The sequence below is a fragment of the Mugil cephalus genome, chromosome 18 (genome assembly GCF_022458985.1).
Source record: "Mugil cephalus isolate CIBA_MC_2020 chromosome 18, CIBA_Mcephalus_1.1, whole genome shotgun sequence".
In the NCBI taxonomy this organism is placed as follows: Eukaryota; Metazoa; Chordata; class Actinopteri; order Mugiliformes; family Mugilidae; genus Mugil; species Mugil cephalus.
The window spans coordinates 20,972,303-21,549,018 of NC_061787.1; the positions used below are offsets into that span (position 1 = coordinate 20,972,303).

At 41.3% G+C, this 576,716-nt stretch overlaps 7 protein-coding genes across 24 annotated transcripts; 5 read left to right on the plus strand and 2 right to left on the minus strand.

The window, feature by feature from the left end:
* The first annotated feature begins 2,412 nt into the window (after positions 1-2,412).
* Positions 2,413-207,886, plus strand: kcnh2b (potassium voltage-gated channel, subfamily H (eag-related), member 2b). Of its 2 annotated transcripts, XM_047567727.1 has the most exons (23): positions 2,413-3,660; positions 26,752-26,982; positions 108,362-108,517; positions 109,053-109,260; positions 110,292-110,611; positions 110,697-110,908; positions 185,347-185,526; positions 186,145-186,245; positions 186,846-186,984; positions 189,320-189,474; positions 189,724-189,818; positions 190,625-190,765; positions 192,517-192,716; positions 192,852-192,914; positions 197,778-198,030; positions 198,747-198,940; positions 199,105-199,207; positions 199,341-199,492; positions 199,577-199,721; positions 199,806-199,995; positions 200,815-200,920; positions 201,250-201,387; positions 202,683-207,886. In XM_047567727.1, exons 1-23 carry the CDS (start codon positions 3,585-3,587, stop codon positions 203,070-203,072), a joined length of 3,948 nt encoding a protein of 1,315 aa, XP_047423683.1. In that variant the 5' UTR covers positions 2,413-3,584; the 3' UTR covers positions 203,073-207,886. The 2 variants fall into 2 exon arrangements, with proteins under 2 accessions (XP_047423683.1, XP_047423684.1); XM_047567728.1 differs by lacking the exon at positions 192,852-192,914 and having other exon boundaries at positions 2,415-3,660.
* Positions 207,887-212,315: 4,429 nt separating this feature from the next.
* Positions 212,316-304,334, plus strand: LOC124995407 (microtubule-associated protein 4). Of its 12 annotated transcripts, none has more exons than XM_047567715.1 (18): positions 212,316-212,432; positions 235,695-235,883; positions 239,304-239,360; positions 256,338-256,451; positions 257,694-257,780; positions 260,623-260,811; positions 265,307-266,755; positions 290,919-292,219; positions 293,058-293,312; positions 295,333-295,513; positions 295,625-295,687; positions 297,503-297,804; positions 298,618-298,674; positions 299,962-300,054; positions 300,645-300,726; positions 300,983-301,095; positions 303,565-303,757; positions 304,163-304,334. In XM_047567715.1, the coding sequence occupies exons 2-18, from the start codon at positions 235,697-235,699 to the stop codon at positions 304,165-304,167; spliced, it is 4,728 nt and encodes a 1,575-aa protein (XP_047423671.1). In that variant the 5' UTR covers positions 212,316-212,432; positions 235,695-235,696; the 3' UTR covers positions 304,168-304,334. The 12 variants fall into 12 exon arrangements, with proteins under 12 accessions (XP_047423671.1, XP_047423670.1, XP_047423675.1 ...); XM_047567714.1 differs by lacking the exon at positions 304,163-304,334 and adding an exon at positions 304,008-304,156; XM_047567719.1 differs by lacking the exons at positions 299,962-300,054; positions 304,163-304,334 and adding an exon at positions 304,008-304,156.
* Positions 304,335-308,967: 4,633 nt separating this feature from the next.
* ift74 (intraflagellar transport 74) lies at positions 308,968-323,689 on the plus strand. Its single transcript, XM_047567789.1, has 20 exons — positions 308,968-309,108; positions 310,374-310,525; positions 310,668-310,809; positions 310,900-310,948; positions 311,197-311,295; positions 313,177-313,237; positions 313,519-313,578; positions 313,685-313,746; positions 318,559-318,697; positions 318,785-318,847; positions 319,102-319,245; positions 319,802-319,842; positions 319,927-320,006; positions 320,241-320,294; positions 321,169-321,266; positions 321,351-321,477; positions 321,588-321,751; positions 322,133-322,258; positions 322,498-322,558; positions 322,664-323,689. Exons 2-20 carry the CDS (start codon positions 310,397-310,399, stop codon positions 322,777-322,779), a joined length of 1,815 nt encoding a protein of 604 aa, XP_047423745.1. The 5' UTR covers positions 308,968-309,108; positions 310,374-310,396; the 3' UTR covers positions 322,780-323,689.
* Positions 313,947-318,094, minus strand: LOC124995436 (leucine-rich repeat-containing protein 19-like). Its single transcript, XM_047567790.1, has 7 exons — positions 318,032-318,094; positions 316,927-317,029; positions 316,583-316,830; positions 316,385-316,496; positions 315,900-315,987; positions 315,219-315,404; positions 313,947-315,134 (listed from the first exon to the last, which is right to left on the minus strand). Exons 2-7 carry the CDS (start codon positions 317,023-317,025, stop codon positions 314,827-314,829), a joined length of 1,041 nt encoding a protein of 346 aa, XP_047423746.1. The 5' UTR covers positions 317,026-317,029; positions 318,032-318,094; the 3' UTR covers positions 313,947-314,826.
* A 1,281-nt stretch (positions 323,690-324,970) lies between the features above and the next one.
* zcchc2 (zinc finger, CCHC domain containing 2) lies at positions 324,971-347,444 on the minus strand. 6 transcript variants are annotated; one of them, XM_047567787.1, is made up of 15 exons: positions 346,455-347,444; positions 341,599-341,719; positions 340,944-341,014; positions 338,378-338,449; positions 337,608-337,708; positions 334,882-334,985; positions 334,386-334,448; positions 332,820-332,880; positions 332,589-332,712; positions 330,474-330,541; positions 329,580-329,662; positions 328,946-329,059; positions 327,226-328,842; positions 326,596-326,628; positions 324,971-325,866 (listed from the first exon to the last, which is right to left on the minus strand). In XM_047567787.1, the coding sequence occupies exons 1-15, from the start codon at positions 347,256-347,258 to the stop codon at positions 325,817-325,819; spliced, it is 3,486 nt and encodes a 1,161-aa protein (XP_047423743.1). In that variant the 5' UTR covers positions 347,259-347,444; the 3' UTR covers positions 324,971-325,816. The 6 variants fall into 6 exon arrangements, with proteins under 6 accessions (XP_047423743.1, XP_047423740.1, XP_047423742.1 ...); XM_047567784.1 differs by having other exon boundaries at positions 326,453-326,628; XM_047567786.1 differs by having other exon boundaries at positions 326,596-326,659.
* Positions 347,445-353,057: 5,613 nt separating this feature from the next.
* On the plus strand, positions 353,058-421,311 carry LOC124995940 (collagen alpha-1(XXI) chain-like). Its single transcript, XM_047568708.1, has 32 exons — positions 353,058-353,187; positions 362,639-362,750; positions 363,492-363,628; positions 363,802-363,921; positions 365,934-366,050; positions 366,142-366,328; positions 367,484-367,649; positions 367,748-367,970; positions 370,882-371,055; positions 372,287-372,364; positions 372,490-372,501; positions 372,587-372,676; positions 373,500-373,553; positions 374,069-374,122; positions 374,605-374,658; positions 374,741-374,794; positions 375,171-375,224; positions 375,436-375,489; positions 386,736-386,789; positions 395,754-395,798; positions 395,879-395,932; positions 398,719-398,772; positions 400,624-400,677; positions 402,151-402,222; positions 402,684-402,719; positions 405,944-405,988; positions 411,418-411,450; positions 412,609-412,755; positions 413,005-413,059; positions 414,485-414,679; positions 415,732-415,809; positions 417,451-421,311. Exons 2-32 carry the CDS (start codon positions 362,672-362,674, stop codon positions 417,636-417,638), a joined length of 2,817 nt encoding a protein of 938 aa, XP_047424664.1. The 5' UTR covers positions 353,058-353,187; positions 362,639-362,671; the 3' UTR covers positions 417,639-421,311.
* Positions 421,312-428,014: 6,703 nt separating this feature from the next.
* Positions 428,015-432,910, plus strand: LOC125024407 (C-C chemokine receptor type 1-like). Its single transcript, XM_047612143.1, has 3 exons — positions 428,015-428,204; positions 428,412-428,586; positions 431,180-432,910. The coding sequence occupies exons 2-3, from the start codon at positions 428,423-428,425 to the stop codon at positions 432,036-432,038; spliced, it is 1,023 nt and encodes a 340-aa protein (XP_047468099.1). The 5' UTR covers positions 428,015-428,204; positions 428,412-428,422; the 3' UTR covers positions 432,039-432,910.
* Positions 432,911-576,716: the final 143,806 nt, after the last annotated feature.

Below are 576,716 nucleotides of genomic sequence, written 5' to 3' on the forward strand. Positions count from 1 at the left end.
GGTGTACTCTCAATGCTAACAGCAACACCATTCAGCAATAAAAATCAGCCCACAGTGTATTCCATGGCAGCAGAATACTTCAGCTCCTTTAGCAAACTGAGAGAAATTTGAGCAACACCAGTCACTGTTTGCTCTCAGCAGCTTCTGGATCGTCCCTGAGGACCGTATCGCACTAGGCTAATGCAGCTGCAGCCACACACTGTCTCTCTGCAACAAAAAAATAAATAAAGGCCATGGTTGTCCGTCAGTCAATACACGGTAAATATCACCTTTATCATTGCCCTCAGATCATGGCACAAGGGATTGTAACATCTTGTCCTGTGTATTAAAGAATACACAGGACACCTTTGTTGAATCTTAAATGGCGATAGATTTACTCTTATTAAATCTCAATTCACCTCTCAGAGAGTGTTGTTATTTTATCCAGACTAACACAATGGTTACACACCACCAGTCTAGACATATTTGTAACTGTTTTCCTCCCAAATAACATTTTAATATGCACGACTAATAATGGGAATACGTTACATACGTTTGCATCATCCGGTCACACTGAAGCAGCCGCCACGGTGTTAACTGCTTTCGTCTCTTGGCCTTAAAACCAAGCTCCCCTCCTTTAGATCTGAGTGCCAACATTGAAGTTTAACTTGAGTCTACTTTAAAAACAGTTGCAAGCAGGTATGAGTTAGTGATGTGTGGATTTTTTTTTAAATTGTTTTTTTTTTTTTTTTGTAGCAAGGATGTCTTGGAATTATCTGCGACTGACTGTATTTTGTAAAGAACAAATAAAGATGTAGACAATAGTCTTTTCCTTAGCCATCGGGATCCTCTTTTATCAAATTGACTGGTTCTACACACACTGTTTGATCACCGTGCTCGAAAAAAGTGAATTCTGCCGACACACTGTGTGACAGGAAAGTGTCCAATTTACTTTGTAGCTGAAATGTTTAGTCGTTTTATGAAGCTGTAGTGTTTAATGAATGTGTCACAGTGAAGCCTTGAGCTGTTGCATGTATTTCAGACATGTAGTCATTTATTTTGCAAGGCATACTGAATTAGTGGGATTCCTCTGTATCCATCTATGTGTACTACTGCATGCAAGAGGAGTGTGACAGGCTTGGATCTGACTAAACCATGACAAGAAACTGCCTTTTTCTCTCTAATCTTCTCCTCCGCTCTCCTCCCCTCCTTCCTCTCTCTTTTCCTGACTAAATAAGGGAGTTAAGAGGGGAAGGCAGACCAGCATGCCTCCTCTGGCTCTCGGCTGCTCTAGTAAATACTGCTGGAAGCAATAAGAGCAGGAACTGATACATTTCTAATTCATACCAAAACGTCACATTTTGATGGATAGTTCCTCAGTCCTTGTCTAACAGTGGGGCTGCAATTTATCATGTCTCACTGATCATTAAAACACTCATAGCTGGAGAGAATGAATGCATTCATGGAGCTGCTCAGGTCACTTTGATGAATGCTTCCACTGAGCAGCAGTGTTGCTTTAGGCCTATATTTGACAGAAATGAAAACAGGGGTTTTATTTTTCTCCTCAGTCAAAGCTTAATCAAACCGTAAATGGTGCAAAATAATAACAATAATAATAACATTGACGAAAATCTTGTTGTAACGGATTTATAGGGACTCAAAAGGAAGCATGAGCATGAGGATGTTGCACATGCACCCAGAAGGCTTTGTCTGCTGATGCCTTCACGTGCAGTCAGAAAAAGCAAAACTTTGATAGCTTTTGAATTTAAATGATATCTAGTGCATGACCAATGCAAAATTTTACATCCATGAATAAGGTTTTAAAGTTTGCCTTATTTCACGAAATCTGCTTTGTGTTTTTAACCGGAGGTCATCACCATAACAATGGGCAAATTCAAACACAATGTGTGGTAAGCTAATTTGACATATTTTTTTCGTTTCACATACTTAGTTTTATATAACTAATGTTATTCGTTTTTAGTCGATTACTTTATTGTTTTATGTCAGCTTTAAATGTCAAATGAAATGAAGAAGATATGGTAATCAAAGTCATATTGATGTCATTTAAAGTTTGAATTTGTAATTAATTTAACAATATTTCAATTTAAGATAATTATGTTCATTTAATTGGTTCGGTGCAGTAAATTCATTGCAGAAACAATACACATTACATTCAGTCAATGTTTGGAACGCATCCACACAGTCAAACTGGCATTAAGACATTAGAATCGTAATTTCCGACATTCAATGAACGCATCATCCCCAGCATGACAGCAGGGGGGGAACCCCGGCGCTGTGACGTAGCTGAGCAGCGTGAGTGGTGAATCCCCATCAAACCCTGAAGCACAATAAAGAAGCGACAATCTCCAGTAAAGTCAGCGCCTCACGCTCAGTCCTCCTCCCCCAGAAAGACAGAGCAGCACGGTGGAAGCGGGCGGGAGGCAAGAGTGGGTGTGTTAATTGGAACCCTCCCATACAGGAAGGGACATGTCCTAGAACAAAGCTGGACACCTGCTAGCAGGTGTTCGGTGAATCCGCGGAATAACACAAAGCACGCTCCTCCTTTGCCCCATACCCGGCCTACTGAACCACCCGGGCTTAAATAGTAGGCTATATAGATTTAGTCTGAGGTGTAATTTTAATCCAGTTTACTGGTTGTGACAAATGATCGATAAATGCCAAACGAGGAGTGTGTCAAATGAGCGTGTGACTAGTTCTGCAGCGCTTTGAGAAGCTCAAGTGTTATCTGAATTGTTCTAATCGAGGGTAAGGAGTCCATCATCTCTGTCCATCATAAAAAAAAAAAAAAAGTGTGCTCGATTCCGCTCCTGATGAGCAAAGGGTTAAGGAGGCGCAGCTAGACGCCAGTGGAGCTGAAGTCATCCGACAGAGCGCACAGCGAGGAAGAGGAGGAGAGATATACAGAACACCTCCTAAAACACTGATCTAGGACGAGTCCAGCTGCGAATCTGCGCTCTGCTGTTTTATTTTAACTACTGTTGTGTTCCTTTTCCCTCTCGCTTTTTGTTTTTAAACGCGCAGAGAATCGGAGTCAGAACAAGCTTGTGGAATGAGAAATAAATAAAAACGCGCAGCCCAGCGCCCCAACTATGGCTCCAACGACGCACGTAGGAAAGCTCGAAGAGTCCGCTTCACGGGAGCGGGCAGTAGTGCAGGATGAGAGGTCTGCTGTGCTCCACGGAGTGTGAGACCAGAAGGAAATACCACCTGACAGGCGGCTCTCCCCTCGGGGGACAGAAACAGACACCCTCGCTCCTCACAACCTGGAGACTGCAGACTGGAAACGGCTCCGCTCTCCCGCGCGTACAGTGCGCCTCTTTTCCAGAACTATCCTCTCCTCACTTTCTCCCGAAGATCACCAACAAGACACGGCCTCTCCGAGCAACTTGGAAAACTTTGACTCCCTCCCCACCCCTCCTCCCTCTGGATTATTGCCATTACTGAACCTGGCAGTGTTGAGTGTCCATGAAGGGAGCGCAGTGAGCATCGTGCGCTCGGCTGCGGGGATTGGAAACGCAGCCTCGGTGCGATATTATTAAAAGTCCCTCGAAGTCTGTCGAAGTCCAGGGGCCACCTCAGCGAAGATGCCGGTCCGGAGGGGCCACGTGGCTCCGCAGAACACCTTCCTGGATACCATCATCAGGAAATTTGACAGTCAAAGTAAGATCATGTATTTTCTTCCTTGAGATGATTTATTTTCCCCCTTTCCCTGCAGCCCACTGTTAATAATAGATCTGTTGACTCCAAAAGCTGTTTAAAAACGTTAACCTAATTATTAAGACTTTCAGTTGACATTTGGTTTTCTAGAATAAGCCTCGGTAAGGATGTTTGGTGAAGGCATAATTAATAGCTCTGACATGTCACAAGTGGTGCAGCCGGGCTGTGAAATCCGTGATGAATGAATGACATTTAAAGAGAAAGATAAACGAGACTTTTCTTCTCTTGAGAGCATTTCTTGATAAAATAAGATTGTGCAGATATTCGTGATTCTGGAGACCTCTATCATTTAAGTTTGCGTTTATAGCCTGACTTCTTTCAAAGGTTAAAATGCAATAGAATAAATTCAAAAATGGGATTAGTTTGGTTTCTGCTCATCCTCTCATGCTTTGATGTTGAAATAGTAAAACTTGGACACATTTAGCTGCTTTCTGGTGAATGGGTCCATTATCTTTGGCTCAGCTGGAGTAGGGAACACAATTTCCATGCAGGACAAATGTGACACTTTAATAAACCACAAATATGCTTTTGTCATATACTTTTCTTTCTTTGTTTGAAAAAAAATAAACTTCCTTTCGGTTGCCATCCACGGAGTTTTTAAGCTGGAAAAGCAAACAATATATCTGAGCTACTAAATTTTGCATGAGAGCCTCTGGGCATGAAATACGAAGCTGTCTATATTCCAGAATGCACAGCCCGCTCTGTCTGTGATGCATATCATTCATGTTTGCATCTCAGAGCGTGTGACCAGACTTCAAACGTGCCTGAGCAGCCGCAAACAGCACGCCTCCTCCGGTAACTCACCTCGGGGCGAGTGAAGAAAGCGACGTCGGTTGAGAGGGAAAAAGTGGAGATTGTGTATCATTAACAGGAGGCCTTACATCCATTCCAGGACCTGACAGTCAACTGGATCCGGGGGGGTTTAAAATGCAGCTGTTAGAGAATCTTAATGTCAGTTCCTTCCCAGAGAGGATGAAAAGATAAAATTCTCAAGGAAGCTCTTTCTGCGTGCTGAGAGCAAGCCGCCTGCCTTCCACCATCCACCACATGCTCCAGGGTTCAGCTCACAAGGCTGCGTTGGAACAGCAAGCGGTGCCCCTCAGCACCCTCAGAGCTTCAGACAATGTGTTAAAGGAACAGATTTGGTGTAGAAAAAAACACCAAAACACCCGTTTGCTGACACACGAGGTGCTGAAAATCAGCTCCACATAAGTGCAGCGAATAACTGAAGTTGAAGTTGAGTAACTGACGTTAATCCTGCTGCACTTGTTGCCCCACTCTGATGGGCACAGGTAGCTATTTTAAGGCGTAAACATATTCTGCTCTGTGCAGCTGGAAGCTGCAGGAAGCAAAATTCATGAGAAATTTTACCTACAACTGAGAGGCTGATAAATGCACATCACCGCTTTCTAAATGTTTTCCCGGCGACTCGAGACTCACTGGAGTCATTCTCAGTAATTGACCACTGCAGGCTCTCGGTAAGGTTAGGCGCGCGGGCTGATCGTGGAGATGCGATGGCATCTAGTGGCTGTGAGTAATGAACTGACGAACACCGTGGGGGAGTGTCAGTGGACACTAAAAGCTGTTTAGACATCCTGTCACAGCGGTAAGTTCAAACCCATCTAATTGACTTCTGAGCTCACCACGGTGCTCTGCAGGTACTGTAGAGTATTTCTCAAGCTTCACCCTGACCTCGCCACCCCACACCACCGAAACCTGTCCTCTCAAGTTAACCACAGATGAGTAGAACTAGTGTTTATGGAGCAAGAGTGGGGTGAGGGTCTACACAGTGAGGGACTCTGCTGATCCTTTGCTCTTTCTTTATTGTAACAGCAGCTGGACCAACATCACCAGAGCAACAATGAGTTACAGGCCTATTATAAAGTACACCAATCAGGCATAACACAATGACCACCAACCTGATATTGTGTAGGTTTCCCTTGTGCCTCCCAAACAGTTGTGACTCATCAGATAATGGACATGGGTCTTTTAAGGCCTGTGGTGTCTGGTAACAGAATGTTGTTAGTGGGTCTTTGGGTCCTATGGGTTGAGGGGAGGGATCTATGTGGATCATCCCACAGATACTTGATCAGTTTGGGATCTAGTGAATCTGGAGGACAGGTCAACACCTTGTATTGTTTTTCACGTTTTGTGAGTTGTTTCTAAATCGTTTTTGTGTTTGTGTCTGTGCAGGACTGCATCCTGCTGGGGATGGCGAATGCCATCAAGTAGTGTCATTGCTATGGGGTGGGGGTGTCAGGTCTGGACTAGGTGGGTGGTACATGTCTAAGTAATATCGATAATGTCCAAATGTTCCTTAGGAGAACATTAAACATTGAACACAAGATGGTCAAAGTCATTTACTTCTCCTGTTAGTAGTCATAATGTTGTGGCTGATCTGTTTATAGGACGTAGGATGCAGTGTGTAGTGAAGGGGAAGCGGCCTTTACAGTAGAGTAAGCGTGCCACAGCCACTTCGTTTCCAAGATGGGACAAGTTTTAAACAAATGTATTAAGATAACAAACCATGGGTGCTTGATGCTTAGCTCTGGAGGAGATGATTAACTCAAGGCCTTTTGCTCATGTCAAATGTGAGTGCATGAACTTGAGTCAGTGGCAATTTAATGAACCGGCCCTGAGGTCTCATTTCCAAAGTAGTTTATAATAAAGTTAGTAAGAGGAAGGGAAATGGAAGTCTGTACACATTTCAGTGGTGCATGGAGATGTGTCAGATGTTTAGTCATTCTTAGCAATTCCTTCTCCCACATGGGTTTTGCCCAAATAAACACGTCTACATTTTTTCGACTCGAACATTCAAAGAAAGTGTCATTTAAATTATTTAATTTAACAAAAAAAAAAGGGGGGGGGGGCTTGTCTTAATGTCAAATTTTCAATCAGTGCACATTCAGATGGAACATCCAGCCACTGGAAAGGCAAAGAAGTATGATCCATTAAAAGGTCATTTTGAGCTAAGTCAGACATTAAAGAGTTGCAGACTGGATAAAACTACTCTGAGCCGGCACTGTCAAACTATGGAAAGTTATTAATGTGATGATTATCTGCTGAACGGTAGCTACATAGTGTTCTCTCTTTCTCTTTTGCTAACTTTTTACCGAACCATCTTAGTTGGAACCAGACTTTTAATGAAATATCTGCACTATTGTGACATATCTAGCATTATATTAGTCTCACAAAACTACTTCGTGACATTTTTCTGTGCTGGCATGTTCTGAAATTGCCACAACTGGCCACAGGGAGTGCTATTTGTTTGACGGCACACTCATTTACAAGTGTCCTTGACGGAGAATGCATAATTTACAGGGGAGGGCAACTCGTTTACTTTCTGGATTTCTATTTGAATTACTTCTGTTTGGATACATGTAATTAGATTGCAACACTAAAAAGCAAATAACATAAAATCAGATCAGTAAACAGCCCTCATACACAGGGACATTTAACCCTCCAGGTTTCCAGCTTAGATGTTTTCTGCACCCCTGACTGTCTATGCTTACTGTACACCGGTCCACACGCCAGTCCACACAGATCAGACGACTCCGACGGACTCCTTGACAACCCCCAGCAACGCGTTCGACCTCAGTGGGAGGTCGGGGCGACCTTCTGGGCTATGTGTTGTTGTCTGTTTGGCACTCCTTAGAGAAGACTTTGCCCAATTACAAGCCTCCAAGCCACTATCCCCGAGGGAGGATGTTGCCATTCTACAGCTGAAATACAAACACTTCATCGCCATGGCAACTGCCTCCACTGACTCTTCCACCCACCCACACACCCACCCACCCACTTGCAGTGCAGACACAAAGCAGGAAAAGGTAGAGCTACAATGTGTCTTAACGCGCTCTGGGTCATTTTTACCTTCGTCATCCTTGGGATGGTTTTCAGCGGCAGAGGTTGGACAGCACATTAAGGTGCAGCTAATTGCGATGAGAACATGCTGTCTAACATCTGGCTCCAGTTTTGGACTTGGAGTGAACCACGTGGAAGTAGCCATTTAACCTTTAAATGCAGAGACTTCAGACATTTATGAAAGTATTAGAGGTGTGGGCTCAGATGGAGTAATAAATGCGGAGGTGGAGAATATTCTGTGTGAATCTGATGCCTGATGTATGTTATTCCCTCTGTGCCAGAGCTCTGCTGAATGAACCACACTGCACTACTCATGCGTGTACTGTAATTTCAGACAGACAGATTTTTACATGCATGCACAAATGTATTTTTAGTCAAACAATCATGCACTAATGCACCATTAATATAATGACAATGTTTGGTCATAGGAAATCACTCGGACGATTGTTGACCCATTTAGAAAGATCTGTGTCTTCATTAGGACCAAATGGGCCTGGTCCTGAGGGCAGGGAAGTCAGAATTATGCAGACACATACTGTAAATTGCCGCTGGCTGTGTTCAGCGTTTGGTTTTCCATGGGATTTGTTAAGAAGAATAGCCCTAGCTTTTAATGCTCCATATACAAGGACAGACCACGCTCTACTATTGTTTCTTGAATTGATTGATTAATTGAGAGTGTGATGCATGGACAAAAGAAAGAAAGAAAAAAAAAACAGAACCAGTTTTGAGAGTGATATAAAATCTCGTTCTGGTGCTGACTGTCGTGATGATTCAGCACATCCGCCATATTGGGATGGGATTGGAATATTGGAAGCTGCCCACACGTTGGATTTCTGTCAGGACAGGAGGTAAAATGCTGAATTAGCTGTTAATGGAGCTGTTACATATGTCTTATGCTGGTGAATCACATATTTTTCTCATTTACTTTATACATTTAATTTACGAACAAACAAACATTACTTCAGCATATTGCCTGGCAGTGGGACCTGGACGTGCAGAACTTATTTAGTAGCCAATAGGAACACACCAACACTGCGTAAAATGGGCTGCGATTAGTGGAAAACTTCTGTCACGGGATGATTATTGTAAAGTCTTTAAACACAGCCAGGCACCAAAGGCACTGAAGTCAAGTGTTCTCTCATAACATTTGAATTACAATATGCTGACAGGTTTTATCGAATTTGGACAAAATTATGCCAAAAAACAAAAACAAAAAATAAAACGTAGACATACCCAGCCTTTAAAGGGAAAATGAAGTGACCACTGGTGTTTTCTGAACATCGACACACTTTTAATTAGTCTCATATAACGTGCTTCTTCTCTGTAAGTTTAATGTTTAATGAAAGTGGAAGGTTCAAACCAGGTTACCTAAATTGCAAAGAAAGTTTAAGTGTAGAAACCTGAACCTTCTGCTCCTTATTTCCATCAAACGGGCTCTTCAAGTCTCGTTTGCGACAGCAGGTTGTCTACCTGACCCTTTAGAGCTCTTACGTTTTTTTCCGCCTCTTTGATCGGAGCATCTCAGAGTTGCAGAAGGCATGGATCCTTGATGTTCCAAATGCAAGAAGAAAGAAAAGCCGTCTGTTCGTCTGTGCTTGCTGCTGAGTGATGCAACATATGGCCTGCATACATGGATTAGGCTGTGACGAGACATCTGAGGCCATCTGCTGGCCTCATTGTAGGAGTTGTCTGATTTCACTCCTGCTGTGGCAGCGAAACCGAATAAATGCAGGATGGTCCGACCAGCGTTTGGAACATCAAATGTACGTACAAGAACGCCCAAGTGGTAGCTGACATGCAGCACCTCAGCAGAATGCCTACAGTATTGATGTTCCTCTGTGGCGGTTAGCTTTATTTCTCTGCTCCATCTGTTTCATTCTGAGGGTGTAAACAAAGCAACACTGCACTTTGCTTTGCACACACTACACAGCTCCTGGAGTCAGGAGTGAGTCAGTGCCTTGAGATTGCACTTTGCTGGTGTGAAATCACTCGTCTCTCGCTCGCGCTCTGTCTCTTGTCTTCTCCCGTCCTCTCTCGCTGATGTGCGTCCGTCCGCGCGTTGCTGAGGAAGGCACGAAAGAACGCGAGCACGCTCATACACTTGTAAACCCTCTCAGCTTGTAAACACTCTTCGCTCCCGCTGCCCTTTGTCTCCCCGCCTCGCTCCTCCCTCCTTAACTGCTCTTTGTCTCATTTGACAACCTGTTTTCTCTTTCTCCCTCCCTCCTTCCATCCCCCTTTCCTCCTCTCTCCTCTCCATATCACTGGTGCCCAACAGACGCCCGCTGTGCTGCCATGCATAACAGCCTTGTGATCTCTAATGGGCATGCATCCAACCGAGCAACATGGCACCTGCTGGGGGTTGCTGAGACAGAAAAGTTTGTGTGCGGCGCGCAGCTCCTCCGCAGCATGTGTGTGTGTTCTCGTAGAAACTATTTATTTGTTGTTTACACGACACAGGTCGCAGTGGCAACAGGCTAAGCAGGTTACACCGTACGTGCGTCTCCTTAGTAATGTCATGAGGGATCCTGAGGTCATAATAGGTCCTATTAGATATATATAGTTCCTCCGGCAAATTCTTAGTCTTCCTTGGGGTCTCATTCCAGCTGGCATTGCTCAGTAAACCTCCAGGAGAAGGGGCCCAGGAGGTGTCTCACCAGATGTCCAAAACAACCTCCGCTGGCCCTGGTCCCTTGTGCCGAATCTTAAATCTTTAGCATGTGACAACAACTAGAAGAGAGAGTCATACAAACATGTGCTTCCTTTTTTAAATTTTACACCAAGTATTCTATTATTGTTTATTACATTATGTTTGTAGTGGAAGCTAGCAGTCACATGTTCCTCTCATCTCATCTGTTACTACCGCTTATCCTCACTAGGGTTGCTGGGGCCTGAACTGTCACCAGGCAAGAGGTGGAGTGCACCTTGGACAGGTTTCCAGCCTATCTCAGGGCGGAAGATTTGAAACAATGCTATCCTGTCAAAATATATATATATGAGCAGCTACCTCCCCGCTGTCACTATGTAGTTAATGTAGTGTTGACTAACCGTTAAATACTAGTGTCACATCACTAGTAGATGGCATGTTTTATTCCAAAGTTAAAGTAACATTCACACGTGATAAAATACGTCTTCGCTCATTTCAGTCAATCTCTAGTGTATGGCAACTAGTTACTTTTTGCACTCCTGCTGCTTTTGTCATTTAATCCCAACTGCTTATCATTGCAACAGGTCAAATGCTGCTCTTACCAGCTATTGTTTTCCCTAGACTCTAGTATATTATAAACTGAAAAATGTCCCTAAGATAACTTTTTTAATATATTCTTATACTACACCATCATGGGTTAAAGTAAACGTTTTCACTCTTTTTTTTTCACTGGAACTATTCAACTTCCATCTTGGGAACTGTTTGATATTTGCAGCTCACTAATATATTTCTAATATAAGTGATGTATATTCAATTAGTGTGACCATCCTGTGACCATCCTGCTCCAATACGCACTTGAGCTTCATCTTCTAGTCATGCACACCTCTTTGAATTGTTTACCAGAATGTCCTTTTCAACCTTTCAGAGACATGAAACACAGGGATTCTCCCAGTAGTCTGTGCTTTTTACAGTAGGAGGAGTACCCATCCGAGGCTACTAGAGTAACAATGGGTTTACACAGCTTTCCATTTGAAAATCTGTTGAGTTAGAGTCCAGCGAAATCATTTACAGTTAACTGTAACTTTACTACATATTTGGTTAGTTGATGCAAACCACATCCAAGGTGCGTAAAGCTGACGCTGACCTAACATACACAAACATGCATCTCAACTAACCAATCAAAGCAATCTCAACCAACCCATATAAGAGCCACTGCATAACGTTTTATATAAATGCTATTAATCTTAAATATTCACTACCTGTCAGTTGGGGATGGTATCCAATACAAACTTGGTGACAGAATTGGTGATGATCAAACTTGGTTTATTGGTCACTGTCGGTCACTTCTGTAGTGAAATGTGCTTTTGTATTTCTCTCTTTTAAGCTTTAGTTGGATTGCATCGTAATTTCATCACGATCGACTTTAACAGTCAATGTGTTTGGACGTTCTCTGCTTTCACCAAAGCCGATAACATGTTGGTCCCCTGTGTGTGTGTGTGTGTGTATTGTGTGTGTGTGTGTGTGTGTGTGTGTGTGTGTGTGTGTATGTGTGTGTGTGTGTGTGTGTGTGTGAGATAGAGAAATCATGAGAAGCTGCCGACGGCCTGAAACCAGCTTTTACAGAGCCACTCTTTTTCAAAGTCAGAGCAGGGTATTCGTGACTGCGAGAAAGATGAGCTCCCGATCTGTTTTCTCAGATCGTGACACACACGTTGGAAGCTTCTGTGGGAGAGTTGCACATCTCCCTCCACATCATCAGCTTTTAATTGGCTGCGCCTTTATAAAAAACATTCCCCCAAAGACTGAGGCATCAAACGCAGGATCTCCTCTTATTTTCCTTCCGAGATGAAAAGATGAGACGAGCTTGGATGCTTCAGCAGCACCTTGTCAGGTAAAGCTCAGAGACTCATAGGCAATCAGAAGGTTTATTGCTAACCTTGATGTCTAACTGAAAAATAGCAGCGTCTTTCCAGCAGCAAAGAACAAAATATAAACAGAATAAGAAAATAAAAATGCAGTTTTTTTTTTACAACAGATGACTTGAACCCGTTACTTTGTGAGCTGCCTGTCTGTTTTTAGCTTCCAGTAAATACCCACAGACAGTTTAGGCATGAGAACGTATCTGTATCCTAAATGCTGAAGGAATGAAACAGGTCATTGTGTCATGTTTCACTCACAGGCCTATCTGTTAAAAGCTGATGTGAAGAAACAAACCCTGCTTCAAATTTATAAGTATGTGGGGGATCTAAAGTAGCTCTTTACTTTAAATCCATGCATGCATAAGCAGAATATGAACAATTAATGAATGGCTCATATTGCTGCAATGCATTATTAACCATATAAGACGGCATATGTGGACCTATGAGGACATTTTAAGTGCTTATAAACTTATGTAATGTTTGCGGTTACGATGAGGGAAGTAATGCGTCAGCCATAATTCTTGAGAACACTCCTGCTTGGCACCTGTTGACGTCTAGAAGCCCCAGAGGGAAACGGTTTACCAAGCTCATGACCTGGTTAATGTAATGCAGGGAAAGTAAAGGCATAATGAGAGGGCGAAGCCATTAAAATATATCGACATTTTGCTCAGACATACTTGCAAAGGAACCACTATACAACTTAACCACCTCTTAACATCAAGAAATAATGACTTGATGTGCTAGTTTTTGTCAGCATACGTTCTCCTGTGAAGACACACAATCGACAAATCTTGCTGCAACACATCCAGTGGTTAAAAATAATTTCAGATATATCCAATTAGCTGCAGTCTTGAATCCTTAATGCCTAAATATATTTAGTTTTTTTGTTTGTTTGTTTGTTTTTCAATCCAGATAGTCGTACATACTGATTTTTTTGGCGGTGAGGATGATGGATGGACAGGTGGTGCAGTATTAACAATACCACGGGGGCCATGCACGGATAGTGTAGAGATAATTCATTCTTAAATCTCTTACAAAAATACAGAGCCATGCAGTTGTGATAATCTCTAGCACATGTGAGTCTTTGGATTAAAAGGTTTATGAAGTTAAATGTAATAGAAACTTTGAAAATGCGCCAAGATCAGTACTCATGCTAGTCCCTGGTTTATTGCCTGTTATCTTTTGAAATCGAAGCATATCACAGAAGTTAAAACACAGCCGTTGGGACCATATTTTCCCACCCTCCTCCTCTCAGCCCCTTTGCCTGTGCCTTTATTTGTCACTGTTTTATCTCCCGGCAGCTGCCCTTTCACTCTCGTCCTCCCATTCATCAAGTCGCCCTCCTCCGGTTCCTCTAAAGCTCTCTCATCACACCTCTCTCATCTACTCTCGCTCCATCTCTCTCTTGCTAGTTCGGATTCCCTCTCTCAGTCACTGTGACTCCTGAGCCACCTCCAGAGCATTGGCACAGCAATAAGGAAAAAAAAAAGGTCGACTCAGAGACCCCAGAGTCCCCTGTGTGCCAGGGATTAGACCTCATTTGCATAAATCTGCATAACCTCGTTAAGGCAGAGGGAGACGCTCTACACACTGTAGCCTGAGACACTTCAGAGCGAAACAGCCCATTAAGGATTGCAGTGATTATGGGATTATCACTCTTAACGACTGTTGGGGGACTGGACCAGTGTGTACTCTCTGAAAAGTGCCACGTTGCGTGACTGAATTCAGATTTGAGTCAGGTGACCTTCGGGTTGTGTTGGCCTTGGCTTTGTTCCTGGCTGAGGTTTCTGTTTTTCCATTAAAATTATTTCAAGCTCTCTAAAAAGCCATGTAACAATGCATTGGGGTTTGTAAATGAAAGCGGCTTCCAGACATTACTACTACTCTGTCTGGCATTAGAACACATACACCAGTCAGCCACAACATTATGACCACTGGCAGGACAAGTGAATAACACCGACCATCTTGTGACAATTCAGTGTTCTGCTGGGAAACTTTTGGACCTGGCATTCATGTGGATGTACCACCCACCTAGACCACACCAGACACCCCCAACCCATAGCAATGACACTCCTTGATCTCAGCAGCCATCCCCAGCAGGATGCAGCCTGACACAGACACACAAAAACACTTTAGGAACAACTCAAAAAACATGAAGAACAGCCCAAGGTGTTGACCTGGCCTCCAAATTCACTAGATCCCAAACTGATGATCCACAGAGGCCCCTCCCATCAACCCATTGGACCCAAAGGACACCCTCAGCAGGCCCATGTCCATTCTCTGATGAGTCTGTTTTGGAGACACAAGGCAGATCTTCACAATATTTTATACATTATTTTATGTTACAAAATACCACATTAGCAATGTTCCTTTTTTCTCGCTTTCATGCACTTATTTCCACCCATATGCCCCCACACAACACAGCACACCTTTACGAACTCACACACACCTTATATAACCTCCTGTGTTTTGAAAAAAAAAAAGAAAGAAAAAAATGGTTATGGTCACATGAATGTTCATTTTGAATGGACTAACAGCAAACTCAACCATTTACCAACTTGGTAAATGGAATTACATCAGGGATCTTAGTCTGTCTGGAGAAGTGAACACTAGATTCTGGAAACTCAACAGCTAAATGCGCAATGCCGTGCTGAACGGGACCATCATCAGGACGATCATTAAGAGGCCATAATATTCAAGATGCAAGTGTATTGCTTCTTTGCCAATGTTTTCTTAAGTTGGAGTGTCTTGACTTTAAGGGCTTCTGCAGGAAATGATTTCAAACACCATCAAGTGAGCTGCTACTTTACTGTGGCTTCATGGACCACAGCTCCCTCACTTTATGGCAAAAGCTTGTTTAGTACCAAAACACTGAAATATGACTTTATTACTTTAAAATATTAAACTTTATGCCTGCGTCTGAGCTTGCTTAAGAAAAGATTGGTCAAGCTTGTATCTTACATTGCTGCTATCTGAACTGGAACCTCCACCTTTCCAGGTCAGAGCTATGACCAAATGGGTGGTGTTTTAATAAAAAAAAAAATATATATATAAATAAACACACTGCCTCTGTGGATTTAGCTTTGCCGTCTTCTCCCATGATACGAAGCTGACACAGAAAACAATGTGCCAGCAGGTATTTTTGTCAACATTTATTTATTTATTTACTTTTGTTCAGTATAGAAATGTAAGTGTATTTCATTTTTTATACATACTAATTTAGAAACTGAGTCCAAACCTGAGTAGACAGAGATAAATGCTTGGACTGTCAAACCATGACGGGACCCACCACCGTCCCATCTGTCCCACACTCATGACATCAGCACTTCTCCAGCAATGTGTGCTCCTGTCTTGTCTAGCCAGAATCTCTAATGAGACAAAAATACAAGTAAGTCTCAGGAAAACACAATGTGCCGTGACAGCTTTTTTTTTTTTTTTATTTCGAAGAAGTGCTGTTATACTTTTGCAAAGCCAAGCAAAGAAGCGGGAGTAATTATTTTCCTGGCATTGTGAAAGCACTCAGAGTTTGACTGACGGATGAGCGAGCGGGACGCTGGCTCAGACAGGGACGGGTGTCACCTGTGAAGCGACAGCTGAGAGCTGGATCGGTTTACAGCTGCAGCTATGGTGCATACGTGGCTCAAATAGCAGCGTACTTTAGAATCTTGGAACAGAGGAAACACTTTCCAGCTTTGTCTTACATCTATTGACACTGGTACACTTTATACTAAAAAAAGCACTGGAAACTTACACTTCTGAAATGTGAGAATTCCCCAGTATGAAAGCCTTCTTTTTCTTGTTAATAACAAATATGCATCAGACATGCAATTATAGTTAGACTTTTTTATGAGACTTTATATTTTTAAAGCATGACTCACCATTTTCCCTCAGTAGAGTTCCATTTTTACCTCAAAACGACTGCTAAGAAAATACTAGTACTTAGGTGGAAACACCCCCTCACAATTCATATGACTCAATGGATATCATTTCTCTGAAGCTCTCTGTAATTCAGACGAATGAGGGCAGCAAAAATACAGCTGCTGTCGAAGGTAGTGGAGCGCATAATGAAACCATCCTCCTGTTCATGCTGGTAGACCTCTTCCTATAGCTCCAGTGTGAGTAACAGGTGACAGTATGCACAGATTTTATTCTGCGTGTTTGTGTTCCCATGCTCAACTGTGATGAAACTTTCTCTTGATACGTCTGGCTCAAGCTACTGAAGCTTAGCGGTGACTCCAGATAAACTTTGGAATCGACTTTTAAACAGAGTAAGGAGTGTGTATTTTATCCCCCATCGTTTACACAGGGTGCGCATTAGCGAGGGATATTTTAATAGCAGTATAAACCAGAGGAATGATGATGGCAAACGAAACCTTCGCCGGATCTCGGCTGGTGCCCTTTATAAGGACAAGGCCGAGAGTCAGTTGCGATACAAAAAACAGCCTTAAACCAAGAATTCACAGCAACTGGTGCCAAGTTTAAAGTGTTTATTTAAAGCTGAAGAGAAAAACACATTGAAAAAAAAGAGATATTTCTGATAAATAGTTTTCCTTGGTTAATTCAAGATGCTTATGTTATATATCAAAATATACAGCCCAGTACCTGTGGGCTGCTCTGGAATACAAAGTGTCATAGTCTGAACTGAGTCTGAACCAAGTGTCAGCTCTCTGAGATTTTAGCATGTGTCAGATATTCAGTTTCCATGGCAATAGCACAGTTTGAAATGGGTAGAAGCAACAACAACAAAATAAAAAAAAATAAAAAATGTACCCAGGCTGTTCATGAGCAGGCGTTGGCCCTGCCAACGAACCGACGAATCATCGGCTTCTTTCTTTACTTCTCCTCCCTCTGTCATGGCCTTTTTATTATTATTATTATTATTTTTTACTATCGTCCTTTTTTCTTCCTTTTTATTTTTTTATTCATGTCTATCTCCGTGTTTTTTCCGTGATCTCACTCCTTCTCTCTTTATCTCTCAGTCTCTGTAGCTAGCAGTCGCTGAGCTGGTGCATTCACTCGTGCACCTAACACATGGGTTTCCCTCCTTATCCGCCCACGCAGTGTACTCAGGGGGAGATTCCAAGTACAGACGAATGCTGGCATACAAACACACAGCATGCGCATACTCATGCTGGCAGACTACAGAGCCCCCGAGGTCTGCTCTTAGTGAATTATTCAGCCTGCGTTGGTGGGTCTATGTGTGCATTTAAGATCTTATATGTATGTAAGTGTGTGTAAGAATCTTAAATAGTGTTTTCCTCCTGGGCATCAGCAACTCGTCTTTTATCATCCTCTCCATTGACTCCCTCCTCTATAGCTTCAAAAGCTCATTACTGCAGGGACAAAGAAAGGAGTGGCCAGAGACAGCTGTGGAGTTTTCCATTACCTAAAACACCACCACTGGACACAGTGGTGTGGGGGTTTATATATTTATTCCATCATAGTCTATAGCTCTTAAAGCAGCAATGAAAATGTCAGTGGTTAATAAAGTAACATGATATTCTATCCATCCATTATGAATAGCCTATCCTTTACAGGATTGCAGGCGGCTGGAGCCTATCCCAATTGGCACGGGGCGAGACGCGGGGTGTACCCTGGACGGGTCGCCCGTCTGTCACGGGGCTAACAGAGAAAAACATCCATTCATCCATCCATTCCCTCTGATGCACAGCCAATTTAGAATCACCTGCTAACATGCATGTCTTTGGACACACTTCAACCAACGCGATTCAGAAAAAAACTTTGTAAATGTCAACTATTGTTATGTTAAAAAAAAGAAAACCATTGTAAAATCTGAATAAATATACAGAGGCTTAATATAAAACCCCCTCCAATTCCATTTGCATTACCTGTTATAAAGTGATTATTATAGAAGCAGAATAAAATGACATTTTATAGAAATTGAAACTATTACATCATGATTTTTGGTCCGTATTTAGTATTATGATTATATTGTGGGCCTGGGTTTGAATGATCCATTATCATCTAAAAGATTTTTAAAATGCAGGCCATTTCCTGTATCCTCTCATTAGAGATTAGTCCTCGAGGGAGGCAGATCCAAACCCATGACAGAACCGTGAGAGCACTGTGAGGCCACAAATCTCTGGAACCAATGACAAAATAAATTAACTCTAAACAAATTGATATTGAAGCAGGTTGAACCATGTGAAGTGGATAGCTTTATTATTTCGAGTCTTTCGTGTCTTTTTATTTATTATGTTGGATCTGGTTTTGTTCCTATACACTACGAGACTACTGCTTGTGACAGAATGGAGATCGGCAGGTTACTGATAGAGGTCAACGACAAAGGAAGCCAAATATCTCACATGCTTGCGAAGATATAAAGCAAATTTCAGAAAAGTGGGTATGGAAAGCAACAGCTGTCCACCATTAACCTTGTATATTTCGAACACATTGCATCCATATAGTGCCATCTCTTCAATTTTCCTTTCTCAGTATCTGGGGTATAATGATACAGTGTTGGACAGCCAGTTTCTAACCAGTGTCTGGCACTGATGCCTCAGACCAAGAAAGTTCTGATATCAACTGGAGCCTTTCTGTGTGGAGTTTGCATGTTCTCCCTGGGTCTGCTTGGGTACTCCAGCTTCCTCCCACCGTCCAAAGACATGGTCGTTAGGTTAACTAGTGATTAGGTGTGAGGTGTGAGTTTGAAAGGTTGTCTGTCCCTCGGTGTTAGCCCTGTGATGGACTGGAGACCTATCCAGGAAAACTACCTTTCGCCCAATGACACCTGGGATGGGCTCCAGTCCCTCCAACCCTCGCAACGCTCCAGATGACATGTGGTTACAGACAATTAATGAATAAATAATAATACAGTACGTGACCCCCTCCGTGCTAGAATAATACCAGCTTCCCTCATGCGTAGCCACATGGTCTGAACACTGAACACAGTGTTTTCCTTACATTACTGTATCTTTATGCGCTCTAGTCAAGTCTGTAGATTTCGAGATTTGTGGCATCACTTGAAAAGCTTGTTTACCTTCTCACAACCTTCTGTGGGTTCCCTTTGGTTGAGTTAAAATATCCTCATTCAGCACTCATTATACGTCTGCCTATAGACTGGGTGATAGCTCTTTATGTGAGTGGGTGTGTGTCTAAAGAATTAGTACATTTTTCCATTCCTGCTTTATCTTCTAAATAAATGCACTCTGAAGAACCCAGGCTTAAAAGGCTTAAACAGCTTGGAACAACAATAATAATAATAATAAAGCTTCTTTTGGCCATAATCACTGCTTGAAAAGCAGTGGAGGTTTTAGCTTGAATGGCGCCCTGGACAAGATTACCCTCTGGTGAACCTGGACACATTATAACAAAAAAAAAGTATGTTTTTCTTTCAGTTTTTTGAGTGGGGGTTGGTCACCTGACAGACAGGTCTCCACTCATCTGCTCATCCATCCATCTGCGGTGGTCCAAATGATGCTGGGGGTAGGCCCCGGGTAATAAATAAATACGTTTTTTTTTCTTGTACCGTTTGTGTCGCCCCCTAAAAAGTGCCACATTGCCCATGCCAAGAATGCCTCTGCTGAAAACCACACTCTCAGAATCTCCAATACGAAATGTACAATATAAACACACGTCTCTGCCTTTGTATTACCTAGTGCTCATCCTATCAAGTGTTATGAGCCTCTGAGTGCTGCTGCTGCTGCTAATTCACAGAGACAGCCTGTCAAGTGCATCCGTAGAATCGATCACCACTATTTCCATGAATATCTGAACAGGACCCTACGTCGCTTTATGTCTCCTTTGAGGACAGCCTGTTGAATGCTGGACGGACAGCTTTGATAGATTTTGTGTCTTTTTTTATGAAGGAACGGCAATGAGGCTGTGATAATGGTGCGCTTAACGCAGGGAGAAATGGGCACAGACATTTCATTCAGGAGGTCCGCACTGACTGATGTTCACTTTATGCTGGAATAATGAGCAGAGTCAATTTAGATTCTTGCACTGTGGCAGGTGATGGAGTACAAGAAATAAGAAAATTGCTGTTAATAATTTGGAAAGTGTAATGCTGCTGTAATGTATACTTTGGGTAATATTTTATTATATAATTATCATATTAATATTATTTGTACATGGAGATAACACCACTACCAAAATGAGAGAATGTGTGCTTCAAATGATTAGTTCCTGTTGGTACTAAAATGGAGAGATGTTATTAGTAGAGTGACAAAGTCATCCACCCTGTCACGGTGTGGGTGGATGAATGAGTCAGCAAGACTTTCTTTAGGTGATATATCTAGGTGATGTTTTTACTTTGCATTATTTATCATGTGTTTTTGTACTGCCCTATCTTTGTGTGTTTCACTTGTGTCTCATTAACCTGGGTCAGTTTGTTAATTCCCCTTTTCTGTAATATGTAGTAAAAGTCAAGTCAATGTCGACTACTCGATGATGTCACACATAAAAACACAGTAGAAAGTAATGCTAAGCAAGAATGAAATCTATATTCTTGACCTGAACACATATTGTGACACATATTTCACACAAAAGTAGCTGAGGAGGGTTTTCTGCAAAGTAATTGAAGCTTGAACACGGGCTGCTGTCGGTTGTTGCCAACACCATAATGGCCATAATGACAACACCATAAACACCATCAGTCTGACACCTCCATTACCTTAACTTCTGTAGCTCTCCAGTGGTGCATTTACTTGACATCAAGGACAAAAAAAACACACGCTATACTCGACAATGTAAACTAATAGAACACAACAGAACTGAACATAAACACATGAGCTTATCAATATTGTGCACTGCAAATATGTATAGCCTATATAAATCAGCGAAGTCAATACTATTTAGTAATACTTTACAGCATGTAGTAAGATAGGATAATATAACCTGGATAAAATAAAATAAAAAGTAGTATCTCTCTGAATCGTCTTCTGTGTATAGCACAACGAAATTCACCAAAAAATGATTGATTTTCCCGCCTCCTTCTCTCTGGTACCACAGGGCATTTAGACCACTACTCCTTAGTGTTGGCAGATGTCTTTTAAGGTACGTGTAGATTTGTTGTATTACAAGAGTGACTACATATTCTGGATGTCACAGTAGAATGAGCTTTATCTTAAAGGAAGTATTTCCACATGTTTGATGAACTGCTGCTAGTTTACTGGAATGACCCACTGGGCTCCTCACCTGTTTCACCTGCCTCACCTGAAGGCTCCTTGCCTTTTCGGATGCGGCCATGGTGTTATTGTCACGTGATTAGTGACTAGTCAACTTTCTGCTTAAAGAGTTATAGCACAGCAGTAATGTAGACTAGTTGTTACAACCCCTACTGTATACTGTATATGCTCTTTGGGTGTGATGATATTGAGTCCTTTTCAGCTGGTCCAGTTTGCATGTTCTCCCTGTGTCTGTGTGGGTTTTCTCTGGGTACTCTGGTTTCCTCCCACCTCCAAAGACATGCTCGTTAGGCTGATTGATGACCCTAAATTGACCCTAGGTGTGAGTGTGTGTGCGAATGGTTGTTTGTCTCTGTGTTAAGCCTGCGATAGGCTGGTGACCTGTCCAGTGTGTACCCCACCTCTCGCCCGATGACAGCTGTAATGGAGGGGGCTCCACAACCCCTGCGACCCTAGTGAGGAAGCGGTAAAGGATGATGTTGGATATTTTGAGATAAACAACTAAAGCGCCAAACTTAAGATTTCACTGTTGCATGTTACTTTTGCTTATATATGTTTCATATTCTGGATCTATACGCAAATGTGATCTTAGATACCTCTGATATTGGGTTACTTTAATGTGGGCCAGTCTGTAAGTAATGATCATCGGCAGCATGCTGGGTGAATGTGTTTTGTCTTTTCTGGTTGACTACCCTCTGATAAGAAGCCTTATATTTATCGTCCAGTGCTGGTGTATGTGGTGTCTCTGTATTTTTAACACAGGGTCATGTTTTTGTGTTTTGCCGTTCCCCGGCCAACCAAAGTTTGTCGATTTAATTCATCATCAACATCTGTTGTAGAAGTGTCTTATTTCTGGTGTTGTTGCAGAAGTAAACACAACACCCACAGACACACCCAAATGTGCACTGAATCAAGGCAGTAATATCCCACATTAGTTATAGCTCAACAACTGAAATGGGGACAACTTTTTCCAGTGCCCATAAATCATTTGGCTTCAGTCTACAAACTCATTCCAACATAATAGCTGCTGTGGCAGAACAATTTCTCTAAAACAATGTGGAGCACAAAGAGCTTGAATCCAGTACAGGAGATTTAAATATTACTGGCCAATAGTAGAGTTTGAAAAGAAATGAAGTGTGCAGAAATGTCTGGGCATGGCAGGCTGCCGTCTTGCCAGTGGAAGTAAAACACCTTATAAATCATTGTTTCGGGGGGAAGTTGCAACACGTCACCTCTGCGAGCTGCCTCTTAGACATAATGACCATCTCCCCCCTTCCTTGTTAAATGATAATTCCTGTTCAGGGTCCTTTTCATAATCAGGTTTCATCAAGAACACTTTGCAAGATTAATTGCCCCCAGTGTGCAGACTTTGTCTCATTAATTCATTGATCATCGTAACAACTTAAGACCCATAACCTTCCCTCCAAATCTTGGCAATGTGTACAGGGAGACCTAGTCTGTTAATATTCTTCAGATATACCCAAAAATATTGAACTATTAATCTGTTGCCTTACGGAGAGAAAACTGACCAGGGAGATTTCTCAGTTCTCATTTCTCAGTATGCAAACTTGGACCTTTGTACTTGGTTGTTTCAACTTAACAGACTCTTCGGGAGAAAGTAGACAGTCATTTAGCATCAAACTTGATTTGAAAAGCCTCTGAAAAGCATTCTCTTGATACCTAGCTATACCAAGTCTACATAAATTACCTTTCAATACATCCTCGGTAAAATGGGCTAGCCAAGTACACATGTGGGTATTTGGACTGTACTTGGTCAGATGAGTCAGATGAGTAGTTTGATGTAGATGTTAACCTACAGATTAAGTTTCACAAGACTAATGTGAGGATAATGAATACTTACTAGGCCTGGTTACAGAGGAGGTAGAAGCTATTTGGCCTAAGCTATTTGGGACATTGATTTTAACACTGCAAATTGTAGAGTTCTTTTATATTTCTTTTATCTCTTTGCAAACATATCTTGGCCGTAAATATACAGATTTCAGAACTTAATTCTAACGAGAAATGGAAAAAATGATTGTGCTCGCTTGTGATTTTATTAATTGACTGTGCAAAACCCTTCACTTTTCCTCACTTTGTGAATTGTGGCACTTTAATTAATTGTCGAAGGACCGCTGTGATGTGGGCTTGACATTTAAGGTTCTGTGAGCCCAACACAAATCTCCCCGAGAGGCAATTAAGTACATCTTTGATCTTGAATGAGTGGATAAGGGTGCGATTTCATAGACAGCCTCTCTGTAGTGAATTGGTGGCCAACTATGTGCCATGGAGAGCCAACAGTAAGGAGGATTTCATTCCAAAACTCATCGCCTCAGTCGTGGGATTGCACTGATGAACTCTTCCCTCTATTTTGAAGGTCATTCTTTGCCGTGGAATGAAAACCATGACACTACTTAAAGGCACGTGATTGGCTGCCACTCATGCCTTCTAAAATGCCTACTGTGTGAGTTCACTTTGGGGTTGTAGTCTTTAAGATTTCAATTATAAAACATTGTATTGTAAGACCATCAAGCCCTGTTAATTTCTTCTGGTTAGGGATTCATGGTGCCACAGCTTGATGCATTGTCGAATACTCATGGCTCTCAGTGGAGCACTAACAACATCCAATTTCCTTCTGATCTGAGTCTCTAGAGATCCATTTTACTTCTCGAGCTGTTGCACGTGTATTTCTTTTTAACTCACTTCAAAACAACTAACATCCAGTGAAGGTTTTCATTTTTTAATCATGTTTTGAATTGAACTGGCACTCATCAGCATTTCAGTCATTCCAGCCTTATCTCTTTCTCCCATTTCTCCCAGAGACAACAACGCCACAATCACAACATTCTTTACCTTTCACCAACATTTAACGCCCAGTTTCCAGGGGCTGGGCCTATGTTGTGGGAACATTTCGATCTGAAGTCGGACATACTGAGCAAAAAGTAATTACGGGAGCAACTTCTCTAAGAATTCACTGCAAGAATAAGGTGCTCTTTCCTTTTCATAGCCAGAGTCCTTGAGAATGATTCATCACAGATGGCGTTTGTGAGGATCTCCCAACATGGAAATTACCAAAAGTGTCAGACATTTTTTTCCCTTTGAGACCCAGGATGCAGACCTTGGTTTAATTAAAGTTATTTTTTATATCCGTTATTCAAAAACTCTAGTGAACACTATGTGCAATATTCCACTGAAAAATATTTTTCTGTGCCTGAAAGTTGAATTGTCATTATAATGGGAAAGTCTTACTTGATATGTTGCCTTGTTAGTGGCCTTCAAAGGTGTTTGGAGACTCTCTGAGTGCCTGTTATCTTAAAATCTTCAGAATACATTTTTCTAAGCAATAATCCTACAATGCTGCTCACACTTTCAATGTTATCATCCATTCCTTGGATCAGACATCCCAAGATATTTATACTGTAACCTTGTGCATATACAGTGTAAATCACCAACATTCAGAGTTGTCGTGTATTTTTTTTTATCCTGAAGCAAAACTGATGTCCTTTAAATGAAAAAGACACCAGTACTATATGATATCAATTTCTAAAACTACTTACATAAATCTTTATGATGTTGAAGTTCCAATAATTTATAGTAACTCGGCCGTGTCAGTAATTTCCTGTTGGATAAAATATGGAACAGTGGGAAAGGGTTGAGTAAAGCAATAACAATATAATTTATGTATCATAGATAGGGATCACTGTTACTGATTACACTGTAAAACCAGACACATTGCGCAGTAGGATACCAAGCAAGTCATCAGAGTCTTCCCTGGTTTCAAGCAGAAACCAGTAACAATCAATAACAATCAAGATTAACCTAAACTCTTTTAGGTTTTGCTGTAAAAAGTAATTCTGTTTTTCCCCTTGTAGATGGATTTACACACAAAAGCTCTGAGTGGGTTCCTTAGCGAGTTAATTAACCAAGCAAGATTTTTTTTTTAATAATTTCAAATGTATGATTTATGTGTAATGTATGAAATATGTAGAATTACAAACCCCATTTAACTTACCTGTAAAAGTCACTCACGGTCCTTTATCCCTTCCTTTATGCGTATTATCAGTTGTTCCTCAATAATTATTTATGCCCTTGTGCAGCTTTGTTACATTGATTTGTGGATTTACATTTACATTTCATGTGTCGTTTTTATAGTTATACTATTCAATAGTGTTTAGTCTTGTGCCACACAATGTATTTTCTCCTGTTTTCAGTCTATTTTCTCTATTGATCTGGCTGGTTTTAAATTAGCTTAGATTTAATTTCATCAGACATTTTTTTTCCAAGAAATTTATTGTCACATCTTTCCCCCAAATCCCTTGTTTTTGGCACTCACTCTCCCCCAGCCTTTTCTTATCAAACCATCTCATTTCCATTTATTCATCCCCATCCAGCCCTTCTGCTGCCTCCTGCTTCACCAACCATTTTCTATCACCAGCCGATCCCTTTTTCCCCTCTAACCATCCACATGACTATTTATGAGTGTTTTGTTCCTCTCAGTGGGCCCCACTGCTGAGTGGAAGAAACAAGGAAATACTGGGACTCTTTAGAAGTTAAATGCTCTTTAGTGGGAGCCATCTATCAGCATCACACTTCACCCTGACACAGCACAAACACACTCACGCGTCCACATGGGCCGTATCGTATGCACGTGCACACATTCATGTTGTTTGTATGAGGCACAAATGGGATCCACTTCTCACAAGCTACAGACCTGTTGTTTCTTCACAGTGTATCACAAGTACGTGTGTGTCTCAGTGTACTGAGTAAGCAAATATGTGCAAATGTGTCCTTGTGGATGTGTGTGGCACAACAACACCTATCAGAGTGCTTTAATATCATTCTTTGACACTGAGCAGAGCCAGTGGATGTCTCCTCCTGCTGTAAGTGGTTTAGAGAGAGACGTGTATGAAAGCATTGCAGGAGACAGTACTACTGAGGTTGTGGTTACAGAGTAGACTTTGGACCACAATTAGAAACACGCAGAAAGTTCTAGTCACAGTAAACATTTTTCTTAGCATTTCATTAAATATGATTGTTGTGTGTGTTGATATGTCGTCACATTATTTTGTATTGTGTTGCTTAACATGGCAGAAGTCTTTTTTAGTGTTTAATTTGAAATTATAATTGAGAATAATAAACAGAGAATAATTTATTTACAGGTAGCATGAGTTTCCTCTATGCTCATGCTAACTAAATGTGTCGTCAACTTCCATCATTTCTTGAATTAAGTGGGTTTTGTAAGTTGAATAATTTGATACAAGTTGTGATTTTTGCCACCTGGAAGGTGGCCCAACTTTCTCCGCCCACAAAATCTTTATAGCAGAAAGCTGGTCTCGGGTCGCTCCGTCATTGAGAACTGACTATTATTTAGGATTTCTGCACTTTTGTCAACATGCATGGATTTTTTTTTTTAAATCAAAAATGAAGTAAGTTAATTTAAATATCCTCTCCCATCCCACAGGTCGTAAGTTTCTCATCGCCAATGCAAGAGTGGAGAACTGCGCCATCATCTTCTGCAACGATGGCTTCTGCCACTTGTGCGGTTACTCGCGTGCCGAGATCATGCAGAAGCCGTGCACGTGTAACTTCCTGTACGGACCAGACACCAAGCGCCTGGCGATCGCCCAGATGGCGCAGGCCCTGCTGGGATCGGAGGAGAGGAAAGTGGAAATTGACCTTTACCGGAAAGACGGTAGGAAGAAACAGTGTGGTGGAGTGATTTCAGGGCTTGTTTGTGGTCAGAAGGAGAGCGTGTGGGCACCTGCTGTTTGACTTGATGACATGTACATGAGATGAATGTGAAGATGATCCTTTATGGTATCTATGAATGAATAGGAAGTGTGTATTCTACTTACTTAAGTAAGAGATGACAGTTAGTGTCTGTGTACTTTGAGTTTGGAAGTCAGGAGCATGCATCCCAATGCTAGTGGCCTATTTTGATGGCCAGTGCAACTGGGGACAAGAAAATCTTTAAAATGCAGATTTGGGTCAGTGGTTAATCTTAGGGCGTCCTTTTCCAGGATTTAGCTAAGGCTAGGGTTAGACAAGCAGTCGCTACAGTTATATGACTAACCCTAACCCTAACTGTGTGTTTGTGTGTGTGTGTGTGTGTGTGTGTGTGTGTGTGTGTGTGTGTGTGTGTGTGTGTGTGTATGTGTGCAAGTATTCGACTCTGCATTAGTGTGAAGTTTTGAGGCGTAAGATTTTGTCAGTACACTGCGGCGTGTACAGAACACCCTACAGCTCATGTCTTTGTTGTATGTGTGACTACGGTCCAGTCCATTTGGTCATATGTGTTAGTTTAGTGTCAGATTTGATTTTCTTCTGATGAGCGCAAAAGTTTCCAAACTGCATTTAAAGAAATGTAGTCTATTGCTGTGGCAGAAAGCTACAACTGAGTAAAACAAAGTTTGACTGAGCAGCTGTTCTTTCTTGTCTCCGAACAGCTTGTTCCATGAAACAGTGGCATGTTTAGTAGATGTGACCGTGTCCACCCTAACATCATATGTACTTTATATAAATGGGGGAAACCCTTGGAGAATTCTCTCCTTTGACAAGAGTGAATTTATGTTAACTGGACCAGGACCAGTTAATAGGATGCTGGTTGCTTCCATGGCGATAAAGAGCTGCCATGGTAATAAAGTCAGCAACTCCCTGGGCTATGGCCAGAGCATCTGTTGGACATTTTCCACCTGTAGACAGACACCAGAGCAGAAGGAGGAGGGAGGAGGACAGATGGAGGAAAAGGAGGGAAGAGGAAAACAAACTGGGTGGAAAAAACGAAGTCAAGATGACTATGAATCAGGAGAAAGCGTCAAAGTGAGGAACAACCACTGGGTGAGAAATGGAAGAAACAAACAAAAAGCATGAGAGAGGAAGAGGAACAGTGACTGTCTGAAGTGTGTTTCTCACGTAATCTGAAAGTGAAAAAGAAAGTAGAAGAGTGAAGCAGGAGACGGCGCCAGCTGTCTCCATTCGAGTGAGGTGTCCTGTGCCAGCTCAGCCCTCCCCACTGCATGTTTCACTTTCCACTGTTTATACTAGAGATGTGGACACACACTCATACGCAGCGCCAGCGCTAGCGCTACACAAAAGTAGCTCGTAAAAAACTACAACCCTGTATATAGAATTACAGAGGCGCTCTCATTTCTGTCGCTCTGGACGTCCACCAGGCTAACAACGCATAGTTAAAGGCTTTGGAATCAGGAACATTTAAGGCCTGCAATGTGTCTGGTAGCTGTATAGCCACAGTGCAGCAGCTTGAACATGTCCTCCTATTGTAGACAAAAGAGAAATTATCATATTAACTCAAATCTAATGGCACAGACTCAGGTAATGACCATTCTCAAAGCAATAAAACTGAAATACTGGATGTAAGAAGTGGTCCATAATGGGTAGAGAAACGGAGTGCACATTCCCAGGAAATGTCATGTGCATTTAACTTTTTTGTGCAAAGTGCACAAAGTAAATGCATGGATGAGTCTGATTACACCACCTGGCAGGGATGGACGGGGCCAAATCATAAAAGCCTCTCTTTTCAGTGTTAAGAGTAATTCAAATTTATAGGTAATAAATGATTCACCCATGTTTTCCTTTATAAAAACTATATAGCTTTTGGAATATTCAAAATCAAGAAACAGTGACAAAAAGCAGCACAGTGTGCACTGATTGTTACAAAACAAGCATACTTTTAAATAAATGTTTAATTGCATGATTTCTATGGTTTCATTTTTTTAATTATCTGATTTTAATATACCTTTAAGGGCTGAGAGTTCTCAGCTGTGAAAGTGGTAACTCAGTCCATATTCACAAAAACTACAGATAACTTTATTCTTGTGTAGAGGGCCACCTAGTAGGGTTTTACACAAGTTCTGCTGTGGGAGGTTTGTTTTTGCTTTCTTCTTCTGTTCTTTCTTTTATGATTTTTGGCAGCTTTGACACCACAGAGCTTATGACTTATTAGCGTGTTAATTTTAATGTATGTCATTTGTAATAAATATTATGTGTATTTGATTAATCACTGGTTCTATATATTAAGAGAATGCAACGCTAAAATGTTGCCAGTATAGGTTCCTATTCAGGCAATTATCCAAAACGCAAAAGTCATGTCCAAACCTTTTATTCCCTGAATTGCCAGAGAAGAAAATTTCCTAATTGATTTCCTTTCACCACAGTTCACAATGACAGCTACTGACAGGCCTTGAAGCAGAAGCAATGAGGTTTAGTGGTGGCAATAGGTTGCTATAAGCAAGCCCTGCAAATGACCGCAAGATGTAAGCAGTTATGACGAGCGTGAAAAGCATTTATATACAGTAGTTTGACAATGTGATGGAGTTAAGATGACTGCACGGAAGCCCACTGTATGTAAACTACTCACACACTGCACTTGAACTACAGGCATGTCCGTCTCTATGAGTGGGGGGCTGTGTTTGTCATGTAGAGCTGGAGTTTGAGAGGCCCTCAGCACGTTGACACACCAGCCGAGTGGGACTCTTATGACTCGATGGAAAAATGTGTAAATCGACATTGTGTACACTGTAGTCTAGTGCACGTAGCTTGTGAGTAAAAGCAATGTTGCCTTTATTTGAGATCGTCACTAGTAGGATCCTTATACATATGAATGCATTTTAAAAAAACAAACAAACAAACGTGTGTTTGTTGGCTATGCACATACCCACATGTGTGTATAGGTGTGACCCTGGTGACTCCTCTGGCTCAGTCCCTACCGCACACAAAGACACAAACACAGAGTCTTAGGTAACCCCAGCGGGCCACCTTCAAGCCAACAGAGAGCCGCTGATCAAATGCAGCGGACACGCCTCATCCATAATGCACACAGAGGGGAAACACTACCTGCCCCCTTTTCCTCCAGCCCAAAGTGCAGAGAGAAAGAATAGCTTCTCCCTGGATCTTGGAAAACAAACTAAGAAATGTTCGGGAGTGTTTGCGTTTTACTCTATGTAGCCGTGACCCCTGCATACACACACACATGTTTGTAAACACGCTCTACACACAGACACACACAAGCTTCATCTGAGCCCATTTATCTATAGTGCCAAGCTCAGGCATGAGCCTTCACAGTGATGGATCTCCCCTCTCGCTCTCACGCTCAATTGTTCTACTCCGATTGCTCACCAGTTTAATCAATCACGCTGTCCAGGTAAACTGCATTAGGGAGGGTGCCCACATGCACCGGCCATGTGGAGGTTTTGGTACAGATCGGCTACCTGGGTGCTACCTCACTGTTTTGTCTCCTCTTGGCTTTCATTACCTTTAAATACTTGTCATATCAGCGCCTCCATTGTTCTGTGACACTCTGTGACACGCGTTTCTATTACAACTTTTCACAAAATAAAAGCGATATTCCTGAAATTTTAATAACGTATAATTGTGCTTTGTACGTGTTTCCATTGAAAGGTGTTTTGCGAATGTGCTGTAACTCTTGTGAAGTCCTGTCTCGCAATATCCCATAGTTCTCTTAAATCCTCGTCACGCGAGGCTTCATACGAACTGGTCACATGACCCCCTGCATCACCTCCAGTGAGGCTGGTGATGGGCAAATGCGAAAAAGAAATAACTTAGATAATTTTGCCTGGTATTGCTACTGGTATTACTACTGTTAGGGTCCCATGTGGTATCATGGGATTCTTAAAATGATTTGATGTGACCAAGCATGAAGCCAAGCTAGCAAGAGTTTCAGTATTTGCTTTACAGCAGTCGCGAACACAAAGTGAAACGTAATTAATTTAATTAATTTACAGATTAGTCTGAGCTGTGATTTTGTATTTGTTCTGACTGTCTGAATGTTATATAAGATATTTAGGTTTGTCAGTTGGTTATCCATCAAGAGTTCTTTTTTTTGGTGTTTTTTTTTTTTATAAGAGCCAATGCAGTTTTAGTCCCTTCAGTGTAATTTATTTTGTACAATGACGGAGGGTCTACTGTGGTAAAATAAATGATGAGGTAAATATTTTTATCTTAACGCATTGCGGAGCTATTCAGCTGGCAAGCACATAGGTCTACGCTGAATTGATTTGCTCATTATACTTAATACTTGCACAGTGCACATGGAATCTAAGAGAATACAAGAAAGAGGAGACTGGACATTTGGACATTTATTTCTTAAAAAAATAAATAACTAATTAAAATCAGGACTTGCATAACAACTACAGGCCACTTGTATCCAAGCACCATTTAAACGGTCTGGTCATGTGCTAGATCAATTCAGGAAGGTCACTCTTGTAAGTGTTGAGCTGATGGAACGAGTGAATCCCATTTCAAGGTTGAATGTTTGACAGCTCTTTTCTTTAACAGATTAGTTAAGATGTTTGTTTTAGGCCAATGCCAACTTGGCACGCTTTTGTAAGTCTGGAGGAAATAAATATTATTCTAATACACGATACAACAGAGTGAATTGACAGGTCTGGTTCTGAGCACGCTGCAGACTTGGCTTGAGCCTTGCTGTGTGGAGACTATATCTGCTCCTCCCACAGCCCAGACATGTGCATGTGTTATGCTGATCTGTAATTTTAAATTGGCAGTAAGTGTAACTGTGGGCCTGAATGATTGTCTGTCACGCTGTGAAGGACCGGTGACCTTTATAGGCCGCACCACGCCTCTTCCTCAAAGCTGGAACAAGCTCCACTAGACCTCCATCCTCTAAACGGCACATCTAAAGGATGGGTGCATTGACTGTTGTGATTCATTTCATTTGGTTTAAAAAAAGGTTTTAAACTCTAAACAAAAACATACATGCATACAATTCAAGCATCATTTGAAGCATCACTGCATGCACAAGTGTCTTTTTTGTTTAATGATACGCCAAAAGACAAAGAACTGTGATTTTTTGCTTGTTTTCACATTAATCAAACATCATGCTAGTGTGAAAAGCACTTCATTTATTTACTTTATCCTGCAAGCAGGTGGATCAGTGTCAAGATAACAACGAGACAGCACCTATGTTCCTCAGACTGTAAATAGATTGGGCCAGAAAAGTGTAATGTTCTGCTTCATTTAAACTTTATTTAAAGGAAATAAAGGTAAGATCACGATGATGTACTGTACATTACATCATGGCAACCTGAAGCTTTTCTCCCTAATGATCTTCCTCATGTTACCAACTAAGTGTTATACTGCAGGTCACCCACCTTTATTATTGCTATAATAACTGAAACAGATTATCTGTATCTGTTCCAAGGTCAGACGCCAGCTGTGTCAACAACACATACTTTCTCTCAGCTGTGTAAAAACCAGCCGTCTGCCTCTTTTTGGGCAGTACTGAAGTTACAGTGTGCTTCAGTCTCATTCACCATAAGCTGGGGAATTGATTTTCACTACAGGTGGACTCAGCTCACATATGGTGTTACTTAAAAGTGTTTGCACTCGTCAGAATGTTTTATGTTTCTGCATAAAATTAGCTAAAATTCAAATGTACAATGTCATTTGTACGCATCTGTGAGGTGCCAAAGTCTGAGGTGAACCCTTGTTTCCAGTATCTGCTGTGACCTCCTTGTGCGGAAATAACAGCAGCTACACATTCCCGGTAACTGCTGATCAGTCGTCTACCCCTGCTTTTAGAGTGATCTTCGTTGGTTGACCACTCATGTTAAATCGCTTCCATTTGCTCTCAGTTTGACTGTGGATTTGAAAATTCCAAACTGCTTTTGGTTTTGTATCCTTTTCCAGCCTGATGAGGAAGAACAGCTCTTCATATTCAAGCTCCTTTTTCCATGTCATCATATAATTAAATAAGCATGTGTTGTGAAGATCAGGCTAATTGACACATTTTTCAACGTCTGAGTCCTATTACTGTTATTGTTTGGAAACATTTTGTAGGAGCCACGTGGTTAATTTTTTGTTTCTTGTGCCAGTAGGTGATGGTATCTTTAGACTGCTGGTTTTCAGTCTACATAGACAACTGTGTTAATCAGCGCAGGTGTCTACACTGGGGAAGCCATATGGCTTTTGACCGTGCCACGGAGTGTAATGTGTATACGAGTATTGTATCTTAAATAAATCAGCATAAGGAAATGTTTGAACAATTTTGCTGTTTGTTGTGATGGTGCACTTACACCTGATAGCCAGGCACGCGTACAGGCCCTTCATACCAGTGTGCCAGATAGTGACGAAGGAAGCATCTGTATATTTCTTGACAGATGGAAATTTACTTGCACTTACTTTTGGACACTGAGAAATGTAATGTAATGTACAGAATGTAATTTTCCTGACTAATCTGACACCAAAGCACAATATTTCTGTTTTTTTTTGTTTTGTTTTTTTTGTTTGTCTGATTGGGTTCTCTTTACGAAGGCTGCCAAAACTATTAAGCAGCACAGAAGCACAAAATTCGGAGTAAGGTGGTTTTGACAAACTGTTCTCAGCAGGTTTTCCAGTTTGAGTAACGGAAACTTAAAAATCCCAAATGTATTATCAGAACACAGCCTTGAGTGTGTTGTGATGTACTCGACAGGTGTCTAGTAGACAATGTGAGTGTCCTTTTATAATGTAGTGAACCCAGAGGCAGAGCTGTGCAGCAGGTGGGGGGGGGCTCTTGATTGCCTAGCAGCAGTAGCTAAGCAAAGCACTTAGAGACCTGCAGCCTCTCAGAAGAGGTTAGTACTGTACGCTGATGATGATGAGGCCGCGCTCAGCTGAAAGCACACACTGTGCGCACACGTACAAACAGGATGAAAATGGCGTCAACTGTCGCCCACACGACAACAAATTGCATTAGGTTTTAGAACTGGAAGAGAGAGGTGTCCGTTTTTTGTTTTTTTCCCGCTTTGCTTTAGCACAAATGAACACGAAAACAACATGAACTTGCACTTTGGTACTTGGTGTAATAGGATAGAGTGCAGTGTGGAAGAGAGAGATAGAGTAGCGAGAGGATCAAGGTGAAAGATAGGGAGCTAGATTTGGGGCAGCGGTACATGATATTTATGTTTCACATCCTGGGACTGCCACAGTACGCACACCGATCAGGCAAAACATTATGATCAGGTCATTGTTTTGCTGGGAAACCTCTGGACCAGGCATTCATGTGGATGTTACCCACCCCATAGCAGCAGGATGCAGCTGACACAGACACACACATGCAAACAGTTTAGGAACAACTCAAAAAAACATGAAGACCAGCACAAGGTGTTGACCTGGCCTCCGAATTCACCAAACTGATCAAATATTTGTGGGATGATCCACAGAGGCCCCTCCCCTCAACCCATAGGACCCAAAGACGCCCACTAACAACATTCGGGACACCCTCAGAAGGCCCATGTCCATTCTCTGATGACTCCCAACTGTTTTGTAGGCTCAAGGGAGACCTACGCAATATTATGAAGCTGGTCATAATGTTACGCCTGATTGGTGTATGTGTTAAGTCAAATAGATTCAGACCACGAAATACCAAATCATGATCACATTACACATTGCTGACATTCTACTTTCCCAGTGTGTACCATGTTCACAGTGTGGGGATCTCTGTTAGTGTGTTTGCCTCCCTTTTCTTTTTTTTTTAATGACACCCAAATAATGAATCATGACACGTCGAAGTGTGATAGCTCTGCGTTGTTTGTCCGCCTCATTAGTCACCCAATGTGCTGTATCGGGCTGCACTGCATTCTCACGCACACGGGAGCATGCTCATACTGACAGTGAAAGGCCAAAGTCCTGATAGAACCGTCACGCCATCCATATCAATGTGGTCTTTTACAACAACACATGCTTGAGGTGATGTGATGTAGTGCTGCGTGTGTGTTTTACTTGGAGGGAAATAATGGGTTTACAATGACGCCGAGCACACAGAGGTGTCCCTTCAGTCTACTCTGCCGAGGCTGAGGACAAGAATTTAATTCAGTTTGAGCATTCAATTTAATCTTGTCCTGGAAGTGTCTTATTTGAACATCCAGGTAATCTTGTTAAAATGTCTCGCTGGGTTCGGCGTCCAGAGCTTTTAAGTTCAGCATGATTCCTGGTTGCCAGTTTGGATATTTAGATATTCACTGTTACCGATTACCATTTGGATCCAGGCCTGTCCCGATACGTGTGAACACCATGGAGTCAATCTGATTCGGTTGCCATGGTCTGCTGACTCACTCGCTATGATCACAGCAGTGACTGTGTTTTCATATTTTTTTTTTTTTTTTTTTACTTAAATCAGAGCTGTGATGGTGATAAATCTGGCCGAGCTGATCTGATTTTGGTGCTAAATGTCAAGATGTAATATGCTGTCGAAGCCATGGCGTGTCTCGCTCTGCTTGTTGCCTCAGTGTGCTTAACACATCATGTTCTTTGAACATGGGACCCCACTTGGCGTCGATGTTGTCATGAATCCAGTCACTGTGATGTGACGTGAGAAGGGACACAACTATATCATTTATATGCTGATGTAATCTGCCCTTTCTCATTGTGTACGAACTGTAAATATATTTGTTTGCCACTCAACAATCACAGTGGCGTGGTAGCTAGCACTGATGCCTCACAGCAAGAATGTTCTGGATTTGAATCCATTAGTCGACTGGGAGCTTTCTGTGGAGGGAGTCTGCGTGTCACCGTCTAAAGATCCTGCTCATTAGGTTAACTGGTGATTCTAGATTGGCCGTAGGTGTGAGTGTGAATGATGGATATCTATCCAGTGTTGCCATCGTTAGGCTGTCATTACTGATTAGATCCAGGAAAGCTGCCCTACAAGAATGAATGACACGAGTTAACCCTTCAAAACTAAATGCATCTCCTGCGGTATGTGTTGCACTCTGTATTACCGCAATTACAACGGAAAAAAATCAAACGGTTCCTGAAAGCTGAGACATTGCACTTTACAGCCAGTATGGCATCGTTAGCAACGATAATTTGCAATCTTAGGTTTTAAAGGGTGTTAGTCAAGTGTCACGTGTGTGTTCGTGCGATAAGTTTTACCTCAAGGCTTTTTAGAAGAACAGAAAGTAGAGAATTCAGAATTGTAAAAATGCTTTAGCAATCCAGGCTCCATCGTCTTAAAGGTTAACTGTTTTTATGTCTCTGCTTCTCATACACATTTTGAGGTCCTGCTTTGTCTTTGTTCGTGTGTGTGTTTTTTTTCCCCCACATAGTGCTTGTGTGGCTCCTTCAGTTAGAAAGTGTTCATCTTGATGTCATATTGATCTGCTGAGGAGGGAGAGCTGAAAGACATGTTGCTGCTTGATGGGCAGCTGGAGCACAGAAGCTCGCAGACTAATGCAAGACACACACAACGGTGCGGTACCTCTGTTCATTGTGTGGTGCAGCTGTAACAAACAAACAACATAAGTTAGCGTTGGTTAAATATATGTTTTACAAATTACTTGGAATCCAACTGCTGTTTTTATTGTGCCCCTTAGACCTCCTCAACCTATGTTTGTTCCCCTTCTTTCCTCTCCTCCGCTAATATATTTCTGTCCATGTGTTACAGAGACATTTCCAAGGTACAGGGCGCATCTCTGACTGAGTGCCTGTTTCAAAGCAGCTCTTCTTACACTTTTTATTATTCTACAAGTCTGCACCACTCTAGGCTAATCTGAATATGCATGTGCACTGTATGTAAATCTCTGCCTCTCCCTCCTTGTATCCTGTGCGTGAGTGCATGCATGCACAAGAGAGAGGGCGATGGAGAGGGGACTGTTGTTAAGGTCTTGGTGAAAACTGTTGACATTACACATTGGAGCCAAGACATCTTGAGTTCTGAAATCATTTTTCTACATATTTGTACAATATTTTTTTCCATTCATGTTCTTGTCTCGCATATATTATCTGCATGGACTCAACCAGACTCAATACAACATTTTACAATTTTAAATCATAATTCCATGGTGACGTAGTAGTTACCACTGGTACTGGGACCTGGGTCCTGGGACTGTGGTGTTTCAGCTTGTTCTCCCTTTCCCGTCATTGCACACATGCTAGGTTAATTGGTCATTCAATTTTGGCTGTATGTAGCTGTCACAGCCTTTGGGTAGTCATAAATATACCAATATTACTACCATCCCCACTGAGAATAGCTCTTACTTTACAGCCTCCAGTTATGATGTTGGAGAATATTGACTTTTTATGCATTTATTCACAGCTACAAATTTGTTAACATAAATGCCATCTGGAATGCCAGAGTGAAAAAGTTTAATTCTTTCTGAACTCCACCCAATTTGAAATTGTGTTAAGCCTGAAATGCATGCATGTAAAATATAATCTTTGTGTGTAGTCGAGAGCGCAGTGCATGTGTGTCTGTGAGATTGAGTTTTAAATACCGTTTTAAACTATCGTCTTTTCTTGTGTTTCCTGTTTTTATTTTGTAATCTTCTTATTTGGTGTTTGGTGTCCTGCTTCACTTCCTGTCTGGGTTTTCTCCTCCCTTCTGTTAAGCTCCTCCTACTTGATTTCCCACTTTTTGTCTAGCAAAAGGGTTAGTTAAGCAGTCACCCTGCCTCCCACCACCTTCATGTCACCTCAAAGTCTTAACTAAAATAGATTTAGAAAAGTCAGTAGATTTTAGAAAATGGTAAAATAAGTTTGCCAATATATAACAAGGAATTATGGAGATTGCGTAATGAAAGTTGGGGTCACTAATGAAAATCAATGCTACATATATATATATATATCAGCACCATCAATACCAACTAATAGTACCCTGTTGTTAGATGGGATAGTTATTGTCACGTGATCAGTGACTAGTTGACTTGATGCTTGAGGCAGTGAGGTTGATAAAAATGACTAAACTAGTTGGTGTGTGCTCCCCTTTAAAGGAACAACCATTAAAGCAGCTTTCAACATGTACATGCTTTATTATGGCCACAGGGAATACTTATTTGTGAGATGCTTGAAGCCAGTTAGGACTTTAATTTCAGGGTGTAATGACTCAAATCTATCAGTAACGCTCTCATGAAACGCTACTTGTACGATATCAGTACATTTGTGGTAGTAATAGATTTCCATCACTCGTAAAAATTGGCATTGCTCATTTCGGAACAAAGAGGTTGTGTACGCAGAAGATTGCAACAGATCTCTAGGACAAAGTCAGACTTGACTTATGGGTCCTGCCGTGGTGCTAGGTTTCAGTTCGCACAGCCCTCATATTATCAAGAGCGATAGACACAGAGAGCCTTTTTAGAGACAGTAATATGGTGAATAGGTAGAGTGGGACCATTCGTATTGCTTTATTACTTCATTTGCGTGACTGGCACAGGTCCATCAGTGTCTGTCAGTCAAACTCTGCTACAGAGTGCAAGTCCCAATATCTATTAGATGTGCTCCATTCTCCTCCGGGTAGCAAACGCTCTAATGGCCCCGCTATCATGGTTGCTATTGCTTCTTCCCACTACTGAACGTGGAGAGGAAATGGCATTTGGGAAAAATAAGAACTGTAAATACAGTAATATGTCATTGAGCTCAAAGATGCAATCTGTGTGTGTGAAGCTCAAGGTGTGCATTACATGTGCTTTCAGGTGTGAATTATTTCATGCACCGCTTTCATCTGTGAAGATGTGTTTTTTCTTTTTGCACATATTTCTTCACTCTTGTGGATCTAATGTTAATGGAAAACATTAAAGAAATTAAAGTAGATCTGAGCCCTTCATCACTAAACTGCAGCGGAGATGTTTAATTGACAGTGAAAACACTTGGTGATCTCCTGACTGAGGAAATGACTTCTGTTAGGCCCCATTCCCTCTGGGCGTATACAGCATATGTTTGTGTGTTTATGTTTGTGTGTGGGGATAAACAAATGCTTATCCTGTAATTTTGACGGCACGCCTTCATCATTGTTGGAGACCCCCTCAGCGTGTGTGGTGTAATTCAAAGGAGCTGCTTTACAGGCCGAGGAATCTAATGTTCCTCCATCATCTTGTCCGACGGTTCATGTCTGCCACTGTCTAGCTGCCACATCAGATTCACAGTTACACAAACACACAGAAAAGTGTGTCTGCGGGCCTGCTTTAACCCTCCTGTATTGTAGTCCTCTTAAATCCAGTTGACATATCAAAGGAGCGCTAGTGTTGCTCGTATTTTGATGCGCATGATTTCACATTTTAGTCCCTCTCTGGCTGATCTTGTGTTTTCACAACAAAAAAATGTAGCAGCTCTTTACTGTGGTGGAGATCATTTTAGTGGCTGTTGTGTTATAAATGGCTTTCCTGATAAGTGTCGAATGTAGTTTGTGCAGAAAAACTTAATTAGTATAGCAAAGAGGTTCTTCTGGTGAACAAACATCCAAAGAGTGTGTAGGATTTCCAATAAACTGAACATAGATTCACAAAAAAAAAAAAAAAACACTGAATAAATATGTGGAAGTAATAATCCCCACTTATTCTACGTCTTCCTTTTCCTCGCAGCATGTGTGCATTGTTAGTATTTTCCATAGAATATATTTCTTCTTATTATTTTTTTGACATGTGTGCAGTAAAGCAGTATACAGCGGTCCCTAACCCCCATGGATTTTACTCTGAGTGTAAAATCCAAGGCACTCATCAAAGTCATCTGGTCCGCTCTCATACGTCGCCCGCCGTTATTCCTCATAGTGATTACTGCTTCGTGAAACATTTTTCCTCCTCTGCATGGTTTCACTGGTGCCGAGCACTAACGTTGTTTGCTGCTGGTTACAGTACGTGTCCATTAGTATTGTGGGTCTGTCTTGTTAGCTGATGGATTAGTTTCATTTGAATTAGAATCCGCCCAGAAGCTCGTTCCCCAGTGGCACTGTGCAAGGAAACACATTCTCAGTACTATTCCTCATTTCCTTTTTCTTATGGCCTAGCCCAATTGAGATGGAACCTCACCTGTCACATCTTTATTTCCTGTGGTCTTTATAATGTATATTGCTTAGGGGACCACTTTGCTTTGGAACTACTTTTATAGAAATTGCTACAGTAATACCACGGTAATGACAGTCTGTTCTAAGTGAAAATGTAAAAATGTGTTTCTTTGTATTTTGTCCTGTTTTCCTTCAGTTTTCTCCCTTTTCTGTCTCTTTATAGTCCCCTTTGTCCTCTTTTCTTCTCTTCAGTTCTTCTCCTTTTCTAGTTCTTTTGGTATCAACATCTAACTGTTTCATGACCAGCGTATCTACAGGGAAGGCAGGTAGAATCAATAGACACATGCAAAGAATATGATCTGCGCTTTTAATCCTTCAAGGTGAGCACACTTGAAATACATGGCAGCCTTGCAAGGCGCCCCGTGGCAGGAGCCCTACAATGTGCAGGGCATCAAAAACACTTTTGCTGTCCTCTCTCCACGGAAATGTTTAGAACAAGGCGAACGATTTCAGGAAAGCAGAGAGAGATCACCAGAGTTCTTTCACATCCGCGTGTTCATGGATTCCACATTTAACACCAGCGTGCCCACTCACTAAGGCGCCTCATGCTCTTTGCCCTGGCAGAATTCTTTTAAATGTGCCTGTTAAAAGTGATTTTATTGTACGAAACTTTTCGTACCTGTAGGTGTTACCTGCAGAATCCACACTTTTTACCGTAGGAGGTCATGAAAGCCATTATTGAAGTGTCACTTCTTTTACATATGCACCACATTACAACAAATTGTTGCCCATGACATTACAACTAGAGATGTTAAACTGCCAACAGGTACCACTGTTTCTGCAGGCGCCTTAAAGAAGAAGTCACCTGATTCTTTTTTGGACATAAATTTCAACTGGAGAAAAGATGAAATTTTAACGTTTGACTTTTGGGTGCCTGCAAAAGAAATCACAGTTTTTCTTAATTTTGTCAGAGGACTTCAATAGAAAAGCCAAGAGACATATTTTAGTAAAAATTTATCACGAGGAACTGGACTGTATTTTCTCAGTTGTCAATCTCCTAGCTGCTTTGGAGTTTGTGAATTTTGTAGTGCACTGACAATCAATTTTTGATCAACAGATCAAAAGTTCCTCTTCAAAGTGGCCTTTGAACATCCCAGTTTGGCAAGTTCAAAGTTTGTGCTGAGTGTGGAGCATTGACACAATGCTGTCTGAAGCTCTGTAGAGATACAGTTTGGATCAACTCTTATGACTTGATGTTTCATCTCCAACCGATTAAAAGAAGGGAGGGGCGAGGGAGGGGAGTCACAAAAAGGTTAAAATGCAGCTGATGATACAGTTATCACAGATACTTAAATTAGAAATATATTTCATATTCCTGTGGCCATTTTCCCTGGGTTGTTTCTCCATTCTGCAGCACGGAGCAAAAGTCTTAGACGTACAATTAAAGAGCGGATGATTTAAAAAATAGATTCATTAGTCATGAGTAAAAAAAACTGTAATCAAACGTTTATTGTGTTCACGTGAGAATCTGTTGGAACATTTAGCTTCAATGTTAATCAAAACTACTTTCTTTACTGGTAGTGGCATTAAAAGTATTTTTTATGTGCGAGATTGTTCACTCACAACTAAAGCTACGGTATGCAGGACGTGGGTGAAATGAATGTTAAGATAGGGTAAGAGGTCAGTATTAAATAGTCAAAGGGAAGGAATTAGAAGGCATAGAAGGAACGGTGTCCTCAGACGCAGAAGAAGGTTTGACTTCTTCTCCCTCTGGTTCCTGTAATGACAGATGGAACAGGAGGAAAAGAAAAGGGAAGGATGGGAAAGGTTGTGGTTGAGAACAGAGAGAAACAGGGTTAAGACACGTAATCGTATCTTCATTAATCATTGTCTCATTGGCACTGAGCACTTCAAAAATGTGTGTGACCTACAGTAAACTAGGCATGTTGACCGACTGATGAACTGACTGGGTTCCTGGTCTCCTTGTGGCTGGAGGTAGTTAATCCACTCTTAATAAATACTAATTGGTAACAGACTATATGTTTATGTTATCTGTCTGGGATTGTTGTCGTAATGCAAAATGGATCTAAAACTTTTCTGGAACTTGGGATGTTTTGACATTAACGTCATTGTTTTCTAGTACAGCTTTGGAGGCTGCCTGTGTTTGCTATGCTGAGCACCATCAAGACAAGACCTACTTCTTCTGTTTGAAAATGCTTTGTGATGCTGTTTCAACATTTCGCCCAACTTGTCCCCAGTTTGTTGTCCCCTGATCATTTGACTGAAATGTCTTCATACAAAAATACACAAGTCGTGCTGTATTTTCAATTTTTTTGAAGTTGCTCCTGAACTTGTTATTTTGTCTTCATAGTATCCTCCATGCCTCTGACAGAAAAACAAGTATTGTTTTTTTTTGGCATCAACTTGACCCTTTGACCAAATTACTTTTTATGACATAACTAATTTGCTATTTTTTTGGTCCATTGTAACATCTCAGTAAGTCTCAGTACAGTGCAGTAAATCAGCTGTTTTATTTCTCAGCCCCTCAGATCTTTAGTAGCAGAAACAACAGCTAATAACACACCGTTAGCCGACTGCTGCTGCTCTGAGCCCCACGGAGAGCAACAGTGCTGTGTTTACAGAGCTGATTGATGGTGTTGACTTATTTTTCTGAAAGTCTGTTAGGAGGATGTTTAATAACCCAGCACAAGTAATGATGTTGAACACATAGTGCTACTGTTATGCTGAATTTTGTTTGTGTTTTGGAGTGTTTGTGTGCATGCCAGTACGTCAGTGTGAAAGTCTATACGTGCTGTGGTGTTTGTTTATTTACTGTCTATATTATGTCTTTTGCTTGGTTTTTAACATATGTGTGCATGCAGGCATGAATTTATAAATTTCTACATTTCTGACTTTAATCTGACAAAATGTGCTTCATTGATAGTGAAGGTTTCCACAGAACACTGTACTAGGATGGAAAGGTGCTCTGAATACATACAACCACAAAAATAACCACACTGATGAGAAGTGGGGACTACTACTTCTACACTTGGTTAATCTTTAATTACAAATCCAATCACATTTAACATTGTTGCATCAATATTTATTCAAGCACTTCAGAGGCAAGGAAGGAAAAATTGCACTTCCCCAGGCCTGAGTTATTGGGGAGTGTGTCTTTTCCAATGCTATTAGGACTTAATGTAGCGCTATTCAGAAGAGGGAGAGAGGGAGGGAGTGAAAAGAGCGGTTGATGGACAGCGTAAGAGCTAATGGAAAGAAGGGGGATAGAAACGTGACTAGTGAGCGGTTGCATCAACAAAAAGAAGCTACAATATATTTTCATTTTACAGATGTTTGGAGATACACAAACACTGCAAACTAAAACTGGTGTTGGTAATCCATCTGGTTCCTCTTTAGATCACATGTCATTCATCGGCATTTGTGATTAAAAGATGAACTGAAGTGTTTTATAGACTTCAAATGTCCTCCTTAGCTGCCACTGAAGCAGATGCAGAATTTACATGCGACATGCATGGAAGTCGTACATAAGGAGACTTTGGAAAGCATACACATACAAATCATTTTACTTGAAAACCATCACACGTAGTAGAACAAAACATTTGAATGTCAGAACAAACACAATTTAATAATTTGTGTCTTTATGACCTCGATCATTTCCATTGCGATTGTCATTATCACAACCATTGTTGTTTTAACTGCTGTTGACAGTAACACACACTCACCATCAATATAAACATGAATCGCAATTTCTCCATTTCTCCAAGGGAAAACCCTTTAGCTGCACCACTGTGGACAGTTCGAGGAGGAAGTCAAAGACGAAACGGTGTTCCTCTCTCTTATCAAGCTTGCGCGTGCTCTGAAGTGCGTTCACCTTGGGCGTCCCTGCTGATTTCCTGTGGGGATTCTGTCTGCGTTCAAAACCACTTGAGCTAAATCCGGGGACACTCCACTGTCATGTTTGAATCTCACTCCGTGCCACTGAGATAACTCCCTTGGTGCCAAGTGAAACCGTAGTTCTGGTCAGTCCACCCGCTGACTTCAGATGGACAGATAACCCCTTGATGCCAGGTGAAACCTTAACTCGCTTCCTGCTAAACCTCTGGCCCCAATGCAGTGACCACATATGCGAACCGCGGCTTGCCTGGAGCCCTGTCCTTACGTATTATTCACAACAGACAGCTAGGTGTAGCTAAGCCATGGCCCCTGCAACTTAAGGCTCATATTACACAGAAGCTAGGGAGGGTCTCCCACTCTGCCTTTGCCCTCCGGTCTCAGTTTTTTAATGGAGAGCAGGTAGTGCTTTCTTCTTGATATTTCTTCTTTATTATGACCGCAGGGAGACAGAGAAAGCAGCAGAGACAGGAGGAAGGGATCCTGAGGGATTTGATCGAAGGTTAGCAAGGCGAAAAAATAAAGTAATAAAAATGAGACTGTTATTATCCATCTTTGCTATTTCAAGAGTTCTAGGAGTTCTTTACATAACTTATCAACTTTCAGCGTGCAATTTCCCAACATGTCAACAAATGATGTTCAGCCACTCGCGCTGGTTAATCTGAGCGAATAATGACAGCAAACGGAAGGAATGAAGTTCAGTGCTCTGTGGAAAAAGTGATCATCTGGCTCAAGATACAGTATATTTCTTGGCTGCAGCCCCATGATTTTTTTCTTTCGCACAGTGATCAGCCATAACATTAAAACCACTGACAGGAAGTGAATAACAGTACCCATGTTTTCACATCTCAGTGTTCTGCTGGGAAACCTTGGACCTGGTATTCACGTGGATGTTACTTAGACATGTACCATCCACCTAAACCAGACCAGACACCACCACCCCATAGCAATGACACTCCTTGATGGCAGCAGACATCCCCAACAGGATGTAGCCTGACACAGACACACACACAAAAACACTTATGGAACAACTCAAAAAAAAAATGAAGAACAGCACAATGTGTTCACCTGGCCTCTAAATTCACTAGATCCCAAACTGATCAAGTATCTCTGGGATGATCCACAGAGGCCCCTCCCCTTAAGCATCCTGTTTCCAGACACCACAGGACACCCTCAGAAGACCCATGTTCATTCTCTGATGAGTCACAACTATTTAGGAAGTACAAAAGAGCCCTACACAATATTAGGAAGGTGGTCCTAATGCTATGCATACTGCAGGACTTCACATGCCTCTGCTGTACACATATATACTGTATATACTAAAACAGGCATGAGTCTGAATAGCTTCAGACATGGAGGTAATTCCATCACCTGAATCTGTCCAGCGGGTCATGAACCTTGAGTGGCTGCAGGGCAATCACTATAATATTCCTAATCACTAATGAGCTCATTTCCCCGTGTGTCAGCGTGCATGTGAAGTGTTTGACCGTGGCTGTGTGCCATTACTCCTGTGTGCGTGTTTGCATAGCCTTTTGTGTGTATTTCATGAAGCGCAGACGTGTTGGAGAGTGAAACCATTCCTTGTTCTAATTGCGTGTGAAACGAGATCTACTAATATCCTGACTTTTCTGTGTATTCTGATGTCCAATCCACAGTGTGCTGGCTAGACTGTGTGTATGCCGTCTTTAAAAACGGGAAGAGGTGAACATTTGGTGTCTGATACTGTCTACATCTGATCATTAAAAAAACAAAAATAAATCATACATTTTATTGTGTTATGAATGTATTTTTTTTTAGCTACATAAAGTGGTATGAAAGCACTGATGTTTTTCAATTGTGTCAACCTTCTTTCTCTGTGTCAACGTTCTTTATTATTCCACCAGAATTTGGTGCTTTGGTCTCATTAGTAATAATGACTGGTTTCACATTAATATAAGTACAACTTGCATGTGAACATTCAAACAAAAGGATGTGAGGTAGTAGAAGATGAGATGAGACCTGTATGAGGACACCTCTGTGAACAACAGCTAAACTCATTACGTTTCTTGAGAAAGGGCCTAATGAAAAGTTAACAGTTTCAAATGCAGAATATCATTAATGTTGGATAAACAAATTAAACATTGACTCTTGTAAATATGTAAAATGTCAAATATTTTATAATGAGGAACAGAACAGAGGAGATTCCATTTCTCCTTTTGTGCTTGTTATGGTAAATGCTGCCGTCAGAGCCCACATGCTGTATAAGATGGCTATAGGTTACACTTCGGTGCCTCTTCCCCATGCATTATTCTGTCGGTGTAAGCCAGGCCACGCCTGTCTTTTGTGTCCGTACTGTATTAAGTGCGTCAGCTTGTCTCAAATGACACCATCTTCTTAATTGCTTTACTGTCCTTGTTTCACACTAAGTCGCCTCCACTTTGAAGTTTTCTTTTTTCTGGTGTTGTTTGACTCAAGAAACAAGGTTAATTTTGAGGGCTTAGCTACAGCTAACAAGCAGTCAAACATGAAAGAGAGAATATACTTCTTAATAGCATTTCCTTGTGCAGTCTTGACCATGTAGAAACAGTTGTGTGGTTTCTGCCCTTTGAGCAGCTTGAATGCCTCGGCAATAGAATATATAATACCATTATCCACAATTATCCATATGCAACATAGCAGAAAACCAAATATATTAAAACAAAACCTGATTTTCTTAGTAACTTTGTCTTTTCCTGTCAGTGGGTCCTTCTGAGTCATCCCCATTGGACCGCTGCGCTCTCATGAATTGGTCATGCAACACAGATCCTGTCAAAGAACTGTCTTCCAGTACAAGAGGGAAAAAAATAAAAAAATAAATCAAGTGGAGCTGGAAGAACTGTTCAAGCTTTGTCTTCCCCTTGTGGTTCCTGTAGATGCGAAGAAAGAGCAATAAGAAACAAATCCTCCTCTAATCTTTACATAGACGAGAAACATGAAAACAGAGGGGAGATGGTATTGAGCTGAGACTGACAGGTAGGAATGATGTGTTTTTAAAGCAAAGAATCTGATGGAGTGGTTAAAGTGTAGTGCATCACTTCAAAGATACCCGAAGAAGCAGGAGATTACAAGGGAGGACAGGAGTAAGCAACGGATCCAGTGAGGTTTATTTTGTGACAAAGGCGGGAAGTGGAAAATACATCCTGACCTATGACATTCAGAAACCACTTGATACTTTAAGCAGGAAAGAGACTATTCAGTGGAACGCCACTCCGGCTCATACGCCTCTCCTCTACCATTCCCGCTTCCCTCTCTTGTTTCTCTGCTTCATCCCTCCTGCCTCCCCCACCAACCTAGCCTAATGAGGGTGTTGGCTGTGGTTTCTCCTAATTGCCCCCAGCTAGCCCTTCTGCTCAACTGCACCATGTCTCACCATTTCACAGGGCTGACTTTTTTCCCCATCCATTTTTAATCCCCTCCCCTCCTTGTTTTCTCTCGACTCCTCTTATCAGCCTCCTCTCTTTTGCCTCTCCTGCTTGTCCCCTTTTGGTCCTGGTGCTTAGATTTCCTCCTTCGTCTCCAGGGTTAATCATATCCACACAGCCTGGCTGAAGGGATAATTATATTTTCTAGAGAAGACTAGAAAAAAACATCTAAGCTTTGTGCTTGACATTTGTTTTTTCCCCTTCAAAAGCACATTTATTCTGGGCACACCATGCTGGATAGAAATTAGGGCAATGCCATAATTTTTTCCCCTTTACAGCTAAATATAAAGAAACATGTATCACCAATATGTTACTGGTGAATACTGTACCAATTAGACTGTTTGGTAATTTATGTATATGTATTTCTGCTTGTGTGGAGTTACAGGGGATTGTGTACAAGATAAGACACTCCAAAGAAATAGAAACTCACACAAAATTGACAATCATTTTGAGTTTGTTAATATAATCTCTGAAAAATGAAATTATTTCCAACCATATCGTAATTTTCTAGGTATCTAATAGCATCAGAAGAAGGAATAAAGAGTGGGCGTGGATAGAGAAGTGTTTGGGGTGCTTGCATTTGGCTGTAATGGAAAGGCACTTCTGTCACTGTGACAGCCTCACCAGTCTGTGGGATGGAGATAATGGTCGCTTCAGAGACAGATCCTCTAAATCAGTGGTTCTCAACTGGTCTAGCCTGCAGGAACCTATTTCTTTTTTCCTGAGTCATTAAGTCCCAGCTCAAATGTAAGAAGTTTTTGAACCAGTCAAATTAGTTTCATAAAGAAATACAGTGTCTTCATGCACTGATATGAAATCAGCAACAACAACAACAAAAAAAAAAAAAAAAATGCAACAAAAAAATGAAATGAGAAGCCGAAGAAAATTCACTTTCTTTTGTGGTCTAAAACTGACTCCAAACCAGCACAAAGTTTGCTCATCAGTCCAACAACTGAAACCAAATGAGGTGGTTGTAAATTCTGATGACAGTGTATGTCAATATAAAAGTATAGCAGCACAAACTTTGACTTACGTCCTCTAAAACAAATATACATTTTACAACTATTTACACTGAAAATGTCCCTGTGACCTACTTTTGCACTACAACTCACCAGTAAAGAAGTACTGCTTTTCTTGTTTCTGTGCTCACTTGAAAGATTCAAATGCTAGTTCAGCCAAGCTTCGAATGTCCACTTCCTTGTTCTTGGCTGAAATATTTTAACACTTACAAGACGAATTAACTCAGAGAACTCCTAGCAGGTCCTGGGTGCTAAACTTTGTGCTAACAGTCACAGATTCTGATGTGCAGCCACTGTAACATTTATTCCTCTCCTTCTCTTTTTATTGCCTCTGCTAGCCATGTGACAAATGGCACGTAGCCCTTCTGTACACTACATGTGATAAATGGACTATTGACAGGCATCTCACATCAGCTTATGGACAACAAAGCTGAGGCACCTTTTCAACACAACATTGGCACTGACACTGACACGGGCTGTGTCACAACCCTGGGATGATGAATGGATCTGGGCAGACTATCGGATGCACCATCTAGAGAGCCAGTAAAAAAGATGAGATAAAATAAAATAATAATAATAATAATAATAATAATAACAATAATAATAATAATAATAATAATAAAAACACTCAGGGGAAGTGGGCCAGGAGCAGCTGGCACAGCTCTGTGTGCTGGGTAGAGGACGGAAGCAAATAGGTATCTACGGATGATGGAATAAGAAAACAAAGACCCAAATTGTATCTCATCAGTGACTGCTAATCAATGTTTCATTGTGCTTGATATATGACGGGAAGGTTCTTGTTACCTTTGTAAATGAAATCATGTACCGTGATGGATGCATAACTTCTCATCTGACGTCCAGTGTACACAGTTCTACATAAGCACAGAGTCCACTATGCAGATGTGCTGTAAATATTTAGCTAAATGTTTTTTTTAATCAATACTGATAGTCAACACAGCTCAGATGATAAAGGTAGGTGTTTTACCAAGAGCCTTAAAATGCATGTCTGTGAGTGTTGTCCATGAATAAATGGCTCCTCTCTTGTCTACCTTGTACTGCACAAGTACACAACATCGCGGATGGATTATCCACAGTGTTGTGCTTCTGCTTCCCTTCCAACGTGTTAGCATGTAGCATTTGGGTGCTGTCCATCTGTTCCCCATCACCATCCAACCTGCTAACTTTACACCAACAAAGACCACTCCTCAATTGATGCAAGGAGGTTTATAGGTGGAAATGACATGAGGGAAAATGAAGGTAGAGTGTAGGTGGGAGATGGTCTTCAGATGTGGAGGAACCCAGACACCTCACTTCACCCTCTCATCTCATCTTCTACTACTGCTTATGGGAGGAATCATGGAGAGAACACACGCAACATGCAATCTCCAGAAAGGCCCGAGTCGGTCTCGAACCCAGACCTTCTTGCTGGGAGGGATCAGTGCTAACCACCACATCAATGTGCCGCACTAGAAGCCAGACACTTCTCAGAAAATTCCCAGTCTGCTTGGTTTCCATAGTGAAAGCCAAAAAAGGATGAGAAGAAAAGAAAGGAGTGGAGAGGATGGGGTTTGAGAACTGAGACAAAAAGAAAGAGAGAGCTTTATGCCATCAGTTACAACTGATGCAACATGCCCACGCACACATCACTCTAGGAGGAAGCACTGTTTCCTCTGGTGCTTATTCTTTTATCCTTCTGATTTCTCAGGCTCTTCTCTTGCTCTTTCTCCCTCTACTTATTCATTCAGTTAAACAGGTCCAGGTTACTGATGTCAGACCTATGACCTTTTTGTTTTAATGATTCTTAAATACACTAGTGGTCAAAAGTTTTAGAACATCACACAGTCTCCTCTGGTATATTTGGTCAGAACTTCATCCTGCAGCAAGATAATGACCCAAAACTTCAGTCCAAGCTCTACCAGAACTACCTCAGGATAAAAACAAATTGGAAGCTTGAAAACATGGAGTGGACCATGGTCCAGTCTCTAGGCTTTAACCTCATGGAGCAGGTTGGTGATGAATTGGACAGAAGAGTCAAAGCAAAGCTCCCTACAAGAGCCGCCACACATTTCTGGGAAATTCTGCAACAAAATTGGGAAAAACACAAACAATTATTGGATTTCCATTTTAGAAAGAAAGAATGTCACAGTCACTCAAAGATAGAATATATTTTGGGTTATATATTGATTCAATTATTATTTTTTTTAAACTTCAGTTGTTTATTTGGTCAGAGTACAATGAGACATTAAACTGCATACATTTCAATTAAAAAAAGAAATATTCAAGGGACCTATGATTCGGGCATGTATTTTCATTCTAATTTACAGCTATACACGTTTTTCTTTTTTTCTTATCTGAAATTTCCACTGGAAATTGAATCACACAAAACCAATCTTTTGTAAATAATGTCTTTTGATGTGAGCTGATGTGTGATTGAATGCAGCTTCTGCTGAGAATCAGATCTGCTTGCTCAAATGTTCTGTGATTGTTTTCCTTTCTCTGAAAATCATCCATCTCCATATTCATAAATGAATGTTCTGCCTCCCTGCGTTTCAAGTAAATAAAACATTAGTTTGATTAAAATAAAATGTCTTCTTCACAGGGTATTAGCGCCATTGAGGGGGAGAAAAAAAATCTGTCGGTTTCTGTGGCGTGTAATAAAGTCTGTCTTCGCACACGTTCACTCTGCTGGCTGCGTGCTCCTCCTCCATCTGTCGGTCACACTCTGTCACCTGGTCACTCCTTCATCTATTTTAGACCGGCCTTTAGCCTTACACACATACACGCTCTCCAGCCAGAGAGAAATTATGCACTCCATGGCTACATGTCACTGAGCCCGTCTGGAGTGATGCTGTTTATTCTGTCCCTCACACACATCATCTCACACACCTCATTTGGAATGAACCCACTGTCATTTTGACAGATAATTCCGTCCCCTTCCACTGTGCCCCATGGCAGCTATTACCTCCTGGCTGCACAACAACATTGCATGAGCGCACTGTAACTGGTCGTTGTGTTCCACCTGTAGAGATGCTGCGTCAGATTGCTTTGAATGCCTCTGTGCAAAATCTGGTATTACAAAAGGACACTGAAGAAACAAGGAAACATACTCTAGATCTAATGACAACTGTTACATTGCAATTTGTCAGACGTGCAGAGAAACGGTGAACACTCCAAATTTATATCCAGTGTTGTCCTAAATAAAATATACTCTGTAGCAGCTCAGATCTCTATTGAAACTGAGCAACCACAAACATGTTGCTTCATGTTGCCAGATTTACACAGGGTTCTCTGAGCTGCTGTTGTAAATTGCAGTGGAATAAAAAATATGTGTAAAGCCGCTGGGTAACATGTCCAGAAAAGACAATCCTAGTCTACTTTCTGGTTTGTATTGAGTCAGGATATCCGATCCTTAGTAATAAGGAACAAGCAGTAAAATCTGGCAATCCTGGCAAGATGGTTTAGAGAACATTTGATCAGAAATCATAGGCTGTCATGAACACTTAACAAAATGAGACATTTTCAGCATGGGAGCACTTTTTACTTGTGTTTCGCTCTGAATGCGACACACAAATCTGAAGCAGATCTTGGCGGCCACTCAAAGGACTCTTTTAACTCACTGCTAAAGAGAGTTTCTGTGGCTAGCAGTACTGAGCTGGAGGAGGATGACTACTGGGATAACAGCATCTGTCAGACAACAGCAGCAAAGAGTTTATAATACTTATAATTTATGATACTGAAGAAATAGAGTTAGATGAATCAGTAATTGTGGAAATGATAACTTTTCTTCTTATATGCTATCTGCAGTGTTTTGAGTTTAAAAAGAATAGATTATGAGGGCAACCATCTATGCTCAGCTATTCTGTGTGAAGAAAAAGTCTGTTAAGATGCCTTCAAAGATAGTATGACTCTATACATTGATCAGGCGTAACATTATGATCACCTTCCTATTATTGTGTAGGTCTGCCTAGTGCCTCAAAAACAGTTGTGACCCATCAGAGAATGGACATGGGTCTGCTGAGGGTGTCCTGTAGTGTCTGGAAACAGAATGTTGTTAGTGGGGGTCTTTGTTTCCTATGGGTTGAGAGGAGAGGCCTGTGTGGATCATCCCACAGATACTTCTAAGGGGTCTTAATGTTGTGACTGACTTGTGTATTCATGAAGATGGCGCTCATGGACTTATTTTCAGAGTCATTCTCACATCCCATGAGTTCCTACATTTTCATGGAACTTGTCTGTGTTTCCAGCTGAGGAAGTCACGTCTTGTGGTGTGTTAATCCAGTTCTCATGCTCTTTGCATGGTTAGCAGTAGCCTTCAGAGAGCAGCAGGGATGCACTCGATCGATGACCCCCTTCCTGCTGGACCAAGGGAGAGGTCGGTCATGTCACGCCTCAAGGTGACTCGAGTTGACTTAATCAAACGCACACAGCGTGCTTGTCTATGCAAGCTTACGTAGAGAACATACACATTTCATTACAGCCTCATTCAGTGATGCAGTCTACCAAAAAAGTCGAGCCTTTAATTAAGACTTTCCACAGCCTTTGGTCCTGCACTTTAATCTTCTGCACCTCATTAAATTAGCACTGAACGTCCACTATGCGGTTATTAATTTTGAATTATTTGCAGACACAAGGTGCATTTGTTCATGTGTTTTATTTATTTTTTTTCGTTGTCTAGTGCTTACAGTAGCACTAAACACTTTCCAATCACTCTAATCCTTTTCTCAAAGCCTGACTCTCTGCCAAGCTTAAGACTTAAGTGTGAACAAGTGTGGAAGTAGCGAAGGTCAACGAGTGGGGCACCTTCAACTTTCGCGGAGGAAGACAGAGGCTAATGCGAACATTACAGCTCTGCTGTGTATCCTGGCGAAAGCTGGTTCGATTTTTTCGGTTTGAAGGTGTTAAGGTAAGAGAGGACAGAAAGGGATGGCAACACAGACCACTGACAGCGTAGATGACACATACAGGGAAGAGGGCGGCTGCACATTTGTGACTGTTGACCCTGACTTGGCCAAGACTGGTAAAGCAGTGTAATGATGATGCGCCATGCTGACATGGTGGTAATGACGTGAGGATCAGGACACCTGAGGCCCCAGGCACCCTGGGGGACCCGTGGTGAGATGTGATTACAGCTTGCGCACCCACAAAGACATGACATGTCATTTGTGTATGCAAGGACAGTAGGAGCGGAGGGAGAAGAAAAGCCTCCCTGTATAAACACTCTAATTCACAGACATGGCGACGCTGCATGAAAGTGAGTCTCTGCGTGTGTGATACAGTAGCCAGATGTTTGGAGTGTCTGTGTACATGTGCATGGGTGGGTAAAGCCCCTGTCAGCCCCTCCAGACCCCGTACAACCAGCATTTATCCAGCTGTGGCAGACTGTCAGCCAGCATCTGCTAATGGCAGGCCTGGTTATAATTAGGAAGGCCATTAACACTCCTTCATTATTCAATTGATTTGAATTTATGTCTCGTTCTGCTCTCTCTCTCTCCCTCTCTCTGTTGCGTCTAGCCCAGCCCTTTTGTTTTCTGTCCTCTTAATTTCTTTCTGTTCTGCAAATTTAACACACAGCTGCCCGCTCAGTGTGCAGCGGTAATACTGTGTTTGCACATGACAGCAAACAAATGTGCAGGTGTGATATTTTTCCGAATAGAAAGAAAGATGCTGATGGAAAAGTGGGAGTCTTGTTTATTCAACCCTGCCTGCTTGAGTACAGATAAAAAATTAAAGGATATTCTCCGTCTGCTCGTCGAGACTCAGCTCGATGGGAGGTTCCTCTCATAAAAGCCTCCCTCTTCTTTTGCGTGCTCTTCACTCTTTGTCTCGTTACCTTTCAGTGGCCTCTACAGTATTCTGGGTTGTTTCTGCATCTCTTCTCGACTCATTCCTCTTTCATCCGTTATTGTAGTTGTCTGTGGTTGTCTTGGTTCTGCCTCCTGTCCTTCGTACTAATCAGCTGGCCCCCTCCCTCCTTTCCATGCTCTCTCCATCTGTGTTCCGTTGCTTATATTTTATTTCACTCTACTTTCTCAATCTCTTCCTTACTTTTCCCTGTTGTTCTTCCTTTCCCCAGTTTTCACTTCTTTGTTCTTTGGTTCTTTGTTTTGTGTGGTACATTATTTAGTCTGGAATAATTCATTTATTGACTGGATTTACTGCCTGTGTGTGTGTGTGTGAGGGAGAGAGAGAGAGAGAGAGAGAGAGAGAAAGCCAAGTCTACTGGTTTAATTGATGATAATGGATGCTGTGATAAATTGTAAAAGTTGTAAATGAAGCTACAAGCAGCTGATAGGCCACATTTTCATTTTATCGCGCTCTGCTGCTGGTTGATGATAAGTTATTCGTCTGCCTTGTCACTGAGGCCCACTCTTCTTCGTCGTCATTTTTTCTCCATCTTCTTCTTCTTCTTCTTCTTCTGCTTCTTCTTCTTCTCACACAACTGATTAAAAATGTTACCAGAATTCCTTCTTCGTCGTCATCTTTTTCTCCATTTCCATTGTGAAAATGCGATGGTAACAAATGTCAGCACCGGAGTATTCAAGGTGTCTAACAACATAAGACACATGCAAACACTCAACACATTAACACAATAAAAAGAGCAGTCATCAAACCGAAATAATTGAGTAGAGTAACACATATTTTTGAGAAGGGATTTAAAAACAGGCAGTGTACCATAATGTCCATCATTACAGGTTCTGATTGTACAACTCAATTCTGGAACTGTGACTTTCTAAATGCGCAATTAGACTCCAACTGTCAGTTCTATTGTCTAGGAGCCGGTGAGGTGTGAAACCACTGGCAGGCCTTTCTCTGTGAGATTTCGTCTTTGAAGCCTAGCAGTCTTCAATCAAAGCCTGTGCTGGCAGAAAGGTCACCAGAAAAGGTTACGCCAACAAAATCCCTCGATGATGTGCCAATTCAGTGGGTAATTCACTTTGCCTGGTTGCTGCACTCCTGCATTGTCTAGTGGTAATCAGAACACTTCGTAATTCATGGCTACAGCCATGGTAATGATGTTATCTGATGTATGTTGGAAAAGAGGAAATGAGATTGCATTGTGGACGGTGAGATAAGGGGCCATTCAGAAAGGGTTTAATCTCGCCGTCTTAATCAGAGGCGTCTGGTTAAGGCTCGGATGGATCCTGAACAGACTAACAGATGTAGTTCTGAGTCAGCTCCGACGGATGTTAAGCTCGTATTTACACCGTGACCATGTTTTACGTGATCATATCTTGATACATTTTTCCAGATACTGGGCACTGGGTATCGGTTCCTTGGTGTGAACAAGGTCATTATTACAATGCACAGAGGACATTGTTACAAACTGCATTTGCATGTATTTAACAGAGAGTTCAATCAATGCAAGCAAGCAATCTCTGTCCATGTTGTGCTGCCTATGGCCCTAATTACTGCCATATTTTAAAGAGATACTGTGTAGTAGTATAATGAACCTTTTTCTTTTAGAACTTTTTTGAGAACCTTTGTGAGAAAAACAAACCCTTGGGAAAAAAAATCTTAGTTTGTAATTCCCCTGCTGAGTTCGGCTCACACTATTTTATAAAATACAGCATAGACGTCAATTATATGGTTATGTGTTGAACTGATAATGTCTGATATAAACCAGGTAACAAAGTTTTTCAGGCCTGGTTGCCATCGTTGGATTTGGGGCTGGTACATATGGGCTTAGGTATCGACAGAGAAATATATGAAATAAACCAAAGGGACCAAATTGGGGTTGTGTTGCAGACTGACTGACTAATTGATGTCATTATGTTTGCTTTTAATGTTTGCTACCAGAGCTCAACAGACACCTGCTGCTTAATTAATAGGCTACAGAGACACTCGATTCATTCTTAATGCCAGCTTTCCAATAGATCTCTGTGTAATGGCTTCACATTGAAGCCCAGATGGCAGAGGTTTGGGTGTTAAGGTCTATCCATCAACAAAGCTCACTCAGCAATGGGAATAATGTTATAAACGGTCTCAATGAGATAATGATTTTTTTTTTTATTTTTTTTTTTTAGTCAAAGTAAAGTATTTGATAGCAACTACAAATCAAGGTCAAGTTTTTTATTGTTATTTTAACCATGTATATATAGCAGGTGCAGTACATGGTGAGATGAGACAATGTTCCTCCAAGACCACGGAGCTACATGAGACAAAGTTCAATACAATGGACAAAACCCAAACAATACAAAATGACAATTCTCCAATTCTCTGACAAGACTCCATTTAGTCTTATGGATTATGTGAAAAGAGTTACTGGCTTGTCCAGCAAGCTATGAAAGCTTTTTTTTTTTTTTTTTTACCATCAGATACCTTATGCCCCAGGGAAATGTCAGGAAGGTACGAGTAGTCACATATGAAAAATAAGATTCTCAGGCCAGTCAACTACTCGGTTTGTTGACTTCAGTGCTGTTCCTTGACTCTTCAAGCATCATGTCAACTAGTCACCGGTGACGTGACAATAACGTCCCCTAGAAGAAAGTTTTGTGGAAATAGAAAGATGAAGCCCATACTACCGTGACATGTCAGCCCTGAAATACAACAAAAGTACTACACTCATCTGAAAAGGCATCTGCAAACACTAACAGAGGAACAGTTTGAATCCTCTGGACAGCAGTCAGTTAACAACTTCACCAAACACCCTGAGGTAACACAGAGAAGGAGGCTGCACATCAAGAATTTGATAAAGTTATTAGACCTGCAGTACATGGAAAAGGCTTCAGAGAAAACCCCAGCTACACTATTCTAACAACACGCTGTAGCAGAGTGCTATATTAAATACTACTCATGGTGCTGAGTTGCTGCCTGTTTTTATACAGGTTATACATATCTCAGTATGTATCACATGAACTGTCTATTGCCAGCATAATGTATTCACATCAAGAGTATAGACTTCAAAGCATTACTTTCTGCTGCGTACACACACAGATACACAAAGATCAGGTCTGAATGCCAGAGGCCTCAGCCGTCCGGCCTGTCATTCAGTCAAACAGTTTGTACGTCTGTCACTTATCAGGAGGCTGCCGTGGTATCCATACCTCTACAATAACTACACACTGTTGCCAACACCAGCTCTAAATCTGGCCCCTTTTAATCCCTAGATACGAAATCAATCGGCAGCAAGCAGCAGCATGATGTGTCAAGTGTTGTCTGCGTAGCTCTCAGTTGACATAGTAGCTATATGTGTGACATATCAGTTTGTCATGTAACAGCCACGTTGAGGGGCCGACCTTTTGCACGGTGGATGGGGAAGCTGAGTCCAGCGAAAGTTATGACAAGCCTTCTATTCCCCTGAAATGTTTATGACCATGGTTCGTCTTCCTCCAGGTGTCAGGTTATTATTATTATTTTTTGGCTTCATAGCCTTCACTCTTCTGGCAGTTTGCCTCTCCAGCTGTTGTGCTGTTTCTTGAAAAAAATGTAATAAGATCCAGAGGGAGCACCAGCAGAGACCAAAACAAGGGTGGAAAACTACTCCCAAGACAACTGAAAATATTTTGGGGTTATTTGTTCATTTGTGATCATTCGGGTAATCAAACCCCTTTTTCAGAGTTCAACCCCCATATTTAATTAACATCTACATGAATGTCAAAAGTTTTCCAGAAGAACACTGAATTGTCACAAGATGGTCAATATTATTTACTTCTCTTGCTGCATATAAATATAAAACAGCAGCACCTCACGTGCAGCTTTACATAAAAGACTAAATTGCTCCTCCAGATTTTGTTTAAACAGCAAATATTTAATGATTTAGGAACACAACATTTACCAAGCTCTACAATAGTCACTGACACGCAAATTATAATCTCTACATGTTTTATTGGCAGCATGTGTAACTATTACCAGCGCTGGGGTTTTGACCACATGCTGCTAAGATCTAAGACTAAACAGGCTGAGAAGAATGCAGACAGATCTTCACACACAAAAATACAAACAACATATCTTGAGGGACTAGAAAATGAAGAGTGGGGAAAAAGTGTGCGTCAGAATCAAACATTATGTGTCTCTGAAGTGCAGGTGTAACTAGATTTGGATCCTCCCTTGAGTTTCCCTTCATCCTCGACTCACTGCACGTTATCGAGTTGCGAAAGCGGTGGATTCAGGCTCCTGGAGAAGTTTTTATCCTTTCATTTGTTGATTTTCGCCCCTCAAAAAAGAAAAGGTTCCATTCCCTGGTGAAGTGGAACGTTAGCCATTTGACACAGGAATCAACTAAAGGTGCTGGCACCGTGGAGCCAGTGCTTGTTCTGGAAGGACTATTAAAGGCTTGACTCAGGGTGGAGCACTCCTTTTATATGATGCTGGATGGTATAAATTTCATTTTAGTAGATGTGCTACCTCCTGTAACACGGATGGTATACGTTCCTTCAGTGATGAATGGGCTGTTGGCGGTGTCTCTTCTCATAGAACTTATGTCTCACCCCATTAAGCGTTGAGCAGCTTTGTAACTCTGGTTGGGGTTGTGGGTTTTCCAGGATTGCCCCAAGCCTCTATTAGGTGTGACTGGCTATTGGCACACTGTCATTGTGTATAACTAACTCTTCTCTGGGTCCTTCTCCTCCTGTTAAATGTGTGCTGTAGCTCTGATTCCTGTAGACCAGGGGAGGTGTATGGGTAGTAGAGAGAGTGACAGGAATGGTGGATGGCTTCATTTCAAAGTTTTAACAAGGTCTTTAAAGCACAATTAGGACTAGTTCTCGAGTCTAATCAGCTCATTCTTTATTCCTGCCATATAATTGAGAGAACGAGTGCAAGACGGCTTTGACATTCTCACCAAACACATAAAGTGACCAGGACTGAACAAACAGTAAACTCAAAGTTGACCTGTCAAAGCCCTGACCCCACTTTTTTACTAATAATTAATGGGAAAGAGGAGAAATATTAAGAGCAGTAGCACCATCATTAATCTAGAACGACTTTAAATAAGTAAATGAATGTATTTCTTTCATTACGTATGGGAGTAAGAAGCATTTCCTTTTCTTTTTTTGTTCTCTCCTGCACCTCATTATCCTTCTCTTAAATGTCAGCCTCTTCTTCCTGCCTCTTCTACCACATATTTTCTCCCTTTGCTGTTCTCTCTCTTTCCCTCCTTCCTTCTCCCCACCTCTTTCCTCTCCTCTTTCTCCCCCTCTGATCCTAATTAGCCGAGGGAGCGTCGCGCTCAGTTTAAGTTACAGGTCTGCTCCTCCCTCTCCTCTGCTCTCCTCTCCACCCTGATTTACACCTCCTTAATATTTCACCACTGATTAATCATTTAGGTGCTTGTGACTCTCTTGTTTTTTTTTTGTTTTTTTTTGTTTTGTCATTATGATCTCGGCAAGGGATACAATTTTGAGTCAAGTTGAGGGCGGCTTGATTTGCATGATGGCAGCTCCCTCTTATGTTTCATTTCATGTGGGAATAACGTTTGCTTAAGCCTTTAAACAAGCTGCAATTGCAGTCATAAAAGCTGTTTTTATTACCCATGCTCCCACTCTCACCACAAGTGGACAAGATGTGCCCTAAAGATGGGTGGTTATTAATTGAAAGGATCTCTTCGTTAGTAAAAGTGTGTGCAATATGTACATAAACTAGGGATACTTTTTTATGTGGACAAGAGGAGTGTGGTCTCCACGTGAAGGATTCTAGATGTCTGTTCCCACCCCTCAACAGAGGCATTAAAACTTTACAGAGCATTCGATACAGACTTGAAAAGCCAGCTGTCCAATTTGCTGTACTCCGGTTGTGATCTCTCAAGTGCCACTGTTTTTTCCAATTGTCTCGCGGACGTTTAAATTGCATTGAAAGACGACACAGCCGTCTTATCGCCTGCCTGGCGCGACATCGGCCTGGGCCGCTGTGATTTTCCACATAATGAGACGTGTCTCGTCGCCAGCAGTTCCACGCAGGACTGCCATCAAAACCACCCGGGGGATCGTAGGAGCTCACTGAGTCACCAGCTAATTTAAACTTATTACGTGTTATCTCCCATCTTTCATGACACACAGAAAAAGGAAACATGGCTGAGTTAATGGAGGACTGTGGTTTAGTCAAGACTACAAGCAGGGTGCGTCATACTATCAGTGTCCATTGATCCGCCTTTCAGTCATGTGCAGTAACATCAGCTGTTCCACCTCTGAGCCAAGTTGTCATTTTAATCACTCCACTGAAACCCGGGTTTAATAAAGAAGACAGTGGATTTGCTCAGCGATCTTGAGCAAACAACAAATATTTACTTGGAGTGGTTTCCTGTGTTTGCCCGGCTCTTACACGCCCGTGGACCTCAGCAGAGTCGTCCACGTCACCGTCATTGCTTAAGCACCAGTTCTTGTGAGAGCTTGTAATTGAATTTGTCTCGATACAAATCATCTGCAAATAAATCATGGCTGACACAGAAAGGCTCTGGCAAGTGTATTTGAACAGGGAGTGGTAATTGAATGAACAGTGGACTCATGTCAGTTCCTCAGCCAATATGCTGAGAGACAGGGTGATCATTTAGTACAAAGTGCAGGGAGACACTGAGTTACACATCGTTCTAAGCTCTTTCAGCTTTAGACTCAACAACTCGCTGCAGTCAGTTCTGTGTCTCTGTCCATGGTGCTGAATCCACACATGAATATTATCCATATACAGACAGGAGGAGATGAGCTTATTTTGGTGTTTTTGTTTCCGCTGTACTACTTTAAATCACATTCAGTGTGACTTTTTTATGAACAAAAACTGAGTTTTGTGACTGTTTAATGCTGTTTATATGGGAATATTATGGCCTGGATGTCTTAGCTCCCATGCTATCACAGTATTTCTCTTTCCAACAAGATGGTGCCCTTTGTCATCTTACAACAAAAGTTGCACATTTCTGAAGTTGGCAGCCTGTATGGTGATGGACAAATGTTTTGCATTTTTGCACTTTCATGCAGACAAAATAAAAACTGTGTACATCAGTCAGCCACAACATTAAAACCACTGACCGGAGAAGTAAAACATTGATCATCTTATGATACTCCAGTGTTCTCCTGGGTAAATTTTGGATCCGGAATTCATGTGGTTGAAATGTACCACCCATCTAGACCAGACCAGACACCCCCACCGCATAGTAATGACACTCCTTGATGGCAGCAGACATCCCCAGCAGGAAGCAGCCTGAAACAGACACACAAAACACTTTAGGAACAACTAAAAAACAAAAAAAAAAAAAAACAAACAAACACAAAGAACAGCACAAGGTGTTGACCTGGCCTCCAAATTCACTAGATCCCAAACTGATCAAGTATCTGTGGGATAATCCACAGATGATCCCCCCACTACACATCATATAACTAAACTTGATAACTTCAGAGATAGTAAAACATGGGTGTTTGGCTTTCCAGCTTAAATGTTAACAGATGACAAATGAAACATTTTATTTCAAATCCAAATATTCGCTTTGAGTACACAAACAAACTGAAATAATTTCATCGCAGCTGCATTTAAACGGGAGAAACTGTGCTATCCTCTCACAGAAAGAGATAAAACTGTGTCTTTGAATGAGTTTCCCAACTAATTACATCTGACTGGGCAGGAAGTGAGGCTCAGAGAGTGCTCCTTGCCTGATGAGATCATTTGTAACCCTTGTGGGTCTGGGTTGCAGGCAGTAGCGATGCACAATTATGCAGAGCAAATATTTGGGATTAAAAGCTGCTGCATATTTCGGCTTCATTGAGGGGAAAAACAAAATACTTCATCTTTACACATTCCTCCCTCTCTTTTCTCTCTATCCCTGCGTAACTACCAGTCACACCCCCACTTCTTTGTCTCCTAGAACAGAAGTAACATCTATCTCTTTTTTTGTCATATGCACCACCTCTTTCCCTTTACTCCATTTCCACCACCGCCTCCCTTTGCATCTACCTCTCCGTCTTCATTCCTTATTCCATGTGTTGTCTTTTTCGGCCTTTAAAAAATAAACTCATCATCTTGATGGCCCATCAGCTGCGATCACTGTGCCGTCACATCAGAGTAACCGCTGCTTAGCGTTCACCGTCTCCCCATCCTTTCCTTTCGCTCCTTCCCTGAAGGCATGAAGCTGCATTAGTAGCTCTCATTATGCGCAGACATGACATAAAACCAATTCAAGGTCATACAAGCGGCGACACATATCTCGTGTCCTCGGGGTAGAACAGGGCTAGAAGACTGATATCATTCATATTGCACAATGGTCTACTATTTCAAAGTGCTATTGTTTTCAGTGCTCGTCATTAGCTTGCTTGTGTGCAGGGGACGGGAGAGTAGAGAGCAAATGAAAGACATACTGTACAGGGAGGGGAATGGAGTGTGAGGGAGCAGGAGATGGAGGGTGTTGTGCCCGTGTTGTACACTGAGAATGGTTTAATAAGAGAGCATCTGGCTTCATTGGCCTGACTGTCGACTTTATCTAGACCCTATGTGTGTGTGTGTGCTGGTGTTTCTATGCATCTGTTTGGATACCAGTCTGTAACTACATTTCTGTTAGTTATAATCAGAAAATCACACGTTCTCTGCAGAGTTTCCATCTGCTGGCTCTTTCCAGTCATCAGGCAGGTGCTAGGAACAGGTGAGCCAGTTGCTTTGCAGTGTGTTCATAAGAGCAGTGAACAAATGCACCTATCTCCGTTGATGGCAAACACATAATGCTAAATCTATCTAATGATTTCAAGATCTAATGAAATGTTACGAAATGAATTTAACATATTTTATTGGGTTTGTTTGTTTAATGGATAATTAATAAATACATAAATTTACTTTCAAAGTCATTTAACAACGGCGTTAACCAGCAGAATGAAACTTAATTGAGTGAAGGACTGTTTCCACAGCTCCTCCTCTAAGACTGTTGTTCCTCTGACCCTCAGACACTCTGACAACTAAAGTTGCTAGGCAACATGTGTTACATTGGCCAATCAAATGGCTTAATCTTGAAAAGACTGAAGTGGCTCCCTGAAAGTTTCCTTCCTCACTGTTGAAACTTTGTCAGATTATTTATCTCGGATCATTCATGAGAGATCAGCAGCTGTCAATCTCTGTCTGCCTTCTGGCATCAACTCCTCCTTCATCATCGTGTCATCTCATCATTAATTTCCCACCCCTGCCTCTACTTCACCCTCCGACTCAGTCCCAGAGGGGGTCTTGTCAGAATGAGACAGATGGGGAGGCAGATATTAATGTGTGTTCCGTCCTGCATCCCGTGTTACTAGTCAGTTTGTTGTTGCATCTTGAACTTGTTGGGTTTTCTTGCCGTGTGTTTCTGCTGCGTGTCAAGGATCAGGTCAACAAGGTGCTGATTACTAATGCTGATACTAATGGCCCCGATGCATCCCTGAGTCTGGACTAATGGACCACAGCTCCACTGAGCCTCCAAGCTGTTCTCATGAATTCACCCCAGTAACAGGACACCCGTCAGGGGCTTGTATCTGTGCATCAGTCCGTGACCCAAGGGCAGGTGGTGATGGTGGGCCTCTGGCGGAATGCTTGGCAGGTTGGCACGGGATCAAAGTGCCCTGGGATTGACTTTGGGGGGAGGAGGGGGCGATAGAGAGAGGAGAGTCCTGAAGGTCGAAGGTAAACAGCTGGCTCAGTATATCTGGCTGTGGTCAGTGTGAGGCTGTGGAGGCAGCTGGAGAAGAAAAAAAAAAAAACACTGTCTGCTGTTGCTTGATGACGTCAGTGCAGGTCTTGGCATTCTTTATGTGCAAAATTGCAGCAAATAGCAGAAGCAGGATGCTGTTGGAGACAGATGTCATCTTCTTTGAAACATCCAATTTTGCATTTGGCTTTGATCTAACTGCACACTGGGCCTTCTGAATTATTTTCTGAGGATTTCATTGCCCGTGACATACTTCTTGTGTAAAAGACTGGTGCCCTGCTGTCTTTCCGTCTGAACATTTCAGAGCATTAGTTTTGATATTTGCCAGTCACATACAGTAAGTGTCCTGCTTGAGAGGAGAACATATTCCCTTTAATAGCTAGCACCAATGTTCCTTTATTTCTTTTATCTTGAAATGCACAATTCAACTAAAGGACAAAAACAATAATAAACATACAAAAAAATATTTTTTTTCATGTTTGCTGAAGTCTTTCGGTGTTCATGTCTGTATTTGAAACCTTTTTGAAATACAAACACAAAAAAGAAAAACAAAATTCACCCTTAGACCAATTTCCTGTCTCCGAGTGTTAATAACTACCAAGATGGCTCTAGCAGGGTTTAATGGAACATAAATCAAATGCATGGCAAAGTCAGGGAGACGGTTGTGCAGACTGGGGGACACTTCACCTACTTGCAGACACAGCTGGACTGAGTTCTCACCTATTTCTGTGAAGCCCTCCAGGCTTTATGCATAATAAAGCAGAACAGTGCTGTCTGAGAGAAACTGGCTACACTTTGATCAATATAAACGGCAACTACTGCGCAAGTCGCGCTTGCAAAACGGGTGTTACAGTTTCCTCTTTGTAGCAGATGAACGTTTGCAGCAGCTGGCAAATCTTGGTGGCAAGTGTCTGTGGGTGTTGTCATGGAGACTGGTGAACAATGAACCCAAAGTATAAAAGCAACTCGGTAATCCCCTGGGGTCTGGAATACACACACACACACACCGTATTCATTGGCGCAAACACGCCAACACAAACACAGCCACATGCAAACATTCTGTCTGCTGGTGATGCACCACGCTGGGTGGCTTTTACCCACAGGCACCTGCTGCTTATTTCCAGGTTCTGATCCACCCACCAGTCATACCCCGGAGCAGCGTACATCGGCTGGATACTGCGGGCAAATCTTTTCCAAAAATTAGCCTCTCAGCTTTCTCTAGAGAAGCTGCTTCTGAGCAGCAATTTAAACCCGTTTAGATCAGGCTGGTGTCCTGAAGGTGGAGAAATACCACCACATGATTAACGGGGTTAAGATCCACTGCTGGTTTACATTATCTCAGGGTGGTGGAGAAGTATTTGCAATAACAGCCAGACTTTTGGTCATTTGCCCCTCACATCTTATCCAAAACTCATGAATGATTCAAGAAAATTTAGACTGTGAGTTCAAACTCTTCTATGAGGACCAAGGAAACTCATGAAAGCCCAATTTATGTGTCTGATTCCAAGAGCAAAGCAGTAACGTGTAAATCCTACCTGGGCATTTGGACACGATCAAACAGCCTCTAACTCTTTGATTTTCTTTAACTAAAGAGAATAACAGGCGAAGAACAATGGTGTGACAAGAACCAGTCACATGCGTTAATATTTGTTCAGCAGCATATGGAGCGCTCTATGTGGCATACGCTCATTGAGCATTAAGTAAAAGTCTGCCTTCCCATCCCAGTTGCCACTTTCTATGTGTTTATTCTGTGACATTTGCACATGTTTAAAAATAAATACGATCTCATGTTTGCACGTTTACTCCGTATTGAAACTCAAACGTATCTCGTTCTCCACACCCCGTCTCCCTCTCACTCTCCGTCTCCTCTCTTTCTCCATCATTGTCCCCTTTCCCTCCTGCAGGGTGATGATGGTGCTCTTGACTTCTGTGATTTCTTTCCCACCCCCTTACAAGATAAAGGGGGCAGAAAGTGCTGAGGGTTGTTGGCTCGAGGTGTTGAGTGCATCTGCTGAGGCTTGCAACTCTGTATTTCTATTTCTTACATCGAACAGTCACAAATGGTTTCTAAACGACTTTGTTCACACATCATTCTCGCCATCTCCCGTTCCATTTCGGTTGTCAGGCATGGAGCGCTGCAGCTCATTATAAGCTTCATAGCTATCAGTGAAGGCTTCAATGGCCAGCGATATAGGTTGTTAATGTCTTTGTTTTGTCAGAACCCGCTTTACCAACAGCTTTTTCTGACAGTGACGGAATGTGTTTGATGGTTTGTGCAGCTTCAATCTGATATTCACACCCGCTCTATGAGCCATAGGTCAAATGTGTGCAGGTGAGAAACAGGGATTTTCCATTTAGGCTCCTAAACAGACAGTTGTATTATTACTCTGAACTGCTAGACGTGGTTAATGGACGGGCTGCAACGACTTGGTGTACTTCCAGCATTTCAAACAACATCAATCAGCAAAAGTCAGAGTTTGTTATAAGGAGGATTCAGAACGAAGGAAGCCTGGAATGGAATGGAAAGTCAGGATTTGTGCAGGACAGTGGGATAAAAGGAGATTAGACTGGAGCAAACTAGCTGGAAAGATTTATGTACAAAAAAAAGAACTTTACAGGGATATATAAATATCTATCTATCTATCTATCTATCTATCTATCTATCTATCTATCTATCTATCTATCTATCTATCTATCTATCTATCTATCTATCTATCTATCTATCTATCTATCTGCCTGATCAGTGTATGCAGAGACAAACATCATGCAGTGTATGGTACGTTGCACAACTTTTACTGTTGTGCTTGGATAAGTGACACACACTCAACACACTCAACTTGATCATCAAAGCAAAGACCTCAAGCACTATTGAACCAGGGAGCAACTCAGCGCTGGCATGGCAACAGTCACCATGCTGATGCCCAGGGAGATGACTGTTTTGTTATTCTCTAATGATGATTGGTTTAAAGAGTCGCATGCACACAAGGCTGAGTTGGGACCAACAAAGAAAAGTACACTGCTCATTTGAAAGGTGTGCAGAGCACTTGATGATTTGATGACATTTTACGTGTTTCAATAATGCGTGGCTACAGCTCCATAGACAACATGTTTGTAATATGCTTTGCTGACTTGAAAATGGCAGAAAGCATTTGTGCATAGAAACTTCAAGAATATCCTTTGCAGTTATTTTTAATGGCCGCACTTTGGTCAACTATCCGTTTTCTGTTTGTTTTTATTGCTTTGTTTTTTTTTCTTTTCCCCGGAGGACTCGTGTACCTGAGAACAGCCTGGGACTCCTAAATAGCTGCAGCTGACAACAAGCTTCAAGGCCAGAGAACCGCTCTCGGAGGAGTCGTTTTTGCAAAGTCTGGACAATTTATAAAACAATGAATCTCTTAAATCTGAGTTTAATGTTCAAAAACAGATTAAGCGCAGATCAAGTGTCAATTTACTTCTGTTCACTCCACCTTGTTGCTGGTTTTTCCACTTGACAGTTTGGGCTGTGGGAGATTGATTTTCAGTTAGTTCAAAGACATTTAATCTCTTTTTTGACTGCTGCTGAGATCTCTCTTCATCTTCTCCCTCTCTCCATCCCTCTCTGTTTCCTCTGAGTCCTTATTAGGCAAATTGGATTTTTGCCCCCCCCCCCCGGCACAGGCCGACTGCATTCTGTGTTTGTGTGCATATGTGAGCTCATAGTATATTCAGCTGTCGTCTCTTGTGAATGTGTGTGTACACGAGAGGCAGCAAAGCAATAAAAGTGAGAAAGGGAGTGTTTCTCTACAGCGTGTGAGCATGTGTCCGTGTACATGCACCTGAAGTGATAACCTGAATCCAAAGATGTTGTTAGAGATTTCCCCTGAGGTGTATTTTTTATTGCGTTGTAGTAGGCGGGGTAAAACTTGAGGCAAAGTTAAGCTGATTTATCCTTGAGTGCTCTGACTTTGCCGTTGCTCTCCTGCTATCTTCGCGTCCAAATGTCCAGCTTTGAAACTTCTGGATAATGTAATATCTAGCTGTAAACAACTGGCAGAAAAGTACTTTTTATCTCCACTGTCTGACACTTACTGTTCTCCTCAGGGCTCACTTATTTCAGGCATCTTTACTTCCCCCTTGTGGTCGCTGCCCCTGATTGTTAGCCACGCCCTGATGTATCTCACCATACCTCTCTTCGTCTCTTCGTATTTAGCCCTTTTTTGGCACAGTGATGTGGTGGTTTGCACTGATGTCACACAGTGAAAAGGTTCTAGATTGGAATCCACCGTCTTTCTGTGTTGAGTTTGCATGTTCTCCCTGTGTCTGCTCACAGCTGCCCACCATTACCCCTGTGTAATTCAATCACATTGACCTTTGGTTCCAAATAGCAGTTTCCCGCAATCATCGCTTGGGATATAACAACACAGTGCGTTTACATGCACAGCTTAATCGAACTATGCTCGAAATTGGACTTTATGAAAAGGAGAAAATTGAATAACTGATGTCCTCCTCAACACTAGATGGCAATATGTGTCTTTTCAGTGGGTTAATATGGCCCCCTTTCTGGCTGACTTATTCCGCCATATAACAAACAATAGCTGTTCATGCTTCAGACCGGCATTTCAAACGACCAGATAGATAATAGCTCAGCTTTTTTGATCTTGTACGTAATGTGCACGCTAGTTAACAGAGAAGATGCGCACTATCCCTCAGGTGGTTCTTCCACCGACTCTGTTTACCTTCTTCTTCCTCTGCAACCGGCTTTCTTGGATGTTTCTGTTCTGGGGTCATACACCAGTACAGCGGTTGTGGAGCATGCGCACACCCGTTATCCAGTTAAAATCTGATTAAGTGTATACATGCTGGAGAAAATCAGTTTCCAATTGCATTATCTGGGAATTTTAATTAGATAAGAACAAATATTTTAGTCAGAGTACCATTTTTACATGCACTTAAGATGTCAAGTTAAAGTCGGATTAAGGCAATAATTTGTTTTGTTTTTTTCTTGTGCGTGTAAACGTACTGATGATTCTTCACTGCATCAAGGTTCTGGGTTTGAATCCACTGACCTTTTTACGTTTGGGAGTTTGCATGTTCTCCCCGTGCCTGTATGGGTTCTCTCCGGGCATTCAGGGTTCCTACCGCATCCAAAGGCAATCGTACAAACGGTTACAGAAAATGAATGAATGATGTTCCCTTCTCATTTTGCCATTTTGTCTTTTTGAACCTTTTTGAACCCTTTGAAACATTCTTTATCTGTTTATCAGTAAAATAAAACATGATATAGTGTTGAATTGGCACTTGGTAGCTGTTCCAATAGAAAACATTATATTAATGTCCTCAACACACTTTGTTTGACATATATCTACAACACTGAAAGCATGCAAGTTTGAGTTAGTTAGAAAATCCTTATGTTTTTATACCATAATAGGGCACACAAATGACATCAAACTCCTCCTTTCTTTCATTTAGATGAATAAAATAAAAGCTTAATTTTCTTCTTCTTTGTGTTGCTCTCTACATGTGTGGGTGGACTTGTTTGTGCATGCAGATACATGGTCTGGGAATTTGTCGTCGGAAGCTGCAGCAAACATAGGCTGGACATGTAATGTTTCTCAGTTGCCTTTCTGGATCACTTTTTCTCATTGTGTATCAGCTGACGCACGGAACATAGACTCAGCAAACTTTCAAATCACCTTTTATTTTAATACATTGTTTTATTCATTTTTTCATTCATGCATTGTAGTTTTGGTAAGATTTAGTGTGATGTAATAACCCAGTTTCCACTGAAACTGTAACGCCTAAATTGAATCTCACAGTACATGTAGTAGTAGTGAAATGCAGTATATGTAGTAGTATTATGACAGCTAAACTGAATGGAACCAATGTACCTAACTGTTGAAACTCTGACTCTTTCTCAGCTCTAAAATAGAACTTTCTGTTGCAGAGTCATTTTGGTTCACGTTTATATTAAACAGTCTTAAATTCTGGTGTTATCTGACAGGCTGGGTCAGTTCCTAGGCTGCAGGCCTCTTAGCTGACAACGGCTATTGTAACAGCTGTAAAAAATGAAACAAAATAGAAATTTAGATGCTGAAATGAATAAGGCAGCATCAGCTTCATGTATGAGTTGTCATGATGACGAGACCCTGGTTGTTTGTGTCGTGTCTGCCTGGACTGCACAACACACACACAAGCATACACACATGTAAAGATCGATCCAAGTTTACACCCTGTCTGTTCAAGGTTGCTGCTTCTCCTACACTTTTTGGTACACTGCTGTTTTTTAGTTTCAGGCTTGCAGGAACGGGCCTGTGAACTGGCTTGTTTGTTCATGTTTTGTTTGTCAGCCACTGCAGCAGAAATCCCGTACCTTGACATCCACATCTTCAGGTGTTGGGTGCATTGCACCTGCTCCCGAGAAATCTCATTCTCCCTGGTTTATTTTCGCTAATGGCGTGGATCAAGCGTGGTATCTGGAGGGAGCGTGAAGATTTTCCTGTTTCCAGTCATTATGTAAATACCCCGGCTTTCTCTTCCTAGTTCTTTAACCTTAATCACACGAGATTAGTTGCATGCGTGGACTCCATGTAATTAATGAATTACCCCTGACCCCTTTCATTGCACAAGGTAATGAGATTAACTCGGGGCAAATGTACAAGGTCAGATTTTTTTGCCACAAAACAACACCACCGTTTATTAAGGTAGCCTTAGACTTTACGAAAGCAAATACTAAATACAATATGTATCTTATGCACTTTGCTTTTAAGTCACGACATAAGTCCCAGCGATGGTGAAAAAAACACCAGTATCAAAACCACGTTGAAAGAATAATCTCCTTCTGAGCTGCTGATCCATATCTTCAGTGAATTCTTCTTCTTTTTTTATTTTTTTATTTAATCCACTGGATCTGTTGTAAATCCAAGCTGACAGCCACTGTCGTCAGTTCAAAATGTTTTTAGTTATATTGTAGTTCTGTGTTTCATCCTGAAAAGATATCATTAGCTGAGATCTCTTTAGTGTTTTTTTAAATATATATATATTGACTGTAGAATTTAATATTTTTTAGATGATGTTGCACTTCTGTCCTTCTAGTTAACTAAGAGACAGTGGTTCCTGCTTGCTCATGCAACTCTGTGAGAATGACTTAGCCACACTGTAAATAAAAGGTGAGGTTTGACACAACCTTGTCTCTCTTTGTATTATATCTGTAGTGGTAAGCAGTGAGCAACCACAGGGAATATATGATGGATAATTTTAGCAGACATGGCTGAGGTGGAAGTTTTTACTCTGTGGATTCAGCATTGCATCTCCTTTGGGAACAGAGCACACGGCGCATTCAAGGTGAACAGCCTCGACTGAGACGCCAGTCTAGCTTTTCCTACGGGTCTCTCTCAGTTAATGGACTGCCCGGCTGCACATTCCACCTTCACATTAGTACGACCTTTCCAGATACATAGAGAGGAGGCCACTCATCGTGCTCTGCCACCGTTGACAGAATATATGCCTGCTGTTAAGTGAGCGCTGATTGCTGGTACAAATTGACATGGCACCTCAAAAATGTTCAAGTGTGAGAAGAGGCAGACAGCCGCTGGTGGAGTCATTTTTTTACCTTTCATAGTTGTAGTCCGCGGAAAGTCAATGCATTTTTGTCAACTCTTAGACAAAACTGAACATTTATTTTTTTGGAATCTTCAAATTAAAGTTCAATAAACACAGATGTTCAAAAGCAGCACAAGGGCTGGATACATGTTTCTGAGATATCTTGTACTGCACTCATAACTTTGCTCATTGTGGTGGTAATTCAAATGCAAACATTATGAGGCAAAACCATTATGAGTGAATTAGCTAAATGCTAATCCATTGCCCACTCTACTGTCTACTGTTTATATGTCAGTAAAAGTCAGAAGGCAACAACGTCATATAGTTTAAAGCAGCAGCTAGGAAAGTATTCAGATGAGACTCCTTTAACTTCATAGTTGTCGTACTAACATTAATATCAGGAGGTTCTCCTTTAAATGTTGTATTCAGCTCAGTTAATTAGCAGCCACAGGGCTTTGGTTTTGGCAGGATTTGGTAGCTATCATCAACCTGAGATCAAATAGGCAAACACCCCTTATCCATTAATACTGACATCACAGGGATACACATTTTGAGATCATGTTATTTAAATATCTCATCTCCTACTACCGCTTATACTCACGAGGGTCGCAGGGTTTGTTGGAGCCTATCCCAGCCGTCATTGGGCGAGAGGCGGTGTACACCCTGGACAGGTTGCCAGTCAAAGAGACAAACAACCATTCACTCTCACACTTAGGTTCATCTTAGAAACACCAGTTCACCTAACAAGCAGTTAGGTCTTTGGAAGTGGGAGGAAACCGGAGAAAACCCACAGAACATGCAAACTCCACCCAGAAAGGCCTGACTCGAAACCGGACCTTCTCGCTGGGAGGCATCAGTGCTAACCACAGAGCCTGTGTCGCACATTTGGATAATACTTGTAAATATTTCACCTTATCTAGTTTTACTCATGTACTGGGCAACATTTTGTCCTCAAGTGAATACCTGTTCCAAGACAATTTGAAGACTAAGAATACAACAAACAGCAAATCATCCAGGGTATGAGAGCACACTATTCTGTTTCACAGGTCAGCAGAGAGTCACGCAGCTTTAACTGTGATGCCTTATAAAGCCCGGTGTAAGGTAGACAGCAGAAAACTCCCAAGGACTGGGAAAGATATCATCCATTTGACTGCAATCTTTGAAACTGCAGCTTGTGTATTTTTTGGTGACTGCTCTCCTCAGCTCTCTGTCAGAGCCATTACACCTCTCATCTGTATCAGTCAGCTCCATCTCCTCAGTCATCCATCAGTTAATCAGTGCGCAGCTAAGGTGTTGCCATGCGCGGGCATCCAACTCCTGCTGAGGTTAGCCGACTACAGTCACAGACACCTGCTGGAAAATGATTTTCAACAGGAGCTGGCAGGCTACCTTTGACTGGGCCAGTTTTTACAAACGTAGATGGACACGCAGAAATGATGGGGAAGACTTTGTACTATTTATACTTTGACTACACAATAAATGTCTGCATTTTAGTGCTTTTAAACCATATGATCATCAATTAAAGGTTAGACTATATATGAGTATGTGTGTGTGTTTGTTTATATATATATATAAAATACTAAAAATACTAAATTATGTCCCATCTGGAATTGAATCCTCAACCTTGCCAGAAGTCATACTCCTCCTGTGTTTACAGGGGAACTCAGACACGGAGACGAAATGTGCAGGACGAGGTGCGATATTTCCTCATCTAACTTTAAATTCAGCTTATGCTCCTATGCTATATATCTTAGCTGCCAGCCTCAGGGCACCTTCACTCCCCTCACATCCTACTCTGAGGTCTTCTGAAATTTACGTTACTCACCTCAGGGCTGACTACTCCCAGTAATGGTTCCCTATAATTGAATCAGCTGGGTATTTGGTGAATTGCTGTATATATTGACTCCTTTGGGTCCCTCACCAGCAGTGCTTATCGTGTCGCTCATCCTCCTCTCCCATAGCTATCACTTCCTTTTGAGCCTCTCTCTCCTTAATAACGTTCCTCTACGGGTTTCCATCATCATGACTAGGGAAGAAATAGTTTTCCTCTTGACACTCACTTAAAGAAACTTGCGGTGTTGTTTGATAAACTCTTCCAGTCCTCCGCCTAGTTTATCCTTCGTCATCCTTCTCCTAATCTCCCTCCCACGCACATGTTCAAAGGCTTAACGACGAGGCCTTCCTTTCTGTTAATGTCCATCTTCCTCTCCGCGCTGGCAATTACCACCGTCTATCTCCACAACTGCTCCCATCTGTAGGCATTGCCATCCACTTTTGCCCCCGAGCAGCCCACTGCCACTTAACTCCATGAGTCACCATAAGGGACTCACACAGACGCAGACATACACAGAACTCAAAAACACACACAGACATGCACGCACGCACGCACACACACACAAGCAAACAGCCTGAAGAGAGAGTCATGCTGTTAAATAGCGTGACTGTACCAGTCGGGTCTGAATTTCGACAATAGCCGTATTTGTTGTGGCGCATAATTTTGTTGTTTTTGTTGAAGTATTAACACAGGTTTGAGTTTGCGTATTTCCTTGTCTTCGTCTGCTTAAACGGTTTGTGAAGGCATCGTCCACCGTGGCACAATCGCCGCCTCTTTTTCCATTATGCGTGAATCAATATCGTAACGTGGTGGATATGATGAAATACTGATGATTTAGAAAAACAATCAACTCCTTGTGTTTTTTTGGAGTGTACTACAGTGTTTCTTCCTCTCACCGATGCCTGTACAGCATGTCCAATAACTCCAGCAACTTACCAAGGTTTTTATCTTTTTTATATACTACTACTGTAAACACAACAGCCATAGCATATTCTGTATTTGCCTGCACTATAAATAAATTTTAAATAATTCTTCATTCATCCCACAGTGGGGAATTTTTAAATTAAACAATCTAATTGTATGTAACTTAGGCAGTTCAGACTAGGTTTAGTTGATTCCAGCACTCTAGTAAACCAATTTTTCCAACAATTTCCAACCAATGCCATGTCTTGTCATTGTAAAGCGAGGTAGCTAAGTTTAGTTGTGTCTGATTTTAGAGTGTTAGAGACACTAGAATCTGAGCTTTTGTTGCCGATGCTGAAACAAGCTCGTGATTGCCATGCTCTGTTTTGCTCAGTAGACCATTAATATTTTCAGATTGTGGGAAAATCTGCTGAGAGTAAAAACAACCTCAGTTAAACTCCCTTGCAGATGTGGACAACTGATACTTCGTTGTTCTTATTCTGTCTAGTTGGCTTAGAGCAGGGTGCCCATGGGCCACAACTGGCCCATCAGAGGCTCCCATCAGGCACACAGTGTAAATTCCCAAAATTAGATATAAGAACGTAACTGCCTATTTTTTACACTAGGGGCTGCACTGTTTTAGTAAGAGTTGCAGATGTAACACAACATTGACAACTAGAAGTAAACAAAAAAAAAAATCAGTAAACAAGACAAAAAACTGTTTGTTTTTCTTTGTACTAAAACAAAAGAAAACAGTGAGAATTATCTTTATTTATAGACTGTTATGCTCTTATCATGGTTTGGCCCCCTTGAAATGAAATTGGGCTGTATGTGTCCCCTGCTAAAATGAGTTTCACAGCCCTAGACGCATGCACATTTCGCGGGCTTATAGCACTGCGGAATAGGCACGGACATCCGTACAAAGCCACGCGTACACCCCGCGACATAATTTACATCTGCTGGGCTCTAGTGAACCCTGGGGTACTTACAGATGCAAAAAGTATATCACTTACTTAAGTGCATCCTACACGAACTGACAAACACTCTGGACGGAGATTTAAATGTTTACATTGGCCAATACACTTGACCAACCACCATGAAGGCATCTTACAACCCTTACTGTGGATATTCCAGTGCACAAAAACGTCTGTCTCTGAATCTGAAACATAACTGAAGGGCATGGCAACGGAAGCAGCAATAAAAAAAGATAAACAGCAGCTCTGGGATTAGAGAAAGAGAAAGACCACACAGGACGCAAGAACAACATACATGCAGTATGAGCGTGCATACACACACACACACACACACACACTGACAGAACCAGACAAGGGGGAGGCCGAAAGTGGGGAGCATGTTTATGCTCTTTGTGACAACAGTGAGGCCTCTGTGGGGAGAGCCTGTAACCTATGTGCGTGCTTGGGAGCTCAGGAGGGTTCGCTCACAGCCTTATCTCTGCGGCAAGGCTTAATGGGGAAAAGGAAACGTCGTGGTGCATTATGAGAATGAGCAGAATGTAGAAGCGATGCCACTGAAATAGGGAAACGGCCCCTAATGGGGCCACGCACTCCTGGATCTGAGCTTATCATTTTTTATATTTATTCCATGTTATTGAGTATTTAGTCTTAAGAAAGACAGTCGCAAAAAATAAGTTGTAGTGTTGTGTATATTGTTTGTACATTTGTAATGTTCTGCCACTTTGATCATATATTTACATTTAAGCATCATAAACCAATTAGGCATTACGTTATGACCACCTTCCTATTATTGTGTAGGTCTCCTTTGTGCCTCCAAAACAGTTGTGACTCATTAGAGAATGACATGGGTCTTCTGAGGGGGTCCTGTCGTGTCTGGCAACACAACGTTGTTAGTGGGGGCCCTTTTTTGAGTTCCTAAACAATTTTTGTTTGTGTGTGTCTGTGTCTGTGTCAGACTGCATCCTGCGGGGGATGACTGCTGCCATCAGTGAGTGTCATTGCTATGGGGTGGGAGTGGCTGGTCTGGTGTAGGTGGGTGGGTCAATGTTATTTACTTCTCTTCTCAGTAGTTTTTATGCTGTGCCTGATTGGTGGAATAGTTTCACTGGTCAGGGCTTATAATGCACGCGTGAGGAGTTTTCATCTATAAAAAAATTAACATTTATTTAAAAACTTCACACTTACATAAAATGACTGTGGCCACCTACTGCATAATGGACAAACTTTAATGTCAAGGGTGATTATGCATATCTGGGTGGCCTTTTCTTCAGCTACTAGAATCTCCATTTATAAGCAGCCCTTTCCAAAGTGCTGGTTCCATATCGTTAAGCACCATCGAACACACTGCTCAGCACTGCGTTGATTTTTCTTTTTGCTTCGCCTCGTTCGACACAGCAAGCTCATTTCCAAACCAATTTCACAGCCATTTGAATTGGATGGAATTTACTTTGTCCACTGGGGTACCATAGTGGAGTTTTTCCCCTCAAGCTGGGGGCTCAGTGAGAGGTGAGGAAGAAGAAGAAGAAGGAGAACAAGGTGATGCTAGAGAAACAGTAAAACACAGATGAAAACACAGATGAGAAGAGGTTATTAAAGAGACATTTTCCAGGAGGATGTAGTTGAAGATGCTTGTTGTCAAACTTGTACTGTATGTTTTCTTTATGCTCCAGTGGAGTTTTCTAAATTGCACAGAATTGTGATAGCTGAAACCGACTTGTAATGTTGAAAATGTTTCGCAACCACACAGTCAAATTGGAACCCATGTCCTTTTTTTTTGTTTGTTGCCTGTGTGATAGATGATAGATATAAATAGATATATGACAACAAAGATTTTTTGTTCATCACTAAGGTCTTCAGTATGCTTTTCGTCACTAGGGTGTGTGGTTGTGTAGCAATGCATACCTCTATATGAACATACTCGTATTGTAAGGTGACACTACTGTCCAGAAGACAGCAACACCCAGCAGCTTGATTGTTCATTCTGTTCTTTGGGTGGATCAGTTGGCACTGACGCCTCACAACAAAAAGCTTCTTGATTTGAATCAGCTGGCCAGATGGCTGTTTTCTCCAGCTCCCACTGCCTAAAGACATGATTGTTAGGTTAATTGGTGATTCTAAATTGACTGTAGGTGTGCATGTGACTGTGAATTGTCATTTTGTGTTAGCCCTATGATAGACTGGAGACCTGTCCAAGTGGTACCCCGCCTCTCACCCAATGACAGCGAATGAAGGCTCCAACCCAGACAGCGGCCCTGTGGAAGATGAGGTCATGGGTAATGAATCTGTACATGAGCACCATGTTTTTCCCAGTATGAAGCACCAGAGCATTTATAATTCATTCCGACACTGGAAAATGAGGCAGCAAAAGTTTTCTGGTTGGTTGATATTGGAACTATGTGTTTGTACTGAAGTAAATAAAACGATCAAATGATCTGTCTGGAAGACATTAGAGTTCAACTCATCCAATACTATCACAGGGCTAACACAGAGGGTAGGACAACCTATGGCCAGTTTAGAATCACCAGTTAACCCAACATCTTTGGATAGTGGGAGGAAGCTGGAGTACCCAACCTATAAAGCGCTAACCACTTTTTTTTTATCTTACAAGGTACTAATTTTATTTATATAAAAAGAAGAAGCTTAGCGTTGTCTGACTGTTGTTTTGTGACGTGATTCCAATGGAAAATTGATTTGTCAAAGTATGTTGGCTGGTGATTTGAGTGTGTATGACATGAAGGAGCAGTGGGACTGTTAAAGGTGAGGTGAGGGTGGCCCTGTCAGACAGCAGGACTCTCTCTGGCTCTTTGCTTTAGTAAGACCTTCATAAACCCTGAAGTCTTTTTTCCCCCAGTAGAGCAGCCACCCTCCTTTATCTCCTGTCCTCCAGGGGAGCGGCCCATTCATGCTGCCACTCTCTGATTTAATTGTACAGTTCTGGATGACTGGCTTTCACCTTCAGCTTCCACCAGGCTCAGCACATCTTATCCCCCTTCAGTCCACTCTTTTACCCGGATGATAGTGAGAGACTACACAGCTAATCGTACTGCTGTCACAATATTGCTCTTTGGCTTTTCTAGCGATGCAATCCGTTGACTTCTGCTGAATTGAAAAGGGGATTGATTGGGAGAGTGTGGGAAATAGACCGGAAGATTCAGACAAAAATAACAAAATAAACATTGCAATGGAGAATTACAAAAAGAGGAGAATAAGTGGTAAACTGAGGCGGATGCAGAAGGTTTCTGAAAGAAATCAAATTGTAAATAGGACATCCCATTAACGCAGAGGAAAAGCCGATCAAAGAAATCCTCCTGATATGTCACCTGGACATACACACAGTGTCAACAAATGTTCAAGACTTTTAACCGAAGCTAATGGTAATTTGCCTTAAAGGACGACAGCGTAAAACAGAGATAGAAAGAATATTAGAATATATTTCTTTCTAAAGCCTCATTATTTACACAGTTTTTCCAAATGTCAGTGAGAACTGAAAAAGTGGTGGGGAAGCAAAGTCTTTTCTTGGAGTGTACCTCAGTAACACTTAATTGCTCACAGCATCGACCAAAATGTCCTGCTGGTGAACAGAAAGTCAGGGCCTGAGCCACTTGCAGGCCCGATCTAATTATTCCAAACATGACAGCCAGTGAATTCTCTTTCTTTCTCCATTTCACACACACCCGGAGCTTTTTCAAAAGGAAATTTGCCCGAGCTGCTCTGAACTTTTAGAAGCATCTACGGCGTTAAAATGAGCATAGTAACTTTGGACTGGTGAGGATGGTCGATGGAACATACTCATACACACAGTGGAAGCAACTTCGTAAACTTTCTTTCTAAACTTTGACTCTAAACAAAGGTTCAGGTATTTTCAGCCCATTCTCACTATTTACACAATGGTTTAAATAGTCGACCAGTGTTTATGGAGTAGTGATGACTGTCACAGGATCCCCATCTGGTATGCTAAAAGAAAAAAACAAAAAAACAGCAGCAGGTACAGTATATCTGGAAAGTCCTGCGTCCAGAGTCCAGAGACCGACTTCTGCCTGATGAAAATTCATGATTTAGACTGGAAGGCATCAGTGGTAACCACCGAGTCGCTTTGCCGCTCCACCCACAACTCATCTGCTACAAAAAGAATGTTTTTAAGAAAACAGCTCTCCATACCAGCAGGTGTCAGTGGTCTATATTTATCAATCAAAGCAACCATTAGTTGAGAGGCTAGGAAGCTAGAAAGAGCCACAAACCCGTACAGAGCTACCCATCTAAATCATGCTGATCAGTTGGACTGCAGTTTATTCATGCTAGGTGATCATGTTGTTGTGACAATATTGGTAGATGTGAATGAAATGAAGATAAAATGGGGAAGTAAAATAAGAAGAGCCTCCTGTGTGTGCTATCTGAACTGTATTGATGACATTCGTCTATTCTATTTCTTCTTTTCATGCATGGGTTCTCTAAGTATATCAGCCAGTTGGTGAGCGTGATCTCTCACCGATGTACAGATTCAAAATGCTCAGTCGGCGGAAAAGCCACTGATAGTGGTGCTGCAACAGTGCGAGGCAAAGCACAAAAACTTTCACCACAGACACTCATCGGCAACTGTGTCCTTTGTGTATACATCCTTCACAAGTAAATGAGGTGGACATATTTTTTCTGAGTTTAAAAGGGAGAATCAAATTATAATGCTAACGTAACAGTATTTTAGCTGATACACCACTGACAAGAAACACCAGTACATTTTGACAGCTTCGGATTGATTAAGAGGACCGTTTGGTAACAGAACTTAAACAGATATTTAATTGTATTTGTTGTGCTGAACGCCCAGAGATGGAACTTGTAATCTAGAAAGGGAAATTACGGATACGTGCATCAACAAAATATAATTATTATCGAATGTTGGGAAAGTTAAGATGGTAGATCGCATAAAATTAGTTCCAGCTCATCTGGAATTTGGCACTATATGTTGTACATTTTGGGAGGTTGATGAAGTATGAAGAACTTATTATAGCAGCAGTACAGTTCATAGTATTAGAACCTTTGACAAGTTGGCTGAATGAAGCATGTAGCAACACTTCTGATGTACCATATTGACGTTGGATATGACTTTTCTTTTACTTTACTGTATAACACCAACCCTTCTGAGACCCCACTTGTCATTATTATGTAAATGACAGTATTCCACAGTATCTTACTTTGTCGTAAATAAATTGCTCTGTAATTAGAAACATTATTTATTTGCATAAGTGCCTAAGAACAGTGAGCAGGAGGAAGACTAAAACTAAAGAAAGAGGTGCAGGAAAGATGTGGTGTGTGTGTGCGTGTACTTACCTGTCTAACAGTGGACTATGATGTTGTTGCAGTCACTGACAGGGGACAAACAACCAAATGGAATATTTTTGTCATGTTGGTCATGCCTTAAATAATAAAAAGAAAAATCCCTCAAAAGAACACTTTTATTCACATATCTCAATTATTTGAATAGCGTGCTGCTCCATTGAGGATTCTGGAGTCTGAAGGCCTACCTTACAGTCTAAGGAGTCAGTCTCAGAGAACATCCATTGATCTTTTTGTTTGTTGCTGTTGTAACAAAATATAAAGGCTAGGCTTTAGTGGATACCCTGAAGAGTTTCAAACTCATACTTACATTATGAGCTACCAAGAAGCCAAGACAGTGATACATTAAGGAAAGAAAATTATTTTATTTAGAAATTATTTTTTTAGCCAACGAAAACTGATAATCAACTATCCCTTTACAGTCGTGTTTACCCTTTAGTACATCTGTGTGGGAAGGGGGATAAATCTTGCATGATGAAAACCACTTATTGGGTTTGCTAACACCTGTTCCATATGTCTGACAGATTCAGATGATATTTAATCTAACATGCTCTATTTAACGTTTTCAGTTGGTGCTGAACAAACTATTCGAAGTTTCATAGCGAGGCACTTGTGCCCTTACTTGTTGTTGATTGTCTTAGTTAAACTGCCATATGAGAAAGGATAAGCTCTTTCTAATCACATCACTGTCTCCTTGAATTATAATTTGCGTGAACGGTCGGTTAATCTTGAGGGAAATTGGATTCGACCAATGCTGCCTCTCTCTCGGGAAATTTCCACCTTTGAAAGTCCAGGCCTTCTGCTTTGATTACAAGCACTATGCCCTGGTTTTCCTGGTTAATAGATACATTTTGGTCACGTAAGGATGTATTTACTGCTCCCTAGTCATGTCCTGCTGTTACACCTGAAGCCAGAATGAATACTTCTCCTCGTAGGAAATTAAAATGCGGAATTCTAAAAAATTTAAGGCTTTGTTTAAATTGAAATTACTTTGAACAACATATCGCAAACATGAGAAAGCACGTCTCTGAGAATTAATATTTCAGGGAAAGACTAAACACTTACAATACTTTAATTCTGCCAAGCTCAGCTGCGTTTTTCCATTTTATGCTTTAAACCCTGCAGAGATGGCTGTAACTACGAAACGTTCCCTCCAGCAGCCATGTTTGAGCAGCTCCTCATTTTTATGGCCAGAACGGCCACTCAGCCATCCATATTTTGACATTTACACTGTGCCGCTGGGTGTTGGTGGCCAGACCTCAGTGGGGCTGAATGACAATGGCCAGTGATAACCTTTCGAATAGACAGCTGGTAAATATAAGGAACCAAGGTGGTGGGCGGGAGGGGGGGCTTTTAATACTTATCTCCTTCCATTCTCTCTGTGTTTAATCATTTCACACATATATGTGACAGGTTAAATCTACAAATCTACGCCTAAATGCCTTTTCTTTCTGACACCTCTTTGTGGAAGCTGACTCACTCAAGCTTTTCACATATCTTTTTGTTGCTTCTTTTCATTCATTGTATCATGTTTTCTTTTTTCTCCCATACTGCGTTCTTATCTCTCTCCTTTCTGCTGTTAGTCACCAGCAAAAAGTGAATAAAGCATGGCACACATACTACCAAGACATGACGTTGCAAGATGGGATGAATGAGGTTTTCAGAGAGGCTTGAGATGTTGACAACTAGATATTTTGTATGAAGATAAAAAAAAAAGGTGTTTGTGGTGTAAACTGTCCGTATGCAAAAATCAAGTAATGCTATCAAAGCGTGCATATACAAAAATCACCTGACTCGTCTCAATGAGCTACTTCAGCCACAGTGTAGTCTGCAAATTTATTTGAATGCATTGTATACACAGTGACAATCAGTAGATGTGTGGGAGGTGTATGTGATCTTGTTTTCTTTGGTTACCTACCATCTGGCTCCAATAATCAGATGTTTAATCACTAGGTCGTGTTCACTGCGTTTATCGGCCTTGTAGAGAGTGTGTTTATATATTTCGCTGGGATGTGAAAAGATGCGGTCACTGTCCGTGTGTGTGTCTGTGTGTGTCAGGCCAGCTGGATGTATTGCATCCATAATTGTAGCAGACAGAGGAGGTTAGCCCTGGACCTGATGATCCAGTCAGCCGTGGAGTAAACACTCATTAACACATATTCCCATTGATCGGACAGGATAGGACAAGGTTCACACACACGCACATAGATGCACACTTCAGGAACTGGGGTTGACTGGAGGCGCCATTTTGACATTGTACATGCATAAATAGTTGCAGTCTCTTAAGAAAAAGCATTAGTTCCAGTTGTTTTTAAGTTCTTATCTTTTCATCGTTAGAGAGGAGAAAACGTGTGTGATTGCTTAGCTTGAAAAATGTCTTTGTAATGTCTTTGTGTAATATATTTCCTTTTGTTCATTTATTTCTTTTATTACACAGTACCTTGATTTAGATCTTTTCAGATTTCACAGTCCTGTGAATCAACCCTTGGGATTGACACTGTCCTGAAGTGTTAAGTGCACTTGCATGAACATGGCCATTTAAGTCATACAGTCAAACGGGGAGCTTCAGCATGTATTGCGAGCTCCCACATCGACTTGAGAGATGTTTACTAGACGATGAAAAGTATTGATTCACAGAGTGGTGATGGGAGTTGTGGCAGCACGACGGAGGTGTTTGGCCTCTGTGGAGTGGGCCTGTGAATTTTAAGAAGCCAGATATTGATCTGAAATTATCACTGTGGCCCTGAGCATCTAAGTGGATACAGGATAGATCGGGAAAACAGGAGCAGGATTAGTTGTTCTCTACAGGCTTTGCTTTTGAACTTATCAGGGCATCAACATTGTTGTCTTTTTGTCTTTACTCATTTACAAGCGATACAGTGGATCTAACCAATAAATTACTGTAGGAACAGGCAGAGATCTAAGTTGAAGAAGAACAGGGAGGTCACTGGCAAGCTTTGAGCATTCAGAGGGTCTCAGATAAATGCGTGCCCTCTTCCTCTACCTTGAAGCCTGGCCATGACAAATCAGTGAAATGACTTCCTACAAAAACATCAGGTAGTACATATATTAACCTTGGACCTAAGAGGGTAGAAAGAATGGAGGAAAAATAAGTCCTGGAAGGAAAAGCAGGAAAAAAGGACAGAAAGAGACTCAAGGAGAAGGATGGTGTGAGTAGAGAGCAGATGTTAGTGTTGGTCAAAGTTGTCATGGTGATGCGATCCTCTAGCCACAACTCCAGGTGACCACTATCTGGCAGAGTCCAAGGTGTGTGTGTGTGTGTGTGTTAGCATTCATGTGCTTGTGGTCTACAGAAAGGACTTGAACAAGTGTTGGCAGGGTGGCGTAAATCCGATGAAGCAAGGGAGTGAGTGATGCCCCAGGTCTACGGCTGTCAGCCAGGCTAATGGAGGGCGCCACACTTGGCCGCCCACTGACTGACAGGTGCCAACCGAGGCCCTCGTCAAGCTGGCACCAAATCGGTGTTGCCAGCTCGCTTACCCCGGTGAGGGATGATGACACAGAGATCGCTCACTCGGCTAATGCTGACACACATGGTGCATGCACGGCCTTCTGAACCTGTCACTCAGCGAGGAGCGTGGGCCGCGAGATGAGATACAGTAGTCTTAAAACTACCCTGACTCATCAGGCGTAGACAAGAGGGTCAAGTTTCTGCTTTGATATTGAAGCCACCATTATTAGTGTCATTTTCACACTGGCAGGCTGACCTATGATCTCTGCTGGCCCACATACAGAGAAGTGAAAAGTGGCTTCACCATCAAACTAAATTGATATGTATCATGAATGTCTTGTGCATTTTTCATTCTATCCTTTAAAAAGAGTTTTGTAAAATAGGATGAGGTGAGGGTGCATATTCCCAGTGACTGACATTACAAAATTGATTATTGCAAACCAAAGACAAGTGAGGCATTTGAAGCATTTTTTATGCATATTAAACTGATTCTATATAGATAAAAGCTTACATGTTATGCGGTACATATTAAATAGGACAGTACCTTCTGTTTTGACACCACACAACTCTTACTGACCTTAATCACACACTGAATGGGACTCTTAGCACTGGGTTTCAACAAGCCAACAAGCCTGAGTCAATACAGAGGTAGTTGAAAAGAAAAAGAAGGAGGGGATGGCAACGTGGCACTCCCTCAGTTGTCACCTTATCTACCGCCACGTATCAGGTTCCTGGTAAAGAGGCAGGTCGACTGACAGAATGGGTCCAGCTCAGTCAAGCAGGCTGATGAGTTCTTGACTTGTTTTAATTGAGTAACGGACGATTCCGAGGTCGTAGCTAAACCTGACTGGAACAAACCTGGCAAGGCCAAACATAAAGACTAAGGACAGACACTGAGAACTCACCAAGCTATGTTTTAGAGCCTGAGTGAGCCTTTTAGCACTGTTATCCCTGTCCCTTACTGCTGCTTTCAAACCCTACTAGTCAACAAAGACTACTAGCTAGCCTGAGCCTAGCCTGTCTTAGGTGTTTCAGAAAAGATATGTAGAACTGAAGGCTTAGCAAGTTTATTAGCAACATCCTGACCTTTTTCTGCAGCCATTGTATGTGAGTGATTGTGTGTTTTGGGCAGCAGTGCATTACCCGAAAAAAAAAACGTTTGCAGTGAGATATGACATTAACTCTCCTAGTCCTCATCACATCCTGGACAGACAGTGTCTCTACAGGATCTGTGATTTTGTTGTATTGAAAACCTGATAATATCTCATCTCATCTCATCTCATCTTCTACTACCGCTTATCCTCACTAGTGGATGGTACTGCGACACTGACATTAGAAGATTGTTACAGGCACAGAGGAATAATATTTTTAAACTGTCTCTAGTAAGTATAATTGATAAAGACTCAAACACAGAGACAATAAGACAAGAGTTGGGCGTGAGAGAGAGAGAAAATGCTAAATGGGAAGAGAAGTGAAACTGACTGGGCCTTGGAGAGAGGGAAGGCCTGAGCAGAATAGAAATGGGACAAGAGGAGCAGGAGAGTAGGTCCTCTCCAGCTTAGCGCTCCTATCAGCCTTTAATTGCTCAGATCAAATTGCTGCCTCTGCATACATCTAGGGACAGAGCAATTGTGATAGCATGTAGCACAATCAGTGACATTGTAATAACAGTTTAATTGCTATGGGCCTGAGCTTCATGAAGACATCAAGCAGTTCACCTCCTAATGGCCTCTTCTTTTCTCATGGAGTGAGCCCCATCCCAAAGCAGCATGAGATAGATGCCCTCCCAGAGGCATCTTCATCTTCTTCCCTCCAGTAGATTAAATATGACCCCATCAAGCCTCAGAATACTGTTTTCTTATTCAGGGGTGTGTGTGTTTTCACAGGTCAGAAGCTGGGTTAAAATGTTAAAAGCACATGGTAATAGTTGTGGAGTTTCAAGGGAAGCACACATATGACTGGAAGTAAATTCTCTGTTGAGCGGAAAACTGAGCCGTGGTGGGTGATTCCTGGTTGGTTGCATGTGAGGACAGTAGAATGGAGGAGCTATAAAGAACAGTCTGGATAGGGTTAGGGTCAGGTCACCAGCTCCGCCCTTATCATCATTAAGCTGCTCCAAGCAGCCTGCGACAGGCTCATTAGCGCTAACGAGAAACCATAACTCTTTATAGTTGACCAAGAAACAGAATGGGAGAGGGGGAAGGGAGAAAAACAGTGCTTATTCATGTTGCATCTCTAATAAGGCCCACCACCATAAAGATGTATCACTGCCTGCTGCCTTTTTGCTCAAACACCTGTTGTTTATTTATAACCAACTGTCAGTCCATGCAGTGAAATGGGTGTGCGGCGGTGGCATGTGTTATGGCTATACAAATAATGTAACCCATGATGCAGTGTTTGTTTAGTCAGAAACTCTGAACTGAGCACACAACCATTTCAAAGTGAATGTCAGGATAATAAATCTGTTCAATTCTGGCCAAATTTATTTCATTGTTAAATTGACAACATTAAAGCCACTGACAGGAGAAATAAATAACATTGACCATCTTAGACAAGTAGCACCCACCAGACCAGGCACACCCAACCCCATAGTAATGATACTCATTGATGGCAGCAGTCATCCCCAGCAGGATGCAGCCTGACACACACACACAAAAACGCTTTAGGAGCAACTGGAAAAAAACATTAACAAAAACATGAAGAACAGCACAAGGTGTTGACCTGGCCTCCAAATCCACTCGGACCTAAACTGATCAAGTATCTGTGGGAAGATCCACAGAGGCCCCTCCCCTCAACCTATAGGACCCAAAGACCCACAGTGACATCATTCTGTTTCCAGACACCACAGGACACCCTCAGAAGGCCTATGTCTATTCTGGTGGTCATTATGTCATGCATGATCAGTGTAATTGGAAAACCACTTTCTGATCAGGGAAGGTGGACTGAGACATAATCAATCAATTTACAACATCTGTCCCCAAAACGTTTCACCTTTGTTCACGACTTGTGACTGGAGTCGCAGGCCAATAATCGGTCTCTCGAGAATCATTCATTGAGGAAAGAGGACAGAATCAGTTTCCTCCAGCTGCAGGTGTGTATCTGGTTAACAGGTCCTGCGATTTTCTAATGAGCAACATCTACAGATGTTCCTATTTAAGCTGCCTAACGCTGCCCAGTCTTGTAGGACTCGAAAAGCGACTTGGGGGTAATGTCTTCAAGAAACTCTACTGTTGCCTTTCATTCTTTTTTGGGGGAGATACTAATTGACAGAATCTCTGATTATAAAAAGGCAATACTGCTGTACAGACCATTTAAAATGTTCTGTTGCATACTGTTTCTCTTTAAGCATACTGCCTGACATGTTCAGCTTGTTTCACTCAACCAAAGCCAACTCAACCCATTAAAAATGTAGCCCAGCTTGCTAAAAATGTATGAGATTCTCTTAGTACTTTCTCCTTCTATAAGGAACTTATTCCATTATACACAAGACACTGGTCTTGACTGTGTAGGATTCACCAAGGCATAAAAGATGATATATTATCCAATTTCATTACAATGTGTCCGACACTGGATTTCCATGAATGATTGTGATCTATCAATGACATAGCCACAGCCGTAGTTATTTCCAAAGCCAGGGACAGTGATCATAGTGGAATTTGCCAACGGTGTCTCTCAGAGAGATACTTATACTGTGTGTGTTGGTGTGTATGCCCGTGTTGAATTGTATTTGTGTACTCCTAGGGCATTTCACTTTGTCCTCTGTTTTTCCTTTGAGATGTGAACTGTGAAAAACATCCATTATTCCCAAGTCTGCAGAGCAATATTGCATGTACCTGCAATGTGTTGTTTTTGCATTTTTATTTCTTATGTGTTGTGTTCAATTTATATAAACTTAAATACATAAGCATTCTGTATATGCATACACATTTTAATATTGTATATGGACAATTTGGAGGCAATATCTTCATTTGCATTATGTATGTATGTATGAAATTGAATTTTGCCCGAAAGTCTAAGGTTGAATGTTTTAAAGTGCGCAGCTTCTTTATTTTTTATTCCTTCTCACAGGAGAAGTGTTTTCAGGTGATGATAGGATCACCGGCAGAACAAACTCTAAAACATAGCTTGATAATAATGAAGCTTGGGTTTCCATGCTCGGTGGAGGCAGATGTAGTTTGCAAATTTACATGGGTCATTATCTCGTCAAAAGTGAGCGCTGCTAGCAACAGAGAGTAAATGCTTCAAGAGCAGAGCGAGTGTCACTCTTGTCGCTGTGGAGTGCGACAGTAACTTTCCAGGGCTGTAATTAGTGTCAGCAGACTAACGTGAAGTGAGTGGGATAACAGTGTTGAAAATAAACAAGGCAAGTGTTTGGGCAAGTGAAACGTTCTTTAGCAACATCCTGTAAAGGTTTTATCTAGATACATCTCTTGACAGGGATGTGTTATTAGGTTATTAGTGTTATCCATTTCTGTTTGGAGCAGGGAGACCCACAAAGTCGTGTCCAGAGAAAACAGAGGCATTTAAAGCCAAGAAAAGTAACATTGTACACACCTTCTCTTCCCTCTTTTCTCTTCTTTTCTGCACCTCCCTGCTGGACTCTATTGTTTTTTCCCCATGAAACCAGTGCAGGTCACTCTGTGTAACTCTTTTATTCCTTTATTCCTCATCCCACTCAGTGTCATCAGCTCTGTTAGGGATAGCTTGGTTATATAAGTAGGAGTTATGTCACGTCACTCCAGTGAGTCATAAGAACATCTTACTCTTATTTTACAGTACACCTGTATGACTACAGCTATTTATTTTTAATGTAGATACCTTTAGATACTCCTTTAAAGATGCTTTGATGCATTCACGTCCAGAATAGTAAGACTGCTAACATCATTATGGTTTAAATGTTTTAATCAACTTCATCTCTCTGTCCTTAGACGGTTAACCAAAGCTAATTTGATTATGTACACCGATCAGGCATAATATTATGACCACCTTCCTAATATTGTGTAGGTTTCCCTTGTGCCTCCAATGCAGTTATGACGCATCAGAAAATGGACATGGGTTTTCTGAGGGTGTCCTGTGGTGTCTGGAAACACAGTGTTGTTAGGTGGGACCTTTGGGTCCTATAACCATCAAGAAGTGTCACTGCTATAGGGGCGGGGGTGCCTGGTCTTGTGTACATGGATGGTACATGTCTTAGTAACATCCACATGAATACCAGGTCGAAAGTTTCCCAATAGAACACTGAATTGTCACAAGATGCACAATGTTATTTACTTCTCCTCTCAGTGGTCCTAATGTTATGGTTGATCTGTGTCATATTTTCACTCTTATCTCATCTTCCACTACCGCTTATCCTCATTAGGGTCACTGGGGTTGCTGTCCCAGCTGTCATCAGGGGAGAGGTGGGGTACACCCTGGACAGGTTGCTAGTCTATTGCACCGCGTGTCTTTGGAGGTGGGAGGAAACTGGAGTACCTGGAGAAAACCCACACAGACACAGGGAGAACATGCAAACTTTTTTTTTAGACTCTGAAACTGCACAAACAAGTATTTCTTTGTTCTGAGTTCTCAAATATAACCAGTTCATTGATACTACAAGAGTCCTCGCTTTATGTAATTATATAAAACCTCTGCTTGAATCAAACAACTCGTGTAAAATCTTTTTCTTCCATTGTGTTCTCTTGTGTAACTTTCAGTGAAAGTAGTATTTTGACACTAAAGGTTCTCTTAACTCAAACAAGCGGCAATGAAAGGTCATGCCTGACATTCTCTACAAAAGTCTGAAATAGCTCTCACCTCTCCACTCCTCAATTCCTCTCTTGTCCCTTTTCTGTCTTTTCTTTCTTTTGGAAAGTGTTTTGTGTTGTCCTATGCTTCTGAGTGCATCTTTTCTCTGATGCCGCCTTGAATCGGATCTAAAGAAGAAGACGAAGAACTTTAATTGGCAGCTATCCCCTAGTAACAGCTTAATGTCAGGTGTTTAAAGGTAATAATATACTAAAAATATAGAGGTCATAGTTTCCAAGGCATAGTTTCATTTCTGCCTGTGCTTGCCAGGCTAAACAGTAAGAAAAAATGAATGCCCACCTGCCCAGCAGGGTTTTGATATGTCTGCCAGTGGATTCAGGGTCAAAATAGCATGTACCATGGATACGTAAAGTCTGGCAAATTAAATCTATGGCCCCATGATGTGATAGCAACAGATAAATAATTAATTTAATAATATAAGCTGAAGAGTAAACTAACCCTGACATTTAGTCACTCACCGTGGAGAGGCAAGCCTGCTTTTTTAAAAAAAGTAAAATCACATTAAATGGTCAATATATTTTGGTTTTAATAATAATACCACATGGTAGTACACACAGCATGCAAAGGTGTGTTTTTCTCAGTTTGAATCAATCTCCAGCATATGTTAGATGAGTATTGGCATCTGGTCACCTGTGTGTCTCGTGCACAGAGATGGATACAGAAGGCTAGAGGTTATTTTTCCTTGTAATTGGAGTGAGGGAAGTCAATTTTCCACATGGCCTAGGCTGGAAACACTTGTGTCACATCCAAAACACTCACGCAAATTCAGCCTATACACACACACACGTACAGCGTACCACTGTGCGTTAAATATTTAAGCCTTGCTGGGTCTGGTTGCTTTAGTCTTTGGGGATATCCTTTACTGTTGGTAGCCATTATGCAGAGTCCATTATCTTGCATGTAGTTGGCCAGTCATTGCCTGAAGACTGATGGGTAACCCGCAAAACCACCGGATGAATGTTTCCCAGGACTCTTTCCTCTGCTCTTTTCTTGTCTTCTGTCACTGACAAACTCAATCACTCACTCGCTCTCTCACACAACCTACAGCTGACCCTTCTCCCCTCTTGATCTCACGCTTACTCATTCTTCAGCTAATTCACTGACACTCACACACACTCCATCGCTCAACCACTCAATCCCAAACTCACTCACAAGCCCTCCTTCGGCTTTCCGTCTCACTCATCATCATCTCTTAACCCAGACACGCTCTTGCTTTTCACAAGCGCTCATGTGCTCGTACATTCCTGCGCATTACACGAGTTTGTGGCTTTTTCTGGCTGCTGGTTTGGCTTAGCTGCGCTCAGCCTCAGCTGCCAGCTGGTTTAGAAGCTCTTAGAATAGAAAGGTGATATTAAGCACAACACAAACATGGTATCTGCAGCCTGATACCTTATGCCAATGGGAGGAATTGAAGAGGAAGCTAGTGAGATATCTGCATATATGTAGACGCGGCGGGATTTCCTGTAGGTAATTCCCTCTGATCCATTTGGCAGCATGCATGTATTTAGTATTTTTAGTGTTGTTTCTGTCCTTTATTAAATAAAGGGGCCTCATTGCGAAAGACGGACGGATCTCTCCCTGTCTCACATCTAAAGCCTTGTCTTGTAGTCGTGATGTGTTATATCATAGCTTCACTTACAGTCCAAGGTCATTGCAGGCTGAGCGAGGTGTCCTAAAATAAAAATACACTGTCCACCTTGACACAGGAGGTGCATAACTTCTGATAGGTAATCACGAAGCAGGGAAGCTTCAGAGGGGCATTTTTTGTTTTAATGGAGCAGTAGATGCATATCTGTATTTTAGTGCAGCTGCATGCTTGCATTGTACGTAATTTGTCCATGTCTTTGCGTTCCCATGCTTGGCTGGCTGGCTCATTAGCCGGTCAGATATTGATTAGAATAACGGTCGTGTTCATTAAACTAATGAGCCACACAGCATGGATATGGTTTGTGGAGTATTGAGGCCAATTATGGGTTCATTACACATCCCAGCCACTGGTACGTTCTCTTAAGACAAGTATACATATGTGAGTGTGAGAGCAAAAAAAGGGAAAGGCCGTTGAGTCTTCTGCTCTATAATACTTTAGGACTGGTTTTATTTCCACTGTTTAGAGAATGAGGAGAAAGAAGAAGAGGAGGAAAAGAAGATAGGGAAGGAGGAGAGGGATGAAGAGGAGAAGAACAATGAAAAGGAAGAAGAATATGAAGGGAAGAGGAAAATGAGGGCAAAGAAGGTAAGGAAGAGAAAGAGGAGAAAGGGTAGAATGAGGGAGAATAAGAGAAGAAGATGGGGACGGAGGAAGAGGAGAAGACGAGCTACGAGTGTGAAGAAACCAAACTGTCATTGTTTTTGTCATTAAAGATGCTTCTCTTCATTCGAATGACAGTATATTTTTAACTCAATACAACACATACTGACAACATTTTTTTTACAGCACTTTTCCTTGTTACTTTCATTTTATATGTCATAGGTTGGTGATGACATAGGTGATGAAGAGCCCATTATCAGGACATCTTGTCAGCCATATTGTTTCCATTCTCACTAAGTGACAAACAAAAGTTAGTCGAGGTTTTATTTTTAATACTAAATTTAAGCTTCTTTTTTTAACACCTAATTCTGCTATTAATAAAATGTTCTCATTTATTTTAGCCATGAACGATGCATTACTGTACAGTAAGTGTGTTCTGTGTGTACTTATTTATGTGCCTGCAATCCAAATTAAAGTTCTTTTGCTCCCAGGCTCAGAATCATTGCTAGCCATATGTAGGCGTAAACAAAGCAAAGCAGGATAGATTGTGGTGGTTTACACATCAGTCATGCTAGCCTCTGGCCAGAGACAGTGTAGGCTGAACGAAAAGGAGGAGAAAAAATATATCTAGAGGCTACAGGAAGAGAATGAGCATGCTCTGAGAGGGTGGACATGGATGTGATGTGTTTGTGTCACAGCTACAGCTACGGCAGATGGGCTTCAGGCTCTCTTTTACATTCTGGTTCCTATCACACAGCTTATAAAACGACGGCTGGTGGCAGTCAGCAATAAAGTATCACACACACACACAAACACAAACTGGGCTAGCATGTCAGCAGCACCGCAACACTATGTTTCACAGATGAGCCCTCACTCCTCAAACCTTGACAGTGGTCCCTGTTCTCTGTTTTCTGTTTCACTCTTTCCACCGGTCTGTACCTCTTTGTTACCAAGGCAACGAAGTTCCCACAGTTTATAAAGCTGTCCCTTCAAATTTGGGAGCAGGTGTCGCACGCGTTGTGTTTGTCGAAGCGCCCCTTCACCCTTGATTAAATTCAGAGATGATGATGTTGTGGCACTGCCGCACTTTTCTGTTGTCCAAGTTGTTTTTTTTAAAGCTCTCCATCAACATTTTTTTGCCCTTCACTCTAAACACAATTTCTCCAGTGTTGCTTTTTCTTTCTGCTAATTTCTGCTTGTTTCCTCCAACTCGTTCTCCCTGCTCCTTGATCCCTCCTTACTGCTTTCTTTAATGGAGGTGAGTGGCTGATCACTGATTACAAGTTTCTCTGTGGTTTGCCAAAAACTCTTACATCGCTGCTTGGCCACAATTGTGAGCAATTATGAGCTGTGGAAAGGAAAGGTGTCTGGAACTCCCCCTATACCCCATGTTTTTACAACAGCCTATACTGAGAAATCTGGAGATCTTGTATAACCACATTTAAAGAGGGAGGAAGCAGGAGAAAGATGGAGGAGGCCACTTAAGGATCCCTAACAATCCCTCTAAACTTTGCCATTTAAAAATAAAAAACAAAAAATTCATTTCATTTCATCACATAAACACATATAAAGCTTGACATTCTAATTCAATTTTACTATAGTATAATATTACTATAAATAATATTTTAATTATATTTATAAAAGTGGCTCATCTTCACCCCTCACACAATGGTACATTCTGACGTGTCTTTGCTCGTGACCGTGCCAATTTAGCGAGTATTTAGCGAGACCCTTCTAACGCCTTTTTTTTTCTCGAAAAAAGCAACTAGTGATAAATCTAAAAACTTTTTCAGTTGTTCCTCGAGACTTTCTGCGACTTGGATGTGAAAGCACGTATCGCTGCTTACCGTTCTCAAGGTGTGCCCCAGGCGTCAACTTCCGGGTCTGAGCGATGAAGCCCATAGGTCAGGGGTCGGCAACCCGCGGCTCCGGAACCGCATGCGGCTCTTTCGTTCCTCTGTGGCGAGTGGTAAGGACACTGATCAAAGCCGTTCACTTTTTTACGCTAACTGCCTCAGAATCGCTGCAACTAGTCACTCATCAGTGAACGAACGGAAGCTACTCAACAACTGAATGACACTGAATGACACTGAATGCCACACCACACTCACGGTTGTAACATCAAACAACCAAAAAACACTGAACTCCCACAGTGCATTGCAGCACATTTATTAGTTGCTATCGAGTATTTAATTCAAAGGTATTTTTATTTTAGTGCGTTAGTTTTTTAAATATAATTCTAATTTTGAATTGATGTTGATCTTTTAATATTAAAATAAAATGTATTTAATTTTTTGTCGCTCAAAATATACGTCACAACTGCCGACGTGCGACACCCCCCCCGGCAGGCCCAGCCCGCTATTTATTGAACTTTTCGACCTCAGGTAAGCCCACCACGGATAAATCCTTGTTATGTTACATAAACGCAATTTCGTTTTCTGTGTAGCAGTTATTTCATTTCATAAATGCAACACACTATAGGCCTAGCATAGAGGTAAAAGCGATATATGCAGTGTTTATTTTAGACATTTTAGATGTCAGAGGGGTTTTGTGGCTCCCAGTGTTTTCTTTTCTGTGGGAAACCATGTCCATTCTCTGATAAGTCACAACTGTTTTGGAAGCTCAAGGGAGACAATATTAGAAAGGTGGTCATAATGTTATGCCCGATTGGTCTGTGCCATACAGTGAATGTTTTAGTTTAGCTTCATTGTATGCAAATTCCTTGGGGCCATGTCTGCCAAGTTCCCTTTGTGAGCTCCGGCCTTTATCAAGATCCATGAAAACTTTGCATAAGCACAGAATTTTCCATTCGAATAAGCTCTTAAGCAACACGGTTTAGGTTACATTCAAATAACCTGAACCGACCTCCAAATGACTGTGTTGCCTCCATCTGTGTCAACTGAGTTCTCTTTCTCTCTCATATCCTCGTGCTTGTTTATACAGACCCTGATTTTCCTATGTGCATTGTGCTGCTCTGGTTTTGTGTTATTATTTTTTTTTAACGTGTGAACTCTGTAACCTCGTTCCTCTTTGATCCGTGAACGTTCTCTGATGAATAACAACTCACACCATGAACTGTGAAGTGTTTTCGGTCGAGCGGAAATACTCAGAAATTCTTCTTCACCTCTGTCTGACTCTCCGAGGTTCATTCCCGGGAATTCTTTTTTTTTTTAAATGCACATCACTGCTAGATTGCATGTTCCTATCAGTCTGTAAACAGTCAGAGTGCAGGAATGTCCGGTAGACTGGAACAGAGGTGGATGGGGATCATCATCATGACGATACTCCAGACCTAGACAGGAAAGAACTTTTTTCTTCTCCTCACTTCATCTCTCTTTCACCTGCCTACCTCAAGAACGGCTCATATTAAAGGTCAACCTGTTCATTTAACTCCACATTGTGAAACAGAAAAAAAGCAGACAAGCACTATAGCATATATATAAAGTTTGTCTTGAGGGTGGCAGTAAGGAGTATACGTGGAGTTCAAGGTTTAAAGAGAGATACTCTAGCAACCTATAGATTTAAAACCCCGGCCATGTGCACCATGGTTTTCATACTGCTGTGTCCCTTCAATGCACATCGTCCCTGGGAGAAAATGTGTTTATGCTTTGAAATGCACTGATTCAATTTCATGATTGTCTAACTATACAAAAAGGTAATCAAAGTTATTCTTTCAAATCTTCCTATTAGTTCAGGGCGTCACCAGTGCACATATCAAACTGCTGAGCGGCCTTCAGTATACAGGTATACATCTTGCTTTGGATGAAAATGTTGGAAAAATGCATTCACAGACTGAATTGTCTTCTTAAGACTAAATAAATCAGTGACTTTTCCCCTAAGAGAGAAAGGCTCAGGAATTCATACTGTATGTCTGCGACTCCCCCTATACCCCGTCTTTCTACAGCCGCCTATACTGCTGAGAAATCTGAACATCTTATATAACACATTTAAAGAGGGAGAGAGGGAGGAAGTGGTAGAAAGATGGAGAAGGCAATCCAACGGACAGAAAAGTGTAAACACTAAAGGGATGAAGGCAAAGAAAAAAGGCAAAGATTCTCATTTGAAGTATATATTTTTTTACACATACACAACCAGTCAAAAGTTTGTACACCTCATTCAGTACAATGAGGTTTCAAGATTCAAGATTATTTTCACTGTGTAATTGCAAAATACTGTTTCTCATCTGTGGTTTTACTGTCAGAGGGGGGTGAGTGAGGGTGTATGTTTGGGGAGGAGGGACAGTCCGTTGATCATCCTGACCGCCTGAGGAAAGAAGCTGTTTGTCTTCTTGGATGTTCGACAGCTGATGCTGGAGTCTTTGATGATGGACATGTATATACTTGATTTAAAGATACCCCACATGGTATAAAAGATGCTACATACTGCAGTCAGTCATAACATTATAACTACTGACCGGAGAAGTGAATAACACTGACCATCTTGTGACAATTCAATGTTTGACTGGAAAACTTTTGGACCTGGATGTTACAGACATGGACATGTAGCACCCACTTAGACCAGACCAGACACCCCCACCCCATAGAAGTGACACTCCTTGATGGCAGCAGGATGCAGCCTGACACAGACACACACACAAATAACAGTTAAGGAACAACCCTGACCTGGCCTCCAAATTCACTAGATCCCAAACTGATCAAGTATCTGTGGGATGATCCACAGAGGCCCCTCCCCTTAACTCAAAGGCCCCCATTAACAACATTATGTTTCCAGACACCACAGGACACCCTCAGAAGGCCCAAGTCCATTCTCTGATGAGTCACTGCTGCTTTGGAAGCACAAGGGAGATGTTGTGTTCAGTGTATTCTGTGTACTGTGTGGCAGCTCATATGAGTAATTTCTTCTTATGTGTAGTTAATTGTGTAATATGTAACATAGAATTGTTTTGTCCTTCATTGGTCCACTTCTGTGCTAATTTGGCCAGTATTGAGCCATTAAGCGTTGACATCTGTTATATCAAACCCATTTGGATATTTTCTTGGCACCATTAGTTATTTCTGGCACTACCCTTTCTCTTGAGAAGTCATTAAAAAGGCGGTGTGTCACCGACAAGGCATTTTAGAAAGGGTGAGGGAAATTAAGTTAAGTACTATTCACATTTTGAATGTATTAACCAGTGACACTGCACCGTCTAAATCTTACTACAAATGGTACTGCGCTTGGAGTTTATTCAGTAAATTAGTGTCTGTTTTCTGTCTCATGCATGAGCATGCTGCGTGAGGAAAGCATGCTAATGATCAAAAGGACCATTTCCGCCCTGTTGCTGAAGTATGTTGCTAAGTTTTATACATTTATACTGTTTAAAAGGTCAATCTATATTTTGTTACGGATGTGTTGCACCAGTTTCAGCGGATGTTTTGCATGTGGATGCGGACAATATTGCAATAACGCTGAGCAGTCGCATGTGTATCACGCCACATGTCTTCATCATCTTTAATGTGCTTTCGTGTGAAATATTGAATAACAGTGATTCCGCCGATGCCATGTGATGCTGTTATCAGAATTATTAAATAACTAATTATTTAGGTTTTATTTCACTTTCAAATATCTTCGGCAAAATCTGAAAACCGGAAGCAAGAGCTTATTTCCCCAGAGTTTCCATTTTGTGTCTTGTCAGCTTGAAGACAATGTAATTGAATAGTATATTGACGTGAACTTTGACCTAGACGAACTGCAGCATATTGTTCTGTGGTGATTTGACACGTAATCTATAGAAACCTGTGTGTGATACATACCTCTAAATCCCTGGGTGTCATGTTGTGTACATGTGGGCTTTTTCACTTGATAGGTGTGCTGCAGGTGCACATGTCCAGACACCAATACTGACATGTAATCTTTTAATAGCAGTGGGTGTGACATGAGCAGAGTGAGGGGGGGTGGCTCATGGCCTCACACAGTGTCACTGGTAGAGACATTCAGACAGCCTGGCTCGTGATCCTTCACAGGTGGCTTATCATACTGTCACATAGAGTAACTGAGCCTAAAGGCACTCGCACAACATACTGTTGCACATGTTTTCATCTAAAGGTTCACCTTCACCCAAGTCAGATTAATGCAATTCTCTTTAGAAGAGTCTAAACCAGGGTTGTCAAACATGCCTCGTGGGTCAAAACTGGCCCACTAGAAGATCCAATCTGGCATGCGGGATGAATTTGCAAAATGCAATAACTCAACACCGAGACCCAGAACCAAGGAGGTGATAGGAGCAATCTGAGGAAATTACACTTTTCATCTCATCTCATCCTCTACTACCATTTATCCTCACTAGGGTCGTGGGGGTTGCTGGAGCCTATCCCAGCTGTCACCCAGCGAGAAGTGGGGTACACCCTGGACAGGGCGCCAGTCTATCGCAAGGCTAACAAGATTACACTTTGGTTTCTTAAAAAAAAATTCAGTTTGCTCTTAAATGTTTTGTAAAAGGACAGTTCATTAAATGTCCCTGTAGTTCTATGCACAAAAGCAAGGGGAAACATTTATAGGTTATTATGCTGTTATTATGGTCTGGCCTCCTTGAGATTTAATTAGGCTGTATGTGACCGCTAATCTAAAATGAGTTTGACACCACTGGTCTAGACAGTATATTTAAAACACATAACCTAAAATGATTCAATTCTACAGCCGGAACAGCTATGTCAGTGCTCTCTGCGATGGGGATACTGTTTCTAAACGACTCTAGACATGACTTTGGCATTTGTGCCATCTCATGTAATTTTTTGTTGGCTGACAGACACGCTCGTATTGATATATCTGTGATATCAGCCAACATGTCAGCCAGGCTGACATATTGGTTTAGCTGTTGCAATTGGCAATGAAGACACGTAAAAGGCTTCTGTGAAAGACACTGTGAAATGATGCGTCTGCAGTGTTTAAGCCGAGTGTGTATAAATGGCTTTTTTGTCTCTTTTTTGTGGTTATTCCATGTCTAACCGATCTTTTAATATTCAGTATGAGCTGATCAGAGTCCCAAGCTGATCTTAAGTGTTCTTCTCCTGTAGATTCCTAAAGTCTTTTCTTGTCTTCCTTCCGTATTCTCCTAGAGTCGACGGGATTCAGTCCAGTAAATATTTCTGTCTAAGTTAATGTAGTGTGGAGAGGATAGCTTGTACCTTGGCTCCAGAAAACCAGTGTTCTCTACTCCAGAAATCTTCTGGTCATCAAACACTGCCATAAAATCCTTCTAAACCATCTCTGGAAGATTTTTCTACTTGGCGCTGTCTCCAGGAAACTTTTCTCTTCTTTTAAACACAGCGTTCAGGGCTTGTTGTTGTTTGGGTGCAGTCTTTGCCTGAGCAGACTCCATGGATTCTTTTTAGTGATTTTCCTTTTGTAGGTTTGAATCAAATTGGTAGTATTGAATGATGATCTCCTACCACCACCTCACAAAACACCCACATTCAACTCTTTACTAATGGCTGTCTGACTGAACTCATTTTCCAGAGTAAAGTTCTTCGACATAGCAGACACGATTAGTCACATGATTTCTTGTCAACTTTTGTTTTTAGCAGCTTTGCCACTAGCCAACCACCCCTACAACAGAAAAGGAAGAAAGACCTTGTTACACTACAGGAGCATGGTTTTACTTTATGGCAGACCTAAAGTACGGTCCTACCAAGGACCCAAACCCTGATACTCTAGTTGTTCGTCACTGAGGTTGATGGTTGTGTGTTCCTAGACTTTGTGTCCCTCTTGTGAAGGCCCTTCTGATATTTTGAGAGATGAAACAGTGGCCATAGAAACTGAGCTTAATCGTGACAGATCTGCATTTCTGTCCACTTAATCATCTTTGGGTGACCCGGAGCCTCACCGTGAACGTGCTCCGTCTGGGTTCTGAGATGCAGATTAAAGTGCTGTTTTCATCAGTGTAAAGAGGCCACTTATGTGGAGAAGGTTGATCCTGATGAAGTCTGCTTATGTTTTTGCAGGATTTCCAGGCTGTAAAAAGATGTGACTTAACAATATGCAGAGTAGATTTGAAAGTAATACATCATCTCCCCGCGAACTTCTGACCTCCTGATTATGCTTCGTCCTCTCTCTGGTTATTGAGGTGTGTTGCTTGTGCTCCAATGTCAATGCGATGTGCCACCTGATCCATCCATCCCTCCATTATCTCAATCGCTCATTTCTCCACCTCGTCAATACGAGAGGGTGTGGAGGAGAGACTTAATGAAGGTCGCACAGGGGAGTGTTCTTGATTGGAAACAAGCTTGCCGGATTATCTTATCAGTGTTAAGTGGAGGAGAGGCGATGTGGAAGGATGCAAGAGCAGCTGCTTTGAGTAATTCTTATTATTGATCTTTACCGTCATTGTCAGAATTATAAAGAAATGGTGGAGCTCTGATATTAACATGTTTAAATCGTCTCAGTTTATCTAAAATGCTTACCTCATACTTACCTCAACTTGTGTCAACTGTCTGAACTGTTAATCTGTATTATTTTGTGTTAGCAAGCTCAAAATTGCCTGTTGTTTGCCAACCTGATTATTAAGGTTTCAAGGCCTGACTAAACACAAGTCCAGGGCTTCACTCAGTACTGCCGCCTCATCCTTTATCCAGGACAGGTGCCCTCTGGGACAGACGGCTGGTTTAATGGATCCCCTTGTCAGTCCGGAGCCTTGTCAGCTTTCCAGCCACCCTGGTCCCATCAGCTCCACTGCATCAATCATACGCACAACTCAGCCGCATCACTATAAGCTCTCATTTCCTACCAACAGGGGGCAGAATGTGTCGCTCACTGTATCAGACATTTAAACACAGCATGTTCAGAGCGCGCACACCTGCACAAAGGCACATTACATGTCACTGCAGTCGATTGCAGGAGAGGCACCACTTTGCCGCGTAGAGACACAGCACATAACAGTTGGCTATTTGTCTCTATTACAGGCGAGGGAGCCTGATGAATTGTTGTCTGGACTAGTTTGTCCTTCCGTTGCTTCTCGTCCCAAAACAATCCAGAAACGGGCGCAGGGGTCAAGCGTGTGGCGTCTGCGAGTGTGTGTGCTTTGACGATGTTGGAAGCGAGAGAAACGTTATATCACTTATAACAGAGCAGCTGGTGGCCAAGATCAGAGGGCCGGATGGGAGGCGTGGGGACACACTATATTAACTGTCCGCATGACATTCACACACACACACACCAATTTATTTTTCCATTATGTCACCCAGCTCACTGCTCAGCCCTCTCAGAATAACACACCTGCACAAGGCTCGTCTGCGGTGTAGAATAGCCAGATTAATTTCATGTCTCTCTATTTCAGAAGGTGCTACTCATAGCATGTCAGTGTGTGTGTGTGTGTGTGTGTGTGTGTGTGTGTGTGTGTGTGTGTGTGCGTGTGTGTGTGTGTGTGTGTGTGTGAAGCTCCTTGCTTTTACCTCACCACATAACATCTTCAAAGGGTTGTTGTGCCCTGCCACCTTGTGGTTTACTCCGGCCATGTTTCAGTGCAGGGCGTGCAGCTGGGAGATCCAGTGAGATTTCAGGCCACAGACTAAAACATTTTGGAACAGGAGTCATTCATTATATTTTATCGATCTCTTCTTCTGACCTCTTCCCCTGACCCAATACTCAAATCATGGCCACTCCAACCTGTCCAGTCTCCCCGGGTTAAAGTTATTCACACCTACATGATTGCATCATTCTCCAGCCTGCCTATGATTCCTTGTATATTCAATCACTATAGCATATAGTTTATATTCATTTTATACACACATATATATATATGCAACTTAGCTACTGTGAACAGCAGTTTCTCTTTTGGATCATTAAAGTCTAAATAAATATGCTTTAGTCAGACGCATGTTTACCTTGTTCCTCCTGCTGCTCTCTTCTCCTCCCCTCCTCTCTCTTTTCTCTCTACCTGGCTGGTTAGAGCAGATGTTTCCTCCAATACAAGATGGAGAGTTTTTCTTTGCCACCGCTCTGGTGCTCCTCTGGAGCTTTCAGACTCTGGGTTCTGTACAGCGTCTTAAGACAATTTGTGTTTTTATTGACTCTTTATAAACAAAAATTCAATTGAATTCTGGTTCATTAGCACTTTAACCTACTCCGTAGTGCACTTATCATCATATGTTTTCATAAGTACTGAAAGTACTGCACAGGTAATACTCTTCATTTCATTTTGCATTTCTGCAAACGTACATTTATTATCTTTCTCTCTGCACTCAAGCTCCTTCTTTGAAATTCATGAATGAATTACCACTTAAACAAAAATGATGTGTCCAGAAGGAATTTAGTTTTCTTTGCCTTGGTCTTTTCCCTGAAGGTCAAAGGTTAAGTTTGGCTACACTAGCGTTCATAGTGCTGGAAGTAAATGTTAATGTAGATATTTCTCCTTCAGTAGACAGTATTGAAATGAAGCGAGGAAAGACGAAAGAAACATGTAACACTTTTTTTTTTTTTCTCAGCTATTTCACGGTGTATGTTCATCTGCCACCTCACACTTCCTTCACACGGTGGCAGTTAACAGTTGAAATGAAAACTCTGCATGTTATATTTTTACTTCCATGAATGACACGTTCAGGCAATCGCGCGAGTGAGGGTTGTCAGCTTGGCTCGAGTGCCTTGGATTGAATTGGGGGGTTTCTTTGGCTTTAAATATGTCCCGGAACTTAGCGAGCTCCAACAGATGGCCTGCCGCCAGCTACCCTGCAGAATATTTAAAGTCGTCTCAGTGGAAATAAAGATCTGCACTTTTTCCTCTTTTGCGTTTTTTTTTTTCCTTCCAAAGATCGGTGGAGCGAAGGAGACTGTCTCTGTGAATGAGACCCCCCTCCCCCCGTCACGTTGTCACTGTGTGTGTGTGTGTGTGTGTGTGTGTGAGAGAGAGAGAGAGAGTCTGTGACACAGAACAGAGCCTTTGAGAAGAAACAGCTCACATCCTCATCCTTACATCTCTCTAGCACTTACAGATGCATGTGCTTTCTCCCTGTGTAATGGACAGTCTGATCTAATGGCTTTGAGACACAGCATCCGTGCTCTGATGGAAACACAGATAGCTACTTACAGAGAACATCTTGTAGAAAGAATAACATAAATGCACCCACATTGCTTTCTGTTGTTATAAATAAAAAATTAGAAACTACACTGATCGGGCATATCATTATGACCACCGTCCTAATATTGTGTAGGTCTGCCTTGTGCGTCCAAAACAGTTGTGACTCATCAGAGAATGGACATGGACATTCTGAGCGTGTCCTGAGGTCTCTGGCAATGTCCCAGCTGAACCCTGAATTGTCACACGGTGGTCAGTGTTATTTACTTCTCCTGTCATAATGTTGTGGTTGATCAGTGTATATCAGATGAGCACTTTGCAAAACTACTATAAAGAAGAAGCAGAGAAACGCCCATACAGTGTCTTTAATGGGTGCAGTTGAGCCTTTGTTTACCCTGTGGGAAATTTACAGTGTTACAGCAACAAAGGAGACAGAACAATAAAAATGGTTTATAGTTTGGCCTGTATAACTATTCTCTCTGTTGTTGCACAGTGTGCAGAGAAAGATGCTTCCACTAGGTGGAGTGGATGCATAGCTTTTAAGCGAACCTCAGTGCTTCACATGGACATGATAAAGTACTTTAATGCTCAGTAAAAGTACATAAGACCACAATGGCTTTATGATATTTCCTGGGAAAAACAATGTTGTCATTGCACTCGTTGATGGGGTTGGAAAGATCTTCTTACTGCTGCTTAATGTTGAGTTATTTAAGCATTTCAGTTTTTGATGGTCACTTGAATGCAGTTCTATTTTATTGTATTGTCCCTTGAGCTGAATGAAGCATCTGTTGTCTGCTTGTTCCACAGCAAATATTCTAATCCAACACTGCGCAGGAGAGGGAAGACAGAGTGGAAACAGAGGTTTCTCTATCTCAGGTTGAAAAGGTTAAAACGAGACGATCGATCGTCAAACCTACCTGGCCTCCCAGCAAGTTGTCACATTGAAGGAATTGTTGAGTTGCTGTACGTGTACGTTTTGACATCAGGTTAACAAGAGGTTACAGCCAAGTCTGTTTACCGTTCTCCTATCCTCTGTCATCCTCCACTAAGCTGGAAGAAAGATCCTCCTGAGCAGCTAATCCTTCCCACCTTGTCCCTCTAAGCCCAGGAGGCAATAATGTGCTGTGGGTGGGTTCAGTCATTTCCCTCCAACTCAGAACTATTAATTTCATCTATTGTTCTTTCTTTCTTTTTTTAAAAAAAAAAAAAAGTTTTCTTAACTATTTTTTTATGTCCCTTTCATTAGTCCTTTGATTTGCTTATTTTTGTTAATTGCCTCTCGGAACCCACCTAATTCACTTTTTCTAACTCATTTTATTTTTCAAGGATTTCAAACAGAAAAAAAAGTTACTGAATCTATGCGAGCTACAGAGTAGTTTTTTTCTACTCTGCTCTTTGTGGATAGCATTATAACATCCAGTTTGTTATAAAAATGAATCCTAATCTTTTTCAAGGAGCTGAAATCTAATCCTAAAACCATCCTTGAGAATAAAGTAATGTGTTATCATTCATCATAAAGATGTACTTTCAGATGGATTTCTACTTTCTTTGTCAACATAAGAGCTACAGAATCACCATTGTTTGGAACTCTCCCAAAGAATTCAGTTTCTCGATGTTTGATGTGTGCTTAAGTATCAACATCAGACAGACTGACAGACAGAGCTGCAGTGCCTCAAGATTTTGAAAGTGGAGTTAAGTGACTCCAGAATTCAGAGTGGGAGGTTTAGTATGAACGCGCGATGCTGTATGGTCACTGGAACATTCCTGGTCCACCGTGAGCAGTTTGCACTCTGTGCTTTTTTTGGATGTGTTTAGCGCATTGTGATAATCTCCCGGAGCTCTGTAAATCAGCAGCGCTGAATCAGATTATCAACTGGAACACGCTGAATTGGAATACATCCAGACGGAGCATTTAGATCAGATATTTGCCCTGTTAACCTAGGGGCTCAATTCATTTCAGAGAGCTCTCCGAGGAAATCTTTTACAGTAGATGGAGGCGGCACGATTGTCAACAACATCTGATGTTCATAAAATATGGAGCCTTAATCTCTTCTCCACACTGTAAAAATTCAGGACACACACACTTAGATAAATCTACTTCTGAGTGCATGGTTCTGTAGACACTATAGTGCCACTGTGCACTCATGTATTTATGTAAGCATGCAGCCATGCGTGTATGATTGTTGTACATGAAATATGCATTTATAATCACACACACACACACACACGGGGAAGTGAAACGCTCCCGATTCATACGAAGCGTTGACGACACAGTGTGTGACTTAAAACAATCAGCAGAAGTTAAATCCTCTTTTGTTGACATTTAATCCTACATTGTAGTGCGTGCGTGGATGTGCGCACATGTGTACAAATCACATCTGTCATCTGCAAAACACACACTGACTCACTGACTTCAGTGCCTTCAGAGCCTTCAGAGAAACACATATACCCGCAGCTTTCTGCCCCTGCAGCTTGGTTAGGAAGCGTAAAATGACTCTTTCTGTGTTTTTTTCCAGACAGGCTTCCACACGCATACAGCACATGTACAACAGCACACAGGGCAGGATCCACCGACAAACATGAGGTCTACAATGAAAGACCTCTAGAGGGAGAACTAGCGCTGGAAATCTGACTCTGATTACTGTTCATGTGACAATAATTCGAATCAGTGAGGGAATCCATTAATCCAATTTAACTTGTTTGACAAACATGAGACAAATGAACAATTTTCACCCCATTTGACCTTATTTACAAAGTATTCTCATCAAAAAAAAGTTGTTTTCTCTGACTGATGACGGTGGCAATACAACGTACTTATAGGCTACAGTATAACTTAGTCAATTTAAGGAGATATTCTCGTGCATAGAGTTATAATTTGTTTATTGTGTTGTGTTATCACTCTTCTGTTTGACAAAAGCAAACATGGACTAAAGAGTTGGAATGGCTGGACGGCTGCATGTGTGCATGTTTCCTTTGTCAGGCGGCTGCAGAGCTTTGTAAAGCAGCTTTAGATGTGATGCAGCAACACCTTCAGTGATTAAAAAATCTGCCAATGCAGTGTCACAGCTGTTAATGAGAGTGGGCATGAATGGACATGACCTAATAGCTTGTGAATGAACATCAGCCGTGTCATCCACCTACACATGTGCACATATAAGCACGCATGCAAACAGACATACTCACACACTCTGCTGGATATGGCCAGATGGTGTAATCCTTTAGTTTTGAGTGTGTTTCATATTTTTCCCCTCCTGTGTTGGGATTATGGTGCTGTCCAATCGGATTTCGGCCCACTCAGCGATGATGGGAGATGAATGGCAGGCGGGCGGGCGGTGGCTGTGGTAGGCGTGCAGTAGACAAAGTGCACGTTGGTTTGTACGGCATATACCGCGTTGGCTGCGGGGGCTCCACGCATCCAAAAACAACTGTGGCTTTCATTTGTAGAACCAGTCACTGACCATCGCTGTCCAGGTAAGAGAAGGCTCAGATTTAGAGACGAGGGGAAATGTGAAACTTAAAGGCCAGTGTGTTCATGGCAGAGGCCACCATGTTTAGTGGAAACAAGCATGGACATTAGGATTACAGGCAGACATTAAATAGCTTTCTTAAACACTCAAAAAGCTGAAACATTGCATAAGGCTTTATTTTGCAGACAGGATGTATTTCCATGTTTGTGGGTTTTGTACAGTTTGAACAGTAATGCTGTAATGACAAGAAAAACAGATTCATGGTTTTCATGTGTAACATGATCATACCTTTGAAAATAAAAAGGACATTTAAGGACAGAACATGTCACATCACAACGTGATAATGGTTTATTACTGATATAACATAGGTCTGCAAGATCACTTGTTGCAACTATCCAACGTTTGCTTGTTGTTTATGGAGCTTTCTGAATATTTTATGGCTGTTGACTTGATGTTAGTCCAGAACAAGGGCCCAGTATCGATCTGAATTCAGTTTGACCTTTGTAACTTCCAGATAATTTGTGCTTAAGGGCAGTGGAAATGACAGACTTTGAGAATTGTGGTGTTGATTTTACCTTCACTCTGCCGCTTCTTTTGACTCCTAGTCGAGCTGGTACTTAGAGTACAGCGTGTCCCAGCTCAGCCACCTACTGTCATATCGTTAGAGCATAATTGCCTAAAAGTCATATTTGGATGTTTTCAGAAAACAATAAAAAACACAATTTTTAGCTAGCTCATTATATTTTTTTACTGATATGGTAACAGTAAATAAATGACTTAGGCAACTATGCTATTAGGCTAACAATATGTAGTCTAATTTAAAGCTGACTTAGCTGTTTTAGCTCTCCCCTGGCAGATTATATGAGCGTACAGGGTACGGGGAGATGCACCTTTAATAAGAAGAGAGAATGAAAACATGTTATGTGTGAAAAGTGGGGCTGTGTAATTAGTGCATGTGCACACTGATTAATGGTGTTGACATTTAACTTGCATTGCCAGTCCCTTAAAAAATACCTCCAAAGAGGTTAGGGATGGGTACCGATACTTGGTACTATAATGGAACCGGTGCTGACGCAAACAGTGCAACGCAGATTTCGGTGCTTCATTTCAGTTCCACTGAATTTTTAATTATCGCCCCTAACTCTTTTTTTTTCTTCCAAGAACTATATTGAAAATTTGTAAAGTGCAAATAAAAAAAAAGTCCTCCATGCCGACGATACATGTGACGTCACGTCAGGTTTTCAACTGCACGGATGGAATTGAACCTTAAGAAACGGGCAAAAGTTTGAGTAAACTTCACGTCAAAAGATGCAGACTCGGCAGCCTGCAAAAAGTGCTTGAAGGCAATATTGTGCAGGGGAGGTAACACCTCGAGTTTTTGACCTGTCTTTGATATCCTGCGGGCGAGACCCGACGCCAGCAGAGCGAGCAGCATCCCCAGGGAGGAGAGTGGTTGATACACTGCGGATTTTATTATGATGATTATGACGGTTTCTTGTGAATTTTATTTATATCAATTTATTTCTTAGTTGTATATTAATATTCTGCTCAACCTTTACGTCACAAAATGCCTTAAAAATAAAAGGGTTCCATTTTGGACATTTTTTTTTTCCATTCTCTAAGCAACGGCACTGTTTCAAAAGTCCCGGATAAAACCTTAATGGTACCCCTCCCTAGTTTAATCCTCACTTCTAAAACCATGTAAACGTTTTGGCATTACAGTCTCCGGATAACTGAACCTTATCAATCCCTCTGAAGGTAACTGCTTCCTGTGTATGGTGGATGTGGTGCCAGTGAAAAATGAGGATGGCCTGGTGATCATGTTCATCCTCAACTTCGAGGTCATGACAGACAACGCAATCCAAGACCACAAACAGGAGCTCAACCACCGCTTGCCCACCTGGCTAGTCACAGGTAGGTAACCACTCACTAACCACCATGTATAAGGTTGTTTGCTCATATTTCATTGTGATATTCCAATAAAGAAGATGGAAACATTCACACTTTCTATCTGAGAGCAGGTTTTCCTTTAGTTACATCCCCTTCTCAGTGGCAGTATGAGTGGGACAGCTCAGTATATACTACGATACTCCCTTTTGTGTTTGCTACTTTTATTCTTGTAAATCCCATGTATAAATGCTTTTGTAAAACTATCTGTGTACCTACTGTTCCAGAGGGATAACACAGCATTTAAAGTAGGACAAAATTTAACTTTGTGGCTTAAACCAAAATCTAATCAATGGTACTGTCCCACATTCTGGTAGATTGTTTTTGAAGCTGTGTCTCAAATGCTGATCCACTCAAAATCTCCACCACAGAGAACATCCCGCAGTTTTCTGTCAGTACATGTCTCACTGTCCTGCTTCTACACTCATTCCATTCCACCGTTGAATAACAGGGATCCACCGGTCACTCTGGAGAGTCTTATCCTCCTCTTTCTGTCCGCCAGGTCACCCACGAGGATTCAAGTTGCGTCTCCCCCTCCTGCGCTCCCTTTCCAACAGTAAAGTGTCATTGGACGACGCAGAGGCCGGTCAAATCCCCACTGCTACACCGCTGCATCCGGACCCTCCCTGTGAAGAGTCCTTAGGCCTGGGGGAGTTCCTGCCCCTTCCATCATTACCACCAGAGCACAAGGAGCAACTCAGTGGAAGCAGGTAGATTCCTGAGAATTATTTATGAACTTGTTTATGGGCATAGCGACAAAAGGCCTATGCAAAAACATTAGGACATGCTACTACGGAACAACTGGCTAGTGAGACTGTAGAATATTTTTGACGAGATTCTTAACTCCTGTTTGACATGTTTTCTTGATGTCAAATTTAAACCTAAACATCCAAATTTGGGGTTATGTTTAGACATTAAATCTTCAATTAACACATTTTTTCATTCCTTCTTCACATGTTAAACTAAATAAATAAATACAAATGCTCTTTTTAGACCAAGTAGCCGGGTTTTAGTTCTTTTGTTCACACACCAGACATCTGGGGCGCAGGAGGTCATTTTAACATCTAACCACTGTTTCAGAACAAAGAGCAGGGCTGTTTTTTGTGTGAGTGCCATGACTTCACACACATTTTTATTTATTGATGTCCACTCAGAGGTCTATACACCTGCATTAAACTCCATTATAACCTGAACCCTGGAAGCTTCAATACGCACTGAAATCTCTGGTAGTTAAGACACGGTTGATTGAGGAAATACGCCACTTAACTCCACGTGGCTCCTCATATAACCACAGGGTATGGTATGATTCTTTATGACAGAATCACACACAGTGTACTGATGTTATATAATTTAATTTGTTCATTCTTTTTTAGATTGATTTTTTATTTAGTTATTTAATTACTACAAGGATAGAATATTTAAATTTTTATCATTACAAATGAACAATGCTTTGTATCTTTATTATATTTTTATCACAAGATCACCTCTGTTGAGTAGGATGTCTTTAATGTGACCCACAGTACTAAAGGAGAGGTCAGATGCGACCCACTTCCTCCACATGTGGTCCAAGATAAGATCTCTTAAATGTGTCCTCTTGCGTGCTGGGTGTGTTCACACCTGTACTTCACCTGGGATATCTGTGCTGGATATCCCAGGACAGATGGTCTGAACAAGGCAAAAACTTACTATTACTTGACTTTGACCTGAATTAACCAGTTCATTAATGACATTTATGTCCTAGGTTAGCTCTACAGACTTGGCCAGAAGACCACCAGGAGGACCAACGCACCTTACTGTTCTCTGAGCCACCCCCGCCTTCTTCTCACAGAGGCCAACTGGTGGGACCCCTCACCCAGTCATCCCCCTGCGTAGTGCCCCACCACCGCCTCAGCCTCAACCCGGACGGCTCAGCCTCCAACTGCTCCTTGTCGCACAGCCGCTCGCGGGAAAGCTTCCACAGCATGCGTCGCGCATCCTCTGTAGACGAGATCGAGGCCATGAGGCCCGACTGGGACCGAAAGAACCGGCGAGCCAGCGTCCGGCCGGCCAGCAGCAGCACCGGTGAGAAAGAGGCGCCCAGACGCCTCTGTCATCTGTCACCCTCTTTGTCATCCTCCCTAACTGATCACTTCTCGTGTGTTTGCAGGAGCGGTGAACAGCAAGTCAAACATACTGAACTCCACGTCAGACTCGGACCTGATGCGGTACCGCACAATTTCCAAAATCCCTCAGATCACACTCAACTTTGTGGATTTCAAACCTGACCCACTCATTGCGCTGCCCACCGGGGAGATGGACATCATAGCTCCCTGCAAACTCATCGACCGAACGCACCATGTCACAGAGAAGGTCACACAGGTAGGACTCAGTCCATGTGTGCAGTGTGTGGTGTACTGTGCGGGACTTTTGGCCGGTCTCAAACAGTTTGGGCTGCATCAGCGTCAGCGCTAGGGCCCATTTCAGTTTTGCTCATACTGAACTTGAACAGCAAGTACTGGAAGTATGTTTGCGATGGTGTTCACAAGAATATCCAGGTGTTCTCAGACAGATTCTTGAAGCTTGAACTAATCACGTAGCTCCTTAAAGCTCATGTATGTCTGGGTGAAGTAATTCTTTCTGGGGTGAAAATGATTGATACATTGAAGGAACGCTGATGAGATGAAAGTTGGTGTTGCGGCAGTCACTAGTAGCTGGCTGAGGGAGTAGCAGAAAAAGGACATATGGGAAATACTACGAGGCAGAGCTTTACTTTACATCCCTCTCTCTCCCTCTCTCCAGTCAGAGCAGAGTCACTTTCCTTCTTCTCTCACAGGCTGCCATCTCTAATTGCTTTTTAAAAAGGTTCTCTTTCTCCAGCTGTTCTGTCTCAAGGTCTGCATTACAGAGTCAAATCCTTATTAGGGGGATGCCGTACCACCTACAGCTGGCTGCATTTGGGTTGTGTGTTGTAGAATATAAAGAGATGTGCATAATGTGGAAGGACTCAATATCTTGTGTTTGTAGTGATAGATAAAAGGAAATTTTTAAAAGTATTTTTCACGTCTGCTTTGCAAAAAGTCAAGTATAGATCCTTCTATTTGTAAATCATGCTGTGTCTTTGCTATGTCATAGCTAAATGAGTAGCAAAAAGAGAAATGTATTTAGGTTGAGCTTGTGTGTGCAGGGCAAAACATGGCCTTACTTTTCTAAATCTGCTGTGAGATGAGACTGAACCCTGAACCCTGAAACCTTTTTCACTGCAGGCAAAGCACCGCAGTGAGACACGCACCATAACCTTTAAAATGTCCACGTCTCGCTTCCCACAGACACTATTTCTATTCAAACTTGTTCAGCGTGGAGACCAGCAAAGTTCTTAAATCTGAAGTTGATGATCTGGCGCTTTTCATCTCATCCTCGTGTTTGGATGTCTGTCTTTGGAGTAATGCGAACAAAGAGCAGAAAAGATTACGTTAAGCTCATTCCCGGAACCATAGCCTACTTTGAGTGACTATAGCGGAATGTGAATGATCCACTCTTTCATATTGCGTTATGCACTCTTGTCTCTCAGAGAAAGAACGGGAACACTAATAATCCAGAAGTTGATGATACAACAGCTAATCTAATCATGCTACACAGTATGTGAGATGCAGCTGGCAAGGTCAAATCACAACCCACACAGTCTGCATGTGTGTGTGTGTGTGTGTGTGTGTAGGCATGCGTGTGCATTAAGCGATGCTGCATACTATATGTGCTGTTACAGATGGAGGAAACAGCGCCAGCTGTGTCTCCAAATGCCGTGGACTGCTATTTATAGAGCTCTTTGGAACACTGAAGAAAACATTAAAAGAGCTGCATTTTCACTGCATGTAGCTGACATCCATTTAATACGTAGCCACTCTTCTGTGGCGTTTCACTGAGAATGTTTCAGTATCAGCAGGGGCCGTGTGGGAAAGGAAAAAGAACTTACACAATAACAACATCACAACAGCAGCGGGGTGTTTTATGTTAAGTCCCTTAAGACCTTCGTGTTGTCTTTCAGTCGGCTGTAGCAGCTGATTTCAGTGATCACTGCGCCTTCAAATACAGAGAGAAGTAATTACTTAAATCTACAACTGAGCTCTGTGGTTCATCTTAAAACCTCCTTTGATCTGTAAGCAAAGGCTTGAGAACAGCTGCTTGGTACAGACTGCCGTTTTAGGAAGAATACCTGCGTTACCAGCTCTGACCTGATGATGGCAGCACAGCACTGAGTAGTGCGATGGAAGGCCTCTGCAACTTCTCAATGGAGCAAAAGAAGAAGAAGAAAAAGCAGTTTAAAGGCAAACAAGGCTGAATAATTTATATGTTCCATAAAACATCTGACTCCCTGAACACAGAACACGTGCAGATTTTCTCTCTTATATGGAATGACTTGTGGCACTGCCCCCTTTCCCTGCTCTGAACATGTTGTTTTTTTTGCCTCTTGTGCGTCTTCCTGACCAAAATATTTGCACTCTGACTGGCACATGAATATGGGCTTCTATTGCTGTGCCCAAGTAAATGGCTGGATTTCTGTTTCTGACAATGGAACCATAGATGGAAAACCTTTTTTTTCTTACAATTGTGTATATTTGTCTGAGTTCTTATAAAGATTCGTGTGCAGGTGGGTCGCAATTGAGGCGTTACCCAGTCTGAAGAGGGGCTGAGATGATGCCCAGAAAGAGGAGGTCCTATTCAGCTTTGGTAGAGGCATCCAACACTGAGCAGACAACTTAACAGTGTAGAAAAATAACTGGGATCATGCCTCAATGCACAGTTAGACACACACATACACACTTCAGTGTCACTTTTGGTCCCATGGTGACTGTCGTGTCCTTTAGGGGACAGTTGATTAGCTATGGACTAAGACATACAGTGCATCACAGCACTCATAAAATATTCCTGACACTCACACACACCCAGCTCCATACATGGCATTCCTACCGACACGTGAGCACCCACATAACTCCCATACAACGGTCTCTTATACCCAGAGCCACACACACAGGCTGCCTCTTTACCCAAGCAGGCCGTCACATCCAACTCCACAGTGGGATCCAAATGGAGCAATGGACGGCACACACCGCGCCCAGCAGCAAAGTGGTAGGAACCGTCTCCATCTGCTAAAGGTCTCACAGACAGAGCCAATCCAACTCGCGTCGGGGGTTTGAGGCTTGGTGCTTGTATCGGTAGAGTTTTCGTCTTTAGGACGGCCTTTGCATTGAATGCTTAATGTCAGTTTACTTTCGTTTCTGACAGATTTTTTCACTTGGCTGCATTGTTGAACGCTGAAAAGTAATTTTGATTTTGACAAACTCAAAGTCACCCAAAGTTACTAAAGTCATTGGTGGCTATTGTGGCTAATGTGCACTCTTATTGTGACCCATTACTTACTGCACAGTGCATGGATTTACTGCCTGCTGTTTGACTGGAGTGTCAGAATTGTGAATGAGTATAAAGATGTATTTACATCACCCTTTTTTATAGCAGCTTCAAAAAATCCACAACGGGATCAAATAATGCAAAACGACTGTGCATAATAAAGATAATAAGTGAACGCTTAACATCTCGCTTTGCTATTTACCGTTGGGAACTGCTGAGGGTCCATTACAGGAAGGAGACAGGAGTGAACAAGGGCTCGATTTGAGACAAAAACTGAGCGCAATGTAAATGCAATGTAAATGTCTTTGCAATGTAAATGTCTCTTAAATGATAAAACTGTTTCAGTCAGAAAATATATTGTTCTTTGGCAAACAGAGCCATTAAAGATGTCATAGATTTTAAAGGGGACCAAAGGTAAGGCCATGCTTAGTGTAGCGAGAGAGTCTCCCCATGGGTCCAGGCACTGATTGTGGTGGTGATGAGAAAAAGAGAAGACTGGAGCTCTCCATGGAAGGAGGAGTGCCCTCTGATGAGCTTGACCTGGTGAAGACTGGAGGTGAACAGGATGGATTAAGGTCACAGCGGTTTGAACTGAATTGTGAAATGAGTAAAGGAGCAACATACCTTAATTTATCTAGAACAAGATTTTAAGAAACCAAACTCAAATTTGTGTTTGAAGGATGAGAAATGCCATGGAGGCACTTTGCCCAATTAAACAAAACAGTTGTCTTGAATCGTGTGGACGGTGGAATGATGGATGAGAGAGTTGTTTCTGCTTCTGTGCTGTGCGTTTATTGTCTGAACAGTAACATTAAATATTGTGGGGGTCGGCCTTGCGGTTGTCTCACCGCAGTCAGCACAAACCCAGCAACTCTGAACACTTCACTGTGGCATTTCAAAGCCACACTGAACACAGATATATTTATACAGAGGACCTACTGATATAAATGCACAATATTTGCACACAGCAATCGTAGCATTTGCACAAAGACCAGTGGTGTTTATCTTCTAAGAGAGGGTGGTTATGAAGGAACAAATACCACCAAGATACATGACTCTATTGAGTCACTATTGATTACGCAAGTAAGTAAAATGAGTAAAATTTAAAAAGTATATATTTTGGTAAGTGTTTGGGACAAAAAGTAAGACGACGTTCTAAGGTTTAATTCTGAGCGCCCTGGAAGAGAACCTGTGAATGGGATGGCAAAAAGATTCTTAATTAAAATGATTTATTTGCTTTATTTCTTCTGAACCAGTCCATTCCTCGGATCTCCCTGCTGAGATGCTGCAACTTTGACTCCAACTGTTAGTTTCATTAAGACAAACACCCACATAAATCATCTGAAATATTATTTTGGGTGGTAATGGTTTAAAATAAATTTTATCTTGCATTCTGTCGCCACATTAGACTGCTAGCTTCTGTGTGCAGTAGAGTTAGAGTACATGTAGGCTGCAGTGAGACACTTATCACACTTTTAATGTCATTATAAGCTTATACAACACACTTACATATTTCTTTAATGAGCTGACTTTGGGAGGAGGAGGTCTCTGTGGAGAAGGCCGGGCAAGTGTGCCACATCTATATGTACCTTACCCTATACATCCTCCTCAGTGATGTCAAAGTGCATAATATATAAGTCGTGTGTTTAGTTCATCTTTCACAGCTCTCTGCAAAGTTGCAGTGATAGACTTAAAAAACTCACAGTAGTGTGATCACACATCACAGTGTGCTGCATGTTTCTGAAGTATTGCTTCCCGATTACAACCTTGAATTCATTGGAGTTCATGTCTTTTAGTGAATTCTACAGCAAAACTGCAAAGATGATACAAATATAGACGCTTACCAACATATATTCTCTGAATTCTAAGAGTAAAAACTAGTGTAGTCTCACGGTAAAACCTTAATTATTCATATGGGGAAACTGTATAAACTTGAAACCATGCTTTGTTTGAATATTAAAGTATAACAAAGACTTTGATCAGAGTTAATTTTCCCTGTTTATTAGTATACAGTTAAAAAAAAAAAAAAAGCTGCTGGTGCCATGGCCCCCATTACTCCATTAATTGAATCCCCTGCAAGCCAAAGTCTGATTACACATATTTGCTTAGAGTCATGATTATGCATGAGCTCTCTAAATAGTGCGTGATGTGCAGGTATTTTTAGCAGTGCCACATGTTTTTCTTTGTTTATTTTTTTGGCTGGTGCCAGAGGGCCTACAGGGCTCTGATGTCACGCTGCAGTTGTTTTGGTGTGAGATGCACCTCAGGCAAAGTCCTACAACAGGGCTCTGACTGTTAAATAGAACATACATCAGCGTAAATGATGGTTTCATAGTCTGCAAAACGAAAACTCTTGGATTGGAGTTCAGCTCTTTATGTAACCCTATGTACAAGGTTCTGTTGGTGTATACTTAATTACTTGTTTCTGCGTTCAACTTGAAATAGGACAGTGGAAGCCACTGTGGTTCTTTTACATTCAATCTGCATGTGTGTATTCTGCTACTGTGACCGCTTGGACAGTGTTGGACTTCAAAGTAGCTATAAGATGTGTCTGGACATTAGTTACAAAACAAGATTGCTGTGGCCCATCTCATCTGGTCATACCATTTTATATCCGGCAAGGCGATAATGAATCTAGTCTAGTGTGGTGTGCTGTCATTGTTGCATGAGGAGAAGAAGAAGAAGAAGAAGAAGAAGAAGAAGAAGAAGAAGAAGAAGAAGAAGAAGAAGAACCTCTGTCTAGAAAGTCTGTTCCATTTCAAAGTACGCATCTTACCAACTGGTAAATATCGAGGACGTATGGGCAGGTAACTTTTGTGGACTTGGTACAGTCAGCCATCCTAGCATGCATTTTGCAAGTAAATAATCAACCTGCATTCTCTGTACTTTAGAATCTAACTTTTGAGGTCTGAACTTCCACAGATGTGAGTCTGAAGGTTGTCCATCTACCGGACGTTTAGTGTTTTGGTCCCTCTAAGGTGCTACGTGCCTGGGGCGACAATCTTTTTGAAACCTAAAAATGTGTCAAACTCAAACTTTGAAACAATTTCCAACTTGTCCAGGATTTTGTTCTACTAGAGCCTCAAACATTTTTACAATTTGCGTTTCTCTGTGTGTGTCCCCACTGAAGGGTCCTCTTTTTCACTAACTCAGATCTGGTCACCCCATGCGTGTCATTGAGAAAGAACCCTTAGTTGCTCTAAGTGCAAGCGGATTGGTAGATGTCTCACTGTGGCGTGTTTTTTATTCTTCCCATATGAGATTTTTTTTTCCTGTTTCCCGCATCTTAAATAATTATTCTGGAGATGGCAAATTCGCGTTCAAATTACCTCATTCCTTTCCAATTTAGGTTATTTTTGTCACTGTGGAGCAGTTCCCACTATGACTATAAAACTGTAATATTTTGGTGAGAAATGCACATATCCTGGAGTGTCGGTGTCTGATTGTGTCAGTTAAATGGGCTGGAATAGAGTGGAGTCTGGAAGCATGTGACGCACTCAACCTGCAGGACTGTAATTTAAGCCGCCCGCTCAGTGGCTCTGCCTCAGTACCTCAAACTGATTGAGTGCTTCCTCTGTGTGAGTTCAGTCATCCACAAAGGAGCAAAGATGCATGCTGTCACTGTCTTCAAGCGACATTTCTCAAACCAAACACTGTCCTCAGCCCTGTCCAGGTGGGAATAGTTTATTTGTATGAGGTAATTGTATAAGTATGTAGTATAGTGAACATTTTTATTGACGTCTTTCAGAAAAAAATCATCATGTTGTTTGATGTATCATGAAACGACACAATTTTACACCTGTGGGATACACATCAATTTCACACCAAATGTGCAAGAACACGTCATATTTGCGGGGTAGAGTGTAGGATGAATAAAGAATGACTCATTTTACAGCATAACCTGAATATTGCTAACAGTAACAATATTAATTTTCCCAGGTATTTCTCATCCACGAATTCTCTGCCATGTGTAGGAGGTTTTCCACAAGGTCCAGGTGAAGTAGAGCAACATGCCTGCCCAAATTCAGATACTCTGTTTTGTCAGTGTAGTCATTGTGTATTTGGGGTTGAAGTCCAGGGTAGTTGAGATGTGGCTGTAAAACCTGGTAGAATTAGACTTAGATTTCGGCTAAGACTTTTTTATAGTCATTCAAAGCTACATTATTTTGTGTTCAAGAATCTGAGGGCTGAAACAGATATAGAATCTGGTTGTTTTTCTCCAGACGCTGTGAAACCTCTTGCCTGAGGCTACAGCAGGAAGATCAGTCCACAGTGGGGTTGGGTGGGGTCTTGGCCTTGTGAGTTCTGGACAGCATTTTTTGCAGTGTCTTAGATGTGAACATTATGTGTGCTGTATGTCTGTGAAGGTTCTCAGTGATCCAGATCAGAGTGTATCCAAAAAGCAAGCTGAAACTAAGGCGGCTTGTAGAGTTTCTCAAAGACGTTTCATCGAAGTAGCTTCTTCAGTTTTAAAAGACTGATGGGGGAGTTGCAGTTTAAACCTGTGGGCGATAATGGGTCGTTACATCACCATTCTCAGAGGGAGGAAAAGATCAGTTTCCTCAAATTACAGGTTAAGTAGTTGGCCGTCAACAGACCCCAGTCACGTGAGTATTGTCTGCTGACAACCAACCACTTACCTGTAATTTAAACTCGCCACCAGAAATGAAGGAGCCCCTTGGATGAGTGGTGAACGTCCCCAAGAATCCCTATAAGTCCAGTTGCCCTTGATTGAACTTGCTTTTTGTGTCCCTTTAATGCTGAAGTCCCAATGATATCGCCCTCTCATAGTCTTAAGATGGAAAAACCAATCAACAAGGAGAGTTTGATTGAGCATACAACCTAGGATGACCCTCCGTACTGAGTTATTGAATGAACTGCAATGGATCTTTCCACTTAATTTAATTAATTCTACAACTTAATCTACTAAGCTTCTAATTCATCTGTCATTTATGACATAGTCAGGTGGACCAATGGTGAATCCTGTAATTTGAGGCATGTTAATGCTAAGAAGATGTTTGGGAAACAGTGAGTGAGTTAATCTCCTTTTATTGTAATTATTGTAATTAATCTATTAATCTTAGTGGTGAAAAAAGAACACAGCGTCACAGACGACTTTGAAAACGGTGCCCCCGTTGAACAAATGTGTTAATTCTCAAACTGATAATCTACATGAGCCTAATCCATTCTCCCCTCCCAGTGCTCAGAGTCACTCCATTGAAACAACATTAGGGAGATATTGATTTGGCTATTTGTAACGCTCTAAAAAGCATCATATGGTCTCAAGTAAATTCTGGCATCTTTGAAGCAACATCGAGACACTGTTCGTGGGGTTTGAAGAAAATTATGACAAATTTCATGGCGCAAGCCACAATTATAACTTTAATTACCATGTTTAATGATTACTTTTATTTCTGTTGTCTTTGTAAAACGTTTTTCAATTTAAGTGGGTGATATTTGTTCATCAAACGAGGAAACAAGCAATAAAGAAGTAACACTGTTTTTTTTTAGACTGTAAAAACCTCTTTAAAAAATCAGGGCTATATTATACTTTACTACTATGGTACTATACTGTACTATGCCTAAAATAAGCAAACATATCTGCCAGAAGAACAGGAAATGTTGACTTGCCAAGATTTATTTGAACCATGTAACACTATCTAGCTTATAAGACCCCCAGATTTCTTCAAACCAGTGTTTTTAGACTAAAAACAAGTAGATTTAAGATGATCTGAATGATGGGAAGAGAACATTCAGTAGCAATAGTTGAGGCCTTCCAGTCAGTACTGTCATTGCCCTGGACTGGATTTCATCTGTGAACATATGTAATTGCTGTGCCGTATTGTCAAACTGACAATAAATCAGTGTATTACATTTGGTCAATATCTGCTTTTAAGGAGAAGATGATTCAAAGAAGAAACTCTAACTTTGACAAAGTAGTTGTTGCACTTGTCTGTGTTCATCTAAACCATTTGAAATTGTGATAGTTCTCATTTTAAGCATCAGCTCAACTAAGAACCAGGAAGAAAATCTTAATAACAAGTTAGAATTGATTAAGATTAGGTTTAGATTAGATTAAGATTAAGATCAATTAGGAACAACACACTTGGAGAAACTCAAATGCTCTAAAACACAAACACTGAATTTTAATAAGAGTTATCTTGGTAGGCAAAAGAAACTAGCATATTTAGCTAGATTTCAGTTTTTACAGTGTTATATAATGCATAAACAGGGCACATGACATGGTTTGACTGCGTTTGTGAGAATGAACTGTCAGCCATAAAAATTGTGTGGGTCTGGCTTTGAGGATAGCAAGATGTATTTTGTAAATGTAATTTGCCATTTAGGGGAAAATACAAGCCGTTCCTTTTTAATTAACTCCATCACTTGACTACAGTTGTTTGACCTGTGATTTAAGACTTTCAATCTCTTGATCAAAAAATGCAGTGCAACATAAAATGCGGCATTTTTTCATGTGAAGGCATGTGTTATAGTTCTTCATCTATTCATTACCGATGAATTCCTGGGTGTCTGTGTGTGTGTCTGCTCAGCAGGGATTGGCTAACAGAGTCTGTCCAGCTCTAATTCACACCCAGGCAGGAAAGCTTCCCAATCTGTTTTCAGTCTGATTGAACGCCTTTTACCGCTGCTGGTAGTCTAACCTCTCTGTCTTCATCCCTCGCACGTGATAAATGGCCTGCTCTGTGAGGCAGGTGGTATGACAGCGGAAGTGAGAAAGAAGGTCCAGAGAGAGCAGGGTGTGAGACAGGGTGGAGAGACAGACAGGATAAAGAGAGGCGGAAACAAAATGAGAAAAAAAACAAACATGAATTCTTAAACTGGCAGACCACTGGAAGGAAAGACAAAATGAACTTAAGGAATGAGGTGGAAGACTAGACCTTACTTGTCATTTCCTTGTCTTCCACAACTTCTCCTCACTATGTCATTCTCCCGCTTCTTCTCTGCCGTCACTTTCATCCTTTGGATCGTAATTTCTCTGTTCTCTCTTTTTTTTCCTTCTCCTTCTCCTCCTCTCCCCTCTCTGTATGACCCATTTCCTTGGCCCTGGCCCCATTAATCACAGGGTGGGCTTCGGCCCGCCTGCCTCCCTGCCTGGATGCCCTTCCTCATCATGGCAGGTAATTGAATCAGAGAGGGCTCTGGGTCCCGACAATAAGCAACCATTGATTTGTCTGTCATTTACCCTGCTAGCGTATGACCTACTTACTTTTTTGACTTGGTTGTGGTGTGAATACCTGTCTGATAATGGAGATGTATCTCAAAGCGGCAGAGCAAATAGGTCTCTGACAAGGAAAAATTATTTATTTATTTTCAGTTTTGTGCTACGACTAATGGACGGCTGCTGTGTTACAGAGGAAGGGAGGCAATTAAGAGCCAGAGACAGATGTTACACATGAAAAATATGCACAAAATCAGAATTGTGTGACAGTATTGAACTTTTTCATTCAATCCAATTCACAGTTTTGTGATATGCCCCAAGTGACCAAAACATACTGAACGTTCATTCCAATCAACTGAGAACAAGTTTACCCCCCATTAGAAGAAGTTTCTAGACTGAAAGTAGAAAGAGTCTAAGAAATAACAGCCAAGTCTGAGTGTTGTTTGTAAAAATAAAACATTGGTAGAGCAGTGTTCCCCGTGATCCATGCTATCTGTCAAAAGTTACAGGAGGACCCTGAGGGCGTCTTTCCTGCTCCCAACAAGAACTAGTGCTTTAATGAATCTGCAGTCCAGCGTAACCTTTAATTGCCATCAGATTAGGCTCTAAAACAACTAGCCAGCACAAATTCTAATTATCGAACAAAGAGAAATAAAAAAATACATTCCACAACACCTTCCCTAGACTCCCTGATCAAAGACAGGACAAAACATAAAGAAAACAATACTGGCTTCTCACCCCTTCTCGCTTTGGAGCAATTTCAACATTTTAAATAAACACGTGGCTGCAGACAGAGGCTCGATTGTGGTCAGCAGTCTTGTTGTGTCACAGGGGACTACTTTCTTCACAACAGCCTTTTCAAACGGGATGCCCAATCAGTTGACCTCCAATCAGTGCCCAGCACAGATGAAGCTGGAAAACAGGGAGGTACCACACACCATGTGGTATGTAAGGCCTGGGTAAAACCACAGCTTCTCTTGGGAGTATGTAGATATAATATATATAGCTGTTAAAATTTTTGTTTGCTTGAGATGCACCCAATTTTGTGACTTGCTCAATCGATTTAGCTCGGGACCCCTCGTGGGAAGTGGTCGCATCCAGATTGGGTTTGCGTCCCCGGCTGCCTCGCTGCCTCACATTCATCAAAGGGCGCGCAGGGGCAGGGTAGGGTGAGGGACTGGACTCATCTCAGGAGGCAGTGGAGTGAACCAAGGTGCTCTGTCACTGACACGCACACAAGCAGCCTGAGTTGTTCATTCCTGCAGTGCGGCTGGAAGCCACTGCTGTTATCACTGAGTGTCTACTGTAAAAGCACTTGTTTTGTTGTACCTGTTGTAACACTTACCTGTTGGCAGAGACATTGTCCTGATGGTCTTTAAGTATATTAATCTGTGTTCTGACTTAATACTATGTCTAAGTACCATCCAGGGATTATACATTCTGGTCCAGGTTCACTCCTTCACCGAAGCACAGATACAACACGCATACCGGAGCACAAATATAATCATGTTCTTTACTGTGTATGTGCACACACAAGCATGGATGTGAACTTTCTAAATCACCCCTGAGGTCAGCTCTAAGTCTGGCTGTGACACAGAAATCGATGGCTGACTCAATCTCTCACATCTCTCTCTCTCTCTCTCTCTCTCTCTCTCTCTCTCTCTCACACACACACCCACACACACCAATCCGTTTACCTGCAGCAGCATCAGGACAGCAGGTCCTCTTGAGAACACGGAGGAAATCTCCAGAGATCCGCTCCGGTTCCGCTCCTCGGCCGTCGCTGGGGAATGGAACTGGGAGTCTGCCATTTAAACCCGGTCATTATTCCCAGCCCTGGTCCAGACCTTGAGCCTCGCAGAAATACCACGGTAAATACCAGCAGAGCAGCACTACAACTACATGTTTCTGCACAGCTGCAGCCAGACATAGAACTTTTGCAATGCACCCAGACAGAGCAAACAAGTGCTGCACTTCGGGTTTATGTTCAGAATACAGTTAAACATAGTCACTTTCATGCTCATACTCTTTACTTGTGTGTGTTTAGGTTTGCAGAGTTGTGTGTTAAAGAGAGAACTGAGAGAACAGTCTAGAAGCCTGACCAACTTCCCTGCCAACAAAGTTAGGAAACATTATTTTGGGAACTGATTATGCTTTGGCAAACATCTGCCAGGCCAATGAAATGATTGGGCAGGCTTTATGTGGTGATAGATTGAAGCGGCCTAGTCATACACATCAACTGAGCCCCATGGAGTTGAATTTGTTTAAAACAAAATGGCTTCTGTTGGACAAACAAGTTGTTAAGGGTCCTCTATCGCATCTGTTGTTAAACCGTGCACTGAGTAAATGAGGCATTCTTTGTTACACACTTTGCTGCTCTGATTGGTCGTGAGATCAGTTGATGCAGAGGTATTTTCTTTGCATTGGTTGAAAGCCAAACAGAGCTGTATATTAGAGAGAGTCCGGCCAACCATGGAATGGACCGTCTGAGCTATCCTGCTATGCTGATTGGTTCTGAGCTGGTCACGTGTTTCACGGGCGCCATGTTTGCTACATCTAACCAATATTCACCCATAGAAAAGTCGCAATAACAGAGAATAACCTTGGATTAAAAGTAAAAATATGGCACAGTGCTCAGCCTACAACTCCAGTGAGTTAAAGGTCAGTTTCTCTCTTTTACTAAAATTTTGCAAATTTCAGCAAATTTAGCTAGCCTTATGCTAGCTAGTTATGTAGACCAAAGGCTTAGAAAAATTGCAGCTGCCATCATATGTACAGTGAAATCCACGTGTGCCTGGAACTTATGTCGATTTTAGGTAGTTAATATAATGTTGATGTATGTTGAAGTATCAATTTTGCTGACGCTATTGAAACAGGATGTGATGTCACAGTGACAGTTGCTGTGACAACCACTTCATGAAGTCAATGTAAGTGCAGAAAACAAAAAGTAAGTGCAGTGTATAATCCAACATTTGTTTGTAACTGGTGCAGTATTAACCAAATGAAAACCCAAGTGGGGGCGAGACCTCGCTAACGGGGCTCCGCTCTCAGACACTCCGGCCCGTATAAGGGATACTAGCTTCAGTTCAACCAATGGAAGGAAGAGGAGATGCATCTTCCATGACTGAATCACGGCCCATGATAAAATCCAGATATAGTGTTAGCAGGCTCACATTCAGAGAAGAAATGAATCCTTGGAACAAGACACTAATTGGTCCTAATCTAATGTTGATATTCAGCAGTTCTTCAGTAAACATTTCATTAAACTTCAGCTGTTTTTTGGGGGGAAAAATGCTGCAAACAGACACAATCGATTTCAGACACAGCTTCATATTTACTTGTACGAGGACATGTGTGTGTGTGTGCATGTGTGTGTTTGTCTTGCCCCACTCTCTGCCAATGGGCTTGTGTGTTGACCATCTGCATGTGCAGCTTGCGGAGGTGCTCTGTACTCAAGGTTTCTGGTTCATCTGTGTGTTAACAAATTGCTCAGTGTACACACGCACACACTCACACATATGTCGAATTAATAAGTGTATACTTCCCCAGACAAACTTACACACAAACACACACAATGTACATAAATAAAAACCAGGGCTTCCTCGGATGACATGCCACAGTGAAAAATCACTTCCTATTGCATCGTATTCAGGTTAGCTTATGTCCTGCGCAGAAAAATCTGCTTACTACACAACTTCAATGACTGGGAAACAGACCAACCCATGCAGGAATACCTGTTCTAATATCTATTTTGCGTGCATGTGTGTAAAGTAGTAGCACCACCTGGCCCAGGCCAGGAGAGCAGATCTGTGCATCCTGGTAAAACTGGACCGGCGTGTCATATCTTGTCTGTCCTGTCACAAGCTGCTGCAGAGCATCATGGGAGCTGGGACGCTGTCCAGAAATTCATGTCAACCCACCTGCTGAGACTGACTCATTTTCCAAAAGTTAAACTCCGCAGGATGCTCATCTCTGTTCCCTTCTCTCTCCTTTACTCTCTCCATTTGTCTCACTTGTTTTCCACACCCAGTTTTTTTCTCATATCAATTTCTCTTTGTTTTTGCTTCAGCTTCACCTTCATCACTCGATTCTCCTCGTCTTTTTTTTATTTTTAAATTTATGTTGCCACTGTGTCTCAATTTAAGATGGAATGGTGTACAACTAGGGGGAGATTACATTGTTGGAGGATTCATGGTTCAGTGTGGATTGGAAGGAGAGATCATCTCTGTATTTGAAAGTAGCCAAGCGGACTACTGGACAGGGATTACTGAAGCATTGTGGAATGAAGGCTACAGTTCAGCTTGGGGACATGTCTCCAGGGTAATCTCAGGACACTGACACTGTAGCTCGATGACACGCCATGACTTTACCAAAAGGATTTTGTGATTGCTGCAACAACTCAGTCACCCCCTGCTGAAAACCTGCCTTATATTTTTCTCATGGCATGTTGTATGTGCACACTTTTTTTGTGCGCACCCTTAAAGACAACATACAGTCTAAGGACAAGAGCACAAATAGATCTTTGATTGTTGTGAGCAGTGCTGGGAGGGAGAGCCTGGCTGCAAAAATATGTTTTTTTTGTATTAACTACAGATATAAGGATACTTAATTATTTATGTGCCTTCGCCCAACTTCTTCTTAACAGGCTACTCCTTGTCATGCTGGAGAGGATGCCTCTCACAGTAGTTGGGCTGCGCTTAACAACTATCAACAACATTATAAACATGTAATTATGAAATTACAGGGCAGGGTGTTGCATGTAGCAGCAACATGAAAGAGCTGCTGGACGCTCCTGTAAAATATATTCTGGAGGTATTTCTGCCTCACTGCAGCCTGGTGAAGGTGGACATGGTGGTGAGTTTTTTTTTTTTTTCTTTTCTTTTTCTGTGTAATCCATCACACTTTTGTACAGTGTCACATTTACATAGCCAACAAATGTGCACACATATGCTATAAGTTAAGAAAGAGCTTAATAAGGTACAATGGCCAGGAGAGAAAACTAAATCCTCCTTTACAACACATTGTAGTTAAAATATGTGAAGGTTTTTTTTTTTAGTTCATTTTCTCTTCATGTTAGGGCTGTAAATCGTTCCCGTTAATGTTCTGCAATTTAAATGAAACAATCCTCAGCTCATCGTGTATTTTTTTTTCTTGTAAAAAAAAAAATTAAAAAAAATGCATGTGTCTTTTAAGACTGCATTTGCAAACGTGTGTGTAATCTATTTGGAGCTCCCGTCACTACTGCTGTCACAGCCCAGACTTATTGGAGCTGCTGGCCCTTCCTGGTGTCTTTCTCTTCATGCCTTTATTACCTTCATGTGTGCTGGGAATACCTGAGCTAATGTGCAGTGCAATAAATGTGAGGTACACTTCATTTGTCAATGTAGCTCGATTTCACATTAAATACTCATATCTGTATATTTCCAGTCCAACTCAGTTTTGTTGGAACTTGTGGAAACACTATTATGAAGATGCAATGCACATGTTTGTAGAGGTACTAGGGAAAATACCCTTGAGGTGAATTTGACAAAGAGTTTGACCTCAAAGTTTGAAACATTACATAGTGAGTGGCTGAAGTCTTAACGCAAAATGCTGAGGGAATGCTTAAGGGGCTCAGGGTAATTTTCCAGAATCGTTTTTACTGTGTTGTCTGCTAGTTTCCATGGTATTAATGACAAACAGGGACAGTTTAAAGACGATTTGGCCTGTTTAATCCTCGGTGAGTTTTAGCTTTGGAAACACTCTGTGCATGCTTGGCATTTCGGGCAGAAGAAGTCGTGCTAGAAGCAGTCACAGGATGTCCTGTCTAGTAGCTCTCACACTGGATGGAGTTAAACTCTTGTTAACCTGAATTATCATTTCTCATAATTCAAAACCAGCAACAGGCATTGCCAGTTAGCTCCTCACATCATACCATAATGTCATTCAAAATTTTCAGCACCACAAATGTTTTAACCCTTCTTGTGTTCTTCCACACGTCCTTTGTGACCTCTCAGGCTATTATGGAGTGATCTTTGTTGGTTGACCACTTCTCTTAAATCTCCTCCATTTGTTCCCAATCTGTCTGACTGTGGATTTGTGGATCCCAAACTCTTTAACTCTTTAGTTTTGGAAACTTTTTCATCTTAATGAGCACCAACAGCTCTTTGCTTGAGCTCCTCAGAAAGCTCTGTTGTCTGTGGCATCATACACTTCCACTAATATTTGTTGTGAAGATGAGATTGTGACTAATTGGAGCATTCAACGCCCGCATGTCACAGACTGGAAACTATTCTGAACAGATGGTCTCTATTTTGACCTTGAAAATAATCCTAGAGGGCCATCTACTTTTGCAACTCATAGATATGTAATATTGGCTCATTTTTGCTGAAAATCCACTGATGTTTTCAGTCATTTTTATGCAGAAAATTGTACAAACAATATTCTACATTTTTACATGAAACTGAATCATTAGATTGACACTTGATTTTAATGTACCAGTTAAGCTAACTTAATTTAAATGGTCAAGTCCTGAAGACTCAATAGCATGATAGCTCCAAAAGTTAACAATGATGAAAAAGTTTTTCATACAAATCTGCTGGCTATAAAAGTTCAGACATAATCAATTAACTCATTGTTTCATAACATAGTGCCATTTCAAATTGTAAATCGCTAAATATTTCCACTCTCATTCCCCCAGTCCCCTTATTCAATTTGACTTTGTCTTATGCTTGTTCCACGTAAAGTGAATCATTGGGCACTAAAGCAGAAAGTAAAACCTCAGGTTATGCTCCGTGGAATAATTTCCTCAAGGAGAGTTATCAGTGAATCTTCCGGCTATACCTACGTCACAACGCTGTTTAGCATGCATAACCTTAGCTCTCTATCCTCACTTTATCAGCTTAGTCAACGGGGGCAGTGGAATCAAGCCCTTGATTCATGTGGCTATCCTTGTTGGCTCAATGCTGTACATAGGGATGAGATTGTTATTGTTGAGTATAATTACAAATCAGTGTTAGGGTGTTTTATTAGCATACAGGGATGGTGCCTCATGAGAGTGCTATTTGAAAGCCCTCCTTGACTCAGTCATGGCGTTGGGCCATTCCAGACAAAGGACAAACAATGTGATGACCAATGTCGAAATGATCAGCACTTTTTGCCCACTTTGAAATGCTCTATCATCATGCCGACATACATTAGATCTGACCCCGCAGAAGTGTGCAGGGTTTGGGATGAGTTAGCACTTTTCAATGATGGAAACAACTAAACAGACATTGAGGGAACCAGCCTCCTTCAGTCTATCACTCACATGTTAAAGATAGATAACAACTAATTCATGGTTGAATATAGACATCTAAAGTAACTTAAAGCCTAAAGATAAGAATTTAATAACAACTATAATTTTAATCTTACACTAAGGTGTTTTCGTTGCCTAAACCCAACAGCTACCACGATCACCTCCCTGCCATTTCTGTGCAGTGCAGACTATAATGAAAGCTGGCAGTCTGGCAAAAGAAGTTAGTAACAGTACAGTTGCAGTCACATTGCTTTTCTTGAACTCTTTTTAGCGTAGACTATACACTGTAGATTACGTATAGTGGACCTGCTGTACTCCAACATTCAATGTATAAAGATGGATGGCGGAACTGCTTCTCAAAAGTGAAGCAAGTATAGCTCCCCCTGGTGACTGGTTGCAATATAGGTCATAAGCTCCACCCCCTCCATGTTAGAGGGTGGGATTTGGACCAAATTAAAACACTAAAATACATGTCATTATTATTATTTATTTATTTATTTTTTCTCCAAATTGGAATACAAACACCAAACACCAAAAAGTTGGAGCCACCAGTATCCCCAGGAAAATAGTGCTAGTTTGGCCCATGTAAGTGTCGTAATGTGTCCAAAATATGATTGATAATGATATTCAGAAAAAAGATGTTAAAGTGAAGCAAAGTATCACTGTAGTTCATGTTAATTTCAATTGAAAGAGAAAAGTGAATTAGCTTACTACAGTATGATTTACTAATACTGATGACTTCTCACTGGGGATTTTAAAATCAGAATCCCGACTCCGCTTGCCACATTGACAGAATGAAAGATGGATTAAAAAAAAAACCTGAAACAAAATGCATTGTGAATACAAGCAGAGAAATCACAAAGTGAAAGTACTTTGTTCCACCAGATTGGCTGGGAGGACCAACACTTTGGCGTCCTGTGGTATTTTTAAAAGACCACAGATTCACAGTGTAAAAGAGCAAATCCCTCACAGCCTCAGCAGCACTGTGGGAGTCGCTCTCTTTTCTTTCGTTTCCTTTCAGTCTTTCCGTCCCTCTCTCTTCCTCCCTTTCTCCCGCTCGTTCCCTGTTTGCCAGTCATCTTAAAAGGTCATCCCCACCTGGTGCGGCGAGCAAAGTGAACTGTCAAAACCCATCTGTCATTGTGTTTGAGGAGGTGTGTGTTTGTGTGCACCATTTAGGGCAATTTGTGACATTGGTAAACAAATCAATGTATTTATTATAAGTAAACCAGTCTATATTCTCTATCCTGGGCATTTGATCTCATATTGTTTTTCATATATATATTTAGTTTCATATTTCATTCAGAATTTCATATTATTCTTGTGCATTTGTTTATTCAAGAAATTAATCATTGGTACATACAGTATCTGTGAGTTGCAATAGTATGTTACCCCTTGTTTCCAGGATCTTGTGCCTTCCCGTTGAGTAGTAATAACAGCAATTAAAAGTTTTCAGTGACTGCCGAAGATGCAGAAATTTTCTTTTTGGAGAGCAGTGGCTTTATTCTTGCCACTCTGCCATGCACACCATAGTTGTACAGTTGTACATAGGTGATGGCTGATCTTTAATATTGGATCACTAATGTACTGGAGGGTCATCTGAAATCTTCTTCATTTGTTCTCAACCTGCCTGACTTTGTTGATTCCATACGCTGTACAGAAGGGTTTGTAACCTTTTCCTGCCAGATGAGCAACAACTCTTTATCTGAGCTCCTTTGTCTGTGCCATCATACACTTCCCCAAACATGTGGTGTGAACATCAGACAAATCACAGATTTTTCTTAAACACAATGGGCACTGAACGACAACAGAAGAAGAGCCTCATTACACTGATCGTAAACTCGTCTGCTAACCTGACTAGTAATCCTAGAGGTGCATGTACTTTTGCAGCTCACAGATATGTAGTTGGTAGCTGGTTAACTTCGAAAGTCTTTTTTTGTGCAGAAATGTAGAAAATTGAAAAGGTTGAAAATCCTTTTAAGCAATACTGTAAATATCAGACATTATTATCATAAAAACAAGTGATTAGTTTGACATTTGGTTTTAGTGGGGAATCACTGAATGTTACCCTATTGACCAGAGAGACGCGTTTTGCTACACACTAGTTCATACATGTACAAGTTAGGCTAAGACTCAATAGCACAATGGCAGGAAGAGATGCAGGAAATAAATGCGAAAAAATACATTTGCTGACTGTAAAAGTTAGTAAAAGGAAAGGTAGCTACTGTATTTCATTGGCTGTCACTTAAAGCAATATACTACCGTAATATAGTCATATTACACATACACCTCTGTTAAAGTCTTTTACTTATGAATCCAGCCACAGCATGGAAGTAGAACTTAATTAAAAGCATCTGTGCACACATGCATGTGGGTGTGATTAATTCTAGGTCTGCTACCTGCATACCTGCATATTAGGACACACACTCCTCTGCTCACACGGACACATGGTACTAATGAGCATGTTGAGTCATCACGTTATCACCGCTGCTCTCATGATACATGGAGGTCAGGTGACGTAAACAGTTGGTTAAAATTAGCCAGCAGCAATAATTTGTGGAGGTTTAGAGTAAAATAATGAGTGGATGCCTCTGAGAAACCGTGTTGAGGTATCGAAGCCGCTGGTCACACTGTCCGTAACTGTGTGTGCAGTCTGGGGAACTAGCATGCGTTTAAGATGCCTTCTTGTTGACATGTGCACTTTCAGACACGGATACACACAATCCCTCGTTGACGGCCGCAAATCGCTGCTCCCATCACTGCTCTCTTTTTAAATATCACATGTGGTGGCATTTATTAGCTAGGGTCTTGTGTTATTTAGCCTCTGACACACAATCAGCCCTGACCTTTATACGCCGGGCAACAGATACATAACGTGCAGTCATTTTGCTGTCACCTCCTGCACTACCCTGCTTGTATATAAACACCACACCATACATACAAATGTATGAATGGATGCATTCCAACAAACATGTTGTCTATCCACACCTTTGTGCGTGAAGGTGGATAGAGAGCGTTTTTCTTTCCGTTTTTGTAACAAATGACAAAAACTGAAACAAACAAGGACGAAGGTGCCAGCAGACTGATGCTTCCCCAAAAATACCAGACGTTGTTTCCTACCCTCAACTTTTGTCTGTGAAACGGTCTTCCCAACCTGAAGTTCGGGACAGTTGATGACGTGGAGAAATAGCCATGATTTGTGTGCCTTTACTGTGTCTAATTTAAGAAAAAAAATCTTCTTACCAGACTATTCCAGCCGAATCAACTTAGAATGCCATACTGTCAATTCCCAAACTTATCCATCTCTCTCAAAACAGTCATGCAGCTCCATGATGTGCACTGCAGTCCTTGGTCCTTAGCACCTTGTGGCTATTTTAGCTCTACAGCCTCCTGGATATAAACTACCCCTAATGCTCCACCAGACCTTGATTCCTTATAGCGTTAGTGCGGCCTTCAACCTCTGTGTCCCATACTCCTCTGGCCCCAGGATGCCAATATCCATCAGCTATGGCTGTCCTCTGGTCAGTATATGCTCCATATTACCCTGACTTCCAGCCTTTGAGAAGTTATTAATGACTGCAGGGCTACGTCTTGCAAAAACAACGTTGCGATATCTTTCAGCTGTTCTGTAAAAGTGAAATCTGCCCACTGTCGAGGGTAGAGCATTCTTTAACATATCAACACATTACGCAGTACTTGCTTAATGTATTCATTGATTAATATTTCAGCTGGCAACAGTTGCCCTGTAGAGCACACAGTTTGATCAGAATTTATGCCGAGTGGCGTTTAATATTTACTTTATTCAAAGATATGTTTTCACTGTCGTCTGGTTTTGTCTCAATGCATGGTCCCTTGGCCCTCATAATGTCCTGTCACATAGCAGAAATGCTCATTAATTAATTAATCTAAGCTGTGTGTGTCTTTATGTGTGTCTTTCTTTCAAGAATGAAGGCACTTCTCATCCCCTTAAAACACTGTGCCTCCGTTTCCCCAGTCGATGGCTTCCACTTTAATCTTTTGAGATTAAAGATGGTTATTTTCACAGTCCTCTTTATGAATTAGTATTTCATCTAGGTTGATGTAGGGAAGAATCCCAAACAGAATCCCAAAAATATCTTCCCCTCATCCAAAATCACGTTAGATTCAGCAGTGTCAACTTTGACAGGCATTTTTAATTTAGTCTTAGTCTTATGCTTACTAGTCTTACACATTTAAGTAATTTTTGTTTTGAGCAATGAAAAGTCATTGCATCTTGCAGCTTTTAATTATTATATTTAGTCAAACTGCAACTAACAACATCAATTTTGGCAGCTATTTTATGTCGTCATTTGATACTGATACTGAAAATATTGATCAGAAAGGTTCTCATTTATATCTGTGGCAGAAATATAGAGTTTTATATCAACCGGTTGTGCTGTGCATCATCATTTATAAGATTGGATCGTACATTGCAGATAGATAAAAGAGGTAGCAAAAAAGGATTCATCCCAGGAAATCCATTTATGGACAATTTTAGTTGAATGCTAAATGCTAATCTAGTCAGGAAAAAGTCAGCAGAAGAAGAAGGCAATGTAGTGTAATAGTTAGATGAGTCTTCTTTAAGTTCATAGACGGCTTACTTGTCATGACACTCTTGAAATGCCATATTCTTGTAGCAGCCTGATAGAATCAGGTGCCTATCCGCTGACTGAGATTTGACGGCCCTTATCTAATCCAATGACCGGGATGCACGTTTTGAAAGACAGCCTGTATGAAGAGATAATGTGTTTTGAATGTCTGATAATCAAATAATATCATTCCATAATATCATCTTGTTAACATTTCGTCATAATTTTTAATTACCGGATATTATTTTAGCTCGCCAACATCTCGTCTTAGTCACAGAAAAGAAAAATAGTCATGGACAAAAGTCTTCAGTCAAAACACAGACACTTTTCAGACTTTTTGTTCTTGGTATTATTTCCATTTAATTTATTTGATCAATTCATTTTCATTGCCCTTCTTTAGTTCGTGGTTAGAAAGGTCAATCAGATGCTATTTTTACTTTTTTTTGTAAATGTCCTTGAATGGGATTTACACAGGTAGCTCCTCCCCTAACATTTGTGAGCTGTATTCCAATGACCTTCATTGGACTCATTCCCTGGAGCCTTGCGCAAGGGCACTTCGGCATCGCAAATAGAAGGGGAAAGCTTTACTCAATTTCTTGATCATGTCCTCCCTGAGTTTGTGGCCTGTGTCATTCTGCTTTAGGCGTTTTCCACGTGCATCGCTCCTCCAGCACTCCACATGCTCTATCCATCGCCACAAGCCAACCCCTGACCTCAACCTCCCCTTCCACTGCCTCCCCAAAGCTTTCTCCTTAACCGAGCCATCCTCTTCCACCCTCTCCCCCTCCCCAGAGATAGCAGATATCCTTCTGTTATCATGTCCTCATTTCTTTCTCCCTTTGTACCCCCTATTCCCTCGCTCCCCCCCCCCTCCTTCACCATGGACATCATTAATGAGGGTGGAGGGATTGCTGGGGTCGTCCTCTGCCTGTCCTTGGGGTTTGTTGTATCGCGCGTCACCTCCGTAATTCTCCTCCCATCGTTTTCCTGCAAACAACTTATGCACATCAAAGGCAATAGAAATTTAATATAATATGTCATGTATTTATTTATTTACTCATCAATGCAGCAGTAATAAAACCAATGAATGATGGGGGACAATTTAGGGCCGCTGGATGTTTCCCAAGGCCGAGTGAACACCGGATGTGAGCCAGAATACAAAGTTGAGTCAGTGAAAAGGGGGAGTCAGTGCAGACAGGTCAGCCCATCCCAGGTCATCGCTTTTAATGTTCCACCAGGACACTGATCTATGTTTGTACCGCAAGTGCCAGCTCAGTCTGTGTCACCCCTGCACCCAGTTTGGCCGAAGCTGTGTCGTACGTCCACCGAGAACACACTTGCGCACACATAGGTATGATCACGCTGCATAATCAAACAGTGACTCGATATTTGCCAACGCCTGAACGTCTGAAAAAGACAAAAGGGGCTCAAGTACACACAACACACATACAGTCTTTGCACAGTCCAAGACACACACATACATATATACAAGGACATGAAAGACGGCCATATATAGCACCGATGTCACAATGCCTTTCGTCATATTGAGCATTAGGAGCACCTGGCCCGCAGTCGGAGGTCCCTGTAGGCGCACAGCCACACACACATGTTCTCTCACACACCAACAGCGCACCAAAGGTGTGTAAACCTCACTCAAACTCGAGCACACACACACACACACACGCACGCGTGGGAGATGTCAGGTTCACGGGATGCCGAGGAAGATGCATGAGCCAGGGGTCTGTCCTCCGCACCGTCCTACCTGGAGATGAGGCTCCCACCATGGTTAAAGGGAGAAAACGAGGCGACGGAGGCAGATGAGGGATGGCAGTCAACAATGCCTAGCTCAGCAGTACGCAAAAAAATTAAATGGGGCAACAGCACAAACCTTGGAGAGGAGAAATAATGGTGTCATTTGTTACCTGCGTTCATCGGAAGAGGGAGGTGTAACGAAACAAGGTTGTGTGTCTGTGTGTGCACCAATGTGTGTGTTAAGCAAACTTCAGACCAGGGAATTGTTAATTGTAGCACTCCAAAGTTTTTTTTGCTTATCATTCAGGTATTAAGTCACCTGTGACGGACAGATCTTTTGTTAATATGCACAACTTTCACTCAGCTCACTGAACTATATGTCAGATGCATCTTTCAGATAAAAAAACACACAAACAAACAAACAAGCAAAAAACATGTCATTTCCTTTTGTGAAAAACTGATAGTACTGTACTGGTTGGGTAAACACAGACATTTTGGACCTTAGCTTCTTCTATGTTCAGTCTCCAAAAGGGCTCAGTGCCAACTTTCTCCTCTAACTACCAATGTGCACACAACGATAGAAGTTGCATGCTTGCATTTACTCCCAATACTGTACTTGGAACTGGGGGCTGCTTTGGGAGTTGAAGTGACTGCATGTCACAGTCTTTCTGATTCTGGGATTCTGGGACTGATTGGGTCGTGTCAGCATGGACATCTGAGCAAACCATCAAACAGGAGCAGCACACAGTTGTCGAGGGGCTGCAGATCAGGATGCTTCATATTTCAAAAGGCAAGTGCTGGGTCCTCCAGTTTCAGTTATGAAATGCGTAATTATGTGCCCGTGGGAGTCAGCAAAGCCTGGCACAAGAACCATGCAGCTGGCTTAAACCGGTGTAATTAAAAAAATAAATAAATCTTTTATCAGTGTTTTGGCCGTCCACCCATGGAAAAAAAAGCAAAAACTGAATTTATTTATTGAGGTGGAGTAGATGTTTAAGACATTAATTCTTTATATTCAGGAGAAAACACAGGGGTAAGAGAAGCTCAGAACAACAGAGAGGAAAGAGATTTTCTCCTCTTATACTCAGTTCTCCTGCTGTTTGCAGCACTTTCCATGCTGAACACATGGGCTTGTGTCACAACCAGCTCTGGTAATGTCTGACACTGATATATATAAACTCAATAAAGAAAGCCATCCAAAAGAAATCCATCTATTGCTATGCCTGTCTGAACCCAGGCCTTCTTCTCTCACTGATGAAATCTAATTTAAGGCGGTCCAAAGTTATTTGAGGACAAGATTCCCATTTAATCGATACAAGTTGGGCCTCCTGACACCATAAAGAAAATTGTGCCATAAAACTCTGATGACACCCCCAAATAAATTGTCATTAGAGTAATTTTCTTTTCACAGTCAATTAGGCCAGGTAGTCCTCCCTCCAACCGGTTTCACCTCAGAAGGTCTTTTCAAGTCATTTGAATAAAAATCTAATCAATGTAGATAAGGAGTGTTGACTGTAGTCTGACCATTCTGGAGGTAATTCTGCATATTGCTCCTCAGGAATCCACATTAAAATCAGATGTTAATATGAAAATCTGAAGCTGTAAGAAGATTTCAGCTCTTTGTGGCACCAGCAGAAAACAACATAAATCAATAAACAGTAAACTATGCATGTTAATATTAACCATGCAGAGTCAGGCCAGTCCATTCTGCAGTGTATCTGGAGCTTAAAGCGATGCGGTGCCACCGACATGGTGACGTTCACACAGCGTGACATGCATTGACCAGGTGTCGTCACAAAACACACACAAGCGTACTCCACCATGCACATGTTCACATACGCACACTTCCTCTCTGACACACACACACAAACCTGTCTCCGCAGCAGCATTCACACGACATTTGTCATGATCCTCCTAGCTGTGTGCGCCGAAGAGGCCAGTGACAAGCCGACCAGGCAGTAGCTGATGTGTCCATTGTATTTGTGTAAATCTGCACCCAGAGCTAATTAAATATGGCTGACTGGTCCATTGTGTTGTGGAACGGTACCTCTGTGGTAACAACTGCCCCCTGACAACCGATAGAGAGACACAAAGAACGAGGTAGAGATTTCCTTCTGCGTGCCAACTGTAACATCCCATCCTGAGCCTTTGGCGGGGAACCCGGGGTTGGTTGTAAATGCACGTCATGAAATTAAACAATATCCTTGAAGGATTAATAAAGTACTTTTTTGCTGATGAGTTGTTTTCCTTCTGGAGACAGGTCCCATTCTCTCGTTGTAATGTGCGTCTCAGTGCCAGAGCAGTTTGGACACTATTAGATGGAACAGTTGTTCAAACTCATGTTCAGGTGTAGTTATCTGTTTTTGTTTGCTATTTGTTCTTGAGGACACAGTCATTTTCTAGTTAGTGAATCCTGTTGAAAAGCCATTGATTAGGTTCATTTGAATTACAGAACAATAGATCATTTTATTTTATTCACACACTGGCAAGGATCCAATACAAACGTAGTACAAATAACAATGTAGAGTTTTAATTCTAACAGCTGTAAAGCAGTATGTACAAAACATTTCATTGTCTCCTAGTAGAGGATCATCATCCAAATGTTGTGTAGGTCTCCCTTGTGCCTCCAAAACAGGCTTAACAGAGAATGGACATGGGTCTTCTGAGGGTGTCCTGTGGTGTCTGGTAACAGAGTGTTGTTAGTGGGGGACTTAGGGTCCTATGGGTTGAGGGGAGGGGCCTCTGGATCATCCCACAGGTACTTAATAATAATAATAATGATAATAATGATAATACATTTTTTCTATAAGCACATTTCGGAACCTCAGGGTCACTTTACAGTGAATTAAAAATTTACAAAATACAACACTGTTTTTCATGTTTTTTTGAGTTCATTTGTGTGTGTGTGTGTGTCTGTGTCAGGCTGCATCCTGCTGGGGGTGGCTGCTGCCATCAAGGAGTGTCATTGCTATGGGGTGGGGGTGTCTGGTCTGGTCTGGTCTAGGTGGGTGCTACATGTCGAAGTAACATCCACATGAATTCCATGTCCAAAAGTTTCCCAACAGAACATTGAAGAGTCACACGGTCAGTGTTATTAACTTCTGCTGTTGGTGGTTTTAATGTTGTGACTGATCGATATCCAAGGTATCCAAGGTTGATCCAGCCCTTCCCGATGTGGCTCTTATTTGGTCACTTCATCTCCCGCACTTTATTCTAATTCCGCCAAGACAGCGTTATGATAGCTAATAAGGCCGCTCTCTGTCTCCACCCTGCGGAAGAGTGATGACTGGGAGGCATCCGAGCACGGTAATGGAAATGGAGAACAGGGAGACGCCATAATCTCTGTGATTAAAGATGAATTTATTCCGCTCGGCAACCTGTATGAGAACAAAAGAGCTGCCGTTGCCCCAGGTTCGGTGGAAGGGGGGGGGTTGAAGAAGAGAGAGATGGTGATGGAGGGGACGAGGGAAAGTGCATAATTCAAATGATGAATTATGTCTGTGAGCCAATTATGACTGAATGGGTAAGGAAGAAAGGTGAGGAGACTTCTTACTGTTATATATCACGCCAGCTGCAGTTACATATATGTTCGCCAAGATGCATATTCACAGAGGAACTATGGAATTTACATGAAAAATGTATCTCAACTGTCTACACTTCTGTTTTCTCAGTAGTGCATAGTGTTGAACTGGCTGAACAGAAAGCTCAACTTCTATAAACAAATAAAACCCAGCTCCTTTTATGGAATTAATCCAATTATAGTCTCAGTTTTTTCAAATGTCTTATGGCTTCAGACAGTTCAATATCCGTGTTCCTGCTTGCCTCGTTGGACGACTTTGGATATTAAAGGCATGAGGTAAACATGGTTGATTTTGGATAGTGTCAACTCCACTGGAACTGGACCCAGCAAATGAAAAAGACCAGCAGTCATGTGTGGTCTGAAACAACACCATGTCTATAGTTGGACACGTTTTGGATTGCAGTGCGAGGAGCGAGCTTCATTTTATCATCTAAATATGGTTTTGGTTACTGAATAAATAGCCAAGAATGTGGAAAGAAAATATAAAATTGGTGAGCAGCCCAGAGGCTCGCAGTGCAGTGTCAAACATGAGCGATGCATGAATTAGGTTTCCACAAGGTGTCACAAGACCGGTAGGGTCAAGCATTAGCTCAGGCTTGTTGTTTTTTCCTTGTTTGTTGAGTGATTTTCAGTCGAGGTCTATTCTTTATTTATTCAATGTTATATTTCTTGTGTACAAAGGCAGAAAGGGTCACTCTTTGCCTCATCCATCAAAGCAGCCACCCCGCGCTGGCACATACAGTCGGCCCGCATCACCGCTGTGTTTATTATTTATGAAGCCTCCCACATGAAAGAGACATAGAGATCTATTCAAAGTGGAGGAAGGATGAGCTGTCAGCCTGGATGGGCAGCGCCGGTTATTGGTTAAGAACATTTAAAAAAAAGAAAAGAAAAAAAAGAAAAGCTTTATGACCTGTGACGCTGATGAGTACATGGGGAGCTTCTTGTGCAGTTAAACAATAGTCTGACTAATCGAGTAAAAGCTAATTATTAGCAAGTTTCTCTGCTAGACTATATGGATGAGTCAAAGTGTTATTACCACCCCAGGTAAAATACAGGAGGAGGGAACATCTTGTGCTAACACAGAAATTCTAATAACAGGACATTTGTGGTTGACTCCAGAAGCCAATTATTCCAGATATGGTACACAGCATGGTACAGCACTGTACGTCTTTTTAGCTAATTCACCCATTAATGTCAACTCTGTGGGAGATTTATTTTTATGCAATTCGCCCATTTAATTTCACTGTATGTCAAGACAGGAAGTTATACATAATTTAAGGGGTGGACAATCTGAGGGGTGCAGCTCTACTTACGCTCCACCTCTTTGCCCATTTTTACATTTCTGTGACTTAGTCAGCACTGCCAAGATGCAGACAATACATGCTGTGTTCCACCAAGTCGCAAAGGCTCAGACTCTACAAGATGCAGGGCAATCTTGTGACAAGGCATTACCAGCAAACCCAGTCATTGGGCAAGCACATTGGTATTTTTATTGATATTGTAACAGAATGTCACTTTTAACAGTACAGATGAGTTAGGCAATTATGCTATTAGGCTAACGATACCAGGATTTTGTCATTAGATGGTTAATATTATTTGCTCATTGGTGTATGTACGTCATTATATGTATACCGTTTATGTCTTTGTATTTTTTTAATAATATATGTAACACACACACACACACACATTTTTATTTTTTTTGAAAGTTGCAAACCTAATTAGCAATGTGTCTACAATGTGCTTAAAATATATAACATACTGTAGCTTGCAGTCTGACGTTCAGTGATGTCTGTTGCATATAAGACTAAATAAGTGCAAGGTCCGGCTGCATTAGTCTTGCTGCTAATGGTGAATCAGAAAAGTGAACATGTACATTACGCCGTGTAAGCACACATGCTTGCATTTGTTGTATGTGCGCGTGTAACAGCTCCGAGCTCTGAGCTCTGTGGACCCTTCGTGCGGTGCCAACAGTGTGTCGTGTGCTCCTCGCTACGGATAATTACCGGGACTTGTCAGGATGTCGCACACACAGCTCTGCCTGAAACAATTTTGGCTTGGTAATGAGACTCATAAAGCAGGCTACGCTCAGCGTGATTCATCAAGGCATATTTCCGGGCCATTGCCGTTTTCTTTCTTTCCATTTTTTTTTTGTGCCTGTGTTGTCCAAAAAAAAAAAAGAATAGAATAGAATAGAATGCTGTTTAGTGGCTCTGGCACTGGTCTCATATACACAAACATACACACACACCTCTACAAACACACGCACACAAACTAGGTCAGCAGAAGCCAGAATCATTTGGCATGAATCATAACCACCATCATAGAAATAGGCTCACAACAAATCAATATGAAGCATGGCAACGGCTAAAGCCTGATGTGAAGCCAACCGGTTAACAAGCGCTCACCAATTCAGCTTTTGATTTCTGTGATTCTGTTTTCCAAGATTGCAGCTGGTTGCATTTCAGCCTGAGTGAGTACAGTTATTACTGTACTAGCTGTAATCCTGTTTTCCATTGAAAATGTTGTGTTTGTATGTTGTGTTGAACCAGTAGGGCATGGGTGTTCGCTTGCAGCATCATGTCAAATCTAAATTCTACAGCGTTGTTCTACAGGTTCCCTCGAGGGCTGTGGAGCTCACCCAGTTCACAAAAGGAGCAGGTGGTGCTTAATAATTTAATAAATCATTATCTAGTGCTTTTTGAAATCCCTGCAGGAAAATCCTCTTCTCAGTTGCTCAAATAAAGGAGGTCAGACGTATGGCTCAGCTGCAGAGCAGCTTCTTGGGAGGTGTCAGGGATTCACTGTTGTACTCCGAGACACTTCAGGAGGATTGTTGACATGAAACTCGATCCGTGTGAGGGGACCGATGACTAACCACTCATCGAGTCAAGTGGCGTTATGAAAGTTTTGCAGGCGCTCTCGTTGACCTCCGCGCTCTCATGCTTAATCGCTTTTGTTGACGCTGCTTGTTGCGGTGCGGCTGCAGCAAATCCAAAAAAAAAAAAAAGAAGTAGATGCGCTGTTACACACAAACAGGGGTTTAAAAGCTGTGACATTTTCAGTAGCTGGAATAGCTCCAGCAACACATGTTCGTTTGAAAGCCGTCACGGCAAAGCTGCTGAGGTGGAATGAAAATAGAGGGAAAGTGAAATGCAAGGAAAGTGACGTGCAGACACTAAAAAGCTGTGGTAGCAAAATCCTGGTTGAGGGCGTAAAATACACACTTTTACAAACCCACACTAATCCAGCTGTATGTTCAGTAATGAGAAGTGAACAGAAGGGGATGAGACAGAGAGGGAGTAGGAAGGGGACGTTAAGAGTTTGTGAGGGGAGACACTGGATGGACAGAGAGGGAGGGGGGCTCATTACGTAGGACAGCAATTAGCAGCGGCACAGATTTAAAGAGAAGGAAAGGAGGGAGAGAAATGGCAATTTTGTCAGATGTAGCGGCTCCTGAGTTTGCCAAATACCCTCATCTGTTACCATTTATTCCTGTGACAGGAAACAATTTCCCGTGAGTTTGGGATTTTCAACAGACCCATCTAATCTTCAGAAATAACAGATTTTAATTCTTCTATCATATTCTGGGTTCTGTTTTTCTGTCCGGCACCAATCCCTCTGAGTTCTAGTTGATGTCCAGCCAGAAGGCATTGTTTAAATGGCAAATACTGAGAACAAAATAGACCAGCTCTGTCCTGAAACAGACAAAAACAGAATTAGGGATAAAGAATGTGTAAGAAAAAAAGAAACGGGGATGAGAGCAGTATGGGATCGATTTTTTTGCGCCAAAACTGTTCAAAGCCCCAAAGTTTTTTGTCGTTCCGGAGGAAAATATATAACAGATATACGAGTGAAAGAAAAGGGAAGAGAGAGAAAGAAATAGATGAGATGAAAAGAGAGAGAGAAAAGAGTGATGCTGAGATAGCAGAGGCAGAAAGAGATCAGGTGTAGTGAAAGAGGAAGCCAAAGGGAATCCTGGCTGAAGAGGGAGTTGAGTTAGGAGAGAGAGGGAGAGAGCGATGTTTCAGATTGAGAGAGGGGAGAGATCCTGTGTCGAGGAAGGGTGAGTGAGCTTCGGCAAAGAAGCGGGGAGAGAGGGAGGGAGAGCGGAGGGCTGAGCAGAGGGAAGTCTCAGCAGCAGCGGCAGCGGCGGCAGCAGCAGTTTGGCTGAGCACTCAGCCAGACCGACTACAGCTGTGGATCTGATACGAGCTCAGCTTCTCCACCAGACCCAGGAGACTCTCTGAGACTCAGACAGAAAATGAGAGACGCACCGAAAGGAGGAGCGCAAGGAGCAAAGGAAGAGAAAGACACAGTGATACCAGAGTAGCAGTAGAAGAGATTACAGACTGAGGAGAGGCTGAGGGACGAACCCCAGGAGCCAAAACTCTTTGTTGCTGCCGGAGCGCTGGGGGCCGACTTGTGACAGCACGGTTAAGGGGGAGGAGGAGGGGGAGGAGGGAGGGGAGGAGGAAGAAGAAGAGGGTGAAGGAGGTAGAGAGGGACACGAGGAGGCCTCAGGGGCACGGTGACGGTGCCCACGGTGCCAGCTGTGGTGCCGCCTTCGCCCTTTCCGTCTCTTGGGGAGAGCGGAGGGGGGAGGACGGCCGGCGGAGTGGCAGCACGGGGGAGCGCGGATGGTGGGCGGGCGCGGGGGGGCAGCTGGGGAGGGACGATGGAGGCCCGGCGGGACGTGTCCGTCGGCCGGGGCTCCTGGGCCGAGCAGATGAGCGAGATGTCCCTCAGTGGGCGAGACAGCCTCCCCCAGGAGGGGGGGAGGAACGCCAGGGTCCGGAGGGCTGTTCGCATCTCGTCCCTCGTGGCTCAGGAGGTGAGTGCGGGAGCAGCGTGTGTGTGCGCACTGGGATGTAAACGTGTGTAGATTGCACAGAAAGATGCATGAAGAGGCCTCGGTGCAATCAGTGAAGTACATGTGCTCTGTATTATGATGTGTGTGTGAATGGGCTTTCATCAGCCGTCTGAGCTCTGGGACACGTGACCCTTGACCTCATCACTGCTGGCTGCTTGTATCGTAGATGTCTAGGAAGGAAGGGCTGGTTTCTAGGAGGGAAACTGGATCAGAATTTAAGCCACAATCCCTGCTTTTACACATATTCATCTCATCCTGATTCATACTCAGCAGTTAAAGAATAATCATTGTTGGAGTAACCTCGAAATGACTGGGCCATATATCACAATTAATTCCTTTTTTTTCCCATTAAACAGTTGAGTGACAGAAAATATGTATGTTTTTTTTTAAAAAGCCTGTATTTTTATACTGCTAAATAATGCATGACACATCTTTCTGTAACACTTTTCCAGGACATTAACTGTCTGCAAATATTCTCTGGTTAATAATGTACACAGTTTTACACATCTAATTTAACAAAAATACAAATACATTAGTAAGTGACATTTAAATCTGTTTTGCGATTTTGTCTAATTTCATTTATTGTCATAAACTAAGTTTGTGTGTCTCGGGTAAATCATTCCCCTCTCTGTGTTGGACATTGGGATTGTGCTCTATATTGCAGCAGTTCCATTTTGAAAATGACAACGAATAATGAACCCGAACAGTAAATGTGTGGAGGAGATAACAAGGATAACGGCATAACAAGTAATGACAGAATTATAGAAAACAAGAGACCAATAGACGACCAGCTGAGTTACTCATTTTAACAATATGCACTAAAATAAAATTTAACTGTGGCATTTTAATTGTTACAGTAATATGACAGTCTATAGATAGATAGATAGAGATGACACATCTGCACCTAGGAACATTGGGTCCGAAAGGTGCATCCAGCGTACCCCCCTCCTCTCCTCTGCACTGCTCATAGTCTTACCTTTTCTTTTTTTTTATTCTCCCCTCTCCTCCGTCACAGCAGCTGCAGATGCAGACCCAGTCAGTCTAGGGCAGTACTTATGGAACAGTGTGAAGCGGGACACTCCAATTTTAGCGAGGCAATGCAATCAAGTAAACACGGTGTCCCACAGCACCACACGTGTTCCACCTTTAGCTCCCTCCGCTACAGTTTCTGTGTATGTGTGTGTTTGTGAGACAGATAGACACTAGAGCCTGGCTATTGCTGACATTCTTCAAATGTTGCCATTTAAGCTCTCCGTTCAGCCGCTCTGTAAACACTGGAGATTCGCTGCTATTGAGAGGGGACGCAGAGAGAGAGGGAGAGGAGACGGGAGATGCAAGGAGGGAAAAGAGAGGACGGGAAGCGCAGTGTGTTAAATGGCTGCAGTTTATCAATATTTATCTTCAAAATAGTGGCTTCGCTGCTTCTATTTATCACATCGAAAGTGCGTGAACCGAATGTCACTTCATTAAAGAGATTTCATTAAAGCGGCTGACTGCGAGACAAAAGCTTTTAAGCAGATAACAGCATGCGCGCAGTAAAATTAGCCATGTGTTGCTTCCACGCACATGTATTTGTGAGTGTGTTGTGCACATGTGTGCGTCGACAGAGAGTGTGCGTGCAGCTGGTGTGTAGCGGCGGGACGCTGGCGAGCTCTGGCCCATCTATACAAACGGCAGCGTTTACAAAAGGCACAGGCCAAGAACTGTCGGGGCGCTAGCTGCGTCCACATCGACACACGTACGCACATTAGCCTACATCGCCACGGGTTACTGGAGGATGTGTTTGCAAGTGTTCATTATCTGTGTTGTTGTTGTGATTACTTGGCGCGGTAACATGACTTAATGGGAAAAATTGATTTCTGGCATGTGGCAGGGTTTATTTGGATTTGTTTTAATTTATTGTTTGCTTAACGCCGACTTAAGTCATTAATATTCACTGCATTCATGTAGGCTCAGGTCAAATTATGTAGATATTTTCATTTTGAATATAATTGTATGGTCTTCTTTACAAGAAGTAGAAATCTGGGAGGCAGGATGGCTGGTTAGTACTGAGTTGCGTCATAGGTACATCATATAATAATGTTAAATCTGATCTTGGTGGATGTGAAAAATTCAGAACCTCTCATCCTGTGCTGCTTTGCTTTTTCTTTTTTTTCTTTTTTTTTTTTTTTAAATATGTCTGCAGGACAAAGCAATTATAAGAGTTAAAAATAACATCTTGGTCGACGTGCAGCAGTGTCTGGCAGTTTCGTGATGATTTGTAAACACGACAACAAAGTTTGTTCTGTCATATTTCACAGAGCAGAAGCGTGGCAACATGACAGCACAGACAAACTGCGGCGGTGGCTGCTTTTATGTGAAATGGTTGCTTTTCTGACAGTAACAAGTGGGCAAACATGCTGAAAGAGACGTTGCAATAATAGCTGAGTTGTTTTTGATGAACACATTAATTATCCTATCAGAGAGTCTAGTCTGTTTTCTGGACTGCAATTCTGGTTATACACCTATCAGGCATAACATTATGACCACCTTCCTAATGTTGTGTAGCTCTCCAAAACAGTTGTGACTCATCAGAGAATGGGCATGGGTTCTGAGGGTGTCCTGTGGTGTCTGGAAACAGGATGTTGTTAGTGGGGGCCTTTGGGTCCTATGGGTTGAGGGGAGGGGCCTCTGTGGATCATCCCACAGATACTTGGTCAGTTTGGGTTCTAGTGAATTTGAAGGCCAGGTCAACTCCTTGTGCTTCCTAAAGTGTCCTAGGTCCTAGTTTCCCAGCAGAAAATCACATTGTCACAAGATGGTCAATGTTATTTTCATCAGTGGTTTTAATGTTGTGGCTGATCGGTAAACATGGTTCTCACGTGTTCAAGTGTTACTCCGTCTAGGCACGGAAGTTTCAGAATTTTTCTTACAGTTACATTAACTGAGGAAGTGGATGAAAATTTCCTGTTACAACAGATCCATTTTTCTTCATGTCCTGTCTGAGGCAGAGCAAACAGACCCCGTAACTGGACTACAAATATAAAATAAAATAAATCAGTAATCACTTCCAAGACAAATTGCTCTTTTTTATTGCCCAGCCCTCCTTTTATTTATTTTTTCTTGCCCATGGGAAAAGTTATGCCGACGCTCTCCATGAGTGTCTGATCATGGAGAGGGAAAGGAGGGATGCACAAACTACCCCCATCCATCACCTTTACCAACAATGCCCTTGAACGCAGCAATCAGTAGGTCTGAACGTATAAATCAAGGCTTTCTTCGTTCAGCCTTAAATTGTATCCCCTCACTACATTGCACACAACACACACCTCACCTGTCTCTAAAAAGCTAGGGCTGGTGGATGATAAACTATTGCTGCTGGCCAGGAGCGAGTCCCAGCTTTGCCTTTCTTTCTTTCCATCTTGCTCTTTGTGTCAATCTCGGGGCTCCGGTATACTCAATTTGGAATTGAATTTGGCGTGTGTTCAGAGGCTGTCAAACACAGGTTATAAATGCCAGTATGTTTACTGCGACTCTATGTCTCCACACCAGAGAGTGGAGTTTGATGATAGAAACATTTCAGATGGTAGAAATGTGACTCCATCATAAAGCTAAAGCTGAATCAAACATATAGAGCGAATGCATTTTTCATTCTATCGAATTTGAAAAAAATTACATCTTTTAAAGTAAAGTTTAAACTTCCTTTTCTTTATTCATTTTTTTTTATTTAAAGCTGATATTTGCAGATTGATTAGTCCTCGTATTGTCTTTTGTCGACTACGCACATTTTGTCCTCCCAGGTCAAAATTGACCTTGTCTAAGTATTTATATAATGTCTAAATTTATATCTGAACCAATTACTATATACATCATTAAACCACAACATTATGATCACTGGCAGGAGAAGTAAATAACATCAACATGTGGTGACAATTCAATGTTCTGCTGGGAAACGTTTGGACATGACATTCATGTTGATGTTCCTTAAACATGTAGCACCCACCTAGACCAGACCAGACCAGACACCCACACCCCATAGCAATGACACTTATTGATGACAGCAGCCATCCCCAGCAGGATGCAGCCTGACACACACACAAGTCCTCTGTGTAAGCAGATGTGCTTTCCTGCAGAGAGATCGTCCCATACCTTTTCAAGTGTACACCACGACGACACGCACTCGGGTGCTCCGACATCCCAACTCCAAAAGAACCTCACTTTCAACAGCTGTTCCTCTAAGCATCCCCTTAAAGTGGGCTAATGAGCTGAATGAAGGACGACTGAAACAAGCAAGAAACAGCTGACTTCAGGAGTTTTGGACATATACACACACACACACACACACACACACACACACACACACACACACACACACACAACAAAAAAAAACTATGAAGAACAGCACAGGGTGTTGACCTGGCCTCCAAATTCAGGTCCCTCCCCTCAACCCAAAGAACCTAAAGGCCCCCGCTAACAACGCTCTGTTGCCAGACACCACAGGACACCCTCAGAAGACCCATGTCATTCTCTGATGAGTCACAACTGTTTTGGTGGCACAACAGACACCTACACAATGTCAGGAAGGTGGGCAAAATGTTATGTTTTATCAGTGTATGTCAGATTGACTGGAGTATAATAAGAAGATTAGTCATACTTTTTAATCTATGAACCTTTAAGATGCTAAATACACATATCAATCAGACACTTTGGTTCATTGTTCCTTAGAGAATCCGTGCTCGTACAGTATAAGTCCAGCCATGATGAATGTGGCCAGTAAATATGATAATCGTCCTCTATTTCCTGCAGTGGTGCACAGACACTACTTAACAGGAACAGCAAACAGTTATGTGTTGTGCAGTACTGAGATTGAATTCTGTTGGCATGGAAAATAACACCATTACCACTATTGGTGATCCATCTAAGTGGTGGAAGATGGAGTATTCGTGTCGGTTTCACAACAGGGCCATTCATCCAGTGCACCATACAGTCATACATTGTATATGTGCAGCATAATCTAAAGGTGAACAGGAATGTGGTAGAAGAGTTGTGGAAGAGTGTCTCTAATTGCTTGACCATGTCAGATAAATCACAGGCGATGATGCCTTCGAGTGCAGCAAATGTTTTGACAAGTTACGACTGGAGGCATGATTTGGTTTTGATTTTTGTTCTTAGCTCAGCTTCATGCCTCATTTGAGCAGCTTCCAGCTCTCTCACACACATGATGTGCACGGAGCAGATCTTCTCATGTCAAGTAATACTTGTCCATTTCCTTCAGGGTTCTCTTGAGTCTAAACATTTCTTTCATCTTTATTTGTGCTGGGCTTTTGGGTTTTCTTCCATGTTCACGGAGTTTGCTGTTTTTATTATTTTTTTCTTGTTTTTGTTTTAAAGCCCACTCCAGTCACCACGTCCCATCCACGTTGTGTCCACTGGATGTGTTTGTCTCCAGGATGTGACCGGAGGCTCTCTGTATTCCCTGTAGGGTAGCCTGTGGTGCTCCAGGGGACGGTAAATGACATGGGAGCTGGAATTTGGACATTTTGAAACATGAGGACAGCTAAGGACAAGGGCTATACTTTTCAAAGACATTAGCCAAGTAGGGGGAGCTCTCAGATAGACTGGTGTTATGTCTTTTGTGTAATGTTAGTTTATAATGTTAGTCTTTGTAAATTAGTAAATGTCAAATAATCCAACAGGAAAAGAAAGCCTGACGAGTCCTCAAAGAGTTTGTGTGAATGCGTAACCTTGTTTTCTTCCTTCTTTCATTCATTCAGTAATCCATTGGCTTAGATTGCCTGTTATGCACATGTCAGTAGTTCTCTTTTCATGTAAGGGCATGCACAAAGATCAATGCACAGCAATAAATCCATTTACAACACAGGACATCATGTGTGATTGCTGCAAACATCAGACTGAATAACATGCTAATGGAAACCACTGCTGAGAACGGTCGACAGGCCGTATGTCACTGGATTATTATGGGTTGTACGGCTGTGTATTTTTTTCGCTTCCATCATAGACCCTGCTCAAATAAAAATCAAAGTTCCCTTGACAACTGGTGTGTTTTAATGAAGAAGAAATAATGGAGGGCTTTGTGTCTTCATTTACAGTCGTTAGTATTTATGTTTCCTATTCATTTAAAGTACTGTAGATGAGGTTTCCTGTTGTAAATTGTAAAATCACAGATGTAAGAGGCAACAGTTTCCTCACTTGGTCATACAAAGGGATGGAGAGAGGTATCTGTCCGTATGGTCAACTTTTGACATGATTTAGTTTCATTCTGTGATGGTCCGTTCTGAGCAGCTCAAGCTGAACTGTGATTTTATTTAAGGTGAGCAGCAGATCAGCAAAAGTGCCAGTCCTGTTTCAAGTCCTGCCTCCATCTTGGAAAGGTCACATATGTTTCAACCGATAAGGCAAAGTGAAATAAGTAATTTTTAGTTGTATCTGACAGCAGCATGCACTGCATGGTTACCTCAACCTGGAAAAATGTCATTCTTCAGTCTGCGCTGTACTTCACCAGACTGCAACAGTGATACGTTTCTATTAACTTTGGTGATCTTTATAGCCAGACATTTTTATCTAGGAAATAACGGGATTAAAATAAAGTCTTGAAACACAGCTTCCTTTATTGGCCTCATTCCTGAAGTCTACTTTTAACTTGTTGTGAGAGCCTTGTATTTATGTGCAGTATACTGTAGATTGCAATTTTATCTTGGCAAGAGGCTAGCAAAGAATTCCAGACGTCCCACTTCCTGGCAACATACTGTATTCCATTTCTTCCTGGGGGATCCCTAGAAGTTCTCTGGCCTCCTCCTGTCTGGTCATGCCCAATAAATCTCCAAAATGAGGCACACTGGAGGAATCCTCACCAGATGCCCAAACAGCTTCAACCGGCCCCCTTAGAAGGAGTAGTGGCTCTACTTTGCGTTCACCCTGGATGTCCAAGCTCTCATCTCTCCTCTATGGTGAAGTTTATATGAGTTGCTTGAATTTGTGATGCCATTCTTTTGGTCACTACCATAAATGATGGTTGGAACATAGATCACCTTGTACATTGAATCCTTTACCCTATAGATCAGCTCTTTCTTTACCATGATGGTTTGATTCCTGCTGCAAACTGTCTGTCCATCTCTTATTCCCAAGATATTTGGGCTCCTTCCGTTGGGGCGGGAACTCCCCCCCAACCCAGTGGGAACAATCCATCGTTTCATCACAGGCCGCCATAGCCTTGGAGTTGGAGATGCTAACCCCCATCCCAGCTGTTTCATACTCGTCTGCAAACAGAGTCCCAGTGCATGCTGAAGGTCAGGGTGGGCTGAGGCCACCAGAACCACATCATCTGCAAAAAGCAATTATGACACGCTGCGGTTCCCACAACAGAATACTGACTAGAGAAGGAAATGTCAGCAGTATGTTATATCCAGTGTCAAATAGCCATGTCAGCATGCTCACGTGCAAGTTGGTTGAACATTACCTGCTAATGTGAACAGGTCAGCATACTGGTGTTAGCTCAGTACATCCTCAGTGAGATGCCAGCACATTTGTAGAATATTGACAGCTGTCTGCAGCTGGAGCTGAGTTTGATCCACAGTGAATCACATTATAAATCTGGTGGAAAAAACAAAACTATGAAATCATTTAGGTAATAATTCTCTACAACGGTCACTGTGTGGGGTCCCTTTCCCGTTACGCAACCTCTTTGATTTATTATGAATACAAACAAAAAGATTAGATTAGATTAGATTTAAACTCATCTCATACTTTATGTCTTCACAGTCAGTAGTTTACATTGCCCTGGAATTAATCTGACATCTACAGAATCCAAACAAAAGGGATCAAACGAGAAAGGCTTCCGCAATCGTCATTTTATCATCATTATGACCACCTTCTTATTATTGTGTAGGTCTCCATTGTGCCTCCAAAACAGTTGTGACTCATCAAAGACTGGACGCGAGCCTTCTGGGGCTGAATGTTGTTAGTGGGGGGGTCTTTGGATCCTATGGGTTGAAGGGAGGTGCTGTTCTTCATGTTTCCTGAGTTGTTCCTAAACAGTTTTTTTGTGTATCTGTGTCTGACTGCATCCTGCTGGGGATTCCTGCTACAATCACGGAGTACCATTGTTATGGGGTGGGGGTGGTCCTGGCGGGTGGTACATGTCTAAGTAACATCCGTATGAATGCCAGGTCGAAAAGCTTCCCAGCAGAGCATTAAATTGTTACACAGTGGTCAATGTTATTTTCTTCTCCTGTCAGCGGTTCTAATGTTGTGGCTGGATATCGATGTATATGTTTTAATTATGTGTCCAGTACCTGAGAATGTGTGTGTTTGAGGCTTGAGGTGGGAAAGAATGTGTATGTGGTGTGTTAGGCAATGCAGAGCCTCAGATATCTGCTGTTTTATTTAGCAGTTCAGTGTGTGTGTGTGTGTGTGTGTGTGTGTGCGTGTGTGTAAATAGACTGGCTTCTTACAGTCCTGTCATCCGAGGCACCCCTTCTACACACACAGAGGAGGGTGTTAGAAGGCGGTGATAGGATCAGGAAATGGTGCTAAATGCCCAAACACACGCACACACACACACACACACACATACACACACACACACACAGACACACTGGCTGAACTGAAAGCTGTGAGCAACACCTGCATTAAAGCTTCATTCACTCTCCATCACATCCTTGTCTTTTGTACAAATGCAGGTGACAGACACAATGCATAGGTTACTCTATTAAGTCTTGACTGATTCCTCACTGAGGCCCTCATGCCTACACACAATATATACGACACGCATGCAGCGAAAGCAGCCGAGGTCCTCCCTTAGGAGCCAATCAGTACTCAGTCTAGCTGCCTCCCACGTTGCACTGATGATGACAACTCGTCCTTGGCAGCTCTTTCTCTCTCTCTGTTTCTTAACTACACTGCCAGTTAACTTGGTGTAGTTGACTCTAGCTTGTCAAACATCTCTGTGTCTGCACACTGAGTGAATATGTGATACGTTTCAATAATAACGCCGCACCAGTCAAGACTCCTCCTCTGTCATTAAACTGCATAAAGAGTAAAGAGACAGAGAGAGAGAGTTGGCACTTCCTTCTCTGTTCTTTTCACGCCTCATCTCTCATTCTTTTTTGTCCTTTCTCCGCCCATCTCTCCTTCACACCTGGCATTAAAGCGCAGCCTGAACCAAGATAGGTCTCATCTAGATAACAGCGCAGCTCTTGCGTTTCTTGCTCACCTGCTGCTATTAAATTTGTGTTCTCATTGTATATAATTAGTCTCCAGTGTAATCAGAAGACAGCGTGTGGAATTTGTGCTCGCGGGGAAGGTTACAGCTTCAAAGTTGTTTTGACTTGTAAGCAGATGCTTTCATTCATTTTTTCCAATTTTAAAGAAACTGTTCAAATTTAATTTACAACTAGCTAACTGAAGCCAAGATCCCGTCACAATGCGAGTCAAACTGTCCTCAGATACAGTCTGGTAGACAGGATATCAAACATGCAGTACATGTTGTGTATGCGAATTAGGCTGTCAGGTATACAAAGCATGTGAAGATGTAAACACCTTTATGTTTTTGCTCAGGAGACGTCCCAAGTCAAATCATCTCTCCACTCAACCTGCATGTTTTCTTCTTCTTCATCTTTTCATATCACACAGCAGAAGAGCTTTTTCCCCAAAAACCGGTATAAATACATACTGTGCAACAGTTTTATGCATTACCATTGAAGTGGAGAAGAAACTTCCTACAACATCAAGTACACAAAAACCCCTTAAGGCTCATTTAACGTACTGTTGGACGCAGACAGTGTAACCTAAGCACGGTACCTTCGCCAGTGCGAGCCACTTATACTTGTGCTTTTTGTTTCTAATTCCTGCTTCACTGTCAACAACAAACCTTCGCCGAAATTTGTCTGAAAACGTCAACAAAGTCACACAAATGTTTGTATCTCCAGAGCCTCCTCAGTTAACCTTTCCTTTCCTCAATTTATTCCACCTTTATTGATCTATAACAATCAATTCAAAAATTGCAGAGATAGAGACAAAGACTGAAATACTTAAGCAGATATATGCTACTGCCAATCGCAGCTCTTGCCGTCTGTGCTGCCACGACACATAGTTATATTTATGAGGAGGTACACACCAGGCTACAGCATTAGCATAAAACGCCTGCTAGCTTATCCCAAGACTTTTGTTTTTAGGCTGGCACATGTAGGAGTCCTACATCTCATTGTTCCACTCGTCTCAGTAACATTAAAGGATTTGACTATAAGTTGTGTGAGTCAGTCTTAAAACAATGATTACATTTTATGGAATGACGTTTAAAACTATAAAAAAAATAATGTCACCTGAAATAAATCAGAACCACTGCCACTGTTAAAGGATAAGTAGTTATTAAATACTCAAACCTAGGATTCTGCTGCAATTTTAGTGTAAACGAAGCTCCATAACATAACATAATGACAAAGCTCCATAACAATGTTTTGTTCTTACTCAGCGAGTAACTGATAATAAGATATTATCAAAATGTTTTATTTAGCCTTTGTTCGAGGTCCATGGGGAACGTGTGTTCATTCATGTGTGATGAAGCCGCCCTTTCTAACCGGGCTCAACTTGGTTCATCTGGACCAGAACAGACTGTGACTGCTGTGTTCACACCAGCCCAAACGAACCATCTTGGGGGAAAAACTCCTGGTTTCTGACCATCAATCTAGGTTTAAAAGCTCACTTTCATTTTTGCCTCACACTGTCTAATCTGTGCAGGGTTGGTTTTGGACATACACCAGTAGACTCCTTTTATACCCGTGCCACTTAACAAACTAAACATAGGAATAAAATGAGTAACGAGAAAAGCGGATGGAATCGGTTATTATTAGGCCTATAATATATCGTTTCGAGACGTGATCCTCTACTAAATTTCTTTTTCTCTCTCTGGCTCTCTGTACCTCTCAGTCTCTGCCAGCTTGTCTGACTTTGTTCCTCTGTGACGATGACGCTGTTCCCCTCTCTGCACCCCTCCATCCATTTTTTACCCCGCAGCATTAGTGACACAGAGATGATAAAGAGGAGAGGGATGATCTACTTCCTCTGCTCTCGCGGTCTGATTCATTCCAACTCGGTCGATAGTGCGAACAGGCAGCGCATTGTTGGAGTCTACATTCAGACTTTGTTCCTCCCTCTCACTCCTCCTTGTGTTTTACCTATAGGTCAGTACTTTGTGTATTGTCTGGATTGTGTGTCCCAAGCCATCTGTATGTACTCACTGCAGTTTTTTACAGTGTGATACAAAGACTGATAAAAGGCCCCCAAAGGAGAGCCACACAGACCCAATTAGTGTTTTGCTGCACCTCTCAACTCAAACAGTTTGCTCTGTCATTCATTGTCTTTTTGATACCTGTGAGAGAAAAGTTAGAGGCTAGCTAGTGCGGCTGAGTTTTTAATGAGCTCTGTGTTTTGGAGATTTGATTCAACTTCGTCTCCTGAGCGTTGTTATTGCATCACCTGATAGTCAGCAGTTTGCTCCAGCATGAGGCAAGCTCCGTGGTCCCTTCCAATCATTTGACAGACACTGGTTTTGTGTCTGTAATATATTACATGAAGCACACTTGGGGACATCTTTGGGTTTAAGGCACATCATAAAGTTTTTTTTTTATCGGAATACCATGTTGCAGGGTTTATCTCCTTGTTCTACCAGTAGGTCAGTTTGTCACTTCTCTAAAGGGAGGAGTCTCCACCTCCCTTTACAGATGGACACTGATCCTGGATGAATTTGGGGCTCCTGGCTCTGAAGTCTGATTAAGAGTTTGAGTTCCTCCTCTGGGTAGGTTGTTGGTCAAGGTCTCCCATGGCAAAGGAGTTCAACGGCAGCCGTTCATCACCCACGGTGACAAAACTCTGATTCGATTTTGCAGATGCCAGTTCTTCCATGACTATTCATCACAGCAGTGACAAAAGCTCAGAGGTGGGCGGGGGTATCCATCACTACGAGGTGCCCCTCAGGATAAGCTCCGCTAAATGTTGACAACTTTGTCACACTTTATGCATAGTAATTCACAAATTTTTGAATGAAATTAAATAATACATTAGGTTATTTCCCATTTTAATCACACCCCACCATCCCCACAACCACCACATACCCCGAAACACCACAATACACCCCCATACACTCCAATCCAATATTGATCTTTTAACATTCAGTATCATCTGATCTCTGTCCAGTGTTAAATTAAAACTAAATTCCTTTTTTTTTTCTCATCTTCCTAGTATTCTCTAGATCACATATGTACTGTGTGTCTGTCACAAGTACAATAAATAGGAATGTAACTTGCGTACCATAGCTTCTTAGCCTCAGTACATGCAAACCTGCGTTCTCTACTCCAGAAATGTTCTGGTCACCCAACGCCATAAACTGGAATATTTTTCTCCTTGATGCTTTCTCCAGGAAACTTTTCTCCTCTTTTAAGCACAGCTGCTGATGTCTCTAGGACAAGGTGTGTGATACACCCAGGACGATTCAAAGCAGTCTATCACACAGCTAACACAGAAAGACATTCACCCTCATTCACACACTTAGACCCAATTAAGATTCACCATTGAAGCAGATGAGTATGTCTTTGGATGGTGGGTTCATACCCAGAACTCTTCTCACTGTGAGGCATCAGTGCTAACCGCTACACCGATGTGCTGCCTCACATCAATCGGTTAGGGAAATAAATAAATCAGTTTTTGGTTACTTGGAGTAATGATCATCTGCTTTTCTCAAGGGAAACCCATGAAACGACATGTCCACCTTGAAATGCAACTAAGAGACCGAGAAAGACGATAGTTAAAGGTGTATTTTCTATGAGTACACATGAACGTTAGCCTGCAGGAACTTAAGCAACGGCTTCATTTCGGTACTCCGTATATATTTTTCTGTCAAAGATGCTATGCGCTGCATCGTGAGCTGCACGGAGTGGACAGTTAGGTTCCACTTTTGTGTTTTAGCTGAGTTTTTAACTCAAGGGTTACATCACATAACGAGACGCAGTGCAACAGCCAGGAACAAACACTAAAAGCCATCCGCCCACACGCCTAATGCGCAGAGCAGAAGATATGTGTCATACCATGACAAAATGTGCATCTGTGACCGGCACTTCAACAGTGCTACCACATCAGCAATTCCCTCTCCTCATTTCAACTTTTTTTTGTTTTTTTGTTTTTTTTTAGGGAATAGTTAAGATTGAACACACATACATTCACAATGTTCCTTTCTGCCTTATTTGGGCAATTCATCAGAATAATGTGTGAGCAGACCTGACATGAATTACGTGTCGTGAGTGTTCCTCTCATCTGTGATAAAGGATGCCCAGTCTCCTCCCGGGCCATGGAATGTGAATATTAATTTGAATGAGTCATTGCTTTCCAGCAGTGTCTGTCTGGGTTGTGCATGTGTGCGCTGACATGCACATACGCCATACATGCCCAGGAGTTGCTACGAATTTGTTTGTGTATTTGTGAGAGACATTAATTAGAGGGGTTAGGGATAGAGTTTTGTCATTCAGTGAATTCCTCCTCTTTTCATCTGACTGCATTCAGCGAACTCGACACTTATCTAATATAAAATATTCAATATTTAATGGTCTCTTGCTCCAAAAGCAGAGCGCTATTTAGAACATTGTAATCTGTCAGAGAACTCGTTTTCTATGCATTTTTCTAACTTTATAATCTGTCTGCCGCATCACCTAGAATAGCATCCAGCTGACTTCTAAGAACTAAAAGTACCAACGACTGAGCTATATCATGGGATAATACCCTACAGTTGCTTTATTTGCAAGGGACCTCACTTTCTTTTCTTTATCTGTAACAATTTGTAACATATGTATGTAACAAATGTAACAATTTCATTGGGAGATTCCTTTCTAGCCCTGATGTGCAATACTAACCACATGCAAAGATTACTTATTGATTAACTGATGTTAAACAAACCATTATCTGTCTTCTAAATCTCAGCTAAAACATAAAAAGTGTAATGGTTGAACTAGCACACTGCATTTTGAGTTGACGCATCTGCTTAACATTTGCTTCTGAAATCTTTAGCTGATGTGTCTGGTGTGGTGTAGGTGGGTGCTACATGTCTAAGTAACATCCACATGAATGACAGGTCCTAGCAGAACATTGAACTGTCTCCTGTCAGTGGTTTTGATGTTGTGATCAGTTTCAGTTCCTCTCATTGGTCGTAGCTTCAGCTCTATATGGCAGACTTCTCTCTACTGCCTCTCCTTTATTACCACTCCTGTCTTTCTCCTTCCCCTCCCTGTCTGATAAGACCTAATACAAGAGAAGATAGCACCAGTCTTGATTCAGTCTTGTTGTAACATCCATCGTCTCTGTGTGTATGGGTTTATGCAGAATGTTAATTAAGAAAGTAAAAACTGATTTACATATGTAAAAGCTCATGTTTATCAGTCAACATAAACGCACCCATTTAGCATGAAATGTTGCTGCTTTAAGTCCAATAAATGGAAAGAGATTCATAATTAGTTTGAAATGCACACGTTAAGAGAGCTAACACTATTAGTACGTGTTACATGTTACCTGCCCAGGTGTCTTCCATGTGTGTCACAGGCATGCAAAACATAAAATGAATTAAATAAGATAATTTTGGTTCTGTATGTTGTGAAAAAATCTTTTATAAAGTTGAAAAGTTCCTATGACTTTACACTGATGCAGAATGAATAGTATTTCACTCCCGTAAGGTTCTTTGAGCAATAAGTAGAAAGCATTACATCTCAGCAAGAACTAAAAATATCTGAAGCTAGATAGACATCGAATAAATCTGACAACTCTTTTCCATTAAAGTAAAGAGGCATTTTCTACCTTTGAGGCTTTATGTTGATGTGGATTGTGGAATAAAGGCAAGAGAAAAAGTCATACTAAAATCATCTCTGCACTCCTTCTCTTTTCCCAGCAGGAAGATTACAGACAAAACATAGTAGCTATTCTCCTACTTTAGACTTGTGTGAATATGGGACACAGAAACAAACTGCACCTGCAGCAACTCCCACCAAACAGCTTGCTTTTTATTTTTAGAGAGCATCTAATCACAAAGAATCAACTTTTAACTTAAAATAGGTTTGTGTGGTGGGGTTTTCACCACACCGTCCTGAGAATAACGTGTCTGAAGACGACATGTGCCCTTCTCACACCTCTTTCAGCTGTTTTCTCATTTGCGCACACCACATGATGGATGACTTTGTCAACTTAATGTGTGGTGCTGACACTGACATGACCCGAGGAGGTTGTTTACAAGGTGGCAGTCATTTCAACATCATATTAATAATGAGGGCTTAACGTTGTCCTTGTGGCTGAAAGAGTCGTGGGATGTGTTTTGGGGTCTGGAGGAAGGGGTTTGGGTTTATTTCTTTAATATTCCTCTGCTTTTTGGCTGAAATCGTCTTGAAACAGCAGCTAAGAGGAAAACCGATACAGCTTCCACCTTTGTGCACTCTAAAATATGCCGCGCCATCAAGCTGGAGCAGAATGCTAATGGGTCTTAGTAGCTGAGATATATTTCACTGCTTACCCTGGTAGGTGCTACAGGCCATTTGGAGTAAAAGACTAATCATTTCCCTGCTGTGACCCAACTTCCTCCCGCCGTCCAAAGACATGCATGTTAGGTTAATTGGGGATTCTAAATTGCCCGTAGGTGTGTTATTCATCTTTCTGTGTTAACCCTGTGATAGACTGGTCAACTTATCCAGGGCGTACCTGCCCTCTTGCCCAGTGATTGCTGGCATAGGCCGCAGCCCTCAGACTACAGGATCAGTGCTACCACTCACACCAACACACACACACACACACACACACACACACACTTATTCCACTTTTAAGATTTTTTCCATGAATGCAAGACGATTTACTTCATATATACAAACACTATTTTTCATTAACTTCGACAGATGAAGGAACTGCTCTGCTTCATGTGGGCTTATAAGCTTATGAGAGCTCAAGTAGGAATGGCTGCATCTAAAAAGGACAAACTTTACATTCTAAAGTTTGTCCTTTTTAGTCCTTTTTAGTTTAGAGAATGTATTAATACACATATAGACTCTTTGAAACACTATGTCGTTTCTGGCCCCCGGCGAAGCTGCTGGGCTCAGGGATACTGAATAACTGTATTCTTAACAAACAGATCCTTAATGCAGGTGCTGAACATCCAGATGACTGAGTGTTTCTGAAACTGAAACAACTGTAGGAAGCTCTAAGCTGACAGTGTTCAGTACCTGCTGACAGCGGTCTGAGGGGGGACAAGGCTTGAACCGCTGACAGGGTTTTGAGGACAATGCGAGGAAACTGTGACCAGAACTTGAATCTGCTGCTAACATCTTGGTGCCTCAAAGGTATTAAAATCACGCTTTGCCAGTAAATCACAATATTTTCAGTTTTCCTCAGTACTACTTCAGGACGCTTTGCATCCTCTGTACTTGCGGTTCTAATTTAACTCTCTAATTGCTTCATTATTCTCGAACATGTTGGCCTTGGTCATTTTCTGTATCAACCCCTGGCTTCACTTTTGAGCACGGACCGTCTCTGAACTCACACTGTCAAAAGTCTTGTAAGAAGTTCTCAGTCTGTTTAGGATTGGCAGCTGGTATGAGCTGTCTCACTGTGTTCATCCAGTCCAGGCCGCCAGGAGGGGCCTTAGCCATATTTAATGATACCCCTGTTTTCATTAGTCATTTTAACAAGACTTCATCAACCTCCACTTGCTTTTACCCTCAGGGGAATTCATCTTAAGTGCTGCTCCATTAGTCTGATAACTCTGGTACAGTGATTCCTGTCAGTATGTCCTTGTTTTGGACTCCGTTTGCAATTACTGCATGTAGACTTCAGGAGGGAGGACATCTTTGCCAAAACAAGCATTTCGATCTTGTTTCATTTACCGAATATGACCCATCATGAGAGAACAAGCATTTTGGAGAGTTGCTCTGCAAGTGGGTGTTCCCGCAATGTGTCACCGTGTACCAGAGAGAAGCCAGGGAAAGCATGCTAAGTGACAAACAGAACGGGCCTCCCGACTACAAATAGACATCTAAACAAGAAGCGTTAGAGCGGGAAAGGCAATAAGACAAAGACTGAGAGGAAGCGAGAGAGAGAGAAGTCCTTGGAGGGATGCATCCACATGCTGTGTTGTGATTTCCTGGCCAGGGTGGGGAGCTGCTGGCTCCCAGATAGAAACAATCCCGGCACAGGCGGTTACATCCAACAACATCGTGCCATGCATCATTTGTGAACCAAAGCCATTTATCAATGTCAGCATTGATTTGTTGCCCTCTACTAACAACCGCGTAGCCCGGGGCAGAGTTTGCATGTGTGTGTGTTTGCAATCATTTTAAATGGGAAAGGTTCCTGTCTCTATTCTATTTTTAATAGATCACCCCCACCACCACCAGTGTGAATGTGTGTCTTAGGAATTATAGAGTGCTGTTTACTTTTAACTGTTGATACACAGATACTTGTAAACACGTTTTTCCCCTTATACCAGTTGTGATAGGAACACATTTTTGATAAAAGACTTAACTGTAAGAGGGTCACGTTTTAACCCTCAACCAATTTCTTCCTTTCTTTCCTAGCTCTCCTGCTCTTCACTTTATGTCCCCTGTCCTCTTCTTCCCCCTTTCACCACCCTCAAATCCCTCATCCCTTCCCTCCCACCCTGTCATTTCTACACATGGCTACATCTGCCTCTCCGTCTCCTCTTCCCCAGGTTTAATTTTAGATGGGAGTTGGTCTCGGCTGTAACCAAGGCAACGCATTCCCAATATGTAAAGAAGCGGTCGTGCCCAAGTCCTCCAACAGTTTTCCTCCTCTCCCCTCTTTTCTCTGCGCGGTTCTGTTTTGTTGGGCAAGATTGTGTTTATAGTGAAGAATGTAGAGCAGTGTTGTCATGTGATCCTATGTGTGCGTGTGCAGCTCTGGCCCAGAAAACCCAGAGCATTATTTACCCCCGGAGTTACAAGCTGTGCTCAGAGAGAGACAGAGAGGGCAGGCAGAGAAGGCTTTGCAGCCAGCCAACTGAGAGAATTCACAGAGATCACAACACCACCAGTCAGTAACGTTTAGCAACCAGTTTTCCAGTCAGCTACCTTGTTAATGTTAACTGTAAACATCCCAACATTCAAACATCACCTCAGCTGATGGGTTGAGGAGAACTTTCAGTCTGGCTTCCTGCTGATCACTAATTAGGGACCTGAGAGAAGTGTACCTGTGTAGCACCACTGGGATAGGTGCAGTTCCGGTAAGTGGCAGTAGCAGCCCATCAAGTCCAGTCAGTTTCATTTCTCACAGAGCCAGCTGGGTCCTAGTTTTGAAGCTGCTGTCTCTCTTTCTCACACACACACCCTTTCCCTCTCTCTGGTTTTATCTCCTGTAAACATAACATTATGACCACCTTTCTATTATTGAGTAGGTCCCCATTGTGCCTCAAACTCATTGTGACTCATCAGAGAATGGACATGGGTCTTCTGAGGGTGTCCTGTGGTGTCTGGAAACAGGATGTTGTTAGTGGGTCTTTGGGTCCTATGGGTTGAGATAAGGGGCCTCTGTGGATCATCACACAGATACTTCAGTTTGTGCAGTTATTCATGTTTTTGAGTTGTTCCTAAATCGGTTTTGTGTATGTGTCTGCGTCAGGACACATGTGCCATGGGGTCGGGTCTGGTCTAGGCTGTTATTTAGTTCTCCAGTGGTCAAGTATATATACACTATATGTATATATATGTATATATTCAGAGCCGAATCTGAATATGGTATTCTGAAACAAACAAATAATTTTAAAGTTATTTATGTTCAAGAACAAGAAACATCATATCTAAAGGCTGGCTTCCCTCATGTGACCGCAGTGAATACTTGTGTGTCTGTCTGGATTGAGTGACGTTCAGGAGTCAGGACGAATGTCTGACTGGGCATGAAACACAACTTAGCCTTTACCTTAACTGGGTTGCGGAGGCAGCATATAACTTTTGGGAAGCGGAGTTTGACCAGGAGATTATTAGTATTGAGACATCTGCAGTCCGGTTCTCTCATGTTAGCATTTGTCTGTTAGCTCGGTAATTCAAACTATGGCCTATTGGTGGTAAATGGTTTTGCTTTTATATAGCACTTTTCTACCTTTTGATACTCAAAGTGCTTTGCAGTCAGAGACATATCTACCCATTTGCTCACATAAGCACACACACATTCACACACCAGTGCCACACACTGGCAGCAACTGGATTCCAGGGATCCAACCACTAACCGCTCTACCTACTGAGCCACAGTCACCCCTATTGTCTCCCACAAGAAGCAAATCATCATCAGACATGTTCTGCCCCTTCAAGTCAGAATAAATCACCTATATCAGCTGTGTTTTACATTAGCTGCAACCAGTATTACACATACATCCATAATTATTATAATGGATAATTAAAGAATTCTTATTCTTACACTTACACATCCTAACTTAGAAGTGTAACTCAAAAGTATGGATTTTTACACCTATTTAGAATTTTGTTAGAATAAAAATACAAATACTTTTTTTCCTCATTAAATACAAATACAAATACTGGAGTACACACCCATAATATAAACATATATGCACAGGACTATATATGCACATGTAACAAAGACACAGTTGAAACTAATGAGAGGCAAACACACAAGGAGAAACCAATCCTACAATCAGAGGGAAAACACAAACAGGAAGCAAAGGAGGTCACAAAACACCACGGAGCCTCCAAAATAAAAAAAACTGAGTTACAGAAAACATTCAGAAGTCCACACAGTGACAGTGTGCTTAATATCAAACTCAAATTAGAACTGATGTCTTTTCTTTTTGCACTGGAGAAACTCCAAGGCATTCACTCAGAACGCAACTACAGCAGGATCTACAAATCCAAAAGAAAAGGGGATTTGTTCACAGCCTAGAAGGGTCCTGCCTGTGTGACAATAAAATCTCCATGAGCCTATTTTTAGGATACTAGCAGAGCATAATGAGCGTGCTAGCCTGTAGGTGCCTGTGCCAACCAGCAGCTTACTGCTCTGTAACCTTTACTAACCGTGCGTGTCTGCGTGTCCGTGTGTGTGTCTGTATGCATGCCTGTGTGTGTGCGCGCGTGTGCTTCTCTTGTCTGTGTGCACCCAACGCTCCCTCTCACCTGTCACAGCGGTGTACGCACATACAGTATATTTGCATTACTCATATACACACACGGGCACAGGGCTGTGTGGATAACTGTCAGAGCAATTTTAGTGGTTGAGAGATTCCCTGGGAGCAACGCTTCCCTCTACCACACACAGAAATAAACACTATTCCAGCTGCTATCCACATGAACACCAGCATCCACTATGAATCTCCTATGAAATCTTGCATTCCAGCTTTACTTTTCATACTGTCTGTCATACTGTCGGGGTATCCTGCTCTCTGTCTGTGCCGTCAGGCACCACTGTTCAGCCTGGTTTCCAAGGCAGAGCAACTGAACTGGGGGATAATGCTTAAATACTGGCTTCCTTTTCTGCCCCAATAAACATCTTAGTCTGGCAGTGTGCAATACCCTGCCACCCCTCTCAAACTTATCTCCCATTGTTTGTCTGCAAGCCTCTAGTATTGCATACACAGCCGCAGCATTATGACCAACATTATGAGAAGTAAATAACCGTCTGCTGGGAATCTTTTGGACCTGGCATTCATGTGGATGTTGATTAGACATGTACCACCCACCCTATGTCCCATAGGACCCACCACAGGACACGCTCAGAAGGACCATGTCCATTCTCTGACGAGTCACAACTGTTTTGAAGGCACAAGGGAGAACTACACAATAATAGCAAGGTGGTCTTAATGTTATTTTGGATCAGTGTAGGTAATAACACTGGGACATGACTTTTTAAATTTTCATATATCACTATTTAGTTGCAGTTAATGTGCAGCATATTCTGTTCCACATATCTTTGCTGCATTCAGCTCCATGTTCATGTTGGTTCCCACAGTTTGCTGTGTTGTTTCACTGCGTTACGTAATATTTAAGGTGTGCCTCACTCTCTGTATGTATAGAGGATGGACAATGCAACCTAATCCCGAAATATTAGCACCTCTACTGCTGCATCTGTAAGCTGTATGCATATGTATGTCCTTATTTATCCCTTCGCTCACTCTCTCAAAGCTCTTTCTGTATCTGTCTCTCCCCCTCTCTCTCCGTCTCTCTCTCTCTCTCTCTCTCTCTCCACTCATTCTTCTCTGATTACCCTCAACAGAGCATCTCATCTCTTTTGTGCAGAGGGTTATTTCTTCTCTCAGCGAAACACTTTTCTCTCGCTCGCTTTCTCCGTCCCCTCTGTGCCAGCCTCTTTTTCGGGCGTAGTAGTAGGAGTAGTAGTAATACCAGCAGCAGCCGAACAGCACCGTGGCTCCATCTACAACTAATGGAAACTGAGTCTCCTGTTGCCATCCTCCGTCCCTCTTTCCTCCTCCTCCTCCTGCTTCTGTCCTTTGTTGCATGCTGATTTGCTCTATGATTCGGAGGAGTTAACAGCGAGGCAGCCGTCAGCCAGAATGCAGTGGGAGCAGGGGAGCGGTGGAAGAAACTCATTGAGATGTTGAAAGAAAAAAGTGATGCCAGCGGTGGTATAATAAGGAACCGTGGGGCAACTGAGGACTGATCTGAGCCTTGCAGAGAGGACGAAGAACTGAGAGAGAGAGATGGCCGGCTGAGGTTCAGTTGCGTCTGGGTCGAAGCTTTTGGATAGTTGAATGTTTAACAGGCTTCCAACCTGACAAGACGCCCTCTGTTTGTGAGGCTAAGGAAGCAGAAACCCGTGAGGAAGATGAATAGTAGTGAAGGAGATGAGCTGTGTCCAGGAAGCAGAAGAATGGAATGATCACCCCCCTTATGAGATATTTGACGGCGTCTCCAGGCATGAGGCTCATGAGTCTGTGCCACATCACGCCTCCCGGGCTGCCTCTGCGTCGCGACCTCCTTGCCGTCGTAACGACGCACGGTGAAATCTCGCCGTGGGTTCTCACAATGGGCAGTCACAGCAACCCGAGTGGTCACCGCGACACAGAGGGCTCTGCGGCGAGCTGCCGCTGAGGACCATGGTCCTGCCGTTGCTGCTGAAGCTCCTTAACGTCCTCTTGCGCCAGTCTACCTTCACCAGAGCTGCTGCCGCCGCCGCCGCTGACCACCGCTGCCGCCCTTCCTGCTGCTGCCCGGCTGCTCTGATGCCACGCCCGCCCGCCCTGCCGCTCTCTTGCCGTCGCGGGTGGGAGGCGAAAGAGCGCCCGCAACGTCTGCCCGCCGAAGGGAGAGAGGTGAGACAGTTGAGAAGAAATGCGGTGGCTGAGGAAAGGGTGGTCTGTAGTTGCGAAAAAGTGCAAGGTTGCGTGTGTCGGGATAAGGGGAGAAAATGTAAGGTGGACTTAGCAGGAGTGTAGTAAAGAGATGTTAATTCAGCAGAAGGTGTATGGTGGCCTTAGTGCCTACTCTGGGGGGTTTTGTGAAGTGTCTTGATACAATTTGTATTGTTGTTGACAGTATATAGATAAAATTGATTTCAATTGAAGTGATTCCTCACAGCAAGAAGGTTTGAAGAGTTTGAACCCGCTGGCCCCCTGGAGCCTTTCTGGGTGGAGTTTGCATGTTCTCCCTGTGTCTGCATGGGTTCTCTGTGGCTTCCTACCACCGGTTTATTGGTGTTTTTTAAATTCGTCATACGTATGCATGTGTTCACCTTGCAATAGACTGGAGACCTGTCCAGGATGTACACAGACTCTTGCCCAGTGAGACCTGGGACAGGCTCCAGCCCCCCTCGAGTCCCCAGAGGAACTTTAGTGCGTGTGTTGCACAGATACAGAAGTGACATAAGAAACTTTCCAAATGCATTGTTTTTGAAACTAAAGAAGGCTATTTCTAAAATTACTGGGGCTATATAAAATAGTTATAATAATCTTTCCTTTTCTTTTCTGTGAGTTAAAAAAAAACATCCCAACTAATGGTCTACTAGAAAACCGAGAGACCTAGATTTTTAGTCGGCACACAGCTTGAAGTCATTACATAAGAAGTTATGCCTGCATGGAATTGCTGGAGATTTCACATCAGTGTGAAGCTTTTATATCACCGTCAAGAGGAATATATATTCGAGTATCTCTCACCAGAAAAACAGGCTCGATTCTGCTGCACTGACCTTTTAAATTTTACACTCCATCCGCTACGGTGGTGTAAAATTCATATGAGCTCACAAACAGAGGCACCCCATCTGCTTCTTACGTGTCAAAGATAGATTCTAGCAACTATGCGTTGGCATGTGTCTGCAAAGTGGCAAATCAACGGAATATTCCTTGAAGAAATATGATGGTGTTGTAGGAACATTTGAGAGCTAGGTCTTCTTTTGCTCAAGCATAGATATCAGTCCCTTCATGCTGCTGTTGTTGGTTTGTTCTTTGGCCCGCAGTGTCTTCGGGCGAAACAAAGTCGCTTTCTATCATGTCAGCTCAACCAGCTGAACACAGAGGTCCAAATGAAATGTGAAGCCACTGCCCTACATCCATTGTTTCTAATAAACAGAGAGTGGTTCAGAAGACAACTGAACTGATATCAATTAAAACATTTTATTTATGGCGTTTGTTGCAAATGCTTGTGACAAACGCTGCACTAAATTAATTTAATGGACAACAATCACAAATACACATCATAACTGTGAAGAGTAATGAACAGGTGTGACCTCAGCTGAGCCGACACTTGACACAGTGCACAAAAACTGAACACTCATTTTACACCACGAAGCTGTACAACAGGAGTACAATAAAAGGAGACTGCGTGTATTTTATGTTCATTAAAACCACTGACAGGACAAGTAAATAACATTCTGTTACCAGACACCAAGAGACACCCTCAGAAGACTCATGTCCATTATCTAATGAGTCACAACTTTTTTGGAGGCACAAGGGAGACCTACACAATATCAGGAAGGTTGTCATACTGTTGTGGCTGATCGGCTGTATCTCCACAACTGTGCATGAAATCAGTTTGTCACATAAAGAAGGAAGAGAAAGTTGAATTTTATACCTTTCAAAAAAAAAAACAAGAAACTGAATGAACAAAAACAAGTGCAGTTCAATAGAGTGTGATTGTGAAGGTAGGGATTTGAGAAAGTGCACTTAATTGAAATAATGTTTTTCTTTTTGTTTTTTTGTTTTTTTTTGGATTGTTCAAAGAACTGGATAAAGATCTGCTTTGATTAAGAAAAGAGTTTAATCACTTTCAAACCCAAGGCTGATGTTCTGGCTCTAACCTTGACCTTATCAACAGGATTTTTACTGATGCCTTAAAGCCCAATAATCAAGCTTGCAGCCTCATTTGCTATCCCTACTAAACCAACTGGAAACGTGTTGACCACATACATTATATACCGTACACACACACACACACACATGCTGAAATACAAACAACAAATTGTGTTTTCTGTCTCTCAAATACATCCAATAGTCACAGATCAGTGGTCAAACAGGCTGCACATTTTCACCTACTCTGCAGAGCATGTAGTCGTGATTCAGACTGGCAGTCAGATATCCAATTTTGGCTCAGTCTCTTTCTCTCTTCCTCCTACACAGCTTTCAGGCAGGCCCTGTTTGACACCTGAAAGCACCCTTAGTTTTAAACGTACCTGCTGCCAGTGTTAAAAGTTACGCAAGAGTTTGGCAAACCCAGAAATAGGATGCGCAGATCCGCAGTGCATGAGATGTGTGGTTTTATTTGAAACAAAAGAAAACCCACCCTTTCACATTTATGGTGTATGTGACCTTACATGGGTGTCCCCTCTATGGTGTCATAGGTTGTTAACTTGAACCGCCCTGTCGAGCATCAGCCTTTGATTCTGCTCCACTATTCACAAAGTCTGCACCACCTCCACTGAACAGCTTTGCCTTAAGCTTTCCTGCCTATACGTTTCAGTATAACAATGCACATCTGATGTCTTCTTTTTAAACAGTCCTTTCTGTTAAGGAGATAAAAGAGGCAAGACTGAAACCTGTATTGTTTCCCTTGGGATAAATAAAGTATCTAATCTAATCTAATCTAATCTAATCTAATCTAATCTAATCTAATCTATCAATCCTTTTACCACACATTTGCGCTGTGAGTGAGAGGAAGCACGTTCAGAATTATGAACGGAATAACTCAGCTGCAAAAAGTGTGTCCAAAAACGTGACCAAATACGCGAAACTTAGTAACGTGATTTAAAAAACTAACTTCATTTCATAGTTTCTCTTTCCATTTTCTTTTTTTTCATAAATTAAAGAACAATGGGTACATTTTTTGTTTTTTTCTTTTTCAATTAACGCTTATTATTATTATTATTATTATTATTATTATTATTATTATTATTACTATTAGTCTAACACCAATGTTGAAATACCAAAAACTACATGTAGGCCTACATCATCTCTACCCATCTGGCCCTGAGTTTGAAGGGTTTCCTCATATATGCTGTTGTTGTTGCAAAGGGACATTTTTAGTCGCCGCCACCGCCTTAGAGCCTGTTCTGAGTGTTTCAGGCTCTCAGCTCTTTAAAGCTTCTTGAGACTGAGGTAGTGCAGGTGAAGATTCTTTGTAGCCCTAAGGGAGAGTGGCAAACATATACTATATATGCACTCAGTCCCCTCTCTCTCTCACATAAACTAAATTAGACAAAGCAGTGTCTGATAAAGGAGGACGAAGGGGATGGAAGACAGAGGGAAAGATGCGAGCACTCTGTCAATCCCTTACTCCCACTCACGTTGTACTACACAACATGCCTGAAGCACTTAGCAGGAGTCACCATTCTCCCTGGCAGCTCTGAAGTGTGTCTGTGAGTGTGTACAGTCAGTAGCCATTGGTTTTAACTTCCAGAATCAGATCTCGCATTATCACATTGTTTGATGAAGGACACGTGTTTGGACAAGCAGGCATTCATTTGAGTTTGAATCGGTTGCGTGTGTGTGTGTGTGTGTTCTGTGCCTGCATCACGAGGAGATTAGCTTTCACCAAAAGTGGAGGTGTTGATAATGACGAGCAAAGCGCCAGGAAAGAATAAAATAAAGCATGTGATATCTCCTGCGCGTGTTTCCCTGGCTCGGCTCAGCTTAGCTCGGCTTGTCATGGGATTAAGAAACCTTCTTAATATTCACCCGACCTGAGCAAACATAAAAGAGGACGGAAGCAGAGAAACAGAAAGTTATTGTGGATTCCGGGGATCCTGGGGTTATCAAATATCCAAATTTCCCCACCAGAAAGTATCATATGAAATGTTAGACCAAAACAAATTAATAAATAATAAAAGAAAAATGGGCCCTGGAGTCATGTAAACTGGTAACTGCATGTTAGTTTGAGTGTTCAGCTGTGTTCAGACAGCATGATCGATCACACCAGCAGTTAATAGTGGTTCTGCGACACAAAACAATAGCAGGAAGCGAGGAAAAGAAGGGTAGGTAGGTGAGAAATAACCTCAAAGATCCAGGTTGTGCCAAATCAGAGCCGGAATATAGCTGCTCTGTGCGGCTATTGTGGAAATCTAGGCATCTGACTTATTTCAGCCTCAAAACAGCTCCCAACATTTGAATGTTTGCTCTTATTTTATACTTATCTAAAAATGACTCCTTCATCTTTGACCTGGCATCACCACATCTATGCTTGGCATTATCAAAGACTCAAAAATATACTACTCAGTTAAGAGTGCATTGGAAGCTAAAATAATCAGATCATTTACAAAGTAGCAGTGCCAAAACTGTGAACACTGTGAACAGCAGAACTCCTCTAACACTGAAAATTAGTCATCCCACGATCACCCTCTGCCACATTTCAACTGGGCAGATGAGCTCATAAATATGTGAAGCTCACTGCAGCCACAAAAGATCTGAGGGGGTTTAAAATCTATTTTCATACCTCTTAAAAATTACATCTGATGTTCCATGAAAAATTGGATGTGGTCCAGCCCATTACAAATGCAGCTGGATGATTTATTACTGGGAAGTTAATGTACTGAAATCAAGAAACAGAAAAAAAGTGTTTGATTTGATCAGAATATCTGACTTCACCAAGACGGCCTGTGAGAAGTAGCCTGGGAGTCAGAAAAATTTACTGCACCAAAATGTATTTGTAGCAGAAAGTTGGTTAGGAGTCACTCCGTTGAGATCTAATTATGCTCCAGCAAAGATCTGCTGGGTACATCAAATCATTTGGGCAGCCTATATGCAGTGATGGATAGAAAACAGCAACTCAGTCATTCATATCATCATCAAGCTGTGGCGTAGAATTTATTTACAGCAAATGCCGAATACAATTGTAGAAGTACAGCTTAGAGTCTGATGTAAAAAAAACAAAAAAAAAACAAATGACAGCAAAAAGCTTTAAAGGCTGAACAACCCATGAATTACTTGAACAACTGACTAAATAATGGAAACCCAGTGGTTTATAAGCACTCTCTATGGGCCTATTGAGACCTTGCATTAAGATCCAAGCTGGGCTGTCTGATCACAGACGACCAGCTTTAGGCCCTAGTCAAAGGGAAACATCTATCTGTATTTTTTCTAGTCCATAGAAGCCCATGCCACTTTGCTTATCTTGGAGCTGTAGGCCTTTTCAAGTGTGACCTCAGAGGTTTAGAGTAGGAGATCACACAAAGAGGAGACTTTCACTGGAAAAAGACTTCGCAGTTTTGTGTCTTTTACAATGACCAGATACATGACCATATCTGATCTGCTACAGTTAACGCTAGCTGATTCTGGTCTCCAACTGTCTCACCTGTATCTCCACCATTGCCGTTCAATGTCAGGGTCTCTTTCATGCACATTTCTTTGCATGTTGTATATCAGATTTGTGGTGTCTCCCAAACACTAAATATGATTTTTACAAGCTTCTGCTTGTACACGTGCAGCATGTTCATGCATATGCACTACGTACGCCCGAGAAATGTGTGAATAAATGTGTGTCTGGATCAGAGCCAAGTGTTCCTGAGATGTCAGTGACTTGGATAACAATCTATGAATTATATTGATGCTCAGTGAAGCAATGAGCCGTGATACAACGAGTCAAGCATTGCGATATCGTAATAATCCCATAGGAACCACGCACTGTGTATTTGAGCTCCATTGTCCATTTGTTTTGATATGTATTTATGTGTGTATGAATAATGTCACAGGTGGTCTCTCTTTTTTCTCTTCTGTCATGCATGTTGATGTTCTGCAGATGTGAAGATGAACACAGGCTTATATACAGTACACACTAAGTGATTCACTGTAATAGCTGTATATGGACAACTGTTGTCTTTCAACAATGGATTGTATCATGATTGCTAGGTCAAGCAGCTCTTTTGTAGACAGTCAGTCCATCCATCCATGGAAAGCGCTGGAGCGAAACTTTTAAATCCTCCCCTTCCACCATCTCAGGCCCTGCTTCTCTTCTTGATCTCAGCCGCATGACAGATAACAAGGTCATTTCAAAGTTATGTTGAGTCATAACTTAGCCTCAGGGTTGAGTGTAAACAGTTTAAACATTTTCCATTTCAAATCGATCCTCATTTAGCAAAGATCCGATAACGATTCACAAAATCCCCAATAAGTGCCATTTCCGTCGCGTCCTTTCATCTGACATCTCAGTGTGGTCTCGCAAGAACGGTTTTCCGTGACTGGGTTTGCAAGACTGCGCACCGAGATCGGTCCACACTTCAGGGGTGGACCTGAACACAACAGGAGGTCACACTCTGAGAGCACCGTCAGGCCTGAGAGCTCATGTGATGCAGCATTTTGGATATTAAAAGTAAGGTTGAATATTGGGGAAATATCATAAATCTCTGGAACCAATGACCAAATTCTGGATGTTGCAGACGGATAATAAATGAACAAACCATTCAACTTTAAGTACATTGCACAGTATATACCAGATGCAAACACTAATAGAACAGAGCGCATTCAAATGAAATGCATGGAATTAACTACGTTGCACATACCCTGAATATACCATGACTATGTGTCCATCCCTCCAAGGCTTCACACACCAGCATCTTTTATTCAAGTGCCCTGATTCTATCGTTTGAATCTAATACGCAATGGCATCCTCTGATCACATGCAGCTCTGTCTGAAGCCGCATAAAGCCCCATCAGACGTGAACACAATATGGTCTCTGCAATCAGTGTGGGATTTCTTTAGCCCTCCGTGAACAGAAGGAATAGCTTGTGATGTGTTTCTTTAGTTTTTTGCAAACCTGGATAACGCTGCAACAAAGCCTTCCAAGAAGCAGCGGAGGTGGAGGTGGGGCGGGGGATTACATCCCCTCATGGTTTCTTGTTGAATTGCAGTTTCTGGACTTAACGCCACCAATCCAGTTTGAATACACTCAGATGAAAGCAGTTTCTCAGACAGACGCACACACAAAGAGCAAAGAGATTCAAAACTTAAGCTTAGAGTCCAAATTAGGATCTCCAAAGGCTCTTTGTGCCATCAATTAACGTTTAAACACTTTTTCATGTGTGTGTGCTGGTTTCATGTAAGCAGCTGCACAGCCGGTGCTTGTGGGGTGTTACATTGCCGCATCTATATTTCAAGTACTCCTGGCCTGTTGAAGGAGAAAGAGACGGATAGGGAGGGAAAGAGAAAGAGAAGCGGAAGACAGAAATGAAGATAAGATCACGAGGAGATACGTGGACAAAGACAGAGACGGATGGAGAGAAAAAGATATCCAAGGAGAGAGGAAGCAACCAACCTCAGCGCGGATGGTGCTGATGAATATTGGAGGAGAAGGGCTACGGAGAGAAGGAGGAGGTGGAGGATGGAGGGAGAGCGATCGAGGCTGAGGAAATCTGTTTCTTTGTTATGTCTTAATGGAATCTGTCAAAGCCGGAGAGAAAAAGGTCAGCCAGGAAAGCCAAACCTGGTGGCAGGCAGATATCAAATATACACAGACAGACGTAAACATACCCACACACATTTAGACTGATACCAGGGGCGGCACCAAGGAGGGCCGGGAGGAAGGGACAGCCACCCTTTAAATGTCAGTGGACACCCCAGATCTGACAGGAAGTCGAAAAGTCCATTCACTCTCCAAGTTTCAGTGAATGCAAATGTATTGTCCAAGTGCAAGTAAACACAGCATTAGATGACATGACAGCCAAGCGTTGCAGGCAATGTTGCTGGATCAGATGGTTAAGAATTTTATTTTGTGTGGAAAAACATTTGGGCTGGTTTGAGATGATTTGAGGAGAGGTGCTCCATCAGTCGACGTCACGATGTTGTCAGATAGCTTCATAGTATTAAGATGTGAGTAGTTGTTAACCGATGATTTCAACACTCAGACTGCGTTGCTTTGTATTTCAGACTTCACCAGGATTGGCCACGTTTTTGGCTTGCAAACTACGTTTACAGTGACCAAGTCAAAATGATCTACTTACATTAAAAAACACTAAAGATATGTGAGCAGTACATTTGTGCTCACTTACTCTGCTGACTTGCACCTCACTGTTTTTTTGCTTGGTCCAGCCCCGATTTTCATACCTCCTCTTTAATTAGTATAACGTGGAAGGCAGACGTTTTGCAGCAGCTATATTTTACTGTATTTTACGTGTGGAAATCTAATTTTTTTGGCCAGCTTTGCAGGGTCGATCACCCCTGGGCAACACCAGCTTAAGAAGACTTCTAAATGGTTGAATAATAACGTAGTACTTATTAAGTATTGTTCTAATTGTGGGTACATTTTTGTGTGTTTTGAGCAACTTTTGGGCTTTTCTAAATCATCACCTAATGCTGAATCTGGCATTAGATCCGACTCTTATTCGTGGATCTGCGTTCATGTCAGAGTACGGAGAAACTACAAAGAAACATTTGATTTCAGTCTTCTTGCCCTGTATTTTTGATCTTGTGCATGGGTTGAATATTGAATGGCTGAATGTTTGGCTTGAACTGAAAAGGGAAAAACCACAGTAGAGTTCACCACAAGCATGAAATTTTGATTTTCGAGTTTCACTCCTCAGTAAAGAAATTCTTTACTCAGTCTTTCCTGTGGAAGGTTCAAAGAAAAAAGACCAACACTAGTGCAAACATGAACTAATCTTCATTTCTGGTTGCTCCACATATTTTTGACACTGGCGCCAAATAGATGGAAACTACAAGAGGTACACAGTATATTTAAGTAGTCAGCCTCTGTTCATTTTAATAAACCGTGTGTGTGTTATGCAGGAGTGAAAAGGCAAATCAGGACAGTATAATCAGCTACACTGCTGAAGACATTCTTTATTTCTGTTGCATAATTAAAGCCAATTTCTAGGTTAAAGCGTGCAACAAATAAACTAGTTTGTTGTGATTCATTGACTCATTCATTAAAATTGCATGCAAAGCTCCAGGCTCTCCAGTGTAGATTCAGAAGTAAACCATTCTCCAAAATGCTCACGCACCATTTCAGCTTATTTCCAGAGCGTATATAAAAAACTGAAAAATAAATGGAATTGTGGCACGTTTGCTGGTCTTATCTTCCCTTCAGATTTCACTCCTAGTGGCACCCCGGCGCTTGCATGCAGCTGCAAATTTAGAACGGGAAATCAAATGACCTCTAGGTCCGATCATTTAAAGACAGGGCGAGAAACAAGTGGAGTTAAATCTAAGTCTCTTTTATATCAGGGGACTAAAAGAACAGAGTGCTGCTTTGGCTGGGAGGATTTAGAAACTGAATTAAGAAGGGCTTTTATGAGGAAAATTTTGAGCTTTGTGGCAAAAGTGGGATAAGAGAAATCAAAAAAATCTCTTTCCTTTCTGTCCTCTGAGATTATTATTCACTTTCAAACATGTGATTGTGTGTGTGTGTGTGTGTGTTTTAATACATACAGATGTGTTCAGCTATTATTTTAGAGCAGAGGATTGTGTAAATAATCCACAAAAAGTTTTGAGAATGTGACTTTTCTGCTCACACATTTTACCGTTCTCTTGAGGCTCTTGCCATTTTTATTTATTTTTTTAACTTTGAACATAACCTTTTAGGGAGAGATGTTCTCATTAATTTTACAATCTGCAGGGTCTCTTTCTGTCTAGCAGCAGCATGTTTGAGGTTGGGGTGCATTAATGTGGCCATGTTTCTGTGGGTTTTCGGCTTGCTGTCCATCTATTTTTTACCGGATTAATCTTGTATTTAGCCTCTGTGTTGCCCAGGCGGCGGTGACTTGTGTCTCTGAGAGGCCAACTCTGTCCGGCAACTGCGAACTTATCTCCAGATACTATTTAATAATGTCGTGCTCATCTTTTGGTGAAAGATGAAGCCGCTGGTCAGTGTCAAAACCTTCAGTCATCATGTGTGCATGAGTGCATCAGTGTATGTATTAGGGTTTTAAATAAAAAGCCACACGGTCCTTCTATTTAAATGTATTTGAGTAATGTTGTCCATTTAACCAACAGCCTCAACATCATCCCTGAGCTGTATGTTTACAGTATGTGAATGTCTACTTTGTATGTTTTGCCACTTCCATTACCACCGATTTACACTCACATTATTCACGGCGGGGATGTGAAATGTGTTACGGTAAACACGTCGGGAGCCAAGCTCTCACTCCGTGAGAATGTCATGCCAGGATACAGACTGACGTGCACATCACTCCCTCTCGAAACACTTCTAGCCTCTCGAAGCTGACAGTGAACGCTTGTCCTCCATCCTCCAGAATCTCGAGAATCCTTCCTGACAGGCATGTGACTCTCTTTCTCTGAGACCGGTTTGACTGAATGGTTCATGGTTGGATTCCAGCTTCTAAAGCTGAACTTTTGTGCATATACTCTATATGCTCTGGTGATGTACAGCACCAGATGTCTCTATTCCAGATGTCGTTTGGATTATTGGAACTTAAAGCATCCCGTCTGCAGGGATTTATGGTTTCTTTTGGATCCAAATAAAATAAAAAGCTGAAGCCTAATAGTGTGGCAGTGTTTGCCTTGTGTGTGTGCGCGCGTCCTCAACACACAGAGTCATCCGCCTGTCTATAGCTATGTCCACATATACACCTTTCCCACACAGGCGTGATTTGATATTGCATTATTGAGCAAGTATCAAACAGACGAGCTGCTGCTGTTCTCGCCTCGGTGCTGCTGCCTCGCTGCCTGTCCTGTTTACAGCAGAAATTGAGGGGTCTGAAATTTTTATGTGCTTCATTCGCCGTTGTTGGAGCGCTGCGCTCGCCAGGACAGCCTCTGTCTAACACCGAGTATGGGCATGGATGAGCAGCAGCGTTGTTTGACTATGTATAAAATATTGACTAGTTTCTCATGGTAAAATATTGACTCTGTTTGTGGAGGCTTTGCAGCTGGAGAGGGCTGAAGCAACAGAATTTGTTTCTAGAAGAACAAAGTCATTTTTGTGCAGACAAAAGGGCAGGACGGCAGAAACAGTGATAAAGAACGACTAAAACACGACGCATGCCATCGTGTCAGGTAGTTTTGAAACTGGTGTCTGAACGGAGTAGTTTGAGCGCAGTGTTTTGTTGTTGCAGACCGTCTCAGCTGGCGCGCCATGTCAGCTGCTGTGCACATCCAAATTCTCCAGTTTGCTAACACACACCATGCATGTCCTCGTGCAGAATTGACATTTGCGTTATTCGCGTGCCGTGCCGACAATCCTCCGTGCAGCTTTGTCACTCTTTGTCTTCATCACTCTTTCTAGTCCCCTTTTCGTCCTGGCTTTATTTTTAGCTCTTTGCCCGTCTATCTCCTTTTCTGTATTAATCCCCTCACTTCTGTTCCTTAATCTTTCTGTGTCTCATATATTAGCTCTCCCCTTCACACTAATGTTCTCTTCTTCAGCCCATATTCTCATTTTCTTTCCCTTCTTTATGTCCTATTCCTTGAATGTGTCACTTCATGCTTTGATAATAGCGTTACTCAGTATCAGTATTCGTACACGAGTATGTGCAACAGTACATTTTAAACATTTGGTGTATTCTTTAATGCGCCTTTGCACCTGCATACGTGCATGCACAAAAACTTTGTTATCATCAAACCTATTGAGCAACTCGGTGTAGCTTCAGATGCGTCTGCACGAATCAATAATACAGAGACGGTGGTGTATACATAAGACTGAGTCAGAATAAATCACAGCCTGTGTGTTTACTCTAGTGAAGCTCCGTGAGACAGGGAATTAAGACATATTAGGCCTTGGATACACACAACACTTGTTAGCAGGATACAGTGAGCTCATTTTTGTTTCCTGTCAGCACATGGGAGTGGTTTACATTTCAAATGAAATAAATAGAATATAGAAAACACACATGTTTTTTAATATGTTTTTAAAGAAACTAAAATGTCATTAATTAAAATGTCTGCGTGTATCCCACATGGACACCTGCAAGACCCTGCAAGGGTCCAAAGTGTGCACACTAGTAGTCGTTCTAATGAGCTGCTACTTTGATTTGCCGGCAAACAAACAGGGGAGAAGCTGGCAGAAGGTTCGTGGTTTCGCTCTGTTGACGCAGCGGCATTTCAAAATGAAAAGGGAGCATATTTGTCATCATAATCAAGCAGGGAAAGACAATTGCTCACCGCTGATCTCCAGTGAAAAACATTCCGAATCCTCTTAGCAGCGTGACGTTTGAGTGAAGTGTTTGCGCAAGTGCTCAGGAAAGAGTTTGTATTAATGTGTAACGTGTTTACAGATGTGAAAAACGAGTGTCGGATTTTCAGTTTCGTTATTATCTAAAGCTTTTTTGACTACACCAACTCACTTGAGCCTGACACACGACAGAAAGGGACGCTTTGGGTGTCTGCCTCTGTCTGTCTGGACAAAAGACAAAAGTTTGTTCAGTGTTTCGAACAAAGAGCCAATTGAAAAGATGGTCATTAATGTCTTTAAAACTCAGCTGAGTATTCATTAAAATGCTTGGACTAATTTTTTTTTTTTTTTTTATCGTGGTTATTGTCTTTTTTTATTCAACTGTCCACACAGGCAGAAGTTGCCAAATGAATCTCACACAATGTGAGAAATGGAGGCTTTCCAAAACCATCAACACCCCCCTACCAAGCAGATGGATGGTGCGCGTTGCCCGAGTGCCTTCAGCTGCCGTTAACCGCTCATGTCGTGCAATTTGTCTTTGTTCACTCCCCTCTGGGACCCCCGCAAAGTTTTCAACACGCACGGTGTCAAGTTTGATGAGCGCAACTGCGCGATCACAGAGAGCTGGACGGAAACATGCTCTTCTTTTAAGCTAAAAGCAGCTCGCCTCCCGTAATGCCGTTAAAAATGTGGTATAAGAGTTGCCTGAGGAATGTGGAGGTGTTCCGTCAAATGTGATGATTTGCCTGTCAGTCAAAACTTTTAGTTTCTTACAAGTGTGACAGCAAGAAAAAGTTGTTTTCTCAGGTACACCTTGTCTTTCCAGTCACTTCCCTTTCATCAGTGCAACTTTGTGCAAAACCTCCTGTAAATACCTGTGCAGCTGTGTGTGCTTGAGCTGGGGCTCAGTCTTCTGCACCGATGGAACATTTGATTGAAGATTAATGAAAGAAGTGGCTTTGACCATTCAGTCATCACCTTTGATAGGGCTGTAGCTGCACTCTGTGTGTGTGTCTTTGTTGTCTGTATAAAAAAGTGAGTCATCACTTTCAAAGTTCTCAACTCCAGGCTGTGACCTTATCTATCTTTGTACTGCTTTATGAGTTTCCTTTTATTCTTTGACTCATATTTCTTCGCAGACATCAGTACGGTGGCTCAGCAAAAAAAAAAAAAGTCTGACTTCTGACTTGTCACATACAAAACAATCCAAATTTAGCACATATATGTTGACAAGGTGAAGCACTACTTACAGTGTTCAGAAGGTTATATTTTATGGAAATAATGTTTGCAAAGATTATCTCATTATGCATACACAGATCAGCCACAACTTTATGACCACTGACAGAAGACGTAAATAACATTTACCACCTTGTAACAATACAAATGTTCTGCTGGGAAACTTTTAGCATTCATGAGGATGTTACTTAGACATGTAGCACCCACCTAGACCAGACAATGATCCACAGAGCCCCCTCACCTCAACCCACAGGATCCAAAGGCCCCCACTAGCAACATTCAGACACCACAGAATGTCCTCAGAAGGTCCACAACTGTTTTGGAGGCACAAGGTGGTCATAATGTTATGCCAGATCTGTGTATCCGGGTAATGGGCTAATGTGGCTATAGACTAACCTGGGCTAGTGCTTGTAGCAGTATATCAGGTCATAGCATATGCTACAGCCTGTGATCAGCCACTTTTCAATCTCGCCATCTCTCCATAAACTAAGGATTGTATGAAAAGATGCAGAGGCTGTGTTGGATTTGAGGGTGTTGAGGTCAAAGTCTGTCTCGCTGCAGGTAGCATCATTTTAGTTTTATCTCCCGTGCCAGCCACTAGGTGTGGCCGATCTGAGATTCGAAGCAGCGTCAGACTGCAAAGACACTTAATGAGTTTGGCTCCTTCAACTTATCTTTGAGGTCATCATCGTGCGTCACCTCCTTTTCTCTCGCTCTTTCTCAGTCTCCTCTCTTTCTTTTAATTTCCTTCCATACAGTATTTACTCTCCAGCCATTTTTAGCTTTATTAAACTTGATTAAATCTCTGGCACTGTCAGTGTATAATATCTTGTTAAGGCAAAAATAATAGGAAGCAGACTTGGAACACTTCTATCCTGTCATTGTGCTGAAAAGTGACATTGCAGAATGCAGAGACAGTTTGAAGGCCTTGATGGTTTAGCGGGAGCACACCCCGTGTCTGGCATTTTGACCTTAAATTTGATGTATGTGTTGTCACAAAGCATCTCTTGTCCTCTTTTCTGCTCTCCTGTCACTCTAAAATCACTCAGTGTCACATAAAGTAGAAGTGACACGGTCTGAAGTGGTCTAATGGACAGCCTGAGCTAAGGCTTGTGTTTGGGAGCGATTGTTTCATTTCACTATAAATTACTCCTGAATATCTTGTTTAGTTCATTTTAATTGTAGTTTCCAGTCAGACCTTGAAACAGTCCATGTGAAACCCCATTAGTTCCAGCGCTAAGTGCTACAGTGACAGGAACAAACTGCGTTTTGGGGACGAAGTGGGAAGAACACATCATCTTGATAGCGCACGCAGTCGTCTACTGCACTCCCCCGAGTGCTGTCCTCAAACACATCTTTGCCCTATCTGCATTTAAATGTGTCTTGACATCTGCACTTTTTAACAGTCCTCGTGGCAAATGTTTTTCAGTTTCACACAGATATAAATAACCCGCGAGATATACTCCAGGAGGGGGCACACAGCTGAGAGGGGCACTTGACTGAACTGTAGGGCACATATACAGAAGTGTAATACCGAGTCCTGAGATGTGAAAAAGGACGGAGCAGAAAAGGCAAAGAGGATTGGGCCTTGTGAGGGTGTCCTGTGGTGTCTGATAACAGAATGTTGTTAGTGGGGGTCTTTGGGTCCTATGGGATGAGGGGAGGATCATCCCACAGACACTTGTTCAGTTCGGGATCTAGTGAATTTGGTGGCCAGGTCAACACCTCCTAATATTGTGTAGGTCTCCCTTGTGCCTCCAAAACAGTTGTGACGTTGTGACTGTTGTTAACGGGGGGCCTTTGGATCCTATGGGTTGAGGGGAAGATCCTCTGTGGATCATCAGTTTGGGATCTAGTGAATTTGGAGGCCAGGTCAACACCTCGTGCTGTTCTTCATGTTTTTTTAGTTAGTCCTAAAGAATTTGTGTGTGTGTGTCTGTGTCAGGCAGCATCCTGCTGGGGATGGTGGGTCTAGGTGGGTGCTACATGTTTAAGTCACAACCACATGAATGCCAGGTCCAAAGAATTTACAGCAGAACACTGAATTGTCAAAAGATGGTAAATGATATTTACTTCTCCTTTCAGTGGTTTTAATGTTTTGGCTGATCAGTGGATGCAGCATTTATGTGTCAATATGGCAACTGGTACTGGAGCTTTGTCACCCAATGTAAATGATAGATTAAATGTCACATTCACACATCAATAAAACTATACAGCAAAAATCATAAAACTACACAGTGTTTACATTAACAATGTAACAACAGCTAATTCATTTTACACTCTGTTCTCAAAATCGTGATAAGAGTGATTAATGCCTGTTTTTTAGTCTTCATTCTATATTTGTTACATGCCTGCAGTTCTCTGAAAGGTTTCCACAGCTGCGAACACTGATCAGCCCCGTAAGGAATTTCATTCACTGAGAACTTCTGACACCTGAAGACCTCAAGGAACCCTGAACTTCAAACATTTTCTCATAATATGTCACCGCTGGCCTTGCAGCAGCAGTGCAAGTGTTTTTGGCTCACTTAGCCTCATCAGCCACACCTGATGAAGTGTGAATATAAAAAGAAGTGCAGAAGGGACCTGAAGGAGACGCCGCTCTTCAGCTGCAGAACCTCATGCATGTGTCACCCGTGGCTAGTTTGTCTTTTTTAAATATAGTGTATTGAATTAAATATTTATTTTGCTAACTCTCATCTGGGATATTTGTGGAGACTTTTTTTCTTGTGGTGCTTTCACATCGAAGTTGTGGAGCATTAATCTCTTAGGTCGGTTCATTTTTTCTGGTGGGAACACAGCAATCACAGTCCACTCTGGAACAAATGAACCAAGATGAGCCTGGTTAGAAAGTGTGGTCTCTGGAGCAGCCTGTTTACACTGACCACAGTATCATCCCTGGTCCAACGTGACTATAAAAACACTTCACCTGATGCATATGTGGTGAAGTGCGGAATCTACAGAGATTTCTGGTTGCAGCAGAGCTCCTTTTCATCAAATATATTCACATAGCGTAGCCTAGATGTTTTTCATACACACTGGTACATGAACCACAGAACAGCAATAAATGCCAGTGCTTCCCTACACTCACTGCTGATGGATATCCATTTTCAAACTCATCAACTCTAATTTTTCCATCAAAATTAGGACCAATCATGAACCAAGTTAGAATTATTGCAAGATGTGAGTGCAGTTTAGATGAAGAGATCCAAGACTACACTCAACTGATAAAGTTTCATAGTTACACATTAAATAAGTCTAAGAAAAGGCTAATACATTCTAGTATTCAAACGAAATCGAATACTAGCACAAGTGTAATTTTATGCAAGTAGGATCTCTCCTGAAGGAGTGCATACATTCTTGAGAATGAAGCATTTGAAGGAGCCAGAGTTCTGAGGTGCTGGCTAAGATATGGAACAGCTGTGTTGATAAACACTGAAATATTCCTCGCTCATTTTTAATAAATCAAGCAAATATTACAGTGCCAACTTTTGGTTATACATCAACAACAGCTCTTGAGGAAATACAGAGAGAATTAGGGATGTTTAATCCTCGCCTGCCAGATGTTTCAGGCTTTAATCATAATCGCATGCATAAGGTCTGCCATGATGTAAAGAGGCAGTAGATGCTGGAAATAGAGGAAGAATGGTAATAATAAAAACTGCGACAGAGGAGGAGCTTCTCGGAGCCTTGAGGGAGGAAGACGGCAGGAAAAAGAGAAACGGAGGGTGGAACGAAAAGCCATTCTTTGAAGCAGGAGAAGAAAGCAAGGTGAGAGTGGATGGAGGACGACTGGGTGACGGGATGAATGAAAAGTGACTGGGCTGTTGGCTGTGTGGACGAAAAAAGAGGTGGAAAGGTGGAGGGCGGACTGCTGGACAGAACCATGCGAAAAGCAGATTAAGTGACGAGGCGAGAGCTTTAAGGGGTCAAGGGGAGGGCAGGAAGAAACAGGAACAAGAAAAAAGTGGAGTGAAGACTAATGAAAGCTGAGTGGAGTGAGTGAGAAGGAAATCCAGAGGTGAGGGGAGCTGAAGGAAAGAATCGTTTACCATCAGGGAGCTCGATATGCTGTGTTTAACCACTTCAATAAACTATGAGTATTGTTAAGCTGTGATTGTTAAACACTGCTCACACATATTCTCTGGGGACTCTGTTTGAAGTTATTCAGCGTGTCGTACTGTCACTAAACTCCCCAACCAAACGCAGGTCGACTCCACCTGAATACAAATGCTCCTACTGAAGTTTACCTCCTGCAGCAGTGTTGAGTTTGTGCACCAAAGTAACAGCGTTTCTTTCTTCCTATAGCTGCGGCTCACAGGATTTTATCGAGCTCTGGCAAAGTTTGAACCTTTAGTATTTATGGACAGAAAATTGACTTTTTCATGGTCTCACTGTTCAATGCACAAAACGAGACAATGTCAGCACATGCATACACAATACAGCCTACAATACTGCTCGTAAATGATTAGAATTTGGTATTTGAGGGTATTTACGTATGTCATTAGTGGTCAAAATTTGTCTAAACCGCAATGTATCTACCTCTGCTGTTAATCTGGTGTTGTTGTAAATACTCAAAATAAAAAAAATAAAAAACTTTCTGAATATATCTTAAATTTCACTCTGTAAAGAAAACTTCAAATTTTAGTTTTTTACAGAATTTCAGAAATGATGCACCTCTACGCTCATAGTTGATTCACCTTGTTGGTGTGTGTTTGTGTATCTCTCTGAGGTATTATGGAAATTCGAGACAACTATAAACTGTCCCTGCGTCGGTCAAATGCTGATTGGTTAAAACCAGAATGTGAAAGATGACAGCAAACCGTTCACCATGAGAAGTGGAAAAACTCCACTCCAGAGAAGTTTGTGTTCCGTGTTTTCCTCAGCTTGAGGCAAAGCTAAAGGACCACAAACACAAAGAAGAGTGATCCATAGATCAGTTGTTCCACATATATTTGACACAGCAACAATGACAAAATGAAGAGTACCAACACTGTACCATGTACTAGGACCTTTAAATGTCATGATATTGTAGGGCTGAGTACTTTTGATTTCCTGATTCACAAGGTCACTTCATTTAGAGATATTTCAATTTCAGAAATAAATGGTTTTGTAGATTTGTAGTACAATATGCTGACACATCCTGCATTTGCTTTGTCCAGAACTTCTTTGTCGTCATAGTTCTTAAATCCAAAATGCTGCCACACATCAGCCCTAGTTCTGACGGTGCTCCCAGAGCTGGAGCTTCCGTCGTGTTCTGGATCTCCCTCACACGTGTTCGGATCTTGTTGTGCAAGACTAGTCATGTGTAACCGGCGTCAGTGAGATTTCTAACAAGAGGATACACGAATGGCATGAATTCTAAAATGTCAGCTTTTTATTCAGGATTTTACGAGGGTTTCAGAAGAAGCTGGATTCAGATCATATTTTTTTAAAGCCAGCCTTATTATATTGTAAGATGTCTCTTGGAGTTTTATATATAAGTGGTAGAATGAACCACAAGGCATTGTTAATATCTGCAAGCCACGTTAATTGCAGTGCATTTCTGTTTCCATAGTATTTGTCAGTGCACACATCCACGCTCTAAACGCCAGTCAGAACTCACCTCTGGGCTTGTCACTGGCTCGGTCTTAGCTCTGCCTTTGCGTTCAGCACAGCAGCCAAGCTTGTGATAGTTCACTGCATGATTCTATTAGGCAGAGGCACGGGGCGGGCTGTGCTAATGCCTCTGTGTACTGATTTTATTCCTTCTCCCATCCGGGCCAAGTGCAGCACAGACAGTCGAATACATCACTGCAAGTAAAGCTACTTAGACTTGATGTGTGTTTGTGTGCGTGCTTGTCTGTGCAGGATGTGTTTGTAACACTATGGGTGTGTGTTGTTCCTCGCTGCTTTTGAGCTAAACTATTTGTCTCAGAACTACTCGTTCAGAGACGTGTGACTGGAATTAAAGCTTTGGAGGATGTGAGTGTGTGGACTCACTATAGTTTATATGTGTATCTATACATTAGCATGCATTCGCACATTTAGATTGACTGTGGGTTTGTATTCGAGGAGAAACGCAAGAGGGTCATCACCTTCAGAACAATTTTCATCTTCAATGAGCGCTGCCTGTACTGCTGCAAACACAGGAAGAATGCTGTAATGACTGAAAGCACAGTACATTTGTGACTATGAATGTCTGTCTGTGCATCTTTATGTAGACAGCCTCATGGTTAAACAGCCCACTAGACAGATAGTGGCTGGTAGATAAGATTTTAAGTCTTTATTAGAATTATGGACTGCCTTCTCATAACTAAAAATACAAATGAATCTATCTAAAAACAAGGCTGCTAGTGTTCCTCATCTGACCGGCCCTGTGCTCTCCTCTCCCCCTACTCCAGGTCCTGTCTCTGGGTGCAGATGTGCTGCCGGAGTACAAACTCCAGGCTCCTCGCATCCACAAGTGGACCGTGTTGCACTACAGCCCCTTCAAGGCGGTGTGGGACTGGCTCATCCTGCTGCTGGTCATCTACACCGCCATCCTGACGCCCTACTCGGCCGCGTTCCTCCTCAACGACCAGGTGCGGCCTCATCCCAAGGACAGAATTATTCATTAATGTTTTACCCCCAAGTTGCCTCAGATGGCCACAGTGTTTGGACCTGACTTGAGTCTCTCAGACAGGGACACATTCCTGCCCCCCACTGTTAGACGCCTGTTCTATTTATCATGAGAACAAAGATCTAACATGATCTTCATATACTTTTATTGTGAAACAGTACTTCCATCAATATGTTTTGTAATAAACTGAGAGGGTTCTTTTGTGTGATTATATTCTTGAAGCAACAGAAGGAAGGGTTTCACCAACAGAAGCTGGCGAACCCCTCTAAAGAAAGTAACACTGAAGGAGAGAATATTTCTTACAAAGCTTTTGTTTACTCCAGATCTGTGTTGAAGCCCTGTAGCTTCTCCTCAGACTCCCATCCTGCTGAGTGCTCTGTTTCTGTCTCATTTCTCATGTTTTGTCTAAATGCGTATGCAAATTATCTTAAAGCCCTTAATGCTAATCCATTTGAAAGATGTAGTCACATAGAACGGATCTATTTTTGGAGGAGTAGACGATAGTTCTCTTCTCCTGTCTACTCATATTTTCTCTGTGTTCTGTACTCTTACACTTCTTTGTGTCTCTCCTCTCTCTCAGGAAGAGGCAGCCATGCAAAGTTGTGGCTACTGCTCTCCTCTCAACGTGGTGGACCTCATAGTGGACATCATGTTCATCATTGACATCCTCATCAACTTCAGGTCTGAACTGCAGCTGCATGTACAGCCCTCAAAATTAAATACTTTTGTCTGCAAAAACCAGTGCTCTGGGGGTCCGTGCACTTTTTGGTATAGATTTTTAAACTGAAAGAAAAGGAAAAAAAATAAATAAATAAAAATAACCATCAATTTGTAGTCTAATCGAAAAAGACAAAGTTAATATAAGACTTAATAACGACTGCCCAGGGCATGTTCAACACAACATCTTGTGATGTTTCTTGGTGAGTAAACTTGGTTTTCAGATTCACAAGACAAATGCTCAGAGAGAAATTCAGATGATCAGATACCTTGTGTCAGAAAGACTAAACTCATATTTGAATATTGCTCCAACATCATGTCTGTGATAAATAAAACAGTTTTTTCCTTTAGTTTACTTTAGTTCTGTTTTCCTTTTTCGTATATTAAAGGATGAAATGTATCATTCAATATAAATCTAATAAACTCTTATTACCATAATAATTTGAAAAAAGTACATCTTCATTACTTATTTGAGCTACCTGAAAAGAAATAAATGTTAAGGGTTGAAAATGACTTCCCAGTCATTGATTGTGTGTCAGCTCCATCTCTGTCTCTGTCTCTCAGGACGACCTACGTGAACACTAATGATGAAGTGGTGAGCCACCCGGTGCGTATCGCTGTCCACTATTTCAAAGGCTGGTTCCTCATCGACATGGTGGCCGCTATTCCCTTCGACCTGCTCATCTACCGCAACGGAGAGGAGGTGTGTCCCAGTGGATGGGTAGAAAAGAGGGCTGCCTTTGTACTTAGAAGTTAAAGAGGGAGGGCAAAGAGAGCGAGGGCATAGTGAGATGGAGGGATGAAAGGGACGAGAGACAAATGGTGCGCTGACACGGTGTCTGCCATCTCCGCCTGTGTTTTTATTCTAATGGAATAAAGTGAACATAACAAGCTGAGAGAGGAAAGCGAAGGGACGCAGGGAGGAGGCAAAGGGAATAAGAGACAAAAACAGAGAGGCAGCAGAGGTGATTAAGTTTTAGTTTCATAATTTAATTGTCTCTGTAGGGAAGTTAGATTTGTGGAGCATCCAAATATATATATATATATATAAAATATGTCCACCTCACATCACACTGAGCTGTGAACACAATGCAGCTCATTAAAAAAAACATAGTATGAGAAAATATTAATTATTATGTTTTGGTTCTTTTTTATTTTTTTAACATTTATGACGCAAACGTTCTTGACAGCTTCTCTGGCCTGAGGATCTGGGACTTCTTCTGGCTAACAATACTGCAAATTGGCTTTGTTCATAATTTTTAAGCAGCTTCCTAGAAAGAATCTCATAAAGATGAAAGAAGTGTGTAAAAGACCCCCACACTTTCTGTGTGGGGGTGTGTATGTATCAAGCAGTCGTCATCATCATCATTTCGCATTGTTGCAAAAAGATGCGTGGGCAAGACTGTCTTTGCTCCATTTTGAAATTTCGTTAAATTTGATGCCATTGTGTAGGAAATGTACACACTGGGCTCTTCAGATAAAACTGTAGGGGGTTATTGTATTCCACTAAATTGAGAAGATTTGATTTCAGACAGAACTTGTGTAATTTAGTCCTAATTATAGGTAGAAGAAATGTTGGGGAGAGAGAAGCTCTGAGTAAACTTCCTGCATCCTGTATATGTGAAATTAAAATGAATTAAATCCTGAATATAAAAGGTATTGTTCTAAATTGTTGATGACAGATATATCTCAGTCCACCTCCTCTCTTCAGGAAGGTTTCTCCTATTTGATATCCATCGCTTCCTTCACAACTATCTGGTCACTCGTGAGTTAGTGATGGGTAACACCCACAGATGTTCCTATTTAAACCCCTACTCTCCCACCAGTCCTTTAGGACTTGATGACTTGAATGAAATGTCTTCAAGAAACTCTAAGTCCAATTGCCTTTCTTTAGTGTTTATGGATACAGCAGACTAAGACTTTATTCCTCCACAAGGGAAACTGCTTGGTCACGGTGGCTCAGTTGCACATAAAAAGCATTCTTGCAAAAATGTACAAAGTCTCTCTCTGCCAGTAATCAGTGTTGCACCCATAGATTGCATAAGTATAGATGGCAGAACTGCTCCTCCTAAGTGAAACCAAAGCAAGTAGAGCTCCCCCTGGTGACTGGAACTATAGATCATAAGTTCCACCTCCTCCCTGTTAGTGAGGGTGGCATTGGGCCAAAATAAAACACTAAAATACACATCAAACTTTTTTTTTTTTCAAGGATAGTTTCTGACATTTCAAGTAGTTAATATAATATTGTAACATATCAGTTTTCTTTTCTTTTTTTTTTTGGTTTTAGTGTCGTTTTAGACTCAAAGTCGCAAGATGGCGGCTGGGAAAATGGCATCAGTTTGGCCAATGCAAGGAAGTGAGGACACATTTATGTAGTTGTGTTGCAGTTGCTCTATGTGGATACTTCCCCCATATAATGAGGACTAAAACCATGGAGGCAGGAGGTTCACAGACTGACACCACAAAGCAGCTCGGGCAAAGGTTAATCCCACACTTGAAACACATCTTTGAGCATAAAGCATTTTTATTTACAAAAGAGTTTGAAGCCATCTGAAAATGACAACGGTGGAAACTCCCCAATATTCAAATGCTGCCTGGGGGAAAGCTTGGCCTTGGTCCACTTCATTGATGATGTCCGGAAACAGGCCGCTGAGCCAAAAACAAAAGTGGATATTTCCCCCTTAGCAGACGGCTATTATTTACTATGAGGACACACACACACTCAAACACACACACAGCAGAGCCAGGCACTCTGCCAGCACAGTAATCTGTAGGGTTATTTATTTGTTGTATGGACACGATGGGGGCCAGCTGAATACAAGAAGAAAGGAGAGGGAGCAGACAGCCCGACAATAATGAATGGGAGTCAAGATTTACCACCTCTTCACCAACAGTGAATCACGTCAGGCCACTGTTGCCGCCGCCCGTGTGTAGAAATGTGTATGTTTGACAGAGAGCCGAGGGACTTTGTTTCTGTCGTGCCCAATACCTTATCTCTACTTTTCTCTCTCTCTCTCTGTCTTCACCTCTCCCATTAGACCACGACTCTGATTGGCCTGTTGAAAACAGCACGCCTCCTGCGATTGGTTCGCGTGGCCAGGAAGCTGGACCGCTATTCAGAGTACGGCGCGGCTGTCCTCTTCCTTCTCATGTGCACCTTCGCCCTCATCGCTCACTGGCTGGCCTGCATCTGGTACAACGCCTCAAGACTGTCCAATGAATGAGAAAACGTGCACATTCACTTTGAAATAACACGACAATGGTCCTGTCTCTATCTGCAGAACCAGTTACATAAGCCATAGTGTGACAAATGTATTGTCGACCACATTAGGACCACAGTTTATTTTCTACAAAAGTGCTGGAAAACTTGCAGAAAAAAATGGATTGTTAAATAATTGCACATTTTTCAATCAGATTTTTGTTCCTATTAATTTCTTTCCAGGTATGCAATTGGCAGTGTAGAGAGGAACGGCTCAATAGGCTGGCTCCACACACTGGGGGACCAGCTGGGAAAACACTACAATGACTCTGTAAAAGGTATTTAAAACTCAAATAATGTTATAAAAAGTGGGTTTATTCACACTGGTTAGCTGAACTTTATAGGTGTGTATATATATTACACACACACACATAAAAAAGAGGCCCATTCCCCTGCTGAAATATCATTGTCGTTACAGCAATCAGAGAGAGATATTAGTTGAGGATTATTCAATTCAATTCGGTTTTATTTATATAGCACCAATAACAATACAAATAGTCTCAAGACACTTTACAAAAACCAGCCTGAAACCTCCAGAGCAAGCCTATTATTTGTTGAGAGGTGAAGTAGGACCCAAACACGAGACAAAACCGGAGGAGGGAGCAGGAGCCCGAAGGCCTTTAATGAAAACTTACTGATCAGGAACAAAAAGGAGTTGAGAGGCAAGACACAAATCCCAAAGCAGGTGAAATGCAAAAAACAAAAACTGGGGAGAACTGGGAAGCATGAAGAACTGAAATACCAGGAAACAAGAGGGATAACTCCATAGCTGACTTGACAGAGGGACTGAGGAGTCAACGAGACACAGGTGAAACTAATGAGGGCGGAGCACACACAAGCAGGAAGTAAAGCAAGAAACAAAACAAGAAGGAAGACACTTTCAGAACTGAAACACAAAGAAAACCAAACAGGATTAAAACTGAAGTAACAAAACACAATATCATGACAGAGATCCCATCAGAGAATGAAAAGAATTTAAAAAGACACAAAGTCTAAATAGATTTTAATATGATTGTATTATTTCTATATAACTATTATGTGTGTGTTACCTCTTTCCCTCTTTCTTTCTCTTTCTCCACACCAGGTTCAGGACCTTCCATCAAAGACAAGTACGTCACGGCTCTGTACTTCACCTTCAGCAGTCTGACCAGTGTGGGATTTGGAAACGTGTCTCCCAACACTAACTCTGAGAAGATCTTCTCCATCTGCGTCATGCTGATCGGGTGTAAGTACCAGTAACTATTGGTAAACTGTAGTAGGTTACATTTCATGATGGGGCATGTTTAAACTGATGCTGAGAAAAACATGATCCCTGAATGCAATTGGATAGTCCAACAAGAGACATCCACAGCACTAAAATGATGTGTGACTAGATGGCTGTTACTTCTTTACACCTTTGCTAGAATATTATTTAGCCCCAAAGGAGCAAATCCAGATGAAAGCGATCAATTATTCTAGCTTCCATCCTAGACAAAGTATGCAAAGTATCAGAGTAAAAATAAATAAATTAACACTGTATGTGAAATGCAGCTTAGTTCCCAAACAACTAACTGGTCATTTACCTACTGTACATGGTACTATACAATAGGTAATAGTAGTGATAGACTATAATTACAGTCATTTGTAGCGGTAAGAGGATAAAGCTCTTCCACAGAATCCACAGAAGCTATTAGTCACATCAAAAATGTATGAACTGAAGACATAGTTTGACTCAAACAAATATTTCTAAATCAGAATACAACTGACATTATGTTATTTCAAAACAATAAATCTATTGCTCAAACACAAATCATGATTGATAATGTAAACATTGAGACTGAATGAAACTAAATTTCTGACAGTAAAATCTGCTGGAAACCTTATATAACATATGTATGTAATAAGTTAGCAAAAAGTATTGTAATACTGGGAAAAGTTAGAGATATACTGAACCACAAAACATGATATATTGTATACTGCTCTCTGGTATTACCATAATTAGATTACTGTGTGGAAGTCTGGGGAAACACTTACAAGAGCATTTTACAAACAATATGTACACACATATTATGTTCAAGGTAAGAAATAATCTACTTCCTAACAATATACAAAAGATGTTTGTGGTGGGGGGGTAAAGAGATGATTTTCATGAGCTATAGGGTGAAGAAGAGACTTCACTTTAAATATTAATTAGCTTTTATTATTTTATCTTTTTCAGTTTGTGAATGTGCTTATATTATGTAAATAACATAGTAGTGAGAAAACACTGAATAATGAATTATTAATACTGACAAGGCGTGGGGCCAGATACGTGTGTTTTCGAACATTACCAGAAATTTAAGTTTTTCATTGGAAATCTTTTTATTTTTTTCCTGTCTTTTGTTTCTTTTTTAATTGTATATAGTATATATTGTACGTAACAATGAGCATTTGAAAACGAGCCAGACGAGCCGTGTCCCTTGTGACACACGCAAACGTACAAATACACACAAAGCGTTTATGGGTGGGTGATGTGGACGGTGATGGGAGCTGACAGAGGGTTGGGAGGTTAGCAGGATCCAACATGACAACAGGAGGCTCATGAAGGACACAACACAAAACACTTTGTCCTCTACAGACAAAAGCCGTTTAGATCAGTCAAACTTGCGATTCATCTCTTCTCCAGAGTTTTTTGTCCTCGTGTGAAAACATCTAGTATTGCTGATTTGTCGCACAACAGTTATATGAAAACTTTTTTTGTCATTGTTTCATCTACACCTATGATGAATCCAAACACTGTATACCACACTTTATATTTTCTTGCCTTGCTTCACTTACTGTGTTTTTACTGAACATATCACACTAGGCTGTGGACGTTTACTCTGTGTATTTTTATCAAACAAGAAAAGTGTCGGGCCATTGTCACTTTGTGCCTGTACTATCCTCCACCCCTTCCTTTTGCTCCTACCTTCTCTTGTTTCCTCCCTCTTCTAATTTTGAAAATCCTCCCACCTGCAGCCCTGATGTATGCCAGCATCTTTGGGAACGTGTCCGCCATCATCCAGCGGCTCTACTCTGGGACGGCCCGCTACCACACCCAGATGCTGAGGGTCCGGGAGTTCATCCGGTTCCACCAGATCCCCAACCCGCTCAGGCAGAGGCTGGAGGAGTACTTCCAGCACGCCTGGTCTTACACCAACGGCATCGACATGAACGCTGTGAGTGTCCCGATCCACACCCAAATCCTGTGTGCCCACCACCCAGTGTGTTCATGTTAATGAATGAATGCTGCGCACACGTGTGCACATGCAAAGGCTGGAAGAGTATTTTGAGCCTGCATTGTACGTTAATAGGATGATTGGAAGACTTTGTCTCAGCATGCATGGTTCGACACCATCAGACACAATAGGAATGATGTGAGTATGATTGATTATGCACACACACACAAACACACACGCACACACACATATTTAAACATGGGCAAATAGATGAGTTGACGTATGTGCAGCAAACCTACAATTTGTTTACATGCATAATGGTCTTTCTACACTGTCTAACGTACACACACACATACACAAAGATGCTCACTATATTCCGACACACTGACGTGTTTATTTGCGCACATTTTTAAAGCATAGGCAGGCAAACATGCATGAGTCAAGACAAATCGATTCAAACGTGTTGGCTGCTGGAATAAGAGAAAAACACTTGTGCCTTCACACTATCTGAAACGCAGACACCCACAGGCACAGTGAGTCATACCTGTCAATGAATACAAACGCTGCGCTCCCTACATGCTTGGTGTGTAGAGTCGACCTCAACCCCAACGCTGTTAGTCACACTGTATAGGACGGTGCCGCTGCTCATGCAAAGTCATAGCTTTCTCTGCACTGGCTCTGACTTAGAGGCACACGTGTATGTAGTCTCACACTTAATGTGGTACTTGTATTTGAAGTATCTATACACTGTGTGTATGAGTGGAATATGTGGATTTGTAGGAGAAACATTATGACCACGTTCCTATTTAATGTGTAGGTCTCCCTTGTACCTCCAAAACAGTTGTGACTCATCAGAGAATGGACATGAGTCTTCTGAGGGTGTCCTGTGGTGTCTGGAAACAGAATGTTGTTAGTGGGGGTCTTTGGGTCCTATGGGTTGAGGGGATCATCCCACAGATACTTGATCAGTTTGGGTGTAATGAATTTGGAGACCAGGCATCCTGCTGGGGGTCAAGGAGTGTCATTGCTATGGGGTGGGGGTGTCTGGTCTGGTCTGGGTGAGTGCTACATGTCTAAGTAACATCCACATGAATACCAGATCCAAAAGTTTCCAAGTGGAACATTGAATTGTTACAAGACGGTCAGTGTTATTTACTTCTCCTGTCAGTGGTTTTATTGTTGTGGCTGATTGGTGTATGCACATATAAACAGTCTGTTTTTTGCAAGCTGTCCAACGATCTTAATTACAAATACATCTGCTTGTAACTTCAAAATGCTTTTTTCCGGTGGCTGAATTCTGTTAAAGAAGTCAGGCGCATAATCAGCAGCTCATTATTGTCAAGAAGCAACTGTGTTTGGGCGCGAACGCCCAATGCAAACACAATATTCCATCACTGAAATCTTGTTTCCTCTCGGTGTAATAAGCGAGTCATTGAAGTAAGAGAGGAAACTAATTTTCTCAAAGCATTGTTTGGAGCTGGTTCTCCTGCGTCAGCCCCTCCCCTCTTTTCACATCACGCTGCTCTCTTCAAGGCCTGCTCAAGTGTGGGACGGTGAGCGGACTGGATTAGAGAATGTTTGCGGTGATGACGATTGTGATTGCGTGGAGTAGGTCGCGTCTGGCTGCCGATTCACATCAGCTCCGACGTCCTTCTTTCACGGCAGTGTGAGAGAGAACAATGCAGCTCTGATGAGAGGCTGGGAGCAGCAGGAGCGCTGAGGATGGGGAGAGGTATCGAGCAGGGCCCTGGATCTGCTCCGAGGCTTCTCCTTTGCAGCCGACCCGTGTGAATATGTGGGACTTATGCAGAGATTCACAGAAATCAATAGCCTACAAAATAAATATCAGTTCTTTCAAGGGTGTTGGGTTATTGCCTGCAGAAGCAGTGAGGCTCTTAGGTTTGCTCTGCTGTGTGGAAGCATAGAGAATATGATCAAATTGAAATGATTCAGTGTACACAGCAAAACCTCCAAATAGATTTCTGCTACACTTGAGGTTTGTATTTGGTCCTATTGATACTAGTGTTAGTTAGAGCTTCTTTGTTCTGGTTTAGGCTTTTAGAAAACTTTTTAGACAGAGGAACGTGAATGCAGACTCAGGGAATATTTATTGTGCATTTAGCTCAGTGGTGTGATGTGACTAAGGGGGAGATTTTTAACAATAATATCATCTACATCTGCAGTGGAAAGAAGCATTAATGCCGATATGGCAAATAAATCTTAATATTAGACGGTACAGCAGTTGCCTGCAGCATTTGTCTAGAGAGCCAGCAAATCTGTGCAGATTTTGTTTTTTATTAAAAGTTAAATTCCTCGACATATTTGCAGATGTGGCTTCCAGATCCATCCTATATGCAGCCATTAATGTTGAAATTTTTTAAAGAACGGTCATATCGCAAGGTCATTTCTTAGTTCTTCTTAGTTTTGAGACCACCCTGCACCTGAAACCCAACACAAACCAATTATCTCCAACTCAAATCCAACTATTAGCCATTAATCTAACAGTAGAACTCATACAGTATATACTACCTATATGCTACTGGGTCGTGAACACTTGAGGTGCAGGATTCATCAGGTGCAAAACAACAAGAAATTGTGAACAATTTATATAAATAAGCGCTTGTACTGTAGATAAGTCATCCATGTTTTCTCTGGATTATTTCTTATTTTATCCTGCCTATAAATTCAAATTGAAGGATGAATAAAACTCTGAAAGATGATGCAGAATAGAGCGCTGCATGCGAATGGTCACTACTGAAGATTCTGTGTTCAGCCTCTCTTCCATCTGTTACATCTGGTTATGGCTGGTTTAGACCCCATGTTGCCCTCAGACAGGAAGCGGTAACACCTATTAGCGTTGCGCATGTGGAGATTTAGCTTCTTTTATGCATTGTTTTTGCATTTGCGCCCTATTTCAGGAAACTAGAACCCAGACATCTTTTATGCTTTGGTTGCAGTGCAGTGGGGCTGCATGCTGAATGTAATTTATCCAGTTATTAAGATAATGTTCATCATTTTGCACTAAATCCAAACTGTAGCTGAGGCTGGTAGGTAGTTCATACATTTTGCAGGTATATGGTTATGAACTAAAGTGTTTGACAAAGTGAAGTCAGAGTCAGTTCACTTCATCTGAACCATCATTGTCACCCAACCTAAATGTTTAAAGCCGCATGGCTGGATGAGTCTGGGACTGAATATGCTCAGGAGAGTTATCCATGATCATTTCAGCTTCTTATTCTCTCCTTTACTTCTTCCACACTGTCCAGTTCCTTCCTCACTACAGGCACTTCACACCCAACACACCACAGCAGAACGGCATCCACCCCAGACTGGTAGAACACCTATAGCAGTGTAGCACACGCGTTAAAGCACCTGAGCCTCCTCAGGAGGAACAGCTTGCTTTGTCCTTTCCTGCAGAGGCCTTCACTGTTTTATGACCCGTCCAGTCTGTCGTCTAGTTGCACTCCAAGAAATTTGTTGGTGTCCACCATCTCCACTACCCCTCTGCTGTATGGTGACAGGATTGGGGTGGACAGGGTCCTTGCCCTGCAGGAGGTTCACCACCTGCTCCTTGATCTTCCAGTCATGAGTTGAAGGTGGTTGTTGCCGCTCAATGAAGGTAGCTTTTCGTTAATGTTCTCTCTTTCTGAACACTGACGAAACTTATCTTACTGGAGGAGATCACTGATTGTGGTGGGTAGCCTGAATGTTGGGTAAAAAGTGTTTGTCCCTTTCGTGTACAGTGGGTTTTCTGCTGAAAGGTTTTCCTCCATGCTACGCAGCATTGCTCAGTAGAAACCCTCCAGGAATAATAGGCCATAATAATAGCTCATGGCAGCACACTTCTAAATGAAAACAACAGCAGCGAGGCCTTGGAAGTCAGCAGTTCAGCATCTGCTAAATGCACCATTAAACTGCAGCCACGATCCAGCTGGCTTTTGTAACATCAGCACATTTTGGAGTCGTGCCTGACATCACACAAGTCAACAACAAAGAGTAAAGACAGACTGGTGTGCGTGTGTGTGTGTGTGCGTGTGTGTGTGTGTGTGATGGGACAAAAGTTTGAGACACTGAAAGAGGTAAAGGTAGTCACTGAAACGAGACAATGTCGTCAGCAAAGTAAACTATACACAGAGATGGTGAGTGAGGCAAAAAGAAATGGACAGTGGCCAATAGGGAGGGATGAAAAGGGAGCCTGGTGAAGGCTGAAATGAAGGAAATGGATGACAGTGGGTGAAATGGAAGAGGGAGAAAGGCAGTGTGGGTGTTTAGGTGCAGCAGAGTTACAAGAGAGGCTCGTAGCTCACTGCTTAAAAGAGCCGTGCTCACTGTGAACATATCAAAATTGTGCCGATTTTTCATATTAATTACTCTCCCTGGGTCTGCTGGCTCTGCTCTGATTGGTCTTTTGAAATAATTCTGGTAGTAAAGCTCCAAGAATCAATGATTAGTTTTTAAAGAGCAAAAAAAAAAAAAAAAATCACCAAACTGCTGACACTTGCCTTCTACTAAGAGGTTAAAATCCTAAAAAAATGCAATTGAAACTGTGACTTCGTGACTTCCCTAATGCTTAAACCAGTACCTGCTGATAGATGTATGTATAGGTGGTTTAGATTTGTCATTTTAATTTGTGGAACGGTGTAATAATAGTAAAAGGCTAATGTCCCAGGAGTGTTCACAAGCAGGGATGAAGGCCATAAAAACAGTAAAGACTACTTTTTTATTAGCGCTCTTAAAGGATACATAATCCGTGACATTTATTTGACATTAGGTTTATGTTCTGCATCAATCAGCTGCCTGTAATGTTATATCAGTACTGGTGTAACCTTTCTCTATCAATTTATACGCTTCCTTTCTTGTTCCTACCTCTCCTTTATTTCTTTCGCCCGTCTACGTCTTTATGTTCTTTTTTTCGCTTCTTTTGCTTTGCTTATATTTAATTCTCACCATTCTTTTGTTTTTGATTTCCTCCTGCCTTCCTTCTCCCTCCCGTCCTCGCCTCCCTTTTCTTCCCTTCTCCCCCGACCCCCCCCCCACGCCCACCTCCCCTCTCCTCCCCAGGTGCTGAAAGGTTTCCCTGAGTGTCTCCAGGCGGATATCTGCCTCCATCTCAACCGGACGTTGCTCCAGAACTGCAAGGCTTTTAAAGGCTCCACCAAGGGCTGCCTCCGGGCTTTGGCCATGAAGTTCAAGACCACCCACGCGCCCCCCGGTGACACGCTGGTCCACGCTGGGGATGTCCTCACTGCCCTCTACTTCATATCCAGGGGATCGATAGAGATACTGAGGGGAGATGTGGTGGTCGCCATCTTGGGTAAAATACTACTACTGCTAATAATAATGAAGTGTGTGTGTACTTTTTCCCCACCAATCTTCTCCTCCATGTTACAAGGAAAGAACGGAAACACAGTTCAGTTTGATCTTTAAATTTGAATCTACAAGGAAGGATCTTCCAGTATTTTCATTATTGGTGTCCATGCAGACACATGCTGCTTTCCAAAAACTGTAAAATATGTATTAGCTGGTAGTGCCATCTACTGGTGAGTGAAAAGTCATTCCTAAACATTAGGAGTGTTTCTCCTTATGTTGATCAGCCACAAAATTATGACCACTGAGAGGAGAAGTAAATGACATTGAACATTGCCAGACACCACAGGACACCCTCAGAAGGTCCATTCTCTGATGAGACACAACTTTTTTGGTGGCACAAGGGAGACCAATAAAAAGTTACTTGGAAATTTGGTATAATCTATTTAGATGTCATCATCACGAGTAGATTTATTCCATGAATCTGCTCAAGTACTTGATCTGTTTGATTGGCATTAAGCTACAGAATAGAGACAAATACCATTTTCATTTAACAGAATATAACAAATAGCCTGTTTGCGCCTAAATGTAAGATCATCCAAAAGGCTATTTCTCTCTTGTTCTCTGTCCTGTTTCCATTTGTTGTTCCAGAGTCTGTGTCCGCAGTGCAGCGGAAGACGCTCTCTTTCATCTATTTCCAATCTTCTTTTTCACTCTTCGCAGGGAAGAACGACATCTTTGGCGAGCCCATCAACCTGTACGCCCGATCGGGTAAGTCCAACGCCGACGTGAGGGCTCTGACGTACTGCGACCTCCACAAAATCTTCAGGGAAGATGTTCTGGAGGTGCTGGACATGTATCCTGAGTTTGCAGACCACTTCTGGAACAACCTGGAAATCACCTTCAACCTCAGAGATGTGAGTTGGCAAAGTCAGTGTAAGAAGTGAGAATATAAACTCAGAAGATCAAGGACAGTGACACATAAACATCTTTGTTTACATATTCTGTGGGGTGCATCAAGACGTTGAGATTTTTTTTTTTTATCTCACAACTTATTGTTCACTGCTGGTCCTCATTTCAGACCAACATGATCCCTGGCTCTCCTAGTAGTGATGACTCCAACTGTGGAGGATTCAACAAATTGAGGAGAAGGAAGTTATCATTCCGTAGACGGACAGAAAAAGGTACGTCCTTCTGTCTCTTTGTTTTACTGTTCATTAAAAACCTGAATGATTAAGGATGTGGGTTTTTCTGCCAAGTTACTTCTAATCTCCTCTGGCCTGATGAGTTTAACTCTTTTTTTCTTCATCTGTCCAGATGATGCAGATGCCGGAGAAATCAAAAAGTCCAATAAGTCTGCAAGACGAAAACAGCGGGAGGCTGCCAACAACCAAAAACAGGAGGAGGCAACGAAGAGACAGTGGGCGGCACATCGAAGCTCGGTGTCCTCACACTCAAGTGGTGATGAGGTGAGACGTCAAACTGTCATCAAGAATCCCTGTACTCCCTGAATATGAGGTAACGCTGATGTCCTGGATGTTCTCTTCTTACAGGGGGAGGAGTCAGTCATGACTAGTCTCGCACCTCCGCCTGCAGTGCTGGAGAGCGCCCAGGCTCAGGCCGCGCCCCTGAACTTCAGTGAGAACGCCGAGGGCGATGGAGACCCCAAGACTGGCAACACCTGCAATGCCCTGTCAGGTAAAACAGAGCAGCATCGCTGTAGAATAATCCCTCCCACGCGTCACACTCACTTCTCTCCTTCTCCCACCTCGTGCTGCGCAGGTGCATTCTCAGGCGTGTCTAACATCTTCAGCTTCTGGGGAGAGAGCCGGGGGGGCGGTCAGTACCAGGAGGTTCCCAGCTGCAGCCTGGCTTCCCCCCCGCCCCTCAACACACCGCTGCACAGCCTGAGCCGGCAGCAACGCAACCAGCTGGACACGCGTCTGGACCTGCTGCAGAAACAGCTGAACAGGTACAGCTGGCAGGGTGTCTGCACGTGTGTGCTGCCAGGCTGGCTGGAGCTGCTCTTTTGTGTGTGCTTTTTTTTTTTTTTTTGTGCAGAAAAAAATAAGGCAAAAGTGAAGTCACTGACCATCATCTGATTGTTTCTTTTACCTGACTACCTCTGAAAGGAGCCTCTTAGCTCCAGGTTTTCCAACCCTGTGGCTGGATGAGCCTCCTTTGTTAGGTCTTGTTTGGATCACATGCTGTATGTCTTTGTACTGGTGTGAAGCTGGGATGCTCAGAGATTTAACGCATGATTGACCAGATTGAGGAATGCACTCGACAGGATGTGTGAGCCAGCTGAACCAATTTGGATGGAGTGTAGTGGCGTGTAAGAGGACCAGTGCTCTCCGAAGTATTGAAAATATCTGTTCATGTGGTAAAGTCGCTGCCAGACATCCAAGAAGTTGAACAAAGTTTTAAAACGACAGCAGGATGAGTCCTAATTAGGTGTATAGGAGTCTCGAATAGAACCAGCAGGTTTTGTATTCAGTTCTAAACATCCTCTTTCTGTGCACCACACATTTATCTGTTTCACACTGTGACAAAGGACGAAATGCTGATGAAACAGCAACAGTAACTAAACAATGCGATATAAGCAGGACAAAGTTTTAAAAAGTGAATGGACAGTTCACAAGGCGGTGGTCGTCCATCAGTGCATTTTACAGTTTGTACCTGAATGAGTTGTTTTTGCAGAATGTGTCTTTGCAACGAGGATTCACATCAGACATTTGTGTGAGCTCCCAGTTCTTAGTCATTATTTTTCTGCCTCCTACACACTGTGCAGGTTGGAGAGTCGCATGTCGACGGACATCGGAGTGATCATGCAGCTGCTGCAGAGACAGATGGCCCTGGTTCCTCCTGCCTACAGCGCCGTCTCATCACCACCTCAGGTAATAACGCACTTATTTTATTTAGTACTGAAAGAAAAACACACACACTGGCAAACGGCGTCCAATGTACTGTAACCATGTATATGGCTTTAATTTAAGTTAATGTCTTACAGTCAGTGTCAATGGCTTAAACACTCACACACAGTGAATGCTGTGGGACTTGTAGTCATAAGCATCAGTCTTTGAGAAAACACTAAGTCATCCTGTCAGCAGGTGCAGGGAGTAAGGCAGCTCTTCATTATGTTTGGGAACATAATGTATAATGTACTTCTGTACGGACAGAAGGCTACGCTTCACACAGACAAATGAAAGTGTTGTTTCTTCTGCAGGTCTCACCCTACCCTGGTCCAGGTCCAGGTCCAGGTCCAGGCCCAGGTCCAGGACCAGGACCAGGACCAGGACCGGGAGAGAGACTGGTTCTGCCTGTTTCACCTCTGGAGACAGACACCCTGGCCTCCCTATCACAGGTCTGTATCACAAACCTTTTTTACTCTGTCCTTCTGTCACACATTAATACATCTGAGGGTATTGAGTGGAGTCTTTGCTGATTGAGTGTTTTCCTTGCTCACCGTTAGATGTGCACAGAGCATGGAACTTTAAATTAGCAAGGCTCCCACTTAGTGTGTTTTTTCTCAGGCACATTTTAATAGTGGAGTTTATCTGAATGATGTCTACTAATTAGCAGCAGAATGAATCAGAGCATATCGTAGCTCTGCTTATGACATGATAGTTTTTGATGCAAACACTTTACAAATAAATACACATTGCATTTATAGAAGATGTTTCACCACTCAATCAAGCAGTTTCTTCAGCTCTGAGGGACTGGTGGGAGGCTGAGATTTAAATAGGGAACTCTGTGGATAAAAACCCATCTGAAACGTGCTCGACTTGTTTCTGTAGAACCAGAAGCTGGTGCTACTAATTCCCATTAACAGCTGGATACTTACCTACTATTTGTCCATTAACCACTTTCTCTATGGACGATCAGTGGGAGCTTCCAGTCTCAAAGTGTGAATGGGGTTGAAACTTCTTGGGGACAGAAGATAGGACTATTTTGTAAACTGATGATAGATTACATCTCAGGGAACCTCCTCTGCTAAGAGAAGTTTTTTTCAAATCTTTCTTTACTCCTTCTTCCTTTGCTCTGTCTTGTCGGGCTAAGATTTTGATGTTGTTATCTCTAAAACGCCTTATGAACTACCATGGCCATGGCTGAGAACCTTCACAGACATACATTTGTTCTCCAAATTTATTCACTGAAAATGAGCCTAAGGAAAATCAATCAAAATAACAACTGATTATAGCAAAAAAAAGAAAAAAATGGAGGCATAGAGTGAGGGTTCCTTTAAATATTTCTCAAGTTATTTTTGTTGTGAATCACAGTGCACATTAGTTAACTTTGACTTTTCGGGTGCTTTCACACCTGATGTTCTAACCTTTGCATTAATCCCTCAGATCAGTTTGTTTGCTGCTCATCATGTATGTTAACATCGATTATTTCTTAAATTTCCTGAAATTCAGTCACAGTTTTTAGCACAAAATTGTGACCAAACCACAAAACACGCTGCAATAACATAGTGTTCAGTGCGTGTCTTGATTAGCATGTGTACACAAACCTAACCATGATTAAATGCTTAACCATGATTAAAAATACTGTATCAATATTTTCCTCAGTCTGAATAATATATCGGTATGAAAACTTAATGACAATGAGAGAGTAGCAGCAGCCAGTTCCATGACCTCTCAACTTGTTTCCCTGCAGATCTTGGATTCGCAGGACTTTGAGGAATTCCCAGCCAAGCCACTGGACTCCCTACAGCCCCAGCCCACCCCTTCTGGACTGGACAGCCTTGACCAGCACATGGAGTTGGACCTGGGACTAGGCAGTGGGGCCGGGTTTATTTCAGGGCCAGCGGCAGGTTCAGGTTTAGGTTTAGAATTGGGGGGTGGGGCGGCAGGGGGTTCAAGCTTAGGAGCAGGATTAGAGTTTGGTTCAGGGGTATGTATGGGGGCTGGGGCGGGGCCAGCTGCTACAACAGGGGTATCTCCTCTGGATCTTGAAACCCAGAGGCGGATGTCCCTCCAAGAACCACAGACACCTCTGGACTCACGGACACCACAGAGACATGAGTCTGACCCAGGGGGGAGCTAAGAACGAGGTGGGGAGGAGGGGGAGGAGAGTGGGATGGAGGGAAGGACCCAGAGAGAACGTGTGTGATGTTTCGTTCTTTATGGTTCTACCACTCCACGCAGGACTCTGGAGATCAGGAGGCATCTGCTATACCTACCACCTAAACCCTTTAGAGCACTCAGCTACAGTATCAGCCTCTCTAATAAAGACTCGCTGTCCAGAGAATGAAGCCAGGCGGGGGGGCAAGGAATAGTATGATGCTGCTCTCTGTCTGTTTTTGTTCTGGAGTCCCTCCCTCCCTCAACTCCTTCACGAAACATCTGAGCTCCACAACGGTACAACCTTTAACCAAAACCAACAGAGCAGAGAGGAGTTCTGCCTTTTACTGAACACCATTCGAGTTCACCCAGATCAAACTGGGTGTGGACCTCTCAGTTATTCGCCCAGGATGACACTTCTTCATGGTCACATATAAATGACTGCTTACTGGTAGAAGAATCCCTTTACTGCTGTATCTGGTGTTGGATGACTGGCAAGAATAAGCAAAGACAACATTGGACAGAATTATTACAAAAAAAAACAAGTAGCCATTTACGTCTTGCACTGAAAATCCTATTGATATAATGATTATTCTCTATGTCCGTGGCGCTTCCGATAAACTCACAAACTGGTTGGTAAATTGTAGTGTTAGCTGGCCTAACAAGAATCCTGCTGTCATTGGCTCCTTCCCCCCTGATGTCCCGCCCCCCCAAGAGGTGGAGTGAAGGCTTCAACCTTCCCAAGAGCACACTGGATTGGCTGGTCTGCACCTCAGGGGTGGGAACTGGAGGGTTATAAGCCATGAATCTCTCGATTAACATATCAGCTGCCCTGTCATAAACATTGTACAGATTTGCTAGCGAGTGGAGAAACATATGGCATGCCTAGGCAACCGGTAAACTGGCAAACTTCCAAGTTTTCCACAAGAACAGTACAAATATTTAAACAAGCAGGAAGTCCCAGCGTATTAATTTCATCTGCTTTGAGTCGTGACCTTAAAGAGGAACAGAAAAGTTGTCTCCGCGACTTATTAATGCTGGCTTTGATTTGTAACATCGAATCAGAGCCCATGTACAAAGACAAAAAAAAAAGAGAAAAAAAAAGTTATTCTAGTTTATCATAGTTGAATTTGCTACCTCAGATTTCATTGGTCCTTACTTTTTCTTTCACCTAAGCACGCACCCAGAATGCTTTTACCTTGTACATAAGAGTTTGTCGTTGTGTTACGTAAATATACAAGTTTGCCAGTTTACAAAGACCAGCCGAATGCGCCATTATTCTATGTACAGTACTATATGCAAACACTGGCAAGAGGAGACAAGTGAGTGCGCTTTAATCTTATTATGTGTTGTGTGTGATAGGTTCAGGTCCAAAGCTTCTCATGTGTGCGTTTGTCCTTATTATTATTATTTTTTTTTGTTCTTTTTTGTTTTTTTGGTCTGCAGCGCTTGGCGTATTGTGCGTTTGCTTCAGCACGCTGTAGAAAGTCACTGGATTCTAACGTTTGCCACCAGACAAAAAGATGTGAATGCTCTGTTTAAACAGGCAAACAGGCTCTGTGGTTGATGATCCAGACAGCACAAACCCTTTACACAGTAGGCTAAAAACATTTTTAAAACATCTGAATCTATCCGAAAAGAAATGGTACTTTGGCAACAAATACTTTATATTGAGAGTTGCCCATTTACTCCCATTCAGAAGTTCTCAAATATACAGTATATGCTGATCATAGTTTTGAACTGTGTACAAACAGTTACACAGTTACACCGTTTCTCTGAGGTATTAAGGCCCAGATGCTGCAGCGCCACTTAACTTTTCTGGGAAAATAAGAAGTGCACCATCTTCGTGTACACAAACAACTAAACAAATGTCATTCATCCACTGGTTTAGAATTTGATATGAAACAGGGCCACAGTCTGACACTGCTCTGTTCAGGATCATCACAAGCCATGTTTCCACCTAAAGTACCTGATTTACCCAGGACCTTTTTCCTCGTGACTAAAAAAGATTCCTATCGACTGTTAGTTCTCTGAGTTTTCAAAGCATAAATGTCATAGACTGTATAAAAAATGGACACCATGACAGCTCCTCAAAAGTGAAACCAAAGCAAGTAGTGCTCCCCCTGGTGGCTGGCTGGAGTATAGGTCATAAGCTCCACCTCCTCCACGTTAGTGGATGGGCCAAGCTAAAACCCAAAATTCACACAAAAAAAAAAATTAAAGAAGATTTCCGGTAGCTAATATATTGCCGGTGTGTGAATAAGTTTAAATTTAAAAACCGAATGTGACATCATGATGTAGGACGTGTAGGACCAAAAGAGTAAGAAAAAAAATACAGTGTATTCTCCAACATTTTTCTGTAACTGGTGGAGGTAGAGCAGAGCGCAGTATTTACCCATTTACCCACCAGCGAGTGTGGATGAAGAGTTGGTGGGTCATCGATAACGTGGCCCTACTTTCAGACAGCACTGATCAGACTGGATGGTGGCACCATATCCCTGGGATAGTAGTGTCAGTTTGACCAATGGGAGGAAATAGAGATGCATCATCCATTTTTTCTACAGTCTATTGCAGAAACTAGATAAATTAGCTCTGCTCAACTCCAGTCCAGTAAGTAGCAGTAATGCAGAGCACTATATGGCATAGATATCGTCAATAAAGTGAGGACAGTGCATCAACAGTAAGCCTCGGGGAGATTCAAGCTGTGCTCTTGCTTGTGATTTACCACTTCCTGAGACGGTGGTGGAAAAGGGATGAGCAAGCAGATTCAAAGCACACACATAATACGTCAAGTAGGCAAACTGATCAATGCAGTATACCTGTACTTTACCAGAGCAAAGACATTTGGGGATAGAATAATTTCCTCAGAATTCAATTTAGATTTTGTACCCTCGGATGGAAGTGCACTGTTCCTCTAACATTTCCTATTCCCTGGGGAAGGTTCCTGTGGAGGTAACATGGCTGAAAGGTACCACTGCTCAGGTTTTTCTGCTCTGTTTCACTGCTCATATTACTGATAAGATAAGGAGAGGAAAATGTTTCGGACAGTTTGTAAAGACCTTTGTAAAGACGTTACAAAGACGCAGTGCAACACCTCCTCAGCCGTCAAGGAAACGACAGCTTAACAGGGATTTGCTAAGTGCTAAATTACATAAGCCATACTTTAGGTGTTCTGTGAGCAGCAGTTGACAGTAGTATGCCACGAGGAGTGGTTCATTATTAGATCAAGACAAAGGCACATGAGCACATGAGACGTTATTTATATCACTAGAAGTTCATGAGATGAGATTTTGATGATTGATGCAACATGGAGTGACAGAACACTATTGAAATGTTGAGATGAAGTACAAAGCTGAAGGAAAAGTGTTTCAGGGCATCTGTAAAAACTGACTCAAAATCTCTCAGACATTTAAGAATAAGTACACTTCCCTTTTAAATCTCCAATACTGTCATCTACAGTTGGAATAAGCAGATATATGATACTGGTGAATATGGTGCAGCGTTGATGCAGTGTAAAGGTGGCCTCGGATACCTCAGGGTAGGCACAGATGAATGAAACAATACTGAGAGCAGGTTAAATGACAGCCCTTTATAGTGAAGCTTAAATATTAGGAGCTAGTTTTTGCAGTTTTCACTCGATCCTTTTTGAGTTTCGAGTTCTCCAGACGAAGGAAAGCAAACCCCTCTGACGTCTTCAAATTGTCTTCCCTGATAGAGGAGTGTACGCCGATCGACCGCCTCCCTCTGCGAAAAACGACGAGGACTCAGAACAAAGGGGAAAAGGAGAGCCAGCTGAAGTGCAATAGTCCTTTAAACAATCCAGATTTGTAGCAGCTAAAAGAACTGGTAAAATATTCAGCACTTTATTTTTATTTATTTATGAAAAAAACAAAACAAAAAAAAAACAGTGCACACGTTTAATAAAGACTCAGGAATGTGTCGACGGAGTCAGTGGGCTGATTTTTCCTTTGTCTCGTGACTCAAAACCAACCAGAAAAAAAAAAAATTAAAAATGAAGGAGCTTAACGTTTAACAAGTTTGGTTTTAGTGGAATTCCTCTTGTAATGCTGAATTGTGAAGATTGTTACAGATATTGCTGCTTGCTGGTCTAACTTATTTATTTTATTTATTGTTGTCGGTTTCTTATTTTTTATTTTATTTGTAGATTGTAGCTGAAATTATTTAAAACGAAGAGCTCCTTTTGTGGAGCAAGTGAAGGATCTCTGTGTAAAAATGTTGCTCCCTTTTTCGTTTGAGAGAAATCTGCACTCAGACAATATTGAACATGTTCGATATTCATGTGCTTGCTGAGTGGTGCTTGTATTGCTGTTATTATTCCTATAGTCTGTAAAGCCTGATTCATGCCACGTTCCGTCCGTTGTGTGCATGAGGCCTGTTCTGACCGTCGGCGTCCGCGCAGTTGTCGGACCGCGCGGCTGCACGTGCGCAGCTTGTGTCGCGCTTTGTAAAGGTGCACTTTAGTATCGAACCAAAGCAAAGTGGATGCTGTAACAAACCATCGCTGGTGGACGGTTCAAATTCGTAATGCGGCTCTTTGAAGTCAAAAAGAATGTTACGAAAATTTGAACTGAGGGCGTAAGAGCAGCTGGACTATCTGTGATTTTAATGTGTAACCGAAGGTACATTTGCGCAGACTTGTGAGGGATTGTTTGCCCCGTGTGATCAGGGTGATTTTGGAAAACTTGAACCCAGAGATTTACTGTAAAAAGAGCGTAAAAAGCTGCCTCCAGATGAGTGGAAGGACTGAGCTGCGTGTTTTTTTTTGTTTGTTTTTTTCAGCATTAAAACAGCGAAAGCATCCTGGATGTCCAAAGCTGACACTGACCAAATCTACCGACTCCTTCTCACTACTGAACCCTATGTGCTTGTTTTCATCTGGCTTACTTTTCTCACACACTCATCAGCTTTACTTAACAACCTGCGTCCATGAGGCGCAAGCTCTAACATCTAGTAAACACATAAATCTTTCAGATTTTCAGAAGCAGGCTCTCCTCACCATCTCACGTACTGTAGCGAGTTTTTTTGTTTTCTTTCATGTTAGTGATCAATAACAGTCACCTAGTGGCCTGAACTGTATCTTTACATTCAGAACTATGACCTCAAAGCTACAATGTGGTTGTCGTCGACTCTTTGAACTTGTGTGTGACGGTAGATTCAGTGCTTAGAGGACACGTATATGTAATGCATACTGCATATTATAAGAGTAGAGGGTGCACTTAAGGAGAAAAACGGGATGGGTGTGTTTGTGGAGTGCATTAAGGAGAAAGTGTTTCCAGCTCTTTGCATTTTGACACACACATATACGTATAAACACACCTTCCTCAGTGGCTCTTCCATTCTTCCATACCGCTGAGCTTTTTTCAGCTCTGTTCAACTTTCTATGAGTTCCGACACAGACTCGGGAGTTCTGTATTTGTAGATATTTTGAACACTTGGGGATGGGGCAGGGGGTGGGTTTAGTACCGTTTACACAACACTGGATCTGCTCTGTCACTCCTTGCCTGTACATACCAACGTCTGCTACTTGTAAAGGAATCAAACTCTTTGGCACTCGTATAGCCAGCACTATGCAGAAACTGAAACATTTCTTTGGCATGCTTTGAAATGCAGAATAACTATAGAGGAAAAATATAATGAATAAATGAAGTCTGCTCTAATTTCTTATTAAAATAATAACCTTATTGAAGAAAAAAAAATAATAATAATAAAAGAGCCGTCCATGGCAGAAATGGACGTGGTGATGAGGGTGGTTACGATGGAGGTGTTGAAGCTAAAGACTTTTAATATTGTGCACATTTTTACTTGCATGCTGCACTGAGAATCATCCAGCAATGAGACGGTTTGACGTGCAAAGCAGCTGACTTTTTTGCTGTATGCTTGCAGACCGTGTGTAGAGTGAAACACTGAATTCTTCCGGGTTACGGGAGAGTCATATTTATATATACATATATATATATATAAATATAGATATATACAAACTTCCAGGTCCTGGAAGAGAGGGGTACTGAATAGCTGCAAACATAGTGATCCTTAGATGATACAATGCTATATTGTATATTTGTATCTTTGGTTGCAAAACACTGTAATGGAGTGATGCATGTGTGGCAGTCCTGGGCAGAACTGGTGACTGTTTCCCTAATACCCAGGAGTGCTTGATTTATCTTATCTGGGCTCATTCTCTCTGGCCTCGGAAGATAAATCAAGTGCACCTAAAACATTACAATATCTGCTTTACTCTTCTGGGACCAGCCACACACCGAAGAGTGACAATCTTTAACCTGGATGAGGGTGGTTGTGGAGACTGAGGTGTTAAAATCTGTTAGCAATAACATATTTTTAACACAGAATCCTGAGATCAATGTCCCCAAACAAAGCCCTGCAGATGCTTCGACAGCAGCGACGTTTTTAAATTGTGTGTTCCCCCGTGGCCAGTCCCTGGAACATTATTTAACCACAGAATTATAACACTGGACTGACCAGTGGGGTTCATCTACAAGCTCATAACACATCATTCATGTCTACGACTGAAGAAGGTCGGAGGGGAAACGGTGACACTCCAGGTTCTGATTGTGTGATAGCAATTAACAACGGTTGAACTTTCTAAAATTTCAAAAATGTTTCTTTCAATAAACCTCCTTGAAAGCTAAACTCATCCAGCCTGGACTCTTCTTTGTGACATTTAATGGGACTGAAGCAGCTAAATGTGGGAAAGCTCTCTGCACATTTCATCCGCAAAGTGCTTCTCCCTCCTGTAACGTCTAGCATGCTTTTATAAAATGATAAACGCCTTGTTACTGACAGATGACTGATCCATATTAGGGTTTTAAAAACACAGTGACAAAAAATTGTTCAGCCCAACATATTTTCTTCTAAGCTTTTCCACTCAACTGTTACAGTGGCGTGAACAAGTTACCCTTCCTGATTTCTTTATTTTATTTCTTTTTGCATTTTTGTCACACCTAAATGCGTCAGATCATCAAACAAACAAGGGAATACAGGAAATAAAGTCCAAACCTACATGGCCCTGTGGGAAAAAGTGTTTGCCCCTCCTGTTAAAACATAACTTACCTGCAGTTTATCACACCTGAGTTCAGTTTCTCTAGTCACACCTAGGCCTGATGACTACCACACCTCTTATCAAGAAATCACTTCAATGGGACCTGTCTGACAAAGTGAAGTAGACCAAAAGATCCTCAAAAGCTTGACATCATGCCAAGATCCAAGGAAATTCAGGAACAAATAAGAGAGAAAGTAATTGAGGTCTATCAGTCTGGAAAAGGTTCTAAAGCCATTTGTAAACCGTTGGGACTACAGTGAACCACAATTAGAGACACTATGCACAAATGGTGAAAACATGGAACAGTGGTGAACCTCCCCAGAAGTGGGTGGTCGACCAAAATTATCCCAAGAGCTCAGAGATGACTCATCCAGGAGGTCACAAAAGACCCCACAACAACATCCAAAGAGCTGCAGGCCTCACTTACTTCAGTTAAGGTCTGTGTTCATGACTCCACCATAAGAAAGAGAATGGGCAAAAATGACCTGCATGGCAGAGTTTGGTGGTGTAAAAGTAACACTGCATGCCAGAAATACATAACCTCTGCTGTCACGTCTACCAAAAAATCCTGAAGGAGAATGTTCGGCCATCTGTTCATGACCTCAAGCTGAAGAGACCTTGGGTTCTGCAGCAGGACCTGGATCCTATTGAGATGCTGTGGCATGACCTTTAAAAGGATGGTTCATGCTCCAAAATCATCCAGCGTGGCTGAATTACAACAATTCTGTGAAGATCAGTGGGGTAAATTCCTCCACAGTGCTGTAAAAAACAAGTTGCAAGCACTTCATTGCAGTTGTTGCTGCTAAGGGTGGCGCAACCAGTTATTTGTTTTTTAGGGTAATCACAGGGCCATGTGTGTCTGGATTTTGTTTTTCCTTCACTAAAAACTACATTTTGTGTTTACTTCAGAGTCAGAAGGCTTTATTGCCAAGTATGTTTATACATACAAGGAATTTGCCTTGGCGTTTTGTTGTATGGAAGACACACACACACGTAAATGTATGCATATACGCGACATTTGGATGGCAGGGACATTGATAAATGTCCCTGCCATGGATGGATAGTGCCATGGATGGATCCACCCTGCCTTGTAAAAAAAAAAAAAAAAATAGGAAGGGAGCCACCACTTGTGCACACTTGTGTGTATAAAAGCATGCTAACAAGAACACAGTGCAAAAACTGACATCTAGCTAAAATGTCTCAAACCAAGTGAAATGGGCTCATTTCACCTTTCTTTTTGTCTGTCAATGTAATTCTTCTTTCCAGGCAGTTAAGTGTTCAGTTCCTAAATGATAATAATCTATTTGTTGTTGAGATTTTCTTACTGGAACTAGCACAACTCTAAAGGTTTTAGATTAACACAGACAAGTGCAACAACTATTTTATCTCCTTAAAAAAACAGATAATGACCAGATGAAACACACTGATTTGATGCCCATAGATGAAATCCAATGCAATGACAGTACTGACTGGAAAGTCTCAACTATTGCTACTGACTAAACTGATCTGTTGATATTTTCCTTGGATCATCATAAATCTTACACTATTTTGGAGAAATCTGTGGGCTCTTAAAGGCTACATCGATTTACGTGAAACCTAGTTGAAGAGCATTATGCTGCCTGGGACTGATGTTTGACATTTCCTCCACTAGGGCTCACTATAAACCTACAATAGGAGAGTGGAACCGTTGCGAAGCAGAAATGTAATCGATTTTTGGCCTACGTGGGGATGTTTACAAGAAGCATCATCCACTTCTAGCTTATTCCCCACAAAAATATTACAATAAAAATCCCGCCGTTTCTGTTTTTTCCACCATACACGGGGACGTAATTCACGTCCGCCCGGTGACATTCCAGTCTGCAGGGCGGTTTAAGGGCGTCTTCGTGGGCCGTGGCCGTATCTAGAAACCATTTCCCCCGGCCATTGGACCTGCACTGTCCCGTAAAAGGAGTCAAACTTCTCCATTGTATGCGCACGCTGTCTGTCAAAAATGTGTTTGGTGACGACGGGGAGCCGAAGAGACGTTTGGAAGATGCGATTGGACAATTACACTATCATTCAGAGTTTTACGTTAATCTGATTGGACAATGTGACAGTCGCTCGGCTGTCTTGACACGCGATTGGAGCAGGCGCTTTTCTGGTGGGAGGAGCATGTTAGTGTGCGCCGCGCGGAGTGCACTCTGAAGTGGGCGGATCGTAGCGGTGACAGCGACGCTTGGAGAGTCCCGACAAACTGTCAAAGAAAAAAGGAGCCGACAACAATCGGTGAGTCGAGTTGAAACAAAAACGAATGCTCTGCGTGTGAGTGGGTGGAAACGCGAGGCGCCTGTGTTCGCTTTGAGAGCGGAGTTGGTGCGCGGACGGGCCGGAGTCTGTAGCAGTGAAAGGACGGTGATTTTGGATGAGTGATCTCACAGCACGCATCACGGCGGCGGTGTATGGGTGTAGGTTAGCGCTACCTTCAGGTGCACCTCGTAAACTCTTGCTTTTCTGATAGTCATCGCGCGAACGGTGTCAAAACAATTGCACTTCCTATCAGTTAATAGCCACGCGCGGTTGTTGGATTACACTGCTGCTCCTGGCTGTGAGCTTTCAGTTTCCCCTTCGTATTTATTACAAAGTTGGGTAGGTCATGGGCAGCCCCATTATTCCGGACGGCCATAGAGGCAGCACGGTGAAGTTGCACTGTCACAGCAGAAACAGAGCAAAGTTATGCAAGCTAGCTCCATTCATTGGACCTGTTATATTTCATACTGTGGCTCAATAACACACTGTGACTTCAATCCACGAGAGTGAAATTACTAAATGCGTTAGTGTTTTGTGCAATAAGTGTGCAGGATATTTGTGTTGCATTTTATTATTATTCATTTGAATATCGTTCCAGTCTGTGTATAGATGCTGTCATTTCCAGTTTGTTCCCTATGTGCGCTGCTTCTGTATAGCTTTGAATGACGATTGAAAAAAGAAGGGGACAGTCTTAGATATTATTATTCTTATTTGCTTGATATACTGGTGAAAGCCACCAATAAGTCTTTCTCTGCAGGTACCTGATGCAAAAAAAGTCAAATTGAAGTTGTACATGTTGTATTGCTGCATAGCTAATAGAGCTGGGTAATGTGATTGCCGTCATAACTCCACCAAATGACAAGGATTCGTAAAACCTCAATAAAACTATCACTGGGCGCATTGTTGATCTTGGAGATTCAATTTAGAGGTCCCCCTTCATAGGCTTCGTAAAGAGCTTTGAACCACATCTGTCATCCCAAATTAGCGGATGAAGTTTGTTCTGTACCGTTATACTAACTCGGTCAATTCCCTCCTTTGATAAAGACCACATCATTCTCTGAGTCTGCTTTTGTTTTGAGTGGAGCGCATTTGTTTGACAAAGCATTTCAAGGTGCGTGCCTTTCCTGTGATGCCCAGAACTCGTGCATCACCATTATTAAAACGATCCTGAACATGATTGCAGAGTTTTGCAGCGGAAATTGATATGAAGCAGAATGAAAGCAGAGAGGATTGTCCTCTTTCCAACCCTCCCTCCCTCTCTCCCTCCCTTCCTCACTCCTTCTATCCAGATTACTCTCCAATCCTCCACCAGCCAGATTACTGTGTGGGGAAATGAGAGGTGGGACTGATCTAAGGCCTTGTATTCATTATGGACCTGATCCAGTCACATCCCTAAAATACCCCGGTGCTTGTTGCTTTGCCTTAAGCCCACCCCGAAGCGATCAGGTATTAGGCCTGAGCGGTCGCCGGTTATCAAACAGGTCAGAGGGGTTGTTTGTCTCTCTGGTGAAACGCTGTCAGAGCTGCTAAAATCAGCAGAAATTCAGAGAATCTCTGTGTGACGTGTGGAAGTGCATTCTTCAATCAAGCCCCATCTGAAGTTTCTGTTTGCAATCATCGGAGTCCCTCCCTGCTCCCCCGCTGTCTGCACAGAGACACAGATGTTGGCAGAAACAGATGGATAAAGGTGTGTCGGTGAGAATGGCTCTTGTTGTTAAGCAGATGAAGATAACTCTCATGACCCATCGACTGAGTAAAGTGCAAGAATATATCTTGCTTTTTCTTAGCAGGGAGGTTAATCCATCGCCTGGTGGCCTGGTGCAGCACGTTTGTTGCAAAATCAGAAGTTAAGAAGAGAAACTACCTTAAAAAAAAAAAAAAGGTTTTTACTGGAGTCGTTTTATAGAAATACCACAGCAGTGCCTGCACTACTAAGGCCTGATATTTCCAAAATAACATCTGGTTGTTTCCTTGCTTTTTTTTTTTTTTTTTTTTTTAGAAACACAACTTGTCCAACTTGTCAGGCTGTACAGTACCACTGTCACTGTCTCACCATTCACCGGTGTTTTCCAGATAGTGGAGAGATTTCTAGTGAAATTGAAAGTTAAAAGAAGACTTAAACGTTGGGTTCTGCTGAATTTTGCGTATAAAACTTTCAAGGCCCGATTGGTGCCAAGCCACGAATCGCGTTGTACACTTCCAGGGTAAACTGAGTAAATAATTACTGACACATGTCTTAAATCTGATGGCAGCCATTAACCTTGAACAGAAAGCTTTGTTTGGGGAGTGTAATTGTAGAGTTGATGGGATAGTTGAAAGACAATACACCGTACAACCTTGAAGCAACCTAAGCTAATGGTAGTGTTTGCACTAGCAGGCCATTTGTATGCGCACAATTGTTTAGTCATGCAGCCACACCCAGACTTGTATTAGAAATCTTTTCCTCATTAACAAAGTAAGACAAGTTTCAGGAATCTGTCATTGTTTAATGTTTGTCTTATAATGCAGCACAGCCACAAAATGTCCATGTCATCACACCTAAATTTCCTTCAGAAGTATGTGTGGAACATTTGGGTGGTTCATTTTCACAGGGCAATTGAGGCAAAGCAATTGAAACAAAGTTCAGACACACTTTTTGGTTGAAATTTTAATTATGATTTAAACCTCCTGGATTTCAAATCGACATTAGAAGGGTGAGCGGTGAGCGTAGGAAGTGGCATTTAATGCTCTTCTGAGCATGGTTGATTTGCTGAATGAATGATGTACTCAATTGATTGAGCATCTAGAATATACGTAGAAAACAACATTTTTGTATATATAACACATTGATGCTGCTACGACACACCTATGTTTGGTGCACACTTAGGTAAGCTGCTTGGGTTTTAGCATCTTAATGACATCCAGTAGCTCCTGTTCTGAGATATGCATTCAGTGAGCTGCTTGGTGAAATAAGGATATTGAGTGTATGGGTGATGTGTGTTCACACTGCAAATGATTTGCTCTCAGCAACCTGAGACCCCCCTCTCCAACAAGGCTCAGCTCATTTGGTTTGTGCCGGGACGGGGAGCGATTGCGTGTTCGCACCAACCCAAGCGAACCGCCCTCATCCCAGTGTCCTAACAATGATCTGGGTAAGAAGGATTACTACTTTGCCTACTTCCTAATACATCATTTAAATTGTCCTTTGCAGTGTGTTTCTGTATTACCCTGATGAAGGCTATGAGTCGAAACCTGTCGGTTTAATAAAGTTGTTCCATTTACTACAAGTGCTGATGGACTCTTGACCTTTGTGCAGTTTCTTTTCCTCCTCCATGTGCCTTTATAGCATGGGAAGTCCCACTATAAATACATTTTTCAAATAGAAACAAAACAGTGACCAGTTAGGGAATTATGGTTGACATCGTTTATAAGACTTTAATGCTGTAAAGGACACACTAGTGGCAAAAAATGAAATATTTTCAATGGAAGCCCCTAATATGTAGCTCCAAACTCGCTATGTCGCTATGTGACAAGAGGTTAAGCTGTCTTGAGTTTTTGATGCAGTGATGGGTAACCAATCATATGCCTTTGTATCACCAATGCATTTACAAGCAGAATGACAGCACAGCATCAGTCAGAGCTTTCAGAAATACTGAAAATGTGGCCAGCCTTCACTGTTTTGGAACTTTTGTTGCTTGTAGTGTGGACATTGCATGAGGCAGCCATAAACCTCTACAGGCCAAGGACCAGAAAACAAACCAAAATGTTTTAGAATGTTTTTAAGCTGGCCTCAAGGCGGTTTTGGTTATTGTTATTTGGAAGTATCAGACACTGTTATCCGGCTCTAGCGATCACTGTGTTTGCACAAATACATTTCTTATTCTGTTTTGTGATATCTAGTTGCCAAGTTCCTCATTTGATTGAAGCAGTTTTTCACATTTGTTACTTTAAAAGAGCTGAGAGCCAAAAGCCCATTGTCTGTAAAACCAAGTAAAACATAGATGGTTGTAACTCCGGCAGATGCTCATCATCTGCTTAGTCTTAGACTTAAGTATTTCTTAAAAGTATTTTTTTCACCATTAGGTCTGGTGACCAGAGGCTGGAGGAAACCATTTCCATCTGTTCTTTACTTTAGAGTAAATGAATATTAAAGCTGTTTGGTTGTGTCAAAGTGCCAGTTTCTCTCCAATGTTTTCCAGTGCCATAGTATCTGAACAGCATTAATGCTGTTTTTATTTCTTGGATAGTGTTCTCTTTAAATAAAAATATCAGACGATGGCCCAAAGTCGACATGATAACTTCCCTTCCAGGAAGACCCAAGCAAGGAATGAATGAAAAAGAAACCATCTGTTCAGATAACAGTGGAGCGCTCTCATCTTTAGTACAGTAAGTGTGTTTGTTTTTACAGAATTTTGGGTGATTAGAAAGATATTGGAGAGAGGCCTCTTCTACTTTTTTCTCTCCACTTTTCTATGTTTTTTTATCCAGATTCAGTTGCCTCATGCTTTTTGTTTGGTCCAGGACCAGTTGAGTGATGCTAAGCATTCAGGAAGATCCGCTGCTGGGTAACAAACTGGAATGTTTAATGTGTACCTTTTATGGTACATTAAGTGGGACATTAATGCACTGTATTAACTGAAGTATCAAGTGAGTTATTAAAATACCAGTATAGTAAATCATTAGGCAGTGCACTTACTTTGTGCAGGATACAACTACAAAGAAATTTGTTTTGGAAATGTGAATGAATAAACATAAGATGAAGGAAGGTAGACCCAAGGAGGAAGAAATGATGGAAGGAAGGGGTGAGTCAGGAAACAATGGCCACAGTAGGAGGGGAGATGAGGAAGGAAGGGAGGAAGTATTTAAGCAAACAGGTTCCTGGAGTTACTCGGTTGGAGAGACCGTGAATTCTTCTCAGGCCTTTAGAATTTCAATTGACTGGACTTGAGAGTCACTGACTCCCTGTCGATTGCTCTTGTCCCAGACATTCCTGGGAATCATCATTCATCCTAAAATATTTCAAAGAAGACGCTTTGTAGTTGTGTGAAACTGCAGATGCTGAAGCTTGTTTGGGAGTTGTCCAGGTGAAGGAAGAGCCAGGGTTCGATGTGAGGCTAAGGAAAGCTGATCTGTGGTCCACAGTCGGGCCGTCCCAACTGTAGCAGGATACTCTCTTCAAGGTCAGCAGCCTGCTTCATCCCAGCCTCTGTCTAGGAATCAGGAAACGGAGGAAATCCATCATCCATTTGTTTCACTGCTCCCAAACAATGCATGTTTCCCAGTGCACTTTAGACTGGGACAAGGACTGCATTATTATACAAGTGTAATGACTCTCTCATTTCTTTTCTCACAGACCTAAAAATTTGAACTCAGTAGTTTTACTTCTCAGCCTCTCTTAACTGTTCATGAATAAATTTCAGATCTCAGCCTTCTTATTGACTGTTATACTCTACTGAAGCTTGGACGTTGAGAATAGTATGTAGTGAAGTTTCATGTGAAAGACAAGGATCATGAGAAAGGTATCACCACTAATAGTTGCAGATATTTTTGGATGTACTCCCCCATTCCCACCACTGGAAAGGTGTGGAGGAGGGAGTTTCAGACTATTTACTTGATTCACTGCCTAATCCTTCAGTCTAAATGTCAGAAAAAGCAGATTTCTTGGAGTCCAAGTTGATGTCTTAATTGTATTTCTTGTCCAACAGTCCTAAAGCAAAATATGTTGAGTTCAGTATCACACAGGACAAAAATATCCAACAGATTATTCAGTGTTTTGGCTGAAAAAAAGGCACATTTTTCCATATTGAATATTTTAAAAGCAGGAAAACGAAACAATATCATGTTCATCCATATTTACATGGTCTCTTAGAGATGATCAAATATGTTCCTGCTTTGGGCAAAGCCTGCTTATTGCGCGGGGACGGGTTGACTGTCATGTACTTAGTGGGGCCACGTGTACCAGACAGCTTGACCCGGGAAGAGCATTTATGATTGGTAGTGATCAGTACTCAGCAACAGGGTGGTAAACAGCTCCAATAGTGCCGGTAATGCTTTCCATCAGCGCTGACCCTGCAGTGATTCATGTTTACTGAGAAATCAATGGGGTTTTAAAACCTGGTGATCCATTGATGGGAACTGTGTTATAATGCTTCTAATTCACTGAGCTGGACTGGACTGGCTGTGATTCAGCGTTTTTCAGACCGAAGCGTTTAGGGTCAACGCAGCACCTTTCGTCTGTTTGCCACTCCTTAAGAAGCCTAATTCATAAACTTCTAGTCCATTGGCAGAAGAGTTTGTAGTTTATCAGATAGTCTGGTCGTAGCCCGTCATTTAGTTTTATCGAAATCTCGGATGACAAATTAAATTGGACTTTGTGCTGCCCATCTGAGTATTTGTTGTCTTTTAATGTCGTTTTGGCTTGTTAAGAATCATTTTGATGGAAAGCAGCCAAGAGAATTTATGAGTCTTTCAGTGCCGTATCAAATCCCATACCCCTTTTCATCAGGCTCTGCTTTTCCTTCCTGACAGAGAGGCGAAAAGCAATTTCCTTACTCAGGTTCAGTCCTCTGCTTTCAAAGAAGTATTTTTTAATATTGATTTATATTAAATCAATATTGTAGCCATGGCATGCCTAATTGCTAAGGAGATGTAAAGTCTTCTGGGGCTGCTGCAAATTTTTCGTTTGATTAATCAATACATCTTTTAGTCTGCTGATTGCAAATTCCAAGAACTCATGGTGATTATTTTTTAATCCGAACAACAAACTATAACCTGAGGATGTCTCATTTACAGTAATGGAGCACAGATAATCAGCACACACTGGGAACCAGGAACCAGCAATGTTAGGTTTTTCCTTTTTACAAGTTAAGAGTTAGTGTCTAACCAAGCTATGCTAATCTGTTATTGACTACACACAGTGATTCTGAGAAAGATAGGAACCTTGTACTTCAAGATACACAAATACCCAGTAGATAAATCCCTTTTGTTTTAGTTTCTAAAAACTCAAAATAGTAACGTGAGAAACAGGAACTATCACTATGTAGAATTTATTTCCTTAATTAAACTTTCCAAAGTGTTCAATCCTCTTCATTGTAGTGCTGTATATTTTAATTGAAATGTCTAAAACTGACATTTCTTTACTAATCTACTCTCACTTGCTCATCTGGCTGTGATTTGTAGTAGAACTACCCAGTTGCACACAGAGGTATTACCTTCCTCTGTTTCTCTTACTTGTTTTCTCCTAGAGTCGACTAGATTCAGTCTAATAAATCTTTCTGTCAAAGTTAATGTAGTGTGGAGAGGATAGCTTGTACCTTGTGTTCTCTTCTCCAGAAATGTTCTGGTCATCCAGCGCTGCCATAAACTCCCTAAGCCTCTCTGAAAGATTTTTCTCCTTAACGCTGTCTCCAGGACACTATTCTCTTCTTTTAAATGTGGCGTTCAGGGTTTGTTGTTGTTGTTGTTTCGGTTCAGCCTTTACTGGAATGTACTTGATTTATTCTTTTTCTTTTTTCTTTTTCTTTTTTTGTGAGTGAACTAAGTTGGTAGTGTTGAATGATGATCCTCTTCTTCTTCGTTTTTGTGGCAGCTTTGACATTAGCCAACAGCCACTGGAACAGAAGAAGAATAAGCCGTTGTCTTCTTCATCGTTTGCTTTGATGCTAGTCATATGCAGTCTGTGTGCTAACCAATCACCTTTAAAACCAAAGAGGAAGAAGACGTCTCGACGCTACAGGAACGTGTACCCATCTCCTGATACCCATCATGACATCCCAACTGCAGACTTTACTTAGCGTCATTTTCTAGCTGTAAGAGCTAATGCTGTAAGAGGGTGCATAGGGACCAAAGGGTGGAGTCTGATGTGATTGCGTGACAACATCAGATTGAATGAATGAAATGATGGAGGGATAGACGGTTAGAGAGGAAGAATGGGATGGTACAGAGTGAATCTGTCCCTCTAATCCCACACATACACAGTAGCACAGTAGCAGCTGGACCAGTGTGTCAGCAACCGAGGCTTTACCAATGCCAATCAGCCTCGCTGGGAATTATGCAGCAGACTGAAGAGCCGGATGCTACACAGATGGAAGGATAGGTAGATGCAGTTGGTTCTAAACAATTAAAAATAGGGAATATGCAACAAAAAACATTTATAGTATCAGAACATTAAAAAGCTTTAAATTGAAAACCTGTGTCAAAACCGTGGTTCCTAAATAAAAAAAACATATAGAAAAGGCTAGCAAGTATGGTGTCATCCTATCTTGAACAGACCATCTCTCTTCTACAGGGAAAAAAAGTCACACAAGAGTCACACAGAGATTCAGGTTACGTAAGTGAGCAAATCAACAAATTTACCACTTAACATTTTTAAGACAGGCCTCTGTTACATGTCCCATAAAGTCCTGGTGAGTTCACATAATTTGCATTAATGTGCAGTTTTCATCTGTGCATGTAACAAGCTTAAATGCTAAAGAGCTCTTATCCTGTTCCTCTTAACCCTGCACCTCATAAAACAGCAAGATTTGCCCTTTTGGTTGGCGTAAGGCTGCAAATGACATCCTCTTTCTTTTAGTTTCTAACAAGCCAAAAATAGTAATGTGAGGAACAGGGCCTATATAACATCACTATGTAAAATTAGTTTCCGGTGTGAAACTTTCCATATTATTAAACCCTGTCAGCCTAGTGTTGTAGAGACTAAAACTGACACTTTCAGAAACATTTCATTTTTGTTATTTCATTAAAAAGGTCAAATTTCTTACTTACTGAATTTTCAGACTTTTAATTCACTACTGTGTCGAAGCCCCTTACGAAGGAGGGGTGAGTCACCCTTAGTTTAAACATGTCTATGATAACAGGAGGACAGAGGGAGTAAACGTCATGAGTTCAGCTCTCTGTAATCATTCAGAGGTTTGATTTCTCAGTTCCCATGTACTGGGTAAAGGAGCGCCAATTTAAAAAGCCTCTTTTTCATGTCATTCACATCCTGCAACTGGTATTTATCTTTTATTATGAAGATATCACAAAATTACAGGACATCATTTTGTTTTGCTATAATCACTGAGAGAATTCGCAGACTTTGCAACTTTGATTCACTCCAGAACTCTCTCTTCTCCTGCTTTAAGAGCTGACATTTTTCGCTGATATCATGCTTGTTCTTTATCGACGGTTCGTTTTCTTATCACATTTTAAGATACATGGGACTTGTGGAAAATGGGAAGGAAGCAGACTGCGGTTGCAGTGTGCAACCATGAGGAATGTGAAGAATTTAAAAGCAAAAATCAAGTTCATAAGTCACTGGGCAGAGGCACTTTTTTTAATTTTTTTTTTTGGGTCGTATATTGTTTTTTCTGCAGACGACACTTCTGTGTGCACCCACACTAGGTGAGCACCCTCGGACATGTCCCAGGCCTGGATGCCCGCTACCTGTGTTTGTTTAGGGTTTGGAGTTCGACCTCCGCATATCTGCGAGTGTGTGTCCGTCCGTGCTTTGCATTCCAGTGCGATGAGTAAAGCCTCGCATCGCAACAATAGAGCAAAGAAATACTGTGTGTGTGTGTGTGTGTGTAGGCGAGACCACGGGGACATACAGGGAATTCATTCAGTCTTTGGCTGCCTGCTGTGTGTGCGCTTTCCAAAAGGGAGAAAGAGGACACGATGTCGGGTGTGGACATTGCTCCCCATCTGTCCGTCTGTCCTCTCTAATATGCGTTCTAATGGGCTGCAGCATGAGTTGAATTATAAAAACATGTCCCAAGAGTCCCGTGTAATTCTGTTAGTGGTGGAAGACTCTCTGCTCTCTCTCTCCCACACAGACACACAAATACACACACACATATATATACACACTTACGATCAAATACTAAACACTAGCCCTTTCACTTAGCCCTCAAACAGGCCCTCTGTGAGCTCCATCAAGGCGCTTGTGTGGGTGTGAGAGCAGCAGGACACACACTCACACACATGCTCTGGGCACATATTAACATTACCTAAAGTGGAGCTCGGTGAATGGAGCCAAGCATCAAAGATGTGGTGGCTGTTAGGAGCAAATCAGAAGGGATTCAGACGAGTGCAGAGCAGTATAAATTATCTCTGTTTAACCTTCCAACATTTCTGTGGTGTTCCCTACCAGAACAATCAGCTGCAGTGTCTCTCACCTTGCTTTTGTTTCCTGTTGATTCGCCTGTTTTCTCTCCATTTGGTCCACACTTAAGTGTTAAATTAACACTTAAGTGTGGAAAAGTGTCAACTTTTTAACACTCTCGCAGTGTTATTTCAACACAAAAAGGGGTTAAAATGATGGGACAATGTACATATGGTCATCAGTCAGTACGATTACATGCATGTGAAAAAAACAAAACAATTATTGCTTCTAGTTGTTTATTATATGATGTAATAGGTCGATTGGACATGTTCCCGCCAGTTATTCGATTTTCTCTGAAAGTTGAATTTCGACCATAGCTCGATTAAGCTGTGCATGTAAACACATGCTGTTGTGCACCAGATCATCTACACACAAAGCTACACAAATTTTGCAGCGCCCCAAGTTGTCACTGACAAATCACAGTTTTAGGTGATGGTTTCGATCAACTAAGTGTTAAAATAACACCCAACTCACTCAACTTAAAGTTGAGTTAAAGTTATGAGTTAAATGTATCGCTCAAGTCAATACTACCATACACTCAGTCTTGGTTAAACATATGTCATATCACAGTTCCAAAATGATTAAATGAATATAAAAAAGAGCTTGGCAAAACTGTGTAAATGTGATGCTGTCGTTTGCCGTGTGGCAGATTGCACTAAACAGTATGACGACACATTTATGGATAAATGATGTTGCAAAACACTGTCTAGACTATCACAGCAAAACGGAAAATGTCTTCTTGACTTGTCTTCATATAAAATTTTGACAAAGAAAGACTGAGATCTATCAGTAAAAATAAGGCAGCTTGATAACTTGAAAAACGAGTTGTAGTATTCTTCCCTCTCCTGTTCGACGGTCTAATCCTCCTCTCCTGTCCTCTGTAATGGTTTTACATCACCACTGATTAGGAAAGCAGTGCTCTCTGTACTTTTCAGAGCGCACAGGCTCAGGCTTCACTCAGTCAGTGACGACATGTACTGCCGCTTCTCTTGCCAGTTGCATGGGAAACCCCTTACAGACCAGCACCGCCTCTGTATTATTCATCTGCACGTATCCTCCTATTCATTATGTATTATGTGGGGTGCTGTGCATAAAAGCTGCTATTGCCTGACAGCCCTGTACGTACGGTGCAGCCAAACAAAAGAAAAAGAGTTAAAACTACATCATAAGGAAATACCAGGAGTTCCCCTACCACCGTTTATGGCATGGACTGTGCACACAGCACATTTTAAAGCACCGCTGCTACAATCATGAACATATCTCAGTCACAAATAAGCAGATGCCCGTTGCTTTAGTGCATCATCAGACTATTTCTGTCTGAGTCACATCACCTCATCTGCTGGTGTTTCATCCGGAAGCCAGGGTTGATGGCAAGGTGAAAATTAAGGTTTTAATTTGTCTAAGTGATGATCACATCGCGAGCACACCCCCGTCTATTTTGGGCCTATTGGTGTCTTACTCCAGCTCTAATGTATTTGGGACCCTGATGTCGGTGTCTCGTCTGTGGCTTCATGAGAAACATCAAAAAGTGAACACAGATTAACTCGGCAAATCACGATAACATGCATGTGACATCTAGTCGACTTCCCCTTTAATTATCCTAACTCCTAATGTGTGTGTGATCAAACCGTCCTCTAATTTTTACACACTAACGCCAATACTTTTCACATAAGAAGCTCTTAAAAAATGGGTGCACTCTGCCTTTGTATGTGTGGATCAAGCACCGTATTCTCCTCTGGATATGTGTGTGTGTGTGTGTTTGCTGAACCAGGAGCAAAGTTTACTGAAAGATTGCAGAATTATTTTCTATTCGTGGCAGTAGCTGATGAGGGTTTTTCCTAAATGAATTATTGAACAATAAGCCGCTCCCTCTCCTGCAGCACTCTCTTAATTGGTTCCAGCTATCTCTTCCTGGCCCTGTCTTGCTTCTTCAGCTGCCACAGTAGTTTAGTTTTTATTTGGATTTAAGGAGCAAAGATTTCAAATTTGAGTACAGTACATTATCCTAACCTCAGCTATAACTTGTAGCTGCTCTTCCTAGCTGGGCTCCTTCCACTTTCTAGTAAATTATTTAAAGTGTTGAGATATTATCCCTATGGCTGAAATGCTGGTCTGCAGCATGAACGACTCTTGTTTATTATATGAAGTAATAGGTCAACCGGACCACGAGCCGTTTTAATGTGGCATTAACCTGCTGAGAAGACGCATATCGGCACCTAGTGTGGAGGAGGGGAACATGTTCGCGTGGGTTATTCGATTTTCTTGCGCTGTATGTAAACCGGGACAAGGACTGTAGTCAGGAAGTTGAATTTTGAGCATAGCTCAATTCAGCTCTGCATGTGAACACACTGAGTGCTACACCTTTTATTTTATTGCAGGTTCAAAATGAAGGTGGAGCTCTTACTACCCAAAACAGCTATTCATGTCCAGTTATGAGGTTTTGCATTTTGGCCACAAGAGGAAATTATATTTTCGCAGTGTGACTGATGCAGTCCCCACAAAATGAGTTTTGCATGTACACACACACACACACACAGACACACACACGCATCCAGTGATGGATGCAGGGTTGCAAGGCTCCACCTGCACGCCCACTGAGACTAATTACGGCTCACAGCTTGTGTGTCTTTCTGAGACACCAACACACATACGGCAACACACACCCAAGGGCTGTGGGCCACTCCCTGTATTCAATGACTAACCAGAGGGCCATGGGACCGTCCCTGTCTTTTTTGCCTCCGTCGTCAGTTTCTCAACACTTGCAGTGGTCCTAGTTCTTGCAGAGCCTGACGGTGGACATACCAGCAGCTTCTTACATAAACAGCTGTGTGCGTGGTTTGTTTGTGTGTGTCGAGAGAGAGAGAGAGCGCGAGCGAGAGGGACGCTGGTTTCATGCTGGCTTGCCAGCTCGTGGTGTCTGTTAATTACCCGAGTCGACACCTGGAGAGTGTATATGTGAGCAAAGAGAAGCATGTGAGTGTCAGATGTGCCGAGGTTATCTCTCTGAGAGTGAGTTATTGTGTGCGAGTGTGCGAGCACACGGTTGGGTGTGTCATCAGACTATGTGCACAATGATAGGCTGCTGTACTTTAACACGAGGAAATGGTCTGTCACTAAAAATGCAGCTTAGAAATGGTTGTCGGTATCGGCTTTCATCACCCAGTAAAACGCCTTAATGAAAGGTTATAAAGATTATTACTATGTTATAACATAAATGTTGAAACTGGAACCTAATCACACATTTAATTTCAATTTTTTTTCAATTTTTTTCTTGCATGTTTTACAGCTTTATCTAGAGAGTGGCATAATGTAAATGCATGCTTTGAATTTGCTGAAGGCTTAGGTGTGAACGCGCTACACTTGGACAGAGTACCAGGATTTTTTGCATAAAATAGGTGTGGCAAAATAAATTACAGGCTCCACCAGAGGCTGCCTCTTTCAAGTCGTTCCTCCATTCCTAAAGGAGTCTTGCATCAGGTTTTCTTTTTGTGCATATATATATATATATATATATGTATGTTGATATATATGTGTGTGTGTGTGTTAGGTTGCACTGACAAACTGATGTGACTGAGTGACTGCGGTGAAACAAATTGAATGTCCCGCTAGGAATGTCAGCGATGGCATCTCTCACATATTAGTGTCATGGCAGCTGGACACAGGGACACCTTGGATTTTAAATCTAATTAATAGTTTACAGTGTCGCTTGACTGTTTTTGCACCCCTCAATATTTTCTGCATTTCTGCATAAAAAGTAGAGTAGCGCTGGAAGTAGAGAAGAGAGAAGAGAGAAGAGAGAAGAGAGAAGAGAAACCATTAAAGAAACCAAACAGGAATATTAAACTTGTGTATTTGTTTATTTAGGAAATTAGGAAATGAGCCCAGTTTACATATCAGCGAGGTGCGAAATAAGTGCACCTCTAGGATTACAAGGTGAATTCAGTTTCCAGTCAATGTAATGAGACCTGGATCTGGTTCAGTGGCCGTTTTTTCTTGATAAAAAATAAATAAAAAAATAAAAATCAGGGATTTGTGACAGTCTGTGGTGACAAAAGACACAACAAATGCTGAAAACAGAAATATTAAAATAGTTTAGTTTAGTTGTTTGACTGGGTTCTCTTTATCTTTTAGTTTTTATTCATTTTTATGCAGAAATGTATCAAATTCATAAGGGTGCAAACATTTTTAAGAGGCGCCGTACGCATTTTAATCATTTCTGACATCGACATCTGATTTAATTTTTACAGTATTTCCTGAATTACCGTTTGTATCCAGTTTACATAATCTAATAATCGTTGCAGTCGACACAGGAACGAGCGCTGAGGACTTTTACTTTTTATGGCATGACATGATGGCCCATGATGATTCCCTGTGGGCACACTTAAGTCATGATTTACTGGGCGTGGACAGGTATCAGATTGCAGAGTCTCTCACCTCCCTGGTTCCTTTCAGCTTTCCTGTAAACGTAAGGAAGGCAGGTCATGCTGTGTGCGAGCTCATCTGCGTCATGTGAGTTAGGCCACTTTTCCTAGAAGCATCACTGCCCGTTTTAGACTATGCACGCTTTGCCGGGAGAATACACGAAACATTAACAAGTTCTACTGGCTTAATACACCGATACTCAGTTTTCAGGTGGGTTGTTAATTAAGCAAAGAAAACGTTCCTTACATGGCAGTAAGGACAGAAACAAAAATATTTACAAAAGCTTGATAAATGCCAAGCCAAACTCATACGAGCTGAACTGGCTGAGCTGGCAAATCAAGAAAGTTCCAATTCCACAAGTGCAAAGTGACACTTGCATTTAATTAGTTTACAGTTTTTTTTAATGCTTAAATGTGATGACTTGATCATTTATAGCACGCCCACAATGCTGCAAACCAACCATGGTCTCGACTGGTTCAACTGTGGGAAATCTTTTTATTTTACTCTCTCAGTGTTCCTGGTTATGGTGGTATGGAGGTGTTTGTACTTTACTTTTTTTTTATTTTAATATACCCCTTATACTTAAACACTGCAAAATTTCATATAATATAAACTTTACTTGCTTGTTAATTTACAAAATTAAAGAAATAAAATAAAATAACTAAAAAAAAACAGAAGAAGCATGACATGTGACAAAACTGAAACGAGTATTAGATCAACTGCAGAAAAATGCAACATGTAAATATTTATAATATTCAAATCATTTGTTTTGCGAAAAAAACACTGGTGATCCTCCTGGTTTCTCAACTGTCGTCATTTGCTGCTTTGCTTCAAGAATCTGGTGGTTTCAGTTTCTTTATTGCGTTGTTTTTCACTGTTAGTGTTATAATAGAATAATAATAATAACGATCCGTAAGTGAGATAATCAGCAGTCCTTACAGATACAGAGACTGTTGATAAAATATATAAGTGATAATCAAACATCTGATACCGTCACTGTATTAATAAAGATGAGAACACGTACAGCTCTCCACTAGTGGCAGCTTTAAATGAATAAAGCTATAGAGTGCATGAAGTTGAGCAGTAGTTGCTTAGATTCAAACTAGCAAACTAACAACTAACAAAAGACTGGATAAGTTAAGCCCTTCTAATTATGTACGTCGTTTTAAAGCTAGCGTGTTAGGAACCGGCTGATTGCTGCTATAAATCCCCCTGCTGATGATGATGATGATGATGATGATGATGAGTTCAGAAGCTTACAAACAGTTTGTAATTGAATCCTTAAGTTTGTGTATGAGCAGTTCCTGTGTGCATGTGCGCGCGTGCGTGCGTGTGTGTTTTGTAGCCAGGCCTAAAAGTCCCTCGTCAGCTGTCTCTGTATATCAGAGGAAACACAAACAGAAGTGTGACTGCAGGAAAAAAATGAAAAGACAAGAAAAACTATAGAATGGACTCACACACACTCACACACATAGAAGGACATACTGTATGTCACATACCTCCCCTACCCACTTAAAAGACAGATGAACTACCTCTTCATGAGGGTCATGCAGTTCAGCGGAATCAAAGTGGACACTAATCTCTTGCATAATGATGAGAACATTAATCCAGATTATGCAGCTGCAAGTGGATATTATGTTAATGATTATTAATTATCTCTTGTGCCAGTCAAAAATATTAGTCATCAGCAAATGTCTTCAAAATTGACCGTTCTGACTTGCCTCTGTGGGATGTTGTTAAGGAGAGAGGTTAGTAGCAACAACCACATATTCATAGACTCATTCAAGGAGCATACTATCAAGTTCTCTTTCTGCACACGCACACGCGACACACACACACACACACACACACAGACACACACTGGTGTACACACCCACTTGCATGGTAAGTCGAGCCTTTAGAGGAAGTCAGCCACCTCTCTTAGAGGGTGACATCAGAGATGAGTTCTCCACTGTGCACTTTCTAACACATATCACGCTTTCAATGACGTATACCGGTATTTCTTTTTTTTTTCTTTTCTTTTTTTGTCTATATATTGCAAGAGTTGAACATCAAAGCTCTTACCAGCTAGTTTTGCCAACTGGCTTCTTTCTCGGCAAGACCCACCCCAGGCAGTTATTTTTGGCCACCAACTAAATGATTGGGGGAGGGAGCCATGAATGCAATTTCAATAATCACAGAGATGGCTAAAAAGGTGACGCACACACACAAAGGACATACCAAAAATAACGCAAGTACTTGATAGCCTCGTCAGTAACATCTGAAAAACAAAAATGCTTAAGACGTTTGCTTCATGTGCTTTAAAAAGCCTTTTTATTCTCACAGGTTGGCATGATGTGACTGAAGCTTCTGGCTTATCCTACTAGGACACTTGAACAAATGGTTTTCTAATTCACAATATGAATGCTGTAAGCCAAGCAAAACGATATGCAGACTTGCCTCGCCTGCACCTGTTTCTGCCACAACACAGCTGAGACTGGTGTGGGCCGCAACTGTACGCTAGCAATACAACAACATGATTGGCCTGAGTGACCGTGAAGGAGTTTCTTGTGTTCTACTGGACTGGTGGGGACTTATGGTTTAAATAGGAACATCTCTGGGTGTTGCTCATCAGAAATTAGTATGACTACTTGTACCTGTGGAGCTGTCCCCAAGACGTTTTCCCCTCGTCCCCACCTTGAGATCATAGTTGATAACAGGTCATTGGAGCACCAGTAAATGAAGGGGGAAAATGAGATCAAAGTGTTGGCTCCTTATTTGGGTGTTTTGTAGTCTCAGCTTCCTGGTTCTGACCAAGTATACTATGCTTGGGTGCACGCACATTGTTCTGGTGCAGTGAGTGATTATGTTAAAATTCATTTTGTTTATAGTCCTGATTATAGTCCTGCAGAGATCTGCCGGGCCAATCCAATCATTTGAGTGATCTTTATGAGGCAATGGACGGAAGAATGACATTATCTGACTGCTTTTATTGGTTGGCTATCAGCTCAAACGCATCCTGTTATGAAATCCAAATGCAACCAGTGAATCTGCCTACATTAGGTTAAAGGTATAGTAGAACCAGCAAATCATCACATCACGTTTTAGAAACCAATATATTGGTGTTTTTGCATCATAAGACAGTATCAATAGATCACATTTTATATATTTAAGTTTTGCAAAGTGCAGTTTACAGCTCAATATCATCTTCTATGTTGATCACAAACTGTATATTGCACATCTGTCCATGTTTAACTCTTTTGCCAGATGTGACTTCATACAGTATATCTCAGGACCAGTTGGGTCAGCCTCTCAGTCCACGAGACCTCACTCACACAATCATAGGCCCACGTTAGGGTTGGGCAGTATCCAAATTTTGATACTTTCATATCGTCTCCACTTTTTACCGCGGTATACGGTATTACCATGACAAATTAAAAATTACGAAGCACGCGTCAATTTACACACACCACCTCGAGTGGGCGGAAGCCAGACACAGAAAAAACAAAGAGAATCCGGTGGATTTTCAAAATAAAATACCCCATGCAAACTGCCGACCGTAAAAACAGACAAAAGTGAAACTTATTAACTACGTAGCATATTTACACATGTAGAAGCATGTTTAGAAGAACTTACGCCGGGAAAATGGCCAAATCTGAGCAAGTAAACAAAGTCTGGCGGGTTAAATGGACTTGTGCCTACACCGCTCAGAAACTGAATACCAAACACTAATGATGAAACAATAACAACATAATGTGCACAATATTAACAACTTTTATTAGCAACAGCTTAAGAAGTGCAAATGCAACAGTCAAACAATTAAATTAACATAACGATCCAGAACGGTTTTTGCGCAGAACGCGCTGCACACACATCAGTTTAATGAAATCACAGACTCAGCAACTTTGAATAACAAAAAAGAGCAGCTTTTAAAAAAGTGCAAATACAACAGTCAAACAGTTAAATTAACCTGTTTTTACGCAGAATGCGCCGCACACGCACCGACAGTGGACATAGAATCATTTTTAGGCATTGAATTAATTATATCTTTTATTTAATCCTTATCTCCTATATAAGTGCACTTCAATATTTTTAATGACTGTAATGACGTTGTTGAAACTGACACCGTTGCTTTTGAAAGACGCCGCGGTATACCTTATTACCGTATTACCGCCCAACCCTAGTCCACATGGCGGTAATGTAGGAATATTTAACTGCGCTGTAGTTGCTTTACAGCCACATTGTCCTTGGACAATGAACGGTTCTACACAAATTGTCCAGTCTCTGAAAATAACAGAGTCAGCGTAGCTGGTGGCAGGCAAATATTGACACTGAAATTACATGGATTTTCATCTATGCTGTCAGGTTTCTTTAAAAACTGCTGCTCATAAATAACAAGGATATCGTTTTGAGAAGGGTGATAGCTGTTCAGCATTTCAGAGAAATGAGCTCTCACTCTGTGCGACACTGACTTTACCTCTCACTTTTCTCTCGCTTTTTTAGCCATGTTACACCATTGAAGAGACATTTGTCATTCACGTGTCTGAGATAATTATAGTCCCTCAGAAGTTTTGGCTGTAGTGCCTTGCTCGCCGGCACAGTTTAAAGTATGGAACATATGGCATGTATCTGGTTTCAGACCTGCAGCTGGACTGTGGGGGCGTGCAGAAATTGTACCGGCGTATGTTTGGACAAAAGTTGCCACCAGAAATATTAAAATCAAGTTACGGTTTGTTTTTTTCTGAATTCTTGGCTCTGAGCTGTGAAACAATTGCAGGTCAATGATTGACAAAGAGTAAACATGTTCTCATTTATCCAATACAACCCAGATAGTTTTTCAATGTTTAACCAAGGAAGATGAAATCAAATCCCGCTCATGATGATTTTTACTCCTTATAAAAAGTCAAAGGTAACATGGGGATTATAAAAAGCATTTTCAGACCGAACCTCTGGGCTCAGAAAGGATCCACTGTAAAAGTGTACTTGAAATACTTAACAAGCTCCATGGCTCATGCCCGCCAACCTCCTTGCGAATTGATCAAGGCGTACACCGTGTTGTCATAGGATTAGAACATACATGTTAAGTCACACATCACCCTGACAACTGCTACAGGAGCTGTGTATGTGTCCATCATTCATTCCGTCATCTCAAGCTGTGCACTAGCTGAAGTCCATTTAGTGCCTGTCAGTCTATGGCACTAACATTAGCGTTAGCTGGGTCAGCTACAGCCCGTCCTGTCAGTCTCTGAAGCTAACATCAATGTTATTGGGCAGTAATGTTTACATACAAAAGGTCTGTGTGGAAGCTGATTAAATGGAGGCTTAACCTTCACCTCTGCTTATTTGGCAGCCAAGGGTCAAATGCCTACCGTCCTGTCAGCACACACACTTACAGGCTTACACAAACTAAAATGCTCATGATGAATCCAGACGCACACACACACACTAACAGACAACACAACGGATCTGCCTTGTCAGTGGATTTCCTTCCTTTGTTGAGACCCGATTATTTCCGAGTGACCACACCAAAGTTGTGACGAGCAGGAGGTTGAAAACGGGAGCAGAAACAACAAAAAGGATCGAATGTTTGACTTCTTCTTGTTGGGAACCAAATCCGTCCCGCTGTAGGACCTGTGCTAATGAAACGCTTCTGCTCCTGTGGTCATGTGGTGACCAGCTGCAGAAATAGCAGCGGCTAAACAGGCGACACACACAGACCTGTACAGTGTTCAGACGACTGTGACGGGTCTCATCCTGCTGTGCATCAAATCTTATTGGAACCTGGATGGCACAAATCACCCGGCTAACAGTGCAGCTGGCGCAGATGATGCACTATATTCTAAACACGCTGTTGACGATGTGGGGTTAAATATGGAAACTGGGCCAGTGTTCCTGACCAGCATGGCTTTGTGGTGGAAGGCAGCAGTCTTCCTGAGACACACCCTGGCCGCTACACTGGGGGCTGATTCACTGGCAGCCATCAGGCTTGTAATAGGCCTTACAGTTTATTTATGTTCCTGATTGAGAAACTGCACCACCTTTTGTGTACTACATGTAAACTTTGTAAGACTTTCTTATTATTTAATTGAAGTTTAATTTCTGACTCTCTTTCTAACTGACTGGGTTCCTCTCTGAGCAAAGAGCTAGATGGCAGGCAGTGTACAGTGAGTACAACAAGAAAGCTAGGTGCCGATCATAAATGAGCTGCAGTGGTGCTGTTTACTATTCTACTATATGCAGAAGTGTCAGCAAAACAGCTCAAAACAATAGAAATGTGCAGCAGAACAGGCAGATTGAGGATTCTGGCTCTGCAACTGTTTGCGCAACTTCCTCCTGAGGTCAGGGTTAGGTTTGGTGAAGTGGAGTACAAGTTCAAGATGATTTGCCTCACAGCTAGAGTAATCAGTGGGTTTCTGGCAACTGGTGAAATAAACAAGAAGATGAACCACTATGTAACTCTGCTGCCTGCCTCTGGTCCTATGTGAGTGAAATAAATACATGGAGGGTAAAGGAAAGTTAGTTAACACACAGTGACTTAACCGCGCATATCAACATCTCTGCGTGGTGATGCAGAAACAGATGTAATGATGATTACAGTAAAAATATACACAAAAACATTTAGAAAAATATAGGTTCAATTGCGATTTAAAAACACAAGCTCTCCCTCAGCAGAACTGTACAAAAGAGGAGAGGCTAGAGGGGATAAAAGTACGTATAGGGGCAACCACAGAAGAACAAACCAGTGAGGAGGAGGCTCTAAACCTAAAGTGACTCTCACACAGCTCAGCTGCTAATGTGTCTGACAGCCAGGTATAGAACACAATTGCCGCATTTGCATTAGCCCTAGAAATGCACAATGAAAAAAAAAAAAAAAATGCTAATGGAAAAGGCTACATTTCTAAAAACCTCTCAAATCCCGCTAAAACTCTTTTATGCTCTCATGAGGTGGTTTTTCACATGGATCGATATAACAGTCTGTCACAAAAGTGCAATGGAAACAGTATTTTTGCAAAAAAAACAAAAAACTGTAATGGGACGCAGCTATTGATAGTACAACAGATTTTGTGCAATTACAACACGATATTTATGCATGACCCTTTTAGACAAGTTACAGTTCATCCCACGGTTTCTGATAAGGCTGAGGTCAGAGCTGTGTGCAGGTCAGCCACATTCCTTCACACCAAACTGTTTAAAAATATACAACGAAAAACATTTATTTATGTACTTGGCTTTGAGTTGTGTGACATCATCTTGTTGAAGCACACGTTCCTCCTGTGTCTGACCTCAGACTTGTGTTGCTTGCCAGTATTTGGAAAATATTAACAGTTAAGTGGTTAATTATGTACCACTGTAGATCAAATTGACTCAGTTCAACCAGTGTCGCTGGCTGTGTACATGTACCTGTTCCCTCAGTGGTAACTGAGTGGATATCCCAGCAGATGGGGATAGAGAGTTATGTTTTGATTGTATTTTTCATGGCACATGCAGTGGATAGTGGTCAGATCCCCTGTGCCTGTGCCAGCACTTAAAGGAGGAGGAGTTTTGGGTCAGCAGAAGAGGGAAGCGATTATTTGATTTCATTTAGGCGGAGATGTTAAATGTAGGTACTGAAAGCAGAATTGCCAAGATGGAGACGAGACTGATAAACGGAGAGTCAGTGTGATCAGCAGAGAAAGGCCGGCTGCTGCTGCCGCCGCCGCTGCTGCTGGCGCCCAAGATAATCTGGCATTAGAGTTGGAAGATGACACAACATGACTATGCAGATTCTCCTAGTGGCCATTGGTCAGCTGAGCTCCTAGATGAGCTGATGACTGACTGTGTGTGTCTATGCTTAGGTACAGACTGTGCTCGTGTTTTCCCCAGTAATCTGTTTCTTTCATGCAGCACTATCCCAGGTGAAAGTCTTCCCCCGTGTGGAAGGGAGTGGCATTGCATTTAGGTTACCATGAGGGAACAGTGAAGCTTTTTATTTTTTAGTTTATTTTGTGTTTTATTTTCTTTTGTGTGTATGTAGATTGTGTAGAGTCCTCACAGCTGCTCGGCATTCAGTATGTCACTCATGAGCTCTCCAGCAGGTTAAATGCCTGACACCGCCAGGGTTTGGATCCAGGTCCTCAGGTCATGTGCGCAAGTTTGATGCCGCCCCAAGATGCATATCTTAAGATCACCAAAAGCAGCTACACTTTAACATTTTTTAAACATGTTGCCAACACTTCCCACACAGACCTATGCAATCCAAACTAAGCATCTGTTCGGTTGTCATTTTGTGACATTGGGTTTTGGGTTAAAATATTTTCTCCCTCTCACTTCCTTTAACCACTTCTCTATTTTCCCTATCATTTCTTTTACTCTCTTCCTCTTTCTGCCTGTTTTTCTTGTGTCTGTGTGGAGACAGGAAACAGAGTAGACACATTCAAGGTTTCCCCCCATTATTTTCAGATTATTGCCTCTCAGGGATTTAAAAGACAGTTTTCTTTGATGTGAAGAAAAGAACATGTCATATTGAACCGTTTGTGGTGTATTTTCAGCATATACGTTTTTTTTGTGCACTTTGAGAGGATTATCTGTTCAGTTTTTAAGTCAAATGCACCTTCAGATGTTTTTTCACAATATACTATTTGGTATTTGTGTGAACTCAGATGAATACACTTTGGTTTTGAAGTGAACAACATGTTTACTGTGGCTCTTGTTTATTCCCGTGTCTCTGTGTCTGTGTGCAGTCATGGCGGAGTTAGACCTGAGTCTGAGCGATGCACTGACGGACAGCGTCCCCCAGCCTGGCCCAGAGGGCGTGGTGGAGAGGGACTTTATGGCCCAGCTGGAGGCGGAGGGCTTTGACGATCAGGTCGGGGAAACAGTGGGGAAGACGGACTACATCCCCCTGCTGGACAACGACGACACTAGGGCAGGTGAGGGTGGTACGATGGTGAAAACCAGTTCACGCTTTAGTTTAGCACAAACAAGGCCGAGAGTCGCATCCCATCCCTCACTTCTGATAACAGGACAAGGCGTTAACTGAGTGAAGAATAGGCATAGATAGTAACGTAATGTGACAATAAAGACAGACTGGTTGGAGGAATGAGAGATGAGAGAGATGCTGAGCTATTCCACATGTTGTAGTTTAAAAAGTTCTAATTTCAAATCGAATCATAAAAACTTGTCCCACTGGTCTCAAACATATAAGTGAAAATAAAGTGACCAAAAGTGTTTGCAAGACTCTTATCTATAGATTAACCAGATTAGAGACTTTTTGTCCTAAAGAGTTTTTGTCCACTTGGTGGCAGCAGAGCGAGCTGACCTTGACGACGTAATATAAAATATTACAAACTCAAAAAAAATCTGTCATAGGATTTTTATCAATCAGAAGAAGAAAAATTTGCATTTGATTTAAAAAATAAATAAATAACCTCGCTCTACAATCCAAAAATCTAGTTTATTGCATCTATAGCTAACATCTAACTAGAAATTTAAAACTTGTGTAATTATACACTGTAATATACAATATATAAAAATAAAAATAATAATATTAATAATAATGATAATAATTAAAAGATGTGCTGAACCACAAGTGACTCGTGACCTGTGTAAAATGAGCTGCAGCTGCTCCTAAATGACCGATGCTGTCAGGCACTGCTGGAAACTGGCTGCCACTTTGGATCCGCTAGGGTGTCATTCAGCTGAAGGCAATAAACTGAAAGATGAGCGAAGTAAGTAGCGGTCACTGGTGTGACCATCTCAGCCGACTAATTCTGTAAACTGGTGTGGCGTTGTGTGCATAGAGAAGTGAGTTCCCAATCAGTTATTTTTCAAATGCAGCAATGGCCCCAGAGCAGAGTTCTACATGCACATGGTCAGAATCCATCTAAATGCTGCGGTTACATGCCCCTCCTCCAAATAGGAACAGGCCCCCGACCAACTTGCTTGGTTCAAGAAAGGTTAATTAGCTGTAATTAGCCAACTATTGAACATGGTTGTCCACAGTGCAGTCCAAGTACACACACACACACGCACACACACAAATACCTTTGGATGTTCTGCAGACAGATCATAACATCCAAACAGATTGACCGTCTTATGTCTGTCCAGTGTCTGTCCTCACAATTTAATGCTAATATCACACTGCAGTGTGAGAGTGGATGTGACATCATTTCTGAAGGTGATAGATAGGGAGGTGAGTAGACAGAGGAATAAACAGTAGGTATGTCAAATAAACAACTGAGAGAATGAGGCGGTAAGAGGAAGTGACAGTTAACAGGGTATGACTCAGCTCTTGGGCCTGTTTTGGTTACCCAGACACTATGGTCAGACAGTCAGACTGTGTGTGGGCACTCGTCGGTGACAGCCGGCTGCAGGACGGCCCGTGGGTGGTGTTGCCAGTGATCAACTGTGGCACGCTGTGTGCATTTGGACAAACGCGGACATGCTGACACACCGAATGCCAAACAGCGGGGCGAGGCACTCCGCAAGTTATTGTTCTCCGTCAGCAGGAGAGCGAGACAGAGGAGGCATAGAGTCGTCGTCGCCGTCGTTGTTGTTGTTTGTCTTTCCCTCTCTGACTCGTTGTTTGGGTGCCATGATGCACATGTAACGTGTGCTCATGATGTCTGATGGGTGTTTGGCCGATGTTTTTATTTTGTCGTATTTTTCGCTTACGTCTTGGACACAAATTAAACTGTTTGTAGCCTGTTTGTGTGTGTGTGTGTCTGTGGTCTTATATGTGGTTTTGGCTTTTTTGCATCACTGTGCTTTTATGCTCGGCTCAGTATTAACGTGTTAACATGTTTGCATTTTATGTAGCATGTGTCGCATGCATTGACTCCTACATTAAGTCCTGTCTTCTATGCCGTGGTGTCTGCATGCTCTTGCCGGCGTTTTGTAATATCGACCAAGGCTTTTGTCGCAGAACAAGATTACTGCGTTAAATAGTAGTATAGTTCATCATGGTTACCAAGTTAGCACTGCAGTTTGAATTTCACATTCACGAGTGCAGTGCAGCTCTGTGTTGAAAAAATCTGAATGCATTGGGTACAACATTACTTCTTCACTGTTAGAGAACTGAATATAACATTACACCTGGCTAACAAGAAGCCATGCACGTAGTGAAAGCGTCTGCAAATCAGTACCAGCAAATGCACACACAAGTCGCCGTTTCAGGACTCGTTGGTTAAATGTTCTTGCAAAAGCTAATGCACAGACAGCCTCAACTTGGCTCCACTGGATTGCTTCCTGTTATCTCCACTGCAAAAAAAAAAAAAAAATGAAACCAGTCTTCCGTATCGGAGTGTTTAAAGTTGGCCTTTGTCTTAATTCTTTTGTGATACAAGAACTGCCCCCAAATTCCCAGAGAAGCTGAAAGAACTTCTGAATGAATGAACTCCCACTTAGAACTAGAGATCGACTGATTTATCGGCCAACCTCCTACGACCGATATTTGTGTTTTTGCTGGTATCAGCATTGGCTGATGTGCGGGTGCGTTCATCATTTTTTCTGGCAAGATTTACAGACAGACACACTCACATTCAGTCCTGCAGCCTGGGAGCTGGTAAATGCTTGTGGTCTGCCTCTTTTTACATTTATTTTGAATGCATAAGAGTGTTAAATATTCTTTGAATTCAATAGATGTTTATGTTTTTGGTCAAATTGAGACTTTTCATCATGTAAATGGAGACGACAAAAAGCAGTATCTGTTCTGAAAAATCTGTATCAGCCGTAAAAAAATCCCTATCAGTCGATCTCTACTTAGAACCCACGAAGCCACTTGGATGAGTGTTGAAACGTCTTCAAGAAAACGTCAAAAAAGTCCAGTTGTCTTAGTTTTAACGGCGTTTTTCAATGTTTTGTGTTATTTATGTCTTAGATACTTGTGTGTGTGTGTGCGCGTGGTTGTGTGTGTGTGTGTGATGTGCGGGCAAGATAAAGAAAGTGCAATGATTCATCGGTCAGATGTCACATAGCATCACCTCGTTCACCATCTTCCACTGACACCAGCCAATATATGCTGCCCTCTGCCTGCCCTAGCCTCACCATAACAGGCCTGTGTGTTACACCCACAGGCAGATAGCAGACAGCACGCACACACACACACACACCCAAGTGCACAACAACCATTTTGAGGTGCCCTTTAAATAGCCTGAAAAGTTAGGGTCAGTGCTTTCTGTTTGATTTTCTGACTCCGTCATATTTCCCCTGCACAAACCGACGCAGTTCATGCTGATTTCTTTTGTCTCGTCAAGCCATTAGCTCTCAGACAGACAGACAGACAGATAGTAATGTGTTTGCTTGTTCTTTCGTGTCTGTGTGTGTGTGTGTTTGTGTGTGTGTATGTGCAGACGGGAGTACTACAATGGAGAATGGAGAGCAGGAAGCTCATGGGGTGCAAAAGCCTGGTAAGAGATCACGCTGCCGTCGGCCTGTTTGATGAGGCCATCTGGTCACCCTCATCCATCAGTCATGGCCTTTTGATCTTCTTATTTTCTTGTCTTCTTCGTACCTCATTTGCTTTCTTCTTTTTTTTCCACCTCTGTTTAATTCTGAGTATGTGTCTGTGTGTTTCAGCGTCATTTCTTATCTATTGTTAGTCATCTTTCAGATCAGGATGTGAGCTGCTCTCATTGCTTCCCAGCATCCTTTCAGTAATCTCTTAAGTACAAGGCCTCTGCTCTTAGAGAAATAATGTTGAGTTCTTTATTTATATGCTTTAGTTAGAGCCCAATATGTACGCTCCATACCTGTTTAAATGCATTTTACAAGTTTTAATGCTGGGTCTCTTAAATAATAGTTAATATTTTGTAAAAATAATAATTATCGCTTATGCACTGTAAACAAATAACCAGCCAGAAACCACTTTATAAGGAGCACCAGATTAATACCTGCTCCGGCCCTCCGTTGCTCTCAAATAGTCTCATGTCAGATCCAATCCCTTGAGATCTGGCTCCATGTTAGCGTGATTGCATCACATCATTTTAGCAGATTATTCAGCTGCATTAGCCCGGCGTGGCCAGGCATCAGAACATGAGGATACGTATCCTCCATGACACAGCAGCGAATCTACCGTTCAAACAAGTCACAAAGATGTCGTACATCAGACACAAGATTACAAGATATGATGGAGGAGGCCACGGAACTAATCTCTGCTTTTTGAATTGGCACGTATTCATGTTGGAAGTAACCAGTGGAAATTGCTCAGCTATGGCCATAACGAGATGCACATGATCAGAAGGAATACCGTGGTGTTTACACAATGATTGATTTGAATTAAGGACTCCAAAAAACCAAGGGGTCCGAGAACATAGACATATAGTAAACATGTGCCCCTGTACATAACAAAGCCAAATGAGAAAGCCTTTAGCAAAAATAGAGATGAGATGTTTATATGTCAAGTTTAGTTGAGCCAGTCTCCACCTCAGATATAGACCCTTATGTCGGCTTCTGTGATTATAGCTGCGTTCAAAATAGTCAATCTGATATGAACTACAGGACATTACTCAGCTTCATTAACATTTATGATTGTGTATTTGTAGTTTGTGTCACATTTGTGCAATCAAATATAATTTGAGGTAACTAGCGCATCCCGTGCATCACATACAGTAAGCATCTTTGACTGTTAGCTTGTGGGCCATAGCTAGAAGAGGGACATGATGGGCTAGAGCTGTGTGTTTGGACGCCCGTCGGCAAAAATGTTGTTGAAATCATTTCCAGTCTAAATGTATTCATCTCTCTCTGTCTTGGGGTGGGACCCAACAGTCAACAACATTATATCTCCTCATAGCCCGACACAGCACCAATTCACCAAGCAACCCCATAGAGCTCCTGTAGAAAAGGGGGCCCTGTTTTTTTGTGGTTGTAATTTTAATAGAAGTAAAGACATGACAGAGAAATATGTCGCCTCCCACCGACGAATGCTACATTTCTGCCTTTTCCTCCACTCAAAAAAAAGGGTTAAAACTTTTTTATATAATTCATTGTATAAGAACACACAATAAGAGACAGTCCAATTGTTGCTGCTACACTTTAAATGAACAAAATAGTCCATAGAACCCTTAGTTGCTGTGTAAACTGCTCTAGTGTTGTTTCATATTGGAAATAATTAGCTGCAGTGATGAGATGCAGTCCCAGTCAAGGCTATTTATTGTGCCTAATGAAAAAAAAGCCTCCATCTTCCCCTCTGGCTGTCTGCTCGTACCGAAATAGACTGAGAGGAGAACTCTTTCTGATGTGTGTGGGTGTGTGCTTTAATGCTTAAATGTGTGGGCCATTTTGGAAAGGCTTTTTTCTCCAGTAGTCTGAACTTTTTTTTTCCCATCCTCCATTTCTCATCCTTAAATATATATATATTTTCCATCACTTCTTTCCTTTGTGCACATGTTCTATAAACTGCAGACAGAAAAGGAGTATATGCCATCTCCTCCACTGACAACAAACTAAAATGATTACTTTACCCTGTTTGTTGGACTGAATGAAATGTGTCCGAGTCTGTTGTGGATGGAGCCAATTTGAAGTATTTAATATAGTTTAATAATTTATAATATATTCAATCATGTTTTTTAAAAAAGTCTTTATTTAAATAAAATATTTCATAAAACAGCCGACTGTTTAGTTTGCTTTGAAAATAATGACAAATCACATGTTTTCTTTAAAGGGTTGATTTGTCCAACAAAAAAACAGTAAAATGGAAACTTAAAAGTTGTAGAAAAAAATGAACAGATCTCATTGTGATATTTATCCATTTATTTCACTTATTTCCTATGGCCCGGCTAAAGTAGTTAGGGTAGCTGTCTGTTATCATGTTCATAAATGGCTAGTCTGGTAGCAGTTAGCTTGTCACTTACAGTACTTTGCCAGCTAGCATTACATCAACACACTCTAGTTTCATTTTCTAGTGTCATAGGCCTTTATGTTTTCAGTCTGCAACTTCATTGACTTAAAGCTAAAGGCGAAGCTTGGTCTTTTTTCTGAAGCAGAAATGTACAGAGGCTAGCCACTGCTATGCTAGGCTACATACTGAAGCATACTGATACTGATTGTTTGAGACTACAAAGAGTAGAGAAGCCAGGATCTGTATCAGGGCCGATATATTCAACTTTAAAACAATTGGAACAGATTTTATGTAGTCATTTATTTATTTTAGTTCTGCCGTATACCAAAAACATGTCCCTGTAGAGCCAAATCTTCTTTGTCCTCTTCTGGTTTAATGTCGGTTCTCTAAGCATCAAAGCTGACAAAAAAACAAAAAACAAACAAGGCAGACGTACCAAATACTAAATATGTCTGCTGTGTGGAAGAACTTCACTGTGGAAAATGAAGTCAGTCAGTCATGCAGCAGTTTGTATACTGTGGATGTTTGGTGAGGTGGCAGTAGGAGGTTGTCATTCAATACTACCAACATAGTTCAACACCTGCAACACAAACACAACAACACAAAAAACAATCCATGGAGTCCACTCAGACAAAGGCTGCACCCAAACAGCAGACAGTGAACGCTGTTGATCAGGCTCGTCCATCATACAAGTTTATTCTTGAAAAAAAAAAAAAAAAACTATTGGCTGGTAGGAAATGGAGCAAATAGCAAACTTGTCAGGTCATACTGTTGCCGAATTCACACGCTGTGCACAATCTGCTGCGATGACTGGAACCCTCGGCGCCTGTGGATGCTGTTGACAGTGGGAGGAGTGATCTGCATGCAAATCATCTGCGTTGGCATGTTCTCCGCTTCGCCGTCTGGCTCTTTGCATGGCACTGTGGGCTTGTGTTACCGTGGTTACAAGTTCTGTGTGCATGTGTGACTTTGGTTTCTCACCATCTCTGATTCCCCATCACACTGCATAAGGACTTAGAAGGCACAGAGAAAGTACAGTGTGAAATCTCCTTTTCTCTACGGGCCTACTTTAGTAGACAGAGCATCTGGCCTTGTCTAGGTGCGTTGGATCCATTCATCATTGTTATTCCCGCTGTCCCCAGGGAGAGGACACAGGCGGTATAAGTAGTAACTGGGTCAGAGAATTGAGAGCGCTAGCTGAATCCTGACAGAGCAAATGCAAATGTGTGTGTGGTATGTGGAGATGCTGCATGTCGCATCTGCATGGCGATGTAAAGACAAAGGGCATGATATATCCTCTCAGGTTGGACTGGAAAGTTGGTCAAGTATTTGACATTTTATAAATGATTTGATTTTGTGACAGCTTTACTAACATGCTTTCTTCCCTTTTTTCCCCTTTATCCCTTCCTCTCGTCCAAACTTTTTTCTTTCTCATCTGGTTTTCCACGTTTATGCTCTTCTTCGTTGATTTGCTTTTTTGTATTATTCTGTTTCCTTCCTGTTAACTGCTTCCATAATTTTTTTTTTTTATTTTATTTACTTTTTTTTATTCTTTGTCCCTGTTCTCTCCTTCTTTCCCCTATCCCCACGCTTCAGAGGACTAGAACCCACCTCCACTGACATGCAGTCTGTCAGTCAGCTGTGCTTCCGCTTCTGTGCACCTCCTCCTGCCTCTCCCTCTGCAACACACACACACACACACACACACACACACACACACACACACACACACACACACACTATCAGACCTATCTATGTCCCCTTTATTTAGCAGGAAGGAGAAGGTTGTGGACCGGAGCCCACATTTCTTCCACAGTCATGCCATGCTTTCCTGACTTGAGCACGCGCTGTTCCTCCCAATAATGTGTTGGCACGCTGTGATTCATTCTGCTTGGCAAACTGGCTGTCTCCGGCATACAGCTGTTTGAATTTGGAATTCATTTAGCTCTTCTTGGCCCCAGAAAACACAATATATCCTCTATGTCCAATACACATTTTATTTTACAATAAAATACATTTTCTATTTGATCCCTTTTTCTTACCAAATATACATTGTCTGGTCAAAAAAGTCACCACCAAAAAAAGAACCACACACCCTTAAGCTTTGATCACGCATTCACTGTGGCTGTGGTGATTTACTTACATCCAGTGTTGCATTCATTTTTCACCAAGATCTTGTATTGGTGATGAGTGACCACTGATTAAATCCTTCTCCAACACATCCCAAAGATTCTCAGCGGGGTTCAGGTCTGGACTCTGTGGCAGCCAATCCATGTGTGAAAATTATCGGGTCACATACTCCCTGAACCACTCTTTCACAATTGGAGCCCCATGAATCCTGGCATTGTCATCTTGGAATATGCCCGTATTATCAAGGAAGAAAAACTCCATTGATGGAAAAACCTGGTCATTCAGTAAATTCAGGTAGTCAGCTGACCTCATTATTTGGGCTTAATGTTGCTGAACCTGGACCTGAGCACCTGCAGCAACCCCAGATCATAGTACTGCCCTCACAGGCTGGTACAGTAGACACTAGGTATGATGGGAGCATCACTTTATCTGACTCTCTTCTCACCCTGATGCCCCGTCCCTCAGGAACAAGGTCAATCTGGACTCATTAGACCACATGACCTTTCAAATTGAAGCCTTGTTTCCCAGTTAGCATCTGATTATTGGTTTTCTTAAGGCTACACAGCTGTTCAGTCCCAATCCCTTCAGTTCCCTTCACATTGTACATGAGAAAATGCTCTTACTTTCACTATTTAATATAGCCCTCAGTTCTGCTGTTGTTTTTCTTCTCATTGATTTCATCAAACATTTAAGTGATCACCGATCACAATAAATCATGATTTTTTTCCCGACCACTTTTCTTCCTGGAAGATTTTTAGTAATGCGTTGGACACTTTCTCTCGTTTCTTCTTCAGTCTCCTTAGATGTTTTCTCTGCTTGATGCATGCGAATGATTTGACCTTTCTGAAACGGACTAACATCTTTTCCACCTCCACGGGATGTGTCTCTCAACATGACTGTTTAAGAAATGAGAAGCTACTCATCACATCAGGTGGGGCTAGCCCTCTAAAACCTATCCATTTTTTTTTTTTTGGATAGGCAGTGTATTTTACCAACCATGGCAGAAACAGGTTTAGATTCATTTTCAGTCACATTTAGAAGGCCCTGTCCTCTCCGTCTCACTTTGACATCAGACAGTGAGTTCATAAGTCCACATCCTCACACACACCAGAGGCTCAGACACCACCCAGCCGTCCTCCAGCTCCAATCCTTTCAAACTCAGTCTCCAGCCCTAGAAGCCTGATCTGTCAACACCCAGCAACCAACACACATGTGCACATACACACACATAACCATATTCATAGATGTATCCACCAAAGGACTATTTGTATTTATTTCCTCCTTCCTATTCCTCTAACTTTGACTCTCTTTCTCCTTTGCACTATTGTCGTCAATCAGCCAAATAAATAGAGGAGTAAACACTAAAGCCAGGCGTTCTGCAAACAATTATTGATCCGAATAATGTCCCACTAGATCTGTCATGTGTTTTGTTTCACTAATGAGTGGTAAGTTAGTGTGTAATGTTGTATATCTGAAAGCCTCAGTTCATCTTATATTTTAAATTGTTCTTTTGAGAACGGAAGACTGTGAGTGGGAACATCAGCGCCCGACTGATACTGGATTTTTTGAGGCCTGTATCAATGCAAATTCTGATCCCGATGTGTCTTTGCTGGTGTAGCTAGCCAGAGAGCGAGGTAGCAGTTATAGTTTCTCATTATAGTGAACTAGGAAATGGACTCATGATGCACATTTTTTATATCAGACAACTTCTACACCAGTACCAAAATATCTGGCTGATATAAGCTGACCGCTACATGTCAGTCGGGCTCTGGGTGACACTGTTTTTGTTGTGTCTGTGGCTGCCTGTTATTAATAAAGATGCAGAACTAAAAATATAAGCATTTCATAACCTTCTTTCACGTACAGTAACTGGAACTTGTTCAGATGAAACCTGAACCAGAGAGGATTATGGGACCGGCAGCGGAACTTGGCTCTTATTCCACAGGGTTATTTCGTTGTTTTTTGAAATAAGAGGCACATTTTGATTTTGATTAGTGACAACTACAAACACAGCTTCAGTCAGCTTAATTGTCACAGGACGATGGCAGGAGTCACAACAACAGCGCAGACACGACAACAGCACCATAAATCCAAACTTTTTGCTAGAATGAAAGTATTGTGAATTGTACAAACCAAAAATGAACTCAAGCCCCTGATACGTGATCTGCTGCTCTGATGTCCTGGCTGCTGCACCAGAGCGGCAGAAAGGCCCCACGCCCCCAGAGCAAACTGGTACAGTGAAGTGACTCTTTGCATGTTATGTGTTCTTGCATCAGAAGTCACGCATCACCACAGGTAAACGTCTACCAACTGGAACTAATTGTTCCCCAAAGCTGAGAGCCGCCTGCTTTGGTCACATTACACGTGAGAAGACAGTTTTTTTCAACCGATCACTATCTGAGCGCCTTTAAAATAGATCTTTTTAACTAATCACTCTGCAGTAAAGACCTCAATGTTTTCCAAGGTCAAGGTCGGCCACAGACACAACAGATGAGCAGAGATGTCACTCTGGGATGAACTACCAGTGAATTGTTTGTTTACTCTTTACCTGTCAGAAAAGGTCAAATGTGTTACACAAAGATTTACTTCCTGTCTGTTATATGTGTCTGTTCTATTTAAGATCCGTCTCCTTTTTATAGACGTTCCTCTCTCTGTTGTCTGCCTGCACCTTGTGCTAATAAACCAATATAACCCACACTTACCAGGCTTTTGGTTTCTCTTTCTTCTAACTCAACTGCACTAAACCTCTTACTTAATGTCTAAAGGTTGTTCTTTGCCTTCTCCTGGTTTCTCTCTGTTCCTGTCCATCACAGTTGCAGTATTATTCCCTTATATTTTAGAACCTTGCTTAGTCATCCTGGCTGTAACCTTTCGGTGTAAAGAGATTAGTGCGTGGCGCATGAAAACGATTTTCTGTTGCTTTTGAGAGATGTGCCCTTTTGGTTACAAAACAGATTTTGTTATTTCTCTTTCCATTTTTTGGAAAGAGAAAAGAGAAAAAAATCGTCATTTCATTTTCCTTTTCGCTGCGGCTTTCAAAAGCACATCAAATGGAAATAAAGGGACTTTGCCAGTTATCAGTATTTTAGAGCTCCCTTTTCAGAATCACTAGTTGGCTGAAGTCAGTGTTCAAACGCGTAATCATAGGAGCTCTGAATGACATCTTTTATGTACTTTGATTCCATAAGCCTAATAAATGTGCAGTAGGCTGTCTAATGTGAAGCTGGATGGAGATGTTTATGTTTAACATTGCAATTAAGAAACCATAGCTAGCAACCATTCAGATGAAGGTTTTAAGAACCTCCTTCAGTGTACGCCAACCTTCCCAGATAGAATAACCTCTCACAGAAATGGTCCAAAAAGCGTCTATCTATCTATCTATCTATCTATCTATCTATCTATCTATCTATCTATCTATCTATCTATCTATCTATCTATCTATCTATCTATCTATCTATCTATCTATCTATCTATCTATCTATATTGTTTATATGCTTTTATTTAAGGGCAGAATATAGGCGCAATAGTTAATAAAAAAATATTCAACTAAATATTAAATACCAATGTATCTGTCAAATGCTCCGTGGAATGTTGTCCTTTGTTGTTTCGTTGAGTAGAGTCCAGGCAGGGTAGCAATGAGACGAGGCCCTGTGTTGCTTTACCTCCACTATACCATAACCTCCAGAGATCAAGCTGACCTGGGTGATCCTCTCTGTCAGCATGGCCATGTTTGCGTGTGTGGGTGTATATAGGACAGCCTGCCCTACTTAGACTCAGAGGGTTGCTGTGTGGGTAATGTAGGGAGAAAATAGAGAGAGAGATGAACTGAACAAGTCCTCTGTGTAAGCAGATGTGCTTTCCTGCAGAGAGATCGTCCCATACCTTTTCAAGTGTACACCACGACGACACGCACTCAGGTGCTCCGACATCCCAACTCCAAAAGAACCTCACTTTCAACAGCTGTTCCTCTAAGCATCCCCTTAAAGTGGGCTAATGAGCTGAATGAAGGACGACTGAAACAAGCAAGAAACAGCTGACTTCAGGAGTTTTGGACATATACACACACACACACACACACACACACACACACACACACACACACACACCCCCACACACACACACACACACACACACACGTCTTACCCAACGTCAATATTGTACAACATGTGGATGCATCGGCCCACATGCAGTGAAGACATACATCGTCTACAGACCTTGAAGTCCGGGCATAATTGCACCAAGCTTTATAAATTATTGATCTGCTACACAAAGATGTTACATCACATCCTTTTTTTGGATCCTGCTGCCAGCATAGCTCGAGGGATGACACTATCCATCAGTTAGTTTGTGAGTCAGTTCACAACTGTGTGATACAGCAGCTTTGCATCTTGTGGGAGATGTGAGTTAAAAGTGTTTTTAGCCACTCGGTTGGAGAGTGGATTTTTGCTGTGCGGAGTGCTTTTTGGACCTGCACCATCTGATATTGTTGAAGTCCGCTGGTAATCTCGAAGCTTCAAGATCATTTTCCGCACTTCAGTTGGCATGTTTGGTTAGAGTGCGAATTAATGGAATTATATTTGATGGACATTTTTTAAATACTTTGATCCCTCCACGTATTCTGACTGTAGACTATGTAGTACCACTGATGTTTGGTTTTATGACTGTCCTGCATAAATCTGATTTCTTGATTTGTCTTGGGTTAAAGAAATATAAAAAAAAAACAGTTTCCTTCGACCAAGCATTCGGACTTGAATTTTATATGATTGAAGCTCTTCTAACTTTTAGCTAAGCACATGCTTGGATAATTTGATAAACTCACGCTGTCTTCCTGTTTTACTTGAAGAACTGATTTGGTGTTAGTGCAGAATAAATCTCCTTTAAATATTCATGGAGCAGCTTTAATCCTTAAGCCTGGGAAAAAAAACTAATTCTCCCTCAGTGATGTCTCCTCTGTAGACAGAACACCATTCATCTCTGTGAGCACATGTGAAGGTGTGTGTGCTGGACTCTGAATGCGGATGATTTAGCCGAGCTATATGTGTACCTACTTTCATGTCAGGATATAGCATGTGTGGTTACCAAAGCTTTAGACTCGCCTCTGAGCTTCATATGTGAGATGCTCTGGGTGGAAAACATCGACATGGGCAACTAGTAAAACGTTTTGTGCCACACTTTGAAATGAGCACTTGTTCATCTGTTGGTTTGACAGGTACTCACTGCACAATCCCTGCTGGTGACTGCTAAATGCTCCTCCCTTCTCTGCTCGGTGGAGTGAAGTTTGATCCATGACAGTGAGAAGTGTTGGAAAGCAGGACTGCTGGAAATGCAAATACAGAATACTGAGGGTAGCCAGAAATCCTTTGCAATAGGCCCAACTCCTTCACCCCACCAATAAAAGCTAATACACATCGACACGAGCAAGGTCAGGGAAAAGTTACTGCGAGAAGGAAATAGCCACAGAGGGATTGCGTGTTTTTTTGTTTTTTCTTCTTTCCAGACAAACACGAGCTTGTTTTCAGGCTAGGACGAGGAGGTGTGGAAGACACAGTGACACGATGGCTGGAATTCATAGACAGGAAGCGCAGGGTGGAGGGAGGACGAGGGTTTCAGCACCAGCTGTGTTTATGCGGATGTGTTTTACCTGTGGGTTATTTAAACCCTCCTCCTACTGCAGAAACATGTACGCATACAACACAGACACTTGAAAGACATTGTCACATCTAATGCACCTTACCTCTCCACTGCATGACAAAGCACATCATTATGTCACACTCAGAAAATGTCCCGTCATCCTGCCATGGTCTTTATAGACATAAACACACTAGAAATTACTCTAATTACTTGAATTGTCATCAGAATGGCGTCAACATAATATAGATCCATACCTCCATCCATGACCCGCTTATTGAAGATTATTGGGAATTAGAGCGCTATCCTACTCATCACCATTGTTACTCATTGTTTGTGATTCAAGCCTTAATTGTGCAATTACAGCGCAACCACCAATTTCTTAAAACTGGAAACACTATTCACACAAACGACTTTATAAGCTGAAACCAAAGGACTCTAACCTCTAACTCTACAGAGCTTGGTTTTTGCTGGTGGGAAAATTTGCTGCTGGGTAATGGTTAATGGTAAACTGGAGAAAGAATGTGGTGTGGCAGACGTCATGGGAAGATACAAATACATGACATAACAATTCTGTGTTTAAAATACAACCAAACATTTTCCAGTTTCAGGCGAGCCAGTTTAGCACCATGCACGGATTTTGGCGCTTCACTATTAACTTCTCAATGTGGCTTGTCAACATTTCCTGGAAAAAGTTTTTATACCAAGTCATAATAAAACGTCATAGCCACATTAACATGAAAGGCTGGCACTGGGTTTTCAGCTTAAAAAAGCATGAAGTATTTGTTACAGGAACAAAAGTATTCCCAGTGACCCGTGGTAGGACATGTAAGACTTTAATGCACACTGAAAACAAGTATTTCGAGAGAAAATTAATAAACCTTAACTGGACTGAATGAATGTTTGCTGCATAGGAAGGACTGTAAGAAAACACAATACTAGACAACATAGAGTCTTTTGAATTCTCTAAAACTTTCTCACTCTTTACCTTCCCTTCCCTATCATCTCCCTCTTCCTCTCTTCACTCAAGTTTTTACTTTTGCTTTTGAATGATGCTGCATCATTTGAGAAATGTTGCACCCCTACCAGCTCAGACACTGTCTAGTTCATACAGTGCAGTAGTAGGTAAAGATGCACAGAAGGTTGTCTGCTATCTGATCCAAGCTGATTCAAAGTCCATGATCAATGCTGCGGTGTGGCTGAATCAACGGGACAGTGTCCTCGCCAGGGAGTAGCACTGTGTCCTCTCTGCGAACCGTCACCGTGGTCCTGCAGCAGCAGCCTTGACCCAGCCGGTTCATAGCGTCTAACGCAGCAGGAAGAGGCTGAGGAGCAGGGAGACGATGGGGTCAGCCGGAGGACAGCTGCTGGACCTCAGCCTATCCTGCGAGCTCATCCCAGATTAGACAGTTTGGGTAAAGCAAACCATAGGGTGCCACCCTGAAGCTAGGATAGAAAATGATTGAAATACCGCCAGGTTTGGTATTAAGCTTACGCGACTGAAAGCTGCTGTTGTGACCAAATGAACCTCTGTGTGTTTTTTAAGTGAAAGTTTCCTCATATGCACATTTTTCGAGGTATGTCTTCCTGCTGAGCCTGACCTTATTTCCAGAGGGTGACCACTGAGACTGAGGTTTCTCTGCGTGCCAGAGGTTACTCTGGTTTGTCACTCTGCTACCGATGTGTCTCATTTCTTTGCTCCTGGTCCTGTGTTGGCCCCGACCCAGTCAGTACGGTTCATCTATTCCATATAGAGGAGAGGGGGTTGGGGCAGAGGAGCAGAAGCTTGGGTCAGCTGGAGGACAGCAAATACCCCACAGGTTATCAGCCGTACGAGAGAACATAGTAGGGTTCAGGGGCAGGCAACGGGATAAAGACTACACTGTAGCAGTACTGTCCATGTCCAGATAGGTTGAAGTGGAAGATGTGGATTGTATTACAAATAATAACCAAACTACATTCAAAGTACATTGTCTGCAGTTGGAATTAGGGCTGATTCAGACATTTTATTTAAAATGATCAGCTCAGTACCAGGCTTCATCTAATCCCAATCTTTTATAGTTATTTATTTCAAGTCTGCCATGAAGTAAAACCACATCCCTGGAATATCAAAACGACATCTTCTTCTTCTTCTATTGGCGGTTGGTTATCATCAAACCTGCCAAAAATCCAGAACCAAAATCAGCCAAGGCACGAGCCACCCTCTTCACACTACAATAACTTTGACAGAAGTATTTGTTGGACTTAATCCAGTCACATCTAGAACACAAGGAAGACAAGAAAAGACAGGATTCCACAGGGGATTCTAGTTCTTGTGAAAATCTCTGAGCCAAGACAATAGAGTTTGTTGGTGGACACCAGCCATTGTCGGAAATTTATATTTTCCATTCTTGTGTATTAATCACCCCCAAATGATATAAAATAAAAACAAATCTTGCAACCAATATAGCTGTATTCCAGTTCTAGACACATCTGCAGTTTGGGGTTAGGTACTTGCTCACCTGTGGACATAGAAGCGGTTCAAACTAGGGAGGTTTTGGTCTCAAGTCAGCTCCTCGAAACACTACACCACAGCTGTGACCTACCTTTTTAAATCACCTTAACTGCTTAAGAGTACAAATGCTGTATTTACACTTGCTTCAACCTTTTTTATTAGGACTACAATACACCCATATTATTGTACTGAAGGAACAATAATATGGGCACTGTGTAATTTCTTGTGATGGTGTGTTGTTGCCTTGACCTGATGAGCCCTTTGTCTTGGTCTAGGCCTGGTACCAGGTCCCTCTAGCTTGCTGATCAGAGGGAGACCACAGTTGCTTCTTTGATGCTTTGTCAGCCTTTCATGTTGTAGAGTCATTGGCGACTCACTGAATCTTGAACTGCGATCACATTGATCATGAATGTTTAGGAACAGCCAAGTCAAAGTCCTGACCTTGATCCAATAGAAATGTTGTAGAAGGACCTAAAGCAAGTAGTTCATGTGAGGAAACCCACCAACATCTCAGAGCTGAAGTGGTTCTGTTCTGAGTAACGGGTTAAAATTCATCCAAACTGCTGTAGATGACTGGTCAGCAGTTACCAGAAACATTTAGTTGATGTTATAGCTGCACAGGGAGGTCGCAGTGGGTTCTCTTTTTCTACTTTGAGGGTTTGTGTGAAAAGGCGCTGATGTTTTATGTCATGGCTTAAGAAGGTTAGACATGACATTCTTCTTTCTCGCACCCCTCTCCTGCCATTCTCCTCCCTGTCAAATAAATGAGGACAAAACATATCCGATCATAGCCCGCATCATATTTTAGAAAGCAGCGATGTGATCATAACATAGTTTAAGGCTGTGATCCTCCACTAACCTCGCCGCACGTCCTCAGCTGATGCTGAATCTGCTAGTTGTCCTCAGAGCTACCCTCACAGAGCCCCACTGGCACTTCTACAACTTGTCCCTGCATGAGTAGGATTTAGTGATGCTCGTGTGTGTCTGTGTGAGTGGGCACTTCGTCATTCTAGGCTATATTCATCCTTTTTATTCTGCCACATCAGCCAAGTGTCCCTGTCTGACTTTTTGGTTGTCTTTGTGCCATCACCACCATGATTGTGCATGTTTTTCTTACTTAACATGCGCATGCACATGTGTTGCCACGCGCTACTGTGCGTTTGCACGCTGATGTGTGTGCGTGTTTATCCACATTAGTGCATCTCCAGCAAAGTAGCTCTGAGTGTGCGTGCTCAGATGCCTCTGAGATGTTAAAGTTCACCCGTCAAACTGATAGCTTCTCCAGCCTGACTCGCCATCCTTCTGTCTCACCGTCCTCTGCCCTCGCACTGAGGTCACGCAACCCCCAGGAGCAGCTCTTACATAATTTGAAAATTTAGCTCACACTAAGCACAGCATCCACAAAGATGTTTTGGATTCAGAGGCTACAGCTAACCCAACCTTGACCACCTTGAGTGCTACCATTCTAGACCAACTCCATCCATCGCATGTTCCTCATCTGGCTTTTCATAGCAGTCCAACCAGACTGATTTAGTAAAGCTACTGTGTGGACTCCAACCTAAGAAGCAGACGACCTTTCAAATTTTGTGAATTTTCTTAAGATAGAGGATGCACTGTCCTGATTTATATGCATGTGGCTAGAGTCAGACCACATTCTGGGGTATATACTATTCAGGTTATTATTATGACCACCTTCCTAATAATGTATAGGTTTCACTTGTGCCTCCTGAACAGTCGTGACTCATCAAAGAATGGACATAGGCCTTCTGAGGGTGTCCTGTGGTGTCTGGCAACAGAAAGGGGCCTTTGGGTTCTATGGGTTTAGGGGAGAAGCAGAATGCTGAATTCTTACAAGATGTTATTTACTACTCCTGTCAGTGGTTTTAATGTTTTGGCTGATCAGTGTTTATTGGCTTACACAAAGCAGCTGAGCGACAGCCAAGCACATGCAAGGTGCGGCCAAAATGTCAGGTTGTCAGTGTCGGACCAAATTTAGCCTTTATAGAAGTAAAACCTGTGGTAAAAATGTTAAAATCTACCACAAGAGAGTTCAGTGTTCCTGAGAGGCCCAGTGGTGGTGATCGTTTCTGGTCTGTGAGGAGACAGTTGCAAAAGGTCAGGGAGTCATGATGAGTGATGACACTGTAATGAGCCTCCTGTTGGGCACTGACTCACCTACTGGGAACAGTCCATGGGACATGTTCTCTCAGACAGTCACATACACGCACATGTGTTACTTCACAGTTGGTCTTCCTTCCTCTTTGAAGCTGAGCAGTCTCACCACTGGTACATTAAACACTGCGCAGTATGTTGTGTTCTAGGAGTGAAACTCCAGCATGATTTTTTCCCTTGTGGACTCAACTGAACTTCCCAACATTTGGGGTACAAGAAGGCCTTAGGTAGGATAACATGTCCCCAGCGAGCTTAAAGCTTAAATCCCATGTTTAAAAAAATACCACGATTTCTCAGCAAAAAATAATGAATAGTTCTTTAAAAACTCTATACCGTATTTTTTTTTTTTTTTGTTGTTGTTGTTTGTTTTTTATTACCGATGTCTGGTGTGATACAGATCGTAACGTAACAATTTTAATAAAATGACATCAATTGTAGGCTCGATTGGCCTTGTTTCCTAATAACTCCCTCTGAGCAGAACATGAGTCTGGTAGCAGGATTTCATTATGGGGTGTTTCTCAACTTATAAGGAGAAAACAATGCAGTTTAATAGTCCTACAACCAGTCAGAACAATTGTGTCATAAAAAAATCATCTTGACAATGCTCAGGTGACACTGTTACTTTTCTGTCCATCTCCACATAAAGTCCAACCAGATGATTTGATTTTCTCTTACAGACAGATAACATGTTTGAGGTATATATGTGTGTCCCACCGCAATACAAAAATAATCCTTCATCCATAGTCTGGAATAAGGAAAAGAAAGTAAAGAATGAACATATATTCCCCTGACTGCCCTTTCTGAGCCGCTGCGTCTGATTTCAGCACCTTGGACAGCGGCGCAGCGCGGCAGAAAAAACTTCTGCTTGCTTCCTGGCAATATTTTTTGCTCCACTGATTTAACAAACATCAGAGGACTGTCATTAATGTGCACTTGTTCTGGTCACCATGGCCATGCCTGGAAGTCTGCTGTGACCTTAAACGTCTTTTGTTATTTCCCCCCAAATTTGTGATTAAGAGGTAGAGAGGAAGATGGACGGACACAAATCGAGACTGTGAGCACTGCTGCACCAGTGTTCTCGAATCAATCGGCGACCCTGCCGACGGAGACTTTTTTTTATGCGTCCTGTTGCCAGTGTGGCCCCTGTGTGCGTCTGATATATGAAAGCGTTTGTGACTCTGGGTGGCGTCCTGTCTGTTTGCCTCACCGTCACCCTCTGTGGATGCTGCTGGGAGAGGGTTGCCATCCGTGCCTCCTTGCCTCCTCTTCTCCTCCCCTCCCTTTGTTACTCCTCTGCCTCACTTCCTGTTCACTCAGTTTCCATTCTTTTCTTCTATTCGTCACAGTTTATCCCCCTTGATTCGTATCTTTTTCTAATAGTGATTCTGCTGAATCTCCCGGGACGTTTCCTCCTCCATCTGTCACATCACCACCTGTCTCTCCTTTCTCATCTTAACTTCTTCTCCAGTTTTGGCTTTTACACTCAACCCAGCTACATTAAGAGCAGAATACGGGCCTATTCTGATCAGTCATGACCTCTTGGATGAGAGTGGTTGGGTGACTACAGGAGCATAGAAGGAGGGAGTGGGCTGTGGGGAGTTGGAGAGTGCGAGGGGAGGCGCTAGCTGGCGGGACCTGGGACCTGAACCAGACAGACAGTGAAACGTCACCACAACAAACCCAGACTCCCCGACTGGGAACACATTCTTGCGTGTGTGTTTGTGGTGCTCTGCGTGTCTCTTTGTGTGGTGATTTTGTGGTGTGTGCGTGACTGGGGGTTCACAGTGTTTGTCGCTCTGAGCCAGCCGAGCTGCACTGGGGACAGACAGAGACGGAGGCACTGAGCAGCACTTGGTAAACGCCACTGAATGTTGAGTTGTGTGTTACTGGAATATCAGCTTTTTGGGAGGAAATTTGGCAGGTGAGAGTGCATTCGTGCGCCCATGTGTGTTTGGAATTGTCTTGTGATTCCCCGTTGCACGTGTGAGTAATTTGTGTGTTTGTGTTCGGCGGAGTGTGATCTCAGTAGCCTTGTGTCATTAAATCAGAGTTGTACAGTAGCGCGTCATCAACGAGCAGAGGGGGGGAACTAATGTTCGATGATCCGTGTTGTCACCGCTGCAGGTTGCAAGCTGACCTCGGGGGGACAGATATCGGCGTCGCGCCCGGAGCCGCAGGGAGAGGTGCGACCAAACTCGCTTGACCAGCAGCAGGCCCTAGCTACAGACTTCTTATCAGGTATGAAATGACTCTCATATGAAATAAAAAATTCCAAAGCAGTCTTGCTGGTTACGTGTTTGCTATTAAGGAAAATAGACAGGGAAAGTGATTTAGAATGACTTTAGTATAGCACTATAAACTCAGTTATAGTTATATGTAGACATATAATTCAAGACTAAAGCAATAAAATGTGCTCTTACTTACTCTAAAGTTTGGAACACATAGACATACACAGATGAGCCAAAAGATTATGACTCATGTGAAAGGAGTAGCACTGATTATCACGTTCTCATAACACCTCAGTGCTACTCAGCAAGTGAACATGTCCTCAACGTTGATATTAGAAGCATTAAAAAAATGAACAAGAACTATTTGAGCAGCTTTGTTTGATGGCTAAATGACTGAAGCAGAACTTCTCCCAAACTGCGGCTCTTGTGGGGAGTTCTCAATCCATAGTGGTCAGTACGTATCAAACGTGGTCCATGGAAGGAAAAGCAGTGGACCCAGTGAACAGTGTCACAGCTGGTCAAGCCAGTTCTGGAGTGATTTGGAGAACACATCAGCAAGTTCAGGGGGGGATGCCTCTAGGTTCCCCATTTTTCAGTCCAGTCGAGGATCTGTGGATGTACTGGATGTCTACCTGGCAACTTGGAGCCACATAGCACAGCCCACTTTAAGAGGAGAGGAGATGCATCAGAAATGCTCTGCACCAACACAGTACTGGTCATAATGTTATGGCTGATGGGCATACTTTATCCTCTCGACTCTTGTTATTTGTGGAAAAAAGTATGCACGAATCCTTATCTTTGTCAAAACAATGACAATAGCACAGGTACAATGTAAGAAGCAAACTCTAGACAGCAAAGGTAAAGATATCAGTCTGTATCTGCTACGTACACACTTGCCTTATTAAACTATCATGTACATAAATTGGTAATGTGTCGCAGTTCAAATATAACATTAGGTTATACTATGCAATGCAATTACGACTTACTCTCTTAGCACAGTACTCTACTCAAAGCCACATAAAATGTAAAGAGATTTAAATAGTACTGCTTTTAATGCCTCTCCTCTTCTTTTTTCCTCTCTTTGTTGTCTACCCCCGTCTCGCCCACTCTAAATTGTTAATGCCCTCATGCCCAATACCACTGCCTGTCCCACTTCTCCTCTCCTCTCCTCTCCTTTTCATTTCAACATTCATCTTCGTTTCTTTGTTCATTTCTCAACTACCCCTCCTCTCGTCTTCTTCCCTTCTGCCAGCCTCCCTGGCAGGTTATTCAGACCCTGTGAACTCTCAGACCAGTCCTGTTGGAATGATGAATACTGGCCTGATGGGGGCTTTTCCAGGTATACTCCCTGGATTAGTTCTTCTAGTGACGCAGCTGCTATCAAACCTGAGCTTACTTCTTGTAAGCGTAGACCTCACGAAAGACATATCGACTTCGCTCTTGTGGTTTAGTGTTATGGCCTACAGGGAATAGTACTGCACATTCATCCATGCACCTGTGTTTTCCCCTCTGTCACGTGTCAAAAGGTTTGCTCTGAAATAATCTAAATACTTCACAAGTGCAGCAGTGCAATTATATCAGTGCTCTCTGGTGAAACACTTGTTGCCATTATTTACACACTCAGTTTTTTTTTTCTCTTGATGTGATACTATATTAATGAATAGATAATGTAATGTTCTGAGCAGCATTCAGCTCTGGTTATGAAATGCTGCCATCCTACATTCGCTTGACTAGACTAAACTAGCATAGTTTCTGGAGTGCGTTGAGCATCGCTGCTACAGATGCAGCTTTTGTAACGCTGACACAAGGGAAAATACTGTAGCTGTGATCACGTTTGGCACAGTCGCCCTGGATGCTTCTGCTTTTGAGGTACTAAGGGAGGTCTGAGGAGCTTCCTCCTTGGAGGGGTGCTCCTATCAGCATTTTTGCAGCCGATGGTGGCAAGCAAACTGGCTGATACCAGTCACTGATCACATGGTCTGTCTGAAGCTGCTTCAGAAACAAAAAACCCTTATTTTAAGTCATTTAAATGAACATAGTGTGGTTTCACACACTAAATTAAATTGTAGTGTAGCCAAGATTTTTTAACATTTATTTATTAATGTATTAAAATGTATTTAATTTAAGCTAATAGAAGGAACAAAAACACCCTTTACCCTTTAGGCTGATACAAGCCTCATGTGCCGACTAAAGGTAGAATCTAAAATAGTAAATGTTCAAACCAATATAAGATATTCTTTATAACTGAACAAAATTATTTAAAAACAGAAATATCTCTAGATAAATCTAATCTAATCAGGACCTCTGTAGTGACACCTTGTCCTAGTCTGTTTGTTCCTACTTTTTGTGTATCTCATGATCATCTTTGCAACATCTTTTCAGCGCAATGGAAGAGAAAATATATCGGGTGCCACTAAATCTTGCTTTTAGCAACAGGACCTTCAGTTTAGTTAAAAATAATCTGCCTGTGTGTCTGCTCAGGTCGGTTTCCCCTATTTGTTTATATAATGTCTACAAGTCTGACTTAGGCTTAGGTGTAGATAGACTTACATGGTCCACAAGGGAAATCGCTCAGTTACACATAAAAATCACTCTAAAAAAACACTAGTAAAAAGAAATATAGGTGAAACATAGTTATAAATAATAAATAAAATACAATAGCATAAGCAAGATTACATAGGTAGAAGATGTGTACAAATATACAAGACATAGAAATGGATGTAAACATATACACAAGAAGGATAAATGATCAGGTGCAAAAATATGGATGGAAAAGCGTCGACTTGGCGGTTTTCCATTTGTTATGTAATTTCAGCTCTATATTTGCAGTTGGAGTTTGAAGAGAAGGGACTTGAAATGTAAAAATTCAGTTATTTTAACAAACACAAAACCTCCTGTCACTGCGAATCATAACAGCAAACATAAATGCTATTTCAGTGGCTCATTACATGCCTTTGCTTTGAAAAATCCACCCTGATGAATGACTTGTGGCGAGGCAGCGCTTGTTAGTTGCATGTGGAGCTGGAGCTGTCTGGCTCGGGGTCTGCTGGTACTCTACAGACTGACACACACACACACACTCACAGAGAGAGCTATGAGGCTGAGTTATGCCTTTCATCATGCCAACCTCTGCAGGCCCAACTCTCAATGTTGCCCTAATGAGACCTGTCGTCTCTGGGCCACCGTATTACTGCTCTGGGCTCCCAAACACACACACACACACACACACACACACACACACACACACACACACACACACACTCTCCCTCACAAACAGCATTCCCTTGCAGACATGCACGTACAGTCGACACATGAATGCTAATTAAAATACTCTCAAACTCGATTTCCAACACTTAAGAGAGCATGTCATGCTATGTCATGCTCTCATTTAGACACAGGTTTGAACAGTGTCCTTGTTTGATGCGTTTAGATTCAGCTTTACAGACACATGCTCATAATCTCAGCGACCCCAGTTTCTGTCACATATCCTGTGTGTATACACTCAGACAGTATCCTCAGGAGCGTAATAGACTACAGATTGGATGTGGTGTTGCTTCTTCTCTCTGCTGCATCCCTTCTTCCCCCTTTGCTTGGTGTGCTCAATCTTTTCCGACGTATAGTACAGCATGTGCATCTTATGTGGCTCCTTCCTTTACCCTTGTTACCAGTGTGCTCTTGCAGGCTGCTAGGAATATTCAATTCAGTTTGCCCATGCAAATTGTCTCAAGAGGCTTACAGAACCCAGCCTGATACCCCTAGAGCAACCGTGGCAAAGACAACCTCCCTTTTTTTAACAAAAAGCAACCTTGAGCAGAACCTTAAGCTCATCTCCTTGAGGCCGGCTGGGTAGAGACGGAAAAAGAGAGACAAGAGGAGGAACATACTTAAGTACATGCGTCTGACTTGTTTGTGATACAAATACAAAAGACAGCTGATGCTACATGAGAGATTGATGGTAAATATGAACCTGAGCATAGGCTCATAACACTACACAGGTTGATAAGACCAGGACCGCAAATGAGTAGTATGCAGCCCCACAGGTCAAAAAGACACAATGTGGTTGGTTCCATATGATCCAGGCTCCATAGACTCCCTTTCATTAAATGTAGAGACTAACCTCCATTAATCAAACCAGACTAGCATCAGAGAGAACCCTCCATCATTGATCTGCCTTTTCTCAGGTTTCACCCAGCCCGGAGGGATCGGAGTGAATGTGGAGGTGGGAGCTGCACCCCTCCAAGCTGAGAAGCCTCCAAGTATAGCAGAGCCCCAGTATCCGACACCACCGACGGGCTCCGAGGTCCCTAAGGAGCACAACCCCATGCTGCCTGAACCCCAGGCTCCTCGCAGCCCTAAGGACCTGTCAGCAGGTAGGATACGTGCACATGAACGAGCGCAGACAGCTGCCTTATAGCAATGCTTTGACTTTGGAGTTATACTCACACCTGGAAGCTGCTTTATTTTTGAAATATGATATATTTAAGTGTTAAATCACAATGTGACGAGCATCTCTGAACTTTCCATTCAACGGACCCGTTTCTTTATCCATTTGGCTCATTTTGTTTTGCTTACTTGCCTCTTCTTCAGTTTAATATGATTTACTACGACCTCACTTTACACTCTGCTGGCTTTCCACAACTTGTTTGATCACTTCCTGATTTACCAAATTACGGTTGTATTAATAAAACATGCAAATGAGCACAGGGATAAATTTGGTACAAATCTTGTCTGTGGTGTCCACAACTGCAAATTTTTCCATGATGCTTTTCAGAAGTCAGCAGTCCTAATTCTCTCAATTTACTAAAGGTATCAAAGAACAATGTTGCTTTACCTGCTTGGTCTTTAAACCATGATATAATTGTTCAACCTGCATTTCCACAGCTTCAATAACTCCAAATGATTTCCGTACACTGTATACAGTATGCACATGTGTGTACTGCATGCATTTTCTGAAATGCTCCACAGAGGGGTGCAGTATACAGGTCAGCTGCCTTTGCTTTCCTTTAGTCCCTGCCTCACACACATTCCTGCTCTGATTTAGTCATGCAGCTCAAGGTCGGTGCACATCTTGATGCTGACATGTATAGGGTACGCCGCCGTGCCTTGGCTTCTAGTCATATACTGTATGTAAGTGTGTCAAGATCTGTGTCTATGTGAGTGTGTCTGATGGAGAGAAGCCGTCTATGTCTCTTAATGTCCAATCTCTCTTCACAAGCCCCTCACCCACCAGAGCACTCCCTGCCACCCCCTCCTATAGAGGTCTCCAGGTCAATGTGCATGTTGTCCTAGAGGGCTTGTAGTTGTAATTGTCACCAGGCGGTGCATTGTGTGAACTTAAAGAGCCATGCTAATGTGCACGAAGCATCACAGCAGCTGAGGCTCCACGGTGGACTGCTACACAGCACGCACCCTATTTTAAAATAACTGGGGACTGTGCAGTGATGTTTAGAAGTACCCCTAAAGCACAAGGCTTATCTTAGGAGATGGATGCTATCATTTAAAAGACAGCAGGAGCTAATGAGAAGAAAATAATACGATGCAACCAAGAGAAAATCATAACAAGATGGGCTCATGCTTTGTTTTAAGTGCTTTCTTCTTCTCAGATTATAATATCTGTGGGGAAACATATAAGCCAGTCATGAGCCAAACAATGACCAAAATAATAGTGACACATTGAATGCATAGTAAAGTCTGGGTAGAAGGCTTTTATGTTCTTAATTGTACAGGCTTAAATAAAGTGTATCTATATATTATCTAATCTATAAGAATATTCTGCAGTTTTGTTCAATTGGTATTAAGCAATGTCATGTATCCAGAAACTCAGGGATTATGTTTATTGATCCACTGGATGTATTTTATTTGATGCACCCACATGTGTTTTTCTCCTGATACTGATTCTGATACCTCATCTCAGGGCAACTGTCAGTATTGAGAAAACCAGCATTCCCCTTTTCTAAAATAAAATGTTCAGTTAGTATAGTTTAACCACTGAATTCAACTAAAAATCATTATGACACTGATCTAGAAATTTAGATAGAACTGCAGAAGTAGCCTGGAAGAGTGGCAAACCATCCTCAAGAAACTGTACAAGTCCAGTTGCGCTTGTCTTTTCAGCTACTTTTTTAGTCACAGCAGGACTTCAAAGCTTGAAAATCTTCACAGGTAAATTACCGGATGCACTCAATATTGTTGAGTGTTTGTGTCAGTACTAGTCTGGCATATTGTTGGTGCATTCCTACTTTTAATGTGAAACACTTGCATAGGAAATTCTGAGATTCATGGATAATAACTCACAGGAACAGAAAAAAAACTTTTGGAACAGCTAGAGAAATGGCAGCATTTAATTTATTATTAAGAAATTAGTAGCAATTAAGTCCTGCTATTAACATGTCTGAATGTCCCAGGCATTATTTGAGAATTTGTTATATATGTGTTTTCCCTAGCTGCAAAAAAATGCTGATTGGATTAGTACAGCAGGGCAGTTTAACTAGAACTAGCAGGGCTGTAGCCTGACTCACTCTGCAGTAGAAGGAGATGACTCATTTATTGAAACTCTTTAATAAATCATTAATAGACATTAAAGCAACTGCTGTTGCTTGTTGATCCTATGTGTCTGCAAAACTTCTGCTTGTGTGTCTGTGTGTGCAGCACTCTGTAACACAGTGACTCAACAATGCAGCAACCCCGCCCCCCCAGCCCTAGTCTGAATTGTGCTTAACCACACTGAGATTATTTAATTACGAGTCCCTAGCCGACCTAAATTGAATTACAGTTTTGGGGCACATAGATGGCTCGTATAATTAAAAACTTAAAAAAGTTACAACCAACAATGAAAAACAGCACAACGTGTTGACCTGACTTCCAAATTCACTAGAATTGTTAGGGTTAGAGATGGTTTTAGGGTTACGGTTTGAGTCAGGGTTAGGGTTGGAGACAGGGTTAGGGTTAGGGTTAGGGTTAGGGTTAGGGATGGCCTACCCCCAGAACTCCCATGTCCATTCTCTGATGAGTCACAACTGTTTTGGAAACACAAGGGAGACATAGAGCATATTAGGACATTTACTAGGTCGTAATGTTATGACTGTTTAGTGAACGTTGTTGTTCCATGTCAAAAAAATGCACAACCTATTCGCAGACTTTGAATTTGCGCAGCACTGGCTTTAAATTTTTCATGATAAGATTTGGATGTAAAGATTTTGATCAAAGCCTCATTTTTTGCTTCATGTTTTGCTTTGAGTCATTTATAATTGTATCCAAATGGAAAGTGTAAGTTTCCCAACGAGACTGTGTGACACAACATTTAAGTCATCCTGCTCCATCCAGCTGATGTGCTCATCTGCCTCTCCCATTTACAGCACATACAGTATAGAGAGCACAGTTTGTTAATATGAAATATGGCCCTCTTGAGAGCGACTGTGTATGGGCCCTGACAGCTGCTCCACTTTAGATGTTCTTCATTCTCTATTTGTGAAACTGAAATCCAGAAGCAAACTGGGCCAAAGCAAAAAAGGCAGAGCCTGTCTCAGCAGGCGATGTCCCTTCTACTCTCGTTACCATTCATCTACCGTGCTTTTCTCTTCCCCTCTATACCGTCTTCCATGTTGAACAAATTCAGACTGACCACTGCCATCTATCATAATTGCTCTTCAGAGTTAAACCGTTTTCTACAACGTCCCCAAATGGAAAGAAGTTGTTTTAGTAATTGGCCGCCATTTTCCTTTTTTTGTGTGTGTGTCTTCCTTAGTGTCTAAATATGTTTACATGTTATACATTTATTTTCCATTTCGGTAAGTTTCAGATAGCTGTTCTATTACGCAAAACCATTTAGTTATAAATTCAGTATTTTTATTTTTTATTATAATGTGGATAGTATTTTCAGAGGCAAGATTTCAGATGTTGAAACAAACACAGGCATTTACTTCAAAGTCCTGTCCCCAGACTGAAAAAACAACAAAACTACATGCATCAATACCTCCTTATGCAACACTATGCGTTGATAAATCGGACCACAGTGACAAGAACTAAAGACATGACCTGGATAATTTTACTTTGTAGATCATTTGTAAGTATACATTATAATTGTATCATGTTTTCTCAAAACTGTAATTTTTATTTTAAGTTAAATAACAGATTTTTTATCCCTAGTTCACTCCTGTCCCATTCCTATCTTGAAAGAATGATTCCTTTCCTGTCTTGTTCCCAATTATAATAATATTCAGATAAGGAAAAAGGAAAAATTGTAAAGAAACAGAACTGCACTTTCATGTCGGAAAACTGACCTATTAGTGTTTTCTTTATGCCTATCCTCATTGACTGTCTAATTTCACGTCACAATCATGTGAGGAATAGTGAAATTGACTCAGAATCCTGTGAGAATTCTACAGAATTCCTTCCAAAATGTTTTTATGTAATTATAGCAATTAGTGTAGTTAGTGTACATTATACACTCAATTTGAATTTTGCTTGAGAAGTTCAAATGAAATAAAAACTCAATCCTACAAGGTCGAATGGTAATGACTCATCTTTCTGGAGCAACTTACAGCCATTCTGGTCTTGACTTGAATTCTTCCAGAAGATTTTCTTTTGTGTCTGAACCATTTTTACATCTCCTCAGTATCTCACCAATATATATATATATATATATATATATATATATATGTATGATAGATGCAATAATTTAAAACTATTTAATATGTTTTGGAAAAAATTCTTTGACACTTTAGATCTTCTTTGCTGTTTTGTGTTTGCCTCTTTGTGATATGACATGAAGTTTCTGTTATTTTCTGTTTGAGTTAGGCTAAGACAACCAGTTGCACATATCCATGTCCCCCAACTTTAAACTCTTCCCTCTTCACCCATAACAAGGTGCCTGGCCAGACCAGGCTGGCTGCCTATCGACAGACCTCCCTTTCACACCAAGCGTCTCCATGATGATCAGTCAACATGTCAGCAATCTTGGAGCCAGCCCTGGAGATCCTCCTGACAACTGGACCAGCCGCGAGAGTGCTGCCTATGCTGGAGGAGACGAAAGGGAAGGAGATGGATTGGACCGAAAACAGAAGAAGAAGAAAAAAAGGCGACAGAAAGATGAGGGATCTTATGAACACCTTGAGGGCCAGTCAGAGATGCAAGCACTGGGAGAAAACACCCCTCCAGTAGAGGAGTTCTATCACAGGATTGGCCCAAGGAGGGATAGAGGGGAGGGCGGCTGGGAAGAGCAGCTTGGGAAGAGTGGAGGTCGAGGGAAGAGGGGTAAGAACAGGAAGAAGCTTCCAGAGGAGTGGGGAGTAATGGCCGAACCATTTGTTCCTTCACCTGCAGCGACCTCCCAGATTGCAGAAGACATGATTGTGGATATCGGGAGTTCACCTCAGATGAACCTGGAGGCATCCTTAGGAGACATGGACACAAGCCAGAGCCCATCCAAAAATGATGTGTACTCTGAAGAAGGCCTGGTCCCTGCCCCTCTGTCACAGGATCTGTCCTCCTCAAATGCTGCTTCCATCAGCCCACTGGTTCTGAACAGTGAGTTGAAAGCCACAGCAGCTCCATTCACTATGCCCTCCCCCCTCGGATCCTTTCCCTTGCCTTCTTCCCCAGGCGATGCGTTTGACTTCTTGATGGACACAGAAAATGCCAACTTGGGCGACACTGTCAAGGCCTTTTCTCCACCTTTCTCTCCAGACAGTGAAGCAACATGTGGTGACATGGTTGACAGTGGCATGTTTGACAACACTGGTTCCCTCCAAGAGTCTTGTGTGCAAGGCTTACTTGAGGGAGACACCTCAGCTTTCAGCCCTGCCTCCCAGACGAGCCTGGGCCTTTCCCCGCAGGGCGAGGTGTTAGCTTCGGCCCCACCTTTGTCACCCTCAGATGCTTCGTGGCTCCTGAACGAGTCCCAAATGAGCACCAACAGTGGGCTGTTTGACTTCAGTGACATGAGCACTTCCGGTCACCCTATACCCTTAGGCCTGTCCTTTGATACCCCGAGCCCAGCACCTCTTCGCTCTCCTAAAACCTCAGCACAGGAATTCCAACCCAAAGAGCAAAAAGATGCCAAATCAACCACGAAACAATCTAAGAAGCAGCGTTCTTCATCTTCCTCGTCTTCTGTTAAGAGTCCCACTTCCCCACAAGCTCAGAAGTTCTCTCCACAGGCATCTCCGGTCGCCAGTCCCTCTTCACCTCCATCAGCTTCACCTCTGGGCGTTCCAGCATCTGGTCTGAACCCTGCTGCTAAGCCCTTCTTTCCCAGTTTTGCTGATCCTGTAGACGACCCGGCCATGGTTCCTCAAGTTGCCCCAAATGTCGAAGGTTGGTTTTAGTCAGCCCTGGACGAAAGTAGAAGTATCTAGAGTAACAAAAAGAAAAAGATGAATGGTTGTCATGCATGATCTTCCTGTCGATCTTTGGTAGTTCTGATATTTGAAACCGATTTCAAATATGCTTTTTTTTAATTTTTGGGCTGGACTGATTGCTTGTGTGTTGTTTACTCATCACGGGTTCGATTACAAATAACACCCATCTGCACTGTTCCTTGCATGGACACATTTGTCTAAAAACTTGCCTGGGGCATAGTGGCTTAGTGGCTTGTCCAGTTTGGACTGTTTGTGAGTGACTAATGCATGAAGTCAAGCGTTGACCAACTGGGACTATGGGTTGACTTTAATCTGTGAGTATACAAATTCCTAATGAACCACTGCTGGAGTGTTTTCATGATTAACAGTGTTGCTGTAGATGCGTGTGCCACTACTAACCAGTCACAGAGTTTTTCCTCCTTAGCACCACCAGTAGGCGTATTCACCAAATCAAAACCAACCAACTTTCTCGTTTTCTCCTATTTCCAGGTGAATGTTAACACTATAACCATACTCCCCTTTCCTTTACATCCAGGGATGAGGTGTCACTATCTTCTCTCTCGTCTCCATTAACTCTTATTTCCCTCAGTACTATAGCTGCCTGTGTCTTTACAACTTATTCTAGAGAAGTATGTTGAACAGAAGTGCTTTGTTGGTGTCGCTCTTACTCACCAATGTTCTTATTCTGCTGTGTTTCATGTAACTTTAAGACAAAAAGTCAAATTGTAATTGTACTTTTTCTTGATTTTACTTTCCATGTTCCGTCACACCACGCTGCCTCGGCTGCTTCTCCACCATAGGTGAGTCCTGTTTCAATTCCTCTTGTGTTTTTGTTTTGTTCCATGCATCATTATTGAATCACTTGGTTACAGAATCACTTGGACTAGCAGAGATTTGCTTCTCAAGGGTCAAATTCATCAAAAAGGCAACTGTTGCTTAGGGCAGAACTGACGTGCTGCTGGAGCCTTTTCTTCAAATTCCATACCATATTCACGGCAGGCATTTGATTTTGAAAAAACTACTACCTCTGTTGTTGATTCTTTTTGAAAGTATTACGGTATACGCTAAAGTATTTTAGTGTTAAGGAAAAGGTTCAGACAATCAGTTCAGACATTGTGAACATACTAGAATTTATTATATCCCATGTGGCCTGGGAATGCCTTGGCGTCCCACAGGAGGTGCTGCAAGATTTGCTAAGGAGAGCGATGTCTGAACTACATTACTGAGCTACTTGTAGCTGTCTTTACCACCTGGACTACCTATTGTTGTGACTCATTAAGAAGAGAATTCAGCAGACTGGGGAATAGAAATGTTTATGGCAGTCACAAGGGGGCAGTTAAATTAGAACAGCCTGACCTGTCTGTGGTAAACCTGAAATCTGAAGGGGAGGAGTTGATCTGTTCTTCTGTGTTGATCTGTTGTTTACATTCAAAAGGAATATGAACAAGAGTAAAAATCAGTTGTTTTGCGTGGGAGTGGGCATGTGGACGATTTTTTATACTGATGCATGATGTAGAGGTTTAACTAGATACCTAGTTGTATGTCTCCATGCTTGCATGTCTGTGTTTGTGCGTCTGTATAATTGTGGGTGGGCATTTTTGTTTTCCTTTTTGAGAGGAGGTCAAGTGTTTTGCGTGTGCTCCTGTGATTTATGGAGATACAAAGTCCAGGGAATTAATTTCCTTGCATTTCCTTTCAACACTTCCCATCTCTGCCTCCCATTGGAGGCTATAATAAGGACTGTAGCCCTCCCACTCCTGACTCTTCAGTCTTTCAAAAGAACAGAGGGGCTTATCCTAATATTTTTACCAATTTGAAGTTGTATACCATAGCTAAAAAAGACATTGTTTTGTGGATGGAACATCTGCTTATTGGTTTGTATTTTACATTCACTGATTAGTTGTGTCTTAGAGGGAATGTGGGTTTTTCTGTGTCCTGGTAATACTGTCATGTGTCTAACGAGTCCTGCATCATCATGAAGCGTGCACACTGTGCATGCATTTGTAGGTACAGAGGGTACATATTTGCTTGTTTGAATTTAAATGCAGGAGGAGAAAGGGAGACAGAGTGCTGAGAGCAGCTGGCTCTGTCTTCCCTCTGTGTAATGAGACCTTTTGTCAGTGTCCAGGGGTGGGTCTTTGTCACCAAGAGTGGTATTTAAGCTTTGTACAAAAGATAAGAAGGCATGCGGAGCGCAGCAAAGAACAAGGAGAAATACTTTTCAGGGGATCAGGAGAGTGGGGACTGAGGGCACTGGGAGCACAAAGAGCTAGAAAAAGATCAATTTTCAAAAATTTCTTAGAGAAATAGAGGGAAGAAAATTATGAAAGTTCTGCAGCGCACGAGTGCCACAGATTAAAGGGAGAGGAGGGAACGCTGTATTTAAACAGACAGTTTGCAAACCCTCTGTGGAGATTCATACCTTAGGAGGGATGGCGTTACAAATACTGTGACGAGTGTGAGAAACAGTGACATTTGGTGCATTACAGGGCTTTCAAAAAATATGCCAACAAGGGACAGTGTGGTGCTGGATTCGTTGTATTTTCACCTGACAGTTTAACTTACTGCCAGAAAGCTATTACTTGAAGAGGATACCAGACGGATTAAGATTTTTTTTTACTAAAACTGGAACGGGATTATTATCATGTCCAGATTATTTCACTTCTAACCAGCTGGGAAAGACTGGATTTCTGTGCCTGCTTCTCTGCCTCATGATCATCGAACTCATGACTTACCCGATGGCCTGTTAAGTCACCAAGTTTGCAAATCCAAAAATAGACCACGTTCTTTAATTTGATATATTCCTTTTCATTCATTCCACCAGTCTGTAAGGAAGTGCGCGTTAGCTTTCAGTTTTATTTAACAAAATGAAAAGAATTAGAATATAAAAACTAGAAGCTTAGGCCACGGAAACAATTTTTTTGAAAGCTAAAAACAGTGTTTCTGCATCAGTCCATTTGCTTTGTTTTTGTTCATTGGTTGCATGTGTTTTAAAACTCCTATTGCAGAGATTATTTTAGGACGTTTACCTACCTTCATGGTTATGCCCACCATAAACCTATGACCCATTTTTGAACCTTACAAGCTCAAGTTAGGATTCACTTAAAATAGACTTGCATTACCCTTTCACCTTCTGCTTCACAGTGGAAGGTGAAAGGGTAACAGTGGATTTTCCACACACTTCCAAACTTACTAATTTGAATAACAAAAGTAGAAGCTGGAGGGGCACATCACAACAACACCTGTTCTCCACCACCAACACTGTTCATCCTAAAACACAGGTGCCAGATAGTATAAAGATGACAAACGTGCCACCACCGTGCCACCCCTGTCTCCCTCTGCAGACACAACGGAGTCATCAAGCTATTCGAGGACAAACTCGAATCCTCAAAAGGCGCACAGGCGTGAATATACTGTATCAGCAGTCTATTTTTACCACATAGTGCTTTTTCGCTGTTGCTTAGGCTGTTTCTCATTGGAGCGCAGGCTGTTTGATGGTAGCCCAGGAGGGACATTTATACAGTATGGCCCCATGTCTGCAACAGGCTGAGCTAATGCCTTCTGATGGCTTAGAGGGGGGACGTGTTGGAATTTTGAGACAATTTTAAGGGTCAAAAACTAACTCTAGGACAACAGCAGCATGCATTCCGTGTTATCTTTTCTTTTTTTTTAAGATATACCAAGATTTAGTAACAGCTTCTCAGACATTCAGAGACAGCTCCAAGGCAGAGCAGCAGGAGCAGCAGCGTGGGAAGTTCTTTAGATTTAATGCATTTTGATATTGACATTTAAAAAAGGCAGTTGTATCAGCTCAGTCAGTGGAAAATCTGGTGAGTTAGGAGTTTGGCGCCAGCATTGCAAACAGCTCTGGATGTGCTGCGCATATCCCTTATTCATGTTTTTTGACAGAGGGATAAAAAACAAAAACATGGTCTCAAATATTGGGGTTGCATAAGCTGATTTTTTCTCCCCACATGTTTGTTTCTCCACAACTCAACTGAAAAATCCATTAGAAACAAACACTGACAATCCACTTAATTGATAGGCTCTACTGCCTAGTGTGATATTGCAGTATACAGCCCTTTTGATTTAGTCTGAGTGGGATCTGTTTTATTTTGTTCTGCAGTTTCAAATCGTAAGATAATCTTGGAGGGAGGATTAAAGGTGGCTGACTGAACTGTCATAGGTCTTAGTTATAGATTAAAAGTGACATGATATTTCACTGAAACTTACCAAATACATTTTAAAATGGTTTTGCTTCTCTTCTTTTTGACATTATTAAATTATTTTGGAAATTAGTGTGTATATTGTGGTATATTGCTAAAATATCTCCCTTTCCCGTGTGTATGAAGGTACACAGGTACCTTCAACGGCAATAATGTCTAGTATAGCAGTAATAATATAATAATGACACGGAACTGTGAAACTGACTTTAGTCAGTTGAAATCGATGAGTTGTGTTGTTATGTTTTTTTTTGTTTTGTTTTGTATTGTTTTTAAAGGAAAGAATTTAGTCTCTGTCCGTGGTGCTGAAACTCCACTTGAAGGAAGCCAACATTCATTTCTCCAAATCAACTCACCCACTATGTCATTACTCTTTTGCATCACGCTGTTTTATGATTGCCCCTTTTGAAAATCAAGATACGAGACGCCTTTATTAGACTTGAATTGATCAATAGAGCCGAGAAGGTAAATTAAAAAGTTTATGTTGCTTGGAGTGAATGACGTTGACCTATATAGAATACAGCCATATAATTAATCTCTTTGGTTCACTTAGAAAATTTTACACCTTAAAAAAAGTGAGAGCAGAATTGCACTGATTTCAATACCCTGTGAAAGTACATGCAAAATGCCAGCTTTGTGGGGAAGGAGTGAAATGAAAGTGTGTGGCAGTTTACAGTGGCAGTGCACGCATCTGAGGATGTTAGTATTCACATCAGTCTTTGGTTGTGGATACAAATAATTGTCCGGCCTCTTGTTTGTTTAACCCATATAACAGACCGACGAGTACCTGGGTTGTGGCTTTTATTAGAAAGCTACATTTAGCTGATGGTTCCTCTGAATGTGATGCTGAACAGGAATAAGTAGAAATAGAAATAGAAATAGCTGGGACGTAAAAGCTTCTAAAAACAGAGGAGTCCTATCCTCTCTGCTGGCAGGCTGACTTCAAACTAACTGAGAGAATTTAAGGAATCATAATGACAGGAAACAGACGGATGTGAGGCAGATGAATGTCCAGAAGAACAAGGTTGACATGTGTTCAGGGAGGTAAACAAATGGCACGATGAATTAGTCAGAAATGGATATATGGATGTGAAGGCAGAGAGGCATATAGACATATTCAGTAGTATACAAAATCTAATTTTAAAAAAAGATAGATTTAAAAATAAAAATGACATAACAGCAAGTACATACATAGGTAAAAAGGATGTTTAGACAGAGCATCCACACTCTGATAGCCTGACAGACTGCAGCAATGCAGAGACACAGAACATATTTTAAGGCTGGAGACTGTACTAGGTTCTGATCTTGATGCGTACATGTTGGGACAGATGGAAATGTGGCAAATGAAGCAGAAATGCTTGAATAACTGAGCATGCAAACATTTCAAATGTAGATATCGCTACCTAATCCCACATATCAGAGATTTTATAGTGCAGTATTTGGCAGCATTGTCCCTCGTCATCATGAAAATGAGCTTCCTCACAAGGAAAACATATTATTCATTCATTATTCAAAAATGTAAAATCACCTGTGGTTACTCGACCTGCCAAGCTTTGTGTGACCAGTGAAACTCAAAGGAACTCTGCAGCTTACATCCGATTCCACGCAGCTTAGAGTGCTTGGAAATCCAGTATATTTCACTGCTTGTGTCCAGGAATGTGAAGATGAGGCCTTTAAACCTACATGAGAAACAAGAGGTCATTTTACATTTGATGCTTTCATTAGAAATGGCTGCCAAATAATGCTACACCAGCAGCTTTGACTTCCTTTAAAAGGTGCAGAACTCTCAGGTTATTACACATGTTGGATGAGCTAAGATGTCTCAGCAGCTACAGGTATCACCCCCTGATTATATTTTTCTTAGAAATATGTCTGAAAAGGACCCAGAGGAGAATAGCAAAACACAAATTTAGTCTTTCAGGAATGTTGTTCAGGTGATAATGAAGCTCCCAACAACAGTCACATTAGTAATTTACATATTTAGCTTGATATTCTAACTGTCACACAGTTATTAACTAATTGCCAACTTCTTTTTGTTTTTTTTTTTGTTTTTAACAATAAAAAATATTAGGAAAAGGGTGGATGTGGAATATCTATGAACAATGAAGTTGCTGTTTTCAGGATCCCACTGCTAGACTAATAGATAGAGATGTGAAGTGGCTTTGGGGGATGAGGCAAGTGTGAAGAAATGATCACTGGGGATGGGGTTGCCATAGATACTAAAGATCAGTTAATGTTGCCGTAGGAACAGCAACAGATGCAGGAGTTAATGAGACACTACTCTGACAGTACACTTGATGACACAGCTCCCTGCCGGACGTGAACATACGCTAAACTACTAGATGGAAAGAGACTCTGCTGTGTCATTGTTTCAAATGAACTGTATTTAGTACTCTATTACCTATTCACCATTGACCACTTTACAGAAACAAATTATGAAACTTAATATAGGTTGTCATTATGTTGTGTCATGTATGTTATATAGATGTTAATAACCTAGTTTTAACCTGTTAGATGAATGTCCACATCCCTAAATGGATTTAGTTTGCATAAAATATAGCCAGTACACCTGCAACATACAAGTAATCTATCTTAGAAGAAGTATGCCACAGTGCCTACACAGACAGGATCAGAGGTGTCCCGATCAAGTTGACATTTTAATATCACTCTGTCAATATGAGTAAATGTCCTAAACTTGCTTCCCTGAAGATTATTAAAGTTTCTTCTTGTCTTCCTTATATTCTCCTAGATGTACTGGATTCAGTTCAATAAATCAATAAAAAATAATGTAATGTGGAGAGGCTAGCTCGTACCTTTTGTTCTTTACTCCAGAAATGTTCTGGTTATCCAATGTTGCCATAAAGTATTTGTTGTTGTTTGGCTTCGGCCTTTGCATGAGTGGACTCCACTGATTCTGTTTAGTGATTTTATTGGAGCTGCTCAATCAAGTATTGAATGAAGACCTCCTACTGCCACCTCACCAAACATCCATATTGCACAATTTACAAATTTCTGTCAGACCCACTTCATTTTCCAGAGTAAAGTTCTTTCACATAGCAGAAATTTTTAGTGATGATTTTGGTTCTTCCTCTTAGATTTTTAGCAGCTTTGACGCTAGCCAGCCACCTTAAAACAGTTACACAGCATGGACCTGTTTTTGTCTTTTTTTTGCAAATCTTTTGCTGCAGCTCAATACCAATCCACTCACTTCAAAAATGACTAATTACAGGGCAGTGTCAGCACAGCAGAATATATGACACATGTAAAATTGTAGCTCAACAATTATATCACCATATTATAAAAAATAATAACAAAAAAGACACTGTGGGTTTCAAATTCTGAATTATGTTACAAGATAGTTTGCTGATAATTGATCATTATTATCTGGGACACCCCAAGGTGCTATATTTGGACCACTACATTTCTCTTTTTGTTTCCATCATTACGAGTTGTAATGTTACAACTTCTAGAAACAAACAGAACAGACGTGGCACTGTCTGGGATTTGTATGAAGTGATTACAGTGCACAAACAGCGGGAGGCAGTTAAAAAAAAAAAAAAAACAGCAAAGCCTCTCTTTCCAGCATTTTAATTATGCCAAACAAGTAAACATGACAGAAACTCGTATTCGGCACTGGCTGCGTTGCATTTCAGTGACAGTGAGTGGAACGTGGAGTCATCTAAAACCAGTAGACACCAGGGAGCATAGGTGGAGAGAGAGAGAGAGGAGGGAAGACGGATGAAAAATGTTTTGACTTAACACCATCAAAGCCAAGTCTGAGCCGAGCACTGGGTAGCTGCACACGTCCTACTCTGAGCTATGCAAAGTTCAAATTCCCAATGTGTGTCAAATTTTGTTGAAATGTTTTGAGTCTTTTGCCATTTATAATTTGCTATAGGAATTGAAAGCTGCATTTAAAAAGGAGGAGGAGGAGGGAGACACTGATACAGACAGTGCGCTGTCTCTGGTGTAAAAAGTAATCTTCAGCAGCCTGGAAGACGTGATGGTAAAGTGTCTGATGCAGCAGGGATTTTTATTTATTTATTTATTTCCAGCCTGCGACTGCCTGATGAGTGTCTGGCTCTCAAACAGGTTGACTCATCCAGACTGTCAATGGAATTGAAATGCCACTTGGGTTTGAAATAGGACTGGGTTTGGAAATTGGAAAAAGAAGGAAATTGACTCGTGTCCTATAATGCTCAATAACCTGAACAACAAAACTTGGGATATGTTCACTGGTCTACAACAAATCTGCCCTCATTTACAATCCAGGAGAAGTTGCTCTCTTAGATGTTTTCTATATAATACTAGTTCTGATCTGTGAAAATAAACACTTAAATGTCATACTGGTTTTTACGACAGGGGCTGCAAGTTGTACGGCACAAAGTTTCTTCTTAAATTGGGCACAGACATTTGAAAGTACCGTTTAATCGAAATTTAATTTCTCCCCCAAGACTATGGGGTAGTGGACCAGTCCTCTGCTATTCTGATTCAACTCAGACTGTTATTAATGGCTCAGTGAACATTTTAATTAACTAACTGAACTGAGTTCAATATGGTAATGCTTTTACTAGCTAGGTCTTTTTCCAAAATGTGTTAAAAATGCAATGCAATGTTATGATGTATAGAAAGGAGGTTGGACCCAAACGCAGGACACACACACAACAACTAAAGTACTGGATGAGATCATTTTTAGTTTAATTCAGACTTATGAATGATGTAACACAAGGCTCTGTAGAGAGAGAAAAAAATAAATAAATAAACAACAGCAATTCTAAATCGATTCATCAGTTTTCATCACGTTCTGAAACCTGGCTGAATGAAGAGTGATGTATGAATAAATCCAGGACAACACATGCGACAGACATCGCATCTAGTATTAACAGTAACAGATACGACTGTCACATTTTCCAATTTTCTCTGTAATTTTTTCTGCGTTTTGCATATTTACTTTATCTCCCTCAGCATGGGTCCCCGGTCCGAGTAGCTTTCAGTTTTGTCAGATGAGCTCAGCGCTGTGCTGCTGCTGCTCGAGCTGACTGAAAAACAGGAAATACACGGCCTCTGGGATAATGAGGGCAGCAGTAGGAGGAGCAGAAGATATCTTTTCATAGACTATGGTGGTGCTGGAAATGTATTAAATTATTATTATTATTATTTTGTGAGTGTTTGTGACAGAAACGAGGAGATGGTTGGGATTTAGCAGATCTAATTAAATCAGCCGAGGGAATCGGACTCATTCATTATGAAGGATGAACTTAATTCAGACTGTAGCAGCTGCCTTGTCGTGAATAGTAAAGCTGGTATGTCATTAATTAATATAAATGAATGAGACATTCTCTCCTCATTCTATTATGTGCTTTTCAGTCAAATGTAGCAATTTAAATCATCAAGCATTCAAGAAGAGTGATTACAAGGATGGATTGTGTTATAATTTAAAATCCACATTTTACACACAGTTATACTCTCATATACATAGATGACTGTATAGAGGTTCTATTTCTAATACAGTCTATGTGATATGAACCTTATCAGTCTGAAGGTTCTCAGACATCCAGGTCAACTTGTATCCAAAAATAGCTGAAAGGAGGGCAGCTGGACTTGTAGACGTTTCTTGAAGACATTTCATGTCCAGTTGTCCTTGTTAAAGCTTTTTGGATAAACCTTATGTAAACTGACCTTTGTCTGGAGGGGGAAGCATGAGTAAATATGAATAGAAATATATCTGAAGTGAGGAGAGGCAGTGATGTATGATATCAGACTTAGTTTTGTTGAAATGAAAAAAAAAGAAGAAGAATACTGTTGAACATTCTTACCATGTGCAGGCTATATATTTGTGCGTTTTTGTGCGTGGCAGCTTTTTTTTTTTTATATTCCATTTATTAACAAATTTGCCACAAGGGGTTTTACTGTCTCGAATGTGGAGAAACTCTGCAAAAATCCTTTTTTAATAGAGGAAGAAAACAGAAGAATCTGTTGACTTGTTTCCAAGGAACATATTTTTTGCCTGATGTCTGTGATTAAACCAAAGCCGCTGCTGATGAGGGTGAAGTCTTTTGCCCATGGCAACAGGCAGTGCAGATTAGCATAGTGGAATACCCTGCCTGGGGACTGTGGCGTATTAATAACCTTCCCCTGCTCGCACAGACACACACACACACTTATACACACACACAGTGCTGGCTTTCATTGCCATCATCCATTCTCACCCCTCACACTCCGAACCAACACCACCGAATATGCCCCCAAACTATTCCCCCCTCAACTCCTCAGCCTACCCTCTACGTGGCGGGAGCCGGCACACTGTCGAGGAGCCGGTTGCCATAGCAACAGGAGGCAGTTGCTTTGGCGACTGATGTGGAGATGGGCTACCGAGGAAACAATAGACGATTAGTGAGAGTGGGGGGTGTTGTGACTGGCTGTGAAGGAGATGCAATCGAGCTATAAATAGACTTCACTAAAGACTGTCTGTCTCCCTGCATCATCCCTCTCACCCCACAACCACCCACCCCTCCGCTGAGATTATGCTCCTCTTCCTTAACACCTTTGAGCACCACTCCCTTCCTTTCCTGCCTTCGTATCAGTGGTGAATTAGCATGCAGAATGAAGGTCTTTATTCAGGCCACGGCAAAGAAATGTTAAATTTTTTTTGAAACACTGTACCTCATCTCATGAGTAAATGGATGGGAATGTACATAGTACATGTCCTGTATTTCCTTCCAGGGTGGAAAATGTCCCTGTGCATATAACTAAACAGAATGACACCAAGAATCAAAGGTCAGAGAAACAGAACGAGACAATAGTGCTATGTATTATAAATGACAGCACTGATTGTGATTAGCCTAGACGAGCCAGACTCATTCCTTGTCAGAAGAAGATGATTCTGGTAACCCTTTATTATTGGGCAGGTTTTAACTTATACACAGATAATAAAAAAAAAGCTAATAAATTAAGCTATCAAGGCATTCTTGACAAATACCTTAATCACAGTTAACTGTTCATTCTTAAAAAAATATTTCCCTGCCAAAATCTTGTACAGTAGATGTGATTTCTGTCTGTAAACAGTTCACATCTCTCACAGTAGCCATTTTGTTGTAAACAAATTGAATTCCATGGTGCTCAGATGACATGTAACACCATGTCACTATTTACTCTTCAGTCCAAACACCACACAAAGCCCAAATGATTTCATTGGCTCAGCAGAACTATTGCTGTAGCATAATCAGTCACAATCACGGAGAGTCTCCAGAGAAGCCTTCCAGCATTTCAGTCATTCGAGTATGATGACTCTTTTAGCCATTTTGATGGTGATGATCGTGCCGTGTTATGCCCTTTCCTTAAAGCCTGTTCTATTTGGCATTAAGTGTAGTGTGATTAATTTCAATTCAACTTTATTAGTATAAAATTAGCCATATTATTCATCTATAGTGTGACTTATGACCTATACCGCTGCCAACCACCAGGGGGAGCTCTACATGCTTCGGCTTCACTTTGAAAGGAGCTTTCATGGCGTCCTCATTTTATTTTATCAGCTAGTCCCGACCATGAGGTTTATATAATTGGTTATTCTGCATTCTGAGTATTTTACTTGAATCTCATGATACATTAGGATATAATGACTGAGTTGAACGTGGTAGCGTGATAAGGACATGTACGTGTGTTTTGTTGTGAAAATCCCACCAGCTATGTGTCCGTTTAAAGAGTTTTCAGGCGGCATTGATCATTGTATTGTTTGTATGCAATCCTAGTGGCCTGCACGTGTTATTACGCACAGGACTTCTGTCACCCACTGGTATTATATAACAGTGTGTAGTCAGTGTCTGCTTTTGTGTCTTCACCAGTCAACCGGTCAGACAGGGTGAGGTCATTCATTTGGGGGGGGTGGGGCCGTGTCTGTGCCTGCCTGTGTTGTCCCCATGGGACTCTGGTGTCAGTTTTGTACTTCAAGAGGCAACCAGGGAGGGAGTGAAGAAATTTCCCAAAAGAAAACCAGACAGATGTGACACACTGAGGCGGTGGCGGCGGGCACTCCGGCCTCGAGCATGTCTGCCTTCCTGCCAACAACTCTATCTTAACTACCTGTCTATCCACACCTGCCTGCCTTTGTGCCCTCCTTAAAGTTGATGTGTAAAAAGTGACACAGGTAGTCACTGGTGATGGCACAGCCCAGGGTTTGTGATGCGGACAGACAGTCTAGGGGATGGAGCAGGATGGAGATGATGCGGCTGTACTGTGATTGAGGTGGTTGACATTTTGGTGGAGACGTGCCTTCCAAATGAAGCGGCAGGCTGCGTTTCAGTGTTGTCCAAACATGTAGGCTTCAGCAGGAGCTGCATAAAGCGATGGGTGGATTGAAGGAGGGAAGAAGGCAAAGCTTGGATCAGCTTGTGAACAGCTTCACCACATAATATGAGAGACAAACTGTAACAGGAGGCAAGCAGTGAAGCAGCCTTGAGTTACAAGTCATTATATTATCTTTTAATTAGCAGGTATTCCCCAGAAGTACCACAAAGTAACAGTGTGGTTTCAGTATTATGTCTCTTTCATCGGCCTTGATGAGGATGACTGTGCCATTTTGTGGCCTTTACTTTAACTCTGTTCAAGGCCATCAAAAAATTAGCTTGAATTTTTGGGATTTATTACGTGGAAACGTGGCTGCTGGCAGTTTGTGACATTAAGGCGTTCTCAACAGAAGCCTGATTGCTGTTAACTGTTTGTCCTTTTAAGTTGTTTTAGGTTTTAATATCTTTAACACAGTATCGGATTCTGAAAAGTTCACCCCGATGGCGTTTGATTGGAGCACAATCACCAGGCTAGTACTGCATTGCTGTTCCTTTACATTTGTCTTTGGACAGGTAGTAAAGCTCTGCTTTTTCCCTCTGCTTTTGTGAGCTTGTTTTCTTCTAAATGAATTTCCACCTTTCTTTTTCCCATGGCAGCTTGATTAAACCTTTTTTTCCAGTGGGAAAACATGAGGTGAAAACAAAGCTCTTATTCATTTAGTGTTTTATGAAGCAATGCTTCCTCGGGGTATCAGTTTTTCTTTGGTAAACCTCCTTCTTTTGATCAATTACTCTCTAGCTTGAATATTTAGACTCGGGACATACAATTGTTGATGTACTGATGTTTAGTGCAGATGTTCCAAGAGCTGTCCACTCTTGCTGGTCTCCAATAGAAAGCACCATGCAGAGCAGAAAAAAGAACACAACCATTGTTCCCCCGTGGTCCTGACTTGTCCTGTGATAGTGGCAAATGATTTACCACTGCCCTTATTCCAGTCCCTCTCATCTGTTGCTGTTCCCTTTCCTATCACTTTTCCACTCCTCTGCTCTCTCTTTCTGTCCTTATCCGCCATGCTCCTCATCCTCTGTCCCGCGGCCCCCTCCATGTGTCTCTGTGTCCCTGTGTCTCTGTGTCCCTGTGTCCCTGTGTGCCCGTCTGCCTCTTACCAATTGTTCTGCCTTCATTCAGTCTTTGGTCCAAACCTACTGCAGGAACAAATGTCACCACAGGCGTTTATGACTGGATCCTGGTCGAGCCCTCTTCTGATTATGTAATTAATTCATTTGTCAAAACGGACACACACATACTCTGATTAGGCATAACATTATGACCACCTAATATTGTCTAGGTCTCCTTTGTGCCTCTGAAACAGTTATGACTCATCAGAGAATGGACATGGACCTTTTGAGGGTGTCCTGTGGTGTCAATTGTGGTCCCACCGAACCAGCAAAGATTTTCATGGATGTTTATAAGTCCCAGGCTTAATGTAAAACAGTGGGCATGAACGTTTATGTTTCGTTGATGAAGGCAAAATGGATGAAGCCAAGTGAATTATGATGCAGTCACATACGGTTGAACTGAATTTGTGTTATTAAGCACTTTTTAGTAGTTCATACTCCTTTTCTTTTCTTTCACCTCTCATTCATTTACACACACCAGTGGCTGCAGGGCTGCCATGCAAGGTGCTTGCCTGCCATTGTTAGCAGCTTAGGTTTGAGTGTCTTCCCTGAAGACACTTCAAAATGTGAACAGGAGGAGTCAGGGATCAAACTGCCCACCCTTTCATTAGTGGACGTCCCTTTTTATCACCTGAGCCACAGCTGCCCCTTTAAGTGTGAGAAGTCAGTCTGGAGGATTTGCAGCAAATTAGCAGCAATTTGCAGCCAATCCGAAATAAGAAGACATTTTCTAGGAAACCACGGTCTGTTTGGTCTGTCTGCACAAACTCCAGTAACAACTCATATTGTATGTGTATACTAAAGCATGCGGTACAGTTGCATCCTACTGACCGGCTCCTCCAGTAAAATTTTGCCTCTTCATTAGAAATTGCAGTTTTTGGGCGATCAGGAGGGCTTAATAAGACAAAACAGAGCTGCGCAAGATGCCAAGCTGAGTCACAGTTAAATGCTCACAGGCTCAGCTCAGTGTGCTTCTCCGATGTAGCCCGAATTATGCGTTTAATGTGGCAGAATGGTTCAGGAGCTCCACTGTGTGTGTGTACATACAGTATAATATGCACGTGTGTTAATGTGTGTTTTCGAAAAGGGTGTGTGGTAAGAGAATGTATGCAGAATTTTGTACATGTGATGCAGTCCGACAGGTCTCTTGCACTTTGAAATGAAATCGATCATGCTTGGTAGATCTCTCTACCAAGAAACATGCACACACACAAAAGTATTCACATATTCGCACATGTTTAGGTTCACAGTTGTTTACAATATCGTTTCTTCCGCCTTCACCTCTCAGTTTATCTCACGAACAACAAAGCAGAAGATGTCTGCGAAAAGGATAGTCCTGGACTGGCACACCCTGGAAAAATGGCAAAATTGCAAGCATAGTAACATGTTAGATAGACGTACAATGATGCAATTTCTTTCTCTCAAGTGTGCCTACATTAATTCGTACTTGTGAAGGGTTTTGAAAGGTCTTGAGTTCAAGTCCAATCTCCACCTGCAGACCTACCTCAGTCAGTCTGCCTCAGGGGTACACAGAGCTGTGTGTGCACTTTGCGCTTTCCACTGAGACACAGAACAAGAGAAAGAAAATGGGTTGAGGGGAAGAAAAACGTGGAGAGCAACAGAAAACTAGAGGCAGGGGTGAGGGGGTGGGGGATACTCACTCCACCACAGTAGGCGGGATCTGAGAGCTGGCAGTAGCCACTTGGCTTCCACAACTGGGTCACATGACGACTGCATTAATCAGAGAGAGAGAGAGAGAGAGAGAGAGAGAGAACGAGGGAGAGAGCTGCACATCCAGTTCAGACTCGGTGTGTGATTGGGTTCAGACCAGAGACTCATTCACAGAGCGCTGAGCACACCTGAGTGACTGAACGCAAAATAATAATAAAAAAAAAAATAATAATAATTAAAAAAAAACAGCGCAAGACAACAAAGGAAAGAGGGAAAGAAGTGGTGAAGATTACCTTTTGACACCTGACACTGAAGTGGTCAGACTTTGAAACAAAGAAAGGTGGAGAAAGTGAATAGAAAGGAGAGACAGCATGTCTTCTCTCTCCGATCAGCAGCCCAGCTCTCCTTTCTCAGAGTACAGCGAGCTGTGTAAGGTGCCATCCCTGTCGTCCAACGTGCCGCCTCAGAGTTGGGATTGGCAGCACCCTTCGGGTGCGGAAATGGGCACCCCGAGGGGCCTGGTGGTCGGTGGCGGAACTTTGGCGTCGCCTGGACTCACAGACGAAGACAAGCTGTGCTTCTTTGAGCAGCCAGGAAGAGGCAGCATGGATGCAGAACTGAAGGTGCCCAGCAGGAATGGGGGCATCTCAGGCAGCACTTCGTTGGGTAACGCCTCACTGGGTAGCGCGGGGGAGAGCCCAGACAGCCCCATCTCCTCCTCTCCGTCCCCCTCCCCAGCATCCCCAGGCAGACTACCCTCTGCCCTGGGATGTGGTGGCAGCACGAAGGTCTCCTTACCGCCAGTTCCTGGATCTCCCGCAAGGCGCGTGGAGCTGTCTTCACCCGCTAGTGCAATGCCGCCACACTCAGCGGGGGCCTCGCTGTTGGAGGCATCTCCAGTTGATGACGACTCTCCGTCTGAACCATGGAACAACTCTAGTTTTGTTGAATCCAGCCCAAAGGTAGCTATGCCCCAGGTGGCGCCTAACTACTGCATGTTAGGAGTTGTCAATGACAGGGACATGGAGACGGGAGACGAGGTCGTGGCCGGAGCCGGGGCAGCCCTGGGGCCCCGACAGTCAACTGATGGCTCTTCAGGGGACAACAGCGAGGAAGAGGAAATGGAAGAGGAGGAGGAGTTGGTGCCCTGCTTCATGGGGCGGGCTCAGCAGCAGAGGAAGGCTATGAGGCGGGCGATGTCCGAATGCTCCCACTTGTCAGTGCCCACCAGTCTGGAGCTACCTGATAAATACCCAGGTGGAGATGAGGCCGGGATGGACCAGCTGCCATCTCCAGTAGGTGGTCCCCGCCGCTCTGCACACTCCATGAAGCGTTCGCTCACCGTCGCAGAAGATCAACCGCCGACCCCGCCGCCCACCCTCTCCGCGGCTGGCACCACACACATCGACCTGCGGCAAGACCCACCCGAACCCCGCCTGTGCCTCTCCCCGTTCCCACCACTGAAGGACAGTAGTGTGGCCTTTCCCCTCTCACCGCTGGAGCCGCCCATGGAGGGGATCAAGGTGGAGAAGGAGCCAGGTGGCATTGTGCTACCAGTGCCCCTCAGCCCAAAATTGGTCAGCGGAGTGGACACCACCTCCACTTTCTCTCTAAATTCAAACACTGAAATGGAAGCCAGTGCCAAATCCGACAAGGTTAAAGATGCAGAGTTGTGTTGCAATGAAACGGATACCAAACCTAAGACTGGTGCAGGTTCAGATTTCGTGGCATTAACAGGAAACGCTGATGATGGTGACCTTGGCACTGGTGACTATGCCAGCTTTGGCCTGAGCTCCAGCACTAACCCCTTCATTGCAGAGGATGGTAGGTGGACACAAGTCTCATTTTATACTCGTCATAGAGTACACAAGATTGCATGCAGACAGTAAAACAAGTAGTTTAAAGTGTTTTCTGTTGCAACTGTCATACATTAAATGACATCTATGTAGATTAGATTAGGTGCGTTTTATTCTATTAATGAAGCCAATGATGCATTGCTTGAATGCTTATCCAATCAGAATTGGTTTTGTGGTCTATGCTTGCAAATGGCTTGGGGTGAGGGAGAGTTGCAGAGGCAGACTAAAAGGAGGAGTGTCAGACAGTGAGAGAGACGAAGAGTAAAAAGAGAAAGAATGAAAAGCTGAGAGAAGTCGACAGCAACGGAGCAGCCAACCCCCCCGCCGTGGGCTACTTGTCATTCCATGATGGTAGTATATGTCTGGATGTGTTGGTCGAGCACGGAGTGCCAATTTAAAGCTACAGGTTTCCCACAGACTGCGCGTGGAGTGAGTGCATTGAATAATTGAATAGTGTGGGAAAAACATATTGTACAGATTGATGTATTTTCTTTTTAGGCAGCCGTCTTCATCTGCTTCTGAGCGTGCCCATTCATGTCCATGCACATGTGTGGTGCAGCAAAATAAGCTTACAGCAGGACATTGTGTAGTAGCTGAGTCTCCAGCTGACTCTTGGATTCAGGGTCAGGATAACACGGCTCATTATAACCGACAGAGGCTCCGTCTTTGTCCCTCATGCTCCCGCTTCCTTCATTTTCTGTTTGTCTAGACTGCTGTCTCGTTCTTGCTGCTCTTTCTTCCGTGGTCCTATTACTCCCTACGCTCATTAGATTCACAGAGCCAAGATAGCTGAAAGCAGATCACGGTCATGTCAGATGATGACCATGTTTGAGCCAAAACGGGGTTAATGAATTTTTTTTTTTTACAACAGTCTTTCCTGAATTTATCTGTCTCAGACTTTTTCTTTCATCTTCACCTTTTTGTCTCTTCCTTTTACTCTCTGCCATGGTTGTTTCCGCCACCCATGACAAAGCTCAGTTGGGCAGACAGTCCCAGCCCCGCCACCACTGAATTAAAGGGGTAGCAATCCTTTTCCCCCTCAAGTCCAAACAGACGCCCGGCAGACTCATCTGGCTGGAGGCCATGTGTTGTAGTTATACATCCGTTTGCTTTCTTGCCAAGGTCACAGAGATGTCCATGTGTGAAAATTTCCTATATCCTCACAGTGTAAAGAGAAAAGACCTCAAAAGACCATGCAACTCAAATGGTTGCATGGGCAATGATGCAATGAAAGCAATGTGTGACGCTGTGTTGTATGAGTTGGAAGTGTTCAACGTGCTCCAGCATGGCTTATGGGGAATGATGACGAATAGAGAAAAAAGAAAAGGAAAGCATTATGTATGGTGGGAGTGATATAGATGAATATACATGAAAAGATGCAAAGTAGAATTTGAAAGCAGGATTACCCTTGCTCGAGTGGATGTGCTGGCAGCCAGAACACGAGGTGGGGGTGGTGAAAAGAAGGTAGAAGAGAGAAAAAAGCGGTGAGATGACCAGAAGATGTCAGAGTTCACTTCATCAGCCAAGCTAAGCTAAGCTAAGCTAAACAGCTAAGTCAACCCCAAGCTAAATATGTCTGTAGAATACACAAAAAGGAGGATTCATTCAAGGAACTACATTTATGGACAATTTTAGTTAATGCTAGATCCATTCTATTGTCCACTATTTAAAGATGTTAGTATCAATTCAGAAGGCAATAACTTAATGTTGCGCAAAGCAGCAATTAGTAAAGTACTTATATGAGACTTATTTAACTTCATAGTTAGCTTAGTGACCGTGATGGCACAAATATCAAGGTGATGAACCTTTAAATGTTGCATTCTTCTGTATTATTAGCCACAGGGCTTGTAGCAACTTGCTAGTTTTGGTAGTTACCATCAACTCCCTGAGATCAGAGGCCAATATCCAACCCAATGACAGGGACGCATTTTGAAAGACAGTCAGCCTGTACGAAGAGATCATGTATTTTCAGTGACTGATATTCAAACATCTCATCACATTAAGTAACATTTTAGTCCCTTTTTAATATCAAACCTTTATTTATACATGTCAATCTCAGACATTTTCTGCTCTCATTAACATATCCTCATAGTTTTTATCGTCAGATATTAGTTTAAGCTCGCCAACATCTCGTCTTCTTTGTTGACTAAATTAGCTCTGACTAGAAGCGTGCTAATGCCAGGTGTCATTTGGGCCAATATTGCAACTCAGTGATGTGCAGTGTGTTGATAACCTTGGTGTATACCAGCTGAAGTTCTGTTAAAGTGAATCAGAAAGATCCCTAAACAGTTCACCCGGTACTTGATTATAGCCCGGTTACACCCAGCAATCATCCTCCAGACCCTGTAATTGTGTCGTAGCTGAGCTGCCAGCCAGGCTCTAATGTTGCTAAGACAGCCACACACTTCAGATAGGATAATAAATAAAGTCCACTCTCCACACTGCTGCCACTTCACGCCACTTGAAAGTGTGCCGTGCGTTTGATGTGCTACCAAAGTGATGGAGTGTCTGAACAGTGTTGTCAAGGCTGACATACAGAGAGCTTTTTTTTTTTTTTTTTGTGCGTCGTGTTGTGGAGCAAAGAGTGACAGGGTTTTAATGGGACAGTGTCTGTAAGAGCTGATTTGCATAATCCACTCGAGGAGCCAAATGAGGGCCTTAGAAATGAGTCCTGACCAGTTTATTATGACGGAATCAGAATTTCACTGAACTGCTTATTTGCTTTGGATTCTTTCTGAATGTGTAAGTTTAATGCCTTTCTAATGGCTTCCACTTATGGACAGAACCCCTGATGAACTGTGTGTGGTAGGTAATTCAGGAAGCGTGAAGAGATGGGTGTAGGTTTGCCTAAAAAGAGGCATATGCAACAGTTTGCAGTTTTCTAAATCACAATTGTTTTGTATTTTTTTAACATTATTTTAATTAAGGGAAATCTCAAAGAGGAGTTTTAACAGGAGAGTAGATTTGACACATTTTGCAGTGCAATGCGATTTGTGTGTGTTTTGTGTATTGTAACAAGAACAACATGATAACTGACATCTTTATGCAACCTTTGCTCATTCCTTTTGGCGTTCCAAGTCTGACTTAGGGTATGCTTTAATCATTTTGCTTTGAGAATAAACCTTTTGATTCAACTCGTATAACCGGAGCTCACTCAAACATGAGTGAGCTCTGGTGAAAACTGCTCGAACTGCAACAGGCACAAAAAAAAAAAAAAAGATTGGCCGTAATAAACAGGGATTGCAAAACAGCTGAGCAGTAATATATTTGAGAAATATAAGGTGAAAATGCAACCAAATCATGAAAATTGTAATAAATAAGTAATACGCCAATCAGCCATCCTATTAAAATCACTGACAGGGGAAGCAAATATCACTGACCATTGACTGTAATAAGATCATATCACATGCTCCAGTATTTCTGACTGACATCATTTGTGACCTCCACCCTGCTGGGAAATGCTCCCCTTATCACCTCCACACCCAGCCTCGAGGCACCGCCCGCGTCCGTAGTTAATGCTTCCAATCCCAGACTCGATCAATAATTCATGACCGTCCCCCGTGAATGATCTCATGAACCCAAACATGTCACACAGCTGTTTGTTGCTTGAATTGGCTGGTGAGAAATGCACACCTTTACAAAACTAACTGCAGCAGCGCAAAGCATTTAGACAAATGAAACAAGATAAAGATAAGTGAATCAGCTGTTGAACGTTGTAGCTGCGACGAGAGTTTCCATGTTCCTGCGCCCTGTCAACAACCTGTGGTTATAGTCGTTTCATCTGATAATGTCCTGTGTGCGTGATGGGACGACAACAGCAACTGCGACTGGTGAGGTTGTTAATGGCAGGGTCAGCAGAGGAAAGAAACAAAGAGTGTGATGGTGAGTAGGCTGGGTGTCACCTCCTGCTGCCTCCTTAAATGAAGCCATTTTCACCAGGCTTTCCACAGCTGTGACACGTATCCAATTTCAGCCCTTATTAAAAGTATTGGGTTGATCTCCAGAGTCGCTCCTTCTTTACAGAGTGAAAACAGAAAGCTTTGTTTGTTCGATTGCTCTTCTTTTATTCTCTTTTCACTCTGGTGTCTTCTGTTGTTTAGGTCAGTTTATTTAATGTTTGCTTGCTGTATGTTCTACAAGCTAATCTTGTCAATTTGCCCGACTCAGACCCTTAAACGCCCCATCCCCTTATCATGTCCCTTCCTTTCCTTCCTCCTATTTCTCCTTGTCCCTTTCTTGAAGCTGAGGTTAACATAAAAGCAGGCACAGATAAGAAAGGGAATGCATTAGCATTCCTAATCAGTTTGTCTGGTTTTCATCTTCGTTAGTCTTTCTCCACGCTCTCTTTCTGTCCTCCCACATTCTCATGTGTTTGAAGGCTACGACTGCCTTCGCCATCGCTCCTTCTTTTAGCATCCTTTTTATCTTGTCTTTGTCTGTAAAGTGAACTCCTGTTATAAATCTTGCAGCCATGAGAGTCAGTGTGTGGCATTTAAGACGATGAGACAAAGACCCATTTCTTGATTCGAGCCCTGTGATAAATCTGTAAGATGACACGAGCATTAAAAGGGTAATTACGCTTTAATATCAGCCCTCAAGTGCCAAGTTTGTGTTGGCCAGCACTTTCTTAATATCCAGCCTGCTCATAGATATCTATTAATATCCTTGTTATCTACCAAGAAAGTGTTTATCTGAGAAAAGATCATTCTCTTGAGACCACTATATAATTATTTTGTTATCTCGAGGTACCATTTCTCAAATAACGCATTGATTTCACTTGTTATGTAGAGAAAAGAAAAGATGACTTTTTTTGAGATAACGAGATAAATTATCACAGGAATGAGACTTTCTCCAGATCACTGGATAGTTACGGTGAACTCAAACACGAGGGCCTGGCTCGCCTCATCATGTTTGATTTTAGATGTGTATTTGCGAGTCCTGAAATGATACCCATGTTCCCCCGAATCAAGTGACGACAGTATGACTACACAGGTGGCCAAACGAACCTTTAATCCATCTGAGAAGGTCTAAAATCACACAACCCATTTACCACAATTAGGGGATAATGACGTGACATTTTAATCATGAATCGCTTTTTAAATACAGGAGGACTCTGTCTAACGGCCACCTGTGGTTGAAATTCAATACTAGTAAGTGTCACATGCACATATAATGTTTTTTGTTCAAACTGGCATAACTGGTTCTCTTTATCAGACTGTGAGAACGACCATGTTCAGTTAAATGAATAGATTACACAGCCATAGCAGGAGGTTTTGAAGTACATTAGGTTGGATGGATATAACATTGATGTTAACTAACACACCTGGGTTCAGAACGCCGCCAACCTCTACACAATATATAAAATAATAATTTTAAAAAAATTATATTACAGTCCAACTGTTAAGTCACTTAGTTCTTCTTCTTTGTTTTTTTTTCTTGATCAAGTTAAGTTGACTAGCAAATACAAACTGGGAACTGAAGTCCAGTCTTTTTGTGCTTCTCTAATGTTCCTGTAAACACAAATTGCTCATGTCCATAGTCCCAGAAAAGTCTTCCCTCAGTTGGAAGCACATGTGCACTTTTTGCATCCTGGCGGGTGGTAGACCTGGCAGGCTTTCTTTGTGACGTACCGTTCTGTGTGATGGATTGCGAGGGCTTTGTAGAGCACACTGCTTCTATTTTCCCCAGGATTTGGAGGACAGGGCTGAACGTGTTGTGTCGTTCTCATTTAAGGAACGTGGACATCAGAGTGTCCCGCTCCTAAATTGGGACAAAGCTAGATTCAGATGCTCTGACTGTGCTCATTGTTATGTAATCATCACCTGAGGTCAGATGAGGCACATATTTCACTTTAGTGAGTCAAAAACATTCCAGTTCACAACATTTTCCTTTTTCCCTTAAGTGATGTTCATCACCATTTTCTATTGAACCCTAAGGAAAAACTAAAATGTCAAATAAATAGACTTGAGATGTAAATAGATTTTAATCAAACACATTAAAACAGAATTCTTTCTTTAGCTAAAATCCTTATTTCACTTCATCACATAACACAACAAGCTAGCAAATTTACCATAAGTGTGTATAATACTGTAGCCTAACTAAGCATGGCATAGCATAGCATACTGTGGCATAACTTAGCATAACATAATATAACATAGCATATCATGGCCTACTATAGCATGGCATGAGGGTGGAGACGCCAGGAGAAGCTATTGAAAGCAACAGTGAAAAATAATTACAGTGAAAAAGAAGAAGGAGGGCAAACACACAGACACAAGTAGCATATTACACAACGGCCTGCAGCACGTCCCTGAGGACAGACAGGTCGAGCGTAATACCTGTCCTGTACAGTGATTCAGTCGTTCCTCTTAGCAGTGTATCTGTGTCACCGTGGAGTAAATTGTCTCTAGGTGTGTGTTGTGCTGAGGGGGACAGATATCACAAGGAGATTAGGATAAAAGCCTCTGTTTAAAGTGACTGATATGAATGGGCGCTTTCTGTGTGTGGTGTAAAATCAAGCTTTTGCTCCAGACTTTTATACTGGCAGACTGAGTGTATGCCCTTCCTGAGTGTAACTGTATTATCCCACATAATACACTGCATAAATGGACCATATGTAATATTTAGTATTACACAGGATTGCTTTGTCGCACTTATATCAGTGGTGAAGAAAACATTGGCGTCTGTTTTAGAACAGACGTGATCACACATCACCACAGTGTTGCACAAGGTGTTGAGGCCTTTTAATGGTTCTACCCCATTGGGCTTATTCCTTTTAGAGGCATTCAGCTGATGTTGTTGGGAAACCTGTAACTTTCATTAGCCATGTTTGCAACTGTTATAATTATATATTATGAGGGAAACTGGGACTTTAATCAAAACCCTTTCTTTTTTATATTTATCTGCAGTAAAATCAGACAAGATGGAGCAAGCAGAGAAGAAGGAGGAGAAGAAACTAGAAGACAGCCCAAAGAAAGTGGACCTGTTTGACCCTCTGGACAAGGCTGAACAGAAGGGTGTTAAAGTTGAATTCACAAACACTGAGACCCTGGCCAAGGCGGAGAAAGACGTGGAAAAGGACCAGGAGAAAGAAAAAGGCAAGGGGGCAGGAGAGGTTAAAGACGAGAAAGGGGCAGACAAAATGAAGGAGCCAGAGAAACTTGTGGAAAAGTTGGATGAAAAAAATATGGAGACAGAAAAGGTAAAAGAGAAGGAAACAGGAAAGGAGGAAACAGTGCAGAAGATGGAAGAGAAAGAAGATAAAATGCACAAGGCAGAAGAAGTGCCAGAAAAATTGGAAAAGGCGACAAAAGAGGACAAGTTGGAGAAAGTGGAGAAGACCGAGCTGACCGACAAAGTGGAGAAACCAGCAGAGAACGTGGAAAAGATGGACAAAAATGACAAACCCAAAGAGGAAGAGAAAGCAGAGAACAAAACCGCTGAGAAGACGGAGACAACTGAGATTAAGGATGACAAACAGCAGCTCATGGACAAAGTGGAAAAGGTCCCAGAGCAACAGCCCACACCTGTCAAGACTGATATGAGTCACGACAACCAGGAGAAGAAGGCTGAGGTGGAGACAAAGGTGACGACGGTGCTGGAAGACACCAAGAAAGAAAAGGATGACACAGAAACAAAGGTTACAGTAGTCCTGGAAGACACCAAGAAAGAAAAGGATGATGCAGAGACAAAGGTGACAGTGGTGGAAGACACCAAGAAAGAGAAGGATGACACAGAGACCAAGGTGACAGTGGTGGAAGACACCAAGAAAGAGAAGGATGACACAGAGACCAAGGTGACAGTTGTGGAAGACACCAAGCAAGAAAAGGAAGATGCAGAGTCAAAGGTGACAGTGGTGCTGGAAGACACCAAGAAAGAAAAGGAAGATGCAGAGACAACGGTGAAAGTGGTGGTGGAAGACACCAAGGCGGAAAAGGATGATGCAGAGAAAGGCAAAGAGGTGGAAAAAGAGGACGAGGCTGTGAAATCACCTGAGAAGGCTGCAGAGAAACCGGCGCAAAAGGTGGAAAAGGAGGAGAAGAAGGAAAAGACGCCGGCGGAAAAAAAGACTGCGGAGAAGAAAGACGACAAGAAGGACAAGGCTGCGAAACCAGATGGAGAGAAGGCCAAAAAACCTACTAAACCTGCAGCTAACGGAGGCACCGCGACACCAAGCAAAGACCTGGCAAGTGCAGAAAAGAAGACTAAGGTAGGATTTACTGGAAGGTATAAGACATGTTTCTACTGTACATAGTGTTAGACTCCATTTACACTGAAAACAAACATGGCTTGTATACAACACGGAAACAGGTGAATCAAACGCATACGATTTCATGAATTCAAAGCACTTGATAATAATTTCATCAGTGGGCCTGACATTCAGTCACCATTCTGTTTATTTAACGACAAACTACTGCCGGACGAGTCCTAGAGGTGGCTGTTGTTGACTAACTTCTCAAAAACACTGAATGTCACTTTCATTCATTTGTTCTGAACTCTTGACATGTAAGACACAAGAGCCAGGTTGAGGTTAGCAGCTCCTTAGTTAGAGGTTTGATCTCTGGTACATGAACCATGAGAAACTGAACCAAAGTGGCTCCCAGTGTGTGAACCAGTTGGTAGATGTGTCGCTTTGAGCCCGATAGATGTAGAAATGTGCTGGAAGACCATTTACCTTTAGTTTAGGATCAAGACAGGTGAAAACTGTTGGAAAATCCCATGTGGGTTTTAGATTTATTAATAATTTCACTATGTCTGATGCTAATGCTCCTGCCATTGCTATTGTTCAGGCTGACTGTACATATTTAGATCCACATATACACAAAAACAGCCGTCCCACAACCATCCTACCATACCCTATATTCACATTCAAACTAGTTCCAACTATTATTTTTTACCTTATTTTTATTCCATGTTTGATTCAGTTGCTGCTTGTGCAGCTCAACCCCGCATCCGTCATCATTCATTTTCCTTATTTTTCTTTTTCCCCTTTTCTTTGCTACCTTTCCTTATCCTTGGTCCCTCCATCCACCCCATGCTCATCGCAGCCTGCACCCGGGGCAACCAGACTGAGCACCGCTGCCAAAACGCGGCCAAGCTCTGTTGGTGGTTCAGCCGCTGCCCCCATTAAGCGCCCCACACCTTCCTCCTCCACCACCACCACCACCCACACCCCAGACAAAAAAACAACCACAGCCAAGGCACCATCCACAACAGCTGCTGGGCCCAAGCGGCCCTCCACCACTTCTACCAGCCGCCCCTCATCCTCCACCACCACCGCTACACGTGACGTTAAACCCAAGGTAAGTGTCAGCCATGGAGACATATGGCGGAGGAGGCTGAATGCTATACAAAACGAGCCAGCTGGATTGAACTGATGTAATTCATCCTGATGGATCCTTTCCAAAGGCACACTCCAAGCTTTCGTCTCAGAAATCAGAAGGTCATATTACATCAAAATGTCGGTGCACTTTAGAAAGAGCGTGCAAAGGTTAAATCACTGTTAAATGTTCACATTTTTGCAAAAAAATGGATTTCCATCTGGCTCAGGGAATTTGGCCATCTGGTCTCTGCCTCTTAGCACGCACAGGGTGCATTATTAAAGCACTGTGATGAGTCAAAGGGCACAGCTTTAGGGTTGGCAAGACTGAAAACTGCACATAATGAAAACAAAAGCTTTTTTTCTCCAAGAAGGTAACACGCTGATGGATTCAGAAACACTCAGATGTGCATTTTACTAAAATTGGGCCAGTAGTCACGGGCAGTAACAGCGCTTTGGACTTTTGCTCTTTGGTGATTGAGCGTGATTTTTCATGCTCACTGGCACTCTGCACAAACTGCCACTCTGACCGGTTCGTATCAGGTTGTCTGGACGATACCTTGAATAAACTGCATTACTCAGGAGGCTTGGCCCTATCTGATGCTGTGAGAACTGTTCCTGTTCTCACCTGTCTGCTTTTCTCTGTAGGCAGCTTGTTTAGGTAGCTCAGTAATGTTGGCCCGGGTCCAAAGGGGCACGACGAGAACACAAAGACACAGGTGGAAGTGGTGAAGAGGTGTTTTGTTTGTGTGATTTTGCATGGAATACAAGGAGCTTAGAGATCAATGGATGTAATGATATTATCGCACCAAAAGCTTGTGTAAATAGTCAATCATCGTCTGAAATCAATCGTCCACTTGATCATATCTGTTTGGACTGAACATCAGTAATGTCGTCTATTCACTGTTCAACTCAGACAAACACGTGGCAGCCATTTTCCTATGACGTCATACAGTTATATAAAAGAATAATGATCACGCCAGGTGTTTATTCGCTAAGACACACCAGGAACTTAAACTACCTGCAGATTGGTCCAACACATGAATGCAACACCAATAGCCAACTTGGTGAAAATGCCATATAACCAACAGCCCTTACTGTTGTCCTGTAAGATGGATTGAAACAAGGAGAAATAGAGTCCAGGATTGTACAGCAGACATCCTCAAAGGTTCCTATAAGTGTTTGGTCTGAAACCACCCATGGTATTCCTCTTTGGGTGGCATTGAATTGTAGTTTCTTTTTCTATTCTCTTTCTTTTATGAACACCTCCAAAGTTTACATTTTAAATCTGGATAGATCCAGTACATTTACTAAACTAACTCCATGGTGGGATTGATCTATTTGAAATTAAATCTGAGTAACCCTTTAAGTCATCATGCACAGAAACAATTGTATATTACAGCATTTGCCAGTATTAAAATGCTTGTATTATGTACCACATACATGTCCGATATATGCTGCACAATAGTGTTATCTTGTGTAAATCGGAGTCGTACTACCGGTGGCTTCAGGACGAATCTGGAAAACTAGCCATTTTTATCCCATGACACATGTCCCTCCTCAGTGCTCTCAAAAACCTTCCCTCTCCCTCTTTTGGTGGCCCCTTAAATGCAACTAGTGCGACATGACATCCAATGAATTAACAGCCTTTATTTAGCTGCTCGACACCCCAGGGAAGTGGGGTGAATCAGTTCAGTGTGTCCAGTCAGTTTTTTTTTTTTTTTTTCCCGGACGGCTAAGCTGGATGTGGAGCAGGGCATCATCCTGTGAGTTACGGAGAGGGGGGATATGCTGCTGAACAAAAAATGTGCAGTCACGGTTGAGGGCTCAATCTACAGCTTACACACATTAGGGCGAAATGGCAAAATGTTTGACCTGGATTCGTCAGTGAAGGGAACAGTTGCATTGTGTCCCAGTTTATTGTTCATTTATTTTCCTGCTGCCTACATTCATCAATCTCTCCTTTCTCTTTCCCTCTTTCGGATTTCACTCCCTCTTTACAGACCACCACAGAGAAGCGCCCCCTGGTGCCAAAGGCCAGCACTGGCACCTCGAATCAGACAGGCTCCGCCGCCGCCACCAAAAATGGAACCGCCGCCGCGGCAGCCAGTAGAACCGCCACGACGGCGCGCACCACCACATCTACTCGCACGACTGCCACTGCCGCAGCCAGAAAGCCTCTGGGTGTGTACATAGATATACACATTTTCTGTTCATCATTTGGAAGACTTAATGAGTAAAATTCAGGATTAGTCTTTTGAAACACATTCATTCACTGGCAATCTGTGTTTTTAGCCTCTAAGACAGACGGCAAACCAGGAGAGGAGAAGAAGCCCAGCACTCTGAGGACTTCTACAGGTATTAAATCCCAGTTCCTTTACTCATTAGATGTTTTTTCCCTGTCAGTAAGACCCCTACTGGGTATTAGGCTGTTCCCTTATAAAACTACTACATCCTTTGACAAGTGACACAAGTCACAATTTACTGGGTCATAGGAAAAGCAGTAGAAATCAACCATTTGACAACTAGAATATTCTGAATGATAGATTAATTAATAAATTGGGAAAATTCAATGTTGCATGAACAATGTAGAAACACTCAGCACACCATACATAATCTGTAACAGTAGAGAAATCAATACACTGATCAGCATTAAACAACATTAAAACCATTGACAGGAGAAGTAAATAAAACTAAACATGTTACTTAGCACCCCATAGTAATGACACTCCTTGATGGCAGCAGCTGTCTGCAGCAGCCTCATACAGACACGCACACAAATATGGTTTAGGAACAACTCAAAAAACACAAAGGACGGCACAAGGTGTTGACCTGGCCTCCAAATTCACTAGATCCCAAACTGATCAAGTATCTGTGGGATGATCCACAGAGGCCCCTCCTCTCAAAGGCCCCCACTAACAACATTCTGTTACCAGATACCACAGGACACCCTCAGAAGACACATGTCCATTTTCTGATGAGTCACAACTGTTTTGGAGGCACAAGGGAGACCTACAAAATATTAGGAATGTGGTCATAATGTTATGCCCGATGGGTGTGTGTGTGTAAGGTCTATGAAAGCCTGTGTTATGTCCTGTCATGACTATGACTAATTAAAGGGTGAACCATGTATGGTAGTTTGTGAAAAATAAAGACTAGACAATAAAAGGGACATTAATATCTATTAGACGGACAAGAATCATAATGTCCACTAGTATTTAATAGACCGTTATTTTCAGCTGCTCTGTCACAACGCTGCCTCCCTCTGTATATTTCCATCCTCTTTCTTCCTCACTCTCTATTCCTGTCATACGTTCCTCAGTTTTTCCCCCATGTCTCTCTCTTTCTACACAGTTACAGCTTTACCTCCTCTTGTTGACAGATTAGTTTACATTTTGGCAACAGGGGAGCCGTCAGCAGAGAGTGTGACAACGTACCGCCACACCGCAACAATGACGCTGGGGCTCGGTGAGGGAGCGGCTTAATAGCTGAAAGGCTGTGGAGAGTTTAAAAACCTTCGCCGCAGCAGCCTGTGGATTACTGTCCCCTCGCTGTTGACAGGAGCTTGCAGCTCTTGCTGATGCAGCCCCGGGTTGTCTTAATCCGCCAGGGTTCATACAAAAAAAGTCAAATTACTCTTTGGAAACGAGGCAAGGGGGGGCTTTCCTCAATTAAACATGTCTTATCTGGAGCTGGAGATAGTCGGGGGGAAAAAAGGCACTCTGGAGGGATTGACAGCAGGACACGTGGCTCAGCATGTCTCAGCACTTTAAAGAAAGAGCTGACATACCATACTGACAAATGTGTGCGAGCTGACGGATTGTAACTGCTGCAAACATGGCATTGCCTCAGTGCTGCGTGGCTTAGGAAGTAAAGGATGATAGAACTTCTGCTCTCACGCAGCAGGAGAGTTTATTATAGACCACCTGAGCTGAAAGGTCCTCTCACCAACTTAACGAATGCACGGGTTGCTATTCTATATTGTCTGTTTACTCCACAAAAGAATTAATATTTAATCTCTTCTGCTACCTACTGTTTACTGAAATACTGATATTTCAAAAACAAAAGTGGAGCGAATTAGATTTCCTTTATTTTAAGTGTAATCCATCCAAACCAAAAAGATTTAAAGATCCTCTGAAGCTGATCATTTCTTTCTATCTTCTCTCCCTGCAGCCGACTCCACCAAGCCCAAGACCACCGCCTCTACCACCACCCGCAGCACCGCTTCCTCCACGGCTGCCTCTCGCACTCGAACCACAGCAGCCAAGCCGGCCACGCCATCCTCCGCCCCGGGCGCTGCTCCAGAGAAGAAGCCCCCGGTGCCCCGAGCTCCCCGGCCCTCTTCCGCAACCTCAGCCACCACGGCCTCGAGGACCGCGGCTCGCCCCGGCACCGCACCGGCCCCCGACATCCGCAACGCTCGCTCCAAGATCGGCTCCACTGACAACATGAAGCACCAGCCTGGAGGAGGGAAGGTAGGTCCCACCGTGGTGCAGGCTGCTTCTGAACTAACAGGAAATGTACTCTTACTACATTTATTTCACTTAAAAAGTCTTCTCTGGACGCGTAAACCTCTTCAGCCATAAACCTGGGAACAAAAAACACAACTTTGTCGCATTCATTTTGGCGGGGGTTCAGTTTCACTGTTTATGGCTGTGTTCTTTTACTTTGTTTCATCAAACTTTCCATTATTTTATATTCTTTCACCCTTTGCATGCTCATTTCGAATCATTTCACCCATTATCCAAACTCCAAAGTGCTGCTGCTAAAACCTAAGTTTAGCCATTTTTAGACTCACGTATCAGTCCTTTTTAAGCGTAGGATCTAGTTTTTGTCAACCAGTTTTAGTCCTTTTTAAACCCAGGATCTAGTTTTTGTAAACCAGTTTTAGTCCTTTTTAAACCCAGGATCTAGTTTTTGTTAACCAGTTTTAGTCCTTTTTAAACCCAGGGTCCAGTCTCTTTTAAACTCAGGTTTTAGTCCTTTAATTGACCCAGGTTTCAGTCCCTTTGTTTCACCCGATTCCCAGCATGTTATTTCCTATTTTCCTATTTTCCTCCTCAGTTGTAATAACTCTTACTGCTCTGACATTACGTCTACTCCATCTCTCTCCTTGCCATTAATATTCTCTCCTCTCTGTCTTTTGTCACTTTCTCATCTATATCCTTATCCCCTAATCTTACCTTGCACCTGGTGATAATTCCTTGCGCTTCCTCCTACACCGCCCTCTCTCCCCGTGTGTTGTCATGAGTTGTTTTCGTTGACCTGGGGGGGGCTTGTCTCTCCAGGTGTCATCTGCCTCTCAGAACAGGGCTGTCACCTCCAAAGAAACGAGCCAGGGCAAAGTGAGTTCCCTCTCCGTCCTCCCCTTCATCACCACACATACTCATCTTTTCTGTTGATGTGTTTTGCTATTTTATTTCCTTCATCTTTCATGTATATACAACTGAACAGCTGCTGGTACACCTTGCACCTTTTCACACATCTTACATTGTCACATTTTCGAACGCTCACTTTACACGTGAACGTTATCACTTGGGTTCTATTACAGGTGTCGCTCACAGTAAAACTGTGGATTCAAAATTAATTAATATCTTAATAAATGTAATTAATGTTTGTTTCACAAGGTAGGTTGTTCTCACTGTTAATTAACATCGACAAAGACGTGACGATTATAGAAGCTGATTTGGGATTTACTCCTGAGTTGAGGTTTTACCTTGAGCTATGACGAATAGCTGACAGAACAAAAAGTAATGATCCACCTCCATCCCAACCTAATTACACTTCTAAAAGACATCTCAGCTGGAGCCATTTAGGATCTAGGTTGGTTCTGGTTGTTTTTTTAATGAAGCCTGGATCAGGAATCCACAACCTGTTACCTGTTCTACTATGACACATTAAGTCTACATTTCCCAAAGACCAAAGACCACCAGACCATACACATAAATATGATATATGATTCAGGTTCAAGTCATCTTCAACCTCCATAAAAAATCATCTGAGACACATGCAGAGACACATGTGGATACATAACTGTATCTGATACGTTTGTAACACTGCTTCGTCTTGTTGTAGAATAAAACAGTATATGTATTTAACACAACTGTAACAACTAATCTGAATGCAAAATGTGTCGGGCAGCCTAATCCAGATATTGTTGCTTTTGTCAGTGGTCAGTCTGTGTTTAACTCTAGTCTGCTAACGATACTTTATCTGAGAGTCCAGGGTATTTTACTCTATGTGCTTTCTTAAAGATAGGTTCTGTGTGGTCCCCAGTAGACTCTGCTTTCCTTTTCTCTAGATTTTATGTTAAGAAGCATTTGAAATCCTTCCGATCCCTTTATATTTCTTCCACTATTCAATCTATTCAAAGCTAGTTTTCTTTAAATATTTTTAGTAGGACCATCCCCTCCTGTCCTTTCCTCTCTAACCCTACCTGTAATGGTGACTTCTTCTCCCCTACACTTCCTTTTGTCCTTCTCTTTTCTTCTCTTCTCCTATCCTCTTCTCTTCCTCTTCTCTTCTCTTCCTTACGATCCTTTTCTTTTCAATTCCACTACTGTGGTCTCCTCCCTCCCTGCCCCGTTCTCTGCTCTCCTCTCCCCTCTTGCTGCTATGCTGTGTCCATATAGGTTCAGATAGTCTCCAAAAAGCTGGACTTCAGCCACGTCTCCTCACGCTTGGGCTCCAAGGACAATATGAAGCATGTTCCTGGTGGAGGGAATGTAAGTACTGAGCTCATAAGCTCTGGCCCGCTAGCCAAACAATTTGACCTCATGAAATGGCTGGAATGAACAGCGGAGCAAAGATGAGACATTGTACTTCCATCTCTTGGAATCGGCCATGGAATTGTAAACATGTTAGCCCTTCAAAACAAAACTCCAAACTGAAGATAGTGGACAGCAGGCTAGCAAGCTGAATCTACCAGCACTTCTCCCGCTTTATGCTCTCCATGCTTCCTTTAAACTCCTCCTGTGTTGTCCTTCCCTGCAACTAACTTACTAAACCCCCGTCAAGCAAACCTCTGATTGACTCTGTCTCTTTCACGATTGTCCGCTGCTATGAGGACAGAATCACTGCTATCTTGCTTTCAGCACAAACATATTCAAAAAATAAATGCATTTTTCTTGACAACCAGCGTTTTGTAAGCACCACAACACGGAGGACGCCACAAGATATGTACCTTTTCTTGGCTTCTTGAGATCATCATTTAACCTGCTAGCATGAAATTCCAGAAGGACGCTCGTATGTCTACCTCGGTCCAGCATTTTCACAAAAATAAATCTATGAATGGACGTTGTGTGACATTCAACAGGTGCAGATTCTCAGCAAGAAGGTGGATCTGAGTAAGGTGACGTCAAAGTGTGGCTCCAAGGACAACATCAAGCACAAGCCTGGTGAGAAATGTTGAAATGCCCCTGCTGTATTAGATGTAATAGCCTTAACTCTGCTACAAATCCTCCATTGATGAAAGTTAACACACACTGGAAGTCAATCGATTTTACTTTTTTTAGTTTCTTTAGAGTAGGCAGACAGACACCATCGTAATAATCTTGGCAATCAGTGGTTTAATGTGAAAGAAGGACGTGTGGAAGCTCGTGTCTGTGTATGTACATGTACGATCATCCGACTGATTAGCCGCGTTTCCTGCAGGGGGCGGCGTCGTGAAGATCGAGTCTCACAAAATGAACTTTCGGGAAAAGGCCCAGTCCAAAGTGGGCTCCATGGACAATGTGAGCCATTCACCCGGCGGAGGAAACATCAAGGTGATATTATCAGGCACAGTTGGTTGCTCTCTATGTAACCTGATGTTTTTTTTTTCCATTTGTGTAGTTGTGGGAAACTGAAACTAATACCTGCTTATCTTTGGCTTTTATCTCAACCCTGCTTCATGAAGCTGCATCCGGTTTTCACAGACCAACTGATAAATTAAATAGTCATTATGCAGCGTGATCTAGAGTTCTGGAGAGTTGTGTGTGAAGTTTGATGACACCTGCTGGAATTATTCCTTCATTATTAACTGCATAAAATGCTGCTGCACCTGTGTGTTAAGATGCATTGACTACATGCAGCCATGTTTACTGTCACTTCCACAGTGTTCATGAAACTGTGAAATACAGTTTTGGCTGCTTCTGCTACTACTACTACCCTACACTACTTTTACTGCATTATGCTTGACACAAAGCACAAAAGGGAATATATACACAGAATATGTACAAGTGCAATTTAAAAGAGAAAACTTTAACAGTGTTTTTTGGTCACTATCTAGTCCCTCCTGTAGTTTCCTACAAATCTATTTATTTAGCAAACCCTGAAAACTTTGATGTGGTATTTTTTCTACAGCATTAAACTGTCGTGGCTAAATGAGCTAATAATACATTCAGGTGTGAACGCGTGGGTGTAGCTTAATCAGATTTCACCCACGCTCATCACACAGCTCATCGACTTACTGTCTTAGCCCCGCCCACTTTAACCTTTGGAAAAGGACACAGAAAAACAGGATCTCCTCATAGCGAGAACCAAGAGAATATAATAACATGAATTGATAAGGTGAGTGATAAATAAATGATATCCTAATCACTCACCTGCATTCAGATACTACTGAAGGACCTCTGTTCATCATCTTTAATGTGCTGCATTCAAACCTAGATGACAACCAGACGAAACCACCCTCACTGACATTTTCACAAGAAAAATCATCCTGGTGTGATCAGTGTCTTCATTCTCTGCATGTCAGTGTCTAAACATGTGCAACAGGAGTGTGTGAGGAAGGATTCACGCTCGTCTCGTTTCACCGCTGTTTTTTTTTTCATTACGACATCTGAAAGATGTTGGCTTCGAGCTGCAGTCACAGATAATGCTGACTGCCTGTCATCAGCCATGTGAAAGCCACCCGACACACCTCAAACTCTTTTCTCCCGAACCTTGGAGCTTCTGGATTCTCCCCTGCACGGGACAACACATCTGAACCAAGTCCAAGATATTTCAGAGCGAAGGAATTGAGAGAAAGTAGCTCTACAATGCAGAAATGCTGCGTCATTATATGAACAAACGGGTTAATTTACCATGATGTCACCTGTCCCCTCAGCCTATGGCAGTCCATCTGTGTTTCACGATCGCTGCATGATCACATCATTCGCTGACATCCTCATCCACAGCTCTGCACGCCCAGTCATCGCGACGATTGCTAAGAATAGAACAGAAAGTCGCTTCTTAACGAGTGAAGTCTATTTTTTTTTAAATATCCGCAGAGCTTTTGTGAGGTTAAATAAACACCGTGTCTCACTCCCCATCTCGTTCTGTGTTGCTGTCAAAAGTCTCCCACTGGTGGGTGTTCATGTATTTTCAGTAGCAGTGCTGTTGTTCACCTTTCAATTGACAAGGCTGGCCATTTTTCTCAGTGCTGCCAAATCCCATGAAAAGGCCAAAAACAAAAACAAAAACAGTATTGTGTCTTCTCCAAAAACTGTGACATTCATTATCATTCATTGTCATACTACACACAGATTATAGTTCACATCATTCTGGCTCAGTCCCACGTTCACATCCTGCTCTGACTCCTCACTAGAGCGTGAGATTTCAAGCAGCGTTTTCACAAAGCCACACCAGCCAGCTGAGAAAGAATTAGTGGTCTGCGTTTACACAGGCCAACTGGGAACCACTTTATTTGGGTCTTTATATGGGATTTGAGCATTAAATATATACTGCCAGGTCTTAAAGCCAGAACGTTTCACTGAAACCTTGTATCTGTGAAGATATGAGGCAGACAAAACACTGTGTTCTTATTGACTGTTGAACTGTGCATAAACTAGAAATCCACTATAAAAATAAATCCATAGGATCGTCTTTAATTCCAAGCGGGAGAAACAGCATTCAGGCTTTTGTATAAATGTCTTTGAGAGTATGTGTTTCGCATTTTGCACTTTACATCTGCTTTTTTACACAATATGCTCGGCTTTAAATTTAGTTTTCTGGCACTGCATTCATTAGGCATGCTTTGTTTTTCTACTTAAGTTGTTATTTTTTCTAATTCCATCTCTCTTCACCATGCACAGCCTGGCTCCAGATCAGCCTTTTTTTCTTTTTTTTTACCTGCCCTAGCCAAAAATTTCTAGCAGAACAGATCTACCTGTGTGAGTTTTAAATCTGAGGAGTACGTCCTAGATCTAGATCTGGAGCCAGGTTCTTCCATCCCCACCCCCACCGATTGACCCGCCCTGCTATGTGTTTCTTAGGCTGAGGGGGCCCAGGAGGCAACAGAGGGGAGTGGGATTCCCCTGAGTGGCAGCCCGGCCCCAGCCCCAGGCTCCGAGCCGGGCCAGGCTGGGAGCCCCGCTGCCCAGGAGAATGGGCTGAAGGACGGGGCTCCCTGTGATAGTGAGGGCCTCCCGGAGCCCCAGGCTCTGGACTCACGCATCCCAGAGACAAGTAAGTGTGTGTGCGTGTGTTGTGTGGTGTTTGATTCCCACATGGCAAACGTGGAAAGAGGAGTCAGACAGGAGCAGTCGAGGATGCCCAGCGTTATCCAACAATCAGGAACATTTTAAAAGTATTTTTTTTCTCTCCTCAGCTGAAATCACTTGATCACTGTGACTGCATCGTGTTTGTGCTGTATTCATCATGTCTGTAGTCCAGAGCCCCTCATCACACCACCGCTTTCTGGCTTCTTATCTTGCAGGCATCTAATTCTGCTATCCCTCTGCCCTCCTCATCTCAACTTCTCCCTCGACATCACTGCCTCCCTCCTCCTCCCCGCCTTCTCCTGTCTGATTTTTTTTTCTCCCTCTCTACCTTTTCCCCTCTCTTCCTCCCCCCCAAACCTTTCTGCTGCAGATTGAGTCTTTCAAGCTCAACTTCCGCGAGAATGCTCGCTCTCGCACGGACCACGGCGCCGACATCATCACCTGTCTGGCCCCCCTGGACGACGACAACAACAGACCCCACCCACACGGATCCTCGTACTCTCTGCACCAAAACCACCACCACCACCATCACCATCACCATCACCCGGCTCCTCGCAGCGTCTCCCTCATCGAGGCGCTGGCTTCCGCCGGCTGCGTCACCTCCCCCTCTGCCCCCTCCTTGCTGCAACTTCAGGTGGAGGCGCGGGGGGATGACAGCAGCTCCTTAAAGGGATCTTGACCTCTCTGACCCCGGTTCAATCCCATTTTATCTTAAATCTGTCAGTGCAAAAGTTTGAATCATTCAACCGATGTGTCGTCATGCCGTCTTCTCTCATATCCACCGTCGCCCTCATCATCGTCGCCCCCATTCTCCCTCATTTGGCTGAAGTGACTGTATAGACTATGCTTGGGCCATGGTGGGAATCTTATTTGAAGGGGAATGAGGGGCTCCTCACATGTTTGGTTTGCCTCTGTTCTAAGCCGGCCGTTCTGGAATCACTTGGATGCTCTGGTGGACTTTCCCTCTCCTCCACACCCACAAACAACAATAGCTTCATTTGTCAAAACACATGACGTGAAAACCAGTATCAGCGTCGCCTCTCGTTTCTGTCGCACGCTTCTCTTTCCCCTGTGACCGGTTTGTTCCCAGCAGCCCTTCCTTCACCCTCTGCTAAAATAACATCACAGTAATTCAGTGTGAATCCATCTCGTCGTCACCTCTTCTCTCGTCACTATCACTCAACATAACAACAACAAAAAAAAAACTAGACAGGTAAACAAGTAGGCTGTTTCAACCATTTTAGTCTCTTTAACTCTTTATTCTCTGTGTTTGTGATGATGTGTTTGACTGACAAAATGGCGTAAAAATGAGCTTTGGTGTTCTTATTTTCCGTCGAGTTTTCTTCTTCCTTTCCTACTAGGTCTTTGATTTTGAAACAAGGTTGTATTTATTTATCTTATGTTTATTCCTGTATGAGCAATACAACGGGCGGTCTTTTTTTTTTCTTTTCTTTTCTTCTTTTCCAGTAGCTGAAAATCTTGGAACCACGCACAGGTTTTTTTTTTTTTTTGTAAGCCAAGACACACAGTGAAGGAGATGTCGTTCAGAAGGAGAGAGAATGTAGAAGATGGATGCGTGGCTAGAAATTTAAAGACGTGTCGTAGCTCGAAAGTGTCTGAAATGCATTCGTGGAAGTTTGTCGAGACGTTTTAATTGAGCGCGCATATGTGGAGCTAGGTGAGGATGGATGGAGAGTGTCTCTGAGGTGGAAGGAGCTGTGTACGTCGTATGTGCCTCCTGTAGCTCTTAACCTGAAATTTGCAATGAGGTGGACGCCGGCTCACGCCTAAAACCCGTCAAAGGAAGATGGAGTATCAGTGAAACGAAAATGTTTAAGGGAAACTCAGTAAATCAAGCTGTCCTGATAGTTGTTGTCTCATTTCAGGTGTTTCTATGAGGGTCATGGTAGCATGTTGTTTGGCATTTTGACTAAAGCTGCAGCTGAATATGAAAACACCTCCAGTAGCACGCGCTCTTCTTGTTGAAGTTTAGGTGGTGGAACATGACGTGGCTTTAACTTCTCCTCTTGTAGCAATGTATTCAACTGTTGCCTCCAATTGCCTTTATAATGCATGGCCAGATACTATATTATATTTTAAATGGTCAGCAGCTTCAAAAGTAGGCTGATTTGTCAAACGTCATGCATATCGCTTCAGTTGTTGAGTGCAGTGCAAAGCAACAAAATTAAAAAAATAAAAAAAGTAGCAGCCATGCAGATGTGCCAACAACTGGCTACTTGAGGCTGGATAAAAAAACATCAGACTGTAGAAAACATGGATGCCATGACAGCACACAAGTATGTGGAGCTCCCCCTGGTGGCTGGCTGGTATATTCACCCTGGTCCATTTTAGTGAGACTTGGGCCTGAAACACTAAAGTTTAGGTTGAATAAATTTTTTCCAAGGATGGTTTCTGGCAGTTTAGGTAGTTAAAATGATGCAGAAGAATGTCCCAGTGTGCGTTTTTGTGAGAGGTTTCATTTTATTCATTTGACGCTATAAAAAGAGGATGTGACATCACGATGATTGATAGCTGCCATTTACAACCGCCAGTGAGTCTGGTGAAAGAATCCGTATGATACTAGTGAAAATCCGAGTCCATATTTTCTACAGTCTATGTTCAAAACAGGTAGATTGCCGCTGGTTCCACGAAAATAATAATAATAATAAAGTTTTGGTCTCTAAAGCTGATTTCCTCCTTCATAACCTCCGTATGAGGTTGAATTTTAACGCTCCCATTTAAGGCTTAAGTTATACATGAAGGAACAGCTGCTTTGATTGACAGGTCAGTAGCCTCTGGAAAAATCTCTGCTTCATGATCCGCTTGTGTTCACCAGATAGCTGCTAAATGTATCTGCCTTCTGTTTGGTGCTGGACGGGTTGTATACTGGGTTAAATAGAGCTGAAAACATTGTTGGTAAGAGTAGTGAGGTTGTACCAAAACAAGAATGTTCCGGACTGTAAAACCAAAACAACAAGCTGAAAGACACTAAAACTATTGGTTAGGTTGCAGATTAGTTCAGGACTTTGGTGGGCTTTTAAACACAGAAGTTACTTACAGTTTCACATTTTATAACCACAGTTTTGTTTACTGCCTCCTAGAGATGATGTCAAACTACGAAAACACTTCTAATTTTTTTGTATTCAAATTGACACTTTACAAATGATCTTTAGAAAAGATTTGATGAAACTTAATTGCACCTTAATATTTTCCCATATCAATAGAGGGCTGACTGTGCTGGAGTGGTGGTATTTAACTATAGATTTACCCCCTTTATGAATACGAGATCCTAAATTACTGCTTTACAAATAGATATGAGCTTTTTGCATGTTAACATAAACACAGCAATAATCTGAATTACAGTGCCCATTTGCTTTTCCTCTACTTTTCAACTATGATATATAAATCCTTTTCTTGACATAAATCGGCAATAACTTCTATTACTGTCTTCGGAAAGTTGGGACGTTTCACAAATGCAGATCTGGGAGTGTCGAGATAGTTGAGCTGCTTTGTGCCACAGCTGTCTTCTAGAGAAATCCTTCTTCGTGCCTGTAAAACTAAATCGTAGCTTGGCTTTTGCTCCATAGTTTTTACTTACCATCACTTAATGCGATTGCACATGGATGTATATAGATATGTTATCGCTGATGCCCTCAAGATGAGAACAAAACAAAGTCCAGCAGCAACAATGGAGGGCTCAAGGTCGCTTTTATTTCCGCGCACCTTTTAATGGTTTTTAATGGGAGGAAGCATTTTTATCATGACTAGTATGGCTATTATTCTGATTATTAGTATGACAAATTGAAAAAGTCTGCCTTTTTCATTGGAAAGGGGCCACTGAAGTGAAAAGAATGTCTTTTGAGATATATTGTACTAAAGACGCAACACTTTTGTATATGTATTTATCGTTGTGTTCCTGTATTCTCGTGGTGGTTGTGCTCTCGCAGTTTGAAGGGGTCGTACTTCTGACTGTGGCGGACAGTTTTACAAACTGCAGGATTTATGCCCCGATGCACCAAACTGATTTTATTTGAAGTGCTCGCAGTAGCAGCTTGATTTTGACCGTGCTGAGCTGGCGACATGGAGCTGAATTCATTAAATAATTATGGAATTTCGCCATGCACAAGTATTCCTGCACACAGTTAAATCATGCCCACAAGCCCAGTCTTAAGAGATGAAAATAATGTTCCGATTCGCTGTTAAGCTTTTCTGCCGGGGTACAGTGACTGTCGGTTTGTATGTTAAAGCTAATGCACCTGAATCACACATACAGGCCTGTAATTTGGAAATTCTGCATGTCAAATCAACATTGTGGTATACATCAAAGAGCAACGACCTTCATGGAGAGGCCCTAACACATTCTAGTTTGAGGTTAAGACTAACTGTAGCTGTCAGGTTTGTAATAGACGCTCCTTAGAGCTTCATTTACTGCTACCGCACTCATACCAGACAAGTGTAACACTAGCTAATGAACACCTACTGTACCTGCAGAGCATGCTGAAAAACAATGGGATGTGTTAGGTAGACTTACTTTGTCATTTGCAGAACCTCCTTATTGTTTTTGTTTGTTTGTTTGTTTTCTGTGTGTGTTTTTTTTTCATTAATTTCTTTTACTTTTTTGGTTTGGAAAAAAAAGTGTTTATTGTGATTACTTGTTAATTAGTGATGTGATTATTAAACATGAAATAAATTGGACTAAAACTCATCTGTGTTCCACTTTAATGGGCTCTTGTTTGTTTCATCCACTGTGCTGAGATTTCTGAAATCTCTTGCTCTATATGCTATGAAGAAACAGTGAAGGTGTGGGTTATCATACAACTACTGATGCGTGTACATTGATCAAGCATAACATTACGACCACCAGATTCAGAAATAGGCCCTGGGAGATCAGCTGAAGTGTGAGTAGTAGAAAGGAGGAGGAGAAGGAGAAGTGGTGCTTCACAGGCAGAAAATAGTATTAGTACTAGTCATTGAATTACTGAATCTTTTCAGTGGATATGAAAAGATAGGTAGGTAGGTAGACAGACAAACAGACAGATTTGTGTCTACACTGTGTGGTTCTGTAGTTCCCCTTTTCCCCAGTGGAGATATTTGACTTGTGTAGGCCCCTCTGTAGGACGGTAGGGGGCAGACTTTCAACTTGTCGAAACCCAATTTCAAGTGAAGAAGAAGCAGACGGTTGCTGGGGTAACGACAACATCGGTTCAAGTTGCTAACTGGCTCTTAGCTGGTGCTTCACTCTGGAGTTGACAAACTAAACTAAATAGTTCGGTTTGACGAAAATAACATAGCGAGTATAGAGGATCCATATTTAAGGTACGAAGTGCTTGTTACTATATTCAATCTCTTTCGTGCTAACAAGCCAAAGCTAAAGGTGTTTTTACCTCGACGCTGCCTCGATAGCGATAGCATCGGGGTGGCGTTTGCTAATAAACTAAAACAGCTGCAACAAAATAATCTGTTAACGAACATATTAAATGATTCTGTTTGCGGGACATCATGTCAAGTTAAGATTTTAAACTAATGAGCAGAAACCTAAAGTCTAACTGGTTAAATAAATGTGTGTCTTGAAGGTTCATTGACGTCAATGTGTTTTCATTCACAAGTTAGCTTTAAGATAGCATCAAGTGGACGAATCTCAGGTCATGACGACTTTTTTTTTGAGTTTGTAATCCCTATCTTTCCCACATGGGGTGAGAATTAATAAACATACAAGCATATAAATGAAATGAAATGCAACATTTAACTCTCTACAACCCCACGGAGAAAGTAAAAATATTTCCATTATGAACATTTCATGGATTATTTTGTACCGATTTCTACCAAGGCCCTTGTAATGATTGGCATATCCAGCAGCTTTAAGTCATCTAGAAACCTAGTATAAGGTTCTGTGTTGTGCCTAATGTGATATGTGTGAATGCTGCACCAAAAAGAAATTATTAATGAGCATGAGAGTTTCTCCAACAATCAGAGGAGCCTGAATCATGGGATTTCAGAAAGGGCTGAATTAAAAAAACTCATACATTTCTTACCTTATTCAGGTTGTTTCTTATTGAAATTTACGTACGTTACGTGTACTTCCTCCATGATTCCTCTAAAGTGAGAGTTCCCCTGTGCCATTTTAGTTTGATAGTGTTAGCTTTTTGCCTCTTAGGTTTGTTCTCTGTGGCAAAGGAGACACTAAAGCCAATGTTTTGCACCTTAGGAGCTTCATGTGATTTTTTTTATTGTTTTGTGCATTTTTTTTGTTTACTTTTTGAAAGAACAGATTCAGTTTCAACTCAGCATACAGCGTATATTTCCACCTTCTTCCTCTACTTGCACCAAATTGGCTCAGTAAAATGTGTTTAGCTATTTCAAAGCTAATTAAAAGTTGAGACGGGACGTACTAATTACTGGGGCTTTGGCCACCACTTAATGTGTTAATGCTTCAGGACTCAAAATAGTAAATTTTCAGTTACTTGCGTCTCTGTCCTCTAGGCCACTGTCATCATGCCTCATTCAGCTGTGGGAGCACCTCTGGATTGTTCACATTTTCACACAGCAGCGGTGAATTTGTCACTTATTTTTGTTGCTTTTAGTGTGTATACTGGTTTTAGACATCATGGCAAGCCACCGGCCTCCCTCCAGCATAGGACGGCCCATGACCCGTAGTGGATCTGTGGTCCCTGGTGCAGGAAGACCTCCAACAGCTGTCCGGCCTCCTCCTACAGCTATCCGTGTTGCAACTGGGGTAAGCCTGCTCCAGCTGTGACTTCTTTTCTCTTTGACATTCTGGCTCATCAGCCTCAGTATTTTTTTTTTTTAATGTTTTCTACTAATGATCTGAGAGAAACTAAGACTTATGAAATTTAATTCATGCATTATCAATTCAGATGGTTCCAGGTACCAGTGGCCATCCTGGTATGAGGGGTGGCATCCCCATCGCTACCCCTGGTGTCCTGTCAGCACAGATCAAAGTGACTGACAGGCCTGTCACCCAACAGGGGCTGAGCGGGATGAAAACTGGCATGAAAGGTGGGTTTTATTTTCATGGATTAATGTTTTCATTGATTCTGGTTCGTATCTAACATGCAACTGCGCTCCTCCCTATTCCTTTCCCAAAAGGGCCTCAGAGACAGATTCTGGATAAGTCTTACTACTTGGGCCTCCTCAGGTAACACATACATGCTCCTGCCCCTTTATGTTTTTATGTTGGAACTCATTTCAGGAGGTTATGCACATAATTTCCAAGGTGTTACATATATAAAGACATACTATGAATTGTAGATTTGGACTACAGTAATATTAGATTTATGGTTGTACCGTTGCAGGTTTTTCTATATTTATGGATATTTATGTCTGACATTATTTTTGATGGTGAATATTATTTTTGTTTGTTTGTTTGTTTGTTTTTTACATTAGGAGTAAAATCAACGAGTTGACTACCGAGACCAGCAAACTGCACAAAGAGATTGAAAACTACAACCAGGAAAATTCAGTCTACCTGTCATATGAGAAGAGGTGGGTGTCTTTGCTACTTAGTCTTGCAGTGCCAGTAAATAACACAAGGTTAGGGTTACACTGGCTGTCTCATTTAGTGGGAAAACAAACAACAATCATCAAAGACTTTAATATATGATTGCAGTAGAAGACCACCAACATTAACTTACTTGATAAATGGTTGAAAGGTAAATACATTTTCTCTAAATATAACAGAACAAGCAAGTTACATAGAAAAACTTTGCTTCAGTCTCCCAGCATCAAACTGGTGATATGACCCCACTCAGTGTCCTGTGACACAAGTGACCTACATAGACATTTATGTTATGGAGTCTCCAGGTGAGCCCCAGTCTATAAATCATATAATGTCATTCAGTTTCATTTTATACAAAAAAACAACATATCATATTCTAACATATCAGTTATTAATATTATTTTTACTATATTTAAGCCCTTTGTTTGCAGTTAGGACAGATTCTCTTAGCTACGGTACATAAATTTACTCTCCATCTTTCCTACAACAGTGACTTCCATGAAAATACGCCGGCTTAAATGATGCCTTCACAAAAACTTGACATTCTACGTTCCAACTGGGAAATTTCAGACTTCCAATATCATAGCGCTCATGTTACAGGTTTCTCAGAGGAGAAAAAATAAGTTTGGTATATTGTCACCATGAACATTAGAATATGTGCAGCTGCTATTATATGTTATATTTTAGAAGCAGTGACCTCTGAGTTTGACAACTCAGAGCTCATTTTTCTCAAGCTGTCTTGATTGCAGCATCAGCTGCAGTGGATCTCAAACATTCTTTACAAGACCCCCCCGCACCGTACTTCTGACTGGCTAGTGATGGCTAGTTTGGAGAGGGCAAGCTGCGTACTCTCATTCCATTGGTAGGCAAACTCGAATCTGACCATATCCTGCATCAAAATTTTTTTTTTCTATTTTTTTTTTTATCTCAAATACTTTAAGCCCTGCATATTGTACATGTAGGGAGACACATGCAATACTGGTTGAAAACTGGTGAAAACTGATGGTGAGCTCAGATCAGACAAGTTTTGGCGCACCCTCGGTGTTCTCTGGTGCCCCCCAGGTTGGGAACCACTGCAATAGGCACTAGCCATGATGAGTGCATTTCTTCATCTGCCCTCTTCATTAATCTCGCTGATTAGTGGTTTTCTTAAGGCTACACAGCTGTGCAGTCCCAGTCCCTTGAGTTCCTTTCACATATGTGTGGAAATGCTCTTACTTTAACTGTTAAACATAACCCTGAGTTCTACTGTTGTTTTTCTTTGATTTGATTTCACCAAACTGTTTAAGTTTTTTCTGACCACATTTCTTCTGCGTAGATGATGGTTCCTTACTATCATTCCAGTTTTAATGTGTTAGACAGTTCTTAACCCAAGGATGTGTATTTCCACATGGGTGTTTAAAAATTGTGAAGCTGTATCATTTGGGGTTACATAACTAGCTGAAAGATAATGGCCCATGCACTAATTACACAATAGGAGGCTCATAACTATTTGCTTAGTTTAATCCAGGTGGTGAATTCATTCATTCATAAATGTAAAAGTTGTTTGTTTTATACCTGAAAGGCCAAGTTAAGCTTGAAAGACAAACATGCTTGAATTACTTGTTTGGTATAGAGCAGCGCTGCAAGAAAAACGCTTTAGTGGTGAGAACACCTTTCATTATTGGGCTTTCTGTGCAGTTCTGCCTTCATGTCAGTTATTCTATTCCAACCTTAAAAATGTCAGCAACTCCTCTGTGGTACTAATTAAAACTGTTCTGTTTAACATTCTGACATCGTTGCCATCGTCTGCTGGACACTGGAGGATTTTCACACACAAAAAGGGCTGTGACATTTTCTTAAACTTTGATGTTTTGTGTCCACTACAGAGCTGAAGGCCTGGCTGCAGAGATTAAGGATATGCAAGGTCAGCTGGCTGACTACAACATGGTAAACAGCAAACTCACTACTCCTCAAATAACAGTCACATTCACGTATGGTAGTGGGGCAAGAAACCACAGGAAAGAGACAGTACTTTTTTTTTATTTACCTGTTGAGCTGAAGCAGTTATCCATGTTGACATATAATGGTGTGTTCATAGCTGTTAAATCTGTAGACATGGAGGACAGTAAACATGTGCAACTTCAGCATTAGCAATGTATTTCAAAAGCTAGGACAGAACATCCTACACTAAGCTTTAACTCATTTGTCTTCTGTATTTGTGTTTTCAGCTAGTGGACAAGCTCAACACCAACACAGAGATGGAGGAAATGATCAACGACTACAACATTGTGAGCACACTGTGTAAACTATGTAAAAGAGGTGATTCACTGGGCCGATTCTGGGAGGAGAACTTATTTCAGACACAATAAGAGTTCTTTTATTTCCTCTTTCCAGCTGAAGGCCCAGAATGACAGTGAAGCACAAAGCATTGACAGCATCTTCACTGAGAGGAGAGAGTAAGTACAAGTGTTGTTAGGTTAATGACACTGTGTTCTCTCAAGCACATTTATCTTGCCTGATATTATGGGGGGCAGAGGTCTTCGTTGAGGAATTATTATTCTTGTTTTTCCACAGCTAATGGAACTATTACATGCTGCATTAACACAAATATTTACATGGTGATCTTTGCTGAGTTGAAGTTTTTCAGAAGGCAAATTTTCAAAAGGTTTTAAAAATGACAATGTAAAGCAGAGCCCCTGGTTTCAGGGATATGTTGTCAACATAATTATAAGTTATTAATAAGCAACAAGAACCAATTAATAATGTAAAAAAAAATAAAAATAATAACAGAATGTAAACTTAAACAATAAGCAACAGCTGTGTCCACTAAGAAAAGGAATATCAGTGTCCTTGATACTGTTACAAACTAAGTGGTCTGAAGAACTTTCTGTCACACGAGTAAAAGTATTCTTAACAAAAGTTGCGATTATTTTCAATGGTACGCCTTAAAGATGCATCAAGTATTTTAAATCTTGTACTGTTTATATTTACTAGATCTGTTCCTGCCTTTTTGTTGATAGTAATTTATAACTCATCGCTTTAAGTAGTCACTCAAGGGAAAACTCTTTCATACGCAGTGATCTGGGTCTTCTTAGTAGTGCCATGCAAACCAGTGTGGATCTGCTGAGTAAAGACTCACATCAGTGCACTTATCTATAGCAAAGTAAGTCATGTTATTTTATCATTTTGTTCCTTCCATGTTTTTTTTTTTTTTTTTTGGAATTTTGTGTGAAGATAATTAGAAATAGTGAAAAAAGAATTACTTGATAAAAAAAAAACTTACAACAATCTTACAGTGGTAGGACAATAATTTGCTGGTTAATTTAATCATGTTATTCACCTAATGTGACATATATTATACATATCCTATCTAATATTCCATTGTACCACACAAGAGACCCTCTGTGACGTCCCTTCACAGAACACAGGTGACAGATTTTCCTTTTTGGTTGAGAGCCCTCTTGGTTTTGTCCCTGGTTCTTGAACTGTTGTATTTTTCTTCTTTGTGGTTTCACTAGAATCGCTTCTCCTGAATGTTACTCTTCACTCTTGATATACGAATCCTCAAAGTAGCCGTCCTGATCCACGTCTTCCTCCTCTGTCTGTCTGTTCTGCGTGAAGGTGAATGTCTGATGAGCCGGGTATGCTCCTGCCTCTGAAAAAAACGATGGCACGGTGCCGTCCTCCCTCTCGTCTTCTCTCAGCAGCCGATGTCGATAGTTGTGGAAGAGCTTGTACCAGGAAGGGCCCTTGATGGCGCATAAAATGAGCATGGAGGTGGTTAGTCCCAAGGCTATGATGCTGGATGTGAACTTCCATGTGTTGCCGAGTATAGGTGTTTGGTCTGAAACGTGGAGATCAAGAGACAGTCAAGTTATGTTTACATGAGAGAGAAGACAAGTTGAAGAAATAAGAAGAAGGGTCGTACCTTTATTGAGGCTGTTGTTCTGACTTGATGACAATGTTGTCATCAGCACAGTAGATGAGGTCTGAGAGTGGCCTGGGATTGAAGGCTGTTGTGTGGATGTAGGTGATGATGAGCACAGGGCCGTAGCCTCTAGAAGACTTTTTCCTGCCTGCTCTGCTGGAGATGCACACTTGACTGTTGGTTCCTCTGTAGAGCCATGCAGCATTTATTAATGTAATTGCAGTAAAGGTGGTAAAATTACCTTTAAATGTTGACAACATAACCAGACTTAGACTTGTTAACTGTTATAAGTGTTACTAGGTCTTGGTGTGACCATCAGGTTTTTGGAGGAATCTATCTATGCAGGCAGAGACATGTAGCGTGAACCATCAACTCCACCTGACATGATACACTTATTAAAAACAATATACAGTGTACCTCTTAGGTTAAGTTGAATCAGTCCTACCAGCTGAGCATTTTTCATTATCATACATCTTGTAGGTTGTAACTGAAATCAGGCTTCACATTTTATTTTTGTATTTTGATTCAATGCCAGAGGTTTTCCTACTTATACTTAAGTATTAGTAGTAGTAGTAAATCTTCAACAGCCAATCCAAAACTGTTACTATCACCTTGGATATGGGTTACAAGTCAGTCTGTTATTATGTGTACAATGTAAATCTGTATGGTAAACATGACTACCAATGGTAACATTTGCTGCGTTTATCTCTCCAATGGGTCTCAGAAGAGCACAGGAACAGTTCCAAGGATTTCCACGTAGGTTCAGCGTCTAGTGAAACCAGACAGGGTCAAGTTAATGGATTTTTAATCTATGGAATGATAAAGTTGTTGCTTGGCTATGTACTTTTGCTAAAATAAGTTTCTAGAAGGAAAACAGTTTGTACTGTGACACTCTTGTGTATTTACTCATTGTTAAAGGTTAAAAACGCTCTATTATTGCTACTTTTCATTTCTTTGTGTGAATATAAGTTAAGTATAAGTAACATGAAGCTGATGACAAACTGAAAATAGTAAAAAAAAAAAAAAAAAAAAAAAACAACAACAAGTGTTTAGTTATTTACACAGTTGCATTTCCCTGAGTGTTTTGCAATCTTCATGTGGAAAGTGTTTGAAAAAGCAGATCTTTTAAACCAAGAGTCATTTTTGGAGTATTTTGGACATTTTACCTTGAGACTCTTTAGCCCTTTAAATGTCTGTGCGGGGAGACTTGTCAGCAGGTTGCAGGAAAGGTCCAGCGCTGTTAAATCATTTAGGCCAGAGAAAGCCTCAGGGTCCAGGCTGTAACAATAACAGGAAAGTTTCCCCATACTGTACTTGGTGTGGAGTCTGAATGGTGCCAACACCTTAACTTGCTTTCTGTTTACCTGCTGATGTTGTTTCTGGCGAGAGACAGCACTCTGAGTTTTGGTAGCACGGAAAAGTAGTTGGCTGGTATAACCGTCACCTGGTTACTATCCAAGTAGAGTTCAACGAGTGTGGGATAGCTGGTTAGGGCTAGTCCGTCTTTATCACTCAGACTGATAAGGTTCCCCTTAATCACCAGTATTTTTACAGTGGTGGAATTTTCATTAAAAGGGATCTCTTCTAGAACCTTGTTGGTCAAGTTTTTTAGCTGAGGAACGGATGGAATTGTTGAGGTTATTACAATAAATCTGCACATAAAAATAAAAACATCAAAATTATTATTAAAGTCTACAACTTTTCATACCTGTTCATCTTCTTCAACACCCTCTGCAGCATTTATTACATTCATTACAAATACTGTAGTCAGCCACAGCAGGAGAAGAGGTAGCCGGTACTTTTCCATTATCCTGCCATGAAAAGAGGCAAATACAACATTTACTTAGAAAAAGAGACTCACAACAAACTATACTAATATTTTAAAAATGAAACGCTGAAGAAAATGCCACAGCCACTCATCCATGGGTAGATGTGAAACCTTTCAGGGGCGCCCATTAACGCCTAGTCTGGATTCTCTGGCTGTGGATTTGTTTTTAGAGTACCATTCAGGAAGATAACAGGATCAAAACAAACTTCTTGCTATTTTAGTCCACTATCTAGTTGTTACACACCCTGGTCATGTGAGCTTCCAGTTGATACCACCCACAAATGTCTCCTAATGAAAACCTAAACTCCCCACCAGTAATTTGGAGCTGAAGAAACTACTTGGATGAGCCCAACTGCCTTTTTTTCCAGCCTTTAGCCTCTAAGCGTTCTGTTATAGTGAATGTACCTTTAACAAATTGACTAAGCTCAAGGTAAATTGCTGGAACTGCTTGTTTAGCTCACTCTGCAATCTAAAGACAAAAGTATATCCTAAAGAGAAAAGCTCCTGCAAGCAGTGTAGACATTGGAGGTTTTTCTGTTGTAATTAAAATCAGTTACATTGAAAATTACCGCACATTCTTCAGGACACTAACGTGAGTATAAAATCGTTAAAAAGACATGGTATCACCTGGTCATAAAAAGTTTCTCCAATAAACGTCAGTTTCCCCTCATCACTAAAGACGACCTCATGTTGCAGTTGTTAGTATTAACTGTTACACATTTAGCCTAGAATAGACAAAGAAATTGGCTGACGCATTTGAGCATAAAAGTCTGGCCACAGCACAGTGTGCATGAAGTCACATGGCCATTATGTAGACCGACGCACCGGAGTGCCTCTTTCCTTCTTCTATCTTAAGGAGCAAGTAAAAACGCAGAAGAGGTTATTAAAACAGAAATTCAGCAGAGAGCAAGCAGCACGTAACACTCTGTGAATTTAATCTTAGTCCATTACTATTGTGCACTGAATAGAAAGTGAAGATGCTTACCTGTTCTGCTGCACGCACTAAGATGATCTTCCATTCACCTGTCACCCACACACAGTCAGCTCAGCAAATGACCTTCGCTCCTCATAAAACATGGAGGCTGGAATGCAGTGTTCCTGCTAGCTAACCATTTATGATCAGTCATTATGATCAATCTATCTTTTGACTCTACAGCAAATAAAAGAAGTTGTTCATTTAAATCTTTGATTGATTGATTTGATTGATGGCGCAAGTCGAGGTGATTTGCAGTAAAGGAGGAGGTCCGTATGTGACAAACACTGCCAAGTAGTAGTTAAATACATAATGGTTCTTTGTTGACAAAATAATAACGTACTTTTACATTTTGTGAAGTAATGTGGCGTCTTTATCCGAGTTCTTTTCTGATCCAGTGCCTGGGCTGTCGAGTTCATCTTACACGTGTCCTTGATATAAAAGTGGCCTGGGGTCCTTGGTTCATGTGTTCCTCTACTTCCCTGTGATGTGGATGAAAGTGCAGCTCTTTCATCGCGCTGCGTGTGTTTGCTCTGCAGAAGAGAGGAGGCCATCAGGGCGGTGGAGGAGGAGATCAGGAGGGAAAGGCGGGTTGCTGATGAAGTCGTCCAGGCGATGCCAGCCGCCAAGCAGGAGAAGTACTTCACCATGACAGCAGCCAATGAGGATCTGCTGCAGGTAGTTTGATCCTTACATTGGACCGGAAACCTCAAGGAAACTTGAGGAGATAAATAAATAAGTGTTTTGTTTTCATTTATTTTACAGGAGCTAACAGTTCTCCAGGAAGAGTTGGACATTCTCATAACACGGAAGGAGGACTATGAAGTGGTGAGTTGGGTTAAAAATAAGAAAGAGTGGTGGAAATGTTTGGAGGGAGAAGTGGAGTGATGAAGTGTGGAGGGAAGGAAAGCAGGAAAGAAAGAACATGTAAAAATAGAATAAAAGGAAGTAGATGGATGTAGCTTCTAGTCACATCCCACATCATGGAACAGTAATGGCAATAACGTCTCTAACTGCACTAGTAGTAGTAGCAGTAGTAGTAGTAGTATACGTTGTTTTATCCGACCTTTTCTTGTTTGTAGGAGCTGTCCCACTCACAGATAAAGCAGGAAGTGGTCCGCCTTCATGAGACACTGTCGTCGTTGGAGGCAAAGCGTGATGCCATGGAGGCTGAGCACAAAAGCCTGGGCTCGCCCCTGGAGGAGAGAGAGAAGTTATTTAAGCAGGTTAGCGTCACCAGGAAGCAAATAAAAAAATACTGTTAAGTTCAAATATTGGGGTAGAGTAACTATGAAATAGTTATTGGCGGTACCTTCACTGGATCACTGTGATGCTGAAGAAAAATCGAAAAACCTGAGGATTCTGAAGCCTCGTTCAGATCTTGTCATTTTGAAATAGTCATAATTAATAATTAGACAATGTTTTATGCTATATGAAATAATAAAATAGGCTGTTGTTAAAATATATCTTAATCTTAATTTAATGGAACTTCTGATGAACACAATTTCCCATTAAGACTCACTACACTCACTCACGTGTAGCTGACACTTGTGCATCAACATGGTGTTAGAAAGGTCTGCACTAACCCTGTAACCCTGGTAACTTAGCAACATGTTCTTCTTCTTTTCTGTCATTCATAGAAACTACAGCATCATCACATCAAACAACAAACAGCTTATACAGATTGTAGAGAAAACGACAGACAGCATTCACAAATAATGTTTAACACAAATAATCTGAGAGATACCAGGAAGTTGACTGAAGCTTGTGTTGTGTTTCCAGGTAAAGGAGGACAACCAGGAGATTGCCAGCATGGATAGACAGTATGTATTCACAGTATATTATGAATCAGGTGTCACTTTGAATGTTAGCTTTCCTCTTTCTGACTGTGTTTTGTTTGTGTGCAGACTTACAGAGATCAGGGACAAAACCAGACAAATCACAGACGAGATCCGGCACCTTGAGCAGGACTCAGAGGCAGCTCAGGGTAAACCACTGACGACGACTCTCACATTCTTTTGTTTCTTATTTCATAGAGGATGATGTGATGAAGCACTTCTTTCAGGCCATCCAGATACTTTTCATTTCTTATATATTAAACGTTGAACTCTGTGATATAAACCGTTACTGGTGTAAAGCTGGTGTTAGACTTTAATCTCCCTCAAACTCTTAATTTACAAACAGACTATGCACAAATAATCTATTTTCTGTTTTCCTTCAGGGGAATGTCAGCAGAAATACAAGGAGCTCAAGAGGAAAGAGGAGGAAATTGACCGTGAGTTCCAACACAACTAGATGTTTGTCATTTTGATTTGATCATTTGATCAAAAGTTAGAATTTTTAAAATGCTCTCATGCTTTTATATTAAAAAAAAAAAAGCGAGCTACATTTCACATTTTGAGCCCGGTGTGACATAACTCTGTATCATAGATTAAAGTTAAACTTATCTCACAAATGTTATCTATACTTACATAAACTTATCCCAGACATATATGAGGAAGAGGGGCTTTGGTAGATCTAATATTGAGCATGGCTTCATGCAAATGGTGAGGCACAAAGTTTCTGTGACTTAGATTGTCAATAAAAACAAATCCACATTGTCATCTATGAGTTTCCTAAAGTGCAGTTTTAAAGCCCAACGTGATGTCATCTTGGCAGTCCCTCAGTCCACTTAACTAGGCTGGCATTTTGCAGACAGCTGGACACTGTGTGAGATGAGTGTTATAAAAATTCACTTCCTTTACTGTTGTCATGACTGAATTTATTTCTGCTGTAAAGTTAGCATTTTAAAAGCATTTTAAAATTTTCAAAACTGAAACTAAGTCATTGTAATCTGCTGCAATAGAAGAGCCTCTGTAATAACCTGAGACATTTTGACTTGTTACACTAGGATTCCATTAAGAGTGGCTTTAAGTCGTAACAGTGAACTCATTATCATTCATATTCATGTTGTCCCTGCTGGGATAAGTCTGAAATTGTGTTTATTATCATTTACTGGATATCAAAGCAGATGCTGCTGCACATATTGGACACAGCCACTAGGAGGCGCCAAGGTTTTCAAATCTGCTCAGAAGAATTTGAGATTCTGCTTTTAACTACACACCATGCAGGTTACCGTACACGTCACTGACTTCTCAGCTTTGTTTCAGGCTTCCTGGACACGTTTGAAGACTCCAGGGCTCAGGAGGAGCAGAAGTTGACACAGAGTGAGGAGAACATAGTGTCACTTCTGGAGTACTGCAGCAGGGTGAGGAGAGAGGAAGGCTGGTGACTGATAATAAGAAGGAAGGAGCCTACTCTACATTTCATGTGTGTTTGTGTGTGCGTGTAGAACATGCTGCGGTTACGTCAGGTGGACACAGTGACAGCTAGTGAGCTGAGGAACATGCAGGAGGTGCTGGTCAGTAAGGAGACTGAGGTGGTTCAATCAGAGAGCACCGCACAAGGATTGTCAACAGGTCAATAACATGCACTCAAATAGCTGTGTTTGCGTGTTAAGTTTGACAAGTGACTAGAACAGGTCAAATAAGAGAACGCTGCCATGTTAACTTTGCCCTCTACCACCCAGAGTCCCAGCGCCTGCAGCAGGACCTGGAGAAGGTGCAGCAGTTAGAGGGTAAGATCTCAGGAGAACTCAACACTCTGAAGGAGCGGGTCAGCACCATGGAGTCTGAGCTACAGACCTACAGGGACCTGGACACCCTGAAGCGCTCAGCCGAGGAGAGGAAGAAGGTGACACAGGCTCACGAGTACATGCTGAGTGATCACCAAGCATGACTGTGTCTTTTATTCATAGACAGAGAGAAAGACATAGAGATACTTCATTTGTCCCGGGGGAAATTCGTAGCATCCGTACACAGAGACAGAAAATTACAGTCAGCAAAAAGTGTAGGACTAAAAAGGTCTATATTCGATACAATATATAAAAAAAAATATACAAAGTGTATTTTCAAACAATTTCAAATATCCAAAATCCTGAATGTACAAAAGTGTATATATTTTAGATAGAAAAAATACATATATAAAATATATAAATATATATATATATATATATATATATATGTGTGTGTGTGTGTGTGTGTTTAAAGATATATTTCCTATGTTGTGCTACAGAGGCTACAGGAGGACCGGGTCGTGCTGACGGAGCGTAGAGATTCGTTTGGACAGCTGTTGGACGAGATGAACCAGAAATATGAAGCGCTGAAGAAAAAGCTTCAAGAAAACGAGACTCACGCTCAGGTTGGAATGTTTCACAGTGAACTAATAAACCAGCCTAAATGTGTGTTGCCACATCTTTTCATCACTTTTATCTAGTGTCAAAACAGCAGCTTTATACATTATTGGAGTCTTTGGGGCTTGACTTTTACAGAAGCTGATGTTTTCTCATTATTAAAGCTAAACCTTTTCATACACTTGAAAGAAGTTATGTGACTCGTGCTAATCTTGTGTCTTGTTGTGTTGCCCTGTGTGTCGTTTAGCTGGCTAACCTGGAGAGGAAGTGGCAGCACTTGGAGCAGAACAACTTTGTGATGAAAGAGTGTATCCTTCAATAACCTGGCTTAGTTTATAAGTCGATAAATGTTGTACTGCTCATCGCATCCAAAGGTAACACGTCTATTTATTTTTCCTTAAGAGCAGTTTCAGTCATCGCCTCTAAATCACAAGAGAGCGACTATGCCTCCGTCGCCAAGAACGTCTCCCGACAGGTGGCCGAGTACAACAAGAGCCTCATAGAGTCTCTGCAGAACAACAGGAGTTGAACACACACGTCCACATTTTGACTGTCAGGCTGTCAGCAAACAGGTTTCTGAAGATTGAACCTTTTCTTCTTTTGTTTTACATAACACTCCTCATTCTCCAATGAAACATATGTTTTATATGGGAAAATGTTCAAATGTACCTGAATTTCTCTATTTAGTATTTATACACACCATGTACATCAGTTAACTTATAACCTATAGAGCCTGCTGCTTTCGAATGCAAGGTTAACCCTTTCCACACTAATACACAGCTGCCCATAATATCTCACTTTTACATTTGAGAAATGATGTAAAATATTCCAACAATAAATTCAAAGCGAATAAAGACGGGCTATTTTTTTTTTCCATTTTTATATTTATTGCTTTTAATTACAGGACAAAAAAGATCAACAATTTGCATAAAATCCAAATTCCGCTCTAGAAATATATTTGACCTTTCCAGTACATAGATATCAAAGAGTACAGTAAACATTACAGCTGAGGGTGGCAGCAGAGTGACCCCCCCCCCCCTTTGCAATTTATACAGTACAGCATTTTATTTTATTTTTTTTAAACCATAAAGATCGATTAAAAAAAAGAAAAGAAAAAACACCACACTTGGGGCTGTTTTATGCATCCTCAGTATGTACACCGGACGACCATCTTTGTTCACACAACAGTCTTGACTGGTCCTCATATGCTCGGAGGCTTGTGATCCAGAACTCAGCAGGGTCTTCAAGTCTTCAATCAAAGGAAGAACTTGGCAGGGAAACGGTTTGGGGCATACAGCGAACACCGATACGGCCTAAGCTAACAGCAGGGTGTTTCAAAGGGTCTCAAATATCTCATAGTGTCCACCACCGATATCTCCTGATGGGTACTTTAAACATTCAGGGAGAATAGAAACCAAGTGAGTATGCATAGATCAATACTTAACTAATGCAGTACGCTTAGCAGTAATACAAGAACAAGCAGCACGTCCACAAGGGCCTGAAAACAAGTTGCTCATCAAATGGCTACGGGGAAATATGATGGCTTAACAAACATATTAGCATTAGCTTCAGAGAAGTAACGAAAAAAAAAAACACCCACAGATCATCCAACACACTTCAATGCAGGCTATGAGATGTTCAGTGTCACTTTGTCTCTGTTATTTTGTGGTATGAGAACTGCTTCCTCATATGGAACTCCAAACTGTTAAATATTAAATAAAATGTTTACGATAATATATTTAAATCCAACTCATTATAAAATGTCACAATGCCTCTTTTTATCAAGCTCAACAATTGCTGCAAACTTGTTACCCTTATTAAATAAAACAAATTCTAAACAACACTATTTAAAAAAAAAAAAATGTTAAGCTGAGAACCGCTGTCAAAGTGACGTTAAAGGACCAGTGTGTAGTAAATAGTGACATCTAGTGGTGAGACTGCAACTTGCGACCAACCGTACACCCAACCCACAGCGTGTAAGTGAACCAATAGTGACAAAAAAAGTGATCTTACAACGTAGAAGACTCCATAGAAGAGGTCCTACTTCCTTGTGTAGATATGAAGACCTCATTTCGTCAGAGCAATCCCAACAAGTAGACACAGAGAAAACATAATTAGGAAATACTACATTCCATTTCTGCCAACACATCCCCCTAAATCCTCCACACTGCTCTTTGTGTCATTAACAGAGATTGTGAAATATGAATGAGCTTAGTTTCAACAGTTTTTCTCAAATGATTCCAGTTGGTTCCATTTGTTATGGCTTATTTAGGGCTCCATATTCTTACAGATCCACTTTGAACATTTGGATGTGTCTGAAAAAACATTCGAAGAAGATTGCTTCTGTCAAATGCGAGCCTACATATTTAGTATTAGATGTAGTTATATAACATATTGTATAACACCAGGTTGTTTTGAGTTGTTTTGAGTGTCATCTTCAGAATAGCATCAATCGACCAAACTATTAGTATTTTTAGTGAATGAATGGACGAATTTAAACTAAAAGACCAAGGATTCTGTGGAAAATAATACTACTTTAGAGAACAGGTACTGTAGTTGTCAAGATATCTTGCTCTGAAACACAATGTCTGTCACAGACCTGGAATCAGGACAAGATGACATTATATTTTAGTTTAAGACAGAGGGATCTCATTCACTCAAAGTGTTAGAATAGAAAGCTGTGCACATGTGAAACACTAAAGAATCCCAAAACAAAACAGTTGATTGTTCATCATTTCATGTTGATCTCAAGTGAAAACATAAATTCTTACATCAACTTGGCTCCCACTGATAAATTCTCCTGCTTCACTCTACTTCATTTCACTGAGCAAAATGCCTTAAAATGGGAAATAATAAAAGAAATGTAAGAAGCAGCAAATCACCTTTCAACCAAACACACGTCAAGTGGCAAAGAACACGTGAGATCCAAACACTGTGATACAATCAGACCGCTCACTTTGAAATGAGAAGGTGTACATTCAACCTTACAGCAAAACTGAAAAACAAAATTTATTTTGCTTACATTGCTTTTTTTTTTTTTTTTTGAATTTCTTAATCTTTGAAAACTGCTGCACAGTTCTGTCAGATGTTAAAATCCAAAGTGAACAGTAATCATGAGGAAAAAAACAAACATCAATCTGCTGCTCCAGAAATAAGTGTGTAAGAACCTTCTTCAGTGGACTCTAAAATCTCCACGTTCATGTAAAAACTAAATGGAAAAAAAAAAAGAAATCCACCAAATCTCTTCACTTCCTAATAATTAATTAATAAGTTAATTGTCTCCAATGTTCAGTGCAAAAATATCAAAAACTAACTGGAAGGGAAGGGACTGGGAGTCACATGGACTGAATCATCCCCACAGGAACCAGATTTATTCTTTTCTTTTTTTTTTTCAGGCACAAGTTCGTAGGCTTTTTGTCCACTGAGCCCTTGGCAGGTCACTCTTTCTTTTTGAGAAGGTTTTCTTTTCTCTTCAGTGCACCACTCACAGTGCCTGGGGAAGAACAGAGGACCATCACTGTGGAAACAAGGCCAGAGGAACTCCTCTTCGTCCTCTTTCTTCTTCTTCAGTCTGCGTTGTCAAGAGCCTCAGCTGCATACTTTAACCGGAAGCCACCTGTATCAGAGACACACACCCATGAACAGAGATACATACAAAACACACAGAGGATCTAAGATCGGTGGATGGTTGTAGAATTATTCATGGGAGTAAAGCTTAGTAATGTCTTTTTTGCACATCGTATCCTAGAAAGTTACCTCACTGTTCATGTGCATTCCCACCACATAGAAGAGAAGTAGAAGAGAAAAAGACACCTTGAACAATAGAAGCAACCTCACCCCAAACTGTGACTGACCAATTAGATGTTTCTACACATAAAAACAAGGCTGTCACCAGCGTCACCTTTAGTGTCAAATCTCATTATGGAAGTGGAAGGTGTGGACCAGCTGAACGTCAGATCTATGGATATTACCTAACTGTGTGGTTGAATGCTTCTCTTTAACGTTTAGCATTTAATAAAGCTGCTGCATGATACGTTTAAGCCCTCCAACCTTTTTTGTAGATTTTTTGTAGTTGTTGGGCCAGCGATTTCGCCGTGTCTTCGCCAACTGCCACAGAACAGCTCACTTTTCTCTCCATAGATCTGACGAGGAACGTGGCTGAAACTTGGGGCTATATCTTGGTGCATGCGTGGATTTGTTACCAATTTTCCTTGGACTAAGTTGTGCTGAGACTTTTTCTTTCTCCTCTTTTCAATTACTTGTAGACTTGCAGACAACATGGGAGGATGGCATACAGTCGTAGGTGTGGTGTTGGTGTTTAGGTGTATCCGTAGACCGAACGTACCTGAGTCTGTAGTTGCTACTTGCTGACTGGGAGCTGAAAGCAAAGATCTGTCTCAGGGCCTTCACTGAGTCAATCAACAGAAAGCCGGTTTGAGACACTGACACTGGACCTGATTAAGAACTACACTAACGGTTCCCAGTTGTGAGAGAATGCATCATTTACTGCAAGACATTTCACAGAAATCCAGAAAGTATTTTAATCTAGGAACTGAGTGGTTTTGGACCATTCGGTCAGTGCAACAGCAGCTTTGTTTCTCTGTATAGATTCGTGGAAGTATTGAGCTGTAGGTCAGCCAGCTTTTGAAAGGGCTCTGAGCCCAGTAGAGAATCAATGAGCATAAACACACAGAGGAAACACTTCAGAAGGAAAATCCTGCCATTAATCCTGTCAATGTTACTTGATGGTTGGAGCTGTAAATCTAGAGTGGCAGCATGAATGGACAGGTTAAGCACTAAACCCACTGGTAATATCTGATCCACTTCAACCATGGACGCTAATCAACTGAAGCTCAAGTCAAAAAGGTTGGAAATGCCCTTATGGTCCCCTAGTCTGGGTAGAATGAGAGACTGGAGGGCCAGTCTCACCACCAATGGGCCCTCAGTTTGTTTGTGCTATGTGTGGTTGCGTTACCTTGTTGTGTGGAGTCTATGGAGGGCTGGTTGCAGTCCTGTGAGTAGTGACCACTCACACCACAATTATAACAGGACACGGTGCCGTTGTTCTTGTTGACTCCGCCTCCTCCCAAAGCAGCAGCCGGCAGCATCCCCAGAGGATTTGGGTAAATGTGCTGGTAGACGCGCTGGCAGTATGTTGCCCCCGGCGCCATCTGCTGCTGGAGGCTGTAGTTTGCGGCGGCGGCTGCCACTGCTGCTGCCTGGGTGCCGAGCATGTGTGATGACACCTCAGCGTGGCTGTGAGAGTGAGTGTGCAGGTAGGACGGTGGGTGTGCGGGGGGCGGACCGGTGGGGAAGAAGGGCGGCAGGGTGGCAGTGCCGTTGGCCTGGTGAGGGGGGTGGGCCTGGGTGAGGTAGCTGCTACTGCACAGGCTTGCGAGCTGGAAGACAGGTGGAGGAACGTTGAACATGTGGCGTGCTGCTGCCGCCATCTGGTGGGCGGGGAAGAATAAGGGCGTCTGGCAGCCAGAGGCACCACTTGCGCTGTTGTTGGTGCCTCGGCCGCCACAGTTGTTGTGACAGCCACAGGTCCCACAACCCATTGGTGGCTGTTGCTGCTGGGGTGGTGTTGGCTGCTGAGGGGGTACTTGCTGCTGCTGGGTTTGCTGAAGGGTAATGGCGTTTCCATGGGCAACAGGGGCACTTCCACAGGAAGTGCTGCTGTTGCTGTAGGACGTAGAGTCGCTGTGTGCCGTGCTGTGAGTAAGTGCTGGGCTGGGACTGGGGGCAGGTCCAGGAGTGTGTGTGGGCACAGCTGGAGGAACAGCTGTTTGTAAGTGTCCAGGAGATGGAGCTATTCCAGTGGCTACTGTTGCTCCTGCAGTAGGCATGACAGAGGTGGGTACAGGGGCCATAGGGGGCAGAGCATAGGGAGAAGGCATGCCAGACGGTAAGGTTAGACCAGGGTGCTTGGTATGTGACGTTTCCACATGCGGCAGAGCAGAAGTCAGGCCAGAGCAGATACTAGCTGGGTCCTGGCAGGGCAGAAGAGAAGAAGAAAAGGATGTGGGGCCGGGGGACATGACACTCATGGCTCTCCCAGGACCCTGTTGTGAAACCAGCGCAGCTGATGAAGTAGAGCCACTACCCGGAGCTCCCTCACCTCCACCCGGGCTCAGAGACAAAGCTGTTTGGAACCTCTGAACCAGAGGCTGCACAGCAGGCGTTCCTGGAGGGTGGAGGCCAAGAGGGGGAATCCCAAAGGTTGGGAGCACATCCCTCTTCTCTGGGTCTCCCACAATTCCAGCTGGAGGCACTAGGGGCATCTGCATCATCAGTGTCCCAGACGAGGGCTTCCCATCCGGAACAATGTTTTGGCTGGGAGGAGAAACCAGAGGAAGCCCAGAGTCTGTAGCCCCGTTAGGCAGCACAAAGGGCAGAGAATGCATGAACGAGAGAGGGGGGAACTCTGCACCGGTCTCTGGGCAGAGAGGCTCCATCTGGGCTTGATGACTGCTGGAAGACAGAGGATGGACAGTGGAGATGTCTCCTACCACAGCCGGATCAGTATGCTGGGTGAAGAACATGTCAGGGCCTGGACCTGCATTGCAGTCATCAGAGTGGCTGTCTGTATCTGAGAGGGACAGAGGAAAATGAGACAATCAGAAGCTAAACCCCAGACACTTTAAACCCCAGAGTGTTCTCTCTTCATAGTGTTTGTATGTGAAGTGTTTTACCTTTGTTGTGGTCGTCCTCACTGTCCAGACTTCCTGGTCCTCTGTGTTGAGGGCTGGATGGAGAGCTGTAGCTTTCTGATGACGTTTCACCAAAGATGTCACCAGGACCCACATCTGCAACAACAGGTGTGTGTTAAACTACAAACGCTACTGATACAGATAAGTCATGTGGATGTTTTCCTGGTTGAGGTTCAGTGAAAGGAACTTCTTCAGACTCCTGAGACCTCATTTGAACTCCTATTAACACTGAGACTCATTATGTTGGGTATGGACATTAGGAAGGGGTCATGTCCAGTATGAACATGGGGAACATTGTTCATATGCAGCCTCGCCCTTTAATTAATTTGCCAGGAGATGTAAATGTGGACAAAGAATAGTCTGGCATCTACTGAACTTCATTCTTGAAGTCTCCAGATGTAGAGCAGTGCTTGGTTGAGGTTTGTGTAAATGCTTTCCTCCTGGAGCAGAATCTGTAGTGCATCAACTGTTTGATTTATCAGTTTTGCAGGATATGGACACATTGGAATGGGATGTATGAATTTGACTTATTTTGTGGTGAATATTGTCAGGTTTACATTGATCCATTGTTGAAACAGGGCTAGTCCACCATCAGAGTAGCCTTCCAGACACTCACCTTTCCTCTGAGATGACAGGGCTGGTACCAAACTACCATTGGTCACAAAAGCAGCTCCTTTACCTCTCGCCTTCCCCTTGTCCCTGGAAACAGACAGTAAAGGGGGACAAGAAGAAATTAGGGACACAAATGCAGTTTGTGAGTAGCAGAGTCAGGAAACCATCACAGACGACAAATCTGTGATAAAGCATTAATGTCCACAACCATGATGTTGCACATTTTCGATTCAAAGGACTGTAACTGTTGATTTAAACTCAAAGATGTACACAGAAAAGTGTGTGAGTTAACAGCGGTTATTGTGTCCATGAATCCCAACTGAAATGACAAGTCTTTTATACAGTACTACAAACATCTTCATCCTTCAGCCAGAAAGGTTAGGTGAAGCCATCCTGTGTGTGACTGTTTTTTTCTCTGCAAGTCATAAATATGATCATGTCTGAATAAATCAAAGACTGATGACTACATCACAATACTGTTAGAAAGGCTGCAGCCTGGAGCCGAATGATGGTCCAACAGCTGGAAGACAGCCCGACCCCCTCACTCACAAAGTATTTGTGCAAGAAAGTTGGTCTGGACTTTGCAAACTGATTATGCTCCAATCTGCTGAAAGATCTGCTGGATCAATCATATCATATGGGTGGGGCTTTAAGTTGTGGTGGACAGAAGAGTCACTGCGGACTGGGATTTGTGGACAACAATTACTCTGATAAGACAATTAAACTGTGTACAGAGGTATTTTTTTCTCTGCATCAGTTGAAACACACCCCACAGTGACTCAGATTCTAGTTAGATCGGAGTCTGGCTACACCAGGCTGAAACGAAGCTATAAGCACAACAGCATAAATGATGTCAAAACAGCAAAACTGAGATCTTCAAAATAGAAATCTTCTTTACCTGTCTGCAGGTGGGACTCTGCTCTTGGTTTTAGTCACTGGGTGGTTTCTTTTCTCTGCGTCCTGGTGCTGTAAAGAAGAACAGGAGTCACAACATTTCAGACTTCAAGCTTTGACTTTAAAATTCATCACAAAACTGAATCTATACTTGTAGTCTTTTATGTGCAAGTTACTAAATACAACCACAGCACTGAAGTAAAAATATACTGTGCAGAAAGGGAGATTAAATTACAATCTAAACATTTTTTAATAAAATGGCATCATTAAAACAGAAAGGACACCATGCAGCATAGATACCTATGACCAGTGCAACATTTTAAGCAACATAAGAGGACATTATACCACTTTTGATTACTAAAGGAAAATGTAATAGTAAGTATAATACTACTACTACTACAATGAAGATTTTGAGTAACAATTCCATAGACGACCTAACAATGATCAATCATGAATGTATTCAATATTAGTTCCAGTTACTACTACGGCCACTGACAGCAGCAACAACAAACAAGTATGGAGCAGGGTCCAGCAGCAGAAAGGCATTTGCTACGTGTTAATCTCTACTGTGACAATGACGGGAAGAGAGGAGGGAGGGAGGGAGAGATGATGTGCTTCATCAGCAGAGCGGTCTCTCTCTCTCTCTCTCTCTCTCTCTCTCTCTCTCTCTCTCTCATATGCAGTCTTGACCTATATCAGACAGATAAGCACAGAGCATCCCCATTCACGTGCAGTGACACGTCCCGTCAAACACACAGGCTGCTGTGTCATTTGGAGGAGGAGCAGTGAGGTGAATCCTCCATGAACCTGCGGCGTCTAATCATTAGCTAATGCTAAAACAGTGCTGAGCTTCGGCTGAGTTAATCATTAGAGCGGCGCCGCTAAATACGTCTCCTGCTGTGACAACAGCCAAACACTCGCCCACTTTAACAATTCTATGAAACGTGTTGGCACTGTTCTTCATCTTGTTTTAATACTTGAACGTGACCCGTCTATGGAGATCAGGTAATGTGATTCTCCATAGCTTCTACTTTAATCTAGTGTGGACAACAAGTAAAACATTCAAATCCAACACCGTACATTTATCCCACCAAACAAACCAGTATCTAACTCATCATTTTTAAACATATATTCACGTTTATTCAGCTGTATCCCAACAGGGACAAAGTGCAGGCAGCAGCAGAAGATAAAATGAAACCGATAAGACCTAAGATTATTTATAGCCCCGTGAATAGAACAGTCCCACCCACTAAAGGTTTGTGGTGATTTGCTGTTCAACTAACAATAACAACATTCAAATGACTGCAACTCAAGTCGTATCAAGTCTCTACATTTAGTTTGCTTTTAATAGACTCATTCCAGTCTTGTTCATTGAGAAATAATGACATTATCTTCAGTCTATGATCACAATCATGGGAATGTTCCATCGGTACACCCAACTCCAGCGTGTGGAATGAACCGATGACAGAGGATGTTTCTAAAGGTTTTTACTGATTGTATCCACAATGACGATAGTAATGGGAGCCTCACAGTCGTCTACAGGGTGGCAGTTTACTCAGTTTACTCTGAGCTTAAGACTGACTGGTCATAAAATCTTTAAGGTTATTGAAGTCAGGCTTCAGGTAATAAACTAATATCCACCCAGGGTTTGGATCTTCAATTCCACACATAAACCTCTGCCAGTGAACGCCCTTCGATGTGGACTGTATGAGGAAATGACATGTGGAGACAAACAGCTCCTTCAGGTTCAGCAGGAGAGTTGGAGACAAACTCAGAAAGCCTGCTAGTGACGAGGTTAGCTTCACGGAGCTGCAGTTGCCATGGTAACTAAATGAGATAAATGTGAGCTTTGTTTCTGGGACACAAAACGTCTCTTTCTGAAGAAGGCCCCACGTTCTTTCCAGGTCCATTTATATTATACATATATGTCTTAAGAAGTATTATATTTTTATTCAGGAACTCTAAAATAGCTAATTACAGGGACAGTATGTGGTGTGTGATGTTGATCACATGGTGAAGTTCCTGGTATTGCTATTTATTTCTTTTAATCACCGGGCACTTCACAGAACAAGAAAGGCAGAAAGAGTCAAAGCAGCACTGGGAACATATGTGGTCTTACCTGTTCAGCCTCCTGGCTGCACCTCAGCGTACAGCTCTTCTTTCTCCTCTCTGACGGGCCGTTGAGCTCTGCAGGGTGTCCTCCTCTCCGCGTGTCCGCCTGGGAGCCTTTGGTACTGGATAGACTGGTGGACAGCAGAGGGTGCTTTTTCAGCTCTGGCTCTGTTCTTACTCGGTGCTGTAATAACATTCTACTTTCAGTAGGGGGATGAAAATGTGACAAAGTACTCACGGCAAACATGGACTCTTGGATCCGTGCTTCTTCTTGTGTCCCTGAACGTGCAAGTCTAAATCTGAGAAGGAAAACACACAAATTACAACTTTGACCCAGAAACAGATTCTAATTATGCCACAAATGCTTGACATTATTATTCAATAATAATGAAAATCAAAATGTGCAGTGAAGAATACAAAGAGAGAGAGAGAAAAAGCATTCATTCTATTACCCTTCCTTCTATGAAGTGTTTTTACCTTAAATCTACAGAAAGCAAACACTCCCAGAATGTGTGGGATTGTGAAAGCTGTTTGGTTTCTGATTATCCCGAAGATTTTCAACATCCTCTTTTAGATGAGACTTTGGTTGGTCTAAAAGGATGGAGCCTTTGAATTAAGGGGAATGAACTATAATTCATTTACCTTAATTCAAAGCTACTTAAGTTGTTATTTATATATTTTTATATTGTCAGAAACTGTAATTAGCCTGAATACTGTTGCTTCTTTTTTATTATTATTTTTTCCCTCTTTCTTTTTTAATGTGTCAAATATTATGTACCCCAGGGAGGCTGGGGTACTAAATGTTAATCCCTTTTCTTTGTCTAGGGTTTTAACTTGTTGTCATGTTTTGGTATGTGTTTACTATTTCGTATTATTATTTTCTAGTAATATTTTATAATAATGTGTAATGATTGATTCATTTAATATATTTACTATAATACATGATTGTATTTTACTTTTCTTCTTCACAACAGAAAAGTGGGTGCACTTTCAGTTTTTTTTAAAGAAGTCAAATGAAACATATTTGTGTGTAGTGTGTATAAAATGAATGGAAGCTTGTTGGTATCCTGGCACTGACTAACTGTTACATTTGACTTTGATCAGCTCATCATTTAATCGCACCTATAACATTCTCCCATCAAATGTCTAAATGTAAAGAGTGGATGAAAAACCGTACAGAAAGACAGCAGGGCTGGATAATTATCACGCCTGCAGTTCTCCCCTGATTTCAGTATTTGTGCTCCACTAGCTAACTAGTGAGCTCTGCGCTGGAAACAAATAGTTTAAACTATCTGCTTCAACGTTTCCATTTCTGCAGTCTGTGTTTTCTACTGTCCGGTTCTCTTTGATGAAAGCTAAGTGACACTGAATTACCTTATCAAACTAGACGTGATGGAAATGAGTTCAACATTCCTCTAACAGGTCTCCAGGCATTAACGCGTCTGATGCTAAGGAGCCCGGGGTTGTGGTCACTGCTGGTTGTACAGACCTCAGTCCAGCACATGATGGGGCAAATATAGCCGTGAAACATGAGGATTTGAAACAGACTCAGCCTTTCCAAACGACCTCCAAAAATAAACATGAGTTGGCTTTTCGTGCCTTCTATGTAGCCCGGCTGCCTCTACAGCCCCGCGTAGTCGGCTGCTCCTTTGCTTTGTCTGTGCACACAATCAGGCCTCATTCAGCGATTACACATGCTCTCTGCTTTTCCTTTGTCCCTGCCACTGCTACTCTCTACAGGGCTTGTCAGAAAACAAACATCACAGTGAGAAACGAGTTGTAAAAGAATGTCAGATGTCCTCACCTTCCTCCTGACTGGAGGCGTCAGAGCAGTCTCCTTGGTAGGCCTTCCCAGCCTGGCAGTTACCTGTTTGCAACAAAAAGAGATGATTACTCTGACATTTTCTGCAACACAGCTTTTTTTCTGCTTTCACCACCTGCGCCTCATTCTCTGAAATCTGGTTGTACCTCTGGGCATGTGTAAAAATTGAGATTGGGTATCAAGATGTTCTCGATGCAACAACATCCTTTAAGTACTGTTCAGATCATGACAGCAAGTTTATCAAGGTTATGGTGCAATAAAACTATTTCTGCATCAGCTCTATATGTCTGACTGTCTTAGATGGAAAATATTACAGCTATGATGACTTGTGACTGAACTGTAATGCAATGATTTCCATTCTGTAAAAGAGGACATGAGAACTCAGTGTTGCAGTGAGGAGAAGACACACAAATCCGGGATATAAATGATTTAAGATTAAATATCATGTATGATCACAACATCCGCATCTGATACTCACATCTGCAGCAAGTAGGTCTAGTAGAATAACTGGAGTCAGAGTTGAAGAAGATGCATGCATTTCTGGTCTGTCTGAAAAGTGGAGGAGCAGACAGGAACCTTTCCCTAGAGGTGAACAGACAAAGAGACAGCATAAGTGAAACCTTGGAGTTCTGACTGTGACCTCAAAGCAATGAATACCACAGCAGCTAGGACATGACGACTCATTTGAGACTAAAACATTACACAATAACTCCTAACAAATAACAGTTTTATTGTTTTATTTTAGTGAAACTTTTCTAACATAGTTTTTTGCCATGATCGTTAAAGCACAGTGGTCCTGAACATGGGTTCAACCTAACGACAATAAACTTCTGCTATCACTGTGGGATCTCTTGAATTGCGGAAGTAATGCTGTTATTGTTACAGGTCATTTAAAATCTCCTTGGGCTGGGCTATGGATGAAAAACCAGAGTTACCGCAGATAGGTTTCACTTTCCACAGTTTCACTTGGTGCAAAATGAAACTACTGGACTGAGTCTGCACCACCTCTGTGTGTGTGTGTGTGTGTGTGTGTGTGTGTGTGTGTTGACAATCCATCCAACCTTGACTGACAGAACTAATTCCTTGTTTAACAAGCCAGAAAGGACGTGCTGCAGGGACAATTATGAAATACATTCTTTAAAAGCAGAAGCACCTGACTGCATCCATCCAGGTCACACATCACACTTCTTCTCTGAATCGTGACCCCAACAAATCTGAACACACACCAGTGTGGCAGCCATTTTAGATTTAGTCTCAGTCCTCTGGACAAATTGTTTATTAGTTTTAGTCATATTTTAGTCATTTTTATGTGTGATAGTTTTAGTCTAGTTTTAATAAAAAATATACCTATTGTTTCAATCCAAAACAACAGTTAACCTTAAGGCTTTTGTATAATAACCAGATTCCTACTAGATTGACGGCTTTAGTCTAGACCCATTGAAGAGGCAGTGCTGCCTCGCTGTGCTGTATTGCTGTTGGGCAGAAACCTTTCTCCATATTTCAACTTGTGTTTTCTTCATGAATTGATGTCTTACTTCATCATACAAGAGTGTCACAAAAGTTACGTAAGTAGCCGATCAACTTATCACAACTCGTTGTGAGCTTGTAGATCAGCTATTTTCTCCAATAACAACAATAAAGGGATGGTTTTAAACATACAAGGATTCCATTTAATGTATTAAACACAGATAAAGTGGTAACAGTGGAATCAATGTTCATTACACCTAAAAAGCCAAGAACAAAAACAATCTTACTTCTGTAATTTATTCCTGAGGATTTGCTGAAGTGTATACACATGCCCAAAATATGAGCAATGGATGAGGAACACATGCTCAACTAGACCCTGTTTACCAGACCAGACCGTCACTGAATGTAAACATGGCTAAACATGCTGCTAACGTTACAGAAGCCAAGTGTTCATTAGACACATGCGGAACAGCAACAGGTCTGAAATGCTCACACACGGGTCAATATGACAACGCATTACACTTACCTGGCCAATCCCTGCATGTACTACACATATAACACACAACAAGCTAATTTCATTAGCGCAACCAAGCTAACTTTAGCCTGATGTTAGCAGCCCATTTGGGCCAGGAGTTATGTGGAAAACTTTAAAGTTACTATGAAATTTATCATAAGTCGATAGTCGAGTGACATTAAGTGGCATCAATTATTAATAAACTCAACTGTCTGTGTGTGTGTGACTAGTGACCACAGGTGTGTTGTGCAGAAAGTCCATTGCATGGTGGGTGTGACCAAACAGAGACAGCATGCTTATGACAAACACATTACGCGCACAATGGATGAAGGATTTGGAACGTCTGACAGACCACCCGCTAACATTTACATCCAGTTCCGTCTTGTCATGTATTAGTCATCAATGAGCCACGTTTAGCTCGTCACCGTCTCATTATGGTCTTGAAAAAAGGGACGTCAACGAAATAATTTCATTACCGTCGACAAAAACAACACTGACACACACATAGTTTCCATCTTTTAGACTAAATACAAACTCTACAGTCTCCACAGTGAACGTCTAGTCATTAATCAGAGCAAGTTCTCTTTATCTATCAGAATTCACAGAATAACTCATTGTTTCCTTTTTACATTCTGCTCAGACTATAAAAATTGTAGTTCCAGAAAGAAAACACAACATTTCTGCATCATGTCTGATTGTCTTAAACAGAAAAAATAGAAAAAAGTACAGCCATGGTGTCTTGTGTTGTAATTTGGCACTATATAAATAAAACTGAGCTGACACAACAAAGAATAATAACAGCAGTGTGTTAACAGCACTTTGTCATTTTCTACGTGAACTGTGTCACAATAAGGAATACGACAGGAATGTCTTCCAGATTTATTACAGGAAATGAGCCTGAAAAAGATGATCTTTGGGTAAAATGAGAGAGACGTTGACCTCTCATCCCTCCAAGACTCAGAACAACAAAATGACCACAGTCGAGACTGCGGTGCGTCTTCACTCAAGCCTGCAGTATGCAGTTTTCATGTGTATACGATGCCAGAAAACAGCAGTCAAATATGAAATGAGTTTTATTTTGCTCAATCTAGAAAGATGATGGGCTACTGAAACTCATAGGAGGTATTTTAGGCCAAGTGTGCATTTCCACAACCTCGGTTGTGTTTATTTGACACGTCCAAGGTGTCAAAGGCCATGAAGTTGGTTGATGGATGTAAATTTACCTGAGGTTCTTCTCCATCTCCCTGGTCTCGCAGTGGTCCCCCTGGTTCAGAAGAGTAAGGATGCTCTTCTCAAAAGACTCGGTGCACTGATCCTTAGGAAGCTGCAGAAGAAAATGAGGGAATGAAAGCAGCAGGTGGGAGGCACTGGGGCTGAAGTTATCACAAACAAAATATTAGATCAGTGCTAAATAAGAGCTGCAGATAATTAACACTTTGACCACAGATGCTTAAAAATACAAAGAGTCTATTAAGTAGCTGGTTTTCTAAAAGGCCAAAAAGCCTTTTTGGCAGATCAGGCATTTTTTTTCTTGTCATATCAGGAGAGGCACTGGGGTTGCTAATTTATGACCCTAACAATGGCTCTGTTCCATAAAGGGTCCCAGTAAGTCAGAACAGAGTGACAGTGACCCAGCATGCACGACACCAGGACCCTGACACTGACTCAGCCAAATACCGTCCTGCTCTAAATCTCAGCTTCATGATGCTTCTGGTATTTAGCATTTGACTACAGTAACAGAGAGCTGTTGATTCAACTGGGTTTTCATTGTGGAGGCTGTGGGTTTGTACAACTATTGAGTCGTACTGTAATATACAGACACAGACTTAGAAACATTTTAGAGTTTAATTTGATCCATTTCAACAGCAAACTGACCATACAGTTGAATTACCACCACTCTCATGCTGTTTCAACAACAACTAAACATTTTGACAATCTTTAAACTGAAATGAATGGGAGCATCATGTGTAATAACTTTGGCAAATGTGGGTACCTTAAGAAGGAAGTTTTCCAATTCCAAATGGGTTTTGGTCACAGTGCTGGAGGAGTCGTCCGACCACTTCACCTGAAACACAGCGGGAGACATCTTCAACCACAGCGCAAACACAGCATCGGTGAGACTAGCAAAGTAAACACACATCCAAACAGCTGCAAAGGCCACACATCATATCACATCATATTAACTAAAGTAGAAAAGGTACATACAAGATGACTAGATAAACACAACAACTCAAACAGCAAAATAATGTTCCCTTAGGAATATGTTAATTAAGAGTACAGAGAGTACTACATGACTGGCTAAAATTCATTACATTGATTGATGATTTTTCATTAAGGCTCCTGGACCATTTTAGCAGTGTTTACACATCAATGATGGCTGCACCAGCCAGAAACTGTCTGTTTTTATTTCTAAACAGCAGCAGTATAACTTAAACAGCTGACTATGACTCAGTATGCAACAATGGGACTTCCCTGTGTCAAAGCCACACAGACAATCCTAATGCTCAGTACAATTATCCTAATATATTTAAACTATTGGTTTTGGTTTTAATCATATTATTGTGACTCTTTCGGTTCATTAGAACAACGTGAGGACGTGTTGAGGAACTTTGTCATTCAGAAAAGACAGCAGAGCACTATTTAAACAAGACAAATGAACAAGTCGAACGTCATCACAAGTCCATTTAACCTTTAACAGCATCACTCTAGCAGAAACTTATACAAAATGTCCGAAACAAAACCCACTGAATCAGATTGACCTGAGCTTCAATTAAATTGGTAGTGAACCCTAAAAGCCTGACCTGAACATCCCTCTAGCAGTATGAGGCAATGTGGAGTTATTTAAAGTAGCAGCAGCCAATTACACTGCTAGAATTTTCATACTAATAAACCATTTGAAATCTATTGATTAATTTATATTAAATTATGTAACATGATGAGAGGTGAACAGGTCTCCATTGGCGCAGTAAACGATGTGTAAGAATGTGCGTAGTATGAGAATGTGTGACTTGCTACTTTGTTCCAGTAAAAACAGATGGAGAGTGAGGCCGACTCGCTGTAGTGAAGCACTGCTGGCTTGACTGTGAAAGCTCAGTCAAGCCAGCAGGACAGTTAGTCTCTCCTCTCCATCTGTCTTCAAGAAAATGTCTCTGTAAATGAGCAATGTCTAATCCTATTAGTTACTGTTATTTGGAAAGCAGATTTCTGAAGGGAATATATACAAAAAGTCTTTAGCTGGGCTGTTTACACTGTCACACTGTGGGACTGGAACGTAGGATCAGCAGAGCGCAATGGTCAACTGGGTCAGTAGACATAAATAAATGAAACACAGGAAATGAGGAACACTAGCATCAACTCACAATTGCATATGTAACGCGCATGTAGGACCTGCATTTTGTACTTTCTCAGATACCCTATTTCAATTCTATGTAAAACCCTAATGTCTGCCCAGGTAAGAATGTCATCTTGCTACAACAAACGAGGCTCAGTTCTGGCCTGGCGCTGCAGGGAGACAGGGCCACCTGTCAGAAAGCCACTCCATGCATCATCTAGGACATGGAAGCTGTTAGTGCATCGCTGTGTATCATGAAGAGGTGAGTCCAGGTTGTGCTGTGGCCCTGTGTACACTAACTGTAACACCAAATACAGATACAATAATCAGGACTGTTCATTGTCTTATGCTGGGGTCAGACAACAGAACATTTGTCTCTGATAATAAGGTCCACAGTGTCAGAATACACACTGGACATTACCATCTTGGCAGTTCCTGACTCCTAACTGCCATCTAATTCAATAATGGAGGAAGAGGTGCTACATCAGTATTATCCATAATGTTCAGCCTTGATATAACCTAAACTATATCTGAATTACATAACAATGTGCCCCCCTATTGCTGTAACAGGTTTGGGTGTCCGAAATCCATTTTCTGATTCAGATCCATCATCATTCGAAAGACCAGATATGTTTTATAAAACCATTTCATGCATTTCTTTAAATTTATGCCGTTTCCTGCATCATCAAGTTAGAAATCTTGCTGCTACGAGATTGGTTTGTATGCGTATTCCTGAAAGGCTAGTTCAAGTGTCAGAGATCTGTGGGCACCTTAAGGCCTGAAAGATGATCTGAGTGTGGCAGCATTTGAATTTAAAAAAGTAGGCAACAGGTTAAGTGCTGGACAGAGGCAAAGCTAGATGGAAAAGGCCAACTAGGTGTATAATACTGCGGAAATACAACATCTTGTTGAAATTAGTTTTAGAGACAGTTTTTTATGAATTCCCTATGAAGTAAAATCTTTGTGGATTTACTCATTTTTGAAGGCAATAATTCTATGGCCTTAGAAAAACTGCAGTTTTTTTGCACTTCCATGTTGGCTTCATTTATCATCCTTAGAGGTTGCCAGTGCCAAGTGCCAACATTAGTATTCTTCTATGACAAACTACATTGGATAAAACGATCAACTGCTGTGACGCACATATTTGGTCCTCTTCATCATTTTTACTTCAGCCAGACATTCTAACCTGAAACAAACTGTGTGTGTGTGTGTGTGTGTTGTTACCTACCTCAAAGTTGTATTCCTTGTCTATTCTGGTCCGAGTGATGCCCCTGAGCGCAATTCCCTCTATATGAACCGCTGCAACAACACAAAAAATATAAACTCACTATTAACACTCAGTCACATTTATGAGGGAAACAACAATGCTGCTGTTAGGGCTCAGCAACTATTGACTTAAAAAAGACGTACTACTATACATCAACTGAAAGCCTATTTAAATATTTAGGCTCATACAATTATCAGAATCATAACAGGACCTACCATGAATCAATCTCTACTTCTAGAGGAACTACAGAAAAGCAGAAAGGGGCTCTATTGTTGAAGTGCCAAGACAAAAATATTATGGGCTAAACCAAATGAATATCTACAATGTTAACAGGTTTAGTAACAAATATACCATACACTGGCAGGTATCTCTCTCTATGCATATATATATATATATATATATATATATATAGTATTATATATATATGTGTATATATATATATATATATATATATATATAATATATAATAATATATAATATATATATAGATATAATATAATATAGATAATTATAATATATATATAATATAATATAATATAATAATATAAAAATATACACATATATATATATATATCATATATATATATATCATCATCTTCAGCACGTTTCCATTCACCTTCTCTTTGTGGTGCCCAGCGGCTGGATCGTCGATTCTGGCAAGGTTGATGAGAGACTGAACATTCTCCCAAACCAAGCGCTGGGGAGGACAGGTAATCCGTCTTCTGACCCATGAGCTCCTGGAAAACACAAGGACACCAAATTACTTAGTGGATTATACTAACTCATCAAACATCTGAGCATTGAATACAGCATGACAAAAGTATCTTTTAAACGTAGCTAATCATGGATTACTCCTGCCTCCATGTTTTGTAAAATCATCCCAGGAGTATCTCAGACTTGGGCAATCTGAATACAAGTGGCCAGCGTTAAGGACTTGTGTTCACAACTAGCATTAAAATGTGGCTTCACGTGCAGTCCCAGCCAACACTTGAGATCTGATCTGAAGTTTTGAGCTCCACATGCAAATAAACACTCCCATCATTTGGGTTGCAGTACAATAATATAACAGAATATAATAGAATAACAGCTGTTTGTTGTGTGTGAGTCATGACTTGGGGAAATACTTTGTCTATACTTCGGAATTAATTGTGAAGTTTATTTCAATGACTGAAATTGCACATGTTATTATGGATTTATTTAGCTGCCCTGATGTTAGTTCATTTTAGTTAATCAGATTATAACTGAACCCTGGATATTTCCATAGGCATAACTTTCCTTAGCTTTTTTTTTTTTTAATGGAGGATTTACTCAAATGCATCTCAGACCACCAGCATATGAGGCCTGAGATTGAATCTGTCAAATTGCCCGGGACGGATGGTAATGCAAGGCCTGAATGGAGCCTCTAATATTCATGGGAATTCCTACCGCTGCTGCACAGTGCTGAGTTGCATAGTCCACGCCGAGACTTCTTTGTTTTGGTTTTCCCACAATGTATTGAAGGAGGTTATTTATAGGGCTGGGAATATGGAATACTACCCCAGTATCTTCGGGTGTATTTCTAAGTGGTCCACAAACTACAATAAGATTTTCTTCTAACACTCGCACAGCATTTTAAGAATAAACAGCCAAAGTAAACATGCCAATCTGTTGTGAATTTCAATACAGCACGAAACACAAATGCACTTAAAATGCTGAGCAGCCAAAAAACAAAATGTCAAAAGCAAACATAAATACCACTAAGTGAAAGAGCCAAGTTACACCATCCATAGCCTGTAGGGTAGCAAAGGGCAAATGAAGCCCAACTGTCAGACAATCAGAAGAGATGAAGTAGAAATGATGTAACCAACAAAGCTCATTTCATGACCTTCCTCTCGCTGTTTTTTTTTACCATACTTGACAGTAGCACAGTCCAGAGACAGCGGCATGCTCTAAAAATGGCATATGTGATTTTATTAAGGACAGCGCATCTTCACCAGGCCTGCTCTGATAAACAACGACTTGAATCTCACGCAGGGCTGAGTGGCATGAACAAAAATGTATTTCATGGCATTTTTCAAAATTCTGATGGTATCACGGTATTTTTTTTTTTTTTCATGCATTATCATGTGTTAACGACATTCTCTACTGGTTGAGAGAGGAATTAATGCAGTACATTGACTCCTTGACTAAGGACGGACTATTTTACTGCAATGATGAGTAAATATTGTAGAATAATCCCACACTAGTCAAGATGAAATGAAGAAATGTTGACAATTACAGTTTCATTTATTTTGACATATTAATTCATATTTAAAAATCTTTCAACTGTATGTATTTAAACTATGCCTGTAACGTCTACCCTAATAATTGTAGTCTGCGCACAACATTTTTTTTCTCATTCATAAAAAGCTAAAATTGGGGACACTTTTGGAGATAACTATAGCCAGGGCACAGGTCATCCACAACAGGGACTCGCCCCAGAAATCAGGGATGTCTGGTCTGGATGTCATGGCACAAATGTTCTTGTTTTGGCCATTTCATTTTTCACACCATTCCATCTTCCCCATGCCTCCCAATGACCGTTGCACCATGCGTGTTTAGAAGCACTACATTGAAAATGGTCCGGTCTGAAACAACGTCTTACAGCGCAGCGTTCTGAACGCTGTGTAATCAAATACACCAGTATGCTGGTATATTAAAAATTCATATCGTAATGGAAAATAAATACCGGTATTCTGTATGAACCTTATACCGCCAAGCAAAAACCTCAGGGACTCGTGTGAAGCAGGGACAGCCCCACAGAGCTGCACATTAGGGTTGGCCGGTAATGCAGTAATAAGTTATACCGGCGGTGTCTTTCAAAAGCAACGGTATCAGTTTCAAAACCGTCATTACAGTCATTAAAAAAATTGCAGTGCACTTATATAGGAGATAAGGATTTAAATATAAGATATAACTAATTCAATGCTTAAAAATGATTCTATGTCCACTGTGTTTGTGTTAACACAAGTAAACACAAAATGCAGTTTTTTAAATAGAGGTTTTTGTTATTATGGGGAAAATAATCAAACCTACCTATTTAACTTAACTGGTGGTTTATCACACTGGAGTTCAGTTTCTCTAGCCACACCCAGGCCTGATTACTGCCACACATATTCACACGCGATTTTCAGACCGGGTCGACCTGCCTTTGGTGGCTTTCACATTGCCAGCAGGTCTGGGTCTGACCTCCCACTGTGAGAGCTGTGTGCCTGTTCTTTCCTTCCTCTCATATGCCATTGAGTCGACAACGTCATCATTACACATTTAAGTGCGCAGAATCTCCTCTCCTCCACAGATCTCTCTCAGTTTTGCCAGTGCGCCGCCATGATCCATAAAAGAGTGTGCCATAATGTTGCACAAGCTGCATATGTGCAGTAGTTCATATCAAGATTCCCCAGTGCAATTAACGATCATGTAACAGCACATTTGATTTGTCTGACTGAAAACAATTACAAAAATCTTTGCCCTTCAGAGATCAGTCTCTTATGGGAGTAGACCAAAACTCAAAATCAGAATGTGACAGGCAGGTACATCAACATCATCGTGTAAATTAGCGGGTCGACACAGCATTGTTTTGCAGCTTCAGGACCTGGTAGACTGTGATAAATGGAACCAGAAATTCTGCTGTCTACCAAAAAATCCTCAAGAAGAATGTGAGGCCATCTGTTCATGACCTCAAGCTGAAGAGAACTTCTGCAGAAGGACAATGATCCAAACACACACCAGCAAGTCCACCTCTGAATGGAATGAAAATAAAATGAAGACTTTGGAGTGGCCTAGTCAAAGTCCTGACCTAAATCCTATTGAGATGCTGTGGTATGAGCTTAACAAGGTGGTTCATGCTGGAAAACCCTCCAATGTGGCTGAATTACAACAATTCTGCAAAGAAGAGTGGGCCAAAACTCCACCACAGTGCTTTAAAAGAGTCACCGCAAGTTATCACAAATGCTTGATTGCAGTTTTTGCTGCTAAGGGTGACCCAAGTAGTTATTAGATTTAGGGGGCAAAAACTGCATTTTGCGTTTACTTGTGTTATCTCTGATTAATATTTAAATGAGTTTGATGAAACATTTAAGTGTGACAAACATGCAAAAAAAAAAAAAGTAATCAGGAAGGTGGCCAACACTTTTCACACCACTGTATATGGACACTTTGAGAGGGAGATTTGTTTTTCTACCATCGTTAAGACTGAAGTAGGTTTTACAGTTTCACCAACAGCTACTACATGCTGTCTCCAAGAAACACCAGGCACTGCCAAATAGCCATGGAGCCATGAAGATTTCAATTGCTTAGTTCAGATTTTATAGAACAGGTTAAAATGGCTTTTGACTGACTGACTGACTAACAAGCATTTAGCACACAGACCCACCACCCCCACACAAGCCAAACATGGATTATCTGGTTTGCAAGCAGTACACCCAGAGTGTACTGTTAGAAAAAATAGGTTTATCTGTGGATCTAAGTGATCCTCTAAAAGGTAGAATCCCTTCAAAATGTGGACCAGTGGAGAAACACATGTTTCAGGTGGGTTTCAGTAAAACCCCACCTAAAAAGTGGGCTGGCATCCAACAGGTGAATGTTTTCCCTTGCTGTTTTGTAGGAGAAACAAATGTGCTCCTATAACCGAGTTCCGTGCAACAGGCAGAAGGGTGAACAACAACAACAACAACAACTAGAAAAACTCTTACTGAGAAAGCTGACTCAACACAGACATGAGTAGGTGAAGGGAACCCTCATGCAAACTAGAAATCCAAGTAAGAACCAGCTACTGCTAGAACGCAAATAAGATAAACCTCCGTAAAGATGTCCACTGTTTTGTCAGCACCCACACTAAGAACTGAAAAAACGTTGTTGTTTTTTGTTTTGTTTTTTGGTTGTTTTTAAATGTTTGTCTATGATGTTGTGTCTTGGTTGACATTTTAAACTAAATGATAGCTTTGTGACACAGTAGTTTGACATTAAAGCACCTTTAAACCACCCTGAAACCAGCTAAACAAATGTAGGGCTGAAGACGCCAGCGTGTTGCAGTGAACACACCTGTTACTACAAGGGCGCTGAATCTAGATATAGCTTTAACGAGGCCAACGCTTAGCACCTAGTAAGCTCGTTAGTGACTTTAAAATCACAGCACCGACAGAATGAGTCGTCGAAGATCCCACACATGTGACCGTGGCTGGGGCTAACCGCTGGAAGGTTAACCAGCGTCTGCCTAATTCTGGTAGCATTAGCTGAAGTGCTAATGCTACGAAAAAAAGGACACTTTTCGCCTAGAGTACGTTGAATACTCGGACAATATTTAATTCAATATCGTGTTTTTACAATTAAATTGACTGTATGTGTGTTTCCAGTAGCTATTCCTAATTGTTTCACCTAAAAAACACAAGTTTGGGCAAGTTTTTGGTCTAGTTTTAGCATTTAGAAGCATTAACGTTATTGTTTATTGCTCGTTACCGTTGCCTGGGCGTTTCTTCTAAGCTGCCTCTGGCCGTTCTCCTCTTCTATGGCAAGCTCTATTTTATCGAGTTGTCCTCGGACGACCTCTCGTTGGTGGAAATGGAAAGCTGGGTGTAAAGAAGCCATGGTGAAAAGCAGCGCCAACTGCTCCAGAGGTGCTGTGGCCGTCTCGTTGCCGGAGAAGCCGCAGGTCTGCTCTGGTCGCCCGTACACATTCCCGTCCTGAGGCGGTGGATGGAGCGGGTGGAGGCGAGAGTCCCTGAACGGAGGCAGGGAGTAGTCGTAGGTTTTGTAGAACAAGGCCGGGTCTACATGGCTCAGTATCCGAAAGAGTATTCCAGCACATTCCCTGCTATCAGACCCGAGGAGAGACAGGCAGACCAGGAGTTTGGATCTGATCACCGGGTCGACCACGTCCGTCAAAACGCCCAAATCGCTCGGGCTGTTCGCTCTGAACTCGAAGTCCCGTAAAACATGGTAATCTTTCCTTGCGAGATCCTCCAAGTAAGATCCCAGAAAACGGAGCTCCAGGGGTTGGCACATATGCAGCAGTCCGCACATGAACTCGATCCGCCTAGCAGGGTTTAGATGTAGGCCAAACCATTCAAAAACGGTCTCCTTGTCCAGCTGCGATGGGCAAGCGAAAGGTTTGGTCGAATCCTCCAACCTGTCGAGCCCCGAGGAAGGAGATACCGCCGTGGGAATATGTTGCTGGTGCTCCGGCTGTTCCAGTGACTCGTCCTCGGCCGTTCCGTCGCCCCCTTTCTCGCCCGTTTTCATCGGTAGCTTCATTTTCATCATTATCAGCGCTACGGAGAGAGGCTTCAGAGTGTAAACAACGGTCCGAAATACATTATTGATAACTTCCAACGGTTCGTAATGCTAAAAACAGAAGCGAACCGTCAGCCGTTTAACAGTGTTGTTACTATTAGCTCATCAACTGACGCGGAGACTGTGCTGTAGCCGTTTTCTCCTCCGTAAGTTACATTTCTTCTACTACTCTTCATTTCCGGCGGAGTGGTTAAACTAAGTCAGTGGTGCTTCCACCATGCGGCCGCTGATGGAATTTCACTAAATAGAAAGTCCTTTTAAAACGACAAGCACAGCGAATAATTATAAAATAAGCAAAGGTATCAGCTTTAAATGGAGTAACTTTATACTAGTATTAATAGATCCATGTGGTTGTTTACTTTAAGATAATATAAGATGCTTTTTTTGGGGAAAAAAAAAACAATACAGTACAGTACAAAAATACAGTTTGACAGAAATAAAAAGAAAATCTATAGTAGCAACACACATGAACATACGGAATATATACAGGTAAAAGTACACAGCAGCACAGCACACTGATGTAATTAGTAACAGTGGTAAATTAAAATGACACCGATGTAGAAACTGGTACGTCATAGCAGCATCGTAATTACAGTTTAAGGGCAGGAAAAAAAAACTAAATAATTATATAATAAAAATATGTATATTACAAAAGAAATGCAAACACAATTTTTTGCACATATATTTAAGGCGATATGGCTGTGTTCATACTGTCCAGTGTATGTGTGGTCTACTGGGAGTAGACCTGGTTTGTGCAGCCTCATGGCAGCAGGAAGGAAGGTCCTGAAGTAACGAGGTTATCAAATCTGCTTGGAAAAAAAAAGTGTGTCTTGGTCAGCTGTGTGACGTTCCAGTATATTAAAGGTGAGGTGTACTAAAACCGCAAAGCATCCGGCACAGGTATAATGATCTACATCTAATCAAATTAAAGCTGAGGTATGGATCTATAATGTAGAAACAGTCACTGGTTTAGACAACACTGCCCTCTGGAGGAAAGAGCTGCAAATTACAAATGAAAGGAAACCAGGATTTCCAGAGTGTGCAGCCGCTTGGTTCATTGAATTGTATTGTATTGTATGTACAGTGAAACTAGCTGCTCAGGTGTTTGCTCAGATCTTAATTGTCCAAATGTCCAAATGACTGCCTCCTTTTTGCTGACTGTATTATTTGCAGCCTGTGTGCGTTGATGGAGCTGCTCTAAACTATAGAAAAAACATGTCAAGGAGATTGGAAACGTGTCTGCACTGTATGTGCCTTTTAAAAAGACGTATACTCTATGTGCATGGAGAAATCAACGCATTGTGCTCCCCTCAAGCAATAAACAGAGAGTTGGAGCTGGTCACGGTGTCATTCAGCCTCATGTGGTCCATGGTTGGAGAGGAGGTGGAGCACACACTGTATTTAGAGATGTTTTTGTTTTCTGATTTTGTTTCAGAGCTGTAGTTTATTTTATTTATGTATTCCCTAAGCTCAGACAGCACCAGCCGCATCAAAGTCTTTATCGCTCGCTGGCAAAGAAGGAACAACAGCCCTGATTGTAGGGGTCAGGAGGTCAGGAGAACAGCTACTACGTGATGCTCCAACAGAGGGCAGTGGAGCAAAAAATAAATAAATAAATAAATAACAGGCATTGTTTATGAGTGTTACATTCCTTTTATATGTTTGTGATTTTGAAAAGTTGTCTTTGCTGCCATGATGTCACCAAAAGCCCCTCGGTAAAATATACCGCAGAGCAGTGTCTTTTAGAGATTTTTTCGTTACTTATCATTTATCTTGACTCCTGTTTTAATGCCATGCACGTTCCAGACTCTCATTTCACTCCGCGCTTCAGTAATTAAGTCAACATAATTTGGCTGCAGAGTATGTTTTTTTTCTTTTCTCATATCTTCAAGGCTTGCTTTATTCGAAGGGAGGCTTATTACTAAGTTCTAAAAGCCTTTCTAAAACAAAAAAAAGACCTGCCTTTACAGCAGCAGTGGAACACATGCAGTTAGAGCACAATACAAATTTTGTAATTTTGTAATTTTTTGTAATTTTAGTTAGGTTAGTTTTAGTCTTCAGTCTGTTGTAGCGACTGTGCTGTGGTCTGTTGGGGGAGTAGTGCCAACAAAAAAGACATCAGTAGGGTCAATATATTAATCTGAAAGGCTGGACATGTGATTGTGAGTGGGTGACGTCTCAGTGGGTGACAGGAGGACACTGAATAAAGTGCTCTCCATTATGGACAATCTATACCAAACATTAGAGGGACATAAGAGCTCATTCTCCAGCAGACTGGTTCATAGTGAACACTACAGAACTTTTATACCTCACTCTATCCAGCTGTATAACAGTTCATCTAACATAATATCTGTCATATAATATCACATAATATATAACTAAGTAACAATGAAGCTTCTATGACCCAGCAATTTCCCTTGTGAATCATTAAAGTCTGTCAAAGTCTAAGTCTAAATATACTGTAACTTACATAATGAATGTGGGCCTAAGGTTTAGACTCCCAGCTTTAACTGGATGGTATTCACATCTGAAGGCAGGTTTTCTCCTCTGTGATGCTCTTCCTCTGCTGTCTTTCAGTCGCTGTTTTTATTCGTCTGTCTTTCTGCTCTTACTTTTGTCTTCTTCATGCTTGATTCAGTGTGTGTGTGTGTGTGTGTGTGTGTGTGTGTGTGTGTGTGTGTGTGTGTGTGTGTCTGTGTGTAACAGGTCACTGGCGCCGTCTCTACATGTCTCTATTCCATTTCTTTACCTTAAAGAACCCCTGGGCTGCTTTCACAGTAGGTTTCAGTTCACTGTTCCTCTGCGCCGTGAAGTACCATCTCACCGACTTTGCTTCATTTGTCTACATCTGAACAGACGATGTATCCCTCCACGCTTTCATCGGGCTGCTTTTGTCACATCATCAGTAGACTCTAGTGACCCAGAGCCACACTGCATCACACGGCCTCCTCTGTGTTTTACAAAAGATGTTATGTCTTTTAGAGTTGTGAGTAATTCCAAGCCTTCTCCATGCTAGCTTTTTCTCCTTGTCATTTTGCCACGGCCTCATCTACGTTTCATCTGCCAAGGGTTCTGTTCCAAAGCTGGTCTGGCTTTGTTGTGATGCTTTTTGCCAACATTTAATCAGGTCTTATTGTTGCTGAGGCTTACAAACAGCTTTCACCTTGTGGCGAACCCTCTCTATTTGCTCTTGTGAAGCCTTCTCTTTGTAGTAAACCCGGATAATGATACGGAGAATCTTCTTCACTTGGCTGTCTGCTGCTGTGGTTTTCCTGACCTCGGAAATTATCCTGTGATCATCCAACACTCTTGTCTTCTGTGGACGTCTAGGTCTTTTTTTGTGGCAGAGCTCACTGTTGATCTACAGCTGCACTGGCGTCTCCTTTGAGTGCATGTCATGGGCTCACATCATCAGTTTTTAAATGCAAATGGCAATATTATGAAGGTATGAACACCTTCAAGCTCACTCCACATTCATTAAATGACTGGGGATGGTTGCTGCTATTGAAGAGTGCCATTGCTATGGCAAATATCAGAACTTCCCATTCCACTTTATTATCAGACACATACAGCCCAGGTTGAGCGAAGTTGGTTGCTTGTCATCTTTTCTACATTTTTCAGTAGTTGACAAACGATTGGCAACTACCACTAGGTGGCAATTGCGCCATGCAGAAGTCTGTCCTTTTGGAACACGCACAATGTAAAGTTAGCTGTTTGAAAAGAAGAAAGTAACATTTATACCTGAGGAAAGTATTTAAGAAGAGTCTGACCCATTTATCTGTTGAAATAGGTAACCTCCTATGCCCTGTGAAATGCCACTGTTAATTGTTTATTTTTTTCCAATCCAAATCTTTATTTAAATTCCTCAGCAATGACAAACAAATATAATTGAACATGGGGTACTTAATTCACTACAAAGACCAGAGATCATTCCAATAACCTTTGGCACGAGAATTAGTGGAACACTGCAACATATATCTAAACAATTTCTTATTACATTTTTTATCTTTGATACTTATGTCATTCAGCAGGATATAAAATACATTGCTGCCTTGTAACAGTCTTAAGAAACATGCTGGTATTGCATCAAATACTATACAATATTCTCGTGCAGGTATTGGAATATCAAAGGTCTTTAAAAGTGCTGTATATGAAAGCAATTGACCATTTTCATTGAGCAATTGTGAAACGAACAAAATCAACTGTTAATTTTTTTCATGTGTCTAAATCTGAACGTTATGACGCAATTGAAGAGAGGCGTTTTGAAAACATAAGTGCTACTGATGCTTTATGCTAATCTGTTCAATATCAGTATTTAAGCATATTAAGATTTTTCAAAGACAAACCTATATAGTCAGTGTTAAATGATTTCACTGTGTTTCGCTCAAACGGGTTTCTGTAAGTTATTTTATTTTTTCTTTGTATATCGGAGGCTGTTTTTTGCTTCCCCTTTCGGAGCCTGCTACACAGAGAGAAGCAACGTTAAGTTCACTGTCTGAAGGTAAATAAGAAAGTAACATTTAGACCTGAGGAGAGTCTGAACCATTTGTCTGTTGAAATAAACTTGACTGTGAGAGCGATGCTGTGCGTGGCCAGTAGAAGGAGCTGTGTTCATTAAACACATTTACTGTGGAAGAGAGGAGAGCGTGATTGATGGACTGCGGTTGGATTCAAGACATTTGACCCTGAATCAGGACTCCATCTCTGATTATGAGGAGTGAAAGAAAAGGAAAAATATACTGAGCTGAAAAAGTACAGGGGTTGTGCATGACTGAACAGAACTAAAGTTGCAGCTGTTCTTTTTTCTGATTTTATTTACTCAGGCCCGATTTTTTTTTTTTTTTGTTATATATATTTTTTTTTTTTTGGTTTGGGGTTTGAAAACAAATTTGAAATTGTAAAGTTTTGACATGAAATTGTGCTGAATAATAATTGAAACAAAACCATGAATTAGATCCTGTATGTGTCATTCTGTGAAGTCAATGATATTTAGAGTCAAAAGATTTGTTAGTTATTCACTGTTGATACATTTTGATAACATTATCTTTCCCTCTTGAACCGGGGCATGACTAGTAGGTGTGGTGACTCTAGACCTTGAGATTAAAAAAAAAAAAAAAAAAAACGTTGCAGGTTAATTAAGACGTGGTTACAGATGCACACGCTTTTCCTTTAACTTTCTATCGTGCAAATAAAGATTTTCAGGATAATAGCTGACTCTTTGAGCTTTCATCCACAAATTTTTAATTAAATATATTTTCCTACATTGGGGAAGGGGCGGCGTAGCTAAAACACGAAGTGAAACTCAAATCCCATGACATAATGATGATGATTAACCATACGCTACTGATGCTTTATCATCTCTTGCTGCGGAGCTTCTGTAACTTGTAATTTAAAGAAGCCCCTGCGCAGTAAAACATGTGCACATGCACGACTCCCTAATTTGAAAGTGGACAACCTTTAAGTTGTACAGTTGCTGCTCTCCCTGAACTTCCCACTGTTCCTGAGTCACCACTAAAATAACTGAAAATCTGGAGAAACTATTCTTGTTTCTTGCTCTTTACTCCATGTTTAATACTGAATCGAAGGCAGATGTTACCAGTGGTTTGTTTTAATCAAAGTGGAAACACTAATGCATTTTCACACTGTGGTCAATCCACACGTTGGATGTGACTGTGTGTGTGTGCATGCGCATGTCCAATCTGGATCCACACTGGTCTCTGTTGTGTCACATTCTGTGGTGAAGCTGGCCACGATTTATAAAGGCTGGTCCTCGACACTCCCACCACTCCCTCTGCCAACCAGAAGGAGGACTGTCACTGCAGAGCCAGTGCTCCTCTCTCTTCACCTTCTCCAAGCAAAGTGGCATTAATCACTGGCTCCTTGCAGCTGAAGGAGAAAGGTAAGTCTCTGTCATCACTTCTTTGCTTTGCGTGCTGGTTATGTGGAGGGGTTAGATGCCGGGAACGCACGCTCAACCACAGAGCCTACTACTCTTCTGTTCTGTTTTAGAGCTCTTTTTTTATTAGAGGATTTAAGTGATCTCTGCTCATGTTGGTGGTCATTTTATTTCTCATTTAATCTGCAGTACATATAAGGTATCTAAGGACGTACCTGGAGGTTTTTAGCAGTCTTCTCCCCACCGGGTTTGGTGTGGCAGAGAGTGACCGGCCATCAGGACAATGAGAAGCTAAATATACAGTATAACTGCATACATGAAGCTCTGTGATTATGGGTCAGCGAAGGTCTCTGCTTTAGAGCAAAGCAGCAGTCTCTCTCTCTCTGTCTGTGTCTCTTGGCATTTCAGAGTTATGGTGTTAGTTGACTCTGTTGCCTGAAATAACTTCTAATTACCATATGTCCAAGTACAAAATGAATTGGACAAAAAAAAGGTGTGTGGGGCGGCTTTGAAGAAGTTTTGGGGTGAGGAGCGGTGTAGTTTTCTTCGTAAAAAGAACATTTCCTCGCAGGATGTCTGAAAAGCAAAAGTTTTTCAGAAGTAGCCTGCAATTATGTATCATCAGGAGGTGACAGCCAAAGTGTTTTGGTCACTAGTTATTTTTTCCACGTGTTTTCCATACTGCTAAATAAACTTCAAGCGAGCCAGTGCATGTAGGTTTTTGAAAGGAGAAATAACAATATTCCTCTTACGCTAAAGCAATAGAATGTGGTTTGGTACAAGCGGTGGGAGAAATCAAAATGTCATCCAGCAGAGAGAGGAGAAGACTTGGTCTTCTTGGTCTGTAGTGTCTCCATAGCCCCACCGGTGCTACAGTCTGGGCTGGTGTGAAGAACTCTCTAGTTAAAATGGTTGTTTTTTTCTCTGACACCTGTGCAGACAACATTTGTGATACTGAACTGTGAGCTCACAGATGTGGCAACTTTATTTTATTCTTTGTCACTTAACAAGGATATAAGAGGTACACGGTGACTTTAAATAGACGTTGCCATAGAAACCAAAACCAAATGTGAAATACAAAAAACATTAACATAAAAAAAAGAAAAACAGCTTTAAGTTGAAATGCATGTCAATTATATTTACTGTAAAGATGCTAATTCTTAAGTTACTTCATTTTGATATCTCATTATTATCATTAGTTTCTATCATGTTACGAGCTACGGTTAAGCCACAAGCTTAATATACATCATAATTATTGGTCTCCAGCACTGTCAAGTTGTATGTGCGCTTGAATGTCATACAGAAGCTCATCTGGATTTATAGTTGTTACAGTCATCAGCGTTGCATGATCACAATCTGAAGCTCAATCAAGTGGTGAAATTTAAACTGTGAATGATGGCAAGAATCATGTTGTTAATTAATTACTTTAAATTACTAAACTAATTTCCACATGAAACAAAGGGCAATGAAAACAAGGGAACGACTGGAAAGTTTTAAAACCACATAAAATCTTGAGGAAAAGTCAATATGCTCAGTAAATGCATATGCAGATTACAAGCTTCACCACACTAAATCAGATTTTAAAGGCAGTAATGCATAATGTCATCTACACTGACCAAATAGTAATCACCCAGACCCTACATCTCATGAGTCATTGCAAAGACCAAATAATATTCTCACCCATGAAGTCACAAACATAGTGGATGTGAGCATCGTAGCAATAAATGGCAGCACAGAACCCTAACCCTGCTGCTGCAGTCATCTCTGTGTCATAGAGCAACCCAAGGCGCTGAGCAACCAACATCTGGAAAGGAATGTTCTGTGATCCCCAAGCCAGCGGCGGTGGCTGATGTGGTCGGTAAACTGTACTTCTGGTTTGCCAAATGTAGAGTGAGGTTTTGGAGGAATTCAGGTTTTAGCATCCACCTATCCACACGTGTGTCCATAATGACAAGCGGCCTTTAAATTAAAGAGTGAGGTGCGGAGGAGAAGATATGAAGGTGGATGTAAGGAACGAGAAAAAAATAGCGTCTGTGCAGTCTTCTGACTGGAGGAGACACTTTTAGAAATTGTCAAATATTTGAGATGTTCTCCACTGGCAGGTTCCCTCAATGCTTCTTACTCTTCCTGCACAGAATAGTGTTCTGTGGTACATCTAACACCAGTTTGGTCAATTCTGTCATCCTTTCCTAGCCTAGGAGATGTATACACTAAACAACTTGTTTATGATAAGAGAATGATCGCAGCAATGCTTAAAGAAACAATGACTGAACGAGAAATTAACCTAGACGTGCATGGTCATAAGTAGGTATTTGGACAATTGTCAGTTGATGTCAGCGCCTTGAATCAGTAGCGACAACGTGGCTCAAGTTTATTGCAAGGAAACTTCTCTTATGGGCACAAGCTAAATGGCTACATAGCACCAAGTTGCTTGATGGGACACTATCATTATATACTGAAGTGAACCTGAAGAGAGGCAGTTAAAGGGACCGTTCCTTTTCTTCCAGTGCTTACTGTATTACGAGCAGGAGACAGTGGTTGACATGCCACCAGTCTGGGAAGACAGAGGAAAGTGACAGCTTGGAAGTCAAGCAATGAACTGCTGGATAAGGTCAGCAGCAAATCTTATTTTACACCCCTAAACAAGGCCAACCTACAGACTCAGTATCAGTTCAACTGTACACTGTTTAGCCACATCATTATGACCCCTGACAGGAGAAGTAAATAACATTGATCATCTTGTGACAATTCAATGTTCTGCAGGGAAACTTTTGGACCTGGCATTTATGTGGATGTTGCTTAGACTTGTAGCACCCACCTAGACCAGACCAGACACCCCCACCCGATAGCAATGACACTCCTTGATGGCAGCATTCATCCCCAGCAGGATGCAGCCTGACACAGAAACACACACAAACGCTTTAGAAACAACTCAAAAAAACATGAAGAACAACTCAAGGTATTGACCTGACCTCCAAATCCCAAGCTGATTAAGTATTTGTGGGATGCCCCTCCCCTCAACCCATAGGACCCAACTGTCCCCACTAAGAGAAAAACTAGAATAAAATCAAGAATAACTGACGGGAACATGTCCTCCTCCTTCGCACTAGGTGGCGATATGTGTCTTGTCAGCGGGTTAATACGGCCCCCTTTCTGGTTGACCTATTACGTCATATAATAATCAAGAGCCGTTAATGCGGCAGAACGACATTTCAAACGACAACAACATGGATAATAGTGCAGCTTTTTTAATCTCGTACGTAATGTGCACGCTTCTTCTGGTGCAGATCAGATGCGTGTTTTACCTCAGGTGGTTCTTCCTGGCTCTGTTTATCTTCTTCTTCGGCGACCGTTTTTCTTGGACTCTCCGATTGAGCGTATAGATGACGGTAACAAATTAGGCCACGCCCCCATTTGGGCCGTGGGACTCTGCCAGACAGGAACATGTCCCCCTCCTCTACACTTGGGGGCGATATATGTCTTTTCAGCGGGTTAATACTATGTTAATACTGCTTTCCGGATGACCTGTTATGTCTTATAATAAACAAGACTTATTCATGCGGCAGACCGGCATTTCAAACAAAAGTACATTTTTTTGATCTCCTACGTAATGTTCGCGCTACTTATGGTGAAGATAACATGCACGCTTTCCCTCAGATGGTTCTTCTACCGGCTCCATTTATCTTCTTCCTCTTCTGCGACCAGCTTTCTTGGATGTTTTTGTTCCGGGGTCAGCGCATGTGCATGTAAACGTACTGAGTGTTTATTCTGTGCTGCTAGTATTTGTCGGCCGTAAAGTGGGTGAAAAATTACGTCTTTAATTAAGTCTTTTAAAAAAAAAAAAAAAAAAAATGGGGATCAATTCATAATCATTTCATAATGGTAAATTAATAAAGCATGACATAAATACAACGTGAAGCTTTGCCGTTAACCCTTTTATTAAAAACACACTTTACAGTAACGTAGCTCCACTCTCGTTACCTACTGTCATTTCAGTTCAGAATCAACAGTCACTTATTTGACTTTTTAACATGAATTTTGATATTTTCAATAACACAACTCTGACAACTGACATTACCTAAAGTTAGCAACATAATTTAAAGTGACACACACACATATCAACTATCAAGGTCCCACAGCATTCCACCTTAGTCCACCTGTTTTATGGCCTGAAGCCATAAATTTCTTCGGTTTTTGTCACTCTCTCTTGACGGGAGCATGGAAAATAGAAAAAGAGTTTTATCTTTTAAATTTTCCACTTAAGTTGTCCAGTTAAAATTGGATTAAGGCAATAATTAGTTTTTTTCACATGCATGTAAGTGTACTGACTGTGTTTCCAGACACCCCAGGACACGCTCAGAAGGCCCATGTCCATTCGACTCACAACTGTTTAAGAGGGACAAGGGAGACCTACACAATTACAATATAGTCATAACATTATGCCTGATCGGTGTATGGTGTAACCCAACTTGTAAGAAACCCAACAATTCCTCTAAGCGACCATAAAAAACATTGTCGCCATTGGATTGTCGCTGGTAACGGCATGAGTGGGTTGGGTTGTTCAGAACAGGCACTGACTGTGAATATAACGCGGCAGCGGGTGAAGCAAACAGGTAATTGTGCCCATGCATCATTGGAGAGACAAGAAAAGTTGAAGCCAGTTCCACTTTCATATCTCGTTTCACTCCTGACATGTAGCGTCAAGTGTCAGATTTCAGCTTGTTGCTTCTTATCGCCAGCTCCCATTGAAAATGTGTTGTAGCTTGTCACTCTTCCACCGCTGATGTGAATGCACCATTAGACCTTTCTCTCTTTCTCTCTCTCTCTATCTCTCTCTCACACACACACACACACAGATGACTTCTAATTCCAGCATCTAGTGTGACGCTCAGAACTATTAGATTTCTGATTCAAAGAGGTCAGAGACTCCTTATGGTTTCAGATTCATAACATATGAAGAAAATGCTTTGTTCACTGTAAAGGACCCTGAAGGTTTTGTTGGGAGCACTTTGTAGTGAGGCTTTAGAGCAGTGGCTGATGTAAGCGATGTCGGTTTGAACACCATTCAAATGAAGCTTTCACGTATCACAACATTGCACTCGTCATGGTAGAGAAAGCCCTGGAGTAATTAGGGATCTGTGTCGTTTACTTGCACAAATAAGCCATGTGAATGAGCAGCCGCAGTAGTAACATGTGTTTTTGATGAGGTCTATTTTACCACAAATACGAGCGCCTTGAAATATACTTGTCAGTGTTCATGTTCAAGCTGCCTGCTTTTAATGCGAAAATCACAGTTATGTAGATTGACTTTGCACCCTTGTTTTGTTCTCCCCATTAAAGCATCATGCAGTCTCTTTGGTTAGTTGACTAAACAGCAATACAAGATTTAAACGTGCTCTCTGTCTTGTCAGTCATCTATATTGGGCTCCAGACTAAACCAGAGCTCTGACAACTTTGTTCCCCACAGTCATTTTAAGCCTAAGGAGCAAATTTTAGGGCATTTAAGGACCATTCTGCTTTGTTTAAACCTTGACAGTGAACATCAAAAGCTATTAGATGCTGTACTAAAATCGTGGATTTTGCAAAAATTAGCTTAAGTTTGCTTTGCACCCCAGTCTCTAAATTAGCCCAGTGTGCAAAAACTGGTCTGTTCACATGCATGAGGTTGTGGACAGCTCTCGGTTTAGCTTGTCTTGGTGCTGGTGAGGTCGTAGGAAACATCAGCCTCACACAAACAAGTTAACCAGCATGCACAGATGCAGGAGATCAGGTCAGATGGCAATTATTCCTGGAAGCAGATCCCTGATATAGGTGGCAAAATGATTAAGTACAAAGTTGGTGTGGGCATACAATATTATATGGGAAATTATGGATAAAACACAAAACAGACAGAACAACACAAGAAACTTCCCTGTCCACAAATGGTGTGTGGCAGAAAGTTGGTCTGGAGTCTCTCTGTTGTGATCTGATTATTCCCTGGTGAAGGTCTGCTGAACCAATCAAATTTTAGGGGGCAGGGCTTTATCTCTCAATGGAAAGAAGAGTAACAGTATTCACATGTGCCATCATGTAGTTATATGGTTCTGATTGGTTGCATTTTTTTTCTCTGTGACAGTTTGGGCTTTACTACATCAGGCTAAGAAATAAAGCTGCCTATGACCATAAATGCTAACCATATTGCAAAATTGAGCTCTTCAAGACTTTTTTTTTTTAAATGTGTTTTGTAATTTTTGTTTTCCCCACTAATACAGTACTGACATGCACTGACCTGACCAATTGTGTGTTGTTGTTGTTGTTGTTTTTTTTGTTTGTTTTTTTTTGCTAATTAAAACATGCCCCATAATGAAATCCAGATGAGTCCGTCTATGACAAGTTACAAGAAACAATTTTCAGCCACAACTACAAAGGCCCTCAAGCTGTTTGAGGACCTGGAGATGGTCCAGGGCTTTCTTGTGCAGCTCTACAGCAGTGATGCATCTTTATGTAGCTTGGTGAAACTGGTCTCATTTGTTAACCTTAATACACTCAACACATATTAATAGCATTTCCAGCTTGATGGAAATTACTGATTTATAACTTCCAAAGGAAACCCATTTGAAAACATTACATTTCCCCAGCAGAAGCCCCTGCCATCGACCTACATGAGCCATGTGGGACCCACGTTATTGAACACATATGGGTCTCATATAGAGTCCATATTTAGTCCATGCAGGGCTCTTAGAATTTGCCCATTTCAGACCCACAGCCCACTTGCTACCCATGTCGCCCACATCTAAATAATTTGGCCTGCACATGTGCGTGTTCCTTCATTCAGTAACTTACTTAGCTTCTGGTTTAAGCTACTTTTTTCAAGAGATTTCTGCTGTAAAAATGCATTGTGAAGAAACATTCAATCACCAAAGGCAGTTTCAGATAAATATAATTCGATTACAACAAGTCACATGCAACAGTGAACCAGGTTTACGGGAGCTGGGAGGAGACTTGGTGAAAGAATGGTTGTGGCAGCTGAACTTTGTTCAGCTCACTGATCCTCCCCCGTCTTTAAGGACTCTGCCAGCATACTGCAGCCCTCTCTGTCATGTTTATATTTCTGTTTTGCCGTCCCAGCATAGTGCTCACGTTGTTATTTTCTCCTGCCCTGCCTTTGCGGTCAGTGGAGCCATGTTTGCGCTGCGCAGCGAAACACAAGGAGAGCTCGTCGGAAAGCGCACTTGCAGTGCCGCCGTGTGTCACATGGCACAGCGGGAGCCCACGCAAAACTGCTTTATGCAGGAGAGGGAGGAGGAGGAGGGGGAGGAGGAGGAGGAGGGGACAGAGGAGAGGAAAAGACAGAGATGTGGTAATTTCACAGGGCAGTCAAGTCTAATTCTCAAGCCATATATCACAGAGTATGTGCCAACTCAACATCACAACACAGTCTGTTCATTGTTGAACTGAATCCTTGTAATGTCCAGTCACACACACACTGGTGTGTATATATTACTGGTAGAGTATATATGAAAGGAATGATGATGATGATGATTTTTTTGCTAATGAGGATGTGGAAACCAAAAGGCAAACCGCTGTCATATTTTTTGAAGACTGTCTTGTCTTCGCAGATCATTGGAGAGATAATATTTGTTAAAATAAAACTGAGAAGGTGAAACCATGCATCTTTGTCGACTGGTATGACTGGTATAAAGGTTCTTACAAGCAAATGGTTGTCACTAGAGAGTCATTCTCTGAGTGCATGGATGAACATATGTAACACTAGACCTGATTTTACTTCCACACACCAATGAATGTACAGTATTTATTGATTCCTTTATTACATCCAAGGTATCATCTGGAGATATTCATTACATCTACAAATGTCTGACAGATGCCCACAAATAAAAAAATAAATAAGTAAAGCCTTTACAACCCAAGCCTCAAAATGTTTACCCGGACTTTTGTTTTGCTTATTTTAACTATAAAAAGGTCAGAAAATGTCCAGAGAGTAAGTGCTTTTGCCCATTTTTCCAGAAAACCTGTAACTTCAAATAGCTGCCTGTTATTGGCAATTTAATGCATGTTATAAGAGTGTAATAACCTCCCAAGAGACGCGCAAGTGAAATTACTGTAATGGCTGTAAAGCAAAACATCTCAGCTTTTAGAAGCAGTTTTTCCGACAGTGACGTAATTACGGTAATCCAAAGTGCTCTCATGCAAATGTACCGGCGGGAACATATTCTGTTTTGAAGATTATGTTATATAACATAAGTCAGGGTTAAATGCATAAAACATTTTGTGGAAATACAGCTAGAGTAAAAAACTAAAAAATGAATGAGCCAGCATCACTGTTACAGCTGCGGGGTTCAGTTACAGGGAGGTGCAAGTGAACGTGTCTTAAAGCAACTATTTTGTCAAGTTTGGTGCAAAGTCTCCTCGTTGACTCTTAACCACTTTTAGATCAAATAATGCAATTCCACAAAATAAGGAGGCGGCGTTTGAAGTGCGAACAATGGTCGAAATGATAACAGGGCAAAGAAAAAGTTTGAGATGCAGTTTCACACAGGAAGAAACAATGGCGATGGGTTGGAGAGTAATTGTGTTTGAATTTGATGTGGCAGCACCCTTTCACATCTGAACGGATGTTGCAACGCAGAAATGCTGAGTTGTAAAAAGGAAGTTGACAACAACAGCGGCCTTGTCTCCTAAGTAGCAGTGATCGGCTGACTGATTTATGTGTATTTGTTTCAGCTTGTGTGTGTAACTACACTCAATCAAAGAGCAAACACAAATGTTTCCTTCCTTCATGCTAACTCCCACACTTCTCTTACTGCTGCACCATTTTTATACTTGAGAAAACGCGTATTATAATAGTGTAATTGTTCTTGTTGAAAGCAATTATTGCTGAACATGATTCAGTTGTGTTCTCAATTAGCAAGGTGATTATTATTAAGTTCCTATAATGCCCTTTTGGGATCATTATAAAAATGAGAAGCACACATTCTTAGACATGACATGACATGAAAAGCGCCACAAATAGTTGAGCAGCATTGCAAAAACAGGCCCAGACAGAGAATTTTAATCGTGTGCTCTATTCTTACCACTGCAAAGCTGACCAATCACGCATAAATGTTGGGTGGCCATATTCGGGGAAGTTATAGAAATGGTTCAGAGCCATGTTTAAAGAAATAGCTAAGAAAGTTATGGTAGTTTGCGAGCTCCGGATTTGGAGACGCAGAAAGACGGACCGACACGGAAGCAATGAGCTGCAGAGGCTGGGCTCAGCAGCAGTATTTCTTTAAACACGTAAAACAAAGCCAGTTTACCTCAATATATTTAGAATATTATGAGAACTTTGACCTTGCTGTCTGACTGAAATCCACCCTCCCTTAAATGTCACCAGACTGTGTGCTTGTGTTATTGTGGGACTTTGGGGTATTGGCAGATGAACAGCTGGCTGAACATGTTTTCTTGTCTGATCTAGGCTGGTGGGACTGCACGCCTTCACATCAGAGACATGTTGCTGTGGTCAGTATGGGGTGCAATACTGCTACTGACACCACTGGAGGCTTCAGAGGAAGAGGACGTCCGAGCAGGTACACCCGAAGGAGGCCGACGCTGAATTTCTATTTGACAAATAAAAGTGGGAAATTAAAAATATGACTAACATACTATTATAGCACTGGGAACTGACTTCTGGAGGCTGAAATAAAATGCCCCCGTAGCAATGACACTCCTTGATGGCAGCAGCCATCCCCAGCAGGATGCAGTCTGACACAGACACACGAAAAACGCTTTAAGAACAACTGAAAACACATCAAAAACTGTCTGTCACTAGGTCCTGTCGTTGAATTTTAAGTCTTCAGCTCAATCTGTGTCTGTGTATTTGTCTGTGCCTGATGTTTGCTTCTTTTGTGAGCAAGCACAATCACATCTATGTCCAATCTGGTTGCAAATCTTGCTTCTGGCACTAAAGCAAGCCCTCACAAGCCCAATGTCCTTGTTGACCACAATGGTTTTGTGCCCTCTACACCACCCTCTGTCATGTCTTCTGACATTAGGAATATACTGGAACATTGTCACAGCTGCCATATGAAGGTCCAAACTGATCAATCTCTGGAATGACCCACTGACATCCCTCGCCTCAACCCAAAAGACTCAAAGGCCCCCACTAACTACACTCTGTTTCCAGACACCACAGGACACCGTCAGAATGTCCATGTCCATTCCCTGACCAGTCACAACTGTTCTGGAGGCATATGGAGACACAATATTAGGAAGGTGGTCATAATGTTATGCCTGACCAGTATATGTGTGTATGTCTTTGTGTATAAAAGGCTGCAGCACTGCTGTAAATGACCTGGTGTATATCGTAGACGGCTCATGGAGCGTTGGCTTCTCTGACTTCGAAACAGCCAAGCAGTGGCTCATCAACATCACCAGCCAGTTCGACATCAGCTCCCACTACACACAGGTAACCTCATCCACGGTGCACTGCGTTATAAGTTTGTAATTCCTCTCATATCTTGCTGCATCTTTATCTTTGTCAAATCAACACTGTTTATAGAGTCATCTGAGTCAGCGGTTGCTTCTGTTGCAAAACAAACTGTCTCCATTCCAAGTGGCAGCTCTGTGTGTCTGTTAAAGGTCGCCGTGATCCAATACAGTGACACCCCTCGCCTGGAGATTCCTCTGGGGATACCTCAGGATGGAGAAGAGCTTATTCAGGCCATACAGAGCATAACGTACCTGGGAGGAAACACACAAGTAAGACAGCAGGTTTTCTTTTTACAGCTTTTTAGCCCTGATTTACACAGGAACATACTGTGTGTTACTGTATTGTGTTCACAGTGAATACATCTACATGGACATCAACATGTGGATTTTGGTTTGTTGTGATCAGAATATATTTTGAGTTTAATTGTGCAGCATCTTAGACAAAATTCCATCCAAAATTGCGCACTGAATCTCCCACCAGTTTACTCGATTAACTTAACTTATACTCCTCTTGGGATGAGTACACATCTCTTCGACAGGTTTTTAGAACATTAGCAATGACAAATTAAAGGATTATGAATTCATTTATTCAAAATGAAATGGAATCAAAAAGCTTCAAAATATGGACCTTGCTGCAGGCGTCCACGGACGCGGGAAGGGTAGAAAGGGATTATTGTCAAGGATTAAAACTAAGGATGTCCGATATTGACTTTTTGCCGATATCCCAATGCCGTGATTGTCCGATATCAAGCGATATGGTATCCCGATATATGCAGGCGTTTTGTTTTTCGCCCAGACTGTTAGTGAGCAAGCAACCTGTTAGCCACACTAGCTACACTCTGGTTAAGTAATATTGCGATTAAACAACAATTACCAACGAAATAAAGCGTATAATTAAATATATATTCATGTTGATGGACATTTTCCTCTCAAAATTTAAAGTTTTTTGCGAGTGTGCTTCATGTTTATATGGAATAATATTGCGATACAACATATACCAGAAATAAGCGTATACAGATATATTCTAGTATGATGGAACCCTTTTAAGTTTTCTGCGAGGCATGTAGCCCGAGCCTTAGTAACGACCTAGCAACGGAGAAACTTTCTAGTACCGTCAAAGTTTATGGAGATCGTGGAGTTGCCCGAACTGAATAAATAGCGCACATATAAACTGCTTTGTTAGTTTAGTCTTGTAGTGACAAACATGTCTGCTGAAAAATATATTTTTCCATAGACAGACTAGCCTCCTACTTTCACATTTATTTTTAAGCCTGCGCCGTATCATGGACTCACCGGAGTTGTAAAGTCCAAAAGTCAAAACATTAGTCCACCTTTAGCCTCTAAAAATATTTTCTCTGCGCTCACTGAACTGTTTGATCTCCGACGTGCCGCACACAAATGAGTTACACCTGTATTAACAAGCCGGTCTGGCAGATTCGTAACACATTATATTTATTAAAGAAAGCTAAAATTGTAAATTCAGGTGTATTATTAATTTATTTAAGTTAACTTCCAGTGGACTTATTTGTATTTCTTTACACGTTATAGATTTTCAGGACGTGACAATGTGGAGATGGCGGAGTGATATTTTTAGTGATGAGTCAGCCGTGCTGTAATGCTGATTTGAGCACGTTTTAAATGTCTTATTGACCAATCAGATTGCTTGGTCGGAACTACTTGTTGTATAATATTGTTATGGCTCCGGGTGCGGTTTGAGAAAGTCATCAATCGCGCGCCGGCAAATGTCTCAGGACCCCACAAGCAGCAGCAGCAAGAGCGCGCAGCAGCACAACCCGGTAATCTGTTTTCATTATCGGTGGTAAAACCGACAACGATATGAAGAAATATTAAAAAATATAAATAAATAAATAGGCTAATATCGGAATAAAAATGAAATTATATACAAACATAGTAGTGTTCTTAAATGGTAAAGCCTGTGAGAAATCCACAGTGCTATTTTGCACGATTGCCATTGGTCGATTGGGTGCAGTAGGATGGTAAACGGGAGTGTAAACTGTCTTCACTCCTGATATGTATTGTTAAAAAGTCTTATTGCGATCTTGCCTTCCACAAGCTCCATGTCCAAAAAACAGCAAACTAACACAGTAGCTGAGGCAGGTGCATGACCACATGGCATCAAATGGCCAATAAACACAGTTGTTTAAGAACTAAAATTGCATGTCCACTTCTTTTAATTCTATCTCAATGGCAGAAGGCTGGTAAAGAGACCAGTCCATTTTTTCATTCACTCCATCAGATAATTAGTATTTTCTCTGTTGCAGACGGGCAGGGCCATCAAGTTCGCCGTGGACCACGTGTTCTCGTCCTCCCAGCGGGCCAGTGTGGTCAAGAACCGCATCGCTGTGGTGGTCACTGACGGCAAATCCCAGGACGATGTGGTAAATGTCAATGGAATGAAACCAAGACGAGTTTATGACAGTGTCACAGGACTTCAGAAAATATCACCATCACACACTTTTCTTCCATTAGGTGGATGCCAGCATGGAGGCTCGAGCTCAGGGTATTACAGTGTTTGCTGTTGGAGTTGGCAATGAGATCACAACCTCAGAGCTGATCTCCATCGCCAATAAACCATCGTCCACCTATGTCCTGTTTGCTGAAGATTATACCAACATCGATCGTATCCGGGACTCCATGGAGCAGAAGCTCTGTGAAGGTCAGACAATGAATCTGTCTCCTTGTCTCGTCTCTCCTGACAGTAGTTTTTTTGTGCAGCATATAACCTTGATACAAACAAGAGTGCATGATGATGGATGAAAAGAACAGATGGAGCAAGCATTCCAAATATTCATTGTAGGAATACTTAGTGGGTATACAGTGTTCATAAAGTTGCTGAAGTACAGGGCATACAACTACAGCTTTGCTGGTATAATGTGGAAATGTGAGAGGTATTATAGGCAGATTGGAGCATTATGCTTAACATTCAGGTAGGAACTTTAAACAGTGAACACTCGTCAGGTTGATGGGGCCAGGACCACAGAAGGGAAACTTGCAGCTGTGCAGAGAGAGATTAAGATATATATTTAGAAGTTGATAAAAACCCAGATATTGAACTTGAGCTCAAAAGGCTACAAGAAACACAACCATCAAGGAATTCTGCTGTTTGTCATGCTGGTTTTGAAGATGCTATGCTGTATCTTGGCCTCAGAGCTAACCTTCAGGGAGTGAAGACAAACTTGAAGAATGGAGTCGTCTGCCAAGCTGTCAGAGCATCAATCTGTATTACATTGTGAAGCCTAAATAAACAGTACATTAACACAAGCTCCTCAGATGATCTTGTTTTCCCCGAGCTGGGAACTTGTTTGTATGACTTTGCTGTGTTTATAAGCTCTTAGGATGGAATGCGGATACGTTTTTACTCCATGCGTTTAAACAGAACATGGGAGAACTGTTTCCAGCATTTGCATGGCAATTATGCATGAATAGCCTAACAACATAATTGTGATAGACATTTCTGACTTACTGTTAACAGCATCGATGGAAAATACCAATGTGCTTGCTAAAACTTGTGTTTTTTCCTATTTTCCGAATATGTTCGAATATAGGCAATTATGCTATTTGGCTAACGATTTGCACGTTCATCAGGTTCAGGCTTCTCTGAAAATGGCATCAACAACTCAGGAAGTCATTTAACAAAATTATTGCCAACTTATTCCAACAAGGAACACATTTTTCAGATTATTCCAGCTTCACATGATCACACTCCTCTGTAGAACAGTACAGTATGGCATAACTCAGCAAGCTAACTAGTCAGCGCTCTGCTATAATTTGTGATTTGTGATGTTTGAACAAATGGCCCTTTTCGTTCTAGAGTCTGTTTGTCCCACGAGAATCCCGGTCGCATCTCGTGATGAGAAAGGCTTCGAGCTCATCGTGGGCATGAACATTCAGAAGAAGGCCAAGAAGATCAGCGGCTCCCTGGTTTCTGAGACGGCTTACGCCCTGACTGCCTCAACAGACATCACTGAGAACACCAGGTACTATATCATACTATTGAAAGCAGTGTCTTGAATATCAACTATTAAACACTGATGTGTTTTATTTTTATTTCATCTTTTTTCCATCTTCCATGTAGAGAGATATTCCCAGAAGGCCTCCCTCCATCGTATGTGTTTGTAGCCACGCTGCGTCTCAAGGGGACTTCTAGTAACATGCCCTTTGACCTTTGGAGGATACTGTCAAAGGATAGGCAGGTCCAGGCTGCAGTGACGCTGAGTGGAAGAGATGAATCTGTTACCTTTACCACCACCAGCATGACACAAAAGGAGCAGAGAGTCATCTTTAAAGCAAGGTTTCAGGTTGGTATTGGGATGGGGTGTCAATAGCGGATCAGTGCGGGAATAATTTCTCTCCCTCGGCTTCTTGACTTTTGGCTCGGTTTTGATTTCAAAGTAGAGAAAAACGTTTTTTTGTTTTGTTTTTCCATTAAAGCCAAGTGTGAAAATGAAAATGTCAGGAAAGTTCACTGCATTATTTATATATTTTACCTCTAGATAATAGGCTACTAAAAACACTCCGTGAGTGTGAGACTGGATTTATATCATGTAACAGTTTGGTAAATAGTAAAAAGTACAAGAAGTGCACAGGGAGGTGACAGCATGAGTGACAGAGCGTAAGCATTCAGTACATTGACGTGCAGGTGAAAAAAACGGATTATTGCCTTAATGATTCTTGATCCTGGAAAACTGGACAACTTAAGGGCATGTAACAGACTCAGACTTCTTGTTATCTAACTAAGACACCCAGATACTGCAATTGGAAATAGATTTTCCCTGGCAAGTATATGTCTTAATCTGAGTTAAACTAGATAATGCATGTGCACATGCTCCACAACCGCTGCACTAGCATATGACCCCAGAACAAAAACATCCAAGAAAGCAGTGATGTTCGATACCAATGATTTCCTTCCTGATCTGATACTGAGTAATATTTAGACGATACTTTGTGTAAATACACTCTAAAGTTTCTGGTAAATTTCAAGTCAGAACTTTGTAAAGAATACAATATATTGGAGTAATTTATTTATTTTAAACTCAGAAGTATTTTAAGGTAGTAGTCTCATTTACAATATAGCCAAGCTAATACAACAACAGAAAAACCAGAGGACATAAACAGACAAAAAATGTGAAAATGCTGTTTCAAACACTCTATTTCAAATAAATAAGTAAGATAATAACACCATTAAATTTACATTTAAAATAAATTATGGTTTAACTATTAAGAACTACTATAAAGGGAAAACCTACACATATCACGAGGCTTGTTGTGTTAATTTCCGCTATGTTACTACATACCTCGAATGACTCAAGTATCGAAAGTATCGACATTTTGATTTGAGTATCGATTTTAGAGCATAAAGACCTGGTATCGGACGTATCGATATTTCAGTATCCACCCGCACACCACTACAAGAAATCCGGTCGCAGAAGAAGAAGGTAGAACTAGGTCGAATTTTGAGCGTACTTCGATTAAACTGTTCCTGTAAACGTGCTGCTTGCCTGTAGTGGGCTACCGGACCAAGAGGGACAGAAAGGAGGAGAGATGGAGAAGTTTCTAACGGGAGTGAAACCAAAAATGGATGAGGCGTGTGAGGCAGGAAAAGAAAGTTAAGTAACCGATATGAGGGGGATGACAGAAAATAATTGCCTATATGAATATACCAGCTGGCTCACAGCGGTGTAGTGGTTAGCACGAATGGCTCAAGAATTGTAATATATGTTGTGGGTTGAAGACATATAGTATGGTTGGAATTTAACAGTCTAATGACATTCTAATTGGTTAATTGGTGGCGTAGGAGCAGATGCGAGTTTGAATGGCTGTTTGTACCACGCCTCTCTCCCAATTGTAGCTGGGACCCTGGAGGATAAGCAGCAACAGATAATGAATGAATGAATCAATCAATAAAAGAAATATAGAAACTACCAACACCAGCCTGAAATCAGATGCAGTTCCTTCATCGAGTAATGATATGTTTTCTCTGCTTGAAGCCGAGGTACCACCTAAAGCTCGCAAAATCTTAAGTTCTTGGGAAAAATCACCTGAACTTCATAACATACCTTCTCAATGTGGATCATACTGTAGCTGCATGTCGTCTGTCTTCTTCATACATGCCAAACAAGGCCAGAGCCTTGTTGTCAATCTGGTTGTTCTGTGATTTCTGGTCAGAACTGGGGAAACTGTGGATATCAGTCAACAATGTTCATGTGTATCTTTCACCCTAAATTTAAACATTCTCCCTTAAACATCCTTTAGACAATTTCCTCTAGTGGAACGCTCCTGTGGCCCTTGTGGAAAGTTCTTGCTGTAGTTGTAGTGAAAGTTCAGATAACAAGGCCATTTACAGAGACGACTCAATCCTCTACCTTCTAGTTTTCAAAAAATAAAAAAAAATTTAATTAATGGAAACCCAATCTAAAAGTTGGTTCAATAACTAGGATACACTGTATGACCTTGGGCTCAGTGAGCCGCTGAACCAGTGAAGATGTAACGCAGTGGAAGAAGGACACTCAAAGAAAATGTTTCCTACTCTAAACCTCTGTATTGCCTATGGTGGAAACTCGTCCGTGGATGTGTAGCACTTGGATGCGTGCCTCTGTTTCCATGGCAGCACAGTGTAATAACCCTGCTACTTGTCGGGTTATTTTTTCCACAAGGCACCCACTGCCCTCCATCCTAGCACACACCTAGACGTCGGCATGGAGTGTTAAACAGGGTTGTAATTATGTTAAATGTGTGTTTGCTCGTGTTTCATTTGATTGGATTTGATGTGGCTCAAGGTAGAAGCCTGTGATTTGTCATGTGGAAATGACGGCCGAGGCTGAGGCCCCAATTGAACAATAGCTGCTCTGTCACTCCCTCTCCCGCTCGATGGTTTTGAAGGAGTTGTGATGGAAAAAAGGAGGAAGGAGTACTCGGTCTTAATACCTCGCTTCTCACAACTATTTGCAGAGTATTTACTCAGTTTTGGCCCTGCTGACAAAATTAGATTAGCTGCGACACATGCACACACATATGGGCTGCCAACAGAAACGGAAGGCTCAGTGAAAGAAGATTTGACAAGTTAATAATTGTTTTCACGTCCAACTTTTCTCATGAGTGGAAGCTTGAACAAAGATGCGCTTCAGCCTTTTCCCCATTAATGCATCTTTGTATTTCAGATGATTTCATATTCTCTCTCTCTCTCTCTCTCTCTCCCTCTCCCTCTCTCAGGAGCTGTACGATGGAAAATGGCATCAGCTTAAAGTCCTGGTGAGGCCGCGCCGGGTCACCAGTTTCCTTGATGATCAACTGATCCAGGAAGTCCCCTTGGAACCGGTGGAGCCCATTTACATTAATGGGAAGACACAGGTGTCTAAGAGGCAGCGGACAGACCTCACTGTACCCGTGAGTAACACATCTCATCAGCTTTAAATAATGCTGCTACTGAGGCATCTACCACCTGGGATCTCTTGAGAGAATATTAGATGGTTTGAGAGTTTTATTTAGCAATTCCAATGTTTGTTTGTTTGTTTTTTTTATTAATTTCGTTTTTCATTAGTTAAAACAATATAGCTGTCCTTGACACCATGATCATTTGGCTGATGAAGACCCAGTAGTGTCAAAACAATGTCTTTTGGCAGCTTTAATGCCATTGGTTGTTCACAGAGGACGTAACATATTTCCACAATGTTCAGGCTAAAATGTGTCTGCAAAATATGTTTTTGCTATTCTATATCCACACCATGAACGCTGTGTGCAGACTTTAAATAAGATCCTGTGAAGGCGATGGTTTTGGCTAAATAAATAAAAGAAAAAATCAAACAGCACCTGAAAGAAGAAGATAAGGTGCTGCAATTTACTCGAAGCTGAACTGATGCTGGACTTGATGTGGATTGGACAGATTAACTAATAAATACAACTCGACAGTTGGAAGAATGAAACTGTGCGTACCTGTCCAAATAATTATGCTCTAATCCATGTGTCCTGCTGTTGTCTGTTTACTTTTCATGAGGCATTAGAACAGAGGCAGGTCTGGAGCCCTCCATTTCTAGACTTGGTCACAGATAACAGAGCTTGACACACTGCTTTGGAAGCTAAGTCAACTAATGTTAACTGTCTAAGACAGAACAAAAGGCAGCAGAAGTTGCTTTTTTTAGATGTCTCTCTGCCATTGCCAAGGTTACACAGACAGAATTCCGTTTGCTGTATAATATTATTAATCAATATTATCTGCTTCATTTTCATTTTGAACATGATGCCATTGTTATATCTAACTACAGTCATGCTCATGACAAGTAACAGGATGAAATGTGCAGAGTTGGGTCGTCTTAGGGTGCCCATTGAAAACTTAGCATATTTCCACTGCTGTAGTTTAAACTTTGTCAACCTGCAAGGGCCCCCTACTGTCGTGGGGTGCCAGACAGTTCCCTTCCTTGCCCTTGACAATCTGCAACCCTGGATTAGGAATTCAATTTCTAAAACTGAGTTAAATCACTAAATTACCGGGCAGCTGCAGATGTACAGATGCTACTTTTGATGTTGAAATTCAGACTTGATAAGTGTATACACGTATTTTCCACAGTTTATGACTAAACAGAACTAAAGTATACTAATGAATATATTTGTTGTTATTCAGGTGGAGATTCAGAAGCTGCGTCTGTACTGCGATCCCTATCAAAGTGAGAGAGAAACCGCGTGTGAAATCTACTCTGTGGTATGATATCATCAGTCACCAACTTCTACATGCACTTCTAGAGTCATGTTTAAACATCTGTATGTGGCTGCAAAGATGATAACCATTACTTTTGTCTCTTGTCCCATCTTTCTCATGACGTACAGGATGATGAAAGGGTAATGTCTTGCTTCTCACATATTTTAACTTTGCTAATAGATGTTTTGCACTGAAGTGCTGTAAACTGTTTCTGTGTATCCTCAGTGTCCCCTGAATCGAACGGCCACAGTGGAGGAGGAGGACTGCAACTGCGCTCTCGGCCCACCGGGGCAACGTGGCCCCCCAGGACGCATGGTAAATACATAGACGATGTACCCCTTCCTAATAGTTTTTACACCAGGGCCACTCAGCATAAACACACATAAGCACGTGGAACTCTTGAACCAGTTAATCATGGAATTCCATTTCTGGTTTGATTCTTCATCACAGTAATCATCCGTTCCAAATTGTATGATTATATATTCAAAGTTATTACGCAGGCTAATCCACAGTGGTGTATGATGAATGGAATAGGAGGAGTGACCGCAACATGCAAATTGGAAACCACAGAACTGCTGGCTTGTGCGTATTTGATGTGGATTTGGTTCATCATACAAAAAATCAGGCCCTCCCTCCTGTCCTGTGCTAATGGTCTCTAATGGCGTGTGGTTGCGGTGACTCACTTCTAGTGAGCCCCGGTACCATTTGTTTATTCAGAATATTTAAACTTTTGAAAAGATGCCTAAACATACAGGGCTAAGGAAAGATGTTTGATACTCATTTATATCTTCTTTTTTTTCAAATGTGTTTGAGATGTTTTCTGTAGGCCTTGCTATGTTATTAACTAAATTCAAAAACAGTTATTTAGATGGAAATAGAATAGAAAAATGCTAGATGGTTTTGGGTGTGCTGGGGGAAGCTTTTGAGAAAGACTAACTGGATACTATTTAAATAAGTTTTGAAAGCATTTCAATTTACACTTTGAAAAACAATTCACTGGAGAAAACAACAAAAAATAATGGTAATATAACTTATTCAGCAGTCAACTGGATATTTCAGCGTGGGCCTAAGTTTTTGTGTACTAATTTACGATCATGTACTTTTACATTTGTAGTGATAGAGTGTTTTGATGCTACAGGGTTTCCGAGGGGAGAAAGGTAGAGAAGGACCACCAGGACCTGATGGTAAGCCTGTAAGTGCTAATCAGTTTCTCCATCAGAATTTCTTCCATCATTTCATGCATGGTATTAGGACTTGAATTAAAGTTCAAAGAGGTCTGGTTGGTGAAAATGTCCTGAATGCTGAGAGCATTGTGGTTTTGTACTGGTGTTGTGTTTTAGTGCCATGTATACTGAAATAGCCAAGTCAAGCTGTTGGCACCCTAGTGCTAGTACCCTAGTAATGAGTCTTTTTATCTCTTGTACAGTTAATTCATGACTATATTTAGAAAAAGTGTGATCAGTTTGCTGTTTTCTTCTGTTTGGTGCCCATTTCACGTCTTTGTAGTCTCATTCAGTTTTAACAATAAAAATCTTAACACATCTTCACAACTGAAACACTTCAAATAATAAGCTGTGATGAACTGCAGCAGAAGAAACGCTTCGACAAAATGTAAGAATTCTTGAGTCTGGGATGTGTGGGCCAGGACCTGACCTTCAGTATGTTTTCTGTACATGACTGAATTACAAAATATTGTCTTCCTCCTAGGGTAAGGATGGGGATCCTGGTGAACCTGGCCCTCCAGGATTACCAGGATTGGAGGTAAAGAGCTTGTACATTTTCACACCTATGACTGAAAGAATGCAATTTATACTTTCTAGTTGGCTTAAACTGTCTGTATAGTTGTCTTCCACTCACCCTGTGGAGTTCCTTGTACCAGTCTTATTCCTCACAGGTTTCATTCAAGAAACGTTATCTTCAGTTTTTCAGCTATGCTGACGATATTCAATTTTATGTTTTTGTTAATTCTGGGCACCGAACCTTCTCCATAACATTAATGCCTGGTTATTTTATAGTTTTTGTAGTTTTCTTAGTTTTCTGAAGCCCCCAAATTATTGCCATATTAGCCTTGAGCTAACTTATTGAGTTTGGAATTGAATTTATGGTCTCCTGGTATTGCCCACAAAGCTAATTAAGATATTATGCTTGAAAATATCCTTTTACAATGATTTATACTGTTACCATGTCAGTGAATGAACATGTTTTTGATTTGTCTAATCTATTGACTTCTCTTTGCTGTGAAGGGTGAAAAGGGGCCGGTAGGTCCAAGAGGAGAGCCTGGTCCTAAAGGCAGCAAGGTAAATTTGCCAATTAGTTACAAAAATGTTGTGTCTTTTTTCTAGGATTAACAGTCCTAACTTTATTACTGATTCTTTCCAGGGAGATGCAGGGGAGCCTGGTATACCAGGAGAATCAGGGCCCACTGGACCCAAGGTAAGAGTGTCCATTAACACCATAACATCCAATCAAGTAACTCATCACAAGCCAAAAGGGGAAATATTATTTATTGTGTTTGTTTTCTTCAAACTCGTAGCCCAGGTCTTCAGATGTGCCAAATTCATGTTGATTACAGATGTTGTACAAACCAATTAGAATAAATCTGACCAAGAAATAACATGAAACAAGACCGTTACAACTTGAAGCAGACACCACACCACATCATGAGAGAAAGCAATAGACTATTATCCAAAATTAGGGTCAGGATTGTAGCTGCTGTTAGTAGTGGATTATTTCTTAACTGATGATTGTGCTTGATATTTAAATATGGTAAATGTTGTTTAGAACCCCTAACATATTTGAGTGTGTGCAGGGACTTCCTGGGGACACAGGTGAGGCAGGACCCCCAGGAGAAGCTGGACCACTGGTGAGAAGTCTCTGTCTAGCAGTCACATGTCTAAATTACAGCAGCTTAACCAATACTTACAGGATAAAAACTGTAATGTATGGGGTCAGTTACTAAATCCATAAAACCAATACAGTAAACAATTAGGCTTTAAATAGAATATTAGTGTAATTACGTTGGATTTGGCTGCTAATGCAACTATACATTGAGTGCTTTTTTATTGTCCAAACAGGGGGAACCAGGAGTACCAGGCACGGGTGGACTGGTTGGACCACCAGGACTACAGGTCAGTTCAGAATGTAGCCTTTGGGTTAGATTAAGTGGACAGGTATGCGTTAAACTTCATCACCGAAGACCATTTATGAAAAAACCATAGACATCGATACTGTATGCAGCTATAATAGGCTGTATAATAGACTGCTGGCAGAGCTTTACTCAAAATTACTGCTGTCCGATTTTTCAAGGGGTTCTCTCCGGTTCAGACTCAAGATTATTACATTAGACATGGATGTTTGGTGATAAGGTCTGACTTTCCACCTAGAATCCAGCTCAGGCGTTGCAGTGATGAGCTGGATATACCTCAATGTACACATTCTTATGAAGCAAGAAAGAAAAGCCCTTCTACAAACTGGTGCCAGAAAACCAGAAGCATACTGTTATCTAAAGGTATGGTTAGCCAGAAGTAACCATTTCACCCAGGGAAAGTGGAGCAATCCTAAAGCCCCATTTATTGGGGATTCAAATTTCAGGAGGAGATTGAATATTGCCCATTGTTCAGAATCACAAATGGCAGGATTTGATTTGTAATAGCTAGAGTATGTTTATTCATCAGGAACCACAAGAAGAAGAAAAAAAATCTTCGTGAATGAAAATCCATAAGTGCCTTCAACATTTTTTTTTTCAAAGCTCCAATGGTACAGTGGCGTGCAGACCAATCATATGCATATTGATATGCATTTGTTTCACCAGTTCCTTTTTAAATAGATGACGGCATCCAACATCACTTGAGTGACACTTCAGCAATGAATTTCTGACAATGTAGCACTGTCCACTCTTGGCCCTTTTTTTCTTTGTCTATCATGTGCCTGGAGCATTAGAATGAACAATTTATATCTAGACAGGGAGCCATGTTTTACTGCCATATTTGTGCATTAGCCCAGAGCACTGGCTCTAAAACCTTGTTTCCCCACCTCATAGTGAAAAAGGTTGATAATGGTGCGTTCTGTTGGTTGCAATGTGCATCACTAGATACTGCAAAATCATTTACACTGGCCCTTTAAGTGCAAGAACACTAGTAACATTTGCCTCTTCGTGCATCAATACAGACTCACTGTCACTCAGCGAAAGTGAGAACAGAACAGCCCGTGACCATCCAGTACATGTTATGCGCCCCCCCCCCCTTCCTGTGGCAACTTGACTGTGGAGAAATGAAAGAGCTCATGCACACATCTGCAAGCATGTAAACACACCCACCAGCTACAAGTGTGTGATGCTATTTCGAGTCTTCTCTGAACTCCAGCATGACTCGCAGCCACCCGCTCAGTAATTTGGGTCTCTTCCTGTTATCATAATAAACTACTTTCCCCAAGAATCTGGAAGTGTTCTACACCAGCAGCAAAGGGTGCTCGTGTGTAGTTGGTCTCCATATGTGGTTGTGTGGAGGGGGGTGGGGTGGAGGATTTGTGTGGTAAATGCATGTAGGAAAGACAGTAGGCTGCTAACTGTTGAGTTGCTTTAAAATAACAACAGCTGTCCATATGAATTTGCTACCGAGTTTTCCCTTTCGAGGAACCAAACCTCCTACTTTGGTCATTATTTGGATTTTTTTCTTTGTCTAAAACCAGTGCTGCCGTCACTAGCAAGCTAACTAGCATAAAGTATGAAGGCTGGGCAACGTGACTCGCTCTGTCCAGAAGTTAAAAAAAAAAAAGTACACATGTAGTCCTCACCGCTCACAAACAAACTGTCCAGTGCAATACATGGTCTGCTAGTGTTTCTAGTTAGAGTTTGGCAATTAAAGGCTCAGAGCTAAATTCAAAAAGTAGCTGCACAGACATAAAAGTAGAGTCTGGGGAAAAGGCTTTGCCATATTTCTTTAAAAAAAATCTGTGGAACACCTGCATAGTACATGTAATCATTTACAATTTACGGAAGCTTAGAACATGTCAGATGTGAGCTTTATAGGATAGAGAAGTAGTGTAACCCCCTGGCTAATTTTGCCAGGAATGCTATGCTTTAATCTTAGAGAGATCTATCTAAAAAGCATTAAAATTGGCAATCAAACTAGTAGAGCTTTGTGAAGATGTTTTGCTATTCATCCAAGTAGATTCTTCAGTTCCAAAGGGACTGGAGGAAAGTTTGAGGTTTAAATAGGAAGCTCTGTGGATATAACCTCAAACTTCCCACCATCCCATTTGGAACTGGGAAACATCTTGGACCATCTAGTGTTAAAGTGTTTTCCATGCCCAGCAGTATCAGCATCCATCCAGACCTCCACATTGTAACTTCCCTGTGCCATGTGAATGTCAAATTACTTCCTCTGTTGGTACTTATGATATAGTTGCATGTTACTGTTTGAAATTAGTTGTGAAGAAACTGTGGCGACAGTAATTAGACGATTACTCATTAAATGTGGCAGAATGTTAGGGTTTTTATAGGTTAGATGTAATCTTTTGTTTTTGCTTGTGCCCTGGTTCCCAGATAAGCATTGCTTCTTGGACCAGTCATTGAAGGGGCCTTTTACACCATATTGAGCAAAACAAATAAATGAATTAATTGAAAAAATCAGTATACAGCAAAACAATGCACAAAAACTATTTTTACTTCCAGATGGTTGACTTATCACCAATTCCTGGAGCCTGCTTGTGACTTGAGCTGCATCACACATGCCGTAAGACCAACAAACAGACTAAATTTCTTCCTGCAACAAAGTCAGGCCACATTGAACGTTGTAATGATTTGCAGGAATCGGCCTGACTTCACCCTTTAATAAGGACTACCTGCTTGGTTTGTGAAACGGGTACAATTTACTCTGTTCTCGAACTGCTGCAGGTATTGGAGAATATTGAATCTCTGGTGAGACTTTAGTCAAATAAAGAACCACTGAGATGTCCACTCTCTCTCAAGTCATTTACTTTTCCTGACATGGTGGTGCAAATAGGGAAGACAAGAATCAAATGTTTCCCTAGTTTGACTGGACTGGAGTTATTAAGTGTTTTGGCTAGATTTATTTGAAGTATTTTGGATACACATGTTGGGTTTTCTGTAATATTTGTCGAATTCTAACAAGGACATTTACTTTGGAGCCGGGTCTAAATATAAGCACACTACAGATTAGATGGTTGAACAAAGTTTCAATTCAGGTCTTATGCCAGGAGTCACTGAGAAAAGCACTTTCTCCAGGATACTGGACTTCCTAAGACTGAGGCACATGCACGGCTTCATGGGAGAAAACGTATTACTATGAGCAGTGGTCTAAGACTTAATTTCTGTCATGTCCTGGATTGATTTGTCATGGTGATGTTGGACGGAGTTACTCATTAACAGTTGCGCAGTGGATTGAGGCCCTGCACTTTGATTCTGGTTGGAACTGACGCTGCCAACTGTGTTTAAGGGCGACTCATTTTTGCTCCGTTGAATTTAGGTTTGTTTGTTCTCCTCTTTAGTGCCGTGCAAAGTGTTCTTAAGTCAGTCACAGCCATGGCTGGATTAACAAGAGGCAAAGAGGCTAAGATCAGAGGTCCACTTAGTCATGAGCATCCTGTTACGAGGCTTGTCCTTGCCTTAATCCCATTTGGGTTTGGGTTTATGCTTACATGGGAAACAGAAAAATGTGGCTGTGTAAGGGCTCTGTATGCAGAGCGAGTTGTTCATGAATCACCGGGTTCGATCCCCAGTACATGGACCACATGGGACAGTAACCTCATTAGCCTTAAATTTATTTGACCACGGTTGTTGAATCTATTTTGGAGCCTCAACAATACTGCACACCAACACCTTATTTAAAGTTACAGAGGCGACTGTGACAAAAGCACAGTACATTTTTGATGGTGTCAAATTACAAGGGTTCAGTGTTTTAGCATGTGAACGTTAAAGGTGGGATGGGTTTGTGATGATTTTTATTGTTCAGTGACATTGTTGTCACCTGTCCCTGCACTTGATAGCACTGAAAACCTGAATAAGTTGGCTGTATGCAACTATCAACTATCTTTCAATACTCCACCTGATACGTGGCGTTTTCAACACTAGGATACTGGCTGATGTTTGTTTTTGAAAGCAGGATATGATAAAATTTGATGTTTGAAGGCACGGAAACTAGATCACAGGATAGATTCAACTTTATCTCAGTGTATGAGTTAAAAACTCTTTCCAGGAATCTTGTTAATTCTGCTGTTATGAAAGATAATAAATATTAGTATAATAAATAGTTAACTTTTCACATACAACTTTCCAGGAGCAAACACCCGGTGATAGTACAGTAGTAAAAGAAAAAAAGAGACAGATGTGAACAAAATCAGCTCTCGGTGTGGTCACTGCCCGAGGAAACATCGCTCATCGACTGTAAAGAATTTGTGCTCACCCATCCGTGACAGCTCCATTGAATGTTAATGGGCCCTAAACTTGGAGATACTGTAAAGGCTTCAGGCTGTCAGCGTGGCCTTTAATCACAAACGTAAAGCTGCCCTCTTTCAGGATCACACCATTTAGGATTTGATGTTTCAGACCCCAGTTAAAAGATGATCAGCTCTGTGGTATCTGTAGGTCTCTTATTATCAGGCAGAGATTTTACACCCAGAATTATGGAATTTCAGAAGCAGCTGTGGGAGGTTTTCATGTCACAGAGAGATAAAGATACCGTGTGTCTCACATGCTGCAATTACTAATTGTTACTGTTGTCTGTAAGAAGAAGTTTAAGAAGAAGCTAAAGTGTTTAAAATGTGAATTTTCTGTTGTGTCTTTAGAAATTTGAAAATTAGAAATGGTAAAGATGTGACATCAGCCCTGTGGAAACAGTTGGATTCTTTAAATGATGCTGCTTGCCTGTGCAAACAAATGACAATAGTCTTCCTGTCCAAAAGGAAGCCACCGTGCATTTAAGCTGGGTTTATTTTTAACCTTGGTGCTTGTAATTTAGAGGCAAGTTCAGAGACCTCCTAAATACACATGTAACTTACAGCTCCTCCATCCCCCAGGCTGTTAGACCTCCAAATCACCAAGTTGTTCACCCAAAGTAACAGGTCTACAGAGCCTCCTGGGGTCTCCTCATGGTTGACAAGGGAAAACACACTGATGTGGTGAAGCAGTAGACACAGATTCACAAACTGACTTTAGAAACATATAAGAAATGTAGGATGTTAATGTGGATGGAAAGCAGCGCTTAGTCAGTGTGAGTTTCTTAAAGCTAGATTTTGGTATTTACATATGCAGTAACTGGAAGCACAGATTCATAATAATAACTACAGCCAGTAACATGATATAATTCACATTTCTATCTTTTTGCATTATATGTCATCATTTATGTGATTTAATTTCGTTTAAAACCATTGCTTGTGGTGTTTAGTGTCATGTCTATTTTTGTGCAGGTTTGAATTACACTACAAACAGTCTCATATCAAAATTATATAAAGACTAAGTAACTGACTAATCATTTTATTGTTACTAAACTGTTTGGTTTGAGCCTTTTTCTATTGCCTGCAACTGAACGTCTTGTGTCCTGGATGTATGCTAAGGTAGGATGTTAAAGTGTCCTTTTTTTTGCCATTTAGCCTAAAGACAGCTGTCAGTGGCTAGCTCCGTTGGGCCTACAGCTGATAAAAGGTTAAGGTTTATGTAGCCCTAAAATAGTAGTGGATTTCAGAATGCTGATTTATATGCCATAATATATCACCAAAACATTATTAGAAACAGCTTTATGCCATTCCATAATGAAACTCATCTTAAGAGTCATAGCTCAACATTCTAGCTTCCCTCCTCCTTTAACTCAACAAGGTCTCCAACTGTCAGTTACTCTCCAAGTCAAACATAAAAAGGCCTTTCGCTCACTATTCAGTGAAATATCTTGAGAACAATTCTGAGCAAATAAACTCCACTGACACGAATTAAGCAGTTTTAATGAGCCCTGCACATTAAGCCGTGTAATGAGGTGATAAATCACAGTGATTATGAGGCCACATCAGGTGCTGTTTTACTCATGCGAATGCATAGAGTGAAACAAATGAGGCGCTTCCCTTAACACAGTGGTGTCAAACTCACTGAGAGAGGGGGGCCAAAATTAAGAACTGACTCCAAGTCAGGGGCCACCCAGAATGGATATTTATTTAAAATGAGACACAGTTTATCTCATCTTATCAGATGTGTTATCAGAAATCACTCATACAGAAATATGAATTTATGAATAAGTTAGAATAAATAATTTAGAAAAAAACAAGCTCAGTGATTGAACAACTGCTGACAAATTTCAAGTAAAAGATACATCTGTGGCCTTTTTTTGTGTGTTACTCTCTAAAGCGAGATTTCCACTGACTTCTTCCAAATGTAATGTTTTTTTTTTCCTCTCCCAGATTTAAAGAGGACATGAAGCAGGGTAAAGGAGATGAAAATTATATTTTTTGAACTCTTTCTACATTTAGTAGGGCGTGTGGCATGTCTGCCAGCTCAGAAAAGTTTATGAAGATAAGCCAGGCAGTTGTTATGAGTGGCCTGAGAGTGAAAATGTGTCCTTCAGCTACACGTACTTGCAGTATCAATGTTACACATGCAAAATACCTACAAGCCATTTGTGATGTATAAAATATTATGTTGCGCGCTGCATACCCCGCCAGTTACCCAGTACACACACAGGATATTTGTCCTGGCAGAACGCACAGACATGCTTTAAGGTTGTGGTTAATCTCTTAGGTGTGCACTTGCTGACAGTCTGCTTCCTTTTTCGTCTGTTTATGTTGCGGAGAGCGGGCTGAGGGAGAGAGTCCTGCTGCAACTGACAAGTTTGTCTCGGTTCTGTGTAGGGTAGCAAAAGGAAGAAGGTACAACAGGTGTTGTAAAAGTTATTATATTAGATTAGATTTGTTGAAAATGCTTTCATGAGGAGTTGTTAGTCAAATGAATACCAAAAATGAGCACATGATCCGGGGGTGGAAGAAGCTGCACAGTAATAGTTTTGTTCTCTCAATTAATTCATTCACTCAATAAAACGGAGACTTTGTTTGTGGTGCCCAGAACGCAGGGACCTGATTCTCTGTCTCTATCTTTTATTGTCTTACCTGGGACCTGATAATTAATGCCCCATGTAAATCCATTCATAGCAACAAATATTTTTGACTAAACATATGGAGAGAAACCTCTGATACATCAAACACTTCCCAACAACATCTACCAAACCACATTCTCTTAGTCCTCCTTGGGGATCCTAAGGCGTGCCCTAAGACAGATGGCACATGAAACCCTCCCTGGAGTTTCCTCCCAGTTGGTGGAGTGAGGCCAGAAAACCACTGAAGGGAGGCCAGGAGGAATCCTTATCAGATGCAACAACCACCTCAACTGGATCCGTTTGACAAGAGAACAGTACTACTCCACCACAGTACTACTAACCTGACAGAGCTGAGTAGTGAACCTGAAAAGATTCTTGGCATGGGTAGATGTGTCTGGGTCTGTGCCGTATAAAAACAAGACCATTTACCATCAAGGACATCATCCTCAACTACCTATAACCAATCCACATTTTGCTAGCTACTGCACATAGCTTGGCAAGATAAAGTGACACAATATGGGATGTTGGAGGCCCAGAGGCTTGCAAATTCAGTTTTGTTCTTTTGATAATTCGTCTTTGCCCACTACTGCTTACCTGGGACTGGCATGTGGAGGCAGCAGTCCAAACAAAGCACCCAAAGGACGACCCAAACCCCGTAAACACTGGTGAGACTTTCTAGTTTTTTAAATTTACAACATGAGCTTCAGACTGCTCTTCTTCTTCACTAATAATTGCCAGGTTCAATCCCTTAAATCAGTGTTAATGTTGCACCAATCACCAAGCCTTTGAAAATATCTGCACTAATTCACTTTGGACAGGAAGTTACACCCAACGTGGGGTAGTGTCATCCTTTTGTTTTAAAAGATGTGGTCAAACATACAGAAGACTGTTGGATGTTAGTCTGTTGTTCTACCAGCTGCCTTTATCTTTTATTGACTCTTCTGTTAGATTCTGACCAGAATCTGTCTAAGTGCAGTTTGCCTCAGAGAATTCAGGCTGCCACGGCCTCTTCTGTGTTTAACAGTATGTGGTAGGCTGAAGTGGCGGATTAGTCTGTTTACATGAAAGAACAGTGGCAGGCCTCCTTCTCTGCACTTGTCTATTTTCTCTTGTCCTAGACATGCAGAGATTTATGTCATCTTGTCATTTATTGGGCGGTGGGCGTCTTGGCTGTGTAATTATGAGGTCTGCTGCTCTCTTGCGTTTATGTGCGTAGTGTGGCGAGACACTTCAAAAGAAAACAGACACAGTGGAGAGCTAATTCAGTTGTTTCCTTGCTGCCAGCAAGCAGGGTTCTGCAACTCAAAAATACATGCTGGTGGTAACCTCTGTGTCTGCAGAGAGCTCGAACAGAAAGAAGGTGCATGAAACCTCACGTCATACTTGTCGCCCTGCAGAGCATTAACCTGAAGGCCTGGTTCACCACAATTCATCTCAATTTCCAGCCAACACAAATGACTGTGCAAGGTTTGATCAGTTAAAGTACATTGTAGGACGTATATGAAACAATGAGTTAGTAGTTGAGTTGCACACTGCAGGTCTAAAAATGTCAAAACCTGTGGTTATCCATCTAGTTTGATTTTATTGCTTTTATTTAATTCTTTAAGTCCATAAAACATCCACAGAAGGATTTTACAAGAACACGAGTTTACAAGCACAGCAGCTTTCCGACCTTGTAATTATAACAGCACTTTCAGCTAAATGCTAATGCCAGCGTTGTAACATGGTCACAATGAAATGGAAATGTTAGCATGCTGATGGTAATCAGGACATGATAACCAGTAGTTTAGCATGTTGTTGCTCACTTGGTTGAGGGAGTGATCAAAACTGAGGCTACAGTTCTCAATGCAGGGGCTCAAGTTTGTGCCATTTCCTGCAGGAAATCCCCTCTCTCTCACCCACAACTTCCTAATGGTTGTGATCATCGTGTGAGGTTCTGTAGCAAACTTAAGGGCAATCCATCCAATACTTAATTAGACACATCACTCTCATTTTGTCATTTTGCAGATGGTGAAAAAAGTTCAGTTGAGTACAAAATGTCATTGCAGTCCATCAAATAGCTGCAGAGACACTTCAGTCTGGGCTGAGGTTTTGAACCCGCAAACACTGTCATGTTTAAAAAAGCGTCGGGCCATGTGGAGAAAACCTGTCCAGGATCATGTCCACACAAGTTAACATGGTGGTTTAAGATGTTATGTGACCAAATTTAAGACTTTTAAGGTCAGTGAAATGCGACAGCACATGTTGCAGATGTGGCATATTGAAACGTCATCCCAATTAGAATTCTTATTCATTTCAATTACAAAACCATTACTACATATTGTAGTCTGTCTTTCACGTGATATGTAATGGTAATCTTGCTTGCTGCTTCCAATTCTCTAGCACCAAGACACAGACGTTGCAAAGCCACACAGGTTCAGACGTGTATTCCTCAACTTACACACTCTTTCCTGCATTTAATGTCACATTTTAAATACTGGAATCTTTACGTACTCACTTACTTATACCCCTTTCACAGTGAAAATACCAGGTAGACACAGGACTTAAAAAAGTGTGCCATATCACTATATGCACAGCTCACATCAAGATTCCCTGGTTCGATTTCCCGAACATGACATAGGGCTAATTCACCTCTGCGCTTCCATTAACCATCGTGTAACAACACATTTGATTTGTTTGATTGAAAGAATGGACAAAAACCTCTGCCCTTCAGAGATCGGTCTGTTATGGGAATAAACCAAAACTTCGCAGCCCTGAAGCTTCTACAATGACACAGTCTGACAGGCCTCCAGTGACAAAATCAGAATGTGACTGCCAGGTACATCAACGTCATTGTGTAAATAAGTGGGTCAATGCGGCATTCCTGTTCACTTTGAAGCCGAATCGAGCCGATAAAATAACAAATACCCGGGTTTTTCATCCGGGCTTTACTTACTTAATTAGCTTGTTTGGATTTGTACACTATACAGCATAGATCTGAAATATTTGGGAATAAAGATAGATGTATAATTTGCTATGATTGAAAATATATATCATATTGAACCACTAGATCACAGGACACTTGGCAACACTGAATCAAGAGATCATGTATTAATACCTCAGTAAACTTAAGGAAATGTCTCAGTCTTCTGTTCCTGCAAAAGTCAGAGTATGAATTGTTCGCAGTATGTGTGAGGATAGTACATGTAAATCGTCAGACTGTTTTGCATACAGTTAGGGACTGTGGTGTAACTTCACAAATGAATGGCCTGCAGTACCAGAATACTTTTTACAACTCGCCAGTACCAGTGTATTACAGTGGTCCACACTGGAACCAGTTCACACACCACTTGCGTCGTAACACTGTCGTAGTTAAAAAAGTATAGAGAGGTCTGAGAGGACTTTGCTGGTTAAAACTTTATTTGCATGTTGTGTTGTGGCTTAAAATGTGTTTGTTTGTTGCTTTTCATTCTTGTTTTAACGAGGCCTGCTGTGAGATCTCTGACCGCAGGACTTGCCGCGTAAACCGTGTCCATGCGTCAGCGCCGAACCGCTACAGAACCCAGATGAACTCGCCACACGCCAAATTCAAACAATTCCCAGAGATTCAAGTAACATAAGGAGAGGAGGAAAACTTTTGCAATTTTGGAAATTGTAGTTGTGGTCTTGTTACAGGGGAATTTCTCTCGGTATTCACATCAAAGTGAGCTTCCAGGTGTTGGGGAGCCCGGCGGCATATGTAATGTCTCCACAGGGAGATGTGTGAGGTCTGATATACAGTATAAGCCATTTGAGTCAGCATCAGTTGTGTCTGAAGACAGAAGTTTACAGAACTGAAAAATAAATCAGTTATCGCATCGTATCGTATCATATTGTATCAGCGCATCATACTTCAGCAGCAACTTCACATAGGATATCACACAATAGTGAGTGCAAATATCATTGTAATGTGGCTCAAATTTGAAATTGTTGTTTGTTACATGTAATGATGCACATTTACAGAGGATGGAAATGACCATGTAAGATTAGTTTGCCCAGAATAAACTTCAACTTATTAATATTTGCTTTTAAATCTGTACAAGAGAAATATGTAAAATTCAACAATGGCCCTTAGCATTTACTTGCGGTGCTCTGTCCATGTCAGCAGCTGGACCTTAATCTACTTAATTTCAATTTCTGTCATTACATGAGTTGTTATTGATTTAAAAGATTTGATTTGATTGTGTCACCCTGCTTATTCCACGTTAGAAATATGACACAGTTTTCCAAAGAATATTTTACCAACATGTTTGTTGTTTCCTCAGGGAGAAAAGGGTGACACTGGACCAGCTGGAGCTGCAGGAGCTAAAGGAACCCCGGTGAGTTGATGCCTATCGTACTGTGTTAAACATTTTGCTGTAAATGCACGAATGTGACTTTGTATTCATACAACTCATGATAGCATAATCAAGTAAGTGCTCCTTGCTGCTTAAATTGCACACTCCCTGTTAACCCAGCAGTCTGTTCATGTAAAAAAAACAATATGTTTTAAAGATTTGAAGGAAAGTGTAATCAGGACATAAACACAGGCTTCATTAATTGCTGCGTTAACACGGAGCTTGTGTGCTGGTTGAGTCACCGCACCCACAAACACAAACTGCTGGACATATACAGATAAGCCCACACGGTAGGCTGAGGCTTTGTGTCTGAACACAGTCAGGTTTCCCTTTATAAAAACAGGACTCTTTCTTGCACCTGTCAATCACATTTACTGCTGCGTGTTCTGGGCACAGAATGATTAGTCCTGCAAATAATTCAATCAAACCTGACAGAAACGATCTTTCTATGAACTGTTGAGGTAGTGATGTTTGCATTTAGTGTTACTCCTCAATGGACGGCGTGTACGTCCAGAAAAATTACACATGTAGCATGACGTACTTGATGAAGGCCTTTATAGTTTTCTCCACGTTGAAGGTTTTTTTTTCACCAGTTCTTAAATGCCAGTTAACTAGTGACAGTAAAGACTGTCAGCTTGTGAGATATCCTCTTTTGTGGCTCTTGAAGGGGCTTGGTCAGAAGCCCTTGAACTGCCAATTTATACAGAATGAAATGTATTATATAAAGAATCCAGTGCTTCTAATGGTTGAAACTAAATGTTGGGATCGGATTAAATTATTATTGAGGTCACACATCTAACACTACCACTCAGTTCATTTTGAAACTCAACACATGTGCAAACATCTGTGTAAGGTTACATTAAGAGTGGAGGAGACAATATATTGTGCTGCATGTTAAGGGGTTTTGAGGGGGCGCTGTCGAGCGATGAACGAGTAGGAGGCACTCACCAGTAGCTCTTGCAGATTTTAACATAAGAACTCCATTACAAGAAACCACACGACTGTGATGACGGCACAACTTTGGGAAAACTGCCAAAGATTGGGTGAGAAACTTGTTTGCCAAAGGAGACGCTTTGAAAATGCCCCGAAGCTCGACTTGGATGAGGAGACAGGCCAACATGGCACCTCGGCCTCGGCTATGGAGGAAAGAGCTGGCGACAACGCCCACCAACTGAATAGCAAGGTACTAAAGGCTATAACAGCACTCCACTCAGAGCTAGCACTTGTGATGATTGCAGAGGGAACCACTACAATGAGAGGGGAGATAGCTGCGCTGGAAACTGAGAGTGACACAGCAATATCAACACTTAAAACACAAATGGACTTACAAACCCAAACTTTGAAAGAACTAGCAGATGTTGCTAACGATACAATTCAAGAGCTAGAAGAGAAAGTTAGGAGACTCTATGGGGAAGTGGGTTCACTGTCAGAGAAATGCCTTGACCTGGAAGGCCGTTCTAAAGGTCAGAATCTGAGAGTGGCCGGAGTTAAAGAGGGGGAGGAAAATGGCAGGAAACCAAGGGAGTTTGTGGCTCAACTGTTAAAAGAAGTACTGAACCTTGAAGATGCATCAGTAATAGATTGAGCCCACACACCTGGTGACAATGAACCCCCCTCGGCATATCATTGCAACGCTGCACTATTGCCACATCTATGAAGATATGATACAGAAGGCGATGGCCACCAAAGATCTAATATTCAGGTCCCAGCAGATACAGATCTTCAGAGACCTTCCACCTGAAGTCCCCAAATGCTGAGCTGCCTACACGACGCGACAAACCCGGGGTCAAGTTTGGACTTCTCTATCCTGCTAAGCTCCAAGTGACTCACAACGGGTCAGAAGCTCGCCTATACACCATTTGTCACTTCGGATCATCACAGTAAGGATGAGATTCCCAATAACAGGTCCAGAGGTTGTGGACATTTAATTCTAAGGGAAGAACTGAAACCTGGGTAACCGCATTGACTCATACTTTACATCTTGAAAGGATTCCATATCCTCTGAACGATCAAATGGACGTCTTCAACAAGTCCAATAACCTTATATTTAGGACAGTATGTAGCACAACCTTAATTAGCACTTGATGGATGGGGTGGGGCAGGGAGGCATTTTTTTTGTTGTTGTTTTTAATAGTTATTTTTGTTCATCTCCCCAGGTATTGTTTAGTTAAGTTGTTATTTTTTTATTTTCATTACAGCTTTACGGTGTTACAATGTGTTGGTTATAAGGGAAATCAGGCAATGGTTATACTGAGAAAGATTATAATACTGATTTACTGTTGCTTCAATAAAAGTATTTGAAACATAATGGTAACTGGTTTTGTTTTTATATAGCACTTTTTACATAATCATGTATCTACCCAAACAAGCTCACATTTACACACCAGTGTAAGTTACTCAAACTTCAGTATGTTGCTCATGTACATGTACTGGGGTGGGATCGGACTGCTAACTATCTGGGTCATGTACAGCCCACTCCACCCACTGAGCCACAGAGTGAGAAGTGAAACATATCATACCTTTCGTAGGTTTGCAGTAGTGCCAGGAGAATTAAATGAGTCTTGGTGAATCCTAAGCAGCGAAAGTGTGGAGGTTGGGTGACGGGGTGGTTTTAATAGTTAATGTTGACTGTTTTTTACATTGCAGACTTTTGCAGACGCTTCCATCTCAAGTGTCGAAGCGTGGCAAAGTCTTCTGGTTAGAAACTGATTGAGCCAAGGCAAATATAGGTCTCTGTTAAGATTCAACGTTGATTTACTCTATACTCTGAAAAGCTTGTGAACTCTGTAGTTTTCTGTTACTATATTTCAAGTTGAATGTTCCTTAATATCAACCATATTCTTATTGAAAGTCCTCCAGTCCTCAAGCTAGAACTCTTCCGCAATGTGCTGCCACTCTATTCTACATGTTCACACTATTGCATCCTTGTCTGTAAGTGTCAGACTGGTAAACTCATCAGCATCACACCCACAACCACACACTCACACTTTATAGAAGGCATTGTGCAATACAACATACACACACACACAGATGGGGGAAGTCTTTGGCTCTGCCACGTTGTTTTGTTAATTACACAGTCAAAAATTGTGATATCTTAACACTCAGTAGTATGTATTTTCTCATGTATTCTCATGCTGTGCTTGCACATATATTGTATTGAACACACAGACATTCGTGGGTGCGCATATTCCAGGCAACGTTGCGTGCTAAGCAGCTCTCCTCTATATCTCAAAGCCAAACCCTCCCTTCTTAATCAAGCTGATGTTTACATGCCACTCTGGGGAACTTAAACTCTGAATGAAGGTTTTATGACAGTAAATAGCTTTAGCACTGTGTTGTCCAAGTTGTTATTGCCTTGTAACAGAAGCTGCAAAAAAAACCCTCCATATTCATCTCATTATCGGAATGAGACTCCCTGTCTCAGATACAAACAAGCAAACATGCAAACGTATCCTTGAACACCCGCTGGGCTGAGATGACCTTCCTCCGGGTACACAATAATATCGCTGCATACATGAGAGATTCATAATGTTTAATCTGATCAAGTGTTTATGTGTTTCAGAGTCTAAACAGATGTCTGATTGGTTGTTGTCTTTGGATCCTCCTTTTATATGGTTTAGTATACAGCACGCAGACAAGGCGAGTAGACATGTGTTACACGCCCTTGGTAACTCAAGTTCATTACATGTTATGCCTGATCAGTGTATAGTTGCTTTTCATGGTTGTGGTTTTACGGTTGTGTGTTTGTTACATGACACTGACAAAAACAGAAGCCATTCGAGCACCTTTACAGCAAATGAGCTCAGTATAAACTAGAAGACCTTAGAACGTTTTGATGTTAAGATATTCGACAACAGGATGGAGCACAGTAAAGTATTGCAAACAACAGTGTATATGGATAGTACTTTTTTGACTAGTTGGAATTTGTGATGCAAATAAGACACTTCTATAATGTGCAGTTATTAGTTTGTTAAATGTTGAAATAGTAAGTACAGTATGTATGTCATCAAGTGTGTCAAGTACCAGCATGAGGCCATTTTTCAGTGCAACGTGTTATCTTTACGCAAACACGTCTACATACAGTGGGGGAAATAAGTATTTGATCCCCTGCTGAATTTGTAAGTTTGCCCACTTCCATAGAAATGATCAGACTCTGGTTTTTATGGTTGTTTACTGGTTATGGGTATAGACAGAATATCAGTCGAAAATGCATAAAAAACACACAATCTAAAAGTTATAAATTGTTATGTATTTTATTAAGGGAAATAAGTATTTGATCCCCAAGCACAACACAAGACAGTACTTTGTAGAGAAACCTTTGTTGGCAAGCACAACGATGAGACGTTTCTTGTAGTTGGTCACCAGGTTTGCACACAGCGCAGGGGGGATTTTGGCCCATTCATCTTTACAGACAGTCTCTAAATCCTTCAAGTTTCTTGGCTGCCTCTTGGAAACTCGGAGCTTCAGCTCCCTCCACAGGTTTTCGATCGGGTTAAGGTCTGGAGACTGACTAGGCCACTCCATGACCTTAATATGCTTCTTCTTGAGCCACTCCTTTGTTGTCCTGGCAGTATGTTTTGGGTCATTGTCATGTTGGAAAACCCACCCACGAGGCATCTTCAGTGTTCTTGCTGAGGAAAGAAGGTTTTTGTCCAAGATGTTACAGTACATGGCTGCATTCATTGGCCCCATAATGCGGTGAAGTTGCCCTGTACCCTTTGCTGAAAAACAGCCCCAAAACATGATGTTTCCACCTCCATGCTTAACCGTGGGTATGGTGTTCTTTGGGTCATACTCACGTTTTTTCATCCTCCAAACACGGCGGGTCGAGTTAATGCCAAATAGCTCAACTTTGGTTTCGTCAGACCACAGCACTTTCTCCCAAGCCTTCTCTGAGTCATTTAGATGTTCACTGGCAAACTTAAGGCGGGCCTGTACATGTGCCTTCTTGAGCAGGGGGACCTTGCGGGCACTGCAAGAGTTCAATCCATAACGGCGCAGTGTGTTGCCAACTGTTTTCTTGGTGACGGAGGTCCCAACTGCTTCCAGATCATTAACAAGCTCCTGCCGTGTTGTTTTAGGCTGCTCCCTCACCTTTCTCATCATCATCCTCACTCCATGAGGCGAGATTTTGCGGGGAGCTCCAGACCGAGGACAGTTGATGGTCCTTTTATGGGTCTTCCACTTGCGAATAATGGCACCAATAGTTGTCACCTTCTCACCAAGCCTTTTGCTGATGGTTTTGTAACCTATACCAGCCTTGTGCAGGTCTACAATCTTGTCCCTGACATCTTTTGACAGCTCTTTGGTCTTGCCCATGGTGCTGTAGAAGTTGGAATGTAAGAAACTGATTCTTAGAGCAGGTGTGCTTTATATACATGACGAGTTAAGATCAGGAGTATTGGTAATTAGTTGACTGAGCATAGCTGTGTGCCACATGCGCACCAGCCAATCTGTAGGAGCCTGAATTCTAAGTGAATTGTTGGGGATCAAATACTTATTTCCCTTAATAAAATACATAACAATTTATAACTTTTAGATTGTGTGTTTTTTATGCATTTTCGATTGATATTCTGTCTATACCCATAACCAGTAAACAACCATAAAAACCAGAGTCTGATCATTTCTATGGAAGTGGGCAAACTTACAAATTCAGCAGGGGATCAAATACTTATTTCCCCCACTGTACATTTGTTTTCTCACATCTAATAGTTGTATCTTAATCTCCATCTTTGTAATTGAGACCAAAGAAGCTAAAGGGCAAAGAGTGATAAGCAAGATAGGCAAGCTTTACAGCTTCATCTTGCATGCTCACTCTTACAAACACGACTTTCTTTTGAGGTTTAGTCTAAACTGATTCTCTTCTGAGAAATACCCAAGTCAGCTGCTGCACTTCTTGACTCTGTCAATTCATCTGTCATCTTACCCTTTCCTTGTTCTGCCCTCTGCTCGCCTTCGGTTCAGGGTATGATAGTGTTTTTGGATTAACAAGATCTGTGCCAGAGATTATGTATCATCACCACTTCGCAGACTTACGGGTACATCAGTGAGCAATAGATGAGTGACACGAGGGCTGTGATGCAGGACCCGCTTCACTCTAATGTGTTGTGAGTTTTCCGAAGGGTAAAATATTTGTTATCGCCACAATCACTGCTCGTGTTTTTACCTGAAAAGAGCGACACGCTGCTTATTACAATCATTAACCTAGGGATGTTTCTTACTGTCAGTAACATAATCCTGACATTAAAATGATTTTGTCATTTTTGACATCTCTCTCTTCCACGATCTAAAAAATCATTCAATCATTTTAATGAGGAAGGTATAAAGGTTTAAATAAGACAGAGAGCACACAGGATGTGTTTTTGATGTTTAACGGCCCTGATGTTGTTACTGAAGTAAAGCCACCATGTCATGCTGTGATATAAAGATCAATGAGTCTTATTTAAACCTCAAGGATCCCACTTGTTTTTTACCTTTATTAGACAAACGCACACACACACAGGGCTGGACTTATCGGAAGAGGAATCACTGCGCAGGTTGTGCATAAGCACTTTGATCCTGCAGTATGATCCATTTGATAGGTTGGGAGTACACACTTCAGTAAAGCTGCTTTTTCAAAAGCTCATTCATTCTTACAGCATGGGCTGACACCTGATAAATAATGAAAGCCTGGCATAACAGGATGTTGGATAATGTGACCCCTATTCACATTTACTTGATCAAGTTATACCAGTATATTTTGGTGTATAAAATGGGGATTTTAGCATTCTGTTTGCACATTAATAGTACGGACCATTATGTTATGTGGTGAGTTAGGATCCAAACACAGGACATGAGGGATGTAGAAATCGGCCGATATGTTGTTTTTTTTTTTTTTAGGGCTGATACCGATTTGTTTTGCATTCGTGCTGCCTTTTTTTCTGAGCCGATATTTGGAGACAATGCTGCTTATTCTCCCTCCATTTACATGATAAAAATGACACAATGGTAACAAATGTTACAAGTCTCAATTTAACTAAAAACATAAACATTTATTGGACCCAAATAATTTTAGGGGCAGAATCCCTCCCCCCTAAAGGTCTGAAGGCCAATAAAGATGGCTGCCTGAGAGACATCATTCTATCCTTTGTCTTTTGGACTGAACAGACCCTGCAGACTCCAGTTTATGCCGCTTCATATTGAGAGGGGCAAATTAGTCGATTACTTTTTTGTGCTTGACTCTCAATCACCTGCTTCTCAGTGGACATCACCGCTAGGTCTGCTTAGGCCCGTGGTTCTTCTCAGCTAAGTATGTTTAGCTTAGAGGCAGTATTAGTCTTACACCTTGGCTTTAACTTTAACATTCACATATTCCTACCAAAAGCTTAATAACAGCACAACAGCTCCAATCTTAACTGTGGGCAGTGGTTGATTGACAATTCGCGCTATTTTTTTGTGGAGAAAAACGTCGGCTAGCAAACTACTTGACAACTCCTTACAACAACAACAACAGTAAAAGTCCCTAAAAATAAATAAATAAATAAAAATAAGCAAAAGAAAAACTTTTTTTACTCTTATTTGTAGGGGTATTTGACAAGCCTTTGTCTACAAACATTTTCCAGGCTCCAGCTGCATGCACCATGTTAGCAAGTGAGGGGTAATGTATAGGCTGTATGGTTCCTCAGCCTATGAATGTGCCTGTCTGTAAATGTTGCTGAGAGAGAAAAAAAAACATATATTCATACCATGATAACAGCAGTCTAAGCATGGGTTCAAATCCCTAAAAAGTAATAGTTTGCTCATTAGACTCATACATAATATGAAAAACAATTATCTGATCATGAAGCTCACATTCACCTTCTTATCTAGTGTACCGAACGCCCACTAATCAACATCTTTAAAGCTAGTGACCTCTTTTTATTTGATTTAAAAATAAATATCCAGCAGAAGAGCCCCAAACACCACCCATAACTCGGCCAACATAACTGGTGTAGTAGCTGAGGTGGTGGAGAGCCACGAGTTCCTTGGACTCAACCCGGACAATAAACTGGGGATGAACAACACACCACTGACATCCATAAACATTGCCAAAAAAGACAAAGACACTCTGAGCACTTTCAGTTTCCCCCTGTCTTATGCTGCTACTCTATAAAAGCATTGTCCAGCCCGTCGTCCTTTACTGCTCTCCCTGCTTCTTCACCATGTTGTTAGCCCCCAACAAGAACAGACTCATCCAGATCACACACAAAGCTGCTAAAATCCGTGGACTCCCTATCCCCAACCTCTCAGACCTCAATTGCACAGCCACCGCACGCAGAGTCAGTCACACCATTGCACTTGATCCCAGCCAGCCCCTTAATCCAATTTTGTACTATTTCCTTCTGGTCACTGCTACAGGTCAATAAACTGGAAAAAACTTAAATTCAGCAAAAGTTTCATTCCAAATGCAATAACACAACTGAACAAATCCCGAAGACGCGAAAAGATGTGTTAGTTGGATCTATCTTTCTATCTATCTATAAATTTAACATTTCATTTTGTCACCTTGAAATCACACACCTAGTTGGAATGTGCATTGCAAATCAAATCTCATACAAGCGTGACCCAATAGGTGACACGTCTTGATTGCATTACATTTTGTTGTCCACTAGATGTCCTAATCAAGCACAGTGTCATTGAAACCTCAAATAATGAACCTTTTTTAATTAAGTTTCATAGGTTCAACAAAGTCTCAATTTCCCAGCGGACACAGTGTAAACTGTTTTGTGTAGAAATTTGCTCCTCGGAAAATAAATTCTCAACCTCATAACCTTATTGGACAATAGCTCCCCATTCTCACAAACCCTAAGCTGTGTGGACTTGAGTGGCAGTGAACAAAGGTCACACATAAGTCTTTAATAATAAGGATTATATAAAAAAAATATATTCTAAATATAATGCAACATAATGTGTTCTTGTCATCTGCAGGGTGACCGGGGACCTCCTGGCTTGGCAGGCCCTCCAGGACCACCGGTAAGCTCTGGCCTGAATCCATTTTGTGTCATAACTGTTGGCTACTTAAATGCTAACACATTCTCTCGGGTCTTTTTCAGGGTGAGAGCGGGTTACCTGGGCCACAAGGTCCACCTGGAATCAAGGGAACTCTGGTCAGAAAACAGGAAATCTTTCAATTTTCTATATCATAAAAGTTTAAATGTTCCTCCTGGTCACATGTGTCCATCTTCAACGCCCGTATGTGAATCCACATGTTAGCTTTTTGTTTGCTATCTTAAATAAGTAGAATATAGGTGGGGATTTTAGGACTGAGGCACTGATGGTAGTTTCTACTTAGCCCACATGTTCTGGAAACCTTATGGGATCAAGTCACTGAAAGACTGTCTTCTGTGATTATCTACCTAACAATTGCATATCAGGGGCCACCTGTCCACATTCATCTTTGCAAGTTTTCCATTTTTCATCTCCAGAATTCCACACTCGCATTACCGCATCTGCAGCAGGCTCATAATGAGATCATTCATTTATCTCAGGGTCCTCATGGTTCCATGAAGTAGTGGAGTGCTTGTTAATTTAGGCCAGAAGTCTAAAAGATTAGTGTACGTGTACATGCTGCACACGCAAGTAGGGCACCCCCCTGTGGTAAACAAGATTATAGAAAGAGGGACACAATTACAGCAGAGCTTAGAGAAAGATCTCAATGTTGATGGTTGGACTCACCTTCACACTGCTGCTGCCCCCTTGTGGCCCAAGTTTGAATGCACAGATAGACAGCTGAGGATAACCCTCTATAGGGCACTCGTCGAAATACTTGGAAATTCAAAATTTCAAGCCTTGAGTGTCAAGTGGTAAACAAATGTAAAGATGTATTTTAGACCATTACAACGTAAATGCTGATTCAGACACTTGTCAACATTCACATTATCTTTCTTAGACAACATTAGGACACTTTGTTGTGGTACTTATTAAAACAGTTATGCTTAGCATTTGTAAATTTCTTCTGGTGTTTCCTCTGGTGGCTGTGTTGGACCCAAGGTTTGACATGTGTAAGTGAAAGATGAGTAGATAAAATGTGATCCAGTCTGTCCCAGTGACCATTTATTGCAGAAATTTGCCTGACAGAGCTTAACATCAAACACAATGAACTTAATATAGTTTATAACTTTGGCCACACGGTCAAAGAACTGTTGCCTCTCTAAACCACACTGAAGCTGTGACTTCTGGGTAATATAGCATTCCCCCTTGGCGTCCACCAGATGGGGTTATATTCACCTATGGCCATACTGCATCACACACACACACACATACAAAAAATCACATATACACTCTGACATACTAATGATAGAGAAACAAAAAAGCAAAAACAAAAAATTGGCTCCTACAACGTTCATGCAGAGGTGGACTTCCCAGACACATTACCTGAAGCATCCATCCATCCGGATGCGAGGCTGCACAGAGGTCACCTTTCCACGACCACAAGCTTCATCATTTAAGCTTCATTCTCCTGGCTCTGTTCCACTCAGTCTGAGCTGTGACCACTGACTTATCTGACACGCGCACACAGGTCCGTGGGCAGGATGAGCCACCTGTCGTATCCAGGCAACCACATACCATCTTCTGATAATGAATATACATGGGATTCATACTAACAGTCAGTTGACCCAGCTGACACCAATCACATTTGGCATTTCAAAACACGTCTGCCTCTGGTTTTTATAGTCCTTTTATATCAATAGCTGTGTGAAGGTTTGCTTGCCTGCAACCATGTGTTTCATTTCCCTGTGTTGTCATAATCGCTGTGCTTTAAACAAACCTAGAACTCTTTTAACATGGGGTCTTGTTTTGTTAGCTAGAACAGTCTAAGGGCAACATGATTGATTGTAACAAGTGGAGGATATGAAAGACGCATATTAGCAGGTTCCGGCAAGAGAACAGTAACCTTTGTGATCTCTTGCAGACATGTTGATCATTTGTTGTTGTGAAAGTTGCTTCCACAAGGAATTGTGATTGTATCATTATCTCTTTTCCTTTTGTAAAGAATGGTCCAAGATGTCCACAGATGGAAAGACGGACGCCGCAAGCGATTTAATGAGACACGACTAGAAAGAAGTGCTAGTCGACATTATATTACTACAGCTTTCTCAGGAACTATTTCAAGCTAAATAGACTCACTAGAGCCTGAATAGATTACTACAGCTCCACACTCAGACAGTGATCAGCCATAACATTATGACAGGAGAAGTAAATAACACTGATCATCTTGTGACAATTCACTGTTCTGCTGGGAAACTTTTGGACCTGGCATTCATTCATGTGGATGTTACTTAGACATGTAGCACCCACCGAGACCAGACCAGACACCCCCACCCCATAGTAATGACACTCCTTGATGACAGTAACCATACACACACAAAAACGCTTTAGGAATAACTAAAAAAACATGAAGAACAGCACATTGTGTTGACCTGGCCTCCAAATTCACTAGATCCCAAACTGATCCAATATCTGTGAGATGATTCACAGAGGCCTGTCCCCTCAACCCATAGGTCCCGTTTCTCCCTCATACATAGACATATCCTTGGACAGTAGAATATATTTGTGTGTATTTTTTTCTGTGTACTGAAGGCATGTGGGGAGCTGTTCAAACTGGACTTTTGAAACGGCAGACTGCTTTGTTAAATATGTAAACTCTGTGTGTGTGTTTGCATGCAGCAGTGTGCAAATGTGGACATGCAATTTTGTGTGTGTGTGTGTGTGTGTGTGTGCGTGCTCTTAGTGTGAGTGGACCTGAGCCATCTCATTTCTCCCTCAGTGCCTCCTGACTAAGCCGTCACGCACTCTGTCACATTCAGCCCACAGCTCTGTGTCTGTCTCTTTCATCTCATTCTCTCCTTCCCTCTCTCTCTCCCCCCTCCCTCCAATATCTCTTTTCATCCAGGGAGTCCAGGGGCCCCCGGGGCCGCCCGGAGAGATCGGTCGAGATGGTCCCAAGGTCTGTGTGTTGAACGTTATAATTGGTTATTATGCTAATGGCCTGCTGCTCCCCAGCCACTTGGCTATTCTCAGCCTGTAATGCTGCACCCTCCCTTCCTCCCCCCCTCCCTCCCCCCTCCCTCTTCTCTTGATGTTCCCATGGAGAAAACTGCATTTTGCCGGGAGAGAATCAGCTTGTTGGAATCAATATGTAGGTGTTTCTGAATATGTGATAAATGCCATCCTGCCAAGGACAGTTTAGAGTTGAACGGCAAAAGCATTCATTCAAAGAATGTTTTTTATCAATTTAAACGACCTACACAAGACATTAAAGTTGGTGGAAGAAGAGACAAATTAGAACAAGATTGTAGAAAATCAAAGACTGGTGTTCTGAATTTTCATCTCCAGAAAAGATAGAAAAAAAAACACATTTAAGCTGACCTTTACATGGAAACTGGAAGACTTGAGTGCTGCTTTGAGTGCACCGTTTTTATCTAGCGCAGGGGCAAGAGGACTTGTTCACTTTTCTTTGACCTTGAGATGTACATTTCCCTTCCCTTTGGAATGAGCATACGCGGCACAAAGATGGAGAGAGTGGATGGAGTGGGAGATGGCACTAAGTCATGCATAAGAATATGACTGCACACCAGCTACTACAAATTGGTGGAAACTTAAATGTAGTTACTCGTGTGCACTTAACTTAAGTGTAATTATGATTATAATATTATGGTAGCAATTATGACAGAAGTGGAGAGAGTGCTGCTTCTGCAGTTAGCTAAAGTACCATTGGTACTAAAAATGGGAAATTCATTTATTTTTTCCAACAAAAAAAAAACTGAAAGTCAGTGAAGCAATTTACCCTTTATATCTATGCACTATCGGATGAGTAAGAACATTTTTCCTCTTTATAATAAAACCCCATTCACTCATTATAAATCAAATTATACATAGTAAATGGTTTGAAAGCACATTCCTGCACATTATTTTCACTATAAGTGACTCACTGTAATTGAAAATAATGTGCAATTTACTATGTATAAGTACAGTTTACTATGTAGAAGGAATGCTCAGAAGCATTTACCCTTTTTAATATTTTAAGCAAAACACTGGCCTTTTTCGCTGTATTTAGTGCCAAACTGTGGCACTTTTGTAGAAAATTATATATATATATATATGTATATATATTCCAAATCTGAAAGATTCTAAATCCTGTTTTAAGAGTGCACTGGTCACTCGAGGTCGCAGCAACAATCGTACACACAAATGATAGAAACCTCAAATATCAGTCTCAAGAATGAACCTTGATGTATTGTGTGGTGTGTGCTTTGCAGAGCAGATCTAGACAGAAAACATGTTGCCTCCAAAAAAATACATTTTGCAGGCTTAGATGAAGTTGCAGAAGGTTTTAGTTCAATTCTTATCTATATACGGCTTCAATCCCAATTATCTAAAGACGATTTAACTGAACACGTTCATGTGCAGAGCGTAAGACAAAGAAAGTAGAAGAAAAGTCACCAGATAGCAGAACAATTCTCTAGCTCAGAAAAAACTGCCTGTCCTCTAAATGTGCTTGTGTGATTGGCACAGCTGGTTAACAGGGAAGAGACCAGTAATGGGACCGACTGAGAGGATAATGATTAATCACTGCACACTGTGATTTATAGTCCACTTCAACGAACTCCTTCTGCAAGTGCCGTCGCGGCACCTATATGAATGCAAATAGCAGCTATACTCTGGTTTACCCTCAACGACCCCTCGTTCTGCTATACGTAAATGGTTAAATGCATCGCTAAGAACGAATGAGAGCTAAGAACATAGTCAAGAGAAGGTCCCTGAAAGCCTGCTGACAAATGTGTTGATTTGCTTTTAGGGAACGTGTGGTGATCCAGGGATCGTTGGTCCTCTTGGTCCACCAGGCCAGAAGGTGAGTGAAGGTCTAAGATTTACACCATCCATTGTCTTACTAGTTAAAAACTGTGATTATCAAATCTTTTAAGACACGATCAAGGTTTACTGAAGCAACATCAATACAAAAAAGTAGGCTGTTGGAAGCTGTCAGGCCAATGGAGACTTCAGACTCTTCCTAGAGTTGAAACAACTCCAGCTTTGATCTGAACCGTTTTGGTGCAGTTTTCTATTACCAGCTGAATACGATCAATCTTGATGCCAACAGGCTGATGAATGATGCCATATTCTGTTTCCGCACTGTTTGTTTTATTTTTCGTTAGAGTCTGTAACTCCACAGATTTGCCACCAACGGATCTAAATCGGTGGATCTAACTGATTAATTGGATTGTGTTGCTAATTTGCATAGAGGCCTAGAAAATGTCAGCAGCTTTCTGTAAACTTCAAGCTAAACAGTCTGAGCTGGATTACAGCAGCTTTGATTAATTCATCCCAAGTCCAGAATTGATGGTGGGCACAGTCCTGCCAAAGCCTCACTGGCAAAAAAGTACCGACGACAAAAGCCATCATTTTATGCCATCACAAAAAGGTTAAAAACCCAAATAAATATTGAAATCTGCCAAATGTTATTATGGATTTATCTTGTTTTTCTCTCTGACTTTCTTCTGTCTTATCTGATAATGTAAATCAAGTGTTGTGATCTGGTGAGGCTTTCAGAGTGATGTTGAAGAAAGACAGGAGGTCACACATCTGCCTCATAACAGATCTGAAGGTGCTGCATCAAATTAACTTTCATCTGGTTTCACCGAGATGAACAGTCGCTATCTGATAGAATGTGCATTGTTTGCACCTTTGTTTCCCCAGTTCTCATTAACTCTACCCTGACGCCCACACAAATGCGAGGTTTTAAGGGAATTAAGCTCAGCTGGGCTTTAGATTTGTTCCTGTCAGCCCCGTGCTTATTTCGCCAACCTGCAGCCTAGATGAGTGACAGCTACGCCTTTAATGCCATTTTATTTGTTAAGTGACAAGTGACATTTCTGAGCAATTACTCCCACAAATGCCAAGCATTGTGATTGTAAAAAAAAAAAAAAAAAAAGAAAAAAAAAAAGACAATGTGTAATTACACGTAACTGGTTGTATTCAGTGTGCCATACCTCAAGGCACATGTTACATCAGGGTTTTAGATGTGGTGATATCGCGAGGAAGAGAAGAGCTTGAAAAGCTGTCACTCAGACGTCTTTATAACCCATATTTAAGCCTCCTTGATTATTAGCTGCAGCAGCCTGAGACAGAAGAGACAAACACACGCACCTGGAAACTTCACTTTCAGAGATTTTCTTTTAGCTGTCTCCTTTCATGTTCCGGATAAGAAGTTATTTTCCGATTAGACACATAATGGATGCTACTTGTTTCTGCTTCACTTTGCACAAATCCACTGTTCCCTAAATAATTTCTTTCCCCAGAAATTAATAACCTTTCACCTTCACAGGGTTCAACGGGCGAGCCTGGCTTCCCAGGTCTACCGGGTGCCATGGGTCTGCCAGGGTTCAAAGGTCATAAGGTAAGAGCAAATTCACTCACAACATGTGTATGAATAAAAATAAAATAAACTATCTGCATGGTTTTATTTGCACTTAATGAAGTCTGCAAATGGCAACAGAGGCGGAACTTTATGAATGATTTATGGGTCTCGCTGTCAGGAGCTTACATGATTTACATGCTGTACTGAGGAAAAGTTGACAGTCTAACATAATACGTGCTTGTCCATGCATCATTCATTCTGTGCTTAGATGACACGATTAATTTTAATGGAGCTGAAGGTTGTCTTTCACACTTCAAAAGCAGCACACCAGTGCACGTAAACACAGAACAAGCTATCTTAATCCACATCTCTGCGTTTCGCATGCTGGTTTGAGTTGCTATAGAGTACACACTCAAACTGCATTTTGTTTTTATTGAGACGTCACCCTGTCTCCTGAGTGTGAGGTGGACGTGTTGTAATGCTCACTGTTGTCTTGTTAGGGTGAGAGAGGAGAGACCGGCCCTCAAGGGAAACAGGTATGATGTTTTTCTTTTATCTTTGACATGTTTTTGACTTTTAAACAATACTTCATGCACTTATTATGACAAAGTTTCACACTGATATCTAATAGGATAAAATTATGAAATAATGACATTGTATATCTAAAAGCTCAGGGGTCAACTTCACTGAAGGTTTTCTCTGACGAGTTCATAAATGTAAACCGCAAACTTGACTGGTTGGCAGTGGCTTACGACTGCAAGGCATTAATCCTGGTTTTAGGACTAATTAACTGAAAATAATTTTGGGTAACAAATCATCAATATTAAACAGTTAGACAGATTCACCAGCTAATGAGAGCTCAACGAAAAAAGAAATTCTGCAGAGAGTTGCACTAGGAGGAATCTGAGCAAACTGGAAAAAATGAATGTGTCGAATTAGAATATGAATCATAAATGTATATATATTATTAAGTACCTAAAATTACATCCCATCCACTAACATGGAGGAGGTGGAGCTTATGGCCTATACTGCAGCCAGTCACCAGGGGGCGCTCCACTTGCTTTGACTTCATTTTAAAGCAGCCGTCAGGGTGTCAACTTTTTTTAACAGAGTGTGATGCATGACATCCAGTATGTACATTTACAACAGTGGCTGTCACCGGGTTAATCCAGCAGAATAGATCAGTTATATTATGTCTGACTTGGCGATGTTTTCCATCTTCAGTTGCATTTACTGGTAGATCAAGAGAAACATACTCTCTATTGTGAAGATATCCTTCATTTTAGTGGATTAACATACCAAATATGATAGTGGCACTAATGCTTTTACTGCCCTTATCTTAGAATTAACCCAATTCTAGTCTCCTCAGATATTGTCATGTCTTTGTATAAATTATGCAAATGTGGAAGTTCAATAATGTCTGAGTGGAATTCTCTGGCAACAAATGTGGTACATATCGATGATTACATTGACAAGACGTTTTGCCTGTGCAGTTGATGTCCGCTCACAAGTTTCAAAAGAATGTTACAAACCTGATCCACGCTCATGCACAGGTCAAAAGTTTAGCTTGGCACGGCACCATTTCATAACTACGCTGCTAAAATGCTAGTTGGCAGCTCGTCAGCAATGTTGAGTTGAGTGAGCATCGCATGTAAATGTTGAACCACAGTTACTTGTAATGAAATTATTGTAGGACAGACGATAGAGAGGACGTCTGAATAGACACTGCGTAGGAAGCTGAACAAGGGAGAACCTTCAGTGTTCATACAGCCGCTGAGACATGTGGACGAAGAACCACATGCATTTTGGCCCTAATTGCAGTTGTTGCAACACCACCTGTTTTAATTTCTTGGGAGGAGCACGTCAGGCTACGACTTAATCCAGTATAATGTTGACAAATTCAATTCGACACAATTAACATCAGCTGAATTCATTTATTTTGCAAGTCACAGCTCACATGGTGCAGATTTTTGTGAACCATGGACACACATGGAAGACCAGGGATGATCTTGCATAGTTTCTTTCTAGACGTTGCCACAGTTTACCCGTTCACACAGGGGTATTCTTTAGTATTTCCCAAACACATAACCAATCCCTTGAGTATAACATGAGAATAATGTGGAGTTACTGCATTGTAGTGATTCCTTTGGCTCTATTCGTCCATGACTTATGCCTAGACTTTGCCTGGTAGTGTCAACAAATAATGCAAAGATGTCCTCATCTTTCTGCCCACGCACATGCTTAATTCAATTCAATATTATTTATGTAGCGTCAATTGTCTCAAGGCACTTTACAAATAACGACCTGAAACCTCCAGAGCAGCCTGAAGGCGACGGTGGAAAGAAAAAAAACTCCCTTTTAACAGGAAGAAACCTTGAGCAGAACCCAGCTCATACGGAGGAACCATCTGCTGAAGGCCAGCGGCATAGAAACAGAGAAGGGGGAGAAAAAAGAAGAGTGGGAGAAACAAGATTCTGTCAACTTCTGTCATAGATACATATATCGAGCTGAAGGAAACGCATAGAATCTAATAATACAAGATATAGCTGATGATCTTATGTGACAGTTTGAGAGTGTAAGAGGGCAGGTTGGAGAATTGTTCATCGTTGGAGGCATCCTTGTGTGCTGAGATATGAGACAACCGCATAAAAAAATTGACTGGATTGGATATTATCAGTTTACTTTTACAAAGTCAAGTCAGAGTTACAGTTTACCTCCTAGGAAGAAAAAAGATATAAAACTCCATGAATTATTTCCTTGTAGCATATATTTAATACATTAATGTTTCTGATATCTTTTTATGTATATGCAGTAAATACTGGACATAAATACCACCATCCAGTAGCAAATGTTCAGTGCAGGCTGACAGGTAGAAAACAACACTTGCCTTGTCCAGAAATATTTTTGGTAGTTCTTCTCAGAGGAGCCGAAATAAATGATTTAGTCAAGAAACATAATTAGCAGCTCTTTTCATAATTGACTAATCATTTAATCCATTTTATTTTCTGGCAGCAGTGCCAGTCTCAACTGTGATAATTTACACTACTAATTTTCATCTATTTAATTTTAGTATGGACATTTCCTGACAAAAAATAAACATGTGATTCAATTTAACTTTTAAGTTTATCTTCTTTTCTACTGTATATAGTGGTTTCTACATCGTAGGTGAACAGGTTCAGTAAATCCAGTCTAATATAAAAAAAAAAAAAAAAAATTACTTTTGACACCTCTGTATTGCTGCGGCGTCTGCACCTTTACCGCTGGGAAGCGTCAAGTCACAAATTGAACAACGCTGATTCGGTCGGCTCCCTTTACGCTCACTAATGGAGGACGGTGTGATGGCCCAGAGGAGCGCAGAAAGCAGAGCAGTGCGCTACAGTGCTGCAGGATGTAGTCCGAAAGCCACACGGACGAGATAAAAAGTCAGGTTTGTTAAAGGTCACCCGCTAGCCAATTCCTATCCACTCTCTCCCTGGGTTTCTCTTTTTGGCTGCTAGTGGTAATCATGACCTTTTCTCCACACACACACACACACACACACACACACACACACACACACACACACAATGAAGACATGGACTGGCACGCACCAGTACATACACACCTAAATCCACAGTGTCGTAACACACTCAGTTATACCCTTGGCGCGGCACGCACACACACACACACACACACACACATGCACACACAAAATGAAGCCATTCCAGCAAACAAACTTCCTTCAACCTCCAGTCAATCACGGTGTATCTCTTCTTTGCAGGGAGAGCGAGGCACAGATGGAGATCCAGGAGCTCCTGGTGTACCTGTGAGTGCAGAGTCATTGTCTTTTCACTAGGTGGCAGCGAAGCTTATGTTTCCTTTCCTTTAGCAGAGGCTCGTGCACGCGTGTGTGTGTGTGTGTGTGTGTGTGTGTGTGTTTCCCCACAAGGATGCCAGCATGAAAAACAGTCCATATTTACAAGGGGCTGCTTTAGACTCAGTGCTTCTTGTCTCTGGTTAAGATGTCAGCTTAAATAGGTTGTACTAAAACTGTATGTAGGATATTAGTGATGATAGCAGTCTCCAAAACTAGTGTAAAGCAATATATAATAGTGCAAATCCAGTATTGTGATGGCAATATTTTTTGGAATCTGTCTGTTTTAAATAACATAAATCACCTGAGAACCTTTTGCAAAACTAAATATGATATTGTTAAATTTAACCTAATATAACACATAACTCAGAGTGACTTTACAAGGTGCTCCACGAGATTAAAATCACCGCCCATATAAAGTGTACATGACAATGCAATCAAAGATTAAAGTAGGAGCAAAAAGCAGTGCAGAGAACAAGGAAAGGACAAAATGAAAATAAAAATGAGAGAATTAAACTGCTTGGAAGCTTCAAACAACTATACACATATATCCTAAAATATAGTTTAAAAGTAAACTTTCAGTAGGAACTCAGAAATAGGCTGACTTAGCTGAGCTAATCTGTTTAGGAGAGTTGTTCGAGACTCTCGGGGCCCTCATGGCAAAGCCACGACCCACTTCAGTGTTCAGACTTAACCTGAGAACCACTTTACTGAGGATCAGAGAGACGGTGGTGAAGGCCCAGCAGAGACAGTCTGTCACAGTTACATCTAACCTGAAATCAGTGGTCAGTATATAGACTTACAGTGTCAGTTGTGTATGAACAGACAAACTAATATGACAATGTGAAGGCAGGAATAGAGATAGAGATTCACCCCACTGAGCCGTGGTTAGGCACATGGTCCGAACTTTTTGTCCTGTGGAATTTCAAACAGAGTTATGGCTGGAAAAGCAAAGGTCCTATTAATAACGTGAACAAAGGTTAGCCTGCATATCGATACATTATACTGTTGCTATGGGGAACAGGAGGGAATTCAAAGAGCCTCATAGTTGTTAACAAATGTGGCACTACAGGTGTCGAATTTATGTTCATCATTTGGACTGGTGATTGAGCTTAAAGACTTCTATTTAATATTGCCTCTGAGTCTCCTAACATTTTCAGCCAACATTGTTTTACGCTGGAACTCTCCAGTATCTCTGAATCTGTTATCGTTCATTATATATTTATTTATTTATTTATTGTGAAACAAGAGGGCAACCAGTCAAGTAGGGTTACATATAGTCTTTCAATGTTTTTTTTTTTTGCAGCCCCCAGATTTTTCTACATTTCTTCATAAGCAATGACTCGAAACATCAGTGGATTTTCACACAAGTCCTGAAAATAGACGGAGAGGACCCAACCAAACACATGAAACAAAAATATACTTGTGCATTTGTTTATACAACAAAATTAATCATTTGTTCATATCTGTCAATTGTAAAAGTAAGTGAACCCTTGTTCCGAGTATCTGCTGTGACCTCCCTGTGCAGCAATAACATCAACTAAATGTTTCTGGTAACTGCTGACCAGTCGTCTACAGCAGTTTGGAGGAATTTTAACCCGTTACTCAGAACAGAACCACTTCAGCTCTGAGATGTTGGTGGGTTTCCTCACATGAACTACTTGCTTCAGGTCCTTCCACAACATTTCTACTGGATCAAGGACTTTGACTTGGTCGTTCCTAAACATTCATCTTGTTCTTTCCCAGAATGACTTGTGTTCTTGGACTCAGTTTCTCTTCCGATTCAGCTAATGGTATATTTCAGAATACAAATCAACTTATGCAACTCTCTTTGTGGAAAATCAGCTGATGCTTTGAGCTATTCTTATGCAGAAACGTAGAAAATTCTGGATGACATAAAAACCTTTTGGATTAACTTTATGTGTATTGTACACACAGTAAATCCAAAGCATTTCTTTACTTTCAACAATCATTTCTCATCCTCCTAAACACCACACAGCTGTCCCTCAGTTCTCTTTAAACCTGTGGCGGCTGAAAGGTTTTAGTTGCAGCACACGACACATGTCCTTGGCAAGACACAAGAATCAATTCTTCGCCGAGAGTGAAAGGCTTTTTAGCCTTAGCGTTACGGCCAGCCTTTAAGTACAACACTCTCAGAGCTGCAACATTTTTCCCAGGTGGATTCTTGCTTGTGTGCACTACCTGTAAGGGGGGTGGCTTTTCTTTCATAATTAGAGATGACTCAAAACAGCTCGGCTTGCTTTGTACCTCTACACTCTGGTAGCTGTATGAGGCCTTTGTTATTAGAAGGAAATATATTGTAAATTGCTGTTGCAGTATTTACTTGAATGAAGCCTGCCTGTATCAGGTGTAGAGGGAGAACAGGACACAATTTAATATCCAACAGAAGGAACTGAAGTAATCCAGGAGGAATTGATTTTCAAACAGTCTGCAGCGAGGAAGAGATTGATAACGGCGGTGGGATGAAATAAGTCTTTGAAGCGTTGCTGCAAAACACATTTAAGAAGTTTGTCCACGTTGAGACATCATCGTCAATAATTGGTAATAACCTCACATATTGACACATGCAGCGACATGTGATCTGCAGTTTCTGGCATTCGAGCCAAGCCTCGTAATTGATACTCATCATCAGCAACATTACCGAAAGAAAAGCATTTGAGAATTGATCAGTAGGTATCGATTACGGCGCCATCGATCTTCACAGTGTGTGTGTGTGGATGCGAGAGAGAGTGCGCGAGCGCGCACCGCGGCATTGCATCACGTGGGGAACAGAGTTGTGTAGTCCTCTGTCTGACGCTTGACACTTGAGGCGGAGAGGCAAAACGATTGTATTTCTCAGTGTGCGGCTTAATGTTCGCACCCTGTAATTCCGCGGCATTTGAGAGCATCCCGGCCTCCGTGTGACACACGCTCAAGGCTAAATGCATCAGCGCTGAATCACAAGTGTGTCACCACTTGAAATGAATGTGACATATTTTTGTCTGGAGACAGACTTCCTAATTCCTACTGGGTAAAATAAATATGGCTGCACTGCAGTTGAGCAGAGGGAGATGGGAGGGTGCGTTCCTTTTAAATTGTTTCCCCTCTGTCACTTGTCTTCTACCGGGAAGTAATGAAGTGTTCACATGTGGTGCAAAAGTGACGCTTTTGTGCACGGTGGCTGTTATCGGTAGAAAAATATTAACATTTAAAAATGTGGTAACGCTGAGTGTTCAGCCTCAGGCTTTTGACAGCTCCCTGCATTGCACTTCTGTAAAACTTTCCCATTTAACTTGATCTCCTAAGTTTCTAAATAACTTTTTTTTTCTCACGCCTCTTAACTTCTTCCAGGTTTGAGCAACAATTATTTATCCCTGTTTACAGAAACTAGGTTGTGCTTCAATTGCATGTGCACTATGTCCGCCTTGTATATCCTGTGATAGTTTGGAGCGCCAGATGTAAACGTGCAATTACGCGCATGTTTTATGTGTATGATTGGTGGGTTAATTACCTATTTGGCTTTTCCGTCACTTGCTGACAGCTGGGAAGTAACAAAGTGTTCACATGTGCCTCAAAAGTGACGCGTTTGTGCGCGGCGCCTTTTAGCAAAAGAAAAATATTAACATTTTAAAACCTGCAGCTCTGAGTGAGTTCAGCCTCGGCATTCTTCACTACTTCACTTAAACCTTCCCATTTGACTTGACTTCGTTTTCAAATAATAATTGCCTCCAAAGATAAGTGCATTTTAAAAAATATCTCAAGCTTCCGAAATCAAACGAATTCTTCACATTTCACATGTTTGTTTGGCTCACATAAAAAAATTAATTAACACTTATTTGAGCCTCTCACAGACCATTGCAGGATTACAGCCTCAGTTCAGTTATATTTTCAAGGTAGAGTTAATACACAGCTGAAGGGTTTTAGCCAAAAACCAGGGAACCAATCGCTTTCTTTATTCTATGACTCTGGTTAGAGGTCAGTCGCAGACATGGTCATCACAGTCGCAATCATATTATTTATCCCGTTTTACTTTACTGCTAGCGGTCACTATAAGCACAGGAACAGTGTTCTTCAGAGGCACGTATGCAGGAAGTGTATGAACTGTTTGAATTTGGATCAGACAGAAGGTCATGTGACTGATGATCAAGAGGACATTTTTAAGCTTGATGCAACACTCAGTAAAAGGTAAATTTAATCTAACATGTCAAGTAAATGATTCATTGGACATTTAGTCAAGTAACTCAAGTTCTAGTTTGGCAGATGTAATAATATATGGATATATATTCTCGTTTATAAGTTATTATAAGGTAAGTAGAAGTTTAAATAAGATTGAGAAATTCAGTATGAGTATAAGGTCTTTGCTCCTGCCTCTCAGATGACAGTGCATGAACAATGTTTGATCACCTTTTATAGAATACGAGTAGGAGCACGTGTCTTCAAGTTTTCTATGGCGCTTTGCATGTCGAGTGGCCTCCCTGTGTTATGTGAAAATTAAGAATTTTTGGGCAGCATTTGCTAAGAGGCACCCTTCATGTGATGAGTCAAGTAAATGATCCATTGGACATTAAATCAAGTAATTCAAGATCAGTTCTACTGGTAATAAAAACACATCTAGTCAGATGGATGTAATAATAAATGAAAGGTTTCTGAAATATAATTGCTGTATGTATAATAAGATTGGTACATAACAAATGAACACAGTTAACAGGCTAAATTGCTTTGTTGTTCTATGGCTTTACTCCATTATGGAGTGAGTTGAGTTGAGTTTTTTAAGGGTTATTGCACACCGAGTGTGACACACGATGTGTCAAATCAGCAAAGGGAGGCCATCTTTGCAGATATGACACATTGTGTGTTGCCTTGGACAAAGTGTCCTAAAAGCATTATTCTGCTTAAAGCTGCATTATTTGTCTCTTTGAGAACCAGAGTTACTGAAATCAGTTACTAAGCTTTGAAATAGAGGAAGACATATGAGCAAGAAGAGGAAGGATTTTACGGAAAATGGAACACATTCATAGCCTGAGATGTAGCAGATCATTGTGCTTAACTCTGCAGTGATACCTTACAGAATTAGGGTACAAGTGGATGGTGTTTTTTAAGGACTAACTAACACATCCACAGATGCACTTTTTATCACATTACAAGCAGAAGGAAATCTTTTGGGAATGTATTACAATAGGCAATCTAAAATGTTTTGTAAGCCACTGGTTTTGACAGAAAAGAGAGCGGTTCTGCATCAGCAATGCAGCGCGGCGATCGCTGCTCCTCTGACATACTGTCTCAGCCTTTGATATGTGAGCACAAGTTTCTAACTGTCTCTCTCTGTTTCTCTCCTTCTTTTCCTCCCCATCCCTCCCTGCTCTCTTTTCTTCTTCCGTCAGGGCGAAGTGGGACCCGGGGGAAGGAAAGGAGAGGTTTGTCGAATTAGACTTTGCGGTATTAGATATAATCCATTCTGTCTTATTCTGAACTGCGGTGAGAAGCCCTGTCAAGCCGGCACGGCTGCTATAGAAGACTTACAGAGCCAATACCTTTGGGCCTGGGGAAATCTGGCCCCCCGGGCAAAAATATACATCACAAAAGCACTCTTTTCTAAAGGCGCACACATCTGAAATATCAAACACTTACTGTACTGTCTGCAGAATCACAATTTATGGAAGTACAGCATTCCCCCTGTTGCTGCCATTTGTAGGACATCATTTAATACAAGTCTGCACTGTATTACCATGGTATGTGATTACAAAAGAAAACACAAACAGCTTTAACTTAACATTATTAAACCTGTCAAGCCTTCTGTTCATGTGCATTTTGACATCAGTGACAGACTTGCAATTCTTTGTAACTGTAAAAAAAAAAAAAAAAAAAAAAAAAAAAAAAGCTGCAAACACTGTCAGTGTCGTCACTTGCAAAGACAGCTGATGCTGGCATATTTTATTCACTGTAGTCAGCCAGCTACTTATTCAAGGTAACGTCTGAACATGTCATCTTTGGATGACTTTTACTGTTTCCAACTGATTTGCTTTAAAATGAGGGTGGTATAAAAGTGTCCCGTGCTAAAAGACAAAAGGTCATCTCATCTTCTCTTCTAACTTAGACATTAGAGAGTTGAGAGCTGTTAAGGTTTGCCTAAAATCTTTTAGCAACCGGAGCCGACTTCCACTTTGGAATAGAATAAGACACCAGTGATGTGATCAAATAACAAACTAGTTAGATATAGTCTTTGACTTTGGTACTAAGAGCCATATACACCAATCAGCCACAACAGTATGACCAGGAGAACATTATGACAAGAGCTAACACTGACATGTAGCACCCACCTAGACCAGACCGGTGCTCATAATGTTATGTGTGATTGGTGCAGGTAGACATACTGTAGCTGGAGGTTCTAAGGACTGCAGCAGTTTAGACAGGGACAAGATGAAGACCTTCCAATCTTTTTTGAATACTGAGAGTATTCTACTATAATAAAGCTTGACAGACCTTCATGCCTGTCTCATAAATTGTCAGATTTCACTTCTTTTTCTTTTATAATGTGAGGTTTGTTGTTTTCCCCGCTGCTGCTGCTGCTTCAGAATGGAGCGACAGGTGACATGGGCCCAAGGGGGCCTGAGGGAAAGAAGGGCGACATGGGTCACATGGGTATCATCGGTCCCAGGGGGTTTCCCGGCCAGGATGGGTTGCCGGGCCAACCGGGCCAGCCAGGATATCCTGGGAAACCTGTGAGTGAACCTCCTTCTCGCCATCTCTTCTTCACGGATGTCAAAAAAAAAAACTGCTAGAAAGATACTGTCATTGAATTCACGCCTGAGCTGCTTGAGTTATGCGGGACTGTGTGTGCGGGCTACGATGGAAGATGGAGAGTGGAGGGTTGAGATGATCCTATAAATCTGCAGGCATACTCAATCACAGGTTGAGCCTGTTTTCCCAGAGCAGATTCAGCTGAATCAAAGTGTAATTGTGTGTTCCAGGGCAAGCCTCCCTCAGATGAACATCTTCTAAAGCTCTGCACTGATGTTCTGCGCAGTAAGTAAATCTATTTGTTTCCACGTCGCTCTGCTGAGAGCGGGAGCCGTGGCCTGAAACAGATGTCTCAACGCACATACTTCACATAAAACCTTTAATCTGACATACACACAGTATAACACAAAGGCATCAAACAGCTCAGTCCTCTGCTATGTCTGTAAAACAATCCAATTACACAAGACATTTATGTGAACATCATTTAACTTTTCATTTACTGAGTGTAAGTAATCAATCACTTCCTGGTCTTAGCTCTTATCCAAAACCAACTGCTTGAAGCATTCTGCAGTATAGTTTATTTTGCTGAGAGTCATGGTGCACATTTTTTTCAGCCTTGGTTATGAGGAACAAACTTGTATATAGAAATAATTAGTATGTATTAAATCTGCATTAAGGACTGTGTTTCAGCCACATGGGGGCAGCACTGATATAGCCCTATAAAATGATGGGATAGCAGACAAGTATTATTTTATGATGACATCATGCTCTTTGGCTGTGAAAACTAGCTGGTGAACACTATATTCCAGTCTGTTGGTTAGTACTGTGCATGTAGAATAAAGAAGAGCAACTGTAGATGGCAATTTAAGGTTTTGATTCATTTTCATTCTGCCCATGAAAAACATACAGCAAACAAAAGGTCGTAACTCAGGTTAAGACATCTTATGGAAAGTTATGAGTAATTAGTGAGAATTATTCGCTTATCGACCTTGTTGCAGGCCAGGCAGTGTACAGAGGGGAAGCACCTTTCCCTCTGTGTCTATCTTGATAAAGTGATAAAATAAGAAAAACACCTTCAACTTGCAATTATTATGTGCGTTACATAATTTCTGGTGACGCGGTTGTTTTCTCCTGGAGCGTGTGAAGGAGATAATTGGTTTGTGATCGGTTAAAGATACAGTTCAAAGATTGTAACTGCTTTTATTTGGCCGCTGTGGTTTTCAAATCAATATTTAGAAAATGACTAAAGAAAAAACCAAAGACAGTGACATAGTTGCTAGCATGGATTTTCATTCAGGTTAAAGACAAACGCAAATCCAAAACATGTGCTATCAGTTAATACAGTAATAATAGTGCCCAATTTAGCTCTGATAAGCTCCCTACTGAGTCACTGGCTGAACAGATGCAGGAGAAAGGACAGGAGTCATTAGCCGAATGGAAAGCAAGCTGAGGCCTGATTGGTCACAAATTCCTTTATTTTTGTGGGTGGTCACAAATTCCATTGGGGCAGCGGGTTAAGGTTTGGGTTTGTCAGAGTTCAAAATAAATTAAAAAAAAAAAACACGTAGAGCTAAGATAAACACGTATTCATGAACACATACACAAGGCTTGTAAGTGTGGTTAGATGACACTGTATTATGTGGTCAGGGTCTGTTATGGAAGTTTTGATTTAGTTTTTAGTATACAGTGTCTTCTGGCTGTGTCCTACAGACCAACTCCCAGCGCTGCTCCAGAGCCTGGCCGCTCCATCCAGGTGTGAACCATGCCACACTGTGAAGGGACCCCCAGGTGATCCAGGAGCACCAGGACCTAAAGGTTCCATGGGAACTCCTGGCTACCCTGGCAGAAGTGGTGCTCCCGGTTACCCAGGACCTCCCGGAATGCAGGGTCCTGTGGGCCTCAAAGGTTGGATATGACAGATTGGGGCGGTATTATATTATCTGAAAGCGGTGCTTCCACTTAAGATGGCAGCGTTTGATCGACTGTGACAAAAACCATTGAATCCGATCGTCTTTACTCTCGTGAAAACGAGCCGACAAATAGCTCCACATCATCGTGAACAAGAGTGAGGACAAAATTTACTGCCGCTCTCATCAGCGATTAAAATCAAAAACAGCGTCAGCGACTAACAAATTGGATGTGTTGATGTTCACTGTACCCCATAAAACAAGCTCATTAAACAGGCGAACATCAGTGAAAGTCAGCGGAGCAAAAGACAACGAATACTGCAAACACATCTCAATGAGCTGCCTGTGATTTATCACTGCTTCAACACAGAGAGTGGCTAATAAGCTGTGGAAGATACCACTCCGCTGCTGCGTAGCATTTCAGCGCATCAGGTCAGGAGACCAGTGACTTCAGAGGTGTTATGTTATGGCTGTTTGAAAACTCTGAGGGAGGAGAATGAATTACTGCATGTGAATGTCATTTTACGTCCTAAAGTTAATTTAAAAGTAATTGTGTGGTATCAGTAGTTGACCTTTTTGGGAGAAAAGGTCTGACAAAAATAGGGTTGTTCTTATTCTGCTTAAGAAACTTGAGAGTATAAAGTTTAAAGGATGTGGGATTGTCTCAGTGTCTAATCAAAGTTCCATTCTAGGAAATGTAGAACTCAGCATGTTGGAGCTTATCAAGGGAAATCATTTCAAATACAGTATATCCCCTCCTGCTACAGTAACTCTATCCATTTAATCAGTGTCACAGCTTTATGGAATATCTTTAAGCTTTTTATTGACAGTTTCAATTCAAATTCATGGAGACAGTGATTCAGACACCGTCTCTCCAAATCCTTATCCCACTAGAATTCCTACTCTGATCTGGTCAAAGATAAAATAAAAAGAAAGCTACATTGTTTATAAAGTATCACTGTAGTGTAACTGACTTCACGGAGAAGCTACAGAATACATACTTCAACACAACCACTAATGCCAGTGTTTAACACGCACATTGTTTTCCAGGTGACACTGGACCAAGAGGGCTCAAAGGCAGTAAGGGAGAGGGTTACCACGGACCTCCAGGACCACCGGGCCAGCCAGGTATGCACATTATAGTAAAAAAAATCCCTGCTCATCATCCTGCTCTCTGAAATGTTTCCTCCCATTAAGGCCTCTTTGAGGAGTTTGAGGAGCCCCTATTTCTGTGGCCTAACTGCAGTGTTCTGACATTTTAGATCAGTGCTTGAGTGCACTTTTAACAAAAATGCATGAGGGCTGTTTGCGGGCCTACATTTTTAATAAATATATGGGGGCAGACCAGGTTTGTACTTTTACTGGGAGGTGGGGTGAAGGAGACGCAAGGACAAGTCGCAGACAGGGAGAGCAGCATTTCTAAATGGACACCATAATTAAACCATATTTAAACCATAGTTTTGGTTCTTAATTATTGGCAGAGTTTGTTTGAGCTGCATTTGCTTAGAAACACACACTTTTCACCTCAGTGCATCAGTATTACTGCGGCAAGCAAACGGTGTCAAAGTGCCAGTTTTTACATTTTGTATTGAACTCTGATATACTAGGTAGGCTCAGCATGAGTAAGGGGACAGGATAGAAGAGAGAAACTGAACATCTGGAAAGCCAAGGAACAAAACTGGACTGTGCCAATAAACAGGGCTAACAGCACAACTGATCTCAAGAAACAGATACATCTCAATAATCACTCTATTCGTTTGCCATTCCTTCCTGCTATATCTGTGTGTTGAATGGCAACTGTTCTACTGAATGACGTTGGCACTTCGTGGCTCGGTGGAAGAGTGGTTACTTGTCAATAAATGAATTCATATTTTATTGCTTTGCATTTACTGTGTGAAACCTTGACCACTGTGTGCAAACAATAATGGCCAGTGAGGTATTGAATTACGGTGATATTAGAACGTCTAAGATGTTATAAAGAGCCGAACAATGAAGAACGAAAATTCAGAGCTCAAGGCAGACTGACACAGGGAATTAATAAAAACATTAAACATCAATAAAACATCCAGGCAAAAGCTTGCAGGGAAACTTTTTTTAGGAATAGCAGAGTCCAACAAAGGTAACTGAAAAGTACTAACGAGGCAAAGAAGGCAAATAACAGACAAACTGACCTCTACTGAACATAGAGGCTGACTGACTGATGTGTTGTGAACACATCAATTTCATATGTTTTAGCTGGAAAATCGGCTTTTATTGAAGGTTAGAGAGGTGCAAAGCATGGACGAATATCCCTACAGAAATATGCTCTGGCTTTAACTTTTAAAAGAGTTTCATATTATCCTAACTCCAGCCATTCAAAAAAAATGATATCCCTGGGATCATCTGAGGTTTAAAGTATATTAAGACGTATAAACTGGACTGCTGGATAGAACGTGAAAGATCCAAGTAACTGCATTTTGGGATTAAGTTTATCTTGGAGCGTAGAGTCGAGATATCGCATCCACTGCAAATGAGTTGAACTGAGAGACAAGAATATTATAGTGTACATAGGGGCTGATTATAGTGGAAGAGGTGGAACCAACTGGGGTTCCCTGAGCAGGAAAGGGATTTTTGCACAGTGCCTAAAAACCCATAAGTTAAATTGTAAACCATCTCTTCTTAGGGCTTATGTCTTTATTAGCTCGTCACGAGAAGATGAAATGAGTCTGCATACCAGCATCAGATTCTTCATCCTATTTATTTCCAATTTCTCTGTCCTTATCGTCACAGGAATCCAGGGCCCCCGTGGCTTTGACGGGATCGGCCACCCGGGTAACCAGGGAATCCCCGGGAAACCTGGACCACCGGGACACCCCGGTAAACGGGGTAGCCCGGGATTCCCAGGCGTTTGCGATCTCTCCATGTGCTATCAAACTTACAACCTCAGGGAACATTACAGCAAAGGACCCAACGTCTGAGTACCCGGGAGCGAGGGAAGGCCTGCTGCTGACGCCACACACCCACGTGTTTTGAGGCAAACGATTTACTGTATCACTGTTGACTCCTTTAAGACCGAGCATGTGGAGGTATGTGCACTGGAGGCAGACGTAACCTCATTATTTGAGTCAAACTGAGGGGCAGGGCATTGATTTATGATCATGGAATTCATGATCAAAGACGCCAGCAGGCTAGCGGCCTAGCTTGCTGAGATACCAGACACTTTGAACTCGCAAATTTTGAATAGCAGGTTTAAATGGCAACTTCTAATCCTTAATGAGTCAGATGAGTGTTAAAATGGCTGTGAGTTATTTTTTTTTCTGTAACCATCAAGAGAACTAGGAATCTAAATAACATCTTTTTTTTTTTTAAAAAAAAAAAAAAAAAAAGCTACCTCCTCTTTTGTTTATCTTTAAGTGAATGATACTGAAGGCAATGCTAACAGGCTAACACAACCAATATCTCCTCAAGTGATGTATAAAATAGAAATGGATTAAATAAAAACTGAGAGAGGCATTCTAATTAAAAGTCAAATAAGAGCGTGGGCTTTGATGAAATAAGAGCAAATGTGGCAAAAAAAGAAAAAGAAAGCTTCAAACTTAGATCTTCTAGCCTGGTACAACTCAAACTAGGCTTTTTTTTTTTTTTAACTAAATTAGTGAGCATTATTTGCTGCATATATGTATGGAAATAGGCTCACGCTGTGCTTGATAGCGCTGGCGGTGTTTCCTGAACTGAGGTTCCTATCAACCAGTTATTTCTGCCTTCAGTCCAGCGCACCCTCAGAGGAATGATCTTATCTACGAATGATATGAAAGGTACAGTAACCATACTGATGATGAATTGGGGCATGTTACAAAGTAGGAACGGCGACACGCTTTTTCATACAGTTATCTTGTAAAAGGTCAGATAACAGTCGGGCAAGATACGAAAGGCTAAAAAGTTCCCAAATAAAAAAACGAAAGTAAGAGAACAGACATAAGGTCATGCTTTCATTTACCAATTTAAGCATTATTTCACTATCAGCCTGCACACTATATACCGCCTGTTATGGTGGAATAGCATAGATATATCACATATTTTGTACAGAGCACCAGTGTTTGTGCTAATCCATAACTGTGACAGGTTGTAGCAATGCTGTCATTGTCTGTTTAACAATATTATGTGGATTTATTTTGCATTGCTTTTTCTGTGTATGTGGATTACTGTAAATTCCCAAGTAGTAGCATCAACTGTAGAGGGGACCTGGCTCCTTTATAATTGGAGCAGGGTTTAGATTACTGACGGCCCTTTATATGTATTATCTACTGTTTTTTTTTGTTTGTTTGTTTGTTTGTTTGTTCCATGTGTCAGCTCTCATTTTCATACGTCTGCTACCAGAGTTTAGTCGAAAGTCATTATAAATTTCTGATGTTGTACATTTTCCACCACTTTGTTGTTCTAAGTGTACTTTCCCCCATTTTATTGTACTAATCGTTTCAGTGATATTTCCCGCGTCACTGCTTTACATTACCAACAACTCCTGGGAAATAATCCGTCCTATTCGTGGCTTTTTAATTTAGAGATAGGTGCAAGAAGCGTTGGGTTTCATTTACGACATCCAGAGGAAACACTAGGCAGCATAGTGGAGGCGTAAGAATTTAAATACAGGCTTTTATTTGAGAATTTATGATGTATCAATCTCAGTGATAAGACTACAACTGACTAAGAAACTCGTACATATTTGCATTGGCCGTAAGGAAGACCCCGGGAACAGCACAGTACAATAAAGTCTACATAAGAAGTAAAGATGATCATACTACGGCTGTGTTTGAGCAAAAATATATGATAACATTTTGCAGAGAAAGCAGCCCACTTAAGTGGAATTACAGCAATCGGTGAAGTGAGGGTGAAGCACATATCTTTTGTGAATAGTTAAAATTCTGACATGGAAATTCGGTGGTGCTCACAATAATAAACTGCCTTAACAACGCTGACCTTTGAGGAAACAGAGAGAGCCGTGGAGTCTAAAATGGAGGAAATGTAGTGGCATATTATTTGTGTTATCCACTTCTTTTTAACCTCCCCTGTTGGAAAGATAAACTCCACGATAAAGGAGCTGTGGTTTGCAGATTATGATACACAACTCCAGTGGTGATGCCTGAAGAAAACAGCTTCTCTACATTGACTAAGTGAATAAGAAAGCCTAAGAGAAAGAGACAGTTCCCCCTCTTCGACGTTTCACTCAATAAAATGATGTACTTCTGTACATAAATACTCTGCCCTGCAGTTTCTTCCTGAGGCATATCACCTAAGATTTACAGATCAGGTCTGTTGACCCTAACTGTGGTGTGACAGGCCGTGCAGCTTGTGGCCTGTGCACCATAATGGCCGATAATATGTGGGAAGTTTTGCAGGAACCGTTGCTGCTTTCCTTCCCCACATTTTCGTTTATTATTTGGAAAGTCGGAATAGTTTGAATAGTCGCAAATATTTAGCTTACAACCCTAACCCTCATTAGAATTCTTTTCAACTTTGTTAGACTTTATACTGTTGTTAGACTTTTGTTGTAGCTGGTAATATGATTAAATACACGGCTCATTCAGCAAACAAAGTCACATTTATCCATGTAAAGGAATGATATCAGTGGGGGCATGTCGATGGAGCCAAGTAGAGCAGATACGGTATATCAGGTCCAGGTAGATGAGCTGCCTCGGGCGCCATATTAGTTGTTGGTGAGAAGAAGAAACAATAAGCATTGAACCGGAGGAGTAATCAGCGAAACAGTGCATGTAAAGATTAGATGTGTTCATTATTTTGACACCAACCGTATCTCCTCTGGCGTTTGCAGAAAGCACTGGTGTTTTTATGGGAAATGGCCGTCGTCCCAGTTTCCCAAGAACAGAGGCTTTAAATTCCACGTGTGGCTGGGACAGATAAGACAAATGTGCCATCACAGATTTTGTAACCATTCCAGGAGCCTCGGGGAGTAACAGTCAGGTTAGAGACTCTTTCTGGGGTTCACAACACCCAGTGCGTACTTTTCTGCACAAATGTGATGCTCTGAAACTTGACAAAAAAGTAAGCTTGGCAGGAGTCAGGGCTTCGCCGACATAGGTGCATTGGAACTGCAGCGTAATGACATACAAGTTTTAGAAAGTACATAGAAAAGAAAATAAGTTGGAGGTTTAACAGATTTAGCAGAAACATTTTTTTTTTTTTTTTTTTTTAGAAAAAAATACATAAACTCTTTGAAGGAAAGAGCAATTATATATCACTTAAATGAGCAGTTTTTAAATTGCATGCTGGTAGGATGAAGATGTAATATTTGTAAAAGGTCTCTGTTTTTGTAAGTTCCTCCTTTTTGATAAGAGCGTGACTGCACATTCGTTGGTTTTAACAGTCTAGAAGGTGTCAACCTATCACTTAACTATCTTCAGAACTATCTTCAGAACGGTGAGACACCTGTAGTAATGTTTTCACTGAAGAATGCCTGACGGAAATGAAATGTTTTTACCAAGTCACACGTTCAGGATTGGTTTTCAGTATTTTGTCTCTGTATTTGTATCAGTTCATAGCCTTTTTAAAGTTCAGTCGAATATCCATAAATGCTGGAACAGGCAATGTTTACAACAAAACTACTATGTTAAAATAAACCGATTCTCTCTACTTTTACATCAGTAAATGTGTTTGGTTTTTGGATGCATTTTAATCAAAGAATTACTGACACAAATGATAAAGAAGAATGACACACATGAAGGAGGCAAAAGAGTGAAAGAAATTACTGAGGCTATAAGGACAGCTCAACAAATATATGATTGGGGGAATGCCTGGATCAGACAAGAGAGGAAAAGATAGTGATCAGGCCGAATTTTAAAGCATTGTCAACTCTACAGCATCAAAGGTAAACCTCCTGGCTGATGACATCCGTCAGCCTGTCTTCCTCCTGAAGGAGGCGGGGAAAAAGGCCACAGACACGCAGAGCAGATGTCACTATCCGAAAGGTCACTGCTCTGAAATCATGGCCTGAGCTGCTTTGCTGAAACAGGAAACAGCACTGGTGAACATAGCACCACTGCGTCATATGTGTGATCAGGAAACTGTTGTGCATGTTTTTTTAATTGCAATTTCATGTAAAATTATTACGCTCTGGACCTTCATGAGGCTGGGAGAAGATGGTTCAGTTGGATTCTTATGGGTCCAGTGGTTTTAGAGCTCAAGTCAAGTCACATCTTCGGATTTTAAATATTCGCCTTAGTCTTATTTCTGTTTCCAGTCGTTATTTGTGTGTGTAAAGCCATTTGAGTACCAATAGGTAGAAAAGCGCTGTATAAATATATCATTTACCGAGCAAATCCTCTTTTTGCAGGGATCTCAAATACCAAATAGAGAGACTGTGGATTTCTTTGTGTGAAGATATGGTGTGTCTACATTATAAAAGAAGACTGATAGAGTTTGGTATCTCTGTTTTTGCCTTTGACTAGAAATGACTATAGATTTGGACTGAAATCAAATTGCCAGCTGCTTTTGTTATTTCTGTAGCCTGGTTTGCAGAAGAGGAGTAGAAAATGATTCAGTTTCTTCTATGTCTCCTTTTCTGTCAATTCTTCCACAGTGCCCCATCCACGGTCAGTTCCCTGCGCTGCCCTCTCTATGAAGGATCATGCTGCATTTTTGTAGAATGTAAAAATGAATGATAAAAAATTACTTGTCCGTATACCGTTTTTTAAATATTCATGTCCACTGAAAACTGAGATTCCAGACAGACACACGTGTCAGACATATGACAGTTAAGAAAGCTTTGTTCAGTGTTTTATTACCTTTAACTGGACATTGGAAGTTGTGACACCTTCGTGTTAGCTTGCTGGCACTTTTTCACCAGTTATTTAGACGAATTGCGACGAATGAGAGAAACCAGCAATTTTGGGAACTCTGATATCACGTTAACGGTGACATTAGGTGGTCCAAGGAGAGTGCTTTAGTAAAAAGGGATGACTGCAGCCCTTATTACTGACAATAAGAAAAAAACATTAAAATGATTCGGTATGGGTGGCTATTGACTTCTGTTTAACGAAAAAGAGAATATGTTTAATTTCACTACATGTTCACCATGTGCAAAACCCAGGTCTTGTTCTGTATGGTAAATCTGAAAATCTAACATCTAACCAACGCTAACATCAGCAGCGAGGGTACGACTTTTGTTGCTGTATGTGGTTTATATACCAGTGTTACAGCAAGCATCTGGGTATGTGTAGAAAGTTTATGTATGTATGATGAGAAGAGGTGGAGAATGACACATGTTCAACTGAGTGCACCTTCTTTAACTGGGCCCAGCTCCAATCATTTGTTCCACAAAATAATGTGATTTCTGTATTCACGTCATGCCTGCAACCTTCTATGCTGGCCTAAAAATAAATAATAATAACAGACTTAATTATATTTTCCAGGAGTACCTATTAAATAATTCCTAAAGGTCTGTTCTGTCAAGGTTCTATGTCTGTCTTTTATTTTGTGATCATGTTTTGAAGTTTCCTGTTTTGTTTTGTCATGTCTGTCTGTGTCATGTTGTGTATCCTGTTTTATTTCAGTTCAGTTATTTAGTTCTGGATTTCCTGTCTTGTGCCTCTTTGTCTCTTGATTGTTAATTTGTCTCACCTGCGTTAATTGTCCTCATGCATCTCACCTGTGTCCTGTCAGCCCTGAGCCCTTTTACAACCTCCCCCAACTTTTGACATGTTCACTTCCTTTCATAGCTTTTTCCCTGGTCATATTTTCATATGAAAGCTCTTATCCAATCACATTTCAGCATTAATTTGTTGCTAGGATCAAAGAAATCTGCCTGGAGACCTTCAAAATCAGTTCTGCAGGCCATGCAGCATAAAATAAGTGTTGATCAGACTGTTGCTTTAACCAATCAGATTTTGAGCAGATGACACCATACGCCTGGTAGCAGGTGTATGGTGTCATCAGCGTGACAACCTTTGACTGGCCACAGAGAGAGAGAGTGAGCTAGCCAGCCAAAGCTAGCAACCTGGACGAAAAAAAAATATATAGTTGTGTTGATTTAATAGCTGTTTTGTCACCGCACAATTGCTGAAGGAGGAGAAGGAATGGATTTGGTCGAGAATTTACTGTCAAAGTCATTTTTGAGCTGGACATCATTAAGAAGGGTCGTTCAACTACAAAAAAGGATTTGTCAGCCACTCTCAGACCACAGTACCCCTGGCTCACAGGCTCAGGGAGAAAACCAAATTGTTTCTTAATCATGAGTAAAATGAATTACATTCATCTTTTATTTATCTTTTTGCCATTTCATTTGGTCGACATGATACTTCAGCTGGATTTTACGTATGTAGCACTGGTGGCTGCAGTGAGGGAGAGGAGATTTATTGTCTGTGTTTTGAATTGTTCTGAGTTTCTTGCATTAGTAATGGCATCCATGTATGAAATACTTGGCTGTAATGCAACGTCCCGTTTTATTGTTGTCTGTATGATGTGGATGGATTCTATAGCGATCCTATGAAGAGGCAGTGTTTCCCCTGGGTTTACACCACATTAGCCCCAGTAGTCTGGTTTTATTCTGGCATTCTGCGCATAGACATAGACATGTATATGTCTATGATTCTGGCTGCAGGTGTGTGTTCATGTTTGTTTGTGTGTATGTTGGTGTGGAGCAACGTGCATACTGAGGTCTGACGTGCACCTCCCCAGAAACTTAACTTCGTGTCGAAGGAGGCCACAAGAGCTGCGAATTGATTGTTTTGGATCAATAACGACGGAACATATGAAGGAAAGGTTAACTGAGGAGGTTCAGAGGTACCCACATTTATTTGACTTATGTTTTTCAACATTTCAGCGAAAGTTTCAGTCGTCGTCATTGAAAGTAGAGCTGGAAGTAGAAACAAAAATGAACCGTATATAGGTTACACCGACTACCTTCCACAGAGGTAGAAAACCGCATTTAAGCGGTAACTGATGCACCCAGTGAAGAAAAATGAATTCAGATGTGTCACTGGGCTGTCATATTTCTTATATTTAACACATTCTTTCAAAGCTGAAAGAGTGACATCAGCAGTATTCTGTATGTATTCAAGGGGACTTTACATCTGTTATTTCAGATCAAGCATCCTCGTGGTCAAACAAAATGTCTTTGTCACTGTCACTTTGTCACACTTATTTTAATCCTTTTTGTGGTCACTTCACATTTTGCACATTTTGTAGAACTGTGAATTCCTGTTAGTCTGTGGTCGCTCAGCATCTCCTCAGTGGCTGGGCTTTCAATTACAACAGGAAATGCTGACAGTCACTTGTAAGAGGCTCCGTGTTCAATAGACATATAAACACACAAATGATATCTGCTTCTGCAGTTTGCTGTAGTCAGTAGCAGTAAAGTACGAATGCGCAATTAGTATTTCCATTGTGTGAGTGAGAGCAAAGAATGGAGGAGAAGGGCCCCTTAACCGAGATCAGAGTGAGGTTTAGCCAGTGAGCACCGATCAGCTTTTCCCCTCATTTAAGATTGTAAACGTGCCTTTCGAGCGACTTTTAATGTGCAAATCCCTCTACGAGTTCTCTTCAAGCTGAAAAGAATCTTCCTAATCTTCTTTGCCTCAGAATACGTTTGTACTCTCTGTGGGGACAAAGTGTCACGCTGCTGTGTTTTGAGACTTGAGACCTTACAGGTTCTCTGCTCACAACTAGGGAAAAAAAAAAAAAACTCAACCTCTGATTGTTTTGAAGATATAAGTTTAAAAAAAAAAATCCCCTTGGGCACCCTTCTGCAAAAACAGGAAACAAAATTGTATCTTTCGAAATCTACATAAAGAACCCATGCAATATGTTGTTATTTTTTAAAACACAGTTTAGACAAACTTTTCTGACAAATGCATATAATATAGCAATGCTAAGTGCACTTCGCAACTCACACACCAACCAAGAAAAGTTCGATTTCATTTTTAAAAAAAAAAATAAAAATATTTGTGCTGAATGCTAAGTGCCTGGTAACACAGCAGAGAAATGGCAGTGGGTTTTTACCAGAGTTGCATTAATTATGACTCCTGTTACTGTTTGCAATAAAACAGTTGGGTTTTTTGTATGAGTTGGGTTTTACACAATGCTTCTTCCTGTTGAGTTGTCTTTTCTTAGCGCTGGCTGTAGTTTCTGCGAAAGCGTCTTGATTCGTATTGCTGCTGCATGAATTGAAGAAAATTGCAAGCAACTGAAACTGTCCTGTGAGCTGAAATGGTCTAACCCTGTCACTATTCCAAATATGTTGCCTAAGCATGTCTGCACATATAAGGAAGTTGACACTTCCCTTCCTGTGCAAAAACACAGAACTTAAATGAATAATAATAAAGTGCGTCCTGTTTTCATTCCACCGTATGTTTTTGTGATATTTATGTTGCCCAGAAGAAGTTATCAGACCTACAATAGTTCCACCAGGAACACACTTTTTTTTTTTTTTAGTCCACCCATATGTGCACTTTGTGCCCTGTTTGTGATGTTGAATGTCTGCTGCTGTCAAGGAGAATTTCCCCACTGTGGGATGAATAAAGGCATGTCTTGTCTCATCTTAACACCATGTTTAGTAGTAGAGGAACATAAAAATCTTCATTTACTCTGACCCAACGTACCGATTTTTACTCCTCTACTGTAAACTTAGATGTGTTGCCTTTGTTGTGACACACAGATTATACACATAAATCCTGTAGTAGCTGAGCTGTACTCAATTTATTTTGGGCTTAACGCCAACTTACAGTAAGTGTGACAGAGTGTAGTCATTGCTATGGGGGAAGCTGGTCTGCTGTGGTCTAGGTGGGTGGTGCATGTCTAAGTAACATCTGCTTGAATGAGTGAGAAGTTCAAAAGTTTCCCAGCAGAACAGTAAATTGTCTGAAGATGTTCAATGTTATTAACGTCTCCTTTCAGTTGTTTCAATATTGTGCCTGATCATAGAAATGTCCTTATTTTAACATTATTTTATTTGTTTATTTTATTTTACTTTTTTTACTTCAGGTATCTTTTGGTATCATATGAATTAGAATATTTGCTTCCAATGACGTAACATTTTGAGATCTTTCAGGTTTTTATGTGCTCCTTTTGAACATGGGTAAAAGAAAAAAACTATACTTGTCGTAAAGGAAGGACACTTTTCATTCGCAGGAAAAAGAGCTTCCTCTCTCTTACGCAAACATTTTTAAGAAGTAACTTACTACAGAGCAGAAAAAGGATTTCCATTCTCCCCTGTGTTAACGATCGTATAAACATCAGGTCCGACTGAATTCTGAGGACTACTGTTAAAATCATAGATGCCTTCGTTTAGCTCACAATAACTGAGGGGTGAGCAAATAAGTTCCATTTTTTCAAATATAGAGACATAAACATCTGTTGCAGAAATATGTCAAAAAAAGCAATGCTTCTCAGTGCAGATGATAAAACGAACACATTCATTTACAATAATATTTTAACAGTATTCTAATTAGACACAGACTTGGACTTCATTGATTCGCAAGGGAAATTGCTTGTTCCCAGTAGCTCAGCTCAGCTCAGCAAAAGAAAAATAGATGTAAGATAGATAAGATAGCTGTTATTTTTTTCAAATAAAATAAACTATGAATAATAATAATAGTGTAGCTAATGTGTCAATATATAAAACTAGTTATAATAAGTAATGTAACAATACATAACAATACGTAACAATAAAAAGCAAACAATATACGAGATTTGTGTATGTCTCCACAATTGCCACCAAAAGTGGGAGTCTTACAGCTGTTTTACATTGCAATTACTCAGTGTACTTCATGTACCTCCCTTACACCCTTGTGTGTGTGTGTGTGTGTGTGTGTGTGTGTGTGTGTGTGTTAATAGAAAGTAAGCGATTATCATTTAGTATTAATCACAGGCTGTAACACATAAGCTACGCTGTGACAACCTCATAAAGACGTCCTACTGGGCTTTTTACTCTGAGGACCACCAAGTGGTCAGTGAACATGGTCACATGAATCTGTCTGTCTGTCTGTCTGTCTGTCTGTCTCTGCCCAAGCTGATTCAGGTGTATTTTGATGTTAATTTCTTTTGTTCTACGCACCCTTCGCTGTAACAGCAATGCTCATTATTTCTCTATGAAGTGACTATCTTCTTTCCGAGGGTGCTTTCACACTTAGGTCGATGTACCAATCCAGATTCATCCTGGATAAAATGATCCGAGCTGAGCCCTGTTAGAGAGGCTGTGAACACGCATTGCCCACGGACTGATATGAGTGTGACCTCCGTCTTCTTCTCTCTGTCCTTTATAGCTTGATCCATCTAAACTCTCCTTGGGCAGTCCTCATATATTAATATGCCATGCAGACAACAACAGAGCCTAAACTTTAGTGGAGGGGGTGTTTTGCTATGTTGGGCTTTGAGTCACTCCTCACCCACACCCGCACAACCATGTGCAAGACACTTGCATTGTACTTCCTCTAACTCGCTGACTTATTAAGGAGTGACTTGAACGCTCTTTGAGTCAGACACACTCTGTCCTTCAGCGACATACGATAAGCAGAAGCCTCTCTGGTGGTAAGACGGTAAGTCACCAAACCTCTGCTTTTATTAGACTCCTTGGAGTTTTAACTTATGGACATTTTTTTCTTGCTCTTTAATTCTCTTATTTATATACCTAAAAAATATTTCCAATAAACAGCCAGAAAGGATGAATAATCATGCAGCCTTTTGTGTAACAGTATCAAATTGTGAATGTTAGGGTTAAAGGCCACATTTTCTGTTTGTGACAGATTTAGTAAAGATGGAAACGACAACGGATTACTACCCTGACTACAACGAGACACCAGCTGTGATATGTAACAGGGACGCTGACAACTTTTTCGGAGCTCAGCTATCCGTCATCTACTACTTTATGTTTGTGTTCAGTCTGTTTGGAAACGGGCTGGTCCTGGTCATCATCCACAGGTGAGTGGAGAGAACAAAAAATCTCCCTGTCGCTTATTTAAAACATTTAACTGCACAAACACAATGCACTGTTTCGCCGATTCAGCTACATGCCGGTGATAACAGGTCAGCGAAATTTTCAGTTAAGTGTAAATTCACGGCTGATTTGGCAACGCCTATGGTTATTTGTTGTGACGGTCCTTGTGTGCGGACAATCTGCATTCTTTTCCCATCATCCATGACTAACTGTGGTCTGTAAGGATTAGCGTAGTCTCATACTGCTGCAACAGGGTTGTGGGAGAGGGAACAGTGAATGGTGACTTTGCTGATGACATTTCACATTTCCTGTGAGACACGCACATTAAGGCAAAGCAATCTAGCAGTGTCCAAAAACAAAGGCAGCTGAAGACTTGTAGATTTTCTTGAAGATATTGCATCCAAGTCTTCCGTTTGGGGAGTTGGGGTTTAAACAGAAAAAATCTGTGGTTGTTACCCATCACAGACTCGCTTGATTAGTGTCTTTTAACGACTAAATGAATGAATGCATTTAATGGCAATTATTGAAAAATGTTGAGCATAAGTTGTATTTACATTTAATCAGGACCATAACTTCAGTAACGAGCTCATATGACAAAATTTTCTAGATATAAACATATCCAAACCTAATGAAATGGTGGCTCTGCAGTGTCTTCAAAAACTAAATGACAGGCAAAGAAAGAAACCCCACAGAAGTTTGATTTTGTTCCAGATAATACTGGTAAACAAATGGTGGAGAAATAGTCATCTGATGGATTCATAAACTTGAGGAGTTTCACAGAACCCATAGCCTGACACCTGCAGAAAAATTGTGGCAAGAAAAACTCCCTGTTAACTGAAATAAACTATGAGTAGGACCGAGCTCATAGGATGTGACCCATCTGGTTGAGGCCAGTAAACAAGAGAAAGCAGAAGAGAGCAGCCAGAGGAACAAGATGATACACGCATCACGGATGTATGCATCATCTTGTTCCTCCCGCATCCTGCACGACACACTCAGCCCCCAGTCTTCTCACTTCTCCTAGGTCAAACATCTTCATCTCTGGTCTGGAGAAATCCATCTTTCGTGGTTAAGATTTGCTTGCGCCGTTATCTTCCGTCTGTTTGTTAGCAAGAGGTTGTTTAGCCTCTAGCTTAAGATTGCTGTGCACTCTCTCCAGGTATTTCTTCAAGTTACTTGTACTATTTTTTTAGCCGCAGAAAGTTCCCTCGGCCTCTCGCCAGCACATAAAGTGCACCTTACTGTGAGGTTCTTATCAATTTCTGTGACAAATTCACAATAGTGCGAGTAGAACCACTTAGAAAGCGCTGAATCAGTTGTTGCCATCTTGCCTTCTTCTTCTTCTTCTTCTGTTGATTTAAAACCGTCTTCTTCTTCTCCTCCTCTTTATTTGCGGCTGTTGCGCCTGTGTTGTTTTTTCGAAACCTCCGCCTGTGCGACAGCTCTGATTGTAACACATTACTGGACTCAGTAACTGTAATAATATTACCAAAATATAGTTAGTAACGCGTTATATTACTCCGTTACTGCCTAAACGTCTGCAGCTCTGTAGATCAGAAACACACAGTTGCATCCGCTGATAGAGAGAGAGAAGACGACGGAGGTCAGATGCTCCGTGCATCATGGGAAGTCATTCAGCACCAAGGCCTATAGCAGCATAGCTAAGGGATGGTACGGTGACTGGATACGCTGAAAGCAAGCTGGTGAGTAGGAGGAGGACACTGGACAAACTGGTCTCCGTCATGGACAATCTGTCTCATCCACTACACCAGACTTTAGAGGGGCAGCGGAGCTCAATCTTCAACAGACTGATTCACCTCTGCTCCCATAGTCATTCATACCCTATTCAGCCGAGCTGTACAACAACTCACCTCTCTGTAACCAATAACTCCACATTATTCATGTTAATGCACCTCATTAATCTTTCCTTAGTTTATAATATATATTCTCTTTGCTCTGTATTTCTTGAACATTTGTTGATATACAATTTTTTACACATTTTGGCTCATACCATTTCATTTCATTTTATTTTATTGTATTGTATTTTTTTATATATATATATCTTCACCTACTTTTCTTTTTACGTGTGTCTCTCAAGGGTGTTTTTGTGTGCAACTGAGCTATTTTCCTTGTGGATGAATAAAGTCTGTCCGAGTCTACGTCTAAGTAGTATGCAGCTCTGCAAATCAGAAGCAGACAAATAACATGCTATGGGTAGCAAACCAATGCATGCATAACAAGATAAGTAAATTAATGGATAGGAGTTCAGTACCAGATAGAAAAGTACTTTTACTTTTTAGTCATTAAAACAAGACAGTCCTTTCGAGAAATGCACAACTAAATATCTGAATAATGTCCTGAATCATCATTTCAATTACAGTATATTAATTCATGTATTTAAGTGTAACTTAACAACTTAACAACAACTGTCCTTTTATGGTTTAACTTGCAGCAGGAGGTCAGGAATGCTCAAGTGGGCTGCACGACTCCTGTAGTTGTGCTTATGCCCAGGCTTGGGATGTTCTCTAATGGCAAATTTTTTCTCTAATAACAGCTTTTTAATTGTCCACTTCGCAGGTTTGAGAGACTGACAACTGTGACCAACATCTTGCTGCTGAACCTGGTGTTTTCCTCCCTGATATTCATGAGCAGCCTTCCCTTCATGGGAGTCTACATGCAGCTCTCCACCTGGATCTTCGGCAAAGCTATGTGCAAGATTATCAGCAGTGTGTACTACCTGGGCTTCTACAGCTCTGTCCTCTTTTTAACTCTTCTGACCTTTGACCGACACCTTGCAGTTGTGTACTCCTTGAGTGCGTCGCATGTGAGGAACCAACGCTATGCTGTGATCTCCTGTGCTGTGGTCTGGCTGGTCAGTAGTTTGGCATGCATCCGACCAATGATACTTTACTCCTCTTATTATTTTGCTCTTGACAACAAAACCTACTGTGATGAGTATCCTGGTGATTTTGAATATATAAATGTGGAAAAGCTGAGAAAATCTGGATTTTACCTTCAGCTTCTACTTTTCTTGGTCTTTCCTCTGGCTGTTATTATCTACTGCTATGTCAGGATTGCAGTCACTGTCATTTCATCCAGAATAGCCACCAAGTTCAAGACAGTCAGGCTGATATTCGTCATTGTACTGTTGTTTTTCATGTGCTGGACACCTTTCAATGTGATATTGCTGTTGGAAGAAAATAACAGTAATTGTGAAGATTCGCAGAGACTGGGTTATGCGATTCACATCACGCGTAACCTTGCCTACATTTACTTTTGCATCAGTCCCATCTTCTACACATTTGTTGGGAAAAAATTTCAGAACTACTTCTTGCAGCTGATGGTGAAATACTTCCCAAGCCTAAGGAGGCGCGTTTCTGTCAGTCAAGTCAGCAGAACCAACATGTCCACAAAAAGCACACAAAATGAGCTTTAGGGATGGGAAGAAAAGCATAGATTGGAGTGAGTCTGAAGAAATATGTCTGTGAAGGTTCTTAGTTGCCCAGGTCATGGCATATCCAAATCCTCGAAAGAAAGGCGTTAGGACTTTTTGAGTTTCTTGAAGATGATACGCCACTCATAGAAGTAGCTTCTTCAGTTCTAAAGCTCAGAACTGAAGAAGCTACTTGGAGAGTCTGAAGGAAACATTTCTTCAAATTGCCAAATGAATGTGGGCTAAAACCATTTCTTGGAATGATCTTTTGATTTCCATGACCTAACATCCAGGAACATTTCCACTCCATTGAATTTTGATTTGGCTGATTTTGTTCTAGTAAAAAAAAAGCCAAATTAAAAGCCAATTAGCAACATTGAAGTCCTGTCAAATGTTCTAAAAGCAAGGATTCCTGTAGTGTTATAACATAATTCAGAGACCAACAGACATTTCCTTTCAGAAAGACATGCCACTCCTTCTCTCTCTGTACCCTAGACTTGACATATGATATATTTTCTTCTTGCAAACCAAAGCAAAATATGTGTCAAGTTGGACTGCTTCTACATAATAAGGCAGGAATTTGTATGGTATTAATTTTTAGCTTGGCTTAGATGATTCCTATCTCCTAGCAGTCAAAATTTGATTAATTAAGCCATTGATAAAAGTGGAACAACTTGAGGCAGAAGAAACAAAGCTGCTATCATCTGTAAACATATTTTAGGAATACATTGTAATGTAGAATGCTTGATCAAAAACAATAAATCCTCCATGCACATCATAGTTCACTTACAGTATTTAACCTTTTTCAGATTCAGAATTTTGTAAATATTTGATCAGATACACTCAGTGTAAATTAAAGTTGATCACAGAAATGATAATGTATTGTGACGATTAATTTTTTTTATGTAATACAAAGTTTGATACAATTGAATGTTTTCCGAAGGAAAAAAAACAGTAAGGAACGTGCACCAGTAAAAAAAAAAAAAGGCACGTCAGAGCTGTATGACATACAGTGTAAATCCAGCCCATACAGATGAAGGATTAAATTGTTTACCCACCAGGCAGATTACATCCTAATGATCCCTGTGCAAAATTAAAGGTTGTCAACCTTAACCTACACTACCAGTAAAAGTTTGGACACACCTTCTCATTCAATTCAATGAGAAAGTGTGTATATATTTTGACTGGATTTGAACTACAACCTCTAAAGCTATGTGACTGTGCCTGATATCATTAACCATGGTGAATGCAATTTAATTTCTAACCCCTAACCTAAGCATAAACATCTACTCTAAACCTATAAGTCTTCAAACCTCAAACAGCCCTTTTAATACTTAATTTTCATCTTCAGTCTTTGGCTAGCTTGTCTCATTCATCATTCATCAGTAGCTGACCCCTTGCATCATCTCCGGTGACACCGGTGAAATAAGTGTTCCCTTTGCACTTTTGAGATAAACTGTTATATTGTCATGTCTGAAAAAACACCTCATAAGAGCATATTTTGCGGTATTTGACAGATTTTTAGAAATGTAGGTGTGTCCTTTAACAGATTTTTATTGTTATATTTGGGTTTTGCGCATTGCTAGGGGGAATGGAAATGCATCAAATCTGTCGATGCTGCGTTTCCTTAATGGAATGGGAAAATGGTGAAATGGAAATTCAGCCAAACTCTCAACCTAAATGACAAAATGTCCTGCTGCTATAAATAAAACTCTCCATAATTGTCAGAGAGGTGGGTAACAGGTGTGGAAATTAAAAGAGAGTTTTCTGGGTTAAAACAGGATTTTCCCCCAACATTGTTTCTGTTTTCATATTATAGGGCATTTGCATTGGGAAACTGTTGTGGTAAACCCCCAACACCCATTCAAGGGAGCTTTCAGTGCAAGCAAAACAAGCCATCCTTGGGCTGCTAAAAGAAAACAAATCCATCAGGGAGATAGCAGGTAAATGAGCAAAATGGGCAAATCAACCATCTGGTGAGCTCGGCAACATAAAAAGGCCCGATGGATGAGGCTCTTTTCCACAGTAAAGAAAGACTCCAGAAAGACTATACAACATCCCACCAACTGAAGAACACTCTGTGGGAGGTAGGCATACCATTATCTTTTTTTCTACAAAAAATACTTCACAATAACAAATACAGAGACAGCACCACAAAGTGCAGGTCTATTGATGAGCAGTGACATCTGACATGTATAGGGGTATATTGTCTGCTCAGATTCAGCCACATGGAGCAAAGCATGGCAGACTGATAAGGATAATGTGAAAAACGTCAGCCACAGTGTTACATGTGGCCACCCAGACCAGACCAGGCACCCCCACCACATGGCACTGAAACTTCAGGACGCAGCGTGTGTGTCCTGACACAGACACAGACGCAAAAACGCTTTAGGAACATCTTAAAAAAAAAAACACCACAAGGCCTTCCAATTCATTAAATCCCAAACTGATCAAGCATCTGTGCAATAATCCACAGAGGCCCCTCCTCTCAACCCGTAAGACCAAAGGCCCCTACTAACAACTTTCTGTTAGGAAGGTGGTCATAATGTATGCCTGATTGGCATAGCTATTGATTGATTAATAGATTGACTGAGAAGGTCTTCCTGATGATTACTTCATTGATTGCTGGCAAACTGTGACCTTAGGCATTAAAAACAAGACACTTCTGTCAAGAAATGCACAACTTAATATCTGAATAATGTCCTTAATCATTTGAATTGCTGCATATTAATTAGTGTATTCGTTTAACTCAGCACTCAAATAAAATATTGTCTTTACTGACCTCTCATGGCTTCAAACCTCTTTGGTCGTAAACACCATTATTCATGTTATTCAGTGAGCATTACATTCTCTGCGTGGTCCTAGAGCTTCTATTTTAAAGCTCAGACGGATCACTTGCCAAACCACCCCTCCTGAATCAACACCTCATTTTTCCCCTCACTGGCACTGCTAAATTTCAGCCTGCACGCTGTTCAGTGATGAATTGTAACCCAGGCCTTAAATGTCTCCCTTTTCTTTCACCGGAGGACAGAAGAGGAAAAAAAAATCTATCTGTCAAGAATGAATAGAGGTTTCAGTGGAAAGCAATGCTTTCAGATAAAATCTCTCCCCTTTTTCTCTGACGCGAGCAAAGTCAAGGCCAAAGAAGACTGTGACATTATTACGACACTGAAGATGATTAGATTAAACTTTTTCTTTAATGGGAGGAAAGAAAAAGATGGGGGTTCTTGTGGAACAGTTTCCATAAGGGTGGCTAGATATTTGATATTTTAAATGATTAAGAGGACCTTGAGTGAAACAACAACCGCAGTATAATTCGTGTACTTCAGGTCGAAAAATCTTATTTAAGTTATTCATAGTTGATCCAAATAATTTAAACTACAGATCAGCTGCTGTGTATGACCTGTACGTTAATCAAGAGCGAGCTGCTTGCCGTTACAGCAGCTATGTGCTGAAATGACTGATATGATTAATGGTATAAAACACACACATACCTCCAGGACCTGTGCTGTAACCACAGTAGCTACAGTGAGAGTGTGAAGCCATGATAAAGAGCAGCAGCAATATTTTGTAAGTATCACTAGGAAACAATATTTAAAATATTATTGATTCATCATTTGTCATCAAGCATGCATTTATATTTGCCTATTATTATTACTAAAATAATAAAAACTTACTTACTTTCACCTACAGATTTCATTTAAACTTAGAATGCGGAATGTTGCTACTTAGAGTGAGAGAACGTGTGAAATCACCTGAAATTTTTCTCTTTCCACGCTCGTCCCAGCCACAATTTACACACATGATTTTTTTCACAGTTGTAGACAAACTTGTTGTGTCTCTCACAATGTGCTCTGCAAAGCAGTGAGACGTACAGAATTTAAACTGCGAGCCTCTGTTCGCGGTAAAATACCTGTCTGCTCTCCATTCACTCCAATGCAAAGATTTTCTGAGAGATGGAGAAGGCCATTGTGTTTAACTCATGAGTGTGTCCAAGATATTTATCGTAGGACAAAAACCATATCAAAGTCTTCAGCAAGGTCTTACGATGCCCACAGTCTGCCTGTTTTACTGATAGGAGCTACCATTTTGTCATAGTAAGCCCAAATGTGAGACCAGCAAAAAGGGGGGAAATCTAGCCCTTCTCTGTGTCCCGGCTCCGTGCGCTTCCGTCGTCATTGACAACCACTGTGAGTTGCCACGGCAACCCCTGAGCCGCAGCTCTGGGCCACAGCTGAGACCAGTTCATTAATCAGGGACTCCTCTGATGTCTCTCCTGTTACCTGTGTCTTACACATTTATGTTACAACGAGACACACCAACACACACTACACAGGTAACTTTGTGATAACAGTTACACACACGCGCGCACACACATACACCCACATTCACACACAAACACAAAGGTAACTTTATGTTATTACAGTTACAGATACACACAGGGTGAGTAGTAGGACACACAGACATGCGTGCGTTAGCACGCATTACTCTCTCACACACAGGCTAACTGTGCTAACCGTAAGCTAACTGTGCTAAATGTGGGTTAAGTGTGCATCATGTGGGTTAACTGTGCTAAATGTAGGTTAACTATGCTAACCATAAGCTAACTGTGCTAAATGTGAGTTAAGTGTGCTAACTGTGGGTTAACTGTGCTAAGTAAGCTAACTGTGCTAAATGTAGGCAAAGTGTGCTAATTCCCATGTTGACAGAGATGGTACCCCTAGCATTAGCCCCCCATAATTCAAAATTTCCCAGAGGGAATTTTCTAGTTATTATTATTATTATAGCTATTCTTTATCAGTCTGTTAACTGTCCTCTAACAGTGCAATAAACCAGAATGCTTTGTTTTCTCTCTGAACTCACTTTTAACTATGAACAACACACAATGACTGCCTCTCTTCGTCCTCATTACTTATGTTAGATGAGGCCTAGCTGAACTTTCCGCTAATAATGATCCCAATCAGATATTTCTTCTTTACCCCCATATCAACACTAAGAATAACTAAACTTCTGATTTCTACCTTTTGAATCCCTGCATCCGGGATGATGAAAGAAGACAGTCATTAAAAGTGTGCAAGAGACCAATCTGGTGCGGTCTGTTTCACGCAACGTAAGTGGCTACTTATTTAAATGGTTAACAGATTTTAGACAAGTTCATGTCTTGTTTTTGAGACTATCATGATACAATTGCTGGTCGTTGTCCAAGCAACATAATAAATATGTTAGTTGTCGCTGATGTTGAAGCAACAATTTGATTGGATTTAGATGAGGACACAAAGTTGACCGCTATAGAGGACATTCTATAAAAACTCAACATGAAATATTTGTTAAACTACTAAATTTCTGCAATTTTTCTGAATCTAGAGAGGCTTTGGTATTCCACAGGGGTCCATTGTGAGCCCTCTGATATTTTTCATTTGCATCCACTGGGTGAAATTCTTAGTCAATGTAAAGTCCATGACCGATTCTGGCAGACACTCTAAAATACCTCTTAAGCTGAGTGATAATGATATTTCTCCCACACTTCTTTCCTGATTGACATTAAATACTGGATTTCCCAGTCTCAGCTCCTTCGAAACAGAAATGATAACAATCAGTCCTCCCAGAGGAACAATATCGATTGCTTTGGGCCAATTATCCACGTACCTAAAAGGCCAGATATCTCAGAGTGTTTTTTGTTGTTGTTGTTGTTTGTTTGTTTGTTTTTTAGGTTCATCTCTAAGGTTAAAACCTTTACTTTTAGGCTATGAAAATGTCATATGTCATACATGCATCCACACTAGACTACTGTACCATAATGCACCTTATTCCAGTCCCTATTATTCACTTCAGTTAATTCAAAATGTCTCCATTCAGCTTATAACTCTCTCAAGTAAAAGAGACCACATCACAAACCCCTGCTGGCCTTGTCAGTGTATTTTAGAATTTATTTTAAGATCTTAGTGTACTTTCTTAAATCTCACATTTGTGACCAGGGGACAGAGTTGTACAAAATATTTAATGTTGCAGGAAAGAACTTTGAAGAGGCTTTAAAATATTGACATGTTTAAGTTTGAAAAAACAAAGTTTTAAATGCTTTTAAAATCCCAGATTTAGAAAAAGACACATTATTCTTCAATCAGCTGAAATGCAAATGGACTACACACATTTAATTCAGTGATTAAGTCAGATTATCTTTTAGGCATTAAGTCTTTCTAGATTTTTTGATAAGTATCTTAATACTTTAATTTGCCCATTCATTTTGTTATTTTCTAGTCTGACATTGTGCTTCTTATTCCCACCTGTTGATTCCAAAAACCACAACAGAAATCATTAATTTCTAATATAAATTTATGGCCATGAATGCATCTTTAGCTCCAATAATGAGAGCTGACTGGGTGTAGGGAGTGGAAGTTACAAAGAAAAAGGCTTCAGCTTATATATGTTTGAACAAACGTATTTTTGGTGAGTATCTATCCTAACATTCCAGATCCATGCAATAGATTCTAAGCCTTGTAAAGATTCTCTTCTTGTTCCATGTAAAAGATGTTGGGGTGATGTTTTTATGACTTTGTCAAAAGGTTTTTATAGCTAAAGATGGACCCTTGCATTGCGATAGCTGGAATCTCCTCCAGCCCTTCGCATATTAGAGGATCACAATCTCGTGCCATCTTACTTTTATGAAAATTTTGTTAGGCCTCATCCATTTCTTTGTTCTTTGTGCTAAGAGATTACTCCTACATGTTATAAAATCAATTTCAGCCAGTCAGTGGCAAACAAGGGGTCTTAGTGAGCACAGTTTGATAAGCAGTATATTTTGCAGGTTGCAGACAGCAAACAGTTCTGTTTTTGCTCAATAAAATGATTATTTACACTCAAATGGATGAAGAAATAACACCATGGTTTACATATGTAAAATTACTTTTACATACATGATACATATTACTTTTACCGTGCAGTCTCTCTGAGTTTCTACTTTAGTCGTATTACGGTCATTTGAGTGCAATCATATTGTGTTCTGAATAATGTGATCCTCGCGTGAGAAGAGGGAGAAAGAGCGTTAAACGAAAGTGCTGTAAAACTTTGCTCTCTGTGGAGATACACTGAAAAAAAATAGATCTCTATTGCTTCACCTTCATGCTGCGTTTCATTTTTACTTTTTAATAGAAGTGTCAAGATGCTCTCAGGGGTCCTCCACTTGTGGGGAATAAGAATTAATTGGAGGATTAGAGCTACATGCACCCTGCACCCTGTCTTGACTTATAACATGGCTTTAGGGTCCGCAGTACTGCTTCTCCTAATTGCTGACTGCGTGTGCATGTGTATGTGTGGAAGGGAGAGAGAGAGAGAGAGAGAGAGAGAGAGAGAAGAAAAGAAAAAGAGCATTAACAGTCCTTTGATCTGGTAGTGTATCACTGTACTTACATGATTCACATTGCCGTGATATTTCGGTTGCTGTGTTCCAGTATTTTATTTTCCTGCACATTGCTGTGATGGCTGTGTCGTCTTTAATCTCGTGGGGCTGTTACTATCAAGCATCTCTGAGTAGGAAACAACTTCTTACAAAAAATCTCAGCGCGTGACACATATTTCCATCCTACTTAGCGCTGAGTATAGTGCGTGGTAACCATGAAACACATGGTTTCCCAGCAGGAATTAATGTTATCACAGCGTTACACTTTACTGAAGCCCAAACGAGGATGGAATGGCTTTAGAAGTCATTAAATAAGATATGTGTAAAACCTCTGCATATTCTCCACTGAACCCCACTGTACAGGTTCCACTGTCCAGGACATATAAGTGCTCATTGGTCTTCTTTGCTCGTCATGTTCCTGTAAAGTTGTGTTTGTTTTTTTTAATAATTTTGTTCCAGCAAACCAGAGGCTGGAGGGTGGCAACAGAATGTTGTTTGTGTGGTGCCTTTGGGTTGAGGGGAGGAGCCTCTTGGATCATCCCACAGATACTTGATCAGTTTGAATAGTGAATTTGGAGGCCAGGTCAACACCTTTTGTTGTTGTTGTTTGTTTGTTTTTAATGTTTCTAAACTGTTTGTGTGTGTGTGTCTGTGTCAAGCTGTATCCTGCTGGGGATGGCTGCTGCCATCAAGGAGTGTCAGGGGCGAGGCAGGGGAGGTTAGCTTCCGTGCGATTGATTTAGCACTTCTGGAACTCTTGATTTCAGACATTCCAATAATTGAGTAGAAACTGGTTCAGTGTAAACAACAAAAACAAGTTTGATGCATTAAATGCACTGTAATAATTAAAACAATAACTTTAAATTATTATAGGGCTGTATTGAAAGCTGTCAATCACTGCATTCTACGTCTGTTATTTCCATAGTAACAGACCATTGATGGGGTCTCTCTGATCAAGGAGCACAGATGGAAAGAGGTTAGAGAGGATCTATGCAGGATATTTGCCTTGTGGTTCATTTTTAACTTAATTAACCAGCGTGCTGGTTAAATAAATGACTTGTTTCTTGTCACAGGGAGAATAGAGCTTCTGACCCGGTGTGCCAACTCTTTTCTCTGCAGCACTGCGACACAGACGCGCCCTGTATCCCGTAATCTCTTGTTTGTGACAGATAAGACTACACAAAGACACGCATTATAACGTGTGTACGATCCAACGCTCCATGAATTGATTTCCCACTGGCTTCATTGTAAAGAAATGTAGAAGGGAGAGAGAGGAGGGTTAGCATTGAAGAAAATAGATCAGACCTATATGGACAGATTTATGCGCTAAATGACACGATTTAAAAAATAAATAAATAAATAAATAAAATAAAACCATAAAAGACAAATTTTGATCAACATTACATCATTTTTAATTATTTCAGATTTTGCAGGGTGTCACACCGTGGTGAGGGCGTCTTGTCTTGGGGTTGTTTTGTCCTGTCATTTCCTGTTTTATTTTGAAAAGTAACTCTCCTCTTGTTTCAGGTCACTTGCCCTTCCTCATGTGTCACCAGTCTGATTGTCTTCCCTGATTCCTGATTGTGTCCACCTGTCCCCTATTTCCCTCCACGTGTTTAAGTAGTCTGTGTTCCCCTTGTCTCGTGCCAGAGTGTTATCGTCGTCAACCTGTTCTCGTGCTTTGCTTCATGTCTTCAACCAAAGTAGTTTCAAGTAAGTCTGTGAATCCTCTCGAAGAGAAAGTTTTGTTTGTTTAGTCTTTTCTTAGTTAATTTCTTAGTCCTGAGGTTTTCCTCCATTCGGAGTGTTTTGTGTTAATTTTTGATTTGTTTCTTTGATTTGAGTTTCCTCCTGCTGGAGAGTTTTTTGTTTTCACTGATCAGATTAGCGTCTTTTTGTTTTTTTTGTGGCCATTTGTTTGTCCCTCTGTGAGGGATCTCTGAGGAATCCAATTAAAGCCTTTTTGTCATCTCTGCATTCTGAGTCCTGAGTCCTGCTTTGAGTCTCGGCCTGACAGTACACTCTGGCCAGTATGGACTCAGCAGAGACTGGCCAGATAACGGCTGCGCTCCACGCTCACGAGACCCGACTCTCCCGCCAGGAGGAGTTTCAGGTGGCGGTGGTCACGCAGTTGGGTCAACTTTCATCCCAAGTGCAGGATATGCTTGGACACCTACAACAGACTCACAACCCGCCAATTGTGCCGGAGCCTCCAGTCACAGCAGTTGCTCCTGTTCAGACGGTACCCACTGTCGGAACAGGGATCAGGCTGGCACCCCCCCTGCTTTTCCGGAGAACCAGGATCTTGTAAGGCTTTTCTCATAGACTGTGCCATTCACTTTGAACATTCCCCCCTTGCATTTACCACAGATCGGTCTAAGATCGCCTTCATGATGTCTCACCTGACCGGAAGAGCGAGAGCATGGGCCACAGCAGAATGGGAGGGTGACTCTCCACTGTGCCACTCGCTTCCACAGTTTCAAACCGCTCTTCAGAAGACTTTTGATCCGGTATCAACGGACAGAGAGAAAGCTAGGGAATTGAGCGGGTTGAAGCAGGGAAACGACTCGGTAAGCGACTACGCCATCCGCTTCCGCACCCTGGCAACGGAGAGCGGATGGAACTCCACAGCCCTCTACGATGCTTTCTTGGATGGACTGTCTATTCCCATACGGAAGCTACTGGTGCCCTTGGACCTGCCTGCGGACCTGGATTCCCTCATCGCCCTAGTCATCCGGACAGACAACCGGATCCAAGAACTCCATCGGCATCAGAAGGGCCAACCATCGTTGGAGAGGTACCGACAACCGCTGGTTCGGGATGGGCATGAAGCCCGGGGACCGACTCCCGAACGTCCTCCTTCCTTATCCACGGTAGGAGAGGCTGAACCCATGCAGTTGGGTCAGACCCAGCTCACCCAGGCGGAACGACAACGTCGTCTCAAGGAGGGGCGTTGCTTCTACTGCGGAGAATCTGGACATCGTGTGGTCGTCTGCCCAGTCAAGGCAGCTCGGGGAGTAAGCAAGTTCTCAACCTCAGGTTATCCTTCACGCAGTTTGACCGCCATAAAGGTAAAACACAACACCACCGTCATGGAGATGAACGTTTTAATTGACTCTGGGGCTGATGAGTTTAATGGACTGGGGATTAGCCAAGAAACTGGGAGTGAAAACTGAGTCTATCTCACGACCCATCCTGGCAAGGGCCTTAAATGGTAACGCTCTGTTCACTATAGCCCACGTCACAGAACCCATAACCATTACCATAGATAATCACAGCGAATTAATGAACTTTTATTTGTTTAAATCACCGACACGCACCCTGGTATTGGGACATCCATGGCTCACGCGCCACAACCCCCATATAGACTGGCCTACGGGCAAGATCTTGGGATGGGGGGAGCTTTGTGAGAAAGAGTGTCTGCAGGACAAGATTCAGGAGAAGGTTACCACTGTCAGGCCGAGACTCAAAGCAGGACTCAGGACTCAGAATGCAGAGATGACAAAAAGGCTTTAATTGGATTCCTCAGAGATCCCTCACAGAGGGACAAACAAATGGCCACAAAAAAACCTAGACGCTAATCTGATCAGTGAAAACAAAAAACTCTCCAGCAGGAGGAAACTCAAATCAAAGAAACAAATCAAAAATTAACACAAAACACTCCGAATGGAGGAAAACCTCAGGACTAAGGAATTAACTAAGAAAAGACTAAACAAACAAAACTTTCTCTTCGAGAGGATTCACAGACTTACTTGAAACTACTTTGGTTGAAGACATGAAGCAAAGCACGAGAACAGGTTGACGACGATAACACTCTGGCACGAGACAAGGGGAACACAGACTACTTAAACACATGGAGGGAAATAGGGGACAGGTGGACACAATCAGGAATCAGGGAAGACAATCAGACTGGTGACACATGAGGAAGGGCAAGTGACCTGAAACAAGAGGAGAGTTACTTTTCAAAATAAAACAGGAAATGACAGGACAAAACAACCCCAAGACAAGACGCCCTCACCACGGTGTGACACAGGGTAGTTTTGCAGTTACCACTAACTTAGTGTCACCAGCAGGTCATTAGCTTGCAAGCTAAAGCAGTAAGTCTGTCTGTCCAAAGCCTAATATTTAAAATAGTACAATTTTAGGAAATAAATATTGGATATACATGTTATTGACTTTACCTGTGATGCTTCACCTGAGCTGGCAGCAGCTCCACCCAGATCACTGTTGCCAGCCATCTTTGCCTTTGACACATGTGTGTTTGGAGGAATTGCGGTTCAATTACTTTCCTCTGTGACTACATTTCAACACTTTTCTACTTGTAGTCACAAACTTGACTTACTGTTCACAGTTAAGATTGCATAGTCATAGAAATTAGTGTTGTATTCAGTTCATTCTGTGTACAAATATGACTACTGAATTTTGTGTACAGCAATTTTATTGAAATGTTAAACATGGACTAGGCTTCTAAATATGTTTTGCCTCGTATCAAGGCACAAGGGATTGTAACATCTTGTGTATTTATGAATGCAAAAGTTAGCCTAGGCAAGTGACTGCTGTGAATAGTGTAGCTGGCGACTAGGGAAAGACTTAGTGACAGCATGGAAAGACAGCTGACAGGAGGGAACTGTCTGGACTGACTGGAGCTACAGTGGGTTAGCACCTCACTGTAGCAGTAGCCAAGGCTTGGCTAAGCTATTAACTACACCCTACATAGCTACAGATCTGAATAATGATAAAATACTCTTAGAGTTGGCGAGAGCAGGGGCAAAAGATGACTCACCACTGACTAACACGCTTATTGACCCTGGAATGGACTTGACAATGAGTAGGCAAAATTTTTTAATCGAAGCTAGTGGTTCAGATGGAAATGGAAAGAAGCAGTAGGTTTATGTGTGTGGCTAGCAGAAAGTAATAACAGTAAAAGGCCCTAGAATCCATCAAGGGAGTAAAAAGTGCTTGGTAGAGGGAACACAGGGAACCCGCATTGGTAGCTACTTTTTAAGAAGTGTATCAAGTCAGTCTGTTGAAGTCTAGTGACAGGAAGTAACCCACAGTTCTCAGGATATCAGCATCCCTAATGTTGAGGCAAGTGCTAGCACGGAGGCAGAACAAGAGTGCAGCCAGCCAAGGGAGAAGATCAGTGGTCAGAAACCAAGGGTGAAGTGACCAGTCGCACCTGAAACTAGGTAGTGTTTTACTTTCGTTCTTATGCAGAGGGGAAAGTGCTGGTTGAAAGTATAGTCGCATGTCCCATTACTTCTTATCTGCTGCTGTTGGCTAGGCTAGTTAGTTGGTGTCTTCTTGTTGGTTCCTTGTTGGTAGCTGACTGCTAGCCTGCTGGTTGGCTTTTCAGTTGGATTTAGGCTTCTAAATGTGTTTTGCCTCTGATCATGGAACAAGGGTTTGTAACATCTTATCCTGTGTATTTATGAACATTACAAATACAGATGGTTAGAAATATTCAGATATAGCTTATATTAAACATACACCAATCAGGGATAACCTTATGATCATCCTACTAATATTGTGTAGTGATTCATCAAAGAATGGACATGGACATTCTGAGGGTGTACTGTGGTGTCTGGTAACAGTGTTGTTAGAGGGAGCCTTTGGGTCATATGGGTTGGGGGGAGGGACCTCTGTGGATCACACAGATACTTGATCGGTTTGGGATGCAATGAATGTTCACGGATAAATGCATGCATCCGTTAAAATGTGCAAATTGACCAAAAACACTTTGAGACAGTTTGTAGATTTTTTTGAGACTCTTGTCTGTGCCATTTTGTGCACCTCAGTTTAATTATTAATGTGATCAACTGACAAACTGACATATTATGTACCATAATATGAACAGTGGCCATTTTTATTTTATTTTTTATTTAATTCATTCATTTATTTATTTGGTTGTCCTTGCGGTTGTAAATATTTGTATCCTTGCAATTCACTGTAACTCACCCACAAGCTCCCAAAGCACTTTTATTAAAATCCACTTTTGATGAAGTCTTTCAACATGACCAAGCAGAAACAAGGAATGAGAGAATGTCCACGTTAAGCTGGTTAAATCTGTAAACACACTTGGTAGTTTTATGTTAATTTTGTCAATCAATGTTGCAATTAAAAAAAGTGATAACATTACCATTATACGGTTTATGAGATGAAATTAAATCCTGGGTGTCACACTTTCAGTTCAGTTGCTTGACAACAGAAACAGGAAAACATGTGAATGAGATTCACTATAACTATACTATAAGTGGACTAGTCTTTAAATATGTCTCGTGTGTGTGGGGCCGTGTGTGTGTGTGTGGGGCCGTGTGTGTGTGTGTGTGTGTGTGTGTGTGTGTGTGTGTGTGTGTGGGGCCGTGTGTGTGTGTGTGTGTGTGTGTGGGGGCCGTGTGTGTGTGTGTGTGTGTGTGTGTGTGTGTGTGTGTGGGGCCGTGTGTGTGTGTGTGTGTGTGTGGGGCCGTGTGTGTGTGTGTGTGTGTGTGGGGCCGTGTGTGTGTGTGTGTGTGTGTGTGGGGCCGTGTGTGTGTGTGTGTGTGTGTGTGTGTGTGTGGGGCCTTGTGTGTGTGTGTGTGTGTGTGTGTGTGTGTGGGGCGTGTGTGTGTGTGTGTGTGTGGGGGGTGGTGGTGTGTGTGTGTGTGTGTGTGTGTGTGTGGGCCGTGTGTGTGTGTGTGTGTGTGTGTGTGGTGGGGCCGTGTGTGTGTGTGGTGGTGTGTGGGGGCCGTGTGGTTGTGTGGGGCCGTGTGTGTGTGGGGCCGTGTGTGTGTGGTTGTGTGGGGGCCGTGTGTGGTGTTGTGGGGCCGTGTGTGTGGTGTGTGTGTGGGGCCGTGTGTGTGTGTGTGTGGGCGTGGTGGTGTGGGGCCGTGTGTTTTGTGTGTGTGGGGCCGTGTGTGTGTGTGTGTGGGGCCGTGTGTGTGTGTGTGTGGGGCCGTGTGTGTGTGTGTGTGTGTGGGGCCGTGTGTGTGGGCGTGTGTGTGTGTGTGTGTGTGGGGCCGTGTGTGTGTGTGTGTGTGTGTGTGTGTGGGGCCGTGTGTGTGTGTTGGGCCGTTGCGTTTTTTCTGGTGCATGCCCTTCTGTTAGCACCTGTCTGAGTTTTGCTGAACTGCTGGCCTGACTTTTTAATTTTTTTTGCAAATTCAACATGTTTATTATTATTATTATTATTATTATTATTATTAATGAGAGAGAAGAAGGGGAAGAGAGAAGGGGTCTCTGTGGATCATCCCACAGATACTTGATCAGTTTAGGATCTAGTGAACTAGGAGGCCAGGTCAACGCCTTCAACTGTTCTTCATGCACCGGCCCAAAAAATCACACCAAAGTATTTTAACGGATAAATGCATGCATCCATTAAAATGTGCAAAGTGACCAAAAACACTTTGAGACCGTTTGTAGACTTTTTTGAGACTCTTGCCTGTGCCATTTTGTGCACCTCTGTGACTGTTTTGCAGCTCTTGCAGTAAATACAAACGTATTGCGTGGTTATTATTTGTCTGTTCTGTTCAATTTCTTTGCAAAAGTCTGCATTTTTTCTCTTAGTAGTCATTTTATTTGAGTTTGTTTTGTGCCCAGGCTCTGCTCGAAAGGATCAGGGTCAGGGGCCTGTGCACACAAGGTTTGCTCAGTAACAAGAGGAAGAGTTGATGTGAGTTCTGAGAGTGGATTTAGACTCACCTCACCCGGCCCTCATGTTTCTCCATTCAACTATAGCTATATCATGAGTTTAGAGATGCTGTATATGGATTATTATTGAAAGCACGGTCATGTAGTTTAATGAACAATTAGAGAGATGTCATATTAACACCTTCTGTCCTGGCTATACACTGACAGCAACTTTAGAATACATATCTCTGTATTTGTTGTGTTTTTTTCTCTGTCTCTTTTGTATCATCCCTGCAGAAGAAAAGACTGATCCTCTTCAGTATGAGTTTCCTTTGACTTAGCCCTCTTCTGCAACTCATTACTCACTCCACATCAACTGCAGGCATTCTGCTGTTTGTGTTCCTTGAAACTGAAGTGTAAAACACTTTGTGCTCACTTCAAATTTATTTGGGGCCTCTGCAGTTATTCTGTCGATTCGGTGAAGTGAAAACTCCCCATTTTCTCACTTTTGTATTTTATGGAAGTTACCTTGAAACTCTGCTCTTTCTAATGAGTGATTTCATACGATGTGGAAGGTGCATGTTTAACAGCTGACTGGAGCTTACACAGAACTGTGAAGACAGAGCACTTTCCTTTATGGAGCCCTGTAAAAATCCAGACAACAAAACGACTGATTCTCTTCTTTTCTTCCAATGCACGTTTTGTCGGTTTGTGTAGACAGATGATTGAAGAAGATTGAAAATGCACTTCCATTTATAAAGTGTTTAATTATTAATGTGATAAACTGACAAACAGATACCATAACATGAAGAGTGGCCTTTTTTTTTTTTTTTTTTTTTTGTTGTCCTCGCGGTTGTAAATATTTGTATCCTTGCAATTCACTGTAAGTCACCCACAAGCTCCCAAAGCACTTTTATTAAAATCTACTTTTGATGAAGTCCTTCAACATGAACAAGCAGAAACAAGGAGTGAGAGAATGTCCACGTTAAGCTGGTTAAATCTGTAAACACACTTGGTAGTGTTATGTTAATTTTGTCAATCAATGTTGCAATTAAAAAAAGTAATAACATTATCACCACAGTGGAGCAGCTGGTAACCACGTAGGCTTTATGAGATGAAATTAAATCCTGGGTGTCACACTTTCAGTTCAGTTGCTTGACAACAGAAACAGGAAAACATGTGAATGAGATTCACTATAACTATACTATAAGTGGACTAGTCTTTAAATATGTCTCTATTGTGTGCCTGAGAAGAAAAAACAGAAGTGCTTTTCCAACTGTTACTTCCTTTTGAAAAGTCTTGTAGTGTTGATCTGCTGGTCATTGGTTCTAGCTTTTGTGGTTGTGTTGAAGTGAAACTTTTGACTCTCTTCTGACTCGCTCTTCATGATGTTTTTGGAAATGATTCCTCATTTTAGGAAATGAGGGTGTCATTAAAAATGGTCAGGCCATAGATCATCCAACCCCTCAGATGTAATCCCTAAAAAATACCTGGAAATATTACACAAGGTTTAAAAACAAAAATCACGTAGACTGGGCATATAAAGGGGGTGTTCAGACAGTTTTTTTCTTTCCTGGGATGACCTCATAAGGTGCTGCCTCCTTTTTTGTCTTTGGCCTCCTGCACAATACAGTGCAACCCTCCAGAATCTTTTTGAAGATTTAATGATTCTTTGAGCAGCTTTAAACTGAGTTTAAATTCTCTACTCTACTCCCAATATGATATTGGGAGTAGAGTGATTTAATGACAAAAGCATCACAAATATTTTTTAAATTTATATTTTTATATAGACACTTCACATGTTTGCACACTGAGGTTGTTACGGGTCAGATTTGACCATATCTATTCAGAGGTATTTTAGATCTACTAGTGTGGGTCAAATAAAGGAAAATTTGATATTATGGAACCTTGAAACTGGGAGAATGTACATTTCATGTTTGTGTGCATTTTATCCGCTAAAGAGGTGACAGAGTTCAAGGGGACCTCACCACTGTCATGACAACTAGCAGTGTTCTCAACACATTTGTCCAGGTTCCCACAGACACAGACACCTGCTGGGCTTTGAAGGGGGAGGGAAACCCAAAATATTGAAATACCCACAGACAACATTGGAGTGATCATATATGGGTCATAAAGGGAACAGAAGTCATCCAGAGATCAGACGGTGCCTTCACACAGACACAAGATGTGCACCTGCACCTGCACCTGCACCAATGTAATAAAATGATGTAAAGTAACAAATTGGAATCTTTTTGGGTTGGGAGGGAGGTGGTGGGGATCATAGCATTATAAAGGCAGGTATGAGCTGCCATTTTAGTGATGGACATCATGGCTGCAAGACTTAATGTCCAACAGGCCCTTGTTCACAATAAGCAATTAATATCTTATGATATAGCAGTGAGGACAGTGTTCAGTGGTTATGTTATGTAGTCCAAAAGTTCCAAAGTGTTTGTGTAATTTTTAAGGTCACTGAAAGTTATTCAAATCATTATGGCTTTTATATTTTTTTAATTCTTACATAATACATGACATACTGTGTAATAGATATTTTTCACCAACGAGTGGTGCTAAACTTAAAAAATACACTTTCTCTGCTCTTTGAAACATTTATGAAGGATTAATCATTGATTTTTTTAAGTGACATTTACTATTTGAACATTCTGAATAGGTGTGTAGTTAAAAATATTTGCTACAAGGGAATTCTTGTGAAGGTACAGAGTATGAGCAGTATGTAAGGGTTAAAACACTGACGTGTACAGTCACAGGCCTTTGTTGCCAGCAGTTCTTTGGTGTTTGTATGAACATTTTAATTGTTGGCATTGTAGTGATTTGAAAGGTTCCACATTGAGCCCTTCACTTAATGTAAGAGGAAAAAAATAACTAATACAACTGAAATGGTGTTGTGTTTCAGAGTAACTAGATTAACTCATTTCATATTCCATACAGCTTAATCCTCACTAGGGCCACAGGGGTCGCTCGTATACTATCCCAGCTGTCATCGGGCAAGAGGCGGGTACACCCTGGACAGGTTGCCAGCCTATCGCAGGGCTAACACAGAGACAAACAACCATTTGCACTCACACGCACACCTAGGGTCAATTTAGGGTCACTATTCAGCCTAACAAGCATGTCTTTGGAGTTTTGAGGAAACCATAGTACCCAGAGAAAACCGTAGTCTAACTGACAAAATCAAAGAGAAATTAGCTTAAAGACCAATTTAATTAATTAATTTGGAATGCTGATTCAAATTTTCCATTACAAAGTACATGTTGTACTTAGTAGTACAACATGTGAAATTATGCAGATACAGCTGAGGAGCTTAAGATGTTGACAAGAAACATCAAAATGACGGGAAAAAGCAAAGTCGGTCGCTGTGGTGTATGGCTGAGCTGGATTGAGTCATTCAAAAATGGCTTGACTCCTGAATGTTCCAGAGAACAATCTCTAGACTCCACTCGGGTACTGAAAAACAAATAACACCAAGTGAGCAGTGGTTATGCCAACAGAAACACAGATGGATAGCTTACATTTCTGACTATGTGGACAAGCATCTCAGATTAACCATCACAATGAGGAACAAGGGCTTCAAAAGACAAAGACTAATTCCTGTTGACCAAGAACAAAAATCTGAGCCTGTAGTGGATACAGGCTTGCCTAATCTGGACAGCTGAAGACCAGGAAAATGTTCGACTTCTACATTTATATTAAGAAAAGTGTCATTTACTATCTTGTAAAACTTTACTGCCCCCCACCCATCCCTCAAATAAACATGAAAAACTACTGTGAATTCTTGAGATGCACCAACTCTGTGTTGAATATTTCATGAAACTTTGACGACAGCGACAATCTTGAGAGGCCATAGGAGGTCAGAGTGAGACAAAAAGCAGCATCTGAAGCTTAAGCTGCATCAAACACCACACTCCATCCATGTATTTTTTTTGCTTCTAGGCTTTAATTGAATTCATGCATTGTACACTTGAATTACTCACTCATTAAGCTAATCATAAATAATATCAAGCAGCAGCAAATGATTGGATTGTCCTCTTATCAGATTACTGTTTACCATAAAATGATCTGTATAATTACATTATACCTTAACATTCAGCATTGCACCAAAACAGAGGCCACGCACTCACACTATTAGGATGGATACATGTTTAGATGTATTTTTCCCCCACACAGAAACCTGTGATTAATTACAACATTCATTATCTTGTCAAACATAGTTATTATAACATAAGAAATGGATTCTCAAATGTACATTTGCGTCACAATTTCACAATTCATTTTTTTTCTGTGTACACATGGTCAATTAGCCATGAGGCTGTGGGACATCGATCTGGTGCTCTCTGCAGAGTGTGCATAGAAGAAGACATCCACTGTTGAGTAGAAATGTGTAGAATCAACACCAGATGTTGTATGTATGTGTTCGGAAGTATGAGCTGAAAATAGTCTACTGAATAACTTCATATCCTGTGAAATCTGTTTCCTGTTCACACACCTTCCGCTAACATTTAAATTATGTTTGCTGCCAAAGCAACATACATGGTACCCTTCACCATGTGAATGCATGGTTATGATGTGATGTTTCATGTATAGTTAACACTCACAGTACTGCAGTTCCCTATTTATGCCCTGGTTGCCACTGTAAAGGGAAATTTACTGCCAGACCATGTTTGCGTTTGGTGACTGCACTGTTGTGTAATCATACTTCTGAAAACCCTAGTTTCTTGTAATTGTGCAACAAGCACTATGTACTTTTGTTTTTTTAATGAGAGATGTTGCGATTCTCAGAAAAAGGAGATGGATATCACAAACTGTACAGGCTCACTGTTCATTCGCTAGATGTGACTCAGGAAACTTTCAACACTGCAAATACTTTTTGTGAAATTTTCATTTGCATTACTATCAGTTTAAAAGTTAAATTTGAAGTTTTGTCAGAATACCAATTAAATTGTAAACTTCACAGACAAAACTGAGGTAAAACGACAAGCGACTGTCTGCTGTTTAAGAACCTGCATCTATCAGGGCACTCTTTCAGTCAATTTAAGTGTACAATGCAACACGCATTAGTATAAAACTTCCTCAAAATAAAATAGGTATCCAGTCTATCTCAGGGCTAACACAGAGACACATAATTAGTCACACTCACATCTACGGCCAATTTAGAATCACCAGTTAACCTAACACCATAATCACTGTCATTTTGTCACTGTGATGCTTCTAATATGTAGCTCTTGCTTGGCAAACTCTGAGCTCTACCATAATTCTTGTTCCTCGCATGCTGACGTGCAGCGTAATGAAATCTTTATTCTTGACCTGAATACATAAGCTGAGAACAGACGTCTCATGTACTGCTACGTGCTGCAGATATGTATAGTCTGTAAAAAAACAGTTGACTAGTGAACATGATTCGTCGTGGCACAGCCAGTAAACAATAAATAGTCTGTGTGGATAATAAATACAAGTGTAATTTTCTTCTTTTCTCTTTTTTGAATGATTATTTGGTCGTTATTCTGGGATGCATAATGAAAGTGTTTGGACCAACAATTAAGGACACTTTCACTGTGTTGGTCACCAATAGGACTGCCATTAAAGATTTCGTGCAGTTTGTCAGCTGCTGTGTATGACACTGAGTACACAAGAGTAAAAGTGGATTTACAACAGCAGCAGCATAACGAGATGATCCACTGACTCAGCAACAGTTCATGTTTCAGGGTTAAAGAAGCTTCCGACACTAAGACGAGAAAACCAAGCTGAAGGCACTGGGTGGGTTCTACGTGTGGAGGCTGTAAGGGCATTACTGTACAGCAGCAATGCAGGCAATAAACAGCTCTGGTTCTGGGAAGCTTCTGTGTGGGGAGAGAAGCAGACGGAATGTGCGAAGCGCTCCGAGGCTTTAGGTATCTTTTTCGACTCACAGATTGAGTCAGTCTCTGAGCCAGTTCAGAACTTCAGCCCCATCTTCTAAAGCCCCCTAGCTGTCACGTAGTCAGGTGGAGCTAGTACAACCAGGACAATGGATCTATTAAACATACTGCTCACAGACAGAAGTTGTGCTGGCCTTTGGCAAGAACTGACAGATGTAGGGGCACTTAGAAGACACTAAAGAAGACAAACAGAGCTTCCACAAAGCACATTGTTTTGAGATTATGGATCATTTTCTCCCACAAATCTATTTTGACTTTAATCTTGTCTCCCATGCATGATATGACTTTCAGTGAGTAGGGACTGGAGCTGTACGGGTCCACTCTTAGCATGACAGGGAGCTTCATAGCTCACTTTGTCTTACAACCTCTGTGAGAAGTTGAACGTCAATCAGAGAGAATTCAAATCCATAAGGAATTACAAAATCCATGCAATTACTGTAAAACTAAATTCTCTTTCATTGTTCAATCACTACACCAGCCTTTAGCTGAATCCATTCTTACCTCTTTGGAACCAAGATTAAAAGATTTATTGTCATCACTACTCTGTCATTCATAGGAAGGTAAAACATTAGCTTAAAGTGTAGATTGGAGAATAGCACAATTGTTTACAGTGTGAAGTCTTTAAGTCTCAGAGATTTTGATTCAAATAAATATGTCTCTAATTCACAGTTTCTCACTGATTGAGGTAACACGATGGTGACAGAGTTTGACAAAGTTTTGTTTAAGTTCAAACATTCGGGCTAGACTGGCGTCAAAATTATTAAAGGATCCAACATGGATTCGTAAAATCCTCAGCACTCATTAGAAATCTCACTGCATTCTTGCAGGACTGCTTTTGCATGATTAGTCTCTACTGACTGTGCTTCAAGATTAGACTACATTCTAGGGAGATCCAAAACATGACAGAAGCTTGCACCCTTTACTTGACAACAGATTGCTCCAGCCCTGCTATGTTCTTCTTAGTTACTTTCTGCACCACGCTTTATCTGCTCCCTGTGATGTTACAACATAACACACAGCTTTAAGGGCTGCTATAGCAGAGGGAAACTTTTCTTCAGCTGTGGTCAGACAGTCTTAAACTGCTGTTTACCCAGCGCATTAGATCACAGAAGTTCAGGTCTGCCTCATAGTGCCCAGATTAGTTAGAAGATTACACTCCGATTGGTCAGAATAAATTGTTACATCTATTCAAAACAACTGCTAATACAGGAGACATGAGTCTATTAGACTATATCTATTAGAATAAAATAATAACAATATAGTCTTGGGTTTTGTTTCCTGTTTTATTTTATAATCTGTCACCTCTCTTTGTTTCAGTTAGTTTTACCTTATCCTCTTTCTCAGTCACACGAGGATCCTTTTATACCTGTGTCTTGTTATCCCATCAGTTGCTTTGTGTGTATGTTTTCCTGTCTCTTCACCTGTGCTTTGTCAGTTTATCTGTTTCTCTCTGGCATGTTCTCCTCCCTGTTGCATGTGTATGATCAACCACCCGTTTCACTGCATTTGTCCCATGTGTTTCCTGTGTTTCACGGTTCCTTGTGCATTTGACCTTCTTTTGGGCTTAACATGATTGTGATTACTGCTTTCCTGTCACATGTACCAGTTGTATCATTGTCCTTGTCTCCTTTTTGAGAGTTACTGTGGACAACATCTTGTAGTTTGAAATACTTGCAGTGGTGCAAATGGAGTGAAATAGACCATGACTGTTCCTGTTGGTTTATCTTTTATTGAATTAGAATTACACCCTGTGCAGATGTATGTGCTGAGGCAGGTGGTAGATAGGAACAGGAGCTCTTTGAGTCTAGATGGTGGTGGCGGTGGAGCAGGTAGATTTACCACAAGGAGATGGAGAAGGAGAGAAGGAGGACAGACCATCTGGATGTCAGAACTGCAATGGATATAATGACACTGTCCCTGCAGCACTTGTGATCTCTTTCCTAATTCACGGTTTGAACTTGAATCTGAAGCTTTTGATGAGCCACTGAAAACACTTTTAATGTATTCTCACTCAATTCAACACATTCACACATTCCACTTGATTAAAGGAATTTATCTAAACAAAAAAAGCTTTGCTTTAAAAATGTACTTCATAAAACATCTGTACTTTTACTCTTTCTCCTTTTACCACAATGACTCATAGCATTCACATACAAGCTGAATTCAACCAGAAAGACATCAAACCTTGGGAGTGATTTGAAGATTGTTGGTTTATGTGTGTGGAATGTGTCCATTACAAGGAAGGTCTGTCAAATGTTTAATTTTACAATCATATTTAGTGCTAATGTATTTTAATTTCTAATTTTCAAACTTTTTTTGTTGTTGTTGTTATATAACACTCCTTCTGAAATGCAGATGTTCTGGCTCTACGCTGCGAGAAGTGCTTTGCTTATGTGGGTCATATGGTCAGCCTTTTGTCGGGATGCTGTAAGGCAGTTCACCAGACAGCAGGAACATTCCACTGCAGTTTTGAAAATTCCAAGCAGGCTGTCTTGTGTATTTTTCCCTATAACAGCTCCACCATAAAAAGTCTTATAAATACAGTACAGCTGACGTGGTTGTCCTTCTAGCAGGTTCTCCCATCTATTGCTACCTGGTGAGTTAAAAACCAACGACAGATATTATTTACAGTCCTGGATGACTAATTACATTATGGAATGATTTTTGTTGCACATAATGTGATTGCAACTTATAAATTCAGAAAACAGACAACGCCATGTTCATCTCAGTTCTCAACCTCCAACCTTTCACATCCCTCTCTTTTCTGGTCTTTCTCTTACACCATACATTACAGGAACCAGGAACCAAACCAGGAAGCTTTGGATAAGGATTCAAAGCTTCCTGATCGCGTGACATCCAATCCAACGCCCTCGACCTTTTTCATCCCATCCTCTCTATCCTTTCCAACCCTTAACCCCTTCGACCCTTCTCGTCCATTCATCCATTTCTCTCATGACCTGTCTACCAATAAACTTATTTCCATCAATTAAGGTGTGGTGTTAATTTCAATTTCAATTTCAAAATGCAGCACTGTGCATATGTTATATATATAAAAAAACAGAAAAGTAGTTTTAACCTTTATACTAATTCTGCTCATTTGATCTTTTAAGAAAGAAAAACTTACATTTTCCTGTTATTGTCTTACTTTGACAAGTAGCACCAGCTGCATGTTAGGCTGACCCTTGAAAAGGATGAATGAAGGCGGTCTTTAGCATCATAGTCCTTTCTGCTAAATCAACCACACTAAACATACCATGTATCAGTGCAATTGCACTCCTCGTGCACTGAGAGTTAAAGTTCTGAGTCATTTTCTCCTGCAGACATGTTTATCCCTCAGAGGGAGGATTAGGGTTTTTGAGGGGACTAAGCTCTTCAAATATCATCCATCCATGATACAGTGCTGCGCTCCTGAGGTGCCACATTTAAACCTTTGCAGTCACCTCTTGAAAAACTTTAAGTGTGTATTTCCAAGCACCTCTTTCATTGTTTTGACCCGTTTGTGTTTTGATAGTGTAAATATATTGTGAATTAACTTGACGTAACATGATCTGCTATATGCTGTTTTGGTTCTTCAGCTTTGTTGTTTGCCCTGCATAGATGCCTACTGTTTGACAGGATGCCGACTGTTGTGTATCAGCTTTGGGGCTGGGTTGACTGTAAAGTGTAGCAGAAAAACAGAGGGACCCAAATACAGGAAACATACGAGGAGGGAAGTGGCAGGTTGCAATAATGAAGTCAGTTTAATGTCACTTAACAAATTAGGAACAAAGAAGTAAAAACAAACTACTATGAACTTTTACAAGTAAGAAAGAAATGTTAAAATGTAATACAAAACTTACACAAATGTGTGACAATCACTAAGATAAAATGAATCCACCACCAGTAGGGGTCAGTTTGTTAAAAAAAAATTAAGCAGCTGGTGGTGCAAATTTTTCCAATCAGATGTCATTAAAACACTGCAGAAAAGAGGGCGCACTGAGGTGATGCAATTAAATAAGTGCCAGTCAAACTTAAAAAGGTAAAACAGGTTTGTAAAATTGTGACGCTTCTGTTAGCTGTAGTGTTACTTTGAGGAAGTGTTTTCATCAGTTCACACATGATCTGCTGCTACTTTATTTTATGTTATTACAACATCACTGGATGTTGACATCAAATGCCTAGTAAGCGTGTTTCCTTTGTATCCATGATATTTTCACATTTTTACAAAGCTCATTGAGCATTAGAATTATTGCCCCATGCCTCCACCAAAATACACTAGGGATGGAGTCAGCCAGGTGTACAGTATGTTTTGTTGCCCAGTCGTGCTGCTGTAACTAACTGTTCAGCATGGCCGACCGAGTCAACTAATTACAGTATGTGTAAGGGTACAATGGTGAATGAATTCGCCCACTTAAACCTGATCATGAGGGATCAGGTTTTGCAAACACAAGAGCAATGATAGTAGTTGTTGAGTTAGAGATCAGACACTGGAGATCAGATTTTGCACACATGAAAAGCATGAATTTCTCACCTAATAAGGATGATAATAATAAGATGATTCTTGAATAATGTTTAATATTTTAATAATATTTATAAAAAAATAAATATCTTCTTCATCTGCCCATGTGGATCTAATAGACTCTGTTAGAATCTATTAGCAGGACCACACCCTCTGAGTGACAAAAACATGGTGAAATGTGTCAGTAAATACAGTGCGACTGTGAAAAATATGGATTATCAGATCAAATTAAGGAAAAGTTTGGAAAAGTTACAGCATAAATTAATATTACCTGTTAATATTTCTTAGTAATGCAATGATACAGTTTAGATGCTATTAAGGCCTATGATTCAAACTAATGTGGCTAATCTCCATACTCATCTGCCACTCAGTGGCCGAGACTTCCACTTGCTGTTACATCCCATGCATACCCTCTATAGGATTTTGACGGTACAGTTTTTACTGATCCGTGTCGAGCAATGTTGGCTGTTGATCTGTTTTACAACAATTCACTTCAGTAGATTTAAACAGGAATATTATTAACTTATGATGGAATATATATCAGATGATCAACCACAACACTGAAACCACTGACAGGAAAGTTAATAACATTGATCATATTGTGACAATTCAGTGTTCTGCTGGAAATCTTTGGACCTGGCATTTATGTGGATGTTACTTAGATATGTAGGACCCACCTAGACCAGACCAGCTACCCCCACCCTATAGCAATGACACTCCTTGATGGCAGCAGACAACCCCAGCAGGTTGCAGTCATACACAAAAACACGTATCTGTGGGATGATCCACAGAGACCCCTCCCCTCAACACTCTGTTGCCAGACACCACAGGACACCCTCAGAAGACCCATGTCCATTCTCTGATGTGTCACAGTTGTTCTGGAGGGACAACGGAAACCTGCACATTATTAGTAGTGTGGTCATAATGTTATACCTGACTGGTGTGGAAACCACATTGGTGAAAGAAGCTTGATCAAAATCTGTGGCAAAGTCTATGATCTTGATTATCAAAGTCAAAAGTAATCTTTATAAGAACGCTTTAATAACATCAACCTTAGAAGCCAGTGGTACGTAGCTTGTTCCAACAGAAAGATTGATTGCATTTAATATGGGTGTTATGTAAGGGCACAACATCTTCTCTGATTCATTACTTTCTCTTTCACAGCGGAAATGGCCAATTGAGTCTTACAATGAATTAAATGCAGGGTTGAGGTGTCAGTGTCAACATTTACACGGACGATGAAGTCGCCCACTATAATTACTTCATCTAAGAACTAATTTAGATAAAAACTCCTGACGAAGGAGCGCCACACAATACATGACACCAAATCAAATATATATATTTTTTGTTTTCTTCCTATTCCTTCCTCTTTTTAATGAGTTTCTGAGTGGGGTGGAAGATCGTTCATTATCCCGGCTGCAACCAGGCTTCACTGAGTTCATTCTATTTTATAATCTCTTTTCAAATAAATTACTTACCAAGATTTAGACTGGAAATATAAGGGACTCAATAATCACAATTAATGATCGTCTTTTCTTGTTTTATTAAATAAGCAGTTGATGCTGACCATGGCAGCTGACTATACCAGGAGAAAGAATCCTCCTTGGATTATCGATGAGGGGAAAACTACCATATAATCAAATCTCATACGTGTGTGGGAAGAAACAATGTAATGCATCCATGTGTGACAGTGCTGTGTAATTTCCTGCATTAGAATCTAATGACTGACAGTCAACTTTTAAGTCTGCTCTCATATAGAAAGCTTAATGGCCATTTTCACATTAATCAGTACTTAAGAGAACATTAAAAATGTTGAACCTCATATTCAGTCTTCATGAGTTGGTATGAGCAGTTTGCAGTCTGTCAGATGGAGGACTAAAAGCACAAAAGTTGTTTGGTATGCTGCTACTTTTATGCTGTGCACAGACACATCCACATATATGGTACACAGTATTCTATTTCCTATATTGGACGGATAGAATAGGTTCCACTTTCAACACATACTATACTTTTAAAGAATCAAGAGTCAAGATTATTCAAGATTCATTATTACAATAAAACCAGGACTTTGTTCTGAGTGAGCAGAACATGCAGAGTAAGAAAGTATTGGTGATAAAGACGTCATAGATCTACTCATGGGTCCAGACCAGGGGTGTCAAACATAAGACCTGCAAGCCAAAACCGGCCCACCAGAGGTTCTAATCTGTCCAGCAGCATGAATTTGCAATTTTCCAGACACTGGTGCTGGTGCTGGTGCTGCTGCTGGTGGGGAAATAAAGGCGGATTTGATGAGGACTCCACTCTGAGGAGCTTAGTCTGGACCCTGGACATAAAGCCTGGAGGTGGAATGAGATCTGAAAGCAGCAGAGAGGACTTGTGTTTGAATCTGACAGTAGCAACATAACTGATTGAGACTGAGGCAAAATCTGAATCTGAATCTCAGACAGTCAGGTGATTAGTGCAGGAGAAGAGAGAGAGTCGTGAATGGGTGAGGACACAGAGAGCCTACTTGAATGAACTTAGACTGAGCTTCGTTCCAAATAACTTGAGATGAAAGGATTCTTTCCTAGCTAAAGCTAAATATTATAATGTGCCTTACAAATAGCTCACTTTTTTGAAACTTTCATAAAGTATTGAGAATGGTTGTATTTGTGTTGCACGTGCCTGTTCTCAGTAGAATCAGCTTGCAGGTCAGTGTGACTTTGGTGTGGCACTTCCCACAGAAAGTGACAAACACAGCCTTAAAAAAAGGACTAGCTTCACTGGGAGACAAAGCTGGATGCAATTGCTAAGCCACCTGTCTTTCTTTGCCGAAGCAGAATCCATAGCTATTCAGTACTGCTCTTTTTCTGCATCTTTTGTCTTTGAAGTGCCTGCATACAAATGTGTGGATTTATCCCAATAAATTTCCCCCCTGAGTGAACAAATGGAGACACGCTTGATGAAAAGACTTTGGAAGTCCAGAGCCAAATGAAACCGTAAATGTTACAAATGTACTGAATGTAGGGATGCCGGAATTCACAGCATATGCATCATCATTTCCATCCGGCCCACACTCCCAAGAATTTTCCAGACAATTCTTGCCACCAGCTCAAAAGCAATAGCTCTACAAGTGACAACAAACAATTCAGCAAACACGGAATACAGTGGGGGGGAAAAAATGCCTAAGAATAATAGAAATGTGCTGTGTCCTTCCTCTACTGCCTATCCTCTAACCTTCACACCTCTACACCTGCATCTTCCTCACTCTTCTTCAGCAGTTTCATCACTAACTTCCCTCCTCGATCGGAGCCTCATATCTCCCTCCACCACAGGCCTGCAGGCGGTCAGAGCTGTGCGGAGCACCACTGGGGGGCTGCAGACACATCACCTCCTCAGGCACAGTAATTATTTGGCTCTTTTATTGTTGAATGTGCTGCTGACGGTCGGCCTGAGGGGAGTCAAATATCTTCTCTCTCTTTTTTTTTTTTTTTTGCCACAAAGTTTCTTGGAGGAGACTCACTGCGCTGCCGGCTGCTCTGAACAACGGTTTCCAAAATTACCTGGGGTGCTGGGAAGAAGGACACGGGGCTTTCAGAGAATGGAAAGTTGAAATTGGTTTTGAAACCTTGCTGCCATATGCAATAACGAGAGAGAATGGAATCACAACACAACAAATTGTTGTAGCGTACAGGTGCAATTAAGCAGGAGGCACTTCATTTAAGGTATTTACGTGACATCACTATCTCATTAAATGCGTATTTATCCCACTATGGGATAAATAAAGGATTATCTTATCTTTAATCTTATCATGTCTTATCTCATAACAACAGTCTGGAGCATGTCAAGTAAGTAATGCCAGGTGCAAATATGCATTTTAAAGCTGGATTTTTGTCTTAACTCTGGAAACCTGAAAGGGAGTTTTTTCTTGCCACCATCGCCCTCAGGCTTGCTCTGGAGATTTCAGGCCGGTTTTTGTAAAGCATCTTGAGACAATTTGTATTGTTATTGGCACTATATAAAATTGAATTGAATTGAATTGAATTGAATTGGATTGAATTGAATTGAATTGAATTGAATTGAATTGAATTGAATTGAATTGAATTGAATTGAATTGAATTGAATTGAATTGAATTGAATTGAATTAATACCAGTGTTACATTTTTAGTACCTGAGCCATAGAGGAGGGGAGGGCTTCCTTTCATTTACCTCAAACCACTGCATCCTTGTCACGTCTCACTGATGCGTTTGAGTTCTATCAGGAAGGCGTCTGATTGGTCCTTCTACAGCTGTTGTTTGCAGGACCGACCCTGCTGACACCAATTTACACAACTATTAGATGATCACACAGAAGTCAAGAAACCAGACGGAAGCCAGACTTGCAGAATTTATTCCACAGAAACTAAGCGCACTCGACAAAAGCACAGCTCAACCAACGTCGACAAACATATAGTTTATATAGTCTTGGTATTACAAGGTGTTACAAGTTTTGTGCTGAGCCATAGATGTGTGCAATGAATGATATGTGTGTGTGTGTGTGTATGTGTGTGTGTGTGTGTGTGTGTGTGTGTGTGTGTGTGTGTGTGTGTGTGTGTGTGTGTGTGTGTGTGTGTGTGTGTGTGTGTGTGTTTGGTTGGGAAGCCTTTTGGTTACTCAACTTTGTTCTTGGTAATAGAATCATTAAGATATATGTTTCTCCTGACCTGGGACTCACACACACAGTGTAATTGGTGTGCGAGACATTACATTACATTGGAAAACATTGGTACAAATAAAGAAACCTTGAACATTCCTATAGCATAACTTTCTATCCATGTATGCATACACAGGCATATAGAATTTCTGCAACACACAGCAGGAAAACAAGCCCAAACATCAAACCAGTCACAAACAGCAATCAGATAACACGGGAGGAACAAGGAGTTCAGGAGCAGATGCGTTGACACCCAAAGAGCCCTGATACCAACATCAGTCACAGCCTGGAAGCCAGACCAACTTACTCACCCACAAATATTTTTAAGGCGGTTTGAAGTCTCTCCTTTGAGAACTGATTCTGCTCCTGTGAAGATCTATTGACCCAATCAGATTGTTATGTGATGATGGACAGAAGAGTAACAGTAACAGACTCATACGCATCCATGGAGCTGCGTAGTTGAATGTAGAGCACTGTGCAATAGTGTGGGTGACTGAGTCAGTTTAAGTAAATTTTATATATTATGCATAATAACAATAAACTTTATTGGATGTGTTGCTCACAACTCTTTGATATGCACACCCTTGTCATGATTTGTTTGGGAAAAAAATACCAACAACAAAATAACTATTATATATCACTATTTTCTCTTATGCTATAATATATGGATAGGATATCTAAGTTAGCACTTATCAAAAGACATGAATTTTATATAGTAAAACTGTAGAATCATGTTCAGTACTCGAGGAAAGTACATTGTCGTATTTAAAAATATAATAACCGTCTGAGCCCATACAGTATATACAGTATTTATTCTCATAAGGAAATGATGGTGGTGGATTTACAGCAGAAACTGTAAGATGTTAATACTAACCAACCAAATGGCAACGCTGTCTGTTTTCAGATATTTTCAAGGGATAATCAGACAAATGGAAAGCAGAATGACACCAGGGAACAATCAAGTCCAACTGAATCATATATATGAGCTGAATAACATCAGGTTCACACTCAGGGTGAAGGAAATGCAACGTTGATGTCAGTTGCACAACAACAGAAGATGAACAGCATAGAGAGGCTGAAAAGGCTTCTTTCAAATCAGCCTATAGTTGTGGTGCAGTTTTGACTTAATATATTATTGTGTTGTATATATTTCTCAACTGTATTCTTGAAGTTTTTGGGGGTTTTTTTGACTATTTTTCCTGTTTAGCCTTTTTGGGTTCATGTCTAAGTTTCCTCCAACTTTCACCTCAGGCCATTGTCTTATGGGCATTTCCCAGTCATGTCAGAAGGAGAGGCAAATATCCATTGCTCCTCTTGAAGGAGATGCTTCCTTGTTGTGGTTTACAGTGTCTCTGAGAGCAGTTTCTCACCTATCGTCCAGCTGGGCCACTGTCATAGAAGATGTCATACTGGCTGTCTTCTGGCTCTGGTCCCCTGCGTCCCATGCCACCTCAGCCCTGATAAGGTGGCTCTCCGTCCACTTCGATGTTGTCAACCTGTTTTTGCACTTTTGTTGTCTTCCGTGGCCCCTGCTGTCTCCTGACTCTCTCTCTCCATTTGTCGGCATGTTGTGTAAATTTTGGCAGAGGGTGAAGCCGAGAGACTGCGGCCCACCTCAGCTGCACACAGGCACCTGTTGAACTTGGACGGGAGCTTGCACAGGCTGAGCGGTGGAGAGGACGGATTAAATATGAATCTATTTTACGCACTGAGGCTGACAGCACTGCTCTGACACATGCTCAGGTTCCTTTTCCCATTCAGGGAAAATTCTCTACTCTGGTCGGTGTTGTTTTTCTACCGAGCAAATGTCCCAGAAGTGTAGGAATGCAAAATATCAGGTCTCTGAAAGGCCCATTTTCATAAAATATTGCTTATAATTATGTTTTTTATATTCTTTATTGATTTGCTCTGGTGTCCATATTTAAAAGGATTAAAGTGATAAATATTATCTGGATGTGCACCCTCAGTTAAGCACAATTAAAGCTCTCCATGTCTTTCACCATGATTATACCTGAGGCACCCGATGGTCTGGCAGAAATTCTACATGTTTGACCTGCTGCACCCAACAACATGTCCTGTAATCACAAGCTTAGAGGAAATATGGGTGGGTCATTTATAACGTCGGTCCCGTCTTGGAAAATACTGCCCAGACTCAGCCACCAAACCCCAAGATGGTGCCATCTGTATCTCTGGTAATCCAGCTTCAGTCTGAACAGTGGAAAGAAGTGGAGATTGTTGTCCATGTTTTGACTATTGTCCTCTCCCTCCTGTCAAATTGTCAGTTAAAAGAACACATCCATCCCTTAAACACACTGTCCTGCCTCTCTAACAAAGTCTACGGTGAATTTTTAATTCTCTTTTGCCACTTAGGTTTTCTTTTTACTCCAGCTTACCCTTCAGAGTCTCCATAAATTCCTCACTAAAGGCTTCTTTCTCCATTTTTCTTTTCTTTTCTCATTCAGCTGAGCTCCTACACTCATGGCGCATCGTGGCCCAACAATCAATGTCCTAACAGAAACAAGAAACACTCATTCAATTTGGATCCCTTCCAAAGTTCCTCCCCTGCCGGCCAGATCAGTTCTTCACCATATGTAAGGCACACGATCACCCACACAATCAGGATAAAAAACAACAGGTCGCACACACTTACAGTCACTCCACACACAAACATAGATATGCTGTCTGCTATTCTGCATTTTCCCCACATCAGCAGTGGCAATATAAGAATTCACAGTGCACCTTTAACTAATCAGCACATACTGTAGGTCTCTGAAGCAGTAAGCCTCAGATTCCCTGATGGATACAGACTCACCAACAATCTCAGTCACACAAAAGTAAGCATTTTTCACAACATTTGAAATGAACATTTCCCAACTTCAATCACAGCTTGAAGCTGCACCAACCACCAACACCCTCATGACTTAAAATTTATACAAGTTAACCCAAGTTACAAAAAGTGATCAACAACATTTTTACCTTTTATTATTTTTACCTCACTTGACTTTTATTTCATTGGAGACTACTTCAAACACATCAGGTTTTTAGATTTTCTGGGAGGTTTGTACGGCCCGGGCATCTCCAACATTACATGCAGGGGGATCACCCAGTTGGTCTGTTGAGCTTATAGCATGGTCAACGCTCTCCAGACTCTGACCTTCACACTATTCAGGACTTACAGGACTTAGGGGTGTCAAACTCATTTTAATTCAGGGGTCACATAGTGCCCACTTCGATCCTAAGGGAGCCGGACCAGTTACTCAAGAGCATAATAATCTCTAAATAACAGCAATTCAGTTCTGTTCGATACTCTGACTAAAACAGCAGACAAATTAGGAATAGCAGTTATTTTTCTGGTGGGCTGATTTTGGCCAGGAGGCCATATGTTTGACACCCTTGACTAAGGCTTTTTCACACATTTAAGCATCAAAGTAGCACATATCTTCCACATTCGCTCATGTGGATGCCTTCGGATTTTGACAGTATACTTGATAATGATCTGTATCTATCAACCTGTTTTACATTAAAAAAATGTTTTTATATAGATTGAAACTTAAAAAGAGTGATGAATATTATTAGCTAAAAAAAAAATAATTTGTATATTTAGCACAGACAGGCCAGAAAGGCCAAATAAGACAAACAATGCTTTTATCAGGGTTGTCTATATACATTTCAAATAAAACAAACTGTGCTTTTATCAGGGTTGTCTATATACATCTTTAAACAAGGCCTCTGAATGTTACATAACTGATTTCTGGTGTTTTCTTTTCCAGTGAAGCTGTGGCAAGGTAAAACGTGATTTTCTTCAGTAGGTCGGACACAGTTCATGTCCTGTTTCATGTGGGACAAAGTACCAGGAGAAAAGAGAACCAGCGGTCATTGTATCACCTATTAAATTTATTCCAAATAAAATGGCCAACTGTTAGGTGGAGTAGTAATGCAATCAAGACGCCGCAGTGAGGAAGGTCATTCTCTGCTATCTTCGTGTTTTCAAAAACGTTTTGCGTATATTCACATTGCTGTTGCAGACGGCAGAGAAGAGTCAAGGATGGGTTCTGAGCAGGAAGAGAGTTTTAAGACGTGCTGTAAGTACGTGATTAATTACAATTCTCCGCAGGGCTTCAACCTGCTGATTACAAATGACAAGTCTTCACTGTGGTCAGAAAGACTCTTGAAAAGGTTCAAAAAATTATCGTTATCTCTTGAAAAAAAGGAAGTTGATGGGGAAAGTGTGGACATAAGTAAAGTGTATTTATATAGTGCCTTTCACGGACAGAAAGTCAGAAAATGTGCCTGAAAGGATTTAGCCTCGAAATATTAGTTTATAGTTTGTGCGTTTTATGCTTAGCTGAAAAAATCACAGCTTTCAGAAGGTGATAGTTGAGACTCGCATTCATTCAGAAACAATATTGTCGTTTAAACTTTCAGAATTCAGTTGAGACCATAAATAAAAGTATATGGTGCAACACAGCTGAGCTAAGATACCTTCCTCCATCCCACTGACAGCACAGTGAATACAGCATTTGCAGAATTTCTTAGATACGTGCGAACTCTGCACAGAAAAGCCCCAGCCGGCCACAGGATTAGGTACCAAAAGTACTAATAATACTCTAAAATGGGATATTGTACATTATGCCACTGGAGTACTTATTGATTCATAAATCAGTTCAGATTTCATCTGAAGGCAGGTCTAATTTTAACTAGTTATACACTTCCGGGTGTCTTGCAGATTTCCCCTCAGGGATCAATAACTTCTTGTCTTAGCGTCCCTGCAGCTATATATCATAAGCTCATCTGATGGGAATCTGTGGACTGACTTGTGAGTGAAGTTACACAGATCAAGCATAACATTATGACCACCTTTCTTATATTGTGTAGGTCTCCCTTGTGCCTCCAAAACAGGGGTCTTCTGAGAGTGTCTATGGGTCCAATGGGTTGAGGGGAGGGTCCTCAGGTGATCATCCCACAGATATTTGACCTGGCCTTCAAATTCACTAGATCTCAAACTGATCAACACCTTGTGCTGTTCTTCGTGTTTTTTTGAGGTGTTCCTAAAGTGTTTTTTGTGTGTGTGTCTGTGTCAGGCTGCATCCTGCTGGGGATGGCTGCTGCCATCAAGGAGTGTCACTGTTATGGGTTGGGGGGTCTGGTCTGGTCTAGGTGGGTGCTACATGTCTAAGTAACATCCACATGAATACCAGGTCCAAGTTTCCCAGCAGAACATTGAATTGTCACAAGATGGTCAATGTTATTTACTTCTCCTGTCAGTGGTATTAATGTTGTGGCGGATACGTTTATTTTGTAAATGTAGTGAAGTCAACAGTGGCAGAAAATGCTGCGAACCTGTATGACAGAGGTCACCAATACGTGGCTCACAGATTAAATTAACCTCACCTCACCACCATTTGTCAGATTTGATTGTGAACTGATTGATCTGTAATCTGATTGCAGGCCTCGTGCATAGGACCAGATAACAGAAATCTTTCTGAATGAATGAGTATATGTTCTCATGCTATTTTATCAACTGAGGTGGCTTTCATTACAAAACCATGGTGTTTCCGTGTTTGTATTAGAAATGTATGAACATCCACAACATGTGTTTTTTTTCCAAGCTGCCCTGCAGAATCTAATGCATATCTTAATAAATATGAGAGCGGAGAAGGAAGGAGAGTTTTCTCACTGAATTGCATTTAGTTTATTGCAATTGAGTTTTTCAACTGACTGCATCAGGCCACTGAAAACCAACAGCAATCAACTGAATAAATCAGACAAGGAAAGGTTTAAGGAGGCTGCTGTTGGGGTTCATAACACATTTCAAATAAAATGTACACACACACACACACACACACACACACACACACACACACACACACACACTTCTTATGAGTCCGGGCAGTGGAGATGAAGCATCTTGGCATGGTGATTTATTCATTTGCTTCTAGCAATAACTGAGGATATTGTTAGCACCCATCCATAAATCTACGTTATTTTCCCCCAACACAGAGGCTTGGAGAGCAGAGGCAGCTGGGGGAAATGGAAATGATGAAACACAATCTTGGCTTTTCCACGAGAGGCCTGCACAGCAGTGAGCAAAAGACAGCGTTAATGCGGGAGTGTGTGCTTTTTGGACCATTTGCCAGGCGTGGGGCCATTTCCTCACACCTCCAACTGTGGATCCAATTGAAAGTTTAAGCTACACACTATTGCGCGCACGTACACACAAACACACACACACAGTGGGTGTAATGTAAAGTATATGAGACAATGAGGGATATACTGTAAATGTCACTTCTCCTCCAAGTGCAGCTTAAAGGTTACATCTGACGCTCTGTTCCTGTCCAGCGTAGCCTTAAAATGGAACTCTGGGAACCTCTGGTTCAAAATTCAAGTATGTGATGTTGTTGGTGTTAATATGACACTGTTGCTTAGTAACTGATGAAATATGTATAGACCCTCTTTATAAATAAGTGAGTGATTGTGTAGCCTCTGCATTTCAATGGCACTCCAAGGAACACAGCAGTATTTCATGTCACTTAATGCTACCATTTTAGATATATAATTTTAGACATGTGCCTATGATTATAGGTGAAGTTAAAATGAGATCCATTTTCAGAAAATACAGCATAAAATAGTCAATGAATCTTCACCTATGGTATTAGCTATTTTTACCTCTTTTACCTTTCAGCATACATTATAGCGTTGTTGCGCAGATAAATTAGATGCATGTTCACAACCTCCTGCTAAGATAAATGCAGATGACAGATGGAGAGGGATGGATACTCATGCTTTTGCCAACATGATATACAGAATATGAACTTCTTTTACTCCAAAAACAAACAAAAAAAATTCCTCAGACACATCTCACAGTGATTTGCTCTGTTAGCCTGCAGCCCTCTCATTCTGAATTCTATTCTAGCTCTCCTTTATTTGAGTAACTCCTCATATAAGATGTCTGTTATGTATCCCTATTACTTAATGCACACTTTTGATGTGTTTCGGGAAACACTTGTTTTTCACCTTCTCCCCAAAAACATGTATCTAAATTCATGTTCAAACGTGTGCATTCATTTGCCAAATGTGTTTTCAAACTAACTCCATTACTGAATGGCGTATCTTACCAGAGATGGAGTTTGTTGTATTTTTAAGTGCTTACCTGTCTGTGCCTCCGGTCTGTGAGGCACTTAGAAAATCCAATCCATTCTCAGGATCAGCAGGTGACGGGATGTCCAACAATGTGGCTCCTGCACGTGACGAGAATTTGCCTTTTGTAAATGACTCACAACAGTTTCCAGCACCAGTGCATTTCAGCTCGTCTCTCCACATAAAAAAAATGTTTCTGCCCTTAGACGATTAATAGCCTTTACAAGAGGATTTCAATTTCTGCTGTATTGTCCGTCGATGGAAATGATGAGTGACTGGTGAATCAAAATAAATATGTCACATGGCAAAAGAGGAGTTTTGGAAACCTGGGTTCCAGTGTCACAGCAATGCTATGTCTGACTCACAGAGAGATGCACTCTTCTCCACAGTTCAAGTCAAAGGGACAAGTGAGGGTATCATCAAAGTCTTGATGAGGAGGACTCACAAAAAGAACTCATAAATCACCAAATTTCATGACAGGTCAGAGTTTTTTTTTTTTTTTTTGTATATAGTTAATCATCCTGCACAGAAATGCCCTTTGCAGATATTCACCTCTATGTTTAAAATGTTAGATGCACGATTGTTTCACATAGTAAAATGCTAAGAGATACATATGCTAAGGGAAAAAGGGAGGCTGACTTGTCTCATAATTTTAAAGATAAAAATAAATAATAACAATAAAAAAAATGCTGATTGGACTGAGCTATGTGAAAAAGTCCAGCACTTTTTCCTATAATAGTAAACATATATTAACTTAGTATAATCTAATACATAGAGTCCATTACACCCCCTTAAGACTACACAAGATAAATTAGACAATCTCTCAATACTGCCCAAATCCAAAGTTGGCTCTCTTCTTCATATGTTCTGGTCTTGTCCACAACTATCCAGCTACTGGGAAACAAAACTTAGAACCATATCCAAGGTAGCTAAAACAAATATTCCATCTGAACCAAGGTTAATTTTATTAGGGGACACATCGACGCTGCCTGCAAGGGGCAACAAAATCAGATTTATGAGAATAGCTTTGACAACAGCAAATAAATGTGTAGCTCTTAAATGGAAGAATGAGCTCCTGCCATCCTCACTTTGGCTTAGTGAACTGACCTCTTGTTTCCCTACCGAGAAAATAATGTACAATCTAAAACAAAGGCCAGATAAATTTGAAGGATGGGTTGGTCTAATGGAGCTTCTTAATACAGCGGACATAGCTGATTGAAGGGTCACACCAGAAATAGACGTAGTTACCAACTAGAGAAATCTAACTATCTATATTTTATTTAACTTCTCCTTTTACCAATTTAGCTATGTATTTTTTCTATCTCATTATTAATCTATTTATTATTACTATTATGACTGTTATTGTTATCATATTACTATTTTTTTGTACCTATTCTATGTCATGATCCTATTGTACTATAATTTGTATTTACTGTAAGTACATTTTTTGATATACAGTATACCAGTAATGGGAAATGGGGGGAGGAAACTAGAGGGGGTTCTGGTTGAAAAAAATATGTTCACAATAACTTACTTAAACACTTTCAATAAACAAAATGTCCAAAAAAGTAAAAGAGAGATGTATATGCTTGTAAGGCGTTAATCTGAAGAGAGAGGTGAAACTGATACAGGTTATTAGGGATGTCCCAAGGCATTTTTAAAACGTAATCAGTATCGGTTTCAGCCAAGCCTAATCTTTTGCAGTTATTTATTTTAAGCCACTCTAAACTAAATTCTTGTAGTGTAAAAGCATCCTCTTCTTCTTCTGTTTTAGTGTCGGAAAACAAAGTCGATAACCCAAAATCATGTGACTAATAATGTCTACTGTGAGGAAGTCAGTCAGAAAGAAATTGTGCAATGTGCATGTTTCTTGATCAGGTCATCCCTTTACATTATATTAAAACTCTTCCTAAGATTACAATCTCATCTCATAACAAACTACACGGCCTCGGTTACAAAAATTCCACTTTTGGATACTCCAAAGCTAATTGTTAATATAGCACGTTTTTAATAAACTGAATGCATGTTTTTTAAGACTTTTTTTTTCTGCAGTTACTTGTTTCTGCAGAATCATTGGGTGTTGAACAGCACGGCTTGGTATCACACCTAATGGGGTAGATGAGGTGATTATTTGTGGCAATGGTGGTTTTGACAACACCTTGCAGTGCGTGGTAGCGTCTATAAATCCTCTGCACTGTGGTGCCATTGCTTCACAGGAGATATACCAAGATAGTGTTGTAATGTAACAGTGATATACTGATGTTTAAAAATGATACACGCTGGACCTTTAACACACCAAAGCCCTCGAAGTGCACACAAGCACACACACACAGGGGTTGTAGGCCAAGTAAGTGTCATTGGATGACAGTGAAATGTAACTCCTCATGATGAATTGGCTGGGGGGATGCTGTGAAGTTTATTTTGGCACCTCAATGATGAGGTTTATATGAAATTTCTAAACATGTAGTAATTTGGCCCATTGCCTTCAGACGATGCATTATTAAGTTTTTGTCAAATGGCATTTTAACTGGTCAGCGCTTTGGTTTGGTTTGGTGTTGCGATTACATACCTGAAAAACATTGGGCGACCTCATCAGTCTCAGTTGTACTTCATACAGCTATTAAACACGCTATGGCATTAGCCTTTAGCTCAGAAAACAATATCTGAAGACATTTTGGGATATAGAAATGGAACAATGAAAAAAGTAGAATCCAAGATGATTTCATATCCAAGGTCAGCTTGCAAAGCAACAAATCCTTGCTTTTCAGAAGGCGGCACCTGCTACAGTAAAGTTATTTAGGATTTGTGTGCAACTGCAAACAACACTAATCCCCCACACTGCATTCACTCTCTTCTTTCTGCCTCTTCTGGCATTCATGAACACGCAGGAGCCTCCACCTGGATCTCCTCCAGCAACACCGAGCAACTTCCCTTTTAAGTGTCCAGGCAATAATAAAGATAAGAATACCATTTTCCGAGGTGCAGTGAAAGTGACATTTACTACCTTAAAAAAATAAATGTAATATCAACCAGTGAAGGTGCTCAATTGAGACAAAGACGGAAATAGAACCATAACTGTGATTGAAGCAACATGCTTTTATGTGGACCAGATGCATCATGGATCCTTTTTTTTTTCTTTCGGGGGGCAGCTGGTGGTTTTATGTTTTTTGCTTTGTATTTTTTTTTTCCAAATGTCTTATAACCGTGCAATGATGAGCTTCAGAGCACCATTTACAGGCACAAAGCACAATCCATCTATAAACTCGAGCCAATAAAAATAGATTTTTTTTTCTTCTGCTGCCACACAGTATGTCTTGAAAGCTTTTTCTCATTTTCTCATTGGATCTGCATTACCAGCTACAAAGAACAGTTTTGAAAAGGTTTCATTTTCTTATTTATGCTCTTGGGACACAGTCACTGCTGCCTCTGTACCCTCTCTAAATGGCAACTCAAGGCTGACTTCAGTAGAATATCATACAAGTTTTAATACAAATAATGTTCCCATGAGAGGAGCATAGCAGGCGCACAGTTAAGGTCCTTTGGCGTTCAGTAGAAGTATCACATAATTGGCTTTCACGTTATACTTTCAGCCCATAAAGACATGCATGTAGGGTGAAGATGTTAACGGTGTGTATCATTTAATAGAGAGGGGTTTGGACTGTTTTAGTAAAGTGCTTTCACTGTGATATACATATTTGATTATAAAGTTAAGTCATAGAAATGCAGCAGTAAAACATAAATCAGACCTTACGGGCAGTCTTTGGGAGAAGGAATCAGAGGTTTGGGAGCGTGAGGGTCTTGTGCAGTATCAGATGTTGTTCCTGGATTGAGCTGGACCCACTCTACCTGTTTGGGGTCACAGCTCCTAAGCCTTCCAGTCACCACGGGAACCACTGTTGCCTTCACAACCCTGGAGCTGTTGAAGGTAATGACCAAGCCACGGTCCTGAAGGACTTCCAGAAACAGAATGAGAAAGTGTTGATCATGGCATAGTAGTGAGGAGGGCCATGGTGATAGATGTAGAAGGAATGCACAAAAATAACAAGGGCTGGAAGAGGAGCTAGAAAAAATGTTAAAGGTGTAGGCAATAATCTGCTTTAAATTTACACTGAAGGGATACTTTTTCCCTTCAGTGGACAAATATGCGTGTTTTATGCAAGGCATACTGAGAGTTTAGAGCTCTTAGCTGTGTCCTTGATCCACTGGTAATTCAATTCAAATCTAGCGAGGTTTTGAAGCAGAATTTGCTCTTGAAAAGTTTTGCATCTTTATATTTATTTTCTGCTTGCTTGTTTTGGGGAAATATTCAGTGCATATTCCCAATTGTGCTTGCATTGCACAGTGTTTTCTCCTTCTTTGTTCACCTTCTGATTTCCCAAAGCAGCCTGAGGTCATAATAACACAGTCACTCAGGTTCGAGTCCGACTCAGGCTTTTTTGGGTGGGGTTTGCATGTTCTGTGTGGGTTTTCTCAGGGTACGATTCTAAATTGACCGTAGATGTGGTTGTGAGTGTGAATGTTTGTTTGTCTCTGTGTTGGCCCTGCGATAGACTGGCTGACCTGTCCATGGTGTACCCCACCTCTCCCCTGATGACAGCTGGGATTGGCTTCAACAACCCCTGCAACTCTAGTGAGGATAAGCGGTAGTAGAAGATGAGATGAGATGAGAATTTTGGAGCTAAAATTAATGTGCATTAATGAGTTATTAACACATGACTGGCACTTTGACTGGCTTAATATGTAGGGAAGGAAAATGATCCTCGCAAAGGATCCCAAAAAAAGAAAAAAAAAGAAACACTTTTACACACTTTGTCTCTTTCCTTTACCAGTCTCTCCCATGTAGCCATGATGAAACAATCAGAGTCTTTTTCTGGAGGAACTGCTGAAGCTCTGTAATTGTAGCTTCATCACCAGCAGATAATGCTCTCAATTTTAAAAGCCTGGACCAAAGCAAATAGCAAAGAGAGCCTCCAACAGGCTTGACACAGGGAAAAAAAGAATATTATATTCCCTTGGTCCATAGGCTCTCTCTGTGGGGAGGGCTGGTTCATGGATTGTATGTGAGCTTGCATACTCACCAGGAGGGATGTACACACTCAGCCTCATTAGCATGGATACAAATAGGGCCTTTACTGAGGTTGTCTCATTGTAGAGACATGTGGGAGAGAAGGAGTCTCTAATGAAGCCCCAGACGTCATGTTCTGGCCAATGAGGCGGGGGTTATAGAGAGGAAGAAAGTGAAGGTGGAGATTTTGGGTGCAGAAAAAAAGTCAGGAAAAAGTCAAAGCTGCTGAAAACAAAAATGACAAGGTTCATCTAATGGGTGATACAGAATCATCGTCACAATCCCATTAACAGACAAGAAAAAAAAAAAAAACAATACATACAGGAGCTCTGCATAACCATTGATTATCTCCATTCCGACTGTATTTAAAATTTCCATTTTTATCATATCTCTGCATGACAAGGGCCGGTTAATGAACAACTTATCCCAACTTCCACACCCTTTCTTGACACCTATTACACTTAACGTTGGTACTATATTTATAAACCACTGATGGCGTCAAGTTAAATCCAGATAAGGATATGTAAACGACACAACACTAGTAGCTCTGAGGACTGAGCATTCTGAGAATTGAAAACTCCCTTTGACTTGCTTTAAAGGATTAGTGTTTGACTTAAGACCTGCTGTAATAAGCTTGAGCCTTGTGCAATTCCCAAACCAGACAGTGAGGCAGCTCAGCAGGATGACCTCAGTGGCACCTCTGTAGAAGGTGGACACAATGGATCGAGGAGCACTTGCTTTCCTTAGCAGAAAATTGAGGCGCTACTGTGCCATGGTGTTTGTGGTCCAGGGGAGGTCCTCCGCAATGGAATTTGATGCTGCAGACTCTCTCCACAGCTAACAGTGATACGGCAGGCAACAATCTCTTCTGTTTTTCTTGTGTTCAGGGAGAGATTGTTGATCTTGCATGCATGGTACAGTCATGGGTCAGCACAGTGTGCAGCAATGAGGAGAAAACCCATGAACTGTACAATGGTATAATGGTGTTGAATGCTAAGTTGAAGTGTAAGAGCAGCATTGTGACAGGTGTCTTTGTTTTCCAGGTGTCAGGACCAGATCCAGAGACAGAGAACTAGCATCACACCAGGGGAGTATTTATCATCACATCCCACCTGCTGCTGGAATGGAGGCACATGAAAGGGCTGAGAATAAATGGTCTTGTATTTATGATCATCAGATTCTACGTGTATACTTTAGTCAGATATATGTACTTATGACAGATGTATGTTGATCTCGTTTCTCTTCTGCTGCTCTCTTCTCTGCCTCTACCCAGCCAACCTTAGGCAGGAGTGTCTTGCTCGAAGATATGCTAACCCTCTGATTTATGCTAGCCTTAGCCGCCTCGTGTTAAAGATTCAACCTCTAAAACCTCTAATTCTGAGCTTTTTTTTTGCTATAACTAACACCTCTCGGTCATTTGATTTCATTTGTAGATTAAAAATATGTAAATCAAATTATTGTAACCAAGCAGTGCAGGGAAAAAAAAAGCCCCAAAGTAAAAAGCCCCAATCATCTCTGAAATTAGGGCAAGAGGCAATGAAAATTTGGGACAAAATGAAAGAGGATGGAAGAAGTGAGGAGGCAGAGAGACAGCGTGACATGTAAGAGAGAGAAAGTAATATCCCTGGTGGTTGTGTAACTGCTGGCGAGACGCTCAGCTGCCATTAACTGTCACTGCTAAAGACAAAGTGCACGAGTGTCATTCATTAGCTGCGGATCATTGAAAAGGATTATAACACTGCACTGTGACATCAGAGGACACATTTTGGCTTTCATTATTCATCACTTTCATTCTCTTTAACTATGTTCTCTTCACTGGTAACTCTCTCTGTCTCTCTCTCTCTCTTTCTTTCTCTCTCTCTCCATCTCTCCAAAACAAAGACAGTTTTACTCTAACTAACAGAACTCAAGAGACTCCAATAGACTCACTCTCCAACTCTGCTACTTTCTTTTTACCTGAATTAATATAGATATCAAATAGTTATTTGTGAGCACCTGTGGCAAAAGCTTTCTCTGATTACTATTTTGTAGTGAAGAGACAGGAGCTACAAGACAGTGTTGCCATCTACTGTTAAAAATAGTACAATGCAATGAAGCACTAATTTGATTGACTATTTTTAGAATTTACTGAGGGCCATTTAAAATGGACCACAGCTAGCTTGCGGGACGTAGCTTGGACGCCCAAGCTGTCACGTTTCAGGATGGCATATTTTCTGAATTCCAATCACGGGACACTTAACCCCCCATCAACGTATCTTAATGAGTTTAGCTTAAGGTCAAACCACAGATAACCTTTGTAGTACTCATTATTTTCCCCTTAAGTAAAATCAATCAAAATGCTTCGTTTCTTCAAGGCAAATTCAAACACTTGCCTGATGGATTTCCAATTTTAAATCACAGCCGACATCATCCTTGAACTGGCAACTGCAAATGTCACCAATAAAATGTCTCTTTATGTATCTGATTTTGAGCCGACTAACTGAAACCAAACTGGCAGAACGGAACCTCCAATAGCACCCAAAGGCCCCCACTAACAACATCCTGTTACCAGACACCACAGGACACCCTCAGAAGACCCTTGTCCATTCTGTGATGAGTCACAAGGCACAAGGGAAAACTACACAATATTAGGAAGGTGGTCATAATGTTATGCCTGGTCGGTGTATATAAGTTAATCAAAACAATCCTTTAGCTGTTGCTCGTATAACACTACAGCAGACTGCAGTCATCAGAAGTGAACAGCAGCAACAGCACGGGGAGGTTCTCTCAACAGCAGATAACACCGAGTAATAAAGCCTTCTGCAGGAGGTCATGAACGCTGCTGCTCCATGATTGTTTCCTGAGCTGCAGGGCAACAATCAATCCACTCTCTCTCCTCCTCTCTCACTCGCTTTTCACCTTATTTATATCCCTCCCTCCTCCCCACCTCTACCCACGGCTGCCTTTTTATTTATCTCTCGTGTCTTTTTTTTTCCCCGGCTCTTTGCTTTGTTGTTATGCTCCGGAGACCACGCACTCACTGTAAAACACGATGACTGCCTTTTGTGTTTGTGTCTTTTGTGTTCATTCGACTCCAGTTTTCTCGGATATAAAATTAGGCTTGGGAGACCTGCGTTAATTACGGTAAAAGCAGGGGCCTCACCTGTGTCGAATCAGCCGAGATATTCTGTAAGTTATCTGCCGCTGGGATCATTTCAAAAGAGCCTTCCTGGTGTTTGGGTATAAGATAAAGGTTCTTGTTAAGGTAACAATTTAATGATTTCGTTGGGCTGCAGGACTTCCATATACTTCAATTCCTTTCTCTCACTCAACTGAGCAATCATCTTATTCTTTCCTCTCTACTCTTTCTCTGGCTTCTTTTCTCAGTGGTTCTTGTTGTTGATGCCTTGTAATTCCACAGCTCCTCTCGGTTTTCATTCCACCTTCTCCATTATCAGAAACAAAATGTTTGCAGGCTGAGTAATGCCAAATAGGGTACCCTCCACTTTCAACCAAAGCTCATTTGGAGAAAAAGGAATTCTGCCACTCAACCGAGAGTAGCTCCTGTTAGCTTTCCCAGAAACCAGGTTGGCTGGGTGACGTACGAAGGAAACATAGTCCTACTGATCCACGGATAACCACCAACCCCTTCATGTGAGCATGTAGTAACCAATTTCTCCACTCACATTCTATTTTATTTATTGAGGACCTGTTAACCACCACTAAGTTAAACTAGTTACAAACAATATTTGATCAGTTGACTCAATATTTTTGGTAAGTTAATATTGTGTGTAGTGACTACACTACTACAGTGTAGTCTATACTGATACTTCTCCGTCACTTGGCATTGAGCTGGTTTCAAGTTCTGGTAACTTGATAAAATAAACCTGATGACTCAGTATTTTAAGTCTCCACATCTCACTGCCCTCACATTGAACATGTGGTTAAGATAACGGAACATGCATTCTGAACAGCGATGGAAAATACATTTCAAAGGGAGAATAATTTCATTCATGAATAATTATACTGGTGTATTTGGGAACAGTGGACTACGCTCAGTTGTCCATCTTGACTGATTCTTTTAGCTCGAGACCACAGTTAGTTTGAACAGTTTTTGTCCTTTTTGTTTCACATTTTAAATTAAAATCCATTCAGCTGATTTTATAGTAGCCAGTAGGCTATCTTGTTATATTATTTTAGATTTAGATGTTGCTCTTTAAAGTAGTGGTATGAATTAATTCAGCATAGCTAAATGTCTGCAGTATTTAAATATATTCTCTGTGCTGTCTACAAATAAATGAAGAATTTGATGAAGAATGTAAACCCTGAATATATCATTATTACCTAACTTGACCATTTCACTCCCAAAGATCAAGCATATGCTTTTTGAGGTATAATAATTATATGGACTTTCAGTGTCATTGAAATGCAACGTGCTGGCACACAGTTCACAATATATTGACTGAAATGCTTTCTCTCATCTTTTTCTTCTCTTTAACAGTACAATACAACAGAAAATACATAATGTATCCAATGTAAAGCATCTATGATATGGCACTATATAAAACAGATTCATTATACAAAACATCTTGAGACAACTTGTATTGTTACTGACACTGTATAAATAAAATTGAATTGAATCGAAATGGCACACTATGAGAACACATCCACTGTGATCCCAGCTCCCAGCCCAGTGTTACATCATTCATTCTGTGCATCTATCCAACATCTATCCATGTATTAACCCTTACATACTGTTCATATTCTGTACCCTCATAGCATGGTCTGGGTCAATTTTGACCTGGACCAAGAATTCCCTTGTAGCAAGCATTTCCACAAAATGTTCAACTACTCATCTATTCAGAATGTTTAAATAGCTTATTCCACTTCAAAAAATGAATGATAAACATTCATAAATGAGCAGGGAAAGTTTTTTTTAAGTTTTGTACCACTCGTTTTTGGTATAAACTATCTATTGCACAGTATGTCATGTCATATATGTAAGAAGTAAAACAAAATATAAAAACAAATAATCTAATAATGATTCCAATATATTTTATAGACCCTGAAAATTACATGAACATTCTGAAACTTCATAATATAACCACTGAACACTGTCCTCACTTCTATATCACAAGTTAAAGTGCTTATCCTGAACTAGTCTCTGCATTCAAAGCAGAGGTGGGACACTTTCCGTGTGTGGATCTTGCACATGTGTTTTCTGCTCAAACAATCGGTTTTCATGTCTGACCATTCCAGAGACTAGAAGCAGCCTCACCTCAGGATCTGTACAGTCCAGCCAGTATTAGAAGCCCCATTTCCATTCCTGGCCATAACGATTAACCCCCCCTCCAGGTTTGTCATTTCAATGGTGAGTTTTTTGATGGCTGGAGGAAGAGCTGAAATGTTGACAAAATGTCATCTGTGTGAGAGATCGTCAGTCTTGTGGGTCCTGGAGTCATTCAAATCACATTTTCTGCTGCTATCCTGCCTGCAACACAATGTGGAAGTGATGACCAACAGATAGCACTGTTTTTTTTTACATAAATGCCTGCCCTGCTATCTACACCTCTCCTTTAGAGTCATCTCCATCAGACAGGGAATTTTCTTCTACGTTGTCTTCCTGCTCTGACACGTTCTCCTCTAAATCAGAATCACACTCATTTTGGACATTCAGTCTTGTTGGACATTCAGTCTTGCTGCCATGATGTCCATCACTAAGGTTCCTTAAAACCACAATTTTCCTTTATTTGACCAACACTGGTAGACCTAAAATCCATCTGAATAGAATCCGACCCGCCTCAGTGTGCAAAAATGTGTAGCACCTATATAAAAGTATAAATTAAAAAAATATTTTGGGTCACTTCAGGAAAAGTCATCAAATTTCAGGATAAAAGAATGATGTTTAGGGTATTTTTACTGCTGTCAAAACGGGTCAAATTTGACCCGAACAGTATGCAAGGGTTTAAATGCTCCTGAAACATAATTAACTCACTTGCTACAACAGATTTTTAGTTACTTTATAAAACAGATTTATTCTTTTATTTATTCTTCAACCGTAATGTAAAAAATGTTAACAAAATAATAGAACAAGACAGCTTTAGGCTCTTTTGTGGCCACACATTTAGTAGTTTTCTCAGTTTGACCCATGCATCAATAGCCTGCAGAGCTTTATCGTCCACTCACAGATTAGTACCATACATATGGCACCATATTCTGGAGCTAAAGCTGGGCTTAAATTCTCATTGTATTAAATTAATCTATCAACCTGTGTTCTTCATTGTAATGTGGTCACATTGGTGGCACATAGGTATGAGGGTGACTGTTGCAAATACTTCAGTAAATACTTTGGTATGCTGCCATCAAGGAGTGTCATTGCTTTGGGGTGGGGGTGTCTGGTCTAAGTGAGTGTGACATGTTTAAATAACATCCACATGAATGTCAGGTCCAAAAATTTCACAAGATGTTACTTATTAGTAGTCATGATGTGGTGTATGCCCAAAACTAAAACTGATGCCAGTCTCAGATTCTGTCTCCACAGCATATCACAGAATTCTGTTATAAAAAAAATTCCAGAGGGACATTTTTTGAGCACCATAATATTTAGCTGAATTACACTGGTAACAATTTGCTGTGATGCCAGGTTTCTTTTGTTTTCTTTTTTTTTTTCTTTTTTACTATGAGACATGTTGGATTGGTTGTCACAGCAACCTTTCTGTTCAGTCCAACAAACTCAGGTGCAGGTTTACTCATTGTGAACAGGATTAGATAATCTGACTCAAATGGGGTCTGAGGAAATCCACCCACCTGTGGCTGTTGGAGGCACCAGTTGCAAATGGTGCACTGGAAATAAGAGGCGCATTTCCACTGGAGAGGATATTGCGCAGTGTTCAAGATTCATTAACGTACACTGACTCATGACTTTCAGAGATGGAATAATCAAATCAGCTCAAGGTTTATTTTCATTCCGCCGTACATCTCTGAGCAAGGCAGAACGAAAGAGAGTTTCACTGGAAGCAAGGTGGATAAATCTATGCATGTTGATTTGAATATCATCAGCTCCAATCCACACATCAGTAATTTATAGAAAATGGGGCCCCTAGGTCTGCTCAGACTAGAAGAATCTCTTGCTCGAGTTGCCATTATTGTCTGGCATGATGTGGTAAATCATGCCTGTCAGTAGACTCTGTGTTAATGAGCATCTATGACTCACAGAGATCCAAGTTTTCCATTAGCATTAGAGGGTACATGCAGACTAGTTCATTAAAGGAGACAAACAGAGTCTGTGCAAAGGAAGCAGGAAAACAGTTGTTATTCAAACAAAACTAAACACAATAAAAGAACAGATTATGGAAATTAGCAAAGTCAGTGACCGAACCAAAACAACATGTAGAATAGGGCTAAGCTGTGGAAATGAAGGAATGGTCATGATACCAGCTGAGGAAAAGAAAAAGAGGGAGCCAATTAGGAAAGTTTTAGAGCTGAAAGAGCTCATGTGTAATGGCTATGCATAACAGTCCTTAACCGAGGATGGGCAACTGTGGGAGTCCCGCCTTCGTTATTTGCGTGTAATCACATAAGAACATTGTGCTTACAGTGCAGGCAGAATCAAAATAATTACTAATATCTAAATTCACTTTGAAAGCAAACTATATTTCCACGCACTTGTAGTCCTGAGCTTGTGCATGCGCTTGTTGTGTGTCGTGCTGCTGACACGGTTCCCTACTTCATACTCTGCTGCTGCCACACGTACTGTAGTGTCTCAGATGTATCACACTGTATTTCAAGGTCTCACTCTATAATTTATGCCCCCCCCCATCCTCCAGCATTGACTCAGCAGGTGTTTCAATATGTTGCATATATAAGTTTCAGCACTGCGAATAAACACAGTGAAAATGGAGTGTATGCCTTTCACTGTTTTCATTTGATTTGACTCACGCTGTTCTCTGGTGCACCATTATCAAACGGTCTTCTTCCTCTTTGAATACATCTCAAAGACCTGCAAATCTTCAGATGGCTCAGGGGGAAAAATGGAAACTCACAATGTATATGTGTGCAGGAGACGTACTGGTTGCTTGTTGAGACTTGAATCTCTTTAAAAGTAGGGCTTCTTAATTAAACTGCTGTGGCAGGACAATATTTCAAGTTTTAAATGACTTATTTAACAAATTAAATGGTGCAACAATAAGTGTGTTGCATTGAGTGCTACCTTTCATTATCTGTTCGAGCTCCTCTGGTGCTGGACTGAAATCTGACAAAATAACCTTTTACCTGTGCTTTCAGTTTCCATGGTGACACCTGTTATGCAACCCTTGCTAACGGATGTTTTTTGCTAGAGGAATGGAGCAGGATTATCTACATTACCAGTCACAAATGTTTGCCTGGTAGTGTAGATTATGTGTTCATAGTTTTCCAGTCAGATTTTAATAAACCATTTAAAATGTATATATATATATACAGCGGGTAAAAAAAAAGTATTGAATACAACACAATTTTTCATAGTAAACATGTTTTTAAAGTTGATGTTGACATGACAATTTCACCAGGCGTTGGGAAAAAGTATTGCACACGCACCGAAAGGGAGGTGGAAAAAGGCATGGAAAGCCAAGACACCAACTGAAATCTATCAGTGATAAGCCCCTTGTCAGTGCAAATGAATATCAGCTGGTTCAGTCCAAACTGATGGCCTATAAAAAGGTGCGTTATTAACAAGGTGTCACACAAGGAACATCTCATGATGGGTAAAAGCAAAGATCTCTCTCAAGACCTTTGCAACCTTATTGTTGCAAAACATTCTGATGATACTGTAAGGCTTTGTTTACAGAAGGATTTCTAAGCTTCTGAACGTTCCCGTGAGCACTGTTGGAGCCATAATCCAGAAGTGGAAAGAACATCATTCAACCATAAACTGGCCACGACCAGGTGCTCCTCACAAGATTTCTGACAGAGGAGTGAAAAGAATTGTCAGAAGAGTTGTCCAAGAGCCTGGGACCACTTGTGGAGAGCTTCAGAAAGACCTGGAATTAGCAGGTATAGTTGTTTCAAAGAAAACAATAAGTGATGCACTCAACGGCCATGGCCTGTATGCACGCTCACCACACAAGACTCCATTTTTGGAGAAAAAGCGTATTGAAGCTCTTTTAAAGTTTGGCATAACACACACCATGTTTAGAGGACAAAATGCACTGCACATCACCCCCAAAACACCATAACGACAGTGAAGTTTGGAGGTGGGAACATCATGGTGTGGGGCTGTTTTTCTGCATATAGTCCTGGCAAACTTCATATAATTGAAGGGAAAATGTACTGAGACACTCTTGAGAAAAATCTGCTGCCATCTACCAGAATGATGAAGATGAAACGAGGGTGGACATTTCAGCAAGACAATGATCCCAAATACAAAGCCAAGGAAACTCTCAACTGGCTTCAGAGAAAGAAATTAAATCTGCTAGAATGACCCAGCCAATCACCTGACTTGAATCCAATTGGGAAATCTACGGAAAGAACTAAAAATCAGAGTTCATAGAAGTTTGTGTGGAAAAATGGGCCAAAATCACACCTGAGCAATGCATGCAACTAGTTTCTCCATGCAGGAGGGGTCTTGAAGCTTCATTACCAACAAAGGCTTTTGTACAAAGTATCAAATATCAGTACAGGTATCATTTTACATTATTACACATAACTTAATTTCTGAACTTATTTGTTTTGGTTTCTATGTATGAATTACTTGGATGTTACCAACACCTGATGAAAATTTCATGTCAATAGCACCTTTAGAAATATGTTTACTATGAAAAATTGTGATGTGTTCAATACTTATTTCCCCTGCTGTGTGAATGTGTATATATTATGTTACAATGAGATCCCTGAAGTGATGGATCCATATTCCAGTAGTGGCCAATGTTCAGTAAACTTTATTTTACTGAACCTGAGCAGACAATGTATCCCTAGATACATGATCGACAAAGTTTCTAGAAGCCACACATGCTCATTCATCACATTGTCTGCGCTGTGTTTTACAGATAATGCTGTATGCTTCCGACCATGAGGTGTTAACAGGATTGAGCTTCTGTTCCTCTCCTCCTGAGAAGAAAACTGTTATAAATATGAAGGAGGCTTGCAAATAGTTTGTACCTTGCAGTAGATGCTGGATGTTGTGAAGGGCTTTTAGAGCATAAGGCTGTTTTTTTTTTTTTTTTTTATTTATTTATTATTTTTTTGGTTAGGCTGCTCCTAATGTTCCTGTTATTTCTCTAATGGATTTTTGTTATTGCAGCCTAAGAACAGCATGTTTCATTTTATCAAGAGCTCCTTCGAAACATAGTTTTTGCACACATGCACGTTTCAAAAAGCAATTGCTATGAAATCTGATTTTTTAGTCGTTTAATTGATTTAATTGAAAGAAATACTGGCGTAATATCCCACATCCACCCATGAAACAGCCTTTGATTTGACTGCCCAATCACTTTTGACCCCTCTGAAAATAGGACACTATGTATAAAAGTGGATGACAGTCTTCACTTCAGACCTGTATTAATACATAGGTGCAACTTTGTTTCAGTTGTTCAACAACTGCTATAACACAGAATGTGTCAATGTCCAAAGCACAGACTGTAAAATAAAAAAGCGGACGCTATGACAGCTCTGCAAAGCATGTGGAGCTATAAAAACAGGATGTGACATCATAATGATTGACAGTCGCCATTGTCTCTGTGAAGTGGTTTTGTGGGTCCACTGTCAAAACATAAATACATAGATATATCTCTATAAGATAAGATAAAATAAGATAAGAATACTTTATTGATCCATTGAGCTGTTGTATAATCTGATGGCAGTGGACACAAAGGAGCGTCTGAAGTGTTCAGTTCTGCACCAGGGTGGGATGATCCGCTGGCTGAATGAGCTGCCCATCAGCCACAGCTCATTGTGCAGAGGGTGAGAGGGATTGTCCAGTATTGGACAGATTTTGTCCTTCACCCTCCTCTCAGCCACTGTTTCTAAGCAGTCCAAGTTCAATCCCACCATGGAAACGGTGGCTGGGAGGAGGCTGAATCTAACTCTTTGGTAATTGTGTATGAACACTACAAGCGGAAATAAGTTTACTGGAAGTAAGTTGAGTCAACTTCAGTTGGGGCATAGATCGAGAATAACACATAATACGTTTGAATGACAAGAATAACCAATATATTAAAAAACAAACGGTCAACAAATGATTCATTCATTTTCTGTATTCGCTTGTCCTCCGGGCATCACGAGGGGGCTGGAGCCTGTCCCAGCTGTCATTGGGTGATAGACGGGCTACACCCTGGACAGGTCTCCAGTCTATCTCAGGGCTAACACATTCACACTGATGGAAAATTTAGAATCAATTAATTAACAAATAAACCTAACAAGCTTGTCTTTTAGGGCTGGGCAATACTGGGAAGTTTAGTATCAATCCGATACCAAGTAAATACTGGGTAGTATCACCGATACCAATGCCTTTTCTTGAAATGTCATGATCATTACTTTCTCTGAAAATAACTTCGTAATTTTGCCTTGCAAATGAACCGGGTTTTATTCACTAATTACAATATATAACTATTTAATAGTATAAAATTTAAATAATGCCCCTTTCACTACACGCAATTGTTTCAGAAAAAAAGTGCAAAATAAAAAAAAGAACAATATAACAAAAATATAAATATGACAATGTCATCAACACAACAACAATGAAAAATAAAGTCAGTAACAGTAGTCAGTTGAGCAAAATAAGTAAACAAAAGCAAAAATAATAAAAAAAATTGGTCAGAGGGAAATGTTGGCTCATTAATTTTCTACCACAGAAGTGAGTCTGTATCCCGTGTAGTTGTCTTCTCTTCCAAGTACCGACACATTTCAATAATGGCATCAGTTCCAACTGTACTATGCTGCTGTGATACTAGGATTTGAGTGTCAAACTCTATCCATATCCCACCTTTTACTACAGGTATGGATGGATGGAGTTCCTGCCGTGCACAGACTTGAAGAGAAGCTGTGCTCGCATGAACTCTGTGACGAGTACGTCAGTGCATTTACATGCACGTGAAACAAACAAATTATTGCCTTAATCGGACTACAACAGGAGAACTTAAGTGCATGTAAACACGTTACTCCACAGGTGTCGAATTTGGCGCGCAGTGTAATTATATTTGATCCGTGAGACCATATGACTACTAGTGCTGGCCCGCTGGTGGTATACAGCGCATGTACAGCACACAGGACCCGTTAACCCTCCCCTGGCACAGCGCTACACCTCCCAAAAATGGAGAAAAGAAAGGCAGAAAACAGGAGCTTTCCAGACAGGCAGGAGGCAGAATATCTGTTTACAGAAAATATAAGGCGTTGAGACAAAATACAATTGATAAGTACATTAGCAATGAAAAGAATGAAGTATTAAAAAACACAAAGAAATGTGACACCTCGTTTAAGTCCCTTGCTGAGTATGTAGAGGGGGACATATAAAAAAGACACAAGAAATTTTTCCTTTTCTATTATTATTAAATCCATTGCATGCAAACCCCAAAACATAAGTAAAAAATGCTTTATGTGGCTATACTTTTTGTATAAACAAATGCACAAAAAAATATTCTGGCACACGACTTTGTGTGTTTATTACATATTGGCCCGCTATGAATTTGAGTTTGACATTCCTGCGTTACTCCGATTAAAATCAGAGTTCTCTTTAACCGATTAAGACACCCAGATAATGCGACTGGAATTTGGTTTTCTCTGCCATGTATATGTCTTAATCGCAGTATTGATTGGATAATGCATGTGCGCTTGTTCCAAAACCGCTGCGCTGGCATGTGACCCCAGAAGAAAAACATCCAAGAAAGCTGGTCGCAGAAGAAGAAGGTAAACACAGCCACTAGAAGAACCAACTAAGGGATAGCACCGATCTTACCTGCACCAGAAGTAGCGCAAACATTACGTGAGAGATTAAAAAAATGCACTATTATTCCCATGGTTGTTGTTTGAAATGCCAGTCTGACGACTCTTTTAATATATGACATAATAGGTCGACCTATTAAAACACTTAAAACACATAATACATAACAACACACTAGTCCGTTTACTCACTTGGTCCAGGAGTACAGCATCAGGAGCAACCAGTTTCTGGAATACCTTCAACTCAAATCATCAATTCAAGCAAAATACAATATCAAAACCATTAACTTAGATTTACCCCCGCCAATTTTGAACCTGATTAACATCCATACAAAAAAGAAAGTCCTTTCAAGAATATATCAAATCTTTTTACAATCTGACACAACTCTATCCATACCTACATCAAAATGGGAAAAAGATCTGGCAATTGTTTACCGATGCTGACTTCTAGAACCACATCTGCAGAAACATTTACTCCATGTCTAGAAATGCACATCTACAACTTATACAATATAAAATAATTCACAGGACTCACTACACAGGACAGAAACTGGCAAAAATGGGATCCACATCAGAAATCTGCACAAACTGCATGCAAAATAAACCAGACACTTACCTTCACGCATTCTGGCACTGCACACCTGTCAAACAATTCTGGAGCAAGGTCACTGAATCACTTTCTGTTTTCTTGGGTTGCCATATCCCCCTGTCTCCCTCCCTCTGCTTACTTGGTGACACCTCTGCGTCAAACCTGACAACCTCAAACAATAAACTCCTACTGGTGGCCCTAACCATCGCCAAGAAAACTACCCTCATGAACTGGAAGACCAAACACAACATAACAAACAAAACATTTTTTTTTCTCCTTCCACTGCCTCTCTCCAGTAATTCCTTGCTGTCATTATTGATAATTTTATTTCCATTATTATTGTTGTTATTATTATTATTATTACAATAACCAACTAACCCTATAGCAAATGAGGAGGAGGAGGAAGAACGACAGATATAAATATGATGGTTACTATTACTATGACTATATTTGCTCCCTGCTAATATTAAGGCCTCGGGTCCCTGTGGGGCCTCTTGCTTGGGGTCTCTTCGCTCCTCCCGGCCTCTGGCCGTTCCCCTCTCTGCTCTGGACGACTCACATGCAAACAGCAAACATGGCAACCTCCATCTTGTTTTTAATGCATCAAACACGCCCTGTTTTTAATGCACTACATTCATTCACAAAAACAAACATGCAACAACAGCAACTACAAACAAAAAAAAACACAAGCCCTGGGGGACAGGGGCTGGAGGGTGCAGGGACCCTCAGGCTGGTTCCCAGCAGGGGCCCGAGACACCACATTAAAATGAATAAAAATAGACTGAATAAATAAATCAGTGTCTTCAGATTTCTGCTGAAGATCAGATTTATCTTCCCTATCCTTCCTCCTCCCCCTCAACTATCTCTCACTATCCTTCACTATAGTAATTATTATCACTATAATTATTAATTGTTTTGTATGTCTGTTGGTTTTGTTTGTCCTATTATTTATTAGATTCTTTTTATAATACTTTTTAATGGAAGCATTGTTTTACTTCATATGTTCATTATTGTTATTCCTGTATTATTGTATTAAATGGTAAACATACAAATTATGATAGGTCTCACACACACATCCGCGCGCACGCACACACACACGTTTGTATGGCCATCTTTATGAGGACACTCATTGGCATAATGCATTCCCTAGCCCCTTACCCTAACCCTAACCATCTCAACTAAATGTCTAACCCTAACCCTAACACTAACCCTAACCATAACCTAATTGTAACCTTTACCCTAAAACAGAGTTTTAACGTTCAAAACAGCCAAAAAATGAGGCCAAAAAAGTGAGGACCAGCCAAAATGCCCCCACTTTACACAAATGTCCTCAATCTGATGGAATAAAACTTAAACTGGTTCTCAGAAAGATAGCTGTACACAAACACACACACACACACAAATACCCATTGTTCATATCTTCTTTGTTGTTCACATCTGTATTGTATGTACTGTATGTAATGAGCCGTATTAACACGGTATTAGTCCGCTGAAAAGACACATATCGCCACCTAGTGTGGAGGAGGAGAACATGTTCCCGTGGGAGGAAGCCTGAGTACCCAGGGAGCACCCATGCATACGCAGGGAGAACAAAGGGAGAAAGTGCCCACTCAGCCAATGAATAAAATAAAAGGAATGAATCCTGAGGTTGATATAGTTCATATTTCATTATTTTGCCAAGGGTATGTATTTTATTTATTTATTTACTTAATTTCCGTATCGATTTTACCGCAAAGGAGAGTTTAGCTGTGGGTGATGTGTTATTCAAAACACTGTAATAGTCGCAAGCTACACTATATTTTTAATGGAATGAAAATCTATAAAGACATTAGAGGAAAAAGAAAAAGACTAGTCCCCGAGTCTGTTCTCTGGTTGTGCAACACTCAACAGTGTTGCACAACTAGTTCTTTGTGGTCTTTGAGCCGATGCAGTAACAGTAATGCTGTGCCGCCTGCTGAATGTTGTGCACTCAGCTGTGTGCCAGTACAACCTTTAGACCTGTTTGTGTTTGTTCCGTTGTCCTTATGCGGCAAAAAGAACATTTAACGCCTCTTTAGGCTGCAACAGACATTGTAGTAATACAGACTCCTCACTAACTGAATATGAACCCAAAATACAACACCAGAACATGGTGTTTTCTGAATAATTAAAGATCCCCATAGTCTTTTACTTAAAAGACACAACGCAAGCCAAAATATAGCAGCATGAAAATGCTGATATTATCACTACTGTTCCTTTCATTCTGGGAGTATTTTACAGGCTAACATGGTTTTGAAGATCTACAAACATGACCTTGCTAATTGGATTACAGCATTAGCATGGCTGGAACTGTTGAAATGATGAGCTTGATGATGAGCTTGATATACTTGTTAAAATCCCCTTTAAGAAGGGAGCACAGGCAGGAGGGTTCGGAGGGTGTGGGGGTGGTGGTGGTGGGATGAATCCTTTATGTAAGATCAAAGTTCTGCATCAATAAAGCGCCATTTTCCTTTTCGTAGGGCTTAATTTATATCAAAGACGCATTAAAATACACTTTGAATAGCATACCTTTGTTCTGCATCAAGAACAAAGGATTACATCAGGCAATCTGGGCATGATCTTCATTCAAAAATTAGTCTGTTTTTATTCCAGAAGTTTTTTTTTTATTATTATTTTTGTAATTCCAAAGAGCCTTGATAAGTAGGAGACGCATTAAATCTTGATCTTTATGTTTGTATTACTTAATGTGAGGAGTGCGCTCACCTTCAGCACATCACACTCCTTTGATGTCTCACCGTTCAATGTCCCCAAGGAGGGAAGCTGTTTATTTCAAGCTTTTTCATAAGAATGCAAGGCAGTGGAAATTAATTGTATCATAACCTTGAGGGGTTTGACCACTTAAGGATGATGTTGATATCTTATGAAAGCATGTGGTATCAGACCTGGATGGGACTGGTTCCATTATTCATTTTGACAGCCATGTATTAATCTTAGTCACATTTGTGTGATTTTTATCAGTTTTAGTCAATGAAAGGACGTTGCATCTTTATTAAATTTAGTCAAACTGCTAACAACATACATTTTGGCAGCTGTTTTATTTTCTAATGCAAAATGAGTTCAATAAACACAGATGTTCAAAAGCAGTGCAACAGGCTGAACACATATTCCATATTCTGCAATTAGCAATTGGTACAGTACTTAGTGACACTAATTTATCTTGATGGTCAGCTTATTTGCCACAATGGAAGCTGCATAAATATCATATCATTTAAATTTTGTATTCTTCTGAGTTAATTAGTTGCCACAGGGTATGCATTATTACACAGGAAAAGATGTTACAATCCCTTATGCCAAAATCTGAGGCAAAACACAGTTAGAAGCCCAGTCCAACTGAAAAACTGACCAGCAGTCTAGCAGTCAGCTACCAACTAGCAACCAACAAGAAGACACCAGTTAACTTGCCTACCCAAAAGCAGTAGGTCCACATAACCCCGTCCCCCAGCAGAGTGTGTGTGGGAAATGTCACATTTCAGCCTGTAGGAGGGGTTTTCGGTAAGAAGTGATAGGATCTGCGACTATGTGTCAACCAACACTTCTCCCTTGTGCCAAGATTCGGGGCAAGACACATTTGGAAGCCCAGTCCAGCCAAAAAAAAAAAACAAAAAACAAAAACAAACGACAAGCAAGCTAGCCGTCAGCTACCAACTAGCAACCAACAAGCAGACACCAGCTAAGTAGCCTAGTCATACTTCATTGGGGTTTTCAAGTGGGGACCTCCGTTCACTGATGTTTCATTGAGTTAGGCCCATGACACCTCAAGAAGGCTTAACAGTGAGTTCCAGCATCCTGGAGTCACCCCCCTCAATGCAGCCACCACGCAACTGTGTGACTTTCAACCAAGAGATTAGCTTAGCCCTACTACTAACTACTGAAACAACTCAGCTGCCCTTGTAGGGCTTGTAGCAGCTTGCTAGTTTTGGTAGCTACCATCAACTTTCTGAGATCAGATAGGCAAACATTCTTTATCCAATCACATGAGAGGGATGCACATTTTGAAAGGCAGTCAGCCTGTATGAAGAGCTCATGCATTTTCAATGTCTGATATAATAACATTCTAGTTCCTTTCGGTCTCATTAACATATCCTCATAATTTTTATCACCAGATATTAGTTTAACAAAGCCGATGCAAAACATACAAAACAAAAACATATTTTCTGTGACTCAGACAAGGCGTTGACAAGCTAAAACTGATACTGGACTGTTCTCCAATCTTCTAATGTACGGTTTGGGCAACTCAGGTTTAGGCAACTATTAGGTCAACGGGAGCTTGGCAAATATTCATGGTCCACGAAGGTTAAATCCCAGCGTAACAAATAGTCCACCCAGAAAATGCTTTAGGTTCTGCTTAAAAGAAATTCCATTTGTCATCCGTGGTGGCATGTCATTTCTCAGGATCAGCATTGAATGTTTGAAGAATACATTTCAGCCCGAGTTTCCATCATGAACACAGTCTGCGCAGACTGGAAGTAGAACGGGACAGGAGGGAAAACTCTAGGACCAACACCAGCAGGTTTCAAGCAGCTGATTTATCCACTCTCTGGATGGGCGAAATCAAATGGGATTATGGTGTAGATGGATGCGGCCATGGGGGGTAGAGATCCACTGTGCATGTCACCAAGACATAGTTGATGACACTGCATATATTAGGAGCTCCCAGTGTGGAACCAGGACTTCTAGTGGTCTTTACAGTTCAGATATCTTACAGTTGTTTTCAAATGTATATAGGATGATGTAACCACAGTTGTTTCTGTCCTTGGACTCATTCTTAACTAAAATTAACTGTTTGAGTGAAATGAGAATGTATGGATAGCCAAGTGATTTGGTACAGGTATTCATTGTGACTTCATAGATGCTTGCACCCTTTTACCTCCATCATTGGGTCATAGAAGTGTTTTTTGCCCATGTAACGTTCTGGACTAACGTCATTGATCACTGCTGTATCTACATTTATCCTCACAGAGCTGTGTCAGCTTCACATAACATTATTGATTCATAATCCAAACACTTCTAGATCTGAATTGCCTCATTATACAACAGGGGAGCTGGAAAGGAGTGAACAATATGACCTTCGATAGGCAGGAAGTATAAAGAATCTTCTCATGAATGTTTTATATGTACTCATTGCTTTGTATGTGCTGTGAGTTCATCTCTCAGTGCTAAATTAAAGGCACTGAAAAAACAGCATGTTCTGATTTCTTATTTTTCAATGGAATCTTTCACTACACACCAAATACAGAAGCAAGACACTGAAACCCCCAAGTTTCTTCCCGTGCCTGGTAGGGGTTGTTTGGCCAGTTGTATAGCAACAGTGGCATGGATCGTGTCATCGCATGGAGATTCCTTGTCCGCTGAGGGAGGGATGAAAGCTCACAGAGTCCCAAAGACGGGCACAGACATACTGTGGTCAGTATGAACCAGGTCTCCAAAACCCTTCTTACGACCAAAGACCTCACGTTCCCCGTGAATACAGACGGCAACGCCAACCCTAACATCCCACTCCGCTCCTCCACCACCAACTCCGGTCTGGCATCTACAGCACCCCCTTCGAAGCCCAGCGGGAATCCCAGGTCTCACCTCCGGCAGCCCAGGGGACGCAGCCAGCACTAGCAGCTGATCTCAGGTTCCAGGCAGCCATTGTCTGGAAAGGATTCTTAACAATGACATTTTACTAACCCTTAATGTTTCATAGGATATTTTTGTTAAACCCCTTTAAACCTCAAAGTTACTCTTTCATTTCATCCCAGTAGTTTCATTTTAAATCCAATGTGATGGCATGCAGAGCCCAAATGATGAAGATTGTAAGATTGTGCCAATCCAAATATTTCTGGGCCTCTACCATTTTTTTTTCTTTCTTTTCTTTTAAGTTTAGTCTAACTATCTAGTCTAGGTTAGGGAAAATCAGCTAGTGGTGTTGTGTTCCAAATCCAATCATCCTGAACCTCTGCAGCTTCCTTTAGGACATTAAGTCATTAAGTCACACAAATTCTTTTAAAGTGTTTACATATCACACATTTAGAGATGTCATTAAGATACGGACAACATCACAAAATATCAGCACCATTTTTGGTGTGATCAGCGGCTTCAACTTCCCGACACTTCAGCTTCCAAACTCCCACGTAGGGGGAGCTATTTTTAACACTGTGTTAAAATATCCCTTCTAGGGCAAATTAGTGTCAGTTGCTAATGATAGCATGGAGATGAGGCACTGGGCAGGAGTGTGTGTGTGTCTGTGGTTTCTCCTATAGTGGGAGGCCAGTGAAAGACATTAATCAATAACACATTAATAGAAAAGCATTGTGCGGCAGCTGTGCACACCATCCATCACCGTGACTTCTCTTTTCTCCTGCGTGCGTCTTATCTTCCCTGCAGACTGACTAGGGAGACTGAAAAGCTTCAAAGAAAAAAATGCGTGGAGGAGTGTGTGCGTGAGAGCGATGCCTGCAGCGACAGGAGAAAACGACAAGCAGGTAGATAGAGTTAATTCCTTGGAGGGTCTGAATTGATGCTGACTGCAGGAAATGAAATGCGTGTGAAACTCATACGCTGGAGAGGAGCTGGCTCGCTGCTGTCAGGCAGACAGGCGTGTGGCGGACCCACACCCAAACGCACTACAAACACCTCACATTTAAGTGCAGACACGCACGTGCACACACACACACGCTACACACAGACCACACACATAAAGAGATCTTCAAACTTGTACTCCTGTTCTTCCCAGCTCACTGAGGGCACAGTGAGATGAAACGTTCTCCCAAAAAGCTTTCATCATGAAGGTGTGTGTGTGTGTGTGTGTGTGTGTGTGTGCGGAGTCTATTAAAAACCCAGAAAGGTTCTCTCCGGCAAACTGTTGGTGGAGTTGGATGGCCGACCCTCCCAGCAGCAACAGAGAGGGTTTGTGATCTCTGAAGAGCCCTCCTTCCTCCCAGTGCTGCCTTAATGATATGGGTCAACTCTTGGCAGGTATGCGGGAACTTTAGCCAGGAGGACCCCACTCATGACTCTACTGTGGTTATTAGCAATGTCGTTGTTGCACTTTTGTTATCTTTTGAAAATGAAATGAAATGTTAATATGGGCATAATTGATTCTGGTGTGTATTTTTAAAATGGTTAATCTGTAGAAGCACAGAGTTGCTTTTGGTCGTACACCCACTGAGCCTTTTTTATTATTAACACACTTGCTTATCGTGCTAGTATACGGCATCAAACTGTGCAATGACTAGAAGAAGGCAGGTCAGGTTCTTTAATTATTTCAACATCACGATGAGGAAAATGAGTGATCACAGAGAATGTGACCATAACGTAATTGTTGTTTCCAGATGGGCTTGTGTGAGTATTTCCCCGAGTCTCTGGGCCCACCAGTCGCGTTTTGAAATGGTAATGCACGGTGTAGTCTGTAGGTGGTGTAGCAGGCGATACATTTTATTTTTTTATTTTTTTTTTGCTTAAATAACTTAATCAGCCTCAATACTGATCAAAACTTGTAAATATTAAAAAATATATGTATATATTTTATAACCCTTTGAATGCCGTTTAAAAAAAATGTCACCACCGTGGGGAAAAATCAACACAAAAGGACATATTTTCAATATAAAAAATGATTGGAAACAGGAGATTTTTTTTTACCTGTTTATCACAGTCACAGTCACATGTCACATCACATGTCAAAGATTACTGTCATCATAGACTTTAATGCATATTTAGTTTTTGTACAGCATCAAATTTTCATCAAAACACTGTTTGAATCACACTAAATAACATTACATTTTAAAATTCTAATCATATTTCCTGTTCAGAAGGGCTGAAATTTGGCAAATTATCTGTTGACTACCACCATTTACCCATTACATAAGCCTGTTATAAAAACAAAAGCTTAGATTCTATATTTGATATATGGAGTTTATGGGCGTTTCCACACACACACACGCACACACACATTAATGCGTGTGTGTGTGTGTGCGTATGCGTGCGTGTGGATACAGCCAAAAAATCTAAACATGCACCCCAGATCTTAGAACTACAGAGTCTGCATATAGTGGAGTGAAAAGGTGTTGGGCCCCTTCCTGATTACTTAAATATTAGTCAAAGGTAATACGAGTAAACACAAAATACAGTTTTTAAATGAAGGTTTTTATTATTAAGGGGAAAAAATCCAAACCTACATAGCCCCGTGTGAAAAAGTGAGGGTCCAGTCAACTGTTCATAGTTTTACATGTTAATACATGTTAATACAGTCTTATGCATATTACCAGCCTTCCTTCACCTTTTGCACTGTTGATTTTGTTGGTGTGTTATGTTGATGTCTGGTTAGTTTGTGTACAAGCTGTGGGGCACTTGTATTTCCCCCAGGGGTTGCATAAAGTATTGCTTATTCTATTCTATTGTAAACCTTGGAGGTTACTCTTAGAGTAACACCTTGTTTTTTTCTATCTTTACAAACATTCTGTTAGCTAGACAAAAAAAAAAAAAAAAAAAAACTAGTACAGTGACTATTGTCACTGAAGGACTGCGCTAGGACTGAGAAATGGACATGGGGGATATTTTAATTGCCCTCGGTCATAGACATTTCACATGTTGTCTTGCAGTGCTTACACAATTCCGCATTTTGGGGGCACGGACTATTTGTATGAGAAAGGAATTTAGTTAGACTGTTCAACAAAAGCTCTGCCATTGTTTACCACTTCTTGTTTTGACTGAAAGTTGAGTTTTGAGAATTTTTTAATACTTTAGAAAAACAATCTTCAATTTTGTCAGAGAACAAATGAAAATAAATGACTGATCAACAGCAGAAAAAGCATGAACCCATTGCTCACCCCACTTTCATGGTGCAGACTACTGACTGTCTCACCTCAAGCTTTTTCAGCATGGTTTAATGTCAGATAAACAGGACTAAATGTGTTACACGAATACATGAATTTTATTAACTAGACTATGGAAAATTAGGACATACATTAAATCAGTGACAGAGAGACATATAGCCACAGGCATGCACCAACCCAGTTTGAGGGAGACTGCATATTTCGAGCTGATTTTCAGCTTGTTGCTGTCTCGACTTGTGTTTCTCCCTGTATTTGAACATAAAGTTGAACAACTGGTGATAAAAATTATCAAAGTTACTGGCCCTGGCATCCTGGTGCCCCGATGGAAGCCCGCTGGTGTGGCCATGGATGTTGAGCAGCGGTGGCTCAACGAAGGTCAGCTACTGTGGCTGCAGATGTTGTGCAGTGGGGGCCCGGGCATCCCGTTGCCATATGCCCCCATGTAAGATAGCTGAAGTGGCTGTGGGCATCCCAGTGCCCGCTGACCCAGTGAGAGCAAGCTCCTGGTAATGTTGGAGAAAGACGGAGGAGGCTGGCATCCCGGTGCCAGGTTTCAGGTTGAGGGCTGATGTGAATGAGCGGCTGTTGCAGATGAAACGGATGGTGCTCCAGTGATGGAGACTCTGGGAAAAGCTTGCTATTGTGGTGTCTGGCACCGGGATGCCAGGGCCCCCGCTGTACAACATCCACAGCCATATCAGCTGGCTTTCGCCGAGAATCTGCCATCGGGATGCCAGCCCCCATTTGGCGCCAAGATGCTACCCACTCTCTACCAAGGAGCCCTTCCCCTAGGTACCCCCAGTCTCGCTTACCAAATTTTACTATCCCACAGGGCATCGCCCACTTATACTCTCGCCTTGGTTAATCCTCCCTTCCACCATCCTACCTCTCTTATCTCCTGCCCCTCTCCACCTCCCACCAGTCGGCATAAACAATTATACATGGCAATTATATTGTTCTCGCACTTCTTCTCTTGCCTTTCCTTCATCTACATCCAACAGACAGATTTCAGGAATGTCAAGAAGAGCTTTCTTATCAAAAGGGAAGATCAGCTTCTGAGTCTAGGGAATTTACACCCACAGAATTTGCATTTGCCTGTACCCTTTGCAGGGAAGTTCTGTCCTCTCATTTTCCTACCTGCAATCAGATGACTACTTATCCATAATCCTCAATCTGGCCCGCCACCTTTGCGGTAACTGTTGCTAATACCATGTCCATTTCGCATCAGAAACTGCTACCTGTCTGCATCAGTTAAATGAGGACACTTATCTTTGCTGCCTTAGCTGCTTCACCATGCTCTTTACTTGGAGCCCCATCTCATCCAGCCTCTTTTTGATCGCCCCGCCCACCCTCAACAGGAGGCTCCGCCTCTACCTCCAAAGCCAGCTTCAGCATCCACAGCCTTCCTTCCTCCTGCTAGTGGCATGTGTAAAAAACTGGCATGGGGTTTGTCACTTTGCTGTGCTGTCAGACTCACCTTCAGCTGTAAAAGCAGTCAAAAACTCTTCGTCACATGTCATAAACACTTTGCTGGATCCTGTCTAACAATTCCTCATCCATCTTCTGGATGAATTCCTGAATCGGAATCAGAAAGAACTTTATTTATCCTCGAGGGGCAATTAGAATGTCCTCACCCTTCCTTCATCAACACCAGCCCAGAGCTGAAAACCAAGGGCCCATCCATGTCCCTTGAGTTTCTCAGCATAATCCTCGATATTGTCCAGTTCCGAGATTCTTTGCCAATGGAGAAGCTTCACCATATTATCCTTCTGATATCTGATTTCCTCATCACCCCAAGCTGCACCAAACATCAATTTCTTTCTCTCCTGGACCACCTTGCACTCGCACCCTTCATCTGCTGTCATGGCCTCATCAACCAGCCCAGTCTTCATGGCCTGGAGTGCTGTGGAGCTCCATAAATTACATCTGCCCCAGTCATCATGGCCTCCTGCTGTTGTCCACTCCTACCTGGATGAACAATTCACCAATCTGTCATGATTCCTGTTATACTCACAAACTGTCACATAAGATCATCAGCTATGTGTTATGTTTAGGGATGCACGATAACTTTTTTTTAAAACCGATACTGATAACCTATAACTTTCTACTTCAAAAGACAGATAACTGATAACCAATAACATACCTGGAGATAAGACTATGAACAAACAGTTTTGACTCTTAAAAGGAACATATTTATTTTTTTAGATGAAAAACTATTAGCAAGCAAACATTTGCTAAAAGATCAGGGTCAAACAAAACTATTTGATATTTCAAATGAACATCAGCAAATAAAGGCCTCTAGACTTGAAATACTTTAAGTGCATCAAGTTTAAAAGTAAATCAAGTGAAAAAATGTGAAAAGGTGCATTCCACAAGTTGTAAAAAATAAATAATGCACTGACACACGTTACAATCAACCATTTCTATGCTAGCTCTATGCTGTTTCTCCGTCCTCGTGGTATTTTCTTTAAACATTTATTGCACTCAGCCAGCAAATTGTCTTCCTCGGAAACTTTAAAAAACTCCCACACTACTGCTGCCATCTTGTATATTTGCAAACATATGCACCTTGTGATGCATTCATGTGGTAGCGGAAATTCCCCTTTCCTGGTTTGTGAGTCTTTTCCCCGACCTTTTTATGTTTATGTTTCTATAATTTATGTGTAAGATCTGGGGAAATGAGTAAAATACTGTGGATAAGACGATCAGTCAGCTACTATCAAAATCTATCCCATTGTAGTTGCTGCTACCTTGTGGGGTCACAGATGGTGCCGCCAATCCATCCTCATCCACTCAGATATTATAGCGGTTGTCGACATCATAATAATAATAATAATGCATTGGTTTTAAACTGCACTTACAAAGCGCTTACAGCTGTAGCTGTATGTAGGGATGTCACGATTACAGTTTTCCTTAGTACGATTATTGTCAGAGAATTTATGCTGATATTACGATAATCACGATTATTATGCGTTGATTGATTTCACAAATCTGTCATAATTATGTAAAATCACATGAACACTCCTTAAAGGTCTTAAAGTTTCCTTTATTTCTATCTTTTGATGCCAAAATATAATTATATTACTAATTATATGATCCAATATTTGTATTTGTACACACATACACCCGAGCAAAAGAAAACCACTCGATGAAACGTCGGATAATTTAACGTGTAGTGTCGGTCACCAACATCATGTGATATTGTCAACAGACCAGCGTGTAGTGAGAACGCCAGTGCTCAAAAGATGAGATTATAAACAGAAACGGACATGAGGTGTAAAACTTCTGGGCCACAATAACCTCGTTCTTTATTGATAAACCGAGTGTCGTCCAGTGGATCAAGACACATAAGGAAGTTTACAAAGTGACCGGTGGTAACCAGTAGAATAAGAACCCCAAAGAGTAGATACTGAGCAAGATAGTTATCTGTCGTTCACCTTAGTAGTTGCAAGTACCCGAGAGACATGCCGGAGACATGCAGCAGTGGTGTATTTGCGTCAATAAAAAAATCGTAGGGGCAGTTACTAGGAATTAGGAATGGCGACCCGCCACTCCTAAATGAATGTAGAGGAAGTTCTGAAGAAGCTAAGAACTGAAGAAGCTACTCAGATGAGTGGCGGAACGTCTTCAATAATCCTACAAGTCCAGTTGACCTTATTCAACGCTTTTTGGAGTACCATAACCTGGATGACTGAGAAGCTTCACCCAAACCATTCAAGTCTTTCTCAGTGACATCTCATTCATCTCTAAGCCATTAACTGGCAGCCCATGCCCAACTCGAAGTCACCCCCAGATTTCCCTGCTCCTCAGGGGTCTTTCACGGCAAGAACCAGCCTCTTATTCTCGCCGCCTTCCTCTAACCCTGTCTTGCAGACCTGTCCTACTTCACAAATAATACCATCACAAACGTTCCAAAACCAACCAGTTCGCCCACCAACGCCAATCTTGTAGTGTAATATTTAATCCGAATTTAACCCCTTCCTAATCCTCAGCAAATACTGACATTACCGTGTGACGGAGCGTCTTTGAGCGCACCGTCATACCCCGACTGGCGCTCTCTCTCTTCCTCTCTCTCGCTCGGCCTCGGCCGGAGAGTGTCGGTATCGGGACGCCCTCAGCGCATTCATTTTGCATGTGGGGCCATGTTCTCTTTCTGTGGTCTTGCTTACCCACAAACTGTTAATTTATTAACTCCGTTTTCTGCTGTAGGAGTCCGAAGGTGCACACTCAGCGCCTACGCATCACACACACATGCTGCTGTCGCCGGCATTTGCACCTGGGTCTCGGGCCAAGTCGAGGCACTTCCTGGTCACGCTGTAAATAGTGCTTCGTGGCGCGCTTCGGATGGTCATGTGATGGACTATACCATTATGGTTTATTCATGTAATATTTTGTGATTTGTTGTGTTTTGGTCGAATAAGGGAATCACTGTATGAATTTTGTGCCGGCGTTAACATTACAATTTACATCACATCTGGGGTGTACTGTTAAATAATTTGTGTTTAATAAAAAATATTTAATAAAATAAAAATAATGTGTGCCCCACTCACACCCACCACCATTAAAATCGTAACAGTAATTAAAAGTACAACGCAGGCGATGCAATTTATAAATATAAAACAATGTGTGTTTTAATTGTGGAAATTTAAACAAATTATAAACGTAAAACAATGTGTGTTTCATTCCCCAAAGTCGTTTGGTCCAGAAAGCTCTTTCAATCAGTGGGGCTTCCGGCATCTCAGCCTCTGTGTCGGCACCAATGGTTGGCAATGACACAGAGGCTGACTCGCGACCTGCAGTGTACTGGTTCACTTGGCGTACGAATCCGTAACTGATCCGTTCACGAACTGACAAGAGTCAGTGAGCCCTAACTTCCCCAAATTTTGAGCCAGAAAAACAAACAAAACTGTAAATTGACACAAACCACTAGCTGAGTATGGATTAAACATTGTAATTTTGTTTACAAGTGTACATTTAGTAGTTTGTAGTTCTAGTCAGAGAGTGATCTTGCAGTTCTTAATTTAATTCCGATGTTTATCTCCAGGTGGTCCAGGCACAGAGAAGTCTGGTCGCTCTTAGCTCTGGTCCCTGTTGGTAAAAAGTATTAAATCCTTGTTCGTTGGCATGGGAATGTGCTTAAAAGCGTATTTTATGGCTTTATTTTATGGTCTCAGAAATCTGCAAAGGAAACAACAACAGTCCGATGAAGTGACTGTCTCAGGGGAGAAATAAAATGTTCTCCTACAACAGGCATCTCTCATCTCTCACCTCAGCCTCACAAAATGGCATCTCAGACCACCTAATCCAGTCCCTAGGTCATTGGTCCTCCCAAGCCATCCGCTCTGATCTCAAGTCCACAAGTGACCACAAGTCTGATTTATCCCGTACCAAATAATGTGGTTTTTGGGGGTCCGATGTGGCCAGGAGCCACAGGGGATTCTCTCACAAAGCTTTTCCACATCACACTCAAATTGTTTCATCATTTTATCTATACCCATCCATATTCATCCTGGTTGGAAGTGTGGTCGCTGCTAGTGAATATCCCAGTCTATCAGAATACTATTGCTGATAATATGTGTTCCCTTATGGACACAGATTATGTTCATGTAAGGGCTACTTTCAGCACAATTGTGCACCAAATCCTAAAGAAAAAGTTGTCACATACTGGTTTGACAACATGAAAATGAGTTCAGTAAACTTCAGTGGCCTCCCAAGTCACCAGATCTGAATCCAAGAGAAGAACTTATTTGGGATGTGAACGTTGGCAGAATACTTTTCTGATGGTATAGTGAGACCTGACCCATGTTTCTGTAAAAAAATGGACCCAAGCGCAGAACTCAGACCTACTAATTAGGGCTATTGGTTTTTTAAAAGGAAAAACTAAAACTTTAAGGTTGACAGACACGGAGGGGGGAGTTGAGTTGACAAAGAGGATTAACAGCAGACCGAGATGACTGAGCAGTCTTGTGGGAAGAAGAGGTGAAGGTGATCCAGTGACTGGGCTTTGGATATGAGCGGGGAATATAAATAGAGAGTGAGCAGGCATGCAGAAGGCTGAGGAAGAGTCTGATTCACAGAGAAAAAACACCAGCCACAGCTGGGGGCAAGGGAACGTTCTGGCAAAAAGTGGGAGTGGGGAAAGTTGGACTGGATATATACTACCAGTCAAAAATTTGGACACATCTCCTCATTCAGTTCAACGAGAAGGTGTGTCTAAATTTTTGACCGGTAGTGTAACTGAAGCAGCTGATGAGATGATGACAAACAGGTGTGCCAGCTGTCTTACCTTCTGTTTAGAAGCCCAGGCTAACTGAAAACAACAAGCAGGCTAACCGTCAGCTGGCCAGCTACCAACCAACAAGAAGACACCAGTTAACTAGCCTAGTCAACTGCAGTATGTGGCACATCCTTGGGATTTTCAAGTGGACACCTCCCTTCACTGATGTTTTGTTAAGTTAGTCCCACAACACCTAACTTTTAGTTAGATGAGATGATAAATACCACTTTCACTTTCAGCAAAATATCATTAACTTAACTTAATATCAAACCCTGCCACAGAGACTCATAGGTAACAAACCAAATGTATGAGAACTTCACTTATGAGAAGTTACTGACTGAACTGTTGCATTTTTGCTTGATCTGCAAAGGAACAAGAGATATGCCTGTGATGCTGTTGGCTGATTGTTATTGAATTGTAAGAACTATGAACAGAGATGACTTTAAGGCCTGACAGATTTGCTGGTTAGTTCTGACGGAACAACTGAAGGTGGCAGCATGACGACAGTGGCAGCATGACACCAACATCACTGCAAATCAGGGAGGAAGACCGTGCTCAGAGGAAAGAGTCAGACACACATCTAGCCAATGATTGAAAAGAGATAAAGACCTGGCAGCGGCTTTTCCTGCAGGCAGACCACCATCATGGTATGGATCCCAAACTGTCAATACCTCATGGGAAGACTAGCTGTTGAAGAAAATATTAAAGGATATAAACTCTTTATGATTAAATCATGTTTCTCAATGTTTCCTCCATGATAGTGTCCAGTAAGATGCATACCCAGAGCACAACATTTGTACAAGCCTATAAAATACTGGGAGAACATAATCTGGTCAGATGAGAGCAAAATTGAACTCTTTGGGTGCCATAACACACACCATGTTTAGAGGACAAAATACACTGCAAATCACCCCAAAAACACCATAACGACAGTGAAGTTTGGAGGTGGGAACATCATGATGTGGGGCTGTTTTTCTGCATATGGCCCTGGCAAACTCCATATAATTGAAGGGAGGATGAACGGAAAAATGTACCAAGACATTCTTGAGAAAAATTTGCTGCCATCTACCAGAATGATGAAGATGAAACGAGGGTGGACATTTCAGCAAGACAATGATCCCAAACACGGAGCCAAGGAAACTCTCGACTTGCTTCAGAGAAAGAAATTAAAGCGGCTAGAATGACCCAGCCAATCACCTCACTTGAATCCACTTGAAAATCAGAGTTCATAGAAGAGGCCCACAGAACCTTCAAGATTTAAAGAAGATGTGGAAGAATGGGCCAAAACCACACCTGAGCAATGCATGCAACTAGTTTCTCCATGCAGGAGGCATCTTGAAGCTGCCATTACCAACAAAGGCTTTTGTACAAAGTATTAAATAAATATCAATAAGCGTGTTCAATACTTTTTCCATCTGTTATATCACATTATTATACATAACTTAATTTCTGAACTTATCTGTTTAGGTTTCTTTCTATGTATGGATTACTTGGGTTGTTACCAACACCTGGTGAAAATGTCATGTCAACAGCACCTTTAGAAATAAGTTTACTATGAAAAATTGTGATGTGTTCAATACTTATTTTACCTGCTATATGTGCAATAGAAGACACAACATGTCAAAGAAATGCATTTTATGCTTTGTACCCATCATATAATAAACATGTTGGCCAAGGACAGTTAGTTAGTTAGTCAAGACTACGCGCCATGAAGTAATATAAAAAAAAAACACAAAATGAACACTGACAACCTGTACAGAGATTACTCATATGCTGTTAAGTTACACCAAGCTGTCTCTTCTACAAGCCTCTTCCTCGTGTCGTGCTTCACTTCCTCTCTGTGTTATATGATTATATTCCCCTTGTGTCCTGTTCCTCAGTAGTGTTTATTATCTACTTGTTGTTGTGTTTTTGTGTTTTCTTGATTTCCTGAATTTTTGTATTTTTGGATTTATTTGATTCATTTTCTTAGAAGTTCTTTTGGTGTCAACGCCATACACGTTTGTGTAGAGACAAAAAGACACTCACAGCAATCACATGTGGATCACAAGAATTCCTCGCTCATCCCATGTACTATTAAACTGCAGAATACTTTAAATTCAGCACCAGTATGCTTTTTCTTAGAATGAAAGTCAACAGCATCATCCAAAAATGGTGACTGTCCCTTGCAGTCAGACAACCTGAAGGCTTCATTTGTAATCCCACCACTGCTATCCCTCAAGCCTGAGTCTAACTGTTATTTCTCAGCACCAGCTGTGGTCGGTCAATAAAATTCAGTAATTACGAGTTCACAGAGCTGGAACCTCAGAGTAGGTTTGATCCAATCCACTCGAACAACGGCATTCTTTCCACATTTCCACATCTGGATACACTAAATCCCTGCGACAAAAGGCTGTGATAACGGTAATTGCAATTCCAAACACAATTATGGCCCTCATTTATCTCATTTTCCTGTGAGTTGTTTGCGCTCATTACACTCTCTGACTTGGAGAGGGACAGGGAGCAGATGTAAATTGAAAGCGGGCGTGCAACGAAAACGCTTGTTGCAGCAGATTCATGCTGATGGTTTCCCACCTGTGTGAGACTCCCCGAGGGTCAGACACTAACAAGACTCCAAATTGTAGCCAGTCATCCGCAGCATGAACCCTTAATGTGAGCTAGGAATATTTTAGTTGCCTTTAAAAAACACAGATGAGAGTGAAAATCATAAGAACACGGTGGGGCAAGACGATAATAGCAAAGCAGATGGGCTCAAACCAAAATATGCTGTACAATTTCAAATTAAGGTTAGTCTGCTATGACTGGATCTATTCTGGATTCATTCTGTGAGATTAGCCTATTATTTGGAAACGTCTGTGGATATAAATGTGCATTTCCATCCACAGTGCTCTCCCCAAACAGTGGGAAGAGATGTCTTAAGAGAAAAACTGCTGTCTCTGGATGTGTCCTTATACCTGTCCAACGTGTACTCTGCCTCTTCTCCAGTGACAATGAGATAGACTCCCCAAGCGATCCTCCAGAGGACAAGCGGTTACTGAAAATGAATGACTGAATCAATAGTCACAAGGCCAAGGCCAGCTGAATCAAAAACCACAGTTCCACTATTCTCATGAAGCTGTAACAAGAAAAGCTATGATTTAGCTCTTTCCACTGTTGTCTCTCAAATATGTTGTTTATGGATCAGTGGATCAATTTGAAATACTGCGGGGAATAATACAGGAGAAGCTGGAACAAGCACATGCAAAGATCTGTTTGCTCAGCCCACATACAACCGCACACATACCAGGTTTCTGATGGGTCTAAAACAAGCCACCACTACTGCTCCAAAGTATCCTAGTTGCTCTCTCTGGAACCCACACCCCAGGGAGACCAGAGATAAGAATGATTGAATGAAGGGGAGGGGAACACTGTCCACTCTCGCCATGCCGCTGAAATCAGGGGAGCTCTCTGGCTTTGATATGTTGAAGGTGCCATCGTCTGTCACATCGGCACATGGCAGATGCGATGAACCATGGCACAGCCCCTGCCCCCTTCCCCTCAAACTACATCACCCCTGGGCTGGTCACCGCACCTGTGGTGTTCTAGCTCCGCTTGAAGGGGCAGTGCAGCATACAAACAATAGTGCAGAGGCCTGGGTTCATTTCATTTCTTCTTCTACTTCTTTCAGACTTAAGGCTTACAATTAAAACTAATTATCTCATTGTTTTGCTTTTAGAATGAAATAATTGTTTTTACTGTATAAGTTAGACTGGTGAAATATACAATTAAGGAGTATTTTCTTCTGTGATTAATGAACTGTAGGCTTTACACAACCACTTATATTTGCACAGATTGACTTCTGAGTGTATGAAGAAATAACTAACATATTCTTTAGAGGTCAATGATGGCCCGTCATGAAGCAGTTTCTATGTGCAAGGACACGTGTAAAGTAAAAGAAATGAAAAAAAAAATTCTCTTTCCATCTGCTACTCTCTACATATTAATTCCATTAACATACACTGTGTCTGTTCTAGAAAACAAACTGGTCTCCTTGTATGTCCTTCATGGGTCCTTAGAGGGAAAACGACTGAGTGTCATAAGTTGGCGTATTATTCACTTGGCAAATCTGACAAGATCTCGCTTTATTGTCCATTTTAATTTTCTAACCCTTGGGCTTTGCTTTCGGGACATGGGACCACTTAGAATTATTGCAAGCATTGAGACATTTTCTATTAAAAGCACGTTGGCATCAACAGCCTTGCTTTTCTGAGTACCCACTGCGCCAAGCTGAAGAACTGCAGGAATAACTCGAGATCGAAACCGTCATGTGGTGTGCCCGCAGCGTGCATCCCACTTACCGCAGTATTAATAGGAGTGGAATACCTCAGAGGTCATAAAAATAACCCAAAAGGTCATATGCAATAGTACAAAAGTTCATCAAGTGGCATCCACAGTCCCCTGCTTAGTTCCCTGCTTGCTATTTACGTAGCGACACTGGAAAGTGAATGCATTTATTTGCAAAAAGCTGTGGGGAAATGAAGTCATGCATGCGTGTGTGTGTGTGTGTGTGTGTGTGTGTGTGTGCACGCGTCGACAATTCTCTGATGTATTTGACACACAAGCTCAGAGTTCGTTGGACTGATGCTGGAAACCAACTAACTGCTGTCAGCACTGATGGGATGGTTGGTATTAATATTTTGCAGGGACCGCACTGACAATTTCGGACAGAAATGTATCCTGTCATGCATTATAAAGACATGTTAAGTCCTTTTTATGAATTAAACATCGAAAATCAGAATTGCTTGAAATTCAAATGTCATTTTTTTTGTCAAAGAACAATATAAAGTGGTGTAAAGAAGTGTTGGCCCCCTTCCTGGTTTCTTATTTTTTTGCATATTTCTCACTCATTTATTTATTTTTTTATTGCATATTTAAGCCTATTTAAGTTTATGTTGTCGTCTTATATTTTTAATGCAGAAGGCCTATTCCTCTCTGGACAGACCCAACACCTCAGTCTTAGCTGAATGTGTAGCTGTAGCTGAACGTGACAAAGACAAAGGAGATGGTAGTGGACTTCAGAGGGAACAAGCCCCTGCCCTCTCCTGTCTTATTCGGTGCTACGGATGTGGAGATGGTACATGCGTACAAGTACCTGGGGGTCTCACTGGACAGTAAACTGTACTGGTCCACTAACACAGAGGCCATCTACAAGGAGGGCCTGAGCCAGCTTTACTTCTTGAGGAGGTTCAGGTCCTTCAATGTCTGCAACAAGATGCTGCAGATGTTCTATCAGTCTGTTGTGGCGAGCACCATCTTCTTTGCTGTGGCGTCCTGGGATGCGGGCATCAAGGCAAAGGACGCCAACAGACTGAACAAACTCATCAGGAAGGCAGAGTCTGTTGTTGGCTCTCAGCTTGTCACTCTGGAGGAGGTGGTGGTGGACAGGATGCTGGCAATCATGGACAATCCCTCTCACACCCTCTACAAAACACTGGATAAGCTAAAGAGCATCTTCAGCAACAGACTCATTCAACCTCACTGCTCTAAGGAACGATACAGGACATCGTTCCTCCCAACCGCAATAAGACTTTACAATTCATCTACCTCTGTCAGATCCACCATCACAAAAACTGCACTGAATCTACCTGTCACCTTTTACTATCTGTCATCTTTTACTATCTGTCACCTTTGCACTTCAAGTATATCGTACATAGTCAATACTTATATGCATATATTATACCTATACAATATATCATATTATATGCTATCTTGTGTGTGTGTGTGTATATATATACACACACACACACACACACACACACACATATATATATTTATATATATGCATTAATACATATTTACATATTATATATTGTAGTTATGTACCTATGCTCACCTGCTCACCTTGCATAGATAGTCACAAAGACTGTACTTTGTTTATTTGAAAGACTGTAAACACATCTCTTAGTGTTGGGTCTATATTGTTGGGCCTATATTGCAGCAAATGGAGGAATATAGTCAGTGATTGAGGAGAGTGAAAGTGACAAATAGGACCACTCCAGGCGATCAAATGCCTTTTCTGCGTCAAGAAATAATAAGCCACATTCACGTGGTATATCATGTGATGCACTCAGTATATGTAAGTGCCTGCGGATATTATCAGAGGCTAAACGCCCCTTGATGAATCCTGTTTGATGCAGACTAACTATTTTTCCAATTACTGCCTCAAGTCTGCTAGCTAGAACTTCAGAGAATATTTTAATGTCAGCATTTATCAGAGAGATAGGACGATGGTTGGCGCACTCCAAGGGGTCCTTACTATACTTAGGTATAACTGTGATCAGGGCTGTATTTAGGTCTCAATGAAAATAACCTTTATCAATGGCATAATTCAATGTCTCTAACCATACTGGTCCAAGTATATCCCAAAGTGCCAGATAGAGTTCCACAGGAATACCATCTATACCTGGAGTGCAACCTTTATTTGTAGCTTTGACAGCTTTAAGTAAGTCCTCTAGCATAATAGGAGAGTCAAGAGACTTTGTGTCCTCTAATGACAATGTAGGAAGTCCCAAATTACTAAAAAATTTCGTATAGCCACTTTCTGAGGGAACTAAGCCACATGTATATAGTTTTTCAAAGTACAATTTAAAGGTCTCATTTATTTCTTCCGCTGAGGTCACCATTCTACGTTTTGCACATTTGATCACTGATATAGACCTCCTAGCTTCCTGTTGTTTAAGAGTGAGTGCTAAAAGGTGACTCGGTCTGCTGCCCTCTGCATAATATTTCCGCTTGGTTATATGGATCATATATTCCTCCCTGAATCATTCAATTCTGCTTGCTTCAATTTAAGTTTTCTTTAATTTCTGAGTAACTTCTTTTGAGGTCATTCTCCAGAGCTTTACACTGCTCCTCCAGATTGGTAATCTTTTCCAACCGTGTTTTATGTAGGTGTGAACCAAACCCTATTGCATTATTTCGTAAAAACCCTTTAATGGCGGCCCAAACCACTGTTACTTCTGAAACACTATTTCTATTAACCTCTAAAAATTCTGTCAGTTTAACTCTTAGCTGTGCTAGGAATTTTTCATTCTTTAGAAGTGTGGGGTTAAATTTCCACCTAGTTGCTTTATTTTTAATTTTGCCATAATTAAAAGTGGATATGATTGGGTTGTGATCCAATAAGTGTCTGGGTAAAAATTCCACAGAGTGTACAGAGGGCAGCAGGCCAGAGGAAACAAAAATGTAATCTATTCGGGAGAACGTTTTATGTCTTGATGAAAAGAAGGTGTAATCTTTAGTGGTTGGGTTATACACCCTCCACACATGCACTCAATTTAAGTCCTTAATAAAGAGATCAAGTGCTTTTGAGGCAGAGTCCTGGTTACTCGAGACATTTGAATATGATTTATCAATATTACTGTTTAGCATAGTTCATGTTCTTAGTTCATGTCTGAACCCACATATAGTTGATAATCACTTAATTTCAATAATTGTGAGGTAACCGTGGGAAAAAAAAATCTGCTTCAAATACAAATGCTAATGAATACTATCTTTTTACCCTGGAAGGAGGTGCAGCAGTAGGCTAGGCGACCCCCATTGTTCGAACCAGTTCTTTCAACTGCAACATTAATACCACGTCTCATTAATATCATTGTACCCTTTGAGCGAGTACCATCAGCCGAGGCCACAATGGGTTTGTAAAAGCGATTTTGAACTCTGGGAACATCACTTGGCTTTAGGTGTGTTTCCTGTAGGAGCGCAATATCTATCTTCTTTCTACTAGTTTTCTTGCTTGTCTGTTACACTGCACTTCTGCTGTACATTGGTGGCAAAACCCAGAGAGACATCCGTCGCCCCTTGAAATTCACTCTCAGGATCGCCGGGTATAGAAGGAAGGAGTTGATCCCTCTCTGACGCAGCTTAGCGCGGATGCTTTTATATTCCTGCCGCTCCTGCGTTGTACCTGTGCTATAATCAGCGAAGAACTGCAGCCGGGTGCCGTCAGGGAGCATAGGATTAGCCTTTCTTGCACCCTCCAGGACTGCCTGCTGGTCGGTGTATCTCAGGGGCCTGCAGAGCATGGTCTGTGCTCTTGATGTGTTGTTGGAGTTGTTTGAGAAGATCCGATGTGCTCTGTCAATTTCAATCCGGCCGCCTTGGGAGCCCCCGATTGTACGAATCCACTTTGCTAGCATCTTCTGTAGGTATCCTCTCGGGTCCTCACCCTTCACGCCGGTGGGTAAGTTTACAAGACGCACATTATTCCTCCGGGATCTGTCTTCTAGATCATTTAGCTTCTTTCGTAGCTTTGTCATCTCCGTGAGGCAGGATCTTTTACACCAGTGTATGTGGGATAGTATGAGCTTACATTAATCCTACACATCCCAAAAGGCTCAGCTGGAGAGGCCTCAGGGAGCCACATCAAAATGTGTATCCCTGTCATGTGATTGGATAAGGGACCCTATCTGATCTCAGAAAGTTGATGTTAGTTACCAAAACTAGGAAACTGGATAGCATTTCTATGACGTTCTCCAAAAAAGCTAAAATAAGGTCAGCTGGACTTAGAATTTCTTGAAGACGTTTCACCACTCATCTGAGTAGCTTCTTCAGTTTCGAAGTTAGCTTACAGTGAGCACAGTTAACCTACAGTTAGCACACTTAACTTACATTTAGCACAGTTAGCTTACGGTTAGCATAGTTAGCCTACATTTAGTACAGCTAACCCACATGTCACACAGTTAGCACACTTAACCCACATTTAGCATAGTCAGCATATGGTTAGCAGAGTTAGCTTACGGTCAGCACAGTTAGCCTGTGTGTGACAAAGTAATGCGCGCTAGCGTGCGCGTATGTGTGTTTGTGTGTGTGTGTGACCTCCTTGCGTGTGTGTATCTGTAATTGTAATAATAAAGCTACCTGTTTTTTTCCTGTGTAGCACACTTATGCGTGTGTGTGTGGGTGAGGAGGGCACGCTTGCGCACGCATGTGTGTGTGCAACTATAATCACAAAGTTACCTGTGTGGGTGGAGAGGTGTGTGTGTTGGTGTGTGTTGTGGTAACATAAATGTATGGGACACAGGGATCAGCTGTATTAACAGCAGACAACTGATTAATGAACTGGTCTCGGCTGTGGCCCAGAGCTGTGGCTCAGGGGTTGCCATGGCAATTCACAGTGGTCGTCAGTGACAACAGAAGCGCGTGGAGCCGGGACACAGAAAAGACCTATATTTCCCCCCTTTTCACTGGTCTCACATTTAGGCTTACTGTGACAAAGCCGTAGTTCCTTTCAGAAAAATAAGCAGACCATAGGTGTTGTAAGACCTTCCTGAAGACTTTGATATGTTTTTTGTCCTTGTAGAGTAAATATTTTGGACACACTTGCGAGTTAAGACAAAGGTCCTTCTTATTTCAGAAAATCTTTGCACTGGAGTGAGTGGACCGCAGACAGGTGCTTTACCGTGAACAGATGCTCACAGTTTAAATTCTGTCTCACTGCTTTGCAGAGCACTTTGTGAGAGACACAACAAGTTTGTCTACAACTGTGGAAAAAAATCACTTGTCTAGTGTGTAAATTGTGACTGAGTCAAGTGTGGAAAGAGAAAAATTTTACACGAACACACGTTCTCTCACTCTTAGTACGAACATTCCGCACTCTATAACGAGATTTTTCGAAAAAGATCATCGTCATTGAACAGTTATTGATCGAAAACTATAAGACTTATCAAAACAAGGAGTAATACACTAATACACAAGACTAATACACATTTTAAAGTTCAAATGAAGTCCATAGGTAAAAGTATGCCTGAGCAGTAGACCTTTGAAAAACTGTCTTTTTTGGGTCCTTTTTTCGGCTGTCACATTCATTTTCAACAGGGCATTTTTCGCAGTTTTTCGTGACTTATATCGCGAAAAATTCAAATTTCAGCTTTGCCCCGAGGCCCACCTACACCAGAGAATGACACTCCTTGATGGCAGCAGCCATCCCACGCACACACAAAAACACTTTAGGAAGAATTCAAAAAACATGAAGAACAGCACACTTGTTCCCAAACTGATCAGCTTTCTGCTGTAGGGGCTAGGCCTTGGGTGTTGCCCTGTAGCCCCTAATAACGAAAAGAGGGAACTAACAAAAATTCAATCCGGGAAATTTAAAAACTAAAATTTCGATATGAACATGTTAATCAGAAGTGTTTCCAAATGATTTTCCATAACGTATCGTTTCAGATCTATTGAATTGGTTGTTTTTTTCTGCGTGTATGGAGAAATGCAGACTAACTTTAGCTGGGTGCATGACAGAATATGTCATTTTAAGATTTATAAATAACTTTAACCTGGTGAGCTCAGTGCCTGTTGTCCAAAAGCCAGATATAAAAGGAAAACTCAACCAGTTTCAAAAAAGTTCCATTAAATTAGGTGTATTTAGACCAATCAAGGCACATTAAGATCAAATGAGTCTGTTAGCATCATGAGAACCAAACATAAAAAGTCTTGCAAAGGAATCATCAATTCAGTTCAATTTTAATTTGAAATAAGCAACTGGTTACCATTCTTTCCGCCCAAACTGTATTTACGCTTACTTGTTTCTTCTAATTTAACCCTCCCACCCACACATCCACACACACACATACACACACATCTTCTCTGTATATGTAGAAAAGCACTAGTCTATAGTACTCTGTTTCCACTGCAGTGTGTTCATTCGAGGTCTTTGGGTGCCCCACATAACGGTATTCATGTTCATGGACGCCACAATGTGCGTGGAATCAGATTTCTTTTAAAAACAACTATTTTCTCTACTTTCTCTTTTTGTCTCTACTGTTATTAATTTTAAAAAGCAAATGAAAACAAAATGACTTAATAAATCGACACAATTTGACAAAATTGCCCTTTATCATTTTAACAAGCGCTTAAAACTAGACTCAGCTGCAGTGAAGAACATTTCAAGTGTCTTTTCAAGAGAGAGGGGATGGAGAGTTCTATGATTATTATAACAGCTTCTACGTTTGTATTATAGTACACCAGGTATGTTTCTTTAATTCTGTTTGTTTTGTAATGACTCATTGTACTGTACTGTTCATCTATAAAGAGGAAGAAAACAGCCTTGGAGCCTAGGAGGGTGCTTCAGGTGAAGTGAATGTCTAGTAAAAAACAGAGCTCCTAGTTCCCTCTTTTTTTCCCTGTCTACAGTAACGCACCGGAATGATCGTAACACCTGAACACCTGAACACATGAACAACAACAATAACATCACTCAGAATTGATAGAGGACTTCATGTTGAAAAGATGAAAAGATGGATTTATTTTCATTGACTTAAGAGCGGCACCATGTGGTTTCTTGGAAAAGAATATCTGTGACTGGCATCCATTAAAGAAATCTCAATCAAATATTTTACTGAGTACAGCTGAGAATTATTTAGGTTACACTCTACACCAATCAGCTTCAACATTGTGACCACTAACAGGAGAAGTAAATAACATTGATCATCTTGTGACAATTCAATGTTCTGCTGGGAAACTTTAGGACCTGGTATTCATTCATGTGGATGTTACTCAGACATGTAGCACCCACCTACATCAGAGAATGACACTCCTTGATGGCAGCAGCCATCTGACACACACACACACAAAAACGCTAAAAGAAGAATTCAAAAACATGAAGAACACACTAGATCCCAAACTGATCAAGTATCTGTTAGATAATCCCCCCAACTCATAGGACTCAAAGGCTCCTCACTAACAACATTCTGTTTCCAGACACCACAGGACACCATCAGAAGACCCATGTCCATTCTATGATGAGTCATAACTGTTTTGAACTGTTTTTGTTTTGCTGTGTAAAAAACAAAAACAAAATACAATAGTATGACCACAGTCCAGAACCCACCTACTATATCAGTTTGTCCAGCCGTGAGGTGTCTTTGTTTTTCGGTCTACTTCCGGTTTTCTTCTCGTGCACTAGTTGTCTCAGTTGCTCCATCTCTCTGAGTAATTTTTGGACGGATGCATTTGAGTTGTGAGAAGTCTTTGAGGCTACACAAGCTGTTTGATGGTCAGTTAATCACTCCAATCAATCTGTTTAATAATGAAAATGTCCAAGGTTTGGATATATAAGATGTGCATATGTCACATAAGTTGTGCATATATGTCTTTGACAGAAATGCGCTGATTAAGAAGGAAAATAACGTGACATCCATTCAAAAGCCAACAACCAAAGGGGCCTGACTCGGGTCCAGCAGTGCAGGACACACTGGTAAAAACTGGTTTGACAGATGCATACAGACAGTCCAGAGTGATTTAGATAGTTACTCATTTTCTGATCTACAATTTGTGTAATTCAGCACGTAGTATTCATTATTCTAAATCTCAGCTTTAATTGAAGTGGATTTACTTAAGTATAGGAACAGGTGGATGTGATATTCTGTCGATATGAACTCCTTAAAAAAAACACATACACAGTACATAACTTGCAAGGTTGAGTTGAGTGCTGTGCTGTGTACTTTACTCATCAAAGCTAGTTTCTTGGTTTGCTGATAATTCTACAAAAAGGAAATGATAATAATAAAAAAAAACACCCAAGGACTAGTGTGCATGGGAAAAGTGGACAAAGGAGGACAGACACGTCATTCAAGTAGTGATGAAAGAGCTCTGGGATGTTGGTGAACATGTTTCCTTGAGGAAAAGACTAGAACCTCAGAAGATTCAGATTCAGAGCAAGATGCAAACCCCAGGTAAGACTCTGATACAGAAGGAAAAAAAAAAACATCTAAAAGGAAACTAGTGGAGAAAAGTTCTGACTAATGAGGCTGATGAAACCAAAAACAACCTCTTTCATATGAAACAAAGTGTGGGGGGAGAAAACAGTGTCATCTATAAAACATGGCGGCGCTTCTTTTATGGCCTGGGCGTGTGTGTTTGCCAGAGGAACTCGGGTACTGGTGTTTATTGATGATTTCACTCCTGTTGGAAGCAACATGATGAATACAGAGGTGTAAAGGAGGATTCTGAACACTCGCTTGGGCATTTCATCATTCAGCAGGGATTCTATACACGGCCAAACAACCAAAGCTCCTTTTCTTTTCAAGTGAAGAAGAAGAATATCTCAAACAGGCCAAGTCAGTCATCTGATCGCAATCTGACTGAGATGCAGCTGCTGACAGCCAGACTAAAGGTGATGACCTCTCAAAATTTAAGAGATGAAGACCATCACTAGGGAAGATACACAATATCTGCAATGTCAGTGAGGCCAAGACTGTGGGTAAGATAATCCTTTATTCATCCCACAGAGGGGAAATGTGCAGACAGTTCAAAAGATAAAATTAAATGCAATAGTAGTTGTATATATGGAGCATGCCATTGAGAAGTAGTTTATGGCATTGCTAGTTTTCCATCAGGGATGACAGCTTTCTTATCATCCTCTGATCACCCACCACCACAGGCTCAAGAGGGCAGCCCAGAACATTGCCATCCTTCTTCAATAGTCTGTTCAGTCTCTTCTTACCTGCCGCTGAGATGCTGCTGCTTCAGCAGACCACTTCATAGAAGATGGCTGATGCGACCACAGAGTCCTAAATTGACTTTGGTAGTGCTCCCTGCACTCTGAAGGCCCCAGGTGCTCTTAGCAGGTCTGCTCTGGCATTTCGTATAAAGTGCACTAGCATGGTGTAGTCTAGTTTTTTTGCTCAGGTTAACACCCAGGTACTTATAAGAGTCCACTATCTCTTTGTCCATTCCCTGGATGCTCAACAGTGTGTGTTTGTCTCTGCAGAAATCTACCACCTGCTCCTTGGATTTACCCACATTCAGCTGGAGGCAGTTTTTTTTTCTGGCACCAGAATACAACGTCTCTGATGAGTCCTCTGTTTTCTTCGTCTTCCCCATCTGTTAGCTACTTTTTCTACATTTTGTTTGATGCTATATAGATGCCAATAGACATTAGATGCTTTGTGCTGTTAGGGCTATGTCACCTTATTGCATTAAAGACTTTGCACTTTATTGTACTATGCTTTAATTTATTTCAAATACAATATGACTAAAGAATAAGATGCATGCAACTGTCTGGAATCTGCTGTTTGCACAAGTAAGCGTTTTTTTTTTTTTTTTTTGTAGATTAGATCAGATTCAGTTTTACTCTAGAACACTAACATTATAATTAGTCATTAACATCGGCTATATTTCACCCGATATGGTACACCTCACAAAAAAAGCTTTGTGTCGAAATATATTGGAGTACAACAATAGATGGTAAATTGAAGGACTTTTCTTTCATTTTCAACTACAAAACATCTCATAAAACAAAAAAGGTTTCTCAGAGACGCCCACATAAAACGTCTCCAAAATTTGCAAAAAAATAGGTGATCTTTAAGAAATAGCTTAAAATAAAAGCAATGGAGATAGGAACTTGAAATTCGGTCCACATGTTCCTGGGACAACCGTATTATTATTAATATAGCGCAGGTACATACACAACAAAACACAGTTTAGCATCTAAACAGAAAAAAAGTGTAAAATTAAATATATACAACGTTTCTCGAACAATAAAGACACACAGAAAGAAAGGGTCTCTTTCTGATGATCGGCAAAACGATTATCTGGAAGATAAACAATCATTTCTCGCTTTGTGGACAGAATGGAGAAGAGGTTTCATGACATTACCTGAAGCTGCAGCATCCTCATAATTCTTTGTATATGCAGGAGAAGCATCAAATGGATTATTTTAAAGTGCACATCAAAGATACTCTGATAAGATAATTCTGGAACCATGCAGAGTCAGTGAGATGCAATAGTTTAACATATGATTCATCTGAATCTTATTGATGTTATATTCTGACAATTTTTAAAACCACTGTCCTCCTTCAGATGTTTCTGCGAGCAAAGTCTGGACTTTTTTTTTCATTCAGGGTATATGTGCAATGCCATAATTACTGCAAACATAGTGGTTATTAATTATACATTACTCAGATGAAAGATTTGCCGAGCCTCTATTTGCACCCTGCTTAAGCACAAACATGCACGCACGCATGCTTTGCACATGCTTTTCAAATACACAGTGGAAAGAGAAGATGCTCTTTCTGCTCCCTTCTTGAAAACGCATAAACTGAATCAGAAATATAACCCTGGCTCGTATAAAGAAACGGCTGCGGGGCAATATTTGATCAAGTCAGACAGCTCCCTGCCTCGCTAATATTCAAAAGGCTCTCTTGCCGCAGAAATGTGAATATGTAATGTATTCCCAAGTAACAAAACAAATACAACAGGGGATGCACAAAAGCAGCTGAGAGGCTGTGTGGCACAGGCAGCTACCACATGCAAGCAAAATATATTATACACCTTTGATGCCGAAATCATGGATTATTTGTGTTATGAATGAGAAGGATTGTATCAGGTGCTTCCATTTTGTTCAGGTCATAGATGGAGGACAATGAAGCCAATATCCAAATGCATGAGCTCCTCTTTTTTTTACGCTTTTTTTTTTTTTTTTTTAAGCTGTGAGGCCAACTCTCACTGCCGCTGCTGCACTGTCATGCAACACACTCATCTGTGGAAATTACTTGTATGCAAGACTCTGGAATATTTTTGTTTAAACAAGTTCAGTGGTGTCAGGGAGCCCAACATGTGTAGTCACCACAATAGAGACTTTTTACTTTTTTTTTTTTTTTTAATTTACACAATTTGCAGCTTGTATTGTATATCCCAAACAACGCTTCACTTGCCTCAGTGGGACGGCTTTTTCCCTTCAAGCTTGTGTCCTCTACCAGAGTGATGTATCTTACTTGTTCCTCGTACTGCTCTCTTCTGGAAAGAGATATCAGATTTAGTTCTTGAAGTGTTCTGGAGTCACTTTTTAAGTTTGGGAAACAGCCCCAGCTTTTCCGATAACCACAGAGACCTCCACATGTTTTCTTCTCTCAAGTCTTTGGTATTTCTCAAGCCTCTCATGCACCTTCCTCTTGATATTGCTGTCACATGGGATTTCTCTGTCACTATCTCAATCTCTCTCTGGTTAGCCAAGTATTTTAGTGCAGTTATGTACTTTACTTCTTTCTACCCAAATCCTCCAAATCTTGAATATTCAGGGATTTTCTGACGGTCCTCAAACAGCAGCTAGGGACTGGTCACAACTCTCCATCTTTAATGTATCTGTGGCTAAATGTTCGTATTTCTTCTTGTTTTTTGGTGGGTATACCTGCTATACTACACCCCAAGAATATCTGTTACTCTGCCCTTTGAACACTGACTGTTCAAATCCACCATCAGACTATCCGTCAGACATCACAAAAGCCCATCCCTAAATGTCAAAGCAACAAAGCATTTTGGGAGTATGCTGAATATCCAATTACACTATTACCTAAAACAAAAACAAAAGCAAACAAAAATATAAATAAATAAAAAAATGCACAAACTAAAACAATGAACTGATGGCGACACTACATGAAAAGTTGCAAGGTTTCCTTGATTATTGCAGTTAATCTGAAGGGCAACATGAATGCAACCCATCCTTTCAGAAAAAATCTAGAAAACACTAGTCCATTGAATAGGTCAGATATTGGCACAATAGAGCTGGCAGTGACAATATCCCTGACCTGTAGTATCCAGATATATAGAACTACCTCATTAACTTTCCTTTACGCTACTCCAGAGTCACTGAAAGCATACAAGAGTCTGGAGGGGTCAGTGTATTTATTATACATTCTAAAGTAATCACAATGACAAGTTAAATCCCAAATGTCCTTCTCACTGTGAGTAGTTTTAGTGCTGAAGGATGTAAAATAATTTTGTAATCCATGTTATAAATATTAGCCTAACTTGCCTTTATGAAAAGAAAAGTTGAACATCATGTTAAAAACCTGCTAAATGAACAAGACTTTATGCTTGGAAAATGCTGGATTCTGTCCCTGATAGAAAGTGATTGCTACACAAGTCCAACCTGTTTTTTGGCGGATCTCACTGCTCCGTTTTTGTTTTTTGTTTTTGTTGTTTTATCGCATTAACGCACATCTGCTGTCTTGCAGGATCTTTGGGAATCCTCTAAAACGATTTCCACTCTGCTTGTCCGTGACTATTCTGGCGTCCTGGGGCACAACAGCCCCGGGTTAATTAGTTATTAGTTGCTCGCAGTTGTCATTGAATAGGGAATTATTATAATTATTATTATTATTAGATCTTCAACTAAATGTTTTTTTCCACTGCTCACACATTTCCATTTTGTTCTGTAGTTCCCATTTTAGGAAGTTATTCTTATTATATTATTATTATAACTGTTTTACAACTTCATGAGTCCTACCTGCCCTGACAGCAAATTAATCTTGAAGAAGGTCACCTGTTTGGAGGATTATAAAATCTTGAGGAAGCAAAATGCTTAGATCAGAAGTTCAGAATATTTGTGTGCCTGTTTTCTTTCACTTAGCCAACTTCATTCAAGCCATAACTACAACTTGAACTTAGCATAAGCACATGTCTAAAACATGCATTATTAATGACTAGAACATCCGCACAAACGTTGGGATGGATCGACAGCAACACAATTCTAACAAGCTGAAACAAGAGCAGCTGGACCTGTAGAGTTGATGTTTAACCACACATCCAAGCTGCTTCTTCAGTTCTGAAAAGCTGTTGAAGAGTTGAGGTGTAAAAAGGCCCCCTGAACCTTGCATGATTAGTAGCCCTTTCACATTGAAAATCCTTTGGTGGTCTTTCACATCACCAGCAGTACTGGGTTCTACCTCCCTGAATTTATTGTCAAACATTATTTTCCCTGATATTAAGCATCATTATACTATGTCCTTTTTATCGTAACCGTGTTAACTGGCTAGCTAATTTTATGATTACCATCAGTTGTAGGAATCCAAGGTGACAAATTGACTGATAAATCACATTACCGTGCTAATATAAAACCTTTCAGTGATGTCTGCAGAAGCTGAACACCAAACACACACCCCTTTTTTAACATTAAATCACTATACTGTAGTCAACAAGAGAAATAATAAATACTTGTAGTTGTTACATCTGTCCAAAAGGTCTTCTCAATGTCTGTACAATCCTTTGGGGTTATTCACCACCAAGGCTGAAGTTTCAGTATCTACTCTAAATTCAATGTGCTGTTTATGCTATTATCTGTTACATAAGGATACTGTCAGGATATTTGATACCAAAAGCCCTTCGTGCCAGGCAGCCTGTGGCACTCTGTCGAAACAAGCCATGCTTTTCATGTGTCAACTTTACTAATTGCTTTTTCTGTAGTGAAAACAACGTACAAAGTACAATAATTTGCCACGCTTTTGTTGCGTCATGCCTTTCCATTCATGGCCGGTCTGTCTATGTGTTTAGATAGACCTTAATTCAAAGTGCAGGATTCAGGACTGACTTTGTCAGCAGTAATCCCTGTTACTGTCATGGTTCTGTGTTTTATTTCGTGATCATGGCTTTGAGTTTCGTGAAAGCCATGATTGCGTGATTGCTTATTGGTCTCACCCGTGTTGATTATCCTCATGTGTCTCACATGTGTCTTGTCAGTCCTTAGCCCTCTTGTGTATATATATAGACCTGCCTTTTCCTTTGTTCTCTGTTATGTCGTTAATGTTTTCTGGTGTTACTTCTCTGCATGTCATCCTTATGTTTCTCCTGTGAGTTTTTGCTGTATTGCGTTCTGGATTACCTGCCTTGCCTGCAGCGCTTTTTGTTGGATTTTTATTCCTTTTCATTAAAGAAAAAAAAAAACTTTTTGTTTGAAAACCCGGCCTCATCTTTAGTCCTGCACTTGGGTCCTCACTTCAACACCTCCTCCAACCCTGACAGTTACATCTTAAGGGGGATTTGGCTATGAGTTGGTCCCAGTTCAACTTCCCAGTTCAACCTCGAGGGGGGGCTGGGGTTGGTACTCTACAGTCCTAATAAAATACCCAAACTACTTGTAATGGTTTCTTTCAGCACAAACGGTCAAAAGGATTTAAGCTCCCTTGAGATGTCTCAAAGCCTCTAAGGATGGAGCTGGACACTCTGTGAATGACCATTGATTGTTTCTTCCTCCAATCTTACACCTTTAGTTCTTGCCAAAAGCTCATGGATTGGGTCAGAAAGCAGTTTGTCAAATTGCCTTCAGGCTTTTCTCCTTTCTCGATACAACACTGTGGTTTCTGTGTCCACTCTATGAGTGACACCTCTATCTTTTTCTGTCATCTACAAATGTCATTGCTATGGGGTGGGGGTGTCTGGTCTGGTCTAGGTGGATACTACATGTTTAAGTAACATCCACATAAATGCCAGGTCCAAACGTTTCCCAGTAGAACACTGAATTGTCACAATATGGTCAATGTTATTTACTTCTCCTTGTTGGTAGTGGTCATAATGTTATGTCTGATCATTGTATGTGCTCTTCGCCACTGTACTAAAACTCATGTAAAGTTGGGCACAAACCTGGACAGATTCTGAAGTCATCCTTTTCAAAAACTGGTTGGACTGATGTATAATGTATAGTTGCAATTTTAATTTAAATGTGTAGATGAGTCTGGATGAGTGTGTTGACACAAACCAAGAGGATGAGAATCTGCAGTATTGTGAATGCAGATCAGCTTGGATGTATGCAAAGCTGATCAGATTATTCTGCTAGTTTATATTAGCTTTCTGAATACATACATTTCTGAATGAACTAAACGGATTGCAGCTTCATTTTGCCATATTGTTGTGCCTTGATGTCACAAATAGACCACAAGGAAAGAATGAATAAACAAAACTGTTTGATAATTTGAGAGCCTGTTCTAAAGATGATTGATTACTTCCATGTTTGGAGCGACAGGGCGACCCTGAAGTCGCTGCCAAGGTCAGCAGCCAACAGCTGTGTATGTCCTGAATATTCATGTTGAGTTGTGACTCAGCTCAATTAGGACCTTATGGAATTCAGCACAGCCTGATAGTTTGATGTGAACTATTTCAGGGTGGAATAACGTCAGACTTGTGAACTGATCTAGTGCCAGCAGTAGCATGCAATACATCAACTTGACGATTAAAATTACCTCCATAGTCATATTAGACCTAGTGAAAGCACACAACGCTGCCCAAGTGCCGCTAGCATATTCTCGTTAGAGATTATGAGGAGCATAAAAAGTGGGTGGACGGGTGTAAAATTGTGATTGAGTGAATGTATGCAGACAAGACAGAGAAATATAGAGAGCAGGAAGTCCGACGTTGGCCTTCCAGCAGTCTTATATCATCTTTTAATGAGGGCCCTAATAATCTTCAGTGGCCACTGCACAAGAAGGAGAGTGGCATTCAAAGGGAATACTGTTCACTCTTCCTGACACCAGCACCAGCGGGGGGGAGGGACACTAGGAAGACGTGGATGCATAGATTAAGAGATGAATGGATGCAAGAAGTGCATGGCTGGATTAGTGGATGATGAAAGGAACAAATGAATGGCCAGTCGAAGCTGTGGTCAGAAACTTGAAATTTGAACAGATTAATATATGGCAGGATTACTGATTAATGCTTTAACTGTGCCAGTGCTTATTAGATGTTAGTATGTGCTTCTGGTATAAAATACAGTATAACGATTAACATAACTCCCCATTAGCTACATGAGGTTTTGTAAAACCTATACATGACAGTTTTACAAAATAATACTAACTAAAAGCCTGCATTTGTCTTTGTGCTTATTCCACTGCATTACACTCAGTGGTGAAATGAATACCACAGATTATCAAATTTCCAGCAGATAGATAGCATGCCTGGCAGCAAGTGAACTAGGGGTGTGATGATTACCAGTTTCATGATAAACCGTGGTAAAATTTCCAACAGTTAGTATTACCCTTTCTTGAGGTGGTCACATCGCTTCACTTTCTCGTTTTATTGCATTAATCCACATCTGCCGGAATTCTATAAAAAGATTTCCATTTTGCTTGTCCGTGACTGTTCTGGCATCCATTTCATCCATTTATCTAGTACCATTTTTATTATCATTAAAACCGTGTCTGATTACTGCATGAAATAAGTCATGGTGATACGTCTCACTTGCTCAGAAGCCGGTGTGCGTGTGCAGTTTGCTCTGACAATATGGTGGAAGGCACCTGTACGCCGTAGGTACCACCACTGAGTCATTTACATGAACACCACTCACATCTATACAACGAGTGCAAAGTAAGTTAACTTGTAGCTGAATGCATGATGTGGGGACTTAGGAATAGTGGAATGTGTCCTGGTTTGTCTGGCAAACTTTCCTATAGTTAGTCAAAGGAAACTGAAGGTTTAATGTTACCTAACATTACTCCTGTGAAAATACAAGTTGTTGACACGACATGTACAGCAACAGACCAACACGTGTTTCTGCTGTGTACAAATACTGCCACTTAATTATGTGTGTTTGGTCGTTTTCCACTCCAGCGCTGCAGTAGCTCTGCTCTGCTTCCAATATGAATATGAATATTTGAATATGCTTGGAATGGGGATCCTTAAAATAAACAATAAACTAACAGGATGCTTCCAATAATAATAATAATAATAATAATAATAATAATAATAATAATAATAGCTTTTCCATTATTTACAGAGTAAAGATTTCAGCAACCTTTGACAACAGGGAAGACTGTCCAGAATGGCAGCTCTTGTGGGGTGCTCCTGGTCTGCAGTGGTCAGTCTGTCAGCTCTTTTATCAAAAATTGGTGAAAAGTTGTGAATCGCAGACAGGGTCAGTGATGCACGTACAGAGTGAGGACTGGCTTGTGTGGTTCAAGGCAACAGAAAAGCTACTTTAGCTCAATTTCTTAAAAGGTTAATCCTGGTGTTGGACACATAACTGGAAAGGCCTGACCTTACATCTTGAAGGACCAGTGTGTTAACCTCTGAAGGTATGCTGTGATATCTGGGCTTTAAGTGGTGTCCATGCGTTGACTGGTTAGGTCTGCTGGCAGCAGAAGGTGGACCTACACAATATTAGGCAGACAGTCATAATGTTATGGCTGACTGGTTTAGATATACTATATGTTTTTGTCAGAATTTTACTTTATGAAAAAAAATATCTCATCTTATGGGTCGAGCTGACATGGAAATCACTGCGTGCATTCGTGTCTTCATTGCACTGAGATTCACATGAACGACTGTAACAAGACTTCAGCTCTTATTTATTGTTTGTGAAGATCAAACAGAGGCCCCAAGGATATTTCGAGGCCAGCCTCTGTGCGGGTCAAACCCTTGCGTGGTTAACAATGTTGAAAAGTGCAGGCTGTTGCTTAGTATTCTCATCATAACCTTGTCAGACAACTGCTCCGTGATTGCAATCCAGGCCTGAAAGATGTACCTTAGCTGCAAACTTTTACTCATCTCACCAACTAAGTAATAAAGTTTTCCATCAAAACATCACCTGGACTACATATAAAGCACCGTGGAGACTGTAGGTGCAAATGGAAGGAGGGGTTGTAGAGAATGAGTTCAGAGTATCCCTAAAAGTGTGAGCATTTTGTGTGCTTGTTTAACTTTCTTTAATGGATCCTGTTTTAATTTCATTTAATCACGTTTTCCATCTCAATGCTTTTTTTCTTTCTTCTTCCATCCAACCATATCTCATTTTGTACATTTTACACCTATTAAATACAGAATAACCAACAACCAGCAATTACCAGAACTGAATACTGGGAATGGCTCAGCGTAATCGTCTCTAGACAGTACTGATAAAATGTACTGATAAAAACTTGGCAGCTTTCCTCTGGATATTACATATACAATAGAGCTTCTGGGAGCACACTCAAATAGGTTATTTCACTTTGTGTGGAGTCTGCGGTATCTTATATGAAACAGCATCTGAGTAGAAAAATGTATTTCTGCTGTAAAAAAGAAAAAAGAAAAGAAAAGAATGCTGCAGTAATTTTGATCTTTGCCAGGCAATGTTGGACAGACATTAAAGATTGGAAAGTTTCTCATGTTTAAGACAGGAACAGAATTTGTCATATGAGGTCTTGAGTTTACATCTTTCTACTGATATTTATATGGAACAGCGTTGCTGTTAAAAAAGTGTGCAGACATTGTTCTTCTCAGAATTGTATAATTTTAATAAAGTTAGAATTCTAAAAAAAAAAGAAGAAGAAGAAGAAGAATGTATTCGTTCTTCTTTTATTTTGCTAAAAATACAGGCTACTACTCCAGAAAGCACATATTAATAACTTAGTATGCCTGTTGTGGATAACTCCCACAAACTTCTCCAGAAAATGACCACACTTGAGACTAAGAGCCATTCATTAGAAGTGAGTAGTCCTAAAGTGTGGGCTTCTGAGCTATAGCTACAAACCTCCCTAAAAACAAAGTGTACAATTTGAGGACAGATTTGCACCACTGCTGGAGGCCCAGCTGGATCTCAAGCGGCCTAGAAAATCTTCCATCCTCGCACGAACAGGACTGAGAGTGCTGCTGATAGCGATAGGACAAAGTTTACTGCTTCCAAATGATACGATCTGTGACATGATTCAAAGATCATCACTTATTCTGCAAACAGTGATGGGTGACTTTGTGAAACATCAGTGTGAAGAACAGAAACAAGATGCTCATCTAGGTAGTGAGACTGTCCAGGCTGTTCTTTATTTTGAACCAGCATGTTGGATATGTTTGACACTGCTTCCCTCAAGCTCCTCACCTCTCTGTTACAGACATTACGAACAGCTGAACATCAGCTTTAGGCGTGTCCCCTAATCCTTTACCCATCTTTTAACATCTGAGTCCCAATCCAGTCTTAAGGATCCTAAGTCCCTCCCCTCTAGATTCCTAAAGTCCTTTCTTGTCTTCCTTGTATCCTAAAGTTGGCTGGATTCAGTCCAATAAATATTTCTGCCAAAGTTAATGTAGTGTGGAGATGGTAGCTTGTGTTTTCTGGTCATCCAACTCCACCATAAACTCCCTAACTCTCTCTGGAAGCAGAAATGCTTAGTCATGTAATTTTGTTTTCTCTTCTTACTTACTAAATAAGTAACTACAAAACATCTGATCACTGTAAAAATGCATGAATCAGCCCCAATACTGATCTCCTGATACAACTTGGAACATCCCTAATCAGTGCCTCCGTGAACCTTTTGAGCATGAAGAGATTTCTTACGAATACACAACTAATTTATGTTTGATTTTGCGGACTACTACATAGTCCATAGGTTACATGCATGATGTGGACTGCTTTGTGAATACAACCTGTCAACAACTTTATATGCTCACAGCAGAAAAGATTTGAAAGTTCAAAAAGAGACAAATCCACTCAGTATAGCAAACTGACTATCACCACCATACAGCGTGTGTGTGTGTGTGTGTGTGTGTGTGTGTGTGTGTGTGAATTACCGCAGGTCAAATGGGAATCGAAAGCATCATGAAGTCAGTAATAAGTGAATCTCTCTAAAGCTTAGCCGAGCATGTCTGCTTCAATCAACAAGTCACACAGCGGACCACAGATCGAGCCGCTGCATAAGAAGGTGGTAAATGTGCATGTATGCTTTCTCTGTGCATGGGTCAGTCATTCGGACACACTGCTCTCATATTCACTGAATAAAATATGGAGTTTGATGTGAGGGCAACATTTTTGTTGCTGCTGTACTGTATTTGAAGCCATGCGAGTACTGACAAGGTGCATCACTTTTCATTACATTACATCCCCCCCTCCGTATTGATCCTGTAAAACAACTTGAGCTCCTTGACCTCATTTCACAAACAGATGCTGTGACATTGTGCTGCTAAATTAAAATTCAAATCAATCTCTCCTGTGCAGAAAAGGAACGAGCAGAGCGAGGGAGCAAGAGAAAGAAAGAGACAGAGCGAGAGAATGGGAGACCTTAAATAAAAGGTGTCATCTTCCCCTGTGGAATTTTAATGAAGTGAATTCATGGTCTCTCTCCACAGGGACGGGAGCAAATAGCAGCTGCAATTTATCAGCAAACAAGAGTCAAATGTCCCCAGTCAGAAGAAGAGGAGGAAGAGGAGGCCTCCCATCAGTGACTTTAAAACACTACAGCAGAGCTATGATAGGGACTGTTATCTGTTGAAAAATGAGAATGACTTTGTGTTTGTGTCACTGATCCTTGGGGTGAAACTGGGTCACTACTCCGGTGAAACCGAATAAAAAAAAATAAAAAGTACTCATGAGTTGTTCAGGCAACTGTTTGGACCTCAATAATCCACTCCGAAGTATATCAAAACTATATTCCTAAAAAGAGAATTTAAAATGAAGGTACATAAGGTAGGCTAAGCAGTAAAATCGGTATTTGGGCTGGTATTTGAACAACTTATTTATTTTGTCTAAGCAATGATCTTATCAGAATGTAAGTCTAGTAACACACCATTGGGATGTCAACCCAGCTGAATAAATTGGGTTTACAACGACAACAAACAACTTTGGTTTAAAACAACTGAACTGGATCAACTTCAGTTTTAAGTTGATGCTTTTATTTTGTCATACCCAAGCTATTTCCTTGAATCTTTTCTTTTGTTAATTGCTTCTGCTCTGTAATGGTATTGATAAGAAATTGACCTTTGACTTCCTCTTTCATGGACTGACTAGAAGTTTGAGATCCAGTTTCTATGTCTGGGTGACGTCGAGGCTTTGAGTAAGAACAGGAATGTTGTATAAGTTAGGAAGATATTAAATCTAGAACAATAATCTGAAGTCACGCTGTCATCAAGAAAACTGCTGATTCACTGCAGAAGGCGCAAGATTGTTGGACATGACGTCTATCTCGATGAGCAGCAGGACAGGTTCTTATTACGGATGAAATACGATGTGGGCGATCCTGAGTTTCCAGTAGATGGCGAGCCACCCACTTCAGATAAAAGGAATCCAGAGCTATCATTCTACATAAAAGCTCATTCTACTCGGACAGATCGAAAACTCCACCTCGGAACTTCTAACACGTCTACAGTGACTTGGACCTACCTCTCTGGTCATCAGACTTTGACCATCAAACTAATTCGACTGTGGACAATTAATCCAAAGGACCGTTTCTATTTTTTTTGGAATCGTGTATGCATTGTGCAACTTTGTTATAAAAGTTACAGTTAACTGAATAATTTAGTTGTTGGTGTTGATTAGTACACTGTTGACTTAGCTCCTAACAAACCTAGAGCAAGGTGTACTTACCCAGGAGTAGATTACACAAACTCAACCACAAGACGCTCGGACGACAGATTTGTCTACTGTTACTCTTCTGATTTGGCTGGCCGAGCAGATCTTTGCCAGAACTGAATCAGTTCGCAATTGAGAGACTCCGGACCATCTTCTTTTTACAAGCTAAGATGATGAAGCAAAAAGATATATTTTTCTTCTTTTCTTCTTTTCTTTCTTTTTCTTCTTTTGAGATGACACAGGACACAATTATAGGGTTTCAAGCAGTATTTGTTGAAATTAAAAAATATCATTAAACAGTAATCTTTAGTAATTTATTTTTTGGTTTGTTTTTTTTGGGTTAATTATTTGTTTTTTTTGTTTGTTTTTTTTTCCTTTTTTCAGGTTATAATTTTTTCTTATTGTTTCACGTAGTTATGTTTTGGTTTGTATGACCTGTCTACTCACTGTTATATTGTAACATTGTGCGACTGTCTTGGCCAGGTCCACCTTGTAACAGACATCATTTACCTTAATGGGCCTAACCTGGTTAAATATAGGTTAAATATAGGTATAAAACAAATCATCAGTGCCCCCTGTCTTCAAAACCCCACAAATGTGAATTTCTTTAAATACACATTAACATAAATCCAACATAATTTAATAAAGAGATAAAGTATAGCTTAATATTGAATGTAAAATGATAATAATGTATATTTACAAAAAGCACTAGAGTTTAATATAGGACACATATAGTAGGTAGGGGGTCCCTACTTAATCTTTCCATCAGTTTGGGGTCCTTTGCCCGAAAAAGACCCCTGGGTTAAATAATAATAATAAAATAATTAGCCTGAAAAATAAACCAAAAAATAAATTACTTAGTGAATGCAATACGCTTCCGTAAATCTTAACTGTCTTAACCATTTTGTCTCTTAGAACTTGTGAATTATAACATAGTTTAATTATCAAAACCTCAGATTCTGGTCTCAAATCTATTTTGACCAAATATGGTGTAGCTGGATTTTGACTTGTTTTAGGCTTTGTAGAATTGTGCACCTCAGCTGGATTTTAAAAGTCATTTAAAGACATTTCTATAGTTTATGATATGGATGAAAAATAAACTATATAATACTAAGTGTAAGCCTTCAAAAGACCTGAACCAGCAGTGATTCGATCCAACATCCAACATTTGTATGTCTAAAAGTAAAACCCAAGTGACACACACGCACGGTGCACATTTATTTTGTTCCACATAAACCATCCAATTACTATAAATATTCAGTAGCGCGTATCCTCGGGTGGAATTGCTCTCCCAAAATGCACTTTCCTCCTGTTTGAGTAACATTTATTGGATTTGCTGACAATATAAGAAAAAAAAGAAAAGAAATAAAAAGTTAATTCCAGTTTTATTTTGCCGTAGGACATCGTGTGGGTTTAGTTTAACAGTGGAGATTAGAGGATGCATGTGCGTTTTTCATCTATATACAAGAAACACAACACGAAATTCACAGTGGATACTGGAACATTAGAAAAGTGAGAAATACAGCGCGGAAATGTAAGGAAGCCTAGAGCAGTTACTGCACCGAGAGGAAGCAGCTTGTGCAGATGATTGTAGATGGGAATACTATCACTGCAGTGCCTGCCAGTGATGCCAACAGGTTATGTTCTAGGAAAGCACTGAAAGTAAAAATAAAAATAAAAAAATGAATTCATGTTTTTATATTTCAGATAAAGCATTTCAAAATAAAGCATTACTACAGTGATAAATGGAGAAATTGAATGTAATATTTAATTATTCTACACATGTCTATATGCAGAAAAGAATGCTTCTTCTAGTGCCTCTTGTATTTCTACACCACAGTGGTAGTCAGTAAAGGCAGGAGCACTCAACATAATGTTTGCCTGCACACATGCAGCATGATATTGTCAGAGTGCAAGTTACATATTTGGTGCAATAACTACACATCTTCTGGTTAAGGAAGCACTGCAACTGCATGCAAAGTCAGCTTGAAGTGATATGCTTTTTATATGCAATTCCACGGCAACACGCCAACACCTACAAATATACTGCATTCTGTATCCACATCTTTGCATAAAACGTATTTAAATGCATAATGTATCTTCAAAGACTGACACACATAGAGTATATCTTTAGAAGTTGAAAAAGAATGCAGTTAAGGAGACACAAACGGAAATAAGAAGTAAGGATGGCACACAAGGTCATATGGAAATGAACGAATGAGATGCATAGTAGGAGAGGGGTCAAGCATCTTGTGGCCGGCAGTGAATACTGAAATTCAATGCAAATGTAAAGGATTTTCAGTAAGCGATCAGGAAAGCTCCTGCCCTTCGCTGACTCCATCACACCCACAAACAACATATTCATAGTTTAAAATGTCGATTTAGAATAACCCGTGGGGGTTCTGGTTTTCTTTTAGATGATCCAAGTGATCCCTGCACAACATGGAATGACTTCTTTCTTGGTTATGTTGGAAACAAAGTGATATAATGCTATACCTGCTGTTACTTGGACGGAAATACACACAAGAAATAGCAGACAGATGGATACATGTTTGTTGGCTGTATATGTGAAAAAGAACGCTCAGAAACTGTTTTAGTGTAATGTGAAGTGTCATGTTTGGAGATGAAAAGCATCAGAATCTCATCCTGTCCATGAAACATGGGCGGTAGAAATGTCCTTGTTTGGGCCTGTTTAGCTGCACCTGAACCAGGACGGCTTGTCATCATTGATGGACAAATGAATTCTGAATTATACCAGTGAAATCTAAAAGAAATTGTCAGGACATCTGTCCATGAGCGGAATCTGTAGAGAAACTGAGCCGTACAGCACGACAACAAGCTCAGCTAATTTTTATGCTTTATTTGTTTGACTGGGTTCTCTTTGTCAACTTTGAGGAATGGTAAATATCCATTGATGTTTTGTGTCCTTTTTTCCCCACTTGGTTGTGTTGTGTTTATGGCCTAGTAGAACAAAGAAGAGAACGGGTGAACGTGGCACAAGATACATCTCTGCGTTGCTGCAGAAGAACACTGAACAAAAGCACGCAAATTCTACTGTCAGAACGCTTTAAGGAGTCACACGGGAAACGTTTACCTTCAGGGCTTTCTGCCAGAGGCTCTTCTCCCTGCTCCCTGGAGTCGCCACTGGTGCTGAGACTGAACCAAGATGTTAAAGACTTAGTCGTATGTCTAAATGATGAGCTGAAACTCAGTGTAAATCCAATAAGAGCTGACAGAGTGAGCGGCGTCTCTGGTTTTAGGCACCAAAACCAAACCCCTGAGTCAATTGTGAGACATGGCTAATGCAGTAATAGCTCATACCACATGCTTACTATGCATCACCATCCGGCCAAAAACTTTTTATTGCGTAAGCCTCCAGTAAAGCCTGTCAGGTGTTTTCACTTTCCTATACATAATTTCTTTTTGTTTACACAGAAGTCGCCTCTCTCTGTAAATTTTCAGCTTTGCGTCAGAATGGATGAAAAGCAACCAGGTCATTTAAATTCTCTTCTCATTATAGTCTGGGAGACACAGATAGAGAGGTCCAATTTACATTTAGATTGTTTCAGCAGAAGTAAATTAATCAACACAGCGACCCAGCCAATTCACTTGTGCAGAATACCTATAAGAATGACACACATGCATATATTTATATACATCTGTATTTTCACGGATGCTGTATTGTATATAAATTCATAGTTATATGACACGGAATGGAGTAATTCATAGGTGTTTACACTGATCAAGGGATGCATCAACAGATATTTAAATCAGTCAGACGGTATGAATTCTTCACACAGTGACTGTTGGCATCTGCTAGTGCTTCCTCTCCCTTGTTCTAGTGCATGAGTACTTTGGATGATCGATTTCTGTACTTGTTGAGGAGCCTGTGGTCCTTTATGACTGATCCAAAAATCAGCTCCCTAATCTCCTTACCAGACCAGAGATTGGTCCGGTCCACAGTTTGCTCAGACAGAACTGGCTCCCGCACTCTACTAAAAGGCACGTTTCTCTGACCGCACCATGCCATCCCAGTCTGCGTACTGGTGGACAAGCTCCATGTCAGGTTCAGAAATAGTAAATGGTCTTGCTCTTATATAGCACTTTTCTACCTACTCAAAGGTACTCAAAGCGCTTTTACAGTCAGAGACACATCCACCCATCCGCTCACACAAGCACACGCACATTCACACACCAGCGCCAGTTGCACTGGGAGCAACTGGGGGTTCAGTGTCTTGCTCAGGGACACTTCAGCATATGGCACACTCGGGGGATCGAACCGCTAACCCTTCGGTTCATGGACAATCCGCTCTACCTACTGAGCCATAGCCGCCCACGCAATAGTCTATCCCTGCGGAAATTAGAAACAGCCAAGGAGATGTTAGCCAAAGATGGCCAACGATTAACACTGATCGTGCAGAAAACCCAACTGAACGAATAGCAGAAAAATGCCAGGACCTCTCCTGACCTTCTCCCGGGTTTGCCTCTCCTGTTCTTCTTCTGTGGGTGCAGCGTTCTTTTTTGTTGAGAAGAAAGTCAAATCTCTCCGCCCCTGAACAGAGTTGCCCAATCAGGCACTTGGTCGTTCCTCCGCCGGCAAGACCCTCGGTCTTCAAAGATCGCCTGCCACCCTGGTGCACATCGATCAATCCCTGATCCGACAACGCTTCAACGCTTCTGGCACTTTTGACCCTCCATGTCCACAGATATCTGAGAGTTCATCCACATGTGTTCCATCTGTGGCATGACACTGTGCCCGACCAGAGTCCACAATTCTCCTCCCATGTGGAGTGGTTGGGAATGACGCTAAGTGGTAGGAAATTAAATTAACACCAGTGAGTTAGAACTGAAGAGACCTTTTAACTGAGAGGTGAGAGGGAGCATTGGGGCAATAAACGGGAGAAGATATCAGGCATGATATGCATAATAACTGTATTATTAGTTTTCAGTTTTTAGCGTGCCCCCTTGTTTTCATTAATAAAAAAAAAAAAGACATAGTGACCTTTTGAGGGAAGACATTGTCTATAAATACATAAACAACTATTATACCAAAAAACAAGAGCACATTACCCCAATTTTGGTGGCAATTCGCTGACTTCATTTCAAAATTATCTTATTTGTTTGTAAATGTGTTCATGGCCTTGCTCCATAGTATCTGTCCGACCTGCTACAGCCACACATTCCCTTATGCTCTCTCAGGTCGGCAGATCAGTTATTGGTTGTCCCTAAGACAAAGAGGAAGTTGAGCGATGACTATGGGATGGCCTGCCTTTACACATTAGGCAAGCTGACTCACTTCCCCTTTTTTAAAATCCTCTCTTAATCCACATTTTTTTCTCTTTGGTCTTTAACTCAGTTTAAGATGTTAGTTGTTCTTTTTTTTTTATTGTTTAATTTCTTTAAGATTTTTGACTTTTGTGTGTTTTATCTATTCTCATGTCTGTCAACAGCAATGTGGCCAACAGATTGCTTGATAACTACATAAGTATTCTGTACATGGTAGGCTAGTTGACATAAATGTACAAATACTACATCTAAATTACTAGCTCTAATATCATAAAACATTTTATCTTAGGCTGTACTGAAAATCAAGATGTATTCATGATTATCATGAACACCCAGAGCTGTAGATTCATCTTTCGTACCATTTAAAGGTGTTGGTCAAGGACAGAATTTTAACTGACGCTGGCGCTAGATAAAGGTCAGGAGGTCGCCAAAATCAATGGGAATCACTTTCAGGGGGCCATACGTGTGCAGTTAGTGCTCCTGAATGTTCTGTTAAATGGACAGACCATAATAAACCAACACTGGACCCCAGGAGGTATGTAGATACGAATCGCATTGTGCACTACAGTATCGTTGTAGGATACTTTTCTGTAAGACAGGAGAAAGAAGACTGAATTTTGTTTAGAGCAGGCATGCAGTAATCAGCCTGCTGAGGATCAGGAGCTGACTCTCAGCAGAGGCTCTGATAAGACTCACTCCTCTGCTCCTCCACCAGGGACACGTACACACTCAGAAACACCCAGGGAGTTGGCAGTACAAGCTCCAGCCTGTGTAGTTATTCATTTGAAACTCCCAACACCGACTTCTGCTCTGCTGGTTCACAATATTTTGAATTTGCTGTATATGGTGAGTCCCTGTTGCTATGAATTTTATTAATATGTAAGTAAACACTTTACCTCTGAAAGGACCTCTCCACAATTGTCGGGCTTGGACCATTTTCTCACAATCCCCAGTTTGGTCGATGGACTAAATAAACGTGGGGAATGTGCCACTTGAGTACATATACTTACTAAGTGCACAGAAGAATAGTCATCTGCAAAATCCTAGGTCTGCTAGAGCTCAGAGTTAGCTCAGTGGAAAAATAGCTTTTAAGAGATTAAAAACTGATATATTTTCTTAATTGTATGGTGTTGCAGCAATGGCGGTAGTGGTGGTTCATCATGAAACTTTTACAATGGCAAACTGTCATGTCAAGGACTGAAAAGTATCTATTATACCAAAGAACTTTTGCTCCCTTTGTGACAACTGTCATATGCAGTGTGGACCATTTGAATGAAAAAGTAATTAATCAAATCATTTTAGAACAAAGACAAAGATGAAGCTACAGAAAAACAATGAAGATCTGTTTTCCATTTTGTTTGTCAGTATGCACATTCATAGCTCACTTCTTCCCCTGTCGGCACAGTCTACACACAGAAGCACATATAGAAAGTGAAGGTCTCCCACAAAATGTTAGCCGTTTGAGAAATATACCAAGTTTTTCAAGATGGCGTTCCCCTGGGTACAACATTGAATTTTGCCCTGAGCCAATCTTTCCTTAACTAAGAAAGTGTATGGTTTGTTCTAAAAGTAACATGTACCCTTACAGTTAACGTAAGCTAGCGTTAGCTACATGGTAATAACTGTAACAACAAACTAAGTAAAATATTCAGAAATATTCAGATACGCAATATTTTTAACTAACCATTCAGGAATGTCATGATGCAGCCACAGACTGAACTTCTTTAGGACCCTTCTGGGTCAGATTCTGGTTTAAACTGGTAAAGTTGAATGACAGCGTCTCTACCTGCCATAGTCATAAATCCACCGTAAACATTAGTGCATGGTAATGCCAGCGAAAGCCACATTCTCTCCCCAAGTTCTCTGGTCTTCATGAGTCAGCAGACCTAAACTGAGCCACAAACACCAGGGCTACAGTGGAGAAAGCACAACGAGAGTACTTCATCACACTGCTGAAGATGGCCGGACTCAGATGTCAGCCCCTCACCCTGGTCTACAGAGGACTCAGGAAAGCACTCTCACTAGCGGCATCATGGTGTGGTTTGGAAACACCACCAAGGCCAAGAGAAAAGCTCTTCAATGTGTCATCAAGACTGCAGAGAGGATTATCAGCTCTGCCCTCCCCTCCATGGACACACTTTATACCCAGAGGCCCAGAGCATCTTCAGTTACCAACACCACTCCTCTCACTCTCCGCTCAGGTGGATGGACTTAGGACAGAACTTGCCACATCACAGACCAGAAAGCATCAACACTCATAGGTCACGCTTATAAAACAGTTTCTTTCTGGTCACTATCAGAAAGATAACCAAGGGCATCAAGGCTCAAAGCAAATACCATGTCCCTCAACTCATTCACACCATGAACACTTAACACTATACAATCACACCACACACACCGTCTCTCTGTTCTACAGTAAAAATGTTATTTTTATTTACCACATGTGCAATAATTCTAGTGCAATAACCCAATGTGCACCAGGTTTATATGTTGTAGAATTTATGTTGCACTTTTTAAGGATGTGTTAAGTCTAGTGTGATAAGATAAAGCCAAGTGATCACGTTTTATATTCAAATTTGTCCACATTGCTTATGTAAGAACACTGTTATTTATAGTTGCCGTCCTTCGCAACCTTAGAAATCCGATGTTATATCACTACCTACCCTAAGATTGCATGTGTCAATGAGTGTGATTCATGTGACCTCAATTTTGAATTTTGATCTTTTATGCTGGTGGGATAAGATCCCTCTAACTCTTCCAAAGAAATATGGAGTAAATCAGGACTTGAAAAGATCTGTCTGAATGCCCTAAACTTGAATTATGCATCAATCCCAATGAATTTTTCAGTTACAAGCTCATCATGCTTCACTCTCGTCTTTTATGATGTGAGGAGCCCTTTGGTATTGAGGCATCAGGCGGACAACCTCTGTCTGCCACGCAACTGAAAGCACAAATGTGGCTTTTGTAAACTGTCACAGGGTTGGGTTTGACATTAGCATGCAGCATTTAGTATGGTATATTTAGTGCCTTTAACTTAGAGTTGAGTAGGACAAATAGCACACTTCGTATATGCAATGTAAACTATTAGGATGCATGTACGAGTATTTGCTTACCTTGTTGATAAATCATTGAGATGAGTATAGTACTACAGGCAAATATCGACATCACTGCAACTCTGGAGTGCTCATTAAATGTGTTATGTTTAAGCAGTGTTCACCATGCTGGCATTACTAACACTCTAAATAGCGATCTATGAATAAAGCTGCGGCAAGCCCATTAGTGTGTTGCAAATAATGCATAGCTAAAATATAATAAGATCAGCTTACCAAAACACACAACATTTCCAGTCTCTTGCAATTTTCTTGACATCCACCAAATCAGTCTCCTCCTCCTCTTCTTAAAGGGCAACGCTGTTGTTTCAATCCCTTATGAAAGCTGACATCGGACATTGGATTGCTATAACCTGAGACGCCAGATGGTTCAGTTACACAGAACCATCTGGGGATGCTTGGAAAAGGGCAGGCACTTTAAAATATACCTGGCAAGTGATTGAATGAACCAAATGTCCACCACTGGGTAGCACAGGAAAGGAAATGCAACAAACAGTAGTCTGAGACGTTTCGAAAGGAAAGGTAGAAGGTCAGCATGACACTTTTTGAGTGAACATCATAACACATTGTGTCCAGCAGTTCCTTCCAGGATGCTGACTGGTCTACATCTGAGGGGATCAGTTGCAGATCTCATGAGAATCCAGATATTGCAGTGGTGGTTAGCTTAACAAGCTCCAGCCTGTGTTTTATTACTGCAAGGTACTTTATGTTGTTAAGTTACAGAAAAAAAAGACACAAAACATAATAAAGCAAAAACTCTCTTTTATGGACATTCCATCCCATCCACTACACCAAACATTAGAGGGTCAGAGGAGCTCATTCTCCAGCAGAATGATTCAGCTCCGGTGCCATAGTGAACACTACAGAACATCTTTTATTCCTTATTCTATTGAGTTTTAAAACAGCTCATCTTTTTTGTGTCAATTAAGCTACTATGATCAATTAATGTCCCTTGTGAATAATTAAAGTCTGTCTAAGTCTGTCTTTTCAAGACCACATACTTTTAATTGGCTTATCATAAATCGTGGTAGAAAAAACATCCTGGACGGACACAATGTGGACACTTTCTGCGAGAGGTTGCAGAACTTCATGAGATTATTTATGTCAATAGCACACAAACATGCACCTGCAACTGTAAGGGCAAAATATGCACCATGTGTAAACAGTGAACTAAAAAAACCTGATGGCTCAACGGAATTCCATCTGAAAGAGTGACTGATTCAACTAGCTTAATATCTGACAAAGAAAATTATTGTAAATCCAGTAACCAAACTAAATAGATGAAAAGAAAGAATATTACCAGAGCAAAATTAATATTATGGTATAATGGTACTTTCTTAATAAAACCTGTTGAAATTGCAAATTATTTTAATAAGTATTTTTTAGGTAAAGTTGATGGTCTCAGAAAAGGCTTAATGCCAAATGATGCGTCCTCCACATGCACACTAATTGAGAACTGTATGATGAAGAATAAGAACTGTAAGTTTGACTTCGTGCAAAATGTTGTTGCTGTCCCTGCCATGTAAAAAAAAAAACTAGAACAGACAGCTTAGATGATAAACTGTTATGACTTGCTGTGCCTTACATATCAACTCAATTTTTTCACATGTTTAATACATGTTTAAAGGAGTTTTCCCAATTCCAATACCAGAGGACAATAAATCTAACATCACAGGTGCAAACAGTCATCCAATAAGCATACTTCCTTAGACGTTATTAGAAAAGATAGTCTTCAAACAATCTATTTTAGCATAAATAAGTTAATCACAAGTTCACAGCATGCATACAGAGAGTATCATTCAACTGACAGAGCTCAAGCCCAGCTAACTAATGACTGGCAGAAACATATGGATATTAAGAAAATAGTGGTCACAGTTCTACTTGACTTCAGTGATGCTTTTGATGTCATCGATCACAACATATTGATCACTAAATTAAATAAATATGGATTCAACAATACAGCATTCTTTTTGATGATCAGTTATCTGGGAGATCACAGAGAGTCTTTTTAATGGTAGTCTTTCCAACTGCAAGCAGACCAACTGTGGAGTTCCACAAGTGAGCTGCCCTGGCCCCTTACTTTTCTCTATTTACACGAATGATTTACCTCTCACAAAAAAAAATTCCACAGTGGTAATGTACGCTGATGACACAACGCTGTATAATTATAATTACAGTGTTATTAATAGATATATATCGCTTCCTAAAAAGTGGGCTTCAAGGACACCACATTTAACGCACCATGTAAGCTTCGGTTAAACCCTGCAAAGTCGACCTAATGTGATGGATTTTCATCTGCTTTATATCTAGCACTGGTGTTGACAGAAATTTTATGCAGCTCTTCCAACCCATTCATCTGTATGTATAGGATGTATGTATATGCTGTATTTACCAATTTACCAACAGGAAGACCCTCTTTGTGTCTTAAGTGGAACCAAAAATTAGATGTCACCTCAAATAAATGACCTAAATCATGCCTGCAAGGAAGGGTTATTATGTCAACAATTTCCTAGAGGTTGGGGATTCTGCAATAATTGTCATAGAACCTGACTAAGTTTCCATTTAAACTGATTTGTATGCGCTAACCAAGATACGCTTGTTAAGATGTGACGCGTGGGAGAAAATGTGAGCTCATTGACTTTGACCGTGGCTACTGCTCTCCCGTAGATTTACCACTCAAGACAATGTAGAAAAACACAGGAGGTGTGCAGCAGATCTGCCGACTGAAACACGTTGTTGGTGAGAGGGTAGTCAGAGGAAAATTGCCAGACCAGCTGGAGCCGAGTGGAAGGCTATGGCAACTCAGGCAGCCCTTTGTACTGCAGATACAGATGGTAGTTTAGGGTTTGGTGTTCAGCATGAATCCATGAACTCAACTTGTGTTGTGTCAACAGTTCAAGCTGCTGCTGGTGGTATAATGGAATTGTAAAGTTGGATCCCTTAACGCCAATCAATCATGGTATGAATATCACAAACTAGCTGAGTTTCTAATGCCTGCTTGCAGTGGTCCAAACTTGTTCGATGTATATGGAGTTCATAGAAATGGACTTTAGTGACCTACTCTGTCAGTCAGGCTAGTGGCACCAGCTGGATGAACACTCAGTTGTAAAAGTGACATTGAATGCATTTTGAGCTACACAGAATGAGTACTTATTGCACCTATTGTCAAAGACAAAGTCTTATGCCTACAAACAGTCCATCCACTGCCAAGCCACTAGTTTGTTGGGTGTATTCAGCGAACTGTTTAAATCCCACTAAGTGTTCGATATGTCATATGATGAGTACATGTGCGAGCTCTTCACATTTGTGCAAACAACAGTTCACAATATTGATGTAGCAACAACAAATGAGTCTCCCAGAGTTTGTGAGTTTAATGCTGAAGTCTTCAACTAAAGTACTTAGATGAGAGATCAAGGACTGGCAGGAAACATGCACAGCTTGACAAATTAATCACTTAAACCTGGTGCTATGATAAAAACTGTGATCAAGTCTTAAAAGTTAAGTTTGTGGACAAGATCGTTGTAGGCATCAGTTTTCAACATATTCAGGTTTCAGAAAACATTTAATCAGTTCTCATAAAGGGATTCTTGTCAAGGTGGAGATGCACCAAGGCCAGAGTAATTTCAAACTAATTTTCACATGCTTTGAGATATTTCAGAATTTGTCATGCAGAATCCAGAGTCTGTTTTGAGGGCAATGGATCAGGTCGAACAAACAAAGAAAATATTTGTGCTTCAGTTATCACTAAACAACAAGGAAGTGGCATAGCAAATAGTTTTGTTTTGTTAGTTGATGGTGAATTGGAAGAACTTGGTAGTGGACTACACTCTCAGGTTAAGCAGCATGTACTGTCTGCTGTGCCTAAAGATAATCCTGTAAGAGCTACATTGCAAGATCTGGAAACTTTTGAAAACCCATTTGTTAACTTCAGTACTGAAAATAAAAGATTCAATTATTTCAACAAGAAATGGGTTGTTGTGGAGCCAGTAGAAAAAAATCAATGCAAAGCAAAATAAACAGGTACTTATGATCCCAGTGAACAACACATTTCATACCAATTTTAGAAACAATAAGGTTCATGTGCCAAAATGCTGATATTTGAAAACTGCTTGGGGAAACTTGTATATCAAGACGTGACAGATACCAAGACTTTTGTGATAGTAGACCTGTACAGTGCGACAATTTTTGTCGCATTTGCTACTAAAAATCAGTCTGTGCAAAGAGAAATATGTAATGACTAGCACACGAACAAAGGAATTGCGCTGGTATCTTTTCTAAAAAGTTGGGGAAACTAATACATTGACATTGACACTGCACTTGTGTTTTGTTGTCTTTTTTAGCGTGTTAGCATTAACGTTAGCAATATAAAATGGTGCACCAATGGACTCCAACTGAAACAAGTAACGCTCTCTTCTCCGGTGCCAGAACCAGACAGTGATGGGCAGTGACACAAGGAGATGGAGAACCAATGTAAACAGCCTTTCACAACAACCGTATGCTGTGTAAAGGTTGCACCTCTAAGAACACAGTTCTTCAACAATAGGTCCGTGGAGGTACTGCAGGTAGATTCGCAAAATGTTTGGTTGATTAGACATTTTTATATATTTTTTTAGTTTTCCCCCCACAAATTTAAATTTCTTTAAATACACATTAAGTAAATCCAACATAAAAAAGGAATATTGGAACCTGTATATTATTTGCATAGCTAAATATTGGATGCAAGGCAATAATAATAATGCATATTAATAAATAGCACTAGGCCGAGTTTAACATAGAACACTGTTACGTTTCAAGAGTGGAAGATTTGTTTGTGTGTGTTTCACTCTCACCCTCTTTTCCTGTAGGTGGATGATAGAAGATTGGCTGCAACCTGTGAGCTCCAGAATGAGGCCGTATTGGCTCACTCCCCTTGCCAGCTGGCCAATCAGAGGCGGAGGAAGCAGTTTAAAGGCCTCCAACTCCTTGTTATCCTCTCTTGCTTCTTGCCTGTTGTCCTCCTTCTTGTTGGACCCTGTTCTTGTTTGATTTCTACACCCTGTACTTTAAAGATTTGTGGTGGGAAGGTAGAACCTAGATAAGGCAGGGGTACCCTACACACTTTGCACTCACATAGTTTGCACTGTTACCACACTAGTTTATGGGTTGATGCCACCAATATAAATTTTGTTTAAGTGCAGTTGCAGAGAATAGGCAGGCATTTTGTTATGTTTTGTTTCATTTGTTTGGCACAACCCCTCACAGCTCTTCCTTTTATTTAACTGGTAAATAAATGCTATGCTTTTGCTACACATGCACTGTGGGTTGTTGTTTTACTGATTGTCAGTGCTATTGTTTCTTTTGTGAGCTGTAAATTGGAATGGGTTGTGGGTCCCTACTTATTCTCTTCATCAGTTTGGGGGTCCATGGCCTGAAAAACGTTGAAGACCCCTGTCCTAGAAACACAGGAGCTAGTGAATGCAGCCAAATGACCAGTGCTGTTCAAGGAGCCCCTTTTGGTCAAATGTCCTAAAGTTGTAAATAAAACAGTGTTGTATATTGATGTGCTGAAGAAAGAAGTGATCACCGCTGACAAGTCTTATCTTGCATTTAAAAAGGTTTATTTTCAAGAAAGAACAATGTCAAACTCTTGCCGAATCTGAGAGAGCCTCTGGCCAATCGTCGAATCCCCTCTGCCATTCAGCTCCCACAGTCACCTTATATAGGATGGTCATCCCCGAGAACCCCCATACACAAACAAAGCTTTAGATTGTATGTCCTGGTTCGTTTTACGAACTGGCATCTGGTAAATGATCTTTTGACCTTTAACCTTTAACCTTTAACTTTATACATCCTTCACAACCCCCAAGCACAGGAAAGGGACAGAAGAGAAAAACAAGAAGATAATATACTACAACAGTTTATCGTATAGCCTTATGATCTCTTGTTAACTAAACAACAGAATTCAAAAACATTCATAAAACAACTGAATTCTTTAAAAATCCAGTTGTTCTATGATGACTGTGAGACTAGTAACCCACTGAGTTCAAAACGTGATGTTCACAGAAATGGTGGTCTGTGTTTTGTCTTAAGAAATCTGCCACCAAAGTTTAACCCTGCCTTGATGAATATTCGTTTGGTTGTTTTACACTAAACATTTGACAAAAAATATATTGTGTGATCCTATTAATGACGAAAAACAGTTGTGGCCTTGATTTGCAATAATTCATTAATGTGCGATAATTCATGTTCACCTCATCTCTTAGGAACACTGGTTTACTTCACTTATATCTTGTATATATTGTTATATATATATTTTTTTTATATATATATTCTTACTTATTCTTATTGTCTCCTACTTATTCTGATTGCTCTTTGTAATACTGTTACACTTTGGGTTGGAGCTGCTGTAACGAAAAGTAATTGCCCCTGGGATCAATAAAGTAATTCTGATTCTGATTCTGATTTGTCCTTTTCTGCAGAACAAAGTCCATGGAATGGTAAGTCAGATAACTGGGGACAACGTTATTTTTGTCGTTTGATAGAAAAATATGATGTCCAGAACTTTTACACTGAGGAAGACCACAAGATAATCTTGTGTGGAAATGTGCTTTTTCAAAAACCTGCATTGAGTTTCAATCAGACCCAAAGAAGTTATCTGTGTTTGGTTTAAAAAAAAAAGGCCCACTCTTAATAGCCTACAGTTCTGTAATGTTTGTCATAATCTTTCATTGGACATTGTGTATGACATTCTTGAAGTGGTGGTCCTTCGTTTTTTAGTACAATTCATTGCATTTCTGGGATCATATCGCTCACTACTCACTATGTGACTTCAGTTTCGAGAGACGGAAGTGGAATTGAAAAGTTTAATATGGTTTAATGCATACATCCAGTGGCGTCATTTCAGTTTTGGACAAGGTATGGCATGGATCACAGTATAAGGATTACAATTTTTCTGTTAAATTATCCACATCTAGCATATTTATGGCCAATTCACCAGCATTACATCAACAACACAGAAAGTAGCCCCAGTGTTCTGCTTCCACAGCACTATGATTTCCCAACATAGGCTACTGTACATGATGCTGGTTTAAAATAAATAAATAAATAAATAAATGCTCAATTGAACTTTCCATTGCCAACATTGGTTCATGTTTCTGTAGTCTTTAGTCCGCTCCACATGCACTCTCGTCTGCAGCACAGTATGACGTGCATTACGTGCAGTACGGCGTGCACACCGTACGTACATGTGAGAGAGCATGCAGCGCGATGAGCGCGGGACAGCCCCGCCCCCCGTGAGAAACAGAGGAGCGGCAGCGGCGTTCAGTGTGGAAGAGCCGTCACTATCACAAATCGGTCAGTGAGAATTAGAACAGGAATGAGGACGTCCCGGTACGCCAGTGGTTTAAATCTAGAAGTGCCAGTAGCATACTCCGTTCCATACATTTTCTACCAAAGTAGACGACGCCACTGCATACATCATAACATAATGTGACCCGGCTGTAGTTTCTTGTATGAGTATTTTTTGTTTTGTTTATGTGTAATGCGCTTTACGGCAGTCGATTTGTTTGCGGCGCATTGTATGGTAACGCTGTAGAGCGGCTGCCACATGTGTGTCCGTGCTCGGCTATTTGTGGGTTCAGCAACAAATAGCAGCGTGATATTGTGATGTTTCCTGAATAGGTAAGTAAAAATGTTGAGTGTGTGACGTTGCCCGCATTGTAAGAATGTGTTGTAGGTGTCAGGTTGGGTTTTGAGCAAATCAATGTTAGTGGCGCTAACCGTTAACTAGCGACCACGCTAGCGGAGTTTACCACGGTGTTATTCTGCTTGATGCAAATTTATGCATCATTTCATTTAGTCATGTGGGCATTGTTTACAGTTGTTCTGTATGTTACATTATATTCTGTATTGTGGGAATTTGCAGTTGTTTTAAACAGCGCATTGTATGAATCACATGCTAACACTGTAGAGGGGCCGTGACATGTGTGTCCTGCTCTGCTATTTGTTGGCTAATACGGCCTGATATTGTGACGTTTCCTCAATAGTGTTATTCTGCATGACTTGGTGAACGACTTTCTGCTGCTTTCCTGGTGGCCATAGAGGAGGAGAGTTTCTGGTTGCAATCTCGTCATCCCCGGTTTGCTTATTTCAGGCAAACGACACACACATATACATTATTTACATACATGATTTATCTATTTTTGCCTGCCAGCAATTATTTTTCGTTAAGGACGGCTAAAGGACATCGTCATAATAATTTATTTTTTTTTGGATTGAAGACTTTCATTTTTTTACGGACTGAGAAAGGACAAATAAAAAACAAAAACAAACAAACAAAAAGGGGGAGAAGTAATAACTTGTCAGGAACTATTCATAAGTGCACTTAAGTAGAACATTGGGTTCATTGTCAAAGGATAAGGGAATCTTAATTTTTTTTTGATAAGTTTTTATTTTGCTTTATAAAAGCAATTGTTTCTTGGCACAGTGATTGTGGCTTGCATTTTCTGTGTTTGGCTTCACATGTTATTATTAAAGTATTAGGTGAGATTCATTCCAGTCCAGCAATTATAAATAAAATCCGGATCGATAGTAAACCGCTCTCAGGACCCTGACTGAATTCTGCTTATTGGTTGTTGATGATAACAGCATGGCTACAACTGTTTTGACTCATTTTGAAAATCCACCCAGAGCGTGTGTAAAAGGAGGCCTTCAGTGAAACCCAAAGGAGAATATTACTGATGCAGTCATAGGAGAAGCCATTGGCAGCCTGGAAGCAAAGGAGCTGGAATATGACTTTTAATCACAAAACAGCAAAGGTAAGACATACTTTACGATTTTGCAAATGTTATTTTTGCGACTATTTCACTTCTACCTTTCTGAGTTTTTGTTGCACAGTGTAGAGTCATACATCTTTGTAATCAGCAGCATCTCTGCTTTCGAAAGTTTTTTTTAAATCTTTAAGTGGTGAGGTTAGTAGAAGCACTAAATGAGTCTTTGCAGTATTCATGTTTTCTTCACATTCCCATACAATTGCATGTGGTTTTATTTGTGTTTCGTTTCAGTGGCAATGCCTGATAGATGCTTTTAGATGAGTTTCTTCCTGTCACTTTGGTGTATTACATGTTTGGAATGGTGCATGCAATCGTGAGTTTAGATCATCTGTAGCGCACGTATGTCACTCAGCTCCCTGTACAGGTGGGCTCGGTCAAAGTTGTTTTCTGCTTTATAGGGACTGACTCACTGCAACGTTAGGTAATTACTTCGTTTTATCTACCTTATCTTAGCTAACGTTTGCGCTTATTCCAGCAGACCATGTTGGTCCTTATAAAGCATAAGACAAATTCAGGGCTGCAAGGTCCTATGTGAATAACAACAGAAGAGAGCCACAGACTTATCATTATTGAAGTTACAGATAAATATCAATGGGTTACTGTTGTTCAAGAGGTAAGGTGTTCTAGTGTGGCCTATATTGGGCTCCTTGAGCTAGTATGTAGTCCAACATCCAGTAATAATCCTGAAAACAGATCCGCTCCAGACAATTTTTGCACCCTGGCCCAGATTCGGCACGGGGTCACTTGACATTTCTGGACCAGATCCGGACCAGATCTGAACCGGATCCACAAAAGACCAACCGTTTACAGCCCATATCTGGCATGGATCTGGGACAGATGTGGTCCGGCTAGGTCTGGCTAGCATTAAAAAGGTAAACTTTTTAAAGTTTTTAATGCAAGCCACACAGTGACACAGTCCTACTAAAAAATGTTTCCTGTCTCTTTTTTTATTTTTATATCACTGTTTTGCTTTGACAAAAAAATTCTGAAAAATCAAAAAAGGAAAAAGAAAAGAAAAAAGAGAAAAAAATAAATTATTTCTCTTTTGCCACTGACAGTTTTATGGTCCCAACACCTCCTGCTTCCGCTTAAGCATGCTAGTGACCATGCTAATTGCCCAGCCCTAACATTCCTAGGCATTGTGCACAAAAATATGTAAACAGAATGAATAAAATTGCTGACAAAGTATTTAAAACATGTAAACATATGACTTTAAGGCAATCTGAACCTGACAAATGTAATCTGACCATAAATATTGTTAATCAAATAAAGTTCACTGAGTTTTCTGCATTCACACAAGAAAGGCACATTGCATTTTAATAAACAAAAAATAAATAAAATAAAGATAAAAAAATAAAACAATCATTATAGTTGGCAATTCATTTTCTGTCGATCAATTAATCGGTGCAGCTCTATTTGGATGAATGCAGTAAAGGCATGACCACAAAATCTCTCATATGTGGAAGAGCAATGCATTTTCATTAAACAGCTGACAGCTCTGCATATTTGATTGGACCTATTGTTTGACTCACACAGTATATGTTTAGCAGGTCAGAGCTGAATGGGTATGTAAAGAAGACCTTATCAGAGAATACTCTGTATACAACATATATTCCATCGATGCACATGGTGAATTAAACCATGCGCATTATAAACAACAGTACTGCAGTACTCTCCAAAAACAAATATGACAGGGCCAGTATACAATAGAAACTGCCTAAATTCAGTGGCCCTTAAAATTTCTCTAAATGATGATAAATGATGTTTTCGAGAAAATTCCATGGGAACGTCAGGTCGCATTTCTTTCATATGTTCAGACATTCAATTAACAACATAAGCAGATTGACGAACACTAAGAGGACCTCTGAGCCACATTAGCAACAACTGCCAGACAACACCCAAACAAACTAAGTAGATATAGTCGAGGGGAAATTGTTTCACCATGCCAACATTTGAACCAAGAAAAGGACTTGGCCCTTGTTGATGGTCTTCATAAGCCTGATGTGCAAATGACTCATCAGTCCTAAGCATGCTATCAATAGATGGAAATATCATGCGTCTGTTTACATACAGTCCTTGCTGGAAGCATTTATCACAGCCTTAATATCCATTTTATTGCTTTGTGCGCTTTACAAATCTTCTGGCGGACGCATCACATATTACTGAATCCCCCTTTAGAAAAAAAACGTTTCCCATTAAAATCAATGCCTTTTTCCTTAAGTTCAACAATAAAATCTTGTAAGAATTCATTAGCTGTACTTGGTTTGTTCATCCCACAAAATAAAGCAATTACAACAGGCTCTTTCATTGGAACACTGAGCAACAGTCCCAACATAGGCCAAAGTTGAACACCTTAGCTCTTGAACAACAGTAACCCATTGATATTTATCTGTAACTTCAATCTAAAACAATCAGTAACAGACTCAATGATCTGAGACAGTGTCCTCTTGATGGAAGAAGATATACCAAAATAATGATACTGCCCCACAACCTTGTTCTGAATGGTGTAGTGAGTGTCAGTCTTAAGGATAGTTTTAGCATCTTTTGGCAGATCACGGTGGTAAAATTGCAATATTCTTAGAAGTGCTGTGAGCGCAACAAGTGAAATACCAAAGGTCAAGGCCCAATTACAGATACTTTATCTAAGGCTACTTGGCTTGAAAACATCATCATCTGATTCGGACAAGTGTGACTCTGGGACTTGGTTGGGCCTACTACACTGAAGAAAGTCAGAAATGTTTTTGTCCATTTGTTCATGAATGCTTCCATCCACATCTTCATAAACAGATGTGTCCATGTCTACAATGGATGCAGTGTCCTCCTCCCCTGCATCCTTATTACAAATGTCCTCCAGCACAGACTCTTCACTTTGAACATCAACAGTAAGAGACAAGTTAGTGCTGTAGTCATCGCTAATTTGTTGTAGCGTCCTGTCAGCGTCTCTGTGTGCATGCCTTCTCAGAGCAGACCTAGAGACCACCCTTGTTTCGATCTTTAACTCATGTCTCCGCACAGCAACAGTTGCTTGTCACAGTAACAGCCCTACTGGAGAGAAAGCATTTAGATTGTGCAGTGTTTTCTTCTAACTTAACCCATTATAAAGCCTGTATATTACCCCTGATCCTGAACATTATTTGGAAAATCAAGTTGAATTGAACTCGCCTACTAAAACCTTTTTTTTTTTTCCGGCTCTGGAGCAATTGGAAACATGAAATAAAAAGCATTTGAGAGCTTACAAGTGTAGCTTTTATTTGTGCTTACTTGCTTGATAATAGTTTTTCAATTTAGATTTAATGAAATTCAATAAACAACAAAAACATAAATAAAACTTCAATAAATGTAGAATTAATGTTCAAATATAGTGTGCACAATTCTCACAACAGGTATAGTGACTGTGTGGAACAGAGAGAACAATGAACGGGAGATCTGTAGATATTGCTATTCAACTATAAGAACAAAGAAGTCTGTGTCTCAAGTTCATGGTGCACTGAGGTGCACTCCTTGCTCTCACATCAGTGACCAGCTCACCAGCCAGGTCTTCCAAAAAGTCCTTCAGGCTATTCTTCACTGCTCCAGCACTCTTTGCCACGATGAAGCCATTGTTGCAGCTGACAGAGAGGAAGAAAAAGAAGATCCGGCGCCGCCATTTCTGTGTTTGAAAATGTAGTAGCCTACCATCTGGTCCAGTAGATTCACCCCCTTCATATACTTCTGATAGTCAGCCGGGCAAACAGGCACAGGAACCTGGATCTGGATGTTGCCTCCCTTCCTTCTGTGCACCACTCCTGTCCTTGGGGTCTTGGAAGTTGGAGAGCACCTGGACCATCTTGGTGTCCTGCCATGTGCAGAAGGTGAACTTGTCCTTCTGGGCCACCTGGTACTCATGTGTCTTCAGACCAGACAGTTTAGGAGGGAATCCCTTCCTGTTGGCCCGTATGGTACCACAGACCTTCACCCTGTTGTTGCTCAGCTCACTGAAGAGCTCTACACCTAAGTAAAATTTATCCATGTAGTTGGACACATGTATCCCGAGGTAAGGTGCAGCCAAATCCATTACCACACAATGAGCAAGGCTATTCTCTCCCTTCTTCTTTCTGTTCTCTGTCGTGGCCCCAGTATAGACCTGGAAGTTTGCACAGTATCCAGTCAAGCTCTCTCAGCCATCACTCCAGGAAATCCAGGTACCACCTAACCTTCCAGAGCTTGTCGGAGTGGTCTACTTCATCTGCCTCCTTGTTCTCCAGGTGGAGGTATGTGGAAATGCACATATCAGTTTTGCTGCTATTTATTTATTTATTTATTTATTTATCATCAATCATGTCTTATCATTTTATTTCTATTTATTTATTCATTGCCACTATGTATTTATTTTTGCTGCTATTTCTTTATTTATCATCAATCATGTGTTGTATTTTTATTAATTTATTGCTAATAAAATTGTTATTAAGTGTACCTCCAGATCTGCCCCTATGTAGTCGGGTATCTTGGTCTGGAACAGTGGCTTCTTCTTACCCAGTAGTCCGCATGGGTAGCTGCAAAATTCCTATTGAGAAGCAAAGCCCAATGAAGGTCTTCATGTCCGCCACGGTGACCGGTGCCCATTTGCCCAGGTGCCCACTAGATGACATTGTAGTGGCCCTTTGTTGCTCCGTCTGTCACAGATGACTTTCTGAGGTCTCCAATGGTGGTGCGTGATTCTCCTTGTTGTGCTTTTCATACAGTGGAACACGTGGCGATAGTGTCCAATTGTGTGTTGGCTCATCAGGACATGGACTAGTGGAACAACGAAACCATGAACACCTGATTGTAGGGGCATGACTTAAATGTTGCATCCATGTAAACTGTCCCACGGCGTTGCAGCTTCTTTAAGTTGTCCTCCATTGCAAAGACTGCGATATCCCAGTCGTTGTCCTTGTGCCAGAGGAATTGGTCCCTGCCCCATGTTTCCACCCATGCCCTTCAGTCCTGACCTCCTCAATAATAGCTGGGATGGGAGGCATCACAGCTACACTCGCTCTGGCCATAACCGACCTCACGGAGATTAAGCCTTGTGGTGGTACTATGTCCCCTCCACCCTGGAGTCGACGTTGTTTCTGCTGCACTACTCTTTGGGCATTTTAGACCCTTCGGATTGGGCTCCCTCTGTACCTCTGCTGTGACCACTTGCCGGAAGTCTGCATGGTACACCATTTCTCGGGGGGGGGGACATGCTCTCCAGCATCCTCCACAATGATGTGAGGATCCTCCTCCTCCACATCAAAGATGTTTGTCCTCAGCACTGCCCTGCAGTTAAATCTCCAACATCTCCATAGGATATTGTCTAGGTTGGTGTGGTTACTGTGGTACCTAAAGTTTTCAAAAACCAACACTTTACCGCTGCGATCTCCAGTAATTAACCTTGCCATCGTCTCCTCCTTGGTAATAAACTATGGCTACGGGAAGTGGGGGTGCTGGGATTGCCGCTGCACCCCTAATGGCCAGAGTAAAAATTGGAAAAAATAAATGTTTCAAATATTATAAATATGTAGCCTACTCATAATTTATGTTGAACGTCTTGGTAAGTAATTAGATCTTCTAGTGCTAACATATATATGTGTGTGTGTGTGTGTGTGTGTGTGTGTGTGCAGAGGGGGGAGATCATAATATAATTCTTAACAGGAACCTGAACAACTCAGGTCCAGAAAACATTTAATAACTCGGGTCTTTTCTTCCTCTCTTTTTATTTTTTGCCACGCGTCTGGACGAGAATTAACCCGGTCCAATCCGTCAGGTCTTTGACAGCTGTAGCAGGAATGAAGCACTTTGAGAGGTTTTGTTCGTTCACAAGAAGTTCTGTTTTTCACGGGAGTCGCGAGCGCCATTGTCAAGCTGGATCGACCAGATCGTAATCAGACAGGAAGTCGGACTTCTGTGACCGGCTTTCTTGGATGTTTTTGTTCCGGGGTCACATGCCAGCGCAGTGATTGTGGAGCATGCGTGCACGCATTATCCCATTGAAAACTGTGGTTAAGCGTAAACATGCCAGAGAATCGAATTCCAATCGCATTATCTGGGTGTCTTAATCGGATAATGAGAACTCCAATTTTGGTTTTCTACACTTAAGTTCCCCTGTTGGATTAAGGCAATAATTTTTTCCACATGCATGTAAACGCACCTGGAGAGACTTTCAGAATTTAAACTGTAAGTCAGTACTCAGTGAAAGATGATCATATGTCGATCTAGCTCTGGTTGTGGGTTTGATTGCCATGTTGACAGAGATGGTACCGCCAGCAGTTGCCCCCTGTGGCCCTTTAAAAATTTCCCAGATGGAATTTTCTAGTCTTTCAGTAGCTCCAGGCTACAGCAGCAGAGGCTGGCGCCATTAACTACTCCCCACAAACCCTCCCCTCCATAGACATAGATACATAAACGCTACATTGATCCCTGAATTGTACGTCAACGTCGCCGCCATCTTCGATGTGGCAAAGTGGAACGATCGGAAAAAAATTCCTCATTCATTTTCATGTGGAAATGTACCAACTGGTTTACAGTACAAACCAGATCTCACGGCATTACCTTTCACAGGCAAGAGTTTAATGGGTGGAACTGTTGGTAGGCATCAGGTGAGAGGCGGGGTACACCCTGGACATGTCGCCAGCCTATCGCAGGGCGAACCCTGCAAATGTATAAATAAAAAATGAACAGAACAAAAAGATAAATGGTTTTCCTTTTGTTGTGCTTTTCCAGGTCGCTGTATACAATACTCTGCCAATACATGCCGAACAAACCTGGAGAATATGGCATCAAGTTATGGGTTGCTTGTGAAGCGCGTTCAAGTTATGCTTGGAACATGCAAGTTTACATAGGGAAGCCAGCTGGTGGTGCTCCAGAGAAAAAATAGGGCATGCGTGTTGTATTGGAAATGACAGAAGGGCTGAGAGGACACAATGTAACCTGTGACAACTTCTTTACATCTCATGAGCTGGGTCAGGTGCTGCTGAAGGAAAAAAATCACAATGGTTGGTAGTGTGAGGTGGAACAAACCTGAGCTGCCACCTGCCCTATCTACAAGAAGGGGAAGAGAGTTATTTTCTTCTAAGTTTGCATTTACTCCGGACACCACAGTTGTCTCATACATGCCCAAGAAGAACAAGAACGTCATCCTTATGAGCACACTACATAAGGCTGCAGAGGTGAGTGCTCGGGATGACAAAAAAACAGCTGTCATCCTTGACTACAATGTCAACAAAGGTGGAGTGGAAAGTCTTGATAAAGTAACAGGCGCATACAGCTGCAAAAGAAGAACCGCCCATTGGCCTCTTGTCATATTTCACAACATAATTGACGTATCCACGTACAATACTTTCGTGATTTGGAGTGATCTAAACCCAACTTAGCGGGCAAGCAAGTGGAACTGGAGGAGGTTCTTTTTGGAGGAGCTTGGAAAGGCCCTTGTGACTCCTTGCATGCAAAAGCGACAACATCCCCCCCACACAGCAGCCTCAGCATCATTGGTAAGGGCAGTGCAGCACTCTGAGCCTGGCCCTGATCAAGAAGCAACCCTGAGGGAACAGAAGAGAAGGAGATGCAGCTTCTGCCCCACAAAAGACTCTTAAACAGGGACAACCTGTTGCAAATGTGGGAAACATATGCAAGGTCCACACACAGAAGATGTCCCACCTCTGCTTTGAATGCAGAGACTAGTTATCTTGTGATATAACAGTGAGAACAATGTTCAGCAGTTATAAGTTCCAGAATGTTCATGTAATTTTCAAGGTCAATAAAATATATTTAAATCATTATGGTTTATATATATATATATTACTTCTTACATATATTACACAACATTATACTGTGTAATAGATCATTTTCACCAAAAATGAATGGAGTAAAACTTAAAAAACACACTTTCCCTGCTCTTTGAAATATTTATGAGGGTTTAATCATTCATTTTTTAAGTGGAATAAGCTATTTAATTCTGGATAGGTTTGTAGTTGATCATTTTGTAGTAAGTCTTGCTACAAGGGAATACTATGAAGTACAGAATATGAACAGTATGTAAGGGTTAAAACTCACGGACACACAAACACACACATGATGAAATGTAATTGAGGAAGGAGGCTATCTGCTATGTTGTTACCGGAGAGAGAGAGCGAGAGAGAGAAACTATCAGATGTCTGTCTCTGAAGGCTTTTTAACTTTCAAAGTCAACAGACCTGACTGGAACCTACCAAACTAATCATAGAAAACTTACCTACCAAATTCATATTGCGTCTAGTTCCAACTCTGCTTCTCTCCTCACTCTGAAAGTTTGGTGGTGGTGCAGTGAAATGCATCCATGTGGAAATGGCGGTTAGGTGGAACCAATGTTCTGTACTTCATTTTTGTCAAATTATCCCGTAGCCGTGGGGTGGCCACCACATGGTTCCGCCACTGCCTCTCTAGTTTGACCCAGACTTCGTTTTCAAATGCCATATAGCAGCCTGTGACTAGCTTCGAGGGTGGGATGAGAAATAAAATGTCCTTAAAGAGGTACTAAAACACATCTTTCCATGCTGGCCAAAAAACATGTTGACCCCAGCAACACAGCAAATAGCTCTGTGGCCTCAGGAATGTCTGTACCTTTGCTGACCAGACTGTTGGCACTCCTCTTCAAGGTTCCTTCCACACCATCCTGTTCACCTTTCCCATGGCTTGCCTCAAAGAAGTTCCATGTTCCTGCAGTGAATCCTCATCTGAACAGCTCAGTACAAAATAGTGAAAAAATCCCTCTCTGTCTGTAAGTGCATAGGCCATCACTGTAAAAATGGATTGTGGAGACCTCTGGATGTGCACTCTGCATATAATCAAGCACTGGTGACAAGTACTGCCAGATTGCTAGTGGGCCATTTTGTCTTGAGGGGGACACTGTACAATAGGACATTGAATGTTAGGATACAGTGTTGCCTGCTGATAGACTGATGCTCATGCTCCAAAGTGGACTGCCTCTGTATTTTTGTGCTGTACTTGCAGAGGTAATTTTCAGAAAAGTCAACATGAATATGAACATTTATCTGCTTTCAAGCCTTTGCTCCATGCCTTGTAGTGGCTAAACTGATTGTTAATGCTGTGTCTCTCTTAAACCTATGCAGCAGCAGGTTGAGGTGTTCCAGCAGTTTTTTTTGTGTGGCTTGGAACAAAATTTTGATTGTGATTTTAGATATTTTGCCACTGGGGTCATTCTTGTGTTCTTATCCACCATTGTCCAGTGGAGGTAAGTCACCTGATGCTCTGCATTGTATTGGGTAGAGATTGGGCAAGAGAGGTCCTTGCACTCAGCACATTCTCCACACATGCACGTTATGTTTTCTGTGTTCACTGTTAGACATTTCAGAGGGTTTTTACAGTAACTTACTGATAACAGTGTTGCCAGTAAGTGTTACTAACCTTCCTCAAAATTCAATTGGATCAGTTATCTCAGGATAATCTTGAGACTTGGATGTCTTTGACTTGGATATGAGTATCTTGTAGAGGCTGTGCTACAAACGACTGCCTATGTTTTATGTGTGTGGCAAACAATGTCCTCACTCTAAAACGGTCAGTTGTCCTTCAAAAGGACAATTGACCGTTTTGCCATTCAATATGTGTAATCTTAAATGAACACACAGTAAAGAAAAATCAGCCACATAATCACATCCTTACATGCTACAGACTTACATTTATACATGTTGTCAACACATTGAAATGATATACCGTGGACACTGTGTGCTGTAACTGAATAAAAAATCACTGAATCGTCGGTTTTCAATTTTTGGTAAGAACTTTTACTCCCCTATTTGTTTTTTCATCCAATGAACTTTTGACTGATTTTATGTGACGATTTTATGCACGTCTGTTGGACCCCATGAAAATTAGCTGACCTAATGATTGTGCACTGAAAAAAAAATGAATGTACACTAACTTTTCACAGCAACAATAACTTTACCACAACAACTTTTTCTTTTAAATTCACAGCTGAAGTGAATGCTTCCAATATTAACAATTACCGACAGTATTCATCAGCAGTAAAACTTTACTTTTCTGCGACAGTTTAAGTTAGTCTAACCGAAACATGGCACAAACCAATAGATTACTTCTCACTTAACCAAGCAACACCCTACACACCTACACATTCATAGACCAGCCTCACCAAGAAGGATGCAGTGGCGGTATTGCAGTCATCCACAGAACGGACATCAAAATCACCACACTCCCCATCCCAGCATCATTCTCTTTTGAACATATTGCATTCAAGCTGTCAAAACTGTCAGGCCTTCCTTTCATTTTTTCAGTCCAAAATAGACTCTATCCTCAACAGCCCCCATTCCTCCACATCCCACCTCACCTCCCCCCCAGCTCCCCCCACTCCACAACCCAGCCTCTGTCCAAGTTCTCCCCCATCTCTCCTGTGTCCCTCCATGAAAACAACCACCTGCAATCTCTTCAAGAGGCCTTCCTGTCCTCTCTCCACTCATCACTGCCATCATCAACTCCTCCCTCTGCTCTGGTTCTGTTCCTGACAGCTTTAAAGTAGCCACCATCACCCCTATTCTCAAAAAATCTGGACTTGACCATAACTGCAACTCCAACCTTTGACCCATCTCTAACCTTCCCTTCCTCTCCAAAATCCTTGAACGTGCCGTAGTCTTCCAGCTCCACTCCCACCTCACCCGCAGCAACCTATATGAAGTCTTTTTAATCTGGTTTCCGCCAAAAACATATATACAAAATACTAAACAAGCTCCTCCTCTCCTCAGACTCTGGCCAAATCAGTATCCTCATCCTCCTGGATCTCACTGCTGCTTTTGAGACCATCCACCACTCCATCCTCCTCTCGCGCATCGAAAAATCACTTCACATCACTGGCTCTGCACTCACCTGGATTAAATCATACCTGTCCAGCCACCAACAATTCATACACTTAAACTACCATTCCTCATCCACTGCCCCCCATCGCAAGGTGTCCTCCAAGGCTTGGTGATTGGCCCCCTCCTGTTTATCATCTACATCCTTCCCCTTGGCAATATCATTCACCACCACGGTCTCAACTTTCATTGTTTCACTGACGACATTCAACTATACCTCTCCACCAAATCCATCACCTCCTCCACACTCTCTACCCTCTCAACCTGCCTCTCAGAAATAAACACATGGATGAAAACCTACCACCTTCAACTGAACTGCAATAAGTCAAACCTCCTAATCATCGGACCCAAACACCTCACCCAGTCAGCTCAACACGTCTGTCCATACATTGGCAACTCACCTCTGATTCCCTCCTCCCACGCTCGCAATCTTGGATTCATCTTTGACACTCAGCTCACCCTCGAACAGCACATCAAACAGATCCCAAAAACAGCTTTCCTCCACCTCAGAAATATTGCCCGTCTCCGTCCAGCTCTCTCCCCCACTGCAGCTAAAACACTCATCCACTCCTTCATCACCTCCAGACTGGACTACTGCAATAGCCTCATCTTCGGTCTACCTTCCAAACTTCTCAACAAACTCCAAATTGTCCAAAACTCTGCCTCCCACCTCCTCACCCACACTCGTCCCGTGACCACATCACCCCCATCCTCCAACATCTCGACTGGCTTCCTGACAAACAAAGAATCAACTTCAAGATCCTCCTACTCACCCACAAAACCCTCCATCACCTTGCTTTTAACATGTAGCCTCTACACCATGTTCACTTCAATTGTTCTCTTTTTCATTCATTGTGTATTTAAAGTGTACAAAGTTTTCTTTTTTGGGTGTGTTTTGATGTCTGTGAAGTGTCTTTGAGTTTTGAAAAGCGCTATAAAAATAAAATGTATTATTAGTATTATTATCTGTCACATGCAGATGAGGAGTTGAACGAGCGTATGGCTTGAGGCAGGAAAGATTTCCTGTAGTGTTCTTTGAGACAGCGGAGTTGTCTGATGCGATGGCTTTCACAGGGTCATCTAGATTAGTGGTGATCACTTTCAATTGGTGCAGCTTCTGTACAATGGAACCTAGATTTTCATACACCTTTCACATGCATGTGTCTCAATCACTCAGAGTTGGAGGAACAATCCATAAAAATTGGAGGAAACAGAAGAGTGAGCAAGAGATGGATCTTCTTCAGCTAAAAATTTATTGTGTAAAATTTTCATGGCATCCAGAAGAAATTGCTTTTGCATTTTCTTTTTCTTCCAAGTGGTGGTCCGTCTCTTCCCACTTGTAATGTGACTCACATCATCCCTTGAGTAGAAAATCTCACTCTGTTTGTTAAACTCTGAAACCCTGTCATTCCTCTTCTGTTGATCGGTGTAGTTAATTTTCACATTCTTGTCATTCTTCCATCTTTACTTTTTTTTTATTTTGAGCCAAACGTTGCAGTCTGTGTTTCTTCAGAACGTTTCCTTATATTATTCTTGCAATAATTTGCCTTTCCCTCTTCTCAGCGCTTTCTTGTATTTATTTCGGATGTCCTCCCACAGAACCTCATGAAACACAAGAGTCTTCTGAATGACTGCAAGTGCAAGTTGTCTCACCTGTCTTCTCACTTTTGTGATTGAAGATGCATTACTCTTTTTCATGCCCTGGAGTTGTTTCTTGTACTTTTTTTTTTTTTTTTTTTTGGGGGGGGGGGGGGGGGTTGTTTCTTGAATTTGTTTCTGAAACTTCCTCAGCTTTTTGTGGTAAATTCTAAATTTGGTTGTTGCACAACACCTTGTTATTAAGTCATAAGAAACATACACATATCTGCGTATTTCTTAAAATGACATAACTGTAATTGCCTCATTTGTATTTGTTCCATGACTCTTTCATGATATGATTAATTTCATAAATTACACCTGAAAATGCTTAGTTGGGGATCTACAGCTTCTACTGTTGTGATAGCTGGAGGGCTGTGGAGGTGTGACGGCGTGATGTAGAGCTACTTTTCTGTCATTAATCCTATGGTATGTCTCCCTCCATTTTCTATGTTTTTTTTCTCTCTTTCTCTTTGTCATCAGTCATTTTCTTCCTGTCTGATCTTAGGTCCTTTCTGTACTTTTCTTGTTCCTTTTGTAAATATCTTTAGCGTCACAACGTGCTCGATATAGCCACTGCTTTTCTGCTCTTGGTCAACGTGGTGGTGGGCTGGCTTCCTGTAAGTGTTGTATTCACATTGTGATCCTATATTTCAACAAATCAAAGTAATTTCAAATGTGAAACAAATATCATGTAAATAATAATCATACTAATAAATCAATTAAACCAAGCACTCTACTCAGTCCTGCACTGAAAGTAACACACCTGAAGTTTCTAGCATAGAATTAGCAAAATTACATGTAATTAAGCCGCATGGCATCATTGCTAGTAGCATGACCATGCTTAGCACATTTAGTGATTTACCACAAATCTGTTTTTTGTAAAATAAACAAATATCATCTGCAAAATAATTTGGGTAACAGGGCAGTATGTTGAGATTGACCTTCTGTCAAAATTATAAATAATTATAATAAAATGAAGTCTATGTGCCTGATTTTATAATGACGAAAAATGGCACTGATTCTGTTAACATTAACTTAATTAATTTTTGCCTGATTATCAACTATAACTATTATCTGTGTAATTCAATACTTTTTGTATATATACCAATAGTATCTATTCTATTTTATCTTATTATATGTCTTTTATACAGTCCAGTCTTTACTCTTGTCATTTTCTGTCCCTATGTATGCTGTTGCAAACTGCAATTTCCCAACTGTGGGCAAAATATAGGTATAAAAAAAGAAAAAAAAAAGAAAAAAGTATTATGTTGGTATCTGTATTGTTTTAAGGGTACTGGTATTGGTACTGGTCTTAAAATGATACCCAGCCATAGCCACCTGTAAGTCTAGAGGAAGTGTGGGTGGCTCATCAATAGCGTGACTCAAGTCTCAGACAGTACTGCACAGACTCTGGCTCCAAATTCGCAAGATGGTGCCCCTTGGAAATCTAGTCTCAGTGTGGCTAATGGGAGAAAATGGAGAAGCCCCATCCAGTTTTTTATTTTTTTGACAGCCTATGGCAGACCTGGGCATTTTACGGCCCGCGGGCCACATACGGCCCTTTGGGCATTCCCGTCTGGCCCGCGGTATGTCAGTCATAAGCACAAATGAACAAGTATTTATACTGTGCATGCAATACGACTGTGTTGCTTTTATTTTGAGCCATGATGTGTTATTTATGTCATGGCACTGTTAGTTCGTTAATTCTTCAAAAAGTAAGATTGAAACAGCTTCTTGCCATCTATTAACCCTCAAAAGCCTGAACGGATCGCTGGCATCCGTCAAAGCGGCTGATTTTGAATTACCGTAAGTCACAGTGGTTTGCGCTATTGACAATATTCATTGTGAGTGAACACTGGTTAGTTGTGCTTTTGCCTGGAAGACCTTCGTGACATCTCAAGGGTATAACTAACTTTGTTTTTACCAACAAATTCCTCCACACAATTCTCTCCTACTGGGGCTCCGCGATCGTTGCTCTTCAACCTGCAGCCGACAGCAGCGGTGCGTCATCATTACCGTAATGGCAGCGTTTTTTCTAGAAAGCGCAAAATGAATATTCTCCATCGGGGAGTTACGGTAATTCAAATACAGCAAACTTTTGTCTGTGGGCAGACGGACATTCAGGTCTTAAAGGGTTAAACATTTATTGAGATTTATTAAGATACAGAAATAATTCATGTAGCTACATGGTCCCTCCTTGGTTCACTGAAGTTTTTCACAGAGGACAAAGTTTCCAAAATTCCAATGCGTTATATCCAAAACTACAGATCGATTGTGTTTCATTTTCCTCTCCAACCTACACCAAAACTCATAAATTTAAATAAATATCTACAGAATATTCTTATGTGTCTGATTACCAGTAGCTGCTTATCAACATATATAATTTACTGCTCTTTACAATGGGAGAAAATTAATATTTGAGCAGAATTAGGTTCAAGTTATCGTTTGGCCCTCCAACACACTTCAGATTTTTCATGTGGCCCCCTGTAGAAATTAATTGCCAAGCCCTGGCCTATGGTGTGGACACGCATCGACAGCAGAAGTTTACATCCAAACTTCTTAAAATACAGTTGGTGCTACTGGCCCCAGACCTGAATCCAGAAGAAGTACAAATGTGCCGCTAACAAATCTGTGTGCAGTTAGTGTTGTTTTCCAATAAACGGCAAATGTGATGTGTGTGTATTCTGATTTTGACATAAAGCGTGGAAATATGACACTTTAAGACTGGGAAGAATTTTAAAAAGTTTCTTTTAACTGATAACCACAGAAACAGATGTAAATGTCTGATGGCAGCATACACGGAAGCATGTAACTTCAACAAAAGTTACTGCTCCTCAGGAGAGATATGAAAAATAGCAAATAAATAAATAAATAAATTGATGCGTATGGAGCAGATTGGCAGACTTAATTGTGTTATTTTGCTGCCTTATTATTTTGCAATGTGTTAATGGCCCGACTGGAGAATTAGTGCTACCAGCTGTTTATCTTGCTGCACCAACCCCAGAAGAGAGGAGAAACACATAGGAATCTGCCTTTATTTGCCAATTGTTGGGGAGGGGTGTTTGGTTAAAATGTGTTATTTTTAGATGGAAGCCAGTCTAGCTGGGATATCAAGCCAGTTTCAACTAAAACACATATTTATATATCGTATAAATATTCTCTAAAGGGTTCAGAAATAATAATATCCTTTTTATGTATTTGTTTTTTTGAGATCTTTAATAAAAGCTGCATGGATACTGATTATTCTGTTGTGCCTCCAAAAGGTCTCATCAAAAATGTTTTTGCATCACCTCGCAATGACTTTTCAGTGATCCCGCATGCATGTTTTGTTTGTGCAGTGATGGTTTTGCGGGTTGATTGTAGTAAAGCTGCTGGATTCCTGGATTCTAATGGAGTGATGGTAACACATCTGACATAGAAGCACACCAGGTTCAAAATAGCAACAGGGAAAAACTTCCATAGTAGTATAAATGAGCAGCTTTAATCCAAACAATAACAATCCTGTCACAGTTACTGCTAGGCAAAGCAGCTGCAGCTGTAAACTGTTAGAGATCTGCCTTTTGAAATGAGCACAAAATACATGATGTAAGGTGTTACATCATCTCTCCTTTCTTTGGTATCTCACTTCTCTCTCTATTATAAATGCACTGGGCCAACACACTAACTCGTTTATTTGCATCAGAAGGCATGCCAAGTATATTGTGAGGGAACACACAGGTCACACCATGACCTTTGTTGGTTCACACCCTCCCATGTCCATGGCTGAGGTGTCTTTAAAAAGCACTTAACCCGCAAATTGCTCAGAGGGCGCAACCCGAGTGGCCTCATTCCATGTTGAGCTGTTAATTATATGGATATGGTTTGCAATTGATGGAAACTCAAGGCTGCGGTATGTACTTAAATGATTATTTAAATGTAAACTAACAAAAAATAATGAATGAAAACAGCTCGATAGGCCAAAACTAATATACTGTATTACAGAATGTATATCGAAGCAAGATAATGATTCACCTTGATATTCCAACACCATTCCAATTCACAAAAAAAAAACCTTTTATCTGATGGCCACTCCAAAATGTGATGTAACAGTCTGTTTTCGGCTTGCAAAACAATGTCTGGAACAAACTGGGAGTGTGTTCGACCAGCTAGGAACAGAGTGATAATGCTCCCCCGATGTGCAGGGTGATCGTAGATCGGTGGTACATCTGAGACACCATTCATCACACCTAACGCCACAAACACCGAGAGAATATGTAAGCAGCCTCTGAAAGTTTTCCCTTGCAGCCTTGCAGGCAGGAACAGGTTGTTAATGCAGGCAAAGTTGAACCAGGGAAGTTGTGCTGTCAGAAGTGCGAAAACAGAAAATCAATCAGCTCTTCCAAACAATGTACGAGCGAGACTAAACAAATGTGTTGTGTGTAATTGTATTTTTACACAGAGGGAAGTGTGTGTGGGGGGGGGGTCAGCGTTTCAAAGACGAAAAGCATAATGTATTGACAGATTCTTTGGACCAAGTGTTTTAGACTAATACTATTTTTGTTTTGTTTACAAAGGTTGTGTTTGTTCAAGAGAACAATTTAATCCCCAGAGTGCAACTGGTCTTGTGCTCAATTAACCGATCTCTCTATGATTACTGACCAGTTAGGAGGACAGTGGTGTTTCTTAGCTGGGTTCGATGGTTGCTTACAGAAAGCCTAAGTGCCTTTCCTGAGAAAAAGGAATTATAAAAGTACATTAATGCCATCGACTACTAACCCTAATGTATATTCATCTAGGTGTGGAACGTGTAAAGGGTCACCGGAAATTCACCTATAGTCTGCAACCTCCCACCACCATTCCTTTTCACAATGCTCGCAATTTACTTAAGTGACAAAGGAAGAGACTTCAAGCTGGGCCCATTTTGTGAGGTCCCTGGACGAATGTTTGGCATATCAGGGAGTTGATTCAACCAGTGAGTGGCAGTACCACTTGGCTAGGGCAAGCCATAGTGAATGAACGTACACAAGTATGTTACAAAAGTAGTATAAGAACACCTTTCCAATACTGCCAACGGCCTCCATTTGATCTTAAACGAAACCTTACATCTTGCTGTCATGGTTCACTGATTGCACGATATTTATTTGGATTTTTTGATAGTTATAGTTGATGCCTGATGTTATTTGGATGAGTGCCACCACGAAAACTGTGTTTCAAATGCAATGCGAATGAAATATGAAAAAAGCAAAGTATAAATGAAAATGTCATGCTAAAACCCATATGGCATTCTGTGCTTGGAAAGACTAGCACTATAAAATGGAGGAATGATGCTCAACAGATAATTTTTTTCCTGTTTCTAGCATTACCTGCTATGAATACCAGAAAAGGTCAGTTGTAGCAAGGACCACAGACAAATCGTGACCCTGGACACATGTTTTGCCATTTAATTTAGCAGTGCACATAGCGGGCTAACAGGTGCTGGTAGGCATCAACCAAAAAAAAGAAAAGAAAACTATGTGGGCTCTCACAAGGTTCATGAGGGTCACTTGGAATGGATTTGTGACATTCTACATTGTGCTACTGCTTTAAGACAAGGCAATATCTTCTACAACATATAATGACCAGACATAAGATTATGACAATCATCCCAGTATTGTGCAGGTCTCCCCTACTAAAGTTGAGCCGGATCCTTGGCTGAAACAAGTATCCGGTAAGAGCAATTTTGCCGAGTACGAGTATCATACCAGTAATACAAGTCAATGTCTGTGCTCGGATTGAATGAAAATCTTCATTGGTTATCTGACTGTGTCTGCGTTCTGTGATAAGCGCCGCGCCCCTCCCCTACACACATACACATGTGTTGCTGTGTCCCACTCTGCTCACTCTGACACACAACAGCTCTCTGTCTCTCAGGTTTGCGGTCTTTTCAGCTAACGTTTAGAGTTTCTTCAGCTTCAGGTTTGTTTTTACTCCGGTTTGTACTTAATTATCAACCAGTGGAGTTCTGGTAAACGTCGGTTTGTTTGGACGTGAAGCAGATTAATGCGACTGACGTTGAGTCTCTACCTGTCGGGAGATTTTTTTCTTTTTTGTTTTTAAGGTAGCAGTGGTATAAATATTACCAATTAAGCTATACAGTCACAACCCCCCGAACCAAAAAAGCTCGATAATAGCAAAAGCATGTGTTGTATTCATTGTTGCAAAACTTGTTATATAAATAGTTCGTTTGCTATAGGGATCAAAACCAAAATTTCTGATCAACCTATATAATTGCATGCTTAAAATAACATACCGGTTAAAACCCCGCCCATTTCAACAAAACACGATTCACTTCCGGTTAAATTCCGCCCACTTATGGGTTAGGCCCCGCCCTCCGAGTACAGATACAGATCATTCATATGGTTAACAGATACAGATACAGATAATAGTGTACTTGCTCATCCCTATCCGTTACACAACATTAATGCCTTGTGTCTTGTGGTAGTGTGGTGCCTTTGGGTCCTGTGGGTTGAGGAGAGGGGCCTCTATGGATCATCCCATAGATACTTGATCTAGTGAATTTGGAGGCCAGGTCAACACCTTGTGCTCTTCTTCATGTTTTTGAGTTGTTCCTAAACCGTGTTTGTGTGTGTGTCTGTGTCAGGCTGCATCCTGCTGTGGATGTCTTCTGCCATCAAGTATGGGGTTTGGGTGTCTGGTCTGGTCTAGGTGGGTGGTACATGTCTAAGTAACATCCACAGGAATGCCAGGTCCAAAAGTTTCTCAGCAGAACATAGAAGTGTCACAAGATGGTCGATGTTATTTACTTCTCCTGTCAGTGGTTTTAATGTTGTGGTTGATCGGTGTATAAACCAATTTGTCAGTTTCACCAAAAGTAAGTTCCAAATTTAGCAAAGTTGCGCCAAGGTTCACACCAGTAACCTCAGATATGAGCATAGTCAAGGTTATATCAGCAGAGCCTAGTTAAAAAAAGAAATAAAAAAAACTAAAAGAAAAAGCACTCACAACTTATTTCCCATGCAGACAGGTGCACATGCAACATATGCTCCAGCAGATGGAGGTCCCAAGGTGACTTTGCCTCTGAGATATTGCCACTTGCCTCAGGTTTTCTTAGCAAGTCTGATTACCTGTTGAATAGTAGAGATTTTTCGTGTGTGCCGAGTGATAAAGTTTCAAATCAAGCGCTGCCGCTCACCTTCCACAGAGACAGACTCTTCGCCCTCAGCTTTCTCTGAAAAATAGACATTCTGTGGCGGTAAATTAAACAGGAGCCATTTAAAATTCATAACGCTGTGGAGGGGAGGGGTGAACAAATGCAGTCATTAAGACGATTGTCGCAGTGTTGTCTGGTCCACAGGAGATGAAGGAGAAGAAGAAAAGAAAGAACATTGTCGATTTTAACAAGAGGATGCCAACTGCTCCATGTAAGCCTGGGATAACCATTTAAGAATAATAGATGAGTGATTCCAGCAGAATTTATGTGCTCAGTTGAAAAAGGAATGTTTGCGTGAAGTGTTTCTGGAAGTGCAAAAATAAAACATTAACCAAAGAGCCCTGCTGTTAAATGACAAGTGGGCCGTGCTTTTGTTTTAACTCTCATGATTGACGGGTCAGACCAGAGTTTAAAACGCAACATCGTTAAGAAATCCCAGAGAAGCTGGAGTGGAAAGAGAGCGAGGTATGAGGTGAGAGAAAGGTGCACACCAGCGCACGCACACACTTTCTTTCCTCTGACAGGAAATCTTTTGCCTCGCTCATCGTGCGGTTTTTGAGTGCCGGTGCTGGGAACAGACCATGGACAGCCTCTAGACAGTAACTGTACATCTCTGCCTGGGTGGGAGGGATGAGGTGCACTTTACCTCGATTATTTATTTATTTATTTTGTGCAAAGGCAAGTGTTTTTTTCTTCAGGCTGTCATGTAGATGAAAGTGGCCGAGGGCCCTTTGTTTTCCTCAGCTGACCTTCTGTACACATTATCGCTGCCAGCTGTATGGGACCCAACTGTGACTGTATAGAAAAATATTTAACATCTTTTTAAACTTTTTTTTTACTTTGCTGTAATCATGGAATTTCCTTTCTGTTTGTATCAGGTTCAGGTCTACTGGTTCATTGATTGGTCTCTGCACACAATGCATTTTATTTATTTATTTTTTTGCTCTCCCACTCTCTGAAGCCTCATTCAGAGAAACTGTTGAGTTGTCTGCACATCCCTCACTGCTGTCTGCAATCACCTGTGAATTGAAACTAGTGATATGTGGATTGACACTGAAATATCGATACCTCCGATACCAGATCCTTATGCTCTAAAGTCCATTCTTAAATCAAAATATCGATACTTTTGATACTTCAGTCATTGTAGGTAATGTATATCATTAACAGGAACACAGTGGAAAATAACTAAACTATTGAACTGTGGCAACACAACAAACCATGTGTAACACCTCAGGTTAAACCCCAACACAGAATACGGAGAGCACAGTCACAATTAAGATGCAAGTTTTTTTTCGACTGTGTTATTATTTTACTTCTTTTTTGGTCTTTGAAACACCATTTTTACATATATTGTATGATTACTTTACAATATATGTGTCAGGCTGCATCCTGTATTGGCCCGCTTATAAGACAGTACTTTTTCCTGAAAAAAACATCCTAAAAATAGGGGTCGTATTCTATTCGGGGTCTAGACTTTTTTTCTGCTCATACTCGACTCAACTACAACTTAGCTGATGACCGGTAAAGATGGAAGATGTGACAAGATCGTTTGGAACAAATTGGTTCAAAAGCTTGCCAAGTTAGCAAGCAACAGAGAAGAAGTTATGATGCCAACTTCAAGACAAAGGTAATTAATGCTGCAGAGCCATCAAACAACTGGCGAGCACAACATCTTCAAACCACAAAGAGCCGGAGAAAAGCATTCTGGGATCCCAAAAGAGACTGTATACCTACACCGATCAGGCATAACATTAAAACCACCTTCCTGTGTAGGTCTCCCTTTAAAGAAGAACACCATAATGTCACATATTTCATTACAGTCCTCAGATATGGTTCATACTAAGCAGCAAACTCTGGGGGGGGAAATTTTGATCCAGGCTAAATCCTCACAGATCTCCCAAGCATGTCTATTCCAAAAAAAAGGGATTTGGTTTGTGGAGCTCCTTTTCCACCATAGATGTGCGGTAGTACAATTTTTTTTATGGGAGATACTGTTAGAATTGTGTTGCAGCTTAAAGTTATGCATAATTACAAGGAAAGACACTGAAGACACTGAGCTTCAAAGTCGCTTTTTCAGGAGTCCTATGGACGATCCTGCGGATGGTTCATCGATGTTCATATAAAGAGTGGTTCATACTCACTCAGAAAACTTGGTGCAACGTAGGACGTCTTTTCTCCTCCAAACCATCACAAGTTTTAGCTGATGAGCATGAGTCCACCTACATGATTTGAGTGCCTGTGTGGCCTAGTAGAATTACAGAGTCCTGCTCTGATTCTCTTTAGTTTCCTTTCAGTCGTCTTGTTCTCAATTTGCCATTTTTAGCCGCAGCCTTCGAGGAACCTTGCAGGATACCGTGTTCATCTCTGATTGGCACTGATTGCCTAATAACAAACTGCAACCTGGTTTATTTCTAACTAAACTCACAGTACCTCTGCCTGACATTCAGCCACCCAGCATCCTCTTTTAGCCTCTATCTTCCACAGCATTCGTGTCTATCACAGATCACATCCCGTAATGTTCTGATTGTTAAAACGCTGCCAATTTAATCATTTACGTATACGCATGTAACGTTAGTGTCTTTGAACGTGTACTTTAGCTGCAAAACAGAAACATTTCATATCTGACATAGGAACAAGATAATCTTTCAAAATTCATCATTAACTTTTTTTGTAGCAGATTTGGACTTTTTATAGATGGTTAGAGTTTGGAATACAGCTGGCTACTGAAGTCGATAATCTGAATAATAAGACGTGATAGATTTACAGAAACGCTGGCTCGGTGGTGAGCCTGTCTATAGTCACATTTAAACTGGCCTTTATTCGAAAAGACTTTAAAAAATCCCTGTTCCTCAGACATCCTTCATCCTGTTGGCCTGAACCCAGGGTACAGCAGAGTAACTCTAGCCCTTGACAGGTCTGTAGTAAATGCTTGAATTAATTCGGTTGCAAGTAAACATTTACCTCCAAGCAAAAGCAAATAAATAAATGAACCCGACTGATCTGACCTAGACCTAAAATGTCGGCAAGTCAATCATTTCCTCCTGCACTTAAATCTGTACCTTTTATCTAACTCTCAAGATCATTTATTTTTATTATTACTATTATTATTTTCAGAAGATTTGTAGAGTAAAAAGCTTGACTGATGTACTTACAGGAACCCTGACGCTGCTTGACTTTCAGAAAAGTGAGCAACTAAAATGCATTAGAAGTCCAGTTTTCGATAGCAGTCTAAAGCCACCAACTTTCAGTCCTATTTTCTCTATCAATTCCCATCAGACCATGCAGCGACACTGAATCTATTCCTTCTTTCCTCCGTCAAAAACATAATCATAAAAATCAATAAAATATAATTTGTGCAAGCCGCTCATTAGAGCCATAATTAAGTTTTACTGCGACATGCCCCCCGAGAGGCTGCGGTAATTATGATGGAGGCAGAGGAGGAAGTGAGGTGACATAGGCGTAGATGATGGGTCGACACAGCACAGGACTTTAGCATTGTTTTATTGGATTTCTTACTTTTTTTGGATCAGTTTCCCATTCAGACAAAACTGGTGGTGGAGGCCTTTTAAAACTTTTAACTCTTAACCCATGTTGTCTTAATTACTATAACTTATTTTTGTTACAAATCTTTCCTGATGTTTGTTCAATTTTACAACATGCAGCGTCTAAATGCAGAACACTGATACAGCTGTTGAATGACGGAAATCGGTTTGTATAATAGACATTGTATGGATGGGAATAGAGATGACGGGGAATCAAGGTGATCGTGAGAAAATGCAGCGGGCAGAAAGAAGGGGTCAAGAGTGGGCTGAGAAGGGAGGCAGGATAGGAAGGAGCAAGGCTGTTTGAATGAGTTGCCAGCGTTTTGGAGACCAGTGGAACAGGCAGAGCACTGAAAAGGAGACAGGGTGGTTGTTACAAACTGACTCGAGGGGTCATGTGTCCCCACGTTATGTGACACCCTTAGAGCTGGGTTGTAAAATAATGTGGAGACAGATGACGGAGTTACAAAATAAGGGTTTATTTCACAGCTTTTTCATAGTTTTACCTGAGGACGTCCTGTGATTCAAATATTATGTTACATGGGGCGCATTCGCATGGGATAAACAAACTGCATTTTACTCAAATTCAAGATCCATTGTCATGTCTGTGCTACTTTAAGCCTCACTCCACTGCATGTCAGAGACAGTTTTAATTACTTTGCAAATTATAATGGATAATAAAAATATATTTTTGATATTATTTATCCCGGGGAAGAAATTACCAACAACCTGACGGTGTTTAAATCATCTCCACCTTTGCCGATGAACACATTAATGGTTGATTTAATGGTTTGATCCGTCTAAACGGGTGAATAATTCAGCAACACCTTGACTAACATCTGTCCAAACTTTTCATTGTAGTGCATCCTTCATAATTCTTAGGTGACAAAGGGCAGAGAAAAGTTGCAACTCAAACAAAAGTTGCGAAAAAGTAAAAGCTCACCCCTAAATCACAGAGATGTCGATTCGCACTGGATTAGTTTTATTAGAGGACCTCTGTGTTATGAGAATTATGGTAGGTAATTTGCGGTGTAATTTTTACTTCACAAATCACGGACATGGACAATTCGCACAGGATTAAGATCACAGACGACCTCCGAAATTGTTAGAAATTAGGTCCCCAGGTGAAACTAATCCCGTGCGAATAGGGCTTTAGTCACTCTTCTCAGATGAGGCTGGTTAAGGTGATTAAGCACAAGCCAAAGACAATTGCAGAATTTACCTTGTTTCCTCTCTACATGACAGACTGAAATTCTAACTAAGCAGACACAGAAGGTCAAAAGCATGTAAAGAATCTGAAAGAGTGAGTAAACCTTAAAAGATAAAGAGCGTCAGCAGCAGACTGGCTGACTGAATGAGCTGGTGAGGAATAAGGAATGGGGGGATGACTAGGGTTGAAATACTGCTGGGTTTATAAGCAGATGGCGTCGAGGCACATGAGGAACCCCCCTTTTCATTTCCCAGTTCATACCTGTTCAAGGAAAGGAATATACACAAGGAGAGAGGAATCAAGGCAAAGGGCATTTCAAAAAAGAAAAACTGGGACAACATTGTCTCTGAGCTGTCAACTGAATATGTTGCATTGTCCGGCCGTTGTTTTGTTTTAGTCTGCAGCTGTACTTTATGATCTGAGTTGGAGGAATATACGAACTTTCCTAACAAATAATACACACATTTACTTGCACGGCTCGAGCTATAACCCGTTGGTCGGGTGAGTTTCTGTAATGTAACAGAAAAGAGCACGGGTTCAGGCTGGGCGGGTCAAAAAACAGCGTTCTGACCAAGCTGTAAAGATCTTACAACAGCATCGCATGCACGAAAGGCCAAGCTGTGATTAGCTGTCTACTGTTTTCTCTTTCCCTCTCACAAACACATGCACATGGTTCAGGTGCTCCTATGCCCTGGCTGTCAGCGTGCATTCACAGAAGAGCAAGCAGATCATGGAGACACGCTGCTGTCTGTGGTATGGCTATAATATTTCATTCAGTAGCATCTAAGAACTTAAAACACTGCACACATAGTGTATGAAGTCTATGCTGCTGCCCTGATGCTGTTTGTTAACATGAGAAAAACTTGATCTCTGTTCACTTTCTAAAACTGCTCATTATTTCTAAAACGACAGCACAGAATGATCATAGATGTCTGCATCACAGTTGTAGATGTAATATCACATTTATAGACTGTCCTACAGCTAGGTAATTGTAAGCGCTGTGCTTAAGTGAGATGTATACAGTGCAGGGACACTGTAGCTGTCACTTTGTCTGAATCAGAATTCTCTCCATTTGGATGCACACAGGAAAACATGGCAACCCACAGTTTAGCAGTTAATTTAATAGTTCTGTGTCTTGTAGATGCAGAGAAAATATGTTGATACGTCGTGCGAATTGAAAGAACAAACAAAGTGTTTTAAATCATCCACGAATACTCACTTAGTAGAAGAGCATCACATTTTTTAGGGTAAGTATCAGTAACAAAACCAAAAGAGATATTCTCTGTGGTAGATGGCAGCATAACTGATCGTCATAAATGCTTCATCCCACCTAGCACCACACTGTTCCTTCAATCTGTAGCCTTCACAAATGGACAAAATGACACGGGTCATTCTTTAGAGGGGCCCCAGGAAAGAAAAAATAAAAGGCTTTACTCCCTTTACACATCACAGGCATTCCAGTAAACCATGTTTCAAATGGGTCAGTATTGATCAGTTTGTCAGTCTCTGGTCAAAGGCTTAAACTTCTGTGTTTTTTTTTTTTTTGTGTGTGTTTTTTTCCCCAAAAACAGTTTACACATGGTGAATCGGAATGCAGCAGCAGTCTGACTTACTGCACAGAAGTTTAGCAATATCCTTTTTCTTTTTGCAACAAAGAAATGTTAAAGACATTACCAGTGTGACAGTAATGTAATGTGTTGATTCAAATGGGATTTTTTCTTTTTTTTTTTTTTTTTTGATTGTGATAAAACACAACTTCATATACGTGTAGGTCTCCTCGGAAAGGATCCCTCATTAAGACTGATGATCAATTAAGGCTCAGAAATGTGTAGTTTATAGCAGCAGATCTCATAGTAATTAGGAAATGCATTCTTACCATGGGATTGTACTACAATACCTTGTGCACAGCTCATTTAAACTCACTTCTTCTTAGTACAAAAGGAAAGAATACTTCAAAAAGAGCACTCTGAGCATGGTCTGCTGTTCATCAAGAGGTTTTTACTTACTGTGATCACTGCATTGTCACAAAAGGCATGGACATGCTTGACTTTAGCACCTCTACACCTCAAACCGTTTCACGAATGCTTCATGTTTTGATCTTAAATATGTGGATGAATCATGTTGAACCCGTCAAACCCAGTGGACAGGTCCTCTCTGCCCTGGTCGGATGGAGAGTTTACAAGGATGGTCAGTTGAAGAAAGAACAAGAATAACCCCTCGAAACACATCATGAGGATGGTTTGATTTTTTAAGTGCAGACATATTAATTAGTTTCTGGAAGTTGCAAACAAAATGATATATACAAAAATACACTTCATCATTACGCTGTAATTTAAATTCATAATGCTTCCCCTTCCAAAGATGTGGTTGGATTTTTAATGTCTGAGTGCTTTTTACTTAGTACTTTTTTTTTTTTTTTTTTACTTTATATTGCTCTCTGGCTGACTCTTGGTCTGTCTCTCCGGGGTGAGTCTGGTGGGTTTAGGCCTTTCTCGCCAGTTAAAAATTGAATCATTTCCAAGGAGGCACTTGGCTCTCTGGTGAACCGCAAGTTTGCAGCAAGAAAGAAAAAGAAGAAAAAAAGAATAAGGACTTCCGAATGCACTTTGCGTGCCACCAAAGACACATCTATAAACATGATGCAGTTTATAGATGTTGCCCAAATGTTTCTCGCTTCAGTGTTTCTGAGAGTGATGTAAAAAGTGCTGCTTCTGTAGAATCAAATGAGGTTTTTGTCCCATAATGCAGTCCAAGGCCAGCGCCTGTTCTCAGACAGCGTTGAATATGCAGTAGAGGAGTTTATATTCAAACTGTCTGTGCTGAAAAGAAGAGGACATTTCCATGCTCCTTGGAATGCTTCTTGATAAAAGGTTTATCTTATCACCTACGAGAATTGAGCAAATTGCTTTTTTCGTACAACTTCATTTGACAGACTTAAAAAAAAAAAATAACCATGATCACGATGGTTTTGCATTCCAATGTCTGTTTTGCTCAGTAAAGATCATGACAGCAGATTCTTTCCTCTAAGACTCGCCTCATTCAGAGAGTGTTTCGCAAATATAGCATCCGCAGAATGACAGGATACAAACGAGGCCTCTAAATATTGATTCTGTCATGAATTTATAGACATTTATATCAGTACGTGTCAGCTGCATTCAGCGAACTGACCTATGTGTTTAACTTACTGCACAGAAGTACAGGGAGTGAGAGGTTGAGCACTACAAGACAGGACCTTTGTGTGACCTGTTAATTGTTTTTATCGGCATGCAGTTTTTAGGTATCCAAACTAACCCAAAGCAACAACGCAGAGGCAAGAAATAAAATGTGGCCAAGAGCAACCACAAGTATGTGGATATGCACTACCAGTCAAACCTTTGGACACATTTTCTCATGAGAAAGTGAGTCCAAACTTCTGACTGGTAGTGATTGGTTGTCCTGACCAAGCCCACCTTGCAGGTGCATTATTGGCTTAAGTCTCATTTAAAGTACTGCAGGACATAGATGCTGTATCTTCCACATGTAGCCTATGTCAGTGCAAGCCAACTGTCAACTGAAACTAAAATTCCACCTAAGACCAGTCATATACAGTACTGAATATATTTGAAGGGACATAAGCTTGATGCGTTTTTCATCTGCTGCATTAAGTTTCCTGCTTCTGCGATGCTACAAAATCCCCGACTTTGTCCAAGTGTACCTATAAGGATTGATGCTGGTTTGAAGGCAAAGGGAGGGTAGTAAGACCAAATATTGATGTGGTTTAGATTTTACTTTTGTTCGCTCACTTTGCATTTTGTACATTCATAAAAAATAAAAAATCATTATTTCTATTTTTGAAAGCATTCTTAGTTTACAACATTTTTTTCACACCTGCCTCAAACTTTTGCACAGTACTGTACATGTTTGTTCCTCTGAACGTCCTCAGTTTACCTTTCCTCGATGTGTACAACCAATTTGAAAATTGCAGAGATGGAGAATGAACCAGAAGTACTAAAGCACAAACACACTACTACTAAGTGGACCAATCACAGCTCTTGGGGTCTGCGTCACAGTGACGCGTAATTATTTCTAGGGAGGTACGCATCAAGATACAGCATTAGGGTCTGTGCAGGTTCTAGGCTGTTGCTATAGATACAGCATCAAATTGACACAGAAGTATAAATCACCTATTGGATGTACTATATGTGCAGGTACATGATTGATTCTTTTTTTATTTTTGTAGCTCATACATTTAAATTGTCCTTTGCAATTTTTAGTATTTCTTGATGACTCTGATCAAAGCTGTGAGCTGAAACCCGCCAGTCTAATAATGCTGTTTTATTTACTACCGTGCTGCCGTGGAGTCTTCACTATTCTGCAGTTTCTTTTCCACCTCTATGCACCTTGGTACCAGGTGAAATTGTGCCTGAAATAAATAATAATAAAAAAAAAACTCTACGAACCACCACAAGAAAGCACCAGATGATTTATAGAGCCACAGATGGAAAAACATATGCACAGAATGAACACAGGAATGTAAATCAGTCATAAATTGATGCAGCATTTGATGAAAACAGACATGCCAAATGAGGTTAAGTTTTGTGAGTTTTAGGTCTGTCTGTGAGTCCCAGGTATTGGATGGCTGAAAACTGTTTTAATGAGGAACATTTGTTAATAGCTCCTTGAAATAGTGTGCCTGTTCCATATCACCAAAAATAATTCATTTTGACATAGTTTCTGTGCTGCAGTGACTGTATCATGTGTGCGGAGTGTACTGGAAACCCTGCAGCGGCTGCTACCGTCTCTCTCTCTGTCTTCTCCAGTCACCTCAGCCTGCACATCTTTACCACCTGCACTGTGCAAATTAGCGAAATCTGGAAATAAAGCCAGTGACAGCTCTTCCACAATCATTCCTCTCCATATCCTCATTATATGCAGCAGCAAACATATGGCCACAAGCTATATTTTTCTGTTTGTGTTGGGCCGCCACCAGACAATATAAGCCTTCTAACCTCGGCCCTCACTCACCCACAAGTGCCTGATTTCTGTGGGAGGAAGAAAAAGCAATACCAACTTCATCTTGGTCTTCTTCTTGGTGACTGCAATGATTCACCGTAATGAACCATTGATCAGCCGGCTCATTTCTACGCATCAAAATTCATGAGGTGCATTGACCATTCATGGTTGAATGGGGCTATGTAGAAGGAGACATGAGGCTGATCGACATGTGCACATTTCTAGGTCGACTGTGACTCATAAAAGGAACATTCCATGCTGGGATGTGTGTGTGTGTGTTTCTTTTTTTTTTTTTTTTTTCTTGTTTGCCTGTGTAAGGTTCTACTCCAAGTTTTATAAATGTGGCTCCTGGACATAATCTACAAAGGTTCAAAATGACAAGGACATGTGGTGAATTTATTATTTAAAAATCAGGGGGCAGCATCGTGATTTAACAGAGATGCATATGGCAGACAATGCAAGAAGCCAATCTTGCTGTGTACACACTCTTATTAAAAGGTGGGAAATGCTATTGTGTCATCTTAAAATAGGCTGCACCATTTGAATTCAGAGGCTTTGTGCTTTCAGGGGATGTCTAGTTTGTCAATTTTGAATGCGCAAACACTTTTAAAATTTTCACTAGGCCTGTATTTGTGCGGTGGAGTGTTAATGGGGTACAACCTACTATCTGAATCAAAAGCATCTCAGTTTGTCACATCTTTTGCAGCAAGTGACCCCATATATGATGAGTGAATTTGATGTTGGGTGATAGTAAAATTGCTGTTGTACAGACTAGTTTTATTGACTTCTCTGCTGCGCCATGAGGCTTCAAGTGTCATGTTTGTTAGTCAGTGATCATGTGACAGTGACGACATGGACACGTCCTTGAGGACAGCTGAGAAACCCAGTGGATTGAAGCAGAAAACTAGCAGCAGTTCATCAACTTCACTAAACATGGAGCCTGTAACATGTCAGTCCGGAAGTACAACTAAAGTACTACTCCAATGGACACTCTACTGAAAGGGCATCCAGTAACACTGGTAGAGGAACGGTCAGAAGCCTCTGGACAGCAGTCAGTTATCAACTTCACCAAACACCCTG

Coding starts and splice junctions, on each gene's coding strand:
- kcnh2b (XM_047567727.1), top strand. CDS start 3,585: ATGCCGGTCCGGAGGGGCCACGTGGCTCCGCAGAACACCTTCCTGGAT. Junction 189,475..189,723: donor CACTGGCTGGCCTGCATCTG/GTACAACGCCTC, acceptor ATTTCTTTCCAG/GTATGCAATTGGCAGTGTAG. Junction 189,819..190,624: donor CTACAATGACTCTGTAAAAG/GTATTTAAAACT, acceptor TCTCCACACCAG/GTTCAGGACCTTCCATCAAA.
- LOC124995407 (XM_047567714.1), top strand. CDS start 235,697: ATGGCGGAGTTAGACCTGAGTCTGAGCGATGCACTGACGGACAGCGTC. Junction 297,805..298,617: donor ACCAGCCTGGAGGAGGGAAG/GTAGGTCCCACC, acceptor TTGTCTCTCCAG/GTGTCATCTGCCTCTCAGAA. Junction 300,055..300,644: donor ATGTTCCTGGTGGAGGGAAT/GTAAGTACTGAG, acceptor GACATTCAACAG/GTGCAGATTCTCAGCAAGAA.
- ift74 (XM_047567789.1), top strand. CDS start 310,397: ATGGCAAGCCACCGGCCTCCCTCCAGCATAGGACGGCCCATGACCCGT. Junction 311,296..313,176: donor TACCTGTCATATGAGAAGAG/GTGGGTGTCTTT, acceptor TGTCCACTACAG/AGCTGAAGGCCTGGCTGCAG. Junction 322,259..322,497: donor AAAACGAGACTCACGCTCAG/GTTGGAATGTTT, acceptor TGTGTCGTTTAG/CTGGCTAACCTGGAGAGGAA.
- LOC124995436 (XM_047567790.1), bottom strand. CDS start 317,025: ATGGAAAAGTACCGGCTACCTCTTCTCCTGCTGTGGCTGACTACAGTA. Junction 316,831..316,926: donor GTGTTGAAGAAGATGAACAG/GTATGAAAAGTT, acceptor TCCGTTCCTCAG/CTAAAAAACTTGACCAACAA. Junction 315,988..316,384: donor AAGGGCTAAAGAGTCTCAAG/GTAAAATGTCCA, acceptor TGGTTTCACTAG/ACGCTGAACCTACGTGGAAA.
- zcchc2 (XM_047567783.1), bottom strand. CDS start 347,258: ATGATGAAAATGAAGCTACCGATGAAAACGGGCGAGAAAGGGGGCGAC. Junction 341,015..341,598: donor CTGGGCACCACAAAGAGAAG/GTGAATGGAAAC, acceptor GTGTTGTTGCAG/CGGTTCATATAGAGGGAATT. Junction 326,629..327,225: donor CATAGACTCCACACAACAAG/GTAACGCAACCA, acceptor CTTTGCTTTCAG/CTCCCAGTCAGCAAGTAGCA.
- LOC124995940 (XM_047568708.1), top strand. CDS start 362,672: ATGTTGCTGTGGTCAGTATGGGGTGCAATACTGCTACTGACACCACTG. Junction 366,329..367,483: donor GGAGCAGAAGCTCTGTGAAG/GTCAGACAATGA, acceptor TTTTCGTTCTAG/AGTCTGTTTGTCCCACGAGA. Junction 374,795..375,170: donor CAGGGCCCACTGGACCCAAG/GTAAGAGTGTCC, acceptor GAGTGTGTGCAG/GGACTTCCTGGGGACACAGG.
- LOC125024407 (XM_047612143.1), top strand. CDS start 428,423: ATGGAAACGACAACGGATTACTACCCTGACTACAACGAGACACCAGCT. Junction 428,587..431,179: donor GTCCTGGTCATCATCCACAG/GTGAGTGGAGAG, acceptor TCCACTTCGCAG/GTTTGAGAGACTGACAACTG.